This window comes from Schistocerca nitens, chromosome 4 (genome assembly GCF_023898315.1).
Source record: "Schistocerca nitens isolate TAMUIC-IGC-003100 chromosome 4, iqSchNite1.1, whole genome shotgun sequence".
Taxonomy (NCBI): Eukaryota; Metazoa; Arthropoda; class Insecta; order Orthoptera; family Acrididae; genus Schistocerca; species Schistocerca nitens.
In genome coordinates, this window is record NC_064617.1 from 534,778,715 (window position 1) to 535,292,748 (window position 514,034).

Genomic DNA, 514,034 nt, shown 5'->3' on the forward strand with positions numbered 1-514,034 from the left:
CCAGTCAATGACCGGTTCATTCGACTAGAGGACCCAGTTCATTCCATGTAAACACTGCCCATATCATTATGGGCCACCACCAGCTTCCATAGCGTCTTGTTGACAAGTTGGGTCCATAGCCTCGTGGGGTGTGAACCACAATTTAACCCTACTGTTAGCAACTGAAATCTGGCCCCAATTGACCTGGCGACGGATTTTTAGGGACCGAACGGTACGGTCACGAGCCCAGGAGCGCTTCGGGCGATGTCGAGCTCTTAGCAAAGGCACTCGCGTCGGTCGTCTGCTGCCATAGCCCGTTAACTCCAGATTTCCCCGCACTGTCCCAACGGACGCGTTGGTCGTATGTCCCACATTGATTTCTGCGGTTATTTCACGCAGTGTTGCTTATCTTAGCACTAAAAATTCAATGCAATTGCCACTGCGCTCGGTCGTTAAGTGAAAGTCGTCGGCCACTGCGTTGTACGTGGTGCGAGGTAATGCCTGAAATCGGGTATTCTCGGTACACTCTTCACACTGTGGATCTCGGGATACTGAATTCTCTAACGTTTTCCGAAATGGGATGCTCCATGCGTGTAGCTTCAACTACGACACCGCGTCAAAAGCCTGTTAATTCCCGTTATGCGGCCATAATCAAGACGTATATCTTTTCACGTAAATCACCTTACTACACTGATCTTTTATATCCTTTGTACGCGATACTACCGCCATCTACTTATGTTCATATAGCTGTCCCATGACTTTTGTCACCTCAATGTATTAACTGTTTGAGGAGCCAACTGGGTTGAGGCTACACATTTGTCATCATACAGATGATATGTAGAATTTCATAGCATGTAGAATTTCATGGCATGTAGAATTTTATGGCATGTAGAATTTCATAGAGCAGGTCATGCAAAGCAGGATCGGTAGGGCTACACAGTCAAAATTGCCGTGAGCATTGAGGAAATCATTTCACCAACACATCAGGTTGAAGATACTTTTTTGGTAAAACACCGTGTCCAGCTGTTCGGTGAGGGCTAACTGCATGTGCGATCCTCGTTTGACAGGTACCTTCGACCTTTCAAGGACTTTTTTAAGGGACAGAAGTCATGAAAATCGCGCGGGGAGAAAACTATACTGCACGTAGACTAGTATCTCCCCACTCCAGTTGGTCCGTAAAGGATGAGACTGCCCCCCCCCCCCCCCCTCACACCTCCCCCCCCCCCTCTCCCACAGTACTTCCCGGCTTTTGCATACGGCTCGCGGTTACGTCCCACAAGCAATAACCAAGCTGTATTTCACACTATGTGTAGCTCGGTGTGTTCCCAGTAGACTAGATTATGTAGTGTGACACAGCTTGACTTCGGTTGACTCGATGAGCCTAGAGGGCCAATGCAACGAAGCGTAACTGTTTCACAAGAGAAGGTTGGTTTTAAGTTGGAAAGTCCCTTCCAGAACCAGCTCGTGTGAGATGCGGACAACCCTGTGGAATAGTGGGGAACCACAAGGCACACGCCTTCACACGGAACAATCCAGCCAGTTAGTTGTAAACTTAGAACGAGACTGCTCACTGGTCAACAGTAATAATTTCACGGTCGCAGGTTCGAATCCTGCCTCGGGCTTGGATGTGTGTGATGTCTTTCGGTTAGTTACGTTTAAGTAGTTCTAAGTCTAGGGGATTGAAGACCTCAGATGTTAAGTCCCATAGTTGCTTAGAGCCATTTGAACAATTTCGAGCTGTGTACTGGCTGCCAGAAAGTCCAAAACGTCGAGTCAACCGGCTGTCTAGAGAGATATTTCGATAGAAGACTCGGGGTCGGGAAAGCTTTTTCAGAACTGAGTCTTTCCATAAGTTAACACTGCAAACCTAGAGATTGTTGATCTACTTACAACCCTGCCGTTGGGCAGGGTTCTGTAGAATCATCTGAGTGGCCTCCGAAAGGAGCGCAGACAGAAGAGTGAGAGTTGGTCTTGAGAATACAACTTCACGTCCAGCCGCTGCAGAGGGGGTTTCCACGGCCTCAGACTAGTACACTTCTCAAGTGAGAGCATTCGACGGCTGGCTTCCTCTCCGCCAGCACCACTTAGCAGCAGACCGTGACTTCTGTTCCGCTACATACATTATCCGTTGAGCAACAGTTTCGGACCTTGTTATTTCGTGAATAGTTTGAGATAATTTTCAGCTTATTTCTTGAAGTAGTATGCATTCATTTCATAGCCAATCTTTCGGCGTAATCACGCAATCACTGGACAGATACCGCGAGCTCGTAATTGTAAAGATGGTTTATGTGGTGATAACCTTACAAGAGCCCTTTCTTATACCGGTCTTTGTTAAAATTTTAGTATTACTCATGCTCACTAATCAGTTAACTTGTGTACTTGCATTTTCTGATCTTCAGTCATATTACTTGGTTAAATTCATGTCCATGTGTTGTAATCCCCATTTGTAATAAATTGATTTGATCTGTAATCTTGATTCATTTCGTAAATAGATTGTCTCATTGGCACTAATTAAATATATTACTGTCTTGTATCATTTTTGTTAAATAAATTAATCAGTTACGCATAGTTCAATTATTCCTGTGAGCCCATGGAAGTTTCGTCATATCACAAACGACCGGCATCCAGTACTATGTTGTTAATATATTTTACATTGATAAAGTCAGTCAACGAAATTACATAATGACAACACTCTTCGTTAATGATCAGTTTTATCTGGCTGACACCCTTCAAAAAGCCATTTATTGATAAGAAATTACTGGGAAATCTATAATTTAACGAACTTGCCCGGAAATAACAAAATCATGGTTTTTAAATGTCAAGAACAGGTGCCAATAAATAGAAATAAACGACCGTAAAATGGAGTGAATGAATTCAGTTTCTTAGGAGATACCACGTCCATCACAAAAGAAAAAGACATGCTCAAAAAAATTGGAGGACTCACTTATATTAATGGGACATATACAGAACAATGAATACAAACAGAGGAAAGAAAACGTAATAAAATTCTACAACACAGTTCTAATACCACTTATACTTTATGGCAGTGAGACTTGGACAACAGCTGGAAAGGAACGAAGAACATAAGCTGTGGAAATAAGGTTCTTGCGATGTGCAACCAGCTGTAGATATCGGATATGATAAGGAGTACAACAATTAGACAAGAGCTAATACTTAAAAGCAGAAATGAATAGGTCAGGGAGCATAAAAAGAAATGGAAAGATCGTGTCACAAGAATGAATAAAAACAGAATGCCTAAAATAGTAATGAATTATCTACCGATATGGAAAATATTAATAGCTAGACCAAGAAACAGGTGGAGAGGTCAAACAGCAACTAACGACAGACAACAGAGAAACTAAACAAGAGGACGTAATAGCAAATTTGTAACACTTGAAGCCGGCCGGAGTGACCGAGCTATTCTAGGCGCTACAGTCTGGAACCCCGCCACCGCTACGGTCGCAGGTTCGAATCCTGTCTCAGGCATGGATGTGTGTGCTGTCCTTAGGTTGGTTAGGCTTAAGTAGTTCTACGTTCTAGGGGACTGATGACCTCAGAAGTTAAGTTCCATAGTGCTCAGAGCCATTTGAACCATTTTTGAAAACTTGAAGAAGGAATATAGTGGCATCAGGGCTGTAAAGGTAACGACTAAATTTAGCATTTCAACAGATACCGTCACCATTACCTACAAAGTACTTCACATATCTGTTGCCACTGAAACCCAAACGTCCAGATGTCAGACACTCAGAAAGGAACCAAACGTTGTATCTCGATAGAATGTCAACGAAAACACCGATTTAGTTGTGCTGTGCGCTGTCGTCCTGTAGAACATGCGTTAACGGTAATTAAAGGTAACACCAGAACTACGGAACACAGGAAAAGCGTATTTGTTAGTGATTGTTTTAAATATACCGCGTGGTGAGTTCGTAGGGCATGGGGTCGTCGGACCTTTCACTACTGACGACAATTTCTTTTAACTGTTTACACATGAAACTTCTATATGGGAGAACATTTTCCTCACATGTAAAAAGACTTATCGGAGTTCGTAACAATGTTCTTTCGGCAGGTTACTCTCGCTTCGTTAGTTGAAAGTAGCACATGTCCGACAGAACATCACACCTGTATACACAAATGTAGTCTATAGGTTTACTACTCCAATAAGTCCTTTTACATGTGTGGAAACTGTTCTCCCTTATAACATTCTCATGTGTAAACAGTTTAAAAAATTGTCATTAGTGGGGTCTGAAGGCGGGATGTACCATACGACGACCTCACGCTCTACCTACTTACGTATGCGCGATCTGCAAATAATTACTCATAGGTACATTTTTCCTGGGCTCCGTAGTCCTAGTGTTTACGCATGTTCTACGAGGATAAGTTAATTATTATCCGCAATTTAGTTATATTTTTGTTCATTTTGGTAGTACTGTCGTTTTACGTTGACGACGCATGCTTAGTTTATTTACATATACGAAGACAGTAACTTGTTCTCGAAAGAACAGTTACAGATGATGACCGTGCAGCTTTTCCCTGGAATAAATGATGACTGACAACCTCAGCTGCCGACAGGTATTGTTATACCTCGATGTGGACAGCTGAAAATGTGTGCCCCGACCGGGACTCTAACTCGGGATCTCCTGCTTACATGGCAGACGATCTATCCATCTGAGCCACCGAGGACACAGATGAATAGCGCGTTTGCAGAGACTTATCCCTTGCACGCTTCCCGTGAGACTCACATTCCCAACTGTTCACAATTCTACATATGTATTGTACCTTATAGACATTTGCCCACCCACTCATTACTCGCGCACGCTTTGGCGATTCCCGTAAGAGTTTGGGCAACCTGTGTGCATTCGCACAGACGAAGGGAAAAGCTGCACGGTCATCATCTGTAACTGTTCTTTCGAGAACAAGTTACTGTCTTCGTATATATAGTTAAAGGCTACCCAGCCATTGACCAACCACTGCTTCCTTTCAATGTCCCTCGACTCTTATAACTGCCATCTGCTTTCTGTACAAATTGTAAATAGCTTTTCGCTCCCTGTATTTTACCCCTGCCATCTTCAGAATTTGAAACAGAGTATTCCACTCAACATTGTCAAAAGCTTTCTCTAAGTCTACAAATGCTAGAAACGTAGGTTTGCCTTTCCTTTATCTTTATTCTAAGATAAGTCGTAGGGTGAGTATTGCCTCACGTGTTCCATCATTTCTACGGAATCCAAACTGATCTTCCCCGAGGTCGGCTTCTACCAGTTTTTCCATTCGTCTGTAAAGAATTCGCGTTAGTATTTTGCAGCTGTGACTTATTAAACTGATAGTTCGGTAATTTTCACATTTGTCAACACCTGCTTTCTTTGGGATTGGAATTATTATATTCTTCTTGAAGTCTGAGGGAATTTCGTCTGTCTCATACATCTTGCTCACCAGATGGTAGAGTTTTGTCAGGACTGGCTCTCCAAAGGCTGTCAGTAGTTCTAATGGAATGTTGTCTACTCCCGGGGCCTTGTTTCGACTTAGGTCTTTCAGTGCTCCGTCAAACTCTTCACGCAGTACCATATCTCCCATTTCATCTTCACCTACCTCCTCTTCCATTTCCATAATATTGTCCTCAAGAACATCACCCCTGTATGGACCCTCTATATACTCCTTCCACCTTTCTGCTTTCCCTTCTTTGCTTAGAACTGGGTTTCCATCAAAGCTCTTGATATTAATGCAAGTGGTTCATCAATTAAATTCAGTATCTCTTCTGTTACCCAAGGATTTCTACTAGCCCTCGTCTTTTTACCTACTTGATCCTCTGCTGCCTTCACTATTTCATTCCTCAAAGCTACCCATTCTTCTTCTACTGTATTTCTTTCCCCCATTCCTGTCAATTGTTCCCTTATGCTCTCCCTGAAACTCTGTACAGCCTCTGGTTTAGTCAGTTTATCCAGGTCCCATCTCCTTAAATTCCCACCTTTTTGCAGTTTCTTCAGTTTTAATCTACAGTTCATAACCAATAGATTGTGGTCAGAGTCCACACCTGCCCCTGGAAATGTCTTACAGTTAAAAACCTGGTTCCTAAATCTCTGTCTTACCATTATATAATCTATCTGAAACCTTCTAGTAACTCCAGGGTTCTTCCATGTATACAACCTTTCTTTCATGATTCTTGAACCAAGTGTTAGCTATGATTAAGTTATGCTCTGTGCAAAATTCTACCAGGCGGCTTCCTTTTGCATTTCTTAGCGCCAATCCATATTCGCCTACTACGTTTCCCTCTCTTCCTTTGCTACTGTCGAATTCCAGTCCCCCATGACTATTAAATTTTCGTCTCCCTTCACTACCTGAGTAATTTCTTTTATCTCATCATACATTTCATCAATTTCTTCATAACCTGCAGAGCTAGTTGGCATATAAAGTTGTACTACTGTAGTAGGTTTGGGCTTCGTGTGTATCTTGGCCACAATAATGCGTTCACTATGCTGTTTGTAATAGCTTACCCGCACTCCTATTTTTTTATTCATTATTAAACCCACTCCTGCATTACCCCTATTTGATTTTGTATTTGTAACCCTGTATTCACCTGACCAAAAGTCTTGTTCCTCCTGCCACCGAACTTCACTAGTTCCCACTATATCTAACTTTATCCTATCCATTTCCCTTTTTAAATTTTCTAACCTACCTGCCCGATTAAGGGATCTGACATTCCACGCTCCGATCCATAGAACGCCAGTTTTCTTTCTCCTTATAACGACGTCCTCTTGAGTAGTCCCCGCATGGACATCCGAATGGGGGACTACTTTACCTCTGGAATATTTTACCCGAGAGGACACCATCATCATTTAATCATACAGTAAAGCTGCATGCCCTCGGGAAAAATTACGGCTGTAGTTTCCCCTTGCTTTCAGCCGTTCGCAGTACCAGCACAGCAAGGCCGTTTTGGTTTGTGTTACAAGGGCAGGTCAGTCAATCAGCCAGACTGTTGCCCCTGCAACTAATGAAAAGGCTGCTGCCCCTCTTCAGGAACCACATGTTTGTCTGGCCTCTCAACAGATACCCCTCCGTTGTAGTTGCACCTACGGTACGGCTATCTGTATCGTTGAGGCACGCAAGCCTCCCCACCAACGGCAAGGTCCATGGTTCAAATGGCTCTGAGCACTATGGGACTTAACATCTATGGTCATCAGTCCCCTAGAACTTAGAACTACTTAAACCTAACTAACCTAAGGACATCACACAACACCCAGTCATCACGAGGCAGAGAAAATCCCTGACCCCGCCGGGAATCGAACCCGGGAACCCGGGCGCGGGAAGCCAGAACGCTACCTCACGACCACGAGTTGCGGACAGGCAAGGTCCATGGTTCATGTTATATCTTTGCAATTTTCAAGCTGCTACGTTAGTTTAGTTATCGCTGCCGTGCTGTTAATCATGGCTGCTCCGCTGTCTATTTGCACCGAAGAAGAGCAACGTTTAGCGATCCGTTTTTTGTGGTAGAAAGGCGTATCAGCGGCCGAAATTCATCGAAGATTTTTGGTACAGTACGGGAACAGTGTTTTGCCACAACGGAGTGTCTACGAATGGATTGAAAAATTCCGAAATGGTCGCACAAGTGTTACGCACGATGAAGGAGCCGGACGACCGTTTACTGCCACAAATGAAAAAAGCACTGAGCATTCACGATAAATGATTCTCTTAGACAGACGATTAACTATTGATGAAGTGGCACATTGTCTACAAATTAGTCACGATTCTGTCTAAGAAATCATCCACAACAGACTTGGGTTTCATAAAGTTTGTGCAAGATGGGTTCCAAAACAACTCACACAGTTGAATAAACAAACGGCTTGGACATCTGCAAAAAACATTTGGATCGCTATGGTAACGAAGGGGACAACTTCTTAGACAGGATCATTACCTTTGACAAAACATAGATCGATCATTACGAGCCGGAGAGTAAACGGCAGAGTATGGAATGGAAACATTCAAATTCACCGGGCAAGAAAAAGTTCAAGACCCATCCGTCCGCAGGAAAACTGATGCTTACGGTTTTTTGGGACGCATACTCCAGTACTGGAACATTATGGGGAAAGGGGCACGACAATAAACAGTGTACGCCATAGTGAAATGCTTACTGCCAGGCTAAAGCCTGCAATTAGAAGCAAACATCCAAGATTGCTGTCAAAAGGTGTTGTGTTGTTGCATGACAATGCCCATCCTGATACTGCTGCCCACACTGCTGAAACGCTACAGAAACTCAAATTTGAAGTACTGGATCATCCCCCATACAGTCCCGATATTGCCCCTTCTGACTATCAATTGTTTGGTCCACTCAAACAGACATTAAGGGACCGTTGATTTGCCTCGGACGAAACAGTGAAAGAAGCGGTGCATTCCTGGCTCGCAGCTCAACCAGAACCTTCTTTTATGAGGGCATCAGGAAACTTGTACAACGATGGAGCAAGTGCGTTGAAACGCAAGGAGACTATGTCGAAAAATGATGTTCCTCTAAGTTTCCTATTTGATTACAATAAAATTTTATAACTTCTTTGCGGATAATAATTGACTTATCCCCGTACTTAACGAGAGCATACAGTAACTGAGAAGTAAAGGCGCAAGTGCATTTGTCGACAGATCAGTAATGTAATCGATTAGGAATCGGAGACGTATTGTGGTGCCACTGATGATAAAGCTTTAGAATTATTTAGACTATAGAAAATGAAGCAACTGAAAGTAAAAATTAATTCAGAAACTTCAGTAATTAACGAATGGACAAATTTACTCGTAATTTTATGTGTGATGAGAGATCAGCCGAGTGATGATAAATAGATAACGATGAACTCAGAAGTGGAACTCTGAGCTTAACCAGACTGAAATCTAACTTGAGTAAAACAGATTAAAACTGTGTGCCTAACCGCGACTCGAACTCGGGACCTTTGCCTTTCGCAGGCAAGTGCTCTACCAACTGAGCTATCAATTTCAGTCACAAATCCAGTCCAATTAAATCAACATGGATACAGCACCTTCAAAGACAAATTACCCCAGTGGGTCAAATCCCACGGTTGAAAAATCGCAAGTGGTCTATTCGGATTCTGGGGGGACCACAGAAGTGTGCATGGAGGTAAATCGGAGTACCTCAAAACCCCGTAATAACAAAATCAAACCAAAATCTAGAATTTGGCTAATGACATTTAATGTAAATTCTCTCTTAAAAATGGGAAAACTAAAAAACATCCTGGACAAATCCAGAGAACGTAAAATCAAAATTATTGCATTTCAGGAATCACGATATACAGATGAAAATCCTTTTGATTCGGAAGGATACAGGATATACAAAGGAAAACCTGGAAAACGAGCCATGGCAAATTGTCCACAATTTGGAACTGGATTTATAGTAGATACATCAATACTTGATTCAGTCGCAACTTTCAAATCTTACTCGGGTCGGCTCTCCACGATGACAATAAAATCAGCTAATAAGATATACACCCTAATCAACGGACATGCACCAACTAACATCACTAACAAAAACAAAATAGAAGAAGTAGAAGAATTCTGGAACCAATTAGATAATATTCTACAAAAAATCCCAAATAACCATGTCAAAATCCTTATGGGCGATTTCAATGCACAAATCGGTAAAGAAAAGAAATATCGATATTGGGTAGGTAAATGGTCAGGGCATACACAGACCATCCGGAATGGCATGCGACTCATTGAAATCTGCAAAAACCATGACCTATTTTTCAAATCAACATTTTTCAAGAAAAGAGCCTCGAAAACGAAAACTTGGATCTCACCTAATCCATTACTAGGTGAATATCAGTTGGATCATGTAATGATCTCCCGCGTAAATACAGTAGAAATCATGAAACTTAAAGTCCTTAATGGACTAGACCTAGATTCCGACCATTACCCAACAAAATTCTCTCTAGATGTCATTCCAGAAAAAAGAAAATTCTCTAAGAAATCTTCACACCGTAAATATGATGTACAAAAGATAAATGGCAATGAAAAATTTACAAAAGAAACACAAAATTTAAAACCACAAAATTGGCAACAACTGCAAGCAGGACTTTTAAATGCAGCTGAAACTGTAGCACCGCAAACAAGAACACGTAAACACCCATGGCGGACAGATGAGTGTGACCAACTGATAAATCTCAGACAACAGGCGTGGAAAAATTGGTTGTGCAACAAAAATCAAAAGACCCTGGAAGATCTCAAAGATACCAGGAAAACAGTCACAAAAGAAATACGAACAGTCCGTAAACAACATGAAGACAAAAAATTGCAAGACATAGAAAATTATTTAAAAAAAAACAATTCCCGAAATTTCTACAGAGTATTCAAACAAAAATTAACAAAGTACTCTCCTCCATCACTCCAGTTCAAAAATGAGCATGGGGAAATTGCTCATACCAACACCGAAAACTGTGAAATTCTTGCAAAATACTTTTCTTAATTACTGAATTGTGAAAAGCCTGCAGAAAAATTTGAGTTCCATCGTACACAACGAAACCCAGACTCAAAGCCACCAAGTTTACAAGAGATTAAAGAGATAATTCAGTCACTGGAAAATAACAAAGCATCAGGAGAAGACCAAATCATCGCAGAATTATGGAAAAATGCAGGAGAAAATCTTATTGCAAAACTCAAAGAAATTATACATGAAATGTGGAAAACTGAAAAAATCCCCACAGATTGGAAGACTGCAATCATACATCCTCTGTACAAAAAAGGAAGTAAAACAGACCCCAACAACTATCGTGGAATCTCTTTATTGTCAATAACATACAAAATTCTGTCTAAAGCCCTACTAAACCGCGCAGAACCTCAGCTGGATTCAAAACTAGGCGAATACCAAGGTGGGTTCAGAAAAGGTCGATCATGCATAGAACAAATCCTTAACTTGAAAAACTCAATGAAATATTTACATAGTACTTCAAACAAAAGTTATGTCATCACGTTTGTCGACTTTAAAAAAGCATATGACAGTATAGACCGAGAATCCCTTTTTGAAGTGTTAGCAGAATTTGGACTAGATCAAAAGACAACAAACACCATAAAAGAAACACTCACGGAGACCAAATCCAAAGTAAAATTTATGTGAGAATTGAGCACAGAATTTGAAATAGACACAGGAGTACGACAAGGGGATGTACTGTCCCCAGTGCTCTTCAATTGTGCTCTTGAAAAAGTTGTTAGAGAATGGAAAAAAGCAGGTGCACCAGCACACAGACTGGGACCAAGACACAAGGGCATAGAATTAGACTGTTTAGCATTTGCTGATGACATGGCACTGATCGCACAAGACATTACCGATACACAGAAACAGCTAGAATTATTACAAGAACAGGCAGCTAAAATACGATTACAAATTTCATTTGAAAAAACAAAATTTATGACTGACATCAAAGATGCACCTTCTGATCTCAAAATTGGTAATAACTACATCTCTCGAGTAAAAGAATTTAAATATTTAGGTGAATGGATTGCAGAAAATTGTAATGAAAAGAAATCTGTCAGATGAAGAGTCCAGAAAATGGAGACGGCGTTTCAATTAACAAAAAACATTTACAACAAAAAGAGTCTCTCGTGGAACTGCAAAATACGACACTATACAACAGTAATTAGACCCGAAGCTCTCTACGCATCTGAGACACTAAACCTTCAACACAGAACACTAAAAGAGGAATTAGAAGTGAAAGAACGTAAGATAATGAGGAAAATCCTAGGACCAAGAACTAAAGATGGGGTACATTATCCAAAACCCAATGCAGAAATATATAAAAATATCTCCAAAATAACAGACACAATGCGCATGAGAAGAATCCAATTCGTGGGGCACTTAGAATGGACTCAAACAGGTTAACGCACAAAATCCATACATTTTTAAAGAACAAAACTACAAGACCAAACTGGTACAAACAGACGGAAAAAGACCTGAGAGAATTAGGGTCTCCAAATCTACATGATAGAAATGAAATCAGAAAAATCACAAACACACGTGGTTTTGAGGAAGAAGAGAGAAAAACTAACCGACATACATGGTCTACGCAACGAAAGCTAGCCCATTCGTTGTTTATGAAGGAATACTGGGCGAAAAGGAAGGCCAACAAATGTTGATTACGCGTGGTCCTAAGTGATCTATCCGCGAAAAAGAAGAAGATAACGATGATACGTAGGTACAAATATTGTTTCGAGTGGGTACATAGTTGTGTCAAAAAATTACTAATAGTCGTTCAGATGGCGTTTTCAGTTAAAACTGAGTCTTAGCTGAAACTTGAACTCTTTCATGTACAACGATACACCTTCAAGGTGAAGTTGTCCGTTAGGGGACACAAGTACCTTCCAGAATTACTGGAAAAAGGTGCAGTTAAGCTGAGTAGTAAAAAATATAATGTCAGTTTTGTGTGTCAGCTTATTCGTTTGGGATCCGAGATTTCAACAACATCCGAAACAAGCTTCGGGTTCCACTAGATTGCCGTGAAGAAGGCAACACTCGTCTCCGCTATAGGTACAGTCAACACCAAACCACACGGCCCTACATCTTAGGCGACATGTTTTATCTGCGCTCATTGGTCCTGAAGACAGGATGCCGGATTTTGACATGGATGCCATTTAAGCGTGTTTCAATAAATTTTTCTGGATTTACAAGTCGTGTCACTTCGAATAAAATTCTCGAGCTTTCGACAGCTGTCTCCGCCATCTTCATCAGGAGTTAAAATCACTTACTGCTGGGACTGGCACAGTGTTCTGCTTACACAGATGCAGTGGCAGCGTCTGGAACTTTTGAGAGAGGGCCAGAGTGGCGCATGTGCGGAAGGCAAGTCGCGCAGCTCCCCGTGACTCCGTCCCTCCGCGAGACCGAGGACTACGAGAAAGGCAGATTCTGGCGTGAACGTCACTAATGTAGGCCGAGCCTCCTTGCTCGCTCGCTCAGCTAGGCAAACAAACTGCTTTTCTGCTCCTGTTAACTCATTACTGGGTGTATACCAATGTACAAACGAGAACTGCATCTTCTACTGGAATCCACTATTATGGAGTTTTACTGTTTAGTAGTCCCACAACGATATGAAGTCCAGAGGCCTACTAATAATTTGTTACCGCTGTAGCGTCCGCCTGTTTAGCTCGGTCGTAACGTGCTTGCCTCCAATGCACTAGTCCCGGGTTCGATTCCCGGCCTGGTTGGAGATTTTCTCCGCTCGGGGAGTGGAAGTTATGTTTGTCCTCATAATCATTTCATCCTCATCATCAGCCGCAAGTCGCCCAATGTGGCGCCGATTGAAATAAGACTTGCACTTGACGGTCGAACCCGAATGGGACGTCCCGGCCAACAATGCCATACGATCATTTCATTTCATTTTACCGCAGTACTGGGATACAGTAAAATTAAAATCATGCCAAAGTTAGTATCAGCTGCATAAGGCACCACATCTTGAATGAAATGAGGACTGTTACGCAGAAGATACTAAATAAAAAAGCAATTATACCATTTATGTCGAGAATTAATTTTAAATTTTGCTGTACGACTCGTTTAAATGGTTCAAATGGCTCTGAGCACTAAGGCACTTAACATCTGAGGTCATCAGTCCCCTAGAACTTAGAACTACTTAAACCTAACTAACCTAAGGACATCACACACATCCATGCCCGAGGCAGGATTCGAACCTGCGACCGTAGCGCTCACGTGGTTCCACACTCAAGTGCCCAGAACCGCACGGCCACACCGGCCGGCTGTACGACTAGTAATCAGTCAGACTTCATAATAGCAGATTCCAGAAGAAGATGCAATTCTCGTTAGTACATGCACACCCAATCACAAGTTAACAGGTTTGGCAAAGCATTTTGTATTCTGAGTTGAGCGAGCGAGCGAGTGCATGCCTACCTTTCTGACGTACGCACCACGCACGGCCTGTCTTTCTCGAAGGCCTCGCGCGCGACGAAGACACGTTAGATGGTACGGGGGGCCTACGCAACTTTTGAAACTGCCCATCCCGCGTCCTTGCAAGCGTCAAGCCTCCGTCTTTCACTCAATATCCAAACCCTGCCCCCATGCCCCACTAAGTGTGTACCTCTGGTCTGCCGGCCGCGGTGGTCTAGCGGTTCTGGCGCTGCAGTCCGGAGCCGCGGGACTGCTACGGTCGCGGGTTCGAATCCCGCCTCGGGCATGGGTGTGTGTGATGTCCTTAGGTTAGTTAGGTTTAAGTAGTTCTAAGTTCTAGGGGACTTATGACCTAAGATGTTGAGTCCCATAGTGCTCAGAGCCATTTGAACAATTTTTGAACCTCTGGTCTCTGTTAAAATTTTTGTTGTTTTTTCCAATTTCAAACGCTTCTTTTACAACAGACTCCAAATATAGTGGTGTTTGAGGTTGTGGGGACGAGGGACGGCAGTTTCAAACATGGCGTGGGCCCTCGCGCCATCTGACGTCACTTCGTCCCGCGGTGGGACTGAACTGCTAGGAGATGCCCAACTTGTCTTGCGTGCATGCTCCACTCGGCCCTCTCTGAGGGGTTCCAGACGCCTCCAATACATCTATACAAGCAGAACACCGTGCAATCCGGACAGTTAGTCATTTTAATTCCTGATGGCGTTAGCCGAGAACTATCGAAAGTTTATTTTATTCGAAGTGACGTGGCTTGTAAACCGAGAAGATTTTATTGAAACTCGCTTAAATAGGTTGCACGTTGAAATCCGACATCCTTCCCGAAACGTCTGCCTTAAGGAGTAATGAACGCTACTTAACGCGGAAACGCATGTTCCCTTCTTCACGGCAGCCCAAGATGCCACCGCAGAAGACTCCGAGGACACATTTAAGTAGGTTGTTGGTCAACAGTCCCAACAACTTGATTGGCAGAAATTATACTGATAGATCTAAGGCACTAAGCTTGTGAAAGTTGAGGGCAGATGGAATGTGCTGACGTTTCAGCGGAGCCCGGGACATATTTGTCAGCTGCGCTAACCTACAACCAGCCCATCATCTTCCAATCTAACCTGGATCTCGGGATATGCTCCAGATCAGTCTGACACCACAACTAGGTTTTTCGCTTTCACATTTATTAGACCTCGTCCAAAAGGGGGGAGGGGGGAAGGGGAGCAGGCAAACCAGCCTGAAACAGGTAAAGGCAAAAGAAATTATCTTAAAAATATGCTAGGTTCAAGTTTCCTCAACCTTTCAACATGTAGTAAAACTAATTTCTTGTAACACATGTCATAGATTACAACACAAAGCGCTTCACTGTTATACAGGAAATAAATTCTCAGTGTGCTTTTATGCTGCCTGGGCAAAAGCCGCTTATTGCAGCAAGTGTCCTAGGCTCAACGGAAATGTATCTCTGCAGAAGTATGACTCGGCATAAGTATTCTAGACCCGAAAGTACTAACGCATTCGAACCAAGAAATTACCCAATCAAGGAATGCTAAAAATTCAACTCCTGCAGTAGTATCATTCGACAGAATTTCTCTCTTGTTTACTTTTATGTTTTTTTTATATATTTCAGGACTTATTATGTGTAATTTTATCCTACTGATCGAAGACTGACTACCAACCCAATACCCTACAGAAGGTGGACATTTTAAGCAGTCTTTGCCGCTCACTAAAGCGCTATCACAGTAACTGACTAAGAGAGCTTCTTGTATCTGTATCCGAGGTTTTTACTGAATATTAGCTGTTACCTTTGGCTGTGTTCACACGTCAGTAGTTCTGGTGTGATGAGTGATGGTGAATAAGGAAGCTGATATACGGGCAATAACGTCAGCTGCCCTCACTTGTCTACTTGTTCGGGTAAGTATAGCTCATGATGTGTGCCTCGCCCCCTCAAGTGCCACGACGCACGACGCAGAGGCATGCACAGCATCGCCACTGAACTGGCCATGCAGAGAGCTGTGGGTATGTGCGCGAATCTCTGCGTCGTGCCGTCGAAGTAACTATACAAAATACAATGCATATATTATGCAACAATGTGTGTAAAAATGATGTTCTATTCCTATTGCCTCTTCACTTTACTTTTTATTTATTTTTTATTTTATTTTTTATTTTTTCTCTTTCTGAAGTAGCCTATGTTCTTCCTCAGAGTCGAAGGTATCTCTGTACCGAATTTCACTGCCGTCAGTTCAGCAGTTTGGTTGTGAAACCGTAAGAGATGGAGTTACTTTTGCAGCTATAATTTTAGTATGCGCATCTGAGTCTCTATGACTGCCATTTTATTAGCTTTTTAAATTCTCCCACATATTCTTCATCTGAGCTACAGTAACGGAAAGAGAGGCCAACCTCAAGTACGCATGGAATTATGAGAGCCAGCAAATGCTTGAGTAACGGTCAGGAAAGTAGACCGTAGGGAACGTGGTCATTTTAGCAAGGGCTCGCGGCACCACGGGATACCGTTGCTGAATCGCCAGACGTCACTGTTATGAATGCTTTGTTGTGGGTGTACCTGGAGACGTTGGTATACGAAACCTCAGTAGGAAACGAAGTGTATCTTGTTAGTTTTGCACAAGCTGCCTGTTTCATTGTAGGACAGACACCATGAGCATTCTAGAGAGTGCAGTGCAATTCTGTGTGCCGCTTTAATGCACGCATTGAGACTGTCACCCGTCAGTTTAAACAGTCGCTGTGAACTCATGTTGCTATAGCGTACTAGTTATGTGTGTCAATAAAAAACTAAATATTCATTCCCATCTATTGGTCCAGAACCTCATTGATGTTCTTCCTGCACGTCACGTGACGATTCCGCGCTGCGCAAGGATGTTATTCAGGGTTTTGGCAGGTGGACACAATGTGACTGGACAGTGTATAGGATCATTATTGTGTCAATACTATTCCTGTTTATAGCTGTTGTGGCGTAACAAGACAGCCACGCCACTCGGAAGTAGCCGAAAGGCCCGCGTTAAACTCACGCAGGCTAGAGATAGGTCTGAAACAGGATACGTAATGAATGCTATAAAGAAGAGTACGTAGCTGCTGGAATACTTAACTTTAATCCATCATTGTTGTACATCGCTCTTGACGATACAAGTGAGACTCTTTAGATACAAGCTATGTAAGGCTAATGGCGCCTTGCTAGGTCGTAGCCATTGACTTAGCTGAAGGCTATTCTAACTATCGGCTCTGCAAATGAGCGAGGCTTTGTCAGTGTGCATCGCTAGCTAAGTCGTCCGTACAACTTGGGCGAGTGCTAGTAAGTCTCTCGAGACCTGCCGTGTGGTGGCGCTCGGTCTGCGATCACTGTCAGTGGCGACACGCGGGTCCGACATGTACTAATGGACCGCGGCCGATTTAAAGCTACCACCTAGCAAGTGTGGTGTCTGGCGGTGACACCACAATAGCATCCAAGTAAGAAGCGATACACACGTTTCAAACAGTTCTTTGCTGTAACAAAGTGTATTGCTTGTTCTCTGTTCGGTAGCGTTGTTAGCGAGGTGGTATGGTTGTTGGCATACGGGACTTGCATATGAGAGAGCAGGATTCAAACATCCGTCTAAACATCATGATTTACGTTTCCCGCATTTTTCCTGTACCGATCAAGGCGGATATCGGGGCGATTCGTTTGAAAATGACACGGACATTATCCTTCCCCACTGCTGTCCTATCAAAGCTTGCTCCCTCTCTGAGACCCGGTAGTCTTCCTTTTCACATTCGGAGCTAATGTAGGCTCACAGAGAGACCGGATTCACAGACCTCGTGAAACGTATTGATAGTAGCAGGATGAAATAAGTACTGTGCCAGTGTGGGTGACACAAACTTCCTATACTTTTAAGATGTCTCGAATTGATGAACGCTGGCAAGACGTACGATTCACAGTGGCTGCCATAAAAACTTTTTTTTCTAATTTTACCACACGTAGTCTTATAACTAATAAATTAGAATAACCTTCAAGCTAAAATATTACTATTTTATTGAACAAAAAAACCCACAATTTAACACTCGACAGTAGTTTCGTGTACGTCTCACAGCAATGTTCAAAGAAGAAAACCTTTATCTTACCCTAAACATATGCTAACAAGTCCGGTTCAACCAATATTTCATCAATCAGTGTCAATGGACCTTACAAAACCGTTAAGGGGCTCCGGAACGCCCTATACTTGCAATGTTAAAATAACGCTTATAAATTACATCTTTCCTCACAAAGTATTTGAGGTAGGAAGTTGAACTTTTTACAGATTATTTATTGGAATATGGGCTACAACTTAACACAGGGATTTTAAAAAATTTTAGTTCAGTTATTAAAGATGATTTTTTTCAATTGTAATGAAAATTCACAACATTTTTTTGCAATTTTTTATTTATATATTCAAAAATATACAGTTTTTTGGAAAAAGGCTGTGTTAAATTATGCAGAAGGTACTGTGTAACATTTACTGAAAGTTTGAAACAAATATGTTTGGAAGATCCTTAGAAAACATGTAATTAGTATGAGAAAATAAAAGTTTTGGGAATCGAGCGACAAAGATTGGATTAACTTTTTAGTGCATTCCAGGTCCATAGGATGGATTATCTTCATCCTCTGCAAACTCCTCCTCCGGCTTCCTCTTGTTCCTCCTCCTGTTTACTCTTGGTTGTATTTCTAGACTCTTTACAGCCCTGTCTGCAGCCCGAAGGCGTTCCTTGTCTAAAGCAAGCATCGCTCGTACCATGTTAGAACCTATCTTCATTCCCAAATTTCTAAATACCTTGCACCTTACAATGTTGCCATCATTGAAAGTCGCAACAGCATCATACACACCAAAGTGAAGTGTTTCTATTCCAACAAATACAGTCTTGGGGATTCTCGACCATATAACACTATCTACACTTTCATTGGGGTTTTGAGTTTTTCCGTGAATACACTTTTTCAACAGTTCAGGTGCTGCTAAGTCTCTGAAAATAGGTTTTATCACCTCCATTATTGCATGAGGCAGACTATGCTTATGAGTGTACACTTCACCAGTTAGCAATCCTTTGTTATATTTACACCAACTGTCTTCTTCTTTGGGACACAAGCTATGTTGGGGATTTTCATCGTCTTTATTGTTTACAGTAATAACACATACCTTTGGCTTTCCAACATTTCTCCTTTTCTTAAAAGCCTTCAGAGGATTTCCAATAACTTTACTTTTACTCATTATTATACTTCAACAAAACAGAGACTCAAGAAACAGAATTAATTACGAATATTTTCGAGATAACGACAGAGTAAATAAACATGAAACAATCGACAATCACACCAGCGATATATATTGAACCATCACAGGTTAGCCACAACACATACTTTATCTCACATCACTAAAATGTACCTGATGAACACGGACGTTAATAATAACACCATTTGACAGCAGTTTAACAGCGCCACAGTAGGTCACGCCCATGTAGAACACATTTCAAAAAAAATTTAAAAATAGTTGTAGTCTTCGGAAGTGAATAAATTATATATCTATTAAAAGGTAATAGTCTGCAGATTCAGAAAACGCAAAAAAGTAAAAATTGAACTTTTCATGATTTTGAGCCTTTCCGGAGCCCCTTAAATCAGTATTTACTTTCGAGTCCTTTACAAATTTTACACCGCAAAATGCGTGTACAAGCTTTATGCTTTTATCTCATTTATAATGTTACGTTTAGTCAAACGTCATTACTAACAACCGTCAGCGATATTACACCGATTGTTAAGATATTATCAATGTTTACAAGCTTACGACACTTCTCGTTAATAATGTTAATCTAGAGGCTTTTTATATTGCAAAAAGCTATCTCCATACTTAATGTTCTTTGATAGGACTATCATTCACCGATTTTAATAATACTCATCTACATCTACATCTACATTTATACTCCGCAAGCCACCCAACGGTGTGTGGCGGAGGGCACTTTACGTGCCACTGTCATTACCTCCCTTTCCTGTTCCAGTCGCGTATGGTTCGCGGGAAGAACGACTGAAAGCCTCCGTGCGCGCTCTAATCTCTCTAATTTTACATTCGTGATCTCCTCGGGAGGTATAAGTAGGGGGAAGCAATATATTCGATACCTCATCCAGAAACGCACCCTCTCGAAAACTGGACAGCAAGCTACACCGCGATGCAGAGCGCCTCTCTTGCAGAGTCTGCCACTTGAGTTTATTAAACATCTCCTTAACGCTATCACGGTTACCAAATAACCCTGTGACGAAACGCGCCGCTCTTCTTTGGATCTTCTCTATCTCCTCCGTCAACCCGATCTGGTACGGATCCCACACTGATGAGCAATACTCAAGTATAGGTCGAACGAGTGTTTTGTAAGCCACCTCCTTTGTTGATCGACTACATTTTCTAAGCACTCTCCCAATGAATCTCAACCTGGTACCCGCCTTACCAACAATTAATTTTATATGATCATTCCACTTCAATTCGTTCCGCACGCATACTCCCAGATATTTTACAGAAGTAACTGCTACCAGTGTTTGTTCCGCTATCATATAATCATACAATAAAGGATCTTTCTTTCTATGTATTCGCAACACATTACATTTGTCTATGTTAAGGGACAGTTGCCACTCCCTGCACCAAGTGCCTATCCGCTGCAGATCCTCCTGCATTTCGCTACAATTTTCTAATGCTGCAACTTCTCTGTATACTACAGCATCATCCGCGAAAAGCCGCATGGAACTTCCGACACTATCTGCTAGGTCATTTATATATATTGTGAAAAGCAATGGTCCTATAACACTCCCCTGTGGCACGCCAGAGGTTACTTTAACGTCTGTAGACGTCTCTCCATTGATAACATGCTGTGTTCTGTTTGCTAAAAACTCTTCAATCCAGCCACACAGCTGGTCTGATATTCCGTAGGCTCTTACTTTGTTCATCAGGCGACAGTGCGGAACCGTATCGAACGCCTTCCGGAAGTCAAGAAAAATAGTATCTACCTGGGAGCCTGTATCTAATATTTTCTGGGTCTCATGAACAAATAAAGCGAGTTGGGTCTCATACGATCGCTGTTTCTGGAATCCATGTTGATTTCTACATAGTAGATTCTGGGTTTCCAAAAACGACATGATACTCGAGCAAAAAACATGTTCTAAAATTCTACAACAGATCGACGTCAGAGATATAGGTCTATAGTTTTGCGTATCTGCTCGACGACCCTTCTTGAAGACTGGGACTACCTGTGCTCTTTTCCAATCATTTGGAACCCTCCGTTCCTCTAGAGACTTGCGGTACACGGCTGTTAGAAGGGGGGCAAGTTCTTTCGCGTACTCTGTGTAGAATCGAATTTGTATCCCGTCAGGTCCAGTGGACTTTCCTCTGTTGAGTGATTCCAGTTGCTTTTCTATTCCTTGGACACTTATTTCGGTGTCAGCCATTTTTTCGTTTGTGCGAGGATTTAGAGAAGGAACTGCAGTGCGGTCTTCCTCTATGATGCCCGCATCTCGTGGTCGTGCGGTAGCGTTCTCGCTTCCCACGCCCGGGTTCGATTCCCGGCGGGGTCAGGGATTTTCTCTGCCTCGTGATGGCTGGGTGTTGTGTGATGTCCTTAGGTTAGTTAGGTTTAAGTAGTTCTAAGTTCTAGGGGACTGATGACCATAGCTGTTAAGTCCCATAGTGCTCAGAGCCATTTGAACCTTCCTCTGTGAAACAGCTTTGGAAAAAGGTGTTTAGTATTTCAGCTTTACGCGTGTCATCCTCTGTTTCAATGCCATCATCATCCTGGAGTTTCTGGATATCCTGTTTCGAGCCACTTACTGATTTAACGTAAGACCAGAACTTCCTAGGATTTTCTGTCAAGTCGGTACACAGAATTTTACTTTCGAATTCACTGAATGCTTCACGCATAGCCCTCCTTACGCTAACTTTGACATCGTTTAGCTTCTGTTTGTCTGAGAGGTTTTGGCTGCGTTTAAACTTGGAGTGAAGCTCTCTTTGCTTTCGCAGTAGTTTCCTAATTTTGTTGTTGTACCACGGTGGGTTTTTCCCGTCCCTCACAGTTTTACTCGGCACGTACCTGTCTAAAACGCATTTTACGATTGCCTTGAACTTTTTCCATAAACACTCAACATTGTCAGTGTCGGAACAGAAATTTTCGTTTTGATCTGTTAGGTAGTCTGAAATCTGCCTTCTATTACTCTTGCTAAACAGATAAACCTTCCTCCCTTTTTTTATATTCCTATTAACTTTCATATTCAGGGATGCTGCAACGGCCTTATTTATGATCACTGATTCCCTGTTCTGCACATACAGAGTCGAAAAGTTCGGGTCTATTTGTTATCAGTAGGTCCAAGATGTTATCTCCACGAGTCGGTTCTCTGTTTAATTGTTCGAGGTAATTTTCGGATAGTGCACTCAGTATAATGTCACTCGATGCTCTGTCCCTACCACCCGTCCTAAACATCTGAGTGTCCCAGTCTATATCTGGTAAATTGAAATCTCCACCTAAGACTATAACATGCTGAGAAAATTTATGTGAAATGTATTCCAAATTTTCTCTCAGTTGTTCTGCCACTAATGCTGAGTCGGGAGGTCGGTAAAAGGAGCCAATTATTAACCTAGCTCGGTTGTTGAGTGTAACCTCCACCCATAATAATTCACAGGAACTATCCACTTCTACTTCACTACAGGATAAACTACTACTAACAGCGACGAACACTCCACCACCGGTTGCATGCAATCTATCCTTTCTAAACACCGTCTGTACCTTTGTAAAAATTTCGGCAGAATTTATCTCTGGCTTCAGCCAGCTTTCTGTACCTATAACGATTTCAGCTTTGGTGCTTTCTATCAGCGCTTGAAGTTCCGGTACTTTACCAACGCAGCTTCGACAGTTGACAATTACAATACCGATTGCTGCTTGGTCCCCGCATGTCCTGACTTTGCCCGGCACCCGTTGAGGCTGTTGCCCTTTCTGTACTTGCCCAAGGCCATCTAACCTAAAAAACCGCCCAGCCCACGCCACACAGCCCCTGCTACCCGTGTAGCCGCTTGTTGCGTGTAGTGGACTCCTGACCTATCCAGCGGAACCCGAAACCCCACCACCCTATGGCGCAAGTCGAGGAATCTGCAGCCCACATGGTCGCAGAACCGTCTCAGCCTCTGATTCAGACCTTCCACTCGGCTCTGTACCAAAGGTCCGCAGTCAGTCCTGTCGACGATGCTGCAGATGGTGAGCTCTGCTTTCATCCCGCTAGCGAGACTGGCAGTCTTCACCAAATCAGATAGCCGCCGGAAGCCAGAGAGGATTTCCTCCGGTCCATAGCGACACACATCATTGGTGCCGACATGAGCGACCACCTCCAGATGGGTGCACCCTGTACCCTTCTTGGCATCCGGAATGACCCTTTCCACATCTGGAATGACTCCCCCCGGTATGCACACGGAGTGCACATTGGTTTTCTTCCCCTCTCTTGCTGCCATTTCCCTAAGGGGCCCCATTACGCGCCTGACGTTGGATCTCCCAACTACCAGTAAGGCCGGTATTACACTATCAAATTTCTTTGTCAAAGATTTGATCAAAGATGTGATCCAGTATTCCGTCCAATATATTTGACAAAGATCTTTGACGTAGCGCTACAAGGGGTATTACACTGTCATCAAATTTTTCGTCAGAGTTCAAGATGGCTGACAACAACTTGTTATTAACCGCAGCGGTTCTACGTACTCCAATTGCATTGTGTGCACATGCGGAAAAGAAGTGGGGGGAAAAAATGGAACCATACATACGAGGTTGACAGTCTTAAAAGTCCTGGGATTACAACTTGATAATAAATTCAGTTGGGAGGAGCACACCAAAGAACTGCAGAAACGCCTTAACAAATCTGTATTTGCAATTCGAGTGTTAGCAGACATAGGCAACATAAAAATGAAAAAGCTTGCATACTTTCATTCCATGTCATATGGGATAATATTTTGGGGTAAATCTTGAAGTCAAACAAAAGTTTTCAAGGTCCAAAAGCGTGTAATACGTATTATTTGTGGAGTAAATTCACGGACCTCCTGCAGAAACCTCTTCGAAGAACTGGGTATACTAACTACTGCCTCTCAGTATATTTACTTCTTAATAAAATTTGTCGTAAATAATATATCTCTTTTTCCAACAAACAACTCAGTTCATACATACAATACCAGGAACAAAAATGATCTGCACAAGGACTTAAAAGCACTTACTTTAGTTCAAAAAGGGGTCCACTACTCAGGAACACTCATCTTCAATTATTTGCCGGGAAACATAAAAAATTTAGTTAGAAATAAAGATCAGTTTATCAGTTTAAAATGAGCCTGAAATACTTACTACTGGCCAACTCCTTCTACTCCATTGGCGAAATTTTTAATAGAAACAAATGATGTATTGTATTTATTCATACTATTAGTATTTTTATTTCAGCTTAAAAAAATCGACATATTCCACATCCACGAGGATCTCCTCAGCACGGATCTATGGAACGAAAAACTAATCTAATCTGGGTGAAGCCGTGGGTTTTACGACGACACGATAAAAGCATTCAACAAAACTTGTTACGTGAGCTTACAGTGGAAGACGTCACGTCGTACATCAATTACTTAAGAATGGATGAGCATACATTTCTGTATGTGCTCAATGAAGTGTATCCTCATATCACAAAGCACAATTTTCACTTAAGAACTGCTACATCTTCAGAAGACAGGCTCACTATAACACTCCGATTCCTTGCTACAGGAGAGGGTTATGTTAGGTTAGGTTAGGTCTGGTCTCCAATCTTCTTAATCTATTTTTGTATTCAGGGTGCCTCACGTTGTAAAGCGCCTCATCAGCTTCAGACATCTCTATTAATTCTGTAGTTGTCGGCGCACACCAATTGTATTTACCGGCAATGGTTATAAAAACACTACAGACGACAGAACGCTGCAGCGATGCTAGCGCTCCGCGTGGTAACATATCGCATTGCAGTGAACAGAAGACAAGCGATTTCTTTGATCAAATATACGGCCTCGGTCTAGATTTGAACAAATATTGGACGACATTTGTCAAAGATCCCTATTACACTATCAAATATCTTTGACAAAGAAATAGGACAAAGATATTGGACAAAGAAATTTGATAGTGTAATACCGGCCTAAGCCCACCCTCTGCGACCGCCCGGATCTTGCAGACTGAGGGGCAACCTCTGGAACAGGACAAGCAGTCATGTCAGGCCGAAGATCAGTATCAGCCTGAGACAGAGCCTGAAACCGGTTCGTCAGTCAAACTGGGGAGGCCTTCCGTTCAGCCCTCCGGAATGTCTTTCGCCCCCTGCCACACCTTGAGACGACTTCCCACTCTACCACAGGTGAGGGATCAGCCTCAATGCGGGCAGTATCCCGGGCAACCACAGTCTTAGTCCGATCAGGGGATGCGTAGGACGAGCTGGCCGTCCCCGAAAAACCCCCATCCGGACCCCCACAGTGATGCCCATTGGCAACAGCCTCAAGCTGTGTGACCGAAGCCAACACTGCCTGAAACTGGGAGCGAAGGGATGCCAACTCAGCCTGCATCCGAACACAGCAGTTGCAGTCCCTATCCATGCTAAAAACTGTTGTGCAAAGAACGTCTGAACTAATCTATGCCCGCATCTCGTGGTCGTGCCGTAGCGTTCTCGCTTCCCACGCCCGGGTTCCCGGGTTCGATTCCCGGCGGGGTCAGGGATTTTCTCTGCCTCGTGATGGCTGGGTGTTGTGTGCTGTCCTTAGGTTAGTTAGGTTTAAGTAGTTCTAAGTTCTAGGGGACCGATGACCACAGCAGTTGAGTCCCATAGTGCTCAGAGCCATTTGAACCATTTGAACTAATCTACAGAGAGCGCAAACAAATCGAGAAAATTTAAACGGTTACTAAAATACAAGATTGCCTAGTAAATGCAGTAATGCTGCTACTTGCGCACTGCTGACACACTGCTCGGCGGCGGAAGGAGACTACGCGATTTTACACTATTCAGGTACTAAAACGCGATGCTACAACTCTCAAATACTATAATACGCCCGAAATTTATGAATTAAACAATGCAAGTACCAAAAACACGCAAAGAAATTAAGAATTAAACTATGTAACAAATGAGTGAGCTAGGAGTATACGACTTGCTGCTGCAGCTGCTTATCCAGCGGCGGCAGGGAGCACACTTTTACTTTATCTCAAAGCCGGGAACTGTATATTATAGTGACTCTCCCTCTTTTTTTCGTTATTGGAACTTGGCTCTCGACCCAAGTCACACCAAGTTCATGAATACTAATTTGTGATCGTTGGTTTTAATATCCTTACTTTTCAGACTAGCTACAGCTTCTTTATTTATACGTAAAATACTTTTGTATTTTCTTTACTTGTACTGTCTCTGAAAATAGCACTTTCGACGTAATTTCCTTCTTTCACTTACTACGCAGCTACCAAATGAACCGCTTGAAAGGTATTGAGTTTTAACATAGCCACCGTCCCAGTGGTTTTGTGATTCCTCTAGGTTAAAACCAACTGTATGCAGCTGACGAGTGACTGCTGCCACAAAAAAGACTACACGGAAGTATAATCAAATTCAATATAAAAATTAAGGAAAATAAATCACTAAGTCACCACCGCCACTTTATATCTAAACTTTAATCAATTCGGTGCAGTAATTCTTAAGGAGATACTTTATGTGCTACATCCAAGTTACCCAAAATGTTGGCACAAGGATTACACCTATAGAGGTGTAATTTATATTTATTTGATGCTTAGTACCCAGAGTATTGCATGGAAGGAATCTTTGCAATGACAACTGCATGGGAAATAATTTTGTCTTTGGGGCTGTTACTGCTCGTTTGGAAAAACAGTAGTGCTAAACTAATTAAAAGGCATCAGCTGCTCATTAGTATTTTTATAAGAAAACTAATTATCTGGTGACTAGCATTTTATGTCACTGGTACAATTACGACCCAGATGGTAAAGGGATTAGTTGTCAGAACCATAGGGCGAATCAGTACCTTCTAATTATACATAATGACATATTAAGTAGGAGTTACCCTAAGGGACACAGAATCTTAGAGCTTACGGGATGCACCTTTTTAATCTTTGTTAGACATTTCCTCGATTTAAAACGGGTGCGCACATCGTTAGCTAAAATTGTAATCAATGCTGGTATGAAGGTCAGATTCAATTTTACTCACTTTATTATCTCTTAATGGTATATCTTTAAAGGAGAGTATGGTGAAACCTGGCTCAAAATGGAGAATAAAGAAATTGTATCTAACTATTATGATGTAAAAGATAAATTCACTCTTTCCAGCAGCATGGATAAGAAAATGACTTCCATAAAACAAAGTTTGTCTTTTTCAGATTAGAAGTAATGGGTAACATCTACCTGATATTGCAGAAATTATTAATAATATCATATAAAGGAAAATAGGCCAATATATGCTGGCAAGAAGGTATTTTTATGGAATAATAGAGTCCCAAAGTATCACTGTGATGAAGGATGGTCTTATTAGAAGCTATACTAAAGACGTTAGCAATATGGAAATGATATAGTTCATACCTACTGAAAAGTGGTAACCTTCTGTCCTTGCAGAGTCCTTGCAGAGGCACTGCAGCCATCTCAGCTACGTAGCGAGTCATCAGGACGAGTAATTGTAGGTATGACAGGAAATTACAGAGTTTGTTTGGCACTAGCAGTAATAGTTGTGGTACTAGATTTTTTCTGTGTCGTCGAGGACACAAACGTGTTGCCGCATTTCTTGTGGGCACAATCGGTGTCTCTCGCTATGAAGTCTGTCCACTAGGGCGGCCGGGTGTGCAGTAAGACAACGGAGTGGCTTCCATCTCGGGTGTACGACCGACAGACAGGCGCTGAGCTTTACAAAAGTCAACAGTGTTTTTTCTTTAAACATGATGCTACAAGCGTCTCAAATTATGTAACATTGGAACTATTTCCTTTACTACTTTACGAAAAGATAAAATATTTTAGCACCTAAATAGGAAATACCGGCTATGAAATTTGATCGTACAGTTGTGAACGTTAATGTGAATGAAGCTGAGTTCTAAGGAGTTTGTTACCTTTGAGCTTATAATACACAAATTATTCATTCAGAATCTTTAGAAATTTAATTGGAATTTGGATGGATTTTAAAATGAAGATGATTAGTGGGTGTCAAATGCAAGTCGCTATTAACAGCAGTGTGTTGAAACTCTGAAAAAATTCAATCATACGAATGTATCACCAAACATTTTCTCAAAAGTAACAGCTCAACTGGTTTTGATGGTATTTCCAATGTGGTACTAAAGATTTTCTCTCGAGTAATAAGTGAATTAACCCACTGTTAAACCCCTCTTTAAAAAAAGTGATAAGAGAGTTGTCAATCAGTACCGACCTTTTTCACTGCTGACGTCATTCTCCAAAATTTTTGAGAAGGTGATGTATTCTAGAATACTATCTCACTTCAGCAGCAGCAGCAGTATCCTTAGCAAATGCCAGCTGGCTTTCAGAAGTGTTGTTCTAATTAGAATGCCATTGACATATTCACTTACCAGATTTTACAAGTATTAAATAATATAATAGCGCCGTCTGGTATTTTCTGCGACCTCTTGACTATGTGAAACACAGTATTTTCCAAGACAAAGCTCCAGCAGTGGAACAGTCTAAAATAACATGTCTAAATATTACAGAACAGTTCAATTAAACACAATCTATGATTTTATAACTCTACGCCTTAAATGTACCAGTGAGGCAAATTATAATTAGAATTTGGTTATTATTCTGAACGTAATATTTACAATATGTATTAGTATAGGGCATGTGTATGAAATTCAGCGTATACTATAGAAAGAAGAGTAGCCGGCAGGGGTGGCCGAGCGGTTCTAGGCGCTACAGTCTGGAACCGCGCGACCGCTAAGGTCACAGGTTCGAATCCTGCCTCGGGCATGGACGTGTGTGATGTCCTTAGGTTAGTTAGGTTTAAGTAGTTCTAAGTTCTAGGGGACTGATGACCTCAGAAGTTAAGTCCCATAGTGCTCAGAGCCAAAGAAGAGTAAAAACATTACAGACCATAGCACACATATGGTGAGGTGTTACAGTGTTTCTTCAACTTTCTTCTTATAAACGCATTAGAGACAGATGTCGATCAGTTTCTCGAAGAAGTCACGCTGGGGCAGCACAGGTGAAAATCGAGTCCACAAAGTTCAGCCAGGAACTGCCTCCGATACTTCTCACAACTTCTGGCGCTGCAAAGTTTTTCCCTTTCTCGCGCTCGTAGCTCAGATAACAGCAGAGAACTCGCAGGTGGAAGTAGACGTCGCGGTGGTAGTAGAGAGTACCTGAGTACGAAAGCTCTGGGTGACCGCGATGCACGCCCGCCTGCGACGCCGCTCTTGCTGAGAAGCGGTTGCACATACCGTACGGCTGCTCTGCTGAAATGGACAACTCACCTATCGACAGTGTCAAAGAGAGCCACCACTCAACGTCGGACTTGTACGGTTAAGCATTTAAACAATTTTGTTGTAGTGAGACTGGCGATTTGCTGCGGAGGGCCTATCCCACAAGTTGGCAAATCCCAGTAAAAAAATTACGAGGAATTGCTTTTGTCCCGAAAATATATAAGGGGTGAATGAAAAGCAGTACCTCCACCTTTGTTAATTGGGTTTGTATGGGAATATTTTAATAAATCAAACGCAGAAATAATCCTTAGAATGTGATCTTTAATTACCAATATTCACTTTTCCACGTAATCACAAGCCAATTGGATACATTTCTGCCAATGATGAACAAGTTTTTTAAAGCCGTCACGGAAGAAGTCGACACTCTGTTTCCGCAACCACATTCTCACAGTTCTCTAAACGTTTTCATCAGAGGCATAATGATGTCCTCGCAGATCGTCTTTCATAACCGACAAAAGATGGAAGTCAGACAGTGCTAAATCTGGACTGTATGGAGGATGCCGTACGGTTGTGAGATTCAGTCTCCGAAGTTCTACTGTGGTGGCACGTGAAGTGTATGGTTTGGCATTGTCATGCTGCCTAAAAACATTTCCCTTTTCCTTTCGGACCCTTGTAAGCCGTAGTTTCAGAGTTCGCAGCATTGTGATGTAATGCCCTGAATTGATTGTTGTTCCGCGATCAAGGGAACCAACATCGATAACACCATCTGCGTCCCAGAACACCGTGGCCATGATTTTTCCAGCTGAGACTGCGTCTTGAATTTCTTTTTCTGTGGCGAGTCTTTGTGTCGATATTTCATAGAGCGACGTTTCGTCCCCGGGTCGTAACGGTGTACCCACGTTTCGTCTCCTATCGCAACTGATTGGAGAAAGGCGTCACCTTCAATCTTATAACGCGAGAGGATTTCCTGGCAAATTTCAAGTCTGTGCGCTTTCATTTCAGGAGTCAGTATCCGGGGTGCCCATCGTGCACAGATCTTCGATAGCCAAGCAAAGCAATAATGCGACCGCCACGTTCTTGTGAAATGCCGATTGTGCTTGCAGTTTGAGTGATACGACGATCGTCCTGAATCAATCTGTCAACATTTTGCTTGTGAAACTCGGTGGTTGCTGTCACAGGACTTCCAACTCTTTGTCACGCAGGTCGGATGTTCCCGTCTCGACATCTTTAAGCTTACTCGCCCAGCGACACACAGTACTCACATCAACACAATCACCATAAACTGCTTTCATTATCTGATGAATCTCCTTTGGGGTGACACCTTCTGCTGTCAAGAATTCAGTGACTGCGCGTAGCTTAAATCACATTGACCGACCGTCTGTGCAGGTTCCATACTTTAGACTGTAACAACACAACCGTTCAATGCTAAGGCTTCCTGCCAAATGGAGCTGTAGAGAAGAGACTACGGAACAAGCCATTACTTACCGCATTACGCCGCGCGTGATTAGCCGAGCGGTCTTAGGCGCTGCAGTCATGGACTGTGCGGCTGGTCCCGGCGGAGGTTCGAGTCCTCCCTCGGGCACGGGTGTGTGTGTTTGTCCTTAGGCTAATTTAGGTTAAGTCGTGAGTAAGCTTAGGGATTGATGACCTTAGTAGTTAAGTCCCATAAGATTTCACACACATTTGTACATTTTTTTACCGCATAACAATGCTGCCAGCTGTTGAAGAATTACGAAGGTGGAGGCATTACTTTTCAGTCAACCCTCTTAAGATGGGTGCGTAGATATTTTGTGACTACTGGAGACAGTGCTACTTTCAGAGCTATTATGCTATATTCAGCCGTGTATTGGATATTTTACCGTTGGCGAGAGGTAATGAACAAGAGTCCAAAATATAGTTATAATTTTGCAAACATGAACATACGAGTGCATTATTCAAAGGAAAACTAACTGAACATTACATGACACACGTGCTCCTTGCTGGAATAGAACGATCGCAAATGAAGACATAGCTAACCAAGTCACCGAAATCTAAGCCCATTGACGTTGTGTATTAAAGAAAAAAGAAGGGCCGATACTTCATTCACAGTTAATATAGAAAACATGACGATAGACTGTGATACCTACATCTGCCACGAAGCTGATGGTATTGCAGAATTAAAATAAAAATGCAAACTTCTGAAAACTAAATCAGATAAGTATCATGTATGTTGCCGGATAAAAATAGTCTTATCTTGTGAAATATGGACAAATTCTTCCCTCTTTAATCAGATCAAACAAAACACCTTAAGGTCTCCAGTCATCATGTGGTGTACAAATCGACGAAATTAATATAAGTTTGGCTTATGAGACGTTAACCACTGAAAGAGGTTCAACCAGCGGTAAACTGCCAACTTTAAATTTAATTCCAGAACTTATAATGATGACGATTACTGAGAAGGTATATGGAAATCCCGTTTGAGGTAAATTCTCGCTCTTGAGCGCTTAAACAGACTATCATCCGTGTATGGTAGCCCCAGCGGAGACGAAGACTGTGGCAGCCACAATCGCAGCAAACGGCCTCGCCCTCGGCAGACACGGCGTAATCACGCTAGGCACGAGCCAGACAGCGTGTGAGCGAGCGGTATGTCCCCTGATAGTCATCACACCGAACGCTAAACGCCGAATGCCGCAATCTACCCACGTAGCCGGCAAAACGGTCTGCCAAAGATATTGGTACAGAACTATCTCATCAACTGCTGAGGTAATTCTATTCTCTGGTCGAACCATTTCAGTGTGTGACACCGTATGTCTACGCTCAGGTGATGTGGTTGGCACAGGATGGAGCACGATAGCGTCCTAAAGTGTTTCATAGAGTTCAAATCAGGTGAATCTTGTGGCTAAGACATCAACTATCACGCTTATCGAACCACTGCAGCACGATCTTGCCCTGCTGGAAGACGCCATCGCCATCGGAAAAGATGCCAAGCAAGTAGAGTTGCCGGTGGTCCGCAGCTATTTTCAGGTAATCCATGCTGTCGTAATGTCTTCGATTAATATCACAGCTCCCATGGTAGTCCGCCATAGCACAGTTCTTCGTCCATGGCGTGATGCATACTTTTCGAGCGCACTTCGCCTAGATGGTTCAAATGGCTCTGAGCACTATGGGACTTAACAGCTATGGTCATCAGTCCCCTAGAACTTAGAACTACTTAAACCTAACTAACCTAAGGACATCACACAACACCCAGCCATCACGAGGCAGAGAAAATCCCTGACCCCGCCGGGAATCGAACCCGGGAACCCGGGCGTGGGAAGCGAGAACGCTACCGCACGACCACGAAATGGGGGCACTTCGCCTAGATGATGGAGTATCCGAACATGACCGTCTAACTTATGTCTTGGGGCACTCAAAAATGATTGACATTACTTTTTTTTGAGTTCACAGAAATCATTTACTGGCAAGACGAATACAGATTTTGCCGATGCCTATGCACTTTTTCCATCGTTCTGGCATCTTCAGTATTTGCATAGAAAAACCATTCTTTGAGGGCACCACGGCGCCACTAGTGGACAAAAGAATGAAGTTCGTCAGTAGCGGTGAACTTCTTATCCCACATGATCTCTTTCACTGCATCGAAAGGGCTTAGTCGTTAGGAGCCAGATCCAGTGAATACGAAGTATGTGGCAGCATAGTGACACTTAGTTCACTCACGGTAGCAATCGTCTGGCGACTGATATGTGGCAGCACGTTGGCGTGTTGGAGCAGAGCCGGCCGCTGTGGCCGAGAGGTTCTAGGCGCTTCAGTCCGGAATCGCTCTGCCCCTACGTTCGCAGGTTCGAATCCTGCCTCGGGCATGGATGTGTGTAATGTCCTTGGGTTCGTTAGGTTGAAGTAGTTGTAAGTCTAGGGGACTGATGACCTCAGATGTTAAGTCCCATAGTGCTTACTAGGAAACCTCCCCATCGCACCCCCCACAATCGAGAAAACAGGAAGAAGTTGTGTGGAACTATGAAAAAAAAGCAAAATATACAAACTGAGTAGTCCATGCGCAAGACAGGCAACATCAAGGACACAGTGAGCTCAGGAGCGCCGTGGTCCTGTGGTTAGCGCGAGCAGCTGAGGAACGAGAGGTTCAAGTCTTCCCTAGAGTGAAAATTTTACTTTCTTTATTTTCGCAAAGCTATGATCTGTCCGTTCGTTCATTGACGTCTCTGTTCACTGTAATAAGTTTAGTGTCTGTGTTTTGCGACCGCGCCGCAAAACCGTGCGATTAGTAAAGGACGTGCCTCTCCAATGGGAACCGACGGACGGACGGACAGATAATAATTGTCTGAAAATAAAAATATTAAACTTTTCACTCGAGGGAAGACTTGAACCAAGGACCTCTCGTTCAGCAGCTGCTCACGCTAACCACGGGACCACGGTGCTCCTGAGCTCACATTATCCTTGATGTTGCCTATCTTGTGCATGGACTAATCAGTTTGTATATTTTGCTTCTTTTTTTCATAGTTCCCCACAACTTCTTCCTGTTTTCTCGATTGATCTGTGTTCAGTTTTTCAAGGCCTATCCACTGTGCCAACTTATAACTAAATCTGAGGGGGGTGCGATGGGGAGGTTCCCTTGTGAGAGCCATTTGATCCATTTTGTTGGAGCAGAGCGCCACGGCTCTATTTTCCGTGGCGGCATTGTTGAATGCGTCGGCGGAGTTGCTACAGTGAACCGCAGTACCCATCACTGTTGAGGGTTGCACTGGAAGGGAGACAGTCCACCAGTCCATCTGTAATATCCCTTAGTGATCCCAGAACACCCTCGCCACTTGTTTATGCACGAATAGTCATCGCTGTACTTTCTGGGACGACGGCTCCTAATATGCTTCCACTCTATAGACTGGCGTTTTCTTTCTTTCGGGAGTCTCGTGGAAGAACCGTAACTCATCGACGGTGACCAGGCGCTAGAAGGTGTCCGTTGGATCTGCACTGTACTGTTGCACCATCTATTGGCCTATCTCCATAAGCTTCTGTCTTTGCACATTGGTGATGGAATGGGACACACACTGCGCACACGCTTTCTTCGTCTTCAAATCCTCATGGACGATGGTAGCGGCAAGTTCCTATGGGACCAAACCGCTGAGGTCATCGGTCCTGGATGATGGTGTGGGGGACGGGGGGGGGGGGGGGGGGGGGGGGTTCACCGTGACAGACCTGTTGCCCTATCTAGTTCATCAAATGTGATTCGTTTGTACTCCATTATCACGTCATCGACACGCAGGGCATTGTTTAGTTTGGGCGCAGTTGCTGGACGCCCAGTGCTTCTGCATTTTTCAACACAGCCCCCGCCGTCTCAAAAATCATATACCCAACGATATACGGATTTGCGGTCTGTTACTAACCTCTTGTGAATGTGAAACAGTCATCCTTCTCTCCAGAGAAACCAGACTGTCCACTGTTGCCCATGTTTGTATGTTTCCATGTTGTCTTATTGCGTGCTCGCAAGCTGGAATAATTGCTGCTGCAACACGGCACCTATGGCAAGCAGCAACACCATTTGGTGGCGGGATATTAGGCCTACTATTGTCTATTTTTATGCATTCATCGACATACATGTAAAACTGCTACCATGCTGGCGTCATAGGCCGGGGGGGGGGGGGGGGGGGGAGGAGGGCGTCAACACTGAACGAGCTAAATGACAGAAATATGATTCGTCCGGCCAAGGGGCACGTTTCCATTAATGTACGGTTCATTTTCAATTATTTTCTCCCACCGAAATTGTAATTGACATCTCGTTGGATTCACACGAGTCATCTGTTGCGGAGCGCAATTTTCAACGATGCCCGCTGGCTCAAAGGTATGCCCGAAACGCTTGTAATCTAATATAATTGGGTATGCTTCCGCGGCCAGAGTCAGTCGACATAAAAGTTTTCTGGGTATGGTACCGCATCATAATGTATAAAACTACTGCTGCTGGAGAAAAACCAACGTTTCGGCCACGGTTGCAGCGGCCTTCTTCTGGATCTAATGGTGCGTTCTAGCTATGCAGTGTCCTTTATATTTTGTTGTTACTGTTCACTGTGCATGCCGTCATAATTTTAAAAAGATAGTTAGTTTCGTTGGTCGCGTGAGGAAGAAGGAGAGGGAACTTTATTTTAATAGGTTATTGCTGTGGAGGGAGAACGTAACCTATGTTCTCTACGGGCTCTTGTGTTATGTGCCATGATTGGTGGTCACCTCGAATGAGAAGTTGGTAAACAGCATCCATGTGGAGACAGAGAGCAAGCTGCCGACACCGTCTCTGACTCGTCGTTGCCAACGGACCTTACCGCCCCAAGGCAGGCATCCGACGCCGCCGGCAGGACGGCGGTCTCGCCGACCTCAGACGACCCCGTGACCGACGCACCTCAGGATGGAACCAGGCGATGGAGCCCCTCGCCCGCAACGACACGCCATCACCGACCCCATCCCTGTTCGGTGACTGGGCCTCTGAAATGGACGCAGACGGTGCACCAGACACCATTGACGTTACTCCGCCACACAGGTCTGGCACCCCACTTGGGAGGAGTCTGATGCCCGCAGAAGGACCGCGTTAAACAAGCCTACCGCAACGCTGGGTAGCCAAGCGGCCCCATTACCACCAAGGGGCCGCCACTTGCATCTACATACCCTGCCTTAAGATGTCCCAGTCCCAACCATGTGGGTATGGTCAACGAAAATGGCATGCGCTCTGTCCATCAGGACACGAATGTTTCATGACATGCTTCCGGCAGCAGACCTGGATATCACCCTCCTTCAAGAAGTCCACCTGGAGCTGCGATTGGATACGGTCTACAGCACTCCATCAAGTGACGGTGTGGCCAGAACCGCCATCTTCTGACACCGTGGCATCGAGGCATCAGGCATCACGTATCTGACGTCTGCACGAGACCTGGCCATTATGATGGGGGCAGCCTGTATTGTCAATGTACATGGGCTTTCTGGGACATCCCGCCACAATGAATGGATCATCTTTTATTCCGACGAAACTGCTTCACTCCTGCAGGGGAATACGGAGCACTACATCATAGACGGCGATTTTAATAGTGTCCTGCATCCTGTGGACGAAACGCTGCTCCACCCTACCGGTCCAACACTACAGGCACTCGTGCGGTATCTGGCGGTCCAAGACAAGTGGCGTCTCTATCATGGGGACCGCCGTCGCTATACATACTTCACCGACCACTCCGCCAGCTGCCTCGACCAGATATACGTCTCCCTAGAACTCCAAGCCACTTCAAAGGATATGGAACTGTGACCGACAACCTTCACCGATCATTTGGCATACATCCGTTCGCTTACACTCCCCCGACAACTCACACGGTGAAGCTTCGGTCCATGGACGCTGAAAATTTCCTATCTATTCGAGGACGCATGTCGGTGGGATATTGCTGCTACGTGGGACCCTTCCATTCCATACTGGGCGCCTGGTACAGCAATCAGTTATGAATTTCTTGAAATAAGACAGTCTCGGTTGTAAAATCTTTTATATGAATAGAAAATCGTGCTTTTCGCCCTTTTGGGGAATCATCAGATTGGCGTAAAAAGTAATGTGAAAAACCAACATTCATCCATGGCATTAATGAACGAAGTCCTTTCACCTTACATCGGTCACTCGAATGCACCAAACCGACTCTCCAACGGGAGCTCATAGGATATGTCCCTGAAAGTGCTTGCTGGCGCCGGACGGCGTCGGAATTTTATGACACAGTGCCGAGACAGGCATACAGAGGTTAATAGTTTCAAAGCTCGCCTTATCCGTCTCACTATGGAACGACTTGATGGAGCCCGAGTCCAGGAGGGCACAGGATACCCTCCCCATCGAAATGGCGTCCGTATATAACGTCATCTGAGAGACACGCCACCGTAAGCGCCACCTTACGATATGAGCAGAGACAGCAGTGGTTGGACGCGTTGACACGCAGTGTACCATCACCGCAGCGTTCGTCCAGCATTACAGGACGTTTTATGCTGGGGACCTGTGGACCGTCCACGAGTAGGAAGGCATCTTGCGAGATTTGCCTATACCCATATTAGTGGCTCAGGACGATGCCATGCTATCTTCCATAACTGGTGAAGCCTTAACAATGGCCCTGACGCGTAGCACCGTGAACAAATCAACAGGATCAGACGGCTTACTAAACGAATTCTACCGCGCCTCTATCCCGCGACAGGTACTCAGTGGATTAAAATGTTCGAAGACCTCCTCCGCCACGATTTTCCATCCCCACGGATTTCCTCGAAGGCATCATGATACTGGTTCCAAAACAGTGTGGTTCACATCATTGTCATATCTACCGTCCTCTTATTCTCCTAAACGCAGATTAAAAATTTTCACCCGTGTCCTTCACACATGTCTTCAGGCCACAATCGGACACATAATCCATCCTAACAAGACGTGTTTAGGCGCCGACAACAACATTCACAGGGCACTTGACGCCTACCACGACTTGGCGGCTGGCTGCAGCGTCCGAGGCGTCCTAAGTCGCCTACTATTTTAATCACGCCTTTGAGCATACCGACCACGGTTTTCTTCACGCCGTGCTTGAAGGCATGGGCCTCTCACAGACGTCAACTAGGGTGATTCTGCGTATAATCCACAGTGCACGCTGTTGGATTATGATAAACTGCCGCTGACCAAACACGTCAGTCTTGGACAATCAGTCCAAAAAGGGATGTTCTTAATCTCGGCGGCCCTCGAACCCGCGCTACATAGCCTTCGCCAACGACTGGAAGGCATCTGCATTCGAGGTGACGGTCAACCAGGTGGAATACTAGGTACCTGCTTTTGTTCGTCAACTTTATTTCAAAAAGCGACTCATAATGATTAGGAATTCTTGTGATCTGAGCAAAACTTTGGTAGGGGAATGAATTAATTTCCATAAAACATTTAACCAGATTTCGGCAGGGTTACCACTAGATTTTATGCGCGTAACACTGATCTTTTCACACGTGGCACGGGGTTCTCAGTATACTCACAAAGATAACAACGAACCATTCAGAATGATTACGAGCACTATTGTGTGTAAATGTGTGAATGCACATTGTTGCTGTACAGTATAACGGCGACTGCTAACACTAGGGAATCCCACAACAACACAAAACTATTCGGCTATGGGGCGGGGAATGGTTTGGCAGGATCTGTCAGTGCTGTGAGGATATGATGGGTGGTGGGAATCTATGGTGTGCTGTAATTCCGGAGGGAGGGAGGTAAACACATAACGAAATACTCGCATCTGTGTTGGCGCACTGTGCAGCATAACTCCCGAAAATTTGAGAACTTCAAGGTCACTGAAGTGTCGACATCTGTTATATAGTAGGAATTACTATTTTTTTTTATCTCGCAGGCCTGGATTGGGTCTAATGCCCACCTGCAGCGGGACGACGGTTTATAGTGGCGTTTTAATACATACAACATACACCGAAATTACTGGCAATATAGTCAGCGTATTTAAAGTTTCGTGCGCGTAAGCATCGTTTGGACACGTAAAGTAATCAGAACACTGACTACTTGCCAACTCAATATTTACAACAACAACAAAAAAATGGTTCAAATGGCTCTGAGCACTATGGGACTTAACAGCTGAGGTCATCAGTCCCCTAGAACTTAGAACTACTTAAACCTAACTAACCATAAGGACATCACACACATCCATGCCCGAGGCAGGATTCGAACCTGCGACCGTAGCAGTCGCGCGGTTCCGGACTGAAGCGCCTAGAACCGTCAATATTTACAGGCACTAAACTTCAACCATGGTGACTATGATGAAAAAAAGAAAGTTGTTTTGTAATTGTAAATATTAATATTTAACTTTAAATTGCCGTGCCACTTTACATACAAATGCATGAGACGCATACGGATCTGACATAACTTTTTCTTCCAAATAAATTTACATGTTGTATACTACTATCCAGCCTATGTCGACACTTTCGTCAGTAAGAATCTACTTAGTCTTGGTTATATGCTACAAGAACCTACAATCGCAGTTGCAGGAAAAATAAGAATTCTACTGATATACGCTGCGTTCCTCAAGTTGTTGAAAGAAAAGAGTTTCGTACTTCGCCTGTTATTTATTTCCACTTTACTTTTATTCCGTGCAGTACGGCGTTGCGACTGTGCAGCTATTCCAAAATGGCTGTATACATAACAGAAAAATATAATCACAACACAAACTACAAAGCAACTATTGGTTAGAGTAACCAGAGTAAAATCAAGCTAAAATCAGCCCTTACAATGTTTAACCTGCTCTCTATATTTGTTTTTGGCTGTAGTCATTTTTATTGGCAGCCCGTCATTGGCTTTTTTCTTCTTCTCCTTTTTTTCTTCCATCAGCCGTCTGACTGGTTTGATGCGGCCCGCCACACGAATTCCTCTCCTGTGTCAACCTTTTCATCTCATAGTTGCAATCGCAAACTATGTCCTCAGTTATTTTCTGGATGTATTCCAATCCGTGTCTTTCTCTACAGTTTTTTCTCATCAGCTCCCTCTAGTGCCACGGAAGTCATTCCCTGATGTCGTTACAGGTGTCCTATCATCCTTCTTCTTCTCAGTGTTTCCCACATATACCTTTCCTCGCCGTTTATACAGAGAACCTCCTCGTTAGATACCATATGAGTCCAACTGATTGTACATTCTTCTGTAGAATCACACCTCAAATGCTTCGATTCTCTCCTGTTCCGGTCTTCCCACAGTCCACGTTTCACTACCACACAAACGTACGTTCTCAGAAATTTCTTCCTCAAATTAAGGCCTATATTTCATACAAGTAGACTTCTCTTGAACAGGAAGCCCATTTTGCCAGTACTAGTCTGCTATTTAATTCCTTGTTGCTCCGTCCATCATGAGTTATTTTGCAGCCTAGGTAGCAGAATTCCCTAACTTCATCTACTCCATGATCACCAATATTGATGTTCCGTTTCTCGATGTTCTCATTTCTGCTACTTTTCATTATTTTTACCTTTCTTCGCTTTACTCTCAATCCATATTCCGTATTCATTTCGCTGTTCGTTCCGTTCAACAGATCCTGTAATTCTTCTCCACTTTCACTCAGCATAGCAACGTCATCAGCGACTCTTATCACTGATATCCTTTCAGTTGGAATTTCTGACCCTTTCTTTTATTTCCGTCATTTGCTTCCTCGAGGTATAGACTGAGCAGTAGGGCTAAAAGACTCTGTCTTACGCCCTTTCTAATCCGAGCGCTTTGTTCTTGGTCATCCAGTATCATCGTTCCCTCTCGTTCTTGTATGTATTGTGCATTGCCCGTTTTTCTCTATAGCTGCCGGCCTTTGTGACCGAACGGTTGTAGGCGCTTCAATCCGCAGCCGCGCTGCTGCTACGGCCGCAGGTTCGAATCCTGCTTCGGGCGTGGATGTGTGTGACGTCCTTAGGTTAGTTAGGTTTAAGTAGTTCTAAGTTCTAGGGGACTGATGACCTCAGATGTTAAGTCCCATAGTGCTCAGAGCCATTTGAACCATATGAATCTTATAGTTCACCCCAATTTTTCTCATAATTTCGAACATCTTGCACCATTTTACATAGTCGAATGCCCTTTCCAGGTCAACAACTCGTATGAAGATGTCTTTATTCTCTGTCTTGCTTCCATTATCAACCGAACGTCAGAACTGCCTCTCTGGTGCCTTTGCCTTTCATAAAGCCAAACTGAACTTCACCAAACAGATCCTCAATTTTCTTCTGTCAGCAGCATGTACGAATAAGCTGTTAAGCTAATTGTGCGATAATTGTCGCACCTGCCAGCTCTTGCCTTCTTCGGAATTGTGTGGATGATGTTTCTCCGAAAGTCTGGTGGTACATTGCCAGTCTCATAAATTCTACATAGTCGTTTTGTTGCTACTTCCACAATGAGTTTTAGAAGTTCTGTGGAACTTTATCCATCCCTTCTGTCTTATTTGATGTTACGTCTTCCACAGCTCTTCGAATTTCTAATTCTAATACTGGATCCCCTATATCTACTCTGTCGAATTCTGTGTTGTTTTGACTTTTCTATATGCTGAGTCAATTCTTCCGGTATTTTTTTCTTTTTTCGATTTATCTCATTTTTCAAGTTACCACTGCACCTTGGCTTCCCTGCACTTCCCGTATATTTCGTTCCTAACTGGCTTGCGTTTCCGTATTTCTGAATTTCCCCGCACATTTTTTTTATTTACTTTTTTTATCGATCAACTGAAATATTTCTTCTGTTATCCATGATTTCTTCGTAATTACTTCCTTGTACCTACGTTTTTACGTTTTTCTTTCCAACTTGTGTGATCGATCTTTTTAGAGATGTTCATTCGTCTTCAACTAAACTGTCGCAGTATCTATAGCCTCAGAGAATTTCAAGCACATCTCTTCATTCCTTAGTATTTCCGTATCCCACTTCTTTGCACACTGATTCTTCCCGACTAGTCTCTTAAACTTCAGCCCGCTCTTCATCATTACTACATTGTGATCTGAGTCTATATCTGCTCCTGGGTACGCCTTACAATCTAATATCTGATTTCGGAATCTCTGTCTGACCATGATGTAACCTAACTGGAGTCTTCCCACATCTTCCGGTCTTTTCCAGGTATACTCGTCCTCTAGTGAGCCTTGAACAGAGTATTCGCTGTTACTAGCTGAAATTTATCAAAGAACTCATCCCTACTACCAAGCTTATATTCTATCGTAACGCTCTCTACACTCCTTCCCCTACAACCGCAACATAGTCTCCCATGACTATTACACTTTCATTCCCTTACTTAATAAATGATCCGTTTGATATCCTCATATACTTTCTCTACCTCTTCATTCTCTGCTTGTGACGTCGGCATGTATAGCGCAATTGTGGGCTTCCTGTCGATTCTGATGAGAACTATCTTATCACTGAACTTTTCACAGCAACCCATTCGCTGCCCTAGCTTCCTATTCATAAAAGATCCTATTTCCGTCATTCCATTTACTACTTCTGTTAATGTTATCCTATACTCATCTGGCCAGAAAGCGTCGTTTTCTTTCCATTCGACTTCACTGCCGCGCACTGTATCTAGATTGAGCCTTCGCACTTCCCTTTTCAGATTTTCTAGCTTCCCTACCACGTTCAAACTTCTCACGTTCCACGCCCCGACTCCTTGAATGTTACCCTTCCATTGGTTATTCAATATTTTTATGATGGTCACATCCCCCTTGGCAGTTCCCTCCAACGGATCCGAATGGGGGACAAGTTCGGAATATTTTGCCAATGAAGAGATCATCATGACACTTTTTGAATTACAAACCACATGTCTGATGGATACACACTGCCTGTCTTTAATGCAGTGGTTTCCATTGCCTTCTGTGTCGTCATGCTGTTGATCATTGCTGGATTCTCCCGCCTTTTAGGGCAGATTCGCACTTCAAAGCCAAGAGGATGCCTTGAACCTCTGTCGCTCCTCCGCCCTCTTCGACAAGGTCGTTGACAGAACGAGGGTGGCTTCTTAGGCCGGAAGTCTTCGGCCCCCATTGCTGATGATTTTTATTCAAAATTTAAGAAGTAGTCTAAAGTATAATAAGATAAATAAAAATTAAACAGTATGTAAGTACAAGTAAAAATTGTTAGTAGGGAATTGTTGAAAATATCAAACAATAAAAACGTTTACCGCATTACTGGGCTTGAAAGGTGTAGCTATCACATTAGGTGCAGCGCAGACGGAAGCATATAGCTACGCCATTTACTGTTCTCAGGGACAACCGAACACCTCGTGGCACACAAGTCAACAACAAACCTGAGTGAACAGCTACGCCCTGTGTGTGCTCTGCGCTGTTTAAGGTATTATCATGAATATTAGGAAGGAAGGAAGGAAGGACTAATTTCTGTTTATTATGTGTACAGGGATTGTAGCTAATACCATTGAAATATAAAATGCTCAATAATACCATTGAAACAATGGTCATACACAATTTGCAACAATAAAACAAAAGAAGATAATGTACTGGTTCTCATCTTCCTTTTTAGAAACAGAGCCATTACGAACATTACGAACATTACGATAAGCAATGTAACTATACGTGCTACTATTTTCGTGGCGTTCTTATTTGGCATATTTCGTATTAATAAATATGGTCACGTCCACATCATGCTCCTGGACATTTCTGTAAAATAGTGATATATAATATGAAACTGCAAAAATGCAAAACCTAAAGTAAGTTTCTCCAATAATACCATTATGTAATAGTTGTTATCCACAGTTTCCAGCAATAACATCGACTAAGATAACGTACGTATTTCCATCTTCCCCTCTTAAAAACAGCACCATTAGGAACAATACACTAAAACGATCATAGTGTAAGTCAAGTAGACTTTTTCTGGCCTATAAATATGCTCAAGTTGCAAATAATCGACTTTAAGCATCTCAAATAAGAAGTGAAGAGTGCGACTGTTTTTGATTTGTGGTAAGCTTCTGAGGACCGCAAAACCACGAAACTTTTCGACATCATCACCGTTTCGCTTATAATTGAAAAACAAAACATCCTACAGAAAATTATCAAAAATTCAAAATGAAAGGGCATAAAATTTCGTATAGAACCATGTACCTACAAGTTAAAATCGGTTCATCTATTTAGCCACAATGAATCGTCAAAAATGACAATTATTTGTCAGATTGGTGGAAAAGTGAATTATGCCCATGTTCCGATGCCTGTAACTCAAAAACGACTACTTCAAATGAAAATTGTCATTTATGAAAGTTGTAGAGACTCATATTTTGCGCAAAAAGATCTTCTAAAATTTAAAATTCTCTCCCTCTTTTGCAGAGATACAAATTAAAACGTGGAAGCATTCGTAGCGCTCAATTCCTGCTAAGACATTTTTTGTGAAGTCAAATTACTTTTACTGATCAGTAGACCTAGAAAAATGCCACTGTAACAGCGGCCGAAACGTTGGTGTTTCCATTATAGTTTTTTACATTATGACACGATGCGATACTCACAAAACGTTTATGCCAGCTTACTCTGGCTGTGAAGTCTACACAATTAAATTATGTTTTGCTTACATTTTTCTGCATTTCGGGAAAGATGGTCCGCGAGAAAACGTCATCATCCAATTCCTCGTTTTCTTTTTGGCATGGGATCTTAAGTAAATCGACTTCCTCCTCGACGATGTCGGTCTCATCGTCGATTTGCGTCGAATCAAGGAAGCTGTCATCCCGTGTTAGAGAGTTAAGGCACGGAAGCCCCGAGCAATTGCTGCATGCAGCCGAGCACTTTATAGACGTCATTCTGCAGGGACAAGATGTTTGTCATGCCTTCTTGCACATGCAGGATATTGGGTTTAGCTGTTTCAGTGGCGTTGGTGGTTTGAAAGGGGACCAGACCGTTTTTTGTGGTCTTCTGTCCCTATTTCAATCGATCAATTTGATTGTTCTTCCAGGTCTGAATCTGGAAGTAGAACTTTTTTTTTTTTTTTTTTTTTTTTTTTTTTTTTTTTTTTTTTTTTTTTTAGTAGGGGAGATATTGGTGACGGGTTCTTCCCGCTCACTAGTATCAGCTAAGCTATCAGTCAGCAGGATCAACAAATTAGCATTTTCCTCGATCATGAAGACGTCTCCCTGTCTCGACTTTTCTATGGCTGTGTAAACAATCAAGGGTCTGCGTCATCAATGGCCTCTGCTTGACATTATACCCTTTCACTAGATTATTTTTCTGTGAACATTGAAATAATACGTTTCTTAGTGAGTACTTTTAGTAATAAACTTTCTTTTAGGGTAGTTAGTTACATTGTATCATCAAACAAAACAGAAGCAAATGACATAGAGCAAGCTCTTCGGGCACGATCAGCAGATTTTCTTCTTTTCTCAGAACTCTCATTAGGGTATCCACCAAACACTTTGTGCAATTGGACCCAAAGTATTCTCGACAATGTTCACGTACTTTTCAAGAATGCAGGAAAACACTTCGTCAGTATTCCACACATCTCGGTGTGAGAGGAACCCACCGCCAATGATGAAGTCTATTTTGTTTGTAATTTTGTAAGTAGGCTGCTTAGGTTTTCTTATTGGTAACGCCACGTAGCGCTCTGTATGAAAATCATTGGGTGTGCTGTGTGCAGTCTGTGGCTAGTTTGCATTGTTGTCTGCCATTGTAGTGTTGGGCAGCTGGATGTTAACAGCGCGTAGCGTTGCTCAGTTGGAGGTTAGCCGCCAGCAGTGGTGGATGTGGGGAGAGAAATGGCGGAGTTTTGAAATTTGTAAGACTGGATGTCATGAACTGCTATATATATTATGACTTTTGATGACTCACCAATACCATTATTTCTACAAGGACTGCACTGGGTCTGCACCTTTGATGACTCACCAATACCATACTCTCTACCAGCCGGCCGCGGTAGTCTTGCGGTTAAGGCGCTCAGTCCGGAACCGCGCGACTGCTACGGTCGCAGGTTCGAATCCTGCCTCGGGCATGGCTGTGTGTGATGTCCTTAGGTTAGTTAGGTTTAAGTAGTTCTAAGTTCTAGGGGACTGATGACCACAGATGTTAAGTCCCATAGTGCTCAGAGCCATTTGAACCATTTTCTCACTACCAGGACTACAGTGGGTCTGCTCTTTGATGACCTACTGTGGTGTCACAGCCAGACACCACACGTCCTAGGTGGTAGCTTAAATCGGCCGCGGTCCAGTAGTACATGTCGGACCCGCGTGTTGCCACTGTGTGATCGCAAACCTAGCGCCACCACAAGGCAGGTCTCGAGAGACTGACTCGAACTCAGCCCAGTTGTACGAACGACAGAGCTAGCGACTAGACGTACTAAGCCTTTCTCTCTCATTAGCCGAGAGACAGAATAGCCTTCAGCTAATGGCTACGAACTAACAAGGCGCCATTAGCCTTACAGTGATTGTAATTAGAGTCTCACTTGTGTTCACCATAGAGATGTACAAGAAGACATTAAAGATAAGTATATGAGAAGCTCCGTTCTTTTCTTCATAGCATTAATTACGTATCCTGTTCCAGTACTTCACGCCCGTCTGCGTTAGTCTAGCGTGCATTAAGCCACCTCTATCTACAAGGTGTTGGCCCAGCTGCCGACACATCACATGGCGACGAGTCTACAAAGGCTCTTGTGTTTTACTTTGCCCTAATTTCTTTGTGTCATGGCTTCGCCACAATCTCCAGATGTACTGTCCGAATTTTATCGCTTGCAGAATCAGCAGACGCAGGCGTTATTGGATGTTCTTGGACAGCTCGTCCAGGGTCAACGGGCGCTGCACACCGATGCGGCCGCCGCCGCTTCATCGCTACCGCAGCCACAACATGCTGTTGCACCTCAATTCAGACCCTTTGATGCCACCCACGAGTCATGGCACGAGTGGTCCCGTCAGTTCGACTTCCACCTAGCAGCCTACAGAATTCAAGGTAATGAGCGGCAGCCGTTTTTGCTTTCTTGTGTCGGTGTGTCCACCTACCGAGTGATAGTGAAGTTGTTTCCCTGGCGCGACGTAGCAACTCTGTCCAACGAAGAACTTTTGTCTGCTTTAGATGCCTATTTCAAGGAAACAGTAAATGTCGTTGCAAGAAGGTATACGTTCTTTCGTACAAAACGTACTGCTGGTCAGACTAATAGGGAGTGGGTTGCGACATTGCAAGGACTTACTAGGGAGTGTGCGTTTGAATGCGAATGTGGACTTCCTTATTCAGATACTATGGTGCATGATGCAATAGCACAGAACGTTTCTGATGTTCGTATACGGGAACAGATTTTGAAACTAGTTAATCCCTCCCTTCAACAAGTGATAGACATATTGGATAGGCAAGACACACTTGACTTTGCTCAGGACTCATTTGCAACTTCGCCGGCAGTGTGTCACATTAACTGGCCCGCCGGGCCCGCTGCACGGGACGCTCAGCGGCCCTCGCACCCGTCAGCGCAGCGGCAGCCTAGCTCGCAAACACGTGCGCCACGTAAGCAAGCTAAAGCAGTGAAATCATGCCCGCGGTGTGCAACCAGACATTCGCGTGAAAATTGCCCGTCACGCCAAGCTATTTGCTTTTACTGTCATAAGAAAGGACATGTCCAAAGTGTTTGCCAGAAAAAGCTCAGATCAGACACTCACACCAATTCCAGGCCCTTTGCTTCGCGCCGGAATCGAACCAAGGAAACTCAGGCTCGTGAACCTTCGCCCATGGATATTCATGTAGTTCATTCCACCCCGTCCGGTGACAGTGTTCATTCCACAAAAAGTGTGCGTCGACGTCGACGGAAGTCCCGTCACGTCGCACGTGATTCTGTCCCAGTGTCTGTTCCAGTTGCATAACACAGTCGCTTTTGTCGTCAGCAGGACAATAAACTTTTTGTCGACTTAGACTTTGCAGGCAAGGTGATACCATTCCAGCTCGATACCGGAGCTGCAGTTTCATTGCTCAATCACGACACGTACAACCAACTGGGCAAACCTCCGTTGCGTGCCGCCAATGTTCAGCTCAATAGTTACTCAGGCCAGAAAATACCAGTGTTAGGACAGTGCAGCCTTCTTGCAACATACAAGGGACAAACAAAACTTGTGTCATTTTACGTTCTTCGTTCTTCTACTGCAGTGAACTTGTTTGGTTTAGATTTATTTCAGTTGTTTAATTTGTCTATCGTAAATCAGGTCCTATCAGTGAATCAGACTGGGCCTTCCGCCAGTGTTTCTAGTCTATGTGAAGAATTTGCGGACATTTTTGCACCGGGCCTTGGTTGCGCTAAGAACTATGCAGCACATTTGGAACTAAAAGCCAACGCGCAACCGAAATTTTTCAGAGCGCGCAATGTTCCCCACGCATTGCGTGATGAGGTCGCAAGAACATTGCACGATTTAGAATCTCAAGGTGTAATTGAACGTGTGCAGGCTTCTCTCTGGGCCTCACCATTAGTAATTTTGCCAAAACCTTCTGGGAAATTGAGACTTTGTGTGGACTTCAAAGCAACTGTGAATCCACAACTAGTGACTGCTACTTTTCCTTTGCCCCGCCCGGAAGATCTTTATGACAAACTGTGCCCGGGAACATATTTTTCGAAGTTGGACCTAGCAGATGCGTACTTGCAAATACCTGTGGACGAAGAATCCCAGGGCGTCTTGGTGGTAAACACGCATCTTGGTTTGTATCGCTTCAAACGACTGCCTTTCGGGTGTGCATCCGCCCCTGCATTGTTTCAGCAATATTTACAAACTGTTTGTGCGTCGGTCCCTACTGCTGCGAACTATCTGGACGATATTGTGATCTCCGGAAAGACAGAAGCCGAACATTTGCAAAATCTCCGAACGTTATTTCAGGTCTTGCGACAAAATGGTCTTCGCTTGAGGAAGGACAAATGTGTGTTTTTTGCTCGGGATGTACCCTACCTGGGCCATGTAATAAATGCCCAGGGCATCCATCCGAGTCCAGAGCACCTCCGTGCCACACAGGATTTGCCGTCACCGCAGAACTTGAAACAGCTGCAGAGTGTGCTGGGTAAAATAAATTATTATCATAAATTTCTGCACAATGCTTCTTCCATTTCAGCTCCGCTTCATCGCTTACGCCGTAAAGGTTTTCCGTTCGTCTGGACGACGGAATGCGAACGCGCCTTTTGCCAGTTGAAATCGGCGTTACTTTCAAATACTTGCCTTACGCCGTTCGATCCCCAGACACCCGTTTTGTTGATGGTAGATGCATCGGATTTCGGGATCGGTGCTGTGCTTGCGCACAAAGATGGATCGCATGATCGCCCTATTGCCTTTGCGTCAAAATTGCTCTCATCTGCGCAAAGAAATTATTCACAGATAGAGAAAGAGGCTTTAGCTCTCGTGTTTGGTGTTACTCAGTTTCACGATTTCTTGTATGGTCGTCACTTTACCATCCTCACGGACCACGAACCTTTGACATCGCTTTTTCATCCGAACAAGCCGGTACCTCCGCGTACGGCGCAGAAATTCATTCGCTGGTCTCTTTTCCTCTCGCAGTACCGCTACAATATCTTGTATCGGTCCACTGCTCAGCACGGAAACGCTGATGCGTTGTCCCGTTTGCCTGTTGCTGAGGATAAAGCATTCGATTCTTCCGAACTTGCTTGCATGTTCATTGATTCGGAAACCGATGACGTGGTCGAATCGTTTCCGGTTGATTTTCGTCGTGTCGCTACAGCCACAGCTGCTGACCCTGTCCTTGCTACTGTTTTGCGTTTTGTTGCTACGCAATGGCCCTTGTCCAAGTCACGGATCGAGGATCCGCTGGTTCGCCGATTTTTTGCTCACAAGGAGAGACTTTTTGTACGATGTGGTGTTTTGTTTTTGCGTTCTGATAATGATCAGTCCCGAGTCGTGGTCCCACGTTCGTTACAGTCCGCTGTCTTACGGCTTCTTCACAACGGACATTGGGGTATAGTGCGTACGAAACAACTTGCTCGTCAGCACTGTACTTGGTTCGGAATCGATGCTGCGATTACGAATATGTGCTCCTCTTGCGTGGCGTGTGCCGAACAACAATCCGCACCGCCGCGGAAATTCTTTGCATGGCCGAAAGCCACTTCCCCTTGGCAACGCTTGCACATCGATTTTGCTGGTCCATTCTGGAATGCTCGTTGGTTGGTTGTGGTCGATGCTTTCAGTAATTTTCCTTTTGTTGTCCGGATGTCTTCCACGACGTCTTCTGCCACAATCCAAGCCTTGTCTGCTGTCTTTTGCATTGAAGGTCTTCCGCAGACTATTGTTTCCGACAATGGCCCACAATTCATGTCCGCAGAATTTCAGTCCTTCTGCAAGGCCAATGGTATTCAACATCTGACGTCCGCGCCGTTTTCGCCTCAGTCAAGCGGTGCCGCGGAACGATTGGTCCGGACTTTCAAGTCACAGATGTTGAAATTGAAAGAGTCGCATTCTCGGGAGGACGCATTATTGCTCTTTGTGTCCTCGTATCACTCTCAGCCCCGCGATGGTCGCTCGCCGGCTGAGTTGCTCCATGGTCGTTCTCATCGAACCTTGATGTCTTTGCTGCATCCGCCGCATCAGGTTCCTGTGCAGCGGCAGACTCCTGCTTTTGCTCCTGGCGACGTTGTCTTCTATCGCACCTATCGCGGTTCACGGCGTTGGCTCGCAGGGCGCATTCTTCGCTGCCTCGGCCGCGCGATGTATTTGGTGTTGGGGGCCTCTGGTGAGATGCGTCGGCCTCTCAATCAGCTGCGCCTCTGTCGTCGCCCGGGTTCTGCCGCTCGCCGTCTGCTTTCAGCGACGGAGCCGTCAGGTCAGCACCCTGGGGACCCATCTACTGGCTCGCCTCATCCCCAGGTGTTACAGACGCTGCCTTCCATTTTGCCTCATGGCGTCGCGCCGCCGCCGCAGCCGCCGCAGCCGCCGCAGCCGCCGCAGCCGCCGCAGCCGCCGCAGCCGCCTCTGGCGCCGCCCGCAGTGGACGCTTCGCTGCAGCCGCCACGCGCCTCCCTGGGTCACGCGCCGCCGATCGCTTCCCGTGACCAGCTGTCCTCCGCCATGGAACTCTTGCCCGCTCCGGACCTGATGTCGTCATCGCGCGTCGGATTCTCCGACCACATGGAGGTCGACCCTTCGGCCCCTCCTGTCTCTTTACGGGCGCATACACCGCATGTTGACGTGCACCCTGGACTAGGTTTTCAGGCGTTTCCTAGCTCCCCTCGGACCGAATGGCCGGGTGCGGGTGGCACAGCCTCGCCTGTTGTTAGGCTCCCCACCTCATCGCATACGTCAACATGGGGTCCTCCCCACGGCGGGCGGAAGCCTTATCTCACGACCGTTCGCAGATTTGCGGGGGAGGAATGTGGTGTCACAGCCAGACACCACACGTCCTAGGTGGTAGCTTAAATCGGCCGCGGTCCAGTAGTACATGTCGGACCCGCGTGTCGCCACTGTGTGATCGCAAACCTAGCGCCACCACAAGGCAGGTCTCGAGAGACTGACTCGAACTCAGCCCAGTTGTACGGACGACAGAGCTAGCGACTAGACGTACTAAGCCTTTCTCTCTCATTAGCCGAGAGACAGAATAGCCTTCAGCTAAGTTAATGGCTACGAACTAGCAAGGCGCCATTAGCCTTACAGTGATTGTAATTAGAGTCTCACTTGTGTTCACCATAGAGATGTACAAGAAGACATTAAAGATAAGTATATGAGAAGCTCTGTTCTTTTCTTCATAGCATTAATTACGTATCCTGTTCCAGTACTTCACGCCCGTCTGCGTTAGTCTAGCGTGCATTAAGCCACCTCTATCTACAAGGTGTTGGCCCAGCTGCCGACACATCACCTACCTACCAATATTCTTCTAAACTTCGACTGACTCTGCTGTGGGTTTGCTCTGTTGTGGCCCATGACCTGTCTACATGTCAAGAGTCAGCACTGTCTTTCCGTTGGAAGGACAACACTACTTCTTCAAGATTGCATGGAAATCCACTACTTCCGTGTGCATTTTCTTTTACTGCTCAGACATTGAGAAAAACACTGCTATTTTACTGTGATGAATGATCAGGACTGTCTTTATGGGACTGTGAGAAAATTTTAGCTTTTGACCAACATTGTATCAATAAGTGTGTGCATTTGATATCTTTGTTATTGTAATTATGAAAAATTTTATCAAATAATTATTGGCCAGTGCCCAGAACAATTTGTAAATTTTTTTGTGGGGAGCATGGGGGCTATGTAAGTAGGCTGCTTAGGTTTTCTTATTGGTAACGCCACGTAGCGCTCTGTATGAAAATCATTGGGTGTGCTGTGTGCAGTCTGTGGCTAGTTTGCATTGTTGTCTGCCATTGTAGTGTTGGGCAGCTGGATGTTAACAGCGCGTAGCGTTGCTCAGTTGGAGGTGAGCCGCCAGCAGTGGTGGATGTGGGGAGAGAAATGGCGGAGTTTTGAAATTTGTAAGACTGGATGTCATGAACTGCTATATATATTATGACTTTTGATGACTATTAAGGTAAATACATTGTTTGTTCTCTATTAAAATCTTTCATTTGCTAACTGCCTATCAGTAGTTAGTGCCTTCCGTAGTTTGAATCTTTTATTTAGCTGGCAGTAGTGGCGCTCGCTGTATTGCAGTAGTTCGAGTAACCAAGATTTTTGTGAGGTAAGTGATTTGTGAAACGTATAGGTTAATGTTAGTCAGGGCCATTCTTTTGTAGGGATTTTTGAAAGTCAGATTGCGTTGCGCTAAAAATATTGTGTGCCAGTTTAGTGTTGATCAGAATAAGTAAAGAGAGTAATGTCTGAGTACGTTCAGTTTTGCTCAGCTGTTTGAAAAGCAAATAATGTAAGAGGTTTACCAGCACAGCAATTCACTAATTTTTCTAAGGGGACGTTTCAATTTTAACACTGATTGGACTGAACATTTTAAAGACGTCTGATTTTACTGTCTTGTCTTGCGTCATAAAAAAGAGTTGATGAATATGGGACTAACTCAAAGGAAAAGTATGACTCGAACGGTTATGGTGACTTCATATGGTAATGGATTAGACGACAGATCCGATTGGATCAGGACTGACAGGGAGTGGTTCACCATTCATCTTGACTGTACACCTCACAACTCGTAGAGGCTTTCTGTTTTCTACACAGGTGCTACACTTCCTTAACGTTTTTCCCTTGAGTTTTATTAGATATACTTTGTATGATTGTCATAAATACAAGTAATTAACAGAAAACACTATAAATCACCTGCTTGAATAACTAAATTAATAAAAAGAGCCAGGTAACTACGTAGGTAGCTCCCTAACTAAACTGCCCTTAAAATCAAATGGCTCTTAGCACTATGGGACTTAACATCTGTGGTCATCAGTCCCCTAGAACTTAGAACTACTTAAACCTAACTAACGTAAGGACATCACACACATCCATGCCCGAGGCAGGATTCGAACCTGCGACCGTAGCGGTCACGCGGTTCCAGACTGAAGCGCCGCCCGCGGTGGCCGTGCGGTTCTGGCGCTACAGTCCGGAACCGCGGGACTGCTACGGTCGCAGGTTCGAATCCTGCCTCGGGCATGGGTGTGTGTGATGTGCTTAGGTTAGTTAGGTTTAAGTAGTTCTAAGTTCTAGGGGACTTATGACCTAAGATGTTGAGTCCCATAGTGCTCAGAGCCATTTGAACCATTTGAACCAGACTGAAGCGCCTAGAAACTGCCCTTAAATGTGAATATTTTGATGATATGATTTAGAGTTCAAAAGTAATTTAACTCCACAAAAAAGCCTTAATAGTAATTTAGCACTACGATTGCTTTTACGTTTGTATTTGTTTCTTTGCAAAGGAGTCAGTGAATTTTAAAATTTGGGAGTGCTTTGTTACGCAATACTTGATTCTTCACAAATTTCATGCATGACACTTTTCATTTGGAGTAACCGTTTTTCATTTGCAGACGTTGGAACATAAGCATAACTCACTTTTCCTCCAAGTTAGTAAAATTTGGCGATCTTTGATGACCGAAAAAAAAAAAAGATCAAATGTGTGTGAAATCTTATGGGACTTAACTTCTAAGGTCATCAGTCCTTAAGGTTACATACTACTTAACCTAAATTATCCTAACGACAAACACACACACCCATGCCTGAGGGAGACCTCGAACCTCCGCCGGGATCAGCCGCACAGTCCATGACTGCAGCGCCCCTGATCGCTCGGCTAATCCCGCGCGGCTCTTTGATGATCGATTAAACTCCTGAATGGATTTTCACTTTGAAGTACATCATTCTAAGTAAAATTTTATGTTCTTTGAATTCGCATGCGTGTTAGAAGGAACATTCCATAGCAATTCAAAACAACATAGGCACTGCAACGTCGTATTTATTCAGCGATACTGGGAAAGCGACTTTCAATTAAAATGTCTCCCCAGTACGGAAATGTACGAGTACATAATGAATGTACGAGTGCAGATTTTAGAGACATAGTTGACGATGTATGAAAGTTCGGGTCTGGCCGTGGAGCGGTTTCGGGTAGCCTAATGATGAGGCGACCGCTCGCGGTAAGCGGGAAATTTAGGTTCGAGTCCCAGTCTGGCGCCTTCCGTTGTGACCGAGCGGTTCTAGACACTTCATTCCGGAACTGCGCTGCTGCTACGGTGGCAGGTACGAATCCTATCTCGGACATGGATGTGTGTGATGTCCTTAGGTTAGTTAGGTTTAAGTAGTTCTACGTTCTAGGGGACTGATGACCTCCGATGTTAAGTCCCGTAGTGCTCAGAGCCATTTTTTTTTTTTTTTTTTTGAAAGCGGGCGTCGTCATTAAACCCAACCATACTAACACCCATCATGCCCCGCGGCCAACCGTGCAGTTTGAATGTCCTTACGCAAACCGTTCAGAAATTATTACGATTTTATTTCATGTAGTTCAATAATTGTCACCCTGTACATAGTGTCCCCATCTTTCCTCAGTGTATTAGCTGATACTTGTTTTATGTACATAGAGCCGTGATCCATAAAACAAGTATCTGTAACTATCCATATACTGACCGTGAAAGCCTCCATTCCATGATTTTCTCTAAGTTGTACGGCGCTTTCCGAGCTGTATAAAGAGACGTGTCCAACATCCTGACGCGTGGCTTCCTGCCATATAAATATGAGAGCACTATAGGCGTGCCAATAATCTGTCTCCAATTACCGCTATAAATCCGCATTCCACTGATGTCAGTGGGGGCACAACAGCAATTTACGATTGTTCTGTGGACAGAAAAGATTCCTGTTGGCTTGCTGGTTGTACATTCAATTTTACATCGCAAAGCTGTAGACTTTGAGGAATACAACCATCCTGTGTTATATGTGTGTCCATTTTTACTTAATGGACCGAAATACATAAGATGGAAAAAGAAAATGTAATTTTTACGCTACTTAATCTATGAGCCAAAATACGTAATTTGAAAAACTAAAATGTCATTTTTTGCGCTAGAGGAGTGGGGAGAAAGTGTCAGACTTCAAGGTCGAAAAAATGAGCTCCCCAGGGAATGGGATGACCTTAAATCAACAGACCTAGTCTTCTACTAGCCATAGGCTACACTTCACTTAACCAACCCCAATAAAGTAGATTTGAAAACACATTTTGTTCACATTAAGTTGTTGCCGTCAACATTAAAAAATAAAAAAAGAATATGAAAGCAACGCAATAAATTCATCAAGACGTGAAGTGTTGTAAGCGGACAAACTTTTGTAGATGAAAGTAGGGTTGAAAAAGACTTTTGAATATTGTATTCCCTGTTTCTCCCCTTCGAGGGATATTAATGCTGATTATTTTTGATAGGATTTTCTCAATTGTTCTGATTTTTGTGATATATTTTGTTTTTAATTTTCAGTTTCAACCTAATATTATCGGAATATGAATTACACTAAGGGAAAAAATTGAAACAGCAAGGAGGAGTTGTGACATATAAACAGAAGTTGGTAGGCGTGTTTCTATATGTGGAGAAAGATTTTTATTCAGATTTCGTACCAGTGGCGTAAGAGAAGTGTTAGTGACCCCACTATGACCGCCGTAACGGTCGTGAGCACTAGTTACTTTCGAGACTGGACATTGTGAGTTGATGTAAGTCAGGAATGCCTTTAAGGCGACAAAGACGCCATTATAATGACATCACTGAGTCTTGAATGGTTCAAATGGCTCTGAGCACTATGGGACTTAACATCTATGGTCATCAGTCCCCTAGAACTTAGAACTACTTAAACCTAACTAACCTAAGGACAGCACACAACACCCAGTCATCACGAGGCAGAGAAAATCCCTGACCCCGCCGGGAATCGAACCCGGGAACCCGGGCGTGGGAAGCGAGAACGCTACCGCACGACCACGGGCTGCCGACCTCTCTGAGTCTTGTGATAGGGCTACGAGAAGCTGAATTTTCCTTCTGCCATACTGAAGAAATATTTTGCAGGAATGTAGCCACAGTATATGACTGCTGGCAGCGGTGGTCTCGAGATTGCACTCTGCGCTGCCACGTGGCACTGTCTAGAGTGTAGACCATCGTGTTCGACGTATGGTTCTGTCGCCTCTTACTGCATCTGCAGCAACAGTTTAAGCACCAGCTGGCATCACAATGACACAACGAACTGTTAAAAATCGGTTACATCAAGGACATCTCCGAGCCAGAAGCCCTGTAACGTGCTTTCCATATACCCTAAACCACCGCCATTTGCGACTTAACGGTGGTGTCAAGCGAGAGCTCATTGGAGGGCTGGGTGGAGGTCTATTATAATTTCTGATGAAAGCTGGTTCTGCCTCGGTGCCAGTGATGACCGCGTGTTTGTTAGAAGGAGGCCAGTTGAGAACATGCAACGAACCTGTCTGCATGCTAGTAACACTGGATCTGCATTTGAGTTATGAATTGGGGTGCGATTTCATATGGTAGCAGGAGCACTCTCTTGGTTATCTAATGTGCCCTGGCTGCAAATTTGTATGTCAGTCTGGTGATTCGACCTGTTGTGCTGTCATTCATGAATAGAATACTATGGGGTGTCTTTCGACAGAATAACGCTCGGCCACATACCGCTGTTGTAACGCAACATGCTATATACGGTGTCGACACGTTGGATTGGCCTGCTCGGTCACCAGCTCTGTCTCCAATCGAGTATATAGGAGACATCATGGGACGACAAGTCCAGCGTCATCCACAAACAGCATTAAACGCCCCTGTAATTTCTTCACGAAAGAAGGCGAAGTAAATATTCCAGAATTCGAAACCAGAACAGCTGTTAGCATGAGTGACATAAAAGTAGATATCTTAGGTGTTGCGAAACAACTCAAATCACTTAAGAGAGGCAAGTCTTCCGGTCCAGATGGTATACCAATCAGGTTTCTCTCAGAGTATGCAGACACAATAGCGCCTTTCTTAGCAATCATATACAACCGCTCACTTGACGCAAGGTCTGTTCCTAAAGACTGGGAAGTAGCAAAAGTCATACCAATATTCAAGAAAGGAAATAGGAGTAACCCTTTCAATTATAGACCCATATCACTGACCTCAATTTGCAGTAGGATTTTGGAGCATATACTGTACTCGAACATTATGAATCACCTTGAAAAAATGACTTATTGATACATAACCAACACGGATGCAGAAAATATCGTTCTTGTGCAACGCAGTTGTTTATTTCCATGAAATAATGAGTGCTGTCGACAAGGGATCTCAGATCGATTCCATATTCCTAGATTTCCAGAAGGCTTTTTATATCGTTCCTCACAAGCGACTATTAATCAAATTGCGTGCATATGGAGTATAGTCTCAGTTGTGCGAATGGATTCGTGATTTTCTCTCAGAGAGGTCACAGTTCGTAGTGATAGACGGTAAATCATCGCGTAGAACAGAAGTGATATCTGGCGTTCCACAAGGTAGTGTCATAGGCCATCTGCTGCTCCTGATTTATATAAATGATCTAGGTGATAATCTGAGCAGCCCCCTTAGATTGTTTGCAGATGACGCTGTAATTTACCGTCTAGTAAAATCATCAGACGATCAATTCCAATTACAAAATGATCTAGAGAGGATTTCTGTATGGTGCGAAAAGCGGCAATTGGCACTAAACAAAGAAAAGTGCTGGGTCATCCGCATGGGTACTAAAAGAAATGCGATAAATTTTGGGTATACGATAATTCTCACAAATCTAAGGGCTGTCAATTCGACTAAATACCTAGGAGTTACAATTACGAGCAACTTAAATTGGAAAGACCCCATAGATAATATTGTGGGGAAGGCGAAACAAAGAATGAGCTTTGTTGGCAGAACACTTAGAAGATGCGAGAAACCCACTAAAGAGACAGCCTACATTACACTTGTCCGTCCTCTGCTGGAATATTGTTGCGCGGTATGGGATCCTTACCAGGTATGATTGACGGAGGACATCGAAAAAGTGCAAAGAAGGGCAGCTCGTTTCGTGTTATCGCGCAATATGGGTGAGAGTGTCACTGATATGATAAGCGATTTGGGGTGGAAATCACTGAAACAAAGGCAGTTTTCTTTGCGGCGAGATCTATTTACGAAATTTCGATCACCAACTTTCTCTTCCGAATGCGTAAATATTTTGTTGACACCCACCTACGTAGGGAGAAATGATCATCATAATAAAATAAGAGAAATCAGAGCTCGAACGGAAAGATTTAGGTGTTCCTTTTCCCACTCGCCATTCGAGAGTGGAATGCTAGAGAAGTAGTTTGAAAATGGTTCGATGAACCCTCTGCCAGGCACTTAAGTGTGAATTGCAGAGTAACCATGTAGATGTAGATGTACTGACCAACAAAGAGCAGTACGCATGGTACTCCATCCCACAAACTGACATCTGGCACCATTACAACACAATGCATGCTTGCGATCAACGTTCTGGCGGCTACACCGGTTATTAATATACTAGCATTTCATATTTGCAATGACTTATCTCGCGCTTACATTATCCTTTGAATTTGCAATGTTAATCATTTAAATACGTTACCTAGACAAGCTTATTCCCAAGATTTCATTACTCTATATGAATTATTTTTGGATGTTGCGATTTTTTTTTCGGGCAGTGCATCTTTTATGAATATTTTCAAACTTTATCCTCCATAATTTGTTAGATACCCTGAATGTATCATGTGAGGACGTAATTTTAGATTGTTGAACCAAATGTGTGTCATCAGCATTGATGTTAATGACATAAGATGTGCTATGCTTATGGGTTACTATTCATTAGCGTATGGGTATCAGACTACCTTAAGAATACCGAGTGGATGAATAATTTAACGTAAGATAAGTTTTGTGTACTAGTCAAATTTGGCCTTGGGGCATGACATTTTTTCAAACTCGTCGACTCAGTTATATCAATAATTGCAAATTTAATATCTTCCCTCCTCTTGCAAAAAAATCTGCAGACGCCTGTGACCACATTTGCATTATTTTCGTGACGTTCTAGTTGAGTACAGTTTTCAGGCCCAGTAATGCAGTAAACCATTTTATTGCGTGACGTCTTCAATTGTGTGACGTCGTCAAGTCTTCAACTATTGCTTACTTCCTATTTTTACTTACACTTATATATTATTTAATTTTTAGTTACTTTATGGTGCGATTATATTAAACCAACTACGGACTAGCCATGAAACTGACTTTAATCCAAAACATATTTAGTTAATGAGTTAAGTATTGTGAGTACTTTAGTCTAATTATATTCTAGTAATTGCAACCAACGGTTTCTTCGTAATCTGTATTATAATTATGTTTTTGTGATATGTACGCAGTTACTTGGGAAGGCTACACAGCCGACGTGGCTTATTGCGACAGAATAAAAATAAAGTTCATAGATATTATAAAATTGGATGTGTAAGTGTGTGTGTGTGTGTGTGTGTGTATGTGTGTGTGTGTGTGTGTGTGTGTGTGTGTGTGTGTGTATGTTCCACAACTCCTCCCAAACCACTGGAGCAGCACTTGGTATTTATATCGCTTACTGTCAGGCAACAATCAATGTGGGGGTAAGAACTATCTACCTATCATAGTTCAGGAGGTATGACGTCATACACAATGAGATGTGTGAAAAACTTCCGCATCGTGAATGACTTTTCAATTTATTACTTCAGTGCTACTAACTCTATTTGCAATAAATTTCGAAGAAAGAATCCACATCTGCCGCTAAATGCGCCTACAAAATTGTATAATGGTATCAAGTGTAGTTCAAGAGATATGCCGTCTTAAACACTAAGATGCGTCAAAAACTGCGTCTTGCACGACGTTCAAATTTAGTACTTCTCTTCTATTAATTCCATTCCCAAAATATTTCGCAGACATTGTACACATATGCCACTGAATGTATATACCCAAATATATCTCTGTTCGACACATAGTTCAAGAGAAATTATGTCATAAACGCTGAGATGCGTGAAAAAATGCCGCATCATTCATGACGTTTTAATACATTTTTTCTTTACTACTAAGACACTCTAACCGACTCAGCTTAAGAAAATCGCTGACACTTGACAGCGCTTTTGACAGCTTTCAACTGCGAAGCGCAAACGGCCATAGGGGAAAACAATAGTCATCTATAGAGCTATGAAGAAGCGTTGGCATAGAGTCGTTTACAAAATCGCGTTGTAGACATTCGAAGTAATTGCACACAGCCTCAAGTAACTATCCTGAATCATCTCCGACCAAGTCTACTACAGTAGTATTATAAGTTTTCGTTTATAATAGTAAATTGGAGCCGGCCGCGGTGGTCTCGCGGTTCTAGGCGCGCAGTCCGGAACCGTGCGACTGCTGCGGTCGCAGGTTCGAATCCTGCTTCGGGCATGGATGTGTGTGATGTCCTTAGGGTGGTTAGGTTTAAGTGGTTCTAAGTTCTAGGGGACTGATGACCGCAGCAGTTGAGTCCCATAGTGCTCAGAGCCATTTGAACCATTTTTAGTAAATTGGAACAATTAATACCCGGAAAATGCCGGGTTTGTCAGCTAGTGGTAATTCTTCTCAAGTATATTGTCACGGCTGTGGACCCTGTAGAAACTAAATTTTTCAAATTGGTCTTATGGTAGGAACGACATGGCAGATCCGGAGGCGGTCTCTCGCGCGTGCTGCCATCTGTGGTTGTGGCGGCAGCGGCAGCGGCAGCGGCGCATCTCCCTCGGCGAGGCGCGGCGTCGCCAGCGTCGATGCTGCGGTCGCGTCCCGCGCATGCGCCGTGGCGCCGCGCCGCCTCCGCCGCACACACACAGAGGACGCCGACTCACGCACACACAAGCGCGCGCCCGCCCGCCGCCAATTTCCTCGCCCAGTGCCGAAACCCGGAGCAGCGCTCGTGCAGATTGCACGCCGCTCGCAGCCCCCACAATACGGCCGCCCCATGTGACGCTGCCGCCTGAGATGCTGCTGCGAACGCTGGCCCACCACGCGCACCGGCCACTGCCTACCGCCACTGCCCCCGATCCCCAATTCTCGTAAACATGTGTGACAGCCATGCTATGCCTTTCGTCAACCAAGTGACGTGAAGTCCCGCCGCCTCCGCGGTTTCGCTGAGAGGGCTGACAACGTGGAACGCAGGGAAGGATGCTGAGGGGCACGGCGGCTGCCAGCTTGCTATGTCTCCTCACCTTCGCATGGACGGCGGCAGAGGTGTCCTCGGCAGGGTGAGTGTCCACGCTTTCTCTACCGTTTCTGACTTTCACGTTTGTCCGGTAATATAACTGTCACACAAGGCTAGACATGTCTAACAATATAGCTCGATATTACAATCAGAACGTTAAATTTTAAACATATGTAATTGTTCAACATCTCAAATGTATCACCAATATTAAAAATTTTCACTACCAACGATCTGCAAAAGTAAGGTAACTTTAAACTATTATCTGGTCGGCTGTGACAACGCGAGTCCCATCTCATTATTGTGTAAGCCTGCCGTCTGTTTCTCAGTCACTAAAAATAAGTGATTTTCTTTTTAATATGGCAAATATTTCGACTGAATGAAACGCTTCTTTTGTTTTGAAGCGTGGTCTATGATTGGACTCTCAGGAAAATAGCGGACATAAAGATTTTTCTGGTGACATGTAATGTTCGTGGAAATGTTTAATCAAGAGCATGCTGAACTGTACAAACCACCATCTAACACTTGCACCGTAGCAGAGATTGAAAGAAACAGCGACAAACAGATGTAACTGACACTAATCACCCACAAATATATATATATTTGTCGCTAATATATATATATATATATATATATATATATATATATATATATATATATATATATATATATGTGTGTGTGTGTGTGTGTGTGTGTGTGTGTGTGTGTTTTTTTTGAAGACAATTCAGAAATTTTAAAACAAGCTAAAATCTGTGGTTTCTATGTGGAAAATAATATCTAAATTAATTTAACGTTTCTGGTATCATTAAAAATAAAATTATAAAAATAATTTTTCTTAAAATAGCAAACTGCTCATTGACTGCTCAGATACATTCTTGAGAGAGAATCATCACATCTTCCTGGCAGATTAAAACTGTGTGCCCGACCGAGACTCGAACTCGGGACCTTTGCCTTTCGCGGGCAAGTGCTCTACCATCTGAGCTACCGAAGCACGACTCACGCCCGGTACTCACAGCTTTAATTCTGCCAATATCTCGTCTCCTACCTTCCAAACTTTACAGAATTTCATTCTGGAATCATCACATCCTTCCTTAACATAGTTTTTCCAGACCAGCTCCGCACAGAAACAATGTTTTGAGTACGTAGGTCATTAGTCACAGAATACAATATTCTGTTGAATTTTTTAAAACCCACTATTACGATAATCTCTGATTATTGTCAACAATACTAAGCACTGCAATTATGCACACCGAAAGCGCCGTCAGCGTAACGATATAACATTCTTCTTATGTTTACTTTTAATAGTTCTTAACAGATGTTTTGACAGAAAATTTACGTATTTACAATAGAATTGCGTAATTTTTCATTTGAATAATTTGCCACCTGTTTTCATTATTTCAATCCGGAAAATGACGACAATAAATGTAAAATCTAAAAAATCTAAATTCGAGTCACTTTTGCCTCGAGCTCTACCGTAATACATATTCACAAAAACAACAGAAACACACATAAAACGCAAAGTGTACAAGTTTTGCTTCGATATAACTATCAATTAGAATTCATACATTCTTTTTTAAAATGAGATCCAGACACTCAGGGACGAGAGGTTTATACTTGAAATGTTGGAATCGTCTGAAGTTGGTGTATCAATGTTATGACGTAAACATCACATGTATGGGGTATTTTATTTATTACTTTTATTCCCTAGTTCTTCTGTGTGTATGATACGTTATCATGGAGCGTTTCGTCGCATACTGAGAACATTTTTAAGGACAGACAGTAAATAAAGAAGCTTTGAAATATAAAATGCCTGAATACAAAATTAAAAAGGAAAACACATCCAGACATTCAGACATCAGAGGTTTACAAATAAACTTTTAGAGTAGTTTCAGATTGGTGTTTCAATGTTATGACACAAACATTTTTTGTAATTCGTGGACCTTCATGTGTATCGTGAATATTATTTATTGTTGTGTGCATATCACAAAATATCATAAAGCGTTTCACCACATATTGAGGAGTTTTTTAAGGAAAAATAATAAAGAAACTTTGAAATACAAAATGCATGAATACAAGTAATGGTGACATAATAGTAATAATAAACATCCAGTCTAAAGCTTTGCATAAACTTACTAAAATTTTAAAACTGTAAGCGACTGGGATTTTCTAAACACTGCAAAGTTTGGTGTTGGCCATGAATAAAGTCAGTGTTAGGAAATAAGGAAGCCAAAAAGGAAGCAGCTGTTTCATTCAGACACAAAAGGCTTCAGGTTGAGCAGCTGTTTTACGTACTAAAATACAGCTGAGAGTACGTTCATTTATTTCAATAAGACGCTTCTCCAATGTTTCTAGCTACGTTTCTCTTCTCTTATATTATTGCTTCCTTGTTTTGACAGAGCTGAGGTATGTATTCTGTAGCTAGTAAGCAGTACTTTCTCCAAACGTGGGCACTATTGTACGATTTTCTTTATTTAATTACTTGAGCATTTGTATTGTGCGACAATGCCATTCCCTTAGTCCCTTACCAATCAGGGATTCTTAGAATTTCTTTTTACATTTAACATAACGGACATTGTACATCCAATAATACGCCATTATTAATAACTATTGCTATTATTATTTTATAGTAATGAACTTAATTCTAGTAATGTCGGCGCTATTAAATTTGATTTAAGTACGTTTCTCATAATGTAAGATTCCTGTCAAATGTGGATAAAGTAGTTTGAACAAAAAGGCAGTAGTGCCGAAAGATCAAATTTGCGGATGTAAATTGATCCTAGAATAGTGAGAAAAAGAGAAGGAGGAAAAAAGAAACAGAAGGAATAAAGAAACGGAAAGAGGGCTAATGAAGTCTGGGACAGAGCTGATACCCCACTAGTTTCCCTCCCGTACGATAGTTGTCTATCGGACAGGAGGGAAACAGTGAGATATGCAGACACGGAAGCTACGTCGATGATAAAAGGAAAATCGTTAGACACCTTTTGAGTAAATGATTTTGAATCAGCGGGTGACGTATAGCCGAAAAGGAAGAAGTGTAAATATTTATAATTATAATAGGTACAGCCAAGGTACTGCACGTATCAAATCTTGTATTGCGATTACGGAATAAAGATAAGTATTTGACATGAGAAGAAAGTGCTGGGAAGTCCAGTGGTTAAGAGCTTCCGGGGCGATATGAGCCTCATTTGTGGCTTATGGAACTTTAAGACGTAGGTTTCCCGCCCGTTTTGATACTGACCAAAGGCCATACTCAGGTCAAACATGGAAGAAGCGATAGTGGTAGGGTTGTCACTTATATACAGTAGGATAGCATAACACGTTACATATAAGCAATCAGTGGAAAAACTGAATCATCCGGAACGTTAGGTATAATTTATGCTATATTGTCAATTGAATTGATAAGAATGTAACACATCCGGAATACCTTTGATGTACAGGGAAAAAGCAGCAGGCCAAGCACTGAACCTTAGGGGACTAAAGAAAACAAGCGTACCTGGTCTCCCACCGAGGAAAAATCCTTGGCAGTGCCGGGAATCGACCCCGGGTCCTCTGATGACAGCCATCTATGCTGACCAGTTAGCTACAAAGCATGACTAGAGCCCTCACGAACTATGTAGAGCATAACTTACTGTGCTGATGTCTCTGATCCATAGATGACTGGCTCATGTCTGTTTCTCAGCTTGCTGTCCAAATATAGTACCACAATATTTTAGAAATAAACTGTTTCATGGTTAAAACTTATTTAGCATATTTTTGAACAATAATGGCTCAAAACCTGTCTTCTTCTGTGATCAATAATACATTTTCCTTACCAAAAAAAACTAAGTTGACCGATTTTGAAAGACGGTGAAGTCTGACATGTGTCTCCCATGAATCTAACTAGACCCATGTTTTCACATGAACCTAGGGTTGTCAGGCTTAAATATTTAATTTTAGAACCATTTTATGAGAATGGAAGTTACAGAAAAAAGTATAATAAGCCAGTACCAAAATACAGCAAAAAACATGAAATATTGCACATAAGTTTTCAACATAATATTTGAAGATTTCTTTAACGTACCGCACATATTCTATGAAGTTTTCTGGGACGTATATGTCCCACTACATACTGATTATGTACAGACCAGCATAATTGGTAAGGTATGTATTAATTTTTGAAAATAATGTCTACGGTGTATAAGAAAACACAGTTAGTTACTTCGAACATTCTTGGAATGGAGAAGATGGTGATTTGATCTGATTTTTATGGAACAGATACACTATAAAGACACTCCGCTCATTTGATCGCTCACAGCCTTCTCTATATCCGTCCCATGGTCAGTAGTATTTACCTCCAAGTTAAGAAAGCATTTCGCTGCATGTTGGCACTAGAGAGATGTGAGTTATCGCCGTCCTAACGTTCAAAACTGCATATTAATTTAGTGGGTCTACATGCCCCATTAACCATGAAAGATCTTCAAAAGGAATACATTGAAGTAAATGGTGTCAAACACTTTGCTGGTAACAAGCAATGCTATAATGGCTGATTCGCGTCTGCTCACGGCTTATTTGAGATCATCAAACACTTTAATTAATTCAGTTAATGCACTATGGTACTTTCGGTAGGCTGATTACTGTTTATCGTGACTGTGTTGTAAATGCAAAGTTAATCAGTCAACTGTTTATGTATAATGAAGGCCAAAACTTATCATTTACTAAGTAATTACGTTAATCGGCCTGTAGAAGGGTCGGTGATGTTGGAGTTATGGGTATACTCGTACTTCTAAATAGGAAAACGAAGGCCGCGCGTTGTAGCCATCCGGTCTAAGGGGCCTTGCCATGGTTCGAGCGGCTGCCCCCGTCGGAGGTTCGAGTCCTCCCTTGGGCATGGGTGTGTGTGTTGACCTTAGCGTAAGTTAGTTTACGTTAGATTAAGTAGCCTAGGGACCGATGACCTCAGCAGTTTGGTCCCATAGAACTTACCACAAATTTCCAGAATTTCCGGAAAACGAAGCAGTTGAAGGAACAGGAAATGTCAGTGCGTATGAATCAGTGAACAGTTTTTCGTTACAACATGGCCTGGAAACAACATGTGGATGACTTCACACGGGGTAAGACCATCGGGAAACTGGAAGAAGGGCGAAGTGTGGCGGGTGTAAGCCAGGAATTTGGTAATGCTCACAGCACTGTTCACGTGCACGAGGAGCGTTCCGAACGATAGGCACTTCCCAAAACAGAAAATTATCGACCACGATGAACTACAGCAGCAGATGCTTCGTTGTGTAGCAGGTAAGAAGGGTCCCACGTCAAACAGCCGGTGTAATTGCAATCACATTTGATTAGACTGTAGGGTGTTCCGTCTCGCACCCCACAGTGGCACAACGACTGCGTGGTGACGGTGGTCTCAGCCCGGCGAGCAGTGCATTGCGTTCCGTTGGCTCCCACGCATCGGCGGCACTGTTTGCGACGGCGCCAAGAGCATAGGGACAGGACCAACGATCACTGAATGCGCTATCTCTTCTCGGATTAGAGGAAGGAAGGAGGAAGGAAGATTGGGTTTAACGTCCGATCGAAATAGAGATCATTAGAGACGGAGCAGAAGCTCGGGTTAGGTCAAGGGTGGGGAAAGAATTCGGCCGGGTCCTTCCAAAGGAACCATCCCGGCATCTGCCTGGAGCGGTTTAGGAAAATCACGGAAAACATCCGTATGGCCGCAAGTGGGTTTGAATCGTCGTCCTTCCGAACGCGAGTCCAGTGTGCTTACCACTGCGTCACCTCGCTCTGTCGGACTGGAAGAGATTCAGTCCGACTGTGAGTAGTGGTTTTGGCACCGCCCACATATGGTGAATAGTGGGAACACGTAATACACCCAGCGACATCGTCGAACATGATCGTTTCGGAGATACAGGCATTATCGTGTGGCGAAGGAGAATGTTGCTTTGGCGCACTGACCTCTAAATCTTAGAACACGATACACTCACGGGTCAACGTTATTGTGGTACTGTAGTCCCCATGTGCGTGTTATGAGGACTGCATTCGGCCCTGACTTCGCTTTTTATGGATGACAATGCGCGACCACATCGAAAAGCGCAGGTGGACGGTCTTTTGGTACGAGAAGATATTCTGGCCTGCCAGTTTCTCCAACTTAAATCCCATCTAATGCATGTTGGATGCGTTGGATGTGTTGGAAAGACGTGCTGCAGCCCGTCCACATGCAGCCAACATCCGGCAGCTGTCAACCGCGATGTAGGAGCAGTGCAACACCATACCACAAGAACTCCTTACCACCCTTGTAACCAGCGTGAGGGCACGTTGCTGTCCATGGTGACCACTTACCCTATAAAGAACAACGTCACGCCTTTTGTCCAGGGGCCTGTCATAAATCGCGATGACTTCAGTGTAATTATTTTCTCAGAATAAAATTGTAATTTCTGTTCGTCTCATTGCGTATTTCTTTCACTCAGTTTCTGTACTATAGCAGTTTCTTGTATGTATTGTCCACGTTTCATCGAGATATGTTACTTGGAAAGACACATTATATCAAAGCTACTTTTGTTCCTCAACTTTTGCAGATTAGTGTACGTATTACTAGCAAGAGAGAGACTGAAGATGTTTTTATAATACGCTAAAATGTTTACCATCCGTACGCTCAAGAGATTCTCATGATGGCTTTCCTTTCTCTGTTTGCAGAAAACATGTTTCAAGAAAATTGTGCTTGTCTTCGAATGAGTGTCTTTCGACTGTCATTTTTCAAAACTTGAAAACTGACGGATTTCGAGATACAGCCAATTAATTCAACTACGAAAAGCAGCACAAAGCTTTGGCTTTTCTAGAAATTGAGGTGTTGGGTTTCGTTTAAATCCTCTGTGTGCAGAGCCTTGCTTATCCATTATATGGCGAAAGTCTACAGGCAACCGTGTAGCATGTTGTCAGTTCACTACGACAGAACGCTGGGTGCGGTTCCCATCAATGTGCAGTGTGTCTGCAAGTGAATTTTCGAACTTTTCTCTCTAAAGTGACATTAATTACACCCTGCCATGTAGTATCGGAACATCCCTTTGGTAGGGAGTCGTGACAATTGTTTTTGGCTTTTGTTCACTATTAAGCACGAATATTCTCTGTCGGTCGCTAGATAATGTATTCTGAATATTATGTCTTAAGCAGAAAGATCAGGAGCAGAATTTTCATTGGTTCAAATCACTTTTCCTCTCCTCTTTCTTGTTACCATACCTATACAAATTATAGTTGTGTTGCTTATGAATGTTAGACCTAGGTATGTAATGATCATATCATTAAGTAGTCTTCTATGAAGATCGCGAGTTTAGCTGCAGGTCCATATACGTACTTCCCATAACACCACAGCGTGACACTAGTAGGTAGTGAAGGCAAGACTGCAACGACGATACTACACCGGTTCTGAGGGCTTTGTGGACAACAAAGATTTAAAATTTCTGATACTGCACATTCAGTTCCAGAAACAATAACTCTACGTGTCTTTAGACATGACAACCCAGTCACCTTAATACCATCGGTTTTCAGCTGAGGAAATAGAGTTGCAGGAATTGAGCAAAAATATGGAAACACCGCAAGAAATGCATCCTTAAACATACAAGTAACTACAGATACTAGCGAAGCTTGCAGGTTGTACTTTTGTATTTTACCACGAATTGTACCTGTACGATACACTTAGCTTGTTGCAATTGTCAGTCGCAGCCAGAACAATGTTCTGTGTAGATGTAAGTCTACGGCACTGGAGATGAATGAAGTCGAACGGAAGCAAATTGCTGGTACTCGTTACTACGTAACCAAAGTATCTGAAGTGTTAGTTGTTTCAAGAGGAACCACACCGAAGATTTATATACAGGGGAAGCGGAGAAACTTCGTCCGCTAAGTCGCAAAGCTGACGAAGGTGTGTGTTGAGTGATGGTCGCTCGAGAGGATTGTGAGGGAAAATACGAAGTCGACAGCTGCAAAAGCCGCTGCAGAACAGAACATCGCACTCCCGAAATCTTTCAAGGCCAAAACAACACTAAGGAACTCCATAAGCAGGCAGTTGCAAGGCAAGCTGGGATTCCGAAACCACTCGTCAGTTACGCAAATTACCGTAACAGTGAAAGGTAGCGCCGAAGCCATAAAACCTGTACTATGGAGCAACGGAAGGAAGTCATTCGATTGGATAAGTCGTGTTTGACACTGTTTCCAACTTCTGGCCAAGTTGACCTCCCAAGAGTGGAGCATATCGAGCGCTCCGTGATGATCTGGACAGCCATATCGTGTATTCCTACACAGCAATGTATTAACTCCAACGACTGTGTGACCGTTTTGGGTGATCAGATCCCTCCCACGGTACAACATTTGTTCGCCATTGTTGATGCTGAGGTCCAAGGCGACGGGGCCCGTGTTCACACAACTCTCATTGTCCATGACTGATTTTGTGAACACGAGGATGAACTATCGCACCACACTCACAAGATCTCAATATTACAGAGCCTTTGGGGAGAAGGGTACCCGATCGCTATCCACCTTCATCATCGTTACCTGGACTTGACACTATAGACTGGTATAAAGCACTCTTGAAAACATTACAGGACTTGTATTTATCCCATAAGACAGCAAGTTGCTCTGAATGCGAACGGGTTTCCAATACGGCATTACCTATGGTACTATGTTATACTTAAGTTGTTTACAGAGCTTTATACACCCCCTGTATGTGACCATCTCGTACAAGAGAGTTACTGAAGACGGACAGAGGATCAGAGGAAGTTTGTTTTCAGCCAGTACTTTTCTTTTCTTTTCGGTCAGTCTTGTGACTGGTTTGATGTGGCCCTCCACGAATTCGTCCTGTGTCAGGCTTTTCATCTAAGTGTAGCAACCTATGTCCCCAATTATTAGCTGAATGTATTCCAGTCTCTGTCTTCTTCTACAGTTTTTACCCTCTACAGCTCCCTTTAGTGCCATATATTTTACTGCCTGATGTCGTAATAGATGTCCTACCATCCTGTCCCTTCTTGTCACTGTTTTCCATATATTTCTTTCCTCGCCGATTCTATGGTGAACCTCCTCATTGCTTACCTTATCAGTCCACCTAATTTCCAGCATTCTTCTGGAGCACCACATCTCAAATGCTTCTATTGTCTTCTGTTCCAGTTTTCCCACAGACCATCGCTCACTACCATACAGTGTTGTGTTCCAAACGTATGTTCTCAGAAATGTCTTCCTCAATGAAGACCTATATTTGATACTAGTAGACTATTGTTGACCAGGAGTAACCTTTTTGCCAGTGCTAGTCTGCTTTTTAAGGCAACATTCACTGTCTATCAAAAGTGTAAGAATACCCCTAAGTAATAAGAAATTGACCACTCCACGTCATGAGAGGTGGACCTGCCAGTAGGAAAGTAGGCAAAGCGCAGTGTGTGGTTAGTAGAGCAGCAGTAATAACTGAGTGGATCGGCCAGCAGAGGTCAGTTACTTCGATCGTGGACTATTCACTGGATCTCAACTGAGCAAGAAATCCATCAGGGAGATTTAAAACCTCTTTGGCTGCCCGATTCGACAGTTCCCAATATGATCGTCAAGTTGAAACGCGAAGGGGCAACGCAACTAAATCAAGACCAGGCAGACATCATGTATGAACGTAAAGGACCATTGAGCGTTTCGGATGCTAGCTGTAAGAAATCACATGGAATCAGCTGATGGATCCACTCGTGTGTTCCAAAATGCTATCTGCAGTCTAGCTTGCACAGTGACTGTCCGTAGTGAGGTAAGAAGTATACTTGAACAGCTCCTCATAAACCGCACATTTCTGCAGTCTACACTAAGCGACGTTTGAGGTGCTGTAAAGAGTGATTCCACTGGACAGTGAATGACTGGAAACTAGTGATTTGGAGTGAATAAACACACTGTACCCTATGAAGAACCAATGCAAGTGTCTGGATTTGGCAAATTCCTGGAGGACGTTACTGGTCTTCATGTGTAGTGCCAACAGTGAATTACTAAGGCGGTTGTGTTACGGTGTGGAGGTGTTTTCCTTGGTTAGCGTGCCATAACCTTATTGCACTTAATAAAATGCTAAATGCAGAAGGAGATGAGCACTTTTACAGTGTTATGTACTACATATAGTGGAGGAGCATTTCAGTGGCGATGCCTATTTACATCGACATGACAATGCACCCCGTCACAAAGCACCATCTGTGAGGCAATGGTTTGTGGCCAATAATATTCCGAAATGGACTGGTCTGCCCGGGTCGCGATCTGAACCCTAAGTAACACCTCTGAGATGAGCTGGAACGTCGACTTCCCTCTACACAACAGCGACCAACATCACTATCCTCTCTGGTTTCGGCTCCTGAGGAAGAATGAGCTGCCATTCCTCCACAGGCAGCTCATTAAAGGAGCCCCCAGCGGAGTTCAAGCCATTAGAAAGGCGAAGGGTGGAGGCCGCCCATAATAATGTCCACTAATAGGTGTCCGGATACTTTGATCAGGTAGTGCATAAGAATGGTAAAAGAACGGATCTGCAAGATTACAAACAAATATTCTTAACGCTGGATTGCTGCAGAACTCTTAAGCACATTCTAAGATCCAACAAAACAAATTTCCATGATAGAGAAAAGCTATGCACAAATCAGCACGGATTTAGAAAGCGTTGCTCGTGTAAAAATCAGCTTACCCTTTCCTCGCAGGCTATCCTGAGAACCATGAATAAAACCCAACAGGCAGATTGAATATCCCAAAATTCGTGAAACGCATTTGACACAGTACCAAAGTGTAGACCATTAACGAAGGTCTGAGCATAGGGAATAGGTTCTCAGATATGATCGTTTTAAGTAATAGAACCCAGAAAGTTACAAATCACTTGGTACGAGGGGTAACCACGCCTGTGATGATACATTTCAACCGATGAAAACCGCAACAGCCGCATCAAAACGCTATGTTAAACACGACTAGTGTCGTGGCGTTATAGTCACATCTTCAGGTAGGAAACTGTTAGCCTTTCAGTACATAATGTCCTTAAAACTGTTACCTGAAGATGTGACTGTAATAACATGAAATCATATTGAAACAGCTGTCGCGGTTTTTATCAGTCAAAAAGAACCCAGTAAGTTGTCCTGGGCGACGAGTGTTCATCTAAGCAGGAGGTACCCTGCATGTTTCTAGTCACTCAAAGAAGGAGCTATCCCGTACATTACGGGATCATCAGCAAACTGACACGGACTACTGCTTACCTTATCCGTTGGTTCTTTTATGTTTATAGATAACAAGAGCGGTCTTCTCACTCTTCTCTGGTGCACTTATGACGATGTCTCCGATGGACACACGCCGTCCGGAAATACTCCGTGAACTCAAATGGGAACCGCTGGAGGGATGAAAACGTTACTTTCGCGACACACTACTCAGAAGCGGAGGGCGCGACGTTGGGATAACAGATTTACTTCAAACTTGGTACATCTTTAGTACGCCATTAAAACAAGAAAATGTGCAAGTAGTAAGGTGCACTATTCTGCCATTTCGAGAAAATAGCAAAGGAAGTGTTAAATAACTGGTATGTGGCTTATGTACCTGTACGTAGGGCCGGATGTAAAGAGTTCGTGGCGGTCAAGTGGTTAGCGTTCGAGATTCGTTCAAACGAGCATGTATGAGGCGACGGTTTGGCTCTAGCTCAAACTTAATTTTTAATATATTCTATCGGAAGAAGAGAAATTTTTCAAAATGTCAACAAGGCGTGCTTTCCCTTAGAATGAACATTCCCAGTAAATGCGCGAAAACTGAATTCATTCGATATAGTATATGCCGTATCAATTTATGTTTTCCAAGTCTGTATGACAAACACCATCCTGCAATGCGTGATGTTCAAGAGCACATCCGACGAGTAATTGTACATTACTCTTGTGGTCTGGCACATCGTGTCTTACTATATTACTGAGAAACGTCATTCGAATCATTATTTATCGAGGTCTGATTCGGCCTTTCGAAGCCTGTCCCCCGTGCTTGAAAATTTAATTAAAAATAGTAAATAGTCAAATAACATACGAAATTCGCTACACCTTCATGACAATGCGCGTGTTTTTTTTTTTCCTTACATTACCTCTCAAATGCAAAAATACGGAATAAAAAAACTGTTTTGGAATGATTCGAACCGTCGCCTCGTCCGCGATCCTCATGCACAGTGCGAACACTAACCACTTGAACCCAATGACTTCTTACAGCCAGTCCATTTGCTTAGATACATCGGTCAGATAACAGACTCGTAAAACTTCTCTTGCGATTTTCTCGGAACTGCCAGAGTAGATAGCTTCTTCAGGACGGTCAAAACTGTCGTCCTCGTCCGGTATTTGAACCTGGGACCTGCTACTCACAAACCAGGAATCATACCCCCCCCCCTCCCCCCCACTACCTTTTATTTCGGCATTGTTCGTTGCGTTTGGCCTGGGCGGACGTCACATGGCATCCGTTCAAGTTGATCGTTGATTCGTTTACTTGTTTTTTTTTCTTTTCTTAATTACACAGGGCAACCAGCCCTCTGACCGAACACGCTGAGCTACCTTGCCGGAGCCCTTAGACCAACAAGCTACTTTGCGCATCCAATCCAGCTGACTGCAGACATTCCACTCCGCCGTGCCCCGTGTGGAGGCTTGCAGAGTATGTACGCAGATGTAAATCCTTAATCGATAAATTTGATTTAAATCACGGTCTTGTTTCAGGCCTTACCATATTTGTGAATATTTTACGTATACTGTCACATACCGAGTAAAATTCCGCTGACCTGTTCTCCACATTTTCCGATAAGTATTACATATTGTAAGTAGTGAAAGATGCCACTAGATATTGATGCATGAAACATTTCGCATCTTGCTGAGACTGTTTATTTATGCCGCTTAAACTTCCTTTCTGTGCTATAACATCAGACAAACGCTCTACAATTAACTTGTGCAGCCACTGTGTTCAACTATCTCGCTCGGCGCCTTATCAAGAGCAGAAGTCAGACGTCTGGTGGAGGCCGCAGCGATCTGCAATCGCTGCTGGAACTTTGCCGATCTGTTTCCAGGAGCTTTTCCATCATGTCGGTCGTTTTGCTGGCGAACTGTGGGCGCCAGGTCAGAATAGCTGAACGGCTAAAAATGAAGTAAAATTAAACCTTTCTCGATCTGCATCCTGGCTGTTGCTTCGTTTGGGCTGGCTGCTACTAAACGCGTAGTAGTCGGAAGATCCGGTTTCCTAAAGCTAGGAAACGAAGACAAAATAGGCAAAATGTTTATTAACGATCACCTCTTTCTTTTTCATTCTGCACCTAGTTAACAGAATAGCAAATAGAATCTCTACCTCCCGTAGATTGCGCGTGGACATGGAGCGAAACAATAACCGAGCGGTTAGGAAATAAGTTCCTGAGCCTAAGAGAATGTGATCGACTCAGTCAAATTCTCAATTACGTCATCCGTAAATAAGAGAATCAGTATACAAGTTTGTTTCCAGTGATGGTACGCACACTACTTCACAAGTTGTAAAACTGTTAAAAGAAAATTTAAGTAAGCAAATTAAGCAGATTTTAATCATAGTCATGCACATTAAATCGTATGGTGTTGCACCAACGTCACTTTTGCTGTGAAAGGCAGGTCATGGTTTAGAAGAGGGGTAAACGTGGGAAAATGACGATATTTGTCTCTGGCCACGGGCTTGTGTGTCTGTAGTAAAGCAACAAGAAGCGACTCACGTTAAAACTAACAAAAATGATCAAAAAGGCCTGTAGTACGTGTAGTAAAATAGCTTGCTATTCTATTTCCTCTGCCACAGAAATACACGCTGATTCGCGTCTACTATAAATCAGCAAATCAGCTATTCAGAAAATTTACTGTAAAAGAACCGAAGAATAACAGTACATCACATGTGACTGGCTGACCACTATATTAGAAAACTATGAGGTAGCTAAACTGCATCACATTAATATCTCCAGCCTCGATGCTTAAGCTTTCCGGTAAGACATAGAACACAAATATGATTTTTGATTAGTTTGCGAGACAGTTGATTCTACCGATAAACTGAAGAGTTCTTTTCTTTTTTCATCGTACACCAGCCACTTGCGAGAATCCCAAACACTCAGAAATGATGACTTTAGTGGTTCCACATTCGGTCGATCTGCGGAGCAGCGCGTCACGGTAAACAACTGAAGACGCACACTAGGGTCAGCGTTGGGAGATGTCATCGTCCCTTGTCACATAAAAAGGGCCCAATAAGAGAACATAAACGAGTTCTAAAGGTGTAGCAAAGTTTACATACAAGACACATTATATGATGTTCATAACTTGTCAAAGTTTTCCAGCCACTAGAGGCCTATATGTCAAAAACATGATAACAAGTAGAAGAGGTTGAGTATTAAATTACTAGGATTGCAACTTGATAATAACGTGCGATGGTAGGAGAAGACTACCGAACGCCTGAAACGCCTAAACGAATCTTTATTTGTAACACTCATATTGTTATACTAGGTGATATAATAAAAGCTAACATATACTGCTTACTTTCATACTATAATATCAGATTTTGAGGTAGTTCAATAAACCAGTCCAAAAGCGTTTAATAATATTTATGATGTGAATTCAAGCATGTCCTGCAGTGTATTGTTTAAGAAACAATAAAAGCAGAAGGAATCAATAAAAGAGGAATCAATAAAAGCAGAAACTGCATCCAGCGCTTCAACGTATGTAGAATTTCTGGGCAAGAATTTCAAACTAGAAAATCAAAAACGCTGCGGTCAATTCTCAAGTGAATACAATATCACTGTGAATTCAGAGATATATGCGGGGAATTAAAGATATGGCATTCACTCTCTAAACCAGCTCAATGCTCGGAACCCACATTATCAACTCTTCGATAACTCTGTGATTCCAGCGGAGGAATGCGGAGAATCCCTTTGAACCATGCCTATTCGAACGTCAAAATCCAATAAGTCTCATTATTTCTTAGTATAAACCTCAGCTTGTCATCTGTTTACCTGCAACATGTTTTATGTTGTCGTTCCACTTAAGATTGTTCGGCATCCTGGTCCTATGTATTTTACGGTTTCGCTATTTTTAGTTGTTTAACATAAATAGTGTAATCGAACAGTAATGGATTGCTTATCCTATTTATTTCGCAATACCTCACATTTATTTACGTTGAGAGTCAGCTAACAGTCCCTGCATCGCGTGTCTATCTTCTGCAGGTTTTCGTGCATTTGGTATCGCAATACGTGGAGGGTACAAGCCGTATTATATTCTTAAAAATTAGAGATCATATACAGTTCTGCAGGCTCAGACATTTGCCATGTACTTACTCTGTGGTATTTTGTTTATTCCAGTCACTTGTATCCCAGTTCTCGTCGAGATTTTCTCGAAAGTTCCTGTAGATGATGAAATTAGATAGTTCTCAAAAACAGGAGTTCAGTAATGCAATACTTGTTTAGTAAAACTTTTGTAAAAAGAGGCAAAGAATTTAAACATGCTGCTTGGTTTGGCTGCTGAGAGATTTCACCGCCCCAATCACGTAAATATAGCACAGCGGAGGAGCAAATTCTGCTGAGTGAGCGGAATTTTATGAGTTTTTCTGCAAAAATTTCACTGAAGACATAGAATATTGTTGTATTTATCTTTTTATAAACCGTAGGTGTTCCACTTGCTCGTAGAAACAGTGACCGTAAAATACAATACTCGCTTCTTCGCCTTTCATTCTTGTTGTAAGCGTTAAAAGCTTAATACCTTAAAACTTCCAGAACATATTATGGATCACATATAATGTGGGACGCTGGACATTCTGCAAGAAGTTCATAAAACATGGGACGAGTGACCTATTGTTTTGTTGTCCATCATTTTATGCTCTTTAATATCTTAATATTTTCCTATTTTATTGCCCGTCTTTATCTTAGCGAAGTAGCTATACTAGACTTATAGGTTTCTGTGTGGAATTATATTCAGATGTCTATAAATCTATGCTATCACTACTCAACACGTTAATCCAGGTTAACACGTATGAAAAGAGGAAAAAAGTCAATCTTTTTGCATTCATCAGTCCGTTTTTATATAACCTTCGGTGGAAAATACAGTTAAGGCGACAGACTTTTTCTAGCGACTTGTATATTAAAAAAGTTATCATTTTCTCTTAACATCGATGTCGTGTTCTTGTTATTACACAACTCTTCACCTCGAAGCTGATCCCTTGCTCGCACGACACAATGGTTCGTTGGTTAACGTTTAAAACCCTTTGTAGAGGTGTACTCTGAGTAAGGTAGTTTAATATGGGAAACGCGAGGATTCACAACACTGGAAAGGCCTAAAAACTGGCCACATACAAATGACTCATTTTTCTTTTGGGGGTGGTATATGCACAAAAATTTGAATATCTGAAGTTCACTGAGAAATGTAGGATATCGCCCATGAACAAAATTTGAAGATAAGAGTGGGTCATTTCTGGTATTTGTGTACGATATTAATATACAGTACCCATTGTTGCAGAGCTCCGGAGGTTTGTTGGTGCACAAACCTGTCCGATAAATGATGACATTAGTACTCTTTGCCATTAATTTCATATGCTTTGCCATGTACAGATGTACGTAAATGTAAAGACATTAGGCAGAGTAACTGACCACTTGGCGTTATCGTCTCTAATGATCCCGATGTCCACGGAACGTTAAAATGTAATTTTCCGTCCTTCCGTACGTGTGCAAATGCTATTAACGACTAGAGGCGTGCGACAAATACAGGGTGTTTATAAATTACTTTTACAAAAGTGACCTTTAATTGTGAAAAGGGTAAATAACTTACAGGATTGCATGCTAGATTAATGAATGCAGAAAGTTCTAGTCCCGCCTAACGCCGTTAGTTCTCGGTACTCCCGTTAGGTGGCACGCGCGAATGAGCTATTCCAAGCGATCATGAAGTCGTTCAACGGTGATGAACGTGCGCAGTGTTATTTATGATTTCATGAATCCAAATCCGCTGCTACAGTTCAGAGACAATTCAGGAATAAATATGATAAGTCACCACCTCAGAGACAAAACTGTTATTAACTGGTACAAGCGTTTCACCGAAACTAGCTGTGTATCACGTAGGACGTCGGTCAGCAGTCTCCGACACAGCAAATAAACACGTTCAGCAGTCCTGCACTCGCCGTCCGGATAAATCAAGAAGACGGTGCCAGCTTGGAATCGAACATGCCTAGTGTTACAATGTGGAAGGTATTAGGAAACGTCTATCGTTCAAAGTCTACAAACTGGAAATGTTGCAAGCTTTAAGAGATAGTGACAAAGGAAAACGGGCAGAGTTTTGTGTAGAAATGTTTAAGAAAATGCTGACTGAAGATAATTTTCTTAATCAAACTGTGTTCATTGATGAAGCCACCGTCCATACCAGCGGTGAAGTGAACCGGCATAATGTGCTGATGTGGGGTGAGCACAAACCACGTCACGTAATCGGACATGTACAGGACTCACCTAAGATAAACATTTTTTGCACTGTAAACTGTAACAGTATTTACGGTCTCTTCTTTTTGCTGAGTCAGCTGTAACTAGCATATCGTATCTGGACACACTTGAACATTATCTAATGCCTCAATTAGAACAGGATATGGGCACAGGATGTGCTGACTTAGACTGGACGTGGTGGAACAATACTCTGGCCACCATGATCACCTGATTTAACCCCCGATGGACCTTTGTTTTGGGGTTACATTAAAGACAAAGTGTTTGTTCCCGTGCTTCCGGGAAACGTTGACGAGCTGCGACAATGGATAACACAAGCAATTGCCACTATACATCAAATCTTGCTTCGTAGGATTTGGCAGGAAACTGATTATGGATAGGACATTTGTCGTGATTCAAGAGGTGTCCACATTGAACATTTGTAAGTAAAACTTGAGGATAAACAGTAGTAAGTGCTGTATCAAACATTTCTGTAAGTTATCTACTTTTTTTACAATTAAAGGTCTCTTTTGTATAAACAATTTATGAACACCCTGAATTTGCTGACGACTAAAGCGAATAGAAAGCAAACTTATCAGAACTCACGCATGATAAAAATGGCATAAAGTAGTGAATGCTTTTAATGGAACAAATCATAAAAATTTTATGGAAACGCTTAAAATCTTTACAAGTCTTTAATGGAAACATGATCAGAAGACCGGTTGTGTCTTAGGGGTGTAAACGATCACGTAAATTATAATAAACGAGAAAAACTGAGATAGACTTCGGGTTCGGGATTTACGAATAGGACTTTTTTAAGAAAAGATGGCCAAGAAATAAAGTGGAAAGTCTAATACGATAGCATTCCAAAAGATAAAGGAGAATAATTGTCATCAAATTTACATCTCATTTTTACACGATTTTATGAAAAGATATTATTAAATAACATTAGTGGAATTGTATTAGCAGACACAGAAAATTAGGAAATCAGTAAAAAATATGTTGCATGAATTTCATATTTCGTGCTCTGGACAGAAGCCATTCATTTAGTCCGACATGGCGAGCAGTTGAACGTGGAGTGCCATTAGCCCTGCCGCCGGTTACATCTCGGTGATGGGAGGGGGACGGGGGGGGGGGGGGGGGAGACGGAGGCGGAGGCGGGGGCGGCAGCTGATTCCGCTCGCCGTGGGCGGACAGTTACAGCGCCTCCAGCAGACGCCGCTTGAAATGCACACCCAGCAATCTCGAATCATTCGCTGTTTCCCTGCCTAAAGTACCAGCCGTGAAGGCAAATAATTTGCCCATCTCTTTTTATAATTCAAGAATATTTACTCACTTCCAAGTCGATTATCTAGCGATTGATTTTCGCAATAGATTAAATCCACCAAAATGCATCTTACTTCAAAAAATGAGTTATTCATGAATGAGAAACAAAAACTGTAGGTATTGTCCAGTGTTTCACATGTTAGTCGTTTCTGGGTGTACAGAATCATCACCAGACACGAATAGTAAACAGCAGTGCCTGTGTTATTAAGAAATTCGATGCAATATTCCTTCATATAGCATTCATGTCCGAAGGAACATTACTCCATCGTACTTCTTAACAACACAAGCACTGCTATTTCGTATTTATTCTCCAATACCAGGCTCTCGACTCTCAGTAAATAAGTGCTTACAGGACGTGAATATACGTGACGTACGAGTGCAGGTTGTGACACGTGGGTGACGACGTACGGAAGTTTAGGTCTGGCCGTGATTCGTGCACAGATAGCCGAAGCGGTGCCGGCACAGTAGCTCACGTGTTCGGTTAGAGGGCTGGCTGCCTTCTGTAATAAAAATAAATAAATAAAAATTAAAAAGAACTGAGTTAAGTATATAACTACGAACTTGAAGGGGTGTTATGCAACGTCCACCCAGACCGAATAACGAGAACAATGACAAATAAAATAAAGGCGGTAAAAGCGAACGCTCGCGTAAAACGGAAAATCGGGGTTCGAGTCCCGATCCGACACAAATTTTAATTATCGTCATTTCAATATACAGGTGATGGTTGTTCATATTCGCAGTTGCGAATATATTTCCTTTACATCCTCAGACAACTTGGGAGTTATGACTCTAGAGCCAAAAGTGTGTTGGGAACTGAGTAGAGTAGATACGAGGCGGTATCTAAAAGCTCCCGAAAGACATTAGTTAAATCTTCACATCTTTTCTAGATATTGCTCTGCACCATCAACTTCAAAGTTGTCCTCTTTGGGGCGAATACAGATATCCTAATGTTTATGCCACTTTTGAGTTATATCCCCGAAGTCTCTCTTTTGGTAGTGCTTAGTTACATCTGCGATTCCATTTGGATCTCCTCCACTGTGTCAAATATTCACCCATTCTTGGTAAAAACTTTCTAAATCCGAGATCGCATAAAAGTTTCTTTATTTACGGTAACGGGTCTCTACAGACTGCTATCATATACAGGTCTTTAAAAATTTTTCTTATAAAACTTGTCGTGTTAGTGGGTAAAATGCAGCACATTATGCAAAACTTTGTCGTAAGTAAAAACTTTACACGAGTAGCTATCACAGATGATTGGTACGTCATAAAATTCACAGTACACAATACAATGGACAGCAGCACGTCTGTTTACCTTAGCTGGACATGTTCTAACCATTAAAGAACTGCATTAGACGACGTATAAGATTTACCAAGTGAAACGGGCCGGTCGTCGGCCACGGTAGCCGAGCGGTTCTAGGCGCTCAGTCCGGAACCGCGCGACTGCTACGGTCGCAGGTTCGAATCCTGCCTCGGGCATGGATGTGTGTGATGTCCTTAGGTTAGTTAGGTTTAAGTAGTTCTAAGTTCTAGGGGACTGATGACCACAGATGTTAAGTCCCATAGTGCTCAGAGCCATTTTTGAAACGGGCCGTTGATTTCTCAAAATGAGAAAATTAAGTCAAACTGATTTTCATATTTGGTAACGATTCTTTCTTTTTAAAATTGTTGCTCAGCTAAAGTCGCATATAATTTTTGCACTTTTTTTTTTTACTTGTTTCACTCGACCTACGCGAACATCTTCAGAACCGTGGAAATACAGTGTGTTACACAACCATACAATAAGATAATTTCATTGATTCAACTTACAAAATGATACTTAACTGTTTTTGTGCTTGCCACCTCAACACCAGTTATAAAGCCACTTACTATTTTTATTTGTGTTTCTTACTACGTCACGTTAAAACAGTGGTTAATAATAGATATCCGTCATGCCCATGAACGATCTGTATGCCGTCTTGTTTAAATGCGAAAATTTCATGCTCATTAATAAACTGCAATCTTTAAATGAAAATGTCTCTATGTTCGACTTCTGTAATACATTTAGCTATAGGTGGTTTTTAAAGATTTCAATGAGCATTTTTAAATACGACATACGCAAATCAACGCCTGAGAAAATGGCAATTTTAATTTTTTATGTTAATTTAAAAGGTTTTTATAACCAGTTATGAATTTTACAAATGTGTTCATGTCTTTGAAAGCGGCTGCTCTATGTCATATTTTTGACGACATCAGAGCCAGCATGAATGGTCTGACGTCTGGTTTAAATACGAAAGTTACGTGCAGTTTGAAATTTGTTACCTTCATAGTTCAAATGGTTCAAATGGCTCTGAGCACTATCGGACTTAACATCTGAGGTCATCAGTCCCCTAGACTAAGAACTACTTAAACCTAACTAACCTAAGGACATCACACACAGCCATGCCCGAACCAGGATTCGAACCTGCGGCAGCAGCAGCAGCGCGGTTCCGGACTGAAGCGCCTAGAACCGCTCGGCCACAACGGCCGACTTACCTTCATGAATACACGAAAATACTTATACATGCCAAATATGTACACTGTGAATAATCATGTATTTTGTAAATATCTTCCTCTCCGCATACTGCACTCTAATACTGTAGAGCTAAGAGGAATCATGCCATCATGTACGAATGATATGTTTAATCTACGACAATACAGGTCAGTTTTTGTGGCATTAATAATCTGTTATATACATTACATATGTGTGTTAAAACTTGTAAAAGTGACAGTTATAATTTTAATTTGTGATTTTTCCATGTATTTTTAAGATTATTTTAATAACCAGGTATGTTTTTTAGGCTTGCAGCTGTAAACTACCGAAAAAGCGACGGATATTCGCCACAGTTCTCTGTTATTAGTATTTTTTTTATTTTACATTACTTTTACATTAGGTAGTTTCAACCAAAACACATTTCGGTATGTAGTTGACTCGCTCAACAACAAATGATTTGTCTTGCTGTTAGAATGTACATGACCAGAGAGTTAATTGCACACAACCAACATAATCCACTTTATGTATGCTGGCTGCGCTATACACGGCCCGATATTTGTAACGTATGGCCCTCGGCTACGTAATGTAAGTTATCACGTTGTAAGTTGAATATGTGAATCTATCTTATTGTAGGGTAGTGTAACACAATGTTTTACACGGTTTTGAAGATGCTCGCGTTCGTCGAGTGAAACCTGTAAAAATAAAGAAAAAGTTACATGCGTCTTCTGGCTGCTCTACAATTATTAATTTCTAACGAACGCAGCTCCCCTTTACACAAATTACGGCGCTCGCTGGCATCTTTCTGTTGAAACGAACCACTCAAACTGTTAAAAAATTGTTTTTATTATCCTGAAACGTCTTTCAACCTTTAGGTCATCATCTGCCAGAACTTATAAAGTATTTCGTGTCGAATACCTCGTGTCCACAATTTTAAAATGTAATCCGTGATTACTTATCACTGCACAAATATATGTATGCCCTGGCATATGGCACGACTTCGTTAAGTTTATATCTCAACAAGTAATCATGGATTCAATTTTAAAACTGTGGACATGTGGTGTTAATAATGAAAAATTTTGAAAGCTTTGTCATATGATGACCTAAGTGTTGAAAGTAGTTCCAGAATAATAAAAACAATTCTTTCGACAGCTTGAGGGCTTTGTTACAATAAAATATTTTTCGTGAACTCTGTGAAGCACGATTTTTAGAAAAATGTCATCTTGTCTCTAGTAAAAAAAAAATACTAACATAATATAAGCCGTATGCGGTCGGGCGTTATCATAATGAAATAAGGGAAATCAGAGGTGGCACTGAAATATATGGGTGTTCGTTTTTTCCGCGCTGTTCGAAAGTGCCATACTTTGTAGTAGATAATTATTGTGAAGGTAGTTCGATGAACCCTCTGCCAGGCACTTGAGTGTGATTTGCAAAGTAGCCAAGTACATGTAGATGAAAATTGACACTGGAAGTTAGATTTACTGCTTCCAGTACGTAATTTTATTCCAAGCACATTTTCTGCATTCATATTTCTAATTTCTACACACATTTCAAATCAGAATACATTGCGGTAACTACAAATTTAAATAATTATTGGATAATCATTAAGAAAAATGTTTAATTTCATGCCGTCCATTTTAGAAAACTAGAAATACATATTATGATACACCACAACAGCTAGGGGACTGGATGATAGATCGACCGAGACCTACACGGCAAGAGAGAAAACTCATATGACTCAATAGCGATTTATTGTAAAATGTTTGCACGCTCCATTTAATTTTATTTTTTAGAGTGTTTAAATTTTCTTCCACTTCACTTTCAAACAAAAGGCTAAGTATTACACTGATTTATACATAGATGACATGTCTGGTGCCAGCTACACTGCGATATAGAGCTCTTTCCCCCCGATCGTTTCCTTGCGTGCCATATACTCGTATTTCACTAAACACACACCAGCGTGCTCATATGTTAACCGCAACGCGTCGTTGAACGAGTAGTATACACTCCTGGAAATGGAAAAAAGAACACATTGACACCGGTGTGTCAGACCCACCATACTTGCTCCGGACACTGCGAGAGGGCTGTACAAGCAATGATCACACGTACGGCACAGCGGACACACCAGGAACCGCGGTGTTGGCCGTCGAATGGCGCTAGCTGCGCAGCATTTGTGCACCGCCGCCGTCAGTGTCAGCCAGTTTGCCGTGGCATACGGAGCTCCATCGCAGTCTTTAACACTGGTAGCATGCCGCGACAGCGTGGACGTGAACCGTATGTGCAGTTGACGGACTTTGAGCGAGGGCGTATAGTGGGCATGCGGGAGGCCGGGTGGACGTACCGCCGAATTGCTCAACACGTGGGGCGTGAGGTCTCCACAGTACATCGATGTTGTCGCCAGTGGTCGGCGGAAGGTGCACGTGCCCGTCGACCTGGGACCGGACCGCAGCGACGCACGGATGCACGCCAAGACCGTAGGATCCTACGCAGTGCCGTAGGGGACCGCACCGCCACTTCCCAGCAAATTAGGGACACTGTTGCTCCTGGGGTATCGGCGAGGACCATTCGCAACCGTCTCCATGAAGCTGGGCTACGGTCCCGCACACCGTTAGGCCGTCTTCCACTCACGCCCCAACATCGTGCAGCCCGCCTCCTGTGGTGTCGCGACAGGCGTGAATGGAGGGACGAATGGAGACGTGTCGTCTTCAGCGATGAGAGTCGCTTCTGCCTTGGTGCCAATGATGGTCGTATGCGTGTTTGGCGCCGTGCAGGTGAGCACCACAATCAGGACTGCATACGACCGAGGCACACAGGGCCAACACCCGGCATCATGGTGTGGGGAGCGATCTCCTACACTGGCCGTACACCACTGGTGATCGTCGAGGGGACACTGAATAGTGCACGGTACATCCAAACCGTCATCGAACCCATCGTTCTACCATTCCTAGACCGGCAAGGGAACTTGCTGTTCCAACAGGACAATGCACGTCCGCATGTATCCCGTGCCACCCAACGTGCTCTAGAAGGTGTAAGTCAACTACCCTGGCCAGCAAGATCTCCGGATCTGTCCCCCATTGAGCATGTTTGGGACTGGATGAAGCGTCGTCTCACGCGGTCTGCACGTCCAGCACGAACGCTGGTCCAACTGAGGCGCCAGGTGGAAATGGCATGGCAAGCCGTTCCACAGGACTACATCCAGCATCTCTACGATCGTCTCCATGGGAGAATAGCAGCCTGCATTGCTGCGAAAGGTGGATATACACTGTACTAGTGCCGACATTGTGCATGCTCTGTTGCCTGTGTCTATGTGCCTGTGGTTCTGTCAGTGTGATCATGTGATGTATCTGACCCCAGGAATGTGTCAATAACGTTTCCCCTTCGTGGGGCAATGAATTCACGGTGTTCTTATTTCAATTTCCAGGAGTGTATTATAACCCACCTACCTAGAACACATTGTCAATGGCACTTTGCCAGCCTTTCGTTCAGCAAATGTTTGTATCACAGCATCAAAGTCTAGTTGCCTTGTCAAATTACATTCAGTTGCCAACGTCGCCAAATATGTGAGACGATGTTGATGCACAGCTGAGCGGAGAATTGTTAACACGAACAAGAGTGCTGAATGACCTTTCTGCTTCAGCTGCAGTCACTTGTAGAGCTTAAAACACGCGCATAGTACACGTACATTTGGAAATATGCTTGAAATTTTAAGCTCGTGCATCTTATTCGAGAAGTCTAGTGGTTCCAAAGTAATGTTGTTCAAGTTTGAAGTATGAACTGTTTCCAAACATTTAATTTCTTCTTATAAATGTGTTCAGAAATAAACAACTTGCATGCTACAGTTACCTGATCGTCAGTCATCTTTTGAGTATTTCATTAAAAACGAAATTTTTCATCTAAAATCTTCATTTTTTCATACCAGATTTTCAAGCTAGACACTGGATCGCCAATAATGACGTAACAACATTTATCTTGAATAAATCCTCTGAAATCACATCAGTCACTTCATTCCTGGATTCCTCATGAAATGATCTTAGTGCATACTTCCGGAAATTCAGTTGTTGTTGTTGTTGTGGTCTTAAGTCCTGAGACTGGTTTGATGCAGCTCTCCATAAAGTTGCATGCCCTTGGGAAAAGGAGCGATATTAATTCCACTGGCAACCACTTCAGTCAGGGAAAATGGAATCCTAATTTTCACGACGATATTTTAAGTCATTTAAAAAGCACTCAAAATGACTCAGTATCAATGGTAGTACTTTGAACTTGTAGCAATTTGCTTCTGCAATCATTTGGTACCAGCAACTTCAGCCATGATTAGTCACTCGAAAAATATCACATAATCGAAAACACTCCGTACTACAGAACGTGTATCAGCTGACAAATTTGGTGTTTCAATAACAATGGTAATGTCATTAAAGTGAGCTACAACTCGTGCTACAGTGGCAGTGCTAGCATTCCAACGGGAATCAGACAATGAATAAAAAGAGCATCCAACACGCTACTTCAGAATTACCCATCGTTGTGGCCTGCATCTCAGCAGGTTGTAGCGAAGCTGAATCACTCGAAAAAAGTATGTGCTTCATGACAACTCTCGGCTGTATGTACTCTACATATGCACACAGAGAAAATTTTGCAAGAGAACTCCACTGACGAAAATGTGTCTGAGCTCCTGTATAGCCCCCAGTAATATTACTTTCGTTATCAAAACCTTGTCAGCGACATTCACTGATAGGAACTGAGTATTGCACGAGTATTGTCTGATTAAATGTGCATTAGCACTTTTGTTTTCTGATTGCGATCTACGAATTCCAAAACCTGGTCATTTATTTGCTATTTATCAATTTCCTTATTGAAGTAAATATAACTCAGGATGAAGTTTGCCTGTTCATTATGATTTGAATAAGGAGTTGCATCAACAATAACTGAATAATACTTCTCATTCTCTCTCTGTTACAAAATGGTACTCCTGACATCGTTGAACCAAGAGAAAGAAATTCATTCTATATCACTTGTAAACGATTTCCAGTTTCTTGCCCTTCTCTGACCTTGTTAATGTGTTTTGCAGGAATTGGATCATAGTGACTCAAGAGCTCTGATATTCCGAGAAAATTTCCATTATTTGGCTCTCCCAATTTTGTGAGATGTATCTCTGAGTTCTAAGCCTCTTTGACCAAGAAATAATATCACATCATGTACCACGAGAGTTCCCATGTAATTTGGGTATTCTACGGACGAACAAAAGAAGAGCATCGGCATTGCCAACGTACTGTACCTCTTGTATGTCATTTCATTTCTTCACTTTCACGATTTTTCCAGAACAACTGTATTTACACAAGTAGATATCTTTTTTCTCTACTCTTGAATGGAAAATATTAAATGTTTTCTACATATTTCGTGTAAAATCATCTTGCGATGGCATCAGAAACGCTCATCTTTGAATGTTATCGGCAATTCTATAACGTTGTTTCACAGCTGGTGCCGCTTTCGTTTATTGGGGAAATATTTTCGTAGAATTTCCAACAATACTTAAGGCAAATATTGTGCATTCAAGACTAAATACGAAATAGAATTGTATGCAAGTAGCCTGTAAGATTCACAAAAGCCGGCCGGTGTGGCCGAGCGGTTCTAGGCGCTTCAGTCTGGAACGGCGCGACCGCTACGGTCGCTGGTTCGAATCCTGCCTCGGGCATGGATGTGTGTGATGTCCTTAGATTAGTTAGGTTTAAGTAGTTCTAAGTTCTAGGGGACTGATGAACTCAGATGTTAAGTCCCATAGTGCTCAGAGCCATTTGAACCATTTTTGAACCATTCACAAAACTGCAGAACGGAAGTGATAAGCAATAGCTAGTTTGACAGTGATGGTACTAAGGTTATATTCTTTTATTTATTATATGATGCAAAATTTATTTTACAGTAGTAATGTGATATTTGCCAACTGAACACCCTGCGAGACTTGTGTCCCCTATGAGGCTCGGGCCCCCAGACTTCCATGCGATGTGGCTTTTGCTCGTATTGACACATACTTCACCGCAGTGTCACAGTCAGTACCCTCACTTTCTGAGTATTTTCTGATTTAATGCTAGTTGATGCAGTTGGTGTTTTGAGACTTTCGATCCTTGTTAAGTGTATATTGATCAAAATCGTTTTCTTCAAAACCTTGCTTCAACATTTGATGTGTTTCTGCAGCAGTTTTCCTGAATTTAAAACAAAACTTTTGCACCAGTTCATAATATTCACGCATACGCGACAATGGAAATATTCTCACCAACGACCACAAAGTTCATGCAATTCACAGCCATATGCCATTGATTCAAGAATGACTCGTACCTAGCGGTATTTCAGTGAACTCGTAATCATTCGCGTGCAAAACTTAAGTTCGGTTACCAGCTGTAATCATATAGTTCCCTGCTGCTAATATCAATAGAGCAGTGAGTGTTGTGAAGTGTTGTTTACAGGACGTGTTAATAGCTTGTGTTTCATAAACAGGAAAATCATGCTGAAGGATATATCGAGTCGTCGATACAAGTGTTTAGTTTGTGACTGGAATCAGGCTTCAGAATCAGATGAAAAGCAAGTTGCGGCAGGCGTCCACATGTCGTCGTCGTTACTCGGGACTCAAGGTGTGCGGAACAGTACCCGAGTGGTACTTCTTGCTGCGTATAATATTTTTTCCGTCAGTCTTTTGGCTGGTTTAATGTGACCCACAGAGAATTCCTCTCCTGTACCAACCTCGTGACACCAGAGCAACGCAATCGACCTACATCCTCAGTTATTTGCTGAATATACTACAGTTTTTACCCAACTAATTTTCAACGCCCTTCTATAGCATCACACCTCAAACACTTAGAAAATCGTAACAGACGTACATTATAAGAATACTAGTAGTAGTTGTATCCGAAACCTACTAGTAGGGGACAGTGGTAGTAATAAGGCCTACTAATATTTGTAATTGAAGTGGTTGCTTTTGTTGTGATAGTAGCAGCAGTGAATTAAGAGTATAACAGCTTGAAATAATAAACATCTACGGTACTTTTTCTTAGGCGGGAAAGAAACATCTGACAGAATGAAAAAAGCTGCCATAGTCAAACAGTATATAGGGTAGAGTATAAGTGGTTACTAAGTTTTAGAGTGATAGTTGCAGAAACAGACAAAAGTTACGAAAATGTAAAATAACAGATATAGTAGGATAGTTAAAAATTTGGTATAGTAGCATGCACTCAAAATGATTATGATAACGATTTCATGAATATAATGAGAACTAGAGTGAATAAATCCACATGTATTATAAAACTGGATATGTGTGTGTGTGTGTGTATGTGTGTGTGTGTGTATGCTCCACATCACCTTCTAAACCAACGAAACGAGTTCAAGCACACTTCGTGTACATATCCCTAATTATAAGGCAACAACCGCTATGGCATCATAAACAAAGACGCGTGAAAAACTGTCACATTGTGCAAGACGTTTAAATTTAGTACTTCTCTTCTACCAACTGCATTCGCAGCACATTTGTAGACAGTATCCACACTGAGGTGACAAAAGCCATGGGACACCGCCTTATATCGTGTCAGACATTTTGACTGCCATAGTGCAGTAACTCGACGTGGCATGAACCCAACAAGTCGTTGCAAGTCCCCTGCGGGAATATTGGGCCACGCTGCATCTATAGCCATCCACAACTGCGAAAGAGTTTCCACTGCCGAATTTTGTACATGAACCGACCTCTCGACTGTGTCCTACAAATGTTCGGTGGGATTCATGTCGGGCAATCTTGGTGACCAAATCATTCGCTCGAGTTGTCCACAATGGTCTTCTCTCGGTCTTTAAGTGAAGGTCGTCGGACACTGCGTTGCCCGTGGTGGGAGGTAATACCCGAAATTTGGTATTCTCGGCACAGTCTAGACTCTGTGGATCTCGAAATACTGAATTCACTAACGATTTCCGAAATGGAATGACCAGTGTGTCTAGCTCCAACTACCGTCTCACATTCAAAGTCTGTTAATTCGCGTTATGTGGCCATAACCACGTCGGGAATCTTTCGGCTCTGCCAATGCACCGCCCTTTTATACCCTGTTGCACGATAATATGGCCACCTGTATATGAGCACATCACTATCCCATGACTTCCGTCGCATCACTGCGTGCCGCTGAATGTACCTACAACATTACATCTTTGTACGACACATAGTTTAAGACATATGTAAAACACCGAGAAAAGAGATAGAACGCCGCATCATGGATGAAGTTTTATACATTTATTCGTCACTACTAAGACACTCCTACACTCGACTCAATTTAAGGAAATCCCTGACACCTTCCAGCGCTTTTGACAGCTTTCAATTGCGGAGCGCAAAAGGCTGTAGGCAGAAACGATAGGTGTCTATACAGCTATGAAGAGGTTTTCTCATCGAGACGCTTACAAACTCACGTTGTAGCAACACCTGCTAAATACTCGTGGTGTTTGTTGTACACACGAGAATCAGCTACGCCCGGCGTAGGAAACTGTCCGGGACCAAGTGTCTTAATTTGGATACCGTACTTCTATATTTGTATGTTATGTATATTTCTTTCTATGACTGTTTCATAATTGCAAAGGTGTTTCCACGAATAAAGCTAAATGAAATTTTTTCGACATTTCATTACAAATACAGTTTACTTTTTGTTTTCGTTTACAATAGTAAATTGGCAAAATGAATACCCGGTCAGGACCGGACTTGTCAGTTAGTAATGAAATATATGTATAATACAGCCATCGCCTATGATGGCTTTTCCGCGGTTCTTAAGCATAACGCTGTACTTAAGGATGGCGACAGTCAAGTGTAATCTGATGGCTGTCTTGTAAGCTGGAAACCGATTGAGAAGAAGATATACATAGTGTACAACATTCACAATTAGTGACTTTTGTTTGTGAAGGTGCAAGTAAAAACGGAAGTGTGTAGTAATTAATTAATTTTGTTATAAAGACATGAATGCAAATAAATGCATACACTATTTAGCGCCCAAGTCACTGTGCTCGTCGTGAACGTACAGAATCAAATGCCAAGGAAGTGGGAAACCATGCTCCAATTTTGGGATATGATACTCCGTTGTTGCTCAACGTACGTCAAGTATATATAATAATAAACTTATTTTCCTGGGAACAGTTTTGCAGTAAAGTCATTCTATACTACTAACATCTTCATTGCGAACCAAAAAAATATGTGAAATGAAACACAATAATTATATTATTCAATCTAATCGGGTACAATTATCAGAGCCATATATGTTATAAAATACTAGCTTGTACACCATGAGTTCGAAAATCTCCTTTTTCATTATAGATCGCATAAGCCAACAAAAATTGAAGTATGAAGCAAGTACAAGCATCATTATATGCAGAATTTCATTCAGGATATTACTTATTCAAATGAGTTGCCTGCCGCCTTAACAATCCCGTAAATCTTAATGCGAACATCCCTGTCGGTATTATAAAATTTAGTGACCATCTTTAGAAAATAAACTTCCATCTGCCATCTAAATGTGGCGTGAACGGAATGTAAGATTTAGCTTCCTTCGATATTCACTGGAGAAGGATCTCCAGCTCTGATTGGGCGAGGACTGGGAAAGAAATCAGCCACATCCTTTTCAAAGGAACAGTCGCTCTAATCGCTTTAAGCGGTTTAGGAAGAACATAGGAAACATCAAAGTTTTATAGATTGGACAGAGATTTGAGTTCTACTCCTGAATGTCTCTCCAGTCCCCATAATCATAGTTGCGTATTTGTTTCTCCGATCGTGAAGGCAGTGTACCGTTGACATGCGTTATGATATGACGTTACTAATGAAATGTTGTTGCTTATTACGTTTAAATACTGAAAGGTTATTAGCCAAATTGTCATAAAACAACACAAAGCAAAGCTATAATCCTCGGGGAATTCGACACAGCCGGCCCTAGTCTATAAATAGAAACTATACTCACACAAGAAGAGCGAGTGCAACGCTCCTTACCTTCATTGACAGTAAGTAACTGGTCGAAGAGTTTGTCCACTGTGCTCAACGATAACATCGTCACGGGGAGATCAACAAACTTAGGAGTAGAACAGGTAATATTTGTTATTAATAGGTTTCCTAACAATGGAAAAGTCGTAGGAAAATAAAAAGGATTTTAAAATTTTAAAAAAGTCTGATTAAAACACATTTATAATTTGCCCTAATTGATGGACACAGTTTTCAAGAAGTTGACAGAGTAAAATTCTCTAAACTCTCAATGAGATTTATACAAAATAACGCTAACACTATGCAGAGGAATCAAACTATGTGGAAGACTGCAAGGAGAAAACACAGTAAGATATCCTCGGGAATTCGAAGTTAATGAGACAAAATCCCAAATTAAACTTCTAATTGCATACCAACCAAGTAAGTCTGAGCTGCTCAGAATATGTATCATGCTATCACTAACTACCACTTGCATTTCCAAAAATATCAGCAAAGCGTGCACCCATCAGCATCCGACAGTAGCCAGGGGAATCTTAGTTCTCCATCTTCAACTCAGTGCTTTCCAAAAAACTCCGCATGGATGGGGCGACTCAGTGCTGTTGTCAATGTGATGGACGACAATTTGATTTATTACAAAAAAAACATGGGTACGCAGCAAAAACTTCCCACTCTTCGTATACAAAACACACATCGTCAAACATGAGGTTACAACCAGCCTGCAGCAGTGTTCCTTGATTTGTCGACTTCTTCGTGCCAAGTGTGGCACGATACACTGTCATGCTCAGTTATTCTCTGTTGACGGCAGTGGCGGCATGGCATTCTCTGCCCTTAGTGAGGGCAGCTGTCGGCTTCGCCCACAGAAGCACGGAGCAGGCTTCAGCCCACTTCCGCAGACCACCCATCTCCCTGAGGAGGTACGCCTCTCTTAATAAGATTCATTAAATGCCTTCGCCGTCCAATAGAAACCTGAGACCACACTGGAGTGTATGCTCCCAGCGAGGAAAATGTAAAGCTTTCTCCCTAGCATATATGTGCAGCGCCCACATTAAAATTATCACGAAATGGCGGCAGAAAAATGAAACAACATGTCACAAGCTCTGTAAACATGTTTTGTTTGTACGGACAAAAATTTCACCTCCAATCTTGAATGCTGGCACCTTCCCTCAACTCGATTTGCTTCGAACTACACTTTTCTTGTGAAAAACGTTATATCACTGCCTGATATTCACGTCTACAAAATGATAATAACAACATAACATATAAGAAACTATCAGCCTCGATTGCAGTAATGAAACCAACCTTTACCTAGGTTTCAGCGCAAGTAATTGTGCCTTCTTCAGAAGATAAACCTAATTCTACAATTTGTCTACGAGGGCATGGTCTAGAAATAAAACTAAAACAGTTGAATAGGCGTAGTCGCCAGATCCGGGTGGAATCCCACTTCGGCTTTACAGAGCGTACTGTACGGCCTTTAACTAGCCTGCATTTATCGTGAATCTCTCGTCCAGCACAAAGTGACAAGCGACTGGAAGAAGCGCAGGTGACTCCTGTATAGAAGAACGGCAAAAGAATGGACCCGCAAAATTGCAGACCTATATCCCTACCTTCGTTTCTCCTTTTAACATATTCTCAGTTCGAATACAATAAACTTTTTGAGGTAGAAAAGCTTATGTCCACGAATCAGAATGGTTTTAAAAAGCACCGCACGTGCGAAACTTAGCTTGTCCTTTTCTTGCCTGATATACTGCAAACTATTGAAGAAGGGCAACAGGCAGATTCCATATTTCTGTATTCGTGGAAAGCATTCGACACGGTGCCCCATTACAGGCTGTTAACGAAGGTCAGAGCATATGGAATAAGTGCACAGTTATGTGAATGGCTCGAAGACTTCTTTAGTAACAAAGCCCAGTATGAGTTCATCAGAGACGAGGGTATCGTCAAAGCGCCCTCGGGAAGTGTGATAAGACCGCTGTTGCCCCGTATGTACATAAATGATTTGTCGGACTGAGCGGGCAGCTATCTGCGCTTGTTTGATGATGATGCTGTGGCGTTCAGTGAGGTGTCTAAGGTGTCGAAGTTGAGTGACTGTAGGAAGATAGGACTTAGACAAAATTTCTAGTTGGTGTTACGAATGGTAGCTAGCTCTAAATGTAGAAAAATGTAGGTTAATGCGGATGAGTAAGAAGAACAAACCTATAATGATCAGATGTAGTATTACTAGTGTCCTGCTTGACACAGTCAAGTCGTTCAAATATCTGGGCGCAACGTTGCAAAGCGATATGAAATGGAACGAGCATGTGAGCACTGTGGTAGGGAAGAGGAATGGTCGACTTTGGTTTACTGGAAGAATTTTAGGAAAGCGTGGTTCACCTGTAAAGGTGTAAAGGACGCCGCATATGGGACGCTGGTGTGAACTATTTTTGCGTACTGCTCGAGCGTTTGGAATCCGTACCAGGTCGGATTGAAGGAAGACATAGAAGCAGTTCAAAGGCTGGCTGCTAGATATGTTACCGTTAGGTCCCAACAACACGTGTTATTGAGATACTTCGTGAACTCAAATGGAAATCCCTGGAGGGAAGGCGACGTTCTTTTCGAGAAAAACTATTGAGAAAATTTAGAGAACCGGTTTTAGATGCTGACTGCCGGATGATTCTGCTGTCGCCAACATACACTGCGTTTATGGACCAAGAATATAAATTACGAGCAATTAGGGCTCTTGCGAAGGCAAATAGACAGTCGTCTTTCCCTCGCTCTTTTTGCGAGTGTAACAGGCACTTAAATGTGATTTGCAGAGTATCCATGTAGATGCAGACTAGTAGTGGTACAGGGTATCCTCCGCTATGCGTCCTACGGTGGCTTGAGGAGTATCTGTGTAGATGTAGATGTAGATATCGAAGTTCGCAAACGTTACTGTTCACGCAACGCGAAAACGTTTCCTGATAAGTTGATGTCGTTATAGTTCAATCCTCACAGTTGCCCGCCTTAAAGAGTAAAATACTAATCTCTATATTTGGAAATTTGTGGTAAGTTCTATGGGACCAAACTGCTGAGGTCATCGGTCCCTAGGTTTACACAATTACTTAATGTAAGGTAAACTAAGTTACGCTAAGGACAATACAAACACCCATGCCCAAGGGAGGACTCGAACCTCCGACGGAAGCAGCCGCGCCAACCGTGGCAAGGCGCCTACAGCCGCACGGCTACCCCGCGCGGCTACTAATCTGTCATAACAGTCGAAATCAGTTCATGAGTCTCAAGTCGCCATACTTACCACACCGAGGACATACTGACTCATTCGAGTGTTAAAACATCATCGTCAGACTGCTACATACTCTGTAAAAGGAGTAACATGAAAATTATTAGAGGACGCAGGCATATCAATACAACAGTAAAAATCTACATAACTACAATGTACGAGGTGCGGCTAGAAAAAAACCGGACTGATGCTGGAAAAAACATTTATTTACAATTATTTACAATTTCATGTTATCTCCTTCAATGTACTCTCCTCCTCGGTCTCTACACCGCTCCATACGAATTTTCCACTGTTCATAGCAATGCTGCAGATCATTTTCGGTAAGTCCATACATTACTTCCGTCGCTTTTTCTTTTACTGCTTCAACAGTCTCAAATCTAGTTCCTTTCAAAGCTGACTTGACTTTAGGGAAAAGAAAAAAGTCACAGGGGGCCAAATCAGGTGAGTAGGGTGGATGATCTAAGATGGGAATGTTGTGTTTTGCCAAAAACGTCTTCACTGACAACGCACTGTGAGCTGGGGCATTGTCTTGGTGAAGGATCCATGACTTTTTTCTCCACAAATCGTTCCGTTTTCTCCGTACTCGCTCACGTAGGGTAGCCAGGACCCTAATGTAGTAATGCTGATTCACTGTTTGTCCCTCTGGTACCCAATCAATGTGCACAATCCCTTTGATGTCAAAAAAAAAAAAAAAAACAATCATCATTGCCTTGAATTTCGATTTTGACATTCGTGCTTTTTTTTTGTCGTGGAGAACCAGGAGTTTTCCAATGCATCGATTGGCGTTTAGTTTCGGGATCGTAAGTAAAAAACCACGATTCATCGCAAGTAATAACATTTTGTAAGAAGGTGGGATCACTTTCAATGTTTTCCAGGATGTCAGAACAAATCATTCTTCGGCGTTCCTTCTGTTCAATTGTGAGACACTTTGGAACCATTTTTGAACACACGTTGTTCATGTTGAAACTTTCATGAAGAATCTGCCTAACACTTTCCTTGTCAACTCCTGTTAACTCAGACACTGCTCTGATTGTTAAACGGCGATCTTGTCGAACAAGTTTACCGATTTTTTCAATGTTTGCATCAGTTTTTGCTGACAATGGTCTGCCAGTGCGAGTGTCATCACTGGTGTCTTCGCGGCCATCTTTAAATCGTTTAAACCACTCAAACACTTGTGTTCGCGATAAACAATCATCGCCGTACACTTGTTGTAACATTACAAACGTTTCACTTGCAGACTTTCCTAGTTTGAAACAAAATTTGATGTTAACACGCTGTTCTTTCTGTACACTCAACATTTTCCGACGCACAGACAAAACGTCAACTACTTAAAACAGACGCCACGGGCAGACTGAGTGCAGGAGGCAGATGAAACTCGAGCAGTAGGCGGAGCGAGAGTCACGTGACAGGCCACGCGACTTTCAGCCTTATTGCATTCGTTTTATTGTTTCACCAGTACTAGTCCGGTTTTTTTCTAGCCACACCTCGTAAGTGAAGAAAGAGATATCTTCACTGGCTGCTGGAGCTGGTGGCACTAACTGCTGCGGATTACCGTCGCATATATAGAAAGAGCTCGGCCCATCGTCTCCAGCAAATATTGCTTTCAAGGACGCCATCAGTAACCACAATGACAGTCTGAAGATCAATACAGGAACGGTTAATGCTGTTTGTGGATGACGCTGGAGTTAACGTCAGATGATGTCCCATTGTACTGGATTGGAGACAGATCTGGTGATCGAGCAGGCCAAGGCAACATGTCGACAGTGTACAGCATGTTGGGTTACAACAGCGGTATGTGGACGAAACAACCCTCTCGAATATTGTTCCCGAATGACAGCACTACTGGTCAAATCACCAGGCTGAGGTAAAATTTGCAGTCAGGTTGCGTGGGATAACCACGACGGTGCTCTTGCTCTCGTGCAAAATCGCCCCCCAGGCCACCTCTCCAGGTGTAGGCCTACTGTATGTAGCACACAGACTGGTTGTTTGCAGGCCCTCAACTGGCACCCTTCTAACCAACACACAGCCATCACTCGCACGGGGGCGGAACCAGCTATCATCAGAAAGCACACCACACCTGCACCCTGCCTTCCAATGAGCTCTCGCTTGACACCATTGAAGTCGCAAATGGCGGTGATCTGGGATCAGTGGAATGCATGCCACGGTGCGTCCGGCTCGGAGCTTTCCTTGAAGTAACCGGTTTGCAACAGTTCGTTGTGTGACTGTGGTGTCAACAGCTGCTCAAAATGTTGCTCAGATTGCTTCTGCAGATGCAGTACGATGCACCAGAGTCACATGTCGAACACAATGGTCTCCCCTCTCGGTAACCTCACGTGACCATCCGGAGTCCGGTCTTCTTGCCGCCGTGCTTTGTCGTGACCACAACTGCCTGCAGTCATTTACAGTGGCTACATTCCTGTAAAGGCTTTCTGAGATATCGCAGAAAGAACATACAGGTTCTCGTAGTCGTATTAAATGATTACATGATGTCGATCATAATGGCCGCTTTGTCGCCTTAGACTAACATCAACTCACCATGTCCAATCTTCCAAGTACACGACGCTTACGACCATTACATTGTGTACTTAAAGTAAACCGGATTTGCGTCCTTTTAGTGGCGCTACTAGCGCCACTCTTATGAGACTGGCGCAAAACTTGTACAGACATCACCATTCAGATATAGAAACACGACTACAGCCTTCCCTATACGTCGCACAACTCTTTCTTGGTGCCGCGAATTTATTTTTCGTCAGTGTAATTGCATGACTGTGGTGGTGATCCAAATATATCATACTACAACTTTATTTTTGCCTATTTTATTCGTGTTTGACTGCCATCGGCCATCACTGACATTATGCTGGAGATGAGCTCTCGCTATATACGTGACGGCAACTCCACGTCAGCCAGCAGCTGCCCTTCATACCAACCTAGAGCAGTTAGTGCTCCGTGGCACCAGGTCCACCAGTCAGGGAGGGTATCACTTTCTTCCTTTACACTGCAGTTATATAGATTTTTACTGTTGTGTTTATATACATGTGTCCACTAATAACTTTCATGTTACTCCAATTTCAGAGTACATAACTGTCTGAGGATGATAAGCCGTTGACAGAAACTTGTCAGGTTTTTTTGAAATAAAATATTTTACGTGGTCTGGACTGTTTTCATTAGAATAATTAATAGTTCTGCATTCAGGCTGACTGGATCGAAATGGTTAAAGACAAACATCGGGCGAGGAATGACTTTATTGCTCATATGACGCGTTCGGAATTTATCCGCCATCAGATATCCAGCAGCGATTTCTGCACATAAATGTAAAGTTTCCAGTTGTATGTGAAACAAACATGATCTGCGAATGTTTGTTTCACATACAATTGCAAACTCTATATCTACGTGCAGTAGTCACTCCTGGATATCTGACGGTGCATAAATTCCCAAATGCGTTTAGCAATAAAATCATTCCTTGCCTGATGTCTGACATTTACCAATGCGACCCAGTCAGCTTGGATACAGAACTACTGATTACGTTTTATAATAATGATTCCCTGCGTCCTGCATAGCTTTATGTCACACGTATTTGGTTTTCGTTATATTTTAAACAGCTTCGCGAATTTGCGTCCCGCAAAAGTCATACCTAAGATTTAGCAAAGGCCCGTTACACCCGAGGCACAGCGTGGGGACACGTGGAGGCTGCCTGCGTCAGAATGCGCGCCCCCTTCTCTGGCGGTCCACAGGAGCTGACTGACGCCGTTGAGACACTCGCCGCCCCCCCCCCCCCTTTCCCGCTCTGGACAGCTCTTGCCCGCTTCTGCATCTAGTAATCAACCCCATTTGATTATCGTATTGGATAATTGCGTTCCCAATTGGGAATTTTCAGTAATTAGGTAATTTATGTTACTGAACAACTGAAAATGGCAGCCAGTCACCAGGTCCGCATGTACAGGTTGCCTATCTACTGACTTATAGGGCCACCAAAAATTTGGTTTTCAGGATTTATTCATTACTGGCTGAATCTGAAAATTTAAAATGTTGCTACAATCGACTTATTTAAGAGATATAATCTTAAATTAATACAATAAGTCAACTATTAAACTGTGTACAGACAAAGCTAGTAGGATTTTTTTAAGTATGTGGCAGAATCGCCTGTATGTTCTGAGAGAAACCTTCAGATGTGGATCGTGGTTAAAATATTCAAGTTCCAACAAGCAAAAGCTACACAGCATCGTTAACGTGTTGACTCAAAACAGTAAATCCGAATCAAACGTTGATTAATCTATACTGGTTTTATTAAAATTCGTGTATCGCTAGTTTTTCCTGAATTTTCTCTCTCCTGCTTGTGAACAGAGAAGAATAAATCTGATATTTTTATATTTCGTAATTACATGCTTTTTGCCAAATTTAAACTTTCCATCTTCACTCGCCACCAACCACACCAAACATCGAAAAATAGATAACAATTTTTAAAATCCAGACTGAAACTTTCACTCTGCAGCGGAGTGTGCGCTGATATGAAACTTCCTGGCAAATTAAAACTGTGTGCCGGACCGAGATTCGAACTCAGGACCTCCTGCTTCCGAGTTCGAGTCTCGGTCCGGCACACAGTTTTAATCTGCCAGGAAGTTTCAATTTTTAAAATATTTATTTCAGCTCCTTTAATTGTGCCAAACGTTATTTCTTTATATGTGCCGCAACATAATGAAAGTTATAATAAAAACAATTGTTATTAATGTATTCGGTACTGTTGAGAAACATACTCCTTATGAAGTATTCGTTAGCCACTTCTTCATTACTGAATGTCGTTGTGTATAAATGATTTTTTTAAACTTGCTGTATACCCTCCCCCGACTGTAAATCTTTGTCGACAGAAATCGCACTTATGACACTCACAACTAACGATACTTTGCTTTATTTCGTGGTTCTTCTCTGGAAAAAAGCACTCCGTTTGCTTCTTTACGTCAGAATTGAACTATACAATGAGAAAATGTCTAAGTTATCGTTAATGCGAACTTACATGAATTGTATGAGTCGTCTTAAAATAAAATTAATCCCACCATTCAGCTAACACCACTATTTAGCTGAACAATCAAACTGAAAACTTTGTAAAACATGGAGCGAGGTCGAACTAATTGAAGTCAAGGATATACAGTTCCTGCACGAGTCACTTTCGGCAGATATTTCTCACGAACGGGTTTTGAATTCACAGGGTCTGGCAGTAAGGAACATAAGGTATGAATCTCCGATATGGACACGAACTGTATGAAAAAGAAAAAGAAAAAAAAAAACACACACACACAGCGAGTGTCAAATGTATTCGGTTCTCTATGTCACTACCAGTTAGAGCCGCTGTGAATAAGAAATCGGTGGGATTAGAAAACTGCCTGATCACCATGTCGAACAGCGGTAGGGGAACAACACATGTGATTTACGGGACGTTTCCGTCACTCTGAGTCTGCTGTGGGCAAGGAATCGGACGAATAATAAAATTATCGGCTCAGCCCGAATGGTTCAAATGGCTCTAAGCACTATGGGACTTAACATCTGAGGTCAACAGTCCGCTAGACTTAGAACTACTTAAACTTAACTAACCTAAGGACATCACACATATCCATGCCCAAGGCAGCATTAGAACCTGCGGCCGTAGCAGCAGCGCAGTTCCGGACTGAACGCCTAGAACCGCACGACCACCGCGGCCGGCGCGCCCTCCTAAGAAATCACTGTTACATAAGAATGTTTTCACCTCTAGCACATCTGCTCCTGGAAGTGTTGGGTGATGGTTGGCTGCCATTTGAGGAGAGCAAGCCTAAAAACCGAAACCTTCTACGACTATTTCTGGACCAACAGTTCGCTAAGCGATATGTGGCTTTGCAGCGGAAGGCGTCTTCGCACAAACGAACTTGTCTCCCACCCTCAGAAATTCCACTGAAGAAGAGAAGGTCACAACCACTGGCAATTATGTAAATATGAAAAGCAGTTTAATGCATGTCATACCCATTGCCAGTATTATAAATATTGTAAATAAGTTTAAGGGGTAACACCACTGTTATGCCCTAAAAAAGCGTTTCCGGGGCAATTTCTTTTTGGCTGGAAGTAAAGATGGAGAGAAATAATACGTGAGGTAGTTATTGTGCACATATTTAAAAATATTACAAAAAATTATTGTCGGATAATATTACAAAATCGCGACACTGCAGCAATTCTCTCGAGGCTTGTTTATTTGAGGTGATATGCACACGCAATATAACTGGTGCCAATTTCAATCTCAGCAAGAAGTATCACTCCGCACAAGTTTTCGAACCCTTTGCACGATGGCCACGAAGGCTTTGAGGTCAGGTAACTCTGACGAACATGGAAAAAATTGCAAGAGAAACAGCTATGGTGCACGGACTTGGCAGCCCTCTGTTTGCGTTAAGTAGGCTTCCATAAGACAAAGGTCACGTACCTGCTGATGAAGTATATCAGAAAATCAGTAAAAATATCCTACCCACATCTCTGCTTTCATCGGAATTTGTTATGACTGGTGCTTTCTGATCTGCGGTTAAAAGTGGATATGGAAGTGGGTATGGCATTTCTGATGATCCTCTTGGAAGTGTAACTACATTTACTCAAGAAGGTCCCTTGGCTGAAGACAGCAGATTAAGTGATTTATAGTGTTCTTGTTAAGAGTAAACAACAGTTGTCTACCAGTTCAACATCTGTTTCATATGTTCTGAAGTAAGATATTTTGCATTGTACAATTTGTAAATTTAATTTGCTAAATTCTTTTTTTTAAGTAGAAAGAAAAAATAAGAAATGTAGGTAAAATCGTTTCCTCCCAAGGCAAGATTCTAGATTCGTTTAAAGTCAGTACCGCCTTTAGACTGTTGTTTATTTACAGCGTTACATTACACTTACACAATCATGATTTGTGTTTCAAAGTGCCATTACCAAGTGTTTTAAGTGTTACAAATTGCCTAAGATGGCATACTGTCGTATCAAAATACAGTCTAATGGCGGTACTGACTTTAAAGAAATATATTATGACTGTAGCCCCACATTATGAAAAAATTATTCAAGATCCCAGTTCCGGTCCGGCACAAGGTTTTAATCTTCCAGGAAGTTTGAAAACAGCGCACATTCCGCTGCAGGAAGAGAGAGAGAGAGATTCACTGTGGGAAAAGAGGCCTTAAACTAGAATCCTGCCATACACCCTTCTCGACAAAACCTCGCTGCAGCCATAAACAACAACGTTAAATAAGCCAAATGGTTATTCGTTAAATTGTGATGGAAATTTGTCCCTCACAGATAATAGTGAAATACCACCACTAATGAATTTTTGCCGTACAGTATGTGGCGTTGTGCAACTGATTGCTCATCTCCTACCTCGCAGAGTGCATATCTGCGTTCTTTCTGAAGCCGTATGTTTCGCTGCCCGCTTCTTGTACTCTGGTCTTTCACCCGTAACGCAGTTTCTCCCTTCTCAGCCCCCATCCAATACCCTGTTAGCGTCTCTTGAATGAATAACCAGTCTTTCATCTTTCAGGAAGATTCCAGTCTCTGTTCCTTCATCACTTCCTCAGGTCGTCTGAGAACATCCAGTCTTTTAATTATTAGCTGCCCTTTTCTCATTACTTATACCCGAGTTTTCTGGCAGTTTTGTGCCGCTGAAGTCCTTCGCGATGGCACAAGAGTGTAATACATTTTCATTCATTTAGCCTCATTGATTTTTGTTCGAAATCAACTGCTTGAGCGTGATTATGACTTTGATCATGCGCAAATTACTAGCAGCACAGTACTTTACATGCTACTTTACATGCGGTTGCAGGTTTAATTTTTTTCCTCTGTAACGAAGCTGTAACGGTATGGAAACGTAGGCGAGCGTGAGTCATTCCACGAATGACCAATACTAGTGTAACAAACGATTAAAGCTTTAAACAGATATCACAAAACTTCATGGTCTGTAAAGATAAAACACTTTCAATGTGGGCTTCAGTAACTCAAGACATTAAAGAAATTATCTTTTTTTGTCGCTAAGGAGCAGTTCTACATCCCATGAACGACGTAGCTTGACCACAACCCTAAACATGTCATAAAGATGAATAAATTTAGAGCTACAAGTTCTTTGAATATTACACACTGCGTTCTGTCCTGATGTCAGATCCTATAGTAACATATATCTAGCAATAAGTAAGTAACTTGCAACAGAGCAGTAAGAAATTCAAATACGTTACATCGTAATTTTCTATTAAAATCGTGGATAAATCTACACTACTGTTCGTGAAAATTGCAACACCAAGAAGGAGGAACGTGATTACAATTAAATATATTCTACATATTAGGCTCATGACAATACACAAACGACTAAAATTACAGAACTGTACATGCAATTGGACTATCAGAGTTCAGTATGGTGTGCAGCTGCCATATGCTGCTCTGGTGAGCCTCTAGATGTCGTGGCATGGAATCAAAAAAGGCCTGTATATGGTGTTGGGGAAAACACTGACCGTAGTTTGTAGGAGCATCTATACGGCATCGGCACTGGTTGCAATAGGACAAGAAGTAGCAAGTTAATGAACGATCACATCACAGACATGTTTGATGGACGACGTGCAGGCCAGGGAATCAGTCATACCCGCCATTCTTTGGAGGAGCTTGCACATTCCTCGTCACATGTGCCCAGGCTCTGTTCTTTTCGTATACTTGGAGAGCATTTGCAGCCACTCATTGATTTCATGTTTCCAAACAATGATGGAATTTTTATGGATGACAATGCGCCATGTCAGTGGGCGACAATTGTTCGCGACTGGTTTGAAAAACATTCTGGACCACTCGAGCGAATTATTTTGTCACCCAGATTGCCCGACATGAATGTCTAGGAACATTTATGGGACGCAATCGAGAGGTCAGTTCGTGAACAAAATCCTGCACGGTCAGCACTTTCATAATTGTGGATGGCAGTATGGCTCAATATTTCTGCAAAGGACTTCAAACGACTTGTTGAGTCCATACCAGGTCGAGTTGCTGCACTACACCGGCCAATATGAGGTCCGACACGATATTGGGAGGTATACCATGACTTTTGTCAGCTAAGTATATATCATAGGATTTAAAAAAGAAAAGAAAAGAAATGTACGAAATATTTGGACCTCATGTGCACAGTATCTCTAGATATAACGGCAACTCAAATCAAAACGATACAGATGGAAAAAAGTAAGTAAACTGCTTATTATTTCAAAAGTAATCGCCACAACTATATACACTCCTGGAAATGGAAAAAAGAACACATTGACACCGGTGTGTCAGACCCACCATACTTGCTCCGGACACTGCGAGAGGGCTGTACAAGCAATGATCACACGCACGGCACAGCGGACACACCAGGAACCGCGGTGTTGGCCGTCGAATGGCGCTAGCTGCGCAGCATTTGTGCACCGCCGCCGTCAGTGTCAGCCAGTTTGCCGTGGCATACGGAGCTCCATCGCAGTCTTTAACACTGGTAGCATGCCGCGACAGCGTGGACGTGAACCGTATGTGCAGTTGACGGACTTTGAGCGAGGGCGTATAGTGTGCATGCGGGAGGCCGGGTGGACGTACCGCCGAATTGCTCAACACGTGGGGCGTGAGGTCTCCACAGTACATCGATGTTGTCGCCAGTGGTCGGCGGAAGGTGCACGTGCCCGTCGACCTGGGACCGGACCGCAGCAACGCACGGATGCACGCCAAGACCGTAGGATCCTACGCAGTGCCGTAGGGGACCGCACCGCCACTTCCCAGCAAATTAGGGACACTGTTGCTCCTGGGGTATCGGCGAGGACCATTCGCAACCGTCTCCATGAAGCTGGGCTACGGTCCCGCACACCGTTAGGCCGTCTTCCGCTCACGCCCCAACATCGTGCAGCCCGCCTCCAGTGGTGTCGCGACAGGCGTGAATGGAGGGACGAATGGAGACGTGTCGTCTTCAGCGATGAGAGTCGCTTCTGCCTTGGTGCCAATGATGGTCGTATGCGTGTTTGGCGCCGTGCAGGTGAGCGCCACAATCAGGACTGCATACGACCGAGGCACACAGGGCCAACACCCGGCATCATGGTGTGGGGAGCGATCTCCTACACTGGCCGTACACCACTGGTGATCGTCGAGGGGACACTGAATAGTGCACGGTACATCCAAACCGTCATCGAACCCATCGTTCTACCATTCCTAGACCGGCAAGGGAACGTGCTGTTCCAACAGGACAATGCACGTCCGCATGTATCCCGTGCCACCCAACGTGCTCTAGAAGGTGTAAGTCAACTACCCTGGCCAGCAAGATCTCCGGATCTGTCCCCCATTGAGCATGTTTGGGACTGGATGAAGCGTCGTCTCACGCGGTCTGCACGTCCAGCACGAACGCTGGTCCAACTGAGGCGCCAGGTGGAAATGGCATGGCAAGCCGTTCCACAGGACTACATCCAGCATCTCTACGATCGTCTCCATGGGAGAATAGCAGCCTGCATTGCTGCGAAAGGTGGATATACACTGTACTAGTGCCGACATTGTGCATGCTCTGTTGCCTGTGTCTATGTGCCTGTGGTTCTGTCAGTGTGATCATGTGATGTATCTGACCCCAGGAATGTGTCAATAAAGTTTCCCCTTCCTGGGACAATGAATTCACGGTGTTCTTATTTCAATTTCCAGGAGTGTATATGTTTGACAAGACGGTCAGTGCCTTCATGTAAAAATGTTGCGGTTGCCTACGGAAACATGGTTGAACAGAAGCGTCCATCTCTTCGTCTGAAGCACGCTGACGGCCACGAAATTCTTTCTTCAGGGCTCCAAATATATGGAAATCGCATGGGAAGAGGTCGCGACTGTATGGAGGATGTGTAAGGGGTACACAGAAAAACTGCAGCAATCTCAAACATTTTTCCATGAAGACAATGACTGTCTTCTCTCACAGTCGGATAAATGTATTAACAGTTATGGTGATTTGAAATGATGATCTGTCTCGTTTTCATTTCACTGTCTATTATAGGTCACTTATACTTAAGTAGTTCACCATCTAATTTAATGCTACATTGTTTAAAATTTTCAGAAAGACAACAGCTGTTGTCGGAAGGAGAACCTTCGCCTTAATCAATACTCCGATAAAATATTTTTGTTGCATTTTGTATCTAGAACCAACAAATAGTGGGTCCAAGTCTGCTTTTTTAATGCTTAAATAACAAAATGGAGATTCCTACAACCCTATAGCGAACAGATTGATTGGAAATTTGCCACGATATACGCACATGTGTGTAACAGTTGTTACGAATCAGATGCTTCTGTTCCAATAAGTAAACTGCGGAGGTAATGCTGTTTTAGGTCTCAACCAGTTCTAATGCACTGCTTTTAAGATGGTGGTCCAGTCTCTTTGCGCCTACAGATGTTCTTCACTTTTTTCATTGGTTAAGATTTCTTTACCTTGGTATGGAAGTTTATCAGTTAAGATTTCGCCTAAGTTCATTGCTCGTTTTCTTGGGACGCCCATTGTGTCGTTATCAGAGGTTTCATTATACCCTCGAATCGACAAATAAAACTTTTACTTCCGCATCTACATACGCACTCCGTAAGCCACCGTACGGTGCGTGGCGGAGGGTACCCTGTACCACAACTAGTCGTTTCCATTCCTGTTCCACTCGCAGATAGAGCGAGGGAAAAACGACTTTCTATATGCCTCCGTATGAGCCCTAATTTCCAGTATCATATCTTCGTAGTCCCAGCAGGAAAGGTATGTTGGAGGCAGTAGGATCGTTCTGCAGTAAGCTTCAAATGCCGTTTCTCTAAACTTTCTCAGCAATATTTTTCGAAATGTACACTCCTGGAAATGGAAAAAAGAACACATTGACACCGGTGTGTCAGACCCACCATACTTGCTCCGGACACTGCGAGAGGGCTGTACAAGCAATGATCACACGCACGGCACAGCGGACACACCAGGAACCGCGGTGTTGGCCGTCGAATGGCGCTAGCTGCGCAGCATTTGTGCACCGCCGCCGTCAGTGTCAGCCAGTTTGCCGTGGCATACGGAGCTCCATCGCAGTCTTTAACACTGGTAGCATGCCGCGACAGCGTGGACGTGAACCGTATGTGCAGTTGACGGACTTTGAGCGAGGGCGTATAGTGTGCATGCGGGAGGCCGGGTGGACGTACCGCCGAATTGCTCAACACGTGGGGCGTGAGGTCTCCACAGTACATCGATGTTGTCGCCAGTGGTCGGCGGAAGGTGCACGTGCCCGTCGACCTGGGACCGGACCGCAGCGACGCACGGATGCACGCCAAGACCGTAGGATCCTACGCAGTGCCGTAGGGGACCGCACCGCCACTTCCCAGCAAATTAGGGACACTGTTGCTCCTGGGGTATCGGCGAGGACCATTCGCAACCGTCTCCATGAAGCTGGGCTACGGTCCCGCACACCGTTAGGCCGTCTTCCGCTCACGCCCCAACATCGTGCAGCCCGCCTCCAGTGGTGTCGCGACAGGCGTGAATGGAGGGACGAATGGAGACGTGTCGTCTTCAGCGATGAGAGTCGCTTCTGCCTTGGTGCCAATGATGGTCGTATGCGTGTTTGGCGCCGTGCAGGTGAGCGCCACAATCAGGACTGCATACGACCGAGGCACACAGGGCCAACACCCGGCATCATGGTGTGGGGAGCGATCTCCTACACTGGCCGTACACCACTGGTGATCGTCGAGGGGACACTGAATAGTGCACGGTACATCCAAACCGTCATCGAACCCATCGTTCTACCATTCCTAGACCGGCAAGGGAACGTGCTGTTCCAACAGGACAATGCACGTCCGCATGTATCCCGTGCCACCCAACGTGCTCTAGAAGGTGTAAGTCAACTACCCTGGCCAGCAAGATCTCCGGATCTGTCCCCCATTGAGCATGTTTGGGACTGGATGAAGCGTCGTCTCACGCGGTCTGCACGTCCAGCACGAACGCTGGTCCAACTGAGGCGCCAGGTGGAAATGGCATGGCAAGCCGTTCCACAGGACTACATCCAGCATCTCTACGATCGTCTCCATGGGAGAATAGCAGCCTGCATTGCTGCGAAAGGTGGATATACACTGTACTAGTGCCGACATTGTGCATGCTCTGTTGCCTGTGTCTATGTGCCTGTGGTTCTGTCAGTGTGATCATGTGATGTATCTGACCCCAGGAATGTGTCAATAAAGTTTCCCCTTCCTGGGACAATGAATTCACGGTGTTCTTATTTCAATTTCCAGGAGTGTATGTCCTCGTCCCTCCAGGGATTGCCACTTGAGTTCACGAAGCATATCCGTAACACTTGCATGCTGATCGAATCTACCGGTAACAAACCTAGCAGCTCGCCTCTGAATTCCTTCAATGTCCTGTTTTCAATTCAACCTGGTGCGGATCGCAAACACTCGAGCAGCACTCAAGAATAGGTCGCACTGGCGTCCTACATGCGTTCTCCTTTTAGATGAATCACTCTTTCCTAAAATTCTCCTAATAAACCGAAGTCGACCATTTGCCTTCACTACCACAATCCTCATATGCTCATTTCATTTTGTATCGCTTCGCAACGTTAGGCCCAGATATTTAAATGTCCTGACTGTCAAGAAGGACACTACTAATCCCGTATCCGAACATTACGGGTTTTGTTTCTCCTACTCTACAACTACATCTACATCTACATGGATACTCTGCATATCACATTTAACTGCCTGGCAGAGGGTTCATGGAACAACCTTCACAATTCTCTATTATTTCAATCTCTTATAGCGCGCAGAAAGAATGAACACCTATATCTTTCCGTACGATCTCTGATTTCCCTTATTTTATCGTGGTGATCGTTTCTCCCTGTGTAGGTCGGTGTCAACAAAATATTTTCGTATTCGGAGGAGAAAGCTGGTGATTGGAATTTCGTGAGAAGATTCCGTCGCAACGAAAAACGCCTTTCTTTTAATGATTTCCAGCCCAAATCCTACATCATTTCTGTCACACTCTCTCCCATATTTCGCGATAATACTAAACGTGCTGCCTTTCTTTGAACTTTTTCGATGTAGTCAGTGAGTCCTATCTGGTAAGGATCCCACACCGCGCAGCAGTATTCTAAAAGAGGACGGACAAGCGTAGTGTAGGCAGTCTCCTTAGTAGGTCTGTTACATTTTCTAAGTGTCCTGCCAATAAAACGCAGCCTTTGGTTAGCCTTCCCCACAACATTTTCTGTGTGTTCTTTCCAATTTAAATTGTTCGTATTTGAAATACCTAGGTATTTACTTGAATTTACTAATTTTATATTAGACTGATTTATTGTGTAACCGAAGTTTAACGAGTTCCTTTTAGCACTCATGTGGATGACCTCACACTTTACGTTACTTACCGTCAACTGCCACTTTTTGCACCATTCAGATTTTTTTCTAAATGGTTTTGCAGTTTGTTTTGATCTTCTGATGACTTTATTAGTCGATAAACGACAGCGTCATCAGTAAACAATCGAAGACGGCTGCTCAGATTGTCTCCCAAATCATTTATATACATAAGGAACAGCAAAGGGCCTATAACAGTACCTTGGGCAACGCCTGAAATCACTACTGTTTTACTCGATGACTTTCCGTCAGTTACTCAACCGCATTAAGTTCCATTTCTCCACATTAAGAGCCAGCTGCCATTCATCACACTAACTAGAATTTTTGAGTAGGTCATCTTGTATCAACCTACAGTCACTTATCTCCGACACCTTCCTGTACACCTCAGCACCATCAGTGAACATCCGCAGATTGCTGCCCACGCTGTCTGCCAGATCATTTACATATACAGAAAATAGCAACGGTCCTGCCACACTTCCCTGAGGCTTTCCTGATGTTACCCTGTCTCCGACGAACACTTATTACTATTCCTACTTGCTCCTTTGTTGAGGATTTGTCACTTCTACTCTACAAGATATTTCAGGACGAACAGTTAACATTTTAGGAAGTGGTAGTATAGATTAATTCGAATAAAAGATTTCATATAACACGAGTCAAACTATTGTCGGTTAGAGGTACAACTGGTTAAAGAGAGATGTTTTATTTAGCGATTGTCATTTTTGTTTTGAACTCCGGGCAGTGGAGTTATGCTTGAGTTTACATAATTTAATTTTTCAACCGTGGTTATGATTATGACTTGTTCGCCATTTCTATTGTATCGTTTATGCATGTCGCAAGTACACTGACAGAAAAACAAAAATCGCAACATCAAGAAGGAGTTGTGCGACGTAAACGAAAGTTGGTAGGCGTGTTTCTACATCTTAAAGATGATTTCTTTTCCAAATTTCGCACCGGTCGCATAACAGTAGCGCTAATAGCGCCACCATGAGACTGCAAATCAGGTTTGCTTTAAATACACGCTGTAACGGTCGTGGGCGTTAATTGCCTTTGAGACTGGACGTGGTGAGCTGATCCTAGTCAAGAACCCCTTTAAGGCGACAAAGACGCCACTATCAACACCTCACTAGTTTTGAACGAGGTCATGCAGTAGGGCTACGAGAAGCTGGATATTCTTTCTGCGATAATGCGGAAAGACTTGTCAGGAATTTGGTTATTGTACATGATTGCTAGCAGCGGTCTTCACCGGAGTGTACGGAATGAAGGCCAGGCTCCGAGAGACCACGTGGCACCACCGAGAGGGAGGACCGTCGTGTTCAGCGTATGGCTCTGGCGCATCGTACTCCATCTGCAGCAGCAATTTGAGCAGCAGCTGGCACCACAGTGATACAACGAACTGTTGTAAATCGCTTACTTCTAGGACCGCTCTGATCCAAACGCCCTGTAGCGTGCCTTCCATTGACTCCAAACAGCCACCTTTTGCGTCTTCAGTTGTGTAAAGCAGGCGCCCAATGGAGGGCTGGGTGGATGTACGTTGTGTTTTCTGCCTCGAAGCCAATTATGCTCGTGTGCTGGTTAGAAGGAGGCCAGTTGAGGGCCACCAACCAGCCCGCCTGTGCGCTGCACACATTGGAGTTGTGATCTGGGGTATGATCGTATGATAGCAGGAGCCCTCTCGTCGTTATCCTATCCTGAAAATCTGTACGTCAGTCTCGTAATTCGACCTGTTGTGTTGCTATTCGTGAACAACATAGGTGGTGTTTTCCATCTAGGTAACGCTCGCCCACACACCGCTGTTGTAACCCAATGTGCTGCACAGGGTGGCCTGGTCGATTACCAGATCTGTCTCAAGTCGAGCTCATATGGGACACCGTCGGACGACAACTGCTGCATCTTCTACGAACAGCATTAAGCATGCCTGTATTGGCCGACCAAGTGCAACAGCCATGACATGCACGTTTGCATACTTGCATTCAACATTGCGTCGGTTACACCGGTTCTTAATGTACCAGCATTTCACATTTGCAATTAATTATTTCGCGCTTACATTAACCTGTGATCTTGCAATGTGAATCACTGAAAGATGTTACCTAGACAAATGTATTCTCGAAATTTGATTACACTACATTAATTATTTTTTGATGCTGCGACTTTTTTTCCTTCAATGTATTTACAAATGCGTTGTATGCTGTACGGTATTCACGTAAGGGTTTTGTAATGGTACGCTGCTGCTTGAAGGGAATACGGCAGACTGTTTCTAACAGCATAGTAACAGGTTCTAGACCATTTACTCGTGTTTTCACTAAACTGTCTGAAATCGGTCCAGTGTCCAACAGTCATTTTTCATCTGAATCTGCAAATAAACAGAGTGTGACTGCAGTGTTAAGACATTATTCGTTTAGCAGAACTTAATTCTTCAACAAGCACACACACAATTTCTACACTTATCGGTCCCCCACGTACAAGAATATGACAGAATTTACGTACGCACCGTGCGAAATAATTATCATTCTATTCTGGGAGGAGACGAAAGTAGACGATTGGAACTTTGTCGGCAGCTAATTGCAAATCGCAGAGTAGTCCCTTAATAGTGTTTACTGATGAAGCCACTTTATCTCGTACTATTGATAACACTCGGTAACTCACATGAGCACTTAAATGTGATTTATAGCGTATCCATGTAGACGAAAACCCGCATGCCTTTGTGCAGATATTTTCAAGAACGCTTCTCTGCACAAGAGTGATATGGTATGATAGACGATCATTTGATTGGCCCGTTGTGTCACTGAATGCTCTTATAGTGTCCTTCCTGAAAACGAACTTCCAGTATTATTGAAAGAGCTTCCTTTGAGTACAACAATGGTTACATTCTACAACACGGTAGGGCCGTTGGAAATTCTAGTCGTCACGTGACACATCGTCCAAACCAGTGGCTTTCAAGCTGCGCGTGCCGGCACCCTGGGCGTCGTAGTCTTGCCCAGGCATGTCGTGGTCACTTCATTAAAATAATAATGTGACCAAATTATGCAATAAATTGCAGAGAACGGTCAAAGCTGCAATACTAATTTCCTCTATTACTTGATGGTTAATTTCGAGCCTAAGCTCATTAGCAAATCATTTAAAAAAACTGAACCATATATTAATCATTTTGTATATTACAAACCTTTGCCACAATATGAAGATAGCTGATAACAAATCGTTCACACCAATAATAATTACGACAGCCACATGAATTTTCATTGTAGTTAAACACGTCTTTAGTATGAAGCAGTACAGGGCTGAAGCTGATTCACCTTACTGAGATATCGAAGTGTGGAAGATATTAGGAAAACTAGGGTAGGGGGCGTTTATCAGAATGGTGTCGTCTAGGATCAGCTTTATTTTACATATTTTTTTCTCTTTTTTCAGTTTTTATAAGACGGTTGACCGCACATGTGGTAACAAGCGTTACAAAAAATATGTAATAAAAATAACAATATAATATACATAGTATTTTCGTTTTTCTGCATTTGACGTTCTCAGCTATTATATCCACGAATCTGTGTTTTAAGAGTGAAGTACTATTTTAGAAATTCTGTTAGAAATATGCTTTTACGTTAATACTTCAATATTTTATTATTGATTTCTGCTCTAGTCATTTTTGAGAGGTAAAAGAATGGAGTCAACCGTGTCACAGAATCTTACGTTTGCATTCGATAATTTAAAATGTTTATGAGTACAGGCTCTTTTTTGTGAGCATAGGCCTTTGTTAACAGGATTTTAAAGGCAGATTAACCTTTACTTATCTTCAATTCTATGTAATGGTTTTATTCGTGACTGTGTGGTCTTACCACTAATTTATATCTGATTTTTATGTTATTTTGTCGTACCTGAAGTGTGCTTTTATTCATGCTGAACTTCGTTACCTTACCATGTTGTACTTAGTTGTCTATTATGTCCAACTTCATCTGATCGTTTGTACTTGGCTCTGCGGTTTTATCACTGTTTTATGTCTGACTTTTGTGTAAAGGTTTTATATCCGTTTGCGTGGTTTTATTCATGTTGGACTTCCCTTCTTACCAAGTAGTACTAAGTTGTCTTTTAAGTTTGACTATGATTCTGTTTGTTGGTGATCTGAGAATTTGCTTTTGTATTACTGGCTTTCTTGAGGCGTCCAAAAATTTCTTTCGTCCATTTGCCGAGAATGACACTGCCATAATGACATATAGACTCCTTTTTTCATTCGTTATAAATTGTAACTCTTGTAAAGATTTTTGCTTTTATTTGAAATATGTATTTTGTAATGCTTGTTAGCGTATGTTCAGTCAACTAGTTTGTAAAAAAAAAAAAAAAAAAACGAGAAAAGAGAAAAAATATACGTGGAATAAAACTGATCCTAGACGGCGCTGGTCCGACAAGCGCTCCCTGTCCTAATATATGCTGTATACTAAAAACATGTTTAACTACAACGAAAATTCATGTGGCTGTCATAATGTACGCTACTGCATAACTTACTGATATGTACCAATTGCCATCAGTTATCTTTGTGCTGCGACACTGCTTTGCAACGTTCAAAGTACTTACTATTTGGTTTCGGCTTTTTAGGATGATTTGATAATAAGCTTAGGCTCGAAGCTAGTCATCAAGTAATAAAGGAAATGAGTATTGTAACTTTACGGTTCTCTGCAGTTTATTTCACAATCTGGTTAACCAGAATAGTTGCTAACGTGATGCTTCCTAGAATTCTGGAAATTAGTAAATAATAGTTTGGTTTATTTGGTTTGTGAGTAAATGAATAACATGTGCGCTAGTAACGACATCTAGTGAGCCGGCAAGTACCTGCTGCTATGCACCGTGGTAGATGGCAGTCCAATCGTACTACGTGACTCACTTGTCAGTTATTTTTCTTCAATATCACTCAGTGTGAAGGTTAGTTTTGTCGAACAGACATGGTATCTATTAGGTGAGTCAGCTGCGAAGCAACTGGCAAATATGCCTTTCTCAGACGACACTATTAGTGGCGATATTACTGATCACTTGGACGAAAACTCTTGGGAGAAAATCAATGGGTACCTTTGCAGTAAAATAGTCTTTTATGGATGAAAACAACATTAATTGAGAAAATTGTGTATGTTTGTGTACAAATAGAGGTCGTAGTATGACTGGCTGTTACGTCGGATTGAAAATTCTGATCCATAAAGAGCCTCCTCATTCTATTTGTACACACTATTTTATTCACCGAGAAACACTGGCATAAAAAATCATAAGTCCTGTCCTTAATGAGGTTCTTAAATCGGTGATCGAAGTGATAAACTTCGTTACAAGTCGACAACGAAAGTCGAGTTGTTTTCAACAAATGTGTGTTGGTATGAGGCTGAGCACATTTCTCAAATGTATTACAGGAACTCTCGATAACTTACCCATGGAAATGTTTTGAGAAGGGTGTATGAACTCAGGAATGAATCTTACTCTTAATTTGTTCGTAAGAATCATTTGACTTTCGACAAGTTAGTAGACAGTGACTTTACTTTGAAACTGGCGTATCTTTGTGACATCTTTGAAAATCTCAGTTCATTGAATATATCCCTTCAAGATAATGAGACGAACATCCAGCAACTGTCAGGTAAAGTTTTAGTCTTCAGAAAAAATTACTGTTGTGTAGCAAAAAGTTGGATGACAAACATATTTCCCTGCTCTTCGCACGGTTTCAGACAACAACGACTTTCAACTGGGTGAAAAACTGAAGTCTGACTTTGTGAACCAATTAACTGAAATCAATGATTAGTTTCTAAAGTACTTTCCAGAACAAGTTGATCAACACAACTGATTGATCGTTCTGATTAGGAACAGAGCTGCCTTCATAAGATAACGCCATACGACCTCACAAGAGCTACACGTGGTTTCTGGAGAATTCGGAAGTGTAGTGAAGTTGGTGTAATTTATGAAAATAGACGTTGCACTCAATCATTTGCCACTGTTTAACAGCTCCTATGAGTATCTGTTTGGGTTTCATTCTAACAGTTCGCCTTCTTTAAGTAATAAAAATTAGACACTTGTATGGGGTGTTTTATTCGAATCGGTCTATGCAAGCACGACCTAAAATACATTGTTCACAAGAATTAGGGGAACACGGGTATCAACGTCCGGTATGTTAAATCTATTTTGATACAGACGGTACCTGTGATCTTATTGCGTAGCTTCAGATCTTGGCTTTCAGTATAGGCAACAAGTAAAATCATTGGCCATCTATTAGCTGTGTTGAGCATCACAGTGACAGGTGACCCCTGAGAGAAAAGAGAGTATCGATGTCCCAGTGTTCGCTAGTGAGGTACACAGACGGCAGTTGTCATTTGTGGACATTGTATTAAACGAATCTCATGCAGTGCGAAATCTTAATGCAGTGTAAATTGCAGGGGTGGTCTGTTTGATCCAAAAGGGATGGCCTTTCTGTCGTGTTGCTGCAGGTGCCAATGTCTCTCTATGTGTCATCCATAGGTTGTTCAAATGGCTCTAAGCACTATGGGACTTAACATTTGAGGTCATCAGTACCCTCGACTTAGAACTACTTAAACTAACTAACATAAGGACATCACACACATCCATGCCCGAGGCAGTATTCGAAACTGCGACCGTAGAAGCGGCGCGGTTCCGGACTGAAGAGCCTACAACCGCTCGGCCACAGCGGCCGGCATACGTTGTGAAAACGTCAGTTGGAGACAGGTCAATACAAAAGGCGAGGTGGACAAGGTCGCTGACTCATTAGAACCCCAGGGGAAGACCGATATCTAACCATCTCTGAGATGCGGCGTCGTACACGTACCGCCAGAGCACTGCAAAACGATCTCACAAGAGCCAATGGAACCACTGTGTCTGACCGGATTGTAATGAACAGGTTACGGGAAAGGACCTTACGATCCAGACGTCCTGTTAGAGTACCCCGCTCGAGATCACGACATGTTGCAGCTCACCTTCAGTTCCACCGTTCCCACGTAAATGGCAACTTCGTCACTGGCGAAACGTGTTATCCACAGACGAGTGCATATATACGATGATGGCCGTGTACGTGTACGGAGACCCGTGGTGAAATGTTATTCAGGAAACCGACACACGGTTCTGTGATGTTGTGGGGAGGCTCCAGTGCTGACAGCCATACAGATCTTATCGTTGTTCACAGTCGACGTACCGCCAGGCAGTGCATCGAACAGATCCTATTATGTAGTGGCTGCTGCATACCATGGTGGCCCTGCATTCCTTCTAACGCCAGGGCCTATGTGGCGGGCGTCAGCACCAATGTCTTGCGAAGCCTGAACATTGAAGTAACGGAATGGCCGGCGGTGAGTCTCGACGTAAACCCCATCGTGCATATGTGGGACTTGCCTGACAGGTGTGTTCGTGGTCATCCTGTCCACTACAGACTCTGCAAGAACTCTCATGGTCTCTCACTGAAGAATGAGACTGGATACTTCATGGTGACCTCTGTAGACTTACACGGAGCACGCTACGTAGGGGTCAGACAGTGATAAACACAAAGGATGGCATACATATTGTTGAAGATTTCAAAGCCTAATGAAAAGCACCCAGGATGAGGGGCTGAATGATTGTTTTCACTTTGTTTTCGTCACCTGCCTAATATTTCAGTTCTTGTTATGTAAACGATCGAGGATGTAATGATGTTTTGTTATGAACTTGATTTGTGAAAGATAAAGGTATGATTTGGTAGTATAACCAGTCCTCGATTATTGCTCAGACGCAAATTCATATTCCCCTAATCCTTCCGAGCGGTGTATTTACTACTCCTGTTGAAAGGTCCTGCATACTGTCCATCACTCACTGAAGTTCAGGTTAATTTCAGTCGTGCAAGTACGTCTGTAAACAATTATAAATGGAATCCGAACACGCCGATGTATCTGCACTGCGTCTACAGTGAAATCTGCGCCATTTTCTCTCGCCGATTGCCTAGATGCGACGTTGGCCAGCGCGCCAGCAGAAGAAAGCCGAGGAATGCGTGGCGGTCGGGCCCACGTGTGTCCGCAGCTGTTAAGAACAATTAGCCGCTGCGTTGTGGCGCCTGCGCAGACAATGCGTGAAATTGGCTCCGAATCAGCGGCGGTGGCCGACCCTTGATTTAGGGAGAGGCGCTTCCTTCCGCGGGCGGCCGCTGCTGCGCCGCCTCGCCTCGCCGCGGACTGCCCGGGGTCGGACTGGCCCGGCGCCAAATTGCCGACCCACAAAGTGACACCTCCAACATTTCACGTCGGCACACCGTATCGCTCCTTTACAAAACACACATGTCTTCGGACAAAGGGGGCTCTGCGAATTTTGAGACTATCAACAAGCAACCAGTTACAATTTTACCGCGGCTCTCGTTTGCGTTTCTTAAATCCTCGTTGATGTTCCTTCATCGAAAATAAAGACTGCGTGTCGGCATTTTGCATGCCGTAGAAAATTTCTAGGCTTGTGGCCAAGATAAATCTGGATACAGTATGAGACTCACTTGCAAAAGCCGGCCGAAGTGGCCGTGCGGTTAAAGGCGCTGCAGTCTGGAACCGCAGGACCGCTACGGTCGCAGGTTCGAATCCTGCCTCGGGCATGGATGTTTGTGATGTCCTTAGGTTAGTTAGGTTTAACTAGTTCTAAGTTCTAGGGGACTAATGACCTCAGCAGTTGAGTCCCATAGTGCTCAGACCCATTTGAACCATTTGAACCACTTGCAAAAGCTACAGCCAGTTGTTCACTATCCTACCGAACGTGATTATTTTTCTTTTTGTCTTCGGAACTCTCTGAAGCTAGGCTACATTTACCTACTTTTCTTCTTGTTTTAACTTCAATGTGTCATTAAAGCCACATGTAAGTTGCATAATTTCATTTCACTCAGCCAAATGGATTTTCCTGCCTTTTAATAACATTAGGTATTTCGACAGAATGTGTCACATTTCTAGGTGTTTAAAATTAGACTTCTATTTTATGCAAAAGTAATTGAGCGAACACAGCGAACCTGAGCATTTTATTACACAGTCCATAAGCTAGATAATTTTTCAAGTAATAGCAACTACGCGAAACCATACAGTTCAAAAAAATCATGCCAATATTAGTAACTTTTCCATCAGCTAATTTCAGTGCAGTTTGAAAAATATTTCGGAAAAGCTCTCACAGTTCCTCGTTTTGGCCTCGTTTTGGCCTCTCATTCTCAGTACTCTGGGTAGCATTCAAAATATAGCAAAACCATAGCTATATGTTGATTCATAGAACTACTTTCCATCAGCACTCTTAATGTTGGTGGTCCCACTAACTAAAATGACCTTTCTTAAGTGACCGAAAATACATGAGGACAAGAAACGGACTAGGAGCACACTTGGTAATCTATTTCAGTGCGCCATGTCGCAGACATCGTGTAGCAGATACTGGAGCCTTGAAAACTAACGTCTACTGAAGACAATGATGGAAAGTTCCCCTACTCTGTGGTGTAGGGGCCGGGTAAAACTGGCAAGAGCTTTCACAAGCTCGTAGTTTTATGGCCTAGCACAAATTACAAAATAAACGTGAGACACGACTTTAAGAACCTCGTAAAAAGCAGAGCTCGGAAGTCAAATTTACAGTGCTTGGATAGAATTTAAAAGCCTGTTGAAAAAGCTTCTCTTCAAAGACACTTGATAACCTATGATTTCAAGGAGGTACAGTTGTATCCTAATGTTCAATGGATTTTGCGGGGTTGCCTATTAATAAACTTAACGCACCATAACAACAAACTACATTGAACACAGTCTTTGCCTGTAGCTTAAAAATGCATCTCTACTGTTGAGCAAAACGACTGAGTCTAGCCGGCCGCGGTGGCCGAGCGGTTCTAGGCGCTTCAGTCCGGAACCACGCGACTGCTACGGTCGCAGGCTCGAATCCTGCCTCGGGCATGGATGTGTGTGATGTCCTTAGGTTAGTTAGGTTTAAGTAGTTCTAAGTTCTAGGGGACTAATGACCTCAGATGTCAAGTCCCATCGTCTTCAGAGCCATTTGAACCATTTGATTGAGTCTGCACAACATCAGGTGCAATCAAGCCACGTTAGACCGATGATATTTGTGCCAGAAAAGTAAATTGAAAACCTGTTGAGAAATCCGTTCTATGGTGTATTATTATTTAGGCTAATGCGGATCAAATCTGTCTCCGAAGGATACAAACATTCTCTTAAGTCATCTTTATTAGCTTTTACTTTTAAGTATACCACATTAGAACCACTGATAAATAAAGACACACTAAATTTCCTGTCTTGTTATAGACCAATGTTGTCCTGCACGGTGTTCATACGCACTGCATTATGTACCGCTTGATCAGTTACCTGAATGCGCTAAGGAACATGAATTATTTTTGGGGACATCACGGTCCCAAAACAGCTCTTATGAAAGAGACGACACTGAACTGACAGAAACCCCACAACCCCTTGTTGCTTTGATCCTTCTTGATTTCAACATGATTTAGTTTCGAAAAATGCGATCAAGGTCTAAATCTTTGTCTTCCCTTTTTTTATAATGTGACAAAAGCGCATAATGTATGAAACTCAAAAGCGCATAAAGAAGACACGTAATGACAGGTGCCCCTCAATAACGAGTGTGTGTGCTTCTGCTGTTCCCCTTCCGTATAAAAAGCATTCTTATTCTGCAGCTATCCTTCATATGCAGGCGATTTTCAACTGTATCTGACCGCCAGACCAGAAATCTAAGTGCAACTTTGTACTCCAAGCTGTTTATGACTGGGGCGATAAAACAGAACTTCAGTTGAATCCTACTCAACCACACGCAGAGTTCTAGCCCCACGTATACTTCCTACCTCTATCGTACAGCAAAAGCTTTCTATTTCTATTAGAGATCATCACGTAACAATGGATGAAAACTTAAATAGGAGCAGTAAGTGTGAGCACCACTTCATATTACATAACGAATTTGGCAGTCGATGTGTTGCTTGGTGGTTTGCCATGGTCGTAGAACACACAGAGGCTTAGACGCCCCTACTGTCACTCCACTCACGGCCTCTAGAAGCCTAAGGATGGGAGTATCCACGAATCGAATGCATGTGAGTCAACAAATTTTCAAAGAATACTGCTGTATGGACAAACGAATTTAAGAAATAGATGACAAGCGTCATAACTGCGCTGCTCCGTCTCCTTCCTGCTATGGAGTCTTCAGCAACGTCCTCATCATACAGCATCCTCATCATACAGTTCGAACTCGAGAGTTCCACGATTATGTTTGCTTCTGTCTCAATAGTCATAGCTTCAAACATCTATTCCAAATGTAGCATTGCTGGAGAAATAACTTTCAAGGAACAGTTATTATTATCATTATTATTATTATTATTATTATTATTATTATTATAGTATGCCACTCCAGAACATACACATGTGCATACAAAATGAATATGTTTAATTTAGAAAATCAGATAGCAGGTGTCTGTACATTCACGTCTTTAATATCACCTGTAAAAGCATGGAGTCAGAAGTTCTCCTCAATACCTCTTATTGTCCGTTCCTTCGCAGAGCAGTCATACGCAGCACTTTTACAATAACTTCATTGCTTCAAGATGTGGTCCTTTGTCCTGTCTGGATGCTGTTGATTCTCAACTATTCGCAGCGGAGATCAAATTCTGCGATCAAGTCCTGCGTTTACGGAGGATGTTCATTGCTGCGTTCTTTCCACTTTAGGCTGACAATGCAAACTTCTATGACATCAAGTTCGACCCACGGCGGTAAATTATAGCTGGTAAATTCTGAAATGCGCTATTATGCGACTTCTTAAGGATTTGTACTTAGACTGCTTTTCGTCTAAGATCCCGAGGGGCAATATTGGGTAGAATAGGCAGCCACTTAATTGGACTAGATCTCACAGAGTTAATGATGGTCCTAATAGCCTCATACAGACATACATCTATCTCAGTTGTGTGTGAACACTTACTTGTCCCATGCAGCGGCACAATATTCACAAGCCGAATACACAAGTCGAACTGCAGTACTGCTTTCCAGGTATTTCCAAATTTTTTATGAAACAGTTTTGCTCTTGAATCAAGCTTTTTTGATAGATACGTACGATGCTGCAGAAATGGCAGTGCCAATCGAGCGGCCAATCATAAATGCTTAGAGATTTCAATATGGAAAACTTCGGCCCCATTAATAAAGTCGTGTAACCTTCGCGTGTGTTTATTATAAAGATGGTTTTGACTGGAGTTTTCATTTGCAAAAGTACTCATTCAGTAAGGTGAGATCACTTGAGAATATACCCTCACAATGCTTTACATCTCTGTTCTGATGTATTATTACCAGGTCTTATAGAGGAAGTTTTATTACGCAATGCTATGTTTGATCTTACTGACTGTAAGCCTTGAAATCTCATCACTTTAGTTTTGTCCACATACAGCATTCTCGTCGTACACCTGTGTTTGTTTTCAGTGGCTGTGTGATTATATTTTCCATATCTAAAACAATTTCAGTGTATGTATGTAGACTCCTAATAGCATTTATGAGATGAGTTGAATAACATCGGTCAGTCATATGTTTCATAGCATTTCTCTGTCCACATTATCAAATGCTTTTTCAAAACCTGTAATAGCAAGATGGGTTTCCTTACTGAATTCTCGTCTCTTTTCTAAAACTTGTTGTATTGTAAAAACATTGTCAATAGCTGATTATTCCATTCTAAACTGATCGTTCTTCAGATATTAGGTTTTCCATTATATTTTTTAGTCTTGCATTACGGACTTTGGCATATACACTACTGGCCATTAAAATTGCTACACCACGAAGTTGACGTGCTAAAGACGCGAAATTTAACCGACAGGAAGAAGATGCCGTGGGATGCAAATGATTAACTTTTCTGAGCATTCACACAAGGCTGCCGCCGGTGGCGACACCTACAACGTGCTGACATGAGGAACGTTTCCAACCGATTTCGCATACACAAACACCAGTTGACCGGCGTTGCCTGGTGAAACGTTTTAGTGATGCCTCGTGTAAGGAGGAGAAATGCGTACCATCACGTTTACAACTTTGATAAAGGTCGGACTATAGCCTATCGCGATTGGGGTTTATCGTATCGCGACATTGCTGCTCGCGTTGGTCGAGATCCAGTGACTGCAGAATATGGAATCGTTGGGTTCAGGAGGGTAATACGGAACGCCGTGCTGTATCCCAACGACCTCGTATTCCTAGCAGTCGAGATGACAGGCGTCTTATCCGCATGGCTGTAACGGATCGTGCAGCCACGTCTCGATCCCTCAGTCAACAGATGGGGACGTTTGCAAGACAACAACCATCTGCACGAACAGTTCGACGACGTTTGCAACCCTTGACGCTGCATCACAGACAGGAGCGCCTGCGATGGTGTACTCAACGACGAACCTGGGTGCACGAATGGCTAAACGTCATTTTTTCGGATGAATCCAGGTTCTGTTTACAGTATCATGATGGTCGCATCCGTGTTTGGCGACATCGCGGTGAACGTACATTGGAAGCGTGTACTCGTCATCGCCATACTGGCGTATCACCCGACGTGATGGGATGGGGTGCCATTGGTTACACCTCTCGGTCACCTCTTGTTCGCATTGACGGCACTTTGAACAGTGGACGTTACTTTCAGATGTGTTACGACCGGTGACTCTACCCTTCATTCGATCCCTGCGAAACCCTACATTTCAGCAGGATAATGCACGACCGCATGTTGCAGGTCATGTACGGGCCTTTCTGGGTACAGAAAATGTTCGACTTCTGCCCTGGCCAGTACATTCTCCGGATCTCTCACCAACTGAAAACGTCCGGTCAATGGTGGCCGAGCAACTGGCTCGTCACAATATGCCAGTCGCTACTCTTGATGAACTGTGGTATCGTGTTGAAGCTGCATGGGCAGCTGTACCTGTTCACGCCATCCAAGCTCTGTTTGACTCAATGCCCAGGCGTATCAAGGCCGTTATTACGGCCAGAGGTGGTTGTTCTGGGTACTGATTTTTCAGGATCTATGCAACCAAATTGCGTGAAAATATAATCACATGTCAGTTCTAGTATAATATATTTGTCCAATGAACACACGTTTATCATCTGCATTTCTTCTTGGTGTAGCAATTTTAATGGCCAGTAGTGCAATTTATGGGCTGAATCCAAAAGGAATATGATTCAATAGTTACTACATTTATTTCTTATAGCCCCTTTTAAAGACAGATATTACTACGGCTCTTAGCCAGTCTTTTGGCACCTTCTTATTTCTCCAACACTGATTGAAGATATGAAGAAGTCTTAGATTTAAGAATAACCCTCCATATTTCCACAGTTACATATTAATACCTTCTATAGCCAAGTAGGGAGCCGGATTCGATTCCCGGTACTGCCGTGGAGTTTTACGTGGTGGGAGGACGGGACCGGGGTGCACTCTGCCTCGTGATGCCAAGTGAGAAGCAGCCTGATAGAGGTAACGGCTCCAGGGTCGAAACAACCTCCGGCAGTGCTGTGTGCTGACCCCGTGCCGCTCCATATCGCACCGGTGATGAATAGCTGAAGATGATACGGCGGTTGGTCGACTACCGCGTGTCGTCGTGAGGATTCCTTTTTTTTCGTATTAATACCATCTAAACCAGTGGCTTTCCTATTCTTTTGTAGCTTATGGAGCTTCCGTCATTTCTCTCACATCAGTATCGTCCAGGCCCTTTGTGTCATTTAATTCGGGTAATGTCTGAATTGAGGTACTGTCATATCATAATTTTTTTATAACAAGCTATTCATTCACTCATCCCTATATTACTGACGTGTATACTATCATTTTCTTATCTGTTGAGTGATTTGACCATTTGATAAGCGATAGGTTGTCTGTTATGTGAATCATCCTTATATTGCTAATAAAGTGTTCCCATGACGCTGCGTGCACTTTCCGAGTTATGTATTTTGCATTATTTCTTTTTTCTTTATAGTCATTATAGTTTTCGTTTGTGGTATTACTTATGTATTTCTTGAAAGCTTATTGTTTTCCTTTAATTGCTTTGTCCATATCCTTTCCTCTAAGTTCTCTGTATTTCTTTATCTACCTCAGAACCTCATTAGCTATGTTTTATACGGTTTCTTTTAAGTTTTCCCAGTATTCATCCAAGTCTACTGTTTCCAAATTTGCTAACGTTTTGTCATTTGAGTTTTTTAGAGATCCCTCATGCTGATATCTTCTAAAATGTACACCTTAAAAACTTGTTCTTCCTTTTTATCCGACTGCTACGGTCGCAGGTTCGAATCCTGCCTCGGGCATGGATGTGTGTGATGTCCTTAGGTTAGTTAGGTTTAAGTAGCTCTAAGTTCTAGGGGACTGATGACCACAGATGTTAAGTCCCATAGTGCTCAGAACCATTTTTGAACCTTTTTATCCTTAATTGATTTCTTCCGTTTTCTCCAATTTGGATAGATTTCAATTATTGACACCAATAAGAAGCAGCCTGATCCAACATCCACTCGGCGATAAACTCTGGTATCTGCGACCTGACCAGGGAATCTCTGATATATACTTATATAATCTATACTGTATCCTCTTACTGTGCAGGTAAATTTGTGTGTGCCTTTCTTCCTAATGAAGGCGTTGGTAATTTTTAAATGATTTAAGGTAGCAAAATTCGAATATTTTGCCGTTTTACATTATATATGTTTTCTCCAAAAGTGCCTACTACTTTAGGAATTAGCATATTTCGAATTCTAACATTGAGCTCTCAGACGAGCAATTTCTAATTTTCGTTGTATCCTTTGTAACTAACCTGTTACTACGGGTTATTCCTTATTATTGGGAATGGAAATACTTATTGCTTATGAAATCAACGTGAGAAGAATAGCGTCGCCACCGACTCTAACCATACAACTAATCAAAGATTTGGTCGAGTCGGAAAACAAATTAATTTGATCACAGACCAAAAACTCACAAAAATGCATACGTAGTGATGTCGCTCATAGGGGATACGATGTAATTAATAGTGTTCCCCGTGCACTGTTCACGACAATCAAACATTTAAAATAAAATAGCACATGCAAGAACACTGTGCAGAAGATCAGCTCCCAGCAACACACCTGAAAATAAGACTTAATCTAAAGCATTTGTTATAAAATACAAGGGGAGACTGGACCTGTGCATAAGGAAACGTATTGGATGTGCTAACGGGAAAGCTACGAGGTGAGTGGCTTAGGCGCAAAAACGTAATCTCGGAACACAAGAGAAAATTGTAGATAAAATCATTTATTCCTAAGATAAGGATGTGAGGCATGTACACGATTCCTGATAACACGTGGTTTTTGGAGACACAATTTCTAGGTATAGTGCCAAATTCCAACAATATCACATCACACAATCATGTTAACATTATCTAAAACAAACATGCGATCGGACAGTTAATGATGCCGGTAGCCCAACAACTATAATGTTTTACCACGTGGTTGGCTCCCCACGGACGAAAGACACGGAAAGCAAGGAAAATTTACGAGAAGGCAAGGCTCTAAATATTTAGAAAGGTGAAAGCTTATACAGGCACAGCTGAAGGCAAACAGACATTCATACAGAAGCGAGTGCTCACTTCTTATCGACACCTTTGTGTAGCGCTCTTCCCGTGGATCCAAGTCTGCTATAGAAATTTAGTAAATGAAACATCTGCCAAAGTTTTGCATTCCTTGCTGCGACAAGGCAAAGCAATCTTTCAGAGTTTAAAAGCGAGACCAAAAGCTAACAGTTCTCTCGCCAAGTAACAACGCGCCACGCGGTCAGTCTAACTCACCCTTCTTCGCCTGGAGCACAGCTGTGGACGCTTCCCGTACCGGCGACAGACTGCCTCCCACCTCTCCAGCCTCTTCCACGCTCCGCGTGGCCCGGAAAACCCAAAGATGCCATTTCCGCCACCAACCTAACGCAGGTGGATTTCTCACAAGTAGCGAAAACCTCTTTGCCTACTTGACCACTACGCGAGTTGGCTATTCTGTACAACTGCTGCTGAATCTGTACGACTACCGCAGACTTTCTGCAGCAGACTACGCCACCGTCTATCAACGTGACACACAACCACATTCATTCAATCACGGCACTATGAGAGTAAAGAGAAAAGAGAAACAAGGAAAAGAAAGAGGAATGGTAATGAAAATGGGCTACCGGACTAATGAAAGGTGGCTACAGGACCCTTTCACCCTCTAATATCATTTGCAATTGTTTGTAAAAGCCCTTGCAGTCGTCCATTTCGCCATCTTCTGGGCCATAGGTTCCTATTATTCATAGGATTTCTCTAGGGCTTTTAATTCCTGGTAGTACTATGCGTTCAATGACCTGTTCACAGTCCAGTACTTTGTCTTTCTATTTTCTATGAATGTAGGTGGAAGCTATTTCACTTGCTCGTCGTTCTTGTTTTACTTTGTTGTAGAGTATAATATAGACATCTACATAGTTAGATCCAGATGTTTTCTTCTCTTTTCCTGTAATTTCCAGGAAATCTGTTTCCTTTTCTTTCAAAAGTTTAGCTAATTCGATTTCCTTAAGAGCAGTTCCCCTGACGTCCCAGGTGGCAACTATCCAAGCTTCAACAAACTATTTCTCTTGTTCCCGTTTCTTGCTAGTGTCGCTTCCCGGTAATTCATCCCGTTTCCAAGGATAGAATGACTTTTGCAAGTACGTTTCTTGAGTCCCTGAATGCGATACTGGCCCATCTCAGATAAACTGTTGATGAGGCCGCCATCTCAGAGTTTTATGGACTATAGCTCGTAACTCAGCTACATACGCTACAATATTTCCTCTGCCAGCATACTTTCAGCATAGCCTTGTTTGCTAGGCAGGTTACACTACTGGCAGGTGAGGCTTGCAGTAGGATGAGAGAGGGCGTATCTTAATGTCATCGTCCCGTTGGTACCTCTGTCATATTAAACAGAATCGGAGCCAGGGAAAACTGAAAACCATCGACTGTAGAAATTGTTGTTGAGTAACGTTATTGGTTCAGACGTGGAATTACATCAACAATTGTATCTTTGGTTGCTGTCAGACCCACGAAAGCTGCAGTCGATCTGAGAGCTCTCTGAAATCAAGTATCAGCCAGTTTTGTAAGCGAGTAAGCCTGCTCCGGTTTTCGTTATAAAAATTCTTGCGGTAATTTGCCGTCGAAATCAGCAGTCATCGGACTGAATATTTATGAGAGCACGGGAGGGAAGGCTTACGACCGAGGTACGTGTCACTTTACTGAATCCTCTAACCATGCTCTTCAGACACTGTTCTATCGAAACTCTTACTATTTCTGTCCATTAATCCTCAACAAAATAATAAAATAATGACGATAAGATTTTGTTTCAAAACCAACACAGTTAAAATGAACAATGAATTTATTATCTTTAGGTTCAAGCAAAAATGTCCTTGTTTTGCCTAATAACCATTCACACTACAGTCACAATCACTCGTATTTCTCAGTTCCTTCTGGGCTTACCTTTGCTGTTTGCTTCGATACGACCGTAAAACACTAAATTAGTTATTTCACACATTTCCGCACGCGGAGGAGCCCAGCGCGTGCATCCGCTACCTGACCTACAGACTTGTTCGGGCTCCACTGACATTCCCGCGCAAAATATCAGCAGGCGTCAAACCTCGCCTCGCCCGTAGTATAGGCATCCCTTCCCCCCCCCCTCCCCTCCTCCCCACGCCATCGACGCTGCTACACCCGAGCAGAGATGGGTAAAGGCAAATTTGATCTGTTGTGTACGGGATCGGCAACAGGTGCGATTTTTTTTCTAACATCATCCTGATCGGCTGGGATTATTATAGCAGCGACCTCTTGGATGTGATTGAGAATTAGCCTCTCCAATAAGCTATATGACATGCTGAGAAGAGAGAGAGGTCGGCAGTGAGCCGCATCAATCCCTTCCTTGCCTGGTTTCGAAACTGCGAAGTACGTCTAAGATGGTTTCCAATTTTAAAGAGATTCCCGTCTTAAGTTCTAGACTATTTCGAGTTCCCCCTCCCGTACCACAAACAATTGCATTAAGTTCTGGAATAACCTAAGTCACGTGGAATAACCAGCGCCAAAACAACAGAAAAGTTACAAATTTGTGCAGCTGCAGATATTAACTAATGAGTTATCTCTTGAAATAATGGTACCTCTCAGTAGAGTACATCTTTCGAGGGTACTCAGTTTTTTTATGACAACCCTCCAATGTGGTTTGACTGCTAACATTCGTCATTTTCTTCGGGCCTTTTTCCCACTTCAACATGGGGTCGGCCTTGTTACTATGGAGGCCCTTCCTGTCGCCACCCCATACCCCCTGGGAACAGAATTAGTATACCCCAGCTGTCTGCATCGAGCGTGAAATAGTGCGAACGTTTTCAAATGTCTGCGAGTCGTGTAACTGAGGCGGCCCGTGGGGGACCAGCACGGTATTCACCTAGTGGGATGTGGAAAACCACCTAAAAACCACATCCAGGCTGGCCGCCACACCGGCCCTCGTCGGTAATCTGCTGGGCGGATTCGATCCGGGGCCGGGGTGCCTAACCGAGTCCAGGAAACAGCACATTTGCGCTCTCAGCTAACCTGGCGGATAGGACTGTCCATCTACATTATCAAAATATAACCGTTGTAAGCCTGAAGATGCGTCTATACTGACATGAAACTTGGAATTGCAAATAAAGCACCTTCGCACAGCTATGCAGCTTTTGGAAACACCTCATCATTCTGGACTTCTTTAATTGTTATAGTTTTATGATAATTTAAATGTTTATTGAGTGCCGATTTTTATCGTTATTCGCAATATTGTTGACCAGTGTCTTCAATACATTTTAACTGTCTGCGTACTTTTTCTCCATTTCCTTCTTTTTTTTCTTTTTTCTAATTTCTTGTATCCTTAACCATTTTTCTTCCTTTCTTCTCCTTCTAAACTTTAATTTTGTGTTATAATCATAATACAAATGAAATATTACATTACGTAGCCCCATTAAGTCTTAAAGATACGTATATCATATGAAAAATGGTCTGATAAACTTACTTTGGCGAGGGTGGCAAACTGAATAAACAAATAGTAACTGTATAAAGGTTATTGGCTAACTTGACTAGAAACATTGCAATAGGGTTTTAGTAAGGCAGAAAATAACGACAAAAAATCGGATCAATTGCAAAATTTTGCAGGCACTTTCACCACTGACGTGGAATTCCTGGTGCCATACTTACAGAAAGTGAGACAATTGCAGTGCAAAAATTGCAGGGGCGATAAGAAATAACTGACAGGAAATAATCAATGAACTTGCTACTTTGTCGAACATGTTAGAAGATTAGGGCACCAAAAACGAAAACGCTGCAAACAGTGTGGGCTATCGAGAAGTCATTTACATAAACGCAACAGTAGAGAGCCCGCTGTAAGAACATAAAGCATTTTTATCCAAAGTTCCTTCCCTGTTGATAAGACTTAAATGTTCTATTATATGATTATCACAGTGGGTAAATCAAAAAGATTTCCTAGTAATATTTCAGGATTGATCAAGGCACTAAGTAACAAGTACGCATTTTGACGTGAAAAATGTGTTGCAGTTGAATGGTAACAGATAAGTGAGTTACTGGAATGATATAACGGTTTTATGATATTTTAAAAAAAACCTGAAAGAAGAGTTCGAGTAACCACCTCTTCTGGACGCATTTATACGCTCCACACCTCCAAGAAGGAGGAATATGCAGATTTTAGGTAGGCTAATCGTCGTGACCAACGCCTTGACCAATACCTGACATACCAGCGATCGTGGAAAATACCACTAAAAATACCGCTGAGGTGGCAGTCATTAGAGATGCTGTCTGAGACCATTATTCTTCACTAATTGCCAGCAGAATATTTCTCCGACAGTTCCCGTCATACTTATCATAGAAAAACAAGGTAGCACCTACGGAGACTACAGGACGTTAAAGACACATACTTGCTATATAGGAAAAATGGTGCTGTTGGAGATTGTTGTATAACTTCTATCAAGAGTGTCACTCTGTAAATAAAATACCTTCACATTCGATAAAAAAAATCGTGATTCACTTATATGAGCATACAATACTGTGAATTTGCCTTTTTGTCTCTTACTGAATGAAATCGAATAACATTTGATTTCATAATAAACTGAATAAATCCAATCATAACTATAAAATGGTGGTATAATTTACACTACCGGCATTACTAAAGGCAACCATACTAACACTATAGCTGTTAGACTGCTGACCCGAGCACGTAAGCAAGGCGCCGGCGATTTCCTGATTTTGGCCTGGGGATTTACAGAGTTGAAAAGGCCTTGGCCTGCCGGAAACGCGGCTGTAGAGGCTCTCGCAGCGTGATCGGGGCAGGGTTGCGTTTACGTCTGTAGACAATGTGGAGGCCCGTTCTAGTGTGTTGGGCAGGACGCGACGCTGCTGATATCCGCCGAGAACGGTCTAACTAGGCGGCAGGTACTGGAATAGGCGGTGGTCGTGCCGCGGCAGCCACTGCAGACAGCCGTTTCATATTGCGCAGACGGCGGCTGAACGTTAATTTTACGATCATGTTACGGACTGGACCTTATGGTGAGCACCCCAGCATCTGGTCATTAAGCAGCTTTTGATATTCCTGTCGCCGAGGAACTTGGGTTCGTTTGGCTGTGAATTAGGTTCAAATGGCTCTGAGCACTATGGGACTTAACATCTGAGGTCATCAGTCCCCTAGAACTTTGAACTACTTAAACCTAACTAACCTAAGGACATCACACACATCCATGCCCGAGGCAGGATTAAAACCTGCGACCGTAGCAGCAGCGCGGTCCGGACTGAAGCGCCTAGAACCGCTCGGCCACAACAGCCGGCTGTGATACATAAATTTCCTGTTAACTGGAGAAAGTACTTAACGCCTGACATTGTCTTTACGGTGTGGGCTGAGTTATGTCAGTGGCAGTTCACACATAATTCTTTTCAGCGTGTGCATTCGGAATTATACTTTATTACTGAAATTTACTGTTCTGTCTCTTTCAGTTAAATGCAGACTGGGTGCCAATTAAGGTTTCTATATTATACTGTGTAATGGTGCGCGAGTCGCGGCATTGAATCTGAATACTTGTATTCTGTCTGTTAGCCAAAGGTTTTCGGTACAGATCATGATCAAACAAGGTAACAGGTTAAAAAATTGTTAAGTTCCTGTACGTGAAACAAAGCCTTAGGTATGGGACAATTTGATGTTAAATTGTTCCTTTTGATTTTAGAAATGTGTACCGTTGTATTTTGTATACTTCGATAATTGCTATGTAGTATGTTTCAGTTTTGACACTAAGGTAGACCACTGCCTTGTGGTTGGTTCGTGATACCTAAGTGGCGTGACTCCGAGAGAGCGTAAAAATTAGTTCCACAGCATGCTAGCCTGTATGAAAAAGGTATATTTGTTGGTCTACTATTTTAATCTTTGTATCAGCAAACTATATCATTGTCTTCTGGGCGTAAGATTAATTGCTGTTGAGACTTGGCGCCTTTTGGCGTGCGATATGTTTTGGTGGAGCTTTCCACCGGTTAAGCAGTGGCTCTGTTAAATAATAAATTGAGCCATTAACTCGCTAGTTAGCACTGAGTGGTTTGTCAAGATTTTAGGTACTGAATTGTGACTTTAAATTGTCTCATGGACCGATCACTGCCAAGTTTAAGTCATTTCCGATTCTTTGAATAATTGTCTTGCCTAAGTTACCTGTAAAAACTAATGAGTATAAGCTCTTATTTTGAGCTGTTAGGCCTGAAGCAGTTGTTGCTGCCAAAACTTTCTTATTTACAGCGTCTCCATATTGTTCATTAAGACATTTTGATATTGTTGTTTATTCAACCAGCATATCGTTTGCTATTGGTTACTATGTCATGAATTCTTTGACTACAAGCTAAATTTTGGAGCAGCTGTCAATCGTGTATTTCTGAATCGTTTTAAATTTTCCAAGCTTGGTTTAATTTCGCTTAGTGATTATTTCATTTATATGAACAATTTATTTCATTATTTGAATTTAATTGAATATCTGTCTTGGTGTAAAGTTTAAAGCAGCCGCTACTACTGATCTCTGAAGGTTGAGTAATCTTTACTTGCTGACCTTAGAGTAATGTGTACAGTTAAATTATGTTAGGTTCTGATTGGCTGAGAGTCGTGTTTTATGTAATATTGGTTAATCACGGACCTCTGTAATTTGTTAAGATATCGAGTTGGTTTAGTAAATTCGTTTAGTGTACTAGAGAGTTTCGTTTGGGCACCAGCACCTTACCGCTCCATCCTGGCTCCTTTCCGCCTGAACGGTTATAATCGCTCATAACGCATTTCAGATAGCTCATTTGTGTTACATTATTAGCACTACTTCACTTTCCAAATTTCAGAATTGTAGCTAACTATTTGCCCCACGCCTAACGACAAACTTCCGTCAGTTACGTAAGGTTCATTTTTAGCTACACTGCCAGAAAAAAATTACTACGCCGTTTCTGAGGTTTCCAATTCACTCAATGGTTACAACAGTGCTTATGGAATACATGAAATGATTACTTTTACAGATCTATAGCATAAATGGTTCTGAAGTACCCATGCCGAAACACTCATATTAGTACGTGGAATAGCCTCCAGTGAGGCAATGCACGCCCTGACTCTGGCATTAAGTCGACCGTGCAGATGACGAATACTGTCCTGGGATACCTTATGCCACGCCTGCTCGACCTGTTCACGTAGTTCTGTAACAGCTGTTGCTTGATGAGCCACGCGAGTAACTTCTCGTCTCATAATATCCCACACGTGCTCGATTGGTGACAAGACCAGAGATCGTGCTCTCCACTGAAATTTCTGCACGTCTTGCAGAGCACGATGAGTTTCACGGGCAGAGTGCGGGCGAACATTCCTGTTGGAACAACACATCACTTTCTTGTTGCAAGAACGACAAAAGAACGGGTGTAACAAGATTCTTTCGTGCCGAGCGCTGGTTAGCTCCCCTACAGAAAAACCAATGAGTACGAAAGTTATAGCTTATCGCACCCCAAGCCATGAGGCCAGTGGTGGGGTCAATGTTTCTTCGAAGAATGATCTCTACGTGACAGGGCTCACTAGTTCTACACTATGTGATCAAAAGTATCCGAACACCCGATTGAAAATGAGTTACAGGTTCGTGGCGCCCTCCATCGCTAATGCTGGAATTCAGTACGGTGTTGGTCCACTCTTAGCCTTGATGACAGCTTCCACTGCCGCAGGCATACATTCAATCTGCTGCTGGAAAGTTTCTTGTGGAATGACCGCCCATTCCTCATGAGTGCTGCACTGAGGAGAGGTATCGATGTCGGTCGGTGAGGCCTGGCACGAAGTCGCGTTCCAAAACATCCCAAAGGTGTTCTATAGGATTCAGGTCAGGACTCTGTGCAGGCCAGTCCATTACAAGGATATTATTGTCCGCCACAGGCCGTGCATTATGAACAGGTGTTCGATCGTGTTGAAACATGCAATCGCCATTCCCGAATTGCTCTTCAACAGTGGGAAGCAAGAAGGTGCCTAAAACATCAATGTAGGCCTGAGCTGTCTTAGTGCCACGCAAAACAAGGGGTGCAAGCCCCCTCCACGAAAAACACGACCACACTATAACAGTACCGCCTCCGAATTTCACTATTGGCACTACACATGCAGGCAGATGACGTTCACCGGACATTCGCCATACCCACACCCTGCCATTGGATCGCCACATTATGTACCGTGATTCGTCACTCCACACAACGTTTTTCCACTGTTCAGTAGTCCAATGTTCACGCTCCTTACACCACACGAGGCGTCATTTGGCATTTAGCGGCGTGAGGTGTAGATTATGAGCAGCCGCTCGACCATGAAATCTAAGTTTTCTCACCTCCCACCTGTCATAGTACTTGCAGTGTGTGATGGTCTGTATAGATGTCTGCCTATTACACATTACGAACCTCTTCAACTGTCGGCGGTCTCTGTCAGCCAAGAGACGAGGTCGGCCTGTGCGCTTTTGTACTGTAAGTGTCCCTTCACGTTTCCAATTCACTATCACATCGGAAACAGTCTATCTAGGGATGCTCAGGAGTGTGGAAATCTCCCATACAGACGTGTGACACCCAATCACCAGACCACGTTCGAAGCGGTGAGTACGCCGAGCGCCCCATTCTGCTCTCTCACGATACCTAATGACTGCTGAGGTCGCCGATATGGAGTACCTGGCAGTAGGGTGGCAGTACAATGCACCTAATACGATCACATATTGTATGTCGTAAGCGCACAAACGCCCATCAGTTGCGTACAGACAGACTCTGCTTTCATCGCTGAAGATAACGGCGCGCCGTTCCATCTGCCAAGTTACCCTCTGACGGGGCCAATTGAGCTGTGCACATCGATGCTGTGGTGTAAGTGGAAGACGGCCTAGAGGTGTGCGTGCCCGTAGCCCCACTGTTAATAACCCGTTCGCAACAGTTCGTATGGACATGTCTGGGCTCACAAGCCCTCTTATCTGTACTGTGGTTGCTGTACGATCAGCCACTTTTGTACTTACAATGCAACGATCCTGGAGGGCGTCTGTGTTGCGTGAATGTCCAGACCACTGTTAACAGCGTCGTTGCACAACTGGCGCAGCACGCCCACTTTGTGTGGCAGTTCTCCGAAAGGACCATCGCGCCACTCGGAAGGCCAGAATTTCACCCCTTTCAGACTCACTCAGTTGGCTGTAGGAAGCACGAGCACATCTCCGTGCCATAGTTGCCTGCTTCCTTCACACGTTTGTACCACATTAAGCCTTCTGGGTCAGAGCATTCCCTATTAAAGTGTAGACACAGATGGCGCTCTGGTAGCGATGCCACTACGCTACCTGTACAACGTTGAAACCATTACCAGTACATCTATTATCCCCCGGGTGGCATCTGCCGTCATCGGATCAAAATCGAGGTCGTCTTTCCAAGAGTGCTAATTTTTTCCCGGCAATGTATTTATCCTTCCAATCCTGATATTCGTATAATCCACCAAAGCAGTTTCTTGTATCAGTATCGCTGATAATTTAATCATACATCACAGGACTGAGGCTGCGATTGTCAACACTGCATAACAAAGAATGAATTTTTAATTCTCATTTATTGTTCATCTCAGCTGTACATTCTTTAGCAACTGAGGCGAAACAATAAACAGAAATTCTTACATATAGATCCGGTAGCTGAATCTCTCAAAACAATTATTTCGGCTGTAGTGAACAATAAATTTGTCTTTTTCGTTGTACGTCTTCCAAAATTAATTATAAACTGGCTGGTGAATTGTTGATAACGCGCCTCCGAACTATATGCTCACTTTCGTGGGGGAAATAACAACACTGACATAAATCGAAAAAATTTATTGTATATGATATCGTAAAATTGTCTCCAATTAATTCTTCGATTGTTAAACGAGGCAGACGTGCAGGAATTTCCTTCAACACACAAAGTACCCGTGATGGACGGAAGAAGGAGGACATCAAAAGCAGACTAGCAATGGCAAAAAGGGAATTTCTGGCCAAGTGAAGTATACTGGTATCAAGTGTTAATCTGCGGAAGAAATTTCTGGGAATGTACATTGGAGCATAACATTGTATGGTAGTGAAACACAGACTGCGGCAAAACCGGAAGAGAAGAGAAACGAAGCATTTGAGATGTGCTGCACAGGCAAATGTTGAAAATTATGTCGACTGATAAGATCAGGAATGAGGAGGTTCTGTGCAGAATCGGCGAGGAAAGGAATACAGGCTATGGAAAACAATGACAAGAAGAAAGGACATCCGTGAAGACATCAGGGAATAACATCCATGGTATACTAGAGGGAGCTGTAGAGGGTAAAAGATGTAGAGAAAGACAGAACTGGAATACACCCAGCAAATAATTGAGGACGTAGGTTGCAAGTGCTACTCTGAGATGTTTGCTCAGGAGAGGAATTCGTGGCGGGTCGCATCAAGCCAGTTGTAAGACTGATGATTCAAAAAATCATGCAAAGGAAATTTTGCTTGAAACTGCCATGATAGTCCCGACAGATCAATAAAATCTGGCACACCAATTTAACAATGTAGTCAGTGAGGTTAAATCTTACAGTGTGAAATCGAAATCAACAGACAAAATTGCGGAGGTTGTTCAGTGATATTTCCTGAGTATTTTGGTACGAGCGATCCGTGGTCTCCAGTGGTCGTTACAGAATAACTGCATTTCGTTTAATTTCTTATCCACACTTGTCTGTGTATACAGAGTGGTTAGAAACAATCTGAAAAGCTTGTTACAGTGTTGTAAGGGGGGGGGGGGGCTGTACTAAGAAACAGTTATTAAAAAATTCGATTTGTTGCGCCGTTTCCGAGTTAATTGGCACTGAAGTTAGCCGATCAGGCCGTTGCTCGCGCAAACTGAAGTGGCCTGCCAGTGGAGGTGTCGCCAAACGTTTTCTTCGTTGGGCTTCCTAAAACCGAACAAGCGAGCAATACAAACAGAATAAAACACGAGCCAAAGGCTGAACAGTCTCACGCAATATGATCTGAGCTATGAGAACAATTGAGACTAATTACTTTCGGGCGGGTCGCTTGTATTTGCTTGCGCAATAGCTTGATTGGCTAACTTCGATGCTAATTAACTCGAAAACGGTGCGATGTACCCAGTTTTTTTCTTAACAGTTATTTCGCAGCACAACCTACTCTGCAACACCCTTACAAGCCTTTCAGACTGTTTCTGACAACCATGTATATCTGTATTGCGTTGACAGTATGCGCTCCTTGTCTCGTTTGGAAACAATGTACTTGCTGTCGACAACAGAAATGACCACTCTACTCTTCCCTGTCAAATACACATTTACTACTGTTCTGCTCTGTCTTGGGTTTGTTTTTCCAACAGTGTTAATTGCAGATTAACAGTGAAATCAATATGGAAACGTCTACTGCTGAGCAGATGGCAGTTGTGCACTTTGTGTATGGCTTTACATAATGCAATGGAAGAGCGGCGCAACGCGGCTATCCTGATCTGTTCACGCACTTCACAGTACTTTTGCTTCTGAGGCGTTATTGCATGCTCTGAGATTTGTATCTATTTGTGATTGCGTATTACAGACATTTTCACTGCTGTGGAAATATTTCCTCAAAATCGAATAAATCCAAATCAACCTAATAAATCCTACTTAAAAAGCAAATAAATGCTAATTACGGCATTACTCTGTAACGACACACCGGGGACCAAAGCTCCCTTAAGGAACCATTCTTCTCAGTCACCCTATAAAATAAACGATTTTTACGATTTTATTTTTTTTAAACTAATGCAGAAATCGGCGTAAATCCTTTTGCACTTTATTTATTGATTCTTGGAGAACATTTTCTGATGTTTTAAAGAAATTCAGTCATAATTAAGCCTCCCATCCCAGGAGTTAAAGTTGCTCTGTCGAAAATGAGGTACGTCTATGACGGAAGACCTACAGTCTGCAATTCTTATCTAAAATCCAAATTTTCTTAATCTATAGGGTATTTCCCACGGAGAAATAACAGTTTTTTTTAATTTGGCAAAATAATAAAATTATGGACGATTGTAACAAATAATTTTGTCGTCTGTTTATGGTCATGTTTTTTGCGATAACTACTGAATAAATTAAAATAAATAAAAATCAGGCTATTCCTTGCAGACATGCCCGAGGAGTAATTCTTCTAAATTTCAGAAAGATATCTTTATTAGTGTGCTTGCAATCCATTTCGTCAGCTTGATCTACAGTGTATTGAAAACTGACGGAATGGATTGCAGGCACACTAACAAAGATATCTTTCTTAAATTTGGATGAATTAGTCCTCGGAAATTTCCCCAAGGGTTAATAGCTTGATTTTTATTTATTATTGCAAAAAAAAACACGACAAAACTATATCTTTATTTCAAACGTTCATCATTTTACTATTTTGTTAAATTAAAAAAACGATGTTATTCCTCCGTGGGTAATACCTTATAGATTAAGAAAAGTGCTTGATTTTGATTTCAAATAAGATTTTCAGACTGTAGGACTTCCGTCAAGGACACACCTCATTTTGTACAGAGCAACTTTAACTCCTCGGACGGGGGGCTTAATGGTGACTGATTTTCTTTTTAAAAAATCAGAAAACGTCCTCCAAGACTCAATAAATAATGTGTCAAAAGATTTACGATGACTGCCTGATTTGTTTTCGAAAAATATCGTAAAAATTGCTAATTTTATGGGCTTACTGAGGAGAACGGAGTCTTAAACCAAAATATCTGAAAACATACCTGCACATCCTCAGAAAAACTGTCGGTGGATTTCGGATTCTCCCTGTATACTTATGCGGAATATGTATGAAATTCTAAAGACGCAGGACTCACGATTCTGCCGGCAGGGAACTCAGCAGCCTACCGGGAAAGGTTTTCTTTCTTCAGGCTTAATGACACGATTCCCTCTTGAAATGTGCATCTTACATTTCTAATGTAACGGTAGGTGACTATGATGAATGTGTCTATAATAAATTGAAACTTTCTGGCAGATTAATACTGTGCGCCGGACCGAGAGCCGAACTCCGGACCTTTGCCTTTCGCGGGCAAGTGCTGGAAATATCCCCCAGGCTGTGGCTAAGCCATGTCTCCGCAATATCCTTTCTTCCAGGAGTGCTAGTTCTGCAAGGTTCGCAGGAGAGCTTCTGTGAAGTTTGGAAAGTAGGAGACGAGGTACTGGCGGAAGGAAAGCTGTGAGGACGGGGCGTGAGTCGTACTTGGGTAGCTCAGATGGTAGAACACTTGCCCGCGAAAGCCAAAGGTCCCGATTTCGAGTCTCGGTCCGGCACAGAGTTTTAATCTGCCAGGAAGTTACATATCAGCGCACACCCAGGCTGTGGCTAAGCCATGTCTCCGCAGTATCCTTTCTTTCAGGAGTGCTAGTTCTGCAAGGTTCGCAGAAGAGCTTCTGTAAAGTTTGGAAGGTAGGAGACGAGATACTGGCAGAAGTAAAGCTGTGAGGACCGGGCGTGAGCCGTGCTTCGGTAGCTCAGATGGTAGAGCACTTGCCCGCGAAAGGCAAAGGTCCCGATTTCGAGTCTCGGTCCGGCACACAGTTTTAATCTGCCAGGAAGTTTCATATCAGCGCACACTCCACTTCAGAGTGAAAATCTCATTCCGTGTCTATAATAAATTGTTTGTAGTGTTGATGTTGGCGAGAGATAAGGATGGGGCTGAAAGACTGTGCTGACAAACGGCCTTCCCCGCTCGAATTGCAGCAGGAAGAACGCCAAGCATGGCGCCAACTTGTGACAAACAAATCACAGTCGAAAGCACAACGTCTTCATTGCACGGTGCATAGTATGAGGGGGAGGGGTAGGTATTCCTTCACTTGTGTAAACAGCACAACCCCAAAACAATAAATAACACAAAGCAAACCAACGGTCTCCAGCACATTGGAAATCAAATCTAACATCCATAACAAAACAAATACGTTCCAACTGACCTTTTCTGTAATAGTTATACTTCCAGCACTCACAAGCAACCGTACCTTACAAACAGCGTTAAATATCATCAGAAAATCGGACTTCCATATGAATCCACATGGTAGGTACCCTCTTTTCAACACAGAAAAATCTTCAACTCTAACATCTTCAGTCAAATAATCAGCAATCTGCCAATCTAAATGAAACGTCCTAAGCCATGCATAATTATGGCGGGGACTACTTTTGAGAATCTCATATAACATTAAAATGTCTAAGATTAGCACATGTTAGAAAATTTTCAGTGAAACAAAAATGTTGTTGTTGTTGTGGTCTTCAGTCCTGAGACTGGTATGATGCAGCTCTCCATGCTACTCTATCCTGCGCAAGCTTCTTCATATCCCAGTACGTACTACAGCCTACATCCTTCTGAATCTGCTTAGTGTATTCGTCTCTTGGTCTCCCTCTACGATTTTTACCCTCCACGCTGCCCTCCAATACTAAATTGGTGATCCCTTGATGCCTCAGAACATGTCCTACCAACCGATCCCTTTTTCTAGTCAAGTTGTGCCACAAACCTCTTCTCCCCAATTCTATTAATACCTCCTCATTAGTTATGTGATCTACCCATCTAATCTTCAGCATTCTTCTGCAGCACCACATTTCGAAAGCTTCTATTCTCTTCTTGTCCAAACTATTTATCGTCCATGTTTCACTTCCATACATGGCTACACTCCATACAAATACTTTCAGAAACGACTTCCTGACGCGTAAATCTATACTCGATGTTAACAAATTTCTCTTCTTGAGAAACGCTTTCCTTGCCATTGCCAGTCTACATTTTATATTCTCTCTACTTCGACCATCATCAGTTATTTTGCTCCCTAAATAGCAAAACTCCTTTACTACTTTAAGTGTCTCATTTCCTAATCTAATCCCCTCAGCATCACCCGATTTAATTTGACTACATTCCATTATCCTCGTTTTGCTTTTGTTGATGTTCATCTTATATCCTGCTTTCAAGACACTGTCCATTCCGTACAACTGCTCTTCCAAGTCCTTTGCTGTCCCTGATAGAATTACAATGCCGTCGGCGAACCACAAAGTTTTTATTTCTTCTCCTTGGATTTTAATACCTACTCCGAATTTTTCATTTGTCTCCTTCACTGCTTGCTCAATATACAGATTGAATAACATCGGGGAGAGGCTACAACCCTGTCTCACTCCCTTCCCAACCACTGCTTCCCTTCCATGTCCCTCGATTCTTATAACTGCCATCTGGTTTCTGTACAAATTGTAAATAGCCTTTCGCTCCCTGTATTTTACCCCTGCCACCTTCAGAATTTGAAAGAGAGTATTCCAGTCAACATTGTCAAAAGCTTTCTCTAAGTCTACAGATGCTAGAAACGAAGGGTTGCCTTTCCTTAATCTTTCTTCTAAGGTAAGTCGTAGGGTCAGTATGGCCTCACATGTTCCCATATTTCTACGGAATCCAAACTGATCTTCCCCGAGGTCGGCTCTTACCAGTTTTTCCATTCGTCTATAAAGAATTCGCTTTAGTATTTTGCAGCCGTGACTTATTAAACTGATAGTTCGGTAATTTTCATATCTGTCAACGCCTGCTTTCTTTAGGATTGGAATTATTGTATCCTTCTTGAAGTCTGAGGGTATTTCGCCTGTCTCATACATTTTGCTCACCAGATGGTAGAGTTTTGTCAGGACTGGCTCTCCCAAGGGTGTCAATAGTTCTAATGGAATGTTGTCTACTCCCGGGGCCTTGTTTCGACTTAGGTCTTTCAGTGCTCTATCAAACTCTTCACGCAGTATCCTATCTCCCATTTCATCTTCATTTCTATAACATTGCCCTCAAGTAAATCGCCCTTGTATAGACCCTCTATATACTCCTTCCACCTTTCTGCTTTACCTTCTTTGCTTAGAACTGGGTTTCCATCTGAGCTCTTGATATTCATACAAATGGTTCTCTTTTCTCCAAAGGTCTCTTTAATTTTCCTGTAGGCATTATCTATCTTACCCCTAGTGAGATAAGCCTCTACATCCTTACATTTGTCCTCTAGCCATCCCTGCTTAGCCATTTTGCACTTCCTGTCGGTCTCATTTTTTAGACGTTTGTATTCCTTTTTGCCTCCTTCATTTACTCCTTTCGTCAATTAAATTCAATATTTCTTCTGGCACCCAAGGATTTCTACTAGCCCTCATCTTTTTACCTACTTGATCCTCTGCTGCCTTCACTACTTCATCCCTCAAAGCTTCCCATTCTTCTTCTACTGTATTTTTCCCCCGTTCTCGTCAATTGTTCCCTTATGGACTCCCTGAAACTCTGTACAACCTCTGGTTTAGTCAGTTTATCCAGGTCCCATCTCCTTAAATTCCCACCTTTTTGCAGTTTCTTCAGTTTTAATCTACAGTTCATAGCCAATAGATTGTGGTCAGAGTCCACATCTGCCCCTGGAAATGTCTTACAATTTAAAACCTGGTTCCTAAATCTCTGTCTTACCATTATATAATCTATCTGAAACCTATCAGTATCTCCAGGCTTCTTCCATGTATACAACCTTCTTTGATGATTCTTGAACCAAGTGTTAGCTATGATTAAGTTGTGCTCTGTGCAAAATTCCACCAGGCGGCTTCCTCTTTCATTTCTTACCCCCAATCCATATTCACCTACTACGTTTCCTTCTCTTCCTTTTCCTACTATCGAATTCCAGTCACCCATGACTAGTAAATTTTCGTCTCCCTTCACTATCTGAATAATTTATTTTATCTCATCATACATTGTAATTCTGTCAGAGACAGCAAAGGACTTGGAAGAGCAGTTGAACGGAATGGACAGTGTCTTGAAAGGAGGATATAAGATGAACATCAACAAAAGCAAAACGAGGATAATGGAATGTAGTCAAATTAAGTCGGGTGATGCTGAGGGAATTAGATTAGGAAATGAGACACTTAAATTAGTAAAGGAGTTTTGCTATTTTGGGAGTAAAATAACTAATGATGTTCGAAGTAGAGAGGATATAAAATGTAGACTGGCAATGCGTTTCTCAAGAAGAGAAATTTGTTAACATCGAGTATAGATTTAAGTGTCAGGAAGTCGTTTCTGAAAGTATTTGTATGGAGTGTAGCCATGTATGGAAGTGAAACATGGACGATAAATAGTTTGGACAAGAAGAGAATAGAAGCTTTCGAACTGTGGTGCTACAGAAGAATGCTGAAGATAAGGTGGGTAGATCACGTAACTAATGAGGAGGTATTGAATAGGATTGGGGAGAAGAGAAATTTGTGGCACAACTTGACTAGAAGAAGGGATCGGTTGGTAGGACATGTTTTGAGGCATCAAGGGATCAAAAATTTAGCATTGGAAGGCACCGTGGAGGGTAAAAATCGTAGAGGGAGACCAAGAGATCAATACACTAAGCAGATTCAGAAGGATGTAGGCTGCAGTAGGTACTGGGAGATGAAGAAGCTTGCACAGGATAGAGTAGCATGGAGAGCTGCATCAAACCAGTCTCAGGACTGAAGACCAGAACAACAACATCATACATTTCTTCAATTTCTTCGTCATCTGCAGAGCTAGTTGGCATATAGACTTGTACCACTGTCGTAGGCGTGGACTTCGTGTCTATCTTGGCCACAACAATGCTTTCGCTGTGCTGTTTGTAGTAGCTTACCCGCATTCCTATTGTTTTATTCATTATTAAACCCACTCCTGCATTACCCCTATTTGATTTTGTATTTAAAATCCTGTATTCACCTGGCCAAAAGTCTTGTTCCTCCTGCCACCGAACTTCACTAATTCCCACTATATCCAACTTTAACCTATCAATTTCCATTTTTAAATTTTCTAACCTACCTGCCCGATTAAGGGATCTGACATTCCACGCTCCGATCCGTAGAACGCCAGTTTTCTTTCTCCTGTAGTAGTCCCCGCCCGGAGATCCGAATGGGGGACTATTTTACCCAAGAGGACGCCATCATCATTTATCCATACAGTAAAGCTGCGTGCCCTCGGGAAAATTTACGGCCGTAGTTTCCCCTTGCTTTCAGCCGTTCGCAGTACCAGCACAGCAAGGCCGTTTTGGTTAGTGTTACAAGGCCAGATCAGTCAATCATCCAGATTGTTGCCCCTGCAACTGCTGAAAAGGCTGCTGCCCCTCTTCAGGAACCATACGTTCGTCTGGCCTCTCAATAGATGCCCCTCCGTTATGGTTGCACCTACCGTACGGCTATCTGTATCGCTGAGGCACGCAAGCCTCCCCACCAACGGCAAGGTCTAAGGTCTATGAGTGGGGGGGGGGGGGGCTAAATTAAGCTCATATGTGTCTCTTCGCACATTTAATAGCTTATGATTGCGAAGGGTATAATGGTGGAATATTCCGAGAAATGGGTTCATTACTTCAGAACCACTGAAGATGAGTAATGTCTGTAACACCCGTTCGAATTCTAACACGTCCCAAATAATACCGTCTATAAATAAGTGGTAACACGATGTGGAACCTACAAATCGAGTACCTCGCTGGTGACATTAATTCACGAAGCAACTGCCTGTTAAATGAGATGATGCTATCTGTGAACGTGATTTAGAGGTGGGCGGTCCGTGGTATCTGCCCGAATTATCTTTGGACTCCTGGATCAGAACCAACTACAAGCACTCACAGCTACTCCCTGGTACAAGCGTCTGCACAAACTGTGAAATACTTTGTGTTCGTCTGTCAAAATAATGATTCTGCTGATTTCTCGATTGTTTCATTTTGCTTCTTAATTAGAAACTTTATTTTCTTATTCCTTGTATTAAGTACTCATTTAAAAAGAGACATTACATTCTATCACGTACACAGTCACATCAGGGTCATAGATTCATTCGGTCATAAAACACGTTGTGCACATTTCATAAAGAAGTTCGCTTAATGATGGGGAATATCCGTTACCATAAAGATGTAGCACTTCTGTGGAGTTCATTCAAAATTATCTTTGAAGATAGAAAATATAGTTATGTGCCATCATTCTTCAAATTAGCACTAAGCAAATAATCAGAACAAAGTTCACCATCAACTGAAGCTGCTGATTTACTAATCTACCTGAGACTATATGTTCGTACTGTACTAAAGCAGCTCATTCATTAACAGCGTTAAGACATCGAATTATTGATTTCTTCATTTCTGTAAATTACTGTAGCTGAATTCGGGGACAGCTTCTTTGGAAAGAACACGGTCAATCCCTTTCTTGCAAAACTTGCCTTACAAGGTAGACTAACTTGTGGCCTGCACGCTCTCTGAGCAGATAATTTAATTTGTGGTACGGACTATGGGACCAAACTACTGAGGTCATCGGTCCCTAGGCTTACGCACTACTTAATCTAACTTAAACTAACTAACGCTAAGGACAACACACACACACACACACACACCCATGCCCGAGGGAGGACTCGAACCTCCGACGGGGGTAGCCGCGCGAACCGTGACGAGACGCCTAAGACCGCACAGCTACCCAGCGCGGCCTCTGAGCAGAGTCGTAAAACAGAAAACTTCGGTTAAAGATCAGCCTCAGAACGGTTCTTTATTCCAAATGTGCCACTGCTGTGTACGTACCGTGATGTACGAGAAATACAAATTGTCACTTTACGTGAGGGATAATGGGAGCGCAGGCATAGGTAGAGCCTACATACGTGGAGTAGTCATAAAATTTTAATCATATCGGAAAACTGTTTACAATGTTTATAAATGACCTAGCTGAAAGCGTCGAACGCTCGTTAGGACAGTTCACTGATAATGCACTTACGTATAAGAAAGTAGCAAGGCCAGAAGACAGTGCAGATTTGCAGAACGACCTGCAAAAGATTGATGCATGCTGCAGGCTCTGGCATTGGCCCTGAACGTAAAGTGTATTGCTGATACGTAGGAAAATAAATCCACTACTGCACAACTATACTACTGGTGACAAATTACTGGAAACAGTATCTGCCGTAAAATATCTGGGAGTAGCTGTCCAGAGCGAGCACAAGTGGAATGACCACATAAAACAAATAGCAGGAAAAGTAGATGCGAGATTGAGATTCGTAGGAAGAATTTTAAGTAAATGTAACTCATCCACCAAAAAGTGGCTTACAAGACGCTTGTCCACCGATTCTGGAGTATTGTTCATCCACCTGGAGGCGGCCGCTGTGGCCGAGCGGTTCTAGGCTCTTCAGTCTGGAATCGCGCTGCTGCTACGGTCGCAGGTTCGAATCCTGCCTCGGGCATGGATGAGTGTGATGTCCTTTGTTAGGTTTAAGTAGTTCTAAGTCTAGGGGACTGATGACGTCATATGTTAAGTCCCATAGTGCTTAGAGCCATTTGAACCATCCAACTGGAATCCTTACCAGGTAGGAGACAGAGAAAGTCCAGAGTGGCGCGTTTCGTCACGGGATCGTTTAGTCGGTAGGAGAGCGTTACAAGGATGCTCAACAAACTCCAGTGGCAGACGCTACAAGAGAGGTGTTGTGCATCTTAGAGAGGTTTACTCGTGAAACGTACATTCCAAGAAGACTCGGACAACATAGTCCTTTCTCCCACATACGACAAGCGAAATGATCACACTGAGAAAGTAGACATTACGTTACCTAAGTATTATTCGTTTTGTTTGCAGACACACGCCTCCAGCTCTGGTATACAACGAAATCCTCGCGCCACACTACCGTACCATACTGCTTGGGGAGGCAAATCCAAATGGCGTAACCACTGAGAAAGCGCAGAATACCTTGCAGTAATTCGTTTTCTGTATTTTAGTGGGAACTACGCTGCAAAACGCCATGCTGGGTTGGTGGTAGTATGTGGCAACAAACCACCATCATACGACAGAATGGTTAGGTGCCAAAGACAAAAAAATCAGAACGACTTGGAACGAAATGATAGACCACCTTCTGTGAAGAACCACGGGATCGAAACAAAAGAAACTGTCCTGGTACTCGAAGGCCGTAGTATCTCAAACGAAACCCTAGTGGTAAAAGTTAAACTGAGTCATGGATCAATTTTCAATATCTTGAACAACATTTCGAACATGACAAAAGTCGTCCTCCACTGGATTTCGTCGTTCACGTCGATTCAGAAAGCCCGCCGTACCAAGGCAACCAGGGAATTGTGGCAGCTGTATCAGGCCAGACCAGATGACTTCTTTAGCCGCCTAATGACCGAGTGTTCGTGTATTGTTATGACCCCGAGACGAAGGAGCAAAGCAAGCGGTGCGAACGTGTGGATTCACCACCACTGAAAGGGACAAAGGCCCAACCATCGCGGGCAAGGTGATGCTGAGTGTGGTGTGGTACTAACAGACTATGCACGTTGGGAGCAAACCGTCACAGAAGCATACCAACTAAATCTTCTGACGAAGTGTTGCGCGAAACTGTCCAAGGGGAAGGTTTTTTCTTCCCTCGACGATACGTCAGGCATACTCGATGTTTCTTTGGGCTATCTGCCTAATCCTCGGTTCACATATGCCATATTATTGGCGTAGAGTATCACTGAGCACATTAAAGTGACTACAGAGCGAAGTGCCACAGCAAGGTTGGTACTTCGCTGCCAAACCGCAGGAGAAGGTAGTCACTGCAGGCCAGGTGGACAAATGGGCGACACCGGTGTATCCACGCCCAGAAACGTTTCGCTACGCCGCCAAGCACAGTACCGCTCAGCTCAGTCCGCTGTCACCGACTAAGATGGCAGCATCGTCTTCCAGTAGGCCACCTGTGTGATTAAAGAATTAGGCAGAACGCAACGTGAAAGTTATTATTAAATGTACTCTGAGTGCGAGACTTGTATTTTGTTAGTATCAAAAATGGTTCAAATGGCTCTAAGCACTATGGGACTTAACATCTGAAATCATCAGTCCCCTAGACTTAGAACTAATTAAACCTAACTTACCTAAGGACACTTCAGGGACTCACACCCAGTGAGTACGTGGCTGGCAACCACGGAGCCCCGAGCTGAGTCCTGGCATTGCTTCCACTTACTTATGCCAGGCTCCTCACTTTTATCTTTCCTATTTGGCCACCCTCGGCCAACTCTTGTTCTTTTCCGACCCTGACGCTATTAGGTTTCGAGGGCTAGGGGTCTTCCATTTCCAACCTATACTTCTACTGAGCCGAATATCTCCCGGGATAAGGAGATTACCTTCTATCAATTGCCAACGGCCTTCTAGGAGGGCGGATGAGCGGCTAGAAGGAAGGGCACTCTCTTGCCCTTGGGGTGGGAAACTGCTCCTAAAGGCGGAGCAGCCACAAGGTGGCCAACGGCATAGAATGGAGAAGGCAACGGGAAACCACTCCATTAAAGACCCGGGCGGGTATCCCAAGTATCAACAGCTTATGATGGAAAGCTCTTAGGACAAGCTGCCATTGTAGCTGTTGCAAACCAATCCTTGGATTTACCACTACAGAAGAAGAAGAAGAACCTAAGGACATTACACACAACCATGCCCGCGGCAGCAGCGCAGTTCCGGACTTCAAGCGCCTAGAACCGCTCGTCCACATCGTCCGGCAGTTACTATCAAGTGACACGTTAATGTTCAGAGACAGTTGTAAATACACATGATATTCCTGTGGAAATGGATTGTGCATAGTTAAGTAATTCTTATTTGTGTTGTAATAAAGTGAAATAATGTGTATTATAGTATCCACTCGGTCTCCTCCCGGGGCAAAGTAAAGAAGTCACCATTCTACCAACGAGTGTATTTTCATCCGGTACAACACAGGCCGTCAATGATCACATATAATGTTTGTTAGCTAGCCCGGTTTCGATATTTATGTCATTCACAATAGCCCATACTACAACTTAGCCGACGGATGCGTCACAATGTAATAGGAGTTTTCATCTCCTGAGGTCTACTACATGATAAATATTTTTTTAGTGAAAAGTTATCTTGAAATTAAATAATTTATGTCTTGCGTGCATGGAAATGTCCCTAAAAATGAGAGTACATGCACATTCACATTGTAATTTCACTTATCAAATGGTTCAAATGGCTCTGAGCACTATGGGACGTAACATCTGAGGTCATCAGTCCCCTAGATCATAGAACTACTTAAACCTAACTAACCTAAGAACATCACACACATCCATGCTCGAGGCAGGATTCGAACCTGCGACCGTAGCAGTCGCGCGGTTCCGGACTGAAACGCCTAGAACCGTTCGGCCACCGCGGCCGGCAACTTCACTTATCTATTACCAGTTTTACTTCCGACCGGTCTCCTTAAAAAAACTATATTGCACCACGTTAAACCATACTAATCTTGCAAGGAGACCACACGGCTATCGGATTTTTGTATTATTTTATGTTCATGCTACTTCAAAATCTGAATTCAAATACCATTCGGCGAAAGTAGTTCGATGTGACTCTAAAAAATTCTAGAGAAAATTTGCTTTGGGATTCTCCAGCCGCCTTTATTACACTAAAGGGAGTAGAATGGTCTACGGGCCGCGTAGCTCTCTCGGTACTGCTCGAGACTGGTGATCGCTGGATCGCTGGTTTTGCTCTCGTTTCACGCTTCAGTTGTTTTTCCGTTTCTTTTTTTCTTCTGAGTTAGAATACGCAGGACTTTAAAATATAATATGCGTCAAACATATGATGATTAATACATAGCTAATTATCGTTTCGTGTGAAAATCACATCTGATTTGAGGGGAAACGCCATACCCCTTCGTGAGCGCCTCCCTAAGTCAATAACAGCACTTCTTGCCTACGTTTGTTTACACACTTCGCAGTACTCTTGTCACTATTAGTTGAATACCTTGACGACGATCTAGTCCCACTGGCTCGACACTTGAATTAGCTATTTGTGACAAATTTTATATTTAAATGACTTAGGGATTAGAAATGAGCGAAAAAAGGCAAAAGAATAATGACCGTAACGAGACACCAACCAGCGAATTAGCTATTCTGAGCATCGAGTGCTACAGATACATCCACGCGTCCCCTCGAATATTACTTTCATTGACTTCAAGTCGATTTTATCGAGAACATTTGAGAGTCGCATGGAACAGCTTTGTGGGACTGATTGATATTCGAGTACTGAACTTCAGGTACCACAGACATAAAACCAGTCCGGTGGCTCCTTTGTTCGAGACAATACTTCGCGGCTATACTCGCACCATCTGGGCCCGCTGCCCCACTCGTTCAGTCCATGCGCCGACTCCGCATATTCACTACTCACGCCCTTTTCATGTAGGCGCCAACAGTTCACTTCACTACCTAGCTGAAGTTCTCCAGCGGAGACTGGTAACGGTAAGATTCGATACTTCTTAGCGGTATCTGTGCTCTTACAAGTTATACAAAGTGTCCCAAACTGGCTATTTTAAGACAAGAAACCAGTGGAAGTAGGTGAATATGTTCCATAACAAGGGTTCTTGAATAAGCAACATGTGTGAGGTACTTGATAGCAAACTGCTCGTGTTTCGTGATAAGCAACTGGCTGCCGAATCGAAGTTGGTGGAGTTACTTAGGAAAATTATATATAGTCTTCTGTAGCGCGTCCTAGGTATATTTCTGCAGTTTTAGTTCACGTATGAGAGCATTTTCAATCGTGATGAAGTTTTCAATGGCCGCGATAGCCATGGCTTCGATGATGAGAATGCATACGAAACGCTCGTATTTGATCAAAAGCAACGATTTTCTATCAACATATGGTCTGGAACTATGCTACATCAAGTAATGTAACTATATTTACGGCCACCTGATAAGAAAGAGTAAGATTTACTTGGAGTTCATTCGCGATGTACTTTTACAGTTTTTTGAGACTGTTCCTCTTGTCAAGACACCTGTCCATCAACTCAGCGGACAACTGCAACGATGTAACGTGTATTTTAAAATTTTTGAAGTGTCAGGTCTCCAGCTAAAATGATGAGAGGAACTTAATGATTTCTGAGTGAAAGGTTGGGCCCCACTTGTTATTATGTGGTCAGTCGTCCTCAAGAGGAAGCTTTAGCATTTCTTTTCAGCTGATTCTCGTACCATCAAACAACCAATCAAGTCAGGATAAGTTCAGCTTTGTTTTTTGCACCTACGATGAAACCAATTTTGGTGAGACTCCTAACACTCTCACGAAATTGTTCTGATATCCTAATTTTTTTATGGAACGATAAGAAATCCTTTTAAGCTTCCTGAATCTCTTTCCAAGAAAATTTTACCCCGACAACGTGCGTAAGTCAGGCACAGCTGTTTCACGTGTCTAAAATGCGATTTTGTAAACACCTTAGTCGCAACGCCTCGTCATAGCTCTACAGATGGCTATCATTTTACCCTACAGCCATTTGCGCTTCGCAGTTGAAAACTGTTAAAAGCACTGCCGGAAGTCGAGGATTTCCTTAAGTTGGCTCGACTGTAGGGGTGTCTTAGTAGTAAAGAATAAATGTACTAAAACTTCAAGCTTGATGTGACATTTTTTCACGTATATCAGTGTTTATGCAATTGTATCTCTTGAACTATGTTTCGTACAATGATATATTTGTGTAAATACGTTCAGTGGCATATATGGATAAAGTCTGCGAAATATGTTGCGAATAGGGTTAGTAGCAAATACATAACAAATTTAAACGTCATGCATGATGCGAAATTTTTCACGCATCTCAGTGTTTATGGCGTCATATCTCGCGATCTATGTGTCTTGCATTGATATAATTTATGGATGCTGTCTGTAATATAGGCTGCGAATAGAGTTTTTTAAAAAAGAAGTAGTAAATTTATACGTCATGCAAAATGCGACAGTTTTTCAAGCATCTTTTTTTCATATTATTTCTCCTGAACTACAGTGACGAAAAAAATCGTAATAGCAAAAAATAATTAATGTAGAGTAATGAAATTTCTGGAGTACGTCTAGCTAACATATTTAAGTGATTAACATTGCAAGATCACAGGTTAATTTAAGCGCGTAACAGGCCATTGCAGATGTGGAAAGTTGGTGTATATATAGCAGGTGTAACAGCCAGAATGTTGAATGCAAGCATGCAGACGTGCATGCATTGTGTTGTAGCGGTGTCGGGTGTAAGTAAGAGGGTTAGAACTTAAATACTGGCAACTATTTATTCACAACCGATACAAAAGAGTTACGTGTTTGCACCTGTTACTGTCCTTCAAAGTAGTCACCAGCGTTGTGTAGAACCCGTTGCCAGCGATGTGGAAGGGGTAATACACCGTTATCAGAGCCTGTTCTGTTGATGGTGCGAATGGAGTGGTCGAAAGTTATGGTGATTCTGGTGTACAAATGTGATGGTGTTATTCTAAAGCATCACGTTCCTCCACGGCAGACCGTCAATGCACAGTATTACTGTTCGTTTTTGGAGCATCACCTGCGACCAGCTTCGCGAAAGAAGCGGCGGCACTTTCTGAGTAACCCACCCATAATTTTGCAAGAGAATGCACGGACGCATATAGTGCAAGCTGTACCATCCACCATACTCCCCGTACTTAAGTACTTGTGACTTTGATTTGATTCTGAAGATGAAGGAACAACCTCGTGGCATTCGCTTCAGAACTGTTCCAGAGATTCGACAGGCAGTAGACCGCTCCATTCGCACCATCAACAGATCAGGCTCTGCTAACGGTATACTATGTTTTCCACGTCGCTGGCAACGGGTTCTACACAACGCTGGTCACTACTTTAAAGGTCAGTAACAGGTGCAAACATGTAACTCTTTTGTATCGGTTGTGAATTAATAGTTGCCACTATTTAAGTTACAACTCTCGTATGTGGGATCGTGTTACACGGCTGTTGCACTTGGTCGATCAATAAGTGGACGGTTAATGCTGGTTATGGATGACGCTGGAGTTGTCGACACTCCTAAGAGCATGTTGGGTTACAACAGCAGTATGTGGGCGAGCGTTATCCTGTAGTAAAACAACCCCAGGAATGCTGTTCGTGAATAGTAGCACAACAGGCCGACTCACCTGATTGACACACAAATTTACAGTCAGTATGCATGGGACAACCACGAGAGTGCTCCTGGTTTGATAGGAAATCGCATCCCAGACAATAACTGCAGGTGTAGGTCCAGTGTGTCTAACACGCAGACAGGCTTGTTGCAGGACCTCAACTGGCCTCCTAATCAACACACGGCCATCACTTGCACCGAGGCAGAGCCGGCTTTCATCAGAAAAAAACAACAGACTTCCACCCTGTCCTCCAATGTGCTCTCGTTTGACACCACTGAAGTCGAAACGGCAGTGGTTTGGAGTCGGTGGTGTCTGGTTCGGAGTTGTCCTTGAAGTAATCCGTTTGCAACAGTTCGTTGTGTCACTGTGGTGTCAATTACTTCTCAGATTTCTGCTGAAGATGCAATATGAAGTTCCACAGCCATATGTGAACACAGTGGTGTTTCCTCTCAGTGCCGGCCAAAGTGGCCGCGCGGTTCTAGGCGCTACAGTCTGGAACCGCGCGACACCTACGGTCGCAGGTTCGAATTCCGCCTCGGGCATGGATGTGTGTGATGTCCTTAGGTTAGTTAGGTTTACGTAGTTCTAGGGGACTGATGACCTCAGAAGTTAAGTCCATTAATGCTCAGAGCCATTTGAACCATTTTTTTTTTCCTCTCTGTAGCGCCACATGGCCGTCCGAACCCTAGAGCCCGGTACATTCTCGTGACCAGTCCTGCTAGCAACCACGTACAGTGGCTACATTCCCGCAATGCCTTTCTGCAGTATAACAGAAGCAATAGCCAACTTCTCGTCGCCCTATTACACGACCTCACTCAAACTCAATGAGTTGATGATAATTGAATCTTTGTTTGAAGAGCACCAGCGTGAGTTTACCTTATTCCCCTGGTCATCGAACTCATCGCATTTAAGCCCAATGGAGAATATGTGGAACCACATCGATCGGGCTGAATCCTCAACCGAAAAGCCTAGCGCAGTTGGCCACTGTATTGGAGTCGGCGTGGCTCTACATCCAGGTCGGTATCTTCCAGAACCTCGCTCACTCTGTTCTTGCACGTCTCGCACTGTAAAATGTGGTTATCCCTTTCCACTCTGGTTTTAATTTTTTTGTGGCTCAACTGCATCACTTTCCTATGTAATTCCAGATTGCAACGATTCTGCGAGTTCGCGGCTTCCGTTTCGCAGTTCTTTTTTTAAGTATTGTAACAACCAGAGCGCAACAGATCATTTCAAACTTCAACGAGAGGACAAAGCCATGGGTCACCGAGATAAATAAAATATTTCCTACATTTCGTTGGTTTAAGGTAAATCCTGCGTTATTTTAGATTAAGAATGTCTCATTTAACTCATGTTAGGTGTCTAAGCACGTGCATGAAGCGCCTTTTGGATGTTACATATGTTTTTGTATTTTGAGTAGCACGATGATGCTAGCGACTTCTTGAAGGAACTATTTCGGTGAGAATTTTTTCAGTATATTTACCTAATTCCAGCGGTCATAAAGTATACAAACTGTCAGATAAACTTCTAAGAAATTTTCTCTCAGGGTGCAAAAGGTTATCGGGCTTTTGATAGGTTGTCACATTAATGTGACTGCGTTACTGGAGCTTTTGATAGGTGGTCACATTAATGTGACTGCCGACAGCATACAACCCACGTAAGGACCGCGAATACGAGATAAAACTCCTACCGAACAGGCTATGAAGGCCCAAAGGCACCGACCGGCCGCCGTGTCATCCTCAGCCCACAGGCGTCACCGGAGGCGGATATGGAGGGGCATGTGGTCAGCACACCGCTCTCCCGGCCATATGTCAGTTTCCGAGAACGGAGCCGCTACTCCTCAATCAAGTAGCTCCTCAGTTTCCCTCACAAGGGCTGAGTACACCCCGCTTGCCAACAGCGCTCGGCAGACGGGATGGTCACCCATCCAAGTGCAAACCCAGCCCGACAGCGCTTTTCGGTGATCTGACGGGAACCGGTGTTACCACTGTGGCAAGACCGTTGGCAATACAAGACAAGAGAAATGATAAATAAGAGCTCCCACGGAAGCATGTAGACAACCGTTTCACCTCGTTCCATTTATTAGTGGAACAGATGAATTGCTGAGTGTACATGAAGATGGAGTCTTAGATGTAGATATCGCTCTTGTAAGGGCTGTGAAGACATTAGACTAATCTCATCGCGCACAGTGGCGTTTAAGCAGTCACTTTCCGTGCTGCACAGTAGAGTACACCAGAATGAAACCCTAATAAATGGTGCACTCCAATGCGCCGTGGTAAGAAGACTATATATGTAGCTTGATAATGGTCTACTTGAAGTGGCTTGATAATGGTAGTACTGAGCGTAAAAATTCACAGCTGATGCCTGCTAAAATGAAGTTTCATGATGTAGATATTTTGACTCCGCGTTACCGTCGCACAACCTGGTGCCACATACACTACTGGCCATTAAAATTGCTACACCACTAAGATGACGTGCTACAGATGCAGCTCGGATACCATGGCTGCAGTTACCCTTCACGCAGCATCACAGACAGGAGCGCCTGCGATGGTGTACTCAACGACGAACCTGGGTACACGAATGGCAAAACATCATTTTTTCGGATTAACCCAGGTTCTGTTTACAGCATCATGATGGTCGCATCCGTTGTTTGGCGTTATCGCGGTGAACGCACTTTGGAAGCGTGTATTCTTCATTGCCGTACTGGCGTATCACCCGGCGTGATGGTATGGGGTGGCATTGGTTACACGTCTCGGTCACCTCTTGTTCGCATTGACAGCACTTTGAACAGTGGACGTTACATTTCAGATATGTTACGACCCGTAGCTCTACCCTTCATTCGATCCCTGCGAAACCCTACATTTCAGCAGGATAATGCACGACCGCATATTGCAGGTCATGTACGGGCCTTTCTGGATGCAGAAAATGTTCGACTGCTGCCCTGGCCAGTACATTTTCCAGATCTCTGACCAATTGAAAACGTCTGGTCAATGGCGGCCGAGCAACTGGCTCGTCACAATACGCCAGTCACTACTCTTGATGAACTGTGGTATCGTGTTGAATCTGCATTGGCAGCTGTACCTGTACACGCCATCCAAGCTCTGTTTGACTCAATGCCCAGGCGTATCAAGGCCATTATTACGGCCAGAGGTGGTTGTTCTGGGTACTGATTTCTCAAGATCTATGCACCCGAATTGCGTGAAAATGTATTCACACGTCAGTTCTAGTATAATTTCCTTTCCAATGAATACTCGTTTTTCATCTGCATTTCTTCTTCGTGTAGCAATTTTAATGGCCAGTAGTGTGCTTTACGGCCATGCTGAGCGCATCTTCGCGCAACGGCTGCGGCGAGTCCGCGTGGAGCTGGACGACAGGTGGCGACGCGACGGTCGTGCCGCCCACGTCTGTCCGCCGGTTGCCAATGCGCTATTTTTAGCGCCCCTGTCTAGCGCGACGCTGGCTGCGTGGCCACTAGAACCGACTCGAATGTCGGCGGCGCCTCGCTTTCTTGATGCACTCTCGGCCAACCACATCACCTTGTGGTGTCTAATGGCGCCCGTCACACAACAACACCTGTGACAGCACCCACCATTTGTTATCACGGAGAGTCGAAGCCCACACTGCCGTCAAGGATCGGCCGATCTCCTGGACCGAAGCGATACACGTAGCGTGTCAACTTCAGCTACATCCCTAATTAAATCCAACAGTCTTTACTAGTGCGCAATGGCTATCCTGGAAGTAATTCCATTAGGCTAAAATTAAAATACTGGAATCTATAAAAATAATCTCAATAGGAAAATTTTAAAAGTGATAGTATGTGGAGGCATTTGGCGCACGTAAGTGATTTTGATTTACGATCATAAAGATTGCTGATGAAATTTTCTTTCTTTCTCAGCCGTGACGTGGCGTCGTGCTGACGCCGTGTTTCAGTGAGTCTCCTACTCGATATCTTCATCTGAAAATGACGAATAGGAAACTCGTCGAAACGCTGTAAAATCATGTCTCGGCTGATATCATCAATGAAATTCGCTAAGTAAGTTTGCATTCCCATGATACGATTGTATTCTTAAAACCATAGAATATGCTCCTAAACTGTCATCCATGCGTCCATAACTGAGTGTTAAGAAAATGTGACCTACCGTTATTTTACATTGCACCATCTTACCTGAACGTCGCGGGGAAATGGGTAACATGGCGTATAAAGTGCATCTTATGATGCTTAATTTTCTGCTTCATATAGTTCCTTTCAGAAATTAATTTCGTTTTAGCGTGTTAAATTATCCAAATTAGACTGAACCTAAGAAACAGAATCTTCAAATTTTAATTATAGAAATAGAACATCGTATCCATTGTTGAACAGTTCTGTTAAAACATTAGAGATCCATTGTCTGCATAAACATATATCAAGTAATCATTATGTGGAATGGTGCATCTGCCGGCCGGAGTGGCCGGGCGGTTCTAGGCGCTACAGTCTGAAGCCGAGCGACCGCTACGGTCGCAGGTTCGAATCCTGCCTCGGGCATGGATGTGTGTGATGTCCTTAGGTTAGTTAGGTTTAATTAGTTCTAAGTTCTAGGCGACTGATGACCTCAGAAGTTAAGTCGCATAGTGCTCAGAGCCAGCCAATGGTGCATCTATAGTTTTCTAAATGGACCCAACACGAGTAGGATACGCAAACTTCTCCGTATCTATTCAAATTCATCGTTTTTCCGAGTCGCCATCCATATGATCTATTTCATTGTCGTCTCACAACGTTGGTAAAGTCAAAATTGATTCAGATCCAAGTGATGGAAAATCAGTTTTTCTCTTGTACTCCGTTCGTTTTGTCTCAAAAGGAACTGCTTTCTTGTTCGTAATTTTTCGTTACTTTCCGATTTTCGCTTTTCCTTTCATCCGCTTTCTTCTTTAAGTGTCAGCATCTCAAGTATTCTTTCATTGGATGTAGACAAGTATGAAGGTTATTCCTATTATAAATGCATCTAACAACAAGTTACACAAGTGGTCATACCACCGGCCGCGGTGACCGAGAGGTTCTAGGCGCTTCAGTCCGGAACCGCGCGACTGCCACGGTCGCAGGTTCCAATCCTGCCTCGGGGATGGATGTGTGTGATGTCCTTAAGTTTAAGTTGTTCTAGGGGTCTGATGACCTCAGATGTTAAGTCCCATAGTGCTCAGACCCATTTGAAGTGGTCATATGGTCATACCTCTTAAAATTCACAGTAGAAAAATGACAACAAACGGTGGCAAAACGTGTTTCATTCCGTTGCACTAACTTAATGGAAACTAATGGCTCCTTCAAAATACCGATAAAACTGCACAACCACTATAGTACAGCACCCTTCAGGATCTATTTAGTTTATAAAATGACAAGCTACAAAGATGCGTCACATACCGCTAAAAACCGTCTCCTACATCTGTGTACTACTTCTCTACATAATTACCTTTCAGATTTTAACCATTCATCATTCCTCTTAACGAAGACACAAAATCCCAATGCTTAAAATACTGCCTCCTGATAGTATTGCCAAATCATGGCAGCATCTTGAATTTCTTCGTCGCAGGTGTTTGGAGCCGAGGCACTTTCACACGTTCATGAAGAGATGAAAAAATTGTTCAGTAGGCCCTATCCTTTCTGATAGTACAGAAGCGGAAGTCTGGAGATACAATCATTCACTAAGTTTTGGAGCTCTCAGAAAGGAGTATTTTAACACAACGAGCACAGAACTTGTGCTTTCTGAGTTGCTTGGTCACTACCTCGTACAAAACAACGTCAAAAACTCTGCGAAACGTTGTTCATATCCTTACACTCCTTAGCAAACGACGCCATTGACACACAACTCATTCACATCTCTCATTCGGTACACCGCACTTTTTGGTATGAATGCCAACAATTCAGAAAATATTTGCCACTAAAAACCGAATTACGGAATAAGGAAATCTGACACATTACGTAAGTCAGTGTAGCGACTGTATTTTCCCCCCCCACCCACCACCAACCCCCGCCCCCCATGCCATACAAAAATGAGTATACATTCCGCATACCGTTAGTCCCTTCAGTTTGTTGTCACGAAAATATTCATTATGGAGGTTGTACCTCCCAACATCCGTCAGGAGCACTGTCCTTGACAATTCTACAGATGTTTGCAATTTCTGTCTTGCAATGTGTAGCTGGAGTTAACCGAAACAAATACTGCTCTTGACGTCTTTCATGCGACATCAAGTGTCGTTGGTTTCTAACCGATTTTTGAAGCGGCATTTAACATACCCATTCGATAGAGCGGTCCCAGATGGGTCTAGGGTGGTATTTGTTTTATCGATATGTATTTACAGCGACAGGAAAACTACAGTAAAGCATGAAGAATAACCAGTACTCTAGTAGCAACCGAGCAGCGTTGCTGTATGGCGGAAGCAGTCAGCGGGGCCGGAGCGGCGCTGTCGCAGTGGCAGAACTGGTTATTCTTTGTGTTTTACTGTCCCTGTCGATACGTTTCTATAAGACGAATGTCACAAGAGACTAATATACGACAGGTCTACCGAATTTTGCTTGTAGCAGGAAACAACGACGCTTTCGTGGACCTTGGGCGTCTCAAAGAAAGACGTGTTGAACAGTGTTTGGGCTGACCCCAGCTACACATTACAGATCCGAAATTCAAATTATGGTGAAACACCAGACAATATGCACCTGACGACTCTTACAAGGGACATCCTATATGTATAGAACCCCTATTTCGACAATTTCCTGATAAATGATCAGGTTAGTAAGTATTATGTTTAAATGTTTTATGTTTTTATGCCTTCTGACATGTTCCACACCCACGAGAATCATCTTATTTTTTGGGTCTATGGAACGAAAACTAATCTAATCTTGATCCATCGGTTTCAACAAGACTTTGCGCACATATATCTGCCTAGAAAGGTGCAATGTGGGGCTGGTGGTGAGGGTGAAAAGGTGGTGATAGAGCCATAATTCAGGAACATCTGGAGCAACTGAACCAAATTTTGTATGTAAATGACTCTTTATTTGTATGAAAATATTGTAGATGTCACGTGCCCCTATCGCCTCTGTGGTGCAACAACCGATATTATTATCGAATCCATAATTTTCTGGATCGCTAGGCTCTCTGATGACATTCCCGATGTCGTTTCATCCCTATTATGGCTGTAGAGGGAGAATTGCAAACAGGAAAAAAATACTGTGCCAGTAAGACACCGTTGACACAACGGAATGTTGGGGTGGAAAAGGAACGCCTGTAACTATTTCAAAAACATTTAGTATATAGGTGACTCATTAATTATGTAAAACTTCTGTAGAAGTGGGTATGGGGGTGAGATGGTCTGACACAAAAAATTTTCAAATTGATCTGTTGGTATTTCTTCGGTATGTTTTGTTGACCTGAAATATTTTAAAAGTATCAAGCGTATCGCAATCTGTTTCTTATTTGTGTTGTACAGTGCGATAAACGATCCTTTTTAAGAGAATCGTGAATCAACGTGATGGAATGAGACGAAATGCATGGAGTGGACAAAAATATGCGACTTTGCAGAGTAATCACGAAGCTCATGGAATATCACGATGTGGTTGCCCAAATCATCACCGAACCCCCGCCATGTTTCACTCTTGTGATGTAAACTCGGCCATAAGTTGGAAATAGTGAGAAATAAGATTCATCCGACCAAATGACTTTCTTTCATTGCTCTGTGGTCCAGGTTTGACGGCTTTCCTGTTACGGTAAATTGAATCATTGATGTGTGGCTTTGAAAATCCAGCTTATGAAGCTCACTTTGTGCTGTTTTGTTGCTGACACTGCTCTTGAGTGCGACATTCAGTTCTCCAATAACTTTTGCAGCTGTCGTCCTCTCCTTTTTCGTTGCAATCCTGTTCAGTGACCGTCTCTCGCAATCACTCAACACACACTTTCTTCCGCTTTGTGACTTAACGGTTGATGGTTTTCCGCTCCGGGAAAGCTGTTCTGCGGGTATTCGGACAGGCAAAAGTAATCAACTCGAAAAGCAATCATAAAACCTGAAGATAAACTCATGCGGTCTCTGATGCTGTTCGTATATTTTACGACTCACTCTGTTGTTATTTTAAACTTGGGATCCATTTTCACTTCAACATGTGACCCGTAAATGAATCAAGTTCCTAAGCTTAGTTGTATGACAGTTAATCCATCGGTTTTAAACGACTTCTTGAGCTTGCTGCAGTATTCATAAATTACATGAAAACACTCGAACACAATACGATATTAATATTTTTGCTTGAAAGTGATACCATTACGACCAGTAATTTATAGAGAAGACACATCCAGTTTACAATCTTCCGCGATCAGGACCAGAGGACCGCACGATACTGACCGGCCACCATATCATCCTCTGCCATGTGGAACCATGGGGATATGAGATGAGGTGTGGTGCCATCACAACGTTCTCCCGTTGTTGGCCTTCCAATTCTTCAAGATGCTGCTTCTCATTCAGGTAGTTCGTCAGTTGTCATGGCGAGACTGACTGCGCCCCGTTTCAGTCGTCCCGCTAAGGAAAAATCCCTGACTGTACCTGTAATCGAACCGGGGCCCTCCGCGTAGAAGTCAACCGTGCTGACAACTCAGCTATGGAGGCGGACTAGCTTACATACTGAGCACAAAACGAACTGTCGTTGCTGGAAATCTGAAATAATGTCAGAAGTATCAGATATACACCAAAAGCGTTCATCGAGCGCTGTAAGAAGAAAGCCTTATGAGTAGTGCAACTGCAACTCACCTTGACTGTGAAATTAACCAATTGGATCAACAGTTGAGCCGGATTTCTTTTACAGTGCGTCCTTTTTGAATAGTTTGTTTTAATTTGTGAGCTCTATACTAGTGTATTCTCATAAATTTAATTATCATTCGGTAATCAGATTCAAGATACACGTTTGGTAGCTCCTCGTCGCAGTGATCTGATATTTTATCGCAGTGATCTGATCTTTTATCGCTGTCGGAAATCCTTGCGTACTTCAACTACTTGTTCGATGGTTGTAAATCGACATTATCCTTGCTGAGGTTAGTCACAAGTTTCCTGTGTAGATCACTTCTAAGCCGATTTATTATCTTGGTGTTAATTATTTCTGTCGTAGACATTGGAACAGTTCCGGATACTTCTGCCAGATAGGATGGTGGGTAATTAGTATATGTCTGCTGCCACTATTGCTTTACGGATTGCGAGCTGCTGTTTTGAAAATACTGCATCACACTACAAACTTGTTTCTCGTACAACTGCTGAGTATCTGTTAACCACCTCCCACCTTCAGTTAAAACGGATTTTCAGCTCATTTAGAAGGATGTCATATTTCGTAAAAATTCAAAAAAAAATGTGTGTTCAAATGTGTGTGAAATCTTATGGAACTTAACTGCTAAGGTCATAAGTCCCTAAGCTTACGCACTGTTGTTGTTGTCGTGATCTTCGGTCCTGAGACTGGTTTGATGCAGCTCTCCTTGCTACTATATCCTGTGCAAACTTCTTCATCTCCCAGTACTTACTGCAAACCACATCCTTCTGAATCTGCTTAGTGTATTCATCTCTTGGTCTCCCTCTACGATTTTTACCCTCCACGCTGCCCTCCAATGCTAAATTTGTGATCCCTTGATGCCTCACAACATGTCCTGCCAACCAGTCCCTTCTTCTTGTCAAGTTGTGCCACAAATACCTCTTCTCCCCAATTCTGTTCAATACCTTTTTATTAGTTATGTGATCTACCCATCTAATCTTCAGAATTCTTCTGTAGCACCACATTTCGAAAGCTTCTATTCTCTTCTTGTCCAAACTATTTATCGTCCATGTTTCACTTCCATACATGGCTACACTCCATACAAATACTTTCAGAAACGACTTCCTGACACTTAAATCTATACTCGATGTTAACAAATTTCTCTTCTTCAGTAACGCTTTCCTTGCCATTACCAGTCTACATTTTATATCCTCTCTACTTCGACCATCATCAGTTATTTTGCTCCCCAAATAGCAAAACACCTTTAATACTTTAAGTATCTCATTTCCTAATCTAATTCCCTCAGCATCACCCGACTTAATTCGACTACATTCAATTATCCTCGTTTTGCTTTTGTTGATGTTCATCTTATATACTGCTTTCAAGACACTGTCCATTCCGTTCAACTGCTCTTCCAAGTCCTTTGCTGTCTCTGACAGAATTACAATATCATCGGCGAACCTCAAAGTTTTTATTTCTTCGCCATGGACTTTAATACCTACTCCGAATTTTTCTTTTGTTTCCTTTACTGCTTGCTCAATAGACAGATTGAATAACATCGGGGAGAGGCTACAACCCTGTCCCACTCCCTTCCCAACCACTGCTTCCCTTTCATGCCCCTCGACTCTTACAACTGCCATCTGGTTTCTGTACAAATTGTAAATAGCCTTTCACTCCCTGTATTTTACCCCTGCCACCTTTAGAATTTGAAAGAGAGTATTCCAGTCAACATTGTCAAAAGCTTTCTCTAAGTCTACAAATGCTAGAAACGTAGGTTTGCCTTTCGTTAATCTTTCTTCTAAGATAAGTTGTAAGGTCAGTATTGCCTCACGTGTTCCCATATTTCTACGGAATCCAAACTGATCTTCCCCGAGGTCGGCTTCTACCAGTTTTTCCATTCGTCTATAAAGAATTCGCGTTAGTATTTTGTAAGTGTGTCTTATTAAACTGATAGTTCGGTAATTTTCACATCTGTCAACACCTGCTTTCATGGGATTGGAATTATTATATTCTCCTTGAAGTCTGAGGGTATTTCGCCTGTCTCATACAACTTGCTCACCAGATGGTAGAGTTTTGTCAGGACTGGCTCTCCCAAGGCCGTCAGTAGTTCTAATGGAATGTTGTCTACTCCCGGGGCCTTGTTTCGACTCAGGTCTTTCATTGCTCTGTCAGACTCTTCACGCAGTATCCTATCTCCCATTTCATCTTCATCTACATCCTGTTCCATTTCCATAATACTGTCCTCAATTACATCGCCCTGGTATAGACCCTCTATATACTCCTTTCTGCTTTCCCTTCTTTGCTTAGAACTGGGTTTCCATCTGAGCTCTTGATATTCATTCAATTTGTTCTCTTTTCTCCAAAGGTTTTTTTTTAATTTTCCTGTAGGCATTATCTATCTTACCCCAAGTGAGATACGCCATCCCTGCTTAGCCATTTGCACTTACTATCGATCTCATTTTGAGACGTTTGTATTCATTTTTGCCTGCTTCATTTACTTCATTTTTATATTTTCTCCTTTCATCAATTAAATTCAATATATCTTCTGTTACCCAAGGATTTCTACTAGCTCTCGTCTGTTTACCTACTTGATCCTCTGCTGCCTTCACTACTTCGTCCCTCAGAGCTACCCATTCTTCTTGTACTGTATTTCTTTCCCCCATTCGTCTCAATTGTTCCCTTATGCTCTCCCTGCTTACACACCACTTAATCTAAATTATCCTAAGGACAAACACACGCACCCATGCCCGAGGGAGGACTCGAACCTGCACCGCGTAAAAATTCACCTTGTTTTCTACACACTGTATGAACGATAATTATTTACAACAAATCACAATGGTTTTGAGGAAGTCGAGACAAACAATTTGATATAGGACGCCTATGATCTTTCAAGTTGGTAACCTACCTCAGATTGGCCTGCCAAAGAAAGATATAAGCTACAACGCACGCCCATCTCGCTTCAATATTCTTCGTGCAAACGCGATAGGATATTTAATGTATTTTAATTTTGTAGTGCCGTATGTTTTGGCTAGAGGCCGCAGTTTTGAGTTAATCAAGAAAAACGTACACTGGTGACCTTCAAAAATACCCCAACTCACATTCTCTCACCCTATCAGTCTGGATTTTTAGTATGTTGTTATAGTTCTCCCTTCTACCACTGTACAGTCGCACACAAATTATTTCTCATATCCGATTTTTTTTTCTTCACTGACTGGGCTATTACAACATCGGTTTAGTCAGCTGTTTCTTTAGCATTACTAATTTAAACTTTCCAGTGAGGGTAGTGATTGAAACAAAAGACTTTTCTAAACGTTAGCCAGGGTGAAGTTGTGGCTCCATCAGAAAGTCAAACATTCTAGAGGAACGGTATCAACAAATGATCCGTAGATGGGAGAAATGGATTCGTCGCCAGGCTCGCTATGTTGAGAAATAAATATGTAGACATGATGAATAAAGATGAAGAGTGTTAACACCGTAAGTTTTATTTAAAAAGCTTTAAATTCGGAGGCACTACTTTTCAGCAAAAACAATTCACAAACTTGTAAATTAAAATTTACACAACGTCAGTTTGTAGTTTGTAAGTGTACGAAGAAGCCGGTGGAGTCATAGTCCAGTCGATGAAGACCAAAAAAAGGTCGAACATGGGAAACAATTCGTGTGGTACAGAATTATTCTACAGTGGTGAGAGTGCCATGCACAACATACTAAAATTCCTTACTGGTTGGGGAGGGGGTGAGTGCGAAGGGTGAGAGTGTGTTTGAGGATCACTTTTGTACTTCTTTCTTGAATAACTCGAAAATCGCGGCCTCTGGCGAAAACGTATCCGGTTAAAAATTTAAACTAGAATACATTTCCTACAAAAAAGGTCCTATTATTTTTTGACTCTGGCTAATAGTTGGCGCGAAGACAGCACGAATGTTTAAAATTAGGCGCGAAGCTCATGCGTCGTAGCTCAGATGGTTTTCGTAGGCCGAACTAAGGTAGTTTGGGGTTGGGTTGGGTTGTTTCGGGGAGAAGACCAGACAGTGAGGTCATCGGTCTCATCGGATTAGGGAAGGACGGGGAAGGAAGTCGGCCGTGCCCTTTTAAAGGAACCATCCCAGCATTTGCCTAGAGCGATTTAGGGAAATCACGGAAAACCTAAATCAGGATGGCCGGACGCGGGATTGAACCGTCGTCCTCCCGAATGAGAGTCCAGTGTGCTAACCACTGCGCCACATCGCTCGGTCTGAGGTAGTTTCCCGACTTCATTGATCACAAGGGTCCCTTGTCAAATTGGTCGTCTTGCCTTCCTCTACAGTGATATGTTGTAAACATTTGTCGTTTACATTCTGTATTCTTTCCATTTAGTTTTGATTGAGGGAATTCTGCTGCTCATATACTAGTGATACAAAGTCTTATGATCCTATGCAGCAGTAATCATCTTCGAAAAAGGGCTCAATCCTTGTAGATGTAATAGTCATTCATACGTCCAACTGTCACTCACATCAAACACAGTATTATTACTATCTGCGTACAGACCATATTTCATCAAGCAGTGGTTTTAATTTCGTTTCCCTGATCTTCCATATGGGTCTTATTGTCTCTCTCTTTGTTGTTTTTCTTTTTCCAGTCCACTTGGTTTCTGATCTTTTTGGTGTCTATGTAAGACAACAGTTGTCTGGCGCATTTTGTTAGATCGGTTACCGCTGCTACAGTGGAAGATTATCAAGATAAAAGTGAATTTGAACGTGGTGTTATAGTCGACGCACGAGCGATGGTAGACAGCATCTCCAAGGTAGCGACGAAGTGGGGATGCCGGCCGAGGTGGCCGTGCGGTTCTAGGCGCTACAGTCCGGAACCGCGTGACCGCTACGGTCGCAGGTTCGAATTCTGCCTCGGGCATGGATGTGTGTGATGTCCTTAGGTTAGTTAGGTTTAAGTAGTTCTAAGTTCTAGGGGACTGATGACCTTAGAAGTTAAGTCCCATAGTGCTCAGAGCCATTTGAACCATTTGAAGTGGGGATTTTTCAATACCACCATTCCACTACTATAAAGTGAATATCAGGAATTCGGTAAAACATCAAATCTCCGACATCGCTGCGGCCGGAAAAAGATCCTGCAAGAACGAGACTAACGACGACAACAGATAATCGTTCAGCGAGACAGAAGTACAACCCTTCCGCAAATTGCTGCAGATTTCAGTGCTGCGCCATCAACAAGTATCAGTGTGCAAACTATTCAACGAAACATCATCGATATGGGCTTACGGAGCAGAAGTCCCGCTCGAGTACTCTTGATGACTGCTCAGCACAAAGCTTTTCGCATCGCCTGGGCCCGTCAAAATCGACATTGGACTGTTGATGACTGGAAACATGTTGCCTGGTCGGACAAGTCTGGTTTCAAATTTTATCGAGTAAGTGGACTTGTACAGGTATGGAGACAACCTCATGAATCCATGGGCCTTGCATGTCAGCGGGGGACTGTTCAAGCTGGTGGAGGCTCTGTAATGGTATGGGGCATGTACAGTTAGAGTGATATGGGATCCCTGATACCTCTAGATACGACTCTGACATGTGAAACGTACGTAAGCATCCTGTCTGATCACCTGCATCCATTCGTGTCGACTATGCACTCCAACGGGCAATTCCAGCAGGACAATGCGACACCCCATACGTCCAGAATTGCTACAGGGTGACTCCAGGAACAATCTTCTGAGTTTCAACACTTCCGATGGCCACCAAACTCCACCGACATGAACATTATTAAGCATATCTGGACGCCTTGTAACATGCTGTTCAGAAGAGATCTCCACCCCTTCATACCCTTATGGATTTATGGACAGCCCAGTACTACTTCAGACATTAGTCGAATCCATACCACGTCGTGTTAAGGCATTTCTGCGTGCTCGCAGGGACCCTACACGATATTAGATACTGGGCAGGTGTGCCAGTTTCTTTGGCTCTTCAGCGTATGTGAGGGTGTGCAATGCTTGTTGTAGCTGTTATGAGCTCCCTTGTAAGCTCTCTTGAATTTCTGTAATCTGACTGTCTGTGCTTCGTCTACTATCCCCGATGGTTCTATGTTCTCTCCGAGATAGCTGAAACATCTGACCCTTATGGTTTGCCCATGTTTCCTGTTTGATTTCTTAAGTTACGTTTACTGCAGATAAATTCAGTTTTTTCAGCGCATTGTTTGGAGACTTCTATATGTTTTACTGCTGCAGTTTCACAGTCCGCTAGTATCACGAAATCATACGTGAAAGCTAAGCAAGATATCTTATTATTATTGACTTTTTAAGTGCATATTGTGACATATTTATGTTTTTTAGTAAAGGATACGAGTAATGGTTGCGTTCAAGGTTTTGTAGGTGTGGAGAACGGTAACGGAAGGCAACAACAATTTTTAGGTCTTGTTGATTACTTTCTCTGTGCATCAACCCCTGTTTTCTTGTTTCCTCTTTCTACATTTAATAGGTAACTATTAGTCGTACATGTGGCACACTGCTATACGGCAGAGAGATGGTTCATATACTGTGATGAGCCCGCCGGTAGTGCGGGCTGGCGCTGGCCGCTTGTAGTGCCTGGTAGCCTAGCTGCAGGCGCTGATGCGGCGGGCGCGCGCGCCAAGGTGGTGTCGGCACGGCGTGGCGTATTGATTGACTCGCGGCGCAGCCCGCCTCCTGTTTACGGTTGCTGCTGCTGCTGCAGCTGCTGCTGCTGCTACAGCCGCCGGCTGCCGGCAGAGGCGTCGCGATTAAGCGGAACTCGTGCGGCGTCACGGCCCTGCATCCAGGAGAAATGCAGCCGGCGCGAAGGCAAAGCACAAACACTGCTTCGAAGTCTGCGAGATCCCACTAATGTAATCGGAGCTTCGTCACCTGTGTAAACTGCGCAACTCAAGAACTATAAAAATCAAAAAACAAGCTTATGATCGCCAGGTGCATATACAATCAAAATAAACATATGTCTTAAGTAGTACATTTTTCAAGGGGACATTCCGGACCGACTCTTTTCGATTTTCTTAATATTTGTAGTATTTGAAGCTCAGTGCTTGAACATAAATTTGTCAAAGCAGTTGACATAACTTTAAAAAATCTCTAATGAAATCACATTTGAAAATTAGATTTCCGACCGCTGTTAAATACAAAACATTTCGAGTGTATTAATATATTCGCTCGTAGACAACTGCGTAGTGTACAAGTCGCAGACACCTGAAGCCACTGGTTCGGATCTAGAAAGTATTTTATTTAAATTATATCTTTATTTTCAATACATCTGCAATTTTAACTGCTAATTGGATGTAACTGGGTGTATTCACAATAAATTAAACTTTAATACAAAAAAAAGCAAAATACCATATTTAAATACAAGATATTGAACATTTATATTGATGCATATAGTTTTTTCATTTAGCACTAAGGTATTTCGCATTGCAGTATTAAAATTTAATTTATTCTCTCTAATTAAAAATGAAAAGGTGTTATATTTACTAAGAAATTGTGATTCAGTATTTGTAATCGACATTTTCATTTGAAAATAAGTGTAGAATTTAAATAAAAGTAAAAATACTTCCAACTTGAATCATTTAACTTCAGGATTACTGTACTTGCAAGCTGCGGAATCAGCAACTACCTACTCGTACTTTGTTTATAAACACGAGATGTTTTGTACTTAACAGCGGTCGGAAATCTTCTAATTTTCAAACACCATTTTTTCGAGTTTTTTTGAGAATTACGTTATACAGCTTTAGGAGACTCATGTTTGGGCAAATGGAAGAGTTCTAGTCCATAAGGTTCAATTCTTAATACACTGAACTGCCGTAGTATTAGCTATCGTAGGCTAATTCACGACGTAGGCCCTCGAACACAAATCGGAATATTCTGACAAGAGACTTTTCTGCAGCGGACAAAATAGTCTGTGTTTTTAATTTACTCTCAATTACATGCACTTCGAGTGAAACCCAGTTGGAAACCATATTACACAGAAAAGTATTCAGTGGCACTACAAAGGTGTATGAGCACTTGAAAAGCTGCTAAGCGAAGCCATATCATAACGAGCATTATGACAATTAGCATACAGTAACCTCACACAGTACACTTACAGAATCTGAATAATACTTCCTTAATCATATGTGTGTAATGTGACTCAGAAGCCGTAATGGAGTTCAGAATTCTGTTTTCTTTACGAGTTAATGCCTATATTCTAATGTCTAGCACAATAGCTTGAAAAAGTTTCCTCAGTAGGCCGCTTTCTCGATAAATTCCAATCTAAAATTAATTGCCCCACAGTTTTCAGTTCTGGCTAGAAGACAGTAATACCGTTTGAATCGAAAAAGGAAAAAATAAAATTAAGTAGCGGTGTATTGAATATCTGTTACTTGAATGCGACATAACTAATCTATATCTTTAGATGAACAATAGGTCTGCATCAAATAATAGAAACTGTTTACTAATCTTCAAAACACAATATCGAATAAAAGTAACAGAATATAGTATCAACTCAAGTACGGTTTCAGTTAATATTTAAGAATGTAATAAAATCTTAATAATATGTAGATCAGTACATGTTATCCGTAAATGCAAGAGAGAGACAGAGAGAGCAAGAAACAGCCGTCTGCTCCAGGTGCTTCGAGTTGTGTTATTATCAGACTCCAATGAAACTGTCATTACAACACATTTCGACTACTTCAAGAAGACGACTGGGTTTGTGGTCGAATTACTGTGCAGCCCAGACACTGTATTCTTCTCTCACCTGCATTGGGGCTTGTAACAAATAAAAAAATATAATAATAATAATATATATAATAAAATATAATAATAATAATAATAATAATAATAATTTGTTAGTTTGTTTTGGATAAGTAATTGAGGGATTAAAATTTACGCCGTGAATTTATCGAGCTTCGCACGTCCGAAGATGTACGGAACGTAGCCAGGGCTCATTATGTATTATTTTTTTGTAGACAGAGTCTGATATCTGACCTCAGCATCAATCATGAAAATGGAGTGACTAAAACTACTAAAACAAAGAAAAGCATACGATTAAATAAAACATATATTCATTTTAACATATACATTACGATATTAATTACACTTACGTAAAATTCTAGTTAAATAATGGCAGATCATTCACAAATGAGAGCGACTTATTAATTCTGCGCCTCTATTCTGCAAATAAATATCAATATGGCTAACTGTGGAGCCGCACAAAATATTAAGTCCTTCTAGGACAACGAATAACATGAGAGTGAAGATGCGTACAGGCTGTGACAAGAGAGCGGTGTTAATTGCTTTATTTTGCATTCTCTTGTCTTAAAAATCGATACATATAATCTAAGTTAACTAAATTAAATATTGTCTGTGCTCGAGTGCAAATGGTTCCTTAAACTGCCCCCCAAATTGCGAGAGCAAAGGTGTACCACCTGCAGCTGAGCAATTTGTTGACGTATTTTCTTTATTTGTCATGTCATGAATCATAAGTTATTACGTATCTTGTTTCACAGATTCAACATACTTAAAATATGATAAAATGTCATACATCCACAAAAATACATAAATAATATTTACATACAAGATCAATGAAAGTGAAAAGAAAAAATAAAAATATTTGATTCCGAGCAGTATTGAACCCGGGATCGCTAGTATCACAGTCAACTACACTGGCTCAGTGCTATCACTGTTTATCCAAAACTAGCTGTCGATTTTTTATAACACTTGTACAGAGACTGTAACAAATTTCACAGTTCGTATTCACTTGTGCTGTTACTTTGTAAAAAATTGTAGGGCATATACTCCATTGTTCTCTTTCACTTCAAAATGTTATTACACTTGTTCATTCAATAAATAAAATTAATTATTGGTTTTGTGCATATTCAGAGATATGTGAACACATTCTCTTTAGAATGTCACTTGTCGCTAAAGGTTTATACTTTGCTAAAGTCTTTGCACTTTACAATAAATGTCACATGTCACACGTTTTGTTTACGTTGAGACGAAAGTTCTTGAAGAAATAAGTTGGAGATCAAGAATCTCGCAATGAAGCGTGCTTTGGAAGACGTAGTTAAAATGTGGTTTCGTCTTGGTAGGAATACATGGTGTCAGTGGTTCCGTACTGACCAGTCCGTGTTACATCTACTCAATAACCTCCATATTTCGTCTTCCAAAAAGCGTATGTCGTCTCCTGGATATTGTGTCGTCGTTTCGTCGAAAAGTGTGCCGTGGTTTTGCGACTCACGTCACCTATAGTGTCCCATCATGAGTGCTGTGAACCGTTTTTTTTTTTTTTTTTTTAAATTTGCACACAACTTTTTCATACATTGTCGTTGCAAAACAAAATGTTCGTTCACAACAGAGAGCACAAAACATAACAAATATCACTTCACACTGAGTACAGTTTTCTATTACATATTTACATAGATATAAAAATTTTCTGTGAAACATGTACTTATACATTCACATTACATTGTTTGGTAATACATATACATATTTTACATTTTTCAATTGCATTAAACTAGATATTTACAAATACATATGGGTCAGACATAAAAAATTATCTTATAGGTTCAGTGTATTGTGATACATTCAGAAAATCCATTTTCTTTTATAGGTCTCTTCCCCTTTTTAATAAAGTTTTCCTTTTAAGTATATTTTCCTTTACATCAGTACTACACAATAAGTGTTCTTCCTCATTAAATGTTTCCTGCAACATAAACTTTCATAATAGGTTAGAAAACATCCTTGAGATGGTCTGTCCTGAAAAGTCATGATTACAATAAGACACGACACGTCACATCCACAATCAATTCCAAAATAGCACATGCACAAAGTATCATTTACAAATAAAATAAAGTATATGGCCTTGCTCAATTAATCTCATTTGTCATTTCCTGTAGAGTGTTTTTGTGCATGTTGTGTTCATGTGGATTGTGGTGTGAGTGTGAATAGAAAATCAAGTGTCTGTCATGCCAATTTATATATCAGGTTCAGGTCAGCAATTGTCTCCGGTCATTTAGTCTGTCAGCTTGTCTGCAAGGTATTAATAAATATAATGAGTAGCTGTGCTTTGCATGAAAATTGTTAGTTCTTCCTGTGTCTTATCTTCTTGCTGCTGCTGCTGCTGCTGCTGCTGCTGTTACTGCTGGTGCTGTAAAATGTAGATACTTAAGATTATAGCTTATATCTTCTTCTTCTTCCAGCTTGAAGTACCAGATGTGACTTACCTTGTTTTTGTATCAGCATACTCTGCTAAGGGCTAAAAGTTTTCAAATCTTTGTGAGGGTACAAACCTAAAATTCTCTTATTCTTGGGGTTTTGTAACAGATATGCTCCAGGGTGTGGTATATCAATGATTGTGTAAGGACCTTCATACAATGGACGCCACTTAACATTACGTTTTAGAGATAATGACGATTTGTAGTGGGTCTTAAGTAAAACTTGCATGCCTATTGTAAAGTTTTGCCTTCTTTTCAGATTAGCACCATAGTTCTTATTTCTAATGTCAGCTTGTTCAGTAATTGCAATGAGTACTTCCCGTACCTTTTCCTCGTGTGAAGGTTTGGTGTCAGAAAATTTTGGTAGTGGGTTGCTCCATTCATTAGTTTCCTTTGTGTCAAACATGATTTCTCTGGGAGTGTAGGGTGTGTTGTATATATTTAAATTGTTGTGTATTTCCTCAAAAAGTGCTAAGTAATGTATCCAGTTTGTGTGCTGTGTTGAGGTATAAGTTCTCATGAATCTATTTAATTCTCTAAAAATTCTCTCACAAGGGTTGGCTGATGCATGAAACTTTGAAATAAAGATGCTCTTAATGTTATTGTCCCTTAGAAATTTTCTCCAGGTGAATCCTGCATAATACTTGGCGTTATCTGATAGAATGGCTTTAGGTTTTCCACAGTATGGCATGTAATCATTTGTGAATCTTCTCAAACCACAGGTCGCAGAGCTAGAGGTACATTGTATGACTTGTGGTAATAGATTTGGTGAGGCTTGACTTCAATCGTATACATATATGTGTTGATCCTACCTGGCTTACTAGTGAAAACATCCTTATTCTTAAGTAAAATATGTTTAAGCTGGGATCTCTCCTCTTCATTAATAGCATCACATTCTGATAACTTAGAATTAATTTGTGTAAGTACATCATTCACTACCTCACCGTGTGATACAGGTTGTTGTGTGGAATCTGTCAGTCTCACGTATAATCTGTATCTTGTAGCCAGAACAGTGCTTGTTATGGTCTACTAGTCGAGTGTCCAAGTTCAAAACTATGTCTCTGCCTTCATACTTAAAATAACAAATGCCTTTGGAGAAGTCTATAGTACAGTCCTTCTCGCAAAGAAAATCAATACCCAATATACAATTGGCAGCAAGGCTTTGGACAACTAGGAAAGGCCATTGTACGATTCCATTTCCCATATTAACAGTCACAAATACCTGCTTATTAACTCTACTTGACTTATTACCTAATGCAGTTAATATTAAACAGTTTTGAACTGGGAACTCTGGTATCTTAGAAGTTTTCATCATAGTATAAAAGTTGTGAGAAATCACACTGACAGCAGCTCCTGTATCAATAATTATGTTAGTAGGTATACCTCCTACAATGCCTGAGGTGGAAGACAGTACAAATCTTTTCTTTACATTGTGACATTGTGTGTTGTCATTTATCAGATCATCAGCTAAGTTTCCACTTTCATTATATCTTAAGAATAGTGTAGGCAACTCTTGTTGTGTAAATGTTAATTTTTCTTGTTTCACAGTTTCACTAGCAAGTGTGTATTCAAACATAGTTTCTAAATTGAAGTTGCCCCCCAAATGTTCCTCAGTCACGACCTGGGGCTCAGTATGACTGGTTCTAGTTTACCTGGTTTGTCTGGTCATTGGCAAGTGTAGTTGTAGTTTCATTAGCTACCTCAATAATATTTACATTAGGATATTGTCTTTGCCAATCGCCTGTCTGTTTTCGGTTGGCTGAAGTCACTTGTTGGTTTGTGTTGCTTGTTTGTGCAAAATTCCCTTGTGGCATCTGAATATGATTTTGTGGTGGCGGTGTTTGCCACTGTCTCACATAATACTGGTTGTCGTTCTGGTTAAAGTGCGGTGTAGGTGTTCCATTTCTTGTGTAATCTGTGTTGTTGTTTCCTTGCCAGTGTTTCTGTTTGGCTTTGTGTCCGTTGTTGTTTCCATTATTCCTTCTTGAATTAAAATTGTCGTTTCTTCGTTTTTTGTACGGGTTATCTCCCTGTGTATAGTTGCAGTTGTTGTTTGTGTGCAGCTGTGAGTTGTGGTGATTGTTTTGCATGTCTACTGTGTGTTGTGAATTTTGCTGCGTGTTTGGTAATGTAGCAATGTAGACATGTTGATTCCTACTGCGTGAGTTGTGTGTTGGTTCTTGTTCTTCATACAGTAAATCAACAGCATCTAACTTTTCCAAAAAATATTCAGGATCGTCATCCGGTAAGTACAGTAATTTCTCTTTAATATTAAAAGGAAGTCTTGCTTTCAGTGATCGGATCACATCTTTTGGTTTCACTGGTTCATTGAGGAAGTGTGTCATGTTTAGGTACTTCTCGAAATATCTGCGCAGGTTGCCGTTTTTAGGATTGAAGTGTTCGGGTTCAGTGACTTGTTTGCGGATACGTTCCTGCACAGTGGGTGACCAAAACTTATTCAAGAAGGCGCGTTCAAACTGCTCGTATGTTACACATCTGTCGCTTTCATGGTAAGCCCAGACAGCAGCGTCCCCTTGAATGTAATCCACAACGTACGCAATGCGTTTGTGGTCGCTCCACGAACGTGGGAATGCGTTCCTAAAAGCTTTTAAGAAGATGACAGGGTGTACAGTGTTTTTGCCTGGTATAAAAGGTTGGAATTTACGGTGCTTGAATAGACTTTCTTCTTCTTTGTTACGTGTTCGTCTGTTTCTTTCCGTGTAATCATTGAATTCTTCCCTGTGTGTACATGGTTCTTCATCAGAATGATAATTGTATTGTGTTTCGTGTGATGGGTATCTGTTGCTATGCGTGTCAGTGTATTGTGTATTTGAGTGTTGAAATTCGTGTGTGTACATGTGTTCATTCCCGAATCGAGATTTTCTTCTGTGTGTGTAAAAATGTGTAGTGGGTGTACTATTTTGTTGTACCTGGCATTGAGTTGTCTTTGTTTGCATATCGTCATCGATGACTTGTCTATTGTTGTTCATGTATTCCACTACAGAATCGTGCACAATATGTGGCAATTTGTTTTGTATACATTCTTCAAAAATTTCGTCTTTGTGTGCCGTCCATTCTTTAAATTGTGAATTAATGCGAGACAGATGGGGTTCAGCCTCTATCTGTATTGTTGTGTGAATCTGTTTGTGAATGTCAGCTACGTCTGTTTCTATTGTATTCACCTTTAAATTAATTTCGTCACATGCGTGCGTGTTTGATTCTAATTTGCAATTAATAGTTTCACAGGTTTTTGTCAAGTCATGGATGTGATTGGCATTGTCGCTTTGTCGTAACTCTAAATTTTCGAATTTTTCCGTAAGATCGTCGACCTGTTTGGAAAGACGTGTATTAATTTCATCTACCTTTTGAGTCAGTGTGGCGAAGTCTGATTTTAAGTCATTCCTGAAGGCTGCATTATCTTGCTTAATATCGGATATGCCTTCCAAAATTGAATTCAGTACAGCGGCAAAATTTTGATTGCAAAATGAGCTTGCCCCCGCCGCGTCATTAGACGTGACGTGGTCTCTCAGGTTTGGTTCGGAGTTGCTCCTTTCGGCGTTTATGTGTGTCTGTAGCGGATTATTATTTTGATGCGTTTGCGTGTCTGTATTAATTTCTGTGTCTGAATGTGTCCGTGTATCCATGTTTGCATTACTTGATTGTTGTTCCATTGTGTACTGGTGTCGAGTTTTTACCATATCGTGAATAAATTGTGTCCAAGAAAGAAAAAAAAATCGTTTAAACGCGTAGTGTGAAAATGTACTGCCTATGTGTGTGTTTAAATGACTGAGAATGATTGAAAGATGACTTTAAAGATCGAAAGAAGCATACGTGTTAATGGTGACTAGCCATGTTGCTTGAATCTTGTACAATGTCGGCCATATTGTGCAATGTAACTTGCGTATTGTTGGATCGGAATGTAATCGTCTGAATGAGATTTCGCGGAATTTGGAAAAAATTACTGAATGAAAACTGAATATTGAATTTAATGCTGAGAAAAAATAATTTTGAATGAAAAATGTGCTTGGAATCAATTGTGGATGCGCGAGTGCTGCGTCTTACCGTACATGTCGTCTTGATGCGAAGATTGCATTTCCAGTCCAAATTGTCTCCAGATTTTATTCGTTTTCTTCAATATTCTCATCACATAGGTTGTTGCCGGTCAGGGTGTACATGAAAAAGAACAATTAGTTGTAGTACAGATACAATAATGAGTCCTGGCACATAGTCGCCAGTGTAACAAATAAAAAAATATAATAATAATAATATATATAATAAAATATAATAATAATAATAATAATAATAATAATAATTTGTTAGTTTGTTTTGGATAAGTAATTGAGGGATTAAAATTTACGCCGTGAATTTATCGAGCTTCGCACGTCCGAAGATGTACGGAACGTAGCCAGGGCTCATTATGTATTATTTTTTTGTAGACAGAGTCTGATATCTGACCTCAGCATCAATCATGAAAATGGAGTGACTAAAACTACTAAAACAAAGAAAAGCATACGATTAAATAAAACATATATTCATTTTAACATATACATTACGATATTAATTACACTTACGTAAAATTCTAGTTAAATAATGGCAGATCATTCACAAATGAGAGCGACTTATTAATTCTGCGCCTCTATTCTGCAAATAAATATCAATATGGCTAACTGTGGAGCCGCACAAAATATTAAGTCCTTCTAGGACAACGAATAACATGAGAGTGAAGATGCGTACAGGCTGTGACAAGAGAGCGGTGTTAATTGCTTTATTTTGCATTCTCTTGTCTTAAAAATCGATACATATAATCTAAGTTAACTAAATTAAATATTGTCTGTGCTCGAGTGCAAATGGTTCCTTAAAGGCTGTCGCCTATTGTGTTATACAGGGGGGCGGGGGGAGGGTGGAGGGGGGGGGGGGGTAAAACCCAGACATCTGCATTCTGTAGAACAGGCCACTAACTTTTTGTCTTCTGTTTCTTTCACCACAATTCTCGTCTACTTTCCAAAGATACTGATGATAAAGGCGCGTAAAAATATGACGAACCTTTCTCGCGCTGTGCAGTAAATTGAATGATTTCGTTGCACACCAAACAACAGTACCATATCTTTTGTGTGTCATATTCCTTCAGCTGACTAAATTCAGCACTCAAAACAGGCAACCGATCGAGGTAGCGCTTTGGTTAGCGCAGTGGAATGGCGTTAAAGATCTGTATTTAGATTTTTCGCGATATTTTTAAATCACTTAGAGTGACTGTCGAAATCGTTTCTTTTTAAAAGCCACTGATAATTTTCTTCCTCATACATGGCCAATCCGGACTAATTCTCCGTCGTCGATAGGACGTTAAACCTTAATCTTCCACCCTTTCACGTGGTTTACGCGTTCTTTTTGTCACGGTGGAATAACGATCACGTGGTCATAGTGCTCTGGTTACTCCACGTGTATTGATGGCCATATTTGACGGCACTTGTTCAGTAGAAGTTAGATGCGAACTATCGACTCTGTCGTTCCCAGACCAAGATTCCTTACCTCAAATTGATACCTTTACCGTTCTCCATCATCCCTGAAAGTTTGTAACATCATCACGGAATCACCCCGTATATGCCAGCGTACGCCGCTAACGCCACCCACTATTTGCCTGTTCTCTTTGCTAACTATATGGTGGATCCAGAAGAAATTTTTTTGTACTGGTATGGAACATACTAAGGCGGACGTGGTGACGATGATTTAATTTATTCTATCATTCCGAACCATGTTGTCCGCCTCCACCTCAGCAAACTCTGTTACATCCATGTAAATTACTTCCAGTATTGCTATCGTTACAATTTACATTAAAGAATTATGTCTTCATTTTGCAATTTCTGCAAACTTACAGATTTCGTAAATGTAGAAGTGTCATCTTGTCCTATTTTATTGATATTATGATTCGATGAATAGTATTAATACAACGTTACATTACTGTTAAACATTTATTTATCAGTACAGCATATTTGGTTCTTAAAGACAAATGTCTCTGAAGGCTCACACACTTAAAAAGATAACAGCATTTCATCAGTCAATAGTGTTGAACTTCTGAAATTCAAGGTAGGCGGAACCTACTCGTTCCCCTGAGCCTTTGTATACTTCGTGTATGGAAAAAGAAATTGTTTCATAGAAATGATGTTCCATTAACCTGTCTTGATTCTTTCATAGAAGCTTCTCTTTTCCAAGAAATATCATGTTCGAATTTATAAAGGTTAATCAAAATGTTTCCATTTGGAGACTGTACAGTCCAAAATCGGTATGCCAATCTGGAAAAATCACTGTGGGCGTTGAGGCAATCATCCCAACGACGCATCAGGTTGAAGGTACCCGTTTGGTAAAACACGGTGTCCTGCTGCGTGAATAATTCCGTAACTGCTTGCTGCACATGCTAGTCCGAAAACAATCGTCGACCCTTTAAGGCCTTGTTTATGTGGCTAAAGGCGTGATAATCGCATAGGGAGAGATCAGGACTGTATTGTGAATTATCGAATGTCTCCCATTTGAGTTGGCATAGCTTCTGCGTTACGGAATTTGCAATGTAAGGACGTGTGTTATATGAAGCAGCAGCACTGCTTGTAGCAGTTTTCTCGGCCGTTTCGCCTTAATTGTTTGCCGTAATTATTTATAATTAGATGGCCGCCTCCCTCTATTTGTCCTTTTCCGTTGGTCCTGTTTGTACACAACTGGTAATAACGTCGCCATAGTTCACGTTTCGCAGTTACCGCGCCCACTTCATAAATACACGAATGTTGCTTTAATCCCTTGTCTATATGTCGGTGCTAATATACCAGCATCAGAGGCGCGCTACGTTGCATGCACGTTACAACAAAGCCCAGATACTGAAACTTTTTGATTGTCTTTATAGAATAACCTCCAAGAACTTGCAACGGACAGACGTTTGTGATATCCGTGTGTAACTCTGTGCATTCGTGATTTTCCCAATGCAGCGAAATCAAATTACAAGATGTACTTTCCATGTGCTCCATGGTTTTATTGTTTCTCTCCGATATTTAGTCACCTCGAAGCTTCCTCTGAGCTATTAATCTTTTAGCACCGACCAATACGACAAAGTTAATGAATTTTATTGCGCAGTGCAGTCTTCTCATGAATTGCATGCATTTACATTCCGAGATAACTCACTGGCACCTCAGTACGTCTCTTGTTTTTTCTCAATGAATACAGAGTTCATATAGACTGCAAACAGTTTATGTGTACGCAGATAAATTAAAATGCCTTAATTTTACCGGAATAATACTAGGTGATTCCAGAAATAAATGTAATTAATTCGAGAATAACGCTATACTCTCAACATATTCAAAAAGTGCGCCTTGTGATTGAGTGCGTCCTAAATGAGTTCGAGTAGGAAAGAAATGCCAGTCTGATAGCACGGTTCCTTACTATGCGGCACATTCAGACGAGCGTAACTAAACTCGACAGTGTATAAAACAAATTGGGCTCTTCCTGTGGAAGCTGAGATTCGTTTCCACCGCTTTGATCTTCCCAGTACATTGGACGAGAGAAAAGATATTGGAAGTTGTGGTTTGACAGGAGAAATTTTAAAGTAAACTACGGCGGTAATTAATTTTTGGCTGCAGTAATTAACCGCCTTTCAGACTGAAGCTTTGCCAGCGGAGCAGTGACCACGCTGCTGCCCCGAATATCTGCGCCTCGCAATAACCTCACAAGATGAGGAGTCGCTGCCAAAGCCGCCAGGCTGCTGCCGCCGTGCACGACATACCGGGCGCCGTGTTATGTCTCATCGCCTTCAGCATCAACGGCAACAGTACCAATTTCTATGACACTGGTTCCCCACCCTGAAGGTAATTACCCCATAAAGAGTGAAATTAAATTTTTGAGACGGAAAAACAAAAGGGTTTGATTATGTTATGGCCGCGGAACGATTTTTTAAAGATCATTGTTAACGCTATTTCGTGAGACTTGAATACTGATTATGACTATAGAGGGTGGCCCATTCATCGTGACTGGGCCAAATATCTCACGAAATAAGCATCAAACGAAAAAACTACAAAAAAACGAAACTTGACTAGCTTGAAGGGGGAAATCAGATGGCGCTATGGTTGGCCCAATAGATGGCGCTGCCATAGGTCAAACTGACATCAACTGCGTTTTTTTAAATAGTAACCCCCATTTTTTATTTCATATTCGTGTAGTACGTAAAGAAATATGAATGTTCTAGTTGGACCACTTTTTTCGCTTTGTGACAGATGGCGCTGTAATAGTCAGAAACATATGGCTCACAATTTTAGACGAACAGTTGGTAACAGGTAGGATTTTTAAATTAAAATACAGAACGTAGGTACAAAAAAAAATGGTTCAAATGGCTCTGAGCACTATGGGACTCAACTGCTGAGGTCATTAGTCCCCTAGAACTTAGAACTAGTGAAACATAACTAACCTAAGGACATCACAAACATCCATGCCCGAGGCAGGATTCGAACCTGCGACCGTAGCGGTCTTGCGGTTCCAGACTGCAGCGCCTTTAACCGCACGGCCACTTCGGCCGGCAGAACGTAGGTACGTTTCAACATATTATTTCGGTTGTTCCAATGTGATACATGTACCTTTGTGAACTTATCATTTCTGAAAACGCATGCTCTTACAGCGTGATTACCTGTAAATACCACATTAATGCAATAAATGCTCAAAATGATGTCCGTCAACCTCAATGCATTTGGCAATTCGTGTAACGACATTCCTCTCAACAGCGAGTAGTTCGCCTTCCGTAATGTTCGCACATGCATTGACAATACGCTGACGCATGTTGTCAGGCGTTGTCGGTGGATCACAATAGCAAATATCCTTCAACTTTCCCACAGAAAGAAATCCGGGGACGTCAGATCTGGTGAACGTGCGGGCCATGGTATGGTGCTTCGACGACCAATCTAGCTGTCATGGAATATGCTATTCAATACCGCTTCAACAGCACGCGAGCTATGTGCCGAACATCAAATGGCTCTGAGCACTATGGGACTTAACTGCAGTGGTCATCAGTCCCCTAGAATTTAGAACTACTTAAACCTTACTAACCTAAGGACATCACACACATCCATGCCCGAGACAGGATTCGAACCTGCGACCGTAGCGGTCGTGCGGTTCCAGACTGTAGCGCCTAGAACCGCTCTGCCACTCCGGCCGGCTGTGCTGGACATCTATCATGTTGGAAGTACATCGCCATTCTGTCTTGCAGTGAAACATCTTATAGTAACATCGGTAGAACATTAGTTAGGAAATCAGCATACATTGCACCATTTAGACTGCTATCGATAAAGCGGGGGCCAATTATCCTTCCTCCCATAATGGCGCACCATACATTAACCCGTCAAGGTCTCTGATGATCCACTTGTCGCAGTCATCGTGGATTTTTCGTTGCCCAATAGTGCATATAGTGCATATTATGCCGGTTTACGTTACCGCTGTTGTTGAATGACGCTTCGTCGCTATATAGAACGCGTGCAAAAAATCTATCGTCCTGTAATTTCTCTTGTGCCCAGTGGCAGAACTGTACACGACGTTCAAAGTCGCGCTATGCAATTCCTGGTGCATAGAAATATGGTACGGGTGAAATCGATGTTGATGTAGCATTCTCAACACCGACGTTTCTGAGATTCCCGATTCTCGCGCAATTTGTCTGCTACTGACGTGCGGATTAGCCGCGACAGCAGCTAAAACACCTACTTTGGCATCATCATTTGTTGCAGGTCGTGGCTGACGTCTCACATGTGGCTGAACACTTCCTGCTTCCTTAAATAACGTAACTATCCGGCGAACGGTCCGGACACTTGAATGATGTCGTCCAGGATACCGAGCAGCATACACAGCACACGCCCGTTGGCATTTTGATCACAATAGCCATACATCAACACGATATCGACCTTTTCCGCAATTGGCGAACGGTCCATTTTAACACGGGGAATGTATCACGAAGCAAATACCGTCCGCACTGGCGGAATGTTACGTGATACCACGTACTTAAACGTTTGTGACTATTACAGAGTCATCTATCCTTCTTTACGTACTACACGAATATGTAATAAAAAATCGGGGTTCCTATTTTTAGAAAACGCAGTTGATATCCGTTTGACCTATGGCAGCGCCATCTAGTGTGCCAACCATAGCGCCATCTGGTTTCCCCCTTCAAGCTAGACGAGTTTCGTTCCTTGTAGTTTTTTCGTTTGATGCTTGTTTCTTGAGATATTTGGCCCGGTCACTATCAGTGGACCACCCTGTACAAGCTACCAATAACTACGTTTTTCTAAAAATACTAGGATTAATGTGTGATAGTCTTTGCTGGAATTTTCAGCTTGAGAAATAAATGTATGGACGTCATCTTCTTCACATGGACATCCCATCACACATATACTTTGCGCCACGAATATATGACAGTAAAACTGAAACATTTCTCAACACTGATGAGCCAAAAAATTACGAACACCTACTTAAAAGCGTGTTGTTCCACTTCTGAAACGCAGTTCAGCAGTGATTCTACATGCCATGGATTCGACAAGTACTTCATAGCTTTCCAGTGGTTTGTGGCATCATATGCCCACGCACTGGTCACGCACTTCCCGTAATTTACGAGCGCTTGGTTTCTGGGGCGGAGCTGGCGCCCGATAGCATACCAGATGGGTTTCATAGGATTCGAATAAACAGAACTTGATGGGTAAGATATGAACGTGAATTCACTGTTATGCTCCTCAATCCTATGTAACACGATGTGACGCACACAGATGTCCTGTTGGAAGATGCCATCGCTGTTGGGTAGGTCATCAAGCATAACGAGTCACAAGTGGTCCCTGATCATGTTCATGCAATCTGCAATAGTCATGGTGCCTTCGATTAGTACCGTAGGTCCCATGAAAGCCCAGGTGAATGTCCCCTAATAATATAATACTGCTCCCACCGGTCTGCGTCCTTGGCGCGCTCCATGTTGCGGGCAGCCTTTCGCTTGGATGACAGCGCATATGGACACGACCATCGACCTGGTTTAACATTAAACGGAATTCATCCGACCAGGGGGATACGATTCCACTGATCCGCAGTTCAGTCTCGATGATTCCGTGCCCAATGCACTCATAATTGACGATGTTGTTGAGTAGCAGCTAATATCTGACTGCACTGAGGGGTAAGGGTCTCAGAAAGGTTAGGAACTACTGTCTTACGAGGATGTGCACACTCCCTTCTTACAGGACGAACTCATTGTTGATTTAATTCCAGGGAGGTGACCGTGTGATAACGAACTAATCATTCCAATGGTGTATATAATATTCTCGTCACCCGCTTCTTATATTGCCTTATGGTGAAACTTTGCACATGACAGGCGTTAGCGACGCCATTTCTTCGAATGATCATTTCCAATGAGCATATTTTTTTCACCTTAACAATTCTTTTGTCATTTGTTATCCGATATCAAGCTCTAAATTAAGTTTAGTATCGTTACGTCATGTTCCGTAGATCATATTCACGATAATTTTATCGATATGACGCGGAAAAAGTCAGACTACAAGATATATATATGCTAATATTAATATTAATATAATTTTTAGTTCTAGACATGCAACTACATTTAGAGGTAAGAATTATTTTACCACTTCTGAAACAGAAACTCGTCCATGGAATAGAAGGAGTTGTCCAAAAGAAATGATTTTAAGCTAAATTGAAAACTTCATCTGCTACCTGCCAGACACTTTATGTTTTTGGACAAATGATCAAAGATTTTTGTTGGTGAAGAATGTACTCCTTTTTGAGCAACAGACAGCTTCAATAACGCATAGGAAAGGCCATTTTTCCCTCTAGTGTTATACGTATGAACATCACTGTTCTTCGCGAATTGAGATGGATTATTTATAACGAATTTCATTAGCGAATATATGTACTCTGACGGTGCAGTTAAAATACCTAACTCCTTCAATAGGTGTCAACATATCGTCCTTGGGTGAACACCACTAATTATTCTCACTGCTCTCTTTTGTACAATCAATACTTTATGTCTAAGTGGTGAGTTACCCCAGAAAACTATTCCATAAGACATTATTGAGTGTAAATATGCAAAGTACGTTAGGAGGCTGATCTGTTTATTACCAAGACTAGCGATAATACGAAGAGCGAAAGAAGCTGAACTTAATTGTTTGAAAAGCTCAGCAATACGCTTCTTCCAGTTCAAGTTGTCATCAATGTGAACACCCAAAAATTTGGAGAAATCTACCCTGTTAACTGAGCCCTGTTCATATGCTACATCAATTGTCGGTATGACTATTCTGTGTAAAGAATTGGATATTGTGAGTTTTTTCAAAATTAAGGGAGAGTTCATTTCTGAGAACCACTTAATAATTCTTTGAAAGACATCCTTAACAATATCTTCAGCTGATTTTTCTGGAATGGGATTTATTTATAACACTTGTGTCATCTGCAAAAAGTACTAGTTCTGTTTGCTGAACGTTAAGTGAGAGGTCATTCACATGAATAAGGAACAGCAGAGGACCCAAAATTGAACCCTGTGGGACTCCCTTTGTCATAACTCCCCATTCACTAGAATTTACCACCCTCCCAACATAATTTCTGTTATTCAGCACAACGTTTTTCTTTCGGTGCGTTAAGTATGATTCAAACCAGCTGTGTGTATAGCCTTAAGGTCCATAAAACCTGAGTTTTTCCAAGAGTGTGACATGATCCACAGAGTCAAATGCCGTGGAAAGATCACAGAAAATACCAGCTGGCGATAATTTGTTATTTAGGGCTTGTACTATTTGGTGGATAAATATTTAGATAGCATTCTCAGTCGAGTAACCCTTCCAGAATCCGAACTGTGACATGCTGAGTAAATTATTTTCACTTAATTGTGAGCCTACTCTTGAATACATAACTTTTTCGAATATTTCAGAAAATGAAGTCAGCAATGAGATTGGTCTATAATTACAGGGCGTTTCAAAAAGAAAGAGCAGATTTCAAACATTTATTTCTCAAAAACTACAAATGATAGAAACACAATTCAAACGTTTCTTGTCAGAGAAAGGTTCAAAGTTTTTCAATGGTCCGCGCAGAAGTTCCATGCAAATCCGCAGTGGCGCTGGCGTTTGTTTGTAGGAAAATGGCGACGACACCACAGGAACGATCATTTTGTGTGCTGCAATTTGCAAAGTTAGAGTCCATTGTTGGTGTGCAACGTGCATTCCGCCGTCAATTCAACAAACAGCCGCCTCGTCATAAGCAAATTTATGAGTGGCATCACAGATTCGTAGAAGATGGTTGCATCTGCAAGCGAAAAAGCACGGGTCGTCCACGCACATCGGATGAAAATGTCGAGCGTGTCCGTGCAGCTTACGAAAGGAGCCCTAGAAAATCCACGGCACGGGCAAGTCACGAACTAAACATGTCTAAAACAACGGTATGGCGCGTTCTGAGTAACCGTCTGCACATGAAGCCGTACAAACTGCAGTTATTGCAAGCATTGCGTCCTGACGACCACAACAAAAGGTTCGAATTTTCAACTGCAATTCTACAGGACATGGAAGAGGACAATTTTGCCGAACGATTAATTTTTTCAGATGAATCAACGTTTCACATTTCTGGTAAAGTTAATCGGCATAACGTACGAATTTGGGCGAGTGAAACTCCGAGAGACGTTATTCAACATGAAAGAGACTCACCAAAGGTTAACGTCTTTTGTGCAATTTCGGTAAACAAAGTTTATGGACCTTTCTTTTTCATGGAGAAAACTATCACAGGAACCATTTACCTGGACATGTTAGAAAACTGGCTATTTCCTCAACTTCAGGAAGATTCAAATCACTTCATCTTCATGCAAGATGGCGCCCCACCACACTTCTCTGAACCTGTACGACGGTACCTAAATAACACCATTCCAGGACGGTGGATTGGAAGAGCAGGAGCACAAGATCAATGTCATCGTCTGTGGCCTCCCAGGTCACCAGACCTTACTCCCTGCGATTTTTATTTGTGGGGGTACATAAAGGACTGTGTTTATGTCCCACCTATGCCCGCTACTCTTCAAGAGGTACGACATCGAATTGTTGCGGCCGTGAATTCGGTAACTAAAGACCAGTTGCGTCGTGTGTGGCAAGAAATGAGATACCGGTTTGATATTTGTCGTGTAACAAATGGTGCTCATATTGAGGTACAGTTTTGATATTTGTTGTGTAACATTTGGTACTCATATTGAGTGAAGGACCGTTGGAATTGTGTTTCTATCATTTGTAGTTTTTGAGAAATAAATGTTTGAAATCTGCTCTTTCTTTTTGAAACGCCCTGTATTTAAGTCACTCTTGACCCCTTTCTTATGAAGAGGTCTACAATTGCGTATTTCAATCTGTCTGGAAAAATTCCCTGTGCCAGCAAAGCATTACATATATCACTAAAGGACTCCACTCATTAAAATAGAACAACAATTCAAAATTCTGTTAGAGACTCCATCAACACCACATGAGCTCTTGTTTTTCAATACATTTACAATTCCCTTGATTTCAGAGGGGGATGTTGGTGCTATTTCTAAAAGTCCTGTGGAATGACATTTTTAACATTTTTTTGCTTCTTCAACTGAACCCTTTAACCCTATTCTTGCGCTACATTCAGAAAGTGATTGTTAAAAATACTTGCAACTTGTGAATTATCACTCACATCATCATCATTTAGCTTTATTGCTATGATATTCTGTGCACTATCAGGCTTCCCCGTCTCCCATTTGACAATAATCCATATAGTTTTAATCTTGTTATCCGCATTATTAATTTTTGTCAGAACTCATAAGCTTCTCGACTTCTTAATGATCAGTAGTTCTGCATTCAGGCTGACTGGATAGCAACGGTAAAAGTCAAACATCAGACGAGGGATGATCTTATTGCTCATATGACACGTTTCGGAATTTATCCATCATCAGATCTCTAGGAGTGATTACCGCACGAAGATATGGCGTTTCAAGTTGTATGTGAAGCATCATATCTACGTGCAGTAATCGCTTCTGGATATCTGACGATGCATTAATTCCGAAACGCGTCATATGAACAATAAGCTCGTACCTTGCTTGATGTTTGACTTTTACAATTGGGACCCAGTCAACCTGAATGGAGAACAACTGATAATTACCTGCCTCCTGCGTGATTTTATGTCACATTTATATTATTGAAACTAAAACATTCTCGAAAATCATGGAATCCCTGAGACTGAAGTCTTTGCAGTATCAATGTCGATAATGATCGAGATTCTCGACTTCCCGAACGGATGGATTGTATAGATACACAGTTGAGCTCATACGGAAGTCTCAAAGCGCGAGTCTTACTCGCACCTGTCCATTTTTTGTTCTCCATTGTAACCGATCACTTTAGTGCAGTGGATGGTACTACACAAATCGGTGTCTGCTGTTCATTCTCTTTAAATGAAACACTTAAAGAAAAGAAGTAAACAGTTGACAAAAAATTTCATTTTTTCACTTTATGTAGTATGTAAATTGAGACGCACAAATAAACCAAATTTCTCCCGTTACTACATATAGAAATGACTGCAAGAATGCCAATGTGGACGTTATACTGTACCACTCCTTTGTTGAGGAACTGTAGTGCAATGGATGTCGTGACAAGACGGGATGTGCTGCAGACACTTTGTCCTGCTCCTCGTCTCACATGGAAGCGTCACCAAGTTGCTTCGTGTTTTACGCACAAAAAAAGCACATTTCCAAGATAACAGCCCCAGCAATCGACCCAGTGAGGAAATTTCGGCTATAATTCTGACTGTACACAGTTATGACCTTCTAAAAGTACAGTTTTTTTTTAAACATGTGAGCGAACCGGTTGTTTGTGACTCGCTCCGCTCGACTTCTCACGCTTTGTGTCGAACTGCTGTACGCCGCTTTGTTCTCTGTGTCAAAGTACGCGGATTTCAACGTGTAACTGGTGCCAGAAATCTCTTTGCTTTGAAAATTACTTTGTTTCGATTCACAAATGCAGTGTAAAAATCGGAAGGATTGAAAATTTCATAATACTTCCGTTGCTTTAAGTCAAATTCATTGTGTATGTGGTAGAGGTTGATATACTATGTTCTCTTTTCACGTAATGCAGCGGCCATCTCGAGCAAGTTTTCAAAACGCGTTCACGTTCAGTAAACGCATGCTTCTCCCAATTTCCCCTCTCCTTCGACATTCTGCAAATAGGGCTCTGGTTATCACTCGGCTGTACTGACTTCGCGTTCTGGCATTAGTCGGCTGCAGTGGGACCGGTTTGTGCGCGTAATTAAAATGCGTACTTTTAGAAGGTCATAACTGTGTACAGTCAGAATTATAGCCGAACTTTTCGCACAGGTTCGATTGCTGGGGCCCATATCTTGCAAGTACGCTATTGTCTCCTTAATATATGAGGTCAAGTCGGTGATGTTTCGTTTCAGGGACGATCACACACGCCCGTAGTACTTTGTCCCTAGACATGAAGTTTAATATTTAAAAATTGCAGCTGCGCAAATAAAGTTTCCTGGTGTAAGTGTTACGCTGTAAATTACTTTCACGGACAAAAGTTTATATACTTTTTATCTCTTTTATTCACCTCTAAAGAGCTTTAAATGCAGTAGGATTAGAAGCCAATAATTAATGACTCGAGAATGTCTCACCTAAATATAGCTCCAGCTAATTCCTTAACGAAATGTATATAAATTGTTCATGTTTCTCCCATTAATCAATATTGACCGTTATCTGAGTAAATTCAACGTTAACGGTCCAAGCAGAACATACTGTACTCGAAATTAGCGCCATTATCGCCACTCTTACCACCGTATGAACATCACTCACCGCGTCCCACTACCTTGTAACTAACTACCCCTACTGTTGATATGTTACTACTGAATAACACATTCAACTGATATTCTTTTTACTAAGGTTTGAAGCTCCTCTTGATGTTTTTCCGTGTTTGCGATTTAAAAACTGAGCTGCTTTGAAAATCAGCCTTATACAAACACAATTAGTTTATTTTTTATACTTACCCAGACATGTTGCGACACCTACGTGTCATCTTCTGTGGGTCAAATTTTTATTTCTGTAAAGTACAATTTCAAATTTATAATAATTTAACTGTTGTAGGCCAAAGAATCACAATATGTCCAATTTGCTTTGTTTTGTTTAGACGTTCACCTTAAAATTACATCGCCAAATGAGCTGCATTATTATACACCGCTTTTTTTGTGCTCCTTTTCGTCGTTTTTTTTTTTCTACAGCACGTCATCTGCAAACTAGCCATGAAGAAAATTATTGCGTATTTGCGAAGAACTGTTTCATGGATAGAGTTTTGTGCGTTTGTGTACTGCCACTCTTCCGTCCCTCTGTCTCAGTCAGCGCCTTCCGATTCCTTGTGACTGCGGTCCTCGGACTGCCACGCTGGCGTTTCTTTCTGCGGCGTCTCCACCGGCGTGTCGCGCTCTGATCACGTGAACACAACGCAACGGTTCACTGAAGCAAAACATGCTCTTCTCATTTGACAGCCTGCGAGCACAATGCTTTTCTCAGCGATACCTTTTTTTCACAGTACTTCCATAACCAAAGCTTAAAAATTAAGTTCACCCTTCATATTTGACTACGATAATAGAAGTTTGTTGCTGTTTTACTAGCAGCTATTTCTGCTGAGAGTCTGTTGTCAGTTTACAAGACCGAGGGAGATGGCGTTATGGTTAGGAGATTAGTCTCGCATTCGGGAAATGCAGTGTTCAAACCCCCTTCAGGTCAACTTGATTTAGGTTTTACATACTTCCTTAAAACAGTCATGATGCATGCTGGCTTCGTTATGATGATTCCTTTGAAAATGTTTCAGCCGTTTTCCTTCTGTGTTCTTCCCCTACACGTACTTGTGCGCAGTCTTAAATGGCGCGTGAATATGAATATGACTTCAGACCCTGCACTAGGCCATTTGAACAATGATTGGAGACAAATTCGACTATGCCCTTCATCGAGAAACCATTTCAACGTTAGTACAGAAAACTGATTCATGCTGGAAGATGGTGAACAACGCTTCTCCATGAACGTAGTCCCATCACCACTCTTCTGCGCCGCATGGTGTCAATTTTAGCAGTAAAAGACATTGCAATAGCCCCGAAAAAATCTCACGGAGAAACGAGAACGTTAGCAGCGAGATTTACTCCTGCATTACTCCGACAGATCCATTAACGACTCCGATGCCCTATTTTGTTCCCAGGAGCAGCGACCAGTACCAGGGGTCGACGGCCTCCGACCGGCTGGAGAACGTCACGCAGACAATATCTCGGCTCCTCGAGGGCTACGACATCCGCCTTCGGCCCAACTTCGGAGGTAAGGGTTTGCAAACAACGACCTCTTCCTTGGTGCTATTTAGGACGTCCCATTTATCTTGAGCAAGACAAACAACTTTTTGTCCAGGAGCAAAACAAGGAATATACCAAGCAAATGTTGGTCAGTTACCAGCGTGACAGTAAACAGAGTGATTTCTTTTATTGTAACTTCGTTCGTTGCGAAGATATCAACAGCAATACGTCTTTCTTTTATTTGGTAATTCACTTCCTCTTCTCTACACCTGTTCAAACACGCATCACAGTGTTCCATGTATGTAAATATGGCGTGATTAAAAACGAAGCACAAAACTGACTCTATTGCACTAGCAGAGCATTGTAACTCGGCCGCTAGCTGGAGTTGACAATAAATAAATTGAAACATAATGGAAATGACCACCGATTTTCAGTCAACCATCTTCGACTGGAGATTTGGATACAGTATACACCGACGAAGGTAGCTATGCTACCTGTGTGTGGAGAATGTGTGCGACCAGAACTATAATTGCAGTAATGTCTTCTTATTTGCGCCGGCCGAGGTGGCCGAGCGGTTCTAGCCGCTACAGTCTGGAACCGCGAGACCGCTACGGTCGCAGGTTCGAATCCTGCTTCGGGCATGGATGTGTGTGATGTCCTTAGGTTAGTTAGGTTTAAGTAGTTCTAAGTTCTAGGAGTCTGATGACCTCGTCAGTTAAGTCCCATAGTCCTCAGAGCCATTTGAAAAATGGCTCTGAGCACTATGGGACTTAACATCTATAGTCATCAGTCCCCTAGAACTCTGAACTACTTAAACCTAAATAACCTAAGGACATCACACAACACCCAGTCATCACGAGGCAGAGAAAATCCCTGACCCCGCCGGGAATCGAACCCGGGAACCCGGGCGCGGGAAGCGAGAACGCTACCGCACGACCACGAGCTGCGGACAGAGCCATTTGAACCATTTCTTATTTGCAATATGGGTACACATACACTGATGTGCAAAACTTACTGTCAAGTAAAATAGTCCGATGACATTTTGGACTATGTGTAGAAAGAATTGCTATAGTATGGTAAAATACAGTACAGTACAGAAGGCAGCTGAAAGATATACTCAATGAGAACAAAAACGACATTTTTATTCAAAGGCAATAATTACACTGAAGTCACTGCGATTCGCGATGGTCCCCTATACCTTACAAACGGCGGGATGTAGTTCTTAACAGGGCAGGTGATCACCACGGACGCCAGTACGTGCTTCTAATGTCTCCCATGTGGGCCACAAGGTTGGCAAGGAGTTCTTTTGGTAGGACGTTCCATTCCTACACCAGCGCGGTTAACAACTGCTGGATGATCATTGGTTCGTGTGCTCATGCTAAAGTACGCCTCCCCAACGTATCCCACACGGTCTTATTGGAATTTAAGTCGGGAGGAACAGGCAGTCCAATTCATTCGCCTAATATCCACTCGTTCCCAGAGCTCCTCTATCAGCGTTGTTCGATGCGGTCACGCATTGTGTTCCTTAAAACTTAAGTCAAGGCCGAATCTACTCAGGAAAAGACGCACATGGCGGAGTAGTACAGTGTCACGGTAACGTTCAATAGAGAGTGTGCCGTGTCCAAAGGCCTGGAGCTCAGTACGCCCATTCAAAATTATGACATCCCACACCATGACACCTCGACCACCGAAACGATCATGCTCGACGACGGCAAAAGGTGGCAGCACGTAATGCACCCAGGAACGTAACTTCTCCGGACTTTTTCATTTGTTGATGCATAAAAGAAGTTGTGTATTGCAATACTGTAACGAGTCCAATGAACATACAGGGACGTGTAACGCCTATCGCTGTCCATGGTCATCATTTTTAGTACCTTTGAACTCTTTACCCCTTTTTGTTTCCCCGTTAGTTACCGTACTATAAAACGGTATTAAAGATTTCTGTTCCTGTTCAGGATCAACTTAAGTATTTTATTTATGTGAATATGTTATATGTTTTTGAATAGGTCTTGGGAAGAGGATGCTATTTAAAAAATAAGTTCTGCTGTTCATATCGTCGTAACAAACAAAGTTACTGAAAGATGAACTTGTTGATTAATATGTTCCCACGTAGTTAAACAACTTTCACTTGAAACATGTTTTATTTTGCTTGTGGACTTCACGTTAGTTGAGGTGTCAAGATAAGTTCCTGTGTATCACATATGGAACTACCAAGAATTTTTACAGAACTCAGAACGATATCAAGCTAAATTTGTGACTGAATTAAGGATTTATTGACAGGAAGGGTACAGCACCATATCTCGGATTGTGGGTCATCGACACGCGTGAAAGCGTGTAGTGGCTCTCGCTGTTGATATTGTATGTTAATGGTTCAAATGGTTCTGAGCACTATGGGACTCAACTGCTGTGGTCATTAGTCCCCTAGAACTTAGAACTACTTAAACCTAACTAACCTAAGGACATCACACACATCCATGCCCGAGGCAGGATTCGAACCGTGCGACCGTAGCAGTCGCACGGTTCCGGACTACGCGCCTAGAAAACAACACTAATGGTAATCTCCGACTTTTTGCAAATGATACAGTTATCTAGACTGAAGTAATACCAGAAAGAACTGCCCAAATATCGAGTCAGATCTGGATACGACTACAAAGTGGGTCAATGATTGGCAACTTGATTTAATCTCCACATCGTTGTTGATGGTGGAGGCATGCTGCTGCAATGTATTTTATTGCGTCAAAATTACAGATTTTCTCAGGTTGCAGTTTATTCATCTTGATTATTCATGGAACATACACGATCGACTTGTGATTAAAAATTGCGTCGTCTGCTGTATCTTGGAAATCAATCACACCTACATTCATGACCCTAAATATATTACCCACCCGCCTAAGAGTATGTTGGTCCACCTTTGGAACCCAGTATAACAACGAGTTTGTATGAAATGGTTTCCACGAGTCCTTGGTAGGTGTCTGGACGTATATGGCATCAGATGTATATGTACTTAAATTACGGGTCTGTGATTTGTGGCTGCACAATAGTCCCAGATGTTTTCCAACGGGTTCGTATCAGGTGAATGCTTCGGCCAAGACATCAACTATCATGTTCATCAAACCACTTAGCATCATTCTGGCCTTGTGACACACATGGTTACCCTGTTGGAAGATGCCATGGTCATAGGTGAAGACATAATCATTAAGAGATGCAGGTGGTCCACAATAATCTTCACGTAGTTCTCAGCTCTTACTGTGTCTCCATTATATAATACTGCCATTGCCAGCTTCCGTCTGTCGGGGCCGTGCTTGCTACGAGCAGACGTTTGCCTGGATGAGGGCCTATCCGAACACGACCGAGTGTGACAAGAAACGTGATTCATCCGACCAAGCGACACGTTTCTATTGATCCACGGTCCATTCTCAATCGTCCCGCGCCCACAGCAATAGCAATCGGCGGTTTCGTTGGGTCAACAGGAAGGTCCGCCTGCTGCGGGATCCCTTATTCAATAATGCATGCATCAGTACTGTGCTCTGACGCCAGATCTGCTACAAATCGCCACCTGTCCCCATTTAACCCTCCGATCTTCACGTCCTGCGACGGGGCGTTGACGTCCCACATCATGTCCTCCAGTTATGGTTTCACCATCCTTCAACTACTTTCCATAAGCACTCACGACAGTAGTACGCGAACAGCCAACCAAATTCGCCGTTTCTGAAATGCTTGTTCCCAGGCGAAGAGCGGTAGCAATCTGCCCTTTGTCAGAATCGCTTACTTCGGCGAATTTTCTCATTTGCAATCCCTATCGCTTCTAGAATGATCTCTCATTCGTCTGTGCTTGGGTATACGCTTTTATTAATGCGGCATGTGCCCGCAGATCCACCACCCGCATTCAGTAACGCGTTAGGAAGTGGGCATTACATTTAAGCTCATCAGTGTACATCGATTCAATGGAACTATTGGTTCAAATGGCTCTGAGCACTATGGGACTTAACTGCTGTGGTCATCAGCCCCCCAGAACTTAGAACTACTTAAACCTAACTAACCTAAGGACACCACACACATCCATGCCCGAAGCAGGATTCGAACCTGCGACCGTAGCGGTCGCGCGGTTCCAGACTGTAGCGCCCAGAACCGCTCGGCCACTCCGGCCGGCCAATGGAACGTGTTCGTGCACTGGCCACTGCTATTTTCCCATACAATTTTCCACAGTGGGAAATACGTGAATTTGTACAAAAAAAAATTTCTTTGCTCTGCTTGGAACATAAGCCCGTAAAGCATTGAGTATGATGTGACTTCAGGAAATCTCCATTTTCAATTGTCTAAGAGTCGGGAGTACTCGTAATTCAGAGCAGAAGGCATCCCCTGTGACACCCAGTTTTGCTGAAGGTTGTCGCGTGAAATATTTGTCCAAACCAGCATCAGATATTTCGTTCAGGGAGATTGCATTCAAACTTATAAAAACCTGTGTGTATTCGGCACACATTGTTTTTCAGATTGAAACGAGACACAGTGAAAGTGACAGCCTGCTGGCAATTGGCACGTCAATTTTTCCCCATTTTACTGTAGCCGGAATGGCGTTGGGTTTCACTACAGGTGTATCATCTGAAAGTAAACGCCTTTGAACTGTGACTCCAAACGAAATATTTTCTTACCGCCGATCTTTCATGTACAGACGAGGCGTCTCACAACAGAAGCTGGCTTCACACCTTGTAATCCACTTCCACGCATACAGTTCATTCTGTTACCCTTTGATACCCAGTCTTACACACACACACACACACACACACACACACTACGGTGACGTTATTAAGCTTACATTATATGACTACGCGGGTCAAAAGACTTAAGGTCGTAAGTCATTTCCACATGACGTGTCACTCCCAAGTAACATAGCGCGATGAAACTTGGGCCAAACATAGAAAGAACTGCTACAGTGTTGTGCAGAAGGTAACTGAAAGAAATACGCAGTGGGACGAACTGAAATGACATTTTTATTCAAAGAAAACAGTTACGCTGAAGTCACAACTATTTTTGATGGTCACCTTGTAATGTCTCTTGCAGCGGTCTCTCCACGATATTTTCAGAAATTTTTTTGGTGGTCACCTTGTAATGTCTCTTGCAGCGGTCTCTCCACGATATTTTCAGAAATTTTATAAATTATATAACTCAGTACATATCTCGAAATATCTCTTCTTATCTTACCGATTCCTAAACTTTAATATACGATGATTATCAATGCAAAGTAGTTTCAAGCCCTATTATTCCTTGGAGCGTCCATTTACTCCATGGAATAGCTTCTCTGCTATCTATGTTTTCTCTTATGAAAAGAATGAAGGAGAGCTTGCCGATTAGCCGTGAAAGGATGTATATGTATGAATTGTTGAGCTAGTCGCCATCTTGATGAGATTCTGTATGAGAAGGAATTTAATACATGAACTAATCTAAAGTAAGTGTGTTCTCGTATTATTTAACTGATTATTATTGACAGTGTCTGCTTACTACGCTGTGTTGCACGGGATCAGTGGGGAACGTCTGATTTACACTGGACGAACCTGCCGTTTTGTATGCTCAAGATATCCAGTTACTTCAAATAAATAGGCTAACACGGTCTTACCAGCAGATCTCCCCATGTGATCACCGAAAGTTAATAATTATTACAAATGTTTTCAGGAGATCGACTGACAATTTTCGTCGCACGGAGACTTCGAAATTGCTTCACTGCCTTATGGAATTTAACTTAAGCTCAATTTAATCAGGATAGAACAGTACTGAACAGTGTGAATGTGATAAGCCTGCTTTGTGAATGAAAATTCCCTTAATATACGCATGTTTTTTTTTTTACTATCCTTATCAGTGAAGTTAAATCAAGCCGGTGTGAGAGAGGTTTTTAAATTTTTTCAGTACCACAAAAAAATATTAAACCCTGGACATTACAAAATGCTGGACATTCTTCTTAATAGGGTGTGTGATCACCGCAAACGACAATGCATGCTACGCCACGATGCCGGAAAGTTGTCCTTGTGGCAGAGTGTTCCATTCTTCCACCAGCGTGGTTGACAGCTTCTGGACGATCACTAGTACGCCTGGACGTGTTGCAGCACGTCTCCCCAACGCGTCCCACGCGTGTTCCCTGCACCTGCGCTCGTCAATGCAGTCGCGCTTTGTCATCCTTAAAAATGAAGTTAGGGTCAGATACACCCCTGGAAAGACGCACGTGAGGAATGTGTATAGTGTCACAAGAACGCTGATTGGTGAACGTACTGTGTTCAACAATTTGGGGGTCAATATGCCCATTCAGCGATATCCAAACACGCTGTAACGCCTGTGTCACCAAAACGATCATGTTCGATAATGTTCGTGGGTGTATTACGTGTTGCCACCTGCCGCCATAGGGTACGGCCACAATCACTCCTCAGACTAAATGTGCTCTCATCCGAGAGAAACACGTGATCCCAATCCTCGTGGGTTCAGTCTCTATTCTCTTGGCACCATCGCAAAAGGTGCCGTCGACGTGCGGGTGTCAACAAAACCCAATGTAATGGTCGACTGGTAGAGGGGCCGCCAAGCAGTCGTCATGCCATCTCGAGCTTGATATTGCGTGCCGTGCAGTCCTGTTAAATGTAGTACATGTGGCACAATGTAGCGGTCATATGCTGCTGTTGAAACAGTGCTGTGAGCAGTACCACATTTTTTAACTATACCCATCTCACTTCGTTCCTCTTCCATTTTTCCGATGATTCTTCAAAAAATGGTTCAAATGGCTCTGAGCACTATGGGACTCAACTGCTGAGGTCATTAGTCCCCTAGAACTTAGAACTAGTTAAACCTAACTAACCTAAGGACATCACAAACATCCATGCCCGAGGCAGGATTCGAACCTGCGACCGTAGCGGTCTTGAGGTTCCAGACTGCAGCGCCTTTAACCGCACGGCCACTTCGGCCGGCATGATTCTTCCCGTGTAAAGTCATCCAGATGATGTCTACGGGTAATGTTGTAATGAAGACCACCACAGTGCACCGTTAATACACACACACACACACACACACACACACACACACACACACACACACTGTGTTTTCTCGTGTCTTCAAATGCCTCGTGTTGCGGGGCCAGCCTCAACTGGCGCTATAACCACGCTGACCTCACCGTGTGACGTCCAGCATTCTGTGCTTGACTGAAAGACCTCTCACAACATACTCCCGCACTTCATTTCCACCGTATTATTTATATGTCTTGTTATTTTATCCAGCTCGTCCTTACGTTTTGCAGAGCAGTGTACGAATGAGGGAATCATAGAACACACTGAAAATATTTGCTACAGGTGACGAGTAAGTTAGCTTTACTCTTCTTAGGCTCTGCGTGGCATTGCCGGGATTTTAGTATCATACTATCTGTATTTTCCAGATACGACCTATAAAATTCATTAATTTTGGAATCATTAAACACTCATATGTGAAAGACACAGTACTGCAAATCCAGAAAGTGCGAGCTTATATTTTAACTTCCCATTCTCATCAAATATGGCAGTCTTTTCTCCTTCTTTAGTTTATGAAAATTAAGTGATTTTGCATTTTCGTGAGGGTTTTCTGATCGGGGGGGGGGGGGGGGGGTGTTCAGGAAGTACAAATCTCTGCCGCTGAAGAACATGTTTTAATAAGTTATAACGAACTGATATTGCTCTTTCGAGGTATCACAACAAAAACATGTTAAACTGTTACACACCGGAAACAGAACAGCTGCATGGCATCTTACTTCGCAGCTATGTTCGTAATGTAAGAGGGATTCATATCAGTTTCTCAGTATCTTCAGTTTCTTACTGCACCTGAAGATCCAAAAGAATTGCAGTCACACCTCACTACAAAAGTGGTAACAATACCTTCGATGTTCTTTTCAAAAATGTTCACCAATATTCAGATTTCTTTTCATTATTTCGCCTTCCAAGAGAAACACAAGTAAAAATAAACGAAGCTATTAGAAATATTATTATTGCCGTCAATATCATAAATTTAAACTTACCGACGATATCGCCATTAGAGGTCACTCAAACCCTTTGAAAGGAATAAATTTCCAGTTCCAAGTAGTCTAGTGATATGCCACTCAGTTCTGTGTAGTTGCTGTTCGTATTTGAAAATAATTGGCTGTCATTTCATATGACAGCATTCTCTAGCTTGATAGATGATGAGGTGACAATCAGATTTGTTTCGATTTTCTGAGTCTCTTAATAAGCTTTCCCTCCAGTTTCTCTTCCTTCCGATTATTTTCTTGCATGCTTTGTGTGGTCGTTGCTTGTAATATGACACTTGTTTCGTAATTAATGCAATTTCAAGATACATAAATCTGTTAATTCGCAGAACATATAACCTCATTCATAAAACAACGCACCATCTTTTGAAAATATTGTAGTCTAGGCAGCTACTTAACATTTCAAAAAATTTGAAAAAATATCTGTCGTTTTTAGTTGGTTCTTCTACCAGATTCCATAAACGTTATAAATTCTTCAGTTGAACATAACCCAAATGTGTAAATCCTAGTAGTAGATGTCGCTTTCCACAGTGAATGACATACGAAATTTGTGTATGTTTATTTTTCGTGGTGATCATAAAGTACCTCCAGCTCGGTTGTACGCGTTATTGAAACGCTTTAATATTGCTAACAGTGTACTAAAAGATATTTTCAGATTCTGGACCCTATTTACGCATCAGTACCTCTTTAAAATGTATGTTGTTAATAACAATTAACGAATCTTCTTTTTTAACTTTTTTATGGTGAGCACAAGCTATCCTCTCCCCTCTTGGTAATGCGTGTTATGGAAAATGGTTTGTTACTGCTAAGGTTAAATTCGTATTGTAAGACATGCCTCGTCGCTTAATATTGGCACAAAGTATTTCACCGACGTGGCTAAATGTGTCCTACATTTATTGGAAGTACTTATTTTAGTAGACGTAACTTTTGGTAACGTTGATAGACATTAAAGTGCTGAGTTACCCAAATTCGTGTGATATCTCCCAGCACAAAATATTTTATTAGGCTGACCAAGGTGTACGCTAGACCAGTGGTATTCAACCTTTTTTCTCCACGTACCCCTATAGACAGTTTTCCATTCCAGCCTGCACCCCTAGGTCTGGACCCTAGGCCTAGTCCTAGAGTTATCCTAAATTCAAATTGTACATAACCTAATTAAAAATAGATTATAAAGTGCATAACTTATTAAATACTACAAAATGGAGGATTATGCTACAAATGAATGAAATAAATACAGGTACTACGTTACAGACAGCACACACACACACACACAAATTACATGAATTTGTGTACTTCACTGACCTTTTAATGAGATGGCTGAGCTTGTTTTCTGGACAGCAGTTCCTCTGAATCTTCGTTAGTGAGACTATCAATGGTGATTCTGTATTCAAGCGATTTTTTTGTTCCGTTTTGATTGCTGTCAATGCAGAGAAACCTTGCTCACAAAAATGAGTAATGGGGAATGAAGTTGTGTAATGGCAGTGTCACTAAGTCAGTGTATTCTTTGTGTGAAAAATACCAACATCACAAACTGGTATGTTTTCGATTTTTATTTTCAGTCAGCTGTCAAAGGACATTTCCAAAAGACTTTGTTCTAGTTTTACAGGAAGATCAGTGGAACTGATAGGGGAGGTGAAAAACGGATTTGTAATCGATTCTTGCGTATTATCGTCTTTCTCAGTTTCTGGAAAGTATTTTAAAAACTACAAGCTGAGTTACAGAAGTCCATCAGCAATGCTAACTTCATTTTGTCCACTATGTTCCATCACAGCTGGTAAAACTGCAGTGTTCCCTTTATTAACGTAATCAATCCAAAACAGCCGCGCGGGGTTTCCGCGCGGTGTGAGGCGGCTTTCACGGCTCGCGCGGCTCTCCCCGTTGGTGGTTCGAGTCCTCCCACCGTCATAGGTGTGTGTGCTGTTCTTAGCGTTAGTTTAATTAGTGTGTAAGCCTAGGGACCGATGACCTCAGCTGTTTGTTCCCAGAGAACCTTACCACAAATTTCAAATTTTTCGATCCAAAAGGAAACTTTCTACATTTACATCTGCATAGATACTCCGCAAGCCACCGTACGGTACGTGGCGGAAGGTACCCTGTACCACTACCACTTTCTTATAAAACCCCTTTAGTTACTCAAGATCTTTAGAAATGTTTCTGTCAGAACATTTGAGTTGAAGATTGAGTTCGTTAAATTTGTTGAATATATCCAAATAAGGTAATCAGTTAATCCATTCTTCGTCTTACAAAATGCTTCAAAGAAGGAAATTGACAAATCCATCATTCATCTATAAAATGCTCCACTAGATCGGATTTCAGTTTTGTGAGGAAACGTTTTCTACATCTACATCTATATCCATACTCCGCAAGCTACCTGACGATGTGTGGCGGAGGGTACTTTGAGTACCTCCCTTCTATTCCAGTCTCGTATTGTTCGTGGAAACAAATATTGTCGGTATGCCTCTGTGTGGGCTCTAATCTCTCTGGTTTTATACTCATGTCTCTTCCTGAGATATACGTAGGAGGGAGCAATATACTGCTTGACTCCTCGGTGAAGGTATGTTCTAGAAACTCAACAAAAGCCCGTACCGAGCTACTGAGCGCCTCTCCTGCAAAGTCTTCCACTGGAGTTTATCTATCATCTCTGTAACGTTTTAGCGATTACTAAATGATCCTGTAACGAAGCGCGGTGCTCTCCGTTGGATCTTCTCTATCTCTTCTATCAACCCTACCTGGTTCGGATCCCACACCGGTGAGCAGTATTCAAGCAGTGGACGAACAAGTGTACTGTAACCTACTTCCTGTGTCTTCGAAATGCGTTTCCCTAGGATTCTTCCAATGAATCTCAGTCTGGAATCTGCTTTACCGACGATTAGTTTTATATGGTCATTCCATTTTAAATCACTCCTAATGCCTACTCCCAGATAATTGATGGAATCAACTGCTTCCAGTTGCTGACCTGCTATATTGTAGCTAAATGATAAAGGATCTTTCTTTCTATGTATTCGCAGCACATTCAATTGCCATTCCCTGCACCATGCGCCAATTCGTTGCAGATCCTCCTGCATTTCAGTACTATTTTCCATTGTTACGACCTCTCGATATACTACACCATCCGCAGAAAGCCTCAGTGAACTTCCGATCTTATTCACTAGGTCATTTGTATATATTGTGAATAGCAACGGTCCTATGACACTCCCCAGCGGCACACCTGAAATCACTCTTACTTCTGATTACGTCTCTCAATTGAGAATGACATGCTACGTTCTGTTATCAAGGAACTCTTGACAACTGGTCTGATAGTCCATATGCTCTTACTTTGTTCATTAAACGACTGTGAGGAACTGTATCAAACGCCTTGCAGAAGTCAAGAAACACGGCATCTACTTTACTTGATTCGTCAGCTCAAAAAGACGAGTCAGTGCGCAGCCTCGACATAACGAGCGCCTACCTCTATCTCATCACTTGCTTTGGCTGCTTACCTACCTGCCGCCTACAGGCCGACCCTGTAACTTGTCTCTCCCATATGTAAGCGCCGCCTCCTATCACTTCTCCGAAGACGCCTGACAAGCTGATGTGACACATGTCGATTTCCTAGATTTTAAACGTTGTCATACAATATTTATTTTTATGCTGTTTTTATGATGTTTGTTGACAAGTTCATTTTGAACTTTATTTGGTGTACGTACCATACACTGATCAGCCAGAACATTATGACCACCGACCTACTATCGATATTAACCCGTCCAGTCGATAGCAGCGTCACCTGGCGAGCAACGACTGCTAGTCAGACATACGCAGGGTGCTTGTAGAATCAATGAGCGTGCTGTCATTGTGTAGAATAATGGAGAAGCCGCACGATCAATCTGAGCTTGAGCGAGGGCAGATTCTGATGACCCTTGTCAAGTGTTCGAGGAGTGCTGGGATGAGTGTCTTCAACAAATGGCGAAACCAATGGGAATCCACGTCCAGACGTCGTGGGATTGTGCGACCACCCCTCATTAGAGATGTCGGACGTCGTAGGCTGGGCAGACTGGTAAAACAGGAAAGGCGAGCAACTGCGGTGGAAGTAATATAAACCTTCACGCTCGGCAGAATAAAAGTGTGTCTGAACACGCAGTGCACCGGAAACTCCTAAAGATGGTCCTCCGCAGGATGTACCAATGTTAACACCACGACATCGGCACTGGACATTGGCGCAGCGGCAGAGCGTTGCATGGTCTGATGAATTCCAATACTTCATCAGGCCGATGGGAGGGCGCGAATCCCTCAACAGCTCCTTGACACCTGTACTACGGGACGGAGACAAGCTGGCGGCGACTCCATTATGCTCTGGGGAACATTTACGTTGCCATCCATGTGTCCTGTGGAGCTCGTTCAAGGCACCATGACGGCCAAGGCGTGTCGCACACCGCACACTGGTTGCGGGTCACCTCTTCATGACGATCGTGTTTCCCGACGGCAGCGGCATTTTTCAACAAGATAATGAGACATCTTATAAGGCAGGAGTGTGCTGGAGTGGTTCGAGGAACACAACGGCCAATTCCAATTGAAGTGCTGGCCTACTAACTAGCCAGATCTGAACCCGATCGAACACTTCTGTGATGTAATTGATCGTGGTGTCAAAGCTTATCGCCCCCCCCCCCCTCGTCGGTATTACGAGAATTAGGTGACCTGTGTGTGTAGATGTGTGCCAACTCCCTCCAGCGACCCACCAGGGCCTCACTGCTTCCATGTCACGAAGCGTCACCGTTGTTATCCGTGCCAAAGATTGTGAGTTAGGTGGTCATAATGTTGTGGCTGATCCGTTTGTACATGTTTTAATGCAAAACTTCACACTTTGTCACGTGAAAATGCGGACACCTATAAACAACAGTGTCTGTTCCTTCAGACACGGATGCACGTCTGAAGGACATTGTAATGTGAAAATCAAGACACTGTATAAACAGAGACTTTGTAATCATACATAATTTCTAAAATTATTCGTGCGTAAGATGAATAAAAATTGTCGTTCACAACAGCATGCCGGCCGGAGTGGCAAAGCGGTTCTAGGCGCTACAGTCTGGAACCGTGCAACAGCTACGGTCGCAGGTTCGAATCCTGCCTCGGGCATGGATGTTTGTGACGTTCTTAGTTAGGTTTTAGTAGTTCTAAGTTCTATGGGACTGATGACCTCAGAAGTTAAGTCCCATAATGCTCAGAGCCATTTGAACCATTTGAACAACAGCATGTGCTTAATGTTAAAACGCTACCACTTCAATTTGCTTCATGTTTCACATTACTGCCTCAAATTTCGTGTTCAACTCTACTGTAAGAGTATTTTATCGATGAGAAACTATACACTCGAGCACTCGTCTGACCCGATGAATTAGCCATCAGCTAGGAGTCGATCCGCACAGGGCATTGTGATCCGTCCGTTGAGATCCTGACCTCGACAGTCTAATCAGCCGTGACAACAGTCACCGTGTTAAAAAACCATGTCGGTCACAATGAGTTAGCCGGAACAGCGGCAGACACGAAAGCGTCTCTACCGCCAGTTATCTCACCAGCTTGGCGTGACATTTCTTCCCACGACGCTGAAAAAAGACATAAAATACCGCAGAATGAATTTTCACTTTGCGGCAGCGATTGCGTTGTTTTGATACTTATTGGCAAATTCAAACTATGTACCGGACCGGGACTGAAGCCCGTAATTTTGCCTTTCGCGTGCAATAGTTCTACCGATTCGGCTGTCAGTGCTCCACTGACGACCTGACCTCACAAATTTAGAGCCGATAGCGAGCAGTTTGTGGACAGCTCATTTTGCAGAGAGTCAGCCAGGCTAAGAAAGGGCCGTAAGAATTTCCCCTCACCGATTCGATTTATATCGACAGGATGGGTAGGGTATGGTTCAAATGGTTCAAATGGCTCTGAGCACTATGGGACTTAGCATCTGAGGTCATCAGTCCCCTAGAACTTAGAACTACTTAAACCTAACTAACCTAAGGACATCACAAACATCCATGCCCGAGGCAGGATTCGAACCTGCATTCCGTAGCGGTCGATCGGTTCCAGACTGAAGCGCCTAGAAGCGCTCGGCCATTCATGCCGGCTGGATAGGGTAAGACAACGACTTCAACGTATGTAAACAGAAAGACGCAACTCTCAATCGTTTTAGAGAAAATCGAGTTTGAAAATTTTACACGTAGTTACGTATTTTGTATGGTAGCACCGCGCAAGAAGTCCGTGGCTGAGCGTCTTAGCTGGTTAGTTCCATGTGCGCGAGGTCCGTCGATCGAATATCCCTGGCTGCATTTTTCTTTTCCTCCCACGTAATTCTTATGACTCTGCAAACTGACATTATTGTATGATTCATTTATTATTTTCATAATCTTAATCATGAAGAAAGGAGAAAAAACATTTTCGTAATTATATCGAAAAAAATGGATACACAAGAATTTTCAAGCAAATCAGTATAGACGTTTTCTTTATCTTATTTCGTCGACATGTGTGGCAAGTGTAATGGAGAACAGTACAAAGCAGGACGATACTGACCATAGGAACATGGCAAACAATAATTACTGCACCATACAACACTTGTAATGAACGCCAAATCTTTGCTTGTACATGATTTTTTTTCAGTGTGTCTACTACAAAACAAACGTGGGCTACATTCGTAAGCGGTTCTCGATTATCAAATAATTTCGCGACCTAGAACCATCCTGGCATTTGCCTGAAGCGATTTAGGTAAATGATGGAAAACCTGAAGCACGATGACGGGAAGCGAGGTTGAAACGTCATCGTCCCGAAAGAGATTCCATTGTCTAACCATAGCGCCATCTCGCTCGCTCCATCCAGAATCGTTGTTTATCATTTACCGCAGCCCCTCTTACACGCAACTGTGCCGTATTCTTCTCGTTATAAACGAAAATGTTTGTGCTCACATGAAACACATCACTTGTGATACACACACACACACACACACACACACACACACACACAGGCGCGCGCGTGCGCCCGATAAATGTCAAGTGAGCGCCTCTATAGCCGAATGGGCCCGCCACCGTGCTCGCGACGTGGCATGAAGTCGCCAACAAAAAATATGCTACTATACACCGCCCCCAAGTTATTGGATTAACGGATTGTAGAACCGTGGATCCTATCGCCTTCAAAAAAAGTTTGGAAATAATTAGGGGCAACGCCTTAAAGGGATAGTTCATTTTTTTATGGTAATGAGAAAGCGGCGATGCCAAAGAGAGGTAGCTTTGATTTTTGTTTCAGTTTTTAATACTAAACTTAGTTAGATACGTAGATAGCAAAAATAGGAAGCCTTAAAAAGAGGTTAGCGTCCCTGCCTTCGGTTACGAAGGACCCGAGTTCGGTTACCGGTGTCTCCTGAGGTTTTTTCCTCAGTATGGGAGGCATGGAACGGGGTCCACTCGATCTCGTGAGGCCAAATAAAGAGCTGCTTGCATAAAAAAAGCAGCAGCCTCACCAGGATTCATCTCTTGGTAATAATAACTGGTGGTGCGACTGGCGACATGCCGAACACATATCCCACGATCATAGATCGCTCCTCCTATTGCCTTATAGGCAAAAGTCGGGGCAGGCTAAAGATCTAATTCCTTAGCGGTTACCTTTACATCAAAAGTCAAACAACGATAACAGAAAGCTATCGAAAAAAATAGGTGATGTTGAGGGAATGGAATTAGATAACGACGCACTAAAAGTTATAGAGGTTTTGCTATTATAGCAAAAAGATATTAGATGATGGCCGAAGAAGACCAGCTATGAAATGCAGATTGACAACAGCAAGTAGTGTTTCTGAAAAAGACAAATTGCTAATATTTTATGCAAATTTATCAGGAAGCATTTTCTGAAAGTACTTATTTGGAGTGTAGCCATATATGAAAGTAAAACGTAGACATTAAATACTGAAAACAAGAAGAAAAGCTTTTCAAGTGTGTCACTAGTAAATAATGACGAAAATTACTTGGTTAGGATGAACAACTAAGAGATGCTAATCGTGTTAGTAAGAAAGGAACTTTATAACACAAATTGGTTAAAAGAAAGATTGTTTAACAGGACGCATCCTGAGACCTTAATGAAAAGTCAGTTTCGTTATGGAAGGAAGTTTGTAACTCAAAAATTGTAGAGGAAGTTCAAAGCTTTACTATCGTAAAAAGGTGCACGTAGATGTAGGTTGCTGGAGTTATAGATGAAGAGGCCTGCACAGCATAGACTGCTACGGAAAACTACATGAAATCAGTCTTTTGTCTGACGATTACAACAAGAAAAAATAGTCTGATATTTTTCTGGGATGATTTTAGCACTTGTCCTAGAAAAAATTAAAAATAGTTACAATCCCCCAGTTCTGATCAGCGTGTTCTACTGCAACTATAATAATTCTCGCCAGTTTATTCCCAGATGGGAACCCCTCTACACTACTAGGAGTTCGCCTGGTGTTCGGCTGAAAAGAGCCAACGGTCCTTAAAACAGGAGAAGATAGAGTATGCTACGTAACAAAACACAATAATTCGTATTCTAAAGGAAGTTATTGCAAGTTGCAGTAAATGAACTAAGTTGTTAGTTGTAATCGAAATTAAGAAAAATCGTCAATTAATGTCCTTTTTGACTATCAATTAACTTCTAGGAAATTTTAAGGTGCTTCTTATGTTTAAAATTTTCCATAGGATACTTACATTCAATAGATCCAGTAACGAAATTCAGTCGGTGCATATGCCGTAAGGCGCAGTTTACCGCTAGCCACACTATCTGATCGAAACAATCTGGACACTTTTTAAATGACATTAATATGAGGCGTGGCCTTTATGCCGGCTTGAACTCTGCTGGGTACACTTTCAGTGAGGCAACTGAATCTATGAGGAGGAATGGCAGTCTATTGATCTTGGAGAGATGCAACCAGAGAAGGAAAAGACTCATGTCTGAAGCGTTGGTGACATGCTAACTCATTCCAGAGGTCTTCTGTTGGGTTCAGGTAATAATGACTCTGGACAGGTCAATCTATATCAGGAAAATTATTGTCCATAAACCATTGCCTCAGAGATGGTGCTTTATGACAGTGTGCATTGTCATGCTGATACAAGCAGTCATTGTCTCCTAATTGTTCCTCTAGAGCACGCAGTGCACAGTGCTCTACAATGCGTTCATTTCCGCATTTAGCGTTTTTCTAAGCGTAATGAAGAGACCACGCCCTAACCAAGAAGAACGCCCCCATACCACATAACCTCCGCACTTCACTACTGGCACTACACATAATGGCGTTCTTCAGGCATTCGCCAAGCCAGACCCTGCCATCGGATTGCTACCCGGTATAGCATGATTCGTCACTCCAAATTATCCCTTTCCATTCTTCCTCTGTCGAGCGGAGTCATTGTTCATACCACCTCAAGCGCTGCTTAGGTTACACTAAAGAAATGTGTGGCTTATGAGGAGCTGCTCGACCATTATATCCCATTCTTTTTAACTTGCTACGCACCACAGACACTGTGCTAGGTGGTCTGCTGGCAGAACTTTGGAACTTTCGAGTGATTCATTCCGCTGACTGCATGTGATTTTTTTACAACCACGCTCTGCAATGATTGACAGTCCCTGTCCGTCAGTACATGAGGTCTGCCTGGTTATGGTTTAGCAGTGGTTGTTTCTTATCGTTTCCACTTCACAGTCACATCACTAATACTACACTCGGGCAGATTTAGGAGGTCTGAAATGTCCCACATGGATTTGTTACTAGGGAGACACCCAGTGAGTAGACTGTTGATGATTGGAGAGATATCACAGTTACAGGTAGTCTGCATAAACCAGTTTTTGGCCACTGATGCATCGTATATATGGAACGTGATAACCCCTTCACCATCAACTAAGGCCTGAAGTACCGAAACTGGTAGGTACACAATAAATGACGACGTAAGGACGGCAGTACGTGTTTCATGTCCTTCCAATAGTGAACGTCAGAAGTCCCCCAGCTCTCCTGGCACAAGGATGGACACACAAAAACCTAGTGATTAGTCCACGTTCGAAGCCACCGTGTTCCCTTGACCAACCCAGTCTGCTGTTACTGTTTCCCTGCTAACAACGCAATACTCCCCACCTTCTCTTCTAAAGGCGGATCCGTCTCTCGTGACATCTAGTGGGTAATTCCGCATTACACAGGGGTGTCTGGATACTTTTGATCACATAGTGTATAACTACTCTGCCATGATAACTAAAAGTATTCGCGTGGGTTGCAGTGTTGCGGTTACAACCCGACGCAAATGATAATTGTCAGCTCATTTACTCCACTTTCTCAAATTTTCGAGTTTCTTCATTCTAACAGAAAGCCCTAATTACATACTTGTATCTGTAACTGTAAATTGCGTTCAGAATTCAAACTGAGAAGCCTTCAACATCATGGCAATTGAATCTCTATGTAGACAAGTGTAATGTGCTGCGAATACATAGAAAGATAGATCCCTTATCATTTAGCTACAAAATAGCAGGTCAGCAACTGGAAGCAGTTAATTCCATAAATTATCTGGGAGTACGCATTAGGAGTGATTTAAAATGGAATGATCATATAAAGTTGATCGTCGGTCAAGCAGATGCCAGACTGAGATTCATTGGAAGAATCTTAAGGAAGTGCAATCCGAAAACAAAGGAAGTAGGTTACAGTACGCTTGTTCGCCCACTGCTTGAATACTGCTCAGCAGTGTGGGATCCGTACCAGATAGGGTTGATAGAAGAGATAGAGAAGCTCCAACGGAGAGCAGCGCGCTTCGTTACAGGATCATTTAGTAATCACGAAAGCGTTACGGAGATGATAGATAAACTCCAGTGGAAGACTCTGCAGGAGAGACGCTCAGTAGCTCGGTACGGGCTTTTGTTAAAGTTTCGAGAACATACCTTCACTGAAGAGTCAAGCAGTATATTGCTCCCTCCTACGTATATCTCGCGAAGAGACCATGAGGATAAAATCAGAGAGATTAGAGCCCACACAGATGCATACCGACAATCCTTCTTTCCACGAACAATACGAGACTGGAATAGACGGGGGAACCGATAGAGGTACTCAGGGTACCCTCCGCCACACACCGTCAGGTGGCTTGCGGAGTATGGATGTAGATGTAGATGTAGATGGAGTAGTGAAATTGAATGGTATGCTACCTAAGAGATTTGGGGGAATAATTTTTGCATTTCCTTACCTAAAAGTGATGTCGACCGGTCGCCGCGTCGTCCTCTGCCTCGCGATGTCATGGAGATTTGGTATGGAGGGTTATGTGGTCAGCTCACCGCAGTACCGGCTGATTTGCAGACTTTCCATATCGTGGGCTCGTTACTATTCGGTTAAGTTGCTCCTCAGATGGCACCACGGGTCTGAGGCAGTAAGTGCACCCTGTACCACCAAGGAAATATCTTTGGTAGCACAGGGAATCGAACCACTCAGCTACGGCGACAGACGTTCCTATACATCATTACTACAATTTATCAAACAATATATTAACTACCTCTGTTCCAGAATTCACTTCGATATCCCAGTCTAGAGACAGAGCCTGGGTACTAATCCTCTTAACAAAAAAGTTATTGGATACATTAATACTTCTAAAATAGTCGAGTCTAGGAAGTCGTAATTTTGTGGTTTTTTGTAAAAAAAGAAAAGAAAAGAAACAAATTCCGGAAACATATTTCCAGTCCAAAGTGAGCAGTGAAGCAAATAACTACTAAGACTTAGAGGCTTACGGCTTACTGCAGACACAAATGGGCCGTCTGGTGAATAACGCCCTTACGCTTGTATTTTGGCAAAACATAGATGGACAGCTGAATTTATAGATGAGAAACATTCCTGACACGAGTTCAACTCATTTATAATTTCGATTCAGCTTCTTGTTATGACCTCATTCTGACGATAAACAGCTGCTGAGCTGTTACAGGAGTTGGCCAAAATAACATGAAGACAAAATATTATGAACCCCACGTTTCTATGTTGCGTTGTCTTCCATTGACCAAAGACCACCCAGACGTCTCGTATTAAAATACGAAGTTGAACGGCGCTGTTGGCTTGCCAAGCTGTAAAACGTAGTGTTTTCGGGCGAGTGCTGCATCAACTTGTTCACTCTTGTGATCGCATACGGTTTAAACGCTATGGTATTGACTCGCTTGTCATGGCCCTCTAACAACCCTTCTGTTGGATTGTGGCCAGACCCTGTTGACAGGATCATTGCAAACCTCACGCATCCACTGGCCAAGACACATCCGATGAGGTTGTAATGACTGCTTAGTCGGAACAGGTAACGCTACAAAATCATTGTGCTAATTTTTGACTACAATAAATTTTATTGCTAAAGACCTTGGATAGTGCATTTTACGTTTTATATTTCTCGTCTGTTCTTACTTTTCAGAAGCTTTGTTTCCTCCTGTAATTTGACCCCTCTTTCTGTTTTCTCTGGATTTCTTACTACATGATGCTTAATCTGTTTATTTTTGTAGTAAAGAGTTTATTAGTCACCTCTCCATTTCTTACATTATCTACATCTACATAATTACCTTGAAAATTACACTTAATAGTTTGGCAGAAAGGTACATAGAACTACTTTCAAACTATATCTCTAATTTCTCTCTCTCGAATTACATATGGGAAAAATTAACACTTCAAACTTATAGTGCAAGCTCTACTTTCTCTTACTTTAGTAGAAGCTCGTTCCTCTATGTGCAGGTAGGAGTCAACATAATATTTTGGGATTTGGAGGAGAAAGTTGGTGGTAAAAATTTCGTGAAAATACCTTGCCGTTGTAAAAAACGCCTTTGCCTTCTCACGCTAACTAATTCATCATATCCGTTATAATTCCTCCTCTGCTTCATGGTGATACAAAAGAGCTGATCTTCTATGAACGTTTTGCATGTCCTCCGACATTCCTATCTGGTAAGGATGCTATACTGCGCAGCAGTACTTCAGAAGAGGACTGACGAGCATGGTGCAGGCATTCTCTTCAGCTTACCTGTCCAATTATATCAACCATGAGTGCCGCCACCTTAGTCTCACTAGTCATCATGTAGAAACTGAAACAGTAAGTGCAGAATCTGCTGAAGCTCACTGTAAGCGTTAATATGTTACAGTATCGTCTGGAAGTACCCTGTTACGCTTCGGCAGAGGTGAATATTAGCTGCTTGAATTCTCTTGCGCTCGTCGAGGCGGAACGGCACTTCAAAGCGAGTGCGGTGCTCGACACAGCTCCATCCCTCTGGGACCGCTTTCTTAGCAATGTTACCCCGCTGCACACTCGATCCAAGTCACAATCAGCGCTAACCGCATTAACGTCCACAGAACATCCACGTTAGCTCCCGCTGGATCCGAAAGCGTGCGTTCTCCACTGTACAAACAGCCCGCCAAGACTTTATGTTACACTTTAAATCGCTAGTGTATTTGTATGTGTGTGTGCGTGTGTGTGTGTGTGTGTGTGTGTGTGTTGAGAGAGAGAGTAAGAACGAGGGAGGGTCTATAAGTAATGCAAAACATTTTTTTCTAGGCCAGTTTCGGATGAAGTATGCGGAATTCGTTATAGTACATTTTGAAATATTCTCGCTTCACCCGATGTTGTTTCATGAAGTTCCGGTTGATGGCGGCGCTATACGTAGCCTTAAAAATGTTGTCTGTATCGGAGGTGCGTTCCAAGCAGAGAAAGAACATATTTAAAATGTTGATAATGACTGAAAAAATACATTATAGTAGCGTGTGTGTGTGTGTGTGTGTGTGTGTGTGTGTGTGTGTGTGTGGCCAAATAGGTATAGAACGGATCGTCTGTTTAATTTAATACGCCCTCTCTTCCATGTGTCTCGTTTTTATACTGCAAAAACACGAACACTGGACGTTTTGAAGAATGAACGAAATTAATGTGATTAGCGGACAAAACCCCACTGGAAGTAGTAGGATAACTCGATTGCAGAGTGTGTGACAAGTAAAAACTCATAACCACTCGGAAATAAACACAGGGCTCATACTGCGACACATTTGTTTAAGGGAGTCGGCACCTCTTTCGCTCGCTTATGTTTACAGCATTCGTGGAATTTTGAACCGCAGCCAGAATAAAAACGGACTGCAAGCAAGGTACTTGCCAGTGCCCCGTTTAATCAAGACAGTTGCTAACATCACACTAAAAGCGCAGCAGCGCGCGAGTTATTTATACCGCGGCTCTTTGACTGAGTTTTCTCAAGCTGCAAGTGCAGACAAAGTATGCAAGTTTAGAATTACAAGACGAAATTATTTTGATTAACGTTGGTAGGCAAGTAATTACCTGCAAGTAAAAGGTCACTGGAATCAGCGGTGGAAAGATTCCAAATCAACTTTCACATTTGGGTGAATACATTATGCGGAGGACAGGGGGTTTAAGAACAGCCTGCAATTTGGCAACGGCCTTGCCGCAGTGGATTCATCGGTTCCCGTGAGATCACCGAAGTAAAGCGCTGTCGGGCGTGGTCGGCACTTGGATGGGTGACCATCCAGGCCGCCATGCACTGTTGCCATTTTTCGGGGTGCACTCAGACTCGCGATGCCAATTGAGGAGCTACTCGACCGAATAGTAGCGGCTTCGGTCAAGAATACCATCATAATCACCGGGAGAGCGGTGTGCTGACCCCACGACCCTCCTAACCTCGGGCGTGGATGTGTGTGATGTCCTTAGGTTACTTAGGTTTAAGTAGTTCTAAGTTCTAGGGGACTTATGACCTCAGAAGTTAAGTCCCATAGTGCTCAGAACCAGTTGAACCATTTTTTGTAGATATCCGCATCCTCCCCTGAGGATGACACGGCGGTCGGATGGTCCCGGTAGGCCACTCGTGGCCTGAAGACGGTGTGCTGCAATTTCCGAGCAGTGAGGAGCAAATGAAGAAAGACAAATTCCCAGTGAAATCACGTTGGATGACTTGGATCAGCGCCAAACGCTGTCACAGGGCATCTACGAGAGACGCGGATTTTGGGACCCGACAGGATGCTTGCAGCAGGAGACTCATGGAATTCAGCAGTCTGATTAGCACTATTTATTTGCGATCAGACTAACTACTACAAAAAAGCTAATTCTAAACACTAGAAAAACCAAAGGAGGCAATTGGTTGCACAACAGAAGTCAGTGTCTGAAGCCACGGGGGCGGATGCTAACAGGTAGCGAACACTAGCAGTTAAGTACAAACTTAAGAACAGCGCTCCAAGTGCGAAAAACAGACATGGAGTTTACCGAGGCTGGCCACGAGCAACACGGAGTCGGCATCCCTGCGATCTGACGGAGAACTCTCCCCGAATACAAAAACATGGGCTTTTAAAGAATAGTGGCGGGGCGCCGTTTGTCCCTTCCTGTAGTCGACCCACCAATTCAACGGCACTTAACAAGTTTCGGCGAATGTGACGAGACACTCTGCACCCCCAGGGCGCCTCTGCCCAACCACATTTAGATTCCTCTCTCATTCCTACTCTATAGGTTGGGATGCTTCTGGATTTTACATTAACAAACTCCAAGATTGGTATCAAGAGCACTCAGCTGAAAGCTAAATGTCACTACTACTCTTATTATGGCCAGCAACAACAGTGTTTTACTTCACTCCGTCCTTCTGTGGGTGAGGACTGCTGTGGTACCACTCTAACCTGTGTAAACCCACTGGTGTTGCAGTTCTCAGGAGAAGTATCAATCTTGCTGCCTCTGCTGAGACGTAGCCATCATCTACAGTGACGCCTTGCGACAGTGTCTAGGCGGTGAATGGAGTTACCAATTAATTCTCTGAAGAGAAACTTCTCGCAAGGGACAGCTGCCCACAGCGTCTGCAGTTTGAAGGGCTCTAGTGTTGCTATTTATCTGTGGTAACCTAAACGCTACCATTTTCGTCTGTTGACTGCATTGTGTCACTGATTTCCTACCTTGGAGTGCCCTTGATGGGTCCAAATAGGTTTAAGAATAACAACGTACATGTCAATATGTCGACAGTATATGACATCACTCCTCTTGGAAAAAAATTTGTTGATAATTATTTGGTAATAAATTTGTAACCTGACTTCTGCTGTAGTTAAAACATCTTAGCTCTAGAAACAACATTATAGAAATTCTTGGTTAATCACTTCAGTTGTCTTTACATTTTGCCCTCTGTAAAGTTCGTATTCCACTTCATTTTTGCACGCATGTAAACATCAGCATAAAACACTGTTTCATTTATCATTGCACTTGTATACACATAGATACATAAGCATAGAAGCATAGTTGAAAAACATTTGTTCATTTTTCATGAATACACACATTACATAGAATATAAATTTAAATCAATCGCTAATTAACTTTTCCCTCTTTTTTACATTATAGATACAAATACACAGCGAAATCAAATATTTTTCTCTCTCGTTTGTTTTTGGAGTACTTATACACGTCCATATTTGTATGTTTATTTTCCTTCACATCACTTATACATAAACATATCAATACGGCTCATTACATATCACCATTACAATAATAAATCGGAAAGAAAACACCCAATCTCATAAAATTCTTGTTTGCATTTTACATATTTGTTTCACAACAGTAATTTCTTCCGTACTAAGGGAGTTTTGCAGTGCCTTGCATTATCTTTGGTCTCTGCGTGTTGATGGCACAGGCAACGCAGCTGCGTCATTGCGTTCAGACGTAACGGAATCTTTCATCATTCTCTTCACCATTTCCTCTGCTTAACCGAAGAGGCAATCTACTACGAAAGCGTGTCATTTCCAACCCTTCACACTTGTTTACTATAGTCGTCCGCACACACATTCTGCCACAAAAATCATCACCCATGTCTTTCCACAAGTATTTAAAGCAGTCTCTAAAATATCTGCACAAGCAACATATAAACATAACGGTAAGTATTACAACTCCTAGGTGAGATCAAAAGGAATAATGATACCAAGGTATATCTGAGAAACTATGCTGCTCTTGGAAAGCTGTTTCTTCTTCTGTTTCAGTTTTATGATCTTCTACTTTAAGGTCATCTAAATGTTTTATTACATGTTCCAATGCCATGTCTAACCGTAAGTCAGAAATGTTCATCTTTTTTTTATTTATAATACAACAGTTAATCTTCATATTTAAAACTGGTACTATGTCTTCACTGGTCATATTAATTCGTATTGTTTGTTCGAACTGTACGAATGCCTGAATTCCATACCCTTTACATTTTCCATAAAATGTTAGTCTCCCTGTACCTTTGACCATTACAGCTGTTGGATTGTTGTCATTATACAAATCTGTCCAGTCTTCCTCCTTTGGAGCAAAAAATAACCATTGGTCCCGACTCACTGGAGTCCAAATACTATCATTCAGTTACTACACCCTTGCTTCATATGTTTCGTGATCATTTGTGTACATTAAAACAAACTTCTGTTTACAATTTTGCGAAGGCAATCGATCTTTTTACACAACTGTTCTTCGTTACTCAGTTTTGCATAATGTCGCTTGGATTCAATCAGAAAACAATCATCTGCTGGCTGTATGTATATAAATAATCTTAGACTTCCATCAACTTCAGAAGTTAGGAGTAATACTTTGTACAGATTAAACAGTTCGTTTTCTACTAATGATACATTCGGTACATAACTGAGCATATGGCCAGGTACAAACGCATCAAAAATTGTACGTAATAACTGGTACCTACTCTTTTCTGTGAGATCAATTGGGAACTTCTTGTCTTTAATATCGTCCCGAATTAAATTCAGGTAACTAACTATTTGCACTGGATTAATTATATGAGGTTTCAGTATTCCTTTCTGAGCATTTACTGTGGTAGAATTTAGCATCTCAAATTCCCTTTGTAAATCAGTGTAATGCGATACCAACTGTATTAACTGCTCATTAACAGTAGTGATCACAGCTAAGTGCTGTGTCTTTTGATCAGTACTATTAGTATATTCATTCATGTATCTATGAAGCTTTTCCATTTTTTAACAGTAATTTCTTCGTTTCGTGCAGGGCTAGTGCATGGTTAATATTGGTTACTTGCTCTTTGTTCAACTTAAGCAATTTCCTTTGCTCATTTTCAGTTAAATTAATATTTTATTTGAAACAGGAGGCATCATGTTCATCGAATGTCCCAAACAATATTTTACTAATTTCACCCAAGAAATTTAAGCCACCTCGTTTCCTCGCCTGAAATTCAAGAAAAATTTCTATTTCAGTAGAAATCCTCTAACTTAACTGGCATACACCGTTAAAAATCTGTTCCTCTTTAAACGAGTACTACAGTATATGGGCCACGTCGCTGCGTGTCTAGCTTACGGCTTCTGCCTCTTCTAACGCTTTCATCGTATGAGAGGACTTGATTACGAGTTTTAAAATCTTTCGGATTCCGGTCTCTGTCATGTCACCCTTCGTTCCTCTCCTTACACTGTTTATTATATTCTCTGGCACACTGGAGCATCTGTCTCATTTTCTCTTTAAATTCGAGTACATAATCATCGTAATTACAAGTAATACCTGCGGGATCTCTCTGCAGTACAGCCGGTATGTTACATGCACTACCGGAAAATAAATCATTTGGTATATAATTCGTGGCTCTGTGTGATGTGGTATTGTACACGAATAACGCGAATGGAAGTCATTCGTCGCAACTGGATTGAGCCGTATTGATGTAGTGACTCAAGAATTTTGTTATAGTTCTGTGTGATCTTTCCAATGCTCCATTCGATTAGGGATGGTAACTGGAGATCTGTACCTTACCAATCTTTAATAATCTGCACGCTCTCTTTAGCGTGTCACTCAAAAAATTGCTACTATTGTCACTATTACCGAGGGTATTCCAAATCTCAGAATTATTATAGGAGTGCATAGTTTCACGGCGATGTATGATGGAGAATATTTCAATCAGACGGACGGCGTTGCGATGGGAAGCCCATTAGCTCCAGTTGTTGCCAATCTGTTCATGGGGTACTTTGAAAACATCGCCCTGGTCACGGATCCTGAAAATCCTAGTTGCTTTCATCGTTACGTCGACGACACGTTCGTTACCTGGTCTTGGACCACATCAACAATACCCATGACAACATCAAGTTCACGATAGACAGATGGTGCCTCGAAATCCCTTGATGTCCTCGTCCGCCGCAAAGCGTTTACCGGAAACCCACCCACACAACCGATCTCTGCACGCTAACAGCTATCACCGTCCGTCGCAGAAACGTTCTGTTCTGAGGATCTTAGTGCATCAAGCTGAAACCGTGTCAGATTCTGAAAACGTGCCGAAGGAACTGAGCCACTTACGGAAAGTATTCAAGGAAAACGGCTACAACAACCGCCAGATTTCGCACGCTATCTTTTCGAAAATACGTAAGCAGAAAGACTGCGAGGAGGACTCGAAAAAGTTTGCGTTCTTGCCGTTCTGTGGCTCAATAACAGGAAAGATAAGCCGGCTCCTAAAGAGGCATAAAATCGATTCGGTCTTCAGGGCTCCAGCAAAAATTCGACATCTCTTGAGGTCTGTGAAAGACGACATGGCACTCAGAACGCCAGGAGTTTATAAAATTACCACGTGGGTGTGGACAGTTCTATATCGTTCAGACTGCGCGTACCATTCAACAGCGCTGTGTAGAACACGAGAGATGTTTGTCTACGGTACTCAGAGAAATCAGCGGTAGCAGAGCACGCATTAGAAAACGGTGATCGTATTGCATTCCACGAAACATCTCTTATCACACGGACTAGCAGTTTTTGGGATAGCATAGTAAAAGAAGCGATCGAAATAAAAATTTGTGACAACACCCTCAGTGAAGACGGCGGCCTGCAGGCAAGCACAGCGTGGGACCTGGCCATCAGAAGGCTGAAGCGGGCGCGGCGACCGCACAACGCAAACATCACCATATATGATGCCGGAACGTGTACCAGTGACGTCACAGCACGCAGCGCGGCTATACAGGGTGTTACAAAAAGGTACGGCCAAACTTTCAGGAAACATTCCTCACACACAAAGAAAGAAAATATGTTCTGTGGACATGGGTCCGGAAACGCTTACTTTCCATGTTAGAGCTCATTTTATTACTTCTCTTCAAATCACATTAATCATGGAATGGAAACACACAGCAACAGAACGTACCAGCGTGACTTCAAACACTTTGCTACAGGAAATGTTCAAAATGTCCTCCGTTAGCGAGGATGCATGCATCCACCCTCCGTCGCATGGAATCCCTGATGCGCTGATGCAGCCCTGGAGAATGGCGTATTGTATCACAGCCGTCCACAATACGAGCACGAAGAGTCTCTACATTTGGTACCGGGGTTGCGTAGACAAGAGCTTTCAAATGCTCCCATAAATGAAAGTCAAGAAGGTTGAGGTCAGGAGAGCGTGGAGGCCATGGAATTGGTCCGCCTCTACCAATCCATCGGTCACCGAATCTGTTGTTGAGAAGCGTACGAACGCTTGGACTGAAATGTGCAGGCGCTCCATCGTGCATGAACCACATGTTGTGTCGTACTTGTAAAGGCACATGTTCTAGCAGCACAGGTAGAGTATCCCGTATGAATTCATGGCAGTGAATCGAGGAAGTACAGTACATACTGACGAAACTAAAATGAGCTCTAACATGGAAATTAAGCGTTTTCGGACACATGTCCACATAACATCTTTTCTTTATTTGTGTGTGAGGAATGTTTCCTGAAAGTTTGGCCGTACCTTTTTGTAACACCCTGTATAAGGACGGCAGCAACAACCAGTCACCACTTGACAATGGCCGAGGAGTACCCGACTGAAAGCTCGTGGATTTCAAACTCATAATTATTCTTTCCACCAGGACACGAGTTGTTTCTGCATCCTGCCTTTCTATCGGTTCTGCCGCAGTGAACTTTGAAACGTTAATATATATCTATTATTTCTCTCTGTTATCGTCAGTGGACCGACGGTATCAATATCACAACTATCAAACACTCCTTCTGGTATTGGTGTTATAACCAACGGCATTTTTGTGTTATTTTGACAGCTGGCGCATATTTTGATGTGGTCCTCAATATCGCTCTTCATACCGGACCACGTTCGATATTTACTTTTTCGATCCCTTGGACACCACCTATGAGTGCGTCATGGAATTCCCGCAAAATTTCCGCCTTTTCGTCAACAGTTATCTTCTGCTGTTCGTCCTCCTCGACTACCGGCACTTCCTCGCTTTCTTTCGCCCTTGTTTCGATATTAGCTGAGTGTACTATCCCTATCGTTGACAATACATCCACTACATAGTTGCGCTTGCCCTTTTTGTATATAATTTTATAATCATATTCCTCGAGTTTCAATCCGAACTATATTAAGCGTAAGGACGGATCGCTAATATTTCCAACCCATTTATGGTCTGTACAAATGGTAAACTTACGACCAAAAACATATGGTCTGAAATGTTTGTCCACCCAAACTATGGCCAATAAATCTTTCTCTATTGTGCAATAATTTCGCTGTGCAGTGTTCAAAGCTCTGGAAAGTCTTTACCTAACTCCCCTTGGCTAAGATCTGAGACAGCGTCTTGGCTCGCATCCGTGGTGATAATTTTTTTTTTTTTAATCTGGGTACTGTAATACAGGGCGTCTGAATAGTTTCTGTTTTAACACTTGTAATGCCTCTTCTTGCTTGACGCCCCATTCATACTTAACATTTTTCTTTTACAACTCATATAATGGTTTTGCCCCTTTACTAAAGTTGGTTAGGAAGCGTCTATAGTACCCAACTAACACTACGAAACTTTTTGATGCTTTCGTGGGAGGACTGTATTGACACTAATGTCATTTAGTTTTCTGTAATCAGCTACCACCTTCCATTTCCTTTGACCAGGTGCATCCATCTTTTTGAGAAACATGCGTAACGGGGAATTATACGGGCTTCTTGAAGGTACTATTATATCGTCCTCCAAAATCTGATTTATCTCCTACTGTAACACCTCTTTCTGCACCGCTGGTATTCCATAAGGGTGAGAGCAAATTACTCGTCCTTCTGCTTCAGGAATCAGTTTTATTTGATGCTGGATTGTATCAGTATATGTCCACTTATCCCCTGGCAGATGGAAAATATCGTTATAGACAGAACACACTTCTATTATGGACTGTTTTTCTACGGCATTTAAATGAACTAACCGCAAGTATTTTTTTTAATAAATTGATCCTCGATTTTTTTCTGTCTGGAGACCTTGTCTACCTTGCGCACACTCTGATTCGGAATTGGGCTAAATGGCGGAACTTCTTCCATCTCAATGCGAGGCACCTCCGTAGAAACCCCGTCTTTTGCGTATTTAACACACTAATTAAACAAGAGCCTCCCGAATGACGCGGTCACCCAAGGAATGCCACGAAAACGTACGCCAGACCATAAGGCTCCTTCCTCCGACCTGAACACTTCCGACGATTGCTGCAGGGTGTTTGCGTTCAGACATTTCACGCCGATGAAGCATAAAACGTGATTCATCTGAAAAAGCCACCTGTCGCCACTAGGTGGACGGTCAGTTGCCGTATTGGCGTTCAAATTCCAGCGTTCGTCGCTGGTGAACAGAAGTCAGCGTTGGTGCATGATCCACGCGCCTGCTGCGGAGGCCGGTGTGTAGCAACGTTCTCTGAACATTCGTTGAGGAGAGACTGTTGGTAGCCCCTTGCTTCATCTGGCGGCCAGTTGCTCAACAGTTACACGTCTCCAGAATGAGATTTTCACTCTGCAGCGGAGTGTGCGCTGATATGAAGCTTCCTGGCAGATGAAAACTGTGTGCCGGACCGAGACTCGAACTCGGGACCTTTGCCTTTCGCCGGCAAATGCTCTACCATCTGAGCTACCCAAGCACGACTCACGCCCCGTCCTCATAGCTTTACTTCTGCCAGTATCTCGTCTCCTACCTTCCAAACTTTACAGAAGCTCTCCTGCGAACCCTGCAGAACTAGCACTCCTGAAAGAAAGGATATTGCGGAGACATGGCTTAGCCACTGCCTGGGGTATGTTTCCAGAATGAGATTTTCACTCTGCAATGGAGTGTGCGCTGATACGAAACTTCCTGGCAGATTAAAACTGTGACGAGATACTGGCAGAAGTAAAGCTGTGAGGACGGGGCGTGAGTCGTGCTTAGGTAGCTCAGATGGTAGAGCACTTGCCTGCGAAAGGCAAAGGTCCCGATTTCGAGTCTCGGTCCGGCACACAGTTTTAATCAGCCAGGAAGTTTGTTACACGTCTTATTTGCCCGAACACATGTCCACAGCTATCGTTCACCCCTGTCATCTATGACCCGTGGTGCACCGCAGTTGCCTCGAAGCCGGTTTTGGATGGCGCCAATTTGCCATGCACGGCATACTTAAACCACGGCGGCAAGCGAACAAACTAAGCCGTTTCGGAAATGCTTCCGCCCTTGGCCCGAAATCCAACGATTACGCACTTTGGATGTCACATAAATCGCTCCGTTTCCGCATTACGACAGCAACTGCACTGTTTGCCGTGTCCCACGGACCCTCTTTACATAACCCTCCACTGCTAGTGTTGCCACGTGTTTATGTGAGTGACTAGTTCACGTTGACGTCGAACGTAGGCAGTGGTCACATTAATGTGATCGGAACATGTATAAGAGTGACGCCTGTTGCGAAACTTTCCGGATACTAATCGGTTTCACTAGACGTTACAGCATGTCTGCATTTTCCTGTAGCGGATTAAGACACCCACCTGCGAAATTCAGTCATGAAATGCAAACAATGGTGAACCGCACCATGGACGCATCGCAGACGAATGTGTGTGTTTTATGCCGATTCTGCAGACAGTTCTTCGTTGTAGAATACAATCAGTTTGCAAATACCTTACTCACTCACACAGCTCAAGCAAGCTCTCTTATCTGCAGCAATAATCATCTTCGATCAAATCAAGGTTCAGTACTTGGAATATATTTTGACTCCCCGAAAGTGGAAATAAAGCGTCTAATTTGTGCGATTGTTTTCACTCCAGTACTTATGAACTAAGCAAACTAAACAAAACATTCGTCTCCCTCGTCGGCTCCCGCTGGAGACTTCACGCTAATGCAGTGTAATGTCATCTCTAACGTTGATAATAACGATTCGGGAAAAAAAAGTCAACAAGATTCTTCAGTACGCAGTTTGTTCAAAAAATGTCGTTAAGAATGTAATTTCGCGTGTTCCAATTTTTTCTTTCTTGTGTTGGTAAACATGTCTGAAAAGTATTTGTACAGTGTTGGCCACATCAGATAATTATTCTGTCAGCTGTCAAGAAGGTGGCATATGTGTTGGTAGAATCAGCGAGCCGGCCGCTGTGGCCGAGCGGTTCTAGTCCGGAAGCGCGCTATTGCTACAATCGCAAGTCCGAATTCTGCCTCGGGTATGGACGTGTTATGTTTAAGTAGTTCTAAGTCTAGGGGACTGATGTCCTCAGATGTTAAGTCCCATAGTGCTTAGAGCCATTTGAACCATTTGAGAATCGGCGACTGTTTATTTTGTATAAAAGTTGAGAAGAGAGTTTCTATTAAACTTTGATATAAGATCTTAATGAAATACCACAGAATTTTAGAAATGTTAAATATTGCTTCTGGTGGTGCTATGGATAAAACAAGGCTTTACAAGCTACACTCCTGGAAATTGAAATAAGAACACCGTGAATTCATTGTCCCAGGAAGGGGAAACTTTATTGACACATTCCTGGTGTCAGATACATCACATGATCACACTGACAGAACCACAGGCACATAGACACAGGCAACAGAGCATGCACAATGTCGGCACTAGTACAGTGTATATCCACCTTTCGCAGCAATGCAGGCTGCTATTCTCCCATGGAGACGATCGTAGAGATGCTGGATGTAGTCCTGTGGAACGGCTTGCCATGCCATTTCCACCTGGCGCCTCAGTTGGACCAGCGTTCGTGCTGGACGTGCAGACCGCGTGAGACGACGCTTCATCCAGTCCCAAACATGCTCAATGGGGGACAGATCCGGAGATCTTGCTGGCCAGGGTAGTTGACTTACACCTTCTAGAGCACGTTGGGTGGCACGGGATACATGCGGACGTGCATTGTCCTGTTGGAACAGCAAGTTCCCTTGCCGGTCTAGGAATGGTAGAACGATGGGTTCGATGACGGTTTGGATGTACCGTGCACTGTTCAGTGTCCCCTCGACGAGCACCAGTGGTGTACGGCCAGTGTAGGAGATCGCTCCCCACACCATGATGCCGGGTGTTGGCCCTGTGTGCCTCGGTCGTATGCAGTCCTGATTGTGGCGCTCACCTGCACGGCGCCAAACACGCATACGACCATCATTGGCACCAAGGCAGAAGCGACTCTCATCGCTGAAGACGACACGTCTCCATTCGTCCCTCCATTCACGCCTGTCGCGACACCACTGGAGGCGGGCTGCACGATGTTGGGGCGTGAGCGGAAGACGGCCTAACGGTGTGCGGGACCGTAGCCCAGCTTCATGGAGACGGTTGCGAATGGTCCTCGCCGATACCCCAGGAACAACAGTGTCCCTAATTTGCTGGGAAGTGGCGGTGCGGTCCCCTACGGCACTGCGTAGGATCCTACGGTCTTGGCGTGCATCCGTGCGTCGCTGCGGTCCGGTCCCAGGTCGACGGGCACGTGCACCTTCCGCCGACCACTGGCGACAACATCGATGTACTGTGGAGACCTCACGCCCCACGTGTTGAGCAATTCGGCGGTACGTCCACCCGGCCTCCCGCATGCCCACTATACGCCCTCGCTCAAAGTCCGTCAACTGCACATACGGGTCACGTCCACGCTGTCGCGGCATGCTACCAGTGTTAAAGACTGCGATGGAGCTCCGTATGCCACGGCAAACTGGCTGACACTGACGGCGGCGGTGCACAAATGCTGCGCAGCTAGCGCCATTCGACGGCCAACACCGCGGTTCCTGGTGTGTCCGCTGTGCCGTGCGTGTGATCATTGCTTGTACAGCCCTCTCGCAGTGTCCGGAGCAAGTATGGTGGGTCTGACACACCGGTGTCAATGTGTTCTTTTTTCCATTTCCAGGAGTGTATGTAAGCCTTTCGAAGAAGACTCTGGAGACGTTGAGTATGACTTGTGACCTGGACGCACCATCACGCCACCAATCGATGAAATCGTGGAAAAAATGAAAGAATTTAATATGAGCGATTGCCGAATCACAATCAGAGCAACCGCTGGTGATATTGGCATATCAGTGGGCTCATGCCACGAATTTTTTTCCGATAGATCGTGTGACAGCAAAATGTTTTGCAAAAAACTTTAGTTTCGAACACAAACTTCGTGGAATGCTAGCTGCTCAGGAGTCGCTGTTTGGAAACATGGGCTTTCGGACATGACATCGAAATTAAGGCTCACTCATACTAGTGGGAGCACTGAAAAGATCTCGACAAGTACGGCCTAATGTGAAAGTTATGCTCCTCTGTTCTTAGATTTTTACGGCATAGTGCTCAATGAGTTCTTGTCACAAATTGAACTGTCACTATGGAGTACTACTTGCTTGTTCATCGACGTTTGCGTGAAGAAATTAGTAATAAAATCTCCTGAATTTGCAGCGAAGCAATCCACGGCTTTACACCACAATCAGTTCATCAGCTCATCTGATGATGGGAAAGTGGTCGCTTGCCGAAATATTGTGCCCATTGGACACTGAACAGCCGGCTGCTCACCCTACACGGTCCAGCCCCGTTAATGTGACCACCGCCTGTGTCCGACGTCACCATGCCATAACCACTCACAGTCATGTGGCAGCATTACCAGTGGGGGTATGTGAAACGTATCAAGCGAAACGCAGTCGGCAGTACAAAAGTTGTCTTAACGCGCAAAAGGAGCGATTTATCTGACATCCATAGGGCATGATCATTAGTTTTGTGCCAATGGTGGAAGCATTTCAGAAACGGTTAAGTTTGTAAACCGTTCGCGTGCCGCCGTGGTTAAAATGTACCGTGCATGGCAAAATGACCCTATTCAAAAAACTGGTGCCGAGGCAGATCTGGCGCACTAGGGGTGAAGGACGGTTGCACAGATGTGTACGGATGAACAGACGTGCAGCTGCTGAGCAACTGACGGCCCAGATGAACCTAAGGACTACCATCAGTGTCGCCTCAATGACCAATCAGCGAATGTCGCTGCGAATGGGTCTCTGCAGCAGGCTCCCGGTTCATGCAACCGTACCGACTGTTGTTCATCGTCGATGTAGCATACAGTCTGCAAGCCAGTACTGCAGGTGGATATCCACTGAGAGCCGACAGGTGGCCTTTTCAGATGAATCACGTTTTTTGCTCCAATTGACAAATGCCATTTGGCGTTTACGACGTGACACTTTTAAAAGCAAACATCCTGCAACGAGGAGCGGAATGTTTCTGTGGCATTCATTGGGTGATCTAGTCATTCTGAGAGGCACAATGGATCGACAAAAGTATGCATCTATCCTTGTGGATTACGTCCACCTTACGAGCAGTTTGTTTTTACTCGGCACGACGGCATCCGTTAGCAGGGCAATGCAATGTGTCACGGAGTGTACGTGCGTGGTCCAAAGAGCACCAGGATGAGCCTACCGAACACCACTGGTCACCAAACTCCCCAGACTTAAACACAATGCAAGAATCTATAGGACCCCCTCGATAGAGCTGTTCCCGCCATGGACTCTCAACCTAGAAACCTGGCGCAGTTGGCCACGGTACTGGAGTCAATACTTTCCAAAAGCTCGTTGACTACCTGCTCGTCCCGCGCAGGAAAAGGCTGCTATTCAGAAGTTTGACACACGGTCACATTAATGTGACTGGACAGTGTATTTCGGCATGTTCAAATGTGTGTGAATTCCTAAGGAACCAAACTGCTGAGGTCATCGGTCCCTAGACTTACACATTACTCAAACTAGCTTATACTAAGAACAACACACACACCCGTGACCGAGGGAGGACTCGTACCTCCGGCGGGAGGGGCCGCGTAATCCGTACATGGCACCTCAAACCACGCGGCCACTCCGCGTGGCAGTTAGGCATGAAGTACGCACGGAAACCTGAAGAATCACATCCTGATTCACGTTGAAGGTGTCATGAATGAGTGGACGTGCTAAATGCCTCATTGGCCATTGATGTAGTCGGCGCTTTATATCATATGAAAGGAGGTTAGATATCGACTTATCGAACAACAGTACACGTCTCCATTTATCTGTTGTGTAGTTTCTGTGTTTTATGGTCCCTTAAGGCTCGCAGCTATAGGTGTCACTGTTGGCAATGGCATTTTCGCTAGGTACTCGACTCCAACGTTCGCTCGAATTTTTCTGATCGACCTGGACAATTGACAGCAGCTTTGGAACTGACTTTTGTCGGTTAGGATGTTTTTACAACGTGTTAAATGACTACGAGTGGTACAATATTTGTTGCAAAAGGTGGACAGTCTGTTCTGAAACACCAACTTAATCCACGTTGTGCTCCACGGGCACGTCCAAACACGATAGCTGATTTTCGCCACTCTGTGGCGTCTCCATGTAGGCCCGTCTTCCTGCCCTGATTCTATACAACTGGCACGTGCATACACTTGACGCCATGGCTTACGTCAGTGGCGGAGGATATCACGTGTGCCTGGCACCATATCTACCTCATCCACACTGATCCAATGTGATCAGCGGATTTTGCCCGGTGAGCGTATTGTACTAAGATTGCTGTTCTATAAAATTCCTGGGTCACTGCAAGTAACCAGTTAGTATGTAAAGCGCATGACACTGTTAGCGATATGCTGTCTCCTATACAGTAGTCGTATCTTGGAATCTGAGTCCAACCAGATCACACACGTATCACTAGTGCCATAGTTGTGACTAAAATTGGGTCGCGGATCAATGCCAGACTGGCGAACCTTAACTACACCGCGCAACACAATTAAAGGATCACTTTTTTCGAAATTGCTACGTCACCCTCGAACTCTACGACGCTTCAAACAGCAAGCTATCGACTAACGCAGAAACGAGGCCACAGCTTATAAGTTCATATGACGTGTAAGATGGGTTAAATATGTCACATTTGCACCAAAATTCAACACAATTCTGTCCACTGCCACTGCAGACGTGCCACACGATTGGGAAGGTTGAGATACCCGTATCACCCAAATTTCACAACTCTTTTGACGCCTCTTCCACGGATGTAAGAACCGCGATGTCTAGCGTTGAAATCACGCGATTTTCTTGTGTGTGGGAGACAAGAACCTTTCAGACACACTGTCGCTCAGAATCGACACCAAAATGCTTCGAGTGTGGCATAAAGTGCGTCAATGAAAACAGTTTTTCCTTAGGGCGTTCACTTACACATATGTCGTGGACGAAAATGACAGTTCGTAAGCGAGGTGAGCAACTGGATGACATTCTTGACAAGCTTTGACACTGCTGACACCCCCGGACGTTTGAAACCTTCTGTAATGACAGTGTAGGTTTGCATCCCAATTAAACATGATCGCACCCATTTGAGGTGCAGAGCGACTGTAATTTTTACTCTACTGTGCAGGTTGAAACCAGTCGAGACCGTTCAAAACCATGCGACGAAATTTGAAAATGATCCGACGCAGGAAATGGTGCTTATGCATTTTCAGTTGTGCTGTTTCGCAGTCTCCTACGGCGTGATTTCTGGGAGGAGGCCAGGGATTGGGAAGGGACATTGTCATATGAGTGAATAAAACGGCGAAGTGTATCTCAAACCATTAGCCCCGCCCCCCTACCCTCGCAGTTCTACATCACTCTCGGTAGCAACTGTCCACCTTTATTGATAATTTTAAAAAAGTTCCTTTACACAGACAAGCGGTCCTGGACACCTGCACAAGGCATCTCGAACTGGAAGGATGTCAAGCGGTTGCCTGCCTGCAGATTCCTAGGACAAGTTGTCTCTGTGCAGATAGTTTTTTTAAAATTCTCAATAAAGATGGGCCAGTGCCACCTGTTACCGAGCTGGGAGGTGTTAGAGGGGCACTTTGCCGTTTTTTTTTTCTTTTCGCCCACACGTCAATGTTTCCCGCCCCGCCCCGCCCTGTCCCCCCTCAGTAATCACGCCATAGGAGGCCGCGAAACACCACGCCTGAAAATGCGTAAGCACCCATTGCAGCTTCGGATCACGTTAAAATTTAGTGGAATGATTTCGAACTGTCGCTACATCTACATCTACATCCATACTCCGCAAGCCACCTGACGGTGTGTGGCGGAGGGTACTTTGAGTACCTCTATCGGTTCTCCCTTCTATTCCAGTCTCGTATTCTTCGTGGAAAGAAAGATTGTCGGTATGCCTCCGTGTGAGCTCTAATCTCTCTGGTTTGATCCTCATGATCTCTTCGCGAGATATACGTAGGAGGGAGCAATATACTGCTTGACTCCTCGGTGAAGATATGTTCTCGAAACTTCAACAAAAGCCCGCAGCGAGCTATCGAGCGTCTCTCCTGCAGTGTCTTCCACTGGAGTTTATATATCATCTCCATAACGCTTTCGCGATTACTAAATGATCCTGTAACGAAGCGCGCTGCTCTCCGTTGGATCTTCTCAAGTGCACTGTGCACCTACTTCCTTTGTTTTCGGATTGCATTTCCTTAGGATTCTTCCAATGGATCTCAGTCTGGCATCTGCTTTACCGACGATCAACTTTATATGATCATTCCATTTTAAATCACTCTTAATGCCTACTCCCAGATAATTTATGGAATTAACTGCTTCCAGTTGCTGACCTGTGTCATATTGTAGCTAAATGATAGAGGATCTTTCTTTCTATGTATTCGCAGCTCATTACACTTGTCTACTATGAGATTCAATTGCCATTCCCTGCACCATGCGTCAATTCGTTGCAGATATTCCTGCATTTCAGTACATTTTTCCATTGTTAAAACCTCTCGATATACTACAGCATCATCCGCAAAAAGCCTCAGCGAACTTCTGAAGTTATCCACAAGGTCATTTATGTATTCTATGAATAGCAACGGTCCTACGACACTCCCCTGCGGCACACCTGAAATCACTCTTACTTCGGAAGACTTCTTTCCATTGAGAATGACATGCTGCGTTCTGTTATCTAGGAACTCTTCAATCCAACCACACAGTTGTCTAATAGTCCATATTCTCTTACTTTGTTCATTAAACGACTGTGGAGAACTGTATCGAACGCCTTGCGGAAGTCGAGAAACACGGCATCTACCTGGGAACCCGTGTCTATGGCCCTCTGAGTCTCGTGGACGAATAGCGCGAGCTGGGTTTCACACAATAGTCTTTTTCGAAACCCATGCTGATTCCTACAGAATAGATTTCTAGTCTCCAGAAAAGTCATTATACTCGAACATAATACGTGTTCCAAAATTCTACAACTGATCGACGTTAGAGATATAGGTCTATAGTTCTGCGCATATGTTCGACATCCCTTCTTGAAAACGGGGATGACCTGTGCCGTTTTCCAATCCTTTGGAACTTTACGCTCTTCTAGAGACCTACGGTACATAGCTGCTAGTGGTTCCCACCTGCACACGAGGGTAAGAATTGCAGTCGTGCTGCACTACAAATGAAAGTGATTATGTTCAATTGGGATGCAGCCCTACAATGTCCATAGATAAGGGTTTAAATGTCACATTGTGAACTGTCGTTTTCGACAGCGAGATGTGTGGGGATCCCAAGTGAGGGAGTGGTTTCATTGGCGCCCTTTATGCCGCCCCCCTTCGCCCCGCCCCGGAGCAACACCTACTCAAAGGAAGGCCTCGGCGCTTGTTAGCTAGGCACTGCGAACGCCAGGTCTGTTGCAGGCAGAAACGCCTGGGCGTGCTTATCACTATAAATCTCTTATTTCTGGACAAAATGTTTGGTATTGTTTTGGATTCTGCAGTTTTATTTAGATGAAAGTTTTTCCTACTATCGCAAAGCTACAAATGAAGATCATAGTTCTGTATTACTGAATCCTGTCGAAAAAAACGTAGACCAATATGAGAAAATGCTTTGCCCCATTGCAAGCTTCGGAAATTTTACATTCAAGTAACTATATTTACTTCATTCATTTTGTTATCGAAACTTACCCCAATCCCCTTACAATTAACTCGTTTCTTTTATTTATTTATTTATTTTCGTTTGACATCGTCACTGAAAATGTGAACTAATTTACATGTGTATATGTCGAACTGTTGCCAGTCATTAGATTACAGTCGTTTTCAACGAAAGGAATTCTAAACAGGATACAAAATAGCTTCATACATCGAAAATACTGCTGAGCTTAAACTTTTTTAAACATGCACACTAGAAAAGATAAATATTCCCCTCTTGCAACTGAAAGGAGAAAATTTATAAGATAAAAAAAAAATTATTTGCTAAAACAAGTATCCCTCTTTTGCTTCTTCTTCTGTCCCCCACCCCCTCCCCCAACGTGTACAATCGCAAGATATTTCATTAACATTCAGTGCTCCTCACACCATAGTCAACCAAGACACCTAAAGAAGAGCACCAATATGTTCACAGTCTCTTGTAAAAGCAATCCAGTACAAACGTAACTTCCTCAGATTTACAAATAAGGTAAAGAAGCACGAATTCTGTTGCTGCTGGACCATGAAGTTATTTTTGTATGTCAATCCTTAAAACAGGTGGAAATTTAAGTTCAGGAGTACACTATTTGTTAAGAAGTGTAATGAATTGCACAATTAATTGATTGCAGAAATCTCTCAGAACAATGTGTGTTGGTCAACTACCGGCAGTAGTTTCACATTTTCCTGTGTCAGAGAGGGGGAGACCACCATTATGCAACAGACCTGGCGTTCGCCGTGCCTAGCTGACGTGACGTCACGAACAAGCGCCGAGGCCTTCCTTTGAGTTGGTGTTACCCGGAGACCCTCTCGTGTCAATACTGAGCGTCGGTGTGTCTGAAATGTTTTCCTCTGCCACCCTTAAGCAAAGCGCGTGATTTCAACGCTGGGCGTCGCCGTTCTGACCTCTGTGGGAGAGGTATCAAAAGGAGATGTGGAATGTGGATGAGAGGGGTATGGCGACCTTCCCATCGTGTGGCACGTCTACAGTGTCAGTGTACACAATGTTGGTGAAGGAGGAGGAAATTAGTGTTTAACGTCCCGTCGACAACGAGGTCATTAGAGACGGAGCGCCGACCGCGGTGGCCTTGCGGTTCTAGGCGCTGCAGTCCGGAACCGCGGGACTGCTACGGTCGCAGGTTCGAATCCAAATCGTCACATGAACATCTAAGCTCTGGCCTTTTTTTCTGCGTTTCTCGACACCTAGCTGTTTGGAGCGTCGAAGACCGAAGGTGACGTCTCAGGGTACCAAGCCAAATTCCAAGCTTATGTGTCGTAATGGGACACAGTTAAGTGGTTTCCAAAAATTGATACTTTGATTGTGTTGCGCAGTGTGTCACGTAAGTCAAAGCGTGGTGAAAATTGAGCCTGGTCCGTCGATTGATGTTTCCCCTCCACCGACCGTGGTGTGATTACGCTGCGTCTCGTGTGGCGTATCGCCTGGTCCAACGGACCGTGCGAGGAGGAACAACGTGGCAATAGCGGTGCGGAACACGGCGAGCGCAGGCGAGCTGAGGGCGCGTGCTGCTGGCACAGGCGTGCGGCGGCCCTTTATCGCTGGCAGCACGCCACGCCATCGATTGTGCTGCAGCCCGGCGGCGGCAATGATGCTGCCTCCGGTCGCTCAGGCGGCCACCACTCACCGCAGTCCAGCGGCTAAATACCTAGTGTGTGGACGGCGCGGGCCATTTTCCAACAAATGCCTCTGGAAGCAAACAAAATGCAGTACCTGAAACTTTAACGGATATTAACCACATAACGCAAAAAACAGTTAATATTAGTCTTCATTGATCCATTGTGGACCGTGGAACATAGGGCTGGCATGTATTTCTTGATGCAATAATTTACCAACAGCCGTATGTATTGTAGAAATTTATTTTATAAACTTCTTATGTGCTACCAGTTTCGGCATTACATTGATGCCATCTTCAGGCTCTTGGTGTTGCAAAACGATTTGATTCACGGATCCAGTTATATGGCTTCTTCCTTGTAAAGCGATCTTACGACTATCTCGTGTGGAGCCTGAAGATCGCATCAGTGTAATGCCGAAACTGGTAGCACATAAGAAGTTTATAAAATAAATTTCTACCATACATACGGCTGTTGGTAAATTATTGCATCAAGAAAAGTAGTATTAGCTACAACGTTAACTGAAAATTAAAGAGTAATAACTCTTATTTAAAGAGGGTTCTTAGACATAAGCTGTCCCAACTGTGTCATTGATTCATTAGTTCACGGCTTAATAAAACACTTGCAAAAAAAAAAAAAGTTGTTAGGCGCTAAAGTTGAGGGATGGTGGGGGGAATGGCGGCGAGAGGGCAGGAAAAAGCGGGGGGCTAATTGCAATCTAAGAAAGGGCTGGGAAGCACTCTCTTAGGTACTGGTGAGTATTCTAGTTAGTATAGGTCATGGTCCGTGAAACTTTTCCGTTGCTAACTTTTCGTCCGGAAATGTTGGTTCCGTTGAGTCTTGTCGACTGACGGAACGGACGTCAGAGAGCGACATACGAGCATATACCGTGAGAAGTGGGCGTGGTAAATGTTCACACGTATCGGCAGAGACAATCCTTGTCAGAGATAAAACTTAACTGCAGATGGTAAAAACTGTAGAGAAAGGTATAGGTTGGAATACATCCATTGATGACATACATTGATGACGTATGTGGCAACTGCTACTTTTGAGATGAAAAGGTTGGTACAGGAGAGAAATTGGTGGCGGGTTGCGTCAAACCAGTGATAAGATTGATGACTTAAAAGCAAACAAAGTTCCATTATAGTCATACAACGAAGGCTTTCACGACCTGATATCTTAGGTCAGTGGTTCCCAACCTGGTGGTAATTACCCCTTGAGGGGTAAAATGAATTTTTTTGAAGGGGGAAAAAAGAGGGTTTGATTGTTTTAAACAACGAAACTAAATTATTTTTGAAAGACACTACTATTTATCAGAATTTTGTAACGCTCTAATAGTGATTACAAAAGTTATCAATAACTACTTTTTTCTCAGTTACTAGCATTAATACGTGACACTATGCTGTGGAGGTTACAGGTTCCTCGTATAGTCCACCCACTACACTCATACTTCCTGTCCTGTACCATACGTCTGCAACAGTAAAAGTGAGGCACATACGTAACAAACGCTAACTATCTCATGAAAAGATCTTCTCCAGCTCTAGATGGCTCTTGCAATAGATCAGAAATTGCTTCATTGCTCACTTGGAAATAGATAAATGAACTAATTGGTAAAGCGACGCTGTAGTGCTCTACACAGTACTATTATTATCTTTATTATTATTATTCAGTGGTCAGATCATGGGGAAACTTCCTCACTTATATTTTACAGCACTCGGCTAATCTCTCTGCGATTCTGGGATCACTCTATCTGTTCAGTATCTCGCTAGTATTACAATAATAAGATGCTATCTTCCTTTCTTGGAAAGGAAGGCAAAAATAATTAAACTATCATTTGCATTGCAAATAAACACCAAGTAGTGAATTATCTTTTTATTCAGCTACAATTTATAAGTGAGGCGTCGGAAGACTTGCAAAACAATAACTCTCCGTTATCTATCTCATTTGTTGAATACATGCGATCTACTATCTTTTTTTAAATTTATATCTTAGGAACTTCTGCCTTAGCGACGCCATTAGAAACTTCCTTGTAATATAAAAGAAATGTGTTCATTTTTAAGCCAGCAGCATCATTTAAACGCCCTTTTTTTAATTCGGTATTTTATATATACGTAATTGCGTGTAAAGAATCATTCGTGTAATGCATTCTTACTGGAATCTTCCATTATGAAACAGTAAGACTAATGTTCTGCATAAATTATTAAATTAAGATGTTCCTTTTTTCATAGAAGTGTCGAGAACATTGGAAAATATAATGTTCAATTGCCATGTAAATGAAATTTTGAACTAATGACGCAGTAGTAAGGACTAAAACATCGTGAAGTTTGTAGTAGAAGTAGGGAAGTAAGTTACTTACAGTGTCGTCCCATTGTGATCGCTGTTCGTGTTCTCTCCTAATTTCGAAATGTCTAAATTTGTTCTCCCCCTTCACAAATTATCTGCCTCCGTAGCCGAGGTCTTTAATGCACAGTTGTGCGGTGGCTTTTGACTCGGAGGTAAGCTGGTTCGAATCTTGTTGGTGCAAAATGTTCACCACCAGTATTTGGCCGGTAGGAGGAGGAGATGGGGTGGCGTTAAAGTTCCTGGCCACCAGTCTTAGCGCTAATATCATGGATTAAATACCAAATTTCTTTGAAGGGTCTTGTGAAGTACAGGTGTATGACACAGTTGATAATGATCCGCTTGTTAGATGGGGACGCTAAACTCGGCGGCCACTTGGAGCTTCTCAAGAGGAACAGGCTATGTGCGGGCACCGGATTTCGCCCTCTCCCTTCCATTCACTCGTAACTACACAAACGCTACACTACACTGTACAAGCGCTCGTCACAGTCATGCACCCGACACAGGCACGTACCCTACACTTCATAACAGGTCGGAGGAAGGCAACGGCAAACCACCTCCGCCAGGACTTTGCATAGAACGACGGGGCAAGATTCTTGCGTCTGCTCCTCGATGCTCTTCCCTGAGTATAGGTGTAACGATTCATGTTGAATGTTACTTAAGTTTCTTCTGCCTGGTCCATTGATGAATGAATGCGAAATTTTCATTCTTCACAAAATTTGTTCACATTAATTGACATCCGAACTGCACACTCATCATGTAAACAAAAAATAGACAGACTTCACTGATACCTTTGACTTCCAAAAGTAACTTCAAAACTGACTCCTCGTAGCATCGCTCCATCGCTTTATATAGAATTTTAACAATAACTTCCAAAATAAAGCAATATTAATTTTGTACAATTTTGATGTTACAATTGAAATTTACAACATGTAAAGAAACTGATGTTACAGCCGAATAAGGTATAAAATGCAATATTCAATGACAATCTTTTATAGTAATATCTTTAGTTTTCCATAAGAAAATCATTATGAACTTTAATTAGAAAATGTCTCTCGTATTATTTTAGTTATGTAATTAATTACAGTTCGGATTTGGTTACTGATATTCAATGGTAGTACAGAGCTCGTCCTTTATCCGATTACATACATAAAATGCACAAATAAGATCTCAAATTCTGGAAACTGGAAAACTTCGAGATGTAAACAATTGGAGAGTTAATTAGAAATGTAATTACAAAGAATATTAATTACAGAGGAAGACATAAAAGTAAATAACAAATGAAAATACATCGCTTGGTAATAACTTTAAGCTGTTTCTTAAGATAGTGAGGTCTTCTGTTACGGGATTTTTAGATTACCGTTTTGTTAATTAGAAGCATTGATTTTTCATGCTAACATCTCTGCAGGCTCATTCTTCAATTTCTTGATTAGTTACTTAATTTAGTATATTTACATAATTTTATCAATGACAACAATCCACCGGTAATTATGAGAACGCACCTCCTTCCAGAACATTCCATATGCTTTCGCAATGCGTATCAAGTTTCTTATCAAATAGAACAGAATGATACGTATAAAGATACACATACAAGGCCTTAGGAAGCACTAAATTGTGCGATAACTATCCAGATGCATATAAAAAAAGATGGTATCGGACATTTCATATGAGACCTGGGGGAGGCTGTACCGTTATATAGAGTTACTTTGATTTTAGACTTCAGATATTGTGATAACTCTGGTACTATTGAGGTATAATCGACAAATTTCACGTTGTACATGAGCACATCTGCTGTCAGAATATAAAGCTTAGTCGGAACGCACTAAAAGCACAAAATATTAAGCTGACTCTGTCCAAAGAGAAGATGAGATGATGAAACGCAGTTGGAAGTAGACGTCTTCCTTCATGGACGGTACAAAATGCCCTCCGAATGTACAACAAAAATGCATATTTTTGGAAGAAGACGGCTGTTTACTGCGATGTGAAGAAGGCGCATTGTTTTTCTAAAATGAAACGTTGGAAAATTGCTATGCTCTTCGTGTGCCACAACTAGCGTCTCAGGGGAAGCAAGACCAGAGAGTAGGTCGATAAACAGATCCCTTTAGTGCTCAGATGGCTAGCTATGAAGCGTGAATACTTCCCTAAGAACGAAGTTTCCTCCTTTTCCAAGAGGGTGCCTGGAACAAATGACACTGCGTTTACTTCAAGCGTGTATCTCACGGCGGTTGACAGGTTAGTGAATGAGGACCATCCATTCCTGAAGAGATCAACACACTATATGATAGCGCTCCTAATGCGCGACAGGATTTTGTTATGCTTACGTAGACAATAAATGTGTTAGGCAACGTTGTTTCTAACATCTAGTGAAAAATGTTTCGCGTTCTCTGCCTGTCCGTAGTAAATTATAAAGCGAGGGAGCAGATAGGTGACATACAAAAGAATTTCGGCAGTTGCTAAGCAGCTGTTAACAAAAATGGTTCCCATCCCAACTTCTCATGCGATGATACTCTCATATGACTTATTTACTTCTGCCCATTCAGCAACCGTAAACCGCCATCTTTGTATCCACTGACCTTGATAAAGCGTTACTGGTTCTTTCCATCCAATCGTCATTCCGATGTAAACACAAACAGTAGCAATTCCCGTACCTTTTATCCCACTGTGTGTCGCAGTGCTCTGTCTTCTCTCCATTCCTATAAATCTTTTAGTCTGCTGGGTTGCCCAAAACCGGTCTTCCCTTCCATCTTCTCCCGCAACAGTGATATTACTTTTCTAGTCCTGTATATTACCCTCTACAAATCGCAATGATCCTTCCAGCCAGATTTCACTTAGTTCACCCCTCTTGCAACCAGATCCTCCTTGAGGTCAAACGCCTATGCAACATTTATAAGATGACCCGTCTTTCACTTTCCATTTTACTGATAACGCTGTCGTACGCAAACAGCAAACAAACTAAAGTAGTTTCAACTGACTCTCGACCGTTAATTAATTGTCATAGAAATCCCACTTACAGCAGGGAGCTCCGAGAAATGTCTGTGAAGGATGAGACGAAGGTGAGTCAGGATGCGGAAGAAGCGTCCTTCCCTTCTCTGCCTTCGCCTCCCCCCCCTTTTTTTTAGGCTGTCGGCGGTCTGTGTTACTGGCCGTCGAAAAATATTACCAGCCTGTTGACGTACTGTCAGTCTAGCGCCGTTTCATTATGAAGCGTTATGGTCTCCCATTTTCTTTGATTTTTTTGTGTGTAGTACCCTTGAGAAAGAGGAAGGTTGTAGAGAAACGTACATCCACATAGTATATCCCCCGATGTAAGCAATAAATGGGCTTGAAATCCGTACTATTGGCATCATTTTAATTGAATGAAACGAAACAAGCATTGCGACGAAATAATGCATTTCAGTCATAGTTGCGTTCACAGTACCAGTCTAAATAAACTATTTATACAGTAGCTATTCATACCATTTACAGCAGATGGAAAATTTGATCGATTTTAAGTCGGATCTGTCAGAGCTCTGAAGATGTGAGGTGATATAATATATTTACGACTCTTGAACTCCATTAAGTCAATCAGTTACAATGGTGATGTTAACGTATTTCATGAGAATGTGTATAGAATGGATCTTGATAACTGCTCTAGCGTACAGCACAGTGCATACTCGAATCATTGCTGCAATCCTGTCATGCACCTTCTTCTCAGCTGCGGACATTAATACCATCTAGCAATAAGCCCAATACAGCAATAAACTATTAAAATTGAACAGGGGGCTGCAGCTCACCACGATACTCTATACCTACAAAACCTTGATCCACCCTTTCCATTCCAGTATCGTTTGGATACTTCTTCACAAAATTCTCACTTCCTCGAAAACCGCTGGCTGCTGTGGCCGAGCGGTTCTAGGAACTTCAGTCCGGAACAACGCTGCTGCTACGGTCGCAGGTTCGAATCCTGCCTCGGGCATGGATGTGTGTGATGTCCTTAGGTTAGTTAGGTTTAGGTAGTTCTAAGTCTAGGGAACTGATGACCTCAGATATTAAGTCCCATAGTGCTTAGAGCCATTTGAACCATTTGAGCCTCGAAATCCTCGAACGTTATGCTGTACACCTCGCTTTCTGTATTTACTTTGCCTTCCCATCATAAGCTAATCAAATTGCCCTCCCTCATCATCCGCATTGTTCATGAACATGTGTTCTGCGCATCCCAAAAACAAGACTCTAACAACCTTGTTGCTTCCCCCTTCATCTCCAATCCCAGCGCTACTATCCATATAAGTGCCCCCCCCCCCCCCTCCTGCGTACGCCATTTCCGTTCCCAAACAGTCTCACAATTACAGACGCTGCTTGACAGACACCGACAGTCCAAAAAAATTACAGACTAGATTAATAAAAAATAGAGAAAAGCTTAGATGGTGGTTTTATTGCTTCGTGGATTCCACATAGTCTACCCCAAGTCTAGTCTACAGGAGTGAAAATCCGATGAAGCTTTGCAGAGATGCGTTGGGTAGTGTCACCAGTATGCCTGTCGATCGTGTCACGCCGCTCTTTTCAGTTCCGAGCACACAGTGAGCACAGAAAGATACCTGCAACAATGTCGTCTCCTGCCAAGTATGGGTGCTCGTTGAGAGATTTCGCCTGATTTCCTGCAACCCCAAACAATGTACCTGTCATCCATTTCGTTCATGATAACTCTCGGCGGCACACTGCGGGGGGCAATGAAGACGCCTCTGCAACGTTTTCGATGGGAAGTATTTGCTCACTCACCATACAGCCCAGTTGATGTTCATCTCTGCCCACAGCATCCGTTAGATAAATGTGTTAGGCACATTTATCTGGCCTACGTAAAAGGCAGCTACCTCCCAACCGTCACCTGGGTGGACTTCCGTTGCCCTCACACCACTCCAGCCTGCCCAGCAACACTTTACAAAAACTGATCAGACCAAAGAGACGCAACGCTAGAACAAAGTACCGCCTAGGAGAGTAAAAGCAATGTAGCAATAAGAAGTTTCTAATTATTACTGAAGTCAAAAATATTTTGCTCCATACTTACTCAAAATACGAAGGGCCAGTAGAATTACAGTGTGTTAAGTAAGATCGTGGTCAGGCTAATCAGTAGAAAAATGTATTTGACAATGAACTAAAACATATACATACACCACATATAAACAAATGAAAATGCAACTATAATTAATAATACGTCCAGTCAACTGCAGCGTCGATAATTGCTTTGCACCTCCGAAACATGCTTGAAACACAGTTTTCCGCGTATTCACATGGAAGAGACTGTAAGGGATCCGTGATCCCACGAACATAGATATTAGTATCCGACACCCAGGTCGATAGCAGAGAGGAGTCGATTGTCGAGCGCTGCAGGAGGCAGTGAGACTAGTGTCGAGTGAGAACTTGTACTGGAGAGACGGGCAAGAATGGTGGTCGAGTGAGTAGTAAACGGTAAATTCACCGGAGTATGACAAATCAGCGCGTCCCCCTGATCGTCGTTGGGTTGACCCTCATCGATACCGATTCGCGAGTGATATGAAACCAAAAGGGATAAGTGCCGAATTACGTGTTTCGCGTCAACCGAGTTGGCCAGCAACAACCAAGGATTCCAGTGAGGGTTGTTGTGAATGTTAACCATCATCATTGCGTGTGACAAAGTACTTAAAATCAGCAACCAATAAAAGATACAACTGTAATTAAACGTGTAAGGCGAAGGTAGCAACTGCCTCAGAATTTGTGTGTTAGTAGAAAATACATATCAGTTTGTACATCGCAACATTTATGGTTTTTTAATAATAGACAAACTTTCAACCATTAACTATTCCGTCTCAGAACAGCCACACTCGGTTGAAATACCCCAGAAACCACAGCAGAAAAACCGATAGCCTTTCATCCATTAAGCACACGATCATATAATTATAATAATTAACTGTTCGGCGGATTCGGTAAATTACGCAAAAACCCAATAAAGGACAAAACGGGGGTGTGTCAAGACCTCCAGATATGTTGGCAGCTACTTCAAAGTGAAAATCTTTTTTTTTTCCTTACAACTTGTTTTTTTTATGTAAGACCACACATTTTCAATATGATTAGCGTCAAGTGACAATGGGGACGGATCTAGTACCTGCACATCTTTCTCTTCTCACAAGTGAGGCCACGACACTGGGATCATAGGTTTACTTCACACTTTGTACACCTCTATCAGGCGACTAAAGCAACATAGTGAGCAAGTAGTAAGGTGCACTACTCTGTCAGTTCCGAGAAAATCGCAGGAGAAGTTCTACGCGTCTATTATGTGGCTTACGTATCTGTGAGTAGGTGCCGGACGTTAGAGCTCGGTGTTCAAATGATTAGCGTTCGGGCTTCGTAAGATGAACGTGTCCGAGGGGACGGTTCGGCTCACGCTCAAATTTAATTTTTAATCTATACTATCGGGAGAAACAGAAATTTTTGAAAATGTCAACGAGATGTGTTTTCTCTTAGAAACTCTGAACATTCCCTGTAAATGCGAGCAAACTGCATTCATTCGATGTAGTACATACCGTTTCAATTTTTTTTCCATGTCTGTATGACAAATACCATCCTGCAAGGTGTCATATCGAGAGCACATCCGATGAGTAATTGTACATTACTCTTGGGGCCCGGCACATGGTGGCTTACTATACTACAAAATAAAGTCATTCGTTTCACTATTTATCGAGGTTTGACTTGGCCCTTCCAAGTCTGTCCCTCGTCTTCGAATATTTAATTAAAAATAGTAAATAGTCAAATAACATATGGAATTCATAACAATTTTATGAAAATGCGCGTGGGTTTTTTACGTTATATTATCTCTCCAATGTCATATAAATTAAATAATGTGACATATGATGAAAACATATAGATTACAAAAAATAAGTACACTACTCGCCATTAAAATTGCTACACCACGATGATGATGTGCTACAGACGCGAAATTTAACCGACAGGAAGAAGATGCTGTGATATGCAAATGACTAGCTTTTCAGAGCATTCACACAAGGTTGGCGTCGGTGGCGACACCTACAACGTGCTGACATGAGGAAAGTTTCCAACGGATTTCTCACACACAAACGGCAGTTGACCGGCGTTGCCTGGTGAAACGTTGTTGTGATGCCTCGTGTAAGGAGGAGAAATGCGTACCATCACGATTCCGACTTTGATAAAGGGTGGATTGTAGCCTATCGCAATTGCTGCTCTCGTTGGTCGAGATCCAATGACTTTTAGCAGAATATGGAATCGGTGGGTTCAGGATGGTAATACGGAACGCCTTGCCGGATCCCAACGGCCTCGTATCACTAGCAGTCGAGATGACAGGCATCTTATGCGCATGGCTGTAACGGACCGTGCAGCCACGTCTCAATTCCTGAGTCAACAGATGGGGACGTCTTCAAGACAACAACCATCTGCACGAACAGTTCGACGGTGTTTCCAGCAGCATGGACTACCAGCTCGGAGACCATGGCTGTGGTTACCCTTGACGCTACATCACAGACAGGAGCGTCCGTGATGGTATACTCAACGACGAACCTGGGTGCACGAATGGCAAAACGTCAATTCTTCGGATGAATCCAGGTTCTGTTTACAGCATCATGATGGTCGCATCCGTGTTTGTCGACATCGCAGTGATCGCACATTGGAAGCGAGTAGTCGTCATCGCCATACTGGTGTATCACCCGGCGTGATGGTATGGGGTGCCAATGGTTATACGTCTCGGTCAACTCTTGTTCGCATTGACGGCACTTTGAACAGTGGACGTTACATTTCAGGTGGGTTACGACCCGTGGTTCTACCATTCATTCGATCCCTGCGAAACCCTAAATTTCAGGAGGATAATGCACGATCGCATGTTGCAGGTCCTGTACGGACCTTTTTGGATACAAAAAATGTTCGACTGCTGCCCTGGCCAGCACATTTTCCAGATCTCTCACCAATTGAAAACGTCTGGTCAGTGGTGGTCGAGCAACTGGCTCGTCACAATACGCCATTCACTACTCTTGATGGACTGTGGTATCGTGTTGAAGCTGCATGGGCAGTTGTACTTGTACACGCCATCCGAGCTCTGTTTGACTCAATGCCCAGGCGTTATCAAGGCCGTTATTACGGCCAGAGGTGGTTGTTCTGGGTACTGATTTCTCAGGATCTATGCACCAAAATAGCGTGAAAATGTAATCACATGTCAGTTCTAGCATAATATATTTGCCCAATGAATACCCGTTTATCATCTGCATTTCTTCTTGGTGTAGCAAATTTTAATGGCCGGTAGTGTAGTAGCAGGGTTCGTACCGTCGCCTCGCCCATGGACCTCTTGCGAAGCGCGAACGCTATCAACTTGACGACGATGACTTCATGCAGCCAGCCCCTTCACACAGATACATGAGTTACATAACTGACGCGTAAAACTTCTCTTGCGATTTTCTCGGCATTGCCAGAGTAGCACACCTTACTACTTGCACATTACGCTGTTTTAAAGGCCTGCTAAAGGTGTACAAAGTTTGAAGTAAATCCGTGATCCCAATGACATGTCCTCTCCTTGTCAGTCAACAATTCAAACTAATGCTTTATGGACACTGAAATACAAAAGTTCCCTCAATTTGGTTGTGAAAAACCTAAGGTGATGTAATGCTGACCATGCTCTGTCTTAACTGTAAATGATTTTAAATCTTACTGATAAAATTTACAACAGAACCTGAATATCTACGCATCATTATTTGAGCAAAATAATTAGCATTTACGGAATGTAATGTCCCTAACGATACAAATTTTATAAAGTTCCACAAAAAAGCGCAAACGGAAGAAAAAGAAGAGCCCCAGTGGAATTCTAACTTTTCTAACTTCGTCATTTGCAATGTAAAAAAGCCATAATTTTGATAAACATTTTAGTTTCTGCACGGCACTGAAAGTACAAATAATTCCGGAAGTCCCAAACGTATTTATTTGTGTTTTGCAGAAAGATTTTCAAGTTGTTGTTGTGGTGGTCTTCAGTCCAGAGACTGGTTTGATGCAGCTCTCCAAGCTACTCTATCCTGTGCAAGGTTCTTCATCTCCCAGTACCTACTGAAACCTACATCCTTCTGAATCTGTTTAGTGTATTCATCTCTTGGTCTCCGATTTTTACCCTCCACGCTGCCCTCCAACACTAAATTGGTGATCCCTTGATGCCTCAGAATATGCCCTACCAACCGATCCCTTCTTCTTGTCAAGTTGTGCCACAAATTTCTCCTCTCCCAATTCCAATCAATACCTCCTCATTAGTTATGTGATCTACCCATCTAATCTTCAGCATTCTTCTGTACCACCACATTTCGAAAGCTTCTATTCTCTTCTTCTCCAAAGTATTTATCTTCCATGTTTCACATACATACATGGCTACACTCCATACAAATACTTTCCGAAACGACTTCCTGACACTTAAATCAATACTCGATGTTAACAAATTTATCCTCTTCCGAAACGCTTTCCTTGCCATTGCCAGTCTACATTTTATATCCTCTCTACTTCGACCATCATCAGTTACTTTGCTCCCCAAATAGATAAACCCGTTTACTGCTTTAAGCGTCTCATTTCCTAATCTAATTCCCGCAACATCACCCGATTTAATTCGACTACATTCCATTATCCTCGTTTTGCTTTTGTTGATGTTCATCTTATATCCTCCTTTCAAGACACTGTTCATTCCGTTCAGCTGCTCTTCCAGGTCCTTTGCTGTCTCTGACAGAATTACAATGTCATCAGCGAACCTCAAAGTTTTTATTTCTTCGCCATGGACTTTAATACCTACTCCGATTTTTTCTTTTGTTTCCTTCACTGCTTGCTCAATATAAACTGATAGTTTGACAATTTTCACATCTGTCAACACCTGTTTTCTTTGCGATTTGAATTATTATATTCTTCTTGAAGTCTGAGGGTATTTCGCCAGTCTCCTACATCTTGCTCACCAGAAGGTAGAGTTTTGTTAGGCCTGGCTCTCCCAAGGCTGTCAGTAGTTCTAATGGAATGTTGTCTACTCCCGGAACCTTGTTTCGACTTAGGTCTTTCAGCGCTCTGTCAAACTCTTCATGCAGTATCACATCTCCCATTTCATCTCCATCTACACTCCTGGAAATTGAAATAAGAACACCGTGAATTCATTGTCCCAGGAAGGGGAAACTTTATTGACACATTCCTGGGGTCAGATACATCACATGATCACACTGACAGAACCACAGGCACATAGACACAGGCAACAGAGCATGCACAATGTCGGCACTAGTACAGTTTATATCCACCTTTCGCAGCAATGCAGGCTGCTATTCTCCCATGGAGACGATCGTAGAGATGCTGGATGTAGTCCTGTGGAACGGCTTGCCATGCCATTTCCACCTGGCGCCTCAGTTGGACCAGCGTTCGTGCTGGACGTGCAGACCGCGTGAGACGACGCTTCATCCAGTCCCAAACATGCTCAATTGGGGACAGATCCGGAGATCTTGCTGGCCAGGGTAGTTGACTTACACCTTCTAGGGCACGTTGGGTGGCACGGGATACATGCGGACGTGCATTGTCCTGTTGGAACAGCAAGTTCCCTTGCCGGTCTAGGAATGGTAGAACGATGGGTTCGATGACGGTTTGGATGTACCGTGCACTATTCAGTGTCCCCTCGACGATCACCAGTGGTGTACGGCCAGTGTAGGAGATCGCTCCCCACACCATGATGCCGGGTGTTGGCCCTGTGTGCCTCGGTCGTATGCAGTCCTGATTGTGGCGCTCACCTGCACGGCGCCAAACACGCATACGACCATCATTGGCACCAAGGCAGAAGCGACTCCATCGCTGAAGACGACACGTCTCCATTCGTCCCTCCATTCACGCCTGTCGCGACACCACTGGAGGCGGGCTGCACGATGTTGGGGCGTGAGCGGAAGACGGCCTAACGGTGTGCGGGACCGTAGCCCAGCTTCATGGAGACGGTTGCGAATGGTCCTCGCCGATACCCCAGGAGCAACAGTGTTCCTAATTTGCTGGGAAGTGGCGGTGCGGTCCCCTACGGCACTGCGTAGGATCCTACGGTCTTGGCGTGCATCCGTGCGTCGCTGCGGTCCGGTCCCAGGTCGACGGGCACGTGCACCATCCGCCGACCACTGGCGACAACATCGATGTACTGTGGAGACCTCACGCCCCACGTGTTGAGCAATTCGGCGGTACGTCCACCCGGCCTCCCGCATGCCCACTATACGCCCTCGCTCAAAGTCCGTCAACTGCACATACGGTTCACGTCCACGCTGTCGCGGCATGCTACCAGTGTTAAAGACTGCGATGGAGCTCCGTATGCCACGGCAAACTGGCTGACACTGACGGCGGCGGTGCACAAATGCTGCGCAGCTAGCGCCATTCGACGGCCAACACCGCGGTTCCTGGTGTGTCCGCTGTGCCGTGCGTGTGATCATTGCTTGTACAGCCCTCTCGCAGTGTCCGGAGCAAGTATGGTGGGTCTGACACACCGGTGTCAATGTGTTCTTTTTTCCATTTCCAGGAGTGTACATTCTCTTCCATTTCTATAATATTGTCCTCAAGAACTTCGCCCTTGTATAGACCCCCTACATACTCCTTCCACCATTCTGCTTTACCTTCTTTGCTTAGAACTGAGTTTCCATCTGAGCTCTTGATATTCATGCAAGTGGTTCTCTTTTCTTCAAAGGTCCCTTTAATTTTCCTGTAGGCAGCATCTATCTTACCCCTAGTGATATGTGCCTCTACATCCTTACATTTGTCCTCTAGCCATGCCTGCTTAGCCATTTTGCACTTCCTGTCGATCTCATTTTTTAGACGTTTGTATTCCTTTTTGCCTGCTTCACTTACTGCATTTTAATATTTTCTCCTTTCGTCAATTAAATTCAATATCCATTCTGTTACTCAAGGATTTCTATTAGCCCTCGTCTTTTTACCTACTTGATCCTCTGCTACCTTCACTATTTCGTCTCTCAAAGCTACCCATTCCTCTTCTACTGTATTTCTTTCCCCCATTCTTGTCAATCGTTTCCTAATGCTCTCCCTGAAGCTCTCGAGAACATCTGGTTCTTTCAGTTTATCCAGGTCCCATCTCCTTTAATTCCCAACTTTTTGCAGTTTCTTCAGTTTTAATCTACAGTTCAGAACCAATAGATCGTGGTCAGAGTCGCCATCTGCCCCTGGAAATGTCTTACAATTTAAATCCTGGTTCCTGAATCTCTGTCTTACCATTATATAATCTATCTGATACATTCTAGTATCTCCAGGCTTCTTCCATGTATACAACCTTCTTTCATGATTCTTGAACCAAGTGTTAGCTATGATTAAGTTATGCTCTGTGTAAAACTCTACCAGGCGGCTTCGTCTTTCATTTATTCCCCCCAATCCATATTCAATTACTACGTTTCCTTCTCTCCCTTTTTCTTCTGTCGAATTCCAGTCACTGTTAAATTTTCGTCTCCCTACACTATCTGAATAATTTGTTTTATCTCATCATACATTTCATCAATCTCTTCATCTGCGAAGCTAGTTGGCATATAAACTTGTACTGCTGTGGTAGGCGTGGGATCGTATCTATCTTGGCCACAATAATGCGATCACTGTGCTGTTTGTAGTAGCTTAACCGCATTCCTATTTTCCTATTCATTATTAAACCTACTCCTGCATTACCCCTATTTGATTTTGTATTTATAACCCTGTATTCACCTGACCAGAAGTCTTGTTCCTCGTGCCACCGAACTTCACTAATTCCCACTATATCTAACTTTAACCTATCCATTTCCCTTTTTAAATTTTCTAACCTACCTGCCCGATTAAGGGATCTGACATTCCACGCTCCGATCCGTAGATTGCCAGTTTTCTTTCTCCTGATAATGAAGTCCTCTTGAGTAGTCCCCGCCCGGAGATCCGAATGGGGGACTATTTTACCTCCGGAATATTTCATCCACGAGGATGCCGTCATCATTTAATCATACAGTAAAGCTGCATGCCCTCGGGAAAAATTACAGCTGTAGTTTTCCCTTGCTTTCAGCCGTTCGCAGTACCACAACAGCAAGGCCGTTTTGGTTAGTGTTACAAGGCCAGATCAGTCAGTCATCCATACTGTTGCCCCTGCAACTACTGAAAAGGCTGCTGCCCCTCTTCAGGAACCACACGTTTGTCTGGCTTCTTAACAGATACCCTTCCGTTGTGGTTGCTCCTACGGTACAACTGTCTGTATCGCTGAGGCACGGAAGCCTCCGCACTAACGGCAAGGTCCATGGTTCATGGGGAGGGGGATTTTCAAGTTTCCAGCACAAATAAAAATACTCTCTTTCATAAAAACATCTATTAGCCTGAAGTCAATGAGATCGCAGCTGAAAAAGTTTATAATGCTAGTAATCTTTGGCTAGAAGTATGAAAAGCATACATATTACGTTGTCATCAGTCACATAGTGACTTAAGTTCTTCACTTACTGAAACAGTGTGTCACTCATAGTTCTCGTTTGGGACTGCTACTGCTAATATTGTTTCATTTTATTGTTTATTTAATATTTACTTGATTCAGTACGAGAATTACTGCGTCTGTTTCTTCGTATTTTCCACTTAGAGAAAAACGATCAAACTCGTTAGATGGTGTTTGATCTCTTCCAAGAGTCCGTTTGTACACCGCCTGACAAAAAAATAGTCAAGTATCCTTAAGGGGAGTGGGAAATACTAATGATAATATAGAGTTTGAGAGGGTATTTGATGTTATTTTAGTGATTTCAACCACAAGTCAGATTTACAAAGAGCTTCACAGTTTGAGCCCACTTATCAGTATGGCGTTGCTCCCCATGTGGCATGGATTCATTCACTAATTCGGTTGGCAAATGTCACAAAGCCGTTGTATCCTCTCCTGAGGCAAGCCAGTCCACAAATGTTGTAACTGGTCCTTGGTATCCTTGATACTGGCACTGAGACGGAGTCAACGTCCAAGCTGCACCCACTCATTTTCTAGTGGGGACAGATCTGGGCACGCGGATAGTTTATAAAAAAAACTCCATATGTGGATGAGCATTTTTCTATTGAAAATAGAACCAAGGTACTATGTATGAGACGTAACACGCGAGGGCGCACGATGCCGAAACATAACGCTGTGTTATCAGAGGTCCTTCAACCACTACCAGCTGTGACCTGAAGTCATACCAGATGGCTTCACACACCACGACACCGTAACATCGCTAGGCCTCTCCAAAACACTGGGGGACTTGGGCCTCTACCCACATTGCCGCCATATCCGCCGAGGGTCTAGCACATAATCGTCACTCATCACTGCACATAATGCAAAGCCATTCACTACCCGGCCATGCGTCCTGGACTCAGAGCCACTCCAAAAGCAGCCATTCGCATTGTAGTGTTGACGGCAGCTTATGCATAGGACAGTAATTCCCTGTCCGGCCGCCGCTAGTTTTCGGCCAATGTTACGGGATGACAAAGAATGCTGCAGGGTGTCCAGTACTTGTTCTACCTCAAACGTGTACGCGGTCACTCCTTGTACTTCACAGTGATCACTCAACATCTGACGCTGTTTCACCCCTGATAAGCCCTACCAGGTCTAGTAACAACACTAATGCACTCTGGTGGAGATTCTACTCATCATAGAAAAGTGCAACTCTAATCATTTACAGCGCCCTATCCCTGCCCCCTGCACGCCCCCCCCCCCCACACAATTGTGTGTACGTGCACAAAGTTATATTGACATCCGACCATGTCGTCTAGGTGCTTCACCTTTTTGTTGGGCAGGGGCAGTCTAAATCCAACATGTTGCTCTTCCAACCTTGTTTGTGCGTAAACTTGAAGTTCGTTACTAATGTTCAAAGGATAGATGATTGATATAATGCCTTGTGGTATGTTCGTTACTTTTAAATATGTTTTATTTCTTTAAGCCGATTCGTCTCGACCTCAGAATCAATAACATAAAAAAAACTTTTAGTAGGCCTGGTGTTGTATTTCCAATACCTATGGTTTCTGATATCTATAGGAGTTCTGACAAAGCTGCTATCTTCTACTGTCAGATTTTCGCACATTACTGTTTATTGCAATGATTCAACATTAGACTGAGGATTCTTTGTAAGGTGGCACTGCTGTCCAATCCTATCGGTAGCATTTTTTCTTCTATGTATCTGTAAAATCGTCTCATATTTTATCTGCAGTAGGACAGTTCTGTTGTATGGAAGTAAATTTTCCAACCAAGGGCGCTGCAGTCTGGAACCGCAAGACCGCTACGGTCGCAGGTTCGAATCCTGCCTCGGGCATGGATGTTTGTGATGTCCTTAGGTTAGTTAGGTTTAACTAGTTCTAAGTTCTAGGGGACTAATGACCTCAGAAGTTGAGTCCCATAGTGCTCAGAGCCATTTGAACCATTTTTTTTCCAACCAATTGGTTTCCTCGTGCGACCTCTGGAAGCTACCTAGTATAATTTTTGCATGGAGTACTTCGCCTCTTCTTTAATCTCAGTAACGACTCCTGTTTCAAAAGTGAAGTCTAAGAAATTAAGATATTTTTCTAAAGCGGTACACAGAACTTCTGATGTGTATACCTTCGATATCTTTCTCCTGATCACTTACACTGAAGTGACACAAGTCATGTGATACCTCCTAATACCGTGCCGGTTCTCCTTTTGGTCGATGTAGTGCAGCAACTCGAAGTGGCATGGAGTCAACAAGTCGCTGGAAGTCCTCTGCAGAAGTACTGAGCCACGCTGCCTCTACAGTCACCCATTATTGCGTAATTGGTGCAAGAGCAGTATTTTGTGCTGGAACTCATCTCTTGATTATGCCCCATACATACTGATCGTGATTCATGTGTGGTGCTCTGAGTGGCCAAATCATTCGCTCGAATTGCCCGGAATGTTCTTCAAACCAATCGCGATCAACTCTGGCCCGGTGAGACGGCGCATTGTCATCCATAAAAATTCCATCATTGTTTGGGACCCTGAAATCCAGGAATGGCTGAAAATGAAGTATGCGAACATAACCTTCTCCAGTCAATGACCAGTTCAGTTGGACCAGAGGAGTCCATTCCTTATAAACCGAACCTACACCACTACGGAGCCACCACCATCTAGCACAGTACCTTGTTGACAACTTGGGTCCATAGCTTCGTGGAGTCTGCGCTGCACTCGAACCCTACCATCAGTTCTTATCTACTGAAATCGGAACTCATCTCACCAGCTCACGGTTTCCCAGGGGTCTATAGAGTCCAACCGATATAGTCAAAAGCCCAGGAGATGCGCTGCAGGCGATGTCGTATTGTTAGCAAAGACACTTGCGTCAGTTTGTAACCTCCCCCTCACTTATCGACCTTAATGACAGTGAAAAATTAAACCGCGTGTACCTAATGGAAATTTGGGAAAGCAATCGTCACCGAAGTTAATCTGTCGGTAAAGAGGGAGGAAAGGGTTACATCTAAATGAAAGGAAAAATGCAAATGAAACTGGTGGAAATTAATTTTGAAAAGGGGTAAGGTTAATAAAGAAAGTAAATGTGCGGCCGTTACGTTAACAATTAACTAGCGGTAATTAGATATTTGAGATTTGGGGGAAATCACGGTCGCCAGTCCTAAGGACAATTACTATAGTAACTGAAAAAGAAAGGTTATTACACATATAATTAGCACTAGAAGCGTGGCAACTGAAGGTTGACACGTGTAGTGTGAAAACTGAAAGTTTGTCAGAAGTCATAAATTTCGCTACACTCTGACTTAATTTAGCAAAAGAATTAATAAAACCGGAAAATCGAAAGTTAATTTAGTGACTGAAGTTAATAATGAGCTTTCTTTCTGAAGCACATCGAAATCCAGTAAAATACGGTTAGTCTTGGACTACCTCAACAATCATTTCAAAAGCAACTTGACTCTACGCAATTTAGAAACAAGAGATTTAACTTTGAACTTGAATTAAATGATTCTGAACAATTAACAATAGTAAAATTTAGTACGTACCAAGCTGAGCTGCAGTCACAGGTAAGCTAAAATATGCTAACAAAACTCGCACTCTTAATTTGTGCTCGTGTAATCTAAATATTGTAGCCAGCTATGAATACTTTAACTGAACTTTGAAATTAAAGCAGTGAAATCTAATTATATTATTTTAATGCTGGCGTTTGAATTTCAACGACACTCGGGTTCATTTCGGAAAAGGAAGGGACCCTGCTTGGCAATGCAATTGGGACAATGAGCAACAAAGGTTCATGCAAAGTTGCTGTAATTTTGCGAGGCAAATGGAACAATTTGAAAAGCTGAGGTCTGCCATACAGTTCTGAAACTTTACGTGCTTTTAGTCTTCCTTGTTGGTTGATTGAAGGTTTGAAGCCGTCGATCGAGGAGGTGGCGACAGTCACTCATTGTCGGCCGTCGCTGTTGCAGAAGCTGGATGCTGGCGCGCCTTCTTCTCGACACGGTCACCAGGCGAAACGGGCTCTTGATGTGCGCCAGCTAATGCTTCCCGTCCGCGACACCATGTCAGAAACTATCATTGCAAGTCGAGCGCAATTACATGCTGCTAAACCCCGAAAGCGCGGCAACTCGCGGGAGCTACACACAACACACCTGCTCCACTCGCTACTCCAGCCAGACTCTCCCTCTGCCCGCGCTCCACGCGGCAGAGTTCACACTACCAAAGATCCTACACACTTTTATTCTTCACACGACCTATCGATGTAATCGTTCGATAGCAGTTTTCCCTAGGCAAGACCCAGCGTAAAAATACAAATAATATTTACGAAACAAACCAATTATACATCGACATAAATGCATATATATATATATATATATATATATATATATATATATATATATATATATATATACAAATAGTAAAACAATTACAATATGTAAAGGCACAGAATTGTCATACATTGAGGTAACAAAACAAGGGAAAAAAATTATAGTACAATAGATGGAAATAGGAGGATATGCATTTCCGGCGTTACAAGTTGTCCTCTGCCACAGCCAGTTAAACGCCAAATTTCGCTGCACTGTGCTAACGGATACATTCCTCACACGTCCCAGATTGATTTCTGCCGTTATTTTACGCAAAGTTGCTTGTCTGTTAGCAATGACAACTCTACGCAAACGCCACTTCTCTCGGTCCTTAAGTGATGGCCGTCAGCCACTGCCTTGTCCGTGGTGCGAGGTAATCCCTGAAATTTGGTACTCTCGGCACACCCTTGGCACTGTGGATCTCGGAATATCAAATTCCATATCGATTTCCGAAATGAAATGTCCCATGGGTCTAGCTCCAACTACCATTCCTCGTTCAAAGTCTGTTAATTCCTGTCATGCGGCAACGATCACGTCGGAAACCTTTCCACATGTAGCACCTGAGTACAAATGACAGCTCTGCAAATGCACTGGCCTTTTATAACTTGTGTAGGCCATTACTACCATCATCTGTATATGCGCGTATCGCTATCCCATGACTTTTGTCACCACAGTGTGTGTGTGTTTGCTAAAACTCAGGTAATGAGAAAGGTGGAGGCAATATATCCCCGTCCCACATCTGTATCTACATCTATATCTACATGCATAAACTACAAATCACATTGAAGTGTCTGGCAGAGGGTTCATCGAACCACCTTGGTTCAAAATGGTTCAAATGGCTCTAAGAACTATGGGACTTAATATCTGAGGTCGTCAGTCCCCTAGACTTAGAACTTCTTAAACCTAACTAACCTATGGACATCACACACATCCATGCCCGAGGCAGGACTCGAACCTGCGACCGTAGCAGCAGCGCGGTTCCGGACTGAAGCGTCTAGAACAGCTCTTCCACAGCGGCCGGCATCCAATCACCTTCACAATTCTCTATTATTCCAATCTGGTATAGCTCGCGAAAAGAACGAACACCTATATCTTTCCGTACGATCCCTGATTTCCCTTATTTTATCATGTATATCGATTCTCCCTAAGTAGGTCTGCGTCAACAAAATATTTTCGCATTCTGAGGAGAAAGTTGGTGATTGGAATGTTATGAGAAGATTGCTCCGCAACGAAAAACGCCTTTGTTTTAATGATGTCCAACCCAAATCCTGTATCATTTCAGTGACACTCTCTCCCCTATTTCGCGTTGATACAAAACGTGCTGCCCTTCTTTGCAGTTTCCCGATGTACAGCGTCAATCCTATCTGGTAAGGATCCCCATCGCGCGGCAGTATTCTAAAGAAGACGGACAAACGTAATGAAGGCAGTCTCTTTAGATCTGTTACATTTTCTAAGCGTCCTGCCAATAAAACCCAGTCTTTGATTAGCCTTCCCCATAACATTCTTTATGTGTTCATTCCAATTTTAGTTGTTAGTAATTGTAGTTCCTAGGTATTTAGTTAATTTACGGCTTTTATATTCGACTGATTTATAGTGTAACCGAAGTTTAACGGATTCTTTTTAGCACTCATGTGGATGACCTCACACTTTTCGTTATTTAGGGTCAATTGCCAATTTTTTCGCCATACAGATATCTTCTCTAAATCGTTTTTCAATTTGTTTTGATCTTCTGATGACTTTAGTAGTCGATAAGCGATAGCGTCATCTGCAAACAACCTAAGACGGCTGCTCAGGTTGTCTCCCAAATCGTTTATATAGATAAGAAACAACAAAGGCCTACAACACTACCATGGGAAACGCCAGAAAACACCTCTGTTTTACACGATAACTTTTGTCAATTACTAGGAACTGTGACCTCTCTGACAGAAAATCACTAATGCAGTCACATAACTGAGACAATATTCCATAAGCACGCAATTTCACTACAAGGCGCTTGTGTGGTACAGTGTCAAAAACCTTTCGGAAATCCAGAAATACGGAATCAGTTTGACTTCCCTTGTCAAAAGCACTGAACACTTCGAATAAAGAGCTAGTTGTGTTTCACAAGAACGATGTTTTCTAAATCCGTGTTGACTGTATGTCAATAGACCATTTTCTTAGAGGTAATGCTCGAACACAATATATATTCAAAAATCCTGCTGCATATCGACGTTAATGGTATGGGCCTGTAATTTAGTGGATTTGTCCCACTACCTTTCTTGAATATAGTTCACAATGTTCAGAAATTTCTCTTCTATTTTGTATTTGTGTCAGTCTGTCGCATTGGTTATCTGGGCTTTTTGTCTGTTCTGAGTTCTTTCAGATTATCGAAAGCAGTCTCTGTGTCCAAAAAATCATAGCGCTTACTCGTGGGGTCTTCAGAAAGTATGTTACACAAGATCCTGTGCAATAAGAGTAGCGCGTACTCACAAGAGAGTACAAGTACCGAGTTTCCTGCGGACACATTTCTGCTGCTATGCGGATATCAGGTCCGTCAGAGCGTGCGAGTGAAACTGTGAGGCATCTGGAGACGTACGGTTCTTGTGTGGCAAAATATCTACACTGGACACCTGTTCACCACGAAATTATGGCGGTGTATAGACCAAATATAATGTCGCGTCCAGTCTTAGTGAAACGGTGGCAACAATTTGACCAAGTCCACTCAGACGTGGGTGACGCTGATCTGGTGAAACGTCCCCTTTGAACAATATTACAAGACTGTGCTTAACCTGACACACAGTATTTTTTTTTTAGCGCAACGCAATCTGACTTTCAAAAATCCCTACAAAAGAATGGCCCTGACTAACATTAAACTATACCTTTCACAAATCACTAAATCACTTACCTCACAATAATCTTCGTTTCTCCCACTACTCCAATACAGCAAGCGCCACTATGTAAGTAGGCTGTTTAGGTTTTTTTATTGGTAACGCCACCTCTGTATGAAAATCACTGGCTGTGCTGTGTGCAGTCTGTGGCTGCTTTGCATTGTTGTAATACTCGCCATTGTAGTGCTAGGCAGCTGGCTGTGAACAGCGCATAGCGTTGCGCAGTTGGAGGTGAGCCGCCAGCAGTGGTGGATGTGGGGAGAGAGATGGCGGAGTTTTGAAATTTGTCATGAACTGCTATATTTATATATGATGATATCAAGGTAAATACATTGTTTGTTCTCTATTAATATCTTTCATTTGCTAACTATCCCTATCAGTAGTTAGTGCCTTCCATAGTTTGAATCTTTTATTTAGCTGGCAGTAGTGGCGCTTGCTGTATTGCAGTAGTGGGAGAAACGAAGATTATTGTGAGGTAAGTGATTTAGTGATTTGTGAAAGGTATAGTTTAATGTTAGTCAGGGCCATTCTTTTGTAGGGATTTTTGAAAGTCAGATTGCGTTGCGCTAAAAAAAAAAATACTGTGTCAGGTTAAGCACAGTCTTGTAATATTGTTCAAAGGGGACGTTTCACTGGCACCATGCGATTTCCACCTTTTCGGCATGCTGAAAAAATATCTTTAGGGAAAGGAGATTTTCCAACAATGAGGACGTTCACACAACGCTTCTCCAATAGCTCTATGACCAAGGAGCGGTTTCCTGTCGTCGACGAAATGAACGACTGACAGAATGTCCTAGATTTGATGGCTTGAAAAATAGTGTCATCTACGTGTGTCACTTTGAAGTGTAGTGCATCATTCAACAGAAGTTACTTGGGCTGCCACAATAACATATAACTTTTGAAGACGTCTCACACTATCAATAGTATCTTAACGTGACATGAAAGTTTCGAAAGCTCGCTATCGAGGATGGCACTCTTGTGCTGCAACCCTCGGAACAGTTCTGCTAGTCCTCTGAAGCACTACGTTATCAAACGTATAGCAGCCAAAAGCGGAGCACATAACAGCCTACTATGCACCGCCCTAGCCTTAGCTTGGTGCAGGCGAATCAAAGCCACTGCTTCAAAGGCGGCACGCAGGCTTGGTAGTATACGGTGGTAGCCTCGCCCAGTGGGGAAGGGGGACGACGGGGGGAGGTGGGGGGGGGGGGGGAGAGAGGCTCACCGCTGTCCGGCACTGCCGTAAATGCCCTGCGGCCTCAAGTAGACCGAGACTAGGGCAGCTTTCGTCGCTGACAAGAAACGGTGAGCTTAACATCAGAGCCTGCAAGAGCGCGAAGAAATATCCTACCGTGCACAGTCGATACTTCCTACCCGCAGTACGCCAGTCTAGATGTACGCTATCCGATCAAAAGAATATCGACACCTATTAGCGAACATTAATATGGGGTATGTCGCCTTTATTGTGGCTTGAACGCTGCTGAGGACACTTTGAAACACATGTATGAAGACCTGTGGAGGAATGGCAGCCAATTCTTCCTCAGGAGCCGAAAGCGGAGAATGCAGTGATGTTGGACGGTAACGTCTGGAGCGAAGTCGACGTTCTGACTCATCCCAATGGTATACAATTCGTTGCAGATCACGACTTGGGCAGGCCAGTCCATTTCTGGAATGTCGTTGACCACACACGATTGCCTCATAGGTGCTGCTTTGTGAGAGAGTACATTGTCACGCTTATGCAGACAGTCATCGTCCGAACTCTACTGTAAGCAGTACACAGTGCGGTAAAGTGTGTTCTTATCCATCAGCATTCAGCGTCTTCTTAAGCGCTATAAGGGGACCGCACCCTAACTACGAGAACCACCCCCTTAACGCAACAACAGCTCCTACGAACTTCACTTTTGGCACCACACTTGTTGGTAGGTTACGCTCTCCAGGCATTCACAAAACCCAAATCATTCCATAGGATTGCCACATGATATAGCGTGGTGCACACATCCATTCTCTGCGTCAGACTTTTTTCTTTTTTAGAACAAGTCAGATGCACTCAAGTATCTCGCTGCATCTGTGTTCCTACCTTCACACTAAGCAAAAACGATACAGCACTATTTTGTAAAATATGTAATCTGGCGGCTATTGATATCATCCTCTAGGCTTGAAACTAGCCCTACATCACAATGACGTTACGTGTTATGGAGTTTCATGTGACTTTAAGTTATGCTGATGTCGAAGTGCATAGACAACTCAGTGCATGTAAATGAAGTTCTGCCGGTTTCGTTTGCACGTAAACCTTGTTTAAACAATACTCATTGGCCTCAAAGAGGCTGGAATGTTTTTTTTTATTTTTATTTTTTTTTTAATTTGTGGTAAATTCCTATGGGACCAAACTGCTGAAGTCATCGCTCCGTAGGCTTACACACTACTTAATCTAACTTAAACTAACTTACGCTAAGGACAAGACACACCACCATGCCCGAGGGAGGACTCGAACCTCCGACTGGGGAGCCGCGCGAAACATGGCAAGGTGCCCTAGACCACGCGGCTACCCTGCGCTGCTGGAATGTTTAAAAATATACAAAAACAAAAATATTTGTTTCGATAGTGTTTCACACCGCTTACAAATTGCAGAAATGACATCATGTCAGAAACCATTTTTTGGCTACTGTTTTACCCCGTCATTGATGCAAGAAAATTTTGGACGAAAATGATTATTGAAAATTGAAGTAAAACACAAGCAATACTTACAGATTTTTGTTAGCCACACATGCGCGCCCACACACACACACACACACACACACACACACACACACACACACAGCTAACTCTGCGTCACTAAACAGTGTTCGTAAATACTTCATTACGGATGGGTCCGCCTTTTTGCAAGCACACAATTATTGTTTTGCTTTAATACCCAAACATGTTTCACCGGTGTTGTGGCATTCTCAGTGGTTTTTCTTGTATATTTCTGAAATACACACATACTGATTATGTTTAGGTTAGGAAATATGTTACACCGGAGTTTGTTGTTTTTTTAATTACATATGTACTTTACGTTTTATTTTACATTGTGTGTGTCCTGCGCCTGCCAACCGAAATCAGCCATATGTCTAATTTAGTGCATCACTTCTTCTGCAAACGTAATGCATGTTAAGATACCGTCTGCATTGAATTTTTGTTTATAATCCAATCTTTAAAATATATATTTCGGTAAAACTTGGGGCACATGCCCGTTTTTGCCCTTACCATTGCTGTATTTGATTTGTCCTGAGCTGTTGCTGATGAACTTACATTATTGTCTTCAGTAATCGCTAAATTACACAGTGAACAACAAATTTTTATTAACTATGGCGCGGATAAGAATTCAGTCATTTAGTATCATCATCGTCTTCAACGATTAGACCTTTTGGCTTCTCCCACCTCAGAACTGTTCATGCCATCTCTTTAAGGGACGTCCAGCATTTTTTTCTGTTCGGTTATACAACGTTGTAGCTTAGGTTATCTATTATTAGGCACACGTTGGTCTGACCTTTCCAATTCAGTATGTATTCTTCTTTTATAGTTCTAATGGGTTCAAAATTTAGTTCCTGTCACTTTTCAGTGTTTCTTTTAGGATGCAGTAACGAATAAGAGAAAAACTTCGTCTGTGATGATACGGTTCGTCGTAATTGATCAGACGTTAAGAGTCCAACATTCGTTACCAAATAGATACAAGGGCTGTTACTTTGTAAATTTTAACTAATGTTTTTTTCGTATGGTAGGTTTTCATGTAGGTTGCGTGGTTCCACAGAAATGTGTGAATATGGCCAATTTTAGCTCTACATCATCAAACTTGGGAAATTTAAAGTTGGAGCCTAGGTGTTTAAACTCTATTGCTTGTTTAATTATTTTCCATCTGCAACAAATTCGACTCTTGTGCGTTCCAATCCACGGAATTCCATTATTTTGTTTCATTTGTCGATATTCTCATTCCGTATTTAGCGGCAATTTATTTTAATTATGGTAAGGTAGGGGGCCCAAATTTCGTCATCTTAATAGATTAGGGCCCGTATAAGCTTGAAAGGTAAAGGAAAAGGCTAAAACTTGGAATGTTCCTTAATTAATTCTACATTTGTAAGCAAGTTACAAATCAAATGGTGCAAATGGCCCTGAGCACTATGGGCCTTAACATCTGAGGTCATCAGTCCCCTACAACTTAGAACTACTTAAACCTAACTAACCTAAGGACATCACACACATCCATGCCCGAGGCAGGATTCGAACCTGCGACCGTAGCGGTCGCACGGCTCCAGACTGAAACGCCTAGAACCGCTCGGCCAAAACGGCCGGCAAGCAAGTTACAATTAAATTGTTATAACATACTATGGTCAGTGTTTAACGTAAACATTGACATTGTAAAAACAGACACACAAGAAAAGTGTTCGTAATTGTGTCTCCCATAAACACTCTCTAAGGTCCAATAAATTTAAATGTACTTTTCCATCTGAATATTGGCAAACACTTTTGCCATTATAAATCATATGGATACCATGAACGAACGATGTTTTCAAGTTATTTTCAGTCTTCTAAGCATGTGTCACACACAATTTGTATGACTGAGTGGATGGCTAGCATATTTCGAGGTATGAAACCAAGCGTTTCATGCGACGAATCAATTTCTCCCCAACTGCGTTTTACCACCTTGTAAAATAATCTACACAAATAGCAAATTAAATGGAATGCAGTTCCAAACTTCCTAGAAGACACATAGGAACTGCAAGGGTATATTGTCCTTTGACGAGTTGTGCAACAGACAGAACTGAAATACACACGTTGCAATAACAACTTTTTGTTTATTAACCATGAACTCGGTATAGCTCCTGAGGACGAATGTCTGCATAACTTGATTACAGCTGAAATGTCAATTATTGACGATGCCTAACAGGTGCTCTCTATGACCAAGTCCGTAAGAGTCAGAGTGGCGAGGAGCCGGTAGGAGTCGTGGATGAGTAGCTACACGGCTCCACGAAGCTATGAGCCTACGAGCAGCCAAGTGCCGTAGCGACGAGGTCTCACGAGGCGGTAGTTCGGGGTCAGTCGAGACTCAGATCCAGTAAAGCGGAGCCCTCTGTAGTGGCTCACGCCGATGGCTGTACGGCACCGTCTGACTGGCAGCAGGCAGCCGTTCAGCCGTTGGGTCCGTGGCGGAGACTCGAGGCGGCTGGCAGTCGGTCCGGAGCGGGGATCGGAACCGGGCTGAGCGGCGACCTAGAGCCCGTTTTATACGATCGATTTCCTGTCTCAGTTGACTACTGGAGAGAAGTGCGTCTACTGCAGCACCATCGCTTTTTATTCCCGTACCCGTACTGAGTCTCATCTGTTTTGAGAGTCAGCAGCTCGTGGTCGTGCGGTAGCGTTCTCGCTTCCCACGCCCGCGTTCCCGGGTTCGATTCCCGGCGGCGTCAGGGATTTTCTCTGCCTCGTGATGACTGGGTGTTGTGTGATGTCCTTAGGTTAGTTAGGTTTAAGTAGTTCCAAGTTCTAGGGGACTGATGACCCCAGAAGTTAAGTCCCATAGTGCTCAGAGCCATTTTTGAACCATCTGTTTTGAGTGTACTTTTTCGTGTATGGTCAGCGTCAAAACTGCCGGTGTTAAGAGAGCTGTCTGCCGTGCTCTTTGGCATCAGAATGGTAAATCTGAAGTTGTGAGGGACTATCCTTTTTACATAAATTCGACATATAGTAACCAAATGCATGAAAAAGCAATGACAAGGCAGAATTTGTAGTGGAAGATCTTGTCAAATGTCGTACGGTAAATTGTTCACACCCCTGAGAATTGAAAGAGTAGGAAAACTGCCATATAAACATTTCAGAAAATATATAGATCTATTTGCTCGAGAAAATATATAGTTGCAGACATATCAGGCAATAGGTATAACGCAATAAACAGAGCCTTTTTCCTTTGTATCTTGTTTTCTATGTGCCAAATAACAACGACATTTATTTTTCTTGCCCAATAATTCTGACTTTTTCATTATTAAAATAATTTTCGTTAAAATACGTTCATCTATTGATTGTCTTTTTTATGCATAGTTTAGGTTCTTTCTCTGTAAAATGTTAACGCCTTTTGCTTTCAGATATTTCGTCTTTCTTGTAGGAAAACACTAGTAGGAAAATATAACCAAACAACATAATGAAAATTAAGATGACACGAAAGCATAAAACAACATAATAAAAGTTAAGAAGACATGGAAGCATAAAACCCATTTCTATACCGGGATGGTTCCTTTCAAAGGGCACGGCCGACTTCCTTCCCCACGCTACAGGAAACAATTACAGTGGTGACTAAGGTAAACGCATCGCGCTGCCAATGCTTCCAGGTCAGCTGTGCAACCCTGATTAGGCGCTGATTCACGATAAGCCTTCCGAATCGTGCTCATTGCTAGGTGCACGGGACCGATGACCTTGCTGTTTGGTACCCTCCCCCAAGTCAACCAACCAACCATTTCTATAATAGGGGTGAGCTCGACCAGAATATGTTATAACTTCCTGTGTTAGCAGACGCTGCCACAGTCCCTCGTCTCTATATACACAGCATGTAGCATACTCGGAAATTTACAATTCCACACTCGGCACAATCTATAGATCAATGACGTTATAGAGACGCTCGCATCATGGTTGGTTGCTGATTGACACTCAGGCACGAAAGGTGCACGCACTTTGAGCAGTCGATTTTGAGTAGGACGACAGCAGGCACGGTGTCACGTGGGCACAAATAAGTACCTGCAACTGCACCGCCGTTTACCGCACCCTGCACGCCACATATTAGCGTGGCTTGCGACTCCAGACGTTGTCGCGGCTGCATGATGCTTGGCGCTAAACAATTCAGCGACTCTTCTGTTGACGAACGACCTCCGAAGTGACGCAGCGGCCGCACTTGGGCCGCGGAGCATATCTACTAGTCGACGACAATATTATTGCACCTAGGAATGAGCACGATTCGGGCGGCTCATCGTGAATCAGCCCTTATCAGGGTTGCACAGCTGACCTGGAAGCATTGGCAGTGCGATGCGTTTACCTTAGTCACCACTGTCATTACCGAGCGAGGTGGCGCAGTGGTTAGCACACTGGACTCGCATTCGGGAGGACGACGGTTCAATCCCGTCTCCGGCCATCCTGATTTAGGTTTTACGTGATTTCCCTAAATCGTTTCAGGCAAATGCCGGGATGGTTCCTGTGAAAGGGCACGGCCGATTTCCTTCCCAATCCTTCCCTAACCCGAGCTTGCGCTCCGTCTCTAATGACCTCGTTGTCGACGGGACGTTAAACACTAACCACCACCACCACCACCACCACTGTCATTGTTTCCTGTAACGTGACCACGTGTTTTCGATAACGGCCGAGTGCAATAATAGCGTGGCTGAGTAGCACGACTGTAGTGGCCGAATACGCAGGGGCGCAGCCTTGCATTCACAACTTAGGAGGAGGAAATTACGAACCTTCCCAGATTTATTACAATGACCGCTACTGTAACACACGTCAAATCTTTGACTATAGCCATTACATGCCAGAAACTAAAACACGCGAGTGGAATGCAGCCCATATTTGAAAACAAATCGGTGGCCATACTAGGAAGAGCACGTTGTCAATCTGAGTGCTGCGCTAACATACAGTACATCAGTGTAAAAACTGAATTCCACCGTAATTTTTTACAAAAATAATTATTTCCTGCTCTTTAGTCTTCTGTGTGTCAAATTTTTCAATCGATTTCAAACATTTATGTGGCATTTCAACAGATATTTGTGGTAAATTTCGGGATTGTTTCAGTTTCTGTTCACCTGAGTCAGCCAATGCACAGCTTCCTCCGACGATTATCTCACGAAAATACCTACAAGATAAAAATTAGAGACAATCTAGATCACACGGGAAATTACTAGCAACCGTTCTTAAGACGAAACATTCACAAGCGGGACTAGGAAAGGGAGAAATAGCAGTGGTACACAAAGTACCCTCAGCCACACATCAGACACAAAAGAGGGTTAATATTGCATTGTCATTTCTGAGCCATGTTGAAAGTTTCGTGTCTCTACGTTGAAAGTTTCGAGAAATGATAGTGGTAGATTAAATATTCTCAGCCACACACCAGCCAAGAAAGTGAGTTAATTTCAATTCTCTAGCTCATCGTGAAGTTAGTTTAAAATCAATTGCAAAATTTGTGCAAAGAAACCTAATAAAAACGTGTTAAAATGTGTCCCACTCACACGGACGCTAAACGTGGTGCACACAACAGACTCTCTCCAGACAACACAACGGAATGAGGTGTCGCATGCACACGCATCTAAACATTCGTTACCAACAGTGGAAGCCGGAAGTTCCGAGGACGTCGAAAAAAGGAGCAGGAACGGAATTAGGGCGCCTAAACTTACATGCATTACGCGAATAATGAAAAATTATGTATTTAAGGAGTAGGAATGTAGTAAGTGGCGCTGTCCCACCTTGCTACTTCTCAAGTGTTTCATATAGACGCCAAGTTCCGTCACTGTTGACTTGTCTGCTTCTAGCGAGCGGATGTACCGTTGATGTTCCATACATATCTGTAGAAGAATTCGTGTTGTTTGCCCGACATAAGAACCGCCGACGAACGTAAATAAAGTGTTCGTTTCCCGGCCGCTGTTCTGTGACGCGGTCGCCGTACCGGTGGCGGTCAGTTGTCGGCGGTCGGGGGCGGCCGGCCGCGGCCAGCTTGCTTCCGCGTTTAGCGCCCCATTGGAGCGGCGAGTGGCGCCTCTGGAACTGGGTTAAGGGCTCCGTTACTGCCGCGCTGCGCCCGCACAGTCGATACCCGAGGACCGGTCGACGCTGCCGAGCGCTGCACATCGCTGCACTGTGCACGGCGCGCCACTCATCTTTACCGTCTCAGCTTTCAGGGAGTGACAGGCGATGCTATGTTTACAAGGATTGGATGAAGTAATGTAAACATTCTCATTCTCTCTCCCTCTCTCTCCCTCTTTCTCCCACTGTCCTAACGTTTAACGTTTAGGGCAGCAATGAACAGCTTTTGCTGACCCGCAGCCTGATTCACATACCAGGTGGTTATAATTACAGGGCAGCTGCTCACAGAGGTCAAGCGTGGGCTGAAATTATCGTATGGCAGCTAATAACGCCGGACCAATTTACGCTGCAAAAGAAATCAGTACCAGTTGTGGCCGACAAGTGCAAATCTGGCGCTGAGAGTGCAAGAAAGACGTATAGAAATTTTCCATAAGTAATGGGTTAGGAACAGGACGTGGGCAGAAAAGGTCAAACATGAGACAAAGGCACAATGCTGATTTTATTGTTAATCACTGCTTATACAATTTGTTCAGTATGAGGACGAGAGACAATAGGTATGTTTATAAATAAATCTTCTACTACGTCATGATTTTCTTTAGTTACTTTTCGAACGATCTTTTTGTGAAGTTAGTGGCGAAATTTAGGACAGATAACCAACTAAAATCGCGTGTTTCTTATATATTGCAGTAAAGTCAACGAAATGAAGCAGACTGTAGAACATCGACAACATCTCATGAAAATGGCAAAATACACACAAAAACGCAGTTGAAAATGGGAATCATTTCCCGAAACGCGTCGTGTGAAAAGTAAATAAAGAAAATCGTGACAGGTAGCAGAAGACTTATTTATAAACAAACCTATTGTTTTCACAGTCGCAGGCTTTTAAAACCATTTATAACGGATCAAATCAGGAAGAGAGACGTTTGACGAGATGCTGCATCCGTAAACCGACATGATCAATCGTCGTCGTTGTTGTTGTTGTTGTTGTGGTCTTCAATCCTGAGACTGGTTTGATGCAGCTCCCCATGCAGTAAAGCTGCATGCCCTCGGGAAAAATTACAGCTGTAGTTTCCTCTTGCTTTCAGCCGTTCGCAGTACCAGCACAGCAAGGCCGTTTTGGTTAGTGTTAGAAGGCCAGATGAGTGAATCATCCAGACTGTTGCCCCTGCAACTACTGAAAAGGCTGCTGCCTCTCTTAAGGAACCACACATTTGTTTGGCCTCTCAACAGATACCCCTCCGTTGTCCTACGGTACGGCCATCTGTATCTCTGCGGCACGCAAGCCTCCCCACCAACGGCAAGGTCAATGGTTCATGGGGGGCGGGGAGGGGGGGGGGGAGGGGATCAATCGTTGCTCACTGAAATTCCAATGGAATCTTGGAATCTGAGCAACTTGTTCTTGTGTACTGTCTTTCAGATTTAGTAAAAACGGAGCCAGAATTCACGTGACTTAAGATCAGGTGATCTTGCAGGCCATGTATCCGGAAAACCTCTGGAAGGATGCATTAAGCAGATGTTTCACTGTGCGAGCGACTTGAAGTGTTGCCCCATCCTGCATGAAAACAATGGTTTTCACACAGTTTCACTCTTCCAAAGCAGGAATCACTTGCTGTACAAGGAGGTCCATATGACGTGCAGATATCACGGTACACCTGACAAGTCCTCTGGATGTAGTCTCTTCAAAGAAGAACGGACCGAGACTAAAGATGCTTGTGAATCCACACCACACAGTCACCTATGGCGTGTGCATTGGCTCTTCGTGCACAACATGCGATTTAACAGTACTTCAAATTCGGCAGTTTCATGTGTTCAGTGCAGTCTGTAGTGTGTCTCGACACTCCATAGAAGATTACCTGGCCATACAACTTCAATCCGTGCCATGAACCGAAGTGCAAATTAAGAACGTTGCTGCAGATTATGAGGTTTCAGTTGCTGCGTCGTCTGGACATTGTACGTGCATGTCAGTTACAGCAACAGGAACCTTGTCAATATCTTCCACCGGGATAGCACACCTTCCTCTTCCAGGTGCCACACCAAGCTTACCCATGTTTTCGAATTTCCTGAACATCATCTTTAAACCGCTTAATGATATCGGGAATATTCTCAGACCTGTCAGTCAGTGACTCTCTCGATGCAGAGCTGTAATTGGTACCATTCACATAAAGCAGTTTCAGTGACAGCGCCGGTCTCTTTCCTCAATAGCCATACTAATCAGTCACGTTGTGACTTGTCAAATGACAGCGTGGGTGTCCCACTGTCATACAAATGGTGTACAGCGCCAGCTTTGCACCTGGTGGCCAAAACTGGAACTACTTTTTCAGGGTAACTCGATTGCGCATTAACGCATTAGCACATCTATCCAGTTTCGTTGCCATACGAAGATTACAGCCCATAGAGGACCTCAGTGAGTAGCTGCACTATAGTTCGATGCCACCCCGTACTTTCTTAAGCTCGAAGGCCGCCTCAACCGCCGGCCGGAGTGGCCGAGCGGTTCTAGGCGCTACAGTCTGTAACCGCACGACCGCTACGGTCGCAGGTTCGAATCCTGCATTGGGCATGGATGTGTGTGATGTCCTTAGGTTAGTTAGGTTTAAGTAGTTCTAAGTTCTAGGGGACTGATGACCTCAGAAGTTAAGTCTCATAGTGCTCAGAGCCATTTTGAACCGCCTCAACCCAAGACGCGACAGCAGCACTCCTAGCGCTTAAAATCAAAACTATAACGTCCGTGACGAAAATGTTTATGGGATAATGCGCTGATACGAATGCACCCCTTTCCCAACACGTCACGCCAACAAATTATGCCTTAAAACATCATTTTTTTAAAGAGTCATCCAGTCTGTTCACCCCATCTTCAGATGTTTACGTTTTATTTACGGACCGAGATGCTGCATCCGGAAAACGACGTGTCTTACAAGGAACCCATTGAGTGGGAAGTTGCAAAAGGCCAATGATGTTTACGGCATTCGACGCACCCACATATTGTCCACTACGCAACCACAATATTAGTTGCTAATGGCAACAGGAACAGAATTTGCGTTGTCCAGTGGTAAGCACTGCATGCGGCTACGGAGCGTAGTTGAATTGCTTATTCGATGACTAACACACAACACTGCGATAGTACTAGTGGTGTTGGTACAAAGCAGACCAATGACAACGATAAACAAAGCAAACATTGCAGTAAACATACAACAACAGTTGCCAAAGTTGACATATCGTCAGAATGGAACCCAAGGAATTCCGCAGAGTGGGAAAGAAGTGACAGGTGAAATAGAGCTTTTGCAAGATAAGTCAGTGGAATGTGTGGAGCCGTATACGCTCGATTGTGCGGACAATGTACATGAGAAGTAGCTGACAGTGTACATGAGTACAATTATGAGCCGGTGTGGCCGTGCGGTACTAGGCACTTCAGTCTGGAACCGCGCGACCGCTACGGTCGCAGGTTCGAATCCTGCCTCGGGCATGGATGTGTGTGATGTCCTTAGGTTAGTTAAGTTTAAGTAGTTCTAAGTTCTAGAGGACTGATGACCGCAGATGTTAAGTCCCATAGTGCTCAGAGCCATTTTTTTTACAATGATGACAATACGTGCTTGAGAAGTGAAAGTGATATTGAAACAGGTGTCGAGTCACGTAGTTCATCATCCTCGTCGGACAGGGAGCCACAAATCCCGTCTTCAGTGAAGTCCTTAGTAAAGGACAATCGTTGTGCAAGAAGCGGGTACTAAACACTATTACGTACATGGAAGATCATCCGCAACATAGTAAGAAAGTAACTACGAAAAAAAAAATTCAAATAAGTCCGCAGCAGTATGAAGGTACAGTGCATAAGAAAAACTATATGTATTCAAGAGAGGAGAAGGAGCACTTGGTACACTGGTGTCTACGCGTTTCAAGGATGCTCGATACAATTTACAGGATGTGGATGATAGACCTACTACGTTACGCGCATCAAACTGCGCGCAAGCAAGATTACAACGATTTCAAGGGGACCAGTAGATGGTTCCATAACTTCAAAAAGTGCTACAGAATAGGAAGACGTAAGATAACGAAATTTCAAACAAAGCGACAACTTGGCTACTCACAGCAAACTGCGGAATCGGCCAGAAAATTTGTAGAAGAGATAACCAAACATATCCTATTGTTCCGCAATGAATTTGTTGCAGTCTGACTAATCAGGATTTGAAGAGAAAATTCATATGAAAGGAACCGTTGAAATTAGAGGTATCAAGAGAGTTGTATCCAGATCAACTAACATCTATTCCTTAACGCATTAGTAAACAATTATGCCGATTATTAATTTGGATGTAAATTGGCTGGGAAGTTATTTACCGTGCTGTGAGAAGTTGGTGCGGCTCTGACCCCCAACCCCCCCCCCCCCCCCCCCCGCCCCTTTCGCCCCTTTGGTTCTTTCTCGTGTGCGTTTTCTTGCTAGGGCAGTAGGGAATATTTACGTCACAGCAAGCAAGAGTAGGAAAATGGGCGTAAGAGAATTAAAACTATGGTACGAGCACAGTTTTTGACTAACATCTGGTCAAAATACACTACTGGCCATTAAAATTGCTACACCACGAAGATGACGTGCTACAGACGCGAAATTTAACCTACAGGAAGACGATGCTGTGATATGCAAATTATTAGCTTTTCAGAGCATTCACACAAGGTTGGCGCCGGTGGCGACACCTACAACGTGCTGACATGAGGAAAGTTTCCAACCGATTTCCCATACACAAACAGCAGTTGACCGGCGTTGCCTGGTGAAACGTTGTTGTGATGCCTCGTGTAAGGAGGAGAAATGCATAGCATCACGTTTCCGACTTTGATAAAGGTCGGATTGTAGCCTATCGAGATTGTGGTTTATCATATCGCGACATCGCTGCTCGCGTTGGTCGAGATCCAATGACTGTTAGCAGAATATAGGAATCGGTGGGTTCAGGAGGGTAATACGGAACGCCTTGCTGGATCCCAACGGCCTCGCATCACTAGCAGTCGAGATCACAGGCATCTTATCCGCATGGCTGTAACGGTTCGTCCAGCCACGTCTCGATCCCTGAGTCAATAGATGGGGATGTTTGCATGACAACAACCATCTGCACGAACAGTTAGACGACGTTTGCAGCAGCATGGACTATCAGCTCGGAGACAATGGCTGCGATGGTATACTCAACGACGAACCTGGGTACACGAATGGCAAAACGTCATTTTTTCGGATGAATCCAGGTTCTGTTTACAGCATCATGATGGTCGCATCCGTGTTTGGTGACATCGCGGTGAACGCACATTGGAAGCGTGTATTCGTCATCGCCATACTGGCGCATCACCCGGCGTGATGGTGTGGGGTGCCATTGGTTACACGTCTCGGTCACCTCTTGTTCGCATTGACGGCACTTTGGACAGTGGACGTTGCATTTCAGATGTGTTACGACCCGTGGCTCTAACCTTCATTCGATCCCTGCGAAACCCTACATTTCAGCAGGATAATGCACGACCGCATGTTGCAGGTCCTGTACGGGCGTTTCTGGATATAGAAAATGTTCGACTGCTGCCCTAGCCAGCACATTCTCCAGATCTCCCACCAGTTGAAAGCTTCTGGTCAATGGTGGCCGAGCAACTGGCTCGTCACAATACGCCAGTCACTACTCTTGATGAACTGTGGTATCGTGTTGAATCTAAAAGGGCAGCTGTACCTGTACACGCCATCCGAGCTCTGTTTGACTCAATGCCCAGGCGTATCAAGGTCGTTATTACGGCCAGAGGTGGTAGTTCTTGGTACTGATTTCTCAGGATCTATGCACCCAAATTGCGTGAAAATGTAATCACATGTCAGTTCTAGTATAATATATTTGTCCAATGAATACCAGTTTATCATCTGCATTTCGTCTTGGTGTAGCAATTTTAATGTCCAGTAGTGTAGCTTGCTTTTGTTTGATTTCTGCTATGCAAGTAAATATCATACTCCTACAGAGCAAACTGTTGCTCCTGAAAAATGTGTGACATTACAATTCAAACCATCTGGAACCACTGGACAAATTCAGCCACTGGGTGTTTGATTTTCCGTGCCTGTAAAACATATTATCCCACTATCTCCAGCTACGCCTTAAAGGATGGCCAGTTTTACGATAAGCTCCACGACAGGCTGTTTCGCATTCGGCTTCATTCCATCTCAGTCAATCAGTTCTCATCAACCCGTTACACCAATATGGTTCTATATGCATTCCTTAAGAGTGGGTACCCAGAGGAACGTCCTGCACGATTTGTAACTCCCAAGGAGTTCGCATTCGATCTTGATGGTGCGAACCTTTGTGAGCACTGAGGCACGCCATTTTTCACTCTGTGTTCATGGTGCAAGTTACTGGTTCGTTTTGAATATTTCTTGACCATCGAAGATGTCCATTTTGTGAGGTGTGGTACATACCGGATGATCAAAAAGTCAGTATAAATTTGAAAACTGAATAAGTCACGGAATAATGTAGATAGAGAGGTACAAATTGACACCGTTGCTTGGAATGACATGGGGTTTTATTAGAACCAAAGAAATACAAAAGTTCAAAAAATGTCCGACAGATGGCGCTTCATCTGATCAGAATAGCAATAATTTGCATAAGAAAGTAAGACAAAGCAAAGATGATGTTCTTTACATGAAATGCTCAATATGTCCACCATCATTCCTCAACAATAGCTGTAGTCGAGTAATAATGTTGTGAACATCACTGTAAAGCATGTCCGGAGTTATGGTGAGGCATTGGCATCGGATGTTGTCTTTTAGCATCCCTAGAGATGTCGCCCCCCCATGAACCATGGACCTTGCCGTTGGTGGGGAGGCTTGCGTGCCTCAGCGATACAGATGGCCGTACCGTAGGTGCAACCAAAACGGAGGGATATCTGTTGAGAGGCCAGACAAACATGTGGTTCCTGAACAGGGGCAGCAGCCTTTTCAGTAGTTGCAGGGGCAACAGTCTGGATGATTGACTGATCTAGCCTTGTAACATTAACCAAAACGGCCTTGCTGTGCTGGTACTGCGAACGGCTGAAAGCAAGGGGAAACTACAGCCGTAATTTTTCCCGAGGACATGCAGCTTTACTGTATGATTAAATGATGATGGCGTCCTCTTGGGTAAAATATTCCGGAGGTAAAATAGTCCCCCATTCGGATCTCCGGGCGGGGACTACTCAAGAGGACGTCGTTATCAGGAGAAAGAAAACTGGCGTTCTACGGATCGGAGCGTGGAATGTCAGATCCCTTAATCGGGCAGGTAGGTTAGAAAATTTAAAAAGGGAAATGGATAGGTTAAAGTTAGATATAGTGGGAATTAGTGAAGTTCGGTGACAGGAGGAACAAGACTTTTGGTCAGGTGATTACATGGTTATAAATACAAAATCAAATAGGGGTAATGCAGGTGTAGGTTTAATAATGACTAAAAAAATAGGAGTGCGGGTTAGCTACTACAAACAGCATAGTGAACGCATTATTGTGGCCAAGATAGACACAAAGCCCATGCCTACTACAGTAGTACAAGTTTATATGCCAACTAGCTCTGCAGATGATGAAGAAATTGATGAAATGTATGACGAGATAAAAGAAATTATTCAGGTAGTGAAGGGAGACGAAAATTTAATAGTCATGGGTGACTGGAATTCGTCAGTAGGAAAAGGGAGAGAAGGAAACATAGTAGGTGAATATGGATTGGGGGGGAAGAAATGAAAGAGGAAGCCGCCTTGTAGAATTTTGCACAGAGCATAACTTAATCATAGCTAACACTTGGTCCAAGAATCATAAAAGAAGGTTGTATACCTGGAAGAATCCTGGAGATACTAAAAGGTATCAGATAGATTATATAATGGTAAGACAGAGATTTAGGAACCAGGTTTTAAATTGTAAGACATTTCCGGGCGCAGATGTGGATTCTGACCACAATCTATTGGTTATGAACTGCAGATTGAAACTGAAGAAACTGCAAAAAGGTGGGAATTTAAGGAGATGGGACCTGGATAAACTGAAAGAACCAGTGGTTGTAGAGAGTTTCAGGGAGAGCATAAGGGAACAATTGACAGGAATGGGGGAAAGAAATACAGTAGAAGAAGAATGGGTAGCTCTGAGGGATGAAGTAGTGAAAGCAGCAGACGATCAAGTAGGTAAAAAGACGAGGGCTAATAGAAATCCTTGGGTAACAGAAGAAATAAAGCAAAACGAGGATAATGGAATGTAGTCAAATTAAATCGGGTGATGCTGAGGGGATTAGATTAGGAAATGAGACACTTAAAGTAGTAAAGGAGTTTTGCTATTTAGGGAGCAAAATAACTGATGATGATCGAAGTAGAGAGGATATAAAATGTAGACTGGCAATGGCAAGGAAATCGTTTCTGAAAAAGAGAAATTTGTTAACATCGAGTATAGATTTAAGTGTCAGGAAGTCGTTTCTGAAAGTATTTGTATGGAGTGTAGTCATGTATGGAAGTGAAACATGGACGATAACCAGTTTGGACAAGAAGAGAATAGAAGCTTTCGAAATGTGGTGCTACAGAAGAATGCTGAAGATAAGGTGGGTATATCACGTAACTAAGGAGGAGGTATTGAATAGGATTGGGGAGAAGAGAAGTTTGTGGCACAGATTGACTAGAAGAAGGGATCGGTTGGTAGGACATGTTTTAAGGCATCAAGGGATCACAAATTTAGCATTGGAGGGCAGCGTGGAGGGTAAAAATCGTAGAGGGAGACCAAGAGATGAATACACTAAGCATATTCAGAAGGATGTAGGTTGCAGTAGGTACTGGGAGATGAAGAAGCTTGCACAGGATAGAGTAGCATGGAGAGCTGCATCAAACCAGTCTCAGAACTGAAGACCGCAACAACAACAACAGAGATGTCGGTCGGTCACGATACACTTGCGACGTCAGGTAACCCCAAAGCCAATAATCGCACGGACTGAGGTCTGGGGACCTGGGAAGCCAAGCATGACGAAAGTGGCGGCTGAGCACACGATCATCACCAAACGACGAGCGGAAGAGATCTTTCACGCGTCTAGCAATACTTTGTTTTTTTGTTTTTTTCTTATTCTAATAAAATCCCATGTCATTCCAAGCATGTGTATCAATTTTTACCTCTCTATCTACATTATTCCGTGGTTTATTAAGTTTTCAAATTTGTACTGACTTTCTGATCATCCGGTACATCCCGAACACTCATTTTCTGTTGCCCTCCTGATCCATATGGTGAGTCGTTAGCAGCTAACATTTTTCTGGACATAACTCTGAACACAATACTTTGAAATGACCCTTACTAAAGACTGAAAGTGCGACCTTTGACTCAAAGTTTTCATTGTGAAATTCTGAATTCTGCAACGCCGTTTGTAAAGAAACGATATTTATAACACGTAAATAAATGCAGCCCTAAATATTGGATTCCAAGTATCCTATAATGTCAGCACGGAAAAATAAATGCCTATAAAAGCAACTGGTTCATCACAAATTACCTTCAGTTTCAACAGTCACAGTGCTCTAACACATCAACACCGGGCAAAATTTATTTATTAATGTTAATATGGGAAAGGTTAGAAAAACAAAATGAGGCTATGAGGTAAGCAATTTCAGTCGACAAGCGATTAGGCGTAACTGTAAGATTTTTGGTTACTGGCTGCTCTTTCGAGTGTTTGGAATTTAGTGTGTTCAAAAAATGCTTACAATAGCTGATCGCATAGGCTTGTCTTGTTTCTGTAACACTAAATACAAACAATGCGAGTTCCTCGCCCTTTCTGCCAAGAAATTTCTCCCGCGGGCCGGATTGAAACCAATTACCCACTTGTGGTTTAAGGTATCCGCTACTAACTATGCAAGCAGCTCTAATACTCTTTCTCTAGGGCCCTAATTAACAGTCAGCGCTACGTTTTTCTAATTATTTCTACAGTTGAATATTACGCTACCTGACAACAAAAATGAAGCACCCACAAAACATAGTCGGATGTGCTCCCTGCCGCCGTTGGATAAGCAGCTGCCAGCAGCAAGTCGTGTATACTCTTAGCTCAATTATTTGTTATGTAGTTTAATTCTTAATTTCTTTGCGTGTTTTTGAGTACTTGCACAATTTAATTCATAAATTTCTGGCGTATTATAGTATTTGAGAGTTGTAGCAACTCGTTTTAGTACCTGAATAGTGTAAAATCGCGTAGTCTCCTTCTGCCGCCGAGCAGTGTGTCAGCAGTGCACAAGTAGCAGCATGTGGCTTATTTAGCGTTCATATAGGTGTAGTAGTCGAATTGAAAATTTGTTTGAGTGTTCTTAGCGCACTTGTTTAGTTAAATCCGTCAAATCATTGTGTAGTTTCGTAATTAGCAGGGGCAGATTTGCATCTTAATATCTGTGACATGTAAAGTCGCGTAGTCATTTGTCATTTGTTTATTTCTTTCAAATAGTCTTTGTACGTTACTGCCAGTACAGTTAGCCTTCTACGGTCGAGCAGCGTGTCAGCAGTGCGCAAGTAGCAGCATTACTGCGCTTACTAGACAATCTTGTATTTTAATAACCGTTTAAATTTTGTGTCAAATTGTTTGTGCTCTCTGTAGATTAGTTGGTTGGTTTTGGGGAAGGAGACCAGACAGCGTGGTCATCGGTCTCATCGGATTAGGGAAGGATGGGGAAGGAAGTCGGCCGTGCCCTTTCAGAGGAACCATCCCGGCATTTGCCTGGAGTGATTTAGGGAAGTCACGGAAAACCTAAATCAGGATGGCCGGACGCGGGATTGAACCGTCGTCCTCCCGAATGCGAGTCCAGTGTCTTACCACTGCGCCACCTCGCTCGGTGTAGATTAGTTCAGACGTTCTTTGCACAACAGTATTTAGCATGGATAGGGACTGCGACTGCTATGTTCGGATGCGAGCTGAGTTGGCATCCCTTCGCTCCCAGCTTCAGGCAGTGTTGGCTTCGCTCACACAGCTTGAAGCTGTTGCCAATGGGCATCACTGTGGGGGTCCGGACGGGGGTTTGTCGGGGACGGCCAGCTCGTCCCACGCATCCCCCGATCGGACTACAGCTGTGGCTGCCCAGGATACTGCCCACATTGAGGCTGACCCCTCACCCGTGGTAGAGTGGGAGGTCGTCTCGAGGTGTGGCAGGGGGCGAAAGACATTCCGGTGGGCTGAACGGAAGGCCTCTGCAGTTTGTCTGACGAACCGGTTTCAGGCTCTGTCTCCGGCTGATACTGATCTTCGGCAGGACATGGCAGCTTGTCCTGTTCCAGAGGTTGTCCCACAGTCTGCACGATCTGGGCGGTCGCAGAGGGTGGGCTTACTCGTAGTTGGGAGCTCCAACGTCAGGCGCGTAATGGGGCCCATTAGGGATATGGCTGCAAGGGAGGGGAAGAAAACCAATGTACACTCCGTGTGCATACTGGGGGGAGTCATTCTAGATGTGGAAAGGGTCCTTTCGGATGCCATGAATGATACATGGTGCACCCATCTGCAGGTGGTCGCTCATGTCAGCACCAATGATGTGTGTCGCTGTGGATCGGAGGAAATCCTCTCTAGCCGGCCGAAGTGGCCGTGCGGTTAAAGGCGCTGCAGTCTGGAACCGCAAGACCGCTACGGTCGCAGGTTCGAATCCTGCCTCGGGCATGGATGTTTGTGATGTCCTTAGGTTAGTTAGGTTTTACTAGTTCTAAGTTCTAGGGGACTAATGACCTCAGCAGTTGAGTCCCATAGTGCTCAGAGCCATTTTTGAAATCCTCTCTGGCTTCCGGCGGCTATCTGATTTGGTGAAGACTGCCAGTCTCGCTAGCGGGATGAAAGCAGAGCTCACCATCTGCAGCATCGTCCACAGGACTGACTGCGGACCTTTGGTACAGAGCCGAGTGGAAGGTGTGAATCAGAGGCTGAGACGGTTCTGCGACCATGTGGGCTGCAGATTCCTCGACTTGCGCCATAGGGTGGTGGGGTTTCGGGTTCCGCTGGATAGGTCAGGAGTCCACTACACGCAACAAGCGGCTACACGGGTAGCAGGGGTTGTGTGGCGTGGGCTGGGCGGTTTTTTAGGTTTGTAATTGTCAACTGTCGAAGCTGCGTTGGTAAAGTACCGGAACTTCAAGCGCTGATAGAAAGCACCAAAGCTGAAATCGTTATAGGTACAGAAAGCTGGCTGAAGCCAGAGATGAATTCTGCTGAAATTTTTACAAAGGTACAGACGGTGTTTAGAAAGGATAGATTGCATGCAACCGGTGGTGGAGTGTTCGTCGCTGTTAGTAGTAGTTTATCCTGTAGTGAAGTAGAAGTGGATAGTTCCTGTGAATTATTATGGTTGGAGGTTACACTCAACAACCGAGCTAGGTTAATAATTGGCTCCTTTTACCGACCTCCCGACTCAGCAGCATTAGTGGCAGAACAACTGAGAGAAAATTTGGAATACATTTCACATAAATTTTCTCAGCATGTTATAGTCTTAGGTGGAGATTTCAATTTCTGTTCCGACACTAACAATGTTGAGTGTTTATGGAAAAAATTCAAGGCAATCGTAAAATGCGTTTTAGACAGGTACGTGCCGAGTAAAACTGTGAGGGACGGGAAAAACCCACCGTGGTTCAACAACAAAGTTAGGAAACTACTGCGAAAGCAAAGAGAGCTTCACTGCAAATTTAAACGCAGCCAAAACCTCTCAGACAAACAGAAGCTAAACGATGTCAAAGTTAACATAAGGAGGGCTATGCTTGAAGCATTCAGTGAATTCCAAAGTAAAATTCTATGTACCGACTTGACACAAACTCCTAGGAAGTTCTGGTCTTACGTTCAATCAGTAAGTGGATCGAAACAGCATATCCAGTTTAACGAAATCGTCGAAATATTTGGAATTGATTTTAAATTTCGTTAACGAATGAATAATAAATTTTCTCTTTTTGCTTTTAAGTTAATTTTCTTTCGTGCGAACTTTGTTGTAGAACCACTCTCTTATTTTCGTGTGGTAATAAAAAATTTTACTTTCTTAAGAATTACGTACATTTAAAGAAAAATATTACGTGCACTCATATTAACTGGATAATAATATTTAGTTGAGAATTGAGTCCTTTAGATCATTCGGCCTTGGCATACACTTTCCTGATGCAGTGGGTTTTTTGTTAAATATTTTTACTGAATTTTATCCCGGCAATAGCCATAGAACACAAGATTATCTCTATCAGCAGAAAATGTTGTAATTATTGCCAAGCCGACATTTATCACTGATCAAACCTACTTCACTATGCATTTGAGTTATTTTAAAGAACCAAACTGTTTAAATTTCAGTGTTAACTAACATTAACTATCCGCCTACGAATGCACTTATGGCTCCAGTGACTTTACAATTATTCACGGGAAAAGTCAGCATACGCCTTTCCTTCCCCAGTACTTTGAATAAGTCCATACTCATAACACTGACAGTAGCACCTGTATCTATGACTGCTTGCACATCAATATTGTTAATTTTGATCTCTATTATCGCTTGTACTTTGTCTTTGTGTTCCTTTATGCACGTGGATGGTTCAGTTATTAGTTCGTCTCCCATCTGTACCCCGTCATTATACCTAAGGATACAGATGTTGTTGGGTGTTTTGTTCTGTGTCGGGCTGCTCTCACTCCAAACCTCAGCCGACGATGGAGAGCGTATCTCGGCTGCATCTAGTTTGTTGAATTATTGCTAGTGGATGGGCGTGGCTGCTCTGTGTCACTGACCTCCACTATGTGCACGTTGTGTTGCGTCGGCCGCCACGGTTGCGCAATTGGCGCATTTTGTGGTGGCGGTCGGTTATTGTCATATCTATCACTGTTTTGCCGGTCCGGACTGGGCCTCTGGTTCTGTGGCCAAGTTCGGTTTGCATCATTATAAGTATTAGTGTTGTACGGCCCCCTGGCATTTTTCCATCTATGATTGCTTGGTGGGCCTGTTTCATACCGGTCATCGAACCTCCTCTTTCGGTCATTATTCACCGGCGGACTATTGCCATTCCGGTCTCTACCTCTATTTCCGTTTTGTGCATACTCTTGTCTCCTATTATTACCTCCGCCGTTTCCATTACTTGGTGGAGGCGTGTTATTTCTACCATTTCTATAACCGTTTCCGTTACTTCTAGCCTGTTCAGAGGCTGCCTTAACGTCCTCCTGAATCAGGTCAATTGAGTCCAGAACAGACAAGAAATGTTCCATATCATTTTCAGGCACGTGTATAAGCTTTTCCTTTACATGTATCGGCAAGTGTGATTTCAAAAGTCTGATCAAATCCCGGGATGAAATCTGTTCGTCCCAGTAACGGGTCTTGTTAATGTACTTCTCAAAATATTTTCGCAAATTGCCTAGTCGTGGAGAATACGGCTCTGGATTATATACTTCCTTCCGTAATCTCTCTTGAATACATGTTGACCAATATTTGGCCAAGAATGCCTTTTCGAATTGCTCATATGTATCACAACTGTCAGCTGCTTCGGTTGCCCATAATGCAGCATCTCCTTGTATGTAAGACATAACAAACTGTATTTTCTGGGTATGACTCCAAACGCTAGGCAAAATGTTTCTAAATCCCTTGATAAACACTACAGGGTGAACAGATCTCTTCTCCGTTGTAAAGATCTGAAACTGTCGGTTCCTAATCAGACTTTCTTCAATAACTACTTTGGAATGACATTTATTTGTTCCGCTTACATTGGTTGCCTGTTCTGTCTCGCAGTCGCAATTTTTTACTGCAGTATTTATATGCCTATCATTGTTGGACCTGGCTGGCGTGACATACGCCTGTGCCTCGTCCTGCCGCAAGCCAAGCTCCATTTCGGCAAGACGGCGGTCCACACTCCGCTGCCACAGCGGAATGTCCTTTTGCACTATCCTTTTAAGATTTTGCACATCCGCAGTTGAGTCCACCTCCCTGGCCTCAATTGCGGCGTGCACTTTCTCATCTATTTCCTTTGTGAATTTACCTTCTACTTTGTGCACTTGTTCGATCACTTTGTCCTCAATTACTTGAGTTGTGCCGCAAGCCAAGCTCCATTTCGGCAAGACGGCGGTCCACACTCCGCTGCCACAGCGGAATGTCCTTTTGCACTATCCTTTTAAGATTTTGCACATCCGCAGTTGAGTCCACCTCCCTGGCCTCAATTGCGGCGTGCACTTTCTCATCTATTTCCTTTGTGAATTTACCTTCTACTTTGTGCACTTGTTCGATCACTTTGTCCTCAATTACTTGAGTTGTGTCGAGTTCTAGTTGTTCGACCCTATTAGTCAGGACACTGATTTCCTCTACGATATTGGCGTTAGCCACTTGAATACTGTCTACTCTTTCGCTTAATTCATGCACTGTTTTGGGTATGGTTTCATATTTTTGTTTCAAACTAACAATCTCACTTTGCATAACTTCTAAAGTTTGCATCAACTGTAAGTCCCTCTCATGCAGGCGTCGGTCACGCTCTGCTTGTTTAGCTTCACGTTCTCTATCGCGCTCTGCTTCATTGGCATCACGTTCTTTATCGCGCTCTGCTTGTTTACTTGCAAATTCAACTTGGAAATTGAGCATACGCTCGAACATAACTCTTAATGATTGCACTTCTGACATCACACCACTCTCTGGTCCGTGTCCAGTGCTTGCTGATTGCACAGAATTTCCGCTCTCAACTGAATCACTGGGTGGCAGTGGCAACATTTCTTGCCCTTCTGCCCCCAGATTTTCACATAGTACTTCCTGAACTACGTCACTAACATTACTTTGTGTCCCACTTTCCAACTCGGTATCACTACTTACTGACTGTTGCTCATTATCCATATTGATATCTTTCTGACTACGCAGTCTAACCATAGTAAACACAAGAAATAAAATCTGAACTAAATATCCTAACACTCAGGTTTCACTGACATAACCACACAAGAAATGGACATTAACTAATACACACTTACTATATACTACAATGACTAACTACTTAAACGTCCTGTTATTTTAAAACAAAGCACTAACAACAAGCACACCACTAATGATCCGAGAACACTGCACTGAGGCTACTTTACTACCCACAGGACAACTACACTGTAGCTTTACCTTTTGGTGATCTATCTTGGGTGCAGCTGCCCCCTGATATTGTGGTAGGTAATTAATTTTTCGAAATAATGAGCTCTCTTCTTCAGCTTGCCTCTGGATACATAGTGTTCTCATGCAAAAAATCATACACAGGTATTACCACACAATATTGGTTATGAAATACATTCAATACATAGAAAAATTATTAAATGTTCTCCAACAAAGTTCGACTATATTAATTCCCTAGTTATCTCACGGGTATTTAGTGGCCACTGCATATTCGTGCCCCACGTTGGGCGCCAATTTAACGAAATCGTCGAAATATTTGGAATTGATTTTAAATTTCGTTAACGAATGAATAATAAATTTTCTCTTTTTGCTTTTAAGTTAATTTTCTTTCGTGCGAACTTTGTTGTAGAACCACTCTCTTATTTTCGTGTGGTAATAAAAAATTTTACTTTCTTAAGAATTACGTACATTTAAAGAAAAATATTACGTGCACTCATATTAACTGGATAATAATATTTAGTTGAGAATTGAGTCCTTTAGATCATTCGGCCTTGGCATACACTTTCCTGATGCAGTGGGTTTTTTGTTAAATATTTTTACTGAATTTTATCCCGGCAATAGCCATAGAACACAAGATTATCTCTATCAGCAGAAAATGTTGTAATTATTGCCAAGCCGACATTTATCACTGATCAAACCTACTTCACTATGCATTTGAGTTATTTTAAAGAACCAAACTGTTTAAATTTCAGTGTTAACTAACATTAACTATCCGCCTACGAATGCACAAACGTATAATTAATTCAAATTTTATCAGCCACAGGATCACTGAAAAGAAAGAACAATTTCTTAATTCACGATTAATTTTTATGCATCTGTTCCCGATTTACGGGTTTGATAATTTTTTAAATGTGCCGCCTCTTCAGATCTGCGATTGTTGGTCGCGGCACAGCCCAGCAACACCGCTAAAAAATGCTGAAAAATTCTTAAAGAAATTTTATAGATGACGTGGGCAAGCTAATTTACATAAATAATTCACACTTTTGATAAATACTGATATATTTAGCTCAAACAACAATTCAACTCACATTAATTCGTAACACATCGTCTAATGGCGGCTAAGTCCAGACGGAGACAAAAGACTTCTACACATTCGTTAAAAGCTTCTTCACAGCGTCCAACCTCAATCGCGTCTCATCAGACAAGACCAAAGAATACATAATGTTTAGTCCTTATATAGCATTTCCCGACTATTAACATTTCTTTGTAAATTATTCTCTTCTGGCAAATTTTTATATCTCTGATACCGCAAATACTGACACATTTTACATTCACATATTAAATACAGAAAAATTCCTATCCTAAATACAGAGAAATATTACAATAAAACATAAAAAAAATGACAAACGTATTTTATACCACATTCAGTAATATTTTTGTTGAATAATTACGATGTATATACAACTTGCCCAGAGCGGCGTATATGGTACAAATAAACTGTGAAAATGCCAGGGAACGTTACACCAGACACTCTGGGATGATAACGGCATTGAAACAGAGGATGATACGCGTAAAGCTGAAATACTAAACACCTTTTTCCAAAGGTGTTTCACAGAGGAGACCGCACTGCAGTTCCTTCTCTAAATCCTCGCACGAACGAAAAAATGGCTGACATCGAAATAAGTGTCCAAGGAATAGAAAAGCAACTGAAATCGCTCAACCGAGGAAAGTCCACTGGACCTGACGGGATACCAATTCGATTCTACACAGAGTACGCGAAAGAACTTGCCCCACTTCTAACAGCCGTGTAGCCATAGAGAAAAGGAAGGTTCCAAATGATTGGAAAAGAGCACAGGTAGTCCCAGTTTTCAAGAAGGGTTGTCGAGCAGATGCGCAAAACTATAGGCCTATATCTCTGACATCGATCTGTTGTAGAATTTTAGATGTTTTTGATCGCGTATCATGTCATTTCTGGAAACCCAGAATCTGTAGGAATCAACATGGATTCCGTAAACAGCGATCGTGTGAGACCCAACTCGCTTTATTTGCTCTTGAGACCCAGAAAATATTAGATACAGGCTCCCAGGTAGATGCCATTTTCCTCGACTTCCGGAAGGCGTTCGATACAGTTCCGCACTGTCGCCTGATAAACAAAGTAAGAGCCTACGGAATATCAGACCAGCTGTGTGGCTGGATTGAAGAGTTTTTAGCAAACAGAACACAGCATGTTGTTCTCAGTGGACAGACGTCTACAGATGTTAAAGTAACCTCTGGCGTGCCACAGGGGAGTGTTATGGGACCATTGCATTTCACAATATGTATGAATGACCTAGTAGATAGTGTCGGAAGTTCCATGCGGCTTTTCGCGGATGATGCCGTAGTATTCAGAGAAGTTGCAGCATTAGAAAATTGCAGCGAAATGCAGGAAGATCTGCAGCGGATAGGCACTTGGTTACAGGTAGTGGCAACCGTCCCTTAACATAGACAAATGTAATGTATTCGAATACATAGAAAGAAGGATCCTTTATTATGTGATTATATGATAGCGGAACAAACACTGGTAGCAGTTACTTCTGTAAAATATCTGGGAGTATGCGTACGGAATGATTTGAAGTGGAATGATCATATAAAATTAATTGTTAGTAAGGCGGGTATCAGGTTGAGATTCATTGGGAGAGTCCTTAGAAAATGTAGTCAATCAACAAAGGAGGTGACTTACAAAGCACTCGTTCGGCCTATACTTGAGTATTGCTCATCAGTGTGGGATCCGTACCAGGTCGGGTTGACGGAGGAGGTAGAGAAGACCCAAAAAAGAGCGGCGCGTTTCGTCACAGGGTTATTTGGTAAGCGTGATAGCGTTACGGAGATGTTTAGCAAACTCAAGTGGCAGACTCTGCAAGAGAGGTGCTCTGCATCGCGGGTGTAGCTTGCTGTCCAGGTTTCGAGAGGGTGCGTTTCTGGATGAGGTATCGAATACATTGCTTCCCCCTACTTGTACCTCCCGAGGAGATCATGAATGTAAAATTAGAGAGATTCGAGCGCGCACGGAGGCTTTCCGGCAGTCGTTCTTCCCGCGAACCATACGCGACTGGAACAGGAAAGGGAGGTAATGACAGTGACACGTAAAGTGCCCTCTGCCACACACCGTTGGGTGGCTTACGGAGTATAAATGTAGATGTAGATGTAGATGTAGATGTAGATGTAGTGTAGACTCGTACTCATACTCACAGTCAGCGGGTATGTAGGTCTTAGCAGAGACCGGAACTTTGGCAGAATGCCATTTTAAATGTGATAGATCTGTCTTCAACTTGAACATGAATCTGTACGATTTACATCTTTGCGATTAAATCGCCTCAGTTTTATGTTGCCTTTGTACACGCACAGTAAATGCCCAATTGCCGAAATACGTGCCTTGTGTTGCCTTATGAGATTCGTCGTTAAAAAAGGTAACTGATGGTAAGTGTTTTATTTCTCGTTTCTGTTTACTTGGCTTCCAATCGGATCATACCTCCTTCAAAAGCAACAATGAGTGCCGCAGCTAAAAAGGGTTTTCATTATTGTTCTAAATTCCTCTTTCTTTCAATTTTCATTGTGATGTTGTTGTATAAGATAGATAATAGCATGCCGAAATTCAGTATTCCTTCAAGCATTAATATGCAGAGCTACATTAATACTTTTGGATCCGACGCTTTTTCTACTGACGGTGAAACACTTCTGTGCAATATATGATAGCCGTAAGTGAATTAACAAAAATGAATATTTAATTTCTCGACCTATCAGTACAACCAAACACAAGACTGCACTTTCAAAGACTCCTGGGAAGAAGATTACTAAGCTTCCAACGGCAACTGCAACATCGAATCAAAAATCATAGTTCGCATCCGACCATTGTAAAGTTTTTATTGATACCGTAATGCCTTTGTGGAAACTGCAGAATCCTTCTTTAACGTAGATTTTGGTGAGGTATACGGACGAATCTGTTCCCAGTGAGTCGCGTTTGCCAAAAAATACGTAAGTCAATGTTACAATGAAGCAATGAAAATCATTAAAGGTATGTATCAAATTAAAAAGTGAGTCCGCTGATACTAATCGTCTTTTTCATGCCCATCTATTTGTTGGGCCAATAGATCCTTCAGAAAGTGGATCAATAAAAGCATTTCTGCTTACAACAGAACGTGTGGAAAAAGTTAACAACTCAACTATCACTTAGTTGTTTATTAATTCATTACACTTACTGTTGCTCAAAGTTATTCAATACGACACTGAATTACTTTGCAACTGAGACGCTGCACTACACATAAATAAGTCTAAAACAACTTTAAAAGTACTATTTCCAAAACGCTTCATGTGACCTGCGTAGTACATGGCACCGCAGGGTGTACGAAGCTTGTTTCCGGTTGTCGACAAATTGATTTCCAGTATTAAGAATATCTTTGTGAAAGCTCCGTCAAAGATTCAGACATTTAAAAACATTGCAATAGATAAACCTCTGGCCCTCAACGTATCATAATGAAATGAAGCATGGACGGATTAAACCGGCGGGGGGAGAGTAAACGCATCGATTCCGCTACCCCCCCCCCCCCCCTTTTAAAGTTAGGTCAAGTCTTATTATTAGAGTTTATTCATTGAAACATGAGAAAATAGTTCCTAAAACACTGAATTCACACATGTTGCATTTAGTTTCAGAATCGTCTCTTTGTGCTAGCGTTAACCATTGTTATTACTAAAAACATTCCCAAAACTACAAATGTACTTTCATCATGATTTACAGAGATCCCGAGCAGAAACACCTCTGCATGAAGTAAGGATAGCTGTTGAGAATCCGTGAAGCGTCTTCGACGGTAGCAAATAATTATTAGAGTTCAGTTATTAATTCACAATGCTTACAAGTCGACATGCTTTCGTACTAGCCTCGGCTGTTGCTCATTCAGCCGTATAGTGGATTTTAGCTGACGTTCGATGAGTCACCACAGCGTTTGCACGCCCAGGCGGTGTAAGTGACCCCTGGCCCTTTGCGGGTTGCCGGCGAGCAGGGGCGCCATTGCCCAGTACTAAGTGATTGCGCACTGGTTGCTGGAGTGTCCTCGGTCCCACTCTGAATTCTATGATGATCCTTGATGACTCATCCACAATGTACCTGTGTAGGTAGCCGTGTGGTCGATTGATCTGCCCTCTCTACCACCTGGTATGTCTGAGCACCTTGAGGCACCTGAATGTTGTGCAGGTACATAGATCCAAAGAGGCCCTGTTGCTGACTTCCGCACTGAAGTTCAGTGTCGGCAGCACTCTGTGATGTGATGATGTCGGAAGACTGTCAGTTTCTCCCCCAGTAGATGGTGGGCAGCAAGCAACTTGAAGTTCACCAGGTGAAGACCATCATCTTTAGTACATCGTCGGCTAATCCATAGACTGTGTTAGAGCATCTAGGACATAGAGTCATTACAGTATCGTTATCGTACAAGCATGTACTATTACTGTGAATGCCATTGATCCCAATGATAAATCTATGACACAAGCTGAAGAAACGGTTACTTTTGGGCAAAGCAAGGGCGATAAACCGTTATTCTTCTCAATGTGTTGTTGATTTACAGTCGCCAGCAACTGTCAGACATTTGTGACAAATTTTGTCACATGATGAACATCTAGTATTCAAGTAACGACTGCAGAAACCTGCTCTGACACCCAAACATAAATATAAACAAGCTAGATTGGAGTTCGTATGTCATGGACTTCAGAATGAGATAAATTAATCATTAATGATGAAAAGAAGTTTAATTTAGATGGACCGGATGGATTTCAGTATTATTGGCATGATCTGAGAACAGAGCAGCAGGTAAGGATGAGCAGAAAATTTGGTGGTGAAAGTGTTATGATTCGCGCAGCCTCCTGCTCTAAAGACCGATCGCTCGTTGTTTGGTTGAACACTACAACGAACTCTCGACATGTACACTGAGATACTAGAGACAGAAATGATTAGAATGCATTAAGTCTATGGGACGAAAGTAATAATGTTTCAACAAGATAATGCATCTGTTCATGTTTCTACTACAACCAAAAAGTGGTTTGAAGATAAAGATATTGATGTATTGACCCGGCCTGCACGAATCCCGGATTTTAACACAATGGAAAACCTTTCGAGAATACTTCCTAGACACATTTATCATAATGGAAGGCAGTTTGAGGCCGTATGTGAGCTGAAAAGAGCGATTCGATAAGACTGGGCTCCAATTTCACTGCGAGAATTGCAAACCGTAATAAAATCATTGCCGAAGACAATTTTTGAAGTAATTAGGAAGCACGTATGTTGAAAAAAATACTAATAGTGCAGTAACACAACATGACAATGAGTATCTTTATACCAATTTCCATTCAGGAAATGCAAACACATTATTTTGTTACTCGCGTTAGGAAAGAAACTATGTAATACCATCATGACTGTTTGTCTTCTGTATCTGCTACTTTCATAACACATTCAACACATGTATGCTTCAGACATTGTACTGCTACTTTTATAGGAACCCTGCCTTTATATGATTTCTACTATTGTACACCATCTTCTGCTGCTGTTGATATTACCCTACACTCGTGTCACCAGAAACCCTTATCTTCTTTCCACTTCACTTCACTGACCTTCACTATATGCAGGTTGAGCCTTAAGAGGGGGAGGAGGAGATTAGTGTTTAACGTCCCGTCGACAACTAGGTCATTAGAGACGGAGCACAAGCTCGGATTAGGGAAGGATACGGAGGGAAATCGGCAGTGCCCTTTCAAAGGAACCATCCCGGCATTTGCCTTAAGAGATTTAGGGAAATCACGGAAAATATAAATCAGGATGGCCACACGCGGATTTGAACCGTCGTCCTCCCGAATTCGAGTCCAGAGTGCTAACCTCTGCGCCACGGTCGAGCCCTAGCGTTTCCTTTTTCAGAGTTTCTATTTTTCCTGACCAGTTCAGACTTCTGACAATCCATGCTTCGAAACGTAGAATATTACGTCTGTTGGTATTTTAGTCGTTCTCTCGTGATTACCACACCCATGACAGTCCTGTCCTGGAGAACTGAATGGGGGACTAATGCCCAATCTTTCGCTAATGAAGAGGTCGACACTTTCTCGATTTCAGGTCACCTGTCTTACAGATACAAATGAAGTGTCTTTACTTCAGTTGTTTCCATTGGCTTCTGCATGTTCATGCCGTTGATCATTGCTGATTCTCTCACCTTTTACCAGTTTTCAACCCCAAGGGCAAGAGGGCTCCCTCATTCTCTTTCCGTTCCTCAGCCCTCTTTGACAAAGCCGTTCGCAGAACGAGTGTGACTTCTTATGCCAGAAGTCTTTGGCCGCAGGATTTGACGATTTTCATACAAAATTTAAGCAGTGACAGGGCTCGAACCCTGAGGCCAGTACGTTTTTATTACTAACCAAAGACGCTTCCCCTAGAGCTCTGTGTCTAATATTCTCTGTAATGCCGCTTGCTACCTCAACAAGAGCGTTGTAAAGTTACTGCAACGGCGCAGACGTGGACAGGGCGTCGTGGAGGCGGCGGCAGCCAGCCTGGTGGCCTGCAGCGGTTTCTTGAGGCGGCTCCGGCAGCTGGTAGTGGCGGACACGGGCCTCCCGAAGCGGATTTGCATGGGATCTGCATTAGGGACGGGACAGCAATTTCACCGCCACAATGGCGACCAATCAGGGCGCCCTACAAGCGCACTATCCTTGCAGATTACGTTCTCTACAACCAAGACAGCCCTGATACAGCGGCCTTTCTTGTTTTTAGTTGATTTTGTCCAGTATGGCTATTAATTTAACGCTTGCCACCAAATTAAATAACTTACTTTCTCCCTTGTCTGATATCACAGCGTAAAACTGTGAACTGCATTCTTAGCCTAAAGTATAATACGAGGGTTATTTCATAAATAATGCACATGTTGGTATTTTGTGGATTGTTTGATGCAACAATAACGAAAATTATGTCAAATGTAGTTGGGACCTTGAGGAAGAAGCAAAGAAGCACGTGGTTTTTTTTGTTTTTTTTTTCGTTGTGTGCTCTAACATAAAACTGGCGAGAGGTAAAAATGCACTGTGCAGGGGTTCCCGGTACTGTGACTTTACGCGACAAAAACCCGACAGAACTTCATAGTGCGTTAAGTGAAGTTTGTGATGAGACTAGAGTGAATCGTAGTACAGTTTCTCATTGAGTTAATTGTTTTCGTGGCGGTTGTTTGAGTGCAGATGATAATCCAAGACCCGGAATGCCAGAAACGTCTACAGATGAACGAAGTGTGAAGCTTGAAGACGATCGCAGTATGATTTGTGAAGAACTCTCTGAAGCCACGAGAATTCCGTATGCTGACGAATTATTTGAAGAAGAGAAAAATTTCTGCGAGAAGGGTCCCACACCGTTTGACTGCTGAAGAGAAGCAGAAACGCCTGGTCATTGCAACCTTACTCAAACAATGATTCGACCGCGAACTTCAGGGATTCTTGTGTCGAATTGCCGCTATTGAAGACACGTGGACTAGAGACTTTGAACCGGAGTTGAGATAACAGTCTAATGAGTAGAAAGCTTCAGATTCTCCATGTCCAAAATATTTTCTACGTGCTCCATCACAGTTCAAACTTATGATCACCAAGGAATCATCATGGCAGATAGTCCCAAGTGGAACAAATGTCACAGCAGTGTGTTTTCATAACATCATGCAAAACCTGCTCGAGCTAGGCCAGTCGTTCTCCACGACAATACTAGCCCGCGTGTCGACAATATTGTAGCCCACTTCCCATTCGAATACGCATGGGAAGTGTTGCCACATCCTCACTAGAGCCTGGATATGGGTCCACCAGACTTCGACTTGTTCCAAAAGTTGAAAAAAAAGTGCATGGACTTCGTTATCTTTCTCTGGGAGAGCTTTTTACCACCGTTACCCGAGCCGTTCTACAGATGAACTGGTGTTCTGTATGGAATAACAGAGCTTCCGAGACGATGGGATCCAGTCGTAGGGAGGCAGGGAGACTATACTGATGAATTGTAAAGAGGTATTGAAAAAAAAATAGTATGCGTTAATTATGAATTGTCCCTCGTAATATTAACAAATATTAGCAGTGATTTTAAAGACAAAGTAAAATGTTCTCAGTGTATAAGCGAAATATCCCTGCCTAGATCTATATCTCCATTCGTGGCAGAGTGGAGGAAGATCCTGCTGCCGCCAACGTACATCTCGCATAAAGACGGCAGAGAGCAAATCGGAGAAATCAGAGCTCGTACAGAAGCAAATAGACAGTTTTTCTCTCCCTCGATTTGCCAGTGGAACAGGAAAGGTATTGACTTTGAAAACTCATATTGATTTATTGAGTTAACTTACAGACATGATTTTAGTGTAATTTAATAGCGAAATACATAAAGTCTTTATCTTCTACCTAAACAGGTTAAATATGGCTTCCACTGGTTATGCAGCAGACATCCTGTCTCAAATCAGTTTCTTGACATACTCGCTGCAGAATGTCAGGCGCGACTTGTTCACTTGCAAGGTAGATCCTAGCTCAGAACTCTGGTAGCGAAGCCGGTAAGGATGGAAAAAACATGGAATCCTTAATGAATCCCCAAAAGAAAAAGACAGAAATTGTCAGGTCAAGAGAACGTGGAGAACTGCAATTGGTGCACCTAGGTCAAGCCACTTGCCCCATTGTAAACTCTTATTTTCAGATGCAACCGTTTTCTAAACACACGCCGAAAAGTCATATGTGGGACGCCCAAGTCTCCAGATGCACGCTGGTTTGATTTTGTAAGGCGGTTCACGAAGTGGCTCAGTTCTGTACTAGCACATAACGTCAGTCAAAACTTGATCTCTTATCCTTCAAGATGAAACCAACACTAAGTCTGTAAGTCGTATGATTAAGTTTGTAAGAATTTTCAAATCCTTTTTGATACAGCCTGTCCAGTGTGATGCAACTAAGTAGGTCACCCAAAAATAACCAGACCGCGTAAACGCATGATCCAGTCACATTAATGTGACCACCGCCCATGATGTTCGACGTCAACATGCAGCAATCACTCGCAGACGACAGGTGGCAGCTCTGGAAGTGGGGAGAGGGAGCAGGGGGGGGGGGGTTACATAAAGCGTGTCGGGGAGACGCGGAAAACAGTCCAGTCGTTGTCACAGTGTGGAAACGGAACGATTTACCTGACATCCAATAGAGCATGGTCATTGGCTTCGGGCCAAGTGTGGAAGAATTTCCGAAACGGCTGAGCTTGTAAACTATTCTCACCCGCCGCGGTTAAAGCACAGCGTGAGTAGCCAAAAGGCGCTATCCAAAACCGGCACCGAGGCAACTGTGACGCAACACTAGCCATAGATGACAGGTGCGAACGACAGTTGCGGAGACATGTACGGGTGAACAGATGTGCAAATGTTGTCCAGCTGACTGCCCAAGTGAACCAAGGAGCTACCAACAGTGTCTTCTCAAGGACACTTCAGCGAATGTTGCTGCGTCTGGGCCTCCGCAGCAGGCGACTGATTCGTGCACCCGTACTGACTGTTGACCTTCGCGTGTAAGGCTTGAAATGTCTGAAAGCAAACACCAAGCAGCAATCTTCAGAAGGGTCCACGCCAGAGTAGGGGGCGTTATGCACTGGGAAATGTTTTCGTCCCATTTTCTGGGTCATCTCGACATTCTGGAAGACACAATGGATCAACACAAGTATGCATCCTGGGAACCAAGTCCACTCCTAAATGCAGTTTGTTTCTCCTTGGCACGATGACATCTAACAGCAGGTCAATGCAATATATCTCACAACTGGCAGTGTACGTGCGTGGTTCGAAGAGCATCACTATGAGTTTATCGTACTCCCCTTGCCACCAAAGATCCCATATTTAAACCCAATCGAGAATCAGTGGGACTACCTTGAGCGTGCTGTTCGCGCCTTGGATCCTCAAATGAGAAACCTTGGGCAGCTAGCCACGGCACTGGAGTCGCCATGGCTCCATATCCCTGTCGGTACCCTCACTGATTCTCTTCCTGTACGTCTCGCAACAGTCTGCACTAAAAACATTTGCTTATTCAGGCTTTTAATAGGTGGTCACATTGATTAGACAGTGTGTATCGAGGTCCAGTTTGCGTTATAGCTGATAATGGCAAATTTTCATCACTGACGTCTGCTTCGTTGCTGGTTGTAGCATCTCTTCCTCTTTTTGGACGGTAGGTACAGGAATAAGTATGCCAAGTTGTATTGCTTGCGTCTTGAAGAAAGGGAGGTCATTGGCTCAACAGGCTAGAAGTTAACGCTGGTTGAGGGTAATGTTGCAAAGGTTAGAAAGGGGGGGGGGGGGGAGGGAGAGAGCGGTTCTGTGATGTCTTCCATCTGAGGTGGCTCCAAAAGTGGTTGGTCAGCCGGGGGGGAGGGGGGCTACATCGGAAGCGAAAGCGACTGGGGGCAGAGGTCTCGCCATAGTTAGCTCTGCTGAGGCTGGCAGTTGCGACGAGTCAGTTAGCGTCAGAGTGTGGTACCAGCATGAGCCTGATGCAGTGATGGAGTGTGTGGCTACGTATCAGTCGCATAGAGCATGGACCTAGCCAAAGGTTGTATGATTTCACAGACGACAATGAAAATTTGTGTCACGCCGGGACTCTAATCCGGAGTTTCTCATAATCACAAGTTGTCACCTTACCATTTGGCTATCCGTGTGCAACTTTAGGCCAGACCCAAACTTTTACATGTCGACAACCATGCGTCTACAACCTGTTCTCGAACATCCACTCTGGGACGAACTAGATTGTGATGTCAAAGCTGGAAAATGCGGTCTGCCGACGGTGAACCTACAACAGCTCTGTTTCTCACTGATGGTCACACGGGAACATCCAGATTGCTAGTCTTAACCTCGGGTGAACACCTCAGGACAAGCAGTATATTGAGTGTGGAACTGCTTCCATCATGCATCATCAGCTGCAGCGGGCAGATCAGAATGCCTACAATCTCTGGTGGTCTTCTCATTTGCCTGTGTGGCCCTAAAAATGCTCAGAGAGGCAGGTAGAGGAGCTCCTTCTGTACGTACAGATCAGTGAGGTGCTTTCATTTTTCCTTGTAAGTCCTCAACATATTCTTAGCTTTACCATTTGATTGAGAGTGTACTGGGGCTTTCAATATATGGCTATTACCTTGGTCCATGTAGAAATCGAAAAAGACTGAAGAGGTAAACTGAAAGTTGTTATCAGAAATAGTGTATGCGAAGCCTACTATGGGAAAATTTGTCACAGGGCACAACTGGTCGTTGACGATGTGACGTTGAGGAGGCAGCGAACATATAGAAATTTCGAGGAAGCATGAATGAAGACTAGCCACCTGGAACTAGCAAATAAACCATCTTAATCAATACTGGCGTGATATCACAGGTCTGCTGGAAATTTGTATGATGAAAGCCGTGCAGGAGTTTGGTACGATCAGAGCACGCTCCATGTCCTTACCTATACCCGACCAGTAGACACGGAGGTGGGCCAAGCTCTTCGTTCTAGAGTTACCGCAGTATACTGCATATAGAAGTGCTAGGGCCATCTGGAGCGACCTTTAGTCTCGTGAGTGATAGGCTGCAGGCAGTAAATGATGAGTTCCCAAGCTGCATTTAAGTGACAGTTTATTAACGCAACTCAGAAAGAACAAAGATCTAAATAAGGTAGCTCCTGAATGGTGCCACTGAAAGGGATCCTCCTTATCTGTTAATGTGCCGTAACTAAGAGTCTGTAGTGACATGGGGTGTGACCGTGTCGCGTGGGTCGTAACGCTAGTCCATCGTGACGAGGGTCGTGACGGTAACAGCGATGGTACCGAGTCTGTAAAGTCCAGCGTTAGACGGGCGAGGGTCCAAAAGCAACGACTGGCGGATCGGCGTGGCGCGGCGCGGCGCGGCTGGTGCGAGCTCCGAGTGATGGGCTGTGGGGCTAGCGCTAGCCCCGGAACGGGAGCTGGTCTACTGCTGCCTGCCTGCGCTGACGCTGCACTGAGGAGGTTCAAATGGTTCAAATGGCTCTGAGCACTATGGGACTCAACTTCAGAGGTCAGCAGTCCCCTCGAACTACGTAAACCTAACTAACCTAAGGACATCACACACATCCATGCCCGAGGCAGGATTCGAACCTGCGACCGTAGCGGTCTCGCGGTTCCAGACTGTAGCGCCTAGAACCGCACGGCCACTCCGGCCGGCCGCACTGAGGAGGGTGCACCCTCGACTTGATACGGAAGATCTAGCGCTGGGGCGCTTCGCCTTCCCTGTGGCGGTGTGGTGAGTGGTGACGTGGCGGTGTGGAGGTCTGGACAGTGTGCAATTACAGTTTTTTTTTAACCCAAAGACGACAGGAGAGAGTGAGAGAGAGACAGTGGAAGAGGAGGAAAACGAAAGGTCTTATGTGACTGGCCTGGTGGTTTTTTTTTTAATAGAAAAGGGTAGTAGAAGGGACAGTAAGATAAGCGGGAAAACGAAAGGCTCAATTGACAAGCCGGTTACTGAATGAGAAATGAGAAGACAGGAAGGAGAAGAGAGAGTGAGAGAAGAAGGAAGAAAGAAAAACGAAGGCCAAAGTGGCAGGTCGTGGACAATCGGATGGCGAGGCTGACAGTAGTAGATTGAGGAGGAGGGAGAACCTAGGAAGGGAGTGGAGCGTTAGTAGGGCCCCGGAAGGGGGCAGACTGTGGAGGGAGTGGAGGAGGTTAACAAGGAGGGAAAGAAAAACTAGGGAACGCCCAAGTGGGGGGGGGGGCGGCCGGCAGGGAGGGGGAGAAAGAAAGGAAGGGGAAACCAGGACGGGAGGGGATTACAGGTGATGAGGGATCAGCGGACAAGGTGGTCAGGCCAATGGGTGGTGGCCAGTCGATGGAGGCGGGTGCTAAGGGAGAGGATTAGAGGATTGTTGGAGTGACGGCAATGGTGGGAAAAGGAAATGACGGATGAGCGGACACGGTCGTGGAGGAGGGGGATTCCAGCAAGGAGGTGAAGTTCACGGGTAGGGAAACGGTAGGGGAGGTGGAGGGCAAGCCGGAGAGCACAGTTCTGGACCGTCTGTAGTCGGTAGAGATAGGCGGGGGTGGCATTGCCCCAGCTGTCTGCCTGCGATTGAGCAGCGTCTTTACACGCAGTGAGCGGAAGGATAGCGCGTAGCTTTCGCCGAGCATGTGGCGAGAGTTGCAGCATAGTCCATCCGATCGCAGTGCCCCTGTCACTGGTGTTCGCGCTGCTCGTGGTCGAGGCTGGCGCCTTCTGGTGGCACCTGCCAGAAGTCAGCGTGTCAACAGGCGGCTTATTGTCTGTCAGCAGCAATGTTTCCGGAACACGCGGTCTACTAACAATCATCAGCTCGTATTGCCTCCAGTGGAGCAGCGCCCGGCGTACCAAAGCAGACTACCCGCTGGTCGTGGGTGTTGTGCCGGAGGCAGAAGCAGCAGGCGTAATGCTGGGTATACGACACGACCTACAAGGGCTATTTGTTTTTGAGCCTCCGATCGGTCGTGAAATCGAAACTACAACAAACAAAAATGTCTTATTTGCAACACCTAGCTACACATTCCAGCTACTTTACCTAATCACCGCTCCAACTTAGACATTTTCCCTAGCGTGTAACTAACTTTCCAATACCCTCGTCACAGAAGGCAGCCGCCAGTGCTTTCCACCATTTTCCTACGCCGGTCTGTAGCTCGTTGTCTGTCGCAAAATGCTGTCTCCATTGCCCGCCGTTCATATGAGGGAAGAAATTAGAAACAGAGAGAGCCAAGTCCGAGCTGTATAGTGAGTGATCAAACTCTTCCCATTGAAAACGCTGCAGGAGTGTCGTTATGTTGTGTAGGCTGCATGAAATCAGGTGGAACCCTTCCGCAGTCACTTCACACTTGGCGGGGCTCACTGCGGACTCAGAACTGATAAGTATGACGTAACGCGTTCGACGACTGTGTTGCAGACACCGCGCAATGCGTCTGAGCAAAGCTTTATCGGATTTTCACGTGATTTTAAGTTTGCGACCGACTGGAGGTCAAACAAATATAGCCCTCGTACTGGTATAACCACCTGATACGAATCTTGCTCTGTCACTAATATCAGAACTCCTTCATGGTGGTTATGCTTGATGGAGTAGTAGCCTTCTAACGCGTGTTCTGCTTTCATGGTAGCTGATCTGGCCAACCAATTGCCTTCCATTTCAAAAATTTGCGGAGAGAGCATCCCTTCAGGATTCAGCTGTGACTGTAGAAGCCCTACTGAGGAACTCGCCAAGAACGTGAGAAACTTCTGAATCTAGTTAAACCATACCACCTTTTCCCGGTCAGATTCGAAATTGGGTTATGCTGGCAGCGCGGAGAAGATATTTCCAGTTGTATAAAGCTTGATAAACTGATACACGATTCGACAAAAAATAATACCGAGAATAGTGCCCATCTGCAAAAACATTATGACTCACTATCAGGCAACAATGGTCAGCGGTCGTACGAGGGTAGCAATGGTTTTTTATCTGCCATCACGTGACATGGCACAGACAAAAGAGCAGTTTTATGTGGAATTTCCTCATTGCGTAAACTATGGAAAGAGATTTTTTCTTAATTTCTGAGAATTTCCTCTGTTCCTCTAGGCAGAACATAATACTTTCATAAATAAAGGCTGTTTAATCTTTGTGTGATCCCTTATGCCATATTTCAACGCATTGGTAGTCAGTATTAATAGTTTTAACAGGGTTCAAACAAAAGAAGTGCCAGAAGTGATTGTTTTAATTGATGGATAGATTGCTTGCGTTTTGCAGACGGTAGAAATTTTGTTTTCTTTCTTTCTGAAATCGTTTAGGGGCACGAGATCTGGGAAATATTGGAAATAAACTAGGATTAGCAATTTCCTTTTTTGCCTCATGAAGGACTTTTAGCCCTTTTATATTCTTTAATGGTGGCATTTTTTCAACCGCTTGCAAGTATTTACATTTGAAAGAATGCTTTATATACCGATAGTGAAGCCCAGTTATTGGAAGAATCAACATTTTTGCACACTGCATCTTACGCAAGCGCCGTGGAGGTTTCTGAGTAAGAATCAGACTTTGAAGGTGCTTGTAAATATTGGCTCTTCCAATAACTGCAACAACTTGGGACTTTCTGAATCAGTCGGAAGACGGCAGATGCACTTGAAATGCCACAAGGTAACCAAGGTACCAGATCAAACGGTCTGTTCAAAACTAAAATCTGTTGGGAATCGTGACGCAGCGGAATTTGCAAGTAAACGGCCAACGAGTAATCTTACTATAATACTCCCTACCTTTTAGAAGAAAAAACACTCTCTGAGTACGAAAGAGGGTAGGTGTTGATTGGCCACTTTGAAATATCCGTGGTAGCGTTCTCGCTTCCCGCGCCCGGGTTCCTGAGTTCGATTCCCGGCGGGGTCAGGGATTTTCTCTACCTCGTGATGACTGGGTGTTGTGTGACGTCCTTAGGTTAGTTAGGTTTTAAGTAGTTCTAGGTTCTATGGGACTGATGACCATAGATGTTAAGTCCCATAGTGCTCAGAGCCATTTGAACCATTTTGAAATATCCGTATATTTATAGAGAACCAGTCACTTTAATTCCCACCACCACCACACACGATGTCCTTATGCCGTAAACCGCAGGAGTGATTATTCTGAAGTCGAACCACAGCATGTCTTTCTCTCTTGTGCAGTATGTTTGGTGCTGCTGGGCAAGAGAGATGAAAATATGTGCTTTTATGTTATCCGCATATCCTAATCCTAAAGGGAACAACGTCGAAAATTGCTTATAGTGTTCATCACTCTGTCATCGATTTGGGAAACAAATACGTGGAATGCAATAACCAGAGGGCGTCCGCAAGAGGGGAAAGGGGGGGGGTCGCATTTGTCCCCTACACCCCCACCCTCTTGAATCTGGGCTACAGACTTTTCATTCATTATAGTTATTGCTATGCCCTTCTAGAAATGATTGTCTATGTTTACGCTAAACTGCAGTGTTAATGTGAACGACCACAACGAAATACTATGGCTTCATCAATTGCCACGTAACTTGTGTTAGTTTTATTTTTACGGGAAATCACGCCGGTTTTATTGGCGCAGCTCCGTCTTCGCGCTGATTTAAAATCAACGCACATGCAGACCCTTGCAGAACCGTGCTGAAACACAGCCCCCAATACTTTTTCCTGTCGATTTCCTCTTCCTGCTATTGGTGGGTACAGTCCTGACGCGTGAGTACTATTCAGTTTTAAACAGCAGATGGTTGGACTGGGCCGCGAAGAAAGCGTTCACGTTATCCAGTCAGTGTAATCGTTTCAATCGCCTTTATGCAAAATCGTCAGTCGTCTATAAGGTAAAACATGTTCTCTGAATCCTTAATATATCCACTTTTATCTAGCTCATAGTCTATAGTACGTGCGACATTATCGATTTTGCATTAAAGCTTTAATTCTTTTAAGCTATTCAGAAATCTTGCTGTAAACTGTTTATTATAATTTTTTGGATATTTTAGGCATTTCTGGGATGATGTGAACTACCGCAATTAGAAATACTATGGCTTTAGCAATTGCTACGTAACTTGGGTTTGTTTTATTTTTGCGCTGTTTATTGAATATCACCCGTTTTCATTGGCGCAGCTGCTTGTCTGTGCTGATTTAAACTGAACGCAGATGCAGAGCATCATCAGTTGACTTTCATTGGTTGTGTAGTCATTTATACATACTGATGAGTACCTTGATGAAACATAGGGTGCATCTCGTCATATTCCTCCGATTGACTACAAAACTGACTCTTCGTTTTTTGGACGACTATAAGTGGACTTCAAACTATAATTTCGATAAAAGAAGCTCTAGTTTATTACATAGTATGACGTTTGAGTACAACAATAGTATACGCGCCCTTCAGCGTGTGTTTATTCTGCAACCTCGGCTCGCACCTAGTCGGCATGGTCCAGTGACGATGTGGTGTGACTGATGGGAGTGACAGCGTCAATTAAAATCAACTGCCGATAATCGTTATTGTCTGCTTCCTGATCGCTACCAACTTTAGACAGCAGACGGCACTGTGTTTACTTGGTCCAAGATGCCAGTAAATAAGACGATTCCATGAAACAGTTAGGCCATACGGAACATTTCAGCGATTGTTGACTCACTTTCGCTCTCGTAGATGAGCCGCAAAAATGAGGACATACAAATAGAGTTCGGCTGAAATCGGTTGTTTTGTTTGTTGTGACAGACTGTTCTGTAGCGTTGACCGAGGGCTAGATTAGGTTGAAACGTGATAATTCAATTGTGCATTGACTAATCCAAAGAATGTTGTAACAGATTTATCAGTATTCTTCGAGTGAGCGGGGGACATCACGCGATCCAAATGCCGTTGCTGCGTCCTTACTTTAGCCACTCCTCTGTCGCAGATGTAGATGCAATAAACACTGCTGTCTGTTAGTTCACGTTGGCAGCGGTCAGAAATCAGTTATTCGCAGGTTTCCCTCCTCCCCCCGCACGAAGAACCGCTTATACAGCGTTTTGTACAGCCTTTCCTGCCTACCGCGCGGAACGGCGAGTAAGCAGTCGCTGCCGTGGCGAGCGAACACAGCGCCGTGTAGCAAAAATGTCTCAGGTAATTGATTTTTTGAATAACTTTCAGTTCATCTCGACATCTTAACTGTTGCAGAAGTAATCGCTACACAAGTGAGTAGCAGAGGAAACAAAATCAGGGCAGTGTATGACGTTACATTGTAGACGACTTCCATCAATTGGAACTTTGTCGACAATTGACGTTACAAATAGTATAAAAAAATCCTTTAACATAGTTTTTATGATAATTTTTCAATGATGCACTTTTTATTACCAATGAACCAGTCCCTTGTTTATTCCCGGTAGTCGCCACAAAAATACGAAGTGTCTGTTTGATTTAAATTGATCTAAATTAACAAAACGTTACCCTTAAATATGGCACACATGATAAAAGAAAAATTTATACATTCAGGTATTTCACAGTAATTACTAGTTTTATTTACACAGAACTGGAATGTAGTAATGATCATGGCCATTGTTCTGCATAGTGTGCTATGCACTAGACACACCCAACCAAACGCATCAAATACACTCCTGGAAATGGAAAAAAGAACACATTGACACCGGTGTGTCAGACCCACCATATTTGCTCCGGACACTGCGAGAGGGCTGTACAAGCAATGATCACACGCACGGCACAGCGGACACACCAGGAACCGCGGTGTTGGCCGTCGAATGGCGCTAGCTGCGCAGCATTTGTGCACCGCCGCCGTCAGTGTCAGCCAGTTTGCCGTGGCATACGGAGCTCCATCGCAGTCTAACACTGGTAGCATGCCGCGACAGCGTGGACGTGAACCGTATGTGCAGTTGACGGACTTTGAGCGAGGGCGTATAGTGGGCATGCGGGAGGCCGGGTGGACGTACCGCCGAATTGCTCAACACGTGGGGCATGAGGTCTCCACAGTACATCGATGTTGTCGCCAGTGGTCGGCGGAAGGTGCACGTGCCCGTCGACCTGGGACCGGACCGCAGCGACGCACGGATGCACGCCAAGACCGTAGGATCCTACGCAGTGCCGTAGGGGACCGCACCGCCACTTCCCAGCAAATTAGGGACACTGTTGCTCCTGGGGTATCGGCGAGGACCATTCGCAACCGTCTCCATGAAGCTGGGCTACGGTCCCGCACACCGTTAGGCCGTCTTCCGCTCACGCCCCAACATCGTGCAGCCCGCCTCCAGTGGTGTCGCGACAGGCGTGAATGGAGGGACGAATGGAGACGTGTCGTCTTCAGCGATGAGAGTCGCTTCTGCCTTGGTGCCAATGATGGTCGTATGCGTGTTTGGCGCCGTGCAGGTGAGCGCCACAATCAGGACTGCATACGACCGAGGCACACAGGGCCAACACCCGGCATCATGGTGTGGGGAGCGATCTCCTACACTGGCCGTACACCACTGGTGATCGTCGAGGGGACACTGAATAGTGCACGGTACATCCAAACCGTCATCGAACCCATCGTTCTACCATTCCTAGACCGGCAAGGGAACTTGCTGTTCCAACAGGACAATGCACGTCCGCATGTATCCCGTGCCACCCAACGTGCTCTAGAAGGTGTAAGTCAACTACCCTGGCCAGCAAGATCTCCGGATCTGTCCCCCATTGAGCATGTTTGGGACTGGAAGAAGCGTCGTCTCACGCGGTCTGCACGTCCAGCACGAACGCTGGTCCAACTGAGGCGCCAGGTGGAAATGGCATGGCAAGCCGTTCCACAGGGCTACATCCAGCATCTCTACGATCGTCTCCATGAGAGAATAGCAGCCTGCATTGCTGCGAAAGGTGGATATACACTGTACTAGTGCCGACATTGTGCATGTTCTGTTGCCTGTGTCTATGTGCCTGTGGTTCTGTCAGTGTGATCATGTGATGTATCTGACCCCAGGAATGTGTCAATAAAGTTTCCCCTTCCTGGGACAATGAATTCACGGTGTTCTTATTTCAATTTCCAGGAGTGTATGTGAGGCAAATTGACAATGCAAAAATGACTGAAGTTCAACAATAGTGATCCGCTGAAAAACCTGAAATGGCAAAGAACTATCGGAAATCGCATTATCCGTCAGTTTCCTCAAAATGCTTTACACTACCGAAAATTTTTTTTAGCAAGGTGTTGAATCACACTATTATGAATAATATGGTGTTTTCGTCAGCCTCTGAAAGACTGAAATGTCGTTATGTCCAAACCAAGGGTGCAAAAAAAAAAAAAAAAAAAAAAAAAGAAATTGTTTTCTGCTAATGGTAACAAGACATTTCGGATTTAATATTGAAAATGATTCTCTCCCATTTCTCCAGATTTTGCTTCTTTGATTACAAGATTTTTGCAGTAAACGGTCTTTTTTTTTAACTTTTGGTCCTAATTTTCCTTGATGTTTCTGAAGAGAAATATAAAGCTACGGAAACAGTATACTGATACATATCACTGGCACTGTTGTATGCAATTGTTTCCAGGGCATGCCATATTGGCTTCACGCGCAAACTGCTGGCGAAACGGCGTGACATCATTCGGAATACGAAAATCGGGATGCGAGAACGCTAGACATACATTGTTAATGCTAGCAATTTCTCAAATTGTTGCTTTTAAATTAACAGAATACTGTTGCTTATTAGCTGTTCTTCTAGCTGGTCGATTTGTAGTACTATGAGCAAAATTAGACATTATTGTGCTATTGTTGACTGAAAAAAATGTTTCATATAAAACTGCGGATGTCGCTTACCATACATTTCCGGAACATAAGAGAACTACAGCGCAGGTAGATGTCGCGTTGTAAAAGAACTGATCCTTTTGATGTGAATAATGCATGGATTTATTGAGATCATTTCCTTTCAGAGGATTATGAATGTAACTATTTGCGGTTTCCTTCAAAGAGATAATTAAAGCGTGACTTTTTGTATTACAAAAAGTTTCAAATTGGCATGGAGATGTATCCAAGGTTGTCGCAAGTACCAGCAAGGACAACGTTCATATAGATGCCAGATGTTCATTCTCTTCAGAAACGCGTTTCTATGCACTGTCGTCTTCAGAATTAATCGCGCATTGTTTTATATAGAGATCGTCGATGTGAAATGATAAGAGTGTGCTGTCTGCTTTAGAAGCTTTATCTACGAAGAAAATTAAATTATATCAATCGACCAGCACATATGTAGTACTTGACACAGACATTACTGCTAAACACGAAATAGGCAGATTAAAAATTAAGACACAACTGCTGATGAGAGGAAACTACGCATTGAAAAGAAGTAACAGGGTCCTGCAAGCCAAGTATTCGAAATACGAGTATGTTGTGGAAGAACACTGGAGCGCATGCGTATTCAAATACAGAGATATGTAAACAGGCAGAATACGGCGCTGCGGTCGGCAACGCCTATACAAGAGAAGTGTCTGGCACAGTTGTAGGATCGATTACTGCTGCTACAATGGCAGGTTATCAAGATTTATGAGAGTTTGAACGTGGTGTTAATAGTCGGCATACGAGCGATGGGACACAGCATCTCCGCGATAAATATCAGGTGGGGATTTTCCCACACGATTATTTCACGAGTGTACTGCGAATATCAGGAATCCGCTAAAAAATCAAATGTCCGACATCGCTCGGTCGGAAAAAGATGCTGCAAGAACGGGACCAACGACAACTGAAGAGAATCGTTCAACCTGACAGAAGTGCAGCCCTTCCGCAAATTGCTGCAGATATCGATGATCATTTCTCCCTAGCTAAGATGGACGCGGAAAACAAATATTTTCGCTTTCGGAAGAGAAAGATGGTGACTGAAGTTTCATGAGAAGTTCCTACCGCAACGAGAAACGTGTTTGCTTTAATAATTGCCGTCCTGATTCGCATGTCATATTCATGGCACTCTTTCTGCTACTTCGCGATAATACAAAACGAGCTGCCCTTCTTTGAACGTTTCCGATGTCCTCTGTCAATCCCATCTGATGCGGATCCCACACCACACAGCAATACTGCAGAAGAGGATGTACAAGCGTAGTAGAACTGTTGCATTTGATACTTGTTCTGCCAATATATCGCAGTGTATGGTATGTTTTACCAATGATATTATTTATGTGATCGTTACAATTGAAGTTATTCGTAACTGTGATCTCTAAGTATTCAGCTGAATTTACAGCCTTCAGATTTGTGTGATTTATTGCGTAACCGAAATTTAGCGCATTCCTTTTAGTACTCACGTGGATGACTTCACATTTTCATTATTTAGAGTCAGTTGCCAGTTTTCTTCTGTAATAAAACAACGAATTACACAATTTTGTCTTACTTTGACAGTTTCTTGGATTCAGTCTCAGAGAAACTTCTTCTGGATTCAGATTACATCACCGATAATGACTGCATCTCCGTAATCTCCAGAAGTGGGTTCACTTCTCCTTCAGTTAACTGGTTCAATAAAGTAAATGAGTTTGAAGTGACATTTTGCAGTTTTCATGGGATACATGTTGCTACGTGTGACAGAGTGCTGCAAAGGATAATTTCTAAAATAACGTCAGCGTTTCCCGAAATGCGTCACAAAGTGGTTTCTCTCTACGTTAGAACAAGAACCTTCATTAAAACAAAGCATCTGAGCAAACAACATCAAACAGGAAACAAAAATACTTGCTGTTAAGAAAAACCTTCAGTATGATGCTTCGTGATCTTTCTGAGCTAAAGTGAGTATTTGTGAACACAGTAAATGTTATAACACTTAATAAGTCTTTGAAGGTGGCTATTACACACATCAAAAAAAGATTTGCATCACCCTTGTTCCCAGAACTGCTGAACATAGACATTGACTATGGGTATTGCATCACTGACACAGTCCCTTTGACTGTTCATAGATGTCACTAAACCAGCCCATTGATGTAAACAACCATGCATGAGCAGCGCCTATTAGACGGAGGGGGTCCAACAGCCGACCAGTTCCAGTCGTTCCACCAGGAAGGAGGTACACGGCTCTTGTTGTCTGTAGTTCAACCATGCCTAGACGGTCGATACCGCGGATCGATAGCGTCCGCATTTTTACTTTGTTCCAGGAAGGGCTCTCATCAAGGGAAGTGTCCAGGCGTCTCGGAGTGAACCAAAGCGATGTTGTTCGTACGTCGCTGGTGGTCACGGAAGGCGCCGCACCGGCGATAGTGCAACTATATTGGCAGCATATTGGCGAGGCATTCGTCTTCATGGACTACAATTCGCGCCGCCAACGTGCACATCTTGTGAATGACTCCCTTCAGGATAGCGACATCGCTCGACTAGAGTGGCCAGCATGTTCTCCAGACATGAACCCCATCGAACATGCCTGGGATAGATTGTAAAGGGCTGTTTATGGACGACGTGACCCACCAACTACTCTAAGGGATCTACGCCAATCGCCGTTGCGGAGTGGGACAATCTGGACCAACAGTGCCTTGACGAACTTGGGGATAGTATGCCAAGACGAATACAGACATGCATCAATGCAAGACGACGTGCTACTGTGTATTATTGTGAAAGTCTGGCACCTGCGCAAAGACAGATGCTATTAAAAAGCATAAGCCAAGAAATCAAAAAGAAAATTAATTCAGTTTTATCTCCGTTGTTAACACTTAGCAGTACCGGAAAAGGCAACAGCTAATTACTTTGGATATTAAATGAAGTGCATACATACGCGAATAGTAACTTTGAACAATTATGTATCAGAAACTATCAGCGAAAGTTGAAATTAGCTTTACAAATTAACAGTGGTGTAGCGTGAGGGGAGACTGAGACTTAGTCTCCCCTGTATTCGTGCTTAAAAAAGATGCAATAGTAATTCATAACAAAAATATAAACAACTTTCTACTGAGAGCACTAAATGTGCGAAGACACCAGCTTTGTAGCCCGCGCCGCCGCACCCTGAGTATTGGTGTATCTGCCTGCTTGAGACTCGACTGCTCTCAGTCTCTGCCTCCCGTCCCTTACCTGGCTGTGTGCGCCTGCGCCCCCTCCACTTCCCCTCTCCACGAAGGACGGTGCGCTGCACTTGCTAGCAGGTACCGAGACTAGTCTCTGCCGCTTCTAAGCTGGCTTTTAACGCGGAAGTGAAGTTGCGCGGTTTGTGTTCATAATCATTATTGTGTGATTTTAGTGCATGTTTTCGTTGTGTCGCCAACATGAGTGAGCCAGCAACTGAACACCTTGCATAATTTTTATTAAAAACGCCTTTTTCTACATTAACGTACGAAAAAAAAGCGAGACTTGAAGACAAACGACCTACTCCTATACTCAGTGTGGTTTTAAGTGAAGCCAAACAAAAACGCACTTTTCAGACAGCCTGGTACGAAAAGTATGCTTGGCTGACTGCGAATGCAGTCAATAACATATTATATTGTTATATATGTCTTCTGTTTGGTGGTGAAAAGGAATGATGCAATGAGGGCATTTGTACAATAAAGAACTTTGACAGGAAAGCACAAATTCATCAGATATCAAAGCGTCACCTGCAGAACAAAGAATCATTTCAGTTATGGGGCAAAAGTAGAACTGAGCACCGGCCTTTCTGAAGCCGCTCGTCTGACAGCAATAAAATACAACAAACAAGTTGCATCCAGCAGGAAAGTATTGGCTCGTCTTATTCAGGCAATTGTATTTCTTTGTAAAGAAGAACTAGCCTTTCGCGGCAATCGAGAAGACGAATCCTCCAGCAACAAAGGTAACTATCTGGAATTGTTGGATTTACTAGCTCAAGGAGAGCAGTTAATCCGAGACCATCTGTCATCATCTTCAACCTTTAAAGGAACTTCTCCAGACATACAGAATGATGTAATAGAAATGATAAATCTGGCAGTTAATGAGAAAATAAAATCTCAAATTCAGAACTGCAATTTCATTTCGATTTAGGCTGATGAAACATTAGACGTGTCATGCAAGAGTCAAATGAGTATAATATTCAGGTACTGTATTGCAGACAAAATTGAGGAAAGATTCGTTGGATTTTACGATGTTTCTGGAGATAAAACTGCTGAAGGTTTGTCAAACATTATTCATGCAGTATTGAAAGAATGGAATGTGGAAGGAAAAGTGGTTAGTCAAACATATGATGGCGCTTCAGTAACGGCGGGCAGAGAGAGAAGACTACAACAATTGGTGAAGCAGTTCTGTCCCTATGCGCTGTTTATTCATTGTTACGCACACCAACTACATTTCTCCAAAATCATACGAAAAGTACGCATGTTTGTAAGTGATCTTACTGCATTCCATTCGGTTTTCAGCAAATCATCAAAACGAACTGTATTGCTAACCGAGAAAGGATTTAAACTGCCACATGCGAGCAACACTCGCTCGAACTTTAGTTCCAGGGCAGTTTCAACAACATCTAGTCATTTCTCAGGGCTATATAGTGTTTTTAATTATATATTTGATGATACAGACTCTCAGTGGGACCCAGAATCTTTGAGCTGTGCTGTGGGAATGAAGCGACAGATGGATGATCCTACGTTTGTCTACTTGCTTTGCTTCTACCGAGGGTGCTTTGTTTACGTTGATCATCTCTTTAATGTTCTTCAGTCAAAATCTGTCAGTATAACTGCTTGCCAAGACGAAATAAGAACTCTTTTGAGAAACTTACGACAATTAAGAACAGAAACATTCGTTGATGAATGCATTAAATGCAGCTTGTGTTTGAATGGCAACTTATTATTCTGTGACAGTCAAAAGACGTCTCTCAGGACACTATCTTACGAGATACTGGATTTGCAAATTGTTCAGATGGAAAGGTTTTAAGACTTTCCCCAAATTCAGTTTGTTGAACGAAAAGTGTTTCCCGAACTATCAAAAAGAATTCCCAAAGTTGAAACTGCTTCAATTATTAGAACAGTACCCTTTTTTCAAACAAGAACAACTTGAAAATGAACTGTGGAACATAAACGCTGATGAGAAAAAACACTGTCTCCAAGAATCGTCTTAAAGTACATTGTCAACAATGATTTAGACTCCGTTTATGAAGTAACAACGAAGTTCTTACGTTTGGTTTTGACCCTACCCGCAACCACAGCAAGCAGTGAACGAAGCATGAGTACTCTTAAACGAGTGAAGAATTATTTAAGGAATTCTGTGTCCAACATCCGGCTGTCGTGTTTGAGCACGTTAGCAATACAAAAGTCACTATTTGGAGAGCTATTCAGTGATCAGATCTTTGTAGACCGAGTTACAGACTTATTCGTGGAAAGAAAAGACAGGCGCATTGCACTTGTGTACAAGAAAATATAAGTGCTTCTTCTCTTGCTGCTGGAGTTCTACAAATTTGTCATCGTTTCTTGAACAAGTTATTATTATTATTATTATTATTAGTGGCGGTGGTAGTGGTAGTGGTAGTAGTTGTTTTATTTGATGCATTTTGTTTCATTTGTTTAAATTATTTTTTATTGCACCATTTTGTCTCCCTATAATCACTGCAGAGTCTCCCCAACCTTTTCAACCAAGCTACGCCACTGCAAATTAAGATCGCGTTATGCCGTGATATCCGTATACCGATGTGCCGTCAACTAAGGATTTGTGCGCGGCCTGTTGTACATACGTGTCTTTATTTGTATATACGTCACGAGAGGAACTTGTGGATGCGCTCATTTCAAAGATGTACCGTACTTTGGCAGAAGCACCTGGATGAGGCCATACTGGATTTCGTCATATCGTATTAGGTGCGTTTTATATTATATCCAACTTATGTCCTGTAAATAAATACTAGCACTTTTAGGATCTCTCGAAAATGTACAATTTATTGATACTGAATGTCAAATAGCGAGTTTTTGGTGTTTACAGGTTTCAGTAGATGTACTGTATGACACAGAACTAAGCTATCGCTTTAAATGCGAATATATTAAATAAAACAACAAGTTTACTCTTACCAGTCACTGTTTATTTATCACCATGATGCATTTCAAAGGTTTAATCCTCCATCATCAGGTGTATTTACATTTTTTACAATGACATGTTGGCGTGCATGTGTTGTGTTACGATTTTTGGAGGAATTTATGGCACTGTCTCCAGTGGTCACAGGATCCTTTCACTATCGTAACACATCACATGACTTAAGGCTATGGCACATTGTCCTCTCTCTAACACAGCCTCAACACCTTCTTATCCCTACCTGGGCCTCCTCAGATTAATGTGCCAGACCATACAGACAAGTTCATCCAAAGCTCTGTTCATATCAAGCCCACTTTCCATCAACAGTATCTGGATTTTAATAGAGGCTACCCATTCTATGCCAAAAAAGCACTTCCATGGCCACCTGTGGATGGTGCATCCTCAATGAGGAGAATCCCTTTCCCAGTATGCTGAAGGTCTTACTAAGAGCTTTGCAGACAGTCCTATCCCCCAAACCAAATCTGCAGACAGATTTACTATAAAATATCCCCCCACCCCATACACACACATCTGGGTCATTCCATGCCCAGTGGTCTAGAGGCTCCCACATGACCCTCATGGATTTTCATGAAATTTTGTATGAACATTCACACATGTTCTCAATTAACACTGGTAAAGTTTCAGTTTCAGAAATTCAATACTTTCGTAGATACAGTCACTTGTTTAAGACCGTAGCACAGCTTTCTATAGTGCGTCCTTGAATTTTCAGCAACTGTGAGATGAGATATCTATGTAAGTATTTGCATGAAAGAAACAAAACTTGGCCTTCTTATACAAATTTTAGAGCTCTTTAAAGTAAAATATTAAGAAAAGGATTTCTGAGCAATTTTCATATAGATAATTTGAAGCAAAGTTGGGCGAAAAAATAGCTGTTTAAAAAAAATGCGAACTTTAGTTTTTTATATCTCCAAAAGTAATTGTGGGATGTACATGAAACTTTGCACACCATAACTCACTAACACAAGGTCTTAGAATATAAAATTTCATTCTCCTATTGCTTTCCATTATTTCACAAATCTAGATTAAAGTTGACGATTTTTCAAAAATTGCAAAAAATGGGTATTTTTAGTCAAATATTTCAAAAAAGTGTTTTCTCCAAACTCTTCTAAACTATGGTCATTAGAAAGAGCGTATTCTAAACTATCTACAAAAGTGGATTTGGGTTTGCAATGCAAGCATATAAGGCCCAAAAAAGTAGCATCATCAAAGAGGCGCACTAGAAGTTTGAACACATTTTCTGGCACTCAAATTATACCTGAAATCTTTTATTTTGCCTTATACATGTTTATTAATGTCTGGGATAAGTGAAATTAGAAGTCCTGATGAATAGGACCTAGCTTAAGTCCGAATAGCAAAAGAATAAAAATAGAAACAATTTTGTCACCCCCCCCACTCTCTCTCTCTCTCTCTCTCTCTCTCTCTCTCTCTCTCTCTCACTCACTCACTCACTCACTCACTCACACACACACACACACACACACACACACAATTATTATTAAGAATGAATGTAAATCGTAAAATTTATTTGCATAATCATCTAATTATTAGTTGCCTGTTTAATGAACAACACCAGCTTACTGATGGATTGCTATGGTCCACAGTGGCTTAACCACTGCTAGTTTCATTTCACCTGAGAAAACCAGCATTCCCATTGCCATAGGGGCCACGCCCGATAGCTTAGCAACAACAGCCATGGGTGGGTTTCTTTACCACAGTATCCCAAGCCTGATAAGGGTTTCTTTACACAGGTTCCCAAGCCTGATAGTAAAATTATATAAGTGCCCTGTGTAAAATTAGAAGGCACTCTTGGATTCCTTAGATTGCTTCCTCTAACCTATTTCAATTTTTGATATGCTACATTAATTTTCTGATGAATATCAAGAGGAATGGTGTATTGCCGGCCAGACGAATTTACTGATGGAACTGGAATAACTGCAATAATGTGGTGTTCCGGAACCCAGCACTTGTCACTTCTTGGTGGCCAACAAAATGAATTTGCTGGACCATGTGGGTGCATATAGTTTATTAATGCATCCCTTTGCTCTGTGGAGGTCTCACAGATATTCCCAAGCCACCACACGTTTTCATATATGCATGCAACATATGGTCCTGGTTGGAGAGCAGACATTAATATGCCTCCTTCATTACTGTGACCCATTTTAGCTAGAAAAGATGAACAATCATTTGAAACTCTGCTGACCTGAATTGTTGTTTCATTAATAGGTAAAAAGTGATGATTTTCTCTAGTGCCTGCTACAGTTTGTCCAAGTTTAAACCTCTCTTCTTGTGACACAATATTTTTTTTCAATTTGATCTTTACTGACAAAAACAAATTTAATTCCATTAATGTTTTCAGAGCAGAAGTGAAACAGATCTAGGGGAGTAAGAATTTGTCCATTTAGTGGCCGTTGCAAGCTTGCTCTTGCTGCTAACTGCTTTGTTGTACCTCTAATCCCATCACAAGGTGATTTCCCGTGACTAGTAGCAAAAAAATTCCATTTGGCTGTCATTCCAAAATCACTCTTATGATAGCACAAATCTAGGAAATTCTTGAAATTTTTATATTGAGCACTGGAGCCATCACTAAAATAATGAATGTGGGATATCTGTGCAAACCGTGCTTTTATATATTTGATGAGCTCCTTGATAAAAACATGAACTGTAATAGTGTCATGCCACAAACAATCACTGATAATGCAAAAACTTAAAGATTCTACTTTCTCATTTTGACAAAAGTAGATAACAAATGGATGAATTGTTGCTTGACTATTGTCCCAGTGGAATCCTTGCACAGCATCTTGAATGATAAAAGAATAATTTTCTGCAAAATCAGTTAGGACAACAAGCTCTTCGTCTTTCAGATGACATTTTAGGCCTTTAAGATGCAAGCTTTCATGCTTGGCAATGTAATGATGGCATGACAGACTCCATATTTTATTTTTTACATCTTCAATAAATTCATCCACTACCATTTGCTTCGTGTCCAGTGTGGCTCAAGATCGGTATGTATCCATTGCTTAAACACAATAACTTTCTGTGGCTCATGATCTAGAAAATAGCTGGCAATTTCAGATGATATAGGTTTGGGCCCAGGACACCTTTCACAGCGATGTAGCATGCACTGTTTAGAGTTCAAACTGCCTTGCTGAGAATCTCCTTATAATTTTCATGTATACCAGCTCCGCTAAGCATAAGCTTAACATTTTGGTGAATTGCACAGACGCAAACTGCATGCATTCCAGCTGATCCTACTGTTACACACCATTTGGGTCTAAGTTCACAAAACTTTGAGAACCCTATTTCTGGACCATTTATATTCTTATAGATAACAGACATTTCCCGTAAATTGCAAAGGAACAATATTTTCTGCGTGTATGTCTTTCTATCTAAAAGTCTAACTGAAATACTATCTTTTTTTCCAGGGCACACCCTACTATACTCATCATCTTCAAAAAAATTTCGCACTCTACTAACAACTTCTGCTGGTAATTTCCTGCTTTGCCTATTTTCAGGAAGTGCTAGAATGCCCTTCTCTGCCTTCAGCTTCCAAGCATTCTTCACCATTCTTTCGGACACGCCGAACTGAGCTGCTGTTTGTCTAACTGTCCAACTTACAGGTGCCAAGGTTAAAATTTGCATCTGTTCTTTATGAATTGCATTCTGCATCTTGGCTTTCAGTTCAGTCAGCAAATGTGCATAGTTGGCACAGTTTCTACATTCCTTAATTTCACTAGCACCTTCAATTTGTCGGTTTACTCCCATTGCATTTACAATTCTGTTTTCAATCACATTTTGAGCCTTTTGAATTTTCTTCTTCACATATTGGGGCTTATCTCTGTAGCTTACTGTTCTCTTTATGGGTGAAATACCGATAGACAATAAGCTATTATTTAATTCTTCTTTTGGTGTAAAGTCCTCATCAGAATGTGATGATGAGGCTGGTAAAGCTTCGTCCGAGTGTTTATTTAAGGTAGTCCTGCAAGCCAGACAAATTTTCTGGTCTGGCTTTATGTTATTAACAAGCTGCTTCTTCAACATATCAGAAGCCTTATTAGCTGTTTCTACATCTACATCTACATCTATACTCCGCGAGCCACCTTACGGTGTGTGGCGGAGGGTACTTATTGTACCACTATCTGATCCCCCCTTCCCTGTTCCATTCACGAATTGTGCGTGGGAAGAACGACTGCTTGTAAGTCTCCGTATTTGCTCTAATTTCTCGGATCAAGAGTGCGAATTCCTGCCTTAATATTATGATTCACCTTCCCGAAGGGATTGAAGCATTTTTTTTGGAACCTCTCATATTGTGTCAATAACAGGGCTTCATGGTGTAGGCAAACTTCAGAGGTATTGTCCAGCTTTGCTTCAGAACATCGGACCAAGAACTCTTTTTCCTCATCACTAAAATCCGCAAACCATTTTAAAGCAGCTTTTTTGGCAAAGAAAGTGACATGAGACTTTGTTCCACTATCTCCTTGCCCAATTGAGCAGGAACGTATGCTGTTCCCTTCTGCATCCATCTCTAATCAGTAACTAAATAATGTATTTGGCCTCTAAGTGCAAATTATAATCTGCTTAAATTTCAGACAAATTGCTACTGAATGAAATTATACACAATGTATAATACCAATGAAAAAATCTAATAAGAGATATATGCTATAAAAGACACAATCAAAACAATTTTTTGTAAATTAGATTACAAACTTTGATGGTCTTACGAATCACTTAACAAGCCACACTCAGTCAAGAGAACCCACTCACTATGCTGCAAACACACCACTGAAATACTGATTGTTCAAACAAGGCTCACAGTAATGAAACAATCTGATTGTTAAAGTAATTGTTGCCATTATATTTTCTATAAACAGTGAATCTTGTGAATTTTCTCTGTGAAACTAGTGGTTATATATTTACCAAGGTAGTAGGCTACATTTAAGTGTGATTAAATAGAATTTATTCATTGAATTCTTTATGATCTTTTATATTTTTCTCCAAATGAGAAGAGTTTTATGCAGATGAACACTTAACGATAGAAGCAGAAGGGCTACTTCGCGTAGTTTTCAAGTTTTTCTGACAGTCTCATTGCCTATTTACTAGATCTTTTTATTTCAATTATTCAAGGCACTAATAAACATTCATTAGGCATAATAAAAAGTTTCAGGTATAATTTGAGTGCCAGAAAAATGTGTTCAAACTTCCAGTGATGCTACTTTTTAGAGCCTTATATGCTTGCATTGCAAAACCAAATCCACTTTTCTAGATAGTTTAGAATATGATCTTTCTAATGACCATAGTTTAGAAGAGCTTGGAGAAAACAATTTTTTGAAATATTTGACTAAAAATACCCATTTTTAGCAATTTTTGAAAAATCGTCAACTTTAATCTAGATTTGTGAAATAATGGAAAGCAATAGGAGAATGAAATTTTATATTCTAAGACCTTGTGTTGGTGAGTTATGGTGTGCAAAGTTTCATGTACATCCCACAATTACTTTTGGAGATATAAAAAACTAAAGTTCGCATTTTTTTTAAACAGCTATTTTTCGCCCAACTTTGCTTCAAATTATCTATATGAAAATTGCTCAGAAATCCTTTTTTTAATATTTTACTTTGAAGAGCTCTAAAAGTTGTATAAGAAGGCCACGTTTTGTTTCTTTCATGCAAATACTTACGTAGATATCTCATCTCAAAGTTGCTGAAAATTCAAGGATGCACTATTGGAAGCTGTGCTGTGGTTTCAAACAAGTGACTATATCTCTGCAAGTATTGAATTTCTGAAACTGAAGCTTTACCAGTGTTCATTGAGAACATGTGTAAATGTTCATACAAAATTTCATCAAAATCCATGATGGTCATGTGGGAACATTTTTCGATATTAGACCACTTGGCACGGAATGGCCCACCTAATACTCTGAACATCCAATGTACACCACATACTAGACCATCTATATGCTACACCCACTCCCAATTGTCACTTATCACATAGATCATGCCCCTCTCGAAAATGTAGATACAAAGCCTGTCCAAAAATCCTGCCAGCACATCCTTTCTCTATTAGAGGCAGGACTTTCTGTGAAGGTAGCCACGTCATATACCAGCTTAGCTGTAATTTCTGCACATCACCTTATGGGCATGACCTACAACCAGCTGTCCAGCACAATGAATGGCCACTGCTAAACTATAGTCAAGAGCAGAGTTGACCACCTAGCGATGAAACACACTATTGTGCACAATTCACTTGATTTCAATGGATGCTTCACAACTCACACCATTTAGATCCTTTCCCTCAACATCAAATTCTCTGAATTATGAAGATGTGAGTTGTCCTTGCAACACATCCTTAGTCTCCATTATCCTCGTGGCTTCAGTCTCTGCTAACTTCACACATCCTGCAGCCACATCCTCTTCTCTGTAGTCTCCCCTTCTTCTGTTTTATCCCCCTCCTTCCAACCCACTCCTCCATGTCATAATGGACTGTGCATAACTCCTCCTGCTTGTGGCCAGAATGAGCTCAGTGGTCCTGTGTTGCATTCCTGTTCTGTGTACCAACTGCCTCTCCCTCACAGCCATGAGCTACCCTCCAGTTCCTCATGTTTTCCCTTGTGCACTACACATGACACAATTCCCCCACATCAATCACGCTGCAGTACTCGCATAATGTATGTAGCTTGGACAAAGTAGTCATACAGGTGTGCGTGCGTGCGTGCGTGCGTGTGTGTGTGTGTGTGTGTGTGTGTGTGTGTGTGAGAGAGAGAGAGAGAGAGAGAGAGAGAGAGAGAGAGAGAGAGAGAGCATACTTGGGTGGATGGGTGGGTGGGTAGGTGCAGCTCTGCCTTTCAGTCTTCTAAATCTTACGCTTCAGTATGCTCTCCCATCACTATTGGTGAACATTTTAAATAGAAACCATCCATATGGTGTACAATGTGGCATTCCTCACAAAAAGAAGAAAAACAGAAAGATGCACTTTTGGAAATACTACAAATGAGTCACAAATGCTATCTTGGTTGTAAATAAACAATGTTTTTCCCTTTGTTCAGATAATTTTTATAGCCTGTTTCATACATTCATCTTTACTGAAGTTGAAACCTAAAGAATTATCATTCTTTCAAGTTGTATTCAGTAGGTCCTAATGCGAGTGTTCTCCTACGTTTCTAGCTGCCTAGCTGTTAAACAAGCAATTTGAAAAAGAAATCTAATTAAACTACCATAAATTATTTGATTTTGTTATAATGTTACTTCCATATAAACTACACAACTTGCAATAACCACTCATAGACAGTAGCTGGGAGCATTACCTGTGGAGGGTATGTAAAATGTGCTGGGGAAGGGGGAGAGGGGGAAAAAACAGTGTAGTCTGTAGTCGTTGTTGTAATGTGGAGCAATTTATCTGGCATCCAAAGGAGCATGATCATTGGCTTTCACACCAAGGGTGGAAGCATTTCCAAAATGATTAAGTTTGTAAATGTTCAAATGCTGCCATATTTGAAGTATACTGTGCATGGCAAAATGGCACTATCCAAAACCAGTACTGAGGAAATTGTGGTGAACCATGGGTCATAGATGTCAGGGCTGAATGGTAGCTGTGGAGATACAGGTGAACAGATATGCAACACTAAGCAATTGACAGCCCAGATGAACCAAACTATCAACAGTATCTCCTCAATGACCATTCAGCAAATATTGCTTTGAATGGGCCTCTGCAGCAGGCAGCTGGTGTATGCACCCATACTGATCGCTGTTCATTGGCGATGAAGGTTAGAATTTGTATGTCAGTACTGCAACTGGTTCTCCACTGAATGGAGACACGTAGCCTTTTCAGATGACAGATGGCCATTGGTGTGTACATTTTGAAATGTCTGAAAGCAAACACCATGCAACAATCATTGGAAGGGTCCAGCCTGGAGGAGGGAGTATTATACAGTCTGTGGAATATTTTTGTGACATTCCCTGGATGATCTCATCATTCTGAAAGGTGCAGTGGATCAATACAAGTTGGTATCTATGCTTGGAGCTTGTGGTCACCCCTAACTGCTGTTTGTTTTTCCTTGCTGGAGTGACATCTAACTGCAGGCCGATGCAATGCACCACATAGCACACACATGCAGTTCCAAAAGTACCAGGACAAGTTTACCATACTCCCCAGACCATCAGACTCAGATTTAAACTCACCAAGAATCCATGGGAACACCTTAATCAGGTTGTTCATGCCATGGATCATCAACTGAGATACCTAGTGCAGATAGCCCCAGCACAGGAGACAGGATGGTTTCACATACCTGTCAGTACCTTTCAGACCTGTCTTCCTGCTTGTCTGTCAGAGGTCCACATGGGAAAAGGTGGTTATTCTGGCTTTTGACAGTTGGTCACATTAATGTGACTGGATAGTGTATGTTCTCTAACTTGTGCTCTTAGGAATTATATATTTTTCAACATCCAATGGACAAGATACAAGTTACAACAGCAAAATCAGTTTTTTCAAATGTAAGAATTCCTTTTTGTTTGAAATGCCATAACTTCTGTATTGGCTAATATTACTTTAACTACAATTGTGACAATCATCTGTCATGTGATAATGGCCTACAAAGCTGAAAATCAAGTAGAGAGTAATTAAAAATTGTTGCAGAATACTGAAAGATGTTTCTTTTTTATATATATTTTCATGTTCTGCCAAGCATCAGTGGACTATCTTCCAAATGAACTCTTGAGTAGTCCTATGCTCTGCCTTATTCGGCATTATTGGTTCAGAATCTGGTAACTAGACTCCTTGTCAGCAGTACTTTTTCCATTACATATTTGGCTTGTGTGAAGAACAGCTTACTTACCCTTTTCAGTGTTATCTCTGGAAAAATTTGCTTGAGATCATTTCAATATAATCTCACTCTCATCTTTTGATAGTCCTTAGCAGACCTAACTGCACACATTCTCCTCCTGGCACCTACTCCTTCCCCATTGTCATGGTGACTTATTTTATTATTAACATATTCAGGTGCAAGAGAACCCTCATTAACCCTGAACATAAGGCCTGAAGTTTGTTGTCTGCAGTAAAGTGACATAACAGTTACCTTTCAGCATTAGTAAACAGTCACAGGTAAACAGCATAAACCATCAGGTGCATACTCATTTCATCATTAGCGTCGTTTTGTGTTTCAACTACTTTTATCTCTGTTCTCTTGTTTCATTTCCATCATTACATATTTTCCCTTGGTGTCACCTCTGCTTCTCCATCCCATTTCTTCTGCTGTTTTAAATAAACTCTCTAACTTACCAGCTACCTAATTTCCAATGGTCATTCTCAGAAATTCGTATCTTATTTATTGTATTACATTTCTTATGGTGTCATCTGTATGTTGTTCATCTGTATTTGAATAGACACACAACCACAGAGACACCCAAACATTTGTGTATCTGTGTGGTTGTGTGTACTAGAAAAAGAGCAAGAGCTCAAAAAATCTTGTGAATACTACATTGTGTTACATGTTTCTGTGCTCCACAAATCAGTCTGCTATAGGTGAGTAGTTGCCTTTGCCTTATTTTATGTATTGTTCCAAGCAGGAATTTCCATTAATGTCAAATACTTATTCAGAGCCTCACAGTGTTTTTGTTCCTTTCTTAGCTTCCGTAAAAGAAAAATCTGCCTCTTAACCATGGATTTTTTCAGCCCTTTATGTGGCTGTCTTTTTTGTTGTGCACCCATGGTCTAGAGATAGTGTCTTTGACTAGTAATTCTTCGCAGCTACTGCAAAATTCTGAATGACCCCCAAATACTTCCAACGCAAGAAGTCACCCTCATTCCATCAACGGCCTTTTCAAAGATGGCAGAGGAGCAGACAAAAGGGTGCCCTTGGAGTGGGAAACTGCCCCTAAAATATGGAAGAAGCAGCAATGATAAATACCATGAGAATGCAAAAGACATTGGGAGCCACTGCATTAAAGATATATAATGAGTATTTAAAGGAGATGTGGCTATAACTGAAAAAATGCCTTGACTGATCTCTTCACTAGCAAAAGATTCCAGATTAGCCCCCATTTGGATCTCCAGAAAAGAAGATGGAAGAAAATAAACTGTTTACATAAAAAGAGAATGGAAGCTTTTGAAATGTGGTGATACAGAAGGATGCTGAGTATTAAAGGGCTAGAATGAATAACTAATGAGGAGGTACTGCATCAGATTGTACACCCAAAAGGTAATTTACAATACAATGTAACAAAATGAAGGGTTTGATTGATGGGCAGCAAGGAATCATCAATTTGGTAATGGAGGGAATTGTGGAGACTAAAAATTTTGGAGGGAGACCATTTCTTGAATACACTAAGCTAGTTGAATTGGACAAATGTTGCGGCAGTTATGCAAATATGAAGAGCCTTACAAAAGAAACACTAGTGTAGAGTTCTGCATCAAACCATTCTTCGGACAGAAGGCTATAACAACAACTTCTCTACTGCTGAATGAATTTTAATTACAAGTTTTATCCATCTGTAATGTAATTTTACATCTCAAACTCTCTTATCTATTTAGATTTTGACCTCAAAATTATTCTTCCAGGAACTGCATATTACACCACCCAGCCCAAGAATAAACACTGAATGGTGTTAACAAGTCTATAATTAGTAGTTGTAACAGCTGCTCTGCTGTCTACAGAGTTCTGCAGCCATTGACCTAATAATCTCTGCCTATGTAAATCATATATTTTTAAAAAGTTGAATCAGTATGTAGGATGCTATTTAGATACCTCTAAAATGAAGAAAAATATCCAAATTTATTGGTAAATGTTATACGGCTTCTTTTTCTCTTTTCTCCAGGTGACCCTCTGTATGTTGGTATGGATCTCACAATAGCAAGCTTTGATTCAATTTCTGAGGTGAACATGGTAAGTAATAGTAGATAATTTGTCAAAAGAAGATAAATTATACAGTTTCCAAGCAGTCAGCATCTACATGCACTGAACATTGCTATCCATGGGATTCCATAAATTCACTATTATGAGAAGAATAGATTGCTGCTCATCATGTACAGGAGACACTGAGTTGCAGACAGGCACCACAAAAAGATGCCTATACATTTGAGTTTTCGGGCAAGAGCCCATCTCATAAACACACACACGCACACACACACAACCACTGTCTTTGGCCATGGGGGCCAAACTACATAAAGCAACTGTGCCTGATGTGAGAAACAATCTGTGGCTGGTGAGGGTAAGGAGGAGGCTGGGGTGAGGAGGGGGGGGGGGGAGGTGGTAGAGTAGGATGGAGGGAGGTATAGTGCTGCTTGGGGGAGCCTGCAGTGACATGGAGGGGCAGGGTAAGGCTGCTCGGGGTTTAGTTGTGAGCTTTGAGGATGGGATGGGTGGAGTCAGGAGGGGGAGGGGAAAGGAAAAGGAGAGAAGTAGAGAGGGGAAAAAGGTTAGTTGCTGCACTGGTGTAACAGAAGGCTTTGTTGTGCTGCAGTGGGTGCAGGGAAGGAGATAGGTGGTTGAAGGACAGGAACTAACAAGGTTGATGCCAGGGGTGTTATGGGAACATAGGATATATTGCAGGGAGAGTTTCCAACTGCACAATTCGTAAAAGCTGGTGTTGGTAGGAAGGATCGAGATGTGCAGGTTGTGACACAGTCACTGAAATTAAGTGTGTTGTGTTGCGCATCATGTACAGCAACTGGGTGGTCCTGCTGTCTCTTGGCCACAGTTGTCATTGGCTATTCATTCAGACAGATTGATTGTTGGTTGGTTGGTTGGTTGGTTGTCATACCACATAAAAAGCAGGACAGTGGTTTCGAATTAGTTAGTAGATCACATATTTATAGATATCCCCGCCTTTGATGGGAGATGCTTGTGACTGGACTGGAGTAGGTGGTGCTGGGAGGGCATATGGGACAGGTCTTGCATCTAGACTAGGTCTATTGCAGGGGTATGAGCCATGAGACAAGTGGTTGGAAGCAGGGGTGGAGTAGGGATGATGGGTGGCAGAATACCAATGGGAGGGGGGGGGGGGAGGCAGTGGGTAGGATACTACTCATTTCAGAGAGATAGGTGAAAGCCTAGTGGAGAATGTGACTCTGTTACTCCAGTACTAGGTGTTACTGAGTCACAAGGGGAGTGCTCCTTTGTGGCCAAACAGTGGGAATGTGGGAGGTAGTAGGTGACTAGAGAGAGAAAGCATGGGAGATCTGTTTCTGTACAAGGTCAGGAGGGTAATTTTGTTCTCTGGATCTTGTATATACCATCTCCTGCCATCTGCTCCCATCCAGTCACAAGCATCACCCATCCAATCGAAGGCCAGGCTACCTGTGAAAGCAGTATGTGATCTTAAGCTGCAACCACTGTGCTGCTTTCTACGTGGGCATGACAACCAAAAAGCTGTCGGTCCACATGAATGGCAACCAACAAACTGTGGCCACGAGATAGCTGCACCATCCAGCTGCTGAGTATGCTGCCCAACATGAAGTGCTTCACTTCAGTGACTGCTTCACAGCCTGTGCCATCTGTATTCTCACTATCAACATCAGCTTTTCTGAACTGCACACATGGGAATTCTCATGGTAATATATCCTATGTTCCTGTAATCCCCTGGCCTCAGTCTTCACTAGTCCCTGTCCTCCTTCCACTTATCCATTCCAGCACTACATAGCCTTCATTCCACCAATGCATCTACTAGTATTTTTCCCCTCCCTACTTCTCTCCTTTTCCGCTCCCTTACCCCCACAAACCTCCCAATTGCACCTAGCAGTCATACCCTGTCCCCACCACATGCTCCCACAAGCAGCACCACACCTTCCCCCCCCCCCCCCCTCCCGCACTGCTGTCCATCTCCCTCCCTGCCCAAGCCTCCACCTTATTCCCACCACCCACTGATTGCTTCTCTCATCAAACACCATTGCTGCACACAGTCTGGCCTCAGTGGCCTGAGAGAGTGGTCACGTGTGTGAGTTGCGCTTGTGTGTGTGTTTTCTACTTTAGAAGAAGAGCTTTTATCCAAAAGCTCAAATGTATAGCCATCTTTTTGGTCTGCCCGTCAACGCCTCCCCCATATGGTGAATAGCAATCTATCATCTTCATATTATGGTCATTATTCCATCCTAGTTTTACCATTGATGGATTTCATAAATTAATTTTTGTAGCCCATGATTTAGTTTCATTTATTCATTTGCCAATCATATACATCGACAAGCTGGAATAGTAAATGATCAATATTTTACTTGCAGGACTATACCATTACCATGTACCTCAATCAATACTGGAAAGATGAACGACTTGCCTTCAGTAATGAAGAAGAGATATTAACATTATCAGGTGATTTTGCTGAGAAGATATGGGTACCTGACACATTTTTTGCAAATGACAAGAACAGGTAAATAGTTAAATCCTTTTCTATGTGTCTGAAACAACGTGTGTATGTAAGCTTTTCCACATTGTGAGGCATATTATGTAAATCCTTCCCCTACGCCAATTACTAAATCTGTCTGTTTCAGCTTCCTTCATGATGTGACAGAAAGAAATAAACTGGTACGGCTTAATGGAGATGGGAGTATTACATATGGCATGAGATTTACGACGACATTGGCCTGTATGATGGATCTACATTATTATCCTCTTGATTCACAAAACTGCACAGTAGAAATTGAGAGCTGTGAGTAATAAAGCATACTTAACACCATGAAAATTTACTCATTTCGATCCTACAAACCATAGGCATCACCATTTATCGAATAACTGTATACACTGTCAGAATCTTACTCTATTCTGAATGAGTATCTTACACAATTAGGAGGAGAGTCACGACTCTAAAAACATATGTTGTTTCTGCAGTCATACCACTCATCTGCATCCCACCTACTACTGCATGTTTAAAATTTACATGAGAACAATAACAGTCATGGAACAACAGTTGTTTGTCAACAGCAAGACTGCAGCTTTATTTCAGATGAGAATTATTAACAGTCATGCTACAGGTAGCAATCTCTAATCATCAAATGTACATAAAAGGTAATTTATGTAGCTTCTAATTAATCTATCATCAAGTGTTAGTCTTTCAACCCTTACATTAATTCTGTACACATAGGTTACAATCTTGTTAATAATAACAGACTCATATTTATTTGCAAAAAATTTAAATTCGTCAGCGATGTCATAGTGTTTTAGTGTGGTAAAGTTGTGTGCATTTTCATCGTATTTCTCATTTACTCCCATCTTCCCGTATTATGAAAAGGATACCATACAGCTGAGAGGCTGAGTCACAGATAGGCACTACAAAAAGACTGCCAGCAAGTGAGCTTTGGCCAGCAAGGCCTTTGCCAAAAATAGACAAATAGACACACACACACACACACACACACGCACACACGCACACACACACACACACACACACACACACACACACACACACACACACACAAGTGTAACACATACATACATGACCACAGTCTCTGGCAGCTGAGGCCAGACAGCGAGCAGCAACGCACGATGGGAGAGGCAACTGGGTGGTGGGGGTAAGCCGAGGCTGCGGCAGGTAGTGGGAGGGATAGCAGGGTACAGATGGGTGACAGTAAAGTGCTGGTTGTGAGGGCGAACAGGGATGAGGTGGAGAGAGGGAGGGTAGCTAGGTGCTGTCAGGAGGTTAGACAGAGGGTGGGGGAGGGAGGGTAGCGGAAAAGAAAAGAAGAAAAATGACTGGGTGCATTGGTGGAATAGAGGACTGCGTAGTGCTGTAATGGGAACAGGGAAGGGCTAGGTGGGTAAGGATAATGACTAACAAAGGTTGAGGCCAAGAGGGTTATGGGAACGTAGGATACATTGTAGGGAGGGTTCCCACCTGCGCAATTCAGAAAAGTGGGTGTTGGCGGGAAGGTTATACATGGCACAGGCTGTGAAGCAGTCATTGAAATGGAGAACGTCATGTTGGTCAGCTTGCTCAGCAACAGGTTAGTCCAGCTGTTTCATTGTCACAGTTTGTCAGTGGCCATTCATGCAGACAGACAGCTTGATGGTTGTCATGCCCACATAGAATTCAGCACAGTGGTTGCAGCTTAGCTTGTAGATTACATGACTGGTTTCACAGGTAGCCCTGCCTTTGATGGGATAGGTGATGTTTGTGACCAGAATGAAGTAGGTGGTGATGAGAGGACTTGTGACACAAGTATTGCATCTAGGTCTACTACAGGGATATGAGCCATGAAGCAATGGGGTGAGAGCAGGGGTTGTATAGGGATGGATGAGGATATTGTGTACATTTGGTGGGCTGTGGAATACCACTGTGCGAGGGGTGGGAAGTATAGTGGGTAGGATACTTCTCATTTCAGGGCACAACAAGAGATAGTCGAAACTGTGACAGAGAATGTAATTCAAATACTAACAAAGAGATAGAGGGGCTGGCCGGTACTTACCTCAGCTCAGTACAGCCGATAGATACACATAAAACAGAACTGAAATTTTAAGTTCCTAGCTTTCGGAACAAATGTTCCTTCATCGGGGAGGAGAGAGGGGAAAGAAAGGGAAGAAGGGAAAGGAGATTCAGTTACTTACAACCCAGGTTATGAAGCAACAGGGAAAGGAAAATAGGGAGGGTAGCAAGGATGGAGGCATGGTTGTCAGAGGGAAGCCAAAGATATTCTACTGTAAGTACTGTGCCAGCTTCAAACCAAAGAGGATGCATACAGAAGTAAAGAGATATATAGTATAAAGATAAACACAACTATGTAGGATGAAAAGATGCGTGAATAGCTAAAGAGGAAAGGGAAAGAGGAGAAGACTGAAGGGTGAATGGGAGTGAGGTTGTTTAACGTAGGTTCAGTCCAGGGGGATGGCGGGATGAAAGGATGTGTTGGAGTGCAAGTTCCCATCTCCGCAGTTCAGAGGGACTGGTGTTGGGTGGGAGAAGCCAAATGGCACGTACGGTGTAGCAGGTTCCTAGGTCCCTAGAATTATGCTGGAGGGCATGCTCCGCTACTGGGTATTGGGCATCTCCTAGGCAGACAGTTCGTCTGTGTCCGTTCATGCACTCAGCCAGTTTAGTTGTTGTCATGCCGATGTAAAAGGCTGTGCAGTGCAGGCATGTCAGTTGATAAATGACATGTGTAGTTTCACACGTAGCCCTGCCTTGAATTGTGTATGTTTTGCCAGTAGCGGGGCTGGAGTAGGTGGTTGTGGGGGGATGCATGGGGCAGGTTTTGCAGCGGGGTCGGTTACGGGGGTAGGAACCGCTGGGTAGAGAAGGTAGTCTGGGAATATTGTAGGGTTTAACAAGGATGTTACGGAGGTTAGGGGGGCGACGAAAGGCAACTCTGGGTGGTGTGGGGAGAATTTTGTCAAGGGATGATCTCATTTCAGGGGTTGACTTGAGAAAGTCATATCCCTGGCGGAGTAATTTGTTGATGTTTTCGAGGCCAGGATAATATTGGGTGACAAGGGGGATGCTTCTGTGTGGTCTGGGGGTAGGAACGTTGTTGTTGGACGGGGAGGAATGTATTGCTCGGGAAATCTGTTTGTGGACAAGGTCTGCAGGATAGTTGCGGGAGAGGAAAGCACTGGTCAGGTTATTGGTGTAATTATTGAGGGATTCGTCACTGGAGCAGATACGTTTGCCACGAATACCTAGGCTGTAGGGAAGGGAGCGTTTGATGTGGAAAGGATGGCAGCTATCAAAGTGAAGGTACTGTTGTTTGTTTGTGGGTTTGATATGGACAGAGGTGTGGATGTGAGCTTCAACAAGATGAAGGTCAACATCCAGGAAGGTGGCTTGGGTTTTGGAGAAGGACCAGGTGAAATTCAGATTCGAAAAGGAGTTGAGGTTATGGAGGAAATTAAGGAGTGTTTCTTCACCATGAGTCCAGACCACAAAGATGTCATCTATAAACCTATACCAGGCCAGGGGAAGCAGCTGTTGGGTCTTCAGGAAAGCCTCCTCCATGCGGCCCATGAAGAGGTTGGCATAGGACGGAGCCATCCTGGTTCCCATGGCCGTTCCCCTGATTTGTTTGTAGGTCTGGCCCTCAAAAGTGAAGTAATTATGGGTGAGGATGAAGTTGGTAAGTGCGATAAGGAACGATGTTTTTGGAAGATCTTTGGGTGGGCGTTGGGAGAGGTAGTGCTCAAGGGCAGAGAGACCATGGGTATGTGGGATGTTTGTGTAAAGGGATGTAGCATCTATGGTGACAAGAAAGGTTTCAGGTGGGAGAGGAGTGGGAATGGATTTGAGGCGTTCTAGGAAGTGGTTTGTGTCTTTGATGTAGGATGGGAGTCTGCGGGTGATAGGTTGTAGGTGCTGGTCTACCAGAGCTGAGATACGTTCGGTTGGGGCTTTGAAGCCTGCTACAATGGGACGGCCAGGATGGTTCTCTTTGTGGATTTTGGGTAATAGGTAGAAGGTAGGGGTACGTGGCTCAGGTGGAGTGAGTAAGTCTATGGAAGCCGTTGTGAGGCCTTGTGAGGGACCTTGGATTTTCAGGATTTTTTGCAGCTCAGTCTGGACGGAGGGAATGGGGTCCTGGGTAACAGCTTTGTAGGTTGAGGTGTCAGAGAGTTGACGCAGTCCTTCTGCCACATACTCCACACGGTCAAGTACGACAGTTGTGGAGCCTTTATCCGCCGGGAGGATGACAATAGAGCGGTCTATTTTCAGCTCCTTAATGGCACGGGATTCAGCTGGGGTGATGTTGGGGGTTGTCGGTATGTTCTTCAAGAAGGACTGGGAGGCAACACTGGATGTGAGGAATTCCTGAAATGTCTGCAAGGGATGGTTTTGGGGGAGGGGAGGAGGATCCCTTTGAGAAGGCAGTCGGAACTGTTCTAGACTGGGTTCAACACTGGGTCTAGTATTTGGGGGCTGTGTTTGGGTAGTGAAGTGATATTTCCAGTTGAGGTTCCGGGTGAATGAGAGGAGATCTTTAAGCAGGGCAGTGTGGTTGAATTTAGGTGTGGGGCTAAAGGTTAAGCCTTTTGATAGAACAGATGTCTCTGGAGGAGAGAGGGATCTGGATGAGAGGTTTAGGACTGAATTGGGACTGGTGATATGTGGCATTTGACTGTGGTTATAGTTGAGATTTGGTCTGTGTGGGGTATGTGCTGGGATGGGGAGATTGAGTAGGGTGGCTAGGCTAGGTTTGTTGGCTATGAGGGGGGTTTGTTGAAGGTTCTGTTGTGTTTGGTGTTTGTGAGGCATAGGGAGAGGGACCCCACTTCTTAGGTGTTGCACTAGCACTGTGGATAGTTTTTTCAGGTGGTGTGTGGCATGGAACTCAAGTTTGCAGCTGGCTTCTAGGATGATGTTCCTGAGTGTGTTCTCCAAGCAAGGGTTTGAGAGGTGGAGGACTTTGAAGAGAGATAGGAGCTGTTGGGAGTGGTGGTTACATGAAGTAGTGTAGAGATTCAGGACAAGTTGGGTAAGGGCTAAGGATTGAAGGTTCTGGAAGTCCAGGAGAGACTGGTGGAAGGAGGAATTGCACCCGGAGATGGGAACTTTTAAGGTAAGCCCTTTAGGGGTAATTCCAAAGGTTAAGCAGGACCGGAGGAAAAGTATGTGGGATTGCAGTTTGGCTACGGTGAATGCATGTTTCCGGAATGAATGTAAATAATGTGGTATAGGATTAGGGTACATAGTGGGTAATTCAGTTGCTCCAGTCCTGGGTGGTACTGAGTCACAAGAGGAATGCTCCTCTGTGGCCAGACAGTGGGACTTTAGAAGGTGGTGGGTGACTGGAAAGATAAGGTATGAGATACTGTTTTTGTACAAGGTTGGAAAGGTAATTATGGTCTGTGAAGACCTCAGTGACACCCCGAAGTGGAGGTAATGCTGGTGTTTGGTAGGTATGATATGGACAGAGGTACTAATATAACCGTCTTTGAGGTGGAGGTCAACATCGAGGAAGGTGGGTTGTGGGATTGAGTTGGACCAGGTGAAGCAAATGGGGGAGAAGGTGTTGAGGTTCTGGAGGAATGTGGATCATGAAGATGTCATCAGTGTATTTGAACCAGGGGAGGAGTTTGGGATTCTGTGTGTTTAGGAAGGATTGCTCTAGATGGCTCATGAACAGGTTGGTGTATGATGGTGCCATGCCAGTGCTCATAGCCATATCCCAGAATTGTTTGTAGGTAATGCCTTCAAAGGAGAAGTAATTGTGGGTGAGGGATGGTCATGGTGACTAGGAAGGAGGCTGTTGGTTTGGAATCTTTGGGCATTTGGAAAGGTATTGTTCAAGAGCAGTAAGGACATGGGCATTAGGGATGTTAGTGTAAAGGGAGGGCACATCAATAGTGATGAGCTGGGCACCATGTGGTGAAGAAACACAAACTGTTGTGAGTAATAGGCTGAAGGTGTTGGTTGATGAGAGCACAGATTCTCTCAGTGGGGGCACAGTAATTGGCCACAATGGTGTCCTGTGTGGTTGAGTTTATGAGTTTTAGGAAATATAGAAGGTAGGAGTGCAGGGAGTGCTAGCGGTGAGGAGAGGGATGGACTCCAGGGAGAGTTTCCAGGATGGGCTCAAGTGACTATTGGCACCTGCATGCCACCATCCTATGCCAACCTATTCATGGGCTATTTAGAGCAATCCTTCCTTAATACTCAGAATCCGAAACCAATCACCTGGTTCAGATTCATTAGTGACACCTTCAGGATCTGGATCAAGAGTGAGGGCACACTATCCACATTCCTCCAGAACCTCAACACTTTCTCCCCCATTTTATTCACCTGGTCTAACTCCATCCAACAACCCACCTTCCTCGATGTTGACCTCCACCTCAAAGATGGCTACATCAGTACCTCTATCCATCTCAAACCTAACAACCGCCAGCTATATCTCCACTTCAGCAGCTGCCACCCATTCAATACCAAGAATCCCTTCCATACAGCCTAGCCACCCACAACCATAGTGATGAGCAGTCCATCTTCAAATATAACAAGGGTCTCACTGAGGCTTTTACAAATTACCCTCCCAATTTTTACAAAAAGAGACCTCCGATGTCTTATCATTCCAGTCACCCACCACCTCCCAAAGTCCCACCAACCAGCCACAGAGGAGCATTCCTGTCATGACTTAGTACCACCCACGACTGGAGCAACTGAATTACATTCTCTGCCAGGGTTTTGAATACCTCTCATCATTCCCTGAAATGAGAAATATCCTACCCACTGTCCTTCCCACCCCTCCCACCATGGCATTTCACCACCCACCGAACCTACACAACATCCTCATCCATGCCTACACAACTCTACTTCCAACCCCTTGTCTCATGACCTGTATCCCTGTAACAGATCTGTCCCATACATCCTCCCACCACTGCCTACTGCAGTCCAGTCAAGAACATCACCTATCCCTTCAAAGGCAGGACTATCTGTGAAACCAGTCATGTGCTCTACAAGCTAAGCTGCAACCACTGTGCTGCATTCTATGTGGACATGACAACCAAACAAGCTGTCTTCAGCATGAATGGCTACCGACAAACTGTGACCAAGAAACAGCTGGACCAACCTGTTGCTGAACAAGCTGTCCAACATGACATTCTCCATCTTTACCATCCCCCATCTCTATCCCACTATCCTTCCCCAACCTTGCCTCCTCCTTACTCCCCACCACCCAGTTGCCTCTCCCAACATGGGCTGCTGCTCACAGCCTGACTTTAGGTGCCAGAGACTGAGGTTGTGTGTTATGAATTTTGTTTGCATGAGTCTCTCTCTCTCTCTCTCTCTCTCTCTCTCTCTCTCTGTGTGTGTGTGTGTGTGTGTGTGTTGTCTATTTTTGACAAAGGCCTTGTTGGCTGAAAGCTCACTTTCTGACAGTCTTCTTCTTCTTCTTCTTCTTCTTCTCCCCCCCCCCCCCCCCCCCCCCATCTATGACTCAGCATCTCCACTATATGGTGAGTAGCAACTATCATTTTCATCCTAGATTTTCTGTTGTTTGAAAGGACTTTGTCTGATAGCTTAATCTACTTTTAAATATCCTTGTTTGAATCACTTCCATGTCCGAATTGGTAGCATCACTGCCTTCACTATCGAAGCACCCAGGTTCAATTCTCAGTACCTCCTCAATTTTTTTCTATGGTATGGAGGTCTGGAATGGGTTTAACTCAGACTCAAGAGGCAAAATGAGGATTTGCTTCAATAAAGAAGTGGTGGCACCATCAGGATTTGTCTTCTGGCAATAAGGGTTGTAGCGATTGGCAGCTTGCTGATCACATGTCCCTTCATCATAGATTGCTCCTCATATTGCCTTGTATGTGGCAGTCATCCAATGGGATTAACTAAGGCCCAATATTTCACTGGTGGTTATGTTTTTGTTTTATGTACTTGTCTGCCACTCAATGCTTCCTCTATGTGCTGAGTTAATATTGTTTAAAAAACAATCTCAAATCAATTAACATAAAGGACAGTATCAGTGATCATTAGGCTGTAATTGTACCTATGACTACAGGTATTACAACGAATGTTAAGAAAGGTAGGAAAATATTTATGATTAGCAAGAGTGACAAGATACAAAGTGCAGAGTATCTGAGTAGTCAACATCAAGTATTCAGTGCTGAGTGCAAAGACATGGAGCACAAATGGAAAAAATTCAAGCGCATTATTCAATATGCCTTAGACAAGTACGTTCTGAGCAAAGTCTTAAGGGATGGGAAAGACCCACCATGGTTTAATAACCATTTCAGAAAACTGCTTTGCCTGTAAACAAAGGGTGCTTCCTCACAGTTTCAAGAGAACTCAAAATCTGGCTGACAAACAATAGCTGAATGAAGTGAAAATGAACATAAGGCGAGTTGTGTTCAGTGACATTGAAAGAAAAACTTTGTCAATCAATCTAATGGAAATCCTAAGAGGTTTCAGTCTTATGTAAAATCAGTCAGCGCTTCAAAATCATCTATTCAGTCACTCAGTGACCATAATGGCAATAAAATGGAAAAGACAGAGAGAGAATTTGGTCCTTGAAAATTTTTTCACCATAGAAAATCATAGTAAGATTCCTCCTTTCAATCATTATATGAATTTCAGAATGACACATATTGAAATAACTGATTGCAGAACAGAGAAACAATTACAGTCACTTTGTAGTGGAAAAGCATCAGGACCAGATGAGATACCAGTAAGATTCTACAGAGACTATGTGAAAGAACTTGCTCCCCTTCTAGCAGCAGCTCATCGAAGGTGACTTGTGCAATGAAGGATACCTGCTGCCTAGAAAAAGTGTATGTCATTCACTCTTTCAAGAGTTGTAGGACAGGTACATATCATTATAGGCTCATATTGTTAATGTCAATCTGTTGTAGAAGTATGTAACACATTTTATATTCATATATTATGATATTTTTGGACCATAAAAATCTCCTCTAAATTTTATATTTAAATTTTCCTGAGACATTTAAGTCTCATCTTTATCTACTATAATGTTGGAAGCTGAAGAAATGAATCAAAATTTGTGCTGCGGCTGGGACTCAACCTGGATCTTCTTGCTTACTAGGCTGATATGCTGACCATTACACCACTGCAGCATGAACTACCCAAGTCAACTGCCCTCCCCAACACAAACTCTAATTCACATCTCCAGCTTATATTACCCTTACATTTTCACTATTACCCCAGCATTGGATATAAGGGGGAAGATAGATAAGATAGATCTTATAATTATAAGATCTATACAGTCACATGTAGTAGAGGACTTCCCCACTAAGTCCAATTCTGTGGTGCTTTTCCAGTGTCGGAGAGCCCTGGCGATAGTCACAATGTAAGGGGAAAATAAGCTGGAGATGTGAATTAGAGTTTGTGTCGGGGATGGCATTTGACTTGGGTAGTTCGTGCAGCTATGTTAACCATAGTACTGTGGTGGTGTAACGGTCAGCATATCTGCCTAGTAAGCAAGAAGACCCGGGTTTGAGTTCTGGCTGTGGCACAAACTTTGACTCATTTCTTCAGCTTCCAACTCCTCTATAAAAATCAGCATGAATTCTTCAGAAAGAGATCTTGTGAAACTCAACTCACTCTGTTCCTTCATGAGGTCCACAGTGCTCTAGACATCAGTCCTCAGATTGATGCTGTGTTCCTCGACTTCAGGAAGGCACTTGACACTGTCCCGCACAGCCACTTAGTGAAAAAAAATGCAAGCTTACTGAGTACTGGACCAGATTGGTGAATGGATTCAAGACATCCTTGTAGGTAGAACTCAACACATTGCACTTACTGAAACAAAATCAACAGTTATAAAGGTAATTTTGTGAGTACCAAAAGGAAGTGTGATAGGACCATTACAGTTTCTAGAATGAAATTTTCACTCTACAGCGGAGTGTGCACTGATATGAAACTTCCTGGCAGATTAAAACTGTGTGCCGGACCGAGACTCATTACTGTTTACATGTATAAATGATATAGGCTAGTAGACTGCATTGGAAACTTTTTAGGGCTGTTTGCAGATGATGCAGTTATCTATAAGAAAGTAGCAATGCCAGAAGGCGGTATTGATTTACAGGATGACCTGTAGAGGATTGATGAATGATGTGTGATCTGACAGTTGACCCTTAACAAAAATAAATGTAATACATTGTGCATACGTAGGAAAATAAATCCACTATGTACAACTTCACTACTGATTACAAATTAACAGTAACTACCATAATATATCTAGGAGTATCTATCCAGAGTGAACTTCAGAGGAATGACTACAGAAAACAAATAGTAGGAAAAGCAGACAGATGGCTGAAATTAATAGAAAGAATCTTAAGGAAATGTAATTCATCTATTAGAGAAGTGGCTTACAACGCACTTGTTCAACCAGTTCTTGAGTATTGTTCATCAGTCTTCGACCATTACCATGTAGGACCAATAGAAGAGATAGAGAAGATCCAACAAAGAGTGGTACATTTTGTCACAGGATCACTGAATCTGTGCAAGAGTGTTACAGAGATGCTCAACGAACTCCAGTGTTAGGTGCTACAAGAGATGTGCTGAGCATTACTGAGAGGTTTACTATACAAATTTCAAGAGAGTACTTTCTGGGAAGAGTCGGACAGCATACTACTTCCTCCCAAATACATCTTGCGAAATGACCACAATGAGAAAATTCAAGAATTTAGAACTAATACAGAGAACTACTGATGATTATTTTTCCAATATGCCATTAGTGAATAGAACAGGAAAGCAGGGATCAGTTAGTGGTACCATAAGTACCCTCCACTTGAGGAGTATTGATATAGCTGCAGATGTAGACAGATATAGTAACAGTTATGATGTTTTATAAAGTAGTGTTGTCCCCGTATTACAGTAGAGAAGTGAGTTGCAGGTTTCTTGCTAACAACAAGAAAGTAAATTCCAGGGGCAAAAGCCTTATGCATGAAGTACAGAAGAAGAGGAAGAAGAAGAAGGATGAAGAGAGAAAAAAAGTGGAAAAACAAGAAGACGTTGCAGTGCTTTTTTCTTTTTATTTGAACACAATACTCAGCTACACTATTTACTGCAGTTATTGTGTGTCAGTAACTTATGGAAATTGGATCTACAACAAAGTTTTCAATAGCTGTTGCTCTAAACTCTTCTGTCCTTACTTGGAACTTCCATTTGAGCAATTAAAGCAATTTTATTTACTTAGCCATTTGCTTTTCCTTTTTTTTATGTAATGATATGATGTTTACTTGTATCTGTTTAAATATATCTGTTCAATTTTTGTAGTTTTCAAGTAGTATTCAGATAACCATAACATGGCTATTGATAATTAACTATTGTGCTTTAAGACACTGATATTAGAAATTTATAACCATTATTTCAAAAACTACATTTACTATATAACTCTGTCAGTCCTAATCAGTTATTCTAAAAATGTCAAAGAAAATGAAATCATTAGACTGGTTAGATAACTGCTTTCATAAGACTGAATAATACAGCATGCAAGTAATATCTTGTAAAAAGCATTCACATGCTGACCATACAATGCACAAGGGCAAGGAAGATATACGGGCAACTGTGAATTCAGTCTTCTATTTCCCACCTGTTGTAAACAAGGGAGCAAACTTCTTATAAAATTTAGGTTCATTTCCTTTGGTAGTAAACAATTTGAAACAAAGAATTTTACCACAAAGTGTACCATTTTGATAACTTAAAACATACTTCGTTATTTTACAAAGCTGTTTAAGTTATAAGTAAAGCCAATCAACAGTCGAGTTAACACTTGATTTACATCATTATAAAACATGTACCAACATAACAAAAACAATATTTCATTCATATCTCTATTATCTCTGCACTGTCAGAGAACTTAGGATCTTTCCCTTGTAAATGAAAGTCAGTTTGTGCATCAAAAGAATATTAAAGCCCACCCAAAACTGAACTCTGTCCCTATGAAATACTTTCCAAGGACTTGCTGCCCACAACTATGGAGTAAATTGGTGTGTTCCTAGTTTTACTGAGAACTAGAAAGCAAGGAAGACCTGGTTTAACTCCCTATTGATAAATAGGCCATTTGAGTATATACTCAATTTGGACCAGGATAAGGAAAGAAATTGTCCTATCTGTTTAGGGAGACCATTCTGGTATTCATCTTAAATGCTTTAGGCAATCTCAAGAAGTTAAATCTAGATGACTGTAGTTGAGAGATCAAAGAATGTGGTGAGATAATTCATGGCTCTTGCGCCATGATAATGCTCCTGCACATTCATCCCTGTTGGTAAGCGAGTATTGCACAAAAAATGAAATCACAGATATTCGGATAAAAAGGTAGCTTCTATGTGATGAGTAGCAATCTGTCCTAATATTCAAGTTACTACTTCATCCCAGATTTTCTAGTGTGATTATTTCCAGTCATTCAGAGTATAAGTACCATTTCTTCTATTTTGGTCTGAATACCTACTGTAGCTGCTTTGCAAATTTCCATGCCATATTAATTTGCCATGAATCGTATACTCCATGCTGTCAGTAAAATATGATGGAAAATTCTAGGTTGTTTATACTTATCTGAGTATAGTTACCTTTCCAAAAAGAAAAGTCAGTTCCTTATGGAAAATAAACAATAAGACAAAGCACTGTTACAGAACAGAGATCTGTCACATGAGAGACTCAAAAAGTTTAATTGAAACTGAAGGAAAATACTTCTGATAGTTGCTAACTCTCATATACAAATGCAAGGCTGTAAGTTAACAAAAAGAGAACTAAAACTGGCTGTGGTTTACATTGGCAATTTATTATTTATTTACATCAAAGCATCTAACTTCAGGATAAAAGATACAAACATATATAGGTCTGTTCAAAAATTCCTGGAACTCTGTCCACAAAATTTTTGTACGCTTACCTTTTACTTATTGTGCATGGTCTGCTTCGAAATACTCTCCTCCACAATTGATACACCACTCCCTACACTGTTTCGACATTGGGAAGCAGTCTTGGTATGCCTCTTGCTGAATCATGAATTTTCTTTTATCTCGTGTACCACTGCAAATCTTCATCCTTTCAATGGGGTTATCAACTCTGAAAGCAATAAAAAGTCTGCAGGGGCCATGTTTCGAGAGTATGGAGGATGAGGCGGCACAGTGATTTTGTTTTTTGTGCAATACTCACATAGCAACAGGGATGAATGTGTAGGAGCATTATCATGGTGCAAGAGCTATGAATTATCTCACTACATTTCAGGCCATTTCCTTCTCACATTTTCTTGCAGACGTCGCAACACATCCTGATAACATGATCAATTAACTGTTTGTTCCTGTGGCATGAATTCATGATGAACTAATTCTTCAAAGTCAATGAAAACTATCAGCATGGTTTTGACATTTCACCCAACCTGACGAGCTTTTTCTGGTCTAGGATAACCTTTCCCAACCCAGTGTGAAGATTGAATCTTGGTCTCAAAATTATAATAGTAGACTCACATCTCATCACCAGTTGTGATTCTTTTAAGGACTGTCTCATTCTCATTTGCGCAATCCAAAAGCTCTTCACAGGTTGCGAGGCAAAGGTCTTTCTGGTATTGACTCATGAGCCGTAGGACGAACTTGCTGGCAACACAATGCATTCCAATATGCTATGTCAGGATTTCATGACATGATCCAACTGAACTGTTACATTCTTCTGAAATCTCTCGGACAGTCTGTCTTTGATTAACACACACAATTTTGTTGATTTTCCTGACATAATCGTCATTGGTAGATGTCAAAGGGCATCCTGAACAAGGGTCACCTTTAACTTCCATCCAGCCATTTTTAAACCATGTGAACCATTCGTAACACTGAACATGGCTTAAGCACTCATCATTTTAGGCTTCCTGCATCATTTGGTGTGTGTCTGTAAAGGTTTTCTTGAGTTTCACACAAAATTTAACACAGATGTGTTGCTCCTCTAACTCCCTGCCATCTCAGCATTTACATACTGTGCATCACAATGTTCCACTCAATGCAGCACTGAAAAAGTAACAGACAAACAACAAAGAAACTGCTGGAAATTACAGATGCTTGTGCAGAAATGCCAACGGCATTCGCTCCAACACACCATTGGTGGGAAATTACGAATGTTCCGGAATTTCTTGAACAGACCTCGTACATACAGACATACTTAATAATGTACATATAAGTGGTTAGTTAAAAAAATTGAAGACAATGTTACAGCTTTCAGCTCATAGTCTACATTGGTATATATTAGAAGAATGTTGAATAAAAGAAATAAAGACAAAGATTAAAATCTAAGCAACTTTAGCCTAGTATTTGGCTGTCATAATGGCTTCAGAGTTTGTTGCCATTTGGTCATCAATGGTATGTCTTGCAGTATGTATCCTACATTGCTATAAGTACTCCATAGTTTGTTGAACATCATAGTCACAAAGTGTCAATGATGTAGGATAACCCCATTTCTGCAAATTCTCTTTTGACCTTGCGACCCCAGTTCTGAGCCTGTTCAGAGTTCCTACATTCACCATTCTTCAGTGAAACCATCAGCTAGATTTTCTGATAATATCACCTAGAGGTGTTCAGACATCATCTCCCACATAGATAGTCAGGAACGTGTCTGTAAGACAGTGTTGTCTGTTGTCCTCATGAAACTTTTTCTGAGCATCAGTCAGGAAGGAGGGGGATGGTGGCCATATAATGGGTATTTATTGGTGGTTGGTACCTTGTACCATTCTCTGTATGCAGCTATCTCACACCTCTTGCCTAGAGGGGCAATTTCAGCTTAATGCTACTGTTTATCCCATGGTGTATGCTTCTGACTTTCAATAATTAGTTTGCATGAATTATTAAAAGTGATATCCACTTGGTTAGTGTGTCTAGAATTATGCCAAACAAGGCTAGCATTTTCACCTGCAGTGCAACACAAAGACAAATCTGTAGTTTTAACTGTTTTTGCTGTTGCATCCCAGGATGGAATTTTCTGCAATATGTTGTTTTATTTTACACTAATGCAATGCTGCTTGAAAGCATGTGCACAGTCAAGAGAGATCCCAAGATATTTGGGCTAAAAACTGTGTTCCACTTGCACTTCTTTCCAAGTCACCTGAAATTTCCTAAGGGCCTGACTGTCACTCAGATTGTGTTTTTGCTGGAATCTGGTATTAACTGGTTCTTACAGCAGTATTTGTTTAATTCCTTCAAGTCATTATTAAGATTTAGTTATGCCTATTCAAAGGCCTCACTCTGAGAACAGATGGTGAGATCATTGACATGGATGAAGCTTCATGTGTTATTAGGCAAAGGGATAAATATTAAATAACAGAGAACCAAGAAAAACTGCCCTGTGGAAATTCTCTGTTTTGGACCCTCTGTTAACTGTGCTGATCTTGAAATGTTATGAAAAACCTTATAATTTGTAGGAGATCTTTAATTATTTATGTAAGAAGGTGATTTTTAGTTATTCCATACACTTGTGGCAGGAGTATTTGGTTGACGATCATGTCACAAGCTGCTGTTAGATCAATAAATGCTAACTCAGTGATATCCTTGTCTCAAAACCATATCAGTATGCTGGGTTAGATTTAATACCTGTGCTTTTGAGTCCTTACCTGTTCTAAATCCAGGTTTCTGTGGGATTATGAGAGATTCAACTGCTTTTAAGAGTCAGTTATGTGTCATTTTTTCAAAGATCTTGTACACAAGACATAGAATTGAGATTAGTAAGTAACTCCTTGGGTCTTCAACTTGTTTACCTGGATTCAGAAAGGCAAATACAAGAGATTTCCTACACAAGTTTGAGATCCAACAAAGTTGTTGAGACAATTTTCAAAGAAACATAGGAGACAGTCATGCATTTCTGGACCAAGATGTTTTATTTGTTTGACAGTTATTTCATCCAAGCCAGCAGCAATGCCAACTTCAGCACCTGATATCATCCTCTTGGGTTGTTCTTGAATAAATAGTTGAGAAAGATCATTTAATTACACATACAAAGATTTGGATAATTTAGTTGAAGACTTATGAATGTGACCATCTGGTTTACCATTCTTAAGCAGCTTATTAGCAGTTTGATCAGCAGAAATGTGGCATATACAGATCTCTTAACCAGGTAATTAAATAATCTCCTCAGCAGTGTCCATGCCCTTTGACTACTTCTGGTCATATCTACGAGGGGGTACCTAAAAATATAAAATTGCCATAGGAGGAACTTCTGAAGTATGCATTTCTGTCCTAGGAGTATATAATGCAAGTCATTGCCAGTTCTGTGCCACCTGTGTTGTTGACCTGGCTTATTTGCAGTGATTGTTTTTACTAGCACCGCTTTGTTCTAGTTTTGTTTTTCATGATGGGAAGTGTAAGTGAACAATGTGTGGCTATGAAAGTTTGTTTTCTACTCAGTAAAAATTCTGCTGAAACTGCTTTAATGTTGTAAACAGCTTACCAAAATGACACTATGAGAAAAACTCAGGGGTACAAGTGGTTTGCTCAATTTAAAAATGGCAACATGTTCATTGATGACAAACCTCATTCTGGATAGAATGAAATTTTCGCTCTACAGCAGAGTGTGTGCTGATATGAAACTTCCTGGCACATTAAAACTGTGTGCCGGACCGAGACTCGAACTCGGGACCTTTGCCTTTCGCAGGCAAGTGCTCTACCAACTGAGCTACCCAAACATGACTCATGCCGCGTCCTCACAGCTTTAATTCCGCCAGCTGTGAGGACGGGGCGTGAGTCGTGCTTGGGTAGCTCAGTTGGTAGAGCACTTGCCTGCGAAAGGCAAAGGTCCTGAGTTCAAGTCTCGGTCTGGCACACAGTTTTAATCTGCCAGTAAGTCTCATTCTGGATGTCCATCAGTTGCCCAAATCAATGAAAATATTGAAAAAATCTGAGGGTCTGTGCTCACAGACCATCAATGGGCAATTGATCAACTGTCAGAGATTAGTGGGTTATCTTGGAGCTTGGTTCAGTGAATTTTACTGGAAGATTTGGGAATGGAAAGGATTGCTGCCAAGTTTCTTCTTTGGGTTCTGACTGGCAATCAAAAGGAATGTCGAGTTGAAACATGTTGTGCTTTGAAACGACAGCTTGAAACTAATTCAGATTTTCTGTCAAAGGTCATTTCTGGTGATGAGTCATAATACTATGGTTATGACCCAATAACAAAGTAACAGTCAAGTCAATGCAAGACGTCATTGTCACCCGTCCAAAAGAATGTCATCAAGTCAAATCAAACATCAAACCAATGCCGACTTGTCTGATGCCAAGGGTATAGTTCAGTCAGAGTTTGTTCCCCCAGGTCAGACTATTAATTGAACATTTTATTTTGAAGTTTTAAGAATATTACAAAACAGTGTTCATCAAAAAAGACCTGATTTGTGGCAGAAAGAGGACTGGTTCTTCCACAACAACACACCTACCACAAAGCCATCTCTGTTAGACAATTTTTGGCTAAACATGGCATGATTCCACTGCCCCACACACCTTACTTGCCTGACCTGGCCCTGTGAGACTTCTTGTTTCCGCGCATGAAAATGGGTGTGAAAGGACACCAATTTGACAACATTGAAGAGGTAAAGAAAAAACAAGGAAGGAACTGTCAGCCATTTCTAAAGATGGCTACAAAAATGTTTTGAACAGTGGAAGCACTGGTGAGACAAATATATTAGTTGTAATGGAGAATATTTTTAAGGGGATATGGTTGTTTCGTAAACAACTTGAAAATATGTAACTTTTAAATAATAATTCTGGTTTCTGTTGGATATCCCCTTTCAGATTTTCCAAAAGTTCTATCCACTTCTCTCTATTAGATCTCCATACTTTTAAACAGAACAGTAAGGATGCTGGTGACAAGGTATAGCTGAGGATTGGGCACAGTAATCAAAACTTAATATCTTTGCGTATGGCACAGCAAAGAGGCAGCCTTGTTGGGAATTAAAAAAGTGAAATGCAAATAATGACTCAATATCTGTTCTTTTTAGTTCTAATTACAAAATAATTTCACTGAACTGTTCTGTTATATACAAGTAACTTACTGTCACTATAAAACAGACTACTTCTTCCAATATATTTCTGTCTTGCAATATCCAAGTTGCACCTGCCAATGCAAAAAAGATTATAAGAATTATTTTCCATAAAAGAAAACTTATATTGCCATTGTGAAACAATGAGCCCTTGAAGCTATTAAGACACCCAGAACACAACCCAATATATATAATTTATACACACATGCTGGTGTGCTGGATGGTGAAAATGACATACATGTTCTCCCATACATTCTCTGTTTGGTTGCTAGCTACAGCAAAAACTGTTCACTTTGCAATGATTTGGGAGTACTGTCCTGATACCCATTGTGTTCTGAAGAAGTTATTAACCAAATCAGAAAAAAAACATTTAAGTGTGAGCATAAGTTCACTATTGCACCAGTAATACATGTGAATGAAACAGATCTTTCTCTTCCTTATACAAATAGTAGTAATATTGCACTGCATGTAATGGCAACAGATAATACTTATGCACCTCTCTGAAAATTTATTTTTCCATTTTTTTCCATCAGATGGGTACACTGTATCTGATGTTGTAATGTACTGGAAGGAGACACCAGTACGAGGAGTGGAGGAGGCAGAACTACCTCAGTTCACAATTGTTGGATATGGAACCAATGACCGCAAAGAAAGACTGGCAACTGGGAACTATCAGCGACTTTCCTTATCCTTCAAACTTCAGAGAAACATTGGTTATTTCATATTTCAGACATATCTTCCTTCAATATTAATTGTTATGCTGTCATGGGTATCTTTCTGGATCAATCACGAAGCAACCAGTGCTCGTGTAGCATTAGGTAAGTTTTCTGCTTACAATGCTACATTTTTAAAAGAGACAGGCAGGTGCTTTCCTGCTTTGTTGGTGAGTCAGTACTTGGTAGTTTTACACAATGTCAGTGCCTTATTCACTAATTCTGCATGTTGCACAATATTTTTGTGTGCAAATTGTAGTTCACTGAAGAGCTATTTCAAGCTGTGGTATTTATTTCTGAATGTCTGTTATTTGCTTTCTTTAATTAATGATTTGGAACTTTGTTAAACAAAATATGTTTCTATAATTATATCCAAATTTCCTTGAAAATGCTCAGTAAGCAAATCTCATTCTATTGCTCACAGATCTTATAATCGTGACTTTCACACTGGATGAGCCATTTCCTTCAGTTTCATGATTAATTCATAACAATGATCACATTACATAAAACCAGTTATCCTATGATTAATAAACCAACTTTTTACTTTCCTTTGTATAGCATACCCTATGCATGCCTGTCTCCAGCAGCTGCGTACTACACTCAGCTCCCTTCTTAGCAGCTTCTGGCTTCATCCCTGTTAATATAAGAGGACCTACTGCAGTGGAGATATGATTTGCAACAATCGAAAAAAAAAAAATATATGGAACTCCCAAAATAGGTCAGCTATCTGACAAATATATTTATGTAGGAAGTAATTGAAATAATTCCTCATGAGTGACCAGAAGTAGGCACAAGATAATAACAGTTTCCACCTGCCTCAACTATATGATGTTTAGTGTTCTGTGTAAAAATGCAGAAGATCAACCTGAATCAGTTATCCTAAGTGCTTAAGTTTATCTTCAGATCCTAACGTGGTGGTGCAAAACTGGCTATGCCATTAGGAAGGTTTTCTAGTTCTTCCCCTGTGAACACCACTCAATGAAGTAGTATATATTTTTTTAAAAAAGTCTTTTAGACGCACTTTTCTGCAACATATCATATATAAAATTACTGTTGTAATAGTACCAAAACAAATTAATAAGTGTCATGCAAAATACAATCTGACAGGCAAAACAACACATTTATTTGTTGAAAATAGGAAGTGGAATTATTTCATCTCAAGTATTTAATAATAAATCTCATAAATTAATATTACTATTTTTCTGTAGTTAATTACGGTTCATTTGGATTATGATACTCATTGAGCTGTATAAGGAGGCCAAGTCACCCTGCTAAGTATTTGTCAAATGACCCAGTTATTTGTGGATACAGCCAAAATTTCCTTCAGACCAGGTCATGTTGCAAAAGTATTGAGGCAGTGCTAGTGAGATTTAAAATTAAGGTGGTGTCATTGTTGAGATCAGATCACATCTTGTACAATAAAAGAAAAAAAATCATTAAATAATGCAGTCTCTTTTTCATTCTTTTAATGTACGCTCTTTGTAAAAATAAATAAAATGAAGTAAAAAAGGAGACATCCAAAATTGCACCTGTCAAACATCCATGTACATATATGTGACTTTAGGAAGAAAATAGGAATTTCTGGTGACCTATGAAACAAATTTTAACAGTATGATTGCATGGGAGTAGCACATATTTTTAAATCTTAAAGTGTCTCCACACACAAGAAACTAAATGCTTAGAGACAACTAAATATGTAACTATGTAAGGAGTAAACAGCATTTGAAAAGGATCCAGTCATTTTCAGCCAGTTAAATTAAACACTGGTTCAAGGAGCTGTTATGGTAATGTAATAATTTGATATACAGAGGTCGGTAGTAACAGCTGTATCTGCAATCTTAGAGATTTTTAGGTAATTATCTGAAACACATAATGGAGTGCACCAGACAAAATTTTATATTCTTTATTTGCATTCAGATTGTTGATTGCTGTCATTGCAGTAATAAGACTGGTAAGAATGGGATTGTGATGACTGAGATAACAAATGAGAATCAGTTGATCTACTGACCTATTGGGATCATGTACCAACTTCAGTTTCTGTTCCTCCTTTGTTGTTTCCTTTTTATCAAGTAAACATTGATCCTATCCCCATGTTGTCTATCACTTTATTCTACCCATGCAAATGGTTCAAATGGCTCTAAGCACTATGGGACTAAACATCTGAGGTCATCAGTCCTCCTACCTATACAGTTCCTGATTTCTTACTTTTTTTGTCTCAGGAGCTTACTAAATTTACTACTTCATTTTTAGTACAGTTCCTTTGTATTATTTCTGCTTGTTAGATTTATTTATTTCTAGCTCTTTTTTTTAATCTGTAACCCGTGTTATTGCTTACTTCTTTTTCTAGAAATACATGAATATTTTGGAAAGAACAATAATTCAATTGAGCTGGAGACATACAGTAATTGACTGTTCTGAAAATAATTTATTATCCAGCACAATCATACTAAATTAAACAACATTACTAATTTTGTCTTTCAGACCATAAAAATTTGGCCCAACTCTAATAATACAAAAGTAGTATTCAGTACACAGGTGGAAGTTCCTTTGCCATGTAAAGATGCTTTACCTGATAATATATACAGTAGTAATTTCATTATGCATTTGAACATCGGATATCTATTTGAAGGAATGATGAGCAAGCTTTATGATATGCAAATTCCGTGAGGAAGTATGAAAGAGTCAGTAAAGGTAATATCTCTTAATGAACATTGGCTTAAAACTGAAAATATCAATCTCCTCAACACACTTCCAGGCTACAAACTAGCCATCAGCTTTTGTAGAACTAACAAGTATGGAGGCTCATTCATATTAATCCATTCCCATGGTGAACTTTGAAATGAGACAGAATTTTAGCTATCTAAATGAAAATGTTCTTGTCATTAAGATAGAAAGTATTCATAAGCGTGTAATCAGAATAATAGCTGGAGCCCACCCAAGATCACCTTGCAGACATTTATTTGAGGAACTCGTGATATTCACAGTACCTTTGCAATACATATATTCACTTATGAAATTTGTCACTAATAACCCATCCCAATTCAAAAATAACAGCAAAGTGCATAGCGACAACACTAGAAGAAAGGATGATATTCACTATTCTGGACTAAATCTCACTTTGGCACAGAAAGGGGTAAATTATGCTGCCACAAAAATCTTTGGTCATTTGCCAAATAGTATTAAAAGTCTGACAGACAACCAACCAACATTTAAAAGCAAATTAAAAGAATTTATGAATGACAACTCCTTCTATTCAATAGACAAATTCTTAGATATGAAGTAGTAACTGTATAAAAAAACTTAATTAATTAATTATTTTCTGTAAAGAAAACTTATGTTAAAGTGACACATTCCACATCATTACAAAATGTTGTATTCATGATCTATGGGACAAGGATTAATGTATGTATATGAACTTACTTTTGAAAGTTGTTGTATATAATTTAAGGAGTATAACATGTTAATCATCAGTATATATCACATACCTGGGTACCATATAAGCTCTGTGCTTTTAGATAAATTTGAAACTCTGTTACATAAATTAAAAACTGAGAAACTGTGCAAGAAACTAGTTATACACTCCTGGAAATGAAAAAAGAACACATTGACACCGGTGTGTCAGACCCACCATACTTGCTCCGGACACTGCGAGAGGGCTGTACAAGCAATGATCACACGCACGGCACAGCAGACACACCAGGAACCGCGGTGTTGGCCGTCGAATGGCGCTAGCTGCGCAGCATTTGTGCACCGCCGCCGTCAGTGTCAGCCAGTTTGCCGTGGCATACGGAGCTCCATCGCAGTCTTTAACACTGGTAGCATGCCGCGACAGCGTGGACGTGAACCGTATGTGCAGTTGATGGACTTTGAGCGAGGGCGTATAGTGGGCATGCGGGAGGCCGGGTGGACGTACCGCCGAATTGCTCAACACGTGGGGCGTGAGGTCTCCACAGTACATCGATGTTGTCGCCAGTGGTCGGCGGAAGGTGCACGTGCCCGTCGACCTGGGACCGGACCGCAGCGACGCACGGATGCACGCCAAGACCGTAGGATCCTACGCAGTGCCGTAGGGGACCGCACCGCCACTTCCCAGCAAATTAGGGACACTGTTGCTCCTGGGGTATCGGCGAGGACCATTCGCAACCGTCTCCATGAAGCTGGGCTACGGTCCCGCACACCGTTAGGCCGTCTTCCGCTCACGCCCCAACATCGTGCAGCCCGCCTCCAGTGGTGTCGCGACAGGTGTGAATGGAGAGACGAATGGAGACGTGTCGTCTTCAGCGATGAGAGTCGCTTCTGCCTTGGTGCCAATGATGGTCGTATGCGTGTTTGGCGCCGTGCAGGTGAGCGCCACAATCAGGACTGCATACGACCGAGGCACACAGGGCCAACACCCGGCATCATGGTGTGGGGAGCGATCTCCTACACTGGCCGTACACCACTGGTGATCGTCGAGGGGACACTGAATAGTGCACGGTACATCCAAACCGTCATCGAACCCATTGTTCTACCATTCCTAGACCGGCAAGGGAACTTGCTGTTCCAACAGGACAATGCACGTCCGCATGTATCCCGTGCCACCCAACGTGCTCTAGAAGGTGTAAGTCAACTACCCTGGCCAGCAAGATCTCTGGATCTGTCCCCCATTGAGCATGTTTGGGACTGGATGAAGCGTCGTCTCACGCGGTCTGCACGTCCAGCACGAACGCTGGTCCAACTGAGGCGCCAGGTGGAAATGGCATGGCAAGCCGTTCCACAGGACTACATCCAGCATCTCTACGATCGTCTCCATGGGAGAATAGCAGCCTGCATTGCTGCGAAAGGTGGATATACACTGTACTAGTGCCGACATTGTGCATGCTCTGTTGCCTGTGTCTATGTGCCTGTGGTTCTGTCAGTGTGATCATGTGATGTATCTGACCCCAGGAATGTGTCAATAAAGTTTCCCCTTCCTGGGACAATGAATTCACGGTGTTCTTATTTCAATTTCCAGGAGTGTATGTGCTGACTGAAACATAGATATAAGAACTGATGACAAATCTGCTTCACATTTAAAGACTGGTAGACACAAATGGGCTAAATTTGAATTTTGACCTATGCACAAGAGTTGCAGTAACATGTCTTGATAATATTGTAAGTAGTCACAATTACAGCATCAAAGAAAAATGTATTTAATTTTAGGAATACCAGACAATGCAATACTATTTATGACATCATCAGAATGAAATTCAGGCTGCACAACAAATAGATGTAGGAATTCCTGCAAAGAAAATGTGGAGATGGTTTGATCAGTCAGCAAACCCACTTCAACAAATGACAACTACAATAACTTTGCAACCAAATTCATTAGCATGTTCAATGAATGCTTCCCTTTTATAACAGTATGGACTGAGTTGCATAAAAGTAGATCATGGGTAACAAAAGGAATTAGAGTGTCTACATCAAGAAGACAAAACAGCATATGGAGGCAAAAGTTAATTGAAATCCTAAATTTCTTAAATATGTTACCATATACAAAAAAAAAAAAAATTTGACAATGTAGTTAAACCAGCAAAGCATACTGCAAACAATACATGAATTAAAAAAAAATCCAATGCTGTTTACTCTGTTATAAGAAGTGAGTTTGGCAGTGAAATGAAGAGAATGTCCCTCTAAGCTAATGATAAATGGCAGGACAGTGCAGAGCCCAGTATCATATGTGACTCCTTCATTAGTTGTAACAAAATTGGTGACTCCACAACACTAAGTACAATTTCTAGCATGATGGAAAGAAATTCATTGGGTTTTCAATTTTCACCTGTTTCAAGCTCTGCTGTCATTAAAACAATAATGCACATAAAAATTTTAAATTCAGTTGGATTGGGATGAGGTTACCACTAGAATAATAAAATCAGTACATCATGTATTGCACACCCACTCTCCCTCATAACCAAGCAGTCTTTTGAAGAGAGGTGTTTTCCACATAAGTTAAACTATGCTAAGTTGTACCAGTTCACAAAAAGGGCAAATGAGATTAAATGGAAAACTATAGGCCTATCTCATTGTTACCAAATTTTTCAAAAATATTGGAAAGAGCTGTATGTGACCAGATAGAATGTCATAATTCATCCCACAATATTATTTTATGCAATCAATATGGTTTCAGGGAAGGCTCCAGCACAACCTATGCAAATGAATGTGGAGATATTTATTAAAAAACTAAGCCTCACTATTTGGTCAGTCAGCATACAAACTTCAACAAATGAGAACTACGATAACTTTTCAACCAAGTTCATAAGCATGAGTTAGCAGTTGTCTCAGTAATAAAGTGTGTATCAGGCATCTTTTGCAATCTTACCTAAGCCTTCAACACTGTAAATCATGACTGGCTTCTTCAAAAACTGTCTAGCTGTGGTTTTCAAGGAAAATCTCTTAGTTGGATGTTATCATACTTGGCAAAAAGAAAACAAAGAGTGCTTGTTCATAACAGTGGCAAGAAATTCTTTTCTGGCTAGAAACACATACAATTAGGTGTCACACACGGCTCAATATTCGGGCCACTACTATTTTTGTATGATATCAATGATATGCCATGCCAGGTTGAGATAGATACCATCCTCTATGCAGATGACTCAGCAATGATTGTCTGCTGTAAAACCAATGAAAATTTCATCCACTGTATTGAGTAGGCACTCGGGGAAATGGAGGCATAGGAAAAAATAATAATTTGAAATCAAACTTTGCAAATACAGAAATTTTTCACTTCACATTGAAACCATCAGCATGATATATAAGTGAAATAAGCTACACAGACAAAAAGCTGGAAACCACAAGCAGTGTCAAATTCTTTGGTGTGTTAATAAATAAAAATATGTTGTGGAGCAGTAATGTAGACAGAATTCTCAGTTGACTGAACAATATTGTGTATGTCATGAATGTCTTATCTAGTATCATTGACTTAGCAGTTAAAAAGCTGCGTATTATGCATATTTTGTTTCAGTAGTTAAGTATAGCAGAATTTTATGGGGGTCTGAGAAAAGTAATCTGTTCAGAGCCTTTAGACTACAAAAAAAAAATAATAATAATAATAATAATAAATAAATAAATAAATAAAAAATAAATCATTCAAGCCATGGTGAGAGCTAAAAAGAATCAATACTGCAAAACTTCAATTTGAAAAGCCTTACATGCTACCTACCAACAGACTCAACATATATGAAAAACTCCATACTACATGGGCATGAGCATGAAATTTATACATAAAATCTGTAAGATGAAAAGTGATCTTGAAAAATATTTTGAAAGTAACTGCTACTATAGTGTAGAAGATTTCTTGAATTATTACCATGTAATATAGTATCTCTCTAAAACATAACACCATATATGCCATAACCACAGATTTTTTTTGAAAAAAATGATAACCCTGTAAAGTAATACATATCTATGTCACCCTAGATTAGTTTATTAGTCTTAAAATTGACAAGTCATCTATGTCACAATGTTTTATTTATGAAGCATGTTATGTGATGATAAAAATTTGTTGTTGTTGTTAACACGTCATGGTTTGGTCATACCACTGAGGTAACCTCATTGTCAGTTATTGGCAATGTTGTGTCTTCAGTGATAGAACTGAACCATAATATGTATTTTGTAATCTGATGATAGCCAAAATAAGTCATATCATTTGCAATAAGTGTGACTGTGCCGCACAATAAATTATTTTCACAAGTGTATTTGTCTTGCTAGCTGGTTCTCATTCATTTGGTAGATGTGTCCAAAGAATATTAACCTTCTCTTTGCTATTAATTCTCATATTCTCTAAATACATGGTATCCACAATTAAAGTCCCAGTTTCAAAATGCTGTAAAAACAAAACCATTACTCAGAATGATGTCAAATTTGAACAGGATAGTATTAACACAGGGGGAAATGTCATGGGGGAAAAAACAAAAACTTTACCAACAGATGGCACCATGAGCATCTTATCATAAATGGGGTCAGCTACAAATGACAGGTGAATCACAATATGATGGCTGTGGCTTGATCCACACATTACATCATCTGCAATACCCAATGTGCATGACCACACAAGTTTGACAGTCAACAGTTGTTGCACAGTTAGTTAGGCAAGCCCATACACCACATCATGGATTTACCACACTGGATGGCAAAAATCACTTTTTAATTGTCCTGATGCTAAAAACTGCATAAAAAGGGGGGATCTGTTTCTAATTGTCATGAGACTGGTGCAAGATGCTTTCCAATTGTTTTCTGCCACAAGTTGAAACTGAGGAACAGCATGTCCCACAACAGACCAATTTGTCTCAGTGGGCACATAAAGAATGTGTTGTGCAATGCATGCCTTCAGTTCAGCTACATTTCTGATTGAAGCACTGAACACACCATCTTTCTGATAACCCCACAGCTAGAAGTCTTAAGGATTAAGATCAGCTGAACTATATGGCCAAACTATAGGAAAATAATGGCTGATAATTCTAGCATTTCTGAAATCCCTCTACAGCAGCCACTTCACTGTGCAATGTGTGGAGGAGTGCCATCTTGCATAAAAATGATGCTACCCACACATCGATGTTGTTGAAGGATTGGGATGACATTGATGTGTAGAAGACTCTTATAGCATTTACCAGTGACAGTACAGGTAACAGGACCCACAAGGATCAACTCAAAAAATATGGCCTTACAATAAGTGACGCCATCAGTCCATATCAGAGTCACCTTTGCACAATGAAATGCTAACAGTTAATGTGTGTGCAGACTTTCCATTGCCCATATTCTGCAGATTTGCATATTGACATGTTCTTGGGGATAGAAATGGGCTTCATCTGTCTGCAGAATGTGTCATGGCCATTCATTGTCCATTTCCATGTGAGGAAGAAATTCCAGAGCAAACATTCTTCTTGCTGGAAGATCAGCAGGAAGCAACTCCTGAACACGCTTGGTTTTGTATGGACAGCAATGCAGGATGTTTTGTAGGATTTTGTGCACCATGCTCACAGGCATGTCCAACATTCGGGCAATTCCCAGTGCACAGCAAGTTTGCATGTCACCACTTGACCCCTCCTGCAATACTGTAGCCACATCTTTGACAGATGTCGGATCAATTGCTTTCCTTCCTCTGCCACTCTGCACTTCAAAAGAATCTGTCTTTTTTAATTTTGTAATCATGGTCGTGAAACTCTTAGACATTGGAAGAATGCTTTTTTCATACCCTTGAGTGTCTGAAACTACTGCAGAGCTACTGGTGCATAATAACCATTCTTGTAAAAGAGCTTTGCCAGCATTCCATGACCCTTCATGTAGACAGTCATGTTGGGCATCTTGGATACAAACCGAGAAACGGCCATGTGCCACCCATCTGTCACATCTGTTGGTGTGCATACTGTCATGCTTACAGTGCCATCTGTTGGTCAGGTTTTTGTTTTTTTTTTCCCATGACATTTCCCACTGCATAAATAATAAGGTGCTCAAATTTGAAAGCACTCTGAGAAGTTGTTCTCTCTCTACTGGAATTTTAATTATGGGCACCCTATGTTTTGGTAGATCTCCTCATTACTTCTCAGTTTCCAACCCTGTGTTGTCTAATGGTGGGCTTCTGGATGTCCTGCCAAGTTGTTGTTCGTGTTTTATGCATAAAGTGGAAACAACAGCTTGGTAGAACACCCAACAGTACTCCATTAATCAATCACACCAAGAATTCAAGCAGTTCTATTTTTTCCAGCTTAAAATTCTTTGTCAACATTCACACTTACACATTGTGGCAGTGTGACTGAGGCACAGTTTTTCAGTTTTGTATATACAGAGATGCACTGCCTGATGTAAATATTTTTAGCTGATCCACAGGCTGTTTCTGTTTCATTCATTCTTACACCTATTGTATATATTTCTAGTCCATTTTGCTCTACATTTTCTCAAAGATATTTAAATTCACTACATCATTCTATTTTACCTGTCTCAATACCTGTCATGTACATCTGTAGAAACTTTGCCAAGAGAGGGCAAGATTCTAAAAGTGTATCTTATAGAATTGATATTTTTGCACTTAGTATTTTTAAGGTAGATTGCTTTGATAGCTAAACAGACAGCATATTTTGATACTTTATGAAAAGTACTTAATTCTCTTTATGTTATTTACATGAACATGGATATAAAATGATTCATCATCATTATCTTCTTCTTGTTGTTCTCCTCCTCCTCCTACAGTTTCCAAGCCCATAGTTGGGTCTGTGTAGAACATCAACCTCTCCATCTTTCCCTATCATCCCACCATGATTCTCTGTCCACTATGTTCCAGTCTTCTCCTCTCTTCATTACACATTCCTTCACTCCAACAATCCATCTGTCTCTCAGTCTTCTTCTGAACCTCTTACCTCCTGCTGTCACTTCATGGGCCTGCCTCAGTTTCGTGCCAACTCTCATTCATGTAACATGCCCATACCAGTCTGTCTTCTCTGTGGTCTCTTGCATGGGCCTCTCATCCATTGTTTTTTTTTTTTTCTCCATCTTATTCCTTACTTTACCCACTCTGGTTAGCCCCATTCTGCTTCTTTAAAATTTCATTTCACAAGCTTGTATCCTGCTCATCTGCCTTTTGTTCATTATCCATATTTCTGGTGAATACATGAGTATTGGAGCATAATATGCTTGCTATAACATTTGCTTGATTTTGGCACTACTTCCTTGCTCCAAACCAGTCTTCTTACACTCTGCAGGAAACCATGGGCTTACATACCCTTTCTCATTCTTCCCTCTGTCTTCTATTATAACCCTCAAGTACTTGAAACTTTCCACTTTCTTTAGTGCCTGCCCTCTGATACTTGCTTCCATTTCTACTCCCCTCTTATTCCTCATTGACACAATCATTTCAGATTTCACATTTCTTTGCATTAAATTTCACTTCATACCATCCCACTACTTTGTCCCATACATTTAGCCTCTCTTGCATTTCTCAATTTCCCCAAACCAATAAATCTCTGGAACACCTCTACTTTTATATTTTCATCTCCTATTCATGCTACACCCCTGTCATCATCTCTTCCATAAGAGTGATGAAATGTAAAGGGAATAGTGCACTCTCTTGTTTCAGTTTATTTTTCTATTCAAACCTCTATGTCTTCTGACCTCCTGTTTTTAAACAACTCACATTTTCTTGATACATTTTCTTTATTCTTCTCATAGTCAGCCTTCCAATTCCCCTTTTCTGAAGGATGTCCCATATCTTGCAGACTGAGTCAATGATCTAAAATTACATACTCATGTGATTAAATCCAGAGTATCTAATGAGTTATAAAACAAAGTTAGAACTATTCACAAAAGTGTTCATATTCCAATAATGCTAGGTTGAAGCTGAAAATTCACAAACCTTAAATAGAAAAAAATCAGAACAGTTCAGAAAACCCTATTGGATATCAACAAAAATAACCAAACAAAAATGCTACTGTACATTAATACACCTCAAAGAGGAGAAATAGAGAATAAACTTTAAACAAGAGTTATTCAACTTTGGTGCTGAATTGTGAATTGTGGTTTAGTTGCCTCATAACATACATAATCTAAAGTTCATTTATAAAAATTTATACCTGATAATTAATGGTCTTACTGAACTGCTTTCACATTTTCTACTTTTCTTGATGTTGAGTGGTATAAAGAAAAGTGAAACAAATGAGCTCTGAAAATTATTTTTTTGGGCTGGTTAAAATGTAGCCCAGGGGCACTATATGACTAGCTGAGCTTGGGAAATCTCTCAAAACTACCCTTAAATTGGCTCATAGAATCGATTTTTAACAGCTTAAAATAGAAACAAGGAAGTCCTTGTGTCTCCATTTTGTGACATTACTGTGCTGCCATGCGAACTCGAATGTAAAATTTGTAGCTCGTGACTAAATGTAATGTTGGATACCATCCCTTAGGGTTGAGGAGATCACAATGCTTGGGCAGGACATGTTTCCTACCTGGAAGTTTCACGCCGTTTTCCCCCTCTTCTAGTGCAGAAAATAGTTTTTTGATGCATGAATTGGTTTGACAGAGCACTGAAAGACCTGAGTCGAAACAAGGCCCCGGGAGTAGACAACATTCCATTAGAACTACTGATGGCCTTGGGAGAGCGAGTCATGACAAAACTCTACCATCTGGTGAGCAAGATGTATGAGACAGGCGAAATACCCACAGACTTCAAGAAGAATATAATAATTCCAATCCCAAAGAAAGCAGGTTTTGACAGATGTGAAAATTACCGAACTATCAGTTTAATAAGTCACAGCTGCAAAATACTAACACGATTTCTATACAGACGAATGGAAAAACTGGTAGAAGTGGACCTCGGGGAAGATCAGTTTGGATTCCGTAGAAATGTTGGAACACGTGAGGCAATACTAACCTTACGACTTATCTTAGAAGAAAGATTAAGAAAAGGCAAACCTACATTTCTAGCATTTGTAGACTTAGAGAAAGCTTTTGACAACGTTAACTGGAATACTCTCTTTCAAATTCTGAAGGTGGCAGGGGTAAAATACAAGGAGCGAAAGGCTATTTACAATTTGTACAGAAACCAGATGGCAGTTATAAGAGTCGAGGGACATATAAGGGAAGCAGTGGTTGGGAAGGGAGTGAGACAGGGTTGTAGCCTCTCCCCGATGTTATTCAATCTGTATATTGAGCAAGCAGTAAAGGAAACAAAAGAAAAATTCGGAGTAGGTATTAAAATTCATGGAGAAGAAGTAAAAACTTTGAGGTTCGCCGATGACGTTGTAATTCTGTCAGAGACAGCAAAGGACTTGGAAGAGCAGTTGAATGGAATGGACAATGTCTTGAAAGGAGGATATAAGATGAACATCAACAAAAGCAAAACGAGGATAATGGAATGTAGTCAAATTAAATCGGGTGATGCTGAGGGGATTAGATTAGGAAATGAGACACTTAAAGTAGTAAAGGAGTTTTGCTATTTAGGGAGTAAAATAACTGATGATGGTCGAAGTAGAGAGGATATAAAATGTAGACTGGCAATGGCAAGGAAATCGTTTCTGAAGAAGAGAAATTTGTTAACATCTAGTATAGATTTAAGTGTGAGGAAGTCGTTTCTGAAAGTATTTGTATGGAGTGTAGCCATGTATGGAAGTGAAACATGGACGATAACCAGTTTGGACAAGAAGAGAATAGAAGCTTTCGAAATGTGGTGCTACAGAAGAATGCTGAAGATAAGGTGGGTAGATCACGTAACTAATGAGGAGGTATTGAATAGGATTGGGGAGAAGAGAAGTTTGTGGCACAACTTGACTAGAAGAAGGGACCGGTTGGTAGGACATGTTCTGAGGCATCAAGGGATCACAAATTTAGCATTGGAGGGCAGCGTGGAGGGTAAAAATCGTAGAGGGCGACCAAGAGATCAATACACTAAGTAGATTCAGAAGGATGTAGGTTGCAGTAGGTACTGGGAGATGAAGAAGCTTGCACAGGATAGAGTAGCATGGAGAGCTGCATCAAACCAGTCTCAGGACTGAAGACCACAACAACAACGAATTGGTCCCATATATTAGGTGTAGTTGTACATGCCTATATGGCTATGTTCTTCAGAATCTTCCACATATAAAACTGAATGTAGAATTAGCAAACATCAAGGGTCTTATTTGTGCACAAACAAATGGTTAAATACTGTCATGATCCTGTTATGCAGCATGAGTAAGAGCATACTTGAAGGAATCAGGGATAAATGACAGGCCCAGGCCATGTTCATGTTCATGTTGTTCTGGGAATCCACACATCAGTGTGTTTGATCAATCCTTTATCAGTTCAGTAAGGGCTCTATGAGAAAGCAACAGAAAAAATATTGTGGACACTGTATATGTGCTGTTCTGCAGGGTTTTGTGTACATCTTGACTGTAGAACAGTGTGGAAACTGGTGCCACACTAAGGAATCATCATAATTTCCAAAGAACAATTCGACAAGCAAACAAATCCAACATAAAAGGTGATTGCTAAATTCACTATATTTCCCACTGAACTCAGAAAAGTTAAATGTGCAGGTTAGTTAAGTCACAGAGAATCATTGCTAGGAATTTGTGAGCATTCTGTTATGTATAAAACTCCTGCACCTAGATTCCAGAAGGGGGCAAGTATCCCCTCTTGCCTCCTATGTAGAAACTAATCCTGACTTTTGTTTTTCACCGGAAATTGTAGGATCAGTTCTATTGCCTATTCTTACAAGAAAATTTATTTGAGTAACTGCTTCTGTCAGATTTTCTGAAAGTATTTCAAATTTGTAAGGTAATGATGGTTGTAATTGGCAAGCTTTTGGAGCCAGTGGCCCCTTCTTCAGGCAGAAGGGTTGAGGGGAAGGAAGAAGGTGAAGGAAAAGGGACTGGAGAGGTCGAGGAAAATGGGTACATTTCAGGAAATTGACCCAGAACTGCGCGTCAGGGGGACTTACCGTACAGGATGAGAAGAAAAGACTGATTGTTGGGGATGGCATCCAACAAGTCCCCAACAATCCATCTTTCCTTTTCATCCTGTATGGTAAGTCTCTGCCTGCTTTCAGTAACCAAGTATTAATAATAAGATCTGCTGTGGCCATGGGAGTGCCTGTTTTGATGTCTGTGTGTGTGAAAGTGTGTACTTTTGTTAGAAAAAGAGCAAGAACTTAAAAGCTAATGTGAATGCTGCTTCCTCTTAAATGTCTCTGTGTTCCATGCATCAGCCCTGGTATTGGTGATTGGCCATTCCGATAATTTTATTTAAGGCAGCACATTGTTATACAATAAATCTTTGTTTAAAATTAGATATTTGGAGAAACAATAGGCTGATGATACAACACATTATGACCTCCTACTTATAAGCTTGCTGGTCCACCTTTGTAATGCAATTCAGCAGTCATTCTGTATGCCATGGATTCAATAAGTACTTGATAAGTTTCCAGAGGTTTGTGGCACCAGATGCCTATGCACAGGTCACATAATTCCCATAATTTACAGGCGGATGGTTTATGGGCACGGAGCTGGTGCCCAATAGCCTCCCATTTGGGTTTCATTGGATTCAGATAAGCCAAATTTGATGGCCAAGACATCAATGTGAGTTCACTGTCATGCTCCTCAACCAATGCAGCATGATTCTGGCCTTGTGACAGAGACAGTTATCCTGCGGGAAGATGTCACCACTGTTGGGGAGGACATCAAGCTTAAGGGGTTACAGGTGGTCCCTAATAATGTGCACATAGTCCACAGATGTCATGGTGTCTTCAATTACTTACGCAGTCCCCATGGAAGCCCAGGTGAATGTCCCTCATAACATAATACTGCTCCCACAGGCCTCTCCCACTGGCACTGCATGTTTCGAGTAGTCATTTGCACGGATGACAGCATATCTGTATATGACCATCGACATGGTTTAACAATATAATGGGATTCATCTGACCAGGTTATGATTCCCTTGATCTGTAGTCCAATCTTGATGATCCTGTGCCCACTCTAATTATAATTGATGATGTTGTTGGGTCAACATGAGAACCTGTAGGGGTCCTGTGCTGCAGAACACCACATTCAACACTGTCCACTGAAAAGTCTCTAAAACACTTGTACCTGCACCAGCTCTGTACTCTGTCATCAGATCTGTCTCATATTGCTGTCTATCCTGCTTTAGAGAGTTAGAAGGCCTCTGATCACTATGTTCTGTGATGAGGTATGGATGTGCAGCTTCTTGTCGCCTACTCATGGTTTCAGCATTCTTCAACCACTTTCCACAGATGCTCATGACAGTAGCATGCAAACAGCCAACCAGCTTTGCCAAGATGCTCTTATCATGTTCTGTGCCGTCAGTGCCACCAAGCAGCATACAACCTCACAGTGGGCAGTGGTCCTAATGGATCAGTTTATGTATGGGAGATATTATCTAATGGTTTAAATACCCTGCTGTCACAGTTACGACTGGCTCCAAGAAAGAAAATGAAGCACACATTTTCACAGCACAGTACAGCATCTTCTTTTTCACTGTCTGTTTTAACAGAAAACCTGAACTTTGTTGATTAGAAAAAAATATACAGCTTATAGAATGAGATTTTCACTCTGCAGCAGAGTGTGCACTGATATGAAACTTCCTGGCAGATTAAAACTGTGTGCGAGACCGAGACTCGAACTCGGGACCTTTGCCTTTCGCGGGCAAGTGCTCTACCAACTGAGCTACCCAAGCACGACTCACGCCACGTCCTCACAGCTTTACTTCTGCCAGTACCTCATCTTGTCTCCGTCCTTCAAAACTTTACAGAAGCTCTCCTGCGAACCTTGCAGAACTAGCACTCCTGAAAGAAAGGTAGAGCACTTGCCCGCGAAAGGCAAAGGTCCCGAGTTCGAGTCTCAGTCCGGCACACAGTTTTAATCTATACACCTTATGTCTGTTTGAATATTCATTAGAGTATCATATAAAAATATGAAGTAAACCAATCAACGACTTCTTCAGATTTTTGCTAAAAATGTTTACCCTTTGCATGAGTATACGATCAGCATAAATGTGAACAAATTCCTCGTTTTCAAAAATGTTTTTGTGCTATAGCCAGTTGGCACTTTGTATTTTCTCTACTTTGCCCATTGTGAGTTTTTTTGCTGCCCAAACAGAGAACTCATCTACTACTTTAATGTCTCTCTTTCTAATCTAATTTCTTCACCATCATTTGGAATAATTTTGTGACATCACATTAGCCTTGTATTACATTAGTTGAAGTTCATCTTATAATCTCTTTTCAAGACAATGTCCATTCTGTTCTGCTGCTCTTTCGAGTCCTTTGCCTTCTCTGTCATCAACAAACTTCAAAATTTTTTTATTTCTTCTCCCTGAACTTTAATTCCCTTTCCTAATTATTCCTTGGTTTCATTTATTGCTTACTCTGTGTACAAATTGAATAACATTGGGTGTGGGCTACAACCTTGTCTCACTCTCTTCTCAACTAAACCTTGCCTTTCATGCCCTTTCATTCTTGTAAATGCAGTTTGGTTCCTGTATGAATTGTAGGTAACCTTTCACTCCTTGCATTTTATCACCTCTAACTCCAAATTTTCAAAGTTTCTGTTCCAGTCAGTATTATCAAAAGCTTTCTTTAAATTTATATACACAATTGCTATAAACATGCATCTGCCTTTCATCATCCAAATTTCTCAGATAAGTCATAGGTTTAATATTGTATCTCGCATTCCTACGTTTCTACAGAAGCCAAATTTATCATCCCCAAGGATGCTATTTTGCAACCATGAGTCATTACACTGAAAATATGGTAGTATTCACTACTGTGAGCTACTGTGTTCTTTGTAATTGGAATTATTATGTTCTTTCTTAAGTTTGAGTCTGTCTCGTATATCCTACACACCAGATGGGCTAGTTTTTTCATGGCTTTCTCTACCACAGAACTGAATAATTCTGAGGAAATATCGACTCCAAAGGCCTTTTGTAACTTAGGTGTTTTGATGCTGTGTGAAATTCTTCTTACAGTATCATTTTTCCCAAATCACCGTCACCATCACCCAATCACCCATCACCATCACCTTCTTCTTCTCTCCTCCTCCTCCTCCTCTTCAAGTTCATCTCCCTTCACAGTGCTTCTGTACAGCTCGTTCTTTGCTTATTACTGGTTTCCAATCAATGCTTCCAATTTTCACAAAGCTGCTTCTCTTTTCTCCAAAGTTTTCTTTGATTTTCCTACACACAGCATCTATCTTTCTCCTAGCTGTACATCTTCTACATCCTTGCATTTTTTGTCCAGCCATTTGTGCTTTGGCATTTTGCACTTGCTGTCACTCTCATCTATTAGACATATATATTTATTAGACATATATAATTTCTACCTCTTTGCTGCATTTTTATATTTCCTCCTTTCATCAATTACACTGACATGACAAAAATCATGGGATAGTAATATGCACATATAAAAATGGTGGTAATATCAGGTTTTTGATGTGATTGTGGCCATACAATGAGATTTAATGGACTTTGACTGCAGAATGGCAGTTGGAACTAGACACATGGGACATTCAGTTTCAGAAAGCATTAAGGAATTCAATATTCTGAGATCCACAGTGCGAAGAGTGTGCCAAGAATACCACATTCCAGGCATTACCTCTCACCATGGACGACACAGTGGACAATGGTCTTCACTTAATAGCCAAAAGCAGGGCATTCGTGTAGCACTGTGAGTGTTAAAAGTCAAGAAAAACTGCATGAAATAACTACAGAAATCCATATGAGATGCACAATGAATGTATCTGTTAGGACAGTGTGGCAAAATTTGGCTTTAATGGGCTATGGCAGCAGATGACCAACATGAGTGCCTTTGCTAGCAGCACAACATTGCCTGCAGCACCTCTCCTGGCCTCATGACCATATTGGTTGGACCCTAGATGACTGGAAAACCATGGCCTGGTCAGATAAGTCCTGATTGCAGCTGGTAAGAGGTGATGGTACAGTTTGAGAGTGGTGCAGACTACATGAAGCCATGGACCCAAGTTTTCAAAAAGTCACTGTGCAAGCTAGTGGTGGTACCATAATGGTGTGGGTTGTGGTTACATGGAATAGACTGGGTCCTCTGGCCCAGTTGAACCAATCATTGGCTGTAAACAGTTTTTTTGGCTACATGGAAACCATTTGCAGCCATTCATATACTTCATGTTCTCAAATGTATCACCAAGCCACAATTCTTCACAGTTGGTTTACAGAACATTCTGGATAATTAAAGTGAATGATTTGTCCATCCAGATCAACTAAGATGAATCCCATAGAATATTTATGGCACATGCGCAAGAGATCAGTTTGTGCACAAAAAAACTGCACTGGCAACACAATTATGGGTGGCTATAGAGGCAGCATGGCTCAATATATCTGCAGGGGACATCCAACAAATTGTTGAGTCCATGCCATGTCAAATTGCTGCATTAGCCAGATAAAAGGAGGTCAGACTTGATATTGCAAGGTATCCCATGACTTTTGTCACTTCAGTGTGAATTCAATATCTTGTAAATTATTCAGTAATTTTTACTGGGCTTCTTAGTTTTGCCTATTCTATCCTCTTTTGTCTTCACTACTTCATGTTTCAATGCTCCCAATCATCTTCTGCTGTATTCCTTTCCCCTGATCCAGTCAAGCGTTGCCTACTGCTATTTCTGAAACTTTCAGCTATGCCTGGTTATTTCAATTTGTCTGAGTCCCATCTCTTCAATTTCCTACCTTGTTGCAAACTATTCAGGTTGATCTGCAGTTCATAACCAATAAATTAGGATCAGAGCTTACCTTTGCCCCTGGAAATATTTTGCAGTCTAAATCTGGTTCAAATTCTCTGTCTCATCATTATGTAATCAGCCTGACATCCTCCCAAGTCCCCTGGTCTCTTCCACATATATAACCTTTCATGCTTTTTGAACCATGTGTTAGCAATGATTATGTTATGCTCTCTGCAAAATTCAAACAGGTGGCTTCTTCTTTCATTCCTTTCCCCTGATCTGTGTTCTCTCATTGTCTATTCCTCCTCTTCCTTTTTCTACTATCAAATTGCAGTCCACCATCACAGTTAAATTTTCATCTCCCTTAACTATCTGAATAATTTCTTTTACTTCATCATACATTATTAAACTTCTTGACAGGCTGCACTGCTAGTTGCCATCTGTTGTGGTGAGTGTTGGCTTCACGTTTATTTGGCTTTTTTGTGTTCACTATGCTTTTCATAGAAGCCTATCCACTTTCTTAGACCTATTTCCAGCATTAACCGCATTTGCTTTTTTGTATTTATACCTCTGTATTCATCTGACCAAAAGTCCTGTTCCTCCTGCCACCACACTTCATTATTTTCCACAATATCTCACTTCAGCCTGTACAGTTCCCTCTTTAAATTCAATAGCCTTCTTCATTAGTACATCTGTCTTATGACAGGTTTCAACTGAAGGTTTTCCACTGTGTTCTGCTCTGAGCATCCTCCTTCATCTATTTGTATGTTTGTCCCCTTCCAAAATCATCCATCGTTCCAATTATCTTTCTAAGTCTTCCTTTTATCCCTTCACTTTTCCCTCTATAATTCTTTGTTGCAGATAATTCCTATGCAGTACATGTCCAAGCCAAGATCTTTTTCTTTTTCTGATCACACTCAATAATCTGCTTTCTACCCCTATTTTCTTCATTACTTCTTCATTCTACATCTGTCTGTCCATTTCATCTTAAGCATTCTTCTCCACAGCAACATTTCAAAACTTTCTAGAACCTTTTTTCCTCAGTGTCATTGGAATTATTCCAGATGTTAGTAACTGCTTCATCTTTGTAAATTTTCTCTTTCTTATAGATATCCTCCTTCTTATTTTGTCCGTTCATCTTCCATTCCATATCATATACTTACCACATAGAGAAAAGTTTTTACTTGTTCTATATTTTTTGTCTAAGAATATGTTAAATGGAGCTTCTTCTTGCTTATTCTCATCGCTTTTGTCGTCTCTATATTTATTTTCATTCCATACGCCTTGCCCTTTCTTGCAGTTCTTTTGCATTGCAGTTGTTAGGCAAAGGTACTAGAATAGTCTTATGAAGGTCTTGAGACAAAATTCCTGTGTCATAATTTCCTTGTGTGATCAATGCATGTAGCATACAAACACATAACAGAAAACAGTATTCACACTAGCTGTCAAGTACTATTTCTTTTTCTAGTAGTAGTACACACATTCATACACACACAACCACACAGATACCCAAATGCATAATCTCCTGATTATTGGTACTCAGTTACTGAAAGCAGTTTCTGAGTTGATGGAGGTGGGGAGGGGGTACAGGAGGAAATTCCTCTCTGAACTATGCAGATGGGAATTGTTTCTTCAACTCAGTCTGCATTCTTGCAATCCCCATGGCCTAAACCTCTGCCAACTTGTTTCCACTGCCTCACCTTGTCTTTTCCCTATTCTCTTCTGCCAATGCCACTCCTTCTCCATCCAGATCATGCACTGTCTTCTTTCTCCCATCGCTTTTCCTCTTGACTTCCCCCTCCCCCATATGGGCATTCAACACCCCCCTCCCCCCACTCTCTCTCTCTCTCTCTCTCTTCCCCCCACCCCTTTCAGTTCCCCCCTCTCCTTCTTCCTACATTTCATTTGTTGTTCCGTCTGGTCTATATTCTTTTTGCATTATTGTGTGGCTCTGAAGTCATCTGTCCAAAGACCTGACTCTTTCCCTCCTTGCATCCTTCTGTAGCCCCTCCCCACCTTTATCTTCTCAGGCAACTGCTTTCAATAATCGAGTATAGGCAAGTGGTTGCCTTTCCCTTATTGTATGTATTGCTCCATCCATGAATTTGTCAGGTCTAAGACTTTCAGTGCCTCAGATGGTGCTCTATAGTAGCCCAATGCTTTCTTTTCCTGGAACCCCTGAATTGCTTTCTCTGATTCCCACTTCTCCATCTTAGGATTTCAGTCTTCTTCATTCTCTCTTCCTTTCCCTGTTCGTCTTCCAAAACCAGTATGATGTTATCTGCATGTGCACTGTGCAAGTCTTCCATGTAATCCATTCAAACTTTCAACTTTTCATCTATACGTGATGTCTTCTTTCCATCTTAATTTAACACTACTTGTTTTCTTATTTTCATTACTTTTTTTCTTGTCAGGGATTACATTGTTCTGTATATTTCTTCCAAGTTTCTTTTTTTTTCTTTTCCAGTTATTCTATTTCTTCAAACTGTTTCCTCATCCAATCCTTTATAGCTTGGTCAGTTAACTTTTCTCAGCACCTTGTTAAGTTTTATATACTGTCTTCTGCCTTCTTCAGACTTTTATTTTTCCATTTCCTGCATTCATCCGTTTTACCCAGAATGCTTCCTGTTATACAGTGTTTCTTATTTCATGCTCTCTCTAGCTTATCTACATGGTAAAAGAACTAACATTTCACACTCCAATCCATAGAATACCAGTTTTGTTTCTCCTGATGAAGACATCCTTCTGAGTAGTCCCTGGCCAGAACACTGAATGAGGAACAATTTTACCTCCATAACATTTTACCCAAGAGGATACAATCATCATTCAACCATACAATAGAGGTGTGTGGCCTCAGGAAATATAACAGCTGTGGTTTCCCCTTGCTTTCAGCCAATCACAGTACCAGCATTGTAAAGCCATATCGACTAATGTCATAAGGTCATGTCACTCAATCACCCAGACTGTTGCCCCTGCAACAAGTAAAAAGACTGCTGTCCCTCTTCAGGAACCACATATCACATATTACTTGATAGCCAATTACATTTTCAAAACACATTTTTCACTCTGCAGTGGAATGTGCACTACCATTTATTACCAGTCTTCGTCATTCACCAGCCTTGGCTGGACAGACTGTGTCAAAGTTACAATCAAGTGATTTAAAAAATAATGAATTGCAGAATAACATCTAAACTTAATACAGGTAATGTATATAGCCAATGTCATGTTCACTCTGTCCATTCGCTTTCTTCACACTCAAAGAATTCTTGGACCGAGAATAGTGGGCATTGTTTTAGGCCTTCAGCAATTTGTTTCTTGAAGTTGTCCAGTGGTAGGGTCTGCATTGCAGTTCAACAGGTAGTTTGTTGAACATCCTCACAGCGATCACCAGAAAAGTCTCTCTTGTTTTGGACAGTCGGCAGGTTGGTAGATTTATGTCTTCTTTGCTGTGGGTATTATGGTTATGGATGTTATGCCTCTTGCTGTAAGTGTCTAGGTTTTCCCTTATGTGGATGAGGCATTATAATACATAGTGGCTATAAACAGTCATTATTCCCAATATTCTGAAAAATGGTCTGCGGTGTTCCTGTAGCAGCATATCCTTGCAGCCTGCCGAATGACTCCATAGCTTTAATCCTTACAAAATGTGGCTATGGAACAAAGCATAGTAGACAGTTATCAGGGTTCATTTTGTTTTCTAGTACTGAGTGTTTGAAATTCCCTTTAGGACTTGTAGAGGGGAGTGAGTATATAATATTTTGAATAGGAAATGTCATCCAGTCATGCTACAGAGCATCAGTGTTATAGGTGCCAGCACCTGTAATGTATGTAGAAACAAGGTGATTCTGTGTTATAAACTTTCTAGGATAATGGAGAAAGATAAATGTATCAATCTGAGGTAATGGCCCCTGTACCAGAAACATTATTGTACCAGAAACAAACACGTCAAAAAACTGTTCTGATACCTCTGATAGTGGAATACATGTATTGGTAATGTTGTTGCCAATACTGTAGGATAGGCAGCTTCTAAACATGGTAGTATGAACCAAAATAAGGAAAGAAATGTACAAAGAATGTGGGCTCTGAAATTCATACTGGGGGAGCTATGAGCACTTGTTAACCTTTGCTATTGTGAAACACATTTCCTCTATTGAACAAGTCCACATAGCTCTTAAGGTATATATTTTAGAGCCCGTGTTTACTAGGTTTTTTTTTCATTTTTGTTTTCCATCCATACTATCACCTCTTCCCCCAAGAACCATGGACCTTGCCGTTGGTGAGGAGGCTTGCGTGCCTCAGCGATACAGATGGCCGTACCGTAGGTGCAACCACAACGGAGGGTTATCTGTTGAGAGGCCAGACAAACGTGTGGTTCCTGAATAGGGGCAGCAGCCTTTTCAGTAGTTGCAGGCAACAGTCTGGATGATTGACTGATCTGGCCTTGTAACATTAACCAAAACGGCCTTGCTGTGCTGGTGCTGCGAACGGCTGAAAGCAAGGGGAAACTACAGCCGTGATTTTTCCCGAGGACATGCAGCTTTACTGTATGATTAAATAATGATGGCGTCCTCTTGGGTAAAATATTCCGGAGGTAAAATAGTCCCCCATTCGGATTTCCGGGCGGGGACTACTCAAGAGGACGTCGTTATCAGGAGAAAGAAAACTGGCATTCTACGGATTGGAGCGTGGAATGTCAGATCCCTTAATCGGGCAGGTAGGTTAGAAAATTTAAAAAGGGAAATGGATAGGTTAAAGTTAGATATAGTGGGAATTAGTGAAGTTCGGTGGCAGGAGGAACAAGACTTTTGGTCAGGTGATTACAGGGTTATAAATACAAAACCAAGTAGGGGTAATGCAGGAGTAGGTTTAATAATGAATAAAAAAAAATAGGAGTGCGGGTTAGCTACTACAAACAGCATAGTGAACGCATTATTGTGGCCAAGATAGACACAAAGCCCATGCCTACTACAGTAGTACAAGTTTATATGCCAACTAGCTCTGCAGACGATGAAGAAATAGATGAAATGTATGACGAGATAAAAGAAATTATTCAGGTAGTGAAGGGAGACGAAAATTTAATAGTCATGGGTGACTGGAATTCGTCAGTAGGAAAAGTGAGAGAAGGAAACATAGTAGGTGAATATGGATTGGGGGGAAGAAATGAAAGAGGAAGCCGCCTTGTAGAATTTTGCACAGAGCATAACTTAATCATAGCTAACACTTGGTTCAAGAATCATAAAAGAAGGTTGTATACCTGGAAGAATCCTGGAGATACTAAAAGGTATCAGATAGATTATATAATGGTAAGACAGAGATTTAGGAACCAGGTTTTAAATTGTAAGACATTTCCAGGGCCAGATGTGGATTCTGACCACAATCTATTGGTTATGAACTGCAGATTGAAACTGAAGAAACTGCAAAAAGGTGGGAATTTAAGGAGATGGGACCTGGATAAACTGAAAGAACCAGAGGTTGTAGAGAGTTTCAGGGAGAGCATAAGGGAACAATTGACAGGAATGGTGGAAAGAAATACAGTAGAAGAAGAATGGGTAGCTCTGAGGGATGAAGTAGTGAAGGCAGCAGAGGATCAAGTAGGTAAAAAGACGAGGGCTAATAGAAATCCTTGGGTAACAGAAGAAATATTGAATTTAATTGATGAAAGGAGAAAAATATAAAAATGCAGTAAATGAAGCAGGCAAAAAGGAATACAAACGTCTCAAAAATGAGATCGACAGGAAGTGCAAAATGGCTAAGCAGGGATGGCTAGAGGACAAATGTAAGGATGTAGAGGCTTGTCTCACTAGGGGTAAGATAGATACTGCCTACAGGAAAATTAAAGAGACCTTTGGAGAGAAGAGAACCACTTGTATGAATATCAAGAGCTCAAATGGCAACCCAGTTCTAAGCAAAGAAGGGAAGGCAGAAGGGTGGAGGGAGTATATAGAGGGTCTATACAAGGGCGATGTACTTGAGGACAATATTATGGAAATGGAAGAGGATGTAGATGAAGATGAAATGGGAGATAAGATACTGCGTGAAGAGTTTGACAGAGCACTGAAAGACCTGAGTCGAAACAAGGCCCCGGGAGTAGACAACATTCCATTAGAACTACTGATGGCCTTGGGAGAGCCAGTCATGACTAAACTCTACCATCTGGTGAGCAAGATGTATGAGACAGGCGAAATACCCACAGACTTCAAGAAGAATATAATAATTCCAATCCCAAAGAAAGCAGGTTTTGACAGATGTGAAAATTACCGAACTATCAGTTTAATAAGTCACAGCTGCAAAATACTAACACGAATTCTTTACAGACGAATGGAAAAACTGGTAGAAGCGGACCTCGGGGAAGATCAGTTTGGATTCCGTAGAAATGTTGGAACACGTGAGGCAATACTAACCTTACGACTTATCTTAGAAGAAAGATTAAGAAAAGGCATTTGTAGACTTAGAGAAAGCTTTTGATAACGTTAACTGGAATACTCTCTTTCAACTTCTGAAGGTGGCAGGGGTAAAATACAGGGAGCAAAAGGCTATTTACAATTTGTACAGAAACCAGATGGCAGTTATAAGAGTCGAGGGACATATAAGGGAAGCAGTGGTTGGGAAGGGAGTGAGACAGGGTTGTAGCCTCTCCCCAATGTTATTCAATCTGTATATTGAGCAAGCAGTAAAGGAAACAAAAGAAAAATTCGAAGTAGGTATTAAAATTCATGGAGAAGAAGTAAAAACTTTGAGGTTCGCCGATGACATTGTAATTCTGTCAGAGACAGCAAAGGACTTGGAAGAGCAGTTGAACGGAATGTACAGTGTCTTGAAAGGAGGATATAAGATGAACATCAACAAAAGCAAAACGAGGATAATCTTGCCCTCCCACACATAACTATCAAAATTCTCTGTCTTTGCACAAATTTTGAAAGCTTCAAGAGGCATAAGATATACCAAAAAATAACTTTTTACTTATCTTCATTATCTCGTTGTTGATATTGTTGTTGTTGATGGCTCTAACACTTGCTGCAGAAATTTGGATTTTGTAGGTTCTTGATGACTAAATAACTGATGAAGATTTGCCTATATTATTCTTGAATTTTATTCTTTGTCACATCTTTCAACATCACACCAATTTACATTTTCCACATAAAAAAAAAACAATAATTACATAGTTGGTGATAAACTTAAAAAACATCTACTTCCTTATTCCAAAGAGCTTACAAAGCAGAAGAGTTTACAAACTTTCTTTACCAAAGAAGAATCTTCAACAAATTATATCGTCATTTTATCAATAAATCTAGAAATAAGTTTAATTATTAGAGTTATATTGTACAATTAATAATATAAATTTCAAGTATACCATAAATTTCGTAATTTCAAATATTTTTAGAAAAAAAAAATAATTTTAACTGTTAGTTCATATCAATTGTAACACATTAATTTCCTTTTTTATACATTTTAGCCTGAAATATAGTACATTATATACAAAATCATATGAATTCTTTTAATGAAACAGCTGAGATAATTTAAACCTATGCAAGAACCAATAGTATACGTGGTATTGCTTATCTCTATTTAAAAAAAGGGTAATGTTAGAGGAGGGTGATTGATCATACACTCACGAATAGAATGAGGGAGAAACAACTGTCTATATGCATCTGCATGAACGCTATTTCTCATATCTTATCTTCATGGTCCTTACACACAATGTATGTTGGAGGAAACAGAATCATTCTGCAATCAGATGCAAATGCTGGTACTCTAAATTTTCTCAATAGGGTTCCTTGAAAAGAATGTCGCCTTCCCTCAAGGGATTCCCATTTGAGTTCCTGAAGCATCCCTGTAATACTTGTGTGTTATTCGATCCTCCCAGTACCAAATCTAGCAGCTTGCCTCTGAATTGCTTCAATGTCTTGCTTTAATCTAACCTGGAATGGATGCAAAACACTCAAACAGTAATCAGTAATGGGTCACACTAGCATATAGTATGCAGTCTCCTTTACAGATGAACCACACTTTCCTAGAATTCTCCCAATAAACCAAAGTTGACCATTTGCCTTCTGTGGGCATTGATGATGTACCTCTAACAGTATTAAAGAAGAGTGCAACAAACCTAATTGAAATACTCACACACTTATGTGGCTGCTCACTTCAGGCAGGCACTTTCTCTGATGTACTGAAAATGTCAAAAGTTTTTTCAGTATATAAAAAAAGGTGAGAAAGATAATGTAAATAACTACAGACCCATCACAGTTGCCTCCTGCATCTCAAAAGTATTAGAAAAAGTTATGTATGACAAACTTATGAAATTTATGAACAAATAAAACATCCTACATAATGAACAATATGGATACAGAAATAAGAGTTCAACGACAACTGTTGTTTGTGAGTGCATCAATTCCATCCTAAACCTGATGGACAAAAAAAGAAATCAATAGGAGTATTTACTAACTTGTCAAAAGCTTTCAACATGGTGGATCATAAGAAATTCTGCTATCAAAGCTTGAAAGATATGGTATTCAAGGTCTGTCCAACAACTAGATCAGTTTCTTTCTGGCTAATCGTAAGCAGAAAGTGTGCATCAAGCGCACAAATATCAAACTAAAAACTGTCTGTTGGCTTCTGCCTTGGGTTCTTGGGCCGACATTCGTCTGATGATTTTTCTCACATTTTGCCGGCATGAGAGGCCATCATTGTCAAAGTTTCACCCTCCATTGCTGGTGGTGGATTGGAGCCAAGCCCATGGCTGCAGACTATATGTATCTGGAGCACCAACGTCCGAGGGCTTATCCGCAGTCATTTCGAATACGATTCTCTTTCTACCTGCAATGGTCGTTCGCTGCAGGACACGAAGCCAGAATCCATTTACCTTGGGGCTTTCCTCTTTCTTTTTGCAGTTGTTCTAATGGTTTTGTATTTCTACAGCTTCTCTGAACAAGCAGGTGTGATAGTTCTTCTCTACAACCAGAACTTCCATGTCGGAAAATTTTACAATTTTACTATGTGGTCGGTCTCTCACAGTGAGTGCTCTGCCACAGTCGATTTCTCCATCTGACCCAACCTGGAATGTCATTTATGTTCTGTAATTATGGTGTTGATTGATCGTACAGTCATTCCAACATAAACTTCTGTGCCTGTGCATGGTATGCGGTATATTCCTGCATTGCAAGTGGGTCCCTTTTCTCCTTTGCCAATCTGAGACACTCTTTGATTTTCTTAGTCAGTTTGTAAATAGTCTTTATGCGATGTTTGTGCAATATACGGATAAATCTGCAATATACAGCCAATTCTGTCCATCACTCTGGGAATGTATGGCAGAAAGGTCATACCCAACATTTCTTTTTCTGATTTCTCACTTCGCCGAGTGTTTGCTTCTGTTATATTTCTAATAACACTTGTGGAGTACCTGTGATATTAGAAGTATAACAGAGCCAAACACTCAGCAAAGTGAGAAATCAGAAAAAGAAGTGTCGGATATGGCCTTCCTGCCATACATTCCCAGAGTGATGGACAGAATCGGCCGTATATTGCACAAAAATGGTGTAAAGACTATTAACAAACCGACAAAGAAAATCAAAGAGGATCTCAGATTGGCAAAGGAGAAAAGGGACCCACTTGCAATGCCAGGAATATACTGCATACCATGCACACATGGAAAAGTTTGTTGGAATGACTGGACAATCGATGAACACCAGGATTACTGAACATAAATGACATTGCAGGTTGGGACAGCTGGAGAAATCGGCTGTGGCAGAGCACTCGCTGTGTGAGACCGACCACATAGTAAAATTCGGCAACATGGAAGTTCTGGCTGTAGAGAAGAACTATCACACCAACTTGTTCAGAGAAGCTGTAGAAATGAACAGTTGTGAGAATAGCTTCAACAAGAAAGAGGAAAACCTCAAGGCAAATGGAGCTTGGCTTCCTGTGCTGCAGTGAACGACCATTGCAAATAGCAAGAGAACCATACCGTAAATGACTGTGGAGAAGCCCTCAGATGTTGGCATGCCAGATACATATAGTCTGCAGCTGCAATGGAGGGTGAAACTTTGATAATGCCAGCCATTTATGCTGGCAAAATGTCAGAAAAATCATCAGATCAACATCAGCTGAAGAACCTGAGACAGAAGCCAACAGGCAGTTTGTAAACAAGTGGCCATGAAAGCCTTAACAATTTTGTATCCGAACACTTATCCGACTATAAACAAATTAAATGTGGTGCACTCCAAGGATTAGTAATGGGACCCCTTCTGTTCCTTCTGTACGTAAATGATCTAAACTTAAATGCTGATGCACATAAAACAATCATATTTGCAGATGACACCACAGTTCTACTAAACGGAGACAGCAATGAACAGTTACAGCAGTGAGTTAACATGGTCACAAAACAACTTACCAGCTGGGCTCAGAATTATCAGCTTACAATAAACAGTAAATAGCCATTCTACTAAAATTCCACAATGTTCCTAACAAGGACATGTTTATCTCAAAGGTCTCTATCAATGACAAACTAATTGTTAACAGTACTGAAGCCAAGTTCTTAGGGCTTTGGCTGTTAAGCAACACAAAATGGAATGAGCAAATTGAATATCTCAATGCAGAACTGAGCAAAACATGTTACCTTCTTTGCTAACTAAAATCGTTCTGTAGTAAGAAAACAATAATGAATGCATATCATGCCTACTTTCATTCTCGACTTAGATATGGGGTCACTTTCTGGGGAAACTCTAAAACAGCTGTAGCAATTTTAAACTAAAAAAAAGGGCCATTAGAATATTTTCTGGGTGCAAGCCTACTGACTCTTGGAAACCTCCGTTTAAGAAATCTGGTAATCCTCTATTACCATGTATATACATTATGGAAACCCTTTTATTCTTTGAAATAACTGTAACAGGTAAGGACTGCAGACTGAAAAAAAACCCTTTTATATACGTGATCACTTTACCATACAAATCAGAAACTCACATATAACCCAAATCAGCACAGCTCTGTGCCAAAAACGTACTTTCCACATGGAAATTAAGCTTTATAACAAACTTCCTGAAAGCATAAAAGCCATTACTGAGGTCAGCACCTTTGGAAAATCTCTAAATTCATTTCTACAGCGTCACTGATTTTACTCCATTGAAAGTCATTTAAATTTATGAAGTGAGTTATATAAATACTTATGTATAAAGTGTATTATTGTAACCTTCAATACGAATGCCTAGAAATGACTTACAGCTGTATACTTATAACTTGACTTGTCCAATGTCTTATGCATAAGCTGCTTTGTAGACAACAGGACCAATAAATAAAAAAGAATACAGTACAATAAAATACACTGCCTTTTCCACCACAGTCCTCACATGCTCATTCCATTTCATATTGCTTTTCAGTGTTATGCCCAGATATTTAAATGATGTGACTGTGTCAAACTGGACACTACTAATGCTGTATCCGAACATTACAGGTTTGTTTGCTATTCATCACACCAACTAGAAATGTTGTCCAGGTCATCTTGTATCGACAGATTGCTGCCCAACCTGTCCAACAAATCATGTATGTATGTAGAGAATATTAGCAGTTCTGTCACACTTCCCTGGGGCACTCCTGACAATACTCTTCCATCTGCTGAACACTTGCCATTGAGGACAACGTACCGGCTTCTATAACTTAAGAAGCCTTCAAGCCACTCACATATCTGTGAGCCTATTCCATAAACTTGTACTTTCTTTATTAGCCTGCAGTGGGGCACCATGTCAAACACTTTCCGGAAATCTAGAAATATGGAATCTGCCTGTTGACCATCATCCATAGTTCGCAGTATACAATATGAGAAAAAGGAAAGCTGAGCTTCACACGAGTGATGCATTCTAAAACTATGCTGATTCAAGGACATAAGCTTTTGGTCTCAAGAAAATTATTATATTCAAAATGAGGATATATCCCAGGTTTCTGCAGCAAACCGATGTTAGGGATATTGGTCTGTAATTTTGCGGGTCTGTTCCATTGCCCTTCTTATGCATAGAAGTCACCTGCACTTCTTTCCAGTCACTTGAGACTTCGCACTGGACTAGAGATTCCTGATAAATGCAAGCTAAGTAATGAGCCAATGCCATAGAGTACATGTATTCCAATGTCACAGGTAACAGAACAGTTTTTGCTTATAACTTTTCGCTTTCTCATGAGTAGATCTTCATTTCCCCTCACAGGGAAAATTAAATTTTAGTCATAACTGTTAGAGACATAGCACAAGTAAAAGGAATACATTTTTATGAAAAGGATAGCTTGCTGCTCACCAGATGAGTAGAGTAGTGTAGAGTAGAGCAGAGTAGAGAAGTCATTTAGTCCTCTATGTGGTGAGTAGTGATTTATCTTTTTCATAACAATGTATTTCTTTTACTTCCACTGCATGTCAAACAGTTGTGAGTAAAACTTAATTTTCATGTGAAGAGAAATAAAGATCTACACAGGAGTTGAAATTCCGATCAAACGTTACGAGATTCCAATACTGCTACTAAAATTTTCAAGAATGTAAATAATAAGATATAATAGGAAAAAAAATATTATGTTGTATGTTTGTTATGTACACCTTCTACAACTACATAAACATCTATACTCTGCAAACCACTGCAAAGTGTATAGCAGAGGGTACATCTCACTGTACCTGTTATTAAGTTTTTTCCCCTGTTGCAGTCATGTATAGAGTTTCATAGTATTTGACAGAAGCATAATCAAGTCTAAAAACATGGTCAACATCTTTCTGAGAGCTATTAAAAACAGTTTTTATTGAAACTGCAACACATTTCACAGTGCCATGCAATGTGAATGATATTCTGGTATGATTATAGAGTTAAAATGTGAATATACAAAATTGTCATGTTCAGTATAAAACAAACTCTAAAAAGGTTAGCCCAGCTAGGAGTTATTCATGTTGAATTTAATGTTTTAATAGTTCATGTCCTTAACGATTACTGATTAATGTTGCAAATTTTACATAATTTTACAAGTCACACTGGATTTTTTCCTATCTTCTCAATGCATGTTTGAATCAATTCATGTATTTAACAATATACAGTAGTCAAAGTTCTTGTGTAAGTACTCTTGTCACACTTACATTACATCATGACTTTATATGCAGCTTCAAACCTGTTTGTTCCACATGAATTTCTTCACATAGTTTTCATCCATGGCATTTGTGGGACTTACTACAACATGAAAAAAAAATAAAATCCTTTGATACATCACACTATTGGTACTCCAATTTGGCACCACAGTTATGAAAAAAAACTAAACAAGAAGCATGTGCTAGCATGAGACAATAATAAAGCTAAGAAAGTAACTATTCCATAAAAATACAATATTCACACAGTGTAGAAATGAGCAGCACTACTGTCCCTGCAAATTTTCTTGTTATTATATGGTATGCAAATTGCATAAAGAGTTAATTATGTTATTTCATTGATTTTTAGGTATCACAACTGTACTGACAATGACAACAATAAGTACAGGTGTCCGCAGTTCTCTTCCTCGAATATCTTATGTCAAAGCAATTGACATATATTTAGTTATGTGCTTTGTATTTGTCTTTGCTGCCCTGCTTGAATATGCAGCTGTTAATTATACATACTGGGGAGCACGGGCCAAAAAGAAGTCTAAGAAAACCAAGGAGGCTGAGGAGAAGAAGACAACGCAAGGCACGACAATACCAAGTTTGTGAACATTTATCTATATCAAATTTGTTCATGTAAATAACGTAATAAAAATATAATTTCCTTTCTCACAGGCATGAAGCCCATTACTTCAACAACTGATGGTTTTGCTTCTGCAACAGGTGCATCACCCGATCAGGAAATAATTGAACTTCAAGATGTGCGGATGTCTCCAATACCATCCATACGCAACCGACACAACAGTCGCTTTTCTACATCATCCACAGAGCCTGTGGATCCTTCTCGATTTCCTCCTAGTTTCCGTATGAATCGTTCTCCAGGGTATTCATTTCCAGTTCGATCTACTGGTGGACTGAGGTTTCGAGGATCGAGGAGCCATATACAACATACAAATCATCGGCCAAAAGTGTTCAATGCTCTAAAACGAGGAGCATCAGCTATTAAGGCCTCCATGCCAAAAATTAAGGATGTTAATATCATAGATAAATATTCACGGATCATTTTTCCAGTTTCTTTCATGCTGTTTAATGCTGTGTACTGGATCTTTTATTTTCTTCCAAGTGAAAATGATAAAACCAAAGTGACTTAAAAACAGTAGCAAGCAAACTTGTGTGTGTGTGTGTGTGTGTGTGTGTGTGTGTGTGTGTGTGTGTGTGTATTTTCTGTGGAAGTGGACAAGCCAGCAGCAAATGTGAGGAACTAAAGACTTTTTTAATTACCAAATAAGGTGTAAATAAGTGGCATTTCTCTGTCATTTAAAGGTCATGGTTTTGAAGACTTGGCATTCTCAAACAAGGCATCAATACCCAATGTTGTTAAAACTGTAATGAGACCGTCAATGTGAAAAATAGCCCAAGTACTGCATTTGCTAAAATGTGATGATAATTTGCGATACAGATTTACATATTCCTTGCAGAACAAATTTAAAATCAATGCAATTTCATTATGCTCTGAGTCTGCAAACTATTTCACAAAGGAGGGCATTACCATACAAATTTGACATGTTCCACCTGTAGAGCTGCTTTCACCTGGACGGAAATAATTACTTTTCTTATCATGCAGCCTTACTGCAACAGGAATAGGATGGTGCAATAGAATGCTGTTTTCTATCATAACGAAGTGACAAATGAAACTGATGCATCAAGATCAGTATTAGTTTACCTTAAGTGATTTTTAAAGTACTTTCAGAAATTTAATAACAAAGAGTCTGTAGACAGGCATTTCCCAAAAAACTACACACTAATTACCTGAGAAATTGTATCATTGAGTATTAATACTGCCACCATCATGATTGTCCCTTCACCCACCCCTTTCCCTTTCCACCTCATGTTGCAATGTAGCATATAAATTGATCCTGTCTCCTTTTGTTCCAGTGTTATTGTAATGTACCACCACCACCACCACCAACAACAACAACAACAACAACAACAACAATCCCATCTCCAGCCATCCTGATTTAGGTTTTCCATGATTTCCCTAAATCGTTTCAGGCGAATGCCGGGATGGTTCCTTTGAAAGGGCACGGCCGATTTCCTTCCCCATCCTTCCCTAACCCGAGCTTGCGCTCCGTCTCTAATGACCTCGTTGTCGACGGGACGTTAAAGAACACTAACCTAACCTAACAACAACAACAACAACAACAATTAGGCATACAAGATGCATTTATCTTCTGTTGGTCCTCACATGACTGTTAAACAAATACTGCTTTCTTGCCTTTACATCTCCTTCTATTAAAGCCTCTCACCCAGTCAGTTAGTTCTTTATGTTTTGATTGCACATCTTTTCTTCTTAGTCTCTTCACATAAGCAATTACTGCTTTCTTGCCTTTACATCTTCTGCTATTTAAGCCTTTCACCCAGTTAGTTAGTTCTTTATGTTTTGTTCACACATCTTTTCTTCTTAGCAGATTAACCATGTCTTGCATTCTCTAGTCTCACCCTTCATGTCTCACAATTAGAATGTTAAAATCATTCACATTCTTTCCAAGCTATGCATTCCAGTTTCAGAAACAAATATATTGTTGGAAAATTGTACTGTTATTTAATGGAAACCTTGTATTCCAATAAAACACTTCTGGTCTAACATATTTTCATTTTTCCTGAAACTTCCTCAATGGGAGTTGACACTGCTGAGTTATGCTAAATTTTTTTTCGGTGTGTCTTCCCTGCTTTCTCTGTTTCATTTGATTCCAGGATTCAGTAACTTTTCTGACATTGCATTTTTAATTTTAAGAACCCCCCTTACATGGCAGTCAATGTGAAGCTACGCTGTAGTGTGCATAATGCAAATAGTCCTACACAGAAAACATTTTTCAAAAATATTTCTGCCATATCCATCATTAAACATTTTTCCAGTCTTGCTCTACCCAGCACATCACTCATTAATCTATATAGTCGCAATGCTTTTAGGCACCAGTGAACGTCAGTTATGTCCCCTTTCATAAGTGGTAATAATCTACTCACAACACACACAAAAAGATTATGCTGACAGAGACCAAAAATCATTTCTATTAAATACAAAGAACAGACATAAAATGCAAGCCTGGAAGATTAGTTATTTTTGTTCATACAGATATTTCCATTATCTCCATTTATCTTTTCAGCTTTTTTTTGTATTTTTTAATAAAACACAAATAGTCATTGTATTGTTGACATCTTTGTTCATAGATTCACTTATTTACAACTACACTCATCTAATCTCAAAATTACAAATGTTTCTTTGTCCAAAGTAAGACTTAGTGTGGTGGTACCATATAACACTGTTAAATGAAAAGAAACATTCTTGAGTTTATGAATTTCAATTCATATTGCTTGCTAGTGGACATACAAGTCACTTCCATGTATCAAACATTGAAACATTCACATTATATGCTAGTATGCATAAAAACTTCATATTTTTACATAAATTTTCCTCCATATTTTTACATAGTGCTGCTGTTTGTTATTAAGAAATATCTAAAACAATGTTGTATGAAAAAAGAAGTGTTATGTACTACAACAAGTAACTATATTGCTACTGGTTAGCAGTATATGTGAAAATACATAATTGTTGCAACTATTAACAGAAGAAAAACTATGAAAATAGATTTATGTTTTCATGCAAAATGATCTATGGAAATATGGTGCTTCAAAAGACGTGTGTTGCTAAGGCAATGAATGAATGAGATATGTTGTGTATGCTAATCTGCACATTCTTATTCACTGGCTTTGAGAGATTTTAAAAGTACTGCAGGCAGATAACTAATGTTAGTTATTGTAATTGATGTGTATTGTTTCTTCAGATAAAACTGTATATTTTTTTATTTTTCATGTCAGAGAAAGTGAATATTCATGTTGGTGTTTTATTATAAAGTGAATGATAATGTGGTTAAAAATTCTAACAACTACCTGAAGTTTATTAGGCAACAACGGAGTTTGTTAGTTAAGTTCAAAAGACAAGAATAAAGTTTAAACAGTCTACTGATATACTTGTTTATTTCTGGTACTGTCTTGTGCTCACAAGACCCCCTACTCCAAGATGGTATAAACTATACTTCTGTAAGAAAACAAAACATCAGCCACTTGCCATTTGTGCAAATTAAATATTTTGAAATATGCACTACAAAAAGTCCATTTACTATTAAATGAAGTTCACAAATTTCAATATTTTGACTTCAGTATGGATTCCTCTAAATATAAAGAAAGAAATCTTTACCCATGAGAGAATTTGTGTTACCTACTGAAAGCATACAAATCACTGCACTACATGTGGGCTTGTCTCCCAAGAAAAAGTCTTTTATTAATGTTTTATTCTTTCACTAACAATGATGGCACCAATAATGTCATTAAACTAGATTGGTCAAGGAGGCTAAGGGATTGTGGCTCTGACTTATAAATCTCTATTACAAAACAGTCATCAAATCCCAGTTGCACATTGTGTAGCTAAAGGCTCAAAGGGGAACAAAAATTTGATTTTCAGTATTTAATATAACTCTTCACCAAATTTCAAAATTTAAAATGCTGTCATAATCTACTCATCAAGAGGTATAATTTATATTAAAGGCTTAAAACAATAAGTCAAGTATTAAAGTTAGAAGCTTTGTATATAACTTAAGACAATGTAACTCAGAGTGCAAGTTAACCAGACCAGGGTTTCTCAACTGCCATGTTGCGACACAATGGTATGTCATGAATATGTATCAGATGTGTCATATGATTCTTAATTTCTTCTAATCTTATGCAGAAAAAATATCTAGAAGATAGCCTCTTCAAGAATCTTACACAATACATTTCTAAAATTTATATGTCATAGCCATGCCTTAACAACAAATCTGTGGGTTTTCTAGCTATACCAGCTGACCACACACAGAAAACTCCGACTGATTACGATCAGGCACTTCTATTACAGCTCATATAATTGCACCAGACACAGGAAAAACATTACAGGTAATAACAGTTCCAACATCCACAACAGAGTCAAAAGCACACACAGTCCAAAAGAACACCAAGTCCAAAGACAATTTACTCTGAACTTGACAGGTGGAAGTTACTGGCGGTCAATGATCGCCACAGAGGCCGCCGCCCTCCTGCCCCTAGCTGCCCCGGGAGTGCGGAGAACTATGGGAGTTGGGTGGGGGGGGGGGGGGGAGGACATGGGTGTGTGGACTTGTGATGTTATAGTCTGACATCCAGTGCAGAGGATGGACTGGTTGACTGCATGCGTGAACTGGACTGGCACGGAAGATATCGTCAATGAAGTACGGGTGGAGAGGGGGATGTGAATCTTGAGCATTCTGTTGGTGCTGAACATTTGCAGCTGTGCCAGCTGAGTCCACTCTGTTTGAGATAGGGACATTACGAAAAGTCCCCTATTAGGAGAACGAAGATGGATCCCTCGTGGAGCTGTAAGGGAAACTCATCATGTGGACATCCAGAGGCAATGATTGACAGACAAAGGTCATCAACAGTGGATGTAGAGGATACTAAGGAGAATGGGGGGTGGGGAGAATAATGTAGTTCAGGGGAAGCAGTAAAACATTCTGTGGGGCATTGGTTGCCAACACTTGTGACGGGTTAACATCACACGCCACATGTGGTTGGGCCTGAGGTTGTGGATCATCACACGCAATGCCTGAGTGAAGTGAGGGTAGAATATTATCACATGCAACAGCTGAGCTGCCCAAAGGTGTAGGCTTGGTGCACATATGATGAGGGAGGGGCGCAGGGGAGTGGGCGGTATGTGTGAGATCGGAGCCATTGCATGACACATGAGCACTCAAATCAGGAGGTTGTGGTTCAGATACTTCAATTGTCTAGGTTGGTTTCACATGTTGAAGAGAAACTGTGATGAGAATATACATAGTATTGTCCATGTGAGCCAATACTCAGTGCAGGCCAGAGTAACATGGCTGTAATGCTGGTTTGACTGTGTCATCCTGTAACATAACGAACTTGCAAGAGTCCAGAGCCAAATACAGAAAAACCTGACAGGTGTGTGGTCATGGAGGGGAATGCAGATCGTGGCTTTGTGCAACCAGTCACTCTCAACTAGAGCAGGGAGGTCAGATAGGTTGACAGTTATTTCGTTGTTGACAAACTCTGTGGGGAGAATTAGGGTCTTGCCATACAGGAGCTCCGCAAGTGAAGCCTCATGGTCTGTCTTGCAGTGGCATTGACAGGTGTTGTATGGGGCAACGTGCCTCAGTGAGCACTTGTGTATCCAACAATATGGCATGGATCAGTTCAGTGTTGCAAGTGCGGAGATCATCGACTGCAGAGTGCTTGGATTGAAGCTGTGTGATGGAAGCTGCAAGGCTGTCCGCCAGTGAAGACCACTCGAAGTGAGCCCTGTCGAAATCATTGGGAAGCTGAGGGGAAGGGGGAGCTGAGGAGGCAACTGAACACACAATATGAGTATATGAGGCGTTATGCAATAATGTGGTAAACTGGAGATCTGGAGACAGACTGAAGTGAAAAAGGAAGTCAATGCCTAATACTGGGTCATCTACGTTAGCCACATAGAAGGACCAAGTGAAACGTTTGCCAGGTATGAGTTCCGTAGGTGACTCGGCAAAACCATTGACATGAAATGGCAGTTTATTTGCTGCTCAAAGAAACAGTTTGGTTGGTGTTGTGTCCATTACAGTAAATGAGGGAGGTGTGACGCTAATGTCTGCTCCAGTCACAGTGAGAAAATACCAGCGGAAACCTAAATCCAAGGGGTACAGATGATCTCGTGAGGTGGAGGATCTGACAGAATATAACATCTGTGGTCACCCTTCCATATACCCACGAACCCTGGCGCCTATTTTGGCCTGCGTGCAGCATTTGGGAATGCACAGGGCAGGCGGCAGTTGCAAGTGGCATCCCCATAAGTGGAGTTGAAGCAGCATATGCACAAGTCAGCTGTACTCGTCCCACCGGCTGAAGCACCAGGCAAGGGGAAGGCTGGGAGGGCAGGTGCTAGCCCGGTTGGGGTGGGGAGAGGCTGGCGCTGAACCGCTGGCAATTCCCCGTCTTGGCCACTAGGTGGCTGCTGCTCCATGTGCTATCTGCAATACACATATGCACAGCCTCTGCCCCTGTGGTGGAAGTATAGTCGCAGTATTACCAACCTTCACAGTATTAGGTGCTGTGCTAAGCGAAGGAAGGTGGCGGTGCCAAATAATGGTGTATGCCTCCTGGTCTGCCAACTGTAGTTTATCCTCGAGTGTTGCTTCAGTGGGGGGAAGCAAATGTAATTGTAGTTCTTGCAGCAGCTTCACCAATTACAATATCCAGAGCACTAATTTGGTATGATCTTAGTAGTGAACTGTGCACGCAAGTGTCACCACAGCTGGGAGGTGTTTGTGTCACCTTAAGTCTCGTCACAAATAATGTTGTGAATAGTATCAGCTGGCGGACAAGAAAGGCGTTTGATGAGTGGCACACACACAGAGGCATATTTATTACTCTTGGGTGGGTTCGGCAACATGTCACTGATAAGATCTGGGTGGTCATGCAGGTGGTTCACTAAACACACAAAACGAGTGGTGTTGTCCACAGTGCCGTGTATGTCCAACATGTTGTCCACCAAGGTAAACCACGTCACTGGGTTGTCCGGTTGTAACAGTGGCAGCTTTGGAAAATGACCTGAGGACAATGCTTGTGGGGATGTAGAAAAGGCACGAACCATGCGGGGATTCACTGACACAAACTGTGCCTCGGTGATGGGCAATGTGGTGTGTTGACCATCAGGTAGCTGTGCAGGCAAGATGTGGTGTCCAGTCCCTGTAGAAAGGAAATCTGTATGGCTACACAACAAGCATGACGCAGCAGGCACAGAAGGATTGACAGCCTATGCAGACGAAATCTTGAGCAGAGGCGCAAAATCGTGACTGAGTGCCGAGTCACAGGGCAGAACCACGTCAGGTGTATCGCCAGAGGTGTGCGCAGAGTGGCAGAATGAATAGGTGTATATGTGGCTCAGTGCGAATGACGCAAGTGTCCCTTCGACTGGTGCTGAGGGGAACACGTTAAACCATGGACTGCTCTGAGGAGAGGGTAGCCATGCGTGTGGACCCCAAAACCAGACAGCTGTGTGGTCTCTGTTGGAGTGCGGTAGAAAATGAAGTGAAGGGAATCTAGAATCTTGTGCTGGAGAAGCATCCTTTCAAGCATAGAATGCCATAGAAGGCATCCGCATTGATGTTACAGCTCCCCATGTGGTGTGCCAGTGGAGGTTAGGATCATCTGGCCTGTCGAAGCAAACACTGGGAGCACGAACATTCCCAGTGTATTAGTAGCACATGGGGTAAAGCATTGTGCATCTCAGTCAAAGGTCCCTTCTGCAGTCACAGCACCCTGCACTGCCAGAGAAAATGGAGGTTGCAACATTGTCTATTCGTGTGAAAGCGGTGATACACAGCAAGTTAATGCATATTTTTGCAACTCCGGGTCACCAAAGTGAGTTTTCTAGCTATAGCGGTGACCGTGCACAGCAAACTCCAACTGATTATGATTGGGCACTTTTATTACAGCTCGTATAATTACACCAGACACAGGAAAAACAATGCAGACAATAACAACTCAAATGTCCACACCAGAGTAAAAAGCACACACAGTCCAAAAGAACACAAAGTCCAAAGGCAATTTACTCTGCACTTGGCAGGCAGCAGTTACTGGTGGTCGATGGTCGCCACAAATGTATTATTTGTACTTCATGTACTTTGCTTTTTTGCATCTAATGAAAAAATCATGTTCAGTGGTGTTATGGCAGTCTGAAATGTATTTTGGCATGCCCCAAAGGGAAAAATATTAAGAAACATGGACCCAGACTATATTCAGCCAGTATTTTAAAATAGAACACTTCATGACTTTCATGAAACTTTATGCATAATTTTAAAACTTTTTGAAACTTTTTCCCACTGACACCACCCACAAGGTAATGAAAGGAGAAAAGTCCACTACTTACTACATTTTCACTGCTCACACAGTAAAACTTGAGCATCAGGCATGACATTTTCATTTGCTGCTACTTTACTACAAACCCTATTAGGAACACATTTTGTGCACAGCATCTACATACACCACTGAATGTACTAGCATAATTACATCATTGTACAACACAAAGTTCAAAACATATTATGCCCTAAATATTCAGATGTGTGAAGAGCTAACTTCTCTTAAAATGGAGCTGTTTTATGTATGGCAATTCAGTTCTTTAAAGGATGGATTATGTGGGGTTACTGGTACCCCCCCCCCCCCCAATCAGCATGAAATTGGTACAGTTTCTTTCTTATCTTTCTTTGTTATCATTTAGATGCTGTAACTATTAATCTGACAATGTACACTCTGAAAATTGATGATTTTGACAATCTTAGGGTGAAAGTCCTTCAAATATTTTTAAACTGTGTGTGTGTGTGTGTGTGTGTGTGTGTGTGAGAGAGAGAGAGAGAGAGAGAGAGAGAGAGAGAGAAAGTTATTTTACTACAAAAGTGGAGAATCAATACAGACATACATATGTGAAAAATTCTAGTTTTTTATTGACTGTGCAGTCTATTTTAAATTATTTCCAGATTTTTTAAATCTATCTACATTACATGCACGGTGGAACATTCTGCTACCTTTAAGTCAGAGAGCGCGCTTACTGGGTCCTCTCCTCAACATTGTGCAGTAGCTAGGCATCACAATTAGAGATCTTCCAGAAATCATAATCAGAATTCTGCCAAAATCCTCAACAAAAATTCACAACAAAACCACAAATACCATTACTTATAAACCCACCACCATGGGTGAAGGCAACCTGATCGTTTATTAGTTCATATGGGTGAAGGCAACCTGCTCGTTTATTAGTTCATACCCAGGATTTGTACCTTTACATAGACCTCCCAAATATAACCAACTACAGATGACTGTAGTTCTATGGAAAGTGACACATAATATAATAAAAGATTTAATTACATGATATAAAGCCTAATTAATTCATCCATTTTCAAAACCATCAGCATATTTATGATAATGTTTGAGTGGTCTAACACTCAGTTCTCACAAGGGAAGTGACTGACCTTGAGTGTTCAGAAGCACACAAAAATCTGCTTAAAATATAAACTGCTCATCTAAAAACAGGGGTATGAGTCATTCACTTGCAAAACACAGCTATTTTCTGCTAACACCATCCAGTGGTGGCACGTCATACCTGCACCGACAAGCAGTTAATCTGCTTGCATGAACAATATAATTGCAGTAGAAGGCTCTCTTTCACTGTATTCCATTGTGGGTTAGACTGCAAAGAATGCATATCATGAGGTGAGTTAATCCCATGAATGTGATCAAAATGTTAGAAGCAAAGTGCTGAATATGGTAACTTAATCAGAGCCGATGATATGTAGTTTGTGAACATGTTATGTTGCATAATAATTGAGAAATACAATGCAGATGACACAGCAACCCAAGAAGATATGCTGAAATGTTCAATAATTTTGAAGGACAGGGAAAGCCCATACCTGATGTTGATTCATCCAGCAATACAAGACTTTCACCTCGAGAGCAACAGGAACCTTCAGGTATGAACCATCTCCACCCAAAATGTTGAGGTCCAGTATATTACGAGATACTGATGATTACATAGTTATCAAAATTTACAAAGAATATTACAATTATAGCTTAAATTCCTATAGTAAACATATGAAATGTTACAAGCATATTCAAAGTAAACCAAATTGCAGGATAATATTACATTATGTGACTAGCAAAAAGCAGGACTGAATTCACTTCAAGGGAAACAAGCTGTCACAATCATAAACTTTAAAGCAGTAGGTCAAGTCACAATCTGATAGAGCAAAAGTGTATGAATCTGCTGTTCACTATTGGCATCTGTGAGTGTGGCTACTAGAAACATTGAAAGTGAGTGGCCTGGACAATTTGGTAGCTTCAATTACTTTTAACAACAAACTTAAGTGTGAATATGGTATTTCTCCCAGGCATCTTCCTACATTCATCACATGTAAGGAAATAACAGAAGATCACAGTTTTCATTAGAAGGCATAATGATTTCTGGAGGAAGTGAACTAATATGTAGTAGACTGAACAAAGAAAATGTTCAGGACAGTGACCAAAGTCAACTTTATTACAAAATGTCTTCATTGTCAGTGCTAACTAACAGACAAGAGAAAACTACTGCTGTGTGTTGCAATCTGTGCACAGCACTACACACAGCTATACTACTGATGTGGCTTTATCAATGAGTCGCACATTAGCTAAGAAGTTCTAAATCTGTTTTCAAGATTCAAAAGGCACTTTTGGTCCAAATGTTTCTAAGAAACTTGAAGCAACATGTCCACAAAACATTCATATGGAGGCAAGCAAAAATGGAAAAATTATAAAAGAGCATATGGAATGTTCTCTATATACTGTCCTCAGTAAAAATGTATGTGACAGTGAGTAATGCCTATTGCTAAGTGATAATTGGTCAGGCCGAGAGATCATACTCTGTTGGGTGCAAGTTTTCCAAACGAGGAAGTTACATTCAAGACATTGCAAATGATGGGAACAAAATATTGCCAATCTCTTAATGTGTACTTCTTTAGGTAATATAAGATCTGCATGAGAAGGATCATTGAACATTAACCTTTCAGCAGAAGAAAGGACATCTATACATAGCCTCACAACAGATCCTGACCTAATTATCCTACCACCAGACAAATGTTCCACCACTGTCATTATGAATTACAGCGAACCTCAACTTCCTGGTTGTTAACCTCCTCCTGTCAGATGGCTCCATCCACACTTCTGTACACATTAAACCCACTAACCACCAACAGTACCTTGAAGGCTTGAACCAGGGATTCCAAGGGTTCTGTGACAGGCTAGACTGTGATTTCCTAGACCTACACCAGAGGGTCAAGAGCTGTAGGGCTCCTAAATAATTCAGGTGTGCACTAACATCAGAGGCAGCTACCGAAGTAGCTAACTGTGTGTGGAGTGCACACAAGGGTCACCAAGTCCAGATAATGGTAGCTGTGGTGAAACCCAGAAGTATCAGTGTAAAATCGAAAGAAATGCCTCCTGTGGATGAGAGTATCAGGCTCCTAGGGTTAAATGCCAAGGAATCTGCAACGAAGTGCCAGGGTTCAAAGCACTCCTAAAAAGCACCGAGGCTCACATAATATTACACACACAAAGCTGGTTGAAACCTGAAGTTCGCAGCAATGAGATCTCTGAGGAAAATTTAAGCGTATACCAAAATGATAGTGAATGAGAAATGGAGGTAGTGTATTTGTTGTAGCAGACAAGAAACTAATATCCACTTAGATAGAAGATGGAGATGCATGTGAGATTGTTTGGGCAAGGCTCACTACCAAGGGTGGGAAAAATTATAATAAGGTCCTTCTATTGACCACCAGAGTCTCCTACTGCTGTAACCTTAAACTTCAGAGAAAACCTCAGTTTTCTTGTACATAAGTTCGCTAATGATACTGTAATCATCCAATGATCAACTAGAATAATTATTATTTTGTTAATGGTGGGCATTACAAGACATTATGTGAGTTATTACTAAATGCCTTCTTTGAAAATTACCTAGAAAGATGGTTCAGAACCTCACTCACAATGGAAATATATTAGATCTAATAGCAACAAACAGGCCTGACCTCTTTGAGGAACTCCACATGGAAACTGGTTTCCATGACCATAACAAACATGGACGATAAATAGTTTGGACAAGAAGAGAATAGAAGCTTTCGAAATGTGGTGCTACAGAAGAATGCTGAAGACTAGATGGGTAGATCACATAACTAATGAGGAAGTATTGAATAGGATTGGGGAGAAGAGAAGTTTGTGGCACAACTTGACCAGAAGAAGGGATCGGTTGGTAGGACATGTTCTGAGGCATCAAGGGATCACCAATTTAGTATTGGAGGGCAGCATGGAGGGTAAAAATCGTAGAGGGAGACCAAGAGATGAATACACCAAGCAGATTCAGAAGGATGTAGGTTGCAGTAGGTACTGGGAGATGAAAAAGCTTGCACAGGATAGAGTAGCATGGAGAGCTGCATCAAACCAGTCTCAGGACTGAAGACCACAACAACAACAACACAGTTATAGCAACAATGAACATCTAAACACAAAGGACAACTAAAATAAGCAGAATGATTTATATGTTCAGTTAAGTGACAGAGAAACAACAGTGTCATACCTCAATGAGGAAATTTAAACTTTTGGTTCAGGACAGGAGTTTGTAGAGGAACTATAGCTCAAGTTTAAAAGAATAGCTGACCATGCACTGGATAGATACATATTCAGTAGGAAAGTTCATAATGGAAGAGATCCTACATCTGCGTCTCCATCTAAATCTTCATGGATAATCGGCAAATCACACTTAAGTGCCTGGCAGAGGGTTTATTGAACCACCTTTACAATAATTCTCTGTTATTCCACTCTTGACCACTGTGTGGAAAAAAATGGTCAATATCTTTCCATGTGAGCTCTGATTTCCCTTATTTTATTATGATGATTGTTTCTTACTATGTAGGTTGGTATCAATAAAATAAACTGAAGAGCCAAAGAAACTGGTACACTTGCCTAATACCACGTACGGCCCCCGCCAGCACACAGAAGTGCCACAACACAACATGGCATGGACTCAACTAATGTCTGAAGTAGAGCTGGAGGGAATTGAGACCATGAATCCTCCACGGCTGTCCATAAATCCATAAGAGTACAAGGGGGTGGAGATCTCTTCTAAACAGCATGTTGCAAGGCATCCCAGATATGCTTAACAATGTTCATGTCTGGGGAGTTTGGTGGCCAGTGGAAGTGTTTAAACTCAGAAGAGTGTTCCTAGAGGCACTCTCTAGCAATTCTGGATGTGTGGGGTTTCACATTGTCCTGCTGGAATTCCCCAAGTCTGTCAGAATGCAGAATGGACATGAATGGATTCAGGTGATCAGACCGGATGCTTATGTAAGTGACAGCTGTCAGAGTCATATCCAGACATATCAGGGCTCCCATATCACTCCAACTGCACACACTCCACACCATTACACAGCCTCCACCAGCTTCGACAGTCCCCTGCTGACATGCAGGGCCCATGGATTCATAAGGCTGTCTCCATACCCTTACACGTCCATCCGCTTGATACAATTTGAAATGAAACTTGTCTGACCAGGCAACATGTTTCCAGTCATCAACAGTCCAATGTTGGTGTTTACAGGCCCAGACAAGGTGTAAAACTTCTGTGTCACGCCATCATCAAGGGTACACGACTACACTTGTGGCTCCAAAAGCCCATCTAGCTGATGTTTCATTGAATGGTTTGCACGTTGACATGATGGCCCCGCATTGAAATCTGCAGCAATATGTGGAAGGGTTGCACTTCTGCCACCTTGAATGATTCTCTTCAGTCATTGTTGGTCCTGTTATTGCAGGATTTTTTTCCAGCAGCAGCGATGTCAGAGATTTGATGTTATACTGGATTCCTGATATTCACGGTACACTCGTGAAATGGTTGTACGGAAAAATCCCCACTTCGTTACTACCTCAGAGATGCTGCATCCCATTGCTTGTGCACCAACTATAATGCCACATTCAGACTCACTAAAATCTTGATAACCTGCCATTGTTGCAGCAGTAACCGATCTAACAACTGCGCCTGAAACTTGTTGTCTTATATAGGCACTGCCTACACAGCACCGTATTCTGCCAGTTTACATATCTCTGTATTTGAATACGCATGCCTATATCAGTTTCTTTGGCACTTCAGTGCATTTTCGCATTCAGGGGAGAAATTTGGTGATTGAAATTTCATAATATATTCCGCCACAGTAAAAATGCCTTTATTTTAATGGTGTCCATCTCAAATCCTTTATCAAGTCTGTGAGACTCTCTCTCCTATTTTGTGATAATACAAAATGTGCTGCTCTTTTTTAAACATTCTTGATGTATGCCATTAATCCTATCTGGTAAGGATCCCAGATTGCGCAGCAGTACTCCAAAAGAGGATGGACAAGTGTAGTGTTGGCAGTCTCTTTAGTAGATCTGTTACATTTTCTAAGTGTTCTGCCATTAAAATGCAGTCTTTGGTTTGCCTTCCTCACATTTTCTATGTGTTCTTTCCAATTTAAACTGTTTGTAATTGTAACTCCTAGATATTTAATTGAATTTATCACCTTTAGATTAACCAAAATTTAATGGATTCCTTTTAGCTATCATGTCGACAACCTCACACTTTTCATTGTTTAGGGTCAATTGCCAATTTTCACACTATTTATATATCTTTTCTAAATCGTTTTGCAATTTGATTTGATCCCTGCAAGCAACCTAAGATGGCTGGTCAGATTGTCTCATAAATCATTTATATACATGTGGAACAGCAGAGGGCCTATAACACTACCTTTAGGGAATAACAGAATTCACTTCTGTTTTGTTCAGTTACTATGAACTGTGATCTCTTATGATAGGAAATCATGAAGCAAGTCACATAACTGAGATGCTACTCCATAAGCACGTAATTTCACTACAAGCAGCTTGCTTTGAATGTTCAAAAATGCAAAACTGCACACTTCACAAAAAAAAGTATCTTATGAATATAATATCGGTGAGTCACAGTTGGAATCTGTAAACTCATACAAATACTTGGGTGTAACGCTTAGTAGGGACATGAAGTAGAATGATCAAATAGGCTGAGTTGTGGGTAAAGCAGGTAGCAGACTTCAGTTAATAGTAGAATACTAGGGAAATGCAATCTGTCTACAAACGAGATTGCTTACAGATCACTTGTACCACCCAGCCTAGAATATTGCTCAAGTAGATGGGACCCATACGAAATGGGACTCACAATTGATACTGAATATATGGTGAGAAGGGTAGCATGAATGATCAAAGGTTTGATCTGCAAGAGAGTGTCACTGAGATGCTGAAAGAACTCATCTGGCAAACTCTTGAAGATAGATGGAAACTATCCTGAGAGAGTCTACTGATGAAGTTTCAAGAACCAGCTGTCTCTAAGAATATACTACAACCCTCTACCTATCACTCCCATAGGGTTCAAATGGCTCTGAGCACTATGGGACTTAACATCTATGGTCATCAGTCCCCTAGAACTTAGAACTACTTAAACCTAACTAACCTAAGGACAGCACACAACACCCAGCCATCACGAGGCAGAGAAAATCCCTGACCCCGCCGGGAAACGAACCCGGGAACCCGGGCGTGGGAAGCGAGAACGCTACCGCACGACCACGAGATGCACTCCCATAGGGACATGAGGATAAGATTAGATTAATTACAGCAGGCACCGAGGCATTTAAACAATCATTTTTCCCCCGCACTCCACACGTGAATGGAACAGGAAAAAGCCCTGATGACTGTCACAGTATGATGTGCCCTCTACCATGTGCTTCACATTGGTTCATGGAGTAGTATCCCCATGAAAAAATTCTTCCCATATAGCCTCACCATCTGGGGATGGAATATCTTCAGTGACGGGAGCCCCCTTGTCCAGTCTCACAAGGTTTGATCTGCAAGAGAGTGTCACTGAGATGATGAAAGAACTCATCTGGCACACTCTTGAAGGTAGATGGAAACTATCCTGAGAAAGTCTACTGACCTAGTCCACATACAGATTTCATGTGCCATATTCCCACACACCCCCAATTATTCCACCACCACCAAGAACCAGCTAAAAAGGAGCAAAATCTTCCCCCTTTGTCACCAAATACCACCCCCGGCTGGAACAACCAAACCCCAGCCTTCATCAAGGCTTTGATTATCTACCATCATGTCCTGAAACAAGTGACATCCTACCCAAAATCCTTCCTTTTCCTCTTAAAGTGGTGTTCTGTCATTCACCCAACCGCCACAGCATACTAGTCATCAATTTGCCACTCTCAATCCACTCCCCTTGACACAGGGTTCATATCCCCCATAAAAGACCCAGATGCAAGACCTGCCCAATCCACCCACCCAGCCCTTCCTGTTCCAGTCCTGTCAAAGGAGTAACCTATCTCACCAGAGGCCAGATCATATGTGAAAGCAGCCATGCCATATACCCCAGCTCTGCTGCAGTTATTACTAAGCTTTTTATATTGGTTTGACTACCAACCAGCTGTCCACTAGGATGAATAGCTACCTCCAAACTGCAGGCAAGAGCAAAGTGGACCACGCAATAGCACAACATGCAGCTGAACAAGACATGCTTGAGTTCAATGGCTTCTTCACAACCCAGGCCATCTGAATCCTCCTCTCCATCAACAGCTTTTCTGAACTGTGCAGATAGGAGTTATCCTTACAACACATTCTCCACTCATGAAATCAATTTGGCCTCAACCTACAGTGTCCTGCTGTCCCCAACCCTCCACATAACTGTTTCTGCACCTTCTGTCCTGTCATCTCCTCACAATTAGCTTTTCTCCACACTCATTGTGTGCTACTCTCTGCTAGTGCACCCACCAGTCTTTTCCCCTTCTCTGCTCTTCTAATTCCCACTTGCCATTTTCCCCCTCTTCCTCCCACTCAGACAGGTAGCTCAGCTTCCTCTTCCCCCACCCATACCCCGCTACCCCTTCCCCTCTCCTGCCCTATGTCATGTGAGAGTGAGGTGTGATTGCTAGTGTGAATGTGTGCACCATTATCCTTTTCATAATATTGTTGGATAATTGATTCTGTCAGACTACAATGTGAAAAACCATGAGTAAAGTCATGCAGTCATCATTTTATCACCAGTCTTTACTCTGTACAATATGATCAACTTCCAGCACCAAAGCACAAACCTATGTCACAATATGCTTGGCAAAAGGAAGGTTCTGACAGAAATATACTGATGTGATCATTAAGAAATGTATTTAGTATGGTCTATGATATTGGATTGCTTGGATGGAGAAGTGGGGTGATGTGAAAAACTGCATTTAGTTAGATATGCATATTGTTCTTGTTCCACTTTGCTTCAACCACTTTAGAAATCCCACATCTGCATTTTGAAGATTGAATAGCTGTGCAATACTATCAGGTCAGTAGAAAACATTGTTCAGATATCGTAAGTATTTTAACCAGAGGAAAATATAGCACTAAGTAACAACATTGAAATACATGAGTTTGTGAGCCTATGCTCCTCAGTGGGAGAGTCTGCTTCCTAAAACAATAAAAATATGAATGACAATAAACTGCTACTCACAACATATAGGAGATGTTGAGTGGTAGACAGGCACATTTCAAAGTAGACTATCTATAGGATACAGAGGTTCTTCAGAGATAGAAAAACACTTACATAAAGTCAGTTAATATGGTATGGTCTAACATCAATAAAATTGCAATCAGGCTTCAATTGCATTTCATAGGAGGCAGTTTCTTCTTCTTTGGACCAGTAAGTGAATAAAAAGAACAGAAAAGTCTAAGGAATGTCAGTGAATGTGAGCCCTAAATGAAATTTTCCTATGGTTTAATAAAACCAAATATTTAGTATTTAAAACAAGTCTCTTACCCATCTGGTATGCTTGTTTACTGCAGATCAGGAAACTTGATTCCATCTAAGGAGCTGCTTGAGAAAGCACGTGAATTACCTTGTCTCTACTCCATACAGGTGGATGAACCCACTGCTCTCTGGTAATCACACCTCACAGAGTTTTGTAATAATGTTGCTCCACAAGGATGCAAGGGAAGAAGAGACAATTATTGTTTAAAGGCTGGGAGAGCTTCACACTGCAACATCTACATGCATGAAGGGGGGCACTAGATCAAAAGCCTTACCAATAGCTGAAGCAGAAAGAAGAAAGGAAAAATAAAGAAATCAATGGTCAAAGCCAAATGAAGAATGAATACAAAAAAAGCTCAGCTTCTGGAAATATAATGTAACTGGGTAGATAAAATATCTACTCACCAAGAGGCAGCAGCAGAATACATATATAAAGGTATCGAAATTTGCAAGCTTTCAGAAGCAGTGGCTCCCTTTACTGGCAGAAAGGTTGAAGGAGTAGGAAGATGGGTATTGGAAAAGGACTGGTGAGGTTTAGAACATGGGGAGAGTTCAGAAAAGTCACCTAGAACTTCAGGTCAGGGAAGAGTTACGAGACGGCGTGAGAAGGAGAGACTGATAGTTGATGCCTGCCCCAGATGATATTTGAAAATGTAAGAACTTAACGGTAGAAGATAGGATAACGTGCAAGACAGAGATTACTGACAAAACATCAGCTTCTTTGACAAGTCTATCATTTCCTAGAATCATGCCTTGAAGTGAGGTCCATTCTGTCCGACAGTTTGCCCACCACGCCGAGAATAGCTTTTTGTCATCCTCCCAATCTCCACATTATCCTTGTCAGACCCTTTGCTCCTTCTGCATCCATTTCCCTACCACAATACTCCTATACCTGTGACCATCCCCACTGTAAGACTTGCCCTATGCACTTCCTACCACCACCTATACAAGCCCTGTAACTGGTAAAGCATATACTGACAAAGGGAGAGCCACCAGTGAAATGGTATGTGTTGTATACCAGTACACGGTTCTGTCTTTTACATTGGCATGACTACCACCAAGTTATCTGTCTTTTACACTGGCATGACTACCACCAAGTTATCAATTAGGGAGAATGGGCACAGGGACAGGGCATATATTGGCAACACACTATATCCTGTTGCAGAGCTCGCTCTACAACATGACATTCATGAACTCAGAGCCTGTTTCACCACACATGCCATCTGGATACTTCTCCCAGACACCAGTTTCTCAGAACTCCATAGATGGGAATGGTTTACAACATGTCCTTGGTTCTCGCCAGCCACCTAGTCTTAATTTACATTAGTTTCTTTGGCCTTAGCATTTCTTCTCATTAACTATTCCTTTCTTTACTCCCTTTTACTTTTTTATGTCTTTTATTTTCTGACCTGTCCATTTTGCCCTGCCTTCATATCCTCCCCCCCCCCCCCCCCCCAACCATCCATCCCCCTCACCTCTGCCACATACAATGCACTTAGCTTTCTGCTCTTACTAACTCATGCATCATATTTTGTCAGTGATCTCTGTCTTACATATCACATTATCTCCCACCTTTACACTCTTAGGTTTTCAAATCTCATCTGGTGCAGTCCCCAACAATCATTCTTTCCTTCTCATCTTGCCCAGTAAGTCTCCCTGACCTGGGGTTCTGGAGAAACTTTTCAGAACTCTCCCCATTTCCTAAACCTCACCAGTCCTTTTCCTTTGCCTCTCTTCCTTCCGCTTTAACTTTTCTGCCATAACAAGGAGCCACTGGTTCTGAAGGCTTGCAAAATTCAGTACCTTTGTTTGTGTGTCCTCCTACCACTGCTCAGTGAGTAGATTTCTTTTCTATCCTGTTACATTAAATGAAGGAAGAAGACACTTCTGAATAACAAGTAATTCTTCACCCACCCCCCCTCTCCCCGCCCCTTCCATCACCCCAAAGATCCTTCCAGCAGAAGGGCTTCACCAGTAAAATGGATGGCAGTGATGTTCATTAGTCCTACAGAATGTCATCATCCAAGGCTACTAAAAATGGTTAAGATGCACATAATATGGATACATCTACAGGTAGTAACATCACCTTCCGCTCCATCATTGCTATTGCTATTGCTATTCTCAAAAAATCTTTTCTTGAGTATGGCAGTATCAAAACTTGAGTGGCAGGTAACTAGCTGATATAGCAACAGTTACGTTAGCAGTGAAATGTATCCTGCAGGAACCAGAAAAACCATATTTGCAACTGAAAAAAAAGCTATAATTTTCTAAAAAAAAAAAACTCTACAGTCATTATTCATTCAGAAGCTCTGGGACTTGAATGAGACTGTTGATCATGAAAGCAATCTTGTACTAAGAAGAAACTATCTCCAATTGTATTTCTATCACCACTCTCTCATCTTTTCAGCACCAAGATCTCCATCACATATTGATTAATCCAAAATTTATTCACAGGCCTGTGCACATTTTCTATTGACGTTGACCTGCACCCTTTCCCACATGATGAGGATGAAGTGGATTCATCAGTACCTCTTCTAGCCTGTGCTCTGACAGTGAGATGCCCTTCTCACACCTTTCTCTCATCGTTTCAGCACCAAGATCTCCATCACACATTGAATAATCCAAAATTTACTCAAAAGCCCATGCACATTTTCTATTGAAGTTGACCTGTCCCATTTCCCACATGATGAGGATGGGGTTGATTCATCAGTATCTCTCCTAACCTGTGCTCTGACACTGAGATGCCCTTTGACTCCTTTCTGTGTGTGAGCAGTCTACTTCACTTGCAGTCATAAGTGCAACACTGTGCTCTGAACCTCAGTGCCTGCCAATCTTGGGGAACAATTCTTTTCATTTACAGTCTGCTTCCTTCATCAGTTGTTTTTCATCCACTAACATTTCTGTGAGACAGTGAAAGTCCTCTCTCTTCTGAAATCCTCAGCTAAAATTCCAACCTCTTCAGCCGATTTTACTAACTTCAAGGTTACATCCATTTCCCAACACTGAATCTCTCCTAAAGTGGTCCAAAAGACACTATCCTTCTCTCTCTCAGGGACCGATGACCTTTGCAGTTTGGTCCCTTTCATCCCTAAACCAACCAACCCTCTCTCTCTCTTTTAAACCAAAAATTAAAACAATTATCATTCTGAAGATTAACCCAGCCTCTTCTGAACATAACTGCTAATAAGCATGCCACAGTCAATACCTGTTTTCCAAAAATTTTGAAATTATGTCTTTACTTAATCTCTTGTTGACCTATAAACATTTTCAAATCCTGATTGCTTCACAATATTTTGACTTTACGAACTTTTAGATGCCACAGGACTAATAGTTTTGTATGCTTGTAACTCCAAAAAGAGCTTTCATACTGGGGAAACAATTTTATTGCCAGTTTTTCATTCTCCATACTCAATATGTGCTTCTGATTAAGGTATAAAAAGGCTCTTCAGAGATAAGGTGATTTTTCAAATTGTGCGGGCAACAAACATTCGATTACCAATCTTTTTTTCTTTTGTTATATTGGTACATATGTACTGATTATATGTTCACAGTTCCAAGTGTACAGCATCCTTCATTTGTTTCTGACAGATTGACAGATAGAAAGTAACAATATTATGAGAATGAAAGTTGCTACTCACATATAGTGGATATGCTGAGTCACAGTTAGACACAACAAAAGATTTTCACACTTAAAGCTTTCAGCCAATGGCCTTTGTCAACACTAGACACAAATACGCACACACACACACTCACACAAACACAACTCACACACACGACTGCAGTCTCAGGCAACTAAAATTACGCTGCGAGCAGCAGCACCAGAGCATGAAGGGAGTGGCAACAGGATGGGGGAAAGGAGGAGGCTGGGGTGAGGAGGGGAAGGGATAGTAGGGTAGGAATGGTGGAGAGTGAAGTGCTGCAGGTTGGGCAGCAGGCAAAATAAATAAAAAAAGACTGGGTATAGTGGTGGAATGATGGCTGTGTAGTACTGGATTGGGAGCACGGAAGGGGCAGGATGGGAGAGGAAAGCAACTAACAAAGGTTGAGGCCAGGATGGTTATGGGAATGTAGGATGTATTGCAGGATGCCCCATTGTGGCCTGTTACTGTGCCCCCACTGAGAAAATCTCTGCACTTGTAGACCAACACCTTCAATGTATTACCTGGTACCTACCCTCCTATACAAAAGATACCAACCATTTCCTCCACCAACTCTCCACAGTTCCTGTCCCTTTACCACATGGTGTCCTGCTTGTCACTATTGATGCCACCTCACTGTACACTAACGTTCCTAATGCCTCTGGCCTTACCACTATTGAACACTACCTTTCCCAATGCACGATGGATTCCAAACCAACAATGTTCCTCCTAGTCGCCATGACCAACTAAATCCTCAACCACAATTACTTCTACTTTGAAGACATTACCTACAAACAAATCAGGGGTAAGGCTATGGGCACCCGAATGGCACCATCCTATGCCAACCTATTTATGGGCCATCTAGAGGAATCCTTTCTAAACACCCAGAATCCTAAACCCCTCACCAGGTTCAGATTCATGGATGACATCTTTGCTATCTGGATCGAAGGTGAAGACACCCTATCCACATTCCTCCACAACCTCAACATCTTCTCCCCATTTGCTTCGCCTGGTCCTACTCAACCCAGCAAGCCAGCTTCCTAGATGTTGTCCTCCACCTCGAAGATGGCTACATCAGTACCTCCTTCCATACCAAACCTACTAACCACCAGCAATACCTCCACTTCGACAGCTGCCACCCATTCCATACCAAGAAGTTCCTACTGTACAGCCCAGCCACCCATGGTCGTCACATCTTTGGTGACGAGCAGTCCCTCTCAAAATATACTTTCACTGACTATAATTATCCTCCCAACCTTGTACAAAAACAAATCTCCCATACCTTATCTTTCCAGTATCCTACCACCTCCCAAAGCCCCACTGTCCGGCTACAGAGGAGCATTCCCCTTGTAACTCAGTACCACCCAGAACTGGAGCAACTGAATTACATTCTGCACCAGGGTTTTGATTACCTCTCGTCATGCGCTGAAATAAGAAATGTCCTGCCCATTACCCTACCCACCCATCCCACAAGGGTATTCCACCATCCACTGAACCTACAAAATATACTCGTCCATCCTTACACAAGCCCTGCTCCCAATCCCTTACCTCATGGCTCATACCCCTGTAATAGACCTAGATGCAAGAGCTGTCCCATACATCCTCCCATCATCACCTACTCCAGTCCGGTCACATCACCTATCCCACGAAAGGCATGGCTACCTGTGAAACCAGTCATGTGGTCTACAAGCTAAGCTGCAACCACTATGCTGCATTCTCTGCAGGCGTGATAACCTAGAAGCTGTCTGTCCGCATGAATGGCCACTGACAAACTGTGGACAGGAAACATGTGAACCACCCTGCTGCTGAACACGCTGCCAAACATAATATCCTACATTCCAATGACTGCTTCACAGCCTGTGCCATATGGATCCTTCCTACGAACACCAGCTTTTCTGAATTGTGCAGGTGGGAACTTTCCCTGCAATATATCCTATGTTCCCATAACACTCCTGGCCTCAACCTTCGTTAGTCGCTGTCTTCGCCCATCCAGCACCTTCCCTGCTCACATTCCAGTACTACACAGCCATCATTCGACCACCACACCCAGTCATTTACTTTATTTTATTATTTTTTTATTTATTTCTCACCATTTCCACTACTTCACTGTCTGTCATTCCCAACATACTATCCCTCCCCCTCCCTGCCTCAGCCTCCTCCTTTCCCCCACCCAGTCACCACTCCCATCATGCACTGACACTGCTGCTCTCAGTGTGGTTTCAGTTGCCTGAGACTGCAGTCGTGTGTGTGTGTGTGTGTGTGTGTGCACGCGTATATGTGTCTATTCTTGACAAAGGCCATTGGCTGAAAGCTGTAAGTGTGAAAATCTTTTTGTTGTGCCAATCTGTGACACAGCACATCTGCTATATAGTGAGTAGCGACTTTCCTTCTCATAATATTGTTACATTCCATCCTGGATTTTCCATTGTTTGACAAACAGAAATGTTAGACATGTTTTAGTGTGCTCAGCGATTTTTGATTATTATAAAAGATGGAGCAAAGAATTTGCATTAAATTTTGTGTGAAAATGGAATCAAGTACTCTAAACCACTTGAAATGTTGACAGTTGCATAGGGGGAGTCTGCTCAAAAAAAAAAAAAAGTTTACAAGTGGTACAAGATGGCCAAGAGAATGTCAATGATGAACCTTGCTCTGGACACCCCAGCACATTAACAACAGATAATAACATTGAACTGTGAAGAAAATGTTTGGAAAATTGTCAAATTACCGTAAGAGAAGTTACTCTGGATGTTGGCATATCGGTCGGCTCGTGTCATGCAATTTTTTTGGGTGTTTTGGGCATGAGACGTTTGTCAGCAAAATTTGTTCCAAGACTTCACAATTTTTATCGGAAGAGCCATTGTATGAGCATCACTCAGAAGCTCTTGAATGACATCAATGATGATTCTGATTTGCTCAAAAGGGTCATAACTGGTGACATAACAGGGCTTTCCAGTTATGACACTGAAACCGAAGCCCAGTTGTCACAATTGAAGCATTCCCATGAGCCAAGAACTAAAAAAGCATGCCACGTTCGATCAAGTCTTAAAGTTTAGGTCACAGTCCGCCCCCCCTCCCCCCCCCCCCCCCCCCCGCCCCCCTCACAATTACCATGTCGTAGTGCATCACGAATTTTTGCCTCAAGGTCAGACAGTCAATAACAAGTATTACCTTGACATCATGTGCTGTTTGCGAGAAGAAATATGCAAAAAAAGTCCGGAATTGTGGGAAAACAATTCATCGCTTTTGCATCACGACAGTGCACCTGCTCTGTCATCATTGCTTGTGAGAGATTTTTTAGCCAAAAACAACATGACAATCATGCCTCAACGACCATATTTGCTGGATTTGGCCCCCTACAGCTTTTTCCTGTTCCCAAAAGTGAATAGACCTACGAAAGGACGAAGATTTTCAATGATTGAGGAAATAAAAACTACATCGCTGGAAGTGCTCAAAGCTATACCAAAACGTGCTTGTGAGAAATGCTTCAAGGATTGGGAGAAGCATTGGCACAAGTGTATTGTATCTGAGTGGAATTAATTTGAAGGGGACAACAAGAATATTGATGAACACATAAATATTTTTTCATAAAAATATAAAGTCACCTTACTTTTCGAACACACCTCATACTCTACTGAATGTCCTTGTTTTCTCCTTTACTTTTCAATCTCTCTTTTAACTAATTAGTAGTACACATTATGACATAGCATGCTGGATTCTTCCCATTCCCAATGTTTTTCTACTTCCATAAATAACTCTTTTTCTTTTTACTATATACCATATCTGCCAGCATATAATATGCACCAGCATAAAATGTGCACCCACTTTTTAAGACTTTTTTTTAGGGAAAACATGTCCCACTTACGATGAGGGACAGTCAAACTAAAAGCAAACACCTACCAAATGGGGCCATGGAATAGTTTCTTTGAAAAGTAATCACTGCATGCATCCAACATGGAGATGACATGATCAATTCCTGCTTCATAGAACACGGTTAGCCACTGACAGATCCACAACCCCACCCACTCTTCCACTTCCTTGTCTGACCGACGCCAACATCTATGCATATCTTTTTTCAAGTTGTCAAAGATGTAAAGTTCACATATTGAAAGATTCTGACTGTTCGGAGGTTATTGCAGTGTTTTCCAACCTAATTTCTGAAGTGTAGCCTTTGTCTGATTGGCAGTTTGGGAGTCGACTTTACCACACAATTGGATGATTCTGTCAGACTGCATTCTGACACCTCAAGGGAAAATGGCAAAGCCAAAAGTGGAAACATCCCACATCTCCCTAGCCAAAGAAATCCAATGCTGTTCACACAAGTTCTGGTGATGGTGAGACCATGATAATCTTCTTTCTTGACTGCAGCACTCCTCTGTTGATCAAGTTCCTCAAGCATGGAACCACAATCAATGCACAGTGGTATGAAGACACTTTGCAGAAACTGTGATGTACCATAGTCAAAACACCCAGGAACGCTGTAGGATGAAATCATCCTGTTGCACAATAACGCCCGCCCCGACACTGTCAGATGAAGGCTACACTCCAGCAATTTAGTTGGGAAACACTACAGTGTCTTCATTACAGTCCACATCTTTCATCATGTGACTTGCACATCTTTGGCAACCTGAAGAATGACCTGCATGGACATTGGTTTCAGTCGGACGACGTAAGAGTGTGTGGGGTTGTGGATCCGCCAGCAGCTGCCCATGTTCTACAAAACAGGAATTTATCATCTTATCTCCCAGAGAGAAAATGTCTTAGCCCATGTGGTGTTTACTTTTAAATGGAACCATTCCTTGGTCCCATTGTCGATTGGGATCCATTTTCATTTGATTGCCCCCTTATACATCTACTTCAGAACAGTTATAACTAATATGTGCATATACATCAAATATCTAGACAATATAAGTAGGAAAAAGTGCTCACCTTTTAAGTTTTGACCTCAAATCTACAAAATTCATCCTCAGAGCTGAAGGAAAAAAATGCTAGATACCACCATATCAGAAACTGAATCCTCTTACAATAAATTATCCTCTGTACAATCCAGTGCATTACTGATTCTACAATTCTTAAACAATTTAATCACTGTTTCAGTTTTTATATTGTCTCATGAACCTTTGACCCACTCAAAAACTTGAGAAATGCTATTTCTCTTCCTCCTTCCCCATAGTGTAGTTTCAAAATCTGTAGATTTCATCCATCTGTTCCACTCCTCCTTCACAAGTGCCTAAAATGGTCTCTTGATACAAGGTCTGTTCAAAAAATTCTGGAACTTTGTCCACAAAATTTTTCTACACTTACCATTTACTTATTGTGCATTGTCTCCATTGAAATACTCTCCTCCATGATTGATACTTTGCTCCGAATGCCATTTCCATTTCAGGAAGCAGTCTTGGTACACCTCTTGCTGGATCGCGCAAAGTGCTGTCTGCAAATTTTCTTTTATCTCATCTATCATTGCAAATCTCAGTCATTTCCATAGGGTTTTCAACTTTGGAAATAAAATAGTCTGCAGGGGCCAGATCTGGAGAGTGCGGAAGATGGGGCAACACGGTGGTTTCGTTTTTTGTGCAATAGTCGCACACGAACAGGGATGAATGTGCAGGTGTGTTACTGTGATGCATTAGCCATGAATTGTCTTGCCTCATTTCAGGCCATTTCCTTCTCACATTTTCTCGCAGGCATTGCAACATATCCCGACAGTACCACTTATTAACAGTTTGTCCCTGTGGCATGAATTCATGATGAACTAATTCTTCAATGTCAAAGAAAACTATCAGCATGGCTTTCACATTTGACCTGACCTGATTAGCTTTTTTTGGTTTTGGAGAACCTTTCCTGATGATCCATTGTGGAGACTGAACCTTGATCTTAAGATCATAACCATAAACCAATGTCTCATCACCAGTTATTATTCTCTTAAGGAACATTCCATTCTCATTTGTGTAATCCAATAGCTCTTCACAGATTGTGAGGTGAAGGTCTTTCTGGTCCTGAATCATTAGCCGTGGAACAAACTTGGCAACAACATGATGCATTGCAAGATGCTGTGTCAGGATTTCATCACTTGATCTAACTGAAATTTTGTACTCTTCTGCAATCTCTCAGTCAGTCAGTCTAAGGTTGGCACACCCAACTTTATTGATGTTCCCAACATGAGCGTTGTTGGTAGATGTCGAAGGGCATCCTGAACGAGGGTCATTTTTAAATTCTGTCTGGCTATTTTTAAACCATGTGAGCCATTTGTAACACCAAGTATGGCTTAAGCATTTATCACTGTAAGCTTACTGTATCATTTGGTGTATCTGTGTAAAAGTTTCATACAAAATTTAATGCAGACATGCTGCACCTCTAACTCTGCCATCTCGAAATTTGCGAACTGTGCGACACAACATTTTACTCAATACAGCACTGGACAATAAATAACAAGACATACAACAATGAAACTTCTGACAGCTACACACAAAACACAGGGGTGTGCAGGGATGCCAGCTGCATTTCTGCCCCGGCATGCATTGGTGTGAAATTACAAACGTTCTGGAATTTTTTGAACAGATCTTGTACACACATCTAATGGTTGAAGTAAACTATGTATCCCTCCTGGAACTACAGCTAACTGAGTCTTCGGTTAATTCAGTTTATTTTTAATGTCTTCTGTTCTATGACAACAAATATGGTCCCATACTAACAGGGCAAGCTTCTTCAGTAGGCCTCCATGTCACCTAGACCAAATTTGATTTGTCCACAACCTCGTTCCTCCTCCATCCATACAGCCTTTATTGTGTACATGAAAAAATACTCCTTTAGCAACTGTTCCTTAGGAAGTGACTTCCTTTTAAAAATAAAAAAATGATGGCAATTCTATCCCACCAGCACAGCATGATAAAACAACTGTGTCACGAATCTTTTCATACCCTGCAGTTTTAACAATAACAATTTTTTGCCCTTGGAATCCACAGTTCTGTTAAAAGGCCCATCAAAGGTTAGCAGAGTCTCATCCATGTTTCCAGTTTATGAAAGTTTTAACTTTTCACTTTTTCTTGCATTAACAAAAAATTTATGAAACTCAAAAATTTGTTCTTCATACTCAGCTGGCATATTCTGTGATATTTTTGTCTTGGTTTGCATACATGGTCAATATCTCTTCATAAGTCTTGGACACCATGATGTTGATCCAGTTAAGTCAGCAATCCCTTTGTTAGTGGGTACTGCTTTCATTTGATGACTGATCACTTTTGTAGAAACTGAATATCCAACTTATCTGTTCTCTAAAGTCCAAGTCTGTACTGAGTCCTGCTTCAAGTTTTGGCCACTTAACAGTCCATTTCTCTGATTATGTTTACTGTGAGGTGCTTTCTTTAAAATATTTTCCTGATGCCAACAAGTTCTTATCATTTTTTTTTTTCAGTTGGAGGTGGCCTGAAATGACTTTCTGCAGTCCTGTTTCAATGCTCTTTAGCATATTCAGTCACTTGCGGCCACAGTTTGTAAATAAAACCACAATATAGGTACAATGCAAGTGGATCTCCACAATAAACACAATGCTAACTGAGGCTTTAATGGACAATATAAAAACTCATGTAATTCTTCAAGCTTTCCCAGCAAGGTGTTGTCATGTTGATTAATTGGGTTTCTGCTGGTTATTCGCGTCTTTCCTGCACGATATTTCAACTGCGTCACTCGCAGTCTTCTTCATGTGCTGTCTGATACTGATTCCAGTGTGGAATGAGCCAATTCAACTGCGTCACTCGCAGTCTTCTTCAGGTGCTGTCTGATACTGATTCCAGTGTGGAATGAACCAAGTATTTATGCCTACATTGAGATAGGCATTCCCTCTGTGGTCCGCGCCAAGTCTGGCAGTCTGTCCATGGTGTGCGCTGACCAATACCAACAGCTGTAGCATTTTCTTCTAGCCACAGCTGTTCCAAACACTGTGTGCGTACTTTGTGGTTATTATCTGTTGTCAATATAGCTGAATTAAGCTCTGAATGGCGTCCAAGCTGTGCTAGACATTTTATCTTCCAGTTGTCTCCATTTGAGTCTTCATGTGAATTAGGATATTTGATTACCGTGCTGTGTCATGTTGGGCATTCCGTCCAAAGTTCTTGCCCCCCAGGAGCGACTGCAGCATCATTTTCAGGCCGATTGTGTTCAAATCATCGCTCGTGACTCGCAAGAGTGTCCTCAGATACTTTGTCTGTTGTCTGAGATGCCATTTCACGTATGTCCTTAGTTATGTGTACTGGGCTGTCATCTCTAATTCCATCCTTATACCTGTGTCCCTTGGGGGTCTGGATGTTGTCTACATTGCATCTTCAGAAGATCAAGTGATGGTTTCCAGGCCGAGCTCAGCTGGAAACCGGTGTCCCGGGGGCAAGAAATATCATGCAGGAAAGACACGAATAACTAGTAGAAACACGATTAATCAACATGACAATATAAAAACTGTTAGCAACTGAGCATGTGCATCCACTGACCTCTATACAACTTGAATGCTCAAAAGTTGCAAGGAAGCTAATGATGAATTGCTTCAAGCCAAAATTTTGAAGAAATGGAGCTTGTAGTTACCTACCTAAACCTGCCGCTGGTGTACGAGATGCATCCAGTTTTTGGACCTATTTTTCAAGGAGAAGATATGTGTCCTATACCCTGACAAATAGGTATACCTTATGCAGTAGCCACCAGAAAGATCGCGGGAGGCGCACATCGGCACGGCGCATCACATACAGTAGTTGCCGCAAGTAAAGTCCCATCCTTTTTTATTACATTTGCGACAAACGGCCCAACACTGGGGGCACTCTGACCGATCATGATGTATATAGCACGACGCACAGGACGGTAACAGGGGCCTCTTGACGCCACCGGTGGCGGGCGCGCTCTTCCTCGCCGCCTTGGTGGCGAGCTGTTTGCGCGGCACCTTTCCGCCGGTGGAAAGTTCTTGCAGTTCATAAAAAACAGTAAAATCCGCCCAGGCTGACTTTCAAAGAATAATGTAGTTTATAAAAACAACAATTTATTCCCATGTCCATCTTTAACTAGTTGGATGTCATCCAAAATTGATAATTAAAGACACCCCATCAGTAAGACCTATGTTGCATTTACTTTGTGCGAGCCATAGCGATAGCGAGAGACAGAGTGGAGCGGCGTGGAGGTGCGTGTGCCTCCCGCGATCTTTCTGGTGGCTACTGCACCTTATTTTCAGTACATTTATCACTTATATAAAAATCTCAAGTACTTATTAAGATTTGATTTCACTTGAATTTATTGATCAGATTATGATTTGATTATCCTGTTTACAATGATGTAATTAGCTTTCATTAGGACACACTTACTTAGAAAATACAATTAACTGATGTTAGAACTAAAGTTTTCACATGCAAAACCCATTGAGTTAATCAGTATATTTGAGAAATGTGACATATGCCAACAGAAAGTCTGGCAGTCTCACTCTCCTGTAAAGTACTTTGAATTAACAGAAACTAATTACTGGTAATCAAACAGATATTTAGCATTCAAGTTCACAAGAAACACAATTTTTCATTGCAGATTTCGTCATAATCATTGTTAGATTCCAAAATGTGAATACATATTTTTGTTACTTTAATTTTTCTGTGAAAATGTCCTACAGCACTGATTAATTAACTCACTCATTGACAATTTCAAGAAATTTATCCTAATTTGCAATATGGCACTCATACATGTTGGTTGGTTGGTTTTGGGGAAGGAGACCAGACAGCGTGGTCATCGGTCTCATCGGATTAGGGAAGGATGGGGAAGGAAGTCGGCCGTGCGCTTTCAGAGGAACCATCCCGGCATTTGCCTGGAGTGATTTAGGGAAATCACGGAAAACCTAAATCAGGATGGCCGGACGCGGGATTGAACCGTCGTCCTCCCGAATGCGAGTTCAGTGTCTAACCACTGCGCCACCTCGCTCGGTACTCATACATGTAACCAAGGGGATTCACATTGCATAAGAATGACAATGTCCTTGCATTTTTCTAAAGTTCTGACGAGCTATGTTTCCTATATTCCAAAATCACATTAGTTCTTGCAGTTCATAAAAAACAGTAAAATCCGCCCAGGCTGACTTTCAAAGAATAATGTAGTTCATAAAAACAACAATTTATTCCCATGTCCATCTTTAACTAGTTGGATGTCATCCAAAATTGATAATTAAAGACACCCCATCAGTAAGACCTATGTTGCATGCACTCTTGGTGTTGGCCCATGCGAGTCATGCTCACTCTGTACATGAAAATACACCCACCAACATATGCAAAACTCAAGAACTTTTATGTTTAAAGACGTTTGAGTGATTTCAGTACTCTAAATTAAAGAACATTTTAACAAGTTTATTTTGCAATCAATAAGTGGTGAGCAATGTCATTGTCATAAAAATGAGTGATTGTTGCACATTGTACTCTGAAGTCATGCTTGGGCCATTCCAGCAACTGGCAGAGAAGATTGAGAAGACCAGACTTGTGCACAGAATTTCAACAAAGCTCACAATTTACAGCATTGTCCCCAGAACTGATCGTGGCTCTCTGGTTTTGAGTTGACTGGAAGGACTGAACCAGAGACTTCGAAGGTCCTGTGACAAGCTAAACTGCAACTTCTTGGACTTGCACCAAGGGGTTGAGAACTGTAGAGTCTCCCTAAATTAGTCAGGTGTGTGCTACATATCAGAGGCTGCTACCCACGTAGCTGACTGTGTGTGCAGTGCACACAAGGGTCCCCCCCCCCCCCTGTCCCCAGTTTAGGTGAGTCTCCATCCAGTCCAGATAATGATAGTTGTACGCGACCCAAAAGTGCAAGAATATGCAATGTGACCCCCGCCCTCTCCATGCGAGAGTATTAAAATCCTAGTACAAAATGCCAGAGTTTGATACACCTCTGAAAAGCACTGAAGCTCATTTAATATTAGGTATAGAAAGCTATTTGAAGCCTGAAACTGATAGCAGTGTGAATTTTGGGGAAAATTCAGGTGTATATTGAAAGGCTAGGATAATGGGAGGTGGTATATTTGGCATAGTAGACAATAAACTCAAATCCACTGAGATAGAACTTAAAGCTGCATGCAAGCTTAAGGCTGCATGCAAGATTGTCTGGGCAAGTCTCAGTATCGGAGATGTGCATAAAATGGTAACTGGATCCTTCTGTCATCAACCAGACTCATGTCCTGATGCAACCAAAAACTTCTAAGAAACTCTCAGCTCACTTGTACGTAAGTTCCCCAATCATACTCTAATCATCAGCGGAGCCTTTAATCACCCAACAATCAACTGGAAAAATTACAGTTTTGTTAGTGGTGTGCATGACAAAAGATCTCGTGAAACACTACTGAATGCCTTCTCTGAAAAGTGCCTAGAACAGATAGTTCAGTATTCCACTCCTGATGGAAATATAATGGACCTAAAGGCAACAAATACACCTGATCTCTTTGAAGTTGTCCACATAAAAACTGGTATCTGTGATCATGACACAGTTGTGCAACAATGATTACCAAAGTATAAAGGACAACTAAAACAAGTGACAAGTACACAGGGTGTTTCAATATTAAACTGACAAACTTTGAGGGCATATAGATGATGTCTTGAGGAACAAAATCAGTATAGGACCCATGGCATGGCCAGAAACATTATCCAGTGACACTACAGAGCGTCAAAGTTAAAGGTGCCACCACTTGCTGCTAGCCCTCCCCCCCCCCCCCCCCCTCTCCCTCCCGGGGGCAGCAGTTGTGACTGTGCACAAAGAGACCATAGGCACAATGACTCACAACATAGCTGACAGCACACTGGACATTAGATGGTGCTGAACATAGACATTCTTGTCACACCATCACTGTAGAGACCACTAACAGCAGTAGTGGCAGTGGGCAATCACAAATATATGCAGAGAAACACAGTGTTCAGTCATAGGTTGTTGCATGTTGGTTTGCCAAATCATGGAACTGTTCATCTGGGCCAAGCAGTGTGACATGTACTTTGCACGTAATGAGGAGAGAGGCAACGGGCATGCAGGATTACAGATCTATGGGCAATTGTATCTCAATAATGGTCAACCACACCATTCCATGTTTGCGGCCATTCCTCACTGTCTGGGTTAAACAAGTGGTTTCATAGAGCATCAAATATCAACGGTCATGCATGAAGTGCACACACACCACAATTTGTGGAGGGCATACTAGAGAGGCTCGAAACAGACCCATCCACAAGCATTCACAATGTGGCACATGCAATGCAAAGTTCCCACTGAACAGTTTGGTGGGTGCTGCATGAGAAGGGAAGGTAACCAGTTCATCTTCCGAAGACACAGGTGCTGGCAGCACTCAATTTTGCTATAAGTGGGGAGTTTGATCAGTGGTTCCTGCAATGTTGCACCACACAGCGATATTACACTGTGCGTGTCTTATTCATGAATGAGGCATACTTCACCTGTGAGCATGTGTTCAATACCAAACAACTGCCATAAGTGGGTGGAGAAGAGCCCACACATCACCCATGAATAAGGTCATCAAGAAAAGTTCACCATCAATGTATGGGCTGGCATGGTCCTAAATGCTTCCCCTTTGACTCTCAGGTGATAGCTACACAATGATATCTGGAAAGTGCTAATGGAATTATTGGAGGTGCCACCACAAAAATGTGGTGCATGAAAACCTGGTGGAGTCAGTGGAAGACATACTGGCAAGGCTAAATGCAGCGCGTGAGGCTGTTTGCATCATACCAGGTAGCTTTGAGTGAGTGTGGCATGCTGTGAGCACCTACTATAACTGTATTTAATTTGTAAATGGTAAAAGCATTGATGTGGGTAATACCAGCAATCTGATAAACTAATTTATACAAAGGACAAAATGTTTGCAATGGAACATTTAGTTTTTAACATTTGTTTCATATGTTGTTTACTTTGTATGCTGTATTTAATTTCGTGTACCAGTGGAATAAATGGTAATGTACATCCTTATATCCTGTTGTCTGATTCCCACCACAGTGTCTACATATGGTTCCTTCCCATTTCCTTGCATTCTTGGTACCTGTCTTTTAAGTTCAATAAAGGTACTGACATCCAGGAAAGTCTGCCCTTATCCATGTAATGGTGGGGTGGTCTGTGACGGCTCCTGTATATGCCAATGTTCGCCTCCGCAATTTCAGTGCTGTCATTCTCTGTCTGTTAAATCTTGTGCACTGTATCACAAAACTTCACAGATTGAGTAGAGTGTTCTTGGACACAATATACTGTGGATAAAGCCTGTGTCCGACACTGTCAGCTAGCATGGCAACAGGGCAGTGCATTCATTCAAGACAAGGAATGGCTATGCTGCAGTTAGCTCCATCTGATCTACTGATCTACTGGCAACCATGGTAATGAATCGCAATCACTGAATATAAAAAACCACAGATCTCAACGTGCCCGCGATTTGTTTGTGTACAATGACACGCCACTGCTGGAAGGAATGCAACGACATCTGTAACTCTGATGCTCTGTAGCATCACTGGATGATGTTTCTGGACATGGGTTCCTATCCTCATTTTGTTTCTCAAGACACCTTCTATGTCACCCCCAAAGTTTGATGGCATAATTTTAAAACACCCTACATATGTTGAGTAAAATAGATAAAAAAGCATTAGTGTCATATACGAATGAGGAGCTAGAAATTTCCAGCACAGGGAAGGAGCATGTAAATGAACTATGGCTCAAGTTTAAACAAACAGTTGACCATGTAATTCAATGGAAAGAAACTTCTAAGGAAAAAGTGATTACGGCATAGTAAAGGCAAAAGAAAGCACAGGAGTATAAATAGAGAGATGCTGAAAGAAATGAATTTGGCTGTCATCAAGAGAGCAGTGTGTGAAGCCTTCAATGACTTTCATAGCAGAATACTGTCAAATGGTCTTTCACAAGGCCCAAAAAATTATGATTGTGTACAGAAGCTGCAGGATATAAGATGAACATTAACAAAAGCAAAACGAGGATAATGGAATGTAGTCAAATTAAATCGGGTGATGCTGAGGGGATTAGATTAGGAAATGAGACACTTAAAGTAGTAAAGGAGTTTTGCTATTTAGGGAGTAAAATAACTGATGATGGTCGAAGTAGAGAGGATATAAAATGTAGACTGGCAATGGCAAGGAAAGCGTTTCTGAAGAAGAGAAATTTGTTAACATCGAGTATAGATTTAAATATCAGGAAGTCGTTTCTGAAAGTATTTGTATGGAGTGTAGCCATGTATGGAAGTGAAACATGGACGATAACCAGTTTGGACAAGAAGAGAATAGAAGCTTTCGAAATGTGGTGCTACAGAAGAATGCTGAAGATAAAGTGGGTAGATCACGTAACTAATGAGGAGGTATTGAATAGGATTGGGGAGAAGAGGAGTTTGTGGCACAACTTGACTAGAAGAAGGGTTCGGTTGGTAGGACATGTTTTGAGGCATCAAGGGATCACAAATTTAGCATTGGAGGGCAGCGTGGAGGGTAAAAATCGTAGAGGGAGACCAAGAGATCAATACACTAAGCAGATTCAGAAGGATGTAGGTTGCAGTAGGTACTGGGAGATGAAGAAGCTTGCACAGGATAGAGTAGCATGGAGAGCTGCATCAAACCAGTCTCAGGACTGAAGACCACAACAACAACAAACAACAACAGAAGCTGTTAGCACTGCCAACATTAGTGTCCAGTCGCTCAAGAATGAGACTTGAACTGAAGTTGAGAGTAGCAAAGCACAATCAGAAATGCTTAACTCTGTTTTCAAATGTTCCTTTACAAAGGAAAACCAAGGAGTATTTCCCCCAACTAAATTCTCGTACCACTGAGATGATGACTGAAATAGATATTAGCGTAAGTGGCACTAAGAAACAGTTGAAATAATTAAAACTGAACAAAGCCCCAGGGCCCAATGAAATTCCTATCAGATTCTATACTGAATTCATGGCAGAGTTAGCCACCTCTTCTAACTACACTCTATCGTAGATCCTTAGAACAAGAAACTGTTCCCAGCACTTGAAAGAAAGGACAGTTCACACCCATTTACAAGAAGGGTAGTAGAAATGATCCACGAACCTAAGCCCAGTATCCTCGATATCGATTTGCTGTAGAGTCTTACAACATATTCTGAGCTCAAACATAATGAGGCATCTTGAAGAGAACAGAACAAACTCCTCCATGCTAACCAGTGTTGCTTCCAAAAACACTGATCATGCGAAATCCAACTCACACTTTTCTTACATGACTTAAAATTAATGAAAGCTTTGGATCAAGGCAGTTAGATAGATACAGTATCTCTTGACATTCAAAAAGCATATGACTCAGTACCACATCCACACTTATTGTCAAAAGTACAATCAGATGGTGTATCAAGCCAATTCTGTAATTGATATTAATATAATAGAGGGAAACATTCCATGTGGGAAAAATATATCTAAAAACAAAGATGATGTGACTTAACAAACGAAAGTGCTGGCAGGTCGATAGACACACCAACAAACACAAACATACACACAAAATTCAAGCTTTCGCAACAAACTGTTGCCTCATCAGGAAAGAGGGAAGGAGAGGGAAAGACGAAAGGATGTGGGTTTTAAGGGAGAGGGTAAGGAGTCATTCCAGTCCCGGGAGCGGAAAGACTTACCTTAGGGGGAAAAAAGAACGGGTATACACTCGCACACACACACATATCCATCCACACATATACAGACACAGAGTGCTTGTGTCTGTATATGTGTGGATGGATATGTGTGTGTGTGCGCGAGTGTATACCCATCCTTTTTTCCCCCTAAGGTAAGTCTTTCCGCTCCCGGGATTGGAATGACTCCTTACCCTCTCCCTTAAAACCCACATCCTTTCGTCTTTCCCTCTCCTTCCCTCTTTCCTGATGAGGCAACAGTTTGTTGCGAAAGCTTGAATTTTGTGTGTATGTTTGTGTTTGTTGGTGTGTCTATCGACCTGCCAGCGCTTTCGTTTGGTAAGTCACATCATCTTTGTTTTTAGATATACAATTCTGTAATTGGATTGAGGAATTTTTGATGGGGAGGACACAGCAAGTTATCTTGGATGGAGAGCCATTGTCAGATGTAGAAGTAACTTTGGGTGTTCCCCAGTGGGACCCATGATGTTCACATCATATATTAATGACCTTACAGACAATATTAATAGTAACCTCATACTTTTTGCAGATGATGCAGTTATGTATAATGAAGTACTCAGAAGAAGCTGCATAAATCGTCAGTCAGATCTTGATAAAGATCAAAGAGGTGCAAAGATTGGCAATTTTTTTTAAATGTTCAGAAAAAGAAAACAAAGTACTATTCAATGACTATTATATCAATGAATTACAGTTGGAATCAGCCAACTCATACAAATTACCTGGGTGTAATGCTTTGTAGAGATATGAAATGAAATAATCACAGAGGTTCAGTCACGGGAAAAGCAGGTGGCAGACTTTGGTTTATTTGTAAGATACTAGGGAAATGCAATCAATGTACAAAGGAGATTGCTTACAAATCAGTCGTGTGACATGTCCTAGAATACTGCTAAAGTGGGTGTGGGGCTCATACCAATTAGGACTAGCAGATGACTGTGGGGTTATACTACAACCCCTTATGTATCACTCACATAGGCTCGTGAGGACAAGAATGAATGAAACAGGAAGAAACACTAGTATTGGTACAATAGGCTGTACCCTCTGTTGTGCACTTCACAGTGGTTTCAGATTGTACATGTAAATGTAGATAATGGACCGAAAGAGCTTAACTACAGAAGTGTAATCCAACATAATAAATTAATATGGAATTGCATTAAGTATGAGCTGTGATGTTTTCATGTAAATATGTTTTGTTTTTTATGACATTTAAATAATTAACTTCACTCCAGGACTGTGATTGTCCGTTATTGTAGGTGCTGATCTGGTTCAGTGTGCTGATATATTTTCATAGTTGACATACTGGTCATTGTTGTTAATAACTGGACTTAGTGAAGAATAAAGGCAAGTATCAGTGCTATCTAAATTAAGTGACACATATGTATTTGAGCAAACACTATCACACTCTAGTTTAGACTTTCAGATTTGCAGAATTGAGAGTGATGCTACCAAGGAGGCACTATGAGAATTACCAAGGAGGCACTATGAGAATTACCAAGGATGCACTATGAGAATAAGGTCAGTAATTCTACAATCTCCTTCAACAGATTCACATCCCTTGCTTCCTCCTTGGGCTATGCCAACCATTCCAGCAAAGTCTTGCCTTCCATCTAGACTCAACCACCTCTTTACAATTATTGTGGTGGAATAAATTATCTTGTTGAGTGATTTTTTGAGCTCCAGCAACATTTCTACTTGCACCATGTCTCTTTTTCCACAGTAGGTTTTATGGATCCTTCTAAGCTACCTCGTAACTCTTTTTGAGAGGTTTTATTGGATGGTATTTTGTAATCTGTATATGTCTTGCACTCTATCAGGCTAAGAGGTCTGAACATTATTGTCATAAACTGAGCATCATTTTCCGTTAATACCTTCCTGAGCTTTTTTACCTTCTCTAAGACACTTCAAATTGGCCTCTCCCATACCAACTTACAAAGAATACAGTTTCAAGAACTTGCAGCAGTATTCGTGTAACACCAGAAGGAGTGACATGTCTCCCTGATCTCTAGGCAGTGGACAATAGAGCTCCATGAGGACCAAATGCCAGAGACCTTTAGAGATATATCAGACATAAATCTTTATGCTGTTTTGTCATGCTTGCTCTCCGGCAAGGTCCCGACAGTCACAGAGGGCGGGCCTATTAGTTATAGGGAGCTCCAACGTTAGGCGGGTTATGGAGCCCCTCAGGAAAATAGCGGTTAGGTCGGGGAAGAATGCCAGTGTGCACTCGGTGTGCTTGCCGGGGGGTCTCGTCCGTAATGTGGAGGAGGCCCTTCCGGCAGCTATTGAACGCACTGGGTGTGACCGGCTGCAGATAGTAGCACATGTCGGAACGAATGACGCCTGCCGCTTGGGTTCTGAGGCCATCCTTGGTTTCTTCCGGCGGCTGGCTGATTTGGTGAAGACAACCAGCATCGCACGCGGAGTGCAAGCTGAGCTTAATATCTGCAGCATAGTGCCCAGAGTCGATCCCGGTCCTCTGGTTTGGAGCCGTGTGGAGGGTCTAAACCAGAGGCTCAGACGACTCTGCGACTATAATGGTTGCAAATTCATCGACCTCCGTTATTGGGTGGAGAACTGTAGGGCCCCCCTAGACAGGTCAGGCGTGCACTACACACCGGAAGCAGCTACTAGGGTAGCAGAGTACGTGTGGCGTGCACACGGGGGTTTTTTAGGTTAGAGGGACCCCCCCTTGGGCGAAACGATAAAATACCTGACGGCTTACCAGAGAAAACATCAGCATCGTTGATAAAGAACGTCCGTCCTCAGAGACCAAAAACAGGAAAAGTTAACGTAATATTGGTAAACTGCAGGAGTATCCAGGGCAAGGTTCCTGAATTAGTATCGCTTATTGAAGGAAATAGTGCGCATATAGTATTAGGAACGGAAAGTTGGTTAAAACCGGAAGTGAACAGTAACGAAATCCTAGACACAGAATGGAATATATACCGCAAGGATAGGATAAACGCCAATGGTGGAGGAGTATTTATAGCAGTAAAGAATTCAATAATATCCAGTGAAGTTATTAGCGAATGCGAATGTGAAATAATCTGGGTTAAGTTAAGTATCAAAGGTGGGTCAGATATGATAGTCGGATGCTTCTATAGACCACCTGCATCAGCAACCGTAGTAGTTGAGCGCCTCAGAGAGAACCTGCAGAACGTCGTGAAGAAGTTTCGTGATCATACTATTGTAATAGGGGGAGACTTCAATCTACCAGGTATAGAATGGGATAGTCACACAATCAGAACTGGAGCCAGGGACAGAGACTCTTGTGACATTATCCTGACTGCCTTGTCCGAGAATTACTTCGAGCAGATAGTTAGAGAACCAACTCGTGAAGCTAACGTTTTAGACCTCATAGCAACAAATAGACCGGAACTTTTCAACTCCGTGAATGTAGAAGAGGGTATCAGTGATCATAAGTCAGTGGTTGCATCAATGACTACAAGTGTAATAAGAAATGCCAAGAAAGGAAGGAAAATATATTTGCTTAACAAGAGTGATAGGGCACAAATCGCAGAATATCTGAGTGACCACCATCAAACGTTCATTTCTGAGGAAGAGGATGTGGAACAAAAATGGAAAAAATTCAGAAACATCGTCCAGTACGCCTTAGATAAGTTCGTACTGACTAAGGTCCAAAGCGAGGGGAAAGATCCACCGTGGTATAACAATCATGTACGAAAGGTACTACGGAAACAAAGAAAGCTTCATCATAGGTTTAAGAGTAGTCGAATCATAGCTGATAAGGAAAAGCTGAACGAAGCGAAAAAGAGCGTAAAGAGAGCAATGAGAGAAGCATTCAACGAATTCAAACATAAAACATTGGCAAACAATCTAAACAAGAACCCTAAAAAGTTTTGGTCATATGTAAAATCGGTAAGCGGATCTAAATCCCCTATTCAGTCACTCGTTGACCACGATGGCACCGAAACAGAGGACAACCGAAGAAAGGCAGAAATACTGAATTCAGTGTTCCGAAACTGTTTCACTGCGGAAAATCGTAACACGGTCCCTGACTTCAGCCGTCGCACGGACGCCAAAATGGAAAATATTGAAATAAACGATATCGGAATTGAAAAACAACTGCTATCACTTAGTAGCGGAAAAGCATCCGGACCAGACGAGATACCCGTAAGATTCTACAGTGATTATGCTAAAGAACTTGCCCCCTTTCTATCAGCAATTTATCGTAGATCTCTGGAAGAACGTAAAGTACCTAGCGACTGGAAGAAAGCGCAGGTCGTTCCCATTTTCAAGAAGGGTCATAAATCAGATGCGAATAATTATAGGCCTATTTCGCTTACGTCAATCTGTTGTAGAATAATGGAACATGTTTTATGTTCTCGTATTATGACGTTCTTAGATAATACAAATCTCCTTCATCATAACCAACATGGATTCCGCAAACAGAGATCATGTGAAACTCAGCTCGCCCTATTTGTCCAAGAAATTCACAGTGCCGTAGACACTGGCGAGCAGATTGATGCCATATTCCTGGACTTCAGGAAGGCATTTGATACGGTTCCGCACTTACGTTTAGTGAAAAAAAATACGAGCTTACGGAATATCGAACCAGGTTTGTGATTGGATTCAGGATTTCCTAGAAGAAAGAACACAACATGTCATTCTTAACGGTTCAAAATCTGCAGATGTAGAGGTAATTTCGGGAGTACCGCAAGGAAGCGTGATAGGACCTTTATTGTTTACAATATACATAAATGACTTAGTTGACAACATCGGTAGCTCCGTGAGGCTATTTGCAGATGACACGGTTGTCTACAAGAAAGTAGCAACATCAGAAGACTCGTACGTACTCCAGGAAGACCTGCAGAGGATTAATGAATGGTGCGACAGCTGGCAGCTTTCCCTAAACGTAGATAAATGTAATATAATGCGCATACATAGGGGCAGAAATCCATTCCAGTACGATTATGCCATAGGTGGTAAATCATTGGAAGCGGTAACGACCGTAAAATACTTAGGAGTTACTATCCGGAGCGATCTGAAGTGGAATGATCACATAAAACAAATAGTGGGAAAAGCAGGCGCCAGGTTGAGATTCATAGGAAGAATTCTAAGAAAATGTGACTCATCGACGAAAGAAGTAGCTTACAAAACGCTTGTTCGTCCGATTCTTGAGTATTGCTCATCAGTATGGGACCCTTACCAGGTTGGATTAATAGAAGAGATAGACATGGTCCAGCGAAAAGCAGCGCGATTCGTCATGGGGACATTTAGTCAGCGCGAGAGCGTTACGGAGATGCTGAACAAGCTCCAGTGGCGGACACTTCAAGAAAGGCGTTACGAATACGGAGAGGTTTATTATCGAAATTACGAGAGAGCACATTCCGGGAAGAGATGGGCAACATATTACTACCGCCCACATATATCTCGCGTAATGATCACAACGAAAAGATCCGAGAAATTAGAGCAAATACGGAGACTTACAAGCAGTCGTTCTTCCCACGCGCAATTCGTGAATGGAACAGGGAAGGGGGGATCAGATAGTGGTACAATAAGTACCCTCCGCCACACACCGTAAGGTGGCTCGCGGAGTATAGATGTAGATGTAGATGGTCTTGAGTCAGAAGACCAGTTTGGCACAGCTCCCCACACTAGTCTGCCCTGTGCAAGTGTTTCCATCTCACCATAACCACTGTAACCTACACCCATTTGAACCTGCTCTTGTAGTCAACACTTTGTCTCTCTCTACAGCTTTTTGTCCCCAAATTTCTCACCATTTCCAAAATGATAATCCCTTGAGGCCTCCAGGTGTGTCATATCAGCTGATCCTTTCATGCAGTTAAGTTAAATTCCTTTTCTCCCAATTTGATTCAGTACGTTCAGCATCCTACAGCAACACCACATTTCAAAAGTTCCTGTTCTCTTCTTGTGTAAACTGTTTATTGTCCCTTTTACTTCTATAGAAAGCTACATTCCATACAAATACCTTCTGAAAGACTTACTACCACTTAAGTTTATGTACAATATTATCAAATTCTTCTTTTTCAGAAACTCTTTACTCACTATTGCCAGTTGCATTTTACTTCCTTTGTTTTGGACATGATCAGTTATTTTGCTTTTATCAAAAATCATATATTACTTACAGTGTGTCTCTTGATACAAGGTCTGTTCAAAAAATTCTGGAACTTTGTCCACACACTTACCATTTACTTATTGTGCATGGTCTCCATTGAAATACTCTCCTCCACGATTGATACTTTGCTCCCAATGCCGTTTCCATTTCAGGAGGCAGTCTTGGTACACCTCTTGCTGGATCGCGCAAAGTGATGTCTGCAAATTTTCTTTTATCTCATCTATCATCGCAAATCTCAGTCATTTCCATAGGGTTTTCAACTTTGGAAATAAAAAAGTCTGCATGGGCCAGATCTGGAGAGTGTGGAAGATGGGGCAACATGGTGGTTTCGTTTTTTGTGCAATAGTCACACACGAACAGGGATGAATGTGCAGGCGTGTTACTGTGATGCATTAGCCATGAATTGTCTTGCCACATTTCAGGCCATTTCCTTCTCACATTTTCTCGCAGGCGTTGAAACATATCCCGACAGTACCACTTATTAACAGTTTGTCCCTGTGGCATGAATTCATGATGAACTAATTCTTCAATGTCAAAGAAAACTATCAGCATGGCTTTCACATTTGACCTGACCTGATTAGCTTTTTTTGGTTTTGGAGAACCTTTCCCAATGATCCATTGTGGAGACTGAACCTTACTTACAGTGTGTCATTTCCTAATAAAATTTCTTGAGCATCATCTGATTTAATTTGACTGTATTCCAATAACCTCATTTTACTTTTGTTAATGTTCACTTTATAAGTTCTTTTCAAGACATTATACATTCCGATCAACTAATCTTCCTAGTCTTTTTCTATCTCTGATAAAATTACAGTGTCACTGGCAAACCTCAAAACTTTTATTTCTTTTCCCTGAACTTTAATTCCTGTTCCAAGTGTTTCCTCGGTTTCTTTTACAGCTTGTTCGATTTACAAATTGAATAATATCAAGGATGGGCTAAGCCCTGTCTCACTTACATTGCAACTGTTTCCCTTTCATGTGCTTTAACTCTTATGACTGCAGTTTGGTTTCTGTACCAGTTGTAGATAACCTTTTTCTCCCTGTATTTTATCCCTGCTATCTTCAGAATTACAAAGAGTCTATTCCAGTCAACATAGCAAAAAGCTTTGTCTTGTTGAGCTGGCCATAAACTTTGGCACCCTATACAGATAATTAAGATTCCTTAACTAAAATATATTTCAGAAATGACAATAGTTTTTTAAATGCCTCACAAAGTACTGTGCACTAAAGTGTGCATACCCAGTGTCAATATATTACATTAGCTTCCCATGACCTTTTTGAGTCAATGTAATCAATGGACTTCCTGCTAAAAATATTTCCTGAATAATAATCCCTTATGCAATCTTCACTCCTCACATTCTTGTTTTTTCTTGTATTCTAATAGGAATAAGCTGCTTTATCTCCTCACTCTTCATTTGGAGACTGTATAGGTGCCTACATAAAGTTTTGGTGTAGCTACATACTCATTTAGTTTTAGCAAATACTAGGTCTGTTCAAGAGCAAAATGTGGTTGACATCTCTGCAGACATAGTGTTTAATGAGTAACTGCCAGAAGTTTCACTGTTGTATGTTTGTTAGTTATTATTCAGTGCTGTAACGAGTAAAATGTTGTGTCGCACAATTCGTGAATTTCGAGATGGCAGAGTTAGAGCAGTAATGTATCTGCATTTTGTGGACATAGTTCAGGAATTTTTTGAAAGGACCTCACAGAGTAATCTTTCTTTGTTCTTCCGTATCCTCTCATGCAAGTAAACGTAAATTTAGCCTACATAATACATATACATTCCAGTTCTCTGTCCTCATTAGGTACTTAACTTTTTAAAATGGAGAGTATGTAAAACTATTTTACATTTAAATATGTACTCTGAAAGCCACCATATGGTGTATGGCAGAAGGTAGCTTCTACCACTACAGCCATTTTATTTCCTGTTCCACTTGCAAAATGAAGCGACTGTCTATATGCCTACATAGGAGCCCTAATTTCTCTTATCTTATCCTTGTGGTTATTCCACAAAATTTTCATTGGCAATAGCAGAAACATTCTGCAGTCAGCTTGAAATGTCAGTTCTCTAGATTTTCTCAATATTGCCTCGCATAAAGACCAACAGACCATCATCTTCCACACAGGGATTCTCATTTGAGTTCACAAAGTATCTTAATAATAGTCACATGTTGATTGAACCTACCAGTAACAAATCTAGCACTATGCTTTTGAATTTCTTTGATGTCTTCCTTTAATCTGACTTGGTGGGACCCCCAAACACTCAAGCCGTACTCAAGAACAGGTCACACTAGTGTTCTATATGCTGTCTCATTTACAGATGAGCTACACTTTCCTAAAATTTGTACAAGAAATCAAAGTCAACCATTTGCCTTCCCTATTGCCATCCTTACACACTCATTTCATTTCATATTTCGCTGCATTGATATGCCTAGATATTTAATCGACTCGACTGCGTCAAGCAGCACTCTACTAATGCTGTATTTGGACATTATGGGATTGTTTTTCCTACTCATCTGCATTAACTTACATTTTTCTACAATTAGAGCAAGCTGTCACTCATCACACCAACTAGAATGGTCAAATGTATAAAGGGATCTAACTCCTGATGTGCCAGCGGCCTGTCTCGTGTTTGTCAGTCATCATTATTGTGTTACGTTGCAGCCTATTGTTTCTGCAGTGTGTTGTGAGTGACTAGGCCTATCATTAGAAGGCTTATCGGTGTTATTCAGTATAAATTATGGCAGATGAGGGTGTTAAGAAGCAAAGGAAGAAAGGAGAAGGGAGACTATGAGAAGAAAATAAGAATCTGAGAAATGGTCGCAAGGCCTATGTTACTGCTACTAATACTGTAGTGAAGGCGAAGGATGCACCATCAAAACAAACTGTATGTAAGTGCAAATACAAGTGCAAATGTATACCATATGACCAAAAACGTTTACTCTTTGATGAGTTTTATAACTTAGACCATTGTAAATAACAATACCATCTTCTAAGCCTAAACCAAGTTAATCACATTGCAAGACACAGGCATGGTATATAGGGAAATCTTGCACAAAGTAGGTGTAAATCAGTGGTGATGTACACTGTTCCAGATGGGGAAGAGGAAATTGTGCAAGTCTGTAAGAATACTTTCTGCAATATTTTTGCTATCTCCAGTAAAAGGTGCCAGCTTTTCAAGCGCATACAATCATTCCCAAGAGATGTAAACCACTATGGGAGGCAGGATTCAGGGAAGGAATATCTTTCACACAATTTGAACATATCCACATAGTACGAGGCTTTTAAGAAACAATATCCTGGCAGCACTGTCTTGCACCATCTTTATTATCTGGTATTTAATAAGTATTTCAGAAGTAAACTATTCTTCAAGCAACCTAGAGAAGACACAAATACAACATGTGATTTGTTAGCTTGTCAAAACGCAACAATGTCTGGTGGAGCTAAAACAGGTTTCAGAAATAAACTAAAACTTCATCATTTGAAAGCTGAAAAAACAAGAAAGGAATGATAAAAGATTTTAATGAATCTCATTCCTAGTAGCTGTAGTGTGACATTTGCATTTGATTTAGAAAAAGTACTAACTTTACTGAGTTTCACTCATACTAACATGTACTACCTAAGGCAAAATTTCAATTTCAACCTCTGCACCCATTTCCACAGTAACATCAGTATGATAAATATGTGGCATGAAGGAATATCAGATAGGGGAGGGAATGAAGTTGCAACCTGTGTCTTTTGAGTCCTCAAAGAAATTGAATCTACAAACAAACTCACAGTGTGAAGTGATAAATGCTGTGAGCAGAATAAAAATAAAATGATGATATTTTTGTGTGTGTATTTAGCTTGCATTGAAATGTATACAGAAATAAACTTTATGTTCTTAGTCAGGGATCACTCCTCACTCAACTGCAACCATGATTTTGCCACTGTTGCTAAGCAAAAAGACTTACTAAATACAATGTTCTAGAAGACTTAAGATCTATGACAGAAAACGCTAAAGTGACAAATCCATTTAAAGTAAACATGTTAAGTGAAGCTGATTTTTTCTTAATCAAAAAAGCAGCAGGGACTTTTATTAACACAGCGAACATTAACATTACAAAACTTTCATGGAGAAAAGTTACTTCTAGTAATCCTGGCAAAATTCTGATTAAAAGGACCTTCAATGAACTACAACAACGGACTGAAATTAATGTTTTCAATAAAGGTGTGACCAAAAAGGAAGAGGCAACAGAATAGGCAATATCATATGCAAATCCGATATTACAGAAGAAAAGATGACAGGTTTAAAAACTGTGACTCAATTTTTGGTAAAGCCTGAAGACAAACAATTTTATGAAAGCAAACAATGGAAAATCAATGATGGAATGTAACAACACTATGAGAAGGAAAGTTGCTACTCAACATATAGTGGAGATGCTGAGTCACAGATAGGCACAACAAAAAGATTTTCACACTTAAATCTTTCGGCCAATGGCCTTTGTCACAATAGACACTCAAACACACACACACACTCTCACGCAAACACAACTCACACACACGACTGCAGTCTAAGGCAACTGAAACCACACTGCGAGCAGCAGCAACAGTGCATGATGGGAGTGGCGACTGTGTGGGGGAAAGGAGGAGGCTGGGATGGGGAGAGGGAGGGGGAGGGATAGTATGGTGGGGATGGTGGACAATGAATTGCTGCAGGTTGGGTGGTGGACAGGGGAGAGGTGTGGAGGGGAGAGGGGGGGGGGAAGTAGCGGAAATGGAGAGAAATAAATAAAAAAACAGTTCAAAAAAGCTGGTGTTGGAGGGAAGGATCCATATGGCACAGGCTATGAAGCAGCCATTGAAATGAAGGATATCATAAAACTTACTGGCAAATTAAAACTGTGTGCCGGACCGAGACTCGAACTCAGGACCTTTGCCTTTCGCGGGCAAGTGCTCTACCGACTGAGCTATCCAAGCACGACTCACGCCCTGCCCTCACAGCTTTAATTCCGCCATAACCTCGTCTCCTACCTTCCAAACTTTACAGAAGCTCTCCTGCGAACCTTGCAGAACTAGCACTCCTGAAAGAAAGGATATTGCGGAGACATGGCTTAGCCACAGCATGGGGGTTGTTTTAGAATGAAATTTTCACTCTACAGCGGAGTGTGCGCTGATATGGAACTTTCTGGCAGATTAAAACTGTGTGCCGGACCGAGACTCGAACTCGGGACCTTTGCCTTTCTTAACCTCAAACTGTGCCTCACCATCATTCCCCAAATCCCTCAACATGCAGACTAACCTTACATCTGCAGAAAGAACTGCAGTCCACCATCTAAAAACTGATCCTGACATTATAATCCTACCTGCCGACAATGGCTACACCACTGTTGTTCTGAATTGCAAGGATTAACTGGTGGAAGGACTCTGCCAGCTGTCAGATACTTACACCTACAAACCTTGCCACAGTGACCCCTTTCCTGTAATCCAACAGGATCTCCAGTCACTACTCAAATCATTAGGCTCATCCCAGAACCTCTCCCTGGAGTCTCTCTCTCTCTGCTCACCTCCACCACTTCCCGCATTCCTACCTTCTACATGCTTCTGAAAATCCATAAACCTAACCACAGAGGACACCCCACTGTTGCTGGTTACTGTGTCCCCACTGAGAGAATCACCACTCTCGTAGACCAACACCTTCAACATATTACCCGGAACCTGCCCTCCTATATAAAAGGTACCAACAATTTCCTCCACTGACTCTCCACAGTTCCTGTCCCTTTTACCACACAGTGCCCTGCTTGTCACTACTGATGCCACCTCCCTGTACACTAACATTCCTAATGCCCACGGCCTTACCACTATTGAACACTACCTTTCCCAATGCCCGACAAATTCCAAACCAACAACCTCCTTCCTAGTCACGATGACCAACTAAATCCTCACCCACAATTACTTCTCCTTTGAAAGCATTACCTACAAACAAAGCAGGGGTATGGCTATGGGCACCCGCATGGCACCATCCTATGCCAATCTATTCATGGGCCATCTAGAGGAATCCTTCCTAAACGCCCAGAATCCTAAACCCCTCACCAGGTTCAGATTCATTGATGACATCTTTGCTATCTGGGTTGAAGGTGAGGGCACCCTATCCACATTCCTCTAGAACCTCAACATCTTCTCCCCCATTTGATTCCCCTGGTCCTACTCAACCCAACAAGCCGCATTCCTAGATGTTGACCTCCACCTCGAAGATGGCTACATCAGTACCTCCTTCCATATCAAACCTACTAACCACCACTTCGTCAGTTGCCACCCATTCCAAGAAGACCCGTCTGTACAGCCTAGCCACCAGTGGTCGTCACATCTGCAGTGACGAGCAGTCCCTCTCGAAATATACCTAGGGTGTCACTCAAGCCTTCACTGGCCGTAATTATCCTCACAACCTTGTACAAAAACAAATCTCCTGTGCTTACCTTTCCAGTCTCCCACCACCTCCCAAAGCCCCACAGTCTGGCAACAGAGGCAGTACCGCCCAGGACTGGAGCAACTGAATTACATTCTCTGCCAGGGTTTCGAATACCTCTCGCTGTGCCCTGAAATGAGAAGTGTCCTGCCCACTATCCTTCCCACCCCTCCCACAGTGTTATCCCACCGTCCACTGAACCTACACAATATACACGCCTGGAAATGGAAAAAAGAACACATTGACACCGGTGTGTCAGACCCACCATACTTGCTCCGGACACTGCGAGAGGGCTGTACAAGCAATGATCACACGCACGGCACAGCGGACACACCAGGAACCGCGGTGTTGGCCGTCGAATGGCGCTAGCTGCGCAGCATTTGTGCACCGCCGCCGTCAGTGTCAGCCAGTTTGCCGTGGCATACGGAGCTCCATCGCAGTCTTTAACACTGGTAGCATGCCGCGACAGTGTGGACGTGAACCGTATGTGCAGTTGACGGACTTTGAGCGAGGGCGTATAGTGGGCATGCGGGAGGCCGGTTGGACGTACCGCCGAATTGCTCAACACGTGGGGCGTGAGGTCTCCACAGTACATCAATGTTGTCGCCAGTGGTCGGCGGAAGGTGCACGTGCCCGTCGACCTGGGACCGGACCGCAGCGACGCACGGATGCACGCCAAGACCATAGGATCCTACGCAGTGCCGTAGGGGACCGCACCGCCACTTCCCAGCAAATTAGGGACACTGTTGCTCCTGGGGTATCGGCGAGGACCATTCGCAACCGTCTCCGTGAAGCTGGGCTACGGTCCCGCACACCGTTAGGCCGTCTTCCGCTCACGCCCCAACATCGTGCAGCCCGCCTCCAGTGGTGTCGCGACAGGTGTGAATGGAGGGACGAATGGAGACGTGTCGTCTTCAGCGATGAGAGTCGCTTCTGCCTTGGTGCCAATGATGGTCGTATGCGTGTTTGGCGCTGTGCAGGTGAGCGCCACAATCAGGACTGCATACGACCGAGGCACACAGGGCCAACACCCGGTATCATGGTGTGGGGAGCGATCTCCTACACTGGCCGTACACCACTGGTGATCGTCGAGGGGACACTGAATAGTGCACGGTACATCCAAACCGTCATCGAACCCATCGTTCTACCATTCCTAGACCGGCAAGGGAACTTGCTGTTCCAACAGGACAATGCACGTCCGCATGTATCCCGTGCCACCCAACATGCTCTACAAGTTGTAAGTCAACTACCCTGGCCAGCAAGATCTCCGGATCTGTCCCCCATTGAGCATGTTTGGGACTGGATGAAGCGTCGTCTCACGCGGTCTGCACGTCCAGCACGAACGCTGGTCCAACTGAGGTCCAACAGGTGGAAATGGCATGGCAAGCCGTTCCACAGGACTACATCCAGCATCTCTACAATCGTCTCCATGGGAGAATAGCAGCCTGCATTGCTGCGAAAGGTGGATATACACTGTACTAGTGCCGACATTGTGCATGCTCTGTTGCCTGTGTCTATGTGCCTGTGGTTCTGTCAGTGTGATCATGTGATGTATCTGACCCCAGGAATGTGTCAATAAAGTTTCCCCTTCCTGGGACAATGAATTCACGGTGTTCTTATTTCAATTTCCAGGAGTGTACTAGTACATCCTTACACAACCCCTGCTCCCAATCCCTTACCTCATGTAAATGAGTTTGTTGGTTTCAAGAAATGTCACACCACAAGTGATAAATTTTATAGGTGACACAAAAATTGTATTATATCCCAGAGAATTGGTGGTCATCCACTAAACATGTGAATAAACCCTCTGTATTCCAGATTTAAAATCAGGGCAAGTGCTCCCTCTTGTCCCCTCCCCTCCCCCCTCGGCATCCCTTCCCACACACCTATGCAGAACATTGAACAACTAAGGACACGAACATAAGTATTGGTTACTAGGCTGGAAGTAAGGTCACAATTTGTATAGTGCAATAAGGGCACACTCATTAATTCCTCTCTTAATAAATTCTGTTCAACATTTAGGGGTTTACAACCATACTCTCCTCAACATCACTACTGTAGGTATAGAAACTGCATTAGCAATAAAAAAACTTTTGGTAAAGTTCTATCATTCTAAAAGAGGCTTTTACCTGGATCTCATTTACAGTTCACAACATTTCCTGACAGCTTTGAGTTTCTTTGGAGTAGTTTTAACCCTTCTGCACTCACCATATGTCCAAGAAACATAACCTCAGTTACTCCATATTAATATTTTAATAATTTCATTGTGATCCCTTGCCCTGCTAATCAGTTCAAAAGCCAACAGAGGATGTCACTGGTCTTTGAGACAATTACCACATCTACATACATGGCTGTGTTTTTAGTTCCAATCCTATGGTCGTCTCCAACTCACTCATAAACACATGTGCAGACCCCTTAATTCTAAAAAGCAAGACATTAATTTGGCAGGCACGTCCTTTGAATAAAAACATTGTGTAGGGCCACAACTCTTCCTTTAGAAGCATCTTCTCGTATCCCACTATTGAGATGAAAGTAGTTCACTCGAGCAAGCTTCATTATCAATTCTGTAATTTATAAATTATAAAGCACAGCAATTAGTTGTCGTCCCCCCCCCCCTTTTTTTTTTTTTTTTTTTTTTTGGCAAATTCAGGTTTCGGCTAGTGCCTAACCGTTGTCAATGTCGTAGTATTAAAAAAACTGTGACTGACATCCAAGAACAAGGAACTGACATGAATCAAGAATAAAAAATGGTGCATTGATAATGGCTAGGCACTAGCCGAAATCTGGATTTACCAAATAAAGCCTGAAAAAAAAAAAAAAAAGAAAGGACTGACTGCTGCACTCTATAATTTATAAATCATATCACAGTCACTGAGTGCACCCATTTTCCTAATGAAAGGTAACCTGATTTCTGTAATTACCAGTAATCTGTTTTGTTCAGTTTTAATGTAACAATTCAGAGAACGGACAACCAAAATTGAATACACTGAACCACCATGTTTCTTCACAACATCAAAGTGGTTATTATAAGAATTTTGAGGGGCTTTCATTATCCCTCACTGCACCAGTTGGTCAATCCAACCCTAATAATTTTCTTAATAGTTACTCAGACTGGAAATGCTTTAAGAAAAATTAGTTTCTAGAGACTAATCCTCCATTTACAAGTGAAGCTTTTTCCCACTCATTGTCTCAGTAAGAATGCTTGTTTTCATTTCAGCAGTGCGAGTAACTGATCCCACCCATGAAAAATCAGCTTACATTTCCCTTCCACTGACATTGTGATTATGTGTTCAACTTTTAACTCAGTACTCATCACCATAGCACAGAGCCCCATAACTTTTGGATAGTGTATATCTTATTCTGCTAGGCTTAGCTCATCCCTTGACCTCTTCCTTCACATTGCTCCCCTAACATCTTCTCCATAATCAAACTGAATCATTTCACCAGAAAAATCTATGTCCACTCTAACAATACCAGAGAAGGAAAGTTGCTACTCACCATATAGCGGGGACCGATGACCATCGCAGTCTGGTCCCTTTAATCCCACAAACCAACCAACCAACCAACCATATAGCGGAGACGCTGAGTCGCGATAGGCACAATAAAAAGATTCACGCAAACGCAACTTGCACACACGTCTACAGTCTCAGAGAGCTAAAACTAAAGAATTCTTGTTAATTTATACAAAACATTTTCAGACGTCTATACAGGGTGTAAATTTTAAGTTGACAAACCAGAGTAACTCGAAAAATAAGCTTCACACAAAAAAATGTGTAGAATCCAAAGTTGATTATTTTCGAGGGGAACATCTGCTGGTGCTAAAATTAGCACCCTCCCCAGCCCCCTGGGGGTGGGGCGGGAGGAAACTTTAAAATTTCAACTTTCAATTTCTTTATTGCAGAATCAGATTCTACATAAAAAACTACATACATTTTGTTTTAAACATTTGTTTTGGTTCTTGGTAGTTGACGCTGTAATTCAAGAAAATCCATGTTCTCATTTTTGCAGGGAAAATGGTTACGGATAAATATAACATACTTATTTACTTTGTAAATTTTGATTCGCTTAAGCTAAAACTCTCCCTCCCCCCATAGGGTGGGTTTTGAGAGAGAGGAATTAGAGTTTTACAAATGTTGACCCACACATGTGGGGCTGGGGTGGAAGGCTAATTTTAGCACCAGCAGATGTCCCCCTCAAAAATAATCAACTTTGGATTCTACATATTTTTTCGTGTGAAGCTTATTTTTCGAGTTATTCTGGTTTGTCAACTTAAAATTTACACCCTGTATACTGGCCAAATGAAAGGCTATTTAACATGAACATTAGTGCTAGCAGTAATTTACTTGCCTAAACCCAGACATTGTGTATATTATAAAAGGAATGACAAATTAGGTAAACTTTTACTTTTATATATATGGAAATTTCCAATTTCCTGCATGATTTTTACTGGAAAACTATTAAAGAGTTTTGCATCAGATTGTAAAACAGGGATGCAGATTTCCTTGTAGTATTATGGTTATGGATTCCACAGTCCATCCTAAAATCACTCTTATTAACAACAAATATAGGGAGACAATTATTGAACTATATGAAATAAAATCATCATAACTTCTGAAAGCTTTGCATTTGGATGTTCAAACTCCATGGTTGACTGCAGGGCATAATGGGAATTATTACGCGCATATGCACGTGCCTTGTTGTTCTCAGCCGGCTGCTGTTGCTGAGCGGTTCTATGTGCTTCAGTCTGGAACTGTGCTGCTGGGGACTGATGACCTCAGATGTTAAGTCCCGTAGTGCTTAGAGCCATTTGAACCATTTTTGTTGTTCTCAGCCATTTGCACGTGAAAATGTCACAATACATCATGCCTGAACATATAGTGCTTGTGAAGGCCTTCTATGCTAGCAACAACAGCCCACCTGTGGCGCAAATGAAGTTTGCAACTGAGTTCAAGCTGAAGACAACCTGTCCAAATATGCTAACAATCAAGAATTTGATTCACAAGTTTGAGGAAACAAGTAGTGTTTGTGATGGCAGCGTTGTTCATCTAGAAAGGATGGAAACAACTGAAAACATCAAGAAGACACGCACTGTGTTTCAAACCAGCCCCAGCAAATTGATTAGACAATTTGCACAACAGGTGGGAATCAACCAGGAGACACTGTGACAAACTGTTGTTGAAGACCTGCATCTCCTCCCATACAAAATTCAAACCCATCAGCTTAAGCCCCAGGCCATGGAACAGCAGTTGTGTTTCGCCAACACTATTTTCCACAGAATTGACGAACATGGCTTTGATGTGAATATGGTTTGGTTTAGTGATGAAGCCCACTTTCATTCAGATGGGTTCATCAATAAGCAAAACTGGCCATTTGGGGGACTGAGAATCCGCATTTCGTGATCGAGAAATCTCTTCACCCTCAATGGGTGACTGTGTGGTGTGCTATGTCCAGTCACTAAATAATCTATGTGATATTCCTTGATGGCATGGAGACTACCGAACGGTACTTGAAGATTCTGGAAGATGATTTCATCCCCTTTATCCAAAGTGACCCTGATTTCGACAAGATGTGGTTCAAGCGAGACAAAGCTCGACACCTTCGAAGCAGGAGAGCATCTAATTTCCTGGAGGAGCACTTTGGGAACAGCATTCAGCTCTGGGATATGTAGAGGCCACTGGCATGGGCCTTGTCAAGAAGCATGGGACTTCATTTCCATATTAAAGACACGGTGTACAGTAATAACCCCAAAACCATTGCTGAGCTGAAAACAGCAATTCAGGAGGTCATCAACATCATCAAAGTTTCGTCACTTCAGCGGATTATGCAGAATTTTGCTATTTATCTGCACCATATCATCACCAAGGCAGGCAGTCATATAGAACATATCATAACCTAAATCTGGATATCTGTAGTGACATTTGCAAGTTGAATAAAGTGTGTGCATGCTGTAGTTTGTAACTAATTTACATTTTTTTTTTTCATACAGTTTAATAACTGTCACCCTGTACTTTTAGGGAATAGGTGTATTAGTACATAAGTGTAACAACTCCAAGGTTCCTGAAGAGCCATCTGTATAATGTTCAGTTACCAACTTACACAATACTCCTACTGTACACTTTTACAGAATAAAAGCTTTTCTCACTTAAGCTGCACAGTCCCAGAAGATGATTTCATGAGGCAGTATTCAGTGAAAGTGGATGAAGTATTTTAGCCATCTCATTTGCAGAACAACACAGTAAGAGAATTTTCTACATGCAAAACAAGTAAAACTGAGTGTTTTGAATAATTACACATGCTGATTCCACTTCATCTTTCTTATCTGATGCCAAGAAATTTTATACACAGAATTTAAATTAGTGTATGCACACTGATCTCTATCCTGATACTTGTAAGGTGTTTTTATTTGGTTTCTATTGAGTAACATGAGTTTTTGTGAGGAAAAATAGAAGTCAAGTTGTTCACAGCAAATCTGTTGTATGCCAGTTCCACTGTTCTCCTGGCTATGTCTGGTGTTGACATGTTTGCATCCTTTATCAGTATATCTGTACCATCTATGGATGCAAAAGATTTTGAAGAGTACTCCAATATATTTGTAGGTCAAGAGCTGACAAGCCAGTATGGGACTTCATATTTAACGTTTTCAGATTCTGAACTTGACATTAACAAGGGAAATTTGGGTTGATCCAGACAGAGCCACAAGTTATCAGGACAAGCATAACAACACTGAGGTGAGGCAACAACTCAAGAGTTTCCTCGGGAATGACTATATCAACTCAACAGCCATCTACAACCCCAGCACATAGATCCAGTCAGTTGAGCACAGATGCTTGTTTCCTGTAGCATACAATTTTCTATCACTGCATGGTGGCCACTAAAATATGTCCAGATCAGAAAAATTATTGAGCTCATGACCTCATAGTTTGGAAGCCTTCAGAACATCAAGCTGATACCTAGCAAACCTAGTGGAGTTCTCTGTGGTCTGAGGTCCTGCTCATTTGACAGAACAGGGCAATGTGGCTTATTGCACACATACACACACACTGCAGATGAGGAAAGCATCCCCCCCCCCCCTCCACCCCCCCTCTGCCGCCGTTGCCTCCACAGGTCACTCCTGTTAATAAAAGGGTAAAAGAAATGCATGCACAGAATTAAAGACCAACACAAATATGTTGAAAGATCCTACAGGAAATCCTAATCCAAACATAATGACATTTCTCAAGGAATAGAGACTGATCTCCCCCGAGCACAGGTTCTACTATTCATTTGAAACATAGATTGTTTTTTATTCACAATCATCTTGTATACAGAAGATGGAGGACAAGCCAAATTCAGCAACTTATTTTTTCCAAACTTCATGTTGTTGTGGTGGTGGTCTTCAGTCCAGAGACTGGTTTGCTGCAGCTCTCCATGCTACTCTATCCCTGTACAAGCTGCTTCATCTCCGAGTAACTACTGTAACCTACATCCTTCTGAATCTGCTCAGTGTATTCATCTATTGGTCTCCCTCTATGATTTTTACCTTCCATGCTTCCCTCAAGTACTACATTGGTGATCCCTTGATGCCCTAGAACATGTCCTACTAACTGATCCCTTCTTCTAATTAAGTTATGCCACAAATTTCTCCACATTAGTTACGTGATCTACCCATCTACATGATCTACCCATCAGCATTCTTCTGTAGCACCACATTTAAAGCTTCTATACTCTCCTTGTCTAAACTAGTTATCGTCCATGTTTCACTTCCATACAGGGCAACACTCCATACAATTACGTTCAGAAATAACTTTCTGACACTTAAATCTACACTCGATGTTAAAAATTTTCTCTTCTTCAGAAACGGTTTTCTTTCCATTGCCAGTCTACATTTTATATCCTCTCTACTTTGAGCATCACTGGTTGCATTGCTCCACAAACAGCAAAACTCATCTACTACTTGAAGTGTATCATTTCCTAATCTAATTCCATCAGCATCAACTGATTTAATTCGACCACATTCCATTATCCTCATTTTGCTTTTGTTGATGTTCATCTCATATCCTTCTTTCAAGACACTGCCCATTCCGTTCAACTGTTCTTCCAGGTCCTTTGTTGTCTCTGATTGAGTTACAATGTCATCGGCAAACCTCAAAGTTTTTTCTTCTCCATGGATTTTAATACCTACTCCACATTTTTCTCGTGTTTCCTTTACTGCTTGTTCAATATACTGATTTAAAAACATTGGTGATAGGCTGCAACCCTGTCTCACTCCCTTCCCAACCAATGCTTTCATTTCATGCCCCTCAACTCTTATAACTGCCATCTAGTTTCTGCACAAATTGTAAATAGCCTTTTGCTCTCTGTATTTGGCCCCTGCCACCTTCAGAAATGAGAATATTCCAGTGAACATTGTCAAAAGTTTTCTCTAAGTCTACAAATGCTATAAATGTAGGTTTGCCTTTCCTTAATCTATCTCCTAAGATTAGTTGTAGGTTCAGTATTGCATCACGTGTTCCAACGTTTCTCTTGAATCCAAACTGATCGTCCTCAAGGTTGGCTTCTACCAGTTTTTCCATTCATCTGTAAAGAATTTGTGTTAGTATTTTGCAGCCGTGACTTATTAAACTGATAGTCTGGTAATTTTCACACCTGTCAACATCTGCTTTCTTTGGGATAGAAATTATTATATTCTTCTTGAAGTCTGAGGGTATTTCGGCTGTCTAATACATCTTGCTCACCAGATGGTAGAGTTTTCTCAGGGCTGGCTCTCCAAAGGCTACCAGTAGATCTAATGAAATGTTGTCTACTGCTGGAGCCCTGTTTTGACTCAGGTCTTTCAGTGCTCTGTCAAACTCATCATTCAGTATCATATCTCCCATTTCATCTTCATCTAAGTCATCTTCCATTTCCATAATATTGCCCTCAATTACATCACCCTTGTATAGACCCTCTATGTACTCCCCCCACCTTTCTGCTTTCCCTTCTTTGCTTAGAACTGGTTTTTCATCTGAGTTCTTGATATTCATACAAGTGGTTCATATGTAAATGGAATACGATAGAAAATCACAAATACTGGTACAAAGTACCATCTGCCATGCACAGTCCTGTGGCTGTTTAGGTGAATGGGATGCATCAGAAATATTTTTAGCAACAGAAAGGAGGAATGGAGAGATCGGTTTAATGACACAGCAACACTGAGGTGACTAGAGATAGAGCACGTGCTCAGCTTGGGGAATGGTAGAGAAAGGAAATCAGCTATGCCCCTTCAAATGGACCATCTCAGCATTCTCCATAAGCAATTTATGGAAATCACGGAAAACCTAAATCTGAATGGTTTTACCCATTGTTCTCACAAATATAAATCCATTGTCTTAACCAATGAACCACCTTGCTCGGTCTTTTTACCAATTGTGGAGGTACAGTACCGACAGCAAAAGACAAATATTCCATATAAATACATTCAAAAATCCTTTTTTTCAGTTACCACTGAAATTTTTTCAGTGTTTTCAAGCATAAAAATGTTGTCCTCAGCTTGCCTCTACAATGGATGCACTCCCACATTTATGGGAGAATAAAAATCCTCATGCTGAATTTTAAGGTGAACAACAGCAGCAGCTGGCTAATGAATGTGTCAGAGTTGTAGGTTACTGTGCGTGCATGCAGTAGGCAATTTGAACACAGGCATAATTCATCTGTCACAGACAGTAGGCAATTTGAACACAGGCATAATTCATCTATGTCACAGAAGCCTACAAAACTGTTCAACACCACACCACTTGGAGGATGGGTGTAATAGTACATGACCCAATGAATGCACATGTGTGTAGAAGCAAATAGAAGATATATTGAATTTTTTTTCTAGTTGGAATTTTTTTTAAACAATCTTTAATTAATATACATGAATGACTTTCAATGTTTGTAAGATTCTTCCCTTATTTTGTTATTATGAATTCACCATTGAAGTTTGTAAGTGTTTCTGATGTACCCTGTAAATGCAAAGGTAGATTTGGGAATAGCTGACATGAAACTGAATTCAGCTTCACACATATTTGCCATCCAGAGTTTTAGTATCTGACAGTACCAAGTATTCACCAGACAAAGAGAGATAACCCATGAAAAGATCAAATAAGGAAAAGTCACAGTGTTACAAATTTAAACTGATACAAGGACTTTGGAATGTAAAGAACAGTGATAGGCAGTTGTAAACATTATGAAGTGCAAGTCAATAGTTAACAGTTATGCATGTTTTATATTTATTAAACACAGTAATTAAGTAATTATTCTAAAATCAACCAAACTATTTTGACACTGTAATTAAGAAAAATCAATACGGAATGCCACTATCACAAAAATTTAAGTATTTTGAATATACTGGGTGATCAAAAAGTCAGTATAAATTTGAAAACTGAATAAATTGCGGAATAATGTAGACAGAGAGGTACAAATTGACACACATGCTTGGAATGACATGGGGTTTTATTAGAACAAAAAAAAATAATAATAATAATAATAATAATAATAATAATAATACAAAAGTTCAAAAAATGTCTAACACATGGCGCTTCATCTGATCAGAATAGCAATAATTAGCATAACAAAGTAAGACAAAGCAAAGATGATGTTCTTTACAGGAAATGCTCAATATGTCCACCATCATTCCTCAACAATAGCTGTAATCGAGGAATAATGTTGTGAACAGCAATGTAAAGCATGTCCAGAGTTATGGTGAGGCATTGGCGTCGGATGTCGTCTTTCAGCATCCCTAGAGATGTCGGTCGATCACAATACACTTGCAACTTCAGGTAAACCCAAAGCCAATAATCGCACGGACTGAGGTCTGGGGACCTGGGAGGCCAAGCATGATGCAAGTGGCGGATGAGCACACGATCATCACCAAACAACGCACGCAAGACATCTTTCACGCATCTAGCAATATGGGGTGGAGCGCCATCCTGCATAAACATCGTACGTTCCAGTAGGTGTTTATCAGCCAGGCTGAGGATGATGCGATTCTGTAACATATCGGTGTACCTCTCACCCGTCACGGTAGCAGTTAAAAAACCAGAATCACGCATTTCCTCGAAGAAAAAAGGCCCAATAACGGTAGATGTGGTAAATCCAACCCATACCGTGACTTTCTTGTCATGCAATGGAGTTTCCACGACAGTTCTAGGATTTTCAGTAGCCCAAATTCTGCAGTTGTGGGCGTTGACAGACCCTAGGAGCGTGAAATGAGCTTCGTCGGTCCACAACACGTTACTCAACCAATCGTCATCTTCCGCCATCTTTTGAAACGCCCACACCGCAAATGCCCTCCGCTTCATTAAATCACCAGGTAACATTTCATGATGCCAATGGATTTTGTACGGATAGCATCAGAGGGTACGCCTCAGTGCCAACCAAACAGTAGTGTACGGAATGCTGGTGCGACGTGCAACTGCACGAGCGCTGACTTCCCCGTGCATAGACGAACCCGCTCCAGTCTCCATTTCTTCCTGAACTGTCTCAGCAGCATTACGCCTTGTGCTTGGTTGGTCACTACGGGGTCTATCGTCTAAACAACCCGTGGCTTCGAACTTCAAAATCATTCTCGGCACAACTGCATTTGTCAATGGACCTTTACCCGTTCGAATCACCTTCCTATGGCGATAGGATCGTAACACTAGCACATTCCTCATTCTGATAATACAGCTTCACTAAAAGGTAACGTCAACATGCTGTGACTGCTGGCGCATCTGAATCTGTCTCTCACTACAGCTCCTTTTATACACAATTTTTTTTTTTTTGTTCTAATAAAACCCCATGTAATTCCAAGCATGTGTGTCAATTTTTACCTCTCTATCTACATTATTCCGGGGTTTATTAAGTTTTCAAATTTATACTGACTTTTTGATCACCCGGTATATTATGTTGCCAAGTAAGGGACTACTGGGAAAAAATGAGCAAGGAATGAACTGTAGCTCCACGCAATGTGATTTATACAAAGCAGGGAAATTAACACAATGGTTGGGCCAAAAACTTTAAACACTATCCTTCCAAATGCAATACTAAAATTTCATTTACAGAATAAAATATAAATTTCCACTGTATGGAGAAAGGATAAATACAATTGCTAAAAAATAAACAATTCTCAAACTATACACAAATGAACAGTCTAAATGTAATTAAGTAGCATGTAAAAGAGGAGAAGAACTGCCGATCAGTACTTATCTCCAGGAGACAAAATTAGAACAGGATTTTTGAATGAAACCTTAAAAAATAGAAAAAAACTATGTGTAGGTGTTTGACCTTGTAAGTTCCTTTCTTGGGCAGGAAAGAGGAATAAGTAGGAGAAGACTGGAATGGAGAAACACTCACTCAGGGTCCCAGGTTGAGAGGGACCACCTCTTTTGATGGTAGGGGATACAAAAGACAAAATGCAGTTTAGCCTGTGAGAATCAGTCTTTATTAAATGTACCAAGGCTATCTTACTTTGCCATTCAACATTTCACAAAAGAACAAACCAATGAGGCAATGACAGTTACCCACTACACAACAGACAGAGCATACAGAAATAATGACACATGTGCCACATACAATGTTAAATTCTGTTTCAAAAATCTGATGAAGAATAAAGAATGTATGCACAAACTTCTCACCTATAAAAATATTACATATCACTCAAAAATACTGTATCACATCATGTGGCATAACCAGCTGACAATACATTTTTTTAAGTTCTGACAGTACATAGCTTTGTAAAATAACCTCTAACTTACTGCAATAACTTCATAAAGTTATATAACAGTTTATGCCACAACTCTGGCTGGTTGAGATACGCTGGATGACCAGCCTTTTCAATCTTTACCTCCCTGCTATTAGGTAGCACTTTCAAATTTTTAAATGAAGTTTCTGCTAAACCTGTGTTGTCATCACTTCCATAGACTATTAGTGTAGGAACCTGGGGGGGAAAAAAAAAAAGATTTCAGCAAAACTGAAAATTGTATCCTGTAAACTTCCAGAATCTGTATTCAATCTACAATAAAAAAGATCAGTAACATGTGATGTATATGCTGATCTCATTCATGATTTACTAAGCATTATTCTAATTTTTCTACTCAGTCTGGGTGAAGCATAAATTTACTTCATTATAAAGAATGAGAGTCAATATAAAACTCTGCCCACAATTATTTTTTACTTCAGTCAAGTAAAAATTTTCAATGAAAAAGAGACACTATATTTCAGAGTTTTTTTTCCATTTTGCATATGATGTCATTCCTGTTTTAAAATGTGGCAGTTTTCCCTTGACGAGAAAATGTGGATGTTCCAGGTTATGCTCGGCACTTCAGTGCATGGTTGTTTTGCATAGATTTAAGACATATTTTCAAAAGATATCCCATAAAAGGCAAAAGCCATCATCCTAAATTTCAAAATTTGTATTATTTTTGTTTTAAGCATGCATAAGTCACTTAAAAGGATTCACATTTCCATAAATATCAGAATGTAAATGTAACCATCAGGTGTGGTTAGTGCTGAGATTTAAGTGTAAAATTTCCAGATAAGTAAATGTGCAGAAAGCACATTTACTTCACAGGTACTTGTTGTTGTTGTTGGTACTTGTTGTTGTTGTTGTGGTGGTGGTCTTCAGTCCAGAGACTGGATTGATCCAGCTCTCCATGTGACTCTATCCCTATGCAAGCTGCTTCATCTCCAAGTAACTACTGCAACCTACATCCTTCTGAATCTGCTTAGTTTAGCCATCTCTTGGTCTCCCTCTACGATTTTTACCCTCCACACTTCCCTCCAGTACTACATTGGTGATCCCTTGATGCCTCAGAACATGTCCTACTAACCGATCTCTTCTTCTAGTCAAGTTGTGCCACAAATTCCTTTTCTCCCAAATTCTATTCAGTACCTCCTTATTAGTTACGTGATCTACCCATCTACATGATCTACCCATCAGCATTCTTCTGTAGCAGCACATTTTGAAAGCTTCTATTCTCTCCTTGTCTAAACTAGTTATCGTCCATGTTTCACTTCCACACTCGGCTACACTCCATACAAATACTTTCAGAAATGGCTTTCTCACACTTAAATCTATACTCGATGTTAACAAATTTCTCTTCTTCAGAAACAGTTTTATTGCCATTGCCAGTCTACACTTTATATCCTCTCTACTTCAGCCATCATCAGTTACTTTGCTGACCATATAACAAAACCTAGATAGTGCTTTAAGTGCCTTGATTCCTAATACAATTCCCTCAGCATCACCTGATTTAATTTGACTACATTGAATTATAATCGTTTTGCTTTTGTTGATATTCATCTTATATCCTCCTGTTGACACACTGTCCATTCTGTTCAAATGCTCTTCCAGGTCTTTTGCTGTCTCTGACACAATTACAATGTCATTAGCAAATCTCAAACTTTTTATTTCTTCTCCCTGAACTTTAATTCCTACTTCAAATTTTTCTTTTGTTATCTTTACAGCTTGTTCAATATACAGATTGAATAACACTAGAGATAGGGTACAACCCTGCCTCACTCCCTTCTCAACCACTGCTTCCCTTTTGCGCTCCTCAACTCTTATGACCGCCATCTGGTTTCTGTAAAAATTGTAAACAGCCTTAATCTATCTTCTAAGATAAATCTTAGGATCAGTATTGCCTTGCATGTTCCTACATTTCTCCGGAATCCAAAATGTTTTCCCTGAGGTCAGCTCCCACCAGTTTTTCCATTCTTCTGTAAAGAATTCATGTTAGTATTTTGCAACTGTGGCTTATTAAACTGAAATTTTCACACCTGTGAGCACCTGCTTTCTATGGAATTGGAATTATGATATTCTTCTTGAAGTATGAGGGTATTTTGCCTGTCTCATACATCCTGTCCACCAGATGGAAGAAGTTTGTCATGGCCGGCTCTCTCTAGGCTATCAACAATTCTAACGGAATGTTGTCTACTCCCGGGGCCTTGTTTCTGTGCACTGTCAAATTCTTCATGAAGTATCACATTCCCATCTCATCTTCATCTACATCCTCATCCATTTCCATAATATTGCCCTCAAGTACATCTCCCTTGTGTAGACCCTCTATATGCTCCTTTCACCTTTCTCCATTTCCTTCTTTGCTTAGGACTGGTTTTCCATCTGAGCTCTTGATATTCATACAGGTGGTTATCTTTTCTCCAAACATTTCTTTAATTTTCATGTAGGCTGTATCTATCTCACCCCTAGTGATAAATGCTTCTACATTCTTACATTTATCCTCTAGTCATCCCTGCTCACCCATTTTGCACTTTCTGTCAATCTCATTTTTGAGACATTTATATTTCTTTTCACCCACTTCATTTACTGCATATTTATATTTTCTCCTTTCATCAATTAAATTCAATATCTCTTCTGTTACCCAAGGATTTCTACTAGCCCTTGTCTTTCTAGTACCTTCTGCCGCGGAAGTCGAACACGAGGCAGAACGAATGGACATGGTCAGCCCATAGAGGGCTCCGCCTCCGCGGCGGCTATTCCGCGCAGCGAGGGCGCCACCGCTAAGCCACGTGCAGACAGCGGCCAATAGCCGCTCTCTCCAGTTTCGTATATAGGGACCCGCTCTGCCCTAGTCCAGCCAGTCTGGTACTCACTCTGGATTTCGTTTATATCTCGGCGGTACTGCGTTCTGGTCGTTGCTTGTTGTTGACATTTGCCTGGCTCTGGTTCCGAGTGGATTTATGTTTGGTGTTTGGTGTTGTGGTTTCCACAAGCCTCCGTTGTTTATCTCTTCCTTGTTGAGTCGCTCATAGTCGGTCGTGGTCGGTTGTTGTCAGTTGTCGTTGGTCTGTCGTCCGACTCGTCCTGTGTTTACCCAGTGGTGCATGCTCCACCGCTGGCGGCTTCCCCACCTGACGGCTCCAATCCGCAGCCCAAGGCGTTCCCACTGTTGGTTGTGGTTACAACAGTCTTTTTACCTACTTGATGCTCTGCTGCCTTCATTATTAATCTCTCAAAGCTATCCATTCTTTTTCTACTATATTTCTTTCCCCTGTTATTGTCAATCATTCCCTAATGCTTTCTCTGAAACTCTCTACAACCTCTGGTACTTTCAGTTTATCCAGGTCCAATCTCCTTAAATTACCACCTTTTTGAAGTTTCTTCAGTTTTAATCTACGGTTCATAACCAATAAATTGTGGTCAGAGTCCACATCTGCCCCTGGAAATGTCTTACAATTTAAAACCTGGTTCTTAAATCTCTATCTCACCATTATATAATCTATCTAAAACCTTCCAGTGTCTCCAAGCCTCTTCCACATATACAACCTTCTTTCATGATTCTTAACACAAGTGTTACGTATGATTAAGTTATGCTCTGTGCAAAATACTACCAGACGGTTTCCCATTTCATTCCTTACCCCCAGTCTATATTCACCTGCTACTTTTCCTTCTCTTGCTTTTCCTACTAACGAATTCCAGTCCCCTGTGACTATTAAATTTTCATCTCCCTTAACAATCTGAATAATTTGTTTTATTGCATCATATATTTCTTCAATTTCATCATCATCTGTAGAGCTAGTTGGCATATAAACTTATACTAATATGATACGTGTGGGCTACATGTCCATCTTGGATACAATAATGCATTCACTATGCTGCTCATAGTAGCTTATCCTCTCTCCAATTTTTTATTCATTATTAAACCAACTCCTGCATTGCCCTTATTTGATTTTGTGTTTATAACCCTGGATTAACCTTACCAGAAGTCTTGTTCCTCCTGCCACTGAACGTCACTAATTCCCACTATATCTAACCTAAACCTATCCATTTCCCTTTTTAAATTTTCTAACCTACCTGCCAGATTAAGGGATCCGACATTCCACGCTCCGATCTGTAGAAGTTTTCTTTCTACTGATAACGACGCCCTCCTGAGTATTTCCCGCCCGAAGAATGGGGGACTATTTTAACTCCGGAATATTTTACCCAAGAGGACGCCACCATCATTTAAACATACAGTAAAGCTGCATACCACCAGGAAAAGTTACGGCTGTAGTTTCCCTTTGTTTTCAGCTGTTCGCAGTACCAGCACAGCAAGGCCGTTTTGGTTGATGTTACAAGGCCATATCAGTCAGTCATCTAGACTGTTGCCACTGAAATTACTGAAAAGGCTGCTGCCCATCTTCAGGAATCACACATTTGTCTGGCCTCTCAACAGATACTCCCTCCGTTGTGGTTGCACCTACAGTACAGCTATCTGTATCGCTGAGGCACGCAAGCCTCCCCACCAACGGCAATGTCCATGGTTCACGGGGTAAGGGGTACTCATTATTACACAAATATTATATCATGATATTCAGGAAAATGTGATCATCAATACATAAGAATGAAAACATTGAAGAACTTGAATTTTCTGTGTACATGGGTGACTGATTTGTTGCCTCCTGCTACTGTCCAGCAAGGCTACCCACAGAAGCACCTACCACAAGAAAGAAAAATAATCACACCATAGAGGTGCCCATTTACTGCCATAGCTACTCATTTAATAAAAAGAGCAGCATTAACGAATGAACAGTTGTGCATCTAACTCTGCATTTCACAACCTGTTTTCCTTTGGGGCACAACAAAGTACGTGGCATTCACTAAATGTGACTTCATTCCATGATGCAAACACATAAAGCAAATACAATACATTTATTTAATTACAGAACAACTATTAGATACAAATTTATTATATTAAGACTTTTGAATAGAAACACCTGAATATAAACATAAGACATTTAATAAGGGAACTTGTGCCTCTTCTACATATACACACATACACCTCAAGCCATGATATGGTGTGTGGTGGACAGTACTTTCTACCACTACTAATCATTTCCTTTCCTGTTCCACTCCCAAATATAAGGGGCGTTCAAAAAGAAACGAGCTGGAGTTTGGAATGTGCAAACTCGTGACAGGAGGGTAATATCGTGGTGTCTGTAACGAGGTGTGTTTCCAACCAGAGCGTGGAAGGACACAGCCCATCACTAGAGGGCACGCGTGCATGTCACGTGATTATACAGAGCTAGCAGCAGCATGCATCAATCGTCCAACGCTGTCAGTTGTATTGCAAACAGTGACATGGAGGCATTAAAAGATGAGCAAGAAGTGTTGCTTGTTTTCTGACAGCAGAAGGGGTACGATGAACGGACATTCATCAACAAATATCACAAGCATACAGCAAACACTGCACGTCTTTTGCAAGGGTCAAGGCGTGGCACAAGTGCTTCAGGGCAGGATGAGTGTTGTTAGCCGATGATGCACGGTCTGGAGCATCACAATGCATTACTGATGACATCGCCCAGCTGATGGATGCACTCATTACCTAGGACTGCTGAGTGACAGTGAAAGCCATAGCAGCCATGGTCGCATTGAGCGTCAGAAGTGTTCACACCATCATGAAGGAACAACTGCACATGCGCAAAGTGTGTGCCCAGTGGATGCCCCACAGTCTTCAGCCACACCAGAAATCATGTCGAATGGCCTACTCTCTTGCTCATCTGCAGCACTATGCTTGGGAAGGCAATGCATTCCCGGCACGAGTGGTGGCTGGAGATGAGTCATGGTGTCATCACTTCGAACCAGAATCAAAACAGCAAAGTCTCCAGTGGAAGCTTCCCGTGTCACCACCACCAAAAAAAAGCCAAGGCCATCCACGTGAGTGCAGGAAAGGTTATGCTGATATTCTTCTTTGACCAAGATTGCCCTCTTCTGGTTTACTTCCTGTGGCATGGGACAACAGTGAATGCCCAGCATTACTCGCAAACCTTGACCACCCTTTGCCAAGCGATCAAATCAAAATGACCACGCAATCTCACCTGTAGGGTCATTCTGCTCCGCGACAATGCAAAGCCTGATATGTCCAACACAGTCACGGCACTCCTGCAGAAATTCAAATAGGAGGTTCTCAGCAACCCTCCATACAGTCCAGACCTCTCTCCCTGTGATTACGCCAATTTTGGTCCCCTTAAAAACTCTGAAGGGCAAACAACTTATATTGGACAACGACATCCAGCTGTATGTGCAGAACTGGTTATCATCGCAGCCCCGGGAATTTTATGCGACAGCCATTCACCACCTTGTGTCGCAGTGGGACAAGTGTCTCAACAGTCAGGGTTACTACTTCTAACACACAGTTACTGGTTTCTGTAATAATGCCTCCGGCTCATTTCTTTTTGAACACCCCTTATAGAGCAAGGAAAACCACTCTCTACACGCCTGTAGATGAGCCCCAATTTCTCTTATCTCATCTTTGTGGTCCTTATGTGAAATGTATGCTGGCAGCAGTAGAATCGTTCTGCAGGTAGCTTTAAATGCTAGCTCTCTAAATTTTCTCAATAGTGTTCCTCAAAAAGACTATTGCCTTCCATGCAGAGATTTCCAATTGAGTTCCCAAAGTATCTCTGTAATAGTTTTATGTTGATTGAACCTACCATGTAACAAATCTAGCAGCCTGTCTCTGAACTGCTTCAATGTCTTCGTTTAATCCAGTTTGGTGGGGATCCCAAACACTTGAGCAGCATTCAAGAATGGGCCACAGTAGTGTCCTATATGCAGTCTTCTTTACAGATGAACCACACTTCCCTAAAATTCTCCCAATAAACTGAAGTTGGTCATTCGCCTTCCCTACTACTATATTTACATGGTCGTCCCATTTCATATCACTCTGCAATGTTACACTTAGATATTTAATCAACATGATCACATCAAGCAGAATACCACTAATGCTGTATTCCAACATTACGGGACTGTTTTTCTAATCATCTGCATTAACTTACATTTTTCTGCATTTAGAGGTAGGTGCCATTCACCAACTAGAAATTTTTTCTATGTCATCTCGTGTCCTTGTGCAGCCATTCAATCATGAGACCTTCCCACACACTACAGCATCATCAGCAAACAGCTGCAGATTGCTGCTCACCTTTTCCATCGGATAATTTATGTATGTAGAGAATAACAGTGGCCCTGTCATAGTTCCTTGGGGCACTGCCGAAGATACTCTTGTCCCTGATAAACACTTGCAGTCGAGAACAACATACCAGATTTTATTACTTAAGCAATCTACGAGCTGCTGGGAAACTATTTGTTATGCTTGTACCTTCGTTAACAGTCTTCAGTGGGGCACTGTGTCAAACGCTTTTCAGAAATCTAGGAATGTGGTATCTGCTTGTTGCCCTTCAACCATGGTAAGCAGGATATAATGTAAGAGAAGGGCAAGCTGAGATTCACATGAGCATTGCTGATTAGTGGACATAAGATTATTGGTCTCAAGAAAATTTATTACATTCCAGCTGAGAATGTGTTCAAGAATTCTGCAATAAACCAATGCTAGGGATATTGGTCTGTAATTTTACAGGTCCGTCCTTCTACTCCTCTTATATACAGGGGTCACCTGCACTTCTTTCCAGTTGCTTCAGACTTTGTGCTGTGCGAGCAGGAACATAAAAAATAAGCATTAACATCAGAAATATAGAGAGACTGAAAACTTAAAACTAGTAAGATATTTGCCCTGGTGATTTTTTTGAAGTAGATCTGTGAATTGTAGTTTATTTGTCTCATAACATACATAATCTAAATCTTTTTGGTTCAGATACAGGAGACACGTCAATTTGTGGTAAAATTTCACCATAAACAAAGAACAGCTGATGTTAACAAACAGAATCATAATAATAGTACAAATTTGTTACACATACATACAATAAAATCTAACACTTAATTACCCATTGCTCAAATTATCCTTTCATCCTCTGTGAATTCTTCTATTGAATAGTAGCATTTCTCCCACAGAATCTGCTATAGCCTCTTTTCTAAAATTTCTGGATTCATATTAAATATGTTTTTGCGTATTAACTTCTTGTATTGTCATCCCCATATACTGTGGAGTCCATTCATACAATTTCAACTGGTGTGTGGGTAGCATATAATTATTTCTATTTCTTATGTTATATGTATGGTTAATATGTGTCTCCTCAAATAATTTTTGCTTGTTTTGTAGGAAGATTATAATTTCATAAATATATATGGAGGGAAAAGTTAGGATTTGTAGTTTCCAAAATAATGGGTGACAAGACTCTGTTTGCTGTGCAGTACGCATGTATCAGACAATTTTCTTTTGCAGTTTCAGTATTCGAGGTACACAACTTGAACTGCCCCAGAAAATTATCCCACATCTAATCTAATGACAGATTCAAAATAACTATGGTAAGCAGTTTTATGTGTACGCAAGTCAGTGGAATTGCTAGTATTTGCATTGCAAATGTAAAACTGCTTATTTTGTTTGATAGGAAGTCAATATGTGTATTCCAGCTTAGGTTCTTGTCCACATTTAGTCCGAGGAATTTGATTGTGTCAACTTCTTTCATAGGTTGATTGTTATGTTGTACTTTAAGGTCCGCATATTTTGAGTTTTGGTTTTGAAATGTCCCATATGGTTTTTTTTTAAAGTTCAGTTTCAACCCATTTAACTGGAATCAGTTTTCTAAAGTATCCAGTGTGCTTACGCTGAAGCTTGGAATTTTTTCTGCACCATCATCTTCAATTAAAACAGAAGTATCATCTGTAGATAGAACTGATGGGGAATTTAGAACAGGAAAAGGACTGGCCCCAAAATGGAGCCTTGACACACACCTTGGGATACTGCACTTCGTTTAGAATAATAATTCACCACATCTGAGGTGATAGTTACCCTTCGTTTTCTATTGTGTAAGTATGATGTTAGGTAATTTAGAGCAGTGTCCTTCATCCCATATCTGTCTAATTTGTAGATAAGCAAGTCATGGTTCACGGAGTCAAATGCTTTTATAAGGTCACAGAATATATATGCAACTTTACTCCTGTGATCCAATGATTTGCCTATGTTTTCAATAAAGTTATTTACTGCATCCAGAGTGTTTTTTTCCTGGTTGAAAGAAAAATTGGTTACTTATGATAATATCATTTTTTACAATAAAGTTTTTGATCCTGTTTACAGCTACTTTCTCAAACACTTTTGATAGGACTGGAAGAATAGAAATACGCCGATAGTTTCCCATTTCTTTCCTCAACCCTTTCTGAACAGAGGTCTGACTTTGGCATAATTCAAAACATCACGAAAGCATCCCTGTTCAAAGACTGGTTGAATATTTTAGTTAGCAGAGGTGCTATTATGCCACACGGACAAACTCTTGAAAGACACACTCTCATCTCACCATCCACATAAGGAGGTAAGACCTGTAGTCATATTTTATATTCTCCAATGTAAAGGATCCACACACACACACACACACACACACACACACACACACACACACACGTAGGATGCTGAGAAGGAGAAGGGCATAAAAGAGATACTGCTGTATTTGTAATATCTGGATATTCACTTTTTATTGAGATCTGAAAAACGTCGGGATCAGTTTCTTTAAATTTCAATCTCAGGACTGTATCCAATGATATTTTGATATGTTGCTCTTTTTCAGAGATGTTCAATTCTGTTTTTGAGATGTCTTCCTTGTCAGGTACAATCAACCTCTCCTGGCCAGTAGTCAAGTTTGAGAGAAATTTTTTGGTATCCCTTCTTGTAATCCAGATAGGCGTCCTTTTACGCGTTCCTTTATCTGACTTTTTCTTCTGTGTTCAATTCACTTGGTGTGGTAGCCATAGTTGGAAATGCAGTTAGATCATTCTCTCCTATAGCTGAGGTCCAAAGGGAGAGTGTTTTAAAAATGTGCTGATTTTATTGCTTGATGATATAATCATTTCATATCATCTGTGCGTAAGTAAATTTGGAAATATTGTAAAGGTACACTAGCTCAATAAATCAAATTATTATTATTATTATTTTAGAAAAATCCAAGTAGTTTGTCTTTAAATTCTTGAAATCTAGTAGATATTTTTCTTTTGGAAAGTCAATGAAAATTGTTCTGGAATAATAATGCTTTACGATCTGCACCCATTTCTTTAAAGAGTTTCTCAAACACACACGATTTTATACAAGTTCTTACGTAGCTTATCATTAAAACAGCTGTTAGAATGACATAACACAAATGATTTCCATCCATAGTCTTCACCATTAGAGCCTCTCTATCTACAAAGTAATGAGTTGTTGTTAATTATGGCTTTTTATTCTGAACAGAAGTTAGAAACCCTTTTATATTTTCTGTCATTGCAGCAGTGCCATCAGTACATACAGCAATGCAGTCCATCCACTTGAATCCATTACCTTGAAAGAAACTCTCAGCAGCACCAAATACATCAGCTCCCGTGATTGTTGTTTCCAGTTCTTGACAAAATAGGTACTGCTCAGTAATTTTCGATCTACAACAAATCTCACAAGAGATAATAATTGAGGTTTGCCAGAAATATCAGTACTCCTCTAACTGCAGCGCAAATTATCGTGTTTGTTTTCTATAACATTACTTTGAAAAGCAACTGACGTGTCCATAATAAGCCAATGAACTAGGGACGGGAAAAACTGAATGTTTAAAACTGATACCATTATTTTAGTTCTGAGTAACTGGTATTTACCTGTATTTCTTTCGCCTGAGTTATAACAGGCTTTTTTTTAATTGCTTACTAATAACCAGGTAAAAGAAAAAAAATATCAATTACCATATAGCAGACATGCTGAGTCGCGCACAGGTACAACATAAAGACTGTTACAAATATAGCTTTCAGGCAGTAAGGCCTTTGTCAAAATTAGACGACAAACACTTACATACATACTCATGCAAATGCAACTCACACACACACAACTGCAGTCTCAGGCAACTGAGGCCACACTCAACTGAGTGTGCAGTCGCGTGTGTGTGTGTGTGTGTGTGTGTGTGTGTGTAACAATATCTACAGATTTATTTAATACGAAATACTTTAATTTTCCTGTTTCAGCATTGGGGAGGGGGGGGGGGGGGGGGCGCTTGTCGTCTAATTTGACAAAGGCCTTACTGGGCAAAAGCTATATCTGTGTTAGTCTTTTCATTGGGCCTATCTGCGACTCAGCGTCTCCACTATATGGTGAGTAGCATCTTTCCTTTACACAATATTGTTACATTCCATCCAAGATTTTCCATTGTTTGAAAAATGCCAATTAGCTATAGCAACAGTGCTAAAATTTATGGTTTTTAAATAAACCTTTTTTATACATAAAATTTCGATTGGTTTGAAATATTGGGTTATAACAGAAAATGGGATAAGCAAATATTCTATTTTCATGACAATGCTGACAGAAACAAGCAACAAACACATGGGATAAGAAATGTTTCAGTGCTGCTAAGACAATACTGTAACGTTACCATGTTGTGTGGCCTATTAGATGGTATACATGTGCATGCAGTATGCATGACTTGCCCATCTGCTCTGGATGGTAGTTTCTCACTGTCATCGTCCGACATCACTTGTATTACAGAATGGTACCATCCCTAATCTGGAAGTATTTTTCGAAGTATGGTACCAACAAAGTAAAATGCACCATTTGCTTTAAAAGATTAAAAATGGGAGGAGCCACAACAAGCTTGCGATATCATGCGAGGAGAAAACTTAATACTTAACAATTCATTCATAGTTCACGATAAAAATAGAAAGTAGCTGATCTGCTATCCATGTCTACATAATATGCCTTTATCCACTTGTGGTCTTGAAAATTGACAAGTTAACATGAAAAACAGATTTATTCAACATCAGTTTTCACACTTTACTCCTGACTATTCATAATGCCCAAATAGTGGTATGTTTCTTGATTACAAAATGTTTTTGAGCAGAGTTTTCAAATCATTAGAATCAGTAAGAGAAATTCAACCACTTATCACTTTTCGAGAAAAGCAGTGAACAGTGAGCAGACTAAGTCTTCTTTTATTTGGCTATTTAATTTAATATTTTGATCCTATATATCTTCAAACTGAGGAAGGCAAAATTTTTAAATCTCTGTTCAATTCCTACGTTTATTACAACAAATAATAGGAAACAAAACCAAACATTAGCTATTTAAGAAACTGTTTTTTTAGTGGTTTTAACAGTCAGGTTAAATTAGCATTGAAAAAACTAACACAACCAAAACTTGGTTGTTTCAACCATAACCACAATCCCTATGATGAACTGTATCATTTGACAAAGGTACTTTTGAAAGCCGTTCAACTGCTTCCAGTAGCAACAATTTCTGTGCATGCCAGGAAAATAAACTCTTTGCTGATGTTACGGGGTTTCTGTTTCATGGCAACCATTTCAGAAATTTGAATGATGCCAAGGTTTTATCGATTTTTTCATCAAGACAGAAGATGATTGAATGATAGTGCACAGATGTTGACAATACTCTCATGGGTTTTGAAAGACACTGTGATGGTTTCACTCCAAATGCCTTTTCAGGTTGTTAAATACAGTACCACAGGCTCATTTACCCATTTAACAGCACTTTGCAGAACACCAAACATTTTGGTGTAGGCTTGGCACCTCAACATAACTCTGACATTTATATATTCTTCTTTATAGTGGCGGTTATGTTGAACCATGCTTGATCCTGGTTTTATGTTTCTCTGGTTAGCAGATGACCAAAGCGACACAACTTTTGTTCTCGCAGCACAACTTTTGTTCTCTTTTGAATATTAGTATATTTATATCCACTTTCCTCAGATGTAGAAGAGCTGTCAGCATCTAAGGCTTTCTTTTTTCTTATTACAGATCTATCCATGGTGAAAAGAGTGAACTAGCAAATGCGCAAAACTACTGAAACTATAAAATTTACCAAGCAGCAAAACAAAAAATGACTGATTTTTAAAAAATGATTATTCGCTGACATTCTTTACTGATGCAGCTGACAATACCAACAAAGAGTCCTTGATTGTGTCAGTCGCGTGGACGAAGGATTAAAGGACGCTGCCTGATGCAAAAAATAGGATTTTATAATGAAGATTATTTACAGAATTAGAAATTGTTTACTGTACAGTTAAATGTAAAAAATATATATTTACTAAGATAGGTTACATGTTTAATGTGTATAATCATGCATAATGATGGGCAATTTCTTGCAAGTTGGGCTACTCCAAGAAAAATTTGGTGATAGAGGTGAGGAGGCGTGCAATGAGCATCAATGATGCACTTCATTAAAACAGCCAACCAAATCAGCTATCACTGAGAGATGCCCAGAAAACAATCATGGCATGAGACATGACAAGACCAGTATTATGGCACAGGCTCCAAGTTTTTGGTACAGAACAATTAAGGAATAAATTGAAACACGGATGTTACAAATCTTATAAACAGGCGTATATATTTCAGTGTAAGCATGAGCTGAGTTCTGGCACTACACCTGTAACGACTCTTGTAAACTTTTCATCCAATACCCAGAAAGCATCAAGGAAAAGTGCATTTCACAAGATAATGGCATATGTACAGAAAAACTTACATGTGACAAAGAGGGCAGTAAGTGTCAGGAGCAAAACTGATATAAATAGGGCTGTGACATAAAAATACATCACAGTCTGATGGGAGTACATACAGCAAGCACACATGAGATACTGATGGCCCATGAAGAAGATGGCTACGTGAGTCATTATTATAGTGTGTGAAAATGTCATTGTCAGCCCTTTAAAGAAGCTACACCTGATTTACAACTTACTTTCAACAGCCAGTTCTGCATCCTCCTTTACCTACGTACAATATCAGCACCGCATTGAACTAGCTGTCACATACTGATAATCTTTGTCTCAGCATGCTCTCTGTAACAGTGTGGAGCATATCATACAGAAAAGAAACTTTCATTCCCCTGAAGAACTCTGGGAAGCTAAGGAGATACCACAGCTGCTTAATTCTGCTAGCTGGACATGGAAGGCAGGCATCTGTCACAGTGCACTGCTAACTTGAAGAGATACAGTTAGAGTGAAGGAACGAGTAGTACAGTTGCGGTAAAGTCTGATGCACTGGACACCTCAGTCCCTGTTGAATATGTTTTTTTTCTCTGTAAATGACAACTCTTCTGAGGATTGGATGGAATTAGTTTATGTCCTTAGCAGTTTGATATTAAAATGTCCTCTATTTGTGTTTCAGATTTTGATAAGCAAACTGGGTATTGAGTCTCAGATGTAATAATGCCAGTAAAACACACTGTATTTTGCTGGTACTTGAGGCATATGAGTTGTGAGTTAATGGCACCCTTCTTAAACTCATGTAATATGAAATTAACACGAACATACAGGCTCTAAAAGAATGTCACTTCAAACATAAAGTGCAGGTTTGTTAGTTATACAGTTGGTTTTTCCTATGCGCCACTCCTCAAGTTAACTGACCACAGTCTAAAACTATAATATTTTCTTGAAAATGTGATGGTGATCAAACACAATTTAAAGTAGTAGGACAATCTTTTTAAATCTTCTAACATAATATAACACATTCAGACGAAACTGCACCTTGATCAACGATTTGGCAATGAACAAAATGGATATTTTGTGTCCAAAGATGTGTGTGGTGTGTGCAAAGACAATTGATGAAATGTGAATACGTAATGTACAATTAGTTTTGGCATTATCATTTACCTTGGTTGTAACTACGTATACAGAAAAGAGCATTGTACCTTATGCATAAATCTTTGTGAAACTAGACTCTGTGAAATTGTTAAATTAATGTTTTTTGCTTGGTAAGCTAACATGTCATTAGAAAACCATCTGTTGGTGAATGGTTTATCACTCCATTTTTAACCAAAAATATAAGCTACAATTGCCTTCACCATTTTCAATTTTATTATTCATGGAAGAGGGAGACATAAAACATACCTCAATATGCTGGAGAACGCTTTTTGGTACAGAATCTGAGGCCACTGGAGCTACAGGCACATAACCAGATATGAGGTCAGCGTATTTTCCCAAAAAACTTACGGAATAACCACCACTCATAGAAGGGGAAATTACAACAGGTTTAGTCAATGTTAGTTCTTCTATTATTGACTTCAGGAAAGCAGCTTTGTCTCCTGAGTAAGTCATGTGAGTATTACCATAGCCTAGAAAGAATACAGAAAAGTACTAGTACTTTTTAGCATAGAATGTAACAAGCCATAAAAAATTAGTTACAATCTTGGTGAGACAATGTGATGTCATACAATGGCACAGAAATATAATGAGCACACAATGTAAACTGTAGACTATGCCACAAAAAAGAATTTATTTGTTAGATTACTATAGAGATATAACAAAATAAAATAAGTTCACATTTCACTAATCACTTAATGCACTAAAGATAGACAGACATCAGTTGGGAAAAAATGTGAGAAAATTTCCTGGTGTAGGAGGTAATAATACAAAATCAAAATGAGAAGAAATACCTTCTTACGAGAAATAGTGGCAAAAAAAATACTATAAATAAAAAAATTAGAATGAAGATAATTCTTCCAAATTATTTACTGAATGCAAGTTTCATGACATCAGTGCAGTGGATATACATGAATTACACAGTTGTGAGATATGAAAATTTTTGCCTGACCAGGACTTGAACCTGGTACAAATTTTCATATGTTATCACAATTGGGTAATACATCTATACCCATTGCAGCTTATGTCATGAAACTGAAATTCAATGAATTATTTAGAATAATATTTCTTATAGCTGCTGGGCATCAAATCATATCTAAAAATGAAGATAATACCACAGAAATTATACATTAAGGAAATACATTCTATATGATATGCAAATATCTTAAAATGAATAACACATTCTTGAACTTCTTCCCATATCAGTTCTGGATAAAACCTTAAACTTTTGACATTTACCACCATTGCCTTTTCCAGGAGCAACTGAGCACTGTGGCTGCTGCTGTGGTGGATTTTGCAGCTTCAGGATGGTTTCTGACTTGTCAGCTTACATTGGCATGCTGCAACAGATAGTTTCAAAGCGTGCACTGTTGGTGCCACCACAGCTGCTAGGAGTGTAAGCAATTTGGCAAATTTCTCCGTTTCTTCTCTGCATCGAGATCTTACGCTCATGCACCACTAAAATTATATTCACAGTTGAAGTTGCTCTCACACATTCTAATTTCTACAGCCACATTAGTACAACTCTAAAAAATAAGTTTTGTTCCACCAAGCAGAATTTTATATTTATTCACGAGGTTGTGATCAGCAGCTCCTGATTTCTCAAGTTCTTGGCTTTTAATGTGCCATTGATATTCTACACAGCTGTCGGATATGGTATACATGGACTGATTGATGTAGTTGTTCTGCACTCACTAGGGATAATAAAAATTGCCGGTACCAGAAGCCAAGACTTTTTTCTTCTTAGGTGTTTGGGTGAAATTGAACCAAATTTCATGTGTGTTCCTTGAAATGTTCCATAAAGAAGTTAGCCAACATTTTGAGACAATAGCAAACTGACAGCTATTCCATCAGTCATTTCACAAAATTTACTGCCATACGAGAAGTAGGTGGTGGTCAAAGAAGGTTGGAACAACTTTATAATTACAACAACAAAAAAAGTGCTCTGCCAACATTTTCAATGTGTCTTCCGTATTAACTTTTGTACATAAAGTCCATCTAGACTGAATAAAATATTATTTTGACCAACTGTAATTTGTTTGATTTTCTAAATGAATATATGATAGTTTTTAATGTGGTGTTCACAGCAGTCAGCTATAGGAGTCATTAACTTGGTCAGATACTTGGCTGCAAGTAGATGGGAGGACCAACAGCACTAACATTATGTGTCAATGAAACTATCAATACGTGTCAATGAGACACCTTCTTTGTGATTTGAGATAATCTGTTTCACCTGGGAGGTATAGTTCTTCACCCCACACACAAAAATTCTTCAGCAACTCCATCATTTTTCTGCTGTATGAAAGGGTAGGGATCCATTTCAGGCACTTGTACGTATTGTCCTCCAAAGAACATCAGTGGTATTTCCCTTTGCAACTGGAATCAATGCAATGCAATGCAATGCAATGCAATGCAATGCAGGAATTCCATCTGTCTCTGCTCTGCTATTGTTTGACTTGGGAGGCTTGGCTATGGTTAAGACACAACTTGTGGCAACTTGTACGCCATCAGTGATGTCCTGTGTGAGATGTATCACTGTCTGTTGCATTTCACTAATAATATCCACAGTAGGCACACTGCATAGTATAAGAGTGAATTTAATCCTCTATTCAGGAAAATCTTCAGAATTTGAAAGAGAGTATTCCAGTCAACATTGTCAAAAGCTTTCTTTAAGTCTACAAATCATAGAAACGTTGGTTTGCCTTTCCTTAATCTTTCTTCTAAGATAAGTCATAGGGTCAGTATTGGCTCACGTGTTCCAACATTTCTACGGAATCCAAACTGATCTTCCCTGAGATCAGCTTCTACCAGTTTTTCCATTCGTCTGTAAAGAATTCGTGTTAGTATTTTGCAGCTGTCACTTATTAAACTGATAGTTCGGTAATTTTCACATCTGTCAACACCTGCTTTCTTTGGGATTGTAATTATTATGTTCTTCTTGAAGTCTGAGGGAATTTCGCCTGTCTCATACATCTTGCTCACCAGGTGGTAGAGTTTTGTCAGGACTGGCTCTTCCAAGGCTGTCAGTAGTTCTAATGGAATGTTGTCTACTCCCGGGGCCTTGTTTCGACTTAGGTCTTTTAGTGCTCTGTCAAACTCTTCACGCAGTATCATATCTCCCATTTCATCTTCATCTACATCCTCTTCCATTTCCATAATACTGTCCTCAAGAACATTGCCCCTGTATAGACCCTCTATATACTCCTTCCACCTTTCTGCTTTTACTTCTTTGCTTAGAACTGGGTTTCCATCTGAGCTCTTGATATTCATGCAACTGGTTCTCTTTTCTCCAAAGGTCTCTTTAATTTTCCTGTAGGCAGTATCTATCTTACCCCTCATGAGATAAGCCTCTACATCCTTACATTTGCCCTCTAGCCATCCCTGCTTAGCCATTTTGCACTTCCTGTCGATCTCATTTTTGAGACGTTTGTATTCCTTTTTGCCTGCTTCACTTCTGGATTTTTATATTTTCTCCTTTCATCAATTAAATTCAGTATCTCTTCTGTTACCCATGGATTTCTACTAGCCCTCGTCTTTTTACCTACTTGATTCTCTGCTGCCTTCACTATTTCATCCCTCAAAGCTACCCATTCTTCTTCTACTGTATTTCTTTCCCCCATTCCTGTCAATTGTTCCCCTATGCTCTCCCTGAAACTCTGTACAACCTATGGTTCTTTCAGTTTATCCAGGTCCCATCTCCTTAAATTCCCACCTTTTTGCAGTTTTAATCTACAGTTCATAACCAATAGATTGTGATCAGAGTCCACATCTGCCCCTGGAAATGTCTTACAATTTAAAACCTGGTTCCTAAATCTCTGTCTTACCATTATATAATCTATCTGAAACCTTCTAGTATCTCCAGTGTACTTTCATGTATACAACCTTCTTTCATGATTCTTGAACCAAGTGTTAGCTATGATTGATTAAGTTATGCTCCGTGCAAAATTCTACCAGGTGGCTTCCTCTTTCATTTCTTAGCCCTAATCCATATTATCCTACTATGTTTCCTTCTCTTCCTTTTCCTACTATTGAATTCCAGTCACCCATGACTATTAAATTTTCATTTCCCTTCACTACCAGAATAATTTCTTTTATCTCATCATACATTTCATTAATTTCATCATCATCTGCAGAGCTAGTTGGCATATAAACTTGTACTACTGTAGTAGGCGTGGGCTTCGTGTCTATCTTGGCCACAATAATGCGTTCACTATGCTTAGCTTACCTGCACTCCTATTTTTTTTTTATTCATTATTAAACCAACTCCTGCATTACCCCTATTTGATTTTGTATTTATAACCCTGTATTCACCTGACCAAAAGTCTCGTTCGTCCTGCCACCGAACTTCACTAATTCCCACTATATCTAACTTTAACCTATCCATTTCCCTTTTTAAATTTTCTAACCTACCTGCCCCATTAAGGGCTCTGACATTCCACACTCCGATCCATAGAACGCCAGTTTTCTTTCTCCTGATAACGACATCCTCTTGAGTAGTCCCCGCCCGGAGATCCGAATGGAGGACTATTTTACCTCTGGAATATTTTATCCATGAGGATGCCATCATCATTTCATCATACAGTAAAGCTGCATGCCCTCGGGAAAAATTACAGCTGTAGTTTCCCCTTGCTTTCAGCCGTTCGCAGTACCAGCACAGCAAGGCCATTTTGGTTAGTCAGATCAGTCAGTCATCCAGACTGTATGTAGCCCCTGCTGCTGCCCCTCTACTTATAAGAGAACATATACACATCTGCTAAACTTTCTCTGAATGCTGTGACTTGAGCAGTAGGGCAGATGTCTCAGATAAGGTTGGTTGGGTGAATGCAGAAGAGATTTGGCATTTGGTAGACATAAAGGGAGGGCAATGAAACTGTAGAGGTGGATGATATGAATAAGCATTTAATGGTCATCACTGATTACTCTATGATGGTGTAATCCTACAAATTCACTATTCTGACCTATTGTGCATATTACATTACATCTGATTATGTCTGACTCCCCCATGTGATCACACCTTTGTAAATAAGCACTGCTGTGGAACTAACTCTTTTGTACGTTGAGTGAGTGAGCAACAGAGAGAGAGAGAGAGAGAGAGAGAGAGAGAGAGAGAGAGAGAGAGACCTGAGGGTGTGGTGGAGACACCACAAGACACACGACTCAAATGTTTTAGTGGGAGCACAGAAAATTTACATAAAGATGGTCTGTGAGGGATTAGAACCAGACTCTTCCTCAATATGAGTCCGGTGTCTCAGCCACAGTACCAACTCAACCGTTTCCCGTTGTCTTTTGCATATCTTTAATAAAAAGCAAGCTGGGTTTCACAACATAATTCATATGTCAACAAAATGCTTATTTCAAAACTGTAATAAAACTTATACCAGGCACCCTCCTTTTTTTATCTATGCTTTTATCACATACAATACTCAGCTGCAGCCGAGGTCTATGATAAACTAATGCTGGAAGACAGGCTGGTTCTAACATGCAATCACCATAAGACATAACAGCTACTCCATCATGTTCACTGGTCTTCACCCTATTACTTTCAGTTACGTAATCCCTTTTCTTTACATCTGTAATTTTTCATCAGTTGAATGATTTGATAATTGGAACTGCAGTGCAATTTTTTTCAGTGAGGCAAGAAGGTAACTAATACTTCAAAACTCCTTGCATTTTACTGCCAGTGTAATCAGTAACTGGACTGGTGATTTATTTTCATTAATTGACTTTCATACGACCATTTTTTTAAGGAGGAGCTATTGATTCTAAATACAGAATGCTCCTCACATAGCTGTCCTTCATACCAATTTTCACTTTGTAGTTGAGGCTCCCTCTGCTTTCGCAAGACGACAAGAACTCCCTCACACCACCAATAGCATACAGTCACTGTAAAGTACTGAAAGAGATGCTGAATGAAATGTGTTTAGCTCTGAAAAGGGCAATGCATGAAACATCCAACAACTACCATGGCACAATCATACTAAAGACCTCTCACAAAACCCTTAAAATTCATGTTGTATAAAGTTGGTAGTGACATCAAAGTTAAGTGTCCAGACATTCATGGATAACTCAGAAATTGAACTGAGGTTAGCAAAGCAAAACTACAAATGCTGAACTCCACATTAAAATGTTCATTCACTAAAGAAGATCCAGGAGTGGTGCCCTAGTTTAATTTTTATAACATTGCTAAGATATTAGTGCCAGTAGTATTGAGAAATTGCTGATATCTCTAAAATGGAACAATGCTCCAGGGCTTACTGGAATTCTTGTCAGATTCCATAGAGAATTAACAAAAATAGACCACAGATATTTGGAACAAAAAGCTGTACCCAGAGGTTGGAGGAAAGCATATGTCAAATCCACCTACAAGAAAGGTAATAGAAGTCATTCACACACCAAATGTCCAGTATTACATCCATCTTGAATGTATTCTGCACAGAATGGCCTGCTCTATTCCAACCAGCATGGATTCTGCAAACAGTGATCAAGTGAAACCCAATTCAAACTTCTCTCAGATGACATACTGAAAGCCACTTCTTGATTTCAAAAAACAACTGACTTAGTACCACAGCAATTCTTATTAACAAAAGTTTGAGTAAATGGGAGAATCAAACAAAATTTGTGACTGGATTGAGGATGCAGCATTTCATCTCGTATCGAAAGTCATTAACAGACATGTGAGCAACTTTATGTGTGCACTTAGGAAGTGTGTAGGGACCTTCAGTGTTCATTTACACATTAATAACTTGGAAGACAATAATCACTAAAAGCCTGATGCTGTTACCGATAACAAAGTATTATCTGAAAATAGCTGCACAAATATCCGATCAGATCTTGGTAAGATTTCAAACTGATGCAAAAACTGACAAATGACTTTAAATTCTTGAGAACTTTTTTTTAAGGACTGCCTAATTTCATAAATAAATTTAATATATTAATAGAATGACAACATGATTTTAGGAAAAATCACTCTGCCAAAACCACAACCTTCTGTTTTCTGTATGAAATACTACCAGCCCTAGAAAAGCAGGAACACATTTTTCTAGAGTTATCAAAAATCATCATAATAAATTACTTGGTATGATTCAGAATCAGGGTGTCAGGCGAGTAGCATATAACTGGACTAAAACACACCTCCAGGAAACAAGAGCTCACACAGAGAGAACATGTGAAGTGAATGGGGAAGTCAATACCCATCAGCCAGATTTATTAGTGGTCAAACCTGACATTCCCCAAGGTTCCATATCAGATCTAAACCTGTCCTTACTTTATGTAAATGATCTATATTTAAACAGTAAACTATACTAATTTGCAGAGAACACCAGCCACTTAATTATAGGAAGTACTCAAGAAACCTTTGAAAATAACATTGAGGTCATCACAAAGAGTATAGTACATCATCAGACAAAACAAGAAGTGTGCTTTTACTAACAGACAGCAAAAAAAAAAAAAAAAAAAGAGCTCTGTAGAATTTTCTAGAAAAGAATAAATCAAGGACACAGTACTTGCTGCAGTGCCACATTGGCACATTCTAATATATAGTTCAGTTCATGTGTAAATACAGAAATTCAGAAAATAAACATTAAAAGAAAGAAACTGAAAACTATGAAGGGAAAAGGTTAGTCTGTGATCAAGTCAATGAATAATCAATGAAAAAAGTCAAATAGAATAAAACTGTCTATGAATGTAGTGGTTTGAATAATAACAGGAATGGATGCAATTTTTTTAGGATAAAAGACAGTGACACGACAGGCAATAAACCTCCAGCACTTGAGCTGGATACTAAAAGCAACACACATCAAAAGGGTGAGTGTTTACAGACAATAAACAGTGAACATAAATCTGTTGCTGCAGTGCAAAAAAACATCTACAACATTTGAAAATGTTGTTGTGAGTATTTCAGAACACTTGATGAGACAAGATCAGATAGAATATTTCATTCTTAGAGATTATGCTGTTGGTGACATTATGGGTAGAAGTGAAAGAAAGAATGGAGGTGCCTTTATTTGTTAGAGACACTTTAATGTTTTCTAAGATATGTGTCAGCTCTTATTGTACTGCACTAGATGGTGAATTTTGCTATATTAGGCTGAATGCAGAGAATACCATAATTGTTAATTTACATAGATCTCCAGGTGAAGATGATAATACAGTTTTTGAAAGATTTGAGCTGCTTATGAGGAAAATTTTAAAATCTAAAACAAAAGTCACTGTCTATGGTGATTTCAACACTGAAATGACCAACAATAATGAACAAGTTATAAGAATATTTTTTAATCCGTAAGATCTCTAAATTGACATTGTATGAACTACAGCACCACACGAAAAAATGCCTACTTGGATAATGTTATAGTTAATTTTTCTAGAGATATGTGTGATGTCAGACTTGTTAGTGGTGCACCAGCAGATCATGAACCATTAATTTTTACAGTACACTTTGATCAGTTATCCAAGTCAGACACATCAATCAGCATCCAGTCTAATGCAACATGGATAGCAGGCCAGAAACAGGAATATATTAATTTGTTTACTAATATTATGCAATTTCCATCCTGGATTTCCATTGTTTAATTTATTTACAGACAGACTAGCCCATGTTAGCTTAGACTTGTGTAGAACAAACAACCTGGATCTTGCAATTTGATCTCAAACATGGGTGGATAAGGAATGTAGGAAACTAATTGATAATATTTTTTTTGATGAAGCTCAAAGCAAGAAAATAACAGTTTACACAGTAATAAATGCATCATCTGATCATGATGTACATTTAGTTAAGATAAATAACACTGTGCCTTACAGTATGGATCAGTAGAAATCTGTTAGAGTAATTGATGACTCCATGAACCATGGACCTTGCCGTTGGTGGGGAGGCTTGCGTGCCTCAGCGATACATATGGCCGTACCGTAGGTGCAACCACAACGGAGGGGTATCTGTTGAGAGGCCAGACAAACGTGTGGTTCCTGAAGAGGGGCAGCAGCCTTTTCAGTAGTTGCAGGGGCAACAGTCTGGATGATTGACTGATCTGGCCTTGTAACATTAACCAAAACGGCCTTGCTGTGCTGGTACTGCGAACGGCTGAAAACAAGGGGAAACTACAGCCGTAATTTTTCCCGAGGGCATGCAGCTTTACTGTATGATTAAATGATGATGACGTCCTCTTGGGTAAAATATTCCGGAGGTAAAATAGTCCCCCATTCGGATCTCTGGGCGGGGACTACTCAAGAGGACGTCGTTATCAGGAGAAAGAAAACTGGCGTTCTACGGATTGGGGCATGGAATGTCAGATCCCATAATCGGGCAGGTAGGTTAGAAAATTTAAAAAGGGAAATGGATAGGTTACAGTTAGATATAGTGGGAATTAGTGAAGTTCGGTGGCAGGAGGAACAAGACTTTTGGTCAGGTGAATACAGGTTATAAATACAAAATCAAATAGGGGTAATGCAGGAGTAGGTTTAATAATGAATAAAAAAATAGGAGTGCGGGTAAGCTACTACAAACAGCATAGTGAACGCATTATTGTGGCCAAGATAGACACAAAGCCCACGCCTACTACAGTAGTACAAGTTTATATGCCAACTAGCTCTGCAGATGATGAAGAAATAGATTAAATGTATGATGAGATAAAAGAAATTATTCAGGTAGTGAAGGGAGATGAAAATTTAATAGTCATGGCTGACTGGAATTCGTCAGTAGGAAAAGGGAGAGAAGGAAACATAGTAGGTGAATATGGATTGGGGAGAAGAAATGAAAGAGGAAGCCGTCTGGTAGAATTTTGCACAGAGCATAACTTAATCATAGCTAACACTTGGTTCAAGAATCATAAAAGAAGGTTGTATACATGGAAGAATCCTGGAGATACTAAAAGGTATCAGATAGATTATATAATGGTAAGACAGAGATTTAGAAACCAGGTCTTAAATTGTAAGACATTTCCAGGGGCAGATGTGGACTCCGACCACAATCTATTGGTTATGAACTGTAGATTAAAACTGAAGAAACTGCAAAAAGGTGCTAATTTAAGGAGATGGGACCTGGATAAACTGACTAAACCAGAGGTTGTAGAGAGTTTTAGGGAGAGCATAAGGGAACAATTGACAGGAATGAGGGAAAGAAATACAGTAGAAGAAGAATGGGTAGCTCTGAGGGATGAAGTAGTGAAGGCAGCAGAAGATCAAGTAGGTAAAAAGATGAGGGCTAATAGAAATCCTTGGGTAACAGAAGAAATATTGAATTTAATTGATTAAAGTAGAAAATATAAAAATGCAGTAAATGAAGCAGGCAAAAAGGAATACAAACGTCTAAAAAATGAGATCGACAGGAAGTGCAAAATGGCTAAGCAGGGATGGCTAGAAGACAAATGTAAGGATGTAGAGGCTTATCTCACGAGGGGTAATATAGATACTGCCTACAGGAAAATTAAAGAGACCTTTGGAGAGAAGAGAACCACTTGTATGAATATCAAGAGCTCTGATGGAAACCCAGTTCTAAGCAAAGAAGGGAAGGCAGAAAGGTGGAGGGAGTATATAGAGGGTCTATACAAGGGCGATGTACTTGAGGACAATATTATGGAAATGTAAGAGGATGTAGATGAAGACGAAATAGGAGATAAGATACTGCGTGAAGAGTCTGACAGAGCACTGAAAGACCTGAGTCGAAACAAGGCCCCGGGAGTAGACAATATTCCATTAGAACTACTGACAGCCTTGGGAGAGCCAGTCCTGACAAAACTCTACCATCTGGTGAGCAAGATGTATGAGACAGGCGAAATACCCTCAGACTTCAAGAAGAATGTAATTATTCCAATCCCAAAGAAAGCAGGTGTTGACAGATGTGAAAATTACCGCACTATCAGTTTAATAAGCCATAGCTGCAAAATACTAACACGAATTCTTTACAGACGAATGGAAAAACTGGTAGAAGCGGACCTCGGGGAAGATCAGTTTGGATTCCGTAGAAATGTTGGAACACGTGAGGCAATACTAACCTTACGACTTATCTTAGAAAAAAGATTAAGAAAAGGCAAACCTACGTTTCTAGCATTTGTAGACTTAGAGAAAGCTTTTGACAATGTTAACTGGAATACTCTCTTTCAAATTCTTAAGGTGGCAGGGGTAAAATACAGGGAACAAAAGGCTATTCACAATTTGTACAGAAACCAGATGGCAGTTATAAGAGTCGAGGGGCATGAAAGGAAAGCAGTGGATGGGAAGGGAGTGAGTCAGGGTTGTAGCCTCTTCCCGATGTTATTCAATCTGTATATTGAGCAAGCAGTAAAGGAAACAAAAGAAAAATTCGGAGTAGGTATTAAAATTCATGGAGAAGAAATAAAAACTTTGAGGTTCGCCGATGACATTGTAATTCTGTCAGAGACAGCAAAGGACTTGGAAGAGCAGTTGAACGGAATGGACAGTGTCTTGAAAGGAGGATATAAGATGAACATCAACAAAAGCAAAATGAGTATAATGGAATGTAGTCAAATTAAATCGGGTGATGCTGAGGGAATTAGATTAGGAAATGAGACACTTAAAGTAGTAAAGGTGTTTTGCTATTTAGGAAGTAAAATAACTGATGATGGTCAAAGTAGAGAGGATATAAAATGTAGACTGGCACTGGAAAGGAAAGCATTTCTCAAGAAGAGAAATTTGTTAACATCGAGTATAGATTTAAGTGTCAGGAAGTCTTTTCTGAACGTATTTGTATGGAGTGTAGCCATGTATGGAAGTGAAACATGGACGATAAATAGTTTGGACAAGAAGAGAATAGAAGCTTTCGAAATGTGGTGCTACAGAGGAATGTTGAAGATTAGGTGGGTAGATCACGTAACTAATGAGGAGGTATTGAATAGAATTGGGGAGAAGAGGAGTTTGTGGCACAACTTGACAAAAAGAAGGGACCGGTTGGTAGGACATGTTTTGAGGCATCAAGGGATCACAAATTTAGCATTGGAGGGCAGCGTGGAGGGTAAAAATCGTAGAGGGAGACCAAGAGATGAATACACTAAGCAGATTCAGAAGGATGTAGGTTGCAGTAAGTACTTTGAGATGAAGAAGCTTGCACAGGATAGAGTAGCATGGAGAGCTGCATCAAACCAGTCTCAGGACTGAAGACCACAACAACAACAACATGACAAATGTTTCAAGAATAGTTTACAGGAGATGACATGGCATGTAATTCATAATGAATCATATGCAAATGTAAATTTTTTATCTATTCCACGATAAATTCATATCATTATTTGAAAATAGCTTTCCGCTTCAACTAATCAGAAAGGACACCAAAAAGCCATGTAAAAGCCATGGACCACTGGAGTGATTAAAGTATCATGTGAAAGGAAAAGGGAAATGTATCTTTTGCCAAGAACAAGTAGGAATCCTGCAGTAGCTATACATTACAAAAACTACTCAAAATTACTAAGAAAGGTTATTAAAAATCAAGGAACATGCACATATGTCAGAAATCAGTACTTCTGACAACAGACTTAAGCCTAATAGAATGTAGTGAAATGAGAGACAGGACAACCAGCCACAGAACAAGACAACATCAATACTGAACTGAATGGAATGGCTACAAACGACGAGTCACAGGTAGCAAATGCATTTAATAATCATTTCTTAAATGCAGAAGAAAGCATAGGGACAAACAGCTCAAGAGCAAAACTTTCATAAAATTCAATCATATAAATGTGTCACCAACTTCTCCTTCTTGAATAAAGAAAATTATACATTCTCTCAAAAATAACGATTCACCTACTTTTGATGGTGTTTCCAGTAAAGTACAAAAGATTTACTTCCATGTAATAAGCCCAGTCTTATACAAAATATGTAACACATCGCTAACTCAAGGCATTTTGTCAGAGAGACTGAAATAAGCCGTTGTTCAACCCCTCTTTAAGAAAGGCAATACGAGAGATGTTTATAAATACTGACCTGTTTCACTGCTGACACCATTCGCTGAAATTCTCGAGAAGGTGATGTATTCTAGAACAGTAGCTCACCTTAGCTACAATGGTATCCTCAGCAAATCACAGTTTGGGTTTCAGAAGGGTTTCTCTACTGAGAATGCAATTACACATTCACTCACCAGATTTTATAAGCATTAAACAATAAAATGGCACTGGTTGTACTTTCTGTGACTTCTCTAAGGCATCTGACTGTGTGAATTACAGTATTCTCCTAGATAAATCGACATTTTATGGGATTGATGGTACAGTAAATCAATAAATACTGTCATAACTCACCAATGAAATGCAGAAAATTGTACTTAGCAATTCAAGCAATATAGTGCACGGATATAATTATGATTACAGAGAAATCACATATGGGGTTCCCCAAGGTTGACTCTTAGGTCCACTACTGTTGCTCATATGTAAGTGATCTTCTGTCTAGTATACAACAAACAGTATTACTTCTTTCTGCAGATGACAATAGTATTGTAATCAATCCAAGCATACATAAAGAAACAGAAGAAATGGTAAACAAAGTTATTAAAAAAATCATTGACTTGTTTTCTGTGAAGGGTCATATCCTCAATTTTAAAACACACAACATATTCAGTTCTGCACATCTAGAGGTACTACACCAGCGATAAGTGTAATACAAGATAAGGGAATAATAAATAGGGTGGAAACTTCAGAATTCTTAGGGGTCCATATTGATGAGAATTTAAACTGGAAAAAACAAATTTTGGAACTCCTAACACAACTTAGTTTAGACACATTTGTGCATAGAATCATTGCAAAGCTTGGGAAGAGACAAATTAGTAATTTCATATAGCTTGCATACTTTCATTCAGTAATGTCGTATCATAACCTCAACTGCTTTTCGAATCTGAATTTCACCTGGTCCTTCTCCAAAACCCAAGCCACCTTCCTGGATGTTGACCTTCATCTTGTTGAAGCTCACATCCACACCTCTGTCCATATCAAACCCACAAACAAACAACAGTACCTTCACTTTGATAGCTGCCATCCTTTCCACATCAAACGCTCCCTTCCCTACAGCCTAGGTATTCGTAGCAAACGTATCTGCTCCAGTGACGAATCCCTCAACAATTACACCAATAACCTGACCAGTGCTTTCCTCTCCCGCAACTATCCTGCAGACCTTGTCCACAAACAGATTTCCCGAGCAATACATTCCTCCCCGTCCAACAACAATGTTCCTACCCCCAGACCACACAGAAGCATCCCCCTTGTCACCCAATATTATCCTGGCCTCGAAAACATCAACAAATTACTCCGCCAGGGATATGAATTTCTCAAGTCAACCACTGAAATGAGATCATCCCTTGACAAAATTCTCCCCACACCACCCAGAGTTGTCTTTCGTCGCCCCCCTAACCTCCGTAACATCCTTGTTAAACCCTACAATATTTCCAGACTACCTTCTCTACCCAGCGGTTCCTACCCCTGTAACCAACCCCGCTGCAAAACCTGCCCCATGCATCCCCCCACAACCACCTACTCCAGCCCTGCTACTGGTAAAACATACACATATCAAGGCAGGGCCACATGTGAAACTACACACGTCATTTATCAACTGACATGCCTGCACTGCACAGCCTTTTACATCGGCATGACAACAACTAAACTGGCTGAGCGCATGAACGGACACAGATGAACTGTCCGCCTAGGAGATGCCCAATACCCAGTAGCAGAGCACGCCCTCCAGCATAATTCTAGGGACCTAGGAACCTGCTACACCGTATGTGCCATTTGGCTTCTCCCACCCAACACCAGTCCCGCTGAACTGCAGAGATGGGAACTTGCACTCCAACACATCCTTTCATCCCGCCATCCCCCTAGACTGAACCTACGTTAAACAATCTCACTCCCATTTACTCTTCAGTCTTCTCCTCTTTCCCTTTCCTCTTTAGCCATTCACGCATATTTTCATCCTACATAGTTGTGTTTATCTTTATACTATATACCTCTTTACTTCTGTATGCATCCTCTTTGGTCTGAAGCTGGCACAGTACTTACAGTAGAATATCTTTGGCTTCCCTCTGACAACCATGCCTCCATCCTTGCTACCCTCCCTATTTTCCTTTCCCTGTTGCTTCATAACCTGGGTTGTGAGTAACTGAACCTCCTTTCCCTTCTTCCCTTTCTTTCCCCTCTCTCCTCCCTGATGAAGGAACATTTATTCCGAAAGCTAGGAACGTAAATTTTCGGTTCTGTTTTATGTGTATCTATAGGCTGTACTGAGCTGAGGTAAGTACTGGCCAGCCCCTCTATCTCTTTGTTAGTATTAGTTTAAGGAGTTGGGCATTCTGACTGCTGCTTCACAGTATCTTTATTCCCTCGTGCAGTTTATAATAAATAACACACTACAGTTGAAAAGGAATAATGAAGTACATAATTACAATAGCATAAGTAAAAATGACATCCATTACTCCACATTAAGGTTATCTTTAGCACGAAATAGGATGCATAATGCCAAAACAAAAAATCTTTATCACCTACCCAGTGATATAAAAAGACTGACAGACAGCAAAGTAAAATCTGATAACAAACTGAGGAAGTTTCCCCTTAACAACTCCTCCTAGTCTGCAGAAAGATTTCTATTACAGTAATATGTAAAAGGTGGTGTATATGAATTACTAACTCACATATGTAAATCTTTTTTATTTCTTTTTGTAATTACAAAAATAAAAAAAAATAAATAAAAATCTTAGAAACGTTCAGAATGTAACCATACTGCCATGTAGAGGAAGGTGTAAGTAGATGAATGACGAACTCTAACTTCACTTAATGGTTTATTCAGCACTTGCACGTACAAGAGGGCAGAGCGAACTGCCTCCGGCTACAGAACATTCCAGTACAATGATTCTTGCCATTTGTGGATACTTTTAGAATGTACTCGAACCAAATATAGAAAATAAAATTTTACAGTTCAGGTGAGATTTGAACTCACGACCCTCCATGCAACAATCTAGTATCATAACCACTACACTACAGCAACTGCACTACTTGGCTTCTTCTGCGACACTGCTCCCTCCTTAAGAGAACAGTGTCTCGGTGTTACGTCCTCCTAGTCCGGGAACGGGTCATCGGTCCTGCATACTCCAACTCCTGATGACTGATGTTTTCCCTGGCAGTGATCATCTTAGAAATTCCTTTGCCACTATGTTCTTTATTACCTTTCCACTTGTTGCCTGCTGCTGGAGCTTCGAATTTACCCTGGGTTGCAGGATCCTTATAGAGCTTTATTCAAAGGACGTGGACCGTATCTCTGACCTTTTGTCATCTTGTGTCAGGGTCAAAATCTTCAACTTCACTTGTAACATCAGACAACTATCTTACAACCTTATAAGGTCCAAAGTAGCGTCTGAGGAGCATCTCAGAGAGCCCAACCTTCCGAACAGAAGTGAAGATCCAGACGAGGTCACCAGGCTAGTAGACATCAGGGCGGTGGCTCGGGTCATACCGTTGGCAATCATTTTCTTGAGCCTGCAGCATGTGGAGTCGAGCTAACTGCTGAGCTTCCTCAGCTTTGGTTAACACTTGACCAATGTAGTCGTTGTCCACGTCATCAGGATGTAACGGAAACACAGTGTCCATCGTCGTCATCGCCTCAGCCCATGCACCAGGAAAAATGGCGTAAATCCAGTGGTGTCTTGTTTGACGGTATTGTAGGCAAATGTCACAAAAGGTAGCACCTCATCCCAGTTGCTCTGCTCAACATTGACGAACACTGATAGCATGTTGGCCAAGGTCTTGTTAAGGTATTCAGTAAGCCCATTAGTTTGCAGATGGTAGGCAGTCGTCATGTGATGAGTAATGTTGCAACGACGATTTATCTCTGTCACAAGATTCGATTGAAAAACTTTCCCTCAATCCATAATTAATGGCCTTGGAGCACCATGTTTTAATACAATGTCTTCTGCAATGAATTTGGCTACCTCAAATGCTTCAGCTGTTTTCACGGGTTTTGTAATGGCATAGCGCATCAGATAATCAGTCCAAATAATAATCCATCAATAGCCACTATCAGATGTTAGAAATCGTCCAAGGAGGTCAATCCCAAGAAGCTGGAAAGGTGTTTTGGATGAGACGTCCAGGTGGTTTCTGAGGAATTGCCTTTCTCCTCTGGCACTCTCGACAGTGCGACACAGAGTGACGGACACTCCTAAATAAACCTGGCCAGAAAAATCTCTTGCGGATCCTGTCGTATGTCTTAATAAATCCTAAATGTCTGGCCTCAGGTGTGTCATGGAATTTCTGTAGAATATCTAAGCGCATGTGTTTAGGAATCACTGGTAGCCACCTCTTTTCAACGGATCAAAGTTTTCTTGCAAAGTAATCCATTAAATACCTTAATAGTCCTTTCACATCCCCTGACCAATTTAAGGCAAGCATAATTTGAGATATCTTGGCATCCTCCTTCTGCTCAGCAGAGAGATCCTGGAGTGCAGCGAGACAGTCACTATCTTCATCAAAGTCTTGACGGTCTTGCACAGGGTTTCTTGAGAGACAGTCGGCATCTTGGTGTTTCCTTCCACTTTTGTACACTATGGTACTCTTGAAGATGTAGTGCCCACCTGGCGAGTCATCCTATTGGATCCTTAAGACCTGTCAACCAACAAAGTGAATGATGGTCTATAACAGCTGTGAATGGCCATCCATTAAGATACTGTCGAAATATGCACATGGCCCAGATCACAGCAAGACATTCTCTTTCAGTAGTTGAGTAGTTTCTCCCAGCTTTTGTATGTGTCCTAGAAGCATAGGCTGTAACCTTCTCTCTTCCATCTAAAATCTGCACCAGAACAGCACCGATCCCATACCCACTGGCATCTGTGTGTAGTTCTGTAGGTGCTCTCTCATCATACAGACCAAGTACAAGGTCAGTCGACAGAGCTTTTCGCAGCACATCGAAAGAATCTTGTTGAACACCATCCCAGATAAATTTATCATCAGCTTTTAACAACTCTTGGAGTTGCCTGGCTTTGATACAAAAGTCTTTGATAAAATGACGGTAATAAGAACACAATGTGAGGAAGCTTCTCACATCTCTAATACTTTTAGGAATAGGAAATTCCATTATAGCTCTCACCTTTTCTGGGTCTGGCCGCACACATTCATTTGACACAAGGTGCCCACATATTTTGATTTCTTTTGCTCCAAAGAGACACTTTCTTGGATTAAGTTTCAGTCCGGCTTGTTGGAGACAGTTAAGAATGGCCCTCAGTCTTTGTATGTGTTCATCAAATGTCTCCGAGAACACTATAATATCATCTAAATAACAAAGACACATCGTCCACTTCAGGTGCCGCAGAAGATTATCCATCATTTGTTCAAAAGTTGCTGGTGCATTACACAAACCAAATGGCATTACCTTAAACTCATACAGGCCCTCAGGGGTGATGAATGCAGTTTTCTCACGATCAGCCTCATCTACTTCGATTTGCCAGTACCCCGAGTATATGTCCATGGTTGAGAAAAACTTAGCCCCCTTCAGACAATCTAGTGTATTGTCAATTCGTGGAAGAGGGTAAACGTCCTTTTTAGTTATCTTATTAAGCTTCCTGTAATCAACACAAAATTGCCAACTGCCACGCTTCTTCCTGACGAGAGCCACTCGTGATGACCATGGGCTCTGCAAAGGCTGAATGATGTGATTCTTCATTTTCTCTACCTTGTCACGAATTATTCGACGTTCCGTTGCTGACACATTGTATGCTCTCTGGCTTATTGGTTGATGGTCTCCAGTGTTCACCGTTGATTTGCCTAATTTGCTCTTCACCTGTGGATTGAAGCATTCAGAGAACTCTTGAAGACTAGCAGGTAGCTTCTTCTGTTGTTCCTTAGTGTGATCTGGTGACAGTCGAGCTAGAAGATCTTGTCTCATAATGGTAGTGCTAATTTCACCCACAGACTTGGCATGGGAGGTTTCTATGATGCTCAGCTGTTCTGCAATTAATGGCTCAGCGTTTGCTATGCACATGTGTCTTGGAAGGATCTGCTGTTCTCAGCGACAGTTATCTATCCACAATTCACCAAATCCGTTCTTAAACAAGATGACAGAGGCTGGGTGACCAAGTTACTCTTCAGCGGTATGCTTCTCTTACATTCCACTACAAGATCCATGGGCTGATGCACGGACTGACATGAGACAGTTACCTTTCTAGCGCTGACTGCAGGAATGATCACTTCATCCAGCACACATATTCTCCACACACTTGGATGCACATCTTCCTGTCCACAGTATCTCATCTCATCTAGCATAATCTTCGAGCAACCACAATCTATAGTTGTTTGAGAAGCTTTCAAAAAGTCCCATCCAAGAATGACGTCATGACTACACTCTTGTAAGACGATGAATTCTAAGGGCTATGTATAGCCACTTATACCCACACGAATGACACATCTTCCTGTAGGTTTTACATATTTTGCATTAGCCACCTTCAGCAGAGATGTTTTGTTGTCGATGAATAAGGTTTTCTGCAACTGGCCATGGTACTTCTCCGAAATGACTGAATATGATGCTCCAGAGTCCACAAGAGCTTTGGCTGGTTGGCCATCCATGAGGATATTGATGTAGTTTCCTATCATTTTTGTAGTGATCAACAGCGGAGGATTTTTCTCTTTGGCGGCCTCACCTCCAAGGAAGGTCGCACCCTGTAGTTCTCCAGGTTGCGGCGGATAGGTGATCGGCTGGAGCTTCTGAACGGTGATGGAGGCCTTGATCAGCGTGTTGGGGAATGTCCTCTCCAGCGGCTAGCTTGTGCGATGGTCACCTAAGTCGTCCTGCACCCACATCATCTTGTTAATCTCCGTCGTCCCGGAGTTGGCGGCGGCTAAGATCGGTTTGCTGTCTTCTCGCACAGGCATCATCAAACATCCACCGCCTTTCTCGACAATAGTGCACCACATGTTCCGGTCATCCAGTGTGGAGACATACTGGTTGGTTATCCTGGGTCCTCTAGACATCAGTCTTCCTTGGTGCTCAAACAGGTTCCTAGTGCGGTATTGTAGGAACGTAACTTCACCTGGGTCTTGAATTTTTTACTGTTCTAAAGGGAAATGAAGGACAAGAGACTGGGTTCAATGTCTGTTCCACTTCCTCCCTTATGACCTCTTGAAGTGTCTCGGGTTTTTGCTCGCCGTGCAATCCAAGTGCCATCTGAACTTCCTCTCTCACTATCTGATGAAGAACACGTGTGAAATCAGTTTCTTCCTTCATCACAGATATGATGTTTGGAAGCCGTTCAAACTTCTTGCTTGTAATTCTTTTTTTATGCATTGTCTCGATATACTGGCACAATTTTATGAAGTCGTCTGCTGTCGAAACCTCCTTCAGGGAAAGGGCTTGATATAAGTCCACAACAACACCCTTCATGAGATGTGCAACCTTATCTTCCTCCTACATTATAGGATCCACTATTTTACACAGCTCTAAGACATCTTGAATGTAGGATGCTGTAGTTTCTCCTGGACGCTGTGCTCTGCACTTTCACTTTAATTTACCTCCAACCTTGCACTTCTGTCGTCGTGTGTCGTCGAAATACTTCCGCAGTTCTGCCTGGAATACTTCCCAGCTAGTGAACTTTTCCTCATTGTTCACATACCATTGCTTGGCAGTGCCCTCCAAGTAGAAAAATATGTTAGCCAAACACACGGTGTCATCCCATTTTTTAAATTTAGTTATACGCTCATATACCTTCAGCCACTTGTATGGATCTTGGCCATAGTCACCAGAGAACCCGGAAGGATGTCACATGTGGTGGCACATAGTTGCTGTCATCGTGATGTCCTGTTCTTATTCTGTCTCAGATAGATAGTGGTTTGTTGAATCTGGCTCAAACTCGGGTTTCTCGCCACGTAAACGGTAGATCTGTCGTGGTCTAATGGGAGCCACTGTGTCGTCGATAATGTGCGGTATCACAGGTTCCAATACCCAGCGCCTCCACCAGAATAATATCACATAGAGGAAGGTGTAAGTATATGAATGACAAACATTAACTTCACTTAATGAAGGCTTATTCAGCACTTGCACATACAAGAGTGCGGAGCGAACTGCCTCTGGCCAGTACACATACGGTATGTATACAGCTACAGAACATTCCAGTACAATGATTCTTGCCATTTATGGATACTTCTAGAATGTACTCGAATCTAATATTGAAATTAAAATTTTACAGTTCAGGAGAGTTTTGAACTCACAAGCCTCCATGCAACAATCTAGTATCATAACCACTACACTATGGCGACTGCGCTACTATCCTTCTTCTGCAACAATATGAACAAATTAACTTGCAATGTGAATGTAAAATGGCTCATTCCACATAATTATGATCTACTATGCAACACGATCTATGGGATATGTAACTAACTAACCAACCAACTAACATGGGAAGGGTGGTGGGGGAGCAATGTTTGATAATTTTCTGAACTCAGTGAATTATGGTACTCCTGTTCACCATTAATCAAAGTGAGCCCAAAGCATAAACAGAAAAAGAAACGGCTGAAATGGCGTACAGATTAGCTGGCTCTCGTTAGGGAAGATAGACTGTGCAGAATATATAAAAAGTTCTTGTACATGAGGGTTTGAGCTGGATGACACTTCTTATAGAGCTTACTTGCAATTTAAAAAGAATGACAAAAATAAATTGATACTGGCCTAAAAACTTGCATGTGAACATTACATGGAAGATGCTGCCAACAAATGCAAAACAGCAAGGGACATCCTCAATTAAGAAAAGTTTCAAACCCATACACAAGACGGAGTGCTGGCCACAGAAAAAGTAAATGGTTATATTGGAAACCTCAGTGTTCCAGCTGGGAAAAAAAAAAAAAACCACCACTTATGGTAAAGTGACACGTTCCACATCATTATGAAATGTTGTATTCATGATCTATGGAACGAGTATTTATGTATGTATGTGCTTTAGACCTTAGTACTAAATCACGTGAAGAGGTATGGCTTCACTGGAAAGTTATCACCCACAAGGATATTATAAAAGCTGTGTCAAGGTTCTCAAACTCCTTAAGTATGAAATTACAATGAAATGAACACCCTTAGCTGTTTACAGGCATTGACATATATCAACGGGGACAGATGAAAATGTGTGCCCCGACCGGGACTCGAACCCGGGATCTCCTGCTTACATGGCAGACGCTCTATCATGAGCCACCGAGGACACAGAGGATAGCGGGACTGCAGGGAATTATCTCTGGCACGTCTCCCGCGAAATCCACATTCTCAACGTATTGTCCTGCACTACATTCGTAGTGCCCCCGCCCATTATACTCATTACTCGCGGCGCGTTGCCGATTCCTGTAAGAGTTCGGGCACTGTTTGTGCATTCGCACAGAAGAAGAAGATGGTGAAGTGGCCGGTGAGCCATGTCCGAAAGAACAGATACCATCATAGTATATCCATAAGTATGGACTGTTATTGTTCTCTAAATGTGCAATTTATATATGTACAGGGTGTTACAAAAAGGTATGGCCAAACTTTCAGGAAACATTCCTCACACACAAAGAAAGAAAATATGTTATGTGGACATGTGTCTGGAAACGCCTACTTTCCATGTTAGAGCTCATTTTCTTACTTCTCTTCAAATCACATTAATCATGGAATGGAAACACACAGCAACAGAACGTACCAGTGTGACTTCAAACACTTTGTTACAGGAAATGCTCAAAATGTCCTCCGTTAGGGAGGATACATGCATCCACCCTCGGTCGCATGGAATCCCTGATGCGCTGATGCAGCCCTGGAGAAGGGCGTATTGTATCACAGCCGTCCACAATACGAGGACGAAGAGTCTCTACATTTGGTACCGGGGTTGTGTAGACAAGAGCTTTCAAATGGCCCCATAAATGAAAGTCAAGAGGGTTGAGGTCAGGAGAGCGTGTAAGCCACGGAATTGGTCCGCCTCTACCAATCCATCGGTCACCGAATCTGTTGTTGAGAAGCATACGAACACTTCGACTGAAATGTGCAGGAGCTCCATCGTGCATGAACCACATGTTGTGTCATACTTGTAAAGGCACATGTTCTACCAGCACAGGTAGAGTATCCCGTATGAAATAATGATAACGTGCTCCATTGAGCATAGGTGACGAAACTAAAATGAACTAGAAAGCAACTGGAGATCTGGTGTGAAAAAAGGCGAAAAAGTGTTGGTTAGAGCTGGGCTATGTTGATCCTATGGTGAATTTGGGTTTGTAGACAACGATGTGCATAAAGGTTAGGTGGTTGTGTTGCCGCCAAAACACGTTAAAGGGTGGAGAAATTCGGGAAAATTTCGAAAAAACTACGTGTAAATGTATTAAAAGGAGTGGTTTTGTGGTGGCAGATTATGAAAATGAGGCTTTCTAGTTCACCTTTATCTCTCCCCATACATTTTTATTTTCATTTTCATTTCAGCCTCATGTTACACTTTCCACCTTCTAATACCATGTCACCCTCACAAAACCCCCACAACAACCCCATTAAGTTTTATTTACATTTCCTCTGTAAACATGCCTTCGCCCTAGCCAGATTACACTCCCATATTTTATTTACTCAGGCTTGTCTGACATTTGGCATTACCACCAAAGGCCTCACACTTAAAGTTCCCATCTCTGGCTGCAACCCTTCTTTCCATCAGTCCCTATACCAGTTCCAAACTGCACAATCCAGAGCCCTCACCCGCCTAATCCTTCACCTACACATCGACTCAGCCAATGAACACACCCGTCAACTCCTATCCCTAATCAAAGTCCTCAATCTTTCCTCTCCCACATCCACACCGGCTGTTCAGAGCATCCTCCTACAGGCCAACCGCAAATTAGAACAGCATGCCACCTTTCACCTTAAAAAACTATCCAATCTCCTGGTTTCCCACCTCCGGAAAGGCAACTCACTCACCATTCACAACCTTTCCAGCAAACCTCAACCTCCTCTCATTGCACACAAACCCAGTCTCTCCCATCTACTCAATCTCCCACTTCCAGCTCCACTCCCTCCAAAACCTCAAAATTCCAATCAACACAGTCTGGAACCACAACACCCTAATTCAGTAGTTAACCTTTCCTCCAAACCTCTCTCCCAATCCGAAACCTCTGTCCTATCCAAAGGCCTCACTTTCAGCCCCACTCCAAGATTCAACCAAACAGCCCTCGTCAAAGATTTACTGTCCTACACTCGTACTCTCCGCTGGAAATATCACTTTGCCAGGAAGAAAAATGATCCTAATCCTACTCCTAATGATCCAACTCCCCAAGACACTATCCAAATTGAACACTGCCTGGAACAGTTCCGTCCTCCATCACAGCGGGACCCACCTCCTCTTCCTCAAAATCACCCCCTCCAAACCTTCCAGGAATTTCTGACTTCCAGCCTTGCCTCTCAACCCTTTTTAACAAACCTTAATCCTACTCCCAACATCACCACTGCTGAAGCCCAAGCTATCCGTGATCTGAAGGCTGACCGTTCCATCGTCATTCTTCCGGCGGACAAGGGTTCCACGACAGTGGTACTTGATCGTCGGGAGTATGTGGCTGAGGGACTGCGTCGGCTTTCAGACAACACCACATACAAAGTTTGCCAAGGTAATCCCATTCCTGATGTCCAGGCAGAGCTTCAAGGAATCCTCAGAACCTTAGGCCCCCTACAAAACCTTTCACCTGATTCCATCAACCTCCTGACCCCACCGACAGCCTGCACCCCTACCTTCTACCTTCTTCCTAAAATTCACAAATCCAATCACTCCGGCCGCCCCATTGTAGCTGGTTACCAAGCCCCCACAGAACGTATCTCTGCTTACGTAGATCAACACCTTCAACCCATTACATGCAGTCTTCCATCCTTCATCAAAAACACCAACCACTTTCTTGAACGCATGGAATCCTTACCCAGTCTGTTACCCCCGGAAACCATTCTTGTAACCATTGATGCCACTTCCTTATACACAAACATTCCGCACGTCCAGGGCCTCGCTGCGATGGAGCACTTCCTTTCACGCCGATCACCTGCCACCCTACCTAAAACCTCTTTCCTCATTACCTTAGCCAGCTTCATCCTGACCCACAACTTCTTCACTTTTGAAGGCCAGACACACCAACAATTAAAGGGAACAGCCATGGGTACCAGGATGGCCCCCTCGTACGCCAACCTATTCATGGGTCGCTTAGAGGAAGCCTTCTTGGTTACCCAGGCCTGCCAACCCTAAGTTTGGTACCGATTTATTGATGACATCTTCATGATCTGGACTCACAGCGAAGAAGAACTCCAGAATTTCCTCTCCAACCTCAACTCCTTTGGTTCCATCAGATTCACCTGGTCCTACTCTAAATCCCATGCCACTTTCCTTGACGTTGACCACCATCTGTCCAATGGCCAGCTTCACACGTCCGTCCACATCAAACCCACCAACAAGCAACAGTACCTCCATTATGAGAGCTGCCACCCATTCCACATCAAACGGTCCCTTCCCTACAGCCTAGGTCTTCGTGGCAAACGAATCTGCTCCTGTCCGGAGTCCCTGAACCATTACACTAACAACCTGAAAACAGCTTTCGCATCCTGCAACTACCCTCCCGACCTGGTACAGAAGCAATTAACCAGAGCCACTTCCTCATCCCTTCAAACCCAGAACCTCCCACAGAAGAACCCCAAAAGTGCCCCACCTGTGACAGGATACTTTCCGGGACTGGATCAGACTTTGAATGTGGCTCTCCAGCAGGGATACGACTTCCTCAAATCCTGCCCTGAAATGAGATCCATCCTTCATGAAATCCTCCCCACTCCACCAAGAATGTCTTTCCGCCGTCCACCTGACCTTCGTAACCTGTTAGTTCATCCCTATGAAATCCCCAAACCACCTTCCCTACCCTCTGGCTCCTACCCTTGTAACCGCCCCCGGTGTAAAACCTGTCCCATGCACCCTCCCACCGCCACCTACTCCAGTCCTGTAACTCAGAAGGTGTACACGATCAAAGTCAGAGCCACGTGTGAAAGCACCCACGTGATTTACCAACTGACCTTCCTACACTGTGAAGCTTTCTATGTGGGAATGACCAGCAACAAACTGTCCATTCGCATGAATGGACACAGGCAGACAGTGTTTAATGGTAGTGAGGGTCATCCTGTGGCTAAACATGCCTTGGTGCACGGCCAGCACATCTTGGCACAGTGTTACACCGTCTGGGTTATCTGGATACTTCCCACTAACACCAACGTGTCAGAACTCCAGAGATGGGAACTTGCCCTTCAGTATATCCTCTCTTCTCGTTATCCGCCAGGCCTCAACCTCCGCCAATTTCAAGGTGCCGCCGCTCATACCTCAACTGTCTTTCAACAACATCTTTGCCTCTTTACTTTCGCCTCAACTGACATCTCTGCCCAACTCTTTGCCTTTACAAATGTCTGCTTGTGTCTGTGTATGTGCGGATGGATATGCGTGCGTGTGCGAGTGTATACCTGTCCTTTTTTCCCCCTAATGTAGGTCTTTCCGCTCCCAGGATTAGAATGACTCCTTACCCTCTCCCTTAAAACCCATATCCTTTCGTCTTTCCTTCTCCTTCCCTCTTTCCTGATGAAGCAACCGTGGGTTGTGAAAGCTTAAAATTTTGTGTGTGTGTGTGTTTTTTTTTTTTATTGTGTCTATCTACCAGCGCTTTCCCACGTCTTTCTTTCATTTAAAATATGTGTTTAGAATCTGGAGTTTTCCCCAATGTACTCCAAATTACTGAGATGATGCCAGTCATAAAAAAGGGAGATTTGCATCTGCCCCAAAACTACTGGTCAATTTCTATTGTCCCAGTTTACTCCAAACTTTTTTAGAATATAATGTACAACCACCTAAATAACTACAAGGATGGTTTGAAAAGTTCTCGGAACAGAATGGACATAAAGTATGTACATCACAGATTTTTTTTATTTTTCAATATAGCCTCCTTGTACATTAATGCACTTGGTCCAGCAATGTTCCAGTGCCTTGTTACCATCTCGAAAATGAGTTTCCTCCAAGCCTGCAAAATAGTTGTCAACTCCAGCTATCAATTCTTCATTTGAAGTGAATCTTCATCCACCAAGAAAAATTTTCAGTTTTGGGAAGAGATGGAAATCTGATGGAGCCATATCGGGTGAATAAGGCGGGTGTGGCAACAATTCGTACCTTTATTCATGTAATTTTGCCATAGAGATGGGACATGTGTGCGGGCGTGCATTGTCTTGATGCTAAACCTGGCCATTTTTCACATATCTTTTGTTGCAATTTGTCCAGGAGGTTAGCATAGTATTCTCCAGTAATTGTTTACCCAATGGAGAGATAATTTACAAACAAGATGCCCCTTCAAATCCCAGAACACTGATGCCATGACCTATCCCACTGAAGGAACTGTCTTTGCTTTCTTTGGTGGTGGAGAATCAGCATATTTCCACTGCTTTTACTGTTTAGTGTCTAGGGTGTAGTAGTGAACCCAAGTTTCATCTGTGCTCACAAACTTGTGCAAAAAATCCTATTCGTTTCTCCTAAAACCAGCCAAACATTGCTGCGATATGTCCATTCTCATGCGTTTTTGATCCAGTGTCAAGAATCGCGGCACCCATCTTGTAGATATTTTTTTAATTTCTAATTCTTCAGTTAAAATGTGATATACCCTTTCAGATGACATCTGGCAAGCATGAGCAATTTCACGCACTTTGAATTGGCGATCCTCCATGACCATTTTGTGCACTTTTGCAATGATTTCTGGAGTAGTGACACTTCTTGGCTGACCACTGTGCAGATCATCATCTAAGCTCTCCCGACCAAATTTAAATTCATTTGTCCACTCGGCAACAGTTGAATATGAAGAAGCAGAGTCCTCCAGTGTATTCTGGAAGTTGGCATGAATGTCCTATGATTTCATATATCTCTTTATGAAGTACTTAATCACTGCTTGAATCTCAATTTTTTCCATCTTCGCAAATCACTGTGCGGGACCAACAACAGAGCCACATCACCACCACAGCTCTCTTCCAAGAGCACTGATGTGTCATGTGTTTACAAATGATTCAAATGGCTCTAAGCACTACAGGACTTAACATCTTAGGTCATCAGTCCCCTAGACTTAGAACTACTTAAACCTAACTAACCTAAGGACATCACACACATCCATGCCCGAGGCAGGATTGGAACCTGCAACCATAGCAGCAGTGTGGTTCCGGACTGAAGGGCCTAGAACCGCTCGGCCACAGTGGCTGGCCATGTGTTTACAGGCAACAGTCCAATCAATATCACGTGAACAACTCAATGATTTCGGAAAGCATGAACTTCTCCCCAACAGACAGTATGGATTCCAACAAGGCAAAAACACCACTACTGCTGTCACTGAAGTTGTTAACCAGATGTTAACTGCACTTAAAAGTAAGGAACTAGTATCAGCTGTGTTGTGTGAACTCAGCAAAGCTTTCAACTGTATACCATTTAATGTCCTACTTGCAAAACTGGCATATAATGGCATAAACAGCCCGTCTTTTACAGTAATCAAATTATACCTAAGCAACAGGAGGCAGTTTGTATCAGTTAAAAATAGATGCTCCTCATAGAATGAAGTCTGGTGTGGAGTGCCACAGGGCTTGGCCCTAGGCCCCTTTCCATTCATCTTTGCCATTAACAATCTGACTTACCTTGTAGGAGCAGATTCAATAGTTTGTTATGCATATGACGTAACACTGCTCAGTATGCACCATGGCATGATAAACTTGTATCAGGCAGCACAGGAAACATTAGAACTAACAATGAATTGGTTTTCTTTCATTGGGCTTCTATGTAATCTTACAGCAACTAATTCTGGGTTTAGCTACAACCGTGGAAAGCAAATCAATAAAATTGTTAGGCTTTTACATTGATTCCAAATTAAACTGTGAGGAACATATTAGCCACATCTGCAAGAGAAAAGCGAGAGTATGCTATCTCATGTGGAAAGTGACAGATGCGGTCACTGAAAAGTATCTGAAGGTGGCCTATTTCAATCACACTTTTCCTACAATATACTGCTTTGGGAACACACTTGCAAACACACTTGCCCCGTCAGTGAAAAATATATAAAAATTAAGAACAGGGAACCCTGCTGTCCCCTCTTTATCAAGCTCCAGTTATTAACTGATGTAAATCTATATATCTACACAGCATTGCTTTATGTCAAAAGCAAGTTAAATGAGAGAGACTATACACCTTCCCACTACCAGAGGCAACATGGACCTCGATATACTGAGACCAGAGTCACAAAGACTGCAAACTCACACAAAATAACACACTTAAAACTTTTTTAATAAACTTCCAATACCTACTTGGGCAATACCCTATAGTATTTTCAAAATTGGGATATATGATTGGTTACTCAAACACCCATTTTACAAGATAGTCGAACTATATGAAATAAACACGACTGACAATAGTATTTAAGGATACTTATGAGGGTTGGAACTTAAATAGTGGCAACTATTTATACACAACCGATACAAAAGAGTTACATGTTTGCACCTGTTACTGCCCTTCAAAGCAGTCACCAGCGTTGTGCAGAACCCATTGCCAGCAATGTGGAAGGCGTAGTACACCATTAGGAGAGCCTGTTCTCTTGAAGGTGCGAATAGAGTGGTCTACTGCCTATCGAACCTCTGGAACAGTTCTGAAGTGAATGCCACAAAGTGGTTCCTTTATCTTCAGAAATAAATCAAAGTCACACGGACTTAAATATGGGGAGTATGATGGATGGTACAGTACTTCCCAGTCCCATTGACCAAACAGAGCAGTGACAGCTTGCGCTGTATGGGCCCGCGCACTGTCGTGCAAAATGATGGGTGGGTTGTGCAGAAAGTGTTGCTGCTTCTTTTGCAAAGCTGGTCGCAAGTGATGCTCCAAAAATGAACAATAATACCGTGCATTGATGGTCTGCCGTGGAGGAACATAATGTGTTAGGATAACACCATCACAGTCATACATGAGAATCACCATAACTTTAGACCACTCCATTCGCACCATCAACAGAACAGGCTCTGCTAACGGTATACTACGCCATTCACATTGCTGGCAACAGGTTCTAAGCAATGCTGGTGACTACTTTGAAGGACAGTAACAGGTGCAAACATGTAACTCTTTTATAACGGTTGTGAATAAATAGTTGCCACTATTTAAGTTCCAACCCTCGTACAAAAGTTATGGAATTACATAGTAAAAATGTTACGGTAAAAACTGTTAATTGCTTATTTAATATTCAAATCTATTCTGCCATATGTGGTCAATGTGAATAAACTGAACAGAAACTGAATACACTGATGAAAGCAATTTTATAATCAAACTGGAAAAAGCTGTTGGAATGGACACATTCACCACCCAGAATAGGACACCAGCTATTTCTCATACTGAAATAAATGAAAGAACAACTGGAAAAACAGAGTACAAATTTTCTTGGTACATGGATACAACTGAGCATGAAACAGACATACAGACTACATGAACATAAAACTGAGTAAAACTTGTTTCATAATACAATTACTAAGAAATTGCACATTATACGATAATCTCAGGACAATATATTTTGCTATGTCCACTCAAAATTGGAATATTGTGCACTATTTTGGGCAAATTGTGGAGTAAGTTTGAGATCATTTAGATTACAGAAAAAAGATCATTAGACTAATGGAAGGGATAGACCAAAGATCATCATGCAAACCACTATTCAAGAAAAATAAAGTACTCTACTTGTATGTCTTTACGTACTTGAAAATGTTATTAATATAAAAGAGAAATTGAACAGTAACAGCCCATGCATCACTTGCAATGAATCTGTACACACAAGACAAACAAATTATGTATATGGACAACTGACAAATACAGCACCATTACAGGAAAGCATACCTCATCCTGACATCAAACTGTATAATGTATTCCCAAATTCCAAAAGAATAATAATAGACTGAAACATTTTCAGATCAACAGTGAAGGGTCACTTTGTGAAGCACTGCATCTCTACAGAAAGGGGATATCTAGACAAGCAAAACTGTACCATCAATTAAGATTGTTATTATAATGTGTATACAGTAATATTGTGTAATATTACCTTTTGCTAAACTGATGTCTGTAAAAAATTTCAAGAGATGTGTATATTGATTAAGAAATGGTCCAATACTTTTTGTACACTGTACAGTCCTACATCCACAGGACCAATAAATAAACATTCAACAACTTAAGATATTGCAATAAAAAAAATAAATAAAATAAAAAAAAAGTTGTTCCGTGTCAATAATTTGAATTGAATCAGTCAACTCATACAAATACCTGGCTACAACAATCTGTGCAGACATGAAACTGAATGGTTACACAGACTCCATTGCAGATAAAGAAGGAGTCAGACTTCAGTTTATTGGTAGGATACTGAGAAAATGCAGTCACACTATAAATGAGAGTGCTTATGAAACACTCGTGCAACTTATCCTAGAATACTACTCACGTGAGTGGGACCCATAGACCCATGTCTAACAGGATTAACAAAGGATATTGTAATGATCCAAAGAAATGTCAGCACTACAAACTTTACTGTAGCATCCTAAAGCAGGTGATAAATAAATGAAAAAATACTTGCATTTAGTCTGAAATTGATAAGTCTGACAACAAAATACAAACAATTTCGACTGTAATAAAGTGGGAAACTGGCAAAAAAAAAGGGGGGGGGTGGGGTGGGAACAGGACACCCACTGAAATTAAACAAGATACCAATATTGTAAAGAAATCTGAAATGGTTGCAGAAATATTCAACAGGCACTTCACTTTTTGTCAGCAGCAGAGAAGGCAAGCTGTAAAGGTTCTGTGAATGAGTCAATGGCTCTTCTACAGAAAGCTATCAGTAACAGACCCCCACAATTATCCTTACCTCATGTTACAGTAAAAGAGATTGAAAGAATTATTACCTCATTAAAAAATAAGAAGTCTGTTGGTGTGGACAATATTTCCAGTAAAATAGTGAAATATTGCTATAAATATATAAGTCTTGTCTTTTGCAACAAATTCAATATATCTCTGCAAGAAGGAATAGTCCCCGACAGGCTGAAACTAGCTGTAGTGATACCACTGTTTAAAAAAAGGTGAGAAAAACAATGTTACAAACTATTGCCCAATATCCCTCTTAACCATCTTTTCCACAATTCTTGAAAAACTCATGCACAGGCTGATTGTCAATCATCTTAGCTTCCACAATATCCTAAACAAGAGTCAGTTTGGATTTCATGCTGGTCTTTCTACAAAACAAGCAGTATTCTGTTTTACCAACCAAGTTCTGGAAGCCATGAACAAAAAATGTCTCCAGTAGGTATTTTTTGTGACCTCTCAAAAGCCTTTGATTGGGTAAACCATCTAGTCCTTTTGAAAAAGGCAGAATATAATGGTTTGGATGGTACCATTAGTTTGTGCCTCTAATTATACCTAAAGGACCAAAAGCAGACTGTAATGCTGAATGGCTCATCCAGAGAACCTGCTTCATCTGCGTGGGGCTCAGTAAGTTGTGGTGTGCCACAAGGCTCTGTTTTGGGTCCACTGCTATTTCTCATCTTCATTAAGGGGCTCCAGAACGCCCTATACTTGCAATGTTAAAATAACGCTTATAAATTACATCTTTCCTCACAAAGTATTTGAGGTAGGAAGTTGAACATTTTACAGATTATTTATTGGAATATGGGCTACAACTTAACACAGGGATTTTACAAAATTTTAGTTCAGTTATTAAAGATGATTTTTTTTCAATTGTAATGAAAATTCACAACATTTTTTTGCAATTTTTTATTTATATATTCAAAAATATACAGTTTTTTGGAAAAAGGCTGTGTTAAATTATGCAGAAGGTACTGTGTAACATTTACTGAAAGTTTGAAACAAATATGTTTGGAAGATCCTTAGAAAACATGTAATTAGTATGAGAAAATAAAAGTTTTGGGAATCGAGCGACAAAGATTGGATTAACTTTTTAGTGCATTCCAGGTCCATAGGATGGATTATCTTCATCCTCTGCAAACTCCTCCTCCAGCTTCCTCTTGTTCCTCCTCCTGTTTACTCTTGCTTGTATTTCTAGACTCTTTACAGCCCTGTCTGCAGCCTGAAGGCGTTCCTTGTCTAAAGCAAGCATCGCTCGTACCATGTTAGAACCTATCTTCATTCCCATATTTCTAAATACCTTGCACCTTACAATGTTGCCATCATTGAAAGTCGCAACAGCATCATACACACCAAAGTGAAGTGTTTCTATTCCAACAAATACAGTCTTGGGGATTCTCGACCATATAACACTATTTACACTTTCATTGGGGTTTTGAGTTTTTCCATGAATACACTTTTTCAACAGTTCAGGTGCTGCTAAGTCTCTGAAAATAGGTTTTATCACCTCCATTATTGCATGAGGCAGACTATGTTTATGAGTGTACACTTCACCAGTTAGCAATCCTTTGTTATATTTACACCAACTGTCTTCTTCTTTGGGACACAAGCTATGTTGGGGATTTTCATCAGTTGAAGAAGTATGAAAAAAAAGAGCCCAAACAGCCTTCTTCATTTCGTCGACACTTTGTGTATTTTGCCTAATAGCCATTCCATAATAGTTCTGTATTTTGTCAATTACACTGTCAGTTAACCTTCCCTTCCCATCCAACCCTTTACCATCACTGAGTTTTTGTTTTTTGTACGAAGCTTTCAGTCGCCGAAGTCTTGTTCCCATTTGCTTCTGTATGTGTCCAATACACTCAAATTTCTGCACTACAACATCATCACCATAGGGCTTCAGTCCTTGAACATGTTTGAAACTTTTAGAATCATCGTCACCAAGGTAATTAACATATCGCACTTTATCACACGCCTCAGAACGCTGGAATATACTGGCAACACCAGCCACTTCCATTCCTCCACTACTGCCACTATAGTTAGCTTTGCAATTATTTTCATGTGTACCTTTATATTTTTGTGGACATCTACAATACTTTGATATTACTGCTACATGTAAAACTTTCCCTGTATACATACTGGTGGCAGATACTACACCATGAAGAGATGTGTGTCCCCGTTTATGCCAGGTACCATCGAACGCTGCAGTCAAATCTCTGTTACCATTATTTTCCATTACTGCGTCTTCCACAGCGTTCTTCATAGATTCTATACAGACATCTTCTACTTTAGACCCTATTAATTTATTATAGGTCGTAAACTTGGTTGGGGGATTTGGAAGATTCATGATGCCACAGAAAATTGCACCTGCAGTAGCACCCTTACCAACTGAACGCAAGGAATAAACAAATCTAATGTTGTGTTCGTAGATTTTGCTACCATTTTCTTCAGTTGCAGTTACTGTAACACTGTTCCAAAAGGTGGTCATGTATGAACACTTATCACATTTCAGTTGTATTTCACTAGCAAGTCCTATGTGCTTTATTATGGAGAGTTCCAGACCAACTTCACTACAATGAATACATCTTACACAGTTTGAAAAAATTCCTTTGAGAACCGACATATCAAATATTTCATTCACATCCGATTCGCCCATAAAATATTCATAGTTTTCACTCATTGAACCAAGCTTCTTCTGTGAAGTATTTTCTTTCCCACTTTGACTGCTATGGGCAGGTGTACTTGAGAGGTTAGGTTCACTCACTTGGTTATCTTCTTTATTGTTTACAGTAATAACACATACCTTTGGCTTTCCAACATTTCTCCTTTTCTTAAAAGCCTTCAGAGGATTTCTAATAACTTTACTTTTACTCATTATTATACTTCAACAAAACAGAGACTCAAGAAACAGAATTAATTACGAATATTTTTGAGATAACGACAGAGTAAATAAACATGAAACAATCGACAATCACACCAGCGATATATATTGAACCATCACAGGTTAGCCACAACACATACTTTATCTCACATCACTAAAATGTACCTGATGAACACGGACGTTAATAATAACACCATTTGGCAGCAGTTTAACAGCACCACAGTGGGTCACGCCCATGTAGAACACATTTCAAAAAAAAATTTAAAAATAGTTGTAGTCTTCGGAATTGAATAAATTATATATCTATTAAAAGGTAATAGTCTGCAGATTCAGAAAACGCAAAAAAGTAAAAATTGAACTTTTCATGATTTTGAGCCTTTCCGGAGCCCCTTAATGATCTCCCACTTTGTTCTGATACAATCAGTAAATTTACTCTTTTTGCAGATGACACTACAATTCTAATTGATGATTTTACAGACAGCAATCTTGAACAAACTACGAATAAAGTTTTCAAAGATATTGTAAACTGGTTTTCTTCAAATGGTCTCTCACTCATACAGATAAAACCCTTTATATGGGATTCCATATTCCACAAATAAATCTGGAAGAAATTAACATTAAGAGCAGAGATCAAGAAATACAAAAACCTGAGATTAAAAAATTCCTGATAAATATAGACAGCAAATGTAACTCATCAGCACACATTCTTCATCTTTATAAAAAACTTAGCTCAGCAATATTTGCACTACGGGTTATTGCTTCAGTGGCTGAAGTGGACACCATTAAGGCTTCGTACTTTGGCTATTTTCATTCATTAATGTCATATACTATTATATTCTGGGGGAACCAACTTCTCGCAAAGAAAATAATCACTGCATAAAAAAAAAAAGCCATTAGAATAATGAGTGGTGTCCATCACAGGCACTTTTGCAGGCGCTTGTTTCGAAAGACGGGGATCCTTACCACCTCCTCACAATATATCTTTTCCTTGTTGACCTTTGTCTATCAAAAACATTCTATCTACAAAGATAATAGCCAATTTCATGACTTTAACATGAGAACCAATAACAGTCTGCACATTGAACTGAAAAGTCTCACTATGGTTCAAAAAGGAGCTTATTACTCCAGCATTAAGCTGTTTAATGCTCTCCCACCACACATCAAATGCCTTCACAAAATATTGCCGGCATTCAAACTAACTCTCAGGGAGTACCTGATCGAGAAATCTTTTTATACAGTTGATGAATATGTGAAAGAAAATGTATATAATCACTAAATTTCTAAGTGTTGTAAACTTAATATAATTAATTTTATTTTGAGTACTATCATAGGCATATGACAATTATTTATTGGAATTCCTGTATTTCCTTCGGAATATTTAGTTTATCTTGACTCCTGTATGTATTACACATCCTTAACATGTGAAACAAAAATGTTCTGTTAACTGAATGAGCTGTTGTTTAGCTGATATCTTACTTACATCATATCTTTTATTTATGTAAGATATATTTCAACTACGTACAATCTGACACATTCTATATCATAAATATATTACTCATCCGAAACATGTGAATCACAATTTTCTGTTAATTGATTGTTCTGTTGTTTAGTTGATTTTTAGTGACATTGTATTTATACAAGTTATATTTGAACTACGTAGAATCTGACACGTTCCATATCCTTGTGATTCACTCGCTACCAGGATCTATGGTACATGAAATAAATAAATTGGACCATGGTAGTCAGGAAGACACAGTACTTCTTGATTTCTGAAAAGCATTTGACTCAGTATCATACCTATGCTTATCGTCAAAAGTATGATCATACAGGGTATCAAGTGATTCAGGATTTAGGGCTTTTTGGTAGGGAGAATGCAGCACGTTATCTCGGATGGACAGTCATTGTCAGATGTGGTAGTAACTTTGGGTGTGCCCCAGGGAAGTGTGTGGGATACTTGCTGTTCATGTTTTATACTAATTGCCTTGCAGACAATATTTATATTAGCCTCAGACTCGTTCTTATGATGAATTTATCTATATTGAAGTTTGTCTGAAAGAAGCTGCATAAATATTCAGTCAGATCTTGATAAAATTTCAAAGTGTTGCAAATACTGGCAACTTGCTTTAAATGCTCGGAAATTTAAAACTGTGCACTTCACAAAACAAAAATACGTAGTATCTATGACTATGACATCAATGAGTTACAGGTGGAATCGGCTAACACATATAAATATCTGGTTGTAACACTTTGAAGAGAGATGAAATGGAATGATCACGCAGGCTCAATTGTGGGTCAAGTAGGGGTATACTTCAATTTACTGGTACAATACTAGGGAAATGCAATCAGTTCTTAAAGGAGACTGCTTACAAATCAATCCTGTGACCCATCGTGGAATATTGCTCAAGTGAGTGGGACCCATACCAAACAAGGCTAACCGGGGGTACTCAACGTATACAGAGACGGGCAGCACAAATGGTGAATGTTGGTTTGATCCACAGGAGACTGTCACAGGGACGCTGAAGAAATTGAACTGGCAGAGTTTTGAAGACAGATGTACACTATCGCAAGAAAGTCTACTGGCAAAGTTTTAAGAATTGGATTTAAATTATGACTACAGGAACATACTACAACCCCCTACATATCACACTCACATGGGTCGTGAGGACAAGGTTAGAATAATTACAGCACACACAGAGGTATTCAATCATTCTTCCCATTCTCCATAAATTACTGGAACAGGGAAGAAACCTTAATAACTGGTACAATGGGATGTACTCTCTTCCATGCACTTCACGGTGGTCTGCAAAGTATAGATGTAAATGTAGAAGAGCAAAATGAATGGCCAAACGTTTGTTTTACTCATGGAAGAGCACTTAGTGTTTGCCCTTTAAATACTGAGTTTGTTCCTAGAAGAAATATTCTGCTATAGCAGACTCATTGGGAAACAGTTCCTTGTCACAACTGTTAAGTAACAGTGGCTTCACGTGATTTTTAACTTTTTTTCTGTACAAGTAATCATTCAGATCTAATTGCCATAAGGTCACCAATTCCTTTCTCAAATTTTAATAAATTGTAAAGTTCATACCTTATTAAACTTCCTGGCAGATTAAAACCATGTGCTAGACTGAGGCTTTAACTCAGGATCTTTGTCTTTCACGGGAAAATACTGTACCAACTGAGGAATACAAGAACAACTCATGATGCATCCTCACAGCTCTGCTTCTGCCAGTACCAAACTTCGCAAAAGCGCTCCTGCAAAATTTTCAATCTGGAATCATATCTTGTTGTTTACATGAGATTCAAGTTCTCACCATCGTGTGTAGATTGTCTAATTATCCTAGATAAATTTCTGAAAAGACATTTAATACAACACTCGGTAGATCTTCAACCCTGCCATCTTTATTAAACTTATGAATCTCACAACCTGGAAAACTGCACTCTTCCCCATTACAACAGCATGATAAGAGAACTGATGGTTTTAGACTCACTGACCTTCCTTGGAAGTTTTTTATCAATTTGATACTTGATGTACTTGCTGCTGTAGATAACCAGTTAATATTTTTGGGCCATTTTTCATGCACAGCTTCTTCCAGATGGTGTGGCATCCTGAATTGGCATTCATCTCACTATGTGTGACTGTTTTTGACAGTAAATAAGCTACTAACAAAGGCATCTAAGCTGGCTGTTTCTTCCCTCTATAGTCTCGATTACACTCTTCATGGCAACCCTTCTCCTCCGATACATGAGTACCCTCCCGATTACACTCTTCACGGCAACCCTTCTCCTCCGATACATGAGTACCCAATGAGACCAAATCTTTCCCTGTGTGCTTTTCTGGCCATTCTAAAAAGAGCAATCTCATTTGCAACAGATTAAACAACTGAGGCTAGCTCGAGAGTCTTTCCAGCAACAGACTATGTCACGACAACCAGGCAATTGATATCCTTGTAGTCAAAGACTCACGATCTGTGAACAGTCTGTCATTCTACCCCTGACATAGCTGGACCAATCTCCTCAGTCACATCAGAATGTACAGCTCGAGATCTCAGGTGACATCAAAGGCACCTTAGGTGCCAGAGTTTTTATGCTGGACACTCTCACTCCAGCACAGCTCTGGACAGCAGCCAAAGCCTGTAGACAGTAGGCAACACAGCTTCTATAACTAGTACGGTCCCTAGACATCTTTCACCACCGAACGGAATAATCTTAGCTTAAGAAAATTTAAAAAAAAAAATACTAAAACCAAATAATTTATACGTAAGTGGAAGGGGAATCACTGTTATCAGCTGCAGCAGGACATTAAGCGGAATCAGTGGCAATGAGTGAAAATGTGTACTGGACCAGGATTTGAACCAGGGATCTCCTGCTTACTAGGCAGGTGCAGTAACCACTGTGCCATCTGGGACACAGTGTTACCGCAACTGCACATGCTATCTCGGTACGCCTCACAGCCAATCCACACTCCCACTGAGTGCCACCTATCTGCCTAGCAAGCAAGAGATCCCGGGTTCAAATCCCGGATGGTATACATTTTCGCTTGTTGCCACTGACTCCACTTAATGTCCCACTGTAGCTGACAGCAGCAATCCCCCTTCCATTTAAATTTAATGTTTTGAAGCTGCGGGATCTGCATGGTGTCTGTTCTTTCAAAGGAACACACAGTACGCATTAATATAACCAAATAATTTAAGCTAAAAACCTGAAGAACACTAACTTAAGAATCAGTTGAGACACTTCTTACTGCTACCATGTGGAGGGAAAAGCAATTAAACCGGACACAGTCAATACACACATGTAACAATAATAACCTTACATAATAAGACAGCTAAATTAAGACAGACAAGATAAGATCCTATTCACTTCAGCACACATGAAAGTAAATGGCACAAAATCAAATGCTGATCTGTTGCTGTTTAAGCTGGTAACAATGACTGCTATTACTCAGACAAAACAATAAGAGTTATGCTATTTGTGGCTGGTCAGCAGGTGTGACTTAAGAATTAAAAGCGCATTAGAATGTAACACATTTGTGCACTCAGTGTGAGAATAATGTGGAACCTTCAGTCCAATTGTAGAACAAATATGAAAAATGGCCATAACTGAGAGACTTGTTAGTGAGTACGGAATATCAGACACGAAAGTGAAAATGATATACAGTTTATGGTTGACTGGTTTATACATACAAAGGTTATTTGGTGGATCTGAAAATGTATAGGCCAATATGCAGGAAAATGGCATACACCATCTTTTTGCAGATCAGTGTGGTCAGATTCAGCAGTTCACAACTAATTGGATCATACATATACATTCATCCTCAACACTGTGTAGCAGTAACTCTGAATTCTGTAAATGGGAACTGTCCCTCCCACGCACCCTTCAATCTTTTAACTTCCACCACCATACATCTGTCTCTGCTCCCTTTACTTGTTTCATTTCCTTTCATTCTTATTTGTCCTTTAAATGTGATCATTAAATATCTGTACATATGATACGCAGTACATCAATATAATGAAGTTGGGGCGAGTTATTTATGAAAAAACAGGTAACCAATGTAGTTTTAACAGCCATGAGAAACAATTTTATAAAGTACATTTATGAGCTATACTAATCTATGCTGAGGCAGAATAATTATGACTGGAATTACCAGAATTCAAGTATTTTTGTTGAATGTAAGGTTGCAAAGTACAATGGACAATTAATTATCACTGATTAGGTACACAGATACGTAAGCGTGTATGTCCAACCCAAACGCAAGAATGTTTCAATGAAATCTTTAAAACTGCAGTGAAGTTTGATGTCAGCGTAACAGATTATTACAACAATAGATATCCCTTTGGCCTTGATAAAGATTCTGAACACCTTACAAAGTTTTCAGAAGTTTCCATGAAGGACACAGAGAATGCAATTTTAGAATAAAAAACAAAAATTCTGGAGGTTGGTATGAAATACCCACTAAAGTTGTAAAAGCAATACACAATACAATCATACACCCACTAGCTCAAGCAATTAATTATTGTTTTGGAGATTCTGCTTCCTGATGTGCTGAAGTATGCCAAAGATAACCACTTTTTGAAAAGGGATCAAGAGAGATTATAGGAAATTATTGTCCTATCTCAGGTCTCCCTGTCATATCTACAATATTTGAGATATTTGCTGTTACCCAAATCCAATACTTCACAGTAAAATATTCCATTGTACAACTGTTACAAGAAACTGTTTTCCAATGAGACGAGCTGGTTATAGCAGAACATCTCCTCTAGGAACAAATATTGATTTTAACAGAAATCAATTTTGTTGACAAGATACGTACTTCATTAGAGAAGAGCAATATGGTAGTAGGAATTTTCTGTGACCTCACAAAGGCTTTTGATTCTGTAAACTATGCCTTATTTGTTTACAAACTTGACACGTATGACATTAGGTGCAGCAATCTACAATGGCTTAAATCCCTTATGCAACAGAAAGGAAAGAGTTAGCATTACTTCAAATGGGATAAATTATAATTCTGACTGGAAAATAATAGCTCAGGGTGTTTCACAAAGCTCCATACCTGGCTCAGTCCTATTTCCATTCTGTGTTAACGATTTACCATTAAATATCAGCTCCCCATCAGTTCTGTTTGCAGACAATATGCCTAATGTTGAAAATCAGAAAAAAAATCCCAGATCATTGACCAGTATCCTCAGCACTATAACCCTGTGCATCACATCTGGACATGTGTCACGGCACCAGGCCACCAGCATTCTACACTCAAATACTCTGCCAACAGCACCTGAGTGCGCCAGCCGCTGTCCGTGACTTGGGCACACTACACGGCACCCAACATGCCATCTACTGGAGCCCTCTATACAAGCACAGCACAGCAGGTGCTCGACCTCAGATTGTATTCTGCTGTTCATTGTACCATTTCTGTGCTTGTTGTTTACTTGAATGTGGACAAATAAACTTTTGTTCTTTGTGGCCGAGCCACACTACTGTTTGTGTCTAGCATTATGGCACGACTGGTAAAGAGTGTGGTGTTCACTTCCAGGTGCTAAGCCTATTTGGTTGTTTTGTTGGTTCTAATGTCCATGGAGGCAGTACTCGAATCTCTCCTCAAGCAGCAGTAGGCTCTTATGGATGCTACCACAAATTTTCAGTCACATCGACTATGCAGTCTTCTATGCCATCAGCCTACCCATCGTCATTTGCCCCTTAGGATGATGCAGCCGATGACTGAGACCCTTAAAGAAGTGGTGTTGGCAACACTTCCTTGTTTTTGGTTTGACTGTTGCAAACATGTAAGGGTTTGTTCCTTTCTTAAATTTCCCCTTGGATTTACCAGCTGTTAACCAGTTAGCCCTGCTCCAGGAACCAGCATCAGCTTTGTTCAATGATAAGCATAAGTTGTTGTCCAGTTGTCACTGTGAGTGCATACATCATTGCAGCATGGACCGAGATCTATCATTGTCATAAACAGCTCCATTAGTCCCACTGGGCTTGGTCAGATAAACTCCACAGCCTCAGTTGCATATGTCAGTTTGTTACTGATGTTCATCAGGATTCCTATGCAGCTTCTACGGTCCATGCTACCATCATTCGGTTTGCCCTGGACAAGGAGGTGCATCAACATGCGCTACAGTGGGAGAATCCATCTTTAGCTGAAATGTTGCTCAATCTTTCAAGGTATCTCATTCTGCTGGTGATCAGATTGAGGCTTGGTGACCATGGTGGTTCTATTTCTGGTCATCAGGCATCAGTCAATTCCCAGGAGGACGACCGTGAGGCAGCCATGCATACACAGCCTCTGCAACACAGGACATTGATGTGCCCCAAACAAAAACAGCCACAACATATGCAGCACTCCCATCTTGCCCATACTGTGCAACATGACAGGACCATGTGCCTTAAGTGCTGGGTGACTTACAACTACTGGAAAAAATGACATACAGTATCTGTGTATTGTTCCCAGCTGCAGAAATGGATGTGGATGTTAACTGCCTGTCTCCTGCTTACAAATAAAACAAACTGTTTATTGCAGTGTGAGCAATGGGCAAAGAACTCAGGCTACAAGTGGACATGGGTGCAGCTGTTACATTTATGAACACACAGATCTATGTGGACTTGGGATCTCAAGTGCTGTCTCCAATTAATCAACGTTTGGTGAATTACAACAGGCAGAATATTCCAATATGGGGGCAATTTATGGCTCCCATTGCATATACATCTTTGGTCTGTTCCTTAACTTTTTTGGTAGTTAATGATGCTGATGCCAACAATCTGCTCAGTCTGGATGCTTTTGGTTTTTTCATTGCAGATGCATTGCACCTCGTTACCAAGCAGGCCTTACCAGCAGTTAGATAAGCGTTATTCTGCGTTCTTCCCGCTTTTTTTTTCAGATGAGTAATGTTATGTCACTTATTGTACAACTGTACAGCCCATATTATCAGGAAACCTATGGTGCTGCTGCATTTTTTCCGTACTTGCCCTACCCCTATGGCTTTGCACGATCAAGTGAAATTAAAAATGTACAGACTGACACCATTGGGGTCATACAGCCTATTATGTCAAATGAGTGGTCTAAATACTGAATGTCCAGCTCTGCCTTTGCAGTGACTTAAAAGCTTCCATTAATGCTCATCTATCAGTGACACTTGCCCTTTGCCCTGCCAAGACAAGCTGTTTGCCAAATTCACAGGGAGCCAGCTTTTCCCTAAAATAGATTTACCTGAAGCCTATTTACAGGTTTCATTGGATGAGGCTTTCAAAAAGCTCCTTGAGATCAACTCACCATCTGGGTTGTACCAAAATCAGGACGCCCCATTCAGTTTGGTAGCGCCCCTTTGATTTTTCAGCATTTTCTGCAACAATTGATGAAGTCTCTTCCAGGGTGCATCAACTACCTCTCTGCCATTGTCATGATGGGTGCATCCATGGAAGAGAATTAATGCAGTTTACGTTCCTTGTTCACAGTCTTACATACAGCAGGGCTGAAGTGCAACTTGACCAAGTGCCACTTTTTTCGGCCATCCATTGTGTGTTTGGGGTTTGAGGTTTCTCGGGATCATCATGTTAGCACTGTCACAACTCTGACTCGCCCTTCCAATGTCAAAGAACTCCAATTGTTTTTAGAGAAAATTGCCTACTATCGTAAATTCATTTCAGGTGTGGCCACATTGGCCCATCCTCTCTATGCACTGCTTCACAAACATGCTGCTTTCTGGTGGACGCTGGCCTGCAAACGCTCTTCTGAAATCTATATTACATTCTGCAGTCTACCTTCCATCCTGGCCACCACCCGGTCTTGTTTACAGATGTCTCTCAGTATGGTTACAGGGCCATTCTTGCACATAGCTGTGAGGACGGTTCTGAGAATCCGATAGCTTACGCATCAAAAACACACAACTCCGCTCAGCAGCACTACTCCCAAGTTGAAAAGAAAGCACTTGTTACCTTATACGCCCTCAAAAAGTTTTGTATGTTCTTGTATGGATCTACGTTCCACCTCATTACAGATTGCAAGCCTTTGTGTATGTTGTTTCATCCTTCTACTTCATTGCTTGAGAATGAAGCACATCATCTCCAATATTGGGCCTTGTTTCTGTCTCATTTTAAGTGTACTACACAGTATGCCACTGCCAATGCACTGTCCTGACTTCTGATGAGGTCAGATCCAACTTTTGATCAGGATGAGCTCCTTTGTTTTCACTTCACAGTCGAGGCACAATGTACAGTGGAAGGGTTTTCAATTATGTACGCGAAAGAAAATTCCTGGCAGATTAAAACTCTGTGACAGATCTCTGCTCAAGCCCAAAAGCTTGCCATTTGTGGGCACTGCTGTTACCAACTGAGCTATGATGGATGACACACAACCAACCTTCACAGTTTCATTCTGCCTGTAGTTATCAACTAGTTTCCAAAATAACACACACTCAGCTGTACAGTGAAATATTCATTCTGGAAGCTTCTATTTCCATTTTAGTGTAGTAAGCCCAAGAAATTTAATTTTCTTGTGTATTATCAAGGCTACTTCTGCCACAACGTATATCTGCAAAGCAAGTGGTAACATTCATGCTTATAGTTTTCTGTGTGTCCATCAATTATGTTTGCTTAGACCAGGATTTTATATCAGAAGTGTTTTCATTGACTAAATCATCAAGCGTATTCTCTCCACTTGTTATCAGTGCCTGTGTGTTATCTGCATATAAAAATGAATTAGCCTTAGGAATATGCTTAGGCATGTCATTAATATAGGCCCGAAAATGCGAAAAGGGCAGGACCAGGAACCAAGCCATGTAGGAACAATATATTTTACTTTCTTCGTTTACTTGGCCAGTAAGATAAAGACTTCTTAGAGTTTCTGTTTTCGGCAAACTGCCCCTTTCCATAGAGACATATACAACATCAGTTACAGACAGGGACAGTGGCAAGGGGAGGGGGGTGCTATAGTCCCTCCGCCCCCCCACCCAATGGAGTATCATATTAGACTGGATAAAATGACTTCAGAAATCAGTGAATATATTACTCCAGCAGATTCAACCATTTTTTTATAATTATGTAGCAATACAGGTTGCAATGTATTTCAAACATACTTTAACAAAAGAATAAGAGTGGCAAATAGCACACTATCTAAGCCCATAAATATCATTTAACTTAAAATGGGCATCTTATTATTTATTAATACACATTTTGTACCCTGAACTACAAAACCCTTACCAAAAACTACTTTAAGCATAACAAAATTTTACCAGTATGTCAGCGGAGGACCCCAACTCTCCTTTTGTTAAATGATATTCCATTCCCCCAAACCCCTCCCCCGTTAGCCCCCCCCCCCTCCCCCTTGAAAGATTTCTAGAATCGCCCCTGATTACAGACAGCATCTCAAATTCCATATTTCACAAGTTTTGCAACGAGTAACTCAAAGCTGACCATATTAAATGCTTTTCACTATTCAAGAAATATGCCCACAGTGGATTTAGTTCTTTTCCATATTCATGACAGCTCACCATGATATAAAGTTTGTCAGCATGTTTATAAATACAGATTTTGTACATGTAAAACGTGGCCACTTGCTGGCTATTTGCGTAACTTTATATATATTTTTTTTAAATTTTAACCTAACACAAAATTTACTAAATAAACCGAAGGGCATATATATCACATATTCAGAAATTCTTCTATGTAGTAGACGGACTGTCAATTAGAAATGATTACTACTTGTTTTTAACATTTTCATTACTTCCCAGTATCTAATTCATAAGGGAGGTTGCATAATTTGCTCCTTTCCATGCTAAAGTAAGGTTAAGTTGTGGATAGCACAGGCTATTTTTCAAATTATGCCCAATTCTGCACTTCGTAAGAGAGCAAAAATATTGTGAAAAGTACAGGGGCATTATTAGTTGGCTTGTATCTAATTTTTTAAACAGCTGCCTTTCAGTTTGAGGATGATATACTTACCAGATGATATACTTACCAGATGATATACTTACACCACGTTTCTGTGCAATGACTGCTGTGTGTGGAGTTACCCTAGAAAATTCTGCCATATAACAACAACAGACGGAACTAGGCAAAATACAATAATTTTCTAATGTTTTTATCACCAAAGTCAACAGCAAATTTTACTGAGAAACAATGTGAGGAAATCTATAATATTTGATCTCAAATTAAAGTGCTGATCAATATGAACACCCATGAAATTTGAACAACCAGTTCATACACATTTCCTTTCCTTCTTCCTGTAGTGATGAGAATATCTACATCTACACAAATACACCGCAAGCCACTGTATGGTGCAGACCGGAGGGTACACTTATCCATAATAATTTCCTTTTCTGTTTCACTTACAAATAGAGTAACAGGAAAAACTGCCTATATGTATGTGTCCGAGATGTAATATCTCTAATCTTATCTTCATGGTCCTAATGAGAAATATGTGTTGGTGGCAGTAGAATAGTTCTACAATCTGCTTCAAATGGAGGTTCTCTCAATTGTCTCAATAGTGCTCCTCGTAAAGAACACTGTCTTTGTTCCAATCCCATTTAAGTTCATAATGCATCTCCGTCATACTCGTGTGTTGATCGAAACTAGCGGTAACAATCAGCTGTCCTCTGAATTGCTTTGATGTCTTCCTTTAGTCCGATCAGGTGGGAATCCCAAACACTTGAGTAATACTCAACAACTACTCAGTTTGTATATTTTGCTTTTTTTTTTTTTTTTTTTCATAGTTCCACACAACTTCTTCCTGTTTTCTCGATTGATCTGTGTTCAGTTTTTCAAGGCCTATCCACTGTGCCAACTTATAACTAAATCTGAGGGGGGTGTGATGGGGAGGTTCCCTTGTCAGAATATGTCTTACCAACTGATCCCTTCTTCTAGTCAGGTTGTTCCACAAATTTATCTACACCCCAATCCTATTCAGTATCTCCTCATTAGTTACATGATCTATCCACCTAATCTTTAGCATTCTTCTGTAGCACCACATTTTAAAAGCTTCTATTCTCTTCTTGTCTGAACTGTTTATTGTCCATTCTGTAAAGAATCTGTGTTAGCATTTTGCAACCGTAGCTTATTCCGTAAAGAATTCATGTTAGTATTTTGCAATCGTGACCTATTAAACTGATAGTTCAGTAATTTTCACATCTGTCAGCACATGCTTTCTATATAATTCGAATTATCATATTCTTCTTGAAGTCTGAGGGTATTTCGCCTGTCTCATACATCTTGCCCACCAGATGGAAGAATTATGTTGTGGCTGGATCTCCTCAGGCTATCAACAGTTCTAACGGAATGTTGTGTAGGGTACTCCTTGGGCCTTGTTTTGACTCAGGTCTTTCTGTGTTCTGTCAAATTCTTCATGCAGTATCATACCTCCTATCTCATCTTCATCTACAACCCCTTCCATTTCCATAATATTGCCCTCAAGTACATCTCCCTTGTATAGACCCTCTATATACTCCTTTCACCTGTCTGCGTTCCTTTTTTTTTTTTGCTTAGGACTGGTTTTCCATCTGAACTCTTCATATTCACGCAGGCGGCATCTACCTTACCCCTAGTGATATATGCTTCTGCGGCCTTACATTTATCCCTCTAGCCATTCTTGTTCAGGTATTTTGCACTTTCTATCAATCTCATTTTTTAGACATTTGTACTCCCTTTTGCGTGCTTCATTTACTGCATTTCTATATTTTCTCCTTTCATCAATTAAATTTAAAGTCTCTTATTTTGCCCAAGGATTTCTACTAGCCCTCATATTTTTACCTATTTTATCTTCTGCTGCCTTACTATTTCATCTCTCAAAGCTACTCATTGTTCTTCTACAGTATTCTTTTCTCCTATTCCTGTCAATCATTCCCTAATGCTCCCTCTGAAAATCTTTGCAATGTCTGGTTCTTTCAGTTTATCTAGGTCCCATCTCCTTAAATTCCTACTTTTTTGCAGTTTCTTCAGTATTAATCTACAGTTCAAAACCAATAAATTGTGGTCAGAGTCCCCATATGCCACTGAAAATGTCTTACAATTTAGAAACTGGTTCTGAAATCTCTGTCTTACCATTATATAATCACTCTGAAACCCTCCATTGTCTCCAGATCTCTTCGACATAAATAACCTTCTTTCACTGTTAGCTATGATTAAATTATGCTCTTGTGAAAATGAAATAATACAGTTTATGGTTATGATTCTCTCTGATGTTACATCAAAGAATATTTGAATATCTTCAGGAAGACATTTGACATTCAGTGCAAGGTAAGTATTGGAACCCCTTGCATTTTGCAGTATGGTGTGATTGTAAACAATAGGCTTCAATTCTCAACCAAACTGTCACCTTCCAACTGAGGCTAGACCTCAGGCTGCACTATATATATCAGTCTGTCACCACAACCAAAATTTTGGGGAGGGAGAGAAAGTAAGACATAATTTTAGCCCAATATTGCAATTTTTCCGTAATTAGTTAAGCCAATTCTTCCCTTTTTGATACAAAAGTGTATCTTTTGTCGATCAACTGAAGCAATCGATGCCACTTGACCAACTTAAACTAAACTACCACCTTTCAACATAAAAAAATCTTGACCTTGGGCCACGCAATGGATAAGTAATTATTTCACTATTATCTAAGATGAAGTATTTACATCCTGTGACTCTGCCAACTCAACCAAACTGTCACGTTCCAACGTAACCTCAACTATGGGCTACATTACAGATAATTGTCACCCCAACCAACCATTTCAAAATACAGACACAAAAGAAATACTGTCAGTGGCCTGCCCTCTTTCTGTTTGTATAAAAGCACATTGGATATGACATGCCACCTTATCATTCCATTAGATTAGCCTATATTACGAAGCCGACATCCAGAATCAGTAGGTTCAGTGGACCCATTTTTGCTATTTTTAACTCGTCAGGATACATTTCCTCTCTCGAGAATGTATTTATAGTATTCGACAAAGGCTTAATAATCTTGATGGTCCCGCCAAATTCATAATCCTCTTTATGTTTTCACTCTCATAAGGTTTACGTTTCTCTCTGTCACACACATAATTTAATTTTATTAGTAATCTTAACCCTGTGGCACATAGTGTCCACTACAGTGGACAACTTCTAATGGTCAATTATCTGCCATTTTCAATCAGTCCTGAGGCTGCAAATGCACACAGTTCACTGCAGTGGACGCTCCCTACTGGTGTTGTGCACTGCCTGCTTTTGCAGCCTCATGACTGATTGAAAATGGCAGATAACTGACCATTAGAAGTTGTCCACTGCAGTGAAATTCATGCACCACAGGGTTAAAGTACTTTCTCCTTCCCCACAGTATCACTTTCTGTCTAGAGTTACAGGTTGCAAAGTTCTGGGAGGAGGGAGAGTACTCCCCTGTTCAGGCATCTATCTACTGCTTCATGTTAATTATATCTTAGTGTATCATTACAGTATACAATGTATTGAAATTTTGAGCACATACAATGTGTTCTGGGCAAGTTCCCACTTTGTCACTTGAATAAATTGTGAATTCAGTACAAAGATTAGCTGGTCCTTTCGTTTGAAGTCCCTTACAACCTTCTGCACAGGTATTGTTATTGCAAACAGGTACTGAAATGTCAGTATAATGAATAGATTGATAAAAAGTAATATCATCAAAATGAGGAGTCATAGCACAATGTAAGAGAGTTAGTCAAAATATAAGTACTTAAATACATATTAAACAGGTACCTCAAATTCTGAGGGCAAATATCTGAGGTCCAATATAATTCTACTAAAATATGAAAATATATATTAAATATGAAAATACCGGATGCATTAGTGATTCCACATACATTTTTATTTTGTATGTCATTATAACGTGTCGTTTAAAAGTCTTGAAGTTACCTGGTAAGTCAACTGCCACCGTTTTATGACCTAATGCTGCCATTAACTGCAGTGTCCCAAGATTTTCCCAGGTTTCTGACTTAAAACTTCGTCCATGTAGGAAAAGAAGCGATTGTCCGGATGCCTTTACACCATTTGGAATTTCGGCTTCTCGGTAAAACATGTCAACGCCCTATTAAATGACATATGTTTTACTATTGTATTAAAACGCTAATGTGAACAAACGTTGGATTCGTACAAAACTTGGCGTACATACGTGTATTTTATGCGTGTGGGAAGTGATTTGTACATCATTTTTTTTCTTAATAGCTTCTTCAGGAAAATCTTTACCCAAAATATCAACAGTTTTCCACTCGATTGCCATCTGCAATAACCACAATTTCACAGTTAAGGTAGCACTGCACAAATGTTGTACACAATCTAACGCTGAGAAGTCTACTCACGTCTAGAGTATGCTGGTAACTAAACTTTCCTGGCGCAACGATGATAATAAAAACACAGACAAGAAAGATAACGGCTCCTAATTTAATTCCACACTTCATTGTAGCCCGCGAACAAACAAGCAAGATAAAAATATGTTTGCACCATACTCTCAGCAACTGACAGAACTATGTCTTCTTCACCTAAGCGTTGAAAGACAATGCCACAAAACCTTCAAATATTAGCACTTCCGTTTACCCGCAATAGAAACGAGATCGTGTGTGTGTATGTGGGCAGATATGTCATCTTTTCATCTTTCGTAATTCCAAATTGATTCTGTTGGCGGTTCAATAGTGTGACAATAGGTAACATGCTGATAGACAGACAAGACAAAGCGTTTCCCACATTTTATTTTAAGAATTATACAAAAATGATGAGTTTACAATAATCCTTCGATACTTCGGAAGACAGAAGTGGAACTGTAAAACGCGAAAAGGGCAAAATACAGCACTTCACAAGAAAAAAGTCCGACAAGTAAACTGCTCTGTTTCATTTCCGTGAACCAACCACAGTAGAGGACACGTGACACTCACTATGCCCCCAATGCAAGCATTTACTGCGCTGTGTTAATGTGTTTTAAAAATACAAACAACAAAAAGAAGCCGCTGATCGAGGGAACAGATTAACATGAGAAAGACTGACCCTGAAAATCTGCTAAAGGGTACATTTTAAGGCCCTTGCAAAAGGGCAAATTTGTCAGATTCGTTCGTATTTAGCAACGGATGTGTCAAACAAGTCCGTACACCTACCAAATCAATCAAATTTTTCAATTTAATCCCTTGAAACAGATGCGTTTCGTGTACGCTGTATTCTGATATTAATGACTACAAATGCAGGTAAAACATTTCTAACATTGACTCTGGCAAATGTTTTGGAAGAGGAACGCGAAAACCAAGAAAAAAATAAGACGCAGGTCCAGAGAATGTTTTAAAATGAGAGAGGATTATACACATGAAAATCTGTTAACAGAAATGTCACATTCAAAACCTGTGATTAGCCCTAAATCAACTTCGTGCTCATAGACCGTGGAACTTAAGCGCTCACAATGAAAAATAAGTCAAAAGTATGCGCAAATTTATTCTCTTCCATTTGGTCCTGTAATGCCAGTTTATTAAAATGCCACGACATGGGAACATACACTGAAGTCGTGGGGTAGCTCCCTTAATTTGTCGAACCTCCTTTTGTCTGGCGTACTGCAGCAGCTTGACGTGACATGGACTCAACAAGTCGTTGGAAGCTCCTGCAGAAATATTGAGCGATGCTGCCTCTGTAGCCGTACATAACTGCGAAGATGTTGCCGGTGCAGGATGTGTACGAATTGACCTCTCAACTTTTTTTTTTTTTTTTTTTTTTTTGAGTTGTCAGTCTTCTGGTTGATTTGATGCGCCCGCCACAAATTCTTCCACTGCCCCAGCCTCTTCATCTTAGAGTAGCACTTGCAACCTACATCTTCTGTCTTCCTCTACAGTTTTTACACTCTACAGCTTCCTCTAGTACCATGGAAGTTATTCCCTAATGCCTTAACAGGTGTCCTACTATCCTGCCTCTTCTTCTTGCATTGTTTTCAATATATTCCTTTCCTCATTGATTCTCTGGGGAACCACCTTATTCCTTACCTCATCAGTCCACGTAATTTTTAACAGTCATCTGTAGCACCACACATCTCAAATGCTTTGATTCTTATTTTCCCCCAGTGCATGATTCACTACCATGCTTCAAACATACATTCTCAGCAATTTCTTCCTCAAATGAAGGCCTATGTTTGATACTAGTAGACTTCTCTTGGACAGGAGTGCCCTTTTTGCAAATGCTAGTCTGCTTTTTATATCCTCCTTGCTCCATCCATTATGGGTTATTTTTGCTGCCTAGGTGGGAGAAGTCCTTAACTTTTCTACTTTGTGATCACCAATCCTGATGTTATAAAGTTCCTCACTGCTCTCTCTCATTACTTTCAACAAGGAGTACACAAATACAGTGCTGTGAATTCCCAGTGCTGAGAGTTCCCAAAAAATTACCGAGGCAGAAATGGTGATCCATTGAATTCATGGTCACCAGATTCAGTATTTACTTCCTCACAGAAGTAGCCAACATTGTGTCTACAAATAAACAACTAAATATAATAGCATTAAATTTAATTCCACAAACACTGCATGTACCACCAGGAGAAATCAGTTCAAAAAATGCAGTCTCAGAGGAGACTACAAAGTTTACTAAGTCACTAAAAACTTGCAACACTGTCAGCTATGATTGGTTTCTAGTTCTGGATATATAAGACCATTGCTACGCTACCGGTATTTTCGAAATTTCTTAGGGTATGTTTCCTAACAGGCTAAAATGAGCCCAAGTGACAGTTATTTATAAAATCAAAGATGTCATCATTTTTTGAGGAGCAGATTCATAATTAAAGATTTCTCCTTCATACATTTAGAGGAATTCAAACTTGGTGAAGAATAGATGTCGCTAGTTACTTGAATTTCACACATGATAAAAGGCCATAGACAATATATGACCAAATTTTAATACCAGTTTCCTTAATAAATCAAAATATATCAAAAAACAGAGACTCAGAAATCCAAATTCTTATACATAAAGCAAAAAGGAAAAAAAGGGCAAATTAAAACTTAGGGTATAATTAAAGTGCAGCTACTCACAAAGGTCCAGTGTGGGCTGTTAACCCTCATATAGCAGCAAAACTTGGTAGATATTCTAATATGTTAATGTGGATCTGATTTACACTGCAGAGAGGAAAAAAAAAATTGAAGTTTAGTCACCAGGCAAATCTGGTTCTGTGATTGCAAGAAAGAAATGTTTCCATGTGTAATTGATTAGGAACGGGAGATGGGCAGAAACAAGAGAGAAATGCCTACTGTTGATTTTATTATTAACCGCACCTTAAACAATATGTTCAATATGAGTACTGGAGATGTTGATGAGACGCTGCATCTGTAAAACGACATGACCAGTTGTTACTTGCAGCAGTTACTGTGGGATCTGAGCAATGTATTCTTGTATACTGGCCTTCAGGTCCAGTAGAGACTGAATGTGTCCCTGGTAAACTGATTGATTAATTGAGAAGGGTTATGGGACCAAATGGCAACATCATCAGACCCGCCCTGGTGAACAGTTTTCCCCTGAGCCAAATGTCACATGAATTAAGATCAGCTGGTCTTGCAGGCCATGCATCTGGAGATCCTCTGGATATAATCTGTTATTGGAAGGTTGCATTAAGCAGATCTTTCACTGGGTGAGCTTCATGAGATTTTGCCTCATCTTGCTTGAGAACAGTTGTTTCCACATAGTTACGCTCTTCCGGAGCAGGAACCATGTGCTGTACAACATGCTCTCAATAACATTCAGACATCAAGTACATCTGACAGAATGTCTAGGTGTATTCTCTTAAAAGAAGAATGGAACGAGAATAAAGGTGCTTGTGAATCCAAACCACTGAGTCACACACGGTGAGTATTGTAGTTCTTTGCCCACAACACATTGTTTAATAATACACCAAATTCGCAGTTCCGAGTATTCATTGTGCCCTGTAGTGTAAAATGTGCCTTGTTACTCCATAGAAAATTAACTTTGATCTGTGCCAGAAACTGAAGAGCAAATTCAGAATATTGCTGCAGATAGACCGCAAAACTTTCCGTACTGTTAACCATGGGATGGAAAATTCTTGTGACACTGCTCGAATATTAGCAGTACCCGGGGCATGTGATGGTCACTTACAGCAACAGCAACCTTATCAATAACTTACATCAGGATAGGATGCCTTTCTCTTCTGGGTGCCACACCAAGCTCATCTCTGTTTCCAAATTTCGTTATCATCTTCTATAACCCATTTAATGACATCATGCCTCGTCTGCCACTTACACAAAAGTTTCAGTAGTATAGCCAATAATAGCCATAGTGTTCACTCATGTTATGGCTTGTCCAGTAACGAGATGGATGTCATACTGTCATACAAACAGTGTACAGTGCCCGGTTCGCACCTGATGGTCACAATTGGGACTAATTTTTTTCCAGTGTAAATCGATTCTGCATTAATGCAATAGCATATTTACCAAGTTCTGCTGCCTTGTGGTAACTACAGCCCACAATGGACCTCTGTGAGTAGCTACATTTTAATTAGAACAACCTAGTAATTTAGAAGTTTACAGATGCAGCATATTTGAAGTAGATGAAAATATTATAGTTCACCACACAAAATTTCACTTTTGTATTAACTTTGCATTATACAGGAAGCCAACTAACACAATAATGCATATTTATACAAATGGTTCATACTTCACAATTTACAATATGTGACAAAAGGAAGTCAGGTATATCTGATTGAGACTGAGTCCAGCAACTACCTCTTCATAATTTTATTTATTTATTCGTTCTTAGACCATTCAGCACAACAGCAGTATTGGATGTGTCAGATACATAACAAAAGTAAGTGTGTGTGTGTGTGTGTGTGTGTGTGTGTGTGTGTGTGTGTGTGTGTTCCACATCTGTTCCTAAACCAATGCACCGATTCCAACCAATGTGGTGCACATATACCTTACTGTAACACAGCAATAAGAACATATACCACTGAATGTCATTGCAAAATCATGTCAGTGTACAAAGCATACATCGAGGTGACAAAAGTCATTGATAGCAATATGCACTTATACAGATGGCGGTAGTATCGCATACGAGGGTATAAAAGGGCAGTGCATTGGTGGAGCTGTCATCTGTACTCAAGTGATTCACAGGTGATTCATGCGAAAAGGTTCCCAATGTCATTAAGGTCGAATGACTGGAATTAATAGGCTCTGAACACAGAATGTTAGTTAGAGCTAGATGCTTGGGACATTCTATTTTGGAAATCATTAGGGAACTTAATATTCTGGAATACCCAGTGTCAAGAGTGTGCCCAGAATATCAAATTTCAGGCATTACCTCTCACCACAGACAACGCAGTGACTGACGGCCTTCACTTAATGACCGAGAACAGAGGTGTTTGTGTAGGGTTGTCAGAGTTGAGACAAGCAACACTTTGTGAAATAATCGCAAAAATCAATGTGGGATGTATCACAAAAGCATCTGTTAGAACAGTGACGCAAAATTTTGCGTTGGTGGGCCATGGTAGCAGACAACCAACAAGAGTGCCTTTGCTAACAGCACAACATTGCCTGTAGTGCCTCTCTTGGGCTCGTGACCATACCTGTTGGACCCTAGATGACTGGAAAACAGTGACCTGGTCAAATGAGTCCCTATTTCAGTTCGTAAGAGCTGATGATAGGGTTTGAGTGTGGTGCAGACACCATAAAGCCATGGACCCAAGTTGTCAACAAGGCACTGTGCATGCCAGTGATGGCTCCATAATGGAATAGGCTGCGTGTACAAGGAATGGTCATACTGAACCAATCATTGACAGGAAATGGTTATGTTTGGCTACTTGGAGACCATTCGTGGATTTAATGGTCCAAAATAATGATGGAATTTTTATGGATGACAATGTGCCCTGTCACTGGGCCACAGTTGTTTGTGATTAGTTTGAAGAACATTCCAGACAATTCGAGTGAATGATTTGGTCACCCAAATCACCCGATACAAATACCATCAAAGATTTATGGGACATAATTGAGAGGTCAGTTTGTGCACAAAATCCTGCATCAGTAACACTTCCACAATTATGGATGGCTATAGAGGGAGCATAGCTCAATATTTCTGCAGGGGGACTTCCAGCAGCATGTTGAGTCCATGCCATATTGAAATGCTGCACTACACCACGTAATACGAGGTCTGACATGATATTAGGAGGTATCCCATGACTTGAGTCACCTCAGTGTAGTTCAGGAGATTATTACGTCATGAACGAGATTTGTGAAAAGGTCCTGCATCATGCATGACATTTAAAGTTATTACTTCATTGCTACTACCAATGACAGCATGTTTCGCAGACATTGTCCACCTATGCCACTGAATGTTCTTACAAAATTATATCATTGTACACCACATGGTTCTGAACATAGGACATCATAAACATTAAGCACAAGACCAGAAGCTGCATGGTATTGGCATGGATGCACAGCTATAAATAAATACCTAGACAACACTGGGTTTCTCCGATAGTACGTATATAAGATATACACAAAGTAGAATAGGATTAGGCAAGGATAGAACAGGAAGTTGGCCTTGGTTTTAGCAAAGGAACCATCCCTGCATTTACTATAGCAACTTGGGAAAACCATGGAAAACTCATATCAGGATGGCAGTAAGGGACACACATCCCAAACCTCCCCAATTTGAGTCCAATGTATTAAAACTGGCTTATCAACCTCAGCCAGTACATGATTGGAAAGGAAACCACACATACACAGTCTGCAAGGAGATTACAACTTGCACAATAAGTATAATCAGTGACACAACTAAAGCATGACTTTGATAAAACATTCTTCAGTAAAAATGAAAACACATGAACACATAATATAATACTGTTGAATTAAAAGTGTTAGAAATGAATGCATGTCCACCTGTCAACACTATACCAATCACAACTAATCTTGCAACCTACCCTTCTCTGAGGTGTACCGTATCAGATCTGAAATAAAGGAAATCAACAGAAGAAGTATTCTTGTGCAAAGACAAAGACAGTGTTGATGGTGCATCTGTTAACAGGTAAAAATAATATTCAACAACAAACAAGGGCCTAGTATTTCTGTAAGCTAACATATTGACCTACAATGTACACACACTTCGAAAACAAGAAATGATTTTTAGTTCTGCTCTAAAATTTGTTTCCTTGTACAACTTCTTTATGTTTTTTAGCAGTGAAGTATAAAAAATAACAGCAAAGTGGCTCACATGCCTTTGAGTATAAGTTGCTCGCTCTACATGGAGGGACTCACAGGTGTGAGTATTAAAGCGATTGGTTGGTTGACTTGAGAGAGGGGACCAAACAGTGAGGTCATTGGTTCCATCGGATTAGGGAAAGAAATCAGCTGTGCACTTTCAAATGAACCATTGCGGCTTTTGCCTGAAGCAATTTAGGGAATTCACGGTAAACCTAAACTAGGGTGATTACTATTAGTTTGCAAGGGCTCCAAGGTTATCTCTTGTAATAAACACAGTTTTGTATATGTACAGGGAGGTTACTGTAAGCACAAACATCATCTTTAAATAGGGGCTTGTTGCGAGCCTTTGTAGAACTATGTGACAAGATTTGAATAGTTCTTTTCTGTAATGTAAAACTTTTGTTTAACTAATAGTTTTACTCCTATAATCTACTCCATAAGCTACAAGGGACTAGAAGTAACCAAAGTAAGCCATTTTAGAACCTTCTGTGGAGCATACTTTAGATTTACTGCTGAAAGACACTTGTAAATGAAAACTGTAAGATGTCACAGACAAATGTGCAGATATTGTAAGAGGGTTGGTATTTTTATTTGCATGTGGCACATCACTTCAAGGGACTATGCACTCTTCAACATAGGAGAGCAATATCAGCAATACTGCGAGAGAAAACACCAAATCAGACGTGAAAATAAAAAAAATTCCAAAGATTGCTGGCCTGCTTTGAAGAGGCACAGAATTCTTACAATGATATACACATACAAATAATTGAGATTAAGATGTGTGAAACAAATGAAAGGTTATTTTTAAGAGAGATCGATCTTCAGAATTGGTAACAGGTTTGGTTGTTATTTCTCTTATAATGTGTATTCAAGACATCAATAGGTGTGTTATTGATTCAAAATGACCTTCTCTTGTATTATTTGAGGGATATTTAGAAAAATATGGTGTTGATTCTCTTAACAACAATAGTGCAGTCAGAGTAAGAGCCTGAGAAGAGTGAAGAGCCTGAGAAAATAATATGGTTAAAAAGAACAAAGATGAACTAAATTAATAATAACAATAATAATAATAATAATAATAATAATAATAACAACAACTATCCATATCATCCATCAACTACACTACAATAAAGACGTGGGTTTCACTTAATGACAGTGTGGTCTTCAATGAATGAAAAACACACATGAGCAGGGAAGTGGCATAATCCTGTCTGTACTAGTGTTTTAGTAGCGGTGAACAATAATCAGCTCAGCCTCAATGTGTGGGCAGATATTACTAGCAATTGCATCTTGGAACCTTCATCCTTCCACAATGCCTTACAGGTGATGCATATCTGCACTTCTTGTGGGTGACCCTGCCTTCCCTTCTGGAAGGAGTGTCTTTAATCGTACACAGGGTAATGTGGATACTACATGACAGTGCTCCAGCTCACTTCCGCATTTCCATATGGAAGCATCTCCCCTACTCTAACCACACAATGAAACTGAACCTGTACTGATGCTTTGCTGCCACCATGCCACTAAAATACTAATACAGACAGAACATTTTCACTTGCCTGGTGTGTTCTCATGTTTGCTTTAAATCATTGAAACCTACACCATCAAATATCTTGTATCTCCATCTACAAGTGAGTGTACCTCCCTTGGAACACATTTCCAGCCCGCAAGTATTTTTTTGCTCTTTCTCATCATGGGGATAGTTTCCTGCAAATTGTCCCGATTCAGCAAAATCACCCTGTATCGACATTTGGCACAGCATTTTTTAATTGTGTATTCAGGGCTTACACAGTAAAACTGGAGTTTTGCTGACTCCATATCTTTGGAATTCATGCTTGTTTCTAAACAGAAAGTTGCAGCACTTGAAATGGAAGATATTCTAGAATTCTGGTGCAAACACAGGTGAATAATATATGAAGATAATTCTAACCAATATGTATACTTTTTGTATATGGTTGCATCCTGTGTTTTTATCTAATAACTGCGATCTACTGCATATTATATTCAAGAGAGGATCTAATCTGCTCACAGATTCCAGCCTCATCGCAGAGACTATACCAGGTCTTAAGTTGAGTTTTACCAGTTTCAGCTGCTTGTTTTCCTTTGTGAAGGAACATCTGACAACAGTATTCCTAATATTCAACCTCTGGTTTACTATACCCAATTTTGGTTCTCATGTTATCAAGTATCTGGACACAGTTTTATACAACTGATGTACTTTATATAAGCCCAAACCTTTTTTAAAATACACATATAACAACACATTTTTTGCATCCTTTTTTCAGTAATGGATCAAAGCATGATCATCTGCGAGTTTAATTATGACCAGCCAAAAACATACAAATAAATGTTATTTTCAGTACTTACAGTTCATGGCTTAAACACTAATTTGTGGAATTAGGACATGGTGTGGTAATGTGGGCAGGTGCAAGACTACAATTCCAAAGGTGTGGGGTTCAAACCCTAGTCAGTCTTGTGAATTTTTTCTTTCTGTTTCACTTTTTTCATGTCTGGCAATAATTTTTTAATGTGGAAAATTCTAACTGTGTTGTAGTTTGGAATCCATTTTAATTTCCACCATTTGACTGTTAATTGTTCATTTATTTTATCCAATCATGATTTCAGCTTTATAGTCATTCTCAGGTGCATGTTGAAATACGTTTGTCAGTGACAGGTCATCATTGAAAAAATATATTTCTGTCCTTACAGACCAGTCATCGTGTTACAAGATATGAGTACATATCAAAGATATATAAAATGGCCTACACTGCGCCCAGCGATAAAACTGTTAACACAGTACGGCATATTTAACAGCTAATATATTCCTGTGACCCGTGTTCATCAGTTCCATTCATGAAATATGCCATACTATGTGTTAATGGTTTTTGCACTGTGCACAATGTCAGCCATTTTATGTATCTAGTCCATAAGACCAGAAATATGTTTTGTCATCAATGACATGTCACAGCCAAGTCAAACATATTTTAAAATTTCAACATGCACTTGAGAATGGCTATAAAGCAGAAATCATGATTGTTAAAATAAATGAAAAATTAACAGTCAAATGATAGAAATTTCTTTAAAAAATCCATACAACTGTGCTCCCCCAAGAAGGAAGATCATTAACTACGTTAAACTGTGGGCCCCTTTATAACTAGCTGGGTACATATGTTGAAAGGTTGGAGGAAGCCAAGGGTGTATTACTTCCAATTGTATCATGCCTAGTAAAGTACTGTAATGGTCAAAACAACCTGCAAGTTGAGGACAGCTTTAATTTGTTATATTTCTATTTTCTATCACAGTAGTGATACCTGGTGTTCCCCAAGGAGATGTTATAGGCCCTCTGCTCTTTCTAGCCAATACAAATGACTTTGAAGAAGATCTGAGCAATTCTCTTTGATTATGCTGTCATTGATGGTATAGTAAAGTCCCCATATGATTAAAACCACTTACAAATGACTGAGACATGATATCCATGATGTCCTTATAGTGCAACAAGTGACACTGTCTCTCAGTCAGGAGATGTGTGAGGTTATTCAAATGAGTACAAAAATAAATCCGTTAAATTTTGTTTATATGACAAATCACACAAATTTAAAGGCCATCAATTTGATTAAATACCTAGGAATTACAATTACAAACAATGTAAATTGGAAAAACCACATAGATAATGTTGTGGGGAAAGCAAACCAAACACTATGTTTTATTAGGAGAATGCTTAGAAGATGCATCAAGTCTACTGAAGAGACTGCCTACACCACGCTAGTTTGTCTTCTGCTGGAGTATTGCTGTACTGTATCATATAGGACTGATGAAGGACACACAAAAAAATTCAAAAGGCAACTCATTTTGCATTATCACAAACTAGGTTAGAGATTGTCACAGATATGATAAGTGAGTTGGGATGGCAATCGTTAAAACAGAGGTGTTTTTCACCGTGACAATATCTTTTCATGAAATTTCAAACACCAACTTTCATCTCTGAATGTGAAAATATTTTGTTATCAGTCTACATAGGGAGAAATTATCATAATAAAATAAGAGAAATCAGAACTTCGGTAGAAAGATTTACATGTTGATTTTTCCCATCCGATGTTAGAGTGTGGGAGGGTAGGGAAATAGTCTGAAGGTGGCTTGAAGAATCCTTTGCCATGCACTTAAGTGTGGATTGCAGAGTAGTCATGTAGATGTTGATTATAAAGTGAATGTCATAAATTAACAAATTAATATATACCACAATTGAACAATCATTCTTTAGCAAAGTAAGCACCTAAATCTACGGAAGACAGTGCATGTAAAGGGAGTCCGTTGTGTGTTTACAATTAGATGCGACTTTTTATTTTTGATTCACCTGAGAGGTTGGTAATGCGCCACTGTTGCCACACCATGGATAAATAGTCTGATGTGGTCTCATGCATTAGGTGCATCTACGTTGATTAGCTCTCATTGTAAAGTCATATTCGCTGGTGTTGAAGTATTCTACAGTTATCAGGTACCGTGAACAACTGTTTTGTGCTGGCATTGGATTAATAACAACAGTGCAGCACATTTAAGGACGAGATTCACAATAAAAGTTGTCATCCACGAAAATGTTCACTGTCTGTGAAAGATAATGTTCTGCTGCAAAATTTTCTTCCAAATTTGACAATAGTAATGGACAATGTGCCATACTACTCTATTGGGGGTGGGTAAAGTGCCAACAATGCAGTGGAGGAAAGCAGATATTTTGCTTTGGGTACAAAGAAATGTTCCATTGGATAAAGTTGAACCTAGCATTATAAGATGGAGTTAATGCTGTACAAGCTAAAAAGTTCAAGGTACCAGGTTGACCCTAAAGGAATATCATGCTCATTTAAATCTGACTGAGAATACATGGACTTAGATGAAAAGTAATGTGGTGAAAAATAACAAGAAATTTATACTCTGTGAGGCTGAAAAAGAAGCCATTGCAAATGTTACACCAGAGCCCTGATCCTGTGTTGTCAATCATAACAAGATGGTTGTTGTGGAGCATAGATTCATAAAGGATTCTGATGAGTTATGAGTAACACGTAGCTTCTCTTGTTGCCATGTTAAAATCTACTTCTTTTGCCAAAATATAGCAGAGTTTACAAATAGTCATCTCAACAACATCCTTATGCAATTGAAATTGCGACAGAATCCTGGAACATTGTATTATTAAACCAGCAACTGAGGGGAAGACAGGTCCATATATGAAAAAGTCCATTCTCAGTATAAAAATAAACATATAGCTTCTCCTCTTATAATGTTACAAAACTCGCAGCAATTCTTGTTTTACCAGCCATTGATGTCCTTAAAAATTACATTCTTTCATTGAAAAAAATCTATTGTTGCTTGAAAATCACAGTAGATATGGAAGTTTCACATATTAATCACATGGCCAAAATACTCTCCTCTTTGCGTGCTATCATTTACCAATTTGTTACCTCAGATTGTTTATGAGATACATGGAATTTATGAATGTTTCATTCTGACATTTTCACTGGTACATGCATTTGCAATGGGGTGCTTTACATACATTCCATTTTCTTGGTATTGAAGGCAGATAGTGATATCCTTCCAATTTTAAAGAATAGTTCAAAATGTTATCTACATTTCATACACAGCAATGTATGACCTAACAGGAATCAAATGAAAAATTTTAGTCACCCCTATTTTTCATTGCAAACTATAAGAATTTCTTGCAGTAGTTTACCTAAATTTGAAATATCACAATAGCTATGACCATTACCAAAATAATAGGCAATTCACCATGAAGCTTATGAATTAAGCAATAAGATGTGTGAGAATCTGAGTTTACTGTTGAATAGTTTCTCTAAAATCATTTGAGAAAGACTGCAGATCAGCTGGCTCACACGGCTTGCTGTTCATACAGTTAAGTGGGTTTGACAGGTTCTGCATTGAGTAGGCCTGGCATTATTGTCACCTGCTGACATGCCCAGCATATGCTGGCAACTACACTTCCCTCCCGTACTCTGTACTGATCTGTCAAAAGTCACAACTAATTTTAAACAGTCTATAATATGCTAGTTGGGCTGTGTAAAGTTGTAAGACTATTCTTCTTCATGCTGCATCCACATGTGCTATCTTAAAAAAAATAAACATACAATACATAAAACAACCGAAATCACAAAACTTCCAGGCAAGTTAAAACTGTGTGCCAGACCAAGACTTGAACTAGGAAACTTTGCCTTTCACAGGCAAGGTACAGGCAG

General features: G+C 41.7%; 2 protein-coding genes across 5 annotated transcripts; one reads left to right on the top strand and one right to left on the bottom strand.

The window, feature by feature from the left end:
- The first annotated feature begins 60,900 nt into the window (after positions 1-60,900).
- LOC126251947 (gamma-aminobutyric acid receptor subunit beta-like) lies at positions 60,901-376,692 on the top strand. 4 transcript variants are annotated; one of them, XM_049952708.1, is made up of 8 exons: positions 60,901-61,291; positions 191,464-191,576; positions 319,134-319,201; positions 321,532-321,677; positions 321,799-321,956; positions 340,224-340,508; positions 373,030-373,269; positions 373,344-376,692. In XM_049952708.1, the coding sequence occupies exons 1-8, from the start codon at positions 61,212-61,214 to the stop codon at positions 373,817-373,819; spliced, it is 1,566 nt and encodes a 521-aa protein (XP_049808665.1). In that variant the 5' UTR covers positions 60,901-61,211; the 3' UTR covers positions 373,820-376,692. The 4 variants fall into 4 exon arrangements, with proteins under 4 accessions (XP_049808665.1, XP_049808667.1, XP_049808666.1 ...); XM_049952710.1 differs by having other exon boundaries at positions 373,392-376,692; XM_049952709.1 differs by having other exon boundaries at positions 373,030-373,254.
- A 58,684-nt stretch (positions 376,693-435,376) lies between these two features.
- Positions 435,377-501,489, bottom strand: LOC126251311 (putative protein-lysine deacylase ABHD14B). Its single transcript, XM_049951636.1, has 5 exons — positions 500,941-501,489; positions 500,754-500,861; positions 500,498-500,669; positions 450,687-450,910; positions 435,377-435,894 (listed from the first exon to the last, which is right to left on the bottom strand). Exons 1-5 carry the CDS (start codon positions 501,037-501,039, stop codon positions 435,709-435,711), a joined length of 789 nt encoding a protein of 262 aa, XP_049807593.1. The 5' UTR covers positions 501,040-501,489; the 3' UTR covers positions 435,377-435,708.
- Positions 501,490-514,034: the final 12,545 nt, after the last annotated feature.

What these genes read in the sequence shown, in the direction of transcription:
- LOC126251947 (XM_049952708.1), top strand. Translation starts at nt 61,212, where the DNA reads ATGCTGAGGGGCACGGCGGCTGCCAGCTTGCTATGTCTCCTCACCTTC. An exon ending in CAATTTCTGAGGTGAACATG is followed by an intron (nt 319,202 to 321,531) that starts GTAAGTAATAGT and finishes TTTTACTTGCAG; the next exon opens with GACTATACCATTACCATGTA. An exon ending in CAGTGCTCGTGTAGCATTAG is followed by an intron (nt 340,509 to 373,029) that starts GTAAGTTTTCTG and finishes ATTGATTTTTAG; the next exon opens with GTATCACAACTGTACTGACA.
- LOC126251311 (XM_049951636.1), bottom strand. Translation starts at nt 501,039, where the DNA reads ATGAAGTGTGGAATTAAATTAGGAGCCGTTATCTTTCTTGTCTGTGTT. An exon ending in CCCACACGCATAAAATACAC is followed by an intron (nt 500,670 to 500,753) that starts GTATGTACGCCA and finishes GTCATTTAATAG; the next exon opens with GGCGTTGACATGTTTTACCG. An exon ending in GGTGGCAGTTGACTTACCAG is followed by an intron (nt 450,911 to 500,497) that starts GTAACTTCAAGA and finishes TATTCTTTCTAG; the next exon opens with GCTATGGTAATACTCACATG.